A 576,716-nucleotide genomic window follows, 5' to 3' on the forward strand; every position below is an offset into this window, starting at 1 on the left:
CTTTTATTGTTTCCCTCTAATGTACCCACACAAATTTGCACCTGTTTTTTGTGCAGGTGCCCTTTATCGGTGCATAGTTACTTCCCCCAATTTAATCCTGCCGTGAGACAGAAGTTTACCAAACAAAACTCCGCCTTATATAGGATGGTGCCACATACAGTCTGGCAGTATTCTTCTGCCTCCAGAAATAGGAGTGGAAATAGGAACACTGGTGTGCTGAAGACCGCAAAGTGTGCCTACAGATCCCAGATTACACCTCCCAGAGGGTTGTGAGGTCCTGAGGGGACCATCCCCCCCTGGTTTCAGAGGCAGCTGAAGTACTGTGGGGTCTTCCCCAGTTTGCCAGCTTGTGGAGGTCACTGGGGGTGATACCGGGGAGCCTGGCTCACTCCCCCCAGTTTGATCCAGGACCCGGAGGCTCAAGCAGGTATTTAAAAAAAACAAAAACAAACCCCCCCCAAAAAACCCCTAAACTTTTGTTTGCAGTCTTTTTACTTGCTGGGCTCGGCTCTCCCTTCTCTTCGATTTCGGGGTCTCGGTGCACTCCGTTTTCGCTGTTCGGTTAGTTTATAAGTGTCAGCATGCCGGACCGGGCCGCATGTAGAGCCTGTGGCGCCAAGCGGCCGCGGTTGTTGCATGACGGAGTCTGTGTGGATTGCCTCCCGGGGGGAGAAGGAGCCTCCACGACCCGAGGTAGGGTCTTCCTTAGAGTTCACACGGTGATCGGCGCGTCTCCCTATTGATGAGGACTCCGATACGGATGGGGTTTATATATCCTCTGATTCCTCTTTTTCTTCTGACTTTGTTTTGCTTATGCACAAGGCCTTTAAGGCCCGGAAGGCTGGTAAAAAGAGGGTTCATAGTCAGGACTCCATTCTAGGGTCTCGGAAGCGAGCTAAGACCTCCCAGGATCCGGGTCCACCTGGGGGACCGCGTTCTTTGGATCCGGATTCTTTATCTTTGGACACGGATGGCCAGGACGACCCAGACTTGCCCACCCTGCCTCCGAGGGGGGTTGAGGGGGAGACCGACCCCTTGCGTGGGGGGGTCTAACGGGATCCCATGGGGTGGACGGTGATGACCTGAAGGTTGTCCGTCTTTTTAGGAAAGACAAGTTGGGTCCGCTCATTCTTTCTATCCTGGGGGAACTGGGGATTCAGCTTCCCCAGGAAGAGTCCAGGTTAGGAGCTACGGATCCGGTAGTCCTAGGCCTGAGGTGTTTCCTTTCCATTTTTCTGCTAAGGATTTACATTTCAAGGAATGGGATACTCCGGAATTAGGTCTTAAGGTAGCGAAGGCGATAGACAAGCTTTATTCCCTGCCGGAGGATGCCTTGGAGTTGCTGAGAGTGCCTAAGGTGGATGCAGCGGTAGCAGCAGTCACGAAAAAGACTACCATCCTGGTTATGGGGGGGGACGGCCCTTAAGGATTTGCAGGATCGCAAACTGGAGGTCCAACTTAAAAAGATTTTTGAAGTATCTGCTCTGGGAGTCTGAGCGGCTATCTGCAGTAATTTTTCCTTACGTGCAGGTCTCCGTTGGGTGCAACAACTGCTAGCCAATGAGTCACTTTCGCAAGAAGAAGCTCTTCAGGCAGGGAGACTCGAGGCTGTGATTGCCTACAGTGCGGATGCATTTCATGATTTGCTTCACACCTTGGCCAGGTCTATGGTGTTGGCGGTGTCCGCGCAGCGTTTGTTATGGCTCCATAACTGGGCAGCTGATGTTTCTTCAAAATCTCAGCTGGGTTTTTTGCCGTTTAAGGGCAAGCTGCTTTTTGGAAAGGAACTGGAGGACCTGATTCAGTCTTTAGGCGAGAATAAGATGCATCGGCTACCGGAAGACAGGCCAAGGTCCAGGGGCTCCTTTGCCTCTCGATCTCATTTTCGAGGAGGTCGAAGGCCTCGAACTTCCAGGGATCTGTCTCCTCCTTCCGGCAGAATGCCAGCCGGCAGCAGGCGTACTCTCAGTCCTTTCGTGGGCGACGTTTTGGTAGCCCGGGCATCACCCAGAATGCACCGGGCGGTAAGCCCTCACAATGATGTGCAGCCGGTCCATTCCTCGTACCAATGGTGGGAGGCAGACTGTGTCTGTTTTACGAGGATGGGCCAAAATCACGTCTGATCAGTGGGTCCTCAAGGTGAGAAGACACGGCTATGCGTTAGATTTTGCACGCCAACCCCGTCCACGGTTTCTGGTCTTCGCCATGCGGTATGGCGACAAAACGCCGAGCAATAAAGGAAACGGTACAATGGCTGCTCGACCTCGGCGCCGTTGTCCTGGTTCCTCCCACGGAACTTCAGAGGGGTCTGTATTACATTTTTTCCTGGCGTGTAGCCAGGAAAAAATGACTCAGAACGAATGGGATAGTATCTGCGTGCTAGCAGTTGGAGACGGATCTGACGTCAGCACGGGGTATATATGTCCCCACAGGAAGCGTAGCAACTTAGTAATTTCCGTCTCCAAAGCAGTTTGGAGAGCCTGCACGCTAGCTGAGCGTGTTTTCCAAATTACTTTTCTTTTCTTTTTCTACTTACTAAAACTTCTATAGCATCGAGCCCCGCACTCCTGCGGTGATACCCTAAGGTCCCTCCCCCAGTAGAGTTTCCCGGGGTGATTTCTGTGATCACCCCAGAGGTGTAAGTCCTCTGTCCGGCCGAATCGCGGCAGGGACACAGCCCCCGGGTGAGGTTCGGGTGAGGCTTTCGAGGCGCCTCGGTCCCGGCGTGGACGAGGCAGCGGGTGCATATCCTCAAACGCGGCGGTGAAGGTACTTGCCCTCTCCCCCCGCAGCCGGAGACCGCCCGGGTTGCAGCCGGGAAGCGCCGAGGATCAGGTAAGGCGTACATTTCTTATTTCTGGTCTCCGAGGAGCAGAGGATCGGCGGCGTGGCACGCCGTGGAGGACGCCATTTTGGGGCCTTGTTCAGGTATTGAGCGCCCGTAATAGGCGTGGCTCTATTCCTCCTCGTGCGTATATTGACTCATTGCTGTGAGCATAGGCCACCGAGCGTGTATTACTGTTAATGAAAGCATGTGGAATGCCACTGAGCGTGTATTGCTAACAGCTTATTGTTGAGAGCCTACTGAATGCCATTAAGCGTGTATTGCTAACCGCTTATTGCTGAGAGCCTATTGAATGCCATTGAGCGTGTATTACTGACCGCTTATTGCTGAGAGCCTATTGAAAGCCATAGAGCGGGTATTACTGACCGCTTATTGCTGAGAGCCTATTGAAAGCCATAGAGCGTGTATTGCTAACTGCATATTGCTGAGTGCATATTGCATACAAGTGAGCCGTTTTCTTGGCCGCCTATTGCTGAGCACATATTGCGCATATTGCTGCCGCATATTATTATTATTGTGCGCCTGTTGTATTAAGCGCCTTTTGCTGCCGCATATTATTATTATTGTGCGCCTGTTGTATTAAGCGCCTATTGCTGCCGCATATTATTATTATTGTGCGCCTGTTATATTAAGCGCCTATTGCTGCCGCATACTATAATTATTGTGCGCCTGTTCTGTTCAGCATTCAGCGCATACTTTCCATGGATCAGAACGCCGCAGCGTCTTCAGCGGTGGCACCGCCTGCCTCAGGCGTTAAAGCCCTTGGCCTCTGCTCTGCATGCCAGCTTAGAGCCACGCACAGTGAAGAGCCAGACTCCCTATGTGCCCAATGTGAGGAGGCCGTGGGACCCTCAGGCCAGGACCGGTCTCAGCCATGATTTGTTGACAGTTCCCCAGGGGCTACCCCGGATTTAGCGGGCAGTTTCGACCAATCGGGGATCCCGGGGGATCTTGTACCCCGGCGATTAGAGGCTGCTTCAATTTCCTGGGTGGATCTCTTTAAGGGGATTCATGCCTTTGTACAGATGCAAACGGCTTCCCGTCCGGGCCCTGCGGTTCCTGTTGTTCCTGCGGTGGCTGCAACTGTGGCGGCTGCTGCGGCTGCTGCTGCGGTGGCGGCTCCTGCGGATCCTGTTCCTGGACCCTCACGCCCTTATCATGAGCGGGACCTCCCGCCGCTGGACAGTCCGGATCAATCAGACCAGGAGGTTTCACCGGACGAGTCCAAACTCCCGGACGAGGGGGAACTTCCCCCAGGGATTGAGCCATATAGAACCATGAGGCGGTTCTTCCCTAAGGAGGATCTCTCCGACCTGGTGTCTCAGTGCCTGGCGGAGTTGGATATTACAGGTCCCAGCGCTTCGGTACCCTCTGCGCAGAACCCCCTGTTGGAAGGTCTTCGTCCTACAGCCCGCCATTTTCCATTCTTGCAAGCAGCTCAACAACTGATAGATTTAGAATGGGCGGCGCCAGCGGCTTCCTTCAAAGGGGGCCGGGCCCTGACGGGCATGTACCCATTGGCACCGGCTATCCAGGACTTGCTGGCGTGCCCTCAGGTGGATGCCTTGATTAGCGCTGTGGTCAAGCGCACTACCATTCCAGTTGAAGGGGGGACGGCCCTCAAGGAGCCTCATGACCGGCGACTGGACGCCATTCTGAAGCAGACCTTTGAGGTGGCAGCTCTATCTTTGCGGATCGCGACCTGCTGCACAGTGGTGACGCGTGCCTGTTTGTCACAGGTTAGGAACAACGCTCCAGCAGCAGACATGGAGTCAGCTCTTTCGTTCCTCACAGATGCTGCATCTGACCTGGTCCGGACAACAGCTAAGGGGATGTCATCCTCGGTAGCTGCCAGGAGGCAGCTCTGGATCCGGAGATGGTCAGCTGATGCGCCTTCAAAGACAACGCCTCACCAGATTGCCCTTTAAGGGCTCTTTCCTATTTGGCAGCGACCTTGATAAACTGGCCAGCACATGGGGTGCCTCTCCAGTGCCTAGACTGCCGGAAGATCGGTTCAGAAGGGGCCAGCGCGCCTTTCCAAGACCCTCCAGGGGCAGGAGTTCACAGCTCTTTGTTACTTACAGGGGTCGCTACCAGGCACCACGTCCTCAGGCCAGGAATCAGACCTTTCGGACCAAGCAGCGCAAGAGGGGAGCAGGCCCGGGCTCAGGTCCCGGCCGCGCCTACCAATGAGAATCCGCCGATTCATCTGGGGGACGGAGATCACGTCGGACCAGTGGGTCCTCGCCATTATCCGAGGGGGATATTATCTGGATTTTCATCATCTCCCTCCGGACAAGTTTGTGGAATCATCATGTCCCATGCACAAGAAGGCAGCACTGGAAGCTACCTTGGCGAGGCTCCTGTCCTTGAAAGCCATCATCCCAGTACCTGCCTGGGAAGTGAATTCTGGACACTATTCCATTTATTTCATGGTACCCAAGAAAGGTGGCACCTTTCGGCCTGTGCTGGACCTCATGTCAGTCAACCGATACTTATGGGTACCGAGGTTTCGCATGGAGACTCTGCGCTCCGTCAAGGCCGCAGTACAGCCAGGAGAATTCCTCACGGCATTAGACCTGTCAGAGGCATACCTGCATATCCCGATCCATCCAGATCATCAGCGCTACCTACGCTTCAAGGTTCTAGGTCGCCACTTCCAGTTTCGGGCTCTGCCCTTCGGGTTGGCCACGTCACCACGGACATTCACCAAGGTGGTAGTAGTGGTAGCAGCGGCACTCAGGCGGGAAGGAATTCTGGTCCATCCCTACCTAGACGACTGGCTGATCAGGGCGAAATCTCGAGAGGAGAGCCTTCGGACAACCGACAGAGTAATCGCCCTTCTGGAAAGCTTGGGCTGGGTAATCAACCTCAGCAAGAGCTGCCTACAGCCTTCCCAGTCACTGGAATACTTGGGGGACAGTTCGACACCCAGGCAGACACAGTCAGTCTCACTACCAAGAGAAAGTTGAAACTTCAGCAGCGTATCCAGTATTTGATGGGAGCCAGTCGGCCCATAGCCTGGGATTATCTGCAGGTTCTTGGTCTCATGGCATCCACCCTGGAAGTGGTACCTTGGGCGAGGGCCCATATGAGACCTCTACAACACTCCCTGCTCTCTCGCTGGAGCCCCCGTCTACGGAACTATTCCACGCGCCTTCATCTGCCAGCCAGAGTGCGGACCCAGTTGCGGTGGTGGTTGCAGTCCAACCACATGAGCAGGGGGTCGAAGATGTCCTCACCCACGTGGACCTTGCTCACCACAGGTGCCAGCCTGAGCGGCTGGGGAGCACACTGTGAAGAACTCACCGCACAAGGGCGGTGGAACAGAGAGGAGTCAGCGTGGAACATCAACCGTCTAGAGGCCCGGGCAGTCCGGTTGGCATGCCTTCGATTTGCTCACAGACTGAAGAACAGAGCAGTCAGAGTGATGTCCGACAACGCCACCACGGTGGCATACATCAACCGTCAGGGTGGAACCAGAAGCCGACAAGTATCTCTGGAGATCGCCCCACTGATGGCTTGGGCAGAGGCGAATCTTCAGGACATCTCCGCCGTCCACATTGCCGGGAAGGACAATACCATGGCAGACTTCCTCAGCAGAGAAAGCCTAAATCCGGGAGAGTGGCAGCTGTCACTCACAGCCTTCCAGATGATTGTGGATCACTGGGGGATTCCGGACATGGATTTACTGGCGGACAAGTCCAGTGCTCAAGTACCCAGATACTTCAGCCGCAAGCGCGACCCGTTTTCACACGGAATCAATGCCCTGGTCCAGCCATGGCCTCCAGGGACTCTGCTATACGCCTTTCCTCCGTGGCCTCTGCTGGGCGCCATCATCCACAAGATTCAGAAACACCGAGGCCTAGTTCTTCTAGTGGCACCAGACTGGCCAAGAAGACCCTGGTACGCAGACATGAGAAGACTACTGGCAGGGGAGCCTCTTCCCCTGCCTCCTCTCCAGGACCTTCTACGTCAAGGTCCCATCCTCCACGAGGATCCAGCTCAATTCTCTCTTACGGTCTGGCCATTGAGAGGGCTAGACTGAAGAAAAGAGGTTACTCGGAGCCCGTGATAGATACACTCCTCCGAGCTCGTAAGTTTTCCACGTCCCTCACCTACATAAGGATCTGGAGAGTATTTGAAGCATGGTGCGACACTCATGGCACCAATCCACATGCGACCACAATCCCTATTGTGTTGGATTTCCTGCAGGATGGACTTCAGAAGGGTCTCTCCCTCAGCTCCATCAAAGTTCAGGTGGCTGCGCTGTCTTGCTATGGTCCCAGGAGGGATGGCAAGACCATCGCCAAGCACCCAGATGTTTCTCGCTTCCTGCAGGGAGTCAAGCATATTCGTCCGCCACTAAAGTGGCCTGTGCCCTTATGGAACCTCAATCTTGTTTTGGATTTCCTCGCGGGATCCACCTTCAGACCCCTTCGGGGACTTCTCTCCGTTCTCGAACCTTGAAGATGGTATTCCTATTGGCGGTCTGTTCGGCACGCCGCATCTAGAGCTACAAGCACTGTCCTGCCGTGATCCCTTTCTCAGAATCACTCCTGAGGCTATCCATCTTCGTACGGTTCCCTCCTTTCTACCTAAAGTGGTTTCACAGTTTCATCTTAACCAAACCATATCCTTGCCTACCACGGCGGGTTTGAAGAAATCTGAAGAAGGGCGTTTATTACGCCATCTCGACATTGGCAGATTGCTGCCCAGATATCTGGAAGCGACACAAGAACTACGAAAGACGGACCATCTGTTCATCCTGCACAGCGGGAGGAAGCAAGGTGAAGCGGCCTTGCGGCCCACCATCGCCCGCTGGATTAAAGAAGTTATCAGAGCGGCTTACGTGGAGGCCGGGAAGTCTCCGCCTCTACATGTCAAGGCGGCATCTTGGGCAGAATCCAGGATGCTGTCGCCTGCAGAAATCTGTAAAGCGGCGACGTGGTCCTCCCTCCATACCTTCTCCAGGTTCTACCGTCTGGATGTCCAGGCCAGGGAGGACTCAGCATTTGCGAGGGCGGTCCTACATGGGCCTCAGGCAGCCTCCTGCCCAGGCTGGGAGTAAAGCTTTTGTACATCCCATTCGTTCTGAGTCCATCTGGCTACACGCCAGGAAATGTTGAGATTACTTACCTGATAATCTCCTTTTCCTTAGTGTAGACAGATGGACTCAGCATCCCGCCCAGCTGCCTGTGTACATGGGTTTCACCGATTCAAGGTAAGCCATGGCATTTGTTTACATAAGAGCGTACACTCTACCAGGTGTCAATGCCTTCCGGTTGTGAATGCTGGCGGTCTCCAGCCACTGTCAATCGGTCAGGGGAATCCTGTTTCACTTTTCACTGAGCGTCAGTACACACATCCATAACAGCTTTTGCAAGGAAGATTACTAAGTTGCTACGCTTCCTGTGGGGACATATATATCCCGTGCTGACGTCAGATCCGTCTCCAACTGCTAGCACGCGGATACTATCCCATTCGTTCTGAGTCCATCTGTCTACACTAAGGAAAAGGAGATTATCAGGTAAGTAATCTCAACAATTTTGTGGTGCCGAAGAAAGAAGGAGCCTTTCGACCCATTCTCGATTTAAAAACCATCAACAGGTGTCTCTGGATCCCTCTGTTCCGCATGGAGACGTTGCGGTCAGTTATTGCGTCGGTTCGTCAGGGAGAGTTTCTGGCTTCTCTGGATCTCATGGAAGCATATCTGCGCATCGGGATACGGTCCGATCACCAGCGGTTTCTGAGGTTCGCTGTGCTGGGTCGACATTATCAGTTTCAGGCTCTGCCGTTCGGCCTTGCCACCGCTCCCAGGACATTCACCAAGATTATGGTGGTGGTGGTGGCGGCTCAGTTACACCGGAAAGGCTTTTTGGTCCATCCGTACCTGGAGGATTGGCTGATTCGCGCAAAGTCGGCATTGCTCTGCCAGGAGGCGATACATCGATTTCTCCAGTTGTTAAGTTCTTTGGGGTGGATAGTCAACGAATCCAAGGGCCGTCTGATACCTTCCCTGGTGCTGGAGTTTTTGGGAGCTTTGTTTGACATGCGACACAGGACAGTGTCCCTCACAGAGGAACGTATGTTAAAGCTTCAAAGTCAGGTTCGAACCTTGTTATCCAAGCCGGTCCCGACGGTCTGGGATTACCTGCAGGTACTAGGTTCCATGACTTTGACGTTGGAATTGGTTCCCTGGGCCTTCGCTCATATGCGACCTTTACAGTCCGCATTGCTCTCCCGATGGAATCCGGTCTCCGAGCAGTTTTTTTCTCCCTTTGCCTCTACCGGAGTTGGCTCTATACAGTCTGGATTGGTGGTTATCCCTGGCCAACTTGCAACGGGGAGTTCCGTTGGTTGTCCCGACCTGGACGGTAGTCACTACAGATGCCAGCCTATCCGGTTGGGGGGTGGTGTGTCTGCGAAAATTGGTACAGGGGCAGTGGTCCCAGGAGGAAGCTCGATGGTCCATCAATCGTCTGGAGACCAGAGTGGTGAGATTGGCTCTGCAGATGTTCCTCCCGCTTCTCTGGGGCAAATTGGTCAGAGTGTTATCAGATAATGCGACCATGGTAGCGTATATCAACTGTCAGGGGGGAACCAAGAGTCAACCATTTGCGTTGGAAGCTTGTCTATTGATTTCATGGGCGGAGCAACATTTAGCATGCATAGCATGAGAATGTCCAGGCGGACTTCCTCAGTCGCAATCTTCTAGATCCCGGCGAATGGGAGCTAGAGGACGAAGCCTTTCAGATCATTTGTGCCCAGTGGGGCAAGTCTGCTATAGATCTCATGGCAACGTTCAAGAATGTGAAGGCTCCTTGGTTCTTTGCTCGTCGCAGGGACACTGGAGCAGAGAGCATGGACGCGCTGGTCCTTCCATGGCCAACAGATGTCCTGCTTTATGTGTTTCTGCCTTGGCCTCTCATAGGCAGGATCCTTTGCCGAATAGAGCTGCACCTGACGGAGGTAGTTCTGATAGCTCCTAAGTGGCCGCGACATCCTTGGTTTGCAGATCTAGTGAACCTAGCCGTAGTGAATCCCTTACGGTTCCCAGACATTCCGAATCTGTTTCATCAGGGACCTGTCTGTTTTGACCAGGTTGAGCACTTTTGTCTAGCAGCATGGCTTTTGAGAGGAAGTGGCTGAGATCCCGGGGATATTCCGATGCTGTGGTCACTACCTTCTTGCAATCTCGTAAGGTGTCTACTTCCCTTTCGTATGTGCGTGTTTGGAAGGTTTTTGAGGCTTGGTGTCTTGCCAGGGAGGTTATTCCCACCCAGCCAGCCGTGCCGGACATTTTTAGTTTTCTTCAGGACAGTTTGTTGAAGGGGTTGTCGTATAGTTCTTTGCGCATGCAGGTAGCAGCGCTAGGTTCTTTAAGCGGTACCATTCAAGGGGTGTCCTTGGCAAATCATCCTGACGTCTCTCGTTTTCTTCGGGGGTGAAGCATTTGCGTCCGGTGAGACAGCCTTGTCCCTTCTGGAATCTGAATTTGGTCCTGAAGGTTTTGTGCGGGGCAACTTTTGAACCGCTATGCAGGGCGACGTTGAAGGATCTTACTTTGAAGGTGGTATTTTTGGTGGCTATTGCTTCAGTGTGCCGGCTGTCGTAACTTCAGGCTTTTTCATGTAGAGAACCTTTTTTGAGAATCTCTGAGAACGGTGCCCTCTTTTCTACCCAAGGTGGTTTCTTCCTTCCATTTAAATCAGTCTGTTGAATTGCCGGCTTTTTTGGACCTGGATAGGTCAGACCCTATTTATAAGGAATTAAAAAAGCTTGATGTTCGGAGGGTGTTATTGCACTACCTAGAGGTTACCAACGGCTTCCGAGTTTCCGATCACCTGTTTGTTCTCTGGAATGGGCCCAGAAAGGGTAACGTAGCTTTGAAGACTACAATTGCTAGGTGGCTAAAAGAGGCCATAAATTCTGCGTATTTGTTGACAGGTAAGTCCCTTCCTTTAGGTATTTGGGCTCATTTGACTCGTTCGCAGGCCGCGTCCTGGGCTGAATGTCAGCAGATTTCCCCCGAAGAAATTTGGAGGGTGGTTACGTGGAAGTCCTTGCATACTTTCGCCAGGCATTATCGGTTGGATGTTCGGGCTCCAGGAACTGGGGGATTTGGAGAAGGGGTGCTCAGAGCGGGCCTCTCCGGATCCCATCCCAAGTAAGTAAAGCTCTGGTACATCCCAGGAGTCTGGACTGATCCGGGTACGTACAGGGAAAAGAAAATTGGTTCTTACCTGATAATTTTCGTTCCTGTAGTACCACGGACCAGTCCAGAGTCCCATCCGTTTGTCCTTTGAAGGGAATGGAGCGTCCACACTGCTATCGTTGTTTCTTACCAAATCTATTGCATTGATTAAGCACGGGTTCTGTATCCATTTGGGGACTGATGAGCCGGTCTACGGTTGTTAGCTTTCTATATATAGTTAGTGTGGGTGTTTTGTGATTTAGTCTGCTTTGACATTAAGTAATACTGCCAGACTGTAGGTGGCACCATCCTATATAAGGCGGAGTTTTGTTTGGTAAACTTCTGTCTCCATCTGCTAGAAGTGGGGGGGGGGGCAAAACTCACGAGTCTGGACTGATCTGTGGTACTATAGGAACGAAAATTATCAGGTAAGAACCAATTTTCTTTTGTAGAAAAATGTCTTTAGATACATAACAAGAAGGCATCTGTTCAATTGTAAAAGCTATGACCTACAACATAGTTTTCTTCTACGATCACTTAGGTCAGGCCATCATGCATGAGCTGTGTACACCTATCAGCTGATGGAGACAGAGATTGGCAGGCTCACTGATGTCAATCTCCTGGGGGAATTCTGCGCACAAAACCTGAAAATTCTGCAAAATTCTGTAAACTTTATATTGGTTAAAATATCACAATTTACAGGACAGTATTTAAGTAATTACATTTTAAATTATTACAGAAAAAGGTTATTACTTAAAGTTGCAGAATTTCCCTAGAAATTTACTGTAAGTGTCCCTTCCACATACACACACCCTCATACAGGCTCCCTCTCTCTTGCATACACACCTACACAAGCTCCCTTTCTTTCACACATACATCCTCACACAGGCTACCTATGTCTTTCTCTCACGCAGCCCTTCACATAGGCTCTGTCTCACACATACACAATCCTTTCACACAGGCTAGCACCCTCACATACACACAATCCCTTTTTCATACACTTGAGCTCCCAATCTCTCATACATATACACCCTCCTTCACAATCTCCTCATATAGGCTCCCTCTCTAAAACCCACATTCAAGCATCCCCCCAGTCTCCCTCTTACCAACCAAGCTGTCTCTCACCTTCCCCCACACCCCCTCTCTCTCACACACACATTCTCTCTCACTGGCATCCCCCTCCCCTCATATAGGCTCCCGCTCTCTCAAACCCACACTCAAGAATTCCCCCCACCCACCCTCTCTTACCTCCCATGCTCTCTCTCACACCCTCCCCTCCCCTCTCTGACACACATTCTCACCGGCATGCCATGGGTCGCACTCCGCAGTGAAGATGAAGGCCTGGAGTGCTGTTCGCAGCGAAAAGGGAAGGCCCCTGTGTGCCGCGGGACGTACTCTATTTGCGGCAAAGATGAATGCCTGGCGCGCTGTTCGCAGCGAAAAGGGAAGGCCCCCGTGTGCCGCGGGATACATTCCGTTCACGGCGAAGATGAAGCCCTGCGCGCCGTTCGCGGCACACGGGGGCCTTCCATTTTCGCCTTGAGTGGAGCACAGTCTGTTCACGGCACACAGGGGCCTTCCCTTTTCATCGTGAACGGCGTGCTGGGCCTTCATCTTTGCCGCGAACGGAGCGCGTCCTCCGTTCGCGGCATCCCGGGTCTCCTCTGCTATTTTCTGTGCAGAATTTGGCAATTCTGCACTCTGCAGTAGCGCAGAATTCCCCCAGGAGTAAATATACATGACAGCTTTTAAGTAATTAAAATGTAATGCAGAAAAAAGTTATTACATAAAAGATTCAGAGTTTTTAAATATTTTGAGCAGAATTTCCCTTCCATCTTTTCTCCCTACTTCCCTGGCAGTCTCCCTTAACTTTAGTCTCAGGCCCCAACTCCTCCACCCTCCACTATCTCTCCCCTCTCCCACTAGGCTCAACCCCTTTCACTATGTGACCCACAATGTGACCCATCTCTCAATATTTCCCCTCACACAGGCTCCCTCTGTCCTCTCACACACACATCCTCATATTGGCTCCCTTTCTCTTGCACACACATCCCCTTCTTACAGGCTCCCTCTTGCACACTCATCCCCTCATACAGGCTCCCTTTCTCTTGCACACACATCCCCCTCATACAGGCTCCTTCTCTCTCACACACACACACATCCCCTCATACAGGCTCCTTCTCTCTCACACACACACACACCCCCTCATACAGGCTCCTTCTCTCTCACACACACACACACACACACACACACACATCCCCTCATACAGGCTCCCTTTCTCTTGCACACACATCCCCTCATACAGGCGCCCTCACACACGCACACACATCCCCTTCTTACAGGCTCCCTCTTGCACACTCATCCCCTCATACAGGCTCCCTTTCTCTTGCACACACATCCCCTCATACAGGCTCCCTTTCTCTTGCACACACATCCCCTCATACAGGCGCCCTCACACACGCACACACATCCCCTCATACAGGCGCCCTCTCACACACGCACACACACACACACACACATCCCCTCATACAGGCACCCTCTCACACACACCCCCCTCATACAGGCACCCTCTCACACACACCCTCACCCTCATACAGGCACCCTCTCACACACACACACACACCCTCATACAGGCGCCCTCTCACACACACACACACACACATCCCCTCATACAGGTGCCCTCACACACACACATCCCCTCATACAGGCGCCCTCTCACACACAAACACACACACACATCCTCTCATACAGGCGCCCTCTCACACACACACAATCCCCTCATACAGGCGCCCTCTCACACACTCACAATCCCCTCATACAGGCGCCCTCTAACACACACACACATCCTCTCATACAGGCGCCCCTCTCACACACACATACACATCCCCTCATACAGGTGCCCTCTCACACACACACACACACACACACACACACACACATCCCCTCATATAGGCGCCCGCTCACACACACATCCCCTTATACAGGCGCCCTCTCTCTCTCACACACACACACACACACACCCCATCCCCTCATACAGGCGCCCTCTCACACACACACACACACACACACACACACAGGCGCCCTCTCACACACACACACACACACACATCCCCTCATACAGGCGCCCTCTCATACACACACACACACACACACATCCCCTCATACAGGCGCCCTCTCACACACACACACACACACCCTCATACAGGTGCCCTCTCACACACACACACACACACACACCCTCATACAGGTGCCCTCTCACACACACACACATATCCCCTCATACAGGCGCCCTCTCTCTCTCACACACACACACACATCCCCTCATACAGGCTCCTTCTCTCACACACACACATATCCCCTCATACAGGTTCCTTCTCTCTCACACACACACACACACACATCCCCTCATACAGGCTCCTTCTCTCTCACGCACACACACACATCCCCTCATACAGGCGCCCTCTCACACACACACACACATCCCCTCATACAGGCGCCCTCTCACACACACACACACATCCCCTCATACAGGCGCCCTCACACACACACACACACACACACACACATCCCCTCATACAGGCGCCCTCTCTCTCACACACACACACACACACACACCCCCTCATACAGGCGCCCTCTCTCTCACACACACACACACACACATCCCCTCATACAGGCTCCTTCTCTCTCACACACACACACACACACACACACACCCCCTCATACAGGCTCCTTCTCTCTCTCACACACACACACACACACACACACACATCCCCTCATACAGGCTCCTTCTATCTCACACACACACACACACACACACACACACACACACACACACATCCCCTCATACAGGCTCCTTCTATCTCACACACACACACACATCCCCTCATACAGGCTCCTTCTCTCTCTCACACACACACACACACACATCCCCACATACAGGCTCCTTCTCTCTCACACAGACACATCCCCTCATACAGGCGCCCTCTCTCTCACACACACACACACGCACACACACACACATCCCCTCATACAGGCGCCCTCTCACACGCACACACACACACATCCCCTCATACATGCGCCCCTCACACACACACACACATCCCCCCCATACAGGGCTCTCTTGCGCACACACATCCCCCCCATACAGGGCCCTCTTGCGCACACACATCCCCTTCATACAGGCGCCCTCTCGCGCACACACATCCCCTTCATACAGGCGCCCTCTCGCGCACACACATCCCCTTCATACAGGCGCCCTCTCGCGCACACACATCCCCTTCATACAGGCGTCCTCTCGCGCACACACATCCCCTTCATACAGGCGCCCTTTCTCGCGCACACACATCCCCCTCATACAGGCTCCCTCGTGCGCACACACATCCCCCTCATACAGGCTCCCTTTCTCTCACTCTCATACACACACATACAGACTCCCTCTCACTCGCATACGCACCCTCACACAGGCTCCTCATGCACACACACTCATAAGACTACCTGTCTTTCACACATCCTTGCACACTGGCTCCCTCTCTCTTACACACACAAACCTGATACACAGGCTGCCTCTCATAAACACACCTTCACACAGGCTCCCTTTCTCACAAACAAGCACCCTCACGTACACCAATCCCTTTTTCACACACATATACACACTCCTTCACAATCTCCTCACATAGTCTCCCTCTCTTTGGAACACACACCCATGCATCCTCACACATGATCGGCCCTGTTGAAGGGCATACCTTTGGAGACTCCCCAGTGGATTATTGTAACGACGGATGCCAGTCTCTTAGGCTGGGGAGCGGTGAGTCAGAATCAGTCGACCCAGGGCCAGTAGTCTCCGATCCAATCCAAGTGGCACATCAACCAGCTGGAGGCCTGAGCGGTCCAGCTGGCACTCAGGGCTTTACTACCCTTGGTCTGTCACAAGGCGGTGAGGGTTCTCTCCGACAATGCCACCACGGTAGCTTACATCAACCGCCAGGGGGGCAGCAGGAGTCGTCTGGTGGCCCTGGAAGCCAGCAAGCTGCTCTCTTGGGTGGAGCGACATTTGGAGCGACTGGCAGCCTCCCACATCGTGGGGGAGGAGAATGTTCAAGTCGACTTCCTCAGTCATCAACACTTAGACCCCGGAGAGTGGGAGTTGTCCGAAGAGGCGATGACTCTAATCTTACGCAGATGGGGAGCTCCCCACGTGGACCTGATGGCCAACTTGAGAAATTTGAAGGCTCCCAGATTTTTCAGTCGCAGTAGGGAGCATGCTCGGAATTCGTGGATGCCCTCGTACTACCCTGGCCCAGCGACAACCTGCTCTATGTATTCCCACCATGGCCTCTGGTGGGAAAGGTACTCAGAAGGATAGAACTTCACAAGGGTCCGGTCATTCTTGTGGCACCAGAGTGGCCTCGGAAGCCATGGTTTGCAGACCTCGTGAATCTCATGTCGGACGGCCCTCTTCATCTCTGTCACCTCCCAAACCTTCTGCGACAAGGTCCCGTATTTTTCGATCGGGCAGATCGCTTTTGTCTAGCGGTCTGGCTTTTGAGCAGCGGCAACTGAAAAAGAAGGTTTATAAGGAGGAAGTGATATCTACGCTGTTGCGAGCCCATAAAACGTCTACCTCTCTGGCTTACGTTCGGGTTTGGAGATGTTTGACAATCTGTGTGCCGAGTCTGGTATTTCAGTGCACAAGGTCTTGGTATCCCTGGTGCTCTCTTTCCTTCAAAATGGCCTCTCTAAAGGTTTGTCTTTCAATTCCTTGTGAGTACAGATATCGGCTCTCTGTTCCCTCTTGGGGTGGCTAGATGGGTATGCGGTTGCGGCCCATCCGGATGTTGTCCGTTTTCTTAAGGGGACTAAGCTCTTGAATCCACCCGTTCGGGCTACTTGTCTGCCTTGGAGTCTCAACCTTGTCCTTCGTGTCCTTTGCGAGGCGCCCTGCGAACCCCTTCGGCGGGCCACTCTCAAGGACCTGACTCTCAAAACAGTATTTCTTGTCTCTATTTGCTCGGCCAGGAGAGTATCCGAGCTGCAGGCCTTATCTTGTCGGGAGCCCTTTCTTCGTTTTTCTGAATCGGGGGTCTCCCATCCTTCTTGCCAAAGGTAGTGTCCTCCTTTCATGTAAATCAGTCAGTGGAGCTTCCTGCTTTTTCTTCAGAAGAGATTGCGGGCACTGCTGGCGGGGACCTGTGGCGCTTGGATGTTAAGAGAGCTCTGCTGCATTACTTACAGGTCACAAATGAGTTCCGAGTCTCCGATTATCTTTTTGTTTTGTGGAGCGGGCCAAATAAGGGAAATAAGGCCTCTAAAGCTACCATTGCTCGTTGGCTAAAGGAGGTGATTGCGTCCGCGTATCTTTGCCGGGGGCCGGCCGGTTCCAGAGGGTTTAAAAGCCCATTTCTTGAGTTCACAGGCTACTTCATGGGCGGAGAGTCAGCTGGTCTCTCCACAAGAAATTTGCAGGGCAGCTACTTGGAAATCCCTGCATACTTTTGCTCAGCATTATCGTCTGGACGTACAGGCGCCAGTCTTTGGTTCCTTTGGCAGACAGGTGCTTCGAGCGGGGCTGTCTCGGTCCCACCCTACGTAGGGAAGCTTTGGTACATCCCACTGTCTGGACTGATCCGGGTACGTACAGGGAAAGGAAAATTGGTTCTTACCTGCTAATTTTTGTTCCTGTAGTACCACGGATCAGTCCAGACTCCCGCCCTGGCTACATATTTCAGTTCGCTCGAAGTGGTCTCTTTATGGGTACATACCGAAATTCTTTTTCAGTACAGAATTATCATATGATAGAACTCTAAGGCACCGGATGTATTCACTCAATGGTTATCTCTATAAGAGCTGTTCTGGTACTGTTTTCAAGTTTACATTATATTGTTCAAGTTGGGTTCGTTACTTGCTTGATCTTATTCGGATTCAGTTTCGATTCTGTTTCTTTGCTTTGATAACGTTTATACTGAGGGGCACAGGGTGAGCTCTGCCCTCATATAGGATACCCTTTCAGTTTTTCTCTGTCTCCATCTGCTGGACAGGAGGCTCAAGCCACTGTCTGGACTGATCCGTGGTACTACAGGAACGAAAATTAGCAGGTAAGAACCAATTTTCCTGTATTCAAGGTGCGGTCTCACCATGGAGCAATGCAGAGTCATTTTGACATCCTCTGTTTTATTTGCCATTCCATTCCTAATAATTCCTAACATTCTGTTTGCTTTTTTGATCGCCACAGCACACAGAGCTGACGATTTAATGTATTATCCATGATGATGCCTAGATCTCTTTCCTGGGTGGTAACTCCTAAAATAGAATCTAACATCGTGTAACTACAGTAAGGGTTATGTTTCCCTATATGCATCACTTTGCACTTGTCCACGTTAAATTTCATCTGCCATTTGGAAGCCCATTCCCTGTATGTACCCGGATCAGTCCAGACTCCTGGGTTTTGCCTCCCCTCCAGCAGATGGAGACAGAGACGTTTGAACGGACTCTGCCCTATAACCTGAGGTGCCACCTAGAGTCTGTCAGTATTTCTCTGTCTCCAGCAGATGGTGGAGGTGCAAATCCCTTTAGTCTGGATTAGCTAGAAATATTTAAAAAAAAAATATATATTGACCTTAGTTTAAAAAAAGAAAAAGAAGAAAGACTAAGGAACTTTATGCCTTCCAGGGGGTTGTCAGGTCCTGGTGGGACCATCCCCCCTGGTATTTGAGGCTGAGAAGCAGAGGTTTGAGAACCCTGTAACAGGCCCTTTTGTCTGGTTGCTGAGGGTGATACCGGGGAGCCCAGTTCACTCACCCTCTGAGGGGGACAGGTCCTGTTTCTTGTTTAAAAAAAAAAGACCGCGAAGGTAATTTTTGTTTGCCCTTCTGTTTGATGGCCTTTTCGGACCTCTACTTTCTCCCCCACCGCTAACTGCCTGCTAAATTGCCGCGCCTTTTCGCCACTGCGATTCCATTCCATATTTGGCGCCATTCATCATGCCTCATGGGACGGTCTGCAGTGCCTGTGGCAATGCGCGAGTGCACAGCTCTCTAGAGCCAGGGTTTGCTCCGAGTGCCTCCCTGAGGGGGAGGGCACCTTGAGGATGGCAGAGAATGTGGTTTGCCGCGGCGGCGATTCCTGGAGTCACTGAGAGCCTGGGAGGCTCGATAGGCCGTGTCAGCCTGCAGACCCGTTCCCGTTGAGTGTGGGAACAGCAGCCATTTTAAAAGTTTTTGCAGCACAGGAGCAGGCTGCTTTGGGGGACGGAAATTCCCCACCACCGCTATCGCCACTGCCTGGAGCCCTCGGGGTGGGGGTGGGAGGGCGTTGTGCCGGCTGATTGGGAGAACTCGTCGGGGGAAGGCCTCAGGGGGGACTCAGATTCTTCCTCCTCGTTCTCCTCCAAATTTGTTTTACTGCCCCACAAAGCCTTTAAGGTTCAGAAGGCAGCTAGAAAGCATGGTAGTAAGGCTACTCATTCAGCCCCAGTGTCCTGAGAGGGGAGCAAAGGGGTTAATTTGACCCATAAGCGTACCAAGCCCCCGGGGGGGGGGGTGTTCAGCAAAACCTAAATGGCCGTTCAGATCGCTATCTTGCCCCATGGACAGTTCGTCTCCGGAGACATTGGATGTGGAGGAGACCCCTCCTCTGGATTCTCAGGGTCCGGACGTGGATCCGGACAGTCAACCTCAGCCTTCCAAGCAAGTTGGCACACCGATGGTCGAGGGGGATGACCCGGAGGTGGTCTGTTTGTTCCCTTTCCCTAAGGATGAATTGGGTCCACTTATTTCCGCTATTCTGGAGGAATTGGGCATAGAGGTTCCTCAGGAGGATGTGCGGCTGGGAGCCGTGGATCCAGTGATGGTTGGTCTCAGGGGCCCAACTCGTTCTTTCCCCTTTCATATGTCTGTTACTGACCTATTGTTTCGGGAGTGAGACACTCCAGACTTAGGTTTGAAGGTCAGCCGAGCTATGGACAAATTATACCCGCTACCGGAAGATGCTTTGGATCTCCTCAAGGTGCCCAAGGTGGATGCGGCAGTTTCCGCAGTGACAAAGAAGACCACTATCCCGGTGATGGGAGCCACAGCCCTTAAGGATTTGCAGGATCGCAAATTGGAGTTGCAGCTAAAGAAGATTTTTGAAGTGTCATCTCTGGGGGTCCGTGCCGCTATGTGCAGCAGTTTTGAGCTGAGAGCCAGCCTCCACTGGGTGCAGCACTTGCAATGGATAGCATCCCTTTGTGACACAGAAGAGGTTCAGGCCGGTCGGCTGGAGGCCGCAGTCGCTTACATTGCAGATGTGCTTTATGATCTACTTCGTACTTCAGGCAGGACTATGGTTTCGGCGGTCTCTGCCCACAGGCTCCTATGTCTCAGGAACTGGTCCTCAGATGTTTCTTCAAAAGTCCAGCTGGGATCCTTGCCCTTTAAGGGAAAGTTGCTATTCGGCCAAGAGCTAGAGGACATGATTAAGTCTCTGGGAGAAAACAAAGTCCATAAGTTACCGGAGGATAAACCCAGGACAAGGGGATCCTTTCCCCAGCGATCGAGATTCCGGGGGAATCGCCATTTTTGATCTTCCAGATCCTCGGGGTCTTTGTCCTGACAGGGTCCTAGCCGGCAACATTCCTGGAATCGGTCCTTTCGAGGCTGACGACCTGGTAGAGATGGAGCCCCACAGGCACATGGGGGTCTCAAGTCCGCCCAATGAAGCGATGCCGGTTCATTCCTCCATACCGAAGATAGGGGGCAGGCTGTCCCTTTTCCTAGAGGAGTGGACCACTTTGACCTCTGACCAGTGAGTCCTCAATATAATAGAACACGGCTACGCTTCAGATTTTGCTCGGCTGCTCCGGGAGCGATTTCTGGTTTCCCTGTGCTCTTACGAGCAAAAACATCTGGCTGTCTGCAACACCCTAAGACGACTGCAGGACTTGGGTGCCATAATTCCAGTACCCGCGGGAGAGCTAAGGCGGGGTCGCTACTCCATTTACTTCGTGGTACTCAAAAAGGAAGGCACTTTCCGTCCCATCCTCGACTTGAAGAGAGTCAATCGGGCTCTAAGGGTGCCTCGATTTCGCATGGAAACTCTTCGGTCTGTGATAGCGTCCATTCACAGGGGAGAGTTCTTGGCATCTCTAGACCTGACCGAGGCGTATCTGCACATAGCCATCTGCCCCAACCATCAAAAGTATCTGCGGTTCGCAATCCTCGGGCATCACTTCCAAGTTTGTGCTCTGCCCTTCGGTCTGGCAACGGCGCCCAGGGTATTCACCAAAGTAATGGTGGTAGTGGCAGCAGCTTTCCGGAGAGAGGGTGTTCTGGTACATCCTTATTTGGACAATTGGCTGATTCGAGTGAAATCGGAGGACCTTTGCTGGAAGGTGGTACATTGTGTCCTACAGCTGTTGAGCTTGCTGTCCTGGGTTGTCAATCCGGACAGCAGTCATCTGATTCCCTCCCAGTCCTTGGAGTTTTTGGGTGCTCGGTTTGATACCCTCTTGGGCAAGGTTTTGCTTACCAAGGTGCAGACTCAGGTGGAGACCTTGCTATCCATGCCTCGTCCCAGAGTCTGGCATTATTTACAGGTTCTCAGTTCGATGGCTTCCACTCTCAATCTAGTCCCATGGGCATTTGTGCATATGAGGCATCTGCAGTCCGCATTACTCTCCCGTTGGAATCTGCTCTCAGAACAGTTTCACTTTCTACCCCTTACGGACTCTGTGCATTCCAATCTTGTGTGGTGGCTCCTCCTGGACAATCTGCATCGGGGAGTGGACTTGGAGATGCCCTCTTGGACAGTGGTGACCACCAATGCGAGTCTCTCCAGTTGGGGAGCTGTTTGTCATGGAACAGCGGTGCAAGGCCAGTGGGCAAGAATGGAGTCCTCTTGGTCGATCAATCTGTTAAAGACCAGAGTGGTTCGGTTAGCTCTGCAGGCCCTCTTCCCCTTGGTAAAGGGGACTTCAGTAAGAGTGCTCTCCAACAATGCGACGACGGTGGCCTACATCAATCGTCAAGGCGGAACCAAGAGTCGACCCGTGGCAATGGAGGCCCAGCTGTTAATCAGCTGGGCGGAACAGCACCTGCACAAGATAGCAGCCTCTCACATAGTCGGAGTGGACAATGTGCAAGCTGATTACCTCAACCGCCACCAGCTGGACCTGAGGGAGTGGGAGCTCTCCGAAGAGGCCTTTCGTCTCCTATCAACCACTGAACCATGCCTTCCATGGATCTGATGGTGACATTCCAGAATGCCAGGCTCCCCGATTCTTCAGTCGGAGCCAGGAGCGGAGGATGTGGATGCTCTGGTCCTTGCTTGGCCGAAGGACATTCTGCTGTATGTATTTCCGCCTTGGCCGTTGGTCGACAAGGTGCTGCGTCGCATCGAAGCTCATCCGGGCGAAGTAGTGCTAGTGGCGCCAGTGTGGCTGCGTCGCCCATGGTTTGTGGACCTTGTGAATTTAGCAGTGGACGGTCCCCTGCGGTTTCGTCCATCTCCGAATCTTCTGCACCAAGGCCCTCTTTGTTTACAAGAGGCAGATTGCTTCTGTCTAGTGGCATGGCTTTTGAAAGGCAGACTTTGAGGCGTAGGGGTTACTTAGATGCAGTGATTGCCACACTCCTACAGTCTTGCAAGCCTTCTACCTCCATGGCGAATGTCAGAGTTTGGGGTATTTTCGAGATCTGGTGTCTGGACCACGAGGTGGAGATTCCAGGGCTTCGATTGCAGATGTTTTGGCCTTTTTACAGGCAGAGCTAGCTAAGGGGTTGGCCTTTAATTCCCTAAGAGTCCAGGTGGCGGCCCTTGGTTGTTTTTCGAGGAAAGGTACAGGGCATTCCCCTAGCATCCCATCCAGATGTGGCTCATTTTTTGCATGGGGCCAAGCATCTGTGTCCTCCGGTTCGGAACTCCTGATCCTCATGGAAGCTGAATCTGGTCCTCCACGCCCTTTGTAATGTGCCTTTCGAGCCATTAAGTGAGTGACTCTGAAGGATCTGACATTGAAAATGGTCTTCCTCGTGGCTATCTCCTCAGAAAGGCGTGTATCGGAGCTTCAGGCCTTATATTGCAGGGAGCCCTTCCTACAGAGATTACAGAGGCAGGATTCTCCTTGCGGGCGGTTCCCTCCTTTCTCCCGAAAGTGGTGTCCTCTTTTCATTTGAATCAGTCGGTGGAGCTCCCTTCCTTTGCAGAGCTGGATTCTTCTACTCCCGAGTCCAGGGATCTATGGAAGTTGGACATGAAACGAGTGCTGTTGCGTTATTTGGAGGTTACGAACAGTTTCCGTCTCTCGGACCATCTTCTTGTCCTGTGGAGTGGCCCTAGGAAGGGTCAAAAAGCTTCAAGGGCCACTATTGCTTGCTGGCTAAAGGAAACAATTGTCTCTGCATACCTAGTTCAGGGCCATCAGATCTTGGTTGGTCTTCGGGCTCATTCTACTCGATCGCAAGCGGCTTCGTGGGCAGAATGTCAACAGGTGTCGCCGCAGGAAATTTGCCAGGTGGCTACTTTGGAAATCTACTCTCATTTTTGCCAGACATTATCGCCTGGATGTCCGGGCCCCAGAGCCTGGTTCTGTTGGGGCTAGTGTGCTCAGAGCGGGACTCTCTTACTCCCATCCCAGTTAGGGAAGCTTTGGTACATCCCAGGATTCTGGACTGATCCGGGTACATACAGGGAAAGGAAAATTGGTTTTTACCTGCTAGTTTTTGTTCCTGTAGTACCACGGATCAGTCCAGAGTCCTGTCCATTTCAGAGTTGGGGGAAACAGAGAGTCCGCTCGGTCGTTGGTTATTTCTTATTCTGAAGATTTACCAAATGTTGTTATAGTGTATGCCCCCCTTACAGGGAGTGAGTATGGGCATGTTTCGTTAGTTACGTTACAGGTTTACATTCCCTCTGCTCTTCGGGGGGAAATTCTGTTGTAGTGAAAGTTATGGTTTAACCTTTCTGCTTGGGTACAGTGTAATACTGATAGACTCTAGGTGGCACCTCAGGGTATAGGGCAGAGTCCGTTCAAACTTCTCTGTCTCCATCTGCTGGAGGGGAGGCAAACCCCAGGACTCTGGACTGATCCATGGTACTACAGGAATGAAAATTAGCAGGTAAGAACCAATTTTCCTATCTTCCTGTCTCGCAAGGTCCTCCTGCAATTCATCACTATCTGCTTGAGATTTAACTACTCTACATAATTTTGTGTTATCTGCAAATTTGGTCACCTCACTGGTCATACCCCTTTCCAGATCATTTATAAATATATTAAAAAACACCGGTCCAAGTACAGATTCCTGAGGCACTCCACTGCCTACCTTTTTCCACTGTGAAAACTGACCATTTAATTTTATTCTCTGTTTTCTGTCTTTTAACCAGCTTGCAATCCACAAAAGGACATCACCTCCTATCCCATGACTTTTTAGTTTTCTTAGACGCCTCTCATGCGGGACTTTGTCAAACACCTTCTGAAAATCCAAATACACTACATCTACCGGTTCACCTTTGTCCACATGTTTATTCACCCCTTCAAAAAAATGTAGGAGATTTGTGAGGCAAGACTTCCCTTGGGTAAATCCATGTTGGCTGTGTCCCATCAAACCATGTCTATCTAAATATTTTATGATTTTATTCTTTATAACAGTTTCCACTGAAGTCAGGTTCACCGGTCTATAGTTTCCTAGATCACCCCTTGCAGCTTTGAAGGCTAGGATGATAGAGGCTCTGCCTAACCAGGCCTTTGAGGCAATGACTATAAATTTGCAAGTAGCCACTTGCTGTTGTATCGTGGCATGCTCGAGTTTGCGTTTGGTTCAGGAGGCTCAAGCAGCCTTAGGAGATGATGCTCCTTCTCTGGAGCCAGAGTCTGCCTTCTTGGCTGACACTGGCTATGATTTGGCCTGATCAGCTGCCTGATCTTAGCAGCCTGACAGTTATTTTGGATGTGGCATTGGTCCAAGGATAATATCTCCAAATCCAATTTAATGAAGCTTCCTTTTAGAGGATGCTTACTTTATAGTGAAGAACTTGAGAAAATGGCTAAAGTTTGGGGTAATACTAAGGTTTCCAGACTGCCAGAAGATACGGGTAAGCCGTCTTTTCATCCTTTTGGTTTTTGGGGTTGTCTGAGGGATAGCAGGAGGTTTCAGTCAGTCAGAGGTTTTTTAGGTCAGAGGGATCAAACCTTTTCCTGGTACCAGGCCTTTCACGCCAAAAAGAGCTCCAAGGACAGTACTGCAGGGTATGCCTTCTCCAGAGCAGAAACAGTGGGGATTTGGGAATCGTCCTGGAGATACTGGAAATAGGCAAATGTCTTTCCCAATTTTATCACGGGTAGGCCCAGTTCACTACAGACTGATGGGTCCTAGAGATCATAAACATGGTTATGCCTTGGAATTCAAGTATCCCATTTCTGACACTTTTATGATCTCTCCATGTCAGTCCAAAAAGAAAAGAGCAGTGGTGTTATCTATACTACGAAGTTTCCTTGCCCTAAAAATCAGTGGTCCCAGTACCTGAAGACCAGAAAGTTAGGATGCATTACTCAATATATTTTGTGATGCCAAAAATGAAAGGGTCTTTCGGCCCATCCTGGATCTGATGCGGATAAACAAGTTTTTAAAAGTTTCTCCAGGATGGTCAGTGGTCATGGTGATACAAAAGAGAGTTCCTCACGTTATTAGATTTAATGGAAGCCTATGCATATTTGAGAGAAACATTGCTGTTCACGCTGGTTTGTGGTTTTAGGACACCATTTTCAGTTTCAGGTGCTGCCTTTCAGATTAGCAACAGCGCCTCGAACCTTCTCCAAGGTTATGGTTATAGTAGCGGCGGCCTCACAAAAAGAGGGAATATTAGTGCATTTGTACCTAGATGATTGGTTAATTTGGGCAAAGTCGAAGAGGGACAATCGGCCACCACAAAGGTGGTGCAGTTGTTGCAAAGGTTAGGCAGGGTAGTCAACCTCTCCAAGAGAAAACTTCATCATAAGAACATAAGAAATTGCCATGCTGGGAGTCAGACCAAGGATCCATCAAGCCCAGCATCCTGTTTCTAACAGATGCCAAACCAGGCCACAAGAACCTCGCAAGTACCCATTGCAGACTGTGGTGTATCTGGCACACCTATGCTGGAAGGGTGTATCTTTCCAATCAGCGGATCCAGAAGTTGCAGGAGCAAGTCACAAAACTGTAGGCTGGATGGCTCCTTCAGTGTGGCTTTACCTTCTGGCTCTGGGGTCCGTGGTGGCAACCTTGGATTTGGTTTCCTGGGCTCTGGCACATGTGCATCCTCTTCAGAGGGCCTTACACAGTGGAATCCACACAGTCAGGACTACTCGATATGCTTGCCTTTTCTGGAGGAGGTTGTGCAGAGCCTTTAATTGAGACTCTGTCACGAGCATTTGTTGAAGGGGGTGGACTTGTTGTCCCCTGTTTGGTCAGTAGTGTCCACAGATATGAGTCTGACCAGTTGGGGGGCTTACTGCTCAGGGTCTGTGGTGCAGCGTAGAGGCGACCTAGTCCATCAACTAACTAGAGACTTGGGTGATTCGTCTGTCATTGCTCCAGGTCAAATCTCTGTTGTGAGGAAAGGCAGTGCGAGTTGTGATAGTAAAGAAATATTGGGGCCATCTGTTCAATACAGATGCACCATCTGAGGTCCAGGGGGCACTGCTGACTTGTAAATTACGATATTCTGCTTTTCTGTCTCTCTTTCTCTAAACAAATAAAAGAAAGGATGTATCTTTTGAAGTTGCATGCTCCCAGGAAAAAAGTCATGTTTAACAACGCAATGGCAGTGATGTACATCAACCATCAAGGAGAAGCAAAGAGCTGACAGGTGTCAGTGGAGAAGGACCTCCTCCTCCTGTGGGCAGAGAAACAACTCTTGGCCTTGTTGGCATCCCATATAGTGGGAACAGAAAATGTACAGGGAGTGAAGCAGATTTGGCCACTGCTAAAGCTTCTGATTCCTTTTTTGGGAGCTTACCTTGGTACCTCTCTTGCCTTGGTACCTCTCTTGCACAGCTTAGAGGTGTGTCTTTGTATTTGCTTACCTTGAATATGGTGTTCTTGGTTGCCATTTGTTCGGCACATAGTGTCAGAGTTGCAGACGTTTTCCTGTTTGGAAATTTTTCTGACGATTCCTCAGGATAGGGTCCAGCTTCACACGGTGCCCTCCCTTTTTGCCCAAGATGGTGTCCAGTTTTCTTATGAATCAGGTGGTTTCCTTGCCATCCTTCGATAGGGATGCAGAGGAATATGTGCTTTTGCACCCATTGGATGTGAGGCGCTATCTTTTGCGGTATGTCAAGGTCATGAATGAATTTAGGAGATCTGATCATCTTTTCATACTGTTTGGAGGTGCACAAAAGGGTGAAGCAGCTTCTAAAGTTACGGTAGTGCGTTGGATCAAGGAAGTGATCACAATGGCATATATAGTGGCAGATGTCTTTACCAAAGCAGATATGAGCTCATTCCACAAGGGCACAAGCTACTTCATGGGCGGAGCTTCAGTTGGTGTGTCTGTTGGAGATCTGTAAGGCACTACCAGTTGGATGTGCAGGTAAGGAAGGAGGGTTTCTTTGCTAAGCGGTTTTGTGAGGGCCTCAAGCAGCTTCCTGCCCACACAGGGAATAGCTTTGGTACATCCCATGCATGATGGACTGGCCTAATGTAAAGGCAGGTGAAATTACTACTTACCTGATCATTTCCTTTCCTCTAGAGAAGTTAGGCCAGTCCATATTCTCTCCCAGTGCTGCTAATTTCGACCTTTCAGATTCTTGGGAGCTCTTGATGCTGTGATCGTCTATATGCATAGAAGAATTTTACGGGTATGTTTTTTGGTAAGCTTAAAAAAAAAAATGGAGGAGACATCTCTCAAGGTTTTTTGTAACAGGAGTGTTTTTTCTACTGTCTTTTTCTTGTCCTTTCTTCGCCTACTGGAAGTTTTTTGATAACAAAACAAAAAAAAAAAAAAAAATAATAATGGAGAAATTACTTACCTGATAATTTCATTTTCCTTAGTGTAGACAGATGGACTCGGGACCAATGGGTATAGAGTGCTCCTGATAGCAGTTGGAGACGGAGTCAGATTTCAATCTGACATCAGTACTACATATACCCGTGCAGGAAGCCCTGCTCTTCAGTATTCTCCTCAAAAAGCAATAGTGGATATATGTGTGTTGGATAACTTGAATTCTAGCTGGAGACCGCCAGTGCTCTCAACCGAGAAACGTTGACACCCGGTAACCATGGGTGTCTTAACTAGGAGTAAAGTCTGGCTTACCCGTGCTTGTCTTGCACTCAGGGATTGTCACCCGAGGTTTCCGTATTTTGAGGCAGCCATGGGTGGGATACTGAGTCCATCTGTCTACACTAAGGAAAACGAAATTATCAGGTAAGTAATTTCTCCATTTCCTAGCATGTAGCAGATGGACTCAGGACCAATGGGATATACAAAAGTTACTCCCGAGCCGGGCGGGAGGCTGCCTGTGGTCCACTTAGTACTGCCCTTGCGAATGCTGTGTCCTCCCTGGCCTGAACATCCAGGCGGTAGAACCTCAAGAAGGTGTGAATGGAGGACCACATCGCCGCCCGACAGATCTCGGTGGGTGACAGCATCTTGGTTTCTGCCCAGGACACTGCCTGGGCCCTTGTGAAATGGGCCTTGACTTGTAGAGGTGGAGACTTGCCTGCCTCTGCATAGGCCGCCTTGATTACTTCTTTGATCCAGCGGGCTATGGTTGCCCGCGCGGCTGCTTCCCCTTGTTTCTTCCTGCTATGAAGGACAAATAGGTGGTCCGTCTTTCGTACGGATTCCGATCTTTCCAGGTATCGGACTAGGAGTCTGCCAACATTAAGCTGGCATAGAAGGTGTGAGTCTTCCGAGTCCTTATGCTCGTCTGGAGATGGCAGCGAGATGATGGTTTGGTTTAGTTGGAAATGAGAACCCACCTTTGGAAGGAAGGAGGGGACAGTGCATAGCTGTATGGATCCTGGTGTGAATCTGAGGAATGGTTCCCGACAGGATAGTGCTTGAAGTTCGGAGATGCGATGGGCTGAACATATTGCCACTAGGAATGCAGTCTTCAAGGTCAGGAGCCATAGGGACAGACCTCGTGTAGGTCTGAAAGAAGCTCCCGCTAGGAAGTCTAGTACTAGATTGAGATTCCATAGGGGTACCGACCACTTTAGTGGAGGTTGGATTTGCTTGACCCCTCTCAGGAAGTGGGAGACGTCTGGATGGGAAGATAGGCTGATCCCGTTCACTTTGGCTCTGAAGCAGGCAGCGCAGCCAGTTAAACCTTGATGGAGTTGAGAGACAACCCCTTCTTCAAGCCATCCTGCAGAAATTCCAGGATCATGGGAATTTTGACTGTCTGCGGAAAGATGTCGCAGTCTTCACACCAGGCTTCGAATATTCTCCATATTCGTATGTAAGTTAAAGATGTGGAAAACTTGCATGCTCGGAGCAAGGTGTCAATCACTGCCCTCGAGTATCCGCTCTTCTTCAGGTGAGTCCTCTCAATGGCCAGACCGTAAGAGAGAATCGAGTTGGGTCTTCGTGGAGGATCGGTCTTTGCTGGAGCAGGTCCCTGTGTGGAGGTAGACACGGGGTTCCCCGCCAGAAGTCTTTGCATGTTTGCGTACCACAGCCTACTTGGCCAGTCCGGGGCCACTAGAAGTACTAGCCCCCTGTGGTGTTCTATCTTGCGGATGATCCCGCCCAGTAGTGGCCATGGAGGAAAGACGTACAGCAGGTCTTCCTGTGGCCAGGTCTGGACGAGGGCATCGATCCCCTGGGATTATGGTTCTCGCCTGCGGCTGAAGAACTTGGGAATTTGGGCGTTGGACCGGGTTGCCAGAAGATCCATGGCTGGTGTTCCCCAGAGGTTTACTATCAACTGGAAGGCTATGGTCGACAGCATCCATTCCCCTGGGTCTAGACTCTCTCTGCTGAGGTAATCCGCAGCGACGTTGTCTTTTCCCGCGATGTGGGCGGCTGAGATCCTTTGTAGGTTTGCTTCTGCCCATGCCATTAGGGGGTCTATTTCCAGGGACACCTGTTGGCTTCTGGTTCCTCCCTGGCGGTTGATGTAGGCAACTGTTGTGGCATTGTCTGACATGACTCTGACAGATTTGCCCCGGAGTCTGTGACTGAATCGTAGGCAGGCTAGTTTGACTGCCCAGCTTCTAGTCGGTTGATGTTCCATCCCGACTCTTCCTTGTCCCATTGCCCCTGGGCCATCAGTTCCTGGCAGTGGGCTCCCCACTCTCATAGGCTCGCATCCGTGGTGAGCAAGACCCAGGTCGGTGGGAATAGCCTTACTCCCTTGCTCAGATGGTCTTCTTGTAGTCACCATTGGAGCTGGGTCCGCACCTCTGCCAGTAGCTGGAGGCGAACGGAGGAGTCCTGGGACATCTGGTTCCATCGTGACAGTGGGGAACGTTGAAGTGATCACATGTGGGCTCTTGCCCATGGGATGACTTCAAGGGTTGATGTCATGAGGCCGAGGACTTGGAGGTAATCCCATACCTTGGGGCGAGAACATCTCAGTAATTTTCGCAACTGGTCCATCAGTTATCTTCTCCTTGTAGGGGGAAGAATGACCTCGTCTTGTTTGGTGTCGAACCAGACTCCCAGGTATTCTAGTGATTGGGAGGGCTGCAGGCAGTTCTTGGTTGTGTTGACGACCCACCCGAGATTCTGCAGTAGATTCTTGACTCTGGTGGTTGCCTGATGACTTTCCTCTGGAAATTTTGCCCTGATCAGCCAATCGTCCAGATACGGATGTATGAGGATTCCTTCTTTCCTCATTGTCCCCGCCACTACGACCATGATTTTGGTGAACGTCCGAGGGGCTGTAGCTAGCCCGAAGCGTAGCGCCTGGAACTGGTAATGATGGTCCAGGATCATGAAGCGTAGGAAGCGCTGATGATCGTGATGGACCAGGATGTGGAGATAGGCTTCTGACAGAGCCAGAGAGGTCAGAAATTCTCCCGGCTGTACTGCTCTTATGACTGAACGTAGGGTTTCCATGCGGAAGTGTGGTACCCTCAGGTAGCGATTGACAGACTTGAGGTCCAGGATGGACTGGAACGTGCCCTCTTTCTTGGGGACAATAAAATAGATGGAATAGTGTCCAGTATTTTGTTGGTGCATGGGCACCAGTATTATCACCTTTAGGGCGAGTAATTTTGTCAGTGTGGTTCCCACCGCTGTCCTCTTGGAATGGCACGGTGATTTCACAAATTTGTCTGGAGGGATGCTGTGGAAGTCCAGATAGTATCCCTCTCGAATGATGGTTAGGACCCAGTTGTCAGACGTTATCTCGACCCATCTTTGGTAGTATAGAGCAAGCCTACCCCCTATGGCTTCTTCCTGTGGATGGGTCTGTTGATTCTCATTGTGGGGTGCGGCTGGGGCCTGGACCTGAGCTGGCTCCCCTCTTGTTGTGTGTGTTCCGAAAGGGCTGGCCCCTGCCTGCGGGGCGAGGTGTTTGGTATTTATTTTTGTACGGTCTAAAACACTGTGAACCTCTGCCCTTGGATGTTCGGGGAGAGGGGCATTGGCTTCTTTTGTTCTTGTCCTCCAGTAGCCGAGGTACTGGGGATTCGCCCCATTTGTCAGCTAACTTCTCCAGTTCGCTTCCGAACAGGAGGGCTCCTTTAAAGGGTATTCTCGTGAGTTTTGTCTTGGAAGTTGCATTGGCTGACCAGCTTCGGAGCCAGAGTTGCCTGCTGGCTGTCACAATGGATGAGACTCCCCTGGCTGAGGTGCGCACCAGGTTGGAAGTCGCATCCGTGAGGAAGGATATCGCTGGTTCTAATGTTTCGATGGGCGTGGTAGCGTTTCTGGCCAGTGACAAGCAGGCACATGTCACCACGGCACAGCAGGCAGCGATTTGCAGTGACATAGCTGCTACGTCAAATGACTATTTAAGGATGGATTCATGATGTCTGTCCTGGGCATCCTTGAGTGCCGCTCCTCCTTTGACTGGAATGGTAGTGCGCTTTGTGACAGCGCAGACCATGGCGTCCAATTTGGGAAACTCCAGGAGTTCTTTGGCTGAGGGTTCCAGTAGGTATAGGGCTTCTAGGGCCCGTCCTCCTTTGAAACTGGCCTCTGGAACATTCCATTCCAGGTCGATCAGTTGTTGTACGGCTTGCAGCAATGGGAAATGGTGTGAGGTCTGACGGAGCCCGACCAGAAGGGGGTTCGTCTTTGGCTCCGCTGTGGCGCTTGTGCCTGGGATGGCCAGCTCCTTCAGGCTCAGAGACACGAAATCTGGTAACTCGTCTTAGGAGAAGAAACGCATCATGGTTCGGTATGGCTCAGTTCCTGGAGGGATTTTCCCCTCCTCCAGGGAGTCTTGATCTTCCTCCGAGGTGTCCATGTCCCCTAAGGTGAGGCTTTTGTCCGGGGGAGGCACATCTTTGGGAGGCCGAGAGGGGCCTGGGAGGTTTGGGTCCTCTGGTGGAGGCTGTGGCTGTGTCCCCGGTGGTGCCGATTGCACCTGGACGAAGGTTTGCAGACCTTTAAAGAATTCTACCCAGGAAAAGGTTCCTGGGTCTATATTGAACCCAGTGGCGTTCCCAGAGAGCCCCGTCTGAGGAGGGGCCGAGCTGGGGATAGAGAGGTCCGGGATACTATTGGTGGAGCTGGATTCCTGTACTGGCGGTTCCCCCAGAGCCGCCTCGCACTATAGGCACAGGGCAGTAGCCTCTTCGAGTTGCACAGTTCTTAGGTGGCAGGCTAGGCAGAGGGCTTGTGCCTTGTCTTTCAAAGCCGGTGGTGCCATGGTTTGTGCGCATAGGGTCGTTCAAAACTGGTCTGTGCGTTTATATGTGCGTACCGGGAGGCGTAGATATGCGCTCCTGGTGTGTCGAAGATGTGCGTGCAGGCTGATATGTGCGCTTACGGAGATGCGTGTGCTGCTATGCGCCTAGGCTTAATTTGTGCGCCCGACGTCGTTGAGCATGTCGCTATGCGCCTGGCTCAGTTAAGTGGACAGTACAGCGATCAAGGGGGGTAAACTGTGCAGACGACCATGTGGGCAAGATGGTGAACCCCCCCCCCCCCGGAGGGTCTCCATGCGGGAGGACCCTCATGCCGGATTGGGGTCTAACCCAGACGGGGCTGATCAACCCGATAGGACAGATGCCGGCTGGCGATCTGTGCAGCTATCCGAGCCTTGGAGACTTTAAGAAAAGTTTTCTACCTTGTCTTGGCTTTTCCCAGTCTCGTGCCGGGCAGTCTCCAGCTGCGGGGGGGGGGGGGGGGGGGGAGAGGGAAATACCTTCACCGCTGCGCTCGGTATTGCGCCCGCTGCCTCTCAGCCACTATGGGGGCTAGGTCCACGCCGGGAACCAGCTACCGGGCCGAGGCTTAAGTCTGAGGGATCTCGGAAATCACCTCAGGAATTCGACTGCGGGAGGGACCCTTAGGTATCACCGCCGGAGAGCGGGGCTAGTCTGTAGAGGTAAGATTATTTCTTCTTTGGTTTGGATTTTCTAATGCTGTGCAAGCGTGTGTATAGTCCCGAACTGCTAAGGAGACTGAGAAATACTGAAGAGCAGGGCTTCCTGCACGGGTATATGTAGTGCTGACGTCAGCTTGAAATCTGACTCCATCTCCCAACTGCTATCAGGAGCACACTATACCCATTGGTCCTGAGTCCATCTTCTACACGCTAGGAAAATAATGCTATCCAATAGAGGGACAGTGTTAATTATATCTGGTTTTGACAGAGTTGTCCACAGTTTGCTTTTGCAGAGAATTCTGGCAGGCTGGTGTTAGCATGAGGCTATAAGAGAACTAACATCAGTGAGCCCGTCAATCTGTCTCCATCTGCTGCTAGGTGTACACAAACCATGCCTGATGGACTGGCCTAACTTCTCTGGAGGGAAGGAAATTATCAGGTAAGTAGTAATTTCATCTTTTAATTGGTTCTTTATAAGCCATCATAAGCTGCCAAGTCTCTAGTCTTCTCCAGGATCAATATGGCCACTTGATCTGCACTTTTTAGTATTGATAAATGTTTGCAGGGTTGGAGGTATGAAGAAATTGGTGATGCCTAAGCAACAATAATATGAGCCTTGTTTAGGCTGCAGGTGCCCTGTGCTGTATGCCAAGTAGAAAGAAACATGACCGCAGCCCCAGCAATGGCCTCCTGCCAAACCAACAGAAAGAGCTAATTTATGAACTTCTGCAGAGTAGATATTAGCTTAGCTGTGCAGTGATTACAGATTTCTCATTGTATTCCTCTTATTCACAGCCATTCAAGAAGTGTCATGGAGAAGGTATGACAAGATGATTAGAACTTGAGTGGGAATCAGTTCTCCTGGATTTTAAGCTTGGCCCTTTCACTATCAGTTTTGGGACCGTGGACATATTATTGGGAAGGACAATTGCCAAGTGTATCCCTTGTAGAGCAGCAGGAAAAGGAAGATGCAAAGAGCTGTGAGTTCCAGTTATTCATGACTTCATTTATGGGATCGTACTGAAAGCAGAAGTATAGGCTGAGAGAAGTGAATAATAAAAGAAATTGCTTACAATAGGAAGTCATGCATTTTTTTGATTCATGTTTTTGATACCATTTCTGTACAAATGTTTAATAAATTATTAGACTTTCAATACTGAAAAATACTCAATAGTATTGTTACCTTGTTGCCCATGACACTTGTAACCCGAAACACACTGCCCCTTCAAGAGACATATGTTGTCTAACCCAGGGGTAAGTAAACTTTGAGTCGCGGTCCCCTTTCTATCCATGCAGTTGGTTGGGTATCCCCCTCCTGACTGTGTATTTGGATAGATACATACATAAAGGATGTCCTGTTTTCCTAGTCTTATGCCAGTCTCTTGCAAAGCAACCAGGGAATCACACTGCCAGCCAGTTTTGTTTCTTTTAGTTGCTGAAAATATATTTCTCACAGGACAAGCAGGATGGTAGTCCTCACATATGGGTGACATCACAGGATGGAGCCCAATCACAGAACACTTTTGTCAAAGTTTCTAGAACTTTGACTGGCACCTACTGGGCATACCCAGCATGGCACTAACCCTGCAGCCAGCAGGGGTCCGCCTTTAGTCTTCTTTTTTCCACGCAGCATTAGCCATGCGGGTTAAGGAGCTCCACAGAGATTCCTGACGAATTTTCCTCACGGAATTACTAAACACTTTCATACCCCACAGTGGTCGCTCTTTCAAATTTTTGACTCTGCGGTACTCCGGTAAATTTTTACCCATTTTTGGTCGATTCCCGTCGAATTTGGCCCTTGCGGCCTACTGGCCGTCGACTGCACCGCGGCTCAATTTTTCAAAGGCCATGGCGTCGGGGTTCCGTTGGTACCCGTACCGTACTCACACCATGTCCATAACAGACCCTCATAAAGTCTGTGTAATGTGTCTCGGGTGCGAGCATGATGTCCTGACTTGCACCAAATGTGCCTCAATGACACCAAAAGGTCGCAAGGCCAGAATGGAGAAAATGGAACTTCTCTTCCGTTCTCAAACTCCAACGCAGTCTATTGCATCAACGTCGTCCGAACCGGCACTATCCACTTTGCGCCAGTATCGGCCACCGGCCAGTGACCGTCCAGTGTCGACGACTTCTCGGCCTTCGACTACCTCTACTCCCCCTCAGGACTGAGGAGATTGTAGAGAGAAACATTGGCATCGAGGAAGGAAAATCATCGACCTTTCCATCGTCCAAATCTCTATCGAAGAGATCCCATCCAGAAAAAGCATCGACCGTTTCTGAGACCGGGTCACAGAGGCAACCCTCACCCGCCTTTAACGGTGGTCCCTCTGGCTATGCCTCTGCCTCCCTCTTCCCTTCCAGAGCCGGGACTGATTGCTCCAGGACTCTGTGAAGAACTGGACCGGATGGTTCAGGAGGCCAATCAATAAGGCGATGCACAGATTCCAAGTTCCTCCGGCACCGAAATCGGTGCCGGTTCCAGAACCAACCATCGATCCTATTCCGGCAATGTTGGCACCATTGCTCTCGAAGATGGAAGCACTTATAGCTGCTTTTCCACCGATGGATCCAGAGTCACCGATGGCTCTGGTGCCTTCATCGGGAGGAGAAACACCATTCCACATTCCTCCATCGGGAGTTCTGCCAATGCCTCAGCCATCGATGCCGATGCGGCCATCGGCGCCACCGATCCATCCATCGATGCCCTCTATGCCTGCACTGGTGCCCTAGATGTCTTCATCGGTGCCTCCACTACTTCCCTCGATGCCTTCAGAGCCTAGATCAGGACCTTCAGGAATACCATCGTCCCATCCTTCTCAGATTCCTAGAGGGACAGGTGCTGATCCCTATGACACCTGGACTGACGGTTCATCTCAAGACACCGATGATTTGCCGTTGCCACCTTCTCCTACTGAAAGTAGGAAGCGTTCTCCTCCAGAGGACTTGTCCTTCATAAATTTTGTTAAGGAAATGTCTGAATTGGTTTCCTTCCAATTACAGACTGAACAAGATGATAGGCACCAAATGATGGCGTTTTACAATTCCTGGATGCTCCCAAGGAAATAACCTCCATCCCTATTCACCAGGTTCTTTTGGATCTTCTCAAAAAGAACTGGGAACACCCTGGCTCCATAGTCCCAGTCATCCGGAAGGCAGATATCACTTACTTGGTACAGTCAACCCCAGGGTTCCAGAAACCTCAGCTGGATCACCAATCTGTGGTTGTAGAATCTGCCCAAAAGAGGGCACAACGCTCAAAACCCCGTTCTTCTTTCCCCCCAGGTAAAGAGCAGAAATTCCTGGATGCTATTGGCCGGCATGTCTTCCAGGGATCAGTGCTCATCTCTCGGATCGCCTCTTATCAGCTGTATATGACCCAATACAGTAGGGTCTTATTCAAGCAGATACAAGACTTTGCAGAGTCCCTGGCTCAGCAATTTCAGGAACAGCTTCAAACCCTGGTACACAAGGGTTTTGAGGCAGGGAAGCATGAAATAAGATCCTCTTATGATATCTTCGACACCGCTTCCAGGGTATCTGCAGCTGCTATTTCGGCAAGAAGATGGGCCTGGCTTAAGTCTTCGGACTTGCGCCCTGAAGTACAAGACAGATTGTCTGATCTGCCTTGCATAGGAGACAATCTGTTTGGTGAACAGATTCAGCGGACGGTGGCGGAACTCAAGGAGCGTCATGAGACCCTTCGCCAACTCTCTCTGATGCCTTCTGAGTATTCCTCCAAACAGCCATTCAGGAAGGATACTAAAAAGTCATTCTTCCGTCCAAAGAAGTCCTATCCACCACAGTCTAGAAGTCGTTCTAGGAGACCTTTCCAAAAGGCCCAGTCTCATCAACCTCATAAACAAAAGCCACAAGCAGCTCCTCAGCTGGGCCCTGCTTCTGGCTTTTGACTCCTGCATAGAGAGCAGCAGCCATCTTCCACTGCCTCAGATACCAGTGGGAGATCGATTGTGCCATTTCAACAACAAGTGGCACACAATCACCTCAGACCAGTGGGTCCTTGCTATAATCTCTCAAAGTTATCACCTGAACTTTCTCTCCATCCCACCGGACTCTCCACCTCAGCTGACATGGGGAACATCCAACTACTCACTACTCCTGGAACAGGAGGTTTCCCTCCTCCTCCAGTCCAGAGCAATAGAACCAGTGCCCTACTCCCAACAAGGCCTAGGATTCTATTCCCGGTACTTTCTAATCCCCAAAAACTCAGGTGGCGTTCGTCCAATTCTGGACCTAAGTGCCCTCAACAAGTACCTCTACCAAGAAAAGTTCAAGATGGTAACCTTGGGTTCCCTCCTTCCTCTTCTCCAAAGAGGAGACTGGCTCTGCTCTCTAGACCTCTAGGACGCGTACACACACATTGCGATAACTCCATCTCAGCGCAGATTCCTGAGATTTCTGGTATGCCCCAAGCATTATCAGTACAGAGTGCTACCATTCGGCCTGACATCTGCATCATGAGTCTTCACCAAGTGCCTCGTAGTAGTAGCAGCCTTCCTCAGGACTCAAGGTGTTCACATCTACCCCTATCTAGACAATTGGCTGATCAGGGCTCCCACTCAGCAAGCTGCTCTGTCGTTCCTACATCTTACCTTACACACTCTGATTTCACTAATATTTCTTGTCAACTACGGGAAATCTTGCTTAGTCCCATCTCAAACTTTGTCCTTCATAGGGGCAGACGTGGACACTTTTCAAGCAAAGGCATTTCTGCCTCGACAGCGAGCTCTCACTCTCATTTCTCTCACACACCAGCTACAGTCTCATCACCGCTTGACTGCACGTCACTTCCTCATCCTGCTGGGACACATGGCATCCTCAGTACAGGTTACCCTAATGGCCCACTTGGCCATGAGAGTCATGCAGTGGACTCTAAGGTCACAATGGACTCAGTCGGTCCAACCTCTATTGACCATTGTCCACATCACCGACCCACTTTGTCATTCTCTAGCATGGTGGAGAAATCAAATCAATCTCCTTCAAGGCCTACCCTTCCAGGCTCCAGACCCTCAAATAATTCTCACCACCGATGCTTCCAACCTCGGCTGGGGAGCTTATGTCGCCAATTTGCAGACACAAGGAGCTTGGTCTCCAGAGGAAGCCAAACACCAGATCAATTTCCTGGAGCTGTGAGCAATCAGATATGCTCTCAGGGTGTTTCAGGACCGACTTTCCAACCAGGTCATCCTGAGTCAGACGGATAACCAGGTGGCCATCTGGTACATTAACAAACAGGGAGGGACGGGCTCCTACCTACTGTGTCAGGAAGCTGCACAGATATGGGCGGAGGCCCTCTTCCACTCGATGTACCTCAAGGCAACCTACGTGCCGGGAGTGAACAATGTGTTGGCGGACAAGCTGAGTCTCACCTTTCAGCCCACGAGTGGTCCCTCACCCCACAGTCGCGGACCTCAATATTCCAACGTTGGGGTTATCCTCACATAGACCTCTTTGCTTCACCTCAAAACCGCAAAGTAGAGAACTTTTGCTCTCTCACTCGCAGCCAACACTCACAGCCAAGAGACGCGTTCTCCCTCTCATGGGCAACCAGTCTCCTATATGCATTCCCTCCACTTCCACTTCTCTCGAAGACTCTCGTGAAGCTACGTCAGGACAAGGGAAGCATGATCCTGATAACAACTCACTGGCCACACCAAGTGTGGTTCCCGATCCTTCAGGACCTCTCCATTCGCAGGCACATTCCCTTGGGAAAGGACCCGCTTCTGATCACTCAGAACGACGGGTGCCTACGTCACGCCAATCTTCAGGCCTTGTCCCTGACGGCCTGGATGTTGAAAGATTAATTCTTCAGCCACTTAACCTTTCGGAGCCAGTTTCCCGTGTCCTGATTGCTTCACGGAAGCCTTCCACGAGAAAATCTTATCTTTACAAATGGAACAGGTTTAAGTCATGGTGTTCTGCTCAATCCCTTGATCCTTTTACCTGTTTCCCACCACGAAGTTTTCTGGACTATCTCTGGCACTTGTCAGAATCAGGTCTAAAAACTTCCTCCATCAGAATGCATGTCAGTGCAGTGGCCGCCTTCCATAAAGGTGTCGGGGATGTTCCTATTTCAGTACAACCCCTGGTAACATGATTTCTGAAGGGCTTGCTTCACCTCAAGCCTCCAATGCACCCTCTGGCCCCTTCTTGGGACCTGAATCTGGTTTTGGGTTGGCTCATGAAACCACCCATTCGAGCCCTCTCCACTCCTGTGATCTTCGCTATCTCACATGGAAAAGTGATTTTTCTTTTGGCGATAACATCTGCTCGCAGAGTTATTGAGTTACAGGCCCTAGTTACCTATCTGCCTTACACTAAACTTCTGCACGATCTGGCAGTACTCCGCACTCACCCTAAGTTCTTGCCTAAGGTAGTATCGGAGTTTCATCTTAATCAATCTATTATACTACCTACCTTCTTTTCCCAGGCCCTATTCCAATCCAGGAGAACAGGCTCTGCATACTCTTGACTGTAAACGGGCTCTAGCGTTCTATCTAGACCATACAGCTGCCCACAGGAAAAGCACTCAATTGTTTGTCTCTTTCCATTACATCAAATTGGGGCAGCCTGTGGATAAACAGACTCTCTCCTCCTGGTTAGCGGACTGCATATCCTTTTGCTATCAGCAAGCAGGCATTCCACTTCAAGACCGAGTTAAAGTGCACATCTGTCAGGGCCATGGCAACTTCAGTAGCGCACCTACGCTCGGTGCCGCTTCCTGATATTTGTAGGGCTGCTACCTGGAGTTCTCTCCATACCTTCACAGACCAATATTGTTTAGACAAGGCTGGAAGACAAGATTCCATCTTCGGCCAATCTGTCTTGCGCAACCTTTTTGCAACTTGATGTACCAACACCCTTCCGCCTGCCCATTAGGGTTCAGGATGCCCTCTATCAAATCTCACCCCAGTTGTTGTGCCTGTTGCATGTCTTTGGGTACATTTGGTGCATACTCTGACATCCTCAGCTCGGTACTCACCCATATGTGAGGACTACCATCCTGCTTGTCCTGTGGGAAAGCAAATGTTGTTTACCTGTAACAGGTGTTCTCACAGGACAGCAGGATGTTAGTCCTCATGAAACCTGCCCGCCACCCTGCGGTGTTGGGTTCGTTACGCTTTATTATTTTAATTTTTGGCACTTCCTGTAGCTATAAACAAGGCTAAACTGAAAGGAGCAGCTACAAAAGTAAAAAATGTCCAAGAGGCGTGGTCATTGTTAAAAAATACCATTCTAGAAGCACAGTCCAGATGTATTCCACACATTAAGAAAGGTGGAAAGAAGGCAAAACGATTACCGGCTATGGTTAAAAGGGGAGGTGAAAGAAGCTATTTTAGCCAAAGATCTTCATTCAAAAATGGAAGAAGGATCCAACAGAAGAACATAGGATAAGCATAAACATTGGCAAGTTAAATGTAAGACATTGATAAGACAGGCTAAGAGAGAATTTGAAAAGAAGTTGGCTGTAGAGGCAAAAACTCACAGTAAAAACTTTTTTAAAATATATCCGAAGCAGAAAGCCTGTGAGGGAGTCAGTTGGACCGTTAGATGATCGAGGGGTTAAAGGGGCACTTAGAGAAGATAAGGCCATCGCGGAAAGATTAAATGATTTCTTTGCTTCGGTGTTTACTGAAGAGGATGTTGGGGAGGTACCCGTAATGGAGAAGGTTTTCATGGGTAATGATTCAGATGGACTGAATCACATCACGGTGAACCTAGAAGATGTGGTAGGCCTGATTGACAAACTGAAGAGTAGTAAATCACCTGGACCGGATGGTATACACCCCAGAGTTCTGAAGGAACTAAAAAATGAAATTTCAGACCTATTAGTAAAAATTTGTAACTTATCATTAAAATCATCCATTGTACCTGAAGACTGGAGGATAGCAAATGTAACCCCAATATTTAAAAAGGGCTCCAGGGGCGATCCGGGAAACTACAGACCGGTTAGCCTGACTTCAGTGCCAGGAAAAATAGTGGAAAGTGTTCTAAACATCAAAATCACAGAACATATAGAAAGTCATGGTTTAATGGAACAAAGTCAGCATGGCTTTACCCAGGGCAAGTCTTGCCTCACAAATCTGCTTCACTTTTTTGAAGGAGTTAATAAACATGTGGATAAAGGTGAACCGGTAGATATAGTATACTTGGATTTTCAGAAGGCGTTTGACAAAGTTCCTCATGAGAGGCTTCTAGGAAAAGTAAAAAGTCATGGGATAGGTGGCGATGTCCTTTCGTGGATTGCAAACTGGCTAAAAGACAGGAAACAGAGAGTAGGATTAAATGGGCAATTTTCTCATTGGAAGGGAGTGGACAGTGGAGTGCCTCAGGGATCTGTATTGGGACCCTTACTGTTCAATATATTTATAAATGATCTTGAAAGAAATACGACAAGTGAGATAATCAAATTTGCAGATGACACAAAATTGTTCAGAGTAGTTAAATCACAAGCAGATTGTGATAAATTGCAGGAAGACCTTGTGAGACTGGAAAATTGGGCATCCAAATGGCAGATGAAATTTAAGGTGGATAAGTGCAAGGTGATGCATATAGGGAAAAATAACCCATGCTATAATTACACGATGTTGGGTTCCATATTAGGTGCTACAACCCAAGAAAGAGATCTAGGTGTCATAGTGGATAACACATTGAAATCGTCGGTTCAGTGTGCTGCGGCAGTCAAAAAAGCAAACAGAATGTTGGGAATTATTAGAAAAGGAATGGTGAATAAAACGGAAAATGTCATAATGCCTCTGTATCGCTCCATGGTGAGACCGCACCTTGAATACTGTGTACAATTCTGGTCGCCGCATCTCAAAAAAGATATAATTGCGATGGAGAAGGTACAGAGAAGGGCTACCAAAATGATAAGGGGAATGGAACAACTCCCCTATGAGGAAAGACTAAAGAGGTTAGGACTTTTCAGCTTGGAGAAGAGACGACTGAGGGGGGATATGATAGAGGTGTTTAAAAATCATGAGAGGTCTAGAACGGGTAGATGTGAATCGGTTATTTACTCTTTCGGATAGTAGAAAGACTAGGGGACACTCCATGAAGTTAGCATGGGGCACATTTAAAACTAATCGGAGAAAGTTCTTTTTTACTCAACGCACAATTAAACTCTGGAATTTGTTGCCAGAGAATGTGGTTCGTGCAGTTAGTATAGCTGTGTTTAAAAAAGGATTGGATATGTTCTTGGAGGAGAAGTCCATTACCTGCTATTAAGTTCACTTAGAGAATAGCCACTGCCATTAGCAATGGTTACATGGAATAGACTTAGTTTTTGGGTACTTGCCAGGTTCTTATGGCCTGGATTGGCCACTGTTGGAAACAGGATGCTGGGCTTGATGGACCCTTGGTCTGACCCAGTATGGCATTTTCTTATGTTCTTATGCTAAAGGGGGACCCCTGCTGGCTGCAGGGTTAGTGCAATGCTGGGCATGCCCAGTAGGTGACAAAAATGTTCCGTGATTGGGCTCCATTCTGTGATGTCATGCATATGTGAGGACTAACATCCTGCTGTCCTGTGAGAATACCTGTTACAGGTAAGCAACACTTGCTTTTTCTGTTGATAAGCAGGCTTATTTAGCCATGCTGCCTAGATGACATCATCCAGTAACACGGAAACGAGCTGTCTGAGCTCGCAGAGCTTTCAGTTGTGCACTTGCGCGGCTCTTCCCGCACATATTTTGCAAGTTTCCTCAGTTTCTTTTTTTATGTGCTCCTCACGGCAGTGCGGTCTAGTGTGTCTCATTATTTTTCTTCAGGAAATTTGAACCAAAAGCACTTTTAAGTGCTACCATGCCGAAGTCGTCTGGTTTCAAGTTTTGCCAGTGTGGGATGATCGTATTGGTGACCCATGGGTACAATTATTGTTATCTTTGCCTCTGTCCCGAGCATGATCAATCAGCCTGCAGAGATTGCGGCTGCATGTCTCTCCACACTCAATGCCAAAGAGCTGCCAAAATTTCGAGGCTCCAGCAGGAGTCTTCGAGCAGCTATTCACAGTCTTTATTATGCAAAGGTCGGTCCACCCACTCTTCTCTGGGGCCAAAGTCCCATCAGAAGCCAGGCCTGGTAAGGTGATTGTCCTCCTTGGGACCAATGGAGAGCAAGAGTAGTCAGGTGGGGAAAACTTTCAGTGTGCTATCACCGCTTAAAAAATCAATAGTGCCAAAGGATGCATTGAAAAGAAGGCCCCCAACACATATCGGAGGTTCTCAAGGCGTGGTCGACGCAAAGGAAAGTGTTGGACCACTCAGAGCAAGGGGAGACATCGGGTTGACAAAAGCTAAGGCATTGGACCAATCAATGCAGAACAAGATGTCAGAGAAGACAATGAAAGGGAAAGCATTGGACCGCTCGATGCAAGACAAAGCTTCAGAAAAAACAACTGAAGGCGACTTAAGGTGTCAGACTGGTGGATGCACACCAAGCGTGGGGAAAATCGACGCAACTCAGACCAGCACATCAAAAGCGTCAATGTGATCGCATCATGATGCAGACTATGCACATGTTTGCCCGGAACAGCATCCACACAGCCCGTTGATGCACCATTTGGCTATGCCACTCGATGCTTCATCCAAGCATATCTCCCGAAGGGAACACCCAATGAAAATGGCGAAGCCATCAACTCTAGCTGTCACAAAACTGGTTCTTCCCAGGGAGGAAGCCTCCAAGTCACCAATATCAGAGAATCTTCTCAATCTATCAGTCCTGGAGGAGGAAGAGCAGTCTCCAGTTCAGATATCATTATCTGCCCTGAAAAGAGACATATATTGGTGGCAGACTCCCTCTGTCATGGCAGGAGGGGCTCCATTCAGGAATCCTACTTATCAGTTAATTCTCACAATGGATGCTTCAACAAAGGGTTGGAGAGCCCATCTACTTCATTTCTGAGCACAGGGCCTATGGACCCCAACAGAATGCCAGTGACAAATAAACCTGTTGGAATTGAGAGCAATAAGGAATGCATTGCATACATTTGTATCAATGCTTCAAGGAAAGTAGGTAGCAATGTTCTATAAAAACAGAGGAGAAGGACAGGCTCCTCGATTTGGGAATGGGCAGAAAGAAACAGGATCACTCTGCAAGCATCCTATTTACCAGGACTGGTGAACACGGAAGCAGACAGACTCAGCAGGATCTGTCATCCTCATGAATAGGCCCTGAACCAGGGTTAGTGGATGATCTACTTAACCGCTGGGGTCTTCTGTGCATAGATCTATTCGCATCAGAGAGCAACACAAAACTAAACACGTTTTGCTCAATTCTTCACATCAAGTGGAGAATATCTCAGGACGCTTTCCTAATCCCTTGCTCAATGGGCCTCCTTTATGCATACCCACCAATTCCCTTATTATCTCAAATGGTACAAAAGTGTATAATGGACAAAGCAAACATGATACTTATAGCTCCAGTGTGGCCAAGGCAGCCATGGCATGCCTATCTAGTACAACTTTTGATTCATCCATCAATATTCCTGGGGGACAGTGTACAGCTCCTGACACATTCATCCAATGCATTCCTCCCTTTAATTCATAGCATGGAGACTGAACAATGAAGTTTTGATAGCAGCGAGAAGGCCTTCCACAGGAAAAATTATGCAATCAAATGCAAAAGGTACTCAACATGCACAATGTACAAGAGATTGACCACCTTCATTTGCCCCCCCTGAAGGCTTGCTGGAGTATCTGCACATGCTTTCCACCTCAGGATTAGTGAAAACATCCATACAAGTACATTTAAATACAATAGCAGCATATCATTCGACAGGAGAAAGTCTCTCTATATCATCTCATCCCCTAATCTCATGCTTTATGAAGGGTTTAATACTTATTCGCCCACCAGTGTAGAAACTTCCTGTTCATATGGGACATAAACATTGTCTTGGACAGTTTGATAGGCCCTCTATTCGAACTTCTGGAATCGACGTCCTTGAAACATCTAACTTGGAAATTACTCTTCCTAGTTGCGGTAAGATTGGCGAGGAGAGTGAGTGAACTACAGGCCCTAGTAACCTATTCCCCAGACTTACAATTCCACCATGAGAAGGTCTTGCTCCATACACATCCATCCTTCTTGCCGAAGGTAGTATCTGCATTCCATTTAAATCAGTCCATTTCACCACTTTTTTCCCCTAAACCACATAGGAATAACTGGGAAAAAGTACTGCACACATTGGACTGCAAGAGGTCCTTGGTCTAATACAAGAAAAGAACTCAAGCAATTAGATGTACATCTCAACTTTTTGTCTCCTTTAACCCAAATGACCCGGGAAAAGCAGTAGCAAAAAGGACATTATCAAATTGGATAACTCAGTGTATTCAGTTGTTATGCATTACATTCAGAGAAGCTGCCAAATGCGGTTAAAGTGCACCAAGTCAGAGCGACAGCGACTTCATTAGCACACCTATATAATGTTCCAATTCAGGACATTTGTAAAGCAGCAATGTGGTCATCAATTCATATTTTTACATCTCACTACTGTCTCGACCAGTGCACTGGGCTCAGCAGTGTTGGATCACGTCCAAAGAAATTAGAAGTTGTCCACTTGGGTTGCCATTTATGAATAATTAAAAATTGTTAGCCCATGCAACCCTAAGCTTGGGACTCCCAGACATCATGGCTAAATAAGCCTGCTTATCGACAGAAAAAAGCAAGTTTGTCGTCCTTGGACAGCCAACTAACGGCTCGATCCAGTAAGGCCGCGGTAAAAACAGTGAGGTAGTGTCAGGCGCACCCTTCCTCACCGCACGCACAGTTCTCTTCACTAACTCCCCGATACTCTCCTCTAATCGCATGCAATGCATGCCGCGGCTGTGAAGCGTTAGGGAAGGGTTATGCCCGCGCAACCCATTTTACTGTATAGGCGCTGTAACAGCGCCTATACAGTAACCTGGGTGCGCTGGTACCTGTCATTTCAAATGACATTTGAAATGACAGGCACCAGGAAGTGTAAAAAAGTTTAAAAAGTGTAAAAAACAAAAAACCTGTGTGTTATATAAAAAAATAAAACAATTTTAAATACCTGTCGGAGGGCCGTGGGTCCAGGCGGCCGGTGGGCGGCGGGCAGCCATCAGCGGTATCCGGTAGTCCCTTCTCCCTTCCTCCCTCCCTCCCCTGCCTGGATGAGCGCCAAAATCGCACGGGCGGGTAGGCAGCGGGGGGGGTGGCAGCGAGATCCGGGGAGCCAGCAGCGGCAGCATGTTCGATCGGGTAGGCAGCTAGGTGGCAAAGTAAAGATGGCCGCCTGCACGGGAAAATCGTGCAATTGGCCGCTGAAGACGTGACGTCACACCCCGTGACGCCAAACGTCGTGACGTCACGTCTTCAGCGGCCAATTGCACGATTTTCCCGTGCAGGCGGCCATCTTTACTTTGCCACCTAGCTGCCTTTCCGATCGAACATGCTGCCGCTGCTGGCTCCCCGGATCTCGCTGCCACCCCCCGGACCCCGCTGCCGCTGCCCCCCCGGACCCCCGCTGCCGCCTACCCGCCGCTCCCGGATCCTGCTGCCGCCCCCCCCGCTGCCGACCCGCCCGTGCGATTTTGGCGCTCATCCAGGCAGGGGAGGGAGGGAGGAAGGGAGAAGGGACTACCGGATGCCGCTGATGGCTGCCCGCCGCCCACCGGGACCCACGGCCCTCCGACAGGTATTTAAATTTGTTTTATTTTTTATATAACACACAGGTTTTTTGTTTTTTACACTTTTTACACTTACCATAGCAGGCCCGAGCCTTGCTACTTTTTCGTTTGTTTTTTTTTGCCCTGGTCCCGTCCGGTCTCCTGCAGCCCCGTCCAGTCCGGACGGGGCTGCAGGAGACCGGACGGGACCAGGGCGGGTAAGCAATGTTTTTACCCTACACTACACTACACTAACTCCTACTAGGGGGAGGCGGTAAACTAGCAGGTTAAGGCCGCGGCAGAACAGCGGGTTACGGAGGAGATAATATCAGCGCCCGTTACAGTATCGCAGGGGAATAGCTAATTCCTTCATTATACAGCTTTTTCGTTCATTTACATGCCGGGTGCGGAAAGGGTTATGCGTCTGTTTTCAGAAGCGATACGGACGCGTGAAACTGGAGACTGTATCGCCGAATTGCCTTGCGCGCCCGAATTGTGCGCTACGAGCACGTTACAGACGGGCAATCCTCGAGCGGACGATACTGGATCGACCTGTTAGTTTTATTCTGCATGAGTGAGCTTAATCATCAACTGAAGGAACACGCAGAATATGCACAGGTGTACAACTGAAAGCTCTGCGAGTTCAGAGAGACAGCTCTGTCCTGACGACTGGATGACATCACCCAGACAGCATGGCTAAATCATCCTGTTATCTATGGAAAATAGCATTTAAGGTAAGCAAACTTGCTTACACACACACACAAAAACAGACACAGAGACAGATGCACTATATTCAGACACACAGACAGGCAAGTCACACCATACCTAGAAAGGCAGACAGAGAGACAGAAGCACTATACCACACCCACAGAGAGACAGACAGACCAGATTAGACAGATACATACATATACCACACCTGACAAACATAAGACAGACACCCCACACCAAGAAAGACACTGACTCAGAGAGATACAGACACACTACACCACATTTCATCACAGATAGTACCATTTCAGCTTGCTGGCTGGGTCCACTGACTGGCTTTCTCTTTTTCTATATGAGCTGGTTGAGCTTGCCTAGTTGGGCTAGCTGATCATCTCTTCCCTCCCCCAACTTTAGTCTCTTTCTTCCCCTTCTTTCCCACCCTCACCAGTTTCTTTCTTTCCCACCGGTCTCTCTTCCTCCCCTTAACTCCACCAGTTTCTTTCCACCTACCCCCAATTTTCTCCCCCATTCCATCACCTTACTGTCGTATGTTTCTCTCCCATCTTCAGGCCCACGCAGCCATGTACACTGTGCTGTCAATAGTGAGGGTCACTGACATCCTGTCATTTCTAGCTCTTCCTTTGCACTGAAGAGAAACTCGAAAGGGATACATACTGTTGTGGTCCATGCTGTCCCAATGGCCTGTGGCAGCTGGTGGCCCCCTGCAGGCTCATTTATGCCCCATTTGCACACCCATCTTAGCATGTGATTTACAACCTGACCTACCCCATCCCATCATGTGACATGTAACCTGACACAGACTATTTTATCATTTGATATGTAACCTGACATAGCCCATTCTCCCACACCTTGCTCTCTTATGGCATAGGACTTATTTCATATCAGGACTTCAGAACAGTGCTAAGTGACACCCCAACAGCATAGCTGGTGTAGGATGCCATCAGAGAATCATGGCAAGACAAGGTTGGTTTTCACTTTGACTTGATGTTACTGGTTTGGACAGTTAGTGGTAGTGTTGAACTAGAACTTTGCTCCCCTTCAGGTTTGTGTGATAGAGAAGACATGAGGAGAGGGTTGTCATACTTTGAAGATAGATATTGAGTGGTTGTTAGTGATATTACTGCCATATAAGAAACTGCAAAACATGTTAAGGGAAAACCTAGAGTGAAGGCAGTGGTAAAATGTTTATTTGTAATATGGGAGTAATAGTGGTTGTCATATTCAGTAGACTGGTTAATGGACAAGTTATCCAGCTAAAATTAGCTGAATAACTTGCCCCAGATATTCAGTGGGTTAAATGTCCTGCTGCATATACTTGCTTAAAGTTATCTGGCTACATGTAACTGGATAATTTAAAAACCTACCTAGCTATGTTTGAATATAGCAGTTTAGGTTTTTAAGCTTCCAACCATATCTTCAAAAGTTATCCGGGTAAGTAGCACTGTATTAAAAAAAAAAAAAGTAAAATGTCCTGTGGTGTGATCCCCTCCTTCCCCGACAAAATTTCACATATGGCTCTGTCAGTTTCTCTCAACTCCTCCCCCCACACAAATGATCAAATAATGTCTTAGGGCTCGTGGTTTGCGCTTCCCCTTCCCCTGTTCTTATTAAAAAGCAAAATTGAGCGCCCCCCCCCCCTCTGATCCAGATAACCCACCCACATTTCAAATGTGCTGCTGAGGCTTTTGAATATTGACCTTGATGTAGATGACTTTTCTAAAGGTTATTCGGATCATGTGATAGATGGTTTTCTTATAATTGTATTTATGGATCAATAGAACTGCTGACTTTATGCAAAATATCCAAGTAAATGTATGTAAGAACATAAGAACATAAGAAAATGCCATACTGGGTCAGACCAAGGGTCCATCAAGCCCAGCATCCTGTTTCCAACAGTGGCCAATCCAGGCCATAAGAACCTGGCAAGTACCCAAAAACTAAGTCTATTCCATGTAACCATAGCTAATGGCAGTGGCTATTCTCTAAGTGAACTTAATAGCAGGTAATGGACTTCTCCTCCAAGAACTTATCCAATCCTTTTTTAAACACAGCTATACTAACTGCACGAACCACATTCTCTGGCAACAAATTCCAGAGTTTAATTGTGCGTTGAGTAAAAAAGAACTTTCTCCGATTAGTTTTAAATGTGCCCCATGCTAACTTCATGGAGTGTCCCCTAGTCTTTCTACTATCCGAAAGAGTAAATAACTGATTCACATCTACCCGTTCTAGACCTCTCATGATTTTAAACACCTCTATCATATCCCCCCTCAGTCGTCTCTTCTCCAAGCTGAAAGTCCTAACCTCTTTAGTCTTTCCTCATAGGGGAGTTGTTCCATTCCCCTTATCATTTTGGTAGCCCTTCTCTGTACCTTCTCCATCGCAATTATATCTTTTTTGAGATGCGGCGACCAGAATTGTACACAGTATTCAAGGTGCGGTCTCACCATGGAGCAATACAGAGGCATTATGACATTTTCCGTTTTATTCATCATTCCTTTTCTAATAATTCCCAACATTCTGTTTGCTTTTTTGACTGCCGCAGCACACTGAACCGACGATTTCAATGTGTTATCCACTATGACACCTAGATCTCTTTCTTGGGTTGTAGCACCTAATATGGAACCCAACATCGTTAACCCAACATTTGTTAACTTATTGTTTGATTACTTAATTCTGTCCTATCTTCCGACATCCATGTTTTTACTCTCCCTGTTTTAATGTAACTTCTCATTTCCACTTATACGTTAATTGGTTTTTTCCCCTTGTTCTAATGTAAACCGGTACGATAAGACCTGGTCTTGAGTGTCGGTATAGTAAAAGAAGTTAAATAAATAAATAAATCGTGTAATTATAGCATGGGTTATTTTTCCCTATATGCATCACCTTGCACTTATCCACATATCCTATTACTCATGAAAAAAATTGCATCCATTCCTTCTTTTAAAAAATTTATTAAAAGGAACAAGCAGTTTTAAGCTGTCCTCTTGATACAAAGATTTCTATTATACAAAGACAGTCTATTTGTAGACACATTGCAGAAAAGGGGGAGCTTTAAGACATTCAGAATTTTTTTTTGCATGTGGCGTGGATTCTATATACAAACAGTTGATGTAGTGAGCCCCAAAAGGGAAGGGACAATTTTAATAAACTCTACAAAAATGTTTGCTTGTGAGAAGTCATATATGTATATATCGACTGCCATGTTCCCATTTACCACACCTTGTGACCTGTAGTATGGGCAAGTAAGAAAAATATAAGATCCTTATTACATTGCAGTGTAAATTTTTGCAGCTCTTACTATATGTTTAATTAGCCACTTATAAACCAATAAGAAGCCCTTCTTTATACCTTTGCAAGTAAGTTCTTTGGAAAAGCTGCAGTTGCTTCAGCTGCTCTTCAGATGGCGTTTTATATTTTCTCCTAAAGTTAGCTTTCAATTCTGGTACCTGTTGTCTTTATTTGTAGTTTATTTTTGCTAAAGGTATAAGCCTGCTGCCTGAGTGAACTCAGAGGGCAAAGGAAGGAAATAGGTCAAAGATTAACTAGGATGGAAGAAGGAATTCAGAAAAGCACAAGAAAAGTATTTCTTGATTGCTTTTATTCATAATTTGTAGTCAAACATATACAATTGCTATTCAGCTGTGTTGTACACAGTCATTGTGTCTTTTGGCCAGTTATTCGACTAAGTGTAATATAAGTGCTGTATTTAATGCAGGACTACGAGTCCCAGAATGCAATTAAATTGGCTTAAAAAAAGAGTAGGCAAATCAGCCAGAGACTTGGAGACTCCTGGTCAGCTCAGCATGATATTGCAGGTTTTTCACACTGGTTTAAAGCCTAGTAGGAGTTTTTTTTCCCCCTGGGTTTCCTTCCTACCTCTTGAAACAATGTATTGCTGCAAAGTAAAAAAAAAATAAATATATATATATATATATATAAATAAATGCCTCAAAGTAACAAAACTGCACATGATTTTAATTTTTCCTAGTTTACAGAGTGTACATTTTTTCTGTTCATCAATCCTAGGGCATTACATGAAGCAGAAAAACAAGGGCCAGATGTGGGATAGAGAAGAACAAAGAACTGATAAAATCAAAGGGAAGAAAAGTGGATGAAAAAAGGCAAAGAGAGAGAGAGAAAGGGGGAGGTACTGTAGGATGCTAGAGGGGAAAAAATGATAGCAGCAACAGAGAAACTCCAGTAGTGTGGCTCAAACACCATTCACTGTATAGAGACAAATCAATAGCTACTGCAAGCATTTCCACAGCTGCCTGATAGAACTCAAAACGCTCAAGTTTTGATTTCAACTAACCTGTTCTGACCCCAACATTCTCTAGATAACCTGAAGCTCAGCTGCATAAGTGTGATATGTTTGTACTAGCCTATTTCAGGAGCAAAAATGGGATTTAACCTTATTTCTCCTGGGAATTTCATGATATAACAAAAAAAAAAACCAACAGTGGAAAGATGACATAATATAGGAGAAAAACATCAGTGGAAAAGTCATTTCTAGGAAAAATAAAACAACTGAAAATGAAGGTCCCTAGTTAAAATGCAATAAAGTTGGATAAAGACTACCCCATTTTCTCCCCTTTCCCATGTTTTATTTTTGCTTTATGATATTGTGTTTTGTTTTTATTATGTTGTAGGATTTATTTTATTGTACACCTTTTTGATTGTTTTAGAAAATCGGTTTATTAAATAAAATTGCCATTGCCATACCTTAAATCACAGCATCATATACACACAGTGCAGCATAACTTCCATCTCTGAGACCACAAACATTTATTAGCAGATCTTGATGTGTTTAGTTCAATTTTAAGGAGCTTAGTCCCTTTCCTAAAAGCCTTGCTAACTTCTGTCTCCATGGTGCACATCAGGATGCATCACCAGGATTCCAAAAATGGAAGCTGTTCTATCACAGGCCCAACACAAGAACAGTTATAGAGCAGATTTATTTGCTATAATATAATATATATATAATATATATATATATTTATATATAGCGGGAGAGAGATACATACAAGCAAACATACACAAATGTATTTAGCTATGGATTTTGGCTTTTGAATGACCTAGGCTTTAAACCCTTTAGCTTTTTCTTTTCCATTTTTTAAGAGAAATTACGCATGTCTGTACTTCAGGATATAGACATTGTATTCCTGGGGAAAGGAAGATTCCCTCTCCCTGTCTCTTCCTCCACAAGAAAGTAAAAGGGGCAATTACCTCTCAGAAGGTAATGTCAGCACAGAGCTGGATTCTTCAGCTGGGGTTCTCATGTTAAATCATGAAAAAACATTCCTGAAGCAGTTGCTGTGTGCTTATAGATGGCTCAGGGAATTTCTCTAAGTAAATAATGCTAAATGGATCTTTTAGTAGGACTGTTTGATTCTAGCATCCAAGCTTTTGTCAAAACAGTGTAAGGGGAAGCCTGCTGGTCCTTCCCCATTAGTATCACAGAGAGCAGACTGCTTAGGAACTACAAAAATAGAAATGTTTTATTCTGTCCCAATTTAAGGGATACAGCTAAGTGCATGAGAGTTTCCAGCGCTTTCAGCATTATTTGGTTTATATTCTGTTTTAAAATTCATCCCATCCTTCAACTCTAGTCTGAAGTTTGAACCAAACATGCCTGTCAGGATACATAGGGATTCTTTTAGTAAAGTGCCATAAATGTACTAGTCTACAGTATCCTCCTGACTGATAAAGAAAAGTGCTGTCCCCAAGACAGCTATGCTAGAAGAGAGATGCATTTCAATTTTTTTCCATTCAAGGAATTGTTTCTTTCTATTCATTAATTGATTTTTTTTTTCATGTAGGCATTTTTGCCAAATTTTCTTTTTTTGTCTTTAATTTTCATCACAAAGCATTTTTGAGATGTGTGGCATTTTTTTTCATAGTGAGAAATCTGGATAAAAGTTAAATCTCTGTTCCTCAAGGACAGCACAAAAAAGGTCAGATCTGACTGTGAGCTATCATTTCTTATCCATATCTGCCTGCTTTTCAAGATATAACAGCTCCTCAATATTTTTCCCCTTATATATTTGTGCCTCATGCAATCAATGTGTAAAAGAATAAGAAGGAGGAAATAAATAGTAAGAAAATCAGTTTCATGTAGTGCTTTTCATGCAAACTGTACCCAAGTGCCAAAAAGACAGAAATATGCCACCTCTGAGGCGGAAAGTGATGTGCTAGCAAACTGGGGAAGGTTAAGGAGAATTAAAGAGAAATGGGTTAAGAACAGGCAGCTCATACATTGACAGGGATGATAAGTATGAACCTGTGTCTAGGCTTCATGATACAGTTTCTCATCACTAAGCTACACTGCCAGCTCATCTTACCATGATTCATGATTTCTAACTAAAACACCAGAAATGAAGGATGAACCCTGTTCACTTTAGTGTACTTACTTTTTATGTTGAGACAAATTTGAGTGGGTTCATTATAAAAAATGGCTGCAGTGAGCATCCATAGAAAAAGCTATGCTTCCAGCAGGGCATCCATATGCACTTATAAAAAAAACCACAATTAGGAATTTAATGCAAATGAGAACATTTAGAAAGTACTGTTTGTGCTCTCTTCATTCTGTGGACTGCCTTTAATGCTTATTGCTACCTCCAAATTCCAGCAATATAAACCTTCAGTAAAAATGCATTTTACCTTCCTAGCATTTACAAGGACAGACACTGGAATCAGGGAAGGAGGTGAGTTACTATTAGCTAATTACTTACTATTTGTCTAAACTGATTTCAGAATTTGTGGGAACTGGCAGTTGTGGGATGATGCAGGAATAGAAATACAGTGACAGCACCATCTCATCCTGAGCCCCAGTGAACATACATCATCATTTCTCTCTCCATAGTCTCCTCTCTCTGGTGCTTGCAGACTTTTAGAACACATAAACAAAATCAATTATAAAATGAAGTTAAAAAAAATTGTAGAAACATTCTGAAAAATGTTATCATCCGTGTCTTGGGGGTATATTCCAGGAAAAGGGAAGCTCTCTGGAGGTTTGACCAGCATCCTCAGAGCTTACCCCTACTCTCACACTTCATTCTCTTCCTTTCCTGTGCACAAATTGTCATGTTTTATATCAGTTGTTAAGTCTGTCACCTAAATACAAAAAGCCACTGAATATTTCTGTACACAGCATTCTGATATTCTCCAACACCATGTCTCATTTCCTTTTGATATTCTCCAACACCATGTCTCATTTCCTTTTCATCGATATAGAGTCATTTTGATATTAATATTATAATCAGGAAACAGTCAAGCAGCAGGACAAAAATAGATCTTCACTACATGAATTTTCAATCGCCAAAAATATACACATTATCTTAATTTTCTTTCTTTAAAAAAAAATCAAAGAAAAAGAAGACCACACATGTGCACACCATATAAAGGAGACAGGATAAAAAAATGGGTAAAAAATACCCCAGTGCAACTGAAACAATAAAAAATAAACAACTGTTTAGCTTTTTCCTTCACAAGATATAACATTTACAGTCAATAATTTGAAGGTGCAGAACTGCCCTGCCTATGAACAGGGGAACTTCATTTCCAAGAGAAGAGAGAGACTAAGAGCATGGGATCTCAGTCTCCAGAGAGTGAACACACATGGGATTCACGTAACCAGATACTACACTGTTTAATAGGAATCAGAGTCTGGGATCTCAGTCTCCATAGAGCATACACAGTGAGACTGATGTCAGTATCCACCTTTAAACATGAAGCAGGCTCTGGGATCTATGATCATAGATAGTCATAAAGAATATACACTTGGACTGAGCTCAGTATCCACTTTTATACTGGAATGAAGATCTAAGAGCTCTCTCATCTTCATATACATAGAGAATAAATATTTGGGACCATCTCTGCTACATACCAAAGAAAGCGACCAAAAAAGAAATTGGTATCTGGCAGGCAAAAATTGTTCTTAAAGGCATCCTTGGGTATTTGTGTATAGGCTCCAAATATGGTGAAGCTCTGGGCTAGAAGATGATCTCTCCTTTTAAGTCACTTTCTCAGATTGCTCCTTTTCAGACTTGAGCCACATGGGCCAGGTGGAAAGAATGCCTATGACATTCTACTTTTTTGCTTCTTATGCGGGCAATCTCCAATTTACAGAAGTTCTTTTGATTTTTTTTCTATTTTCATTCTGTATCTACTGTGTTGTCTGGTGCTTCAGTTTATCATATACAAGTTATTTTCTCCCTTACAGCAGCAGATCCCAAACAGAATAGAACATGACTTCAGTTGACTTGTTTCCTACTTAAAAAATTGCAAAATCATTATGAAGAAAATAAATATTCTCAACAGTTAGGGAAAGAGTCAAATCAGAGTCTCTGGTAAGGTTGATGGAGAACTGTGCAAATTGTATTTTCAAGTTGTGCTCATAACTTGAATCTATTAGAGCACTCTTCTTTTACAACTTTTCCATTATCTGGGAAAATATCCTGGCTTCTCTTGGAGAGGAACTATCCACATTTTTATCCAAATGCTTCTGAAAGCTAAAGTATAGACAGATTAGGTAGGCATATGACATCAGCAGAAGGAATGGTAGATGCTCATTGAGAGCTCTCATATTTTCCATGTTACTTACCACCATTCATTGTGAGGTATGAGATGGAATCCTTATCCTTAGACTGGCATTTTTCTGGGAGATATGGCCTGGTGACCTAAATCTGAAATGCCCAGCCAGATAGAACAAGTACTGCTGTTCTGAAGTGAAAGGTTGTATGACTGTCTTGAGAGTTAGTGAGTGTGACCCCCTGGAATCTGGAAGCCAAAGATTGTACTAGAAATGGATTTTCATATGGCAAAGATTATAGCTGTTTGGAACATGGGATTGTGTATAGTTTTCTGAAATGAAGTCTTTGATCTTGGACTCAGTAAAGAGATAATATATCGGGATTGTATTTGCTGTGAAACTAACATTGAACGCACTGCAGGCACTTTGCTGCTATACAGAATCCCCTCACCCCCCTCCTCCACACACACAAGATCTCAAGTTTCACAGTAATGGAATTTCATTTTTTGTGGTTGTTCTTTTGGGGCATTATCTTATTTCTATGGGACGAAAAAGTCTGTTGGGTGTTATAGTGAATCACATGCTTTTTTGAGTTGCCAAAATTCTTTTACCATGAATATAGTTCGAAGATGAAAGAAGGTTTTTCTTCCCAGCCAAAGATGCAACCTGTTTTCTTGGCGTTTCCTCATGCTCATTTATATTTGGATGCCTGGTCCTATTTTGCACATCTTGCCAAAATCTGTTACTTTATCTTACGCTGTTGTCCACACTTAGTATTTAAGCGACTTTATAGCTAATGTTCACAGCTTTGTACTGAAATACAGACTTTGAAGAAGTTTATTTGGCCAATAGCCTCTCAGATCAGTCATCTCTTGTGGGTGAGCCTATTTGCTCCTGAAGAAACTAAATATATCCATCCTATAAGAAAGGAAAGTTTTCATATTATAGTTCCATAGGTCTCTTGTAGAAATTTTCATTGTCTTCTACTTGGTGAAGGGGTCTTGCTGTGTTGATTTCTCTATGGATCTAAACAACTGCTTCTTTCTTGACGACAGAAGACCTTGGTGTTGGTTTCAGCTTAGCCTTTATCTTGATTTATTGGGGCTGATTTCTCATTCACTCTCTTTAAAGCAAAGAAATACAAACACATAAGACAGAAGGCAAGAAAGAATGAATGCAAGTGTCAATGTTGGACAGAGTTGAGATTGTGTCACTCTAGAGAGGAGCCTATCATAGCATGGCTGACCTGATACTATTTTCTTTTTTGTGGTTTATCAGGTTTCTCCTGCTTATCTGAGCTTCAAACTCAATTAGGAGCCAGCAGCTACCTGGGGATTTTCCCCCATTTTTTAAGCTACCATCTGGCTAGCAACAGTCCCCACTCAGGGACTACAAACCACTGCTATCTCTGGACCCTGTATACAGGCATCCTGAGTGTAGACAATAGGATTTTGCTTTTGAGTGATGGCTGGAACTCCTTCTCCCTGGGACAGTTTACTTTGCAGCAATCCCAGCCCTGCTGACCACTGATGTCACATTTGTCTCTGACTTCTGTTATGAAGGACTCACAATAGCGTTGCAAAGTGCAGGAGAGCTTGACAATCCCATCTGTTAGGAACTGTAGATTCTGAAGATTTATAGTCTGTTGCAAATTGGCCTCGATTACAGTGAAATCAGTTAAAAGTCCCTGTTACCAAGAGTATAGCAATTCAGAACCAGGGCTTAAAAAAATATGAAGGCAATGAAAAATATTTTTTGAATCCCTGTTGTGATTATCTGTTTAATTACAGGTGGATCTTTCAAGTTTTTGTATTATTTTGTTCAATTCTAAACCATAACCACAACCCCGTTTCCTCTGGCAGCTCAAAGATAGATTTTCAAATTGTGGCTGCAGAACCTAATAGCAAAGATTCTCAAATTCTGTGGTAATTGGGGCATATTTGCATACATTTACATGTTAGATTATTTTTATAAAGTAAAATGCAAATTAACATTAAGTTTTCTGATATTTCTTGTGATTAATTTGATTCTTTTGGGGGAGATAAGATCTTAATGGAACAGGAAAGAGGAGGGGTTGGAGGGGATAAAAAAGGGAAGGGAAGCAAAGAGAGGAAGGGAATAAGGAGAAAGTGGAGCAGAAAGAGGGAAAGCATCCACACCTACCTTTTCCCAATACTGAATCCTTCTCTCACTCAAAAAAATGACATTAGACTTGCACTCTGTTGTCCCCTGAAGCCCCTACATTCCTTCACTCTCAACACCCACTATGATCCCCTCACTCATCCCTTCATCACCCTCTGATCCCCGCACTCCTCTCTCATTTCCCTCACTATCCCCCATATCCCTCTCCCACTATATCACTCACTCTTTGCACCCCGTCCCATCCCTTATTCCACCACACCGCCTCCAATCTCACTCTTCTTTCTATAACTTCTCCAGTCCTCTTACTCAATTCATCCCTATACTCCCTCCCACCCCCTCATTTATCCTTCCATCCTTTCTTGGGGCTAGGAGGAAGAGGACAGTGGCAGTTAAGCACCTTGGGCTGTATTCTCCTATGTTGATTGGCCTTATCTTGTGCTTTGAACTTCATGGGATACCATAGCGTTCCATGCTTCAAAGTGCCAAACTAGCCCCTGGCTGCAGAGGAGGAGGATGTGGTCCAATGTGTCATGCTCCAAGTTGGGACAGAAAGGTAAACAAGGATATATGGGCAAAGGTAGGAGGGTTGGGAGGAGAGGAGACATTTGCCACCACTTTCACTTCAACCATTCTCCTGTAGTGATTGCATGGGACTGGCCCAGTCCATGGTAAAAGTTAGATTTTGCGACCTTTACCATGGCTGTGGAACTACGGCAGAGTGGAGATCCTGATTACAGCCCTTTGTATGCAGGAACTAACCTAGAGGATGTGAATGAAGAGAGGGTGGCTCGCGAGAATGACAGCTACTACCTGGAGATAATACCCTTATTCAATAAACATACACACGGTTAATGTGACTCCAACATTGCTCTAAGCTTCAACGGCAAGAGGAAATGTGGAAAAAAGGATTTGCATTCACAAAAAAGCAGGGAGTAGCTTGCTTGTTACGGCGGTTACTACCCCGAATCAATTAAGCCTGATATTTCACTTGAAATACATATGCAGGGCAGTTCACTGCTTCAATGGCAAGGGGAATGAAGAAAAGTGGATTTATATTCAGACAACCAACAAGGACTGAATGGCACAGGCTGGGTAAACAAATAAGCGTGGGCGTAGCTTGCTTATTGCGGTGGTTACCACCCCTAACTAAATGAGCTAGATATTTCACTTAGATGCAGTTCCAACACTGCTCTCTACATTAATGGCGGGGGTGGAAGGGAAATAGAACCAAAAGGTTACCAAGGGCCAAGAGTAACAGATAAGTATGAGAAAAAAACAAGTGCGAAAGCTTGCTGGGCAGACTGGATGGGCCATTTGGTCTTCTTCTGCCGTCATTTCTATGTTTCTATATATCTGGACACTTTCTCACTGAGAGCCTCCAAAAGCTAGGAATTTGCCAGTTCAACGAGGACTCAATATTTTCTTCATTGACAAGCAGGGTTGAATTAGCCATGACACATGGGTGACATCATCCAATGGTGTAGAGAGACCCTACTATCTAGCTCAGTAAAAGTTTACTATTGAGCATGTGAGGAGTTCCCCTATGTGCATTGCCTTGTGAGCTCATCAGTCTTTTTTTTGTCTGAGCTTTCACACGGACGTGTACTCTTATCTCTCTACTTCATTTTTCTTATTTCTGTACCTGAAGATTTTTCAAACTGTAACTCATTTTTTGAGATGCCTCAGCAGCCCCTCAACAGCATTTTTCAGTGCTATCTCGCCCCCTTCCCAAAAAAGTAAATAACTTGAGAGGTCTGGCTCCAAGGATTATGTTTGTGGCTGCAAGATTTCCATCACTGACGGCCATATCATCTGCTATAGCTGCCTAGGAACATATCACGACACAGTTAACTGCTATGACTGTGGTCAGATGTCATTAAGATCCTGGAGGAACAGGGCTTGGAAGATGCAGGAACTTTGCAGGTTAGTGAAAAGTCAGAGCCATTCCTTCTCTCAGAGTGGGGCCTTCCTGGGCTTCCTCTGTGCCAAGTCGAGCAGGAGCTCCTCGGGCAAAGCTCCCCCAATTGCATCTCTGGGCTCCAGATCTGTTGCAGTTCAGGGGTTGAGCAAGACACAGAAACATCAAGTGCAAGAGCCAACGCGCGCCTTGGCGCACTTATGGGCTGTTTCCCCCTCTTCACGGGGCTCACTGTAGCAGAAGTGCCATTTGTTGGAGCTTGTGTGGTTGGCACCAAAGCATGCTGCATCAACACGCGTGATGCACTCTGTGCAGGAATAGGCTCTTAGAGGACCCGGAGGAGATTCTTTACACTTACCTTCATCCAGGTTGGTGCCCTTCTCTCTGTCTTTCCTCCTTTTCCCAGATCCCAGACCTGCAATCCACTCATGAGTTTCGGTTGGAGACACCATATCCCATGTGCTCCATTATGCCTTTGGTTTCTATGTGTATCAGTGCAGTTAATCCAGGAGGGAATCTTTTCCTGGAGTCCAGTACATGCTTCTCAAAAAGTTGATTCTTTGCTGGGTTTCAGAGGAGGATATCTTCCCCAGCTCTGGGTCAAAGGACCAAACAATCCATAGACCAGGCGTCTGGTGAAGACTTTCTTTACTTTGTTGGTGGCCAGTGATAGGGAGGGCATCCTTTATCCTTTCCTGTCCAGGATGTCAGAATTGTTCCTTCACAGGGGAGTCCCTCTTGCTTCCATGCATCGGGAGTTCCTATCAGAGGTCCCAGTGGTGGGATCTAGCCCACATCAGTCAGGTGAACCATCCCTCTCTGTAGAGGCATCTAGTCAGTAGTCTAAGGAAGGAATATAGGACACCACTATCTGGAGCATGCCCTGAGAGTATTCTCCTCTGACGACTGAAGACCTGCTCCGATTGCCATCATCTTCATTGGGGTTATGGATTAGTGTCTCTCTACTTCTCAGAGATTGGGTCTACAGGGATTCTCACGGACCTTTTACCTAACTGTATGACTGGCTGGTGATGGGACTTTCTTAAGCATAAGAACATAAGAAATTGCCATGGTGGGTCAGACCAAGGGTCCATCAAGCCCAGCATCCTGTTTCCAACAGAGGACAAACCAGGCCACAAGAACCTGGCAATTACCCAAACACTAAGAAGATTCCATGCTACCAATGCAATTAATAGCAGTGGCTATTCCCTAAGTAAACTTGATTAATAGCAGTTAATGGACTTCTCCTCCAAGAACTTATCCAAACCTTTTTTGAACCCAGCTACACTAACTGCACTAACCACATCCTCTGGCAACAAATTCCAGAGCTTAACTGTGCGTTGCGTGAAAAAGAATTTTCTCCGATTAGTCTTAAATGTGCTACTTGCTAACTTCATGGGTTACAGATACTCTATGTTCTTGTGGTCAGTGTAGATTGTGGCCTGATGTTTGACCTCCTTTAAGAGGTGCCATCACTCTTCCAATGCCAATTTCAATGCAAGGAGTTTGTGGTTCCTAATTGTGTAATTCCTCTCTTCCAGAGAGAACGTAGAGAAGAAGGAACATGGCAGGAGGCTCCCTTGGTCACTGTGTTGAATAATGACAGTCCCTAACCCAAGGGTAGAGGCATCTACCTCCAAGATGAAGGGGCAATCAGGACATGGGTGCTAAAGGCAAGGTCCTTGAGAGAAGGCTTGCTTGAGAACCTGGAAGGTGTCATGCGCTTCTGTGGGGCAACATTGTTTATCCGTGCCCTTTCTGGTGAGGCAGTAAGCGGCACTCAAAGGTAGAGAGCACCCAGGAATGAATTGGTGGTAATAACTGTTGAATCCTAGGAAACACTGTAATGTTTGAAGACCAACTGGATGGGGCCAATCTAGGATGGCCTTCTGTTTAGCAGGATCTATATGGAAGCCAATTTGAGAGATGATATACCCAAGAAGGGGAGATGTTCTTGCTCAAAGAGACATTTCTCAAATTGAGTGTAAGATGATCTTGTAGGCACCGTAGAACCTATCAAACATGCTCCCGTTAGAATTCAGAGGCTGAGCGTAGATGAGTATGTTGTCGAGGTATACCACCACATGGGAGTACAAGAGATCTCAGAAATTTCATTTATCATAATTTGAAATTCCGCAGGAGCACTGCAGATTCCAAATGGCATGACAAAGTATTTGTAATGTCTGTTGTGCATAATGAATGCGGTTTTCCATTTGTCACCCTCCCTGATGTGAATGAAATTACATGCTCCTCATAAATCTAACCTGGTGATGATATTGGCTCTTTGCAAGTGGTCAAAAAGCTCTGAGATTCAAAAATAGCTATCAATGTCTTCTTTGTGATGGTGTTGAGTCACTTGTAATAATACAGGACCTGAGACTACAGACCTTCTTGCCTATGAAGAAAAAACCCCGCTCCACAGGGGGGAAGAGTATGGGCGAATAAAGCCCCTTGTCATGTTCTCTTTGATGTACAAACTCAAAATCTCGGTTTCTGGAACAGATAGAGGGGTAAATAGAACTTCCCCGTGGGGATACCTTATCTGGGAGGAGATCTATGCCACGATCATAGGGAGTGCTGCGGATGTAGCATTTCTGCCCATTGCTTAGAGAATACATCGGCGAAATCCACATACTGTGGCGGTAGTCCCGTATAACAGCTATTAGTGTCAGTCTGGGCAGAAACTGAATAGAGGTAAGACAGGTGGTACCCCCACTATGCCAGTTTCAGGGAGTTTCACTAGATAATTGGCTGGTGCTGTCATAGCCAAAGTAACTCCAGGTTAACCAGGTTCATGGCCCAAGGGAATACATGGAGAGAGATGATTTCCTGGTGGAGAAGACCAGTGTGAAGAGAGAGAGCAACAGTCTTCTCAATAACAGAGGCAGTAGTTACTGGATGCTTCAGTTTGATGGTCATAATCAGATACTGGTGGATCAGGGCTTGGTCAATAAAGTTCCTGCCTGCTCCGGAATCTAGGAACGCCTCCATGTGGAACTGATCATGTTCGGTAGAGACAGTAATGGGAACCAGTAATTGGGGCGAGGAGAGTGTCTGGCTTAGGGTTGCCTCCCTGATCAATCCTAGGTGCGAGAGTTTCCTGATTTCTCCTTGCAGTGAAATGCCATGTGCCCATGACCGGCACAATATAAATGCAGGCCCAACTGCCTTCACTGGAGCTTCTCCTTCAGGAAAAGTTCGATTCTGCCCAGCTGCATGGGTTCCTCCGGAATCTTGGATGCAGGGGAAGAAGCAGGAACAAGTGGGGATTGGAAACATGGGGGCCAATGCTATCAGACACCGAATAGCCTTATTCTCCAGAGCCCTTTCTTGAAAGCAGCGATCTATACTGCCGGCCGAGGAGATCAATGCAACCAAAGAAAAAGGAAACTCCTGGCCGTCCAGTTCATCTTGATTCTGCTAGAGAGGCCTTGCCACAAGATGGTAGTAAGACTGTCTTCCCCAATGCAATTCGGAGACAAGAGTGCAGAAATCTATGGCATATGCCCCAAGAGTTTGGGGGCCCTGCCAAATTCGGAGCAATCAGCTGCCAGGGAGGAGATCTGGCCAGGTTCTTTGAAGACCAGTTGAAAATGCTGGAGGAAGACTGGGAGGCTCTGGAGCAAAGGGTCATCGCGTTCCCATATGGGAGAGGAATAGGCTAGTGCAGGCGGTAGCTTAATAACAACAGGATGTAAGTCACCTTGGACCCATCAGTGGGGAAGAGATTGGACTGCACCTCGAAATGCATGCAGCATTGGTTGATGAAGCCACAGCATTCTTTGGGATCCCCAATAGTGTGGTGGCGGAGGGAGCTGCGGAACAGGTTGCGGTGGAGACACATGCATGGAGGAGGTGGAGCTACTGGAAGAGGTGCCGGTGCCAGCATCAGGGAGTCCATACAGATCACAAGTCTTTCAAGCAGTGCAGTTACCTGGTTCAGAACCCCTTGCTATTCTTGGACATACTGGATCAGGCCTGGGATAACCTGGAGCAAGGTCAGGTCTGCCCAGTTCATGGCCTCAGCAACCTGTAAGATCTGTGGACCATTGTTGCTGTGGTGAGGTTGATTCAGCCTATGGGGTAGGCCCGGTAGACCCTCACTGACATCTGATAGAGCTATATGAGGAAGAGACTGGACAGGAGCGTTTGGGTTCCAGGGTCTGGCAATTCTTAGGTGAGAATCTCTATGGAAGCGACATATATGTAGTTCCAGGGCCAAGGTAGGGTCAGGGGCAGGCGGTGAGCTAGAATGTCAGGCAAGAATGGTCAATGTCCAGGCAAGGGTCAGCTCCAAAAGTCAGTCTGTGGAGACTAGGAGAGGGACTGACACAGCAGGGCAGGCAGAAGAGCTGGATGAGACAAGGCTGGAGGGACAAGGCAGGATGGGCTGGAGAGACGAGGCAGGAAGCAGCAACACACATTACACACAAGGATGCAGGAGACCCACTGCTGATGCTGCCTTTTATACCCAGAACGGTGATGGCATCAGAGGGTGCTAGAGCCCGGTTTCCCACCTCTGGCCCTTTAAGATGTGATGCGCACCTAGGGAGATTGCCAGGAGGGACCAGAATGTGGCATGGAGGAGCAGCATTGCAGACAGGTCTGAGTTTGGGCCTGCTCATGCTGTGCAGTGTCGGAGGTGAATGCTCACAAGCCATGAATCATAACCCAATCCTTTGCTTGGAAATTCCCCATGTCATGGCTAATTCAGCCCTGCTTTTCGATGGAGAAAACGAGTTTGCATACCATAAATAGAGTTCTTTGTAGACAGCGGGATGAAGGGGACAGGGGAGAAGAAGATTGAGGACTTAGGATTTGAGCAGGGGTGGGGAATTGGAGGAGAGCAAGTACTCTTGGCTTTGGGAATAAGGAATAAATGGGGCCTAGGGTAAGATGGGACTTTGAGATTTAGTGGGGGAGTAGGCAGTGCAGAGCAATAATAGGGAGAACTGGGATTCGGGACTAGGTATTTGGAATTTGGGGAGGCATGAGTGGGGTTGTGTTAGATGGGCTGGGGGTAACATAGTGACATAGTAAATTAGCCATGCTCAATACCCATCCGCCTTGCTGGAAAGTTGATTACTTAGATAAAGCTAAGCTATATAATCAACTGAGGGGCTCATAAAGCAGCATGTACGGGAACTCCTGCGCATACTTAATAGTACACATTTATTGAGTTAGGGAGATGGGTCTTTTTAGCACCACTGGATGAATTCACCCACGTCCTGGCTAATTCATCCTGCTGTCTATGGTGAACCTTATTTATGTAAGTAAACTTGCTTTTCTTTTGTAAATATTATTGGGATACCTGCTCAAATTCTGCTTGCTGAATAAAATTCAGATGCTTTATACCTACCGTCCCTTTCTGTATACTGCTTTCAGCTTGAAGACTGAAAAATGGGTTTGTTTGTGCTTTAAGAATAGGTGGGCCAGCTGATATTGCTGCTGATGTCATCAAGCTGTTCCCAGCATTGACCGATGTCATTAAATTACTCCCAGGGAGGAGGGGTGGGGCTGTTGAAGATGTCATCAGGCTGTTGCCAGGGGTAAGCTGGGGGGAGATGGATGTCATTAGGCTATTGCCTGTATGGAGAGGTGTGGCATTTGATGATGTCAGTAGGTTAGTGCCAGCATGTAGAAGAGCTGTGGTGGTGGCTGTCAGGAGGTTAGCGATGGGCAATTGGGAGGCTCCAGCTATCTGCAGCCGTTGTAGCTCCCGTCTCTGTTGAATCTGTTGCATCATTTGATACACCAAATTTTGCTGCTCCTGTGCAAAAAAAAAAGAAACACAGCCTGTATTGTGATTGAAAAATTCTTGACCAAAGAGGTGAGACAGGACTGTATTTCCTGCTAACACAATTCTGCAAAAATTCCCTTAAGCAGCTTATTACTATCTACATCATTACCTCCTCCTTAAATCATACCAAATTAACCTCAAGAGAAAGTGAAATGTCAATGAGGGTATGTAAAATGTTTTAAGACTGAACAGAAAACCCCTTTCCATTTCCTTTCTCTTTGCCTGTTCAAACCAAACAGGGCTCTGTACATACAGAGCATCCCTTGGGTTCAATCTGCAGATTTTTCTACTGGGAGGAGGGAAGATGCATTTGTGCCAGTGGCAAAAGCAACACCCAGAGGGATCCGAGGTGCTGACTAGAGGAAGGAGCAGTATAAAAGTTCATTGGAGAGGGGAGAAGTGGAGAGAGAGTGAGGATATGGGTTTCAGGAAGAATGGGAGAGCAGACATTGGTTGGTAGAAAAGAAAAGAGAACTCGAGGTCTCGGGGGGGGGGGGGGGGAGAAGAAGATTGAGGACTTAGGATTTGAGCAGGGGTGGGGAATTGGAGGAGAGCAAGTACTCTTGGCTTTGGGAATAAGGAATAAGTGGGGGCTAGGGTAAAATGGGACTTTGAGATTTAGTGGGGGAGTAGGCAGTGCAGAGCAATAATAGGGAGAACTGGGATTCGGGGACTAGGTATTTGGAATTTGGGGAGGCATGAGTGGGGTTGTGTTAGATGGGCTGGGGGTGACATAGTAAATGACAGCACATTAAGTTCAAAGTGGTGCATCCAGTCTGTCCAATAAACTGTTCAAGCTTGTAAGTGCTGCTCTGTGCAGATTACCCTAAGGATAAGGAAGCCCCAGGTGCTGATGACCAGAGCTCCTCCTCCCATCTTTATTTATTTATTCCTTCTTGTCTGAGATGGGGTAAGAGAAAGAGAAACTGAAGGGTGAGAAGGGGTTGAAAGGTGGTGTGAATGACCTGGAAGAGGGTGGAATAGAGGGGTGAGAAAGGAAATGGATGGATCTGTGATATGGATGAAGGAGAATGGGAAAGGAGCCAGGGAGGTGGTGAAAGAGAGGTAACAGCCTGGATAGCATGGGAGATGGGAAATGTGTAGGTAGATGAAGAGATGAAAAGAGGGAAGAGGAGAGATGAAATTTAGCTATAAGTGGGTGGAGAAAAAGATGATGTCAGACACAGATGTACAGAAGAAGATAGAAGGAAAGAGAAGAAATGGAAAATGGACCCTGTTGGGAGAAGACTGAAAAGAGAGGCCAGAACAAACCCAATTAAAAAAAAATGTCCAGACAACAAAAGTAGAAATGAAAACATTTCATTTTTAGTTTTTAGATATTGGAGTATGTCAACTTTGGGAATGTTCAATTTCTATTTTGCTCTATATAGGCAGAAATATATTTCTGTTTCTCTTTCTCCAGTGTTGCACTACTCATAGTCTAGGTTCTCAAGCTTTTCATTTTCAGGTTTTGTCTGCCTGTTTCTCTTTCAAATTTGTGGGCCCTTATTTTGTTTTAGCTGAGGGACTGACCATGCTTTGCATGTGTGACCGAGATCAGGGATTCTGCTAGTATATAGGATCTATGTAGGGATCCAGAGCAGTCTGTCTTGTTCTGTTTTTCCAGTAAGAGGTGTATTGGTGTTCTAGGGCCTATTGTAATATTAGCAATACTGTCTTTTAAGGTGGTTATGTGAGTCCTGGCAGTTAATGCCATTTTTGTATGGCAGATTTGCTACAGTGTGTCTTTTTGCAGGGTTCTGTTTATTTCACAAAGTATCTGGCAGTAGAAAGTGTTGTGTTGCCATTACTGAGGTGACACCAGAATTTGAAGATATATATGCATGTTTTTGTTAGATGAATTCCTGTGGATATAAAGTGAATGATACAGAACTGGAGGAATAGGGTTTATATTGAGATTCCAGACTTCACTCCCATAATTTTAAGTTGCACAGATATTTGGATTTTTTCTTATCACATCTTTTATAGCCAGTTTAAAGGTAAACAGCAATTTTGTGCAGTTGGGCGCAATGTGTGGAAATATCACTTTGGTTTCCTGCCCCCCCCTCCCAAAAACAAATCAACCCTTCTGTCTAGAAATGCTGCTGCTGGTGTGATCTTAACATTTTCCCTTCAGTTTAAGTAAAAATAATCCTCTATCAATCATTCCCTATCAAGGGCCAATATTTTTTTACTACTGAGCAAATTATTTTGCATATATAGTAACATAGTAGATGATGGCAGAAAAACCCCCCAACTGATCAATCCAGTCTGCCCAGTTATTCCTGTCCATACTGCTAAGGATATATCCCAGTTGTCAGCCATAGAAGTTTGAGCACATGTAAGATAAGGAGTGATATCCAAGACAGCTTTTATCATCTTCTTCTTTGTACTCCATTCTCTTGGATACAACACCACACAAGATCCCCTACACTTAGCACTCCTCCTTTCTCAAGAATAGCCACCAACACTAATATGGCTGTTGCTGAATATTCGGCTTCCTAACTTTCCATTGTCTTTCTGGATTGTACCATCACAAATTTGCTGCACCATCCAGGCTGGTCTCTGGGGAATTATAGCTATATTTACATTTACAAATTTTACAGTTGTCATTAATCATCATAACCACATGCCATATTAAATTCCTATAAATAGTAGTCAGAACCTTACTCTCATGGCTTTGTCATTATTGATTGCTACTTGTTCTATGCAGTCTGTCAGATAGATCCGGTCAACCCCTAATTTGTAGTTTGGTAGAGCAAATCATCTACTGTCCTTTTTCCTTTTATCCTTACTCTCGATTTGTCACTTGTTGGTATTGACCCCTGGCCTGCAGTATTAGTACATCATACGTCCTCTAACGAATTCAATTTTTTGGAACTAGGGATCCTCTGTGCTTTTTCTATATCCTCTGAAACTTTTACTGTTTTAGCCTTCTGACCTGGAGGTCTTTCTACACTTGCATCACTCTCTCCATGAAAAAATATTTCCTAATGTTACTCCAGAGTCTACCCACTTGAAGTTTCATATCTGCCTTTTGACACTGCTCTATAAAAATAACAGAGGAAAGAAGTTTGACAATTGCATAATGCCAACTAGCACCCGCTGTATGAACTCTGACTGAGAAATAGTTCATTTTATATTTGATCATGCATGCTTGCCTGTGCTGAAGGGAGGTCCTGTTACAAACTGTAGGTGAAATATTTAATGCCTTTTACCGGTGTCAGTTGTGAAGATGCAAGGAGCTGCTGAAGTTGTTGCAATTGCTGTTCATGCTGATGCAGGAGGTGGCGCTGTTGCTCTGTCACAGTATTCAGACCTGGCATGCTGCACATGAAAAACGGAAAGGGTTAGAAAAGTGCAAGCCCTGTTTCCTACCTACTCATGGGGAATTTGTACAACCAGGCAAGGCATCAGCTGCAGCCATTTACAAGGCTCATGCAGATAATACAATTATTTTTACAATCTTTGAACTGCTAACTGGTGCAGGGAAGAGGGATTCAGTTTTGTAAGGAACTGGGGAAACTTTTGGGGAAAGGGGAGACTTTTCCGAAAGGATGGGCTCCACCTTAAGCAGAGTGGAACAAAGCTGCTGGCACTAACTTTTAAAAAGGAGATAGAGCGGCTTTTAAACTAGAACAATGGGGAAAGCCGACAGTCACTCAGCAGTGCATGGTTCGGAGAAATGTATCCTTGAAGGATACTAATGAAACAGGAGAGTTAGGGCATCCCAACAGAGTGGTTCCAATAAAAGCAAACGTAGTCCATGTGCCTATGTGTAAAAAATCACCAAAGCTAATGATTTCCAAATTATTCCTAACAACTGAAAAGCAGGTTGTTAATACAAACAAAAAACACACTTTGAAATGTCTGTATGCCAATGCCAGAAGTCTAAGAAGTAAGATGGGAGAGTTAGAGTGTATAGCAGCAAATGATGAGATTGACATAATCGGCATCACAGAGATTTGGTGGAAGGAGGATAACCAATGGGACAGTGCTATATCAGGGTACAAATTATATCGCAATGATAGGGAGGATCAACTTGGTGGGGGTGTGGCACTTTATGTCCGGGAGGATATAGAGTCCAACAGGATAAAGATCATACAAGAGACTAAATGCTCAGTAGAATCTAGATGGGTAGCAATTCCTTGTGTGTTGGTAAGAGTATAGTAATAGGAGTATACTGCCGTCCACCTGGACAAAATGGTCAGACAGATGATGAAATGCTAAGAGAAATCAGGGAAGCTAACCAAATTGGCAGTGCAGTAATAATGGGAGATTTCAATTACCCCAATGCTAGAGACATAAAGTTCCTGGATGTAGTAAACGACTGCTTCATGGAACAATTGGTTCAGGAACCAATGAGAGAGGGAGCTAGTTTAGATTTAATTCTTAGTGGAACACAGGATTTGGTGAGAGAGGTAACAGTGGTGGGGCCACTTGGCAATAGTGATCATAACATGATCAAATTTAAACTAATAACTGGAAGGGGGACAATAAGTAAATCTACAGCTCTAACCCTAAATTTTCAAAAGGGAAACTTTGATAAAATGAGGAAAATAGTTAGAAAAAAAACCTGAAAGGTGCAGCTGCAAAGGTTAAAAGTGTTCAACAGGCATGGACATTGTTTAAAAATACAATCCTAGACGTGCAGTGAAGATGTATTCCACGCATTAAGAAAGGTGGGGAAGGAAGGCAAAACAATTACTGGCATGGTTAAAAGGGGAGGTGAAAAAGGGCTATTTTAGCCAAAAAAACCCCAAAACATCCTTCAAAAATTGGAAGAAGGATCCATTTGAAGAAAAAAGGAAATCGCATAAGCATTGTCAAGTTAAGTGTAAAACATTGATAAGACAGGCAAAGAGAGAATTTGAAATGAAGCTGGCCATAGAGGCAAAAACTCATAATGAAAACTTTAAAAAATATATCCGAAGCAAGAAACCTGTGAGGGTGTTGGTTGGACCGTTAGATGACCGAAGGGTAAAGGGACTCTTAGAGAAGTTAAGGCCATTGCAGAAAGACTAAATTAATTCTTTGCTTCTGTATTTACTAGTGAGTATGTTGGGGAGATACCAGTTCCGGAGATGGCTTTCAAGGGTGATGAGTCAGATGATCTGAACCAAATCACTGTGAACCTGGAAGATGGAGAAGGCCAGATTGACAAACTAAAGAGTAGCAAAACACCTGGACCATATGGAATGCATCCCTGGGTTCTGAAGGAACTAAAAAATGATGTTATGACCATCAGTCGCAGACAGTTATGACCGCTCTTACTCACTTCATGTGCTGCCGCCCTCTCTTCCTTGGGTGAACTCGCGGCTGTGGCTAGCTGCTTCTGACACACATGGCCCTGTTCGAAGACCCCCCAGAGCAGAAAGGATGCCGCCGACCGCCTTGTTTCCTTCGGGCCTTCCTAAGCACGCGCGCTCGCTACATGGCCCTCCTTTAAGGACGCCAGGGCGGGAACATCAGGGGCGTCTCCTCCTGATGACATTACTAGCCCTGGACTCTTAAGCACCACCGGGGCCTGGCTCTAATCGACTTGGCAACGAGTTCCTTCATTGCTGAATCCTGCTGATCTCTCTTCGGACGTTGATTCCTGTATCCTGCACCTCCTGGCGTGAGACATTCTTGGGTACCTGCTCCTCGGGGCTCATTCCTGTCTCTGGCTATCCACTCCTCAGAGGGCCCTGCGCCTTGGACGCTGCCTGCCAGCTTCCCCGCTCCTCGGGGTCGCTTCTGGAACTACTCTGCTCGTGGAGACTCAGTGTTGGGTATCCTGCTATGCGGGCCATTGCTGTACTACTCTGCTTTGTAGAGACTCAGCATTGTTGTACCCCGCTCTGTGGGCCATTGCCTTCACGTCTGACTGTCTCGCACTCCCTGCTCCTAGGGGCAGCACCTCGTGTACTTCACGTGACTGTGCTTGCACTCCCCTACTCCTCGGGGTAGTGCCCACGTGCATTGCCAGAGACCCCTGGGCTTCCACGCTCCTCTGGTAAGCCTACGTCATTCCTTCCGTGCTGACTCACCCCTTGGCTCTGCCCCCTGGGGCCATTCCCTCAGCACTCCTCCATACCCTGCCTTGCATTCTCTGCTCATCAGTGCCTGCTCTGCACTTCACCACTAGGAGGACCTACTCTGGCATTCATACCCACACCCCAGTCTTCAGCTCTCTTTGTACTCCCTGGACTGTCACCTGCTGCTACAGACCTCGCCTCCCGATGTTGAGGCTCCTCCCCATGGGTGGTACCACCTCCCACCTCAGGCCAAGGGCCCACTAACCATGGATCCTAACAAAATGAAATTTCGGATCTATTAGTTAAAATTTGTAACCAATCATTAAAATCATCCATTGTACCTGGAGGGTGGCCAACGTAACCCCAAAATTTAAAAAGGGCTCTAGAGGCAATCCGGGAAACTATAGACCAGTAAGCCTGAGTTCAGTGCCGGGAAAAATAGTGGAAACTATTCTAAAGATCAAAATTACAGAGCAGATAGAAAGACATGGTTTAATGGAACACAATCAACATGGATTTACCCAAGTGAAGTCTTGCCTTACAAATCTGCTTCATTTTTTTGAAGGGGTTAATAATCATGTGGATAAAGGTGAACCGATAGATGTAATGTATTTGGATTTTCAGAAGGCGTTTGACAAAGTCCCTCATGAGAGGCTTCTAAGAAAACTAAAAAATCATGGGATACAAGGCGATGTCCTTTCGTGGATTACAAACTGGTTAAAAGACAGGAAACAGAGAGTAGGATTAAATGGTCAATTTTCTCAGTGGAAAAGGGTAAACAGTGGAGTGCCTCAGGGATCTGTACTTGGACCGGTGCTTTTCAATATATTTATAAATGATCTGGAAAGGAATACGATGAGTGAGGTTATCAAATTTATTTTAAATCTTTTCTATACCGTTGTTAAGATAGATACCGTCACAATGGTTTACAGTAAGGCACATAAAATAATGTTGCTAAAATATATCAATTTACAAAGGTGCCATAATGGTTCGGTAACAGTTTTGTAAACAATATTAATTGGTAAATGTGATAAATCATGCCCAAATCTCTCTGAATCAGTTTTGAATACAAGACAAGCTTTATTATTGTAACTTTATCCTTTAGTGATGAGCGAAAAAATAAAAATAAACTATACACATATTGATTACGGTGATGTGTGTGGATGTTCTATTGTCCATACCTTGCACTTCCCTGGGTTCTATTCTCCCTTCTCTTTGCTTGTTTAAAGAGCCATGTTTTTAAACTTTTTCTAAAGGTTTTAATGTCTCTTTGTAATCTTAACTCTAAGGGCATGGTGTTCCATAGTATGGGTCCTGCCAAGGATAGCGCCCTTTCTCTTACTTGTTGTTAGTCTTGCTGTTTTGATTGATGGAATAGTTAGGAGTGCTTTGTTAGCCGATCTCAGGTTTCTGTTAGGGACCTGTACGCGAAGGGCTGTGTTCAGCCATTCTGCTTTTTCGTTATGTATTAATTTATGTATGGTGCATAGTGTTTTGGACTGTATTCTTTGCTCAATGGGTAGCCAGTGTAACTCAGCCAGGGTTTCGGTGATGTGTCTCTTACTTTTACCGGTCAGGATTCTTGCAGCCGGTTTTGTAAAATTTGGAGTGGTCTTAGTGAGGTGTATGGTAGACTTAGTAGTAGGGCGTTACAATAATCAGTGCTTGCAAAAATTAAAGCTTGTAACACTGATCAAAAGTTGGCAGTTGTTAGAAATGGTTTAAGTCTTCTGAGAATCATGAGTTTGGCTTTTCCTTCCTTTACTTTTAAAGATATATGTTGTTTTAAGCTTAGTTCTGTGTCAATTAATACTCCTAGGTTCCGTACTTTCTCTGCTAATTCTATTTTTTGGTTGTTTTTGAGTGTGATTGGACTTTGAATGATCTCTATATTTTTGCATTCTAAATGTAGGAATTCTGTTTTCTCTATATTAATTACTAACTCCATTTGGTTTAGTAGCTTTTTGATGATATCTAGATACATGTTAGCTATGTTTAATGTTTTTTCAATTGTGTCGTCGATGGGTAGTATTAATTGAATATTATCAGCATATATGTAATGTGTGATGCCCAGACCAGCCAGCAGGTGACATAACGGTAACAGGTATATGTTGAAGAGTGTAGCAGATAGGGCCTGATCCCTGTGGTACTCCTGTTTGAAGGTTTATTTTTTCTGACATTACGTCTTTGATTTGTACTTGGAAATATCTGTTACTTTTGCAGATGATACAAATTTATTCAGAGTAGTTAAATCACAAGCGGACTGTGATAAATTGCAGGAGGACCTTGAGAGACTGGAAGATTGGGCATCCAAATGGCAGATGAAATTTAATGTGGACAAGTGCAAGGTGATGCATATAGGGAAAAATAACCCTTGCTGTAGTTACACGATGTTAGGTTCCATATTAGGAGCTACCACCCCGGAAAAAGATCTAGGCATCATAGTGGATAATACTTTGAAATCATTGGCTCAGTGTGCTGCAGCTGTCAAAAAAGCAAACAGAATGTTAGGAATTATTAGGAAGGGAATGATTAATAAAACAGAAAATGTCATAATGCCTCTGTATTGCTCCATGGTGAGACCGCACCTTGAATACTGTGTACAATTCTGGTCGCCGCATTTCAAAAAAGATATATTTGCGATGGAGAAGGTACAGAGAAGGGTGACCAAAATGATAAAGGGGATGGAACAGCTTCCCTATGAGGAAAGGCTGAAGAGGTTAGGGCTGTTCAGCTTGGAGAAGAGATGGCTGAGGGGGATATGATAGAGGTCTTTAAAATCATGACAGGTCTTGAATGAGTAGATGTGAATCGGTTATTTACACTTTCAGATAATAGAAGGACTAGTGGGCACTCTTTGAAGTTAGCAAGTAGAACATTTAAGACCAATCAGAGAAAATACTTTTTCACTCAACGCACAATTAAGCTCTGGAATTTGTTGCCAGAGGATGTGGTTAGTGCAGTTAGTGTAGCTGGGTTTAAAAAAGGTTTGGATAAGTTCTTGGAGGATAAGTTCATTAACTGCTATTAATCAAGTTGACTTAGGAAATGGCCTCTGCTGTTACTGGCATCAGTAGCATGGGTTCTTCTTAGTGTTTGGGTAATTGCCAGGTTCTTGTGGCCTGGTTTTGGCCTCTGTTGGAAACAGGATGCTGGGCTTGATGGACCCTTGGTCTGACCCAGCATGGCAATTTCTTATGTTCTTAATTTATTATTTGCACATTTTTTTTTATTTCTATGTATTGTGCCCCAGCCTCTGGCTATGTATGTATTTAAGGAGAACCAAACAAAAGTGAGAAATCAAGATGATGGGGACTGAGGGATAGAAGAGTTAAAATAGAATAAATTAAAAATGAAAAGTGGATAGAAAAGGGGGAAAGCAAAAACAGTGAGGGGGGAACTTGAAGGTATGGTAGCATGAGGTAATAGTTGGCATTACTGATGCAAAACAATGTGCTGCTCAAGTGGCTCTGGCTTTTTTATTGTTGAATCTCACCTGTTCATATTGGTGGATAACTGAAGTGCAGGTGGCCCACTGCTTTGTGTAACAGAATTCTGTGACTGTGTCACAGCACCTGCAGTCTGGATTGTGCCGTTTACATTTCCCAGGATTCCATTCACAGAGAGCTGCTGCTGGCTTGCTGCCAGGTTTCCTAGCAGGCTTCCTACCATAGGAAGGTTGGAGATGGTGTGGTTAACAGTGCCAGCACTGCTTCCAAGAGCATTTCCTGTTACTCTTGCCAGTCCATTGACAAGTTGCTGCTGCTGTGATATGCCTGTAATCCCAGGAAGAGGAACTGAATTGGAATTTTGCTGAGGCAGTGGCAGGGGAGGAGGAGTACTGTGGAAGGATAGAGATGAACTGCTTCTGCTCTGGCAACCAGAGTGCGGATCCTGAAGAATGAAATGAAAAGACTGAAGTCAACAGCAGTACAATTTTTTTTTTACCTGCGGCAAAGGACACAGATCCAGTATCTTTCAGATTACTACAATACTGTAAATATGATACTGTCTTAAATGATTCTACAACGATGTTTTAAGTTTATGTACATTGTAATATTGTAAACCGCCCCAATCATTTTGTTTGGAGGGGCAGTATAGAAGTACCTATAAATAAATACATAAATGTTGATGGGAGCTGGAATTTGTCAAACTATGGCTCTCATTTGGGATAATCCACCCTTCTTAAAAGAGTACCAGCCTCTACTGGCCACCCTCATGACTTGGAAAATGCACAGAGAATCTTAATTCACTCTTGAATGAAACACATCAAAATCAACAGTTTAGGAAGGTAACAATAATAGATAACTGTTAGAATATTCATTTATTTATCATCTCATATATAATTGTGATACCAAACAACTAGCTTATCTAATCAATATAGTGATCAAGGCATAGGTATAGGAATATAGGACATCAAATGAGAAATTACTACTTACCTGATAATTTCCTTTTCTTTAGGACAGTCAGATGAATCCAGAACAAGTGGGTTATGCACCTCTACCAGCAGATGGAGACTGAGCAAACTGATGACACAGTATATATACCCCTGCAGTGACATCAGCCTGCCAGTATTCTCTTCAAAAGCAACTGTGACAGACTAGCAAAAAACTTGATGAAAAACAGATAACCATGTCAATACTCAGCCAACAGGCAACACTGAGCTCAGATAAGAACATAACAACACTAGGCTAGGGACTGGAATTACACTTACCAGTAATCCCTATAACATGTAGACACATAGGAGGAGTAAAATGCAACCACTCAGCAGCCAAGTCAGGTGAATCCAGAACAAGTGGGATTACACAAGCTACTCCCAAATAGGGCGAGAGGCTGCCCACGGTTCAGTCAAAACCACACGTGCAAAGGCTACATCCTCCCGGGCTGAACATCCAGGCAATAATACCTGGAAAAGGTATGTAAGGAGGACCAAGTCACAGCTCAGCAAATGTTGACGGGAGACAACAATCTAACTTCTGCCCTTGACATCGCCTGAGCCAGAGTGGAATGAACCCAAACCTTACTAGGTAACGGCTTCCCAGCATCCACATATGCAGTCGTGACTATCTCCTTAATCCAGTGAGATATTGTAGCCCGCGAGGCCGAGACTCCCTGTCTAGAATCGCCGTGAAGGACAAACAGGAGATCCAACTTCGCAAAGGCTCAGTAACCGCCAGATACCTGACAATATGTCTTTTGACATCCAAGGGTCGCAACAGACAATACTCCTCTGCATCCCTCTCTTTATCCAGAGATGGCAGGGAGATGGTCTGATTCAAGTGAAACTCAGTGACCACCTTCGGTAAAAAGGAAGGAACAGTATACAGCTGTACCACCCCTGGAGTCACCTGGAGAAATGGCCTCTGACAAGACAAGGCCTGCAATTCGGAAACCTTACATACCGAACAAATTGCCACAAGGAACACAGTTTTCAAAGTCAGCAACCGCAAGGACAGAGTATGTAGCGGTCTAAACGTAGGGCCTGACAAAAAAAAAATCCAAGATCATGGTGGCACCGGAAACTGCAAGGGAGGACGAAGATGTTTCATTCCTTTCAGAAAACTGGTCACATCGGGATGAGCCAACAAGGATCCACTATTTATCTGACCCCTGAAACAAGTGAGAGCCTCTACTTGTACCTTTAAGGAATTAAGTGCCAAGTCTTTATTCAAGCCATCCTGCAAAAATTACAAAATAAGCAGAATCTTGACCATTAAGAAGGAAGAAAACATCAATCCGCACACCAGGCCTCAAACACTCTCCAAACTCACACCCAGGTTAAGGAAATGGAGAACTTTCTAGCTCTTAGCAAGGTGGAAATCACAGCTGCAGTGTATCCAAGTTTCAGCAAGCGAGCCCTTTCAAGGGCCATACTGTAAGGCAAACTTGTGCTGGATATTCATAGATCCCTGCTGCAACAGGTTCCTGTGCACTGGAAGTCGAAGAGGCAAGTTCACCAGAAGCCTTCGCAGATCTGCATACCACGGTCTCCTGGACCAATCTGGAGCGACTAAGAGCACTATCCTCCTGTGGTGTTTGATCCTTCGAATTAATTTGCTCAACATGGGCCATGGAGGAAAAGCTTACAGCAACTTGCCTTCTGGCCACACCTGCACCAGGGCATCAATCCCCAATGACTTCTGATTTCTTCTGCAGCTGAAGAATCGCAGAACTTTTGCACTGCGCAGAGTCACCAACAGGTCCAGGAACTGGAGACCCCAATGATCCATAACCAGCTGATAAGCCTTGTCTGACAAGGCTGGACCCAGGGCACTCTCCTGGGTCCAGACTCTCTGCTGAGAAAGTCTGCTCTGACATTTGGGCTGATACAGTAAAGTGCGCTCAGGCCGAGCGCACTGTTAGCCCCCGTTTAGACACATGTTTTCGATGCACTATTTTTACCCCTTATTCAGTAAGGGGTAATAGCGCATGGAAAACACGCGGCCAACCCCCCCCCCCCCCGAAACTAATAGCGCCTGCAACATGCAAATGCATGTTGATGAGCCTATTAGTTAGTCCTGCGCAATAAAGGATAATGCTAAAGGCAGGCGTTAATTTCGGCCGGCACCGGGAAAGTGTACAGAAAAGCAGAAAAAACTGCTTTTGGGTACACCCTCCGACTTAATATCATAGCAATATTAAGTTGGAGTCCCCAAAGATTAAAAAAAAAAAAAAAAATTTGCCTGCGGGTTGTAAAACGGATGTTCAATTTTACCGGCGTCCGTTTTCCGAACCCGTGGCTGTCAACGGGTTCGACAACCGAAGCCGGTAAAATTAAGCGTCGGCTGTCAAACCCGCTGACAGCCACCGCTTTTGTCAATAAGGAGGCGCTAGGGACGCGCTAGTGTCCCTAGTGCCTCCTTTTTACCATGGGCCCTAATTTGCATGCCTTGGCTTAGTGAATTGCGTGCCCAGGATAGTGGCCTGGGCGCGCGTCGGGAGAGTGGGTGCTCACCGGCTCTCCTGTGAGGTTTACTGTATCGGCCCGATTGTCTTTGCCTGCAATGGGCAAGGCTGAGATCATCTGGAGATGCACCTCCGCCCAATTCCATAAGTTGATCTATTTCTAGCGACACCTGCTGGCTCTTGGTACCTCCCTGCTCATTGCATTGTCTGACATTATTCAGACTGACTGACCTTGCAGCCTGTTGCTGAACTGCTAACATGCTAACCAGGCAGCCCTGGCTTCCAGCCGATTGATATTCCAGAGAGACTCTTCTGCACTCCATTGCCCTTGTGCCATCAACTCCTGACAGTGAGCTCCCCAACCTAGAAGACTCGCATCCGTTGTCAGTACTAGCCAGTCCAGTGGGGACAAGGAGACTCCCTTCCATAGATGATCCGCCTGCAGCCACCACTGCAGTTGGGAGGAGATCTCCATTGGCAGGTGGAGCTGAACTGAGACTGCGGATTCCACCGAGACAGCAAGGAGCACTGACGAGGCTGCATATGCGCCCTCGCCCACAGTACCAATATCAAAGTTGCTGCCATTAAGCCAAGGCCCTCCGGTTAAGACCATACAGTCGTTGCAGAGTGTTCAACGATAGACGGGTTTGAGCTGGCAACTTTGAATTCGAGCTTCTGGCAGGAACATCTTGCCTTGCTGCATGTCGAACCGAACCCCCAGGTATTCCAGCGACTGAGCAGGCTGAAGGCTGCTCTTGGCTAGGTTAACCATCCACCCAAGCTCCCACAACAGGGAAATCACCTTGCAAGTTACCAGATGGCTTCCTTCCAGTGACTTGGCGTGAACTCAGCCAGTCGTCCAAATACGGGTGTACCAGAATTCCGTCCTCTCTCAATGCTGCTGCAACTACCGCCATTGCCTTGAAAAGGTTCCCTGTCTCAGGGTCCCCCATTGCGCACAGACTTCTCAGACGTCCGGTAAGTCTGCTTGCGGTTTTGCGGTTGTTTCCCGGCTGTTACTTCCCGGTGGCAGATGGTCACTGACCGCATGCCTCCCCTTTTTGTCATGGCGACCAGTTTTCGGAAGTGCCTGGAGTGTCCGCGGACTATGTCCATAATGGACCCACACGAAGTCTGCATCCTGTGTCTCAGGCCTTCCCATGATGTCAATCAATATCCAAGCTGTGCTCAGATGACTCCCAAAGGCTGGCGCACCCACCTGGAGAAGATGGAGCACTTGTTTGGTTCCAAGCAATCTGCTCCATCGACTCCAGTGCTGGGTGTATCGAGTCATGGGGATCACTCTGACTAGGACTTTCCCCCATCGAAACCCTGCCAAGAAGACTGAGGAGCGGGAGACCGCCCCTCACCGGCATAGACGCATTCGAAGACTTCTACATTGTTGTCCTCGGTGCCGGAGAAGGACCAGGCCGAGTACTGTGGGAAGCATCGACACCGGCACCGACGGATGTCACTGTCTGGTGCCAATACCGACAGCGGAGTGGCATCAGCCTCGGTCGAACCCCGTCTGAAGAGGCCCCGGGGAGAGGCGGCCCCATCCTCCTCTAGATCCAGCAGCCCACGGCGTTCCCCACCAGTATCTGTGCTGAGCACAGAGCCTTTGTGGACCCCCATGGAAGCTCTGGTGATGCCTAGCCTGCCTCCTACTCCAGGGACAGTTTTGTCTGCACCCTCGTTTAGAGAGGAACTGGACCCGCATGGTCCAACAGGCAGTGCTCAATGCCCTTTGGGGCCTTCAACCGCCACCGCCACTGGCCCCCATACCGGCATCGGAACTAGCACCCTCCATGCTGGCACCTCTCCTGGAAAGGCTGGATGTGTTGCTTGATGTTTTGCCAATGCAGCCCATATTGGCAAGCCCCTCAGAGCCCAGCAACCACCAGCGCCTCCTCCAGTCTCGATCCCGATTCTCCTTGGAGGAGGAAGATAAGAACATAAGAACATAAGAAAATGCCATACTGGGTCAGACCAAGGGTCCATCAAGCCCAGCATCCTGTTTCCAACAGTGGCCAATCCAGGCCATGAGAACCTGGCAAGTACCCAAAAACTAAGTCTATTCCATGTAACCATTGCTAATGGCAGTGGCTATTCTCTAAGTGAACTTAATAGCAGGTAATGGACTTCTCCTCCAAGAACTTATCCAATCCTTTTTTAAACACAGCTATACTAACTGCACTAACCACATTCTCTGGCAACAAATTCCAGAGTTTAATTGTGCGTTGAGTAAAAAAGAACTTTCTCCGATTAGTTTTAAATGTGCCCCATGCTAACTTCATGGAGTGCCCCCTAGTCTTTCTACTATCCGAAAGAGTAAATAACCGATTCACATCTACCCGTTCTAGACCTCTCATGGTTTTAAACACCTCTATCATATCCCCCCTCAGTCGTCTCTTCTCCAAGCTGAAAAGTCCTAACCTCTTTAGTCTTTCCTCATAGGGGAGTTGTTCCATTCCCCTTATCATTTTGGTAGCCCTTCTCTGTACCTTCTCCATCGCAATTATATCTTTTTTGAGATGTGGCGACCAGAATTGTACACAGTATTCAAGGTGCGGTCTCACCATGGAGCGATACAGAGGCATTATGACATTTTCCGTTTTATTCACCATTCCTTTTCTAATAATTCCCAACATTCTGTTTGCTTTTTTGACTGCCGCAGCACACTGTACCGACGATTTCAATGTGTTATCCACTATGACACCTAGATCTCTTTCTTGGGTTGTAGCACCTAATATGGAACCCAACATTGTGTAATTATAGCATGGGTTATTTTTCCCTATATGCATCACCTTGCACTTATCCACATTAAATTTCATCTGCCATTTGGATGCCCAATTTTCCAGTCTCACAAGGTCTTCCTGCAATTTATCACAATCTGCTTGTGATTTAACTACTCTGAACAATTTTGTGTCATCTGCAAATTTGATTATCTCACTCGTCGTATTTCTTTCCAGATCATTTATAAATATATTGAACAGTAAGGGTCCCAATACAGATCCCTGAGGCACTCCACTGTCCACTCCCTTCCACTGAGAAAATTGCCCATTTAATCCTACTCTCTGTTTCCTGTCTTTTAGCCAGTTTGCAATATATGAAAGGACATCGCCACCTATCCCATGACTTTTTACTTTTCCTAGAAGCCTCTCATGAGGAACTTTGTCAAACGCCTTCTGAAAATCCAAGTATACTATATCTACCGGTTCACCTTTATCCACATGTTTAATAACTCCTTCAAAAAAGTGAAGCAGATTTGTGAGGCAAGACTTGCCCTGGGTAAAGCCATGCTGACTTTGTTCCATTAAACCATGTCTTTCTATATGTTCTGTGATTTTGATGTTTAGAACACTTTCCACTATTTTTCCTGGCACTGAAGTCAGGCTAACCGGTCTGTAGTTTCCCGGATCGCCCCTGGAGCCCTTTTTAAATATTGGGGTTACATTTGCTATCCTCCAGTCTTCAGGTACAATGGATGATTTTAATGATAAGTTACAAATTTTTACTAATAGGTCTGAAATTTCATTTTTTAGTTCCTTCAGAACTCTGGGGTGTATACCATCCAGTCCAGGTGATTTACTACTCTTCAGTTTGTCACAGGCCTACCACATCTTCTAGGTTCACCGTGATTTGATTCAGTCCATCTGAATCATTACCCATGAAAACTTTCTCCAGTGGGGAGATGCATGTCCACCATCTGCTGGAGACGATGAATACTTGTGGGTTGAGGTCATTACACTCCATCTGCTGGTAGTAGTGCATAATCCACTTGTTCTGGATTCATTGGACTGGATGCTAAGAAAAGAAGAATAAATTCCTAACAAGACTTGAAAGGAAAAAAAGATATGATTGTACTGGAGAAAGTACAGAGAAGGGCGACAAAAGGCTAAAGAGGTTAGGGCTGTTCAGCTTGGAGAAGAGACGGCCAAGAGGGGGATATGATAGAGGTCTATAAAATCATAAGAGGACTAGAACGGGTACATGAACTGGTTATTTACTCTTTCAGATAATACAAGTATTAGGGACAATTCCATGAAGTTAGCAAGTAGCACATTTAAAACAAATCAGAGAAAGTTCTTTTTTTCGCTCAATGCCCAATTAAGTTCTGTAATTCATTGCCGGAGGATGTGGTTAAGGCACTTAGCAAATCTGTGTTTAAAAAAGGTTTGGCCAAGTTCCTGGAGGAGACGTCAATAAACTGCTATTAATCAAGTTGATTTAGGGAATAGCCATTGCTCATTACCATCATTAGTAGCATGGGATCTGTTTAATGTTTGGATACTTGCCAGGTATTTGTATCCTGGATTGGCCACTGTTGGAGACAGCATGATGGGCTTGATGGACCCTTGGTCTGACCCAGTATGGCATCTTCTTACGTTCTTATATGTAGTATTTTCATAATAGGTAACATGGTACAGAAGAACTGGGAGACCTCTTGCACGTTACGTTTTCTACTGTATGACGTAAATCTGTTAATGCGCATTACTTGTGATCAGTACAATACCTCAGATGAAGCAGAGAGAGAGTTGTCTGTCCTGAAGCTGTTCTTTGAAGGAGGGCTCTTACTGATGCTCAAGGCATCATGGTTGCACGCTGCAAACAAACATACCTCTAGTTAAGTGTGCACGATAATTAGGAAATGCAGGAAAAGCTGTGCATCGACAACTGGCTGAGAAACATGGCAGAATTCCAGTTGTTAAATGATCACAGTCTTCTCCAGTCAATTGTTATCACTGGACTGAGGAATATGGCAAGTTTTTCAACAACCGTTATCAGACTGACAGACACAGCAAGCTTTTGATCATCAACTGCAGACCAGGAATACAGACTCTGACAACACTGGTCTACAGCAAAAATGCTTCCGAAATGAATGTAGTCAATCATTACTAAAGCTGGGTCACTGAGAAAGAAAATAATACTTAAGTGTTGATTGGCTTTAGTTTTAAAGATATGGTACTAGGTCAGTATATACGACCTGTGGCTTGGGAATTGTGGAGGATAAGTGAGTTATGAAGGGAAAGGAACTCAAATTAATCCAGAAATGACTGTTGAGTAAAAGAAGATTTTGTTACCACCCTTACACATCAAGTTAGGTCTGATGAAGAACTTTGTCAAGGCCGTGGACAAAACTAAAGCAGCCTTCAAGTATCTCAGTGGTAAATTTTCAAGGTTAAGTGAAGCTAAGATAAAGGATGGTGTCTTTGTTGACCCTCAGATTTGTGAAGTTCTTTGATATGATACATTTAACTTTCCAGTTAGTGGTAACAAATTTTCTCATGAACAACAAGGCAGACAACTACAAGGAGTTGGTAAAAAACCTCCTCAGGGTTATACAAAAGCCTTGGCTGCAAAATATCTCTAAAGATACAGTTTTTGTACTCTCATCTAGATTTTTTTTCCATCAAACTGCAGAGCAGTGAGTGATGAGCATGACAAGCGATTTCATCAGGACATTGCAGCAATTGAAAACCGTATCAGGGCAAATGGAGTCTATCAATGCTTGCTGACTATTGCTGGTCAGTGACAAGAGATGTCCCATTTAATGACTAACAAAACACAAGCCAAGAAGAGCCGAGCAGTCACTGAATAAGGACTAAACTATGTACATGTATATATATATATATATATATAATAGTTTCTGGCCTTTTGTTTCATAGTACATTTTATTTCTATAATCCTTCTGCTGATTTAATTTTTAAAGTGTTTCATAAACAGGAAAGGTGAAATATTATGCAACCATAAATACAAAAGAAGACTTAAATGATATTTATGATTAAAACTCCACTATCTATATACTTAAAGGTTAATTTTAAAAGCCGGGCACGCACCAAAATTGGGAGATGGTCACGTGTTAATGGTTCTAATGGTTAGAGCAGCAGGCTACAAACCAGGGTTCAAATCCCATTGCAACTCCTTGTGATCTTGGGCAAGATACTTTACCCTCCATTGCCTCAGGTACAAACTTAGATTGTGAGCCCGCTGGGGACATGGAAATACCTACAGTTCCTGAATGCATTCTGCTCAGACGTCCAAAAAGTGGAATATAAAATAAATATATAAATAAATAAAACAACATGCGTGGGTCTACCCGATTTTATAAGCCGCCCGCATGTGCGCACAAAACCTAATGCGAGAATATCTCACATCGTAGAAAAAAGGGGCGCAATGTGAGCATGGTGCGGGCAGGGCATGGATGTTCCAGGGCGGGGCCAAGAGATGTGCATACAAATACCTATGTGCCTGGGCATGCGCTCAGGTATAGTTGAGTGTAAAGTTACTTCTGCTTTGGAGGAGATGTAAGTCTAAATAAAAAAAAATTCCAGGCATCTAGAAAGTGTTCTGAGGGGGGTCTGGGATAACTGGGGGGAGTGCAGGTTAAAGAACCAGGGGTGTTTGGAGGACCTAGCTAAACACTGGACTAACTGGTGGATGAACTGATGGAACTGTTCATCATTTTGGACACGCGCCTGTTATAAAATCCCTTCTCTTGAGCATCCGTAAACTGACTTATGCTGCTGGGTACACACAAGCTTAAAATTAGGAGCACATATACGCACATCTAGGCTATTTTATAACATGCACACATATGTGTACGCATGTTGTAAAATTGCTGCATATCTGGGTATGTGCAGACATGCAGGTATATATGTGCACCCACCCACCCGTTTGAAAGTTACTGTCCTTATATGCAATAGACATAGGCGTAAAATGTAAAAAATATCATGGAAACAGCCAAGTAGATGGTTAACTGTCACATTTTAATTCAGCACATCAACATCAATAATAAATGGTACATTTTATCGCTGAAGGAGAGGATTTCTAAAAATTTGTATATCAGTGATCAACAGACTGTGAAATAGGTTAAGAGAATGTTGCAATAAATTCATGTATATAAACAGATATATATTGTACATAAAAATAAAAAATAGTCAGGCTTGATCTTCATTTGGCAGGTCACAAATCTTTTACCTGTATTTTTTGTCTTGTCTCATAAAAGATGATGTTAATGGTAGAGACAAAACCTCTACACAGGTGTTCTGTAAGTGTATCTTTATAGTAAAGCAGAGTTGCTTACCTGTAACAGGTGTTCTCCCAGGACAGCAGGATGTTAGTCCTCACAGATGGGTGACATCAGATGGAACCCTGTCACGGAACACTTTTGTCAAAATTTCTAGAACTTTGACTGGCACACTGAGCATGCCCAACATGCCACTAACCCCGTGGCCACACGGGGTCCCCCTACAGTCTTGTTTTAAAGCAAAGAAAAATATGAGCAAAAAATAAAACAACAAAAAGCAGGCAAACCCAATTCCGCGGGGTGATGGGCAGGTTTTGTGAGGACTAACATCCTGCTGTCCTGGGAGAACACCTGTTACAGGTAAGCAACTCTGCTTTCTCAGAGGACAAGCAGGATGGTATTCCTCACAGATGTGTGAATACCAAGCAGCAGGCTAGCCCCGGAACTCCCCAGGCCAACAAGCACCCAATAACGTGCAACAGGCTCAACAACAGGGTTGCTGTTGGCAACAGTGGGGCAGCATGATTATCATACTGGGCCCTAGGTAGGAAGAGTTAGGTTGTTACACTGTAAATAGGTTACGGAGGAGAGACTGGCCAAAGATGCTGTCCTGTTGACCGTCCTTATCTAGGCAGTAATGGGCTGTGAAGGTGTGGAGGGAATTCCACATCGCGGCCTTATAGATTTTGGCAATAGGGACTGCCTGGAAGTGCGCCACGGACGCTGCTATGGCCCTCACTGTGCTTTCACTGCTTGCTGGTAGCAGAGAGCAATACAGTCCCACCAACCAATTGGAGAGGGTCTGCTTGCCCACCGCAACTCCAAGTCTATTTTTGTCAAAGGAGACAAAGAGTTGGGTGGACTGCCTGTGGGTTGCGGTGTGCTCTAAATAAAAGGCATGAGCACGCTTGCAGTCCAAGATATGCAGAGCTCGCTCACTGGATGAATGTGTGGCCTTGGGAAAAAAGTGGGCAACACGATGGACTGATTTAGATGGAAGTAAGTCACCACCTTAGGCAGGAACTTAGGGTGAGTGCGTAGCACCCCCCTGTCGTGGAAGAACCTTGTGTAAGGCGGATAGGTTACTAGGGCCTGCAGCTCACTGACTCTTCGAGCAGAAGTAAACTGCCACTAGGAAGATGACCTTCCAGGTGAGATACTTGAACTCACAGAAGCGCAGGGGCTCAAACGGAGGCCGCATGAGCCACACCAGCACTATGTTGAGGTCCCAGGCCACAACAGGAGGATGCAGTGGAGGCTTCAGTTGTAGTAAGCCTCTCATGAAGCGCCCCACCAAGGGCTGCACCGAGACTGGAGTGTTGCCCACTCTTTGGTGGTAGGCGCTGATGGCTCTCAAATGTACCTGGATTGAGATGGTCTGTAGCCCAGATTCCGAGAGGCACCAGAAGTAGTCTAGAAGCCTAGGTGAGGGGCAAGTGAAAGGGTCAAGACCCTCCTCCGCACACCAGGACGAGAATCTCCTCCACTTTGCTTGGTAGGTCTTCCGCATGGAAGGCTTACACAAAGCTACGAGGACTTGTGAGACATTGTCCGAAAGGTGAAGGGATTGCAGCACAGGCTGTGGGAACCTACAACCGGAGGTTTGGGTGGCATAGCCTGCCCTGATCCAGCGTGATGAGATCGGGTGAGGTGCCCAGGCGAATGGGCTCCTGGAGAGACAGGTAGTGGAGAATCGGAAACCAGACCTGATGTGGTCAGTGTGGGGCTATGAGGATCATGGAGCCTCGGTCCTGCTGTAGCTTCAAAAGAGTCTTGCCTATTAGCGGAAATGGAGGGTACGCATACAGGAGGCCTGCACTCCAGGAATGGACGAAGGCATCTACTGCTGGTCCCTTTCCTTCCTTGTGCAGGGAACAGAAGCGGTCCATCTTGTGGTTCTGCGGGGATGCGAAGAGATCCACATCTGGCTGATCCCACTAGCGGAAGATCCTTTTTGCCACCGAGGGGTTGAGGGACCACTAGTGGGGATGGAATGTCCGACTGAGGCGGTCTGCCACTACATTCTCGGAGCCTGACAGGTAGATGGCTTACAGTTACATGGAACGTGACAGGGCCCAGGCTCAAATCTGCGCCACCTCCTGGCAGAGGAGATAAGAGCCCGTTTCCCCCTGTTTGTTCACGTACCACATGGCCACTTGGTTGTCCGTCTGGATCAAGACGCCCTTGTTGGACAGTCAGTCCTGGAATGCGTAGAATGTGTACCACATCACTCGGAGTTCCGGAAAATTTATCTGGCATCTTGCTTCGACCACACTCCTTGCGTGTGCAGGTGGTTGACATGGGCCCCTCAGCCTAGGTTGGAGGCATCAGAGGTCAGGATTATTTGAGCAGCAGGGAGCTAGAAAGGTAGTCCCTTGCTGAGGTTGGATTCCTGCACCCACCAGGCGAGGGAGAGTTGGAGAGTTCTGGTTATCTGGACGAGTGTGGAAAGTTCTTGAGAGGCTTGGTACCACTGGGACTGTAGGGTCCATTGTGTGACCCTCACGGCCAGGTGAGCCATTGGGGTGACATGCACCGACGATGCCATGTGACACGGCTGAGGCCGTCTGCTGGGAACAGATGGACCTGGCCAGCCCAGCCAAGGTGGCAATGGGAAGGAACGCTTTGGCTACCATGGTGTCCAGATTCGCCCAGATGAAGATGAGTCATTGAGATGGAGTCAGCTGGGTTTTCGGGTAGTTTACTAGGAACCCTAGCGATTGGAGGAGTCGTAATGTCATGCTCAGGGAGAGAAGGGCTCCCTCTCTTGAAGAACTCTTGATGAGTCAATCGTCCAGATATGGAAACACTTGCATGCCCTTGCGGCACAAATGTGTTCCCACCACTGCCGGGCACTTTGTGAAGACCCGGGGTGCGGAGGCCAGTCCTAAGGAAAGAACCCTGTACTGGAAGTGCCAGTGGCCTACCACGAATCACAGATATTTGCTATGAGGTGGAAAAATGGCAATGTGCACATAGGCGTCTTGTAGATCCAGACAGTAGAGCCAGTCCCCTTGATGTAGAAGGCCCGGAGGCTGCCTGTTTTCTTTGGAATGAGAAAATATCGGGAGTAGAACTGCCAGCTTTGCTGAGCCCGGGGAACCGCTTCCACGGCTCTGGACCATAGCAGGGCCGAGAGTTCTAACTCGAGGGTTGGTGCGTGTTCCACGAGGCTCCATGCCGGAGAAGGTGGGGAGTCTGGAGGAACACTGAGAAGATTGAGGCGGTAACCACATTGTATGATGGACAGTACCCATCAGACGGTGGTAACTGGGGACCATCGGTTCACAAATAGGCAGAGACAACCCCCCAGCAACCCCCCAGGGTGGGTCGGATAGTGCGGGCGAAGAGGATAGGTTTCTGCTCTCTGTGTGCCAGCCAAAAGTCAGCTGCAGGACTTGGCTGAGGGGCTGGCTGAGCCCTAGGTGCCCTTTGTTGGCGAGGGTGGCCTCTCTGGGTGGACTGAGCTGGACAAGCATGGGAGGCTGGAGGATAGTATCTCCGTTGCCTGTAAAACTGCTTTCTAGAATCCCTAGGCGGACCTCTACGGGCTGCCGAAGAGCGGTCAGAGGTGGTGGTAGATAACTGACACAGGATTTCATGGTGGTCCTTGAGTTGGGCCACTGCATCCTGGATTTTGTCCCCAAACAGGTTTTCCCCTGTAAAGGGGAGATCGGCAAGTTTGTCTTGGAGCTCCGGACAAAGGTCGGAGGCTTTTAGCCAGGCTCAGCATCTGACACTGTCTGCTGCTGAGACCCTTGAAGCCGTCTCAAAGATGTCATAGGCCGCTCTTGCCTCGTGTTTCCCGGGTTCCAGTCCTTTTTGAGGATGGATTCTAGGCCCTCCTGGAATTGTTGTGGTAGGGTCTGTGTACTCCTGGCCATTTCCAGAGGTTCTGGTTGTACTGGGTAATGTACAACTGGTACACTGCTATGCAAGCAATGAGCATGGAACCCTGGAAAACTCTTCGACCCAGAGCGTCTAAGGCTCTATGGTCCTTTCCTGGAGGGGCGGAGAAGTGAGAGCGGTTTCTTTTGGCCTTTTTCTGGGCCAATTCGACTACCACTGATTGGTGTGGCAACTGGCTCTTTTGAAAGCCTAGGGCCTGTTGTACTAAATAGGTAAGAACATAAGTGATTGCCATGCTGGGTCAGACCAAGGGTCCATCAAGTCCAGCATCCTGTTTCTAACAAAGGCTAAATCAGGTCACAAGAACCTGGCAAGTACCCAAACACCAAGAAGATCCCATGCTACTGATGCCAGTAATAGCAGAGGCCATTCCCTAAGTCAACTTGATTAATAGCAGTTAATGGACATCTTCTCCAAAAACTTATCCAAACCTTTTTTGAACCCAGCTACACTAACCACATCCTCTGGCAACAAATTCCAAAGCTTAATAGTGCGTTGAGTGAAAAATAATTTTCTCCGATTAGTCTTAAATGCGCTACTTGCTAACTTCATGGAGTGCCCCCTAGTCCTTCTATTATCTGAAATTGTAAATACCGATTCACATCTACTCGTTCAAGACCTCTCATGATTTTAAAGACCTCTATCATATCCCCCCTCAGCAGTCTCTTCTTCAAGCTTAACAGCCCTAACCTCTTCAGCTTTTCCTCCTAGGGGAGTTGGTTCCATCCCCTTTATCATTTTGGTTGACATCTGTTTTTCTATTGACGGGAGCCACTGAACCTGGGTGTTCCCAGAGCCGGTGAAGGTAGTCCAGGAGCACCTCAGACCGGGATTGCCATCACTTCCTTAGGAGCGTCCACAAATTGGAGGACCTCCAACATCGTGTGGCGGGCATCCTCTTCAGTCAGAAGCTGGAAAGGAATGGTCTCTGTAATGGTCTCAGCACGTCCAATGTTTCCAGCAGAGGCGCTAACATGGGGAGCGCCGATTCTGATGTTGGTATGGGGGCCAGCATTGGTGGCTGCTGGAGACCCTGAACAGCATTTAGCACTACCTGTTGAACCATGCGATCCAACTCCTCTCTGAATGCGGGTGCGGAGAAGACCGACCCTGTAGTAGGAGGCAGGCTGGGCGCACTGGACTGTCCACAGGGGTCCATGGAGGCTTGATGCCTGGCCCCGATATTGGTGGGGAATGCCCTGGAATCCTGGGTCCAGAGGAGGATGGAGCCTCCTCCCCTTGGGGCCCCTTCGGAAGGGGTTCGGCCGATGCCGCTCCAGTGTCGGCACTGGATGGTGACGCCTGTTGGTGTCGGTGTCTATGTTTACCACAGTGCTTGGCCCAGTCCTTCTCCGGCGCCGAGGACAACAATGCAGAGGTCTTCGAATGTCCTGATGCCGGTGAGGGGCGATCGCCTGCCCCCTGATCATCGTGGCGGGGCACTGATGGTAAAGGTCCTGAGTAAGATTGATCCCTACGATTCGAAGTACCCGGTACCGGGGTTGATGGAGCCGATTGCTTGGAACCAAACAAGTGCTCCATCTTGTACAGGCGGGCGCGCCAGCTTTTGGGGGTCATCTGAGCACAAACGTTTTCCGTACAGGGCTCCATCTGATGATGTCACCCATCTGTGAGGTCTAACATCCTGCTTGTCCTGGGAGAATCGCCTAGTTTTAGATTGTTTTCCCAGTTTATCTCCAAAGTGTATGCCTACCTCTGTAATTACAGTTTATTTTCCCTGTTTAACTCCAGTATGTTTGTCAAACTCCATAACTCATCATCTGTGAGTGTCAAACCTGTACACAGTTGTGAACTAGTGATTCTCACATGAAATGATGGTATATAAAACACTCAAATAAATAAATAAAATTATATATAGCTAGACATTACCTGATGAAGGGAGCTTGGTGGTTCTGAAAGTTTTTTGTTTTTTTTAACCATTTCATATTTGTTTTAATAGCTTGTTAGCACTATAAATAATATTTATATTCTGTAATAGCATATGAAAATGCCACTATCCTGATCTTTTATTTATTTTGTTACATTTCTCCAGCTACACTTTGATTCTTGCATTAACTAATGGACAGAGACTGAAAGACGGAAAACATAAAGATCTGTGTCCAGTGAAAAACATCAGATGAAGTCAAAGCTAAAATATCAAGCTCTGAATTTATGAAACAAAAAAATGCCCAGTATGAATTGCATGTGTTGGTCCTGTTTTTCAGGTCTGCCCTCCGCCTGTAGATAGTACTGCACATGTGTATGCCCTCTTACCGTTTGGAGGCAAGAGATAATGGGCATGGTTGAGAGGCCCGTTGCTGGCGCTCACCAGGGGAAAGGGTACGGAAAGTTGGACATTGAGGTGTTGCAAACGCTCCTTCTTGGCAGTCAGGCTCATGATCTGTTCTTGAAGTTGCTGGTTTTCTTTCTGGAGTGAGTGCAGTGCTTTTAACATCTCTACAACTGCAAAAAAAACAATAGAAGAAATGTGAGACAGAGGAAGGAAAAAGAAGGCAGACATAGAAGAGGAAAGCAATAGAGAGCAAGGAAATGGTGAGATTACTTACCTGATAATCTCGTTTTCCTTAGTGTAGACAGATGGACTCAGAACAAGTGGGTATAGTGTGCTCGTGCTAGCAGTTGGAGACGGATCTGACGTCAGCACGGGTACATATACCCCCACAGGAAGTGAAGCTCTTCAGTAATCTTCCTTGCAAAAGCTGTTATGGATATATGTGTACTGACGATCAATGAAATAGTGAAAACAGGATTCCCCTGACCGATTGATAGTAGCTGGAGACCGCCAGCATTCCCAACCGGAAGGTGTCGACACCTGGTAGAGTGGACGCACTCATGTAAGAAGTGATAAGGCTTACCTTGAATCGGTGAAACCAATGTATACAGGAAGCTGGGCCGGATGCTGAGTCCATCTGTCTACACTAAGGAAAACGAGATTATCAGGTAAGTAATCTCACCATTTCCTGTTGTGTAGCCAGATGGACTCAAAACAAGTGGGATGTACAAAAGCTTTACTCCCGGACTGGGCGGGAGGCTGCCTGAGGACCGTGTAAGACTGCCCTCGCAAATGCTGTATCCTCCCTGGCCTGGACATCCAGACGGTAAAACCTGGAGAAGGTATGGAGGGAGGACCATGTCGCCGCTTTACATATTTCTGCAGGCGACAGCATCCTAGATTCTGCCCAAGATGCTGCTTGGGCTCTGGTAGAATGGGCCTTGACTTGTAGAGGCGGTGACTTCCCGGCCTCTACATAGGCCGCTCTGATGACTTCTCTAATCCAGCGGGCGATGGTGGGCCGAGAGGCCGCTTCTCCTTGTCTCTTACCGCTGTGAAGGACGAACAGATGGTCAGTCTTTCGTACTGTTTCTGTCATTTCCAGATATCTGGGCAGCAATCTGCCAATGTCGATGGCGTAGCAAACGCCCTTCTTCAGATTTCTTCAAACCTGCCGTGGTTGGCAAGGATATGGTCTGGTTGAGGTGAAATTGTGAGACTACCTTAGGCAAGAAGGATGGAACCGTGCGAAGATGGATAGCCTCAGGAGTGATTCTGAGAAAAGGATCACGGCAAGACAGTGCTTGTAGCTCTGAGATGCGGCGTGCTGAACATACAGCCAGCAAGAACACCATCTTCAAAGTTAGAGAACGGAGAGACAGGCCCCGGAGGGGTCTGAAGGTGGATCCCGCGAGGAAATCCAAAACTATGTTGAGGTTCCACAGAGGTACTGGCCACTTCAGTGGTGAACGAATGTGCTTGACTCCTTTCAGGAAGCGAGAAACATCTGGGTGCGTGGCAATAGTCTTGCCATCCCTCCTGGGACCATAGCAAGACAGCGCAGCCACCTGAACCTTGATGGAGCTGAGGGAGAGACCCTTCTGAAGTCCATCCTGCAGGAAATCCAAAACAATAGGGATTGTAGTCGCATGCGGATTGGTGCCGTGAGTGTCGCACCAGTCTTCAAATACTCTCCAGATCCTGACATAGGTGAGGGATGTGGAAAACTTGCGAGCTCGGAGGAGTGTATCTATCACTGGCTCCGAGTAACCTCTTTTCTTCAGTCTAGCCCTCTCAATGGCCAGACCGTAAGAGAGAATTGAGCTGGATCCTCGTGAAGGATGGGACCTTGCCATAGCAGGTCCCTGAGCAGAGGTAGGGGAAGGGGCTCCCCTGCCAGTAGTCTTCTCATGTCCGCGTACCAGGGTCTTCTTGGCCAGTCTGGTGCCACTAGAAGAACTAAGCCCCGGTACTTCTGAATCTTGTGGATAAGGGTGCCCAGCAGGGGCCACGGAGGAAAGGCGTATAGCAGGGCCCCTGGAGGCCACGGCTGAACCAGGGCGTCGATCCCGTGAGAGAACGGATCTCGCTTGTGGCTGACGTATCTGGGTACTTGAGCATTGGACCTGTCCGCTAATAAGTCCATGTCCGGAATCCCCCAGTGATCCACAATCATCTGGAAGGCTGTGGGCGACAGCTGCCATTCCCCCGGATTTAGGCTTTCTCTGCTGAGGAAATCTGCCGTGGTGTTGTCCCTTCCGGCAATGTGGATGGCGGAGATGTCCTGAAGATTCGCCTCTGCCCAAGCCATCAGCGGGGCTACCTCTAGGGACACCTGTCGGCTTCTGGTTCCGCCCTGACGGTTGATGTATGCCACCGTGGTGGCGTTGTCGGACATCACTCTGACTGCCCGATTCCGCAGTCTGTGAGCAAATTGCAGGCAGGCTAACCGGACTGCCCGTGCCTCGAGGCGATTGATGTTCCACCCCGCTTCTTCTCTGTTCCACCGCCCTTGGGCGGTGAGTTCTTCGCAGTGTGCTCCCCATCCGCTCAAGCTGGCATCTGTGGTGAGCAGAATCCATGTGGGGGAGGACATCTTCGATCCCCTGCTCGTGTGGTTGGGCTGCAACCACCACTGTAACTGGGTCCGCACTCTGGCTGGTAGAGGTAGATGCCTGGAGTAGTTCCGGAAGCGGGGACTCCAGCGAGAGAGCAGGGAGTTTTGTAGAGGTCTCATATGGGCCCTTGCCCAGGGTACCACTTCCAGGGTGGATGCCATGAGGCCGAGAACCTGCAGATAATCCCAAGCTATGGGCCGGCTGGCTGCCATCAAGGACCGGAGACGCGTCTGAAGTTTTAACCTTCTCTTGGTGGTGAGACTGACTTTGTCTGCCTGAGTGTCGAACTGGACTCCCAGGTATTCCAGTGATTGGGAAGGCTGTAGGCAACTCTTGTTTAGGTTGACTACCCATCCCAGGCTTTCCAGAAGGGCGATCACTCTGTTGGTTGCCCGATGGCTCTCCTCTCGTGATTTCGCCCTGATCAGCCAATCGTCTAGGTAGGGATGGACCAGGATTCCTTCCCGTCTGAGCGCCGCTGCTACCACTACGATCACTTTGGTGAAGGTCCGCGGCGCCGTGGCTAGCCCGAAGGGCAAAGCCCGGAATTGGAAGTGGCATCCCAGAACCTTGAAGCGTAGATAGCGCTGATGATCCGGATGGATCGGGATATGCAGGTATGCTTCTGACAAGTCTAAGGCCGTGAGGAATTCTCCTGGCTGTACTGCGGTCTTGACTGAGCGCAGAGTTTCCATGTGAAACCTCGGGACCCTTAAGTATCGGTTGACTGACTTGAGGTCCAGTACGGGCCGGAAGGTGCCCTCTTTCTTGGGTACCATGAAATAAATGGAATAATGACCAGAATCCATTTCCCATGCAGGTACTGGGATTATGGCTTTCAAGGACAGGAGCCTCGCCAGGGTAACTTCTAATGCCGCCTTCTTGTGGCTTGGACACGGAGACTCCACAAACCTGTCCGGAGGGGTGTGATGGAAATCCAGATAATAACCCTCTCGGATGATGGCGAGGACCCACTGGTCCGACGTAATCTCGACCCATCTGGGGTAGAAGAGGGTTAACCTGCCCCCTATAGCTCCGTCCCCCAGATGGATCGGCTGACTCTCATTGGGAGGCGCGGCCTGGCCCTGAACCCGAGCCGGCTCCCCTCTTCTGCTGTTTGGGCCGAAAGGACTGGTTCCTGGCCTGAGGACGAGGTGCCTGGTAGCGACCCCTATAGGGAATGAAGCGTTGGGAGCTTCTGCCTCTGGATGGCCTCGGAAAGGCGCACTGGTTCCTTCTGAACCTGTCTTTCGGCAGTCGAGGTATTGGAGAGGCACCCCATGTGCTGGCCAGTTTATCGAGGTCACTGCCGAACAGGAAAGAACCCCTAAAGGGCATTCGGGTGAGGCGTGTCTTCGAAGGAGCATCGGCTGACCAATTCCGTATTCAGAGCTGCCTCCTGGCAGCTACAGAAGATGAGATCCCCTTGGCTGTTGTACGGACTAGGTCGGATGCAGCATCTATGAGGAACGAGAGAGCGGACTCCATGTCCGCTGCTGGAGCATTGTTCCTGACCTGTGACAACAGGAACGCGTCACCACTGTGCAGCAGGTTGCGATCCGCAAAGATAGAGCTGCCACCTCAAATGTCTGTTTCAGGATGGCGTCCAGTCGCCGGTCGTGAGGCTCCTTGAGGGCCGCCCCCCCCTCAACTGGAATGGTAGTGCGCTTGACCACCGTGCTCACCAAGGCGTCCACCTGAGGGCACGCCAGCATCTCCTTGATTGCTGGATCCAGGGGGTACATGCCTATCAGGCCCCGACCCCCTTTGAATGAGGCCGCTGGTGCAGCCCATTCCAGATCTATCAGTTGCTGTGCGGCTTGCAAGAAGGGAAAATGGCGGGCTGTAGGACGAAGACCTTCCAGCAGAGGGTTCTGAGTAGATGGCACCGTAGTGCTGGGGCCTGAAATATCCAACTCCGCCAGGCACTGAGATACTAGGTCGGAGAGATCTTCCTTGGGGAAGAACCGCCTCATGGTTCGATATGGCTCAATCCCCGAGGGAAGTTCCCCCTCCTCGGAGGGTTCTGATTCGGTCTCAGAGACATCAGGGTCCGCCTGAACCGGACTGCCCGGAGGCGGGTGTGCTTGACCACAATAAGGGCGCGAAGGTCCAGGGGCAGGATCCGCTGGAGCAGCAACAGGAGCAGCAGCAACAGCAACAGCAGGGCCTGGATGGGAAGCTGATTGCATCTGTACAAAGGCATGGATCCCAGTAAAGAGATCCACTCAGGAAATGGAAGTGGTCTCAAGTCTTCGGGGTACCAGGTCTCCCGGTATCCCAGGTTGTTCGAGACTGCCCGCGAGATCCGGGGTGGCCCCTGGGGAACTGTCAACAAACCTCGGTTGAGACTGGTCCTGGCCCGAGGCTCCCACTGCCTCCTCACATTGGGCACAAAGGGAGTCTGGCTCCTCACTGTGCGTGGCCCTAAGCTGGCATGTTGAGCAGAGGCCGAGGGCTTTCATGCCGGAATCAGGAGGCGCCGCCGCCGAAGACGCCGGGGCGTCTGAATGTTCCATCGCTGAAAAATATGCGCTCAAGAATATGCGGCAGCAATATGCGCTCAATACAATAAGCGCTCAATAATGTGCGGCAGCAATATGCGCTGAATACAATAGGCGCTCAATAATATGCGGCAGCTATATACGCTTAATACAATATGCGCTCAATACAATATGCGCTCAATAATAAGCGGTAGCTATATACGCTTAATACAATATGCGCTCAATACAATATGCGCTCAACAATATGCGGTCAGCAATATACGCTCAATACAACATATGCTCCAAATATGCGCTCAATACGCTACAGGCGCCTATCATGGGCACTCAATACCTTAACAAGGCCGACAAAATGGCGACCTCCGCAGCGTGCCGGACACAGGCAACGCCGCCGATCCTCGTACCTCGGAGACCAAAAGTAAAAGATGTACGCCTTACCTGATCCTCAGCGCTTCCCGGCTGAAACCCGGGCGGTCTCCGGCTGTGGGGGGAGAGGGGAAATACCTTCACTGCCGCGCTTGAGGAATGCACCCGCTGCCTCCCAAGTCCACGCCAGGACCGAGGCGCCTCTTAGCCCGCCCAAGCCTCGCTCGGGGGCTGGGTCCCTGCCGCGAGTCGGCCACCGGACCGAGGCCAAAACCTCCGAGGGATTGCGGAAATCACCCCGGGAAACTCAACTGGGGGAGGGACCGAATGGTATCACCGCAGGAGTGCGGGGCTCGATGTTCCTGTAGAAATTTAGTAAGTAGAAAGTAGAAAATAGAAAGTAGATTGGAAACACGCTCAGCGAGCGTGCAGGCTCTCCAAACTGCTTTGGAGACGGAAATTACTGAAGAGCTTCACTTCCTGTGGGGGTATATGTACCCGTGCTGACGACAGATCCGTCTCCAACTGCTAGCACGAGCACACTATACCCACTTGTTCTGAGTCCATCTGGCTACACGGCAGGAAAATTACATATTTATTACTAGCATGGTCATCATTGAAACAGGCTTAGAAAAATACTTACAAAACTTAAGCATCAGCCAAAATATTTAGGAGCCAGGGGAAAGGGAATTTTTTCCTTATAATTTACTTTTGGTTTTCTTTATATGGCTTTCTATTTTTGACTATTGTTTCTTTTTTATCCTTCTGGTTTGCTGTGTTTTACTTATTTTCTGGGAGGAGGAAGAAATAGGGCTTTGCTTTCATATATTACAATTTCAATTTATATCCTGTCTTTGCAGTATAAACTATTCAAAACAGCTAAAAGCAAATAAAAATCAACAAACAACTGTTTAGGGGTTTGTTTACATTTCTTGTTTTTTTTTACTGTTCTATACTCCTCTTCCGCCAATCATTTCCTCTTTCTTTCTCTTCCCCAGATTTTCTTTCTTTTCCCCACATATTCTCCCCTCCAAATCCCTGCTTTCCCTTTTTACCTATTAGGGCAAAAAAAGCTCTGGCTGGCCTGTAACTGGTACATTGCGTGGGTGAGAGGCTGAAGCTCTGTTCTTGAGCCATGGAGTGTCTGAGCAACTGAAAGTGAGAAAGTCAAAAGGGTGTGCTGGTAGTCCTTAGACCTACCACCCCACCCCTGAGGACTGGATTGATCCTCAGGGTCTTCTAAAGCAGTACTGGGACGCTAAGTGAACTTGGAGGACACCCATGAGTTTGTGCCTGCTGAGGTGATGTGTTGGAAGTATTGCATAACTGGAACCAGAGGACATATTACAGAAAGCAATATACAAAGCAGACTACACCGCACTTGATGACATCATTCATATCCAGTATTCTCCACGCACAACAAGATCAACTAGTAAAATACAGCTAGTGATTCCATCACTCCCTTTTGCTAAACTCTCTTCCACCAGAAACAGAGCCATTTCTATCATCGGCCCAAAACTATGGAATTCTTTACCTCAGTTCCTCGCCTCTCAAGAAAACCCAAAATCTTTTAAGAAAGAACTAAAAGCCTGGCTACTCTGCCAATCTCATACTGACAGCCTGCTCAACAATCTCAAAACTTAATCCCACAGCTTCCCATATTTTGTCATTTATTCCCCCCTTCTGTCTAATCATCCTGTTTCCTACAGATATCTAAGACTATCTTATCATTATACTTGATCTCTGTCTACTCAATGTACCTTTCCTTTGGTACACCTTATCTGGTTTATTTTCAATATGCCTATCCTTTGGGATAGCTTGCCTTGTCCATATGTTTGACATGACAGTTCTCAGATTGTTAAATGCTGTTTTTTCTTCAATGTCTTCAATAGTTTTATGTAACAGGTTGTTATAATTGTAAACCGGAGTGAAGGCTACTCTGCTCTACCTCGGTATATAAAAATGCTAAATAAATAAAATAAATAAATAAATATTGATTGCTGTGTTTAAGTGTTTGAACCTGTAATTACTAATTGTCTCCAAGGGAAGGAACCTGTGCTGTCTTTTTCCTTAAACGTGTAAGCCAGGTCATATGAATTTTGTTAAGTGCTTACTTGAATAAAGCCCTGTTTAGAATTCTATTTGTAGGGGCTGTTAACCTGAGACCACCTAATATCATCTTCTAACCTCCACTGGGCTGCAGTTGCTCCTCCTGCTGGTCCTTGGTCTTGTGGCTAAGATTCCATCAGGTTGCACCGCTCACTCCCTGCAGCCTGGTAGTTGGAGGTAGCCTGGTAGTTGGAGGTACAGACTGCAGCTGTACCTCCAGTTCTTTCCAGTTTGGCAGATGAAAATCTGCTGGGCTGCAGCAGGACTTCCTGCTCTGAGGCTCAGTGGCTGAATTTTCAACAGTCTGTACCTCTCCTGCTTTCCATGGTTCAGCTGCTGCTCCCATCGGCCACAGCTGCTCCCAGTAGAGTATTAGCCACTGGGCTCTCAGCGGCCCAGTGGCTAATACTCTACTGGGCCATAGCTGAGAGACTACTAGCAGGTTCCAGGACTAAGTTGTCTAGGTGATCAGATGACTAGGATTTTTCCACCCAAGTAACATAATAATGATGGCAGAAAAGGACCAAATGGTCCATCAAGCTTCTTATGGTATCTGCCTCTCTGTGCATTTTGAAAAGGACATTTCATGTAAAAACACAATCTAAAATATTATTTATTTTAAAGGATTTATTAACCATGCCTTCCAATGTTCAGGGCAGATTACAAAGTATAAATACAAAATGTATAAAAGAAACATAAAAATCATACAATAAAACAAATCAAAACAATCAGAATATTAAAATGGCCTTAGCAGACATAATTAAAACTTACGATTCACAATAATCTTTAAAGGCTTGCTTAAATAAAAAATTTTTTTAAAGCTTTCTTAAATTATTTTTTGTTAGAGATAGCTCTCAGTGTGGATGGGATAGAATTCCAAATAATGGGGCCAGCGATGGAAAAGGCCCAGTCTCATGCATACTGGCAGTAAGAAATTGTGACTTAGGAAATCAAAGATGTCAAACTTATTTACTAACATGAATTCAGTATTATCTTTGTAAAATCTCTTACTACAGTAGACAAGAGCTCAAGCAGGGTATCAAAAATTTATTGTACCAAATCCAAAATTGACTGGCTAGCACTCTTTGGGGCACAATATACTAATAAAATCTTCAATTTATTATCTCCTGTTTCAATCAATAAACAGCTTACTGTTGACGCCAGCTTCGCCATTGCCGTGTTTTTCCAGAAGCTGCTCAATGTTGGGGGTAGCACTGGGGACATTTTCTAACTGGCTGCTGCTGCATGGCGCTGTCTGCTCAAATAAGGTGGGTAAACTGCTTATAGGAGACCTAGCCAAAGAAAAGATCAAAAGAGTTTAGCACTCATTTATTGTATCCATTTTCTACTTTAAACTTAAGAGTTACTGCCATCCTGCTGGAGAAGCATAGTTTTTGTCTTGTTAACCCTTCATAATACCCTTTCAGCATCCAACACTTATCTCCCATCTCTTGAACCATTCCTTTGTTTAGTATTTACTCTTTTCATCATCATTAGAGATGCTCATCTACTTTATGTTGTCTAGGGTGTCAAAAAAAAAAAAAAAGAGGTTTCTCAGTGCCAGAGACTGGAGATGTTGTGGGGCAGTATCCAAAACCCTTGAATGGGATGGCATCTGAGCCACTGCCCAACAGAAACACTATTGGCTGGGCTCAGAGGGCCCAATATTCAGCTTTATCTGGTTATATGTTAGCCGGGTAAGACTTGTCCAGCTAACTTAATGAGATATTCAGCAGCATGGTTATGCTGCTGAATATCCTGGTATTCAATGCTACTGAGCCAGATAAGTTAGACCAGCTCTATGACAGATCTAGCTTATCCAATTAACTTAACCAGATAAATCCAAATATCAGTTACCCAGTTAAGAAGCACCTCTCCGTTACACCCATTGCCTGCCCACTGGATATCCAGCTAAGTAGCGCTGAATATCGACCTCGGTGTGTCTGTCTACCAGGTTCTGGAGAGAGCTTAAGGACAAGGAGTCATCTCATGAAATAAACGAAGGGAAGCTGAAAAGGAATGTGAGCGAATGGTGGACACCTGGAACAGACTTCCAGCATAGGTTACAGGTAGATTTTAAATGCCTGGCGTTCCGCGCGTGGCTGGGCCTTGTGTGTGCCATGCACATTTTCAAAGGGGCCCGGCCATGCGTGCAACCCCCGGGCCCAGAGAAGGGGGCGGTTCAACAGAACAGTAAGCAACGAACCAAAAAAAAAAAGCAAAGGTAGGAGACAGGGTTTGGGGGTGGGGAGGAGAGGAAGTATGGGTAGAGGGGTAGGGAAGTTTCCTCCCAGTCCTCTCCTTAATTGGAGCGGACTGGGAGGGAACTTGGGAAGGCCCTGATGCGTTGCTGCGCATAATCTTATAAAATTGGCCGCGCAGGTTATAAAATTGGAGTGTCCATGTATTAAAATCTAGCCCATAGGTTCCTGAAAGAGAAACCGCATAATTAGCTTGTTGCCACCTAATTGATAACATAATACAGAGAAAGAGGTGAACACAACTTACATGGAGGAGAGACTTTCTCGGGGGGAACTCCCTCTGCAAACAAAACTACAGTCTTCCAAATCAGGCTCTTAGAAAAAGAAGAAACACAATTATTTTTTCCAGGCTCCAAAAATCTGTTCTACCGTAATTTTTGCATAATTTATTCCATTCTTCTGCATTACGCCCAACACAGAGCAGGTTCTTTTCAAACACTCATGCAATTGTTCTATCATTCTTTCATGTGTGTTTTAGTGACACGGTGACTGCATATCTGTGTGGGTTTTAGGCTTCAATTCTTTAGTGCACAATACTAGTAGCTCTACTGGTCCTTCAACACAGCTTGATCTACTGCCTTCCATCGTTCCATGAAGATAACGAGATCAAGGGCAAGGTCCCATCATGTTCAAGGTCCCGACTCCTTTCCATCAGGTCACATACCTGTCCGAATGTTATCTGTCCGAGTGAGGAGTGGGTTGAAAGATGGCCCTGATGTGAGAGGGCTTCCAAAAATGTGAGAAGATGGGATGCTGAAATTGGGACCTGCCAGAGAAAAGACCTGGGAGCAAAAAAGGATAAAAAATTAGAACATTGAAAACATTTCACTAAATAAATACCCCCCTCCCCCCGTCCCTCAAAAAAATAATGCACCGCAGGGTCCAAATGGTGATATGCTTCCAGCACAACAGGGCTTGCTAGCTGCACCTCTCGCATCCTGCACTCTATAAAGGCACCTCCTGCTCCTCAGGGTCTAGCAGCTAAGACTGTTTAGCGCTTTATTCAAAAAGGACTTTTTCCACTCTTTGCGTATGGAAAAAAATGTTTGCTTAGCAGCAGATGTGCTGTGCTTTCTTCCCTTAGACACAAAATGGTGAGAACTCTTTAGTACATTTGATCCTTTAGGGAGAGTCTGGGCAGGACCCATGCAGGCTTTCCCACAGTTCATTCAATGTTACACTGTAAAGCGCTTGTTGCTGAGTTATGTTTTATGTGAACCGATGAGATGTTTCCAACGTTCATCGGTATATAAAAACTTCTAAATAAATAAATAAAAATAAAATTATCAATACAAGTTAAAAATACCCTGCAGTATCCCTTTGCTATGTTAGTACTGTGCCACTTTCTCCCTCCTCAGGCTCAACTTTTCAGGGGACATTATGTCTCGGAGAATACCACCACCTGGTCTTGGCTTTATTAGGAAGAATTATTGGCTATTTTGTGCACTCGATCCCTGAAGTTTTTAGTGCAGAGCCTGGTTTTTTCTACTTCGGATGCTTATTACCTGTGTGGTGGAGACTGAGGAAGAGGAGGCAGGAATTGTGCTGGCAAAGGAAGGCCGATTCAGTGGCAGAAGAGATGAAGAGCCTTGTTGTGAGAGGACACTAGATGACAGTGGAGTGCTGCATGCTGCCCTCAGTACCCCACCACCATGGGAAATGGGATCCTTGTTACTTGTATAGATCCCTGGTTAAAAAAGAAGTATACTATTATAATATACTACTATAGTACAGTAGCTATGACAAACTAATTGCATGTAAACGTGAAAGATGTTCCATTTTCAGACCAGAAATCTGAGCACAACCTTATCCAACTGGGCAAAATCTCCTTTAATACTAGTGTCTGCAGTATCAGCACAGGAAAGGCTGTCTTTCTGACAGAACCTCTTTAAGTTGCTAGTTTTGCCTCTTTGTGACAAAGATCAAATGTCAATGTACACCATGAGCTGAAGGCTATCCCTTTTTAGCCTTCTGGCTGAGATTGAGATCCTACACAATATGGATGAGGTAATGCCCTGCCCACTGAAGACATAATTATTTTATGACTATTACCAAAACAGGAGGATTAAATGTCCTGTTTTTTAAAAAAAAAGGCAAGTGTTACCATAAGCTTTTTGGCTCTTTTTTTGGCAAAGATTAAGTACAAAATCTGAATCATACACTGAGCAGAGTCTTTCCTTTGTCTTTTGGCCAAGATTGAGATGTTGTGTAACACGGGATGTTAACACCCTGGCACCTATCCCCACTGTGGATATAGAACTGTTTGGACTATGACGAAAAAAGGATTAAACGCCCATGGAAACCCCTCTCCCAACAAAACAAGTGTTAGCATAAAGACAACCCTTCTAGTGACCCTACAATATTAGCAATGAAAGAAGAGTCTCTTCCATTGCGTTAGTATAGGAAAGACAGCTGTTGAGCACTTCCCTCTATACTTCCTTGCAGTGTCGGCGTAAGAAAGGATTGGCTTCCAGCTGGTGAAGGGAACTTCTCTTACTAGCAAACTTAAGTATTTGCCAATATGCTGAGTCCATGAGCTCAGAAGTGAGACTGCTATTGGTAAGGAAGTTCTCCTGTGCTAAAAGATGGTACGCTCAAAGAAATGAGAAGTGAATTCTCCATATACAGAACAATTTAAGGTTATTTATGCAGTTAAATTGCAATTTATCTGTGTAGGCTGGCCGTCCAAAAACTGCGCTCCCTCAAAATGGTTAAAAGTCTGCGCATTGGGCCAGATTTTAAAAAGGCCCGGCGACGCGTGTAAGTCCCGGGGCTTTACTAAAGGGGCAGGGCCAGAGGCCTGCAACACAGCAGCCATTGCCACTGTGTCGAAGGATCATGTGCCGGCAACTTGCTGGTGCGCAACTTGCGCCTGCCCAGAGGCAGGCGCAAAAGGTAAAATAAAAATTTGGGGGGGGGGGGGGAGGAAAGGTTAGGGGAAGGGGTGGGAAGGTCAGGTTAGGGGGGAGGGAACGGGGGAAGGCAGCGCACTCGGCACGTGCAAGCTGCACAACTGTGCACCCCCTTGCACGCGCCGACCCCTAAAATCAGGTGTGCATGTGCTGGATAGCGTGCACATATACGCCTGCGCGCACCTTTTAAAATCTACCCCATTGTGTAAGAATGCACACGCTTTTAGTCTTATTCACAGGAGGCATTTCCAGGGATGTGTTTTGATCAGGAGAGAATAACTTACACAGATTACATTTTTAACGTAAAAACTACCTGCAAAAAGAAGCGGGTGCAAATGTTTGTGGGTACTTTGTAGCCATTCCGGGTTTCAGAGTGAAAGTTCACATGTATTTTCTGTTTGAAAACTGGTGCACAGTTTGTGGGTAAAACATCCCAAAGACGTATTCATTGTAAAATTGACTGCCAGCTGATTGTACAAATCAATTCCATTTCATCACTTATAAGGTCACTTATAAGGTCTAAAATTCTTTAATGATGTCAATTTTACAACGAATACCTTTGAATGTGTCTGTAACACCAACCCCCAAACCCCAACCCACCTCCCAAAAACTCACCCCGAATCAAAGTGCCCCCTTACAACGGTCCATATATTGAGTGTCAGGCTGAGCCTTATAAAGAGTCTCTCTCTCTCCAGCACGTGTAAGATGTGCATATAAAGCTGCACGTGAACAGTATTTTATAACCTACGCGTATACTTTATAAAACAGCACGTATCTTTGCACATGGTGAGATACGCACATTTATGGCAGTCACGTGCTAAGCAGCATGTCCTGGAAACTGAGGAGTATGAGGTGACAGGCATGGTTTCAGAAGTAGCAGTTCAAACCATTCTCTCTCTTTCTCAATTTATTGATTGTTTTTGATGGCTCAATTTAATTCAATTATGAAAATTTGTGTATGTTTTCTGTAAACTGTTTTGATTAATTCCTTGAATTGGAAAGGCGGTATATAAACATTAAACATTAACTGCACCAGAGGGGGAGGACAGTACAGACAAGAAATGGGCCTGGGAGGGAGATATAGACAGTAACTTTCAAATCGGCACGCACCAAGAGACATGGCAATTTAAAACATGCGCACACCTATGCATGTATGATATATAATATTTATTTATTGTTATTGTTTTTACTAAACCGGCTTTCATGACATGGATCACATCAAACCGGTTTACATTTAACAAAGTGTGCAAGAAAGTGATAACTCAAACAACTGTAACAAGAGCATTGTAAGGAGCGTGACAGTTACATTAAAACAGGGAAATAAATAACTGGGAGTTAGAGGTGAGAAGAGGGGGATATAACTTACAGCAAATTATTTACAAGGTTACAAGATTGAGTCCGATTAAATGTGAATTGATTAGTAAATGATAGTGTTAACACTGTGAAGGTGATGGCAGCGAATAACAAAGTTTGTTGTTTAAAACAATTTTTAATAGTGTGGTTGAGATGTGGGGTGTAGGTCTCAGTCGGAGCTTGGATAGTGTGGTTAAGATGTCTGGTGAAGGTCTCAGTCAGGGATTGGAAAGGCTTTTTTAAAAAGCCAAGTTTTCAGCCTTTTTCTAAATGTTGGAAGGCAGGGTTCTTGTCTCAGGTCCGCTGGGATGGAGTTCCATAATGGTGGACCTGCGGTTGAAAATGCTCTGGCACGGAGAGACTTATGATGCATGGTTTTTGTGTGAGGCACCTGAAGAGATTCTTTGTAGGATTCCCTGATGGGTCTGATGGATGTGTGTTTTTTGAAGGGAATTTGTAAGTTGATCCGGGCTTGTTGGTGAATGACTTTGTAGATGGTGGTGATGGATTTGTATATGATTCTGTAATGGATCGGTAACCAGTGAAGGTCTTTGAGGATTGGGGTGATGTGGTCCATTCTCCTAGAGTTCGTCAGGATTCTGGCAGCTGTATTCTGCACCATTTGTAGAGGTTTGGTGTGGGAAGCTGGTAGACCTAGTAGTAGCGAGTTACAATAATCTAGTTTGGAGAAGATTATTGCTTGAAGAATTGTTCTGAAGTCCTGTGAGTTGAATAAAGGTTTTATTCTTTTTAGGATATGTAGTTTGTGAAAGCAATCTTTGGTGGTTTGGTTGATGAATGATTTTAAGTTGAGACGGTTGTCCATGATGGCTCCTAGGTCTCTTACGTGAGAGGTTTGAAGGATAGATGGTGGCTTTGAAAGGGTGTTGTTGTTTTCCGGGGAAATAAGTAGAAATTCTGTTTTTGAGGCATTGAGAATTAGGTTTAGATTGGTGAGGAGGTGGTTGATTTCTGTTAGGCAGCTATTCCAGAATTCTATTGTTTTAGATATGGATTCTTTTACCTGTATCACGATCTGGACGTCGTCTGCAAAAAGGAAGTGTTTTAGGTTTAGTTTCGTTAGTAGTAAGCAGAGAGGGAGCAAGTAAACATTGAATAGCGTCGGTGAGAGGGAGGAGCCCTGTGGCACCCCTTGAGAGGAAGGAAAGTAATGTGATTCTTTGTTATGAATTTTGACTTTGTATCCTCTGTTGTCCAAGAAAGTTTTGAACCAGGTCAGTGCTGTGCCTTTCACTCCTATGTTTGCTAGTTGTTTTATGAGGAGGTGGTTGTTGACTGTATCGAAGGCAGCCGAAAGGTCGAGGAGGATTAATAGGTAAGCATGACCTTTATCTATGCCTGAGAGTAGGAAGTCCGTGAGGGAGAGAAGAAGTGTTTCCGTGCTTGATTCTTTGCGAAATCCATATTGGTTTGGGGAGAGGATCTTGTGATCCTCGATGTAATTTGATAATTGGGTGTTTACTAGTTTTTCCATAATTTTAGCTATAAACGGAAGGTTGGAGATGGGGCGGTAATTGTTGGGTTCGTTTGCATTTAGGTTGGGTTTTTTTTAGGAGTGGTTTGATTGAAGCCGTTTTGAGGTTGTCTGGGTAGATACCCTGGGACAGTGAACAATTTACGATGTCGGCTAGAGCTTTCGATATAGTATCCGGAATTAGAAGAAGTAATTTGGACGGGATTTGATCAAACGGGTGTGTTGACGGTTTCATTTTCTTCAGAACCGATTGAATCTCTGAAGTGGTGATGGGTTCGAAGGCGTTTAGGTGAATGTCTTTGTTTGGGAGAAGATATGTACTATCGGAAGTGCCCTTGTTTGGTGACAGTTGTTTGAGGAGGTTGGAGATTTTTTTACTGAAATGAAGAGCCAGTTCGTCTGCTTTTGTCTGTGATAATTCGGTTGGAATATCTGGAGTGATAGCTTTAGTGAGACTGGAGACGTAGGTGAAAAGAGCTTTAGAGTCGAAGATGAGGTGGTGGATCTTGCTGGCATAGAAGTCTCTTTTGGTTTTTAAGGTCATGTTTTTGTATAAGTGGAGAGAACATTTGTAATCGGATAGTAAGGAAGTAGAGGGGGCTTTACGCCATTTTCTTTCTTTCTGACGAAGCAGGTGTTTGAGTTTTCGCAGCTCTTCGTTAAAACAGGGTTGTCTTTTGGACGCATTTTGTTTAAGCTTTTTTGTTGTCAGAGGACATAGTATGTTGGCTACTGATTCTGTTATTTTGGACCAGGATTGGAGGGCTGAGTTGGGCATGGTGACGTCAATATATGAGAGATCCGGGGTTAGGAGCTTGGTGAGGTACTCTGAGGTGCAGGGTTTCCTGTAGGTAAATGATGGACTGGTGGTCTGCTTGGAGTCTGGTTGTAGTAGTGAAAAAGTAGTGGAGATTATTGAGTGGTCTGACCATGGGACTTGATTCAATTTTGGCACGTGTCTGGCTTTTAAAATTCACCTCAGTGGGAACAATGTTGACAGCCTGGCTAGCTGCAAAGTCTGTGGCTACATTTTACCCAATTGCATTTCGTTTTCAAACTTGCCTACAGAACCCGCACACTTCGCACCTGCTTTTTGTGTGGGCAAAACTTTTGTGCAAAAATACATACAGATTTGAAAATGAAACCTATTAGGCTAATTTTAAAACAAATGTGCATGCACCCACAGATGCTCATATCAGCGCATGAGTAAAGATACACTGGAATTTTAAATTGTGTGTGCACTTGCATGCGTACATTTTAAAATATGCCAACCACGCATGCTCCTAATAAGAACATAAGAAATTGCCATGCTAGGTCAGACCAAGGGTCCATCAAGCCCAGCAGCCTGTTTCCAACAGAGGCCAAACCAGGCCACAAGAACCTGGCAATTACCCAAACACTAAGACGATCCCATGCTACTGATGCAATTAATAGCAGTGGCTATTCCCTAAGTAAACTTGATTAATAGCCATTAATGGACTTCTCCTCCAAGAACTTATCCAAACCTTTTTTGAACCCAGCTACACTAACTGCACTAACCACATCTTAAGAGGTTACATGAGCACAGTTAGCCACTTATCTTGCATAGGACTTTGTTGGCTTTTATGCATGTATGCAGGGGCGGATTGGCCTATCGGGGGATCGGGCTTCCCCCGGTGGGCCGGTCGCTCCCATCACGTGATTTTTTTTTTTAAACTTCCCGGCCAAAGTCAAGAAGAGGGTCTGCTGGTGCTGCGGCCCGAAGAGAAACCTGTGGGCAGGGCCGGTGGAAGCACTAGGCCTGGGGCGCCGCGAGCAGTGGTATCCCGAGGGGAGCCAATGCCCCCGGGCGCAGGGAGGCTCATGCGGCGTTGCGACAGGCAGATCGGCAGGGCCGTGGTGAGGCCTGAAGAAAAAGATCGCGTTTAAACGCGCTGATGCTCCTCCTCCTTCCTGCCTGTGCGGCCCCGGAAGTAAACGTTGCCGGAGCCGCGTGGGCAGGAAGGAGGAGGAGCATCAGCGCGTGCAGAAGAGGAGCAGCGCTTACGGGCCGCAGCGAATCCCAAGTCGCAATGGCCCGAGAAGAGGAAGAAGTCCGGTAGCAGGTCCGGTAGCAGAGGAAAAGATCAGGGCTGCTGCAGAGCTCATCCTGCGGCGACCCACGAAGAGAAGGCCCAGAGGTGAGAGAGTGTGTGTGTGTGTGTGTGCGTGTATGAGATGAGTTGAAAGACTGTGTGTGAGAGTGAGGACCTGAATGTTTGCAGACAGCATGTGAGAGCCTCTGTGTGTGTGAGAGAGAAATACATGTGAGAATGAGAACTTGACTGTGTGTTTGAGGGAAGAAGATGGAGAGAAAAGAAACAGAAAAAAAAAGACAATATAAAAGGAAATGGCAAAAAAAATAAGAAAGGGAAGGTGGAAAAAAAAAGCCTGTGACCAACCAATTAGAAAACTAAGATCAGAGAGCAAAGGTAAAAAAATAAATAAATTACTTTTTAGTGATTGGCATATGTAATCTTTGGGAATGTGCAAGAATAGCACTTTCTCTATGCAGATCTCACAATGCATGAGATCAGCATGGAGAAAGCGGAAGCCCACGGGGCCTGCACAGAGGAGGCAGCAGAATGGGCTTCAGTGTCAGTAGCAGCAATCAGCACCTCCCCAATAGCCATGCGGCATCAGTGACAGTGGCAGCAGAGGAATGAGAGAGGTTCTGAGGTTGCTGGCAAAAGAGAGGGGGGTCTGCCTTTAGTATGTGCATGTGTGTGAATGGGACTCTGCCTGGGGGTGTATGTGTGTGAAAATGAATGTGTGCATGCCTGGGGGATGGGGAGGGAATAGTTTGAAAATGAATGGGAGCCTGCCTGGGGGTCAGTGTGTGTGTGTGTGTGAGAATGACTGGGAGCTTGCCTGGGTGTGTGTGTTTGTGTGTATGTGAGGGAGCCAGTGAGTGTGAGAGCATGAGTGTGTATGAGAAAATCCAAGGGTGTAAGAGTTTGTGTGTGGAGGGGGAGAGAGTGTCTTAGAGCCTGAGAGTGTGTCAGTGTCAGTGAGAGCGAGAGGTTATGGTGGGTATAAGAGCATGAATGTGTATGTATGTGACAGTGTATGTGTGAGATAGAATGGACATGTGAGTATGTGTGAGAGAGAGAGGATAACCTCCTAATCCTCGACAATATCGGGGTGACTGGAAATCAAGAGCTCTCACAGAAGGGGACAGCAGGGGCTTTTTAAAATCCTTATTAGTTTTAATTATTGAATATAATTTGATGTCTGCTCTTTTTGAAATATTTTATTAGTGTTATATACAAATTTTTAAAAATTTCCCTGAGTTAAATTACTGGAGGTTCTATTCATCAGCAGTTTTGAAATATATATTTTTAGTATGATTTTCCTATTGTGATGTTTTATTGTTCTTGATTTTATTGTTTGATGTTTTTTGAGGAATGATGGTATTTTCGGTTTTTCCATTGCTGCATTACATACAGTCTTAACTTGTGATTTCCAGTTCAGTTTGTCTGTGCATTTCTATGTATATTTTATGGTCCCTTTATTCTGTATTTGGTGACTCACCAAATTGTATGTGTAATTGGGTACCCATGGGCCAGTATGGAAAAAAATCCCCCGGGCCACTATTTTCCCACAATCCGCCCCTGCATGTATGTAAGCGGATTTTAAAACACGCTCGTGAGAAGGACAACCCAGTTTTTCCTATTAGTCCATCAGCTTGCCCGATTTATATCAAGATCTTCCAGGCTGGTTCTTCATCCTGCATACCCCCCCTGTTGACCCAGATCCCTCAGCCTATCCTGTAAGCCCTAAAACTTGAGATTTACAAATTTGCACTTCAGCTGGATCAGCAGTAAAGTTACACAAATAACAAGCTGATGTGCTGCGCAGTCTCGTTTTAAAATACAGAGTTACACATATAGGGGTAGATTTTAAAAGGGTGCACTCGCTACCAGGCGCGCACACATGTATGCCTGATTTTATAACTTTCATGCGCAGGCGCGCACAAGTTGTAAAATCAGGAATCGGCGCACACGAGGGGGTGCATAATTGTGCACCTTGCGCCCGCCAAGCCGCGCTGCCTTCCCCCATTCCCTTCCCCCTAGCCTGACCTTCCCACCCCTTCCCCTAACCTTCCCCCCCAGCCCTACTCTAACCTCCCGGCCCTTTGTCTTACCTTTTATGCCTGCCGGCAGCCTGCCAGCACGCAATCCTCCAACACAGCGGCAAATGGCCGCTCTGTCGGTGTTGCAACCGTACCTTCCTGACGGCTTCACTCCGCCTACCTTTCTTCCTTTGCACCTCCTCTCGCTATGGATGGACGTCTGGCTGCCACAGAGTCTGCCTGCCGTCCTCTCCAGCATCCCCGGACTGGCTTGGGCACTGCCTCTGCCATGCTCCGCTGGTACCTTAGGGCGTGTGCGCCGCGTGGCCCTCACTCTTATTTCCTACTTGGCACGACCCTCAAGGACGTCTCCCTGTGATGACATCATGCTGCCTGGATATTTAAAGCCTACGATGTTTGCTAGCCTTTGAGTTAGCAAGGGGAATCTTACGGATGGGATTCGCTCTCTGTACCCAGCTACTCTGCCTCTCCAATCTTCCATTGGACTCTTAACGCTAAACGGGGTACCCGCTCCTCGGTGGCCTCACTTGCTTTTCAGGTCGCTATCAGGAAACCGGTACTCGCTCCTCGAGGGCCCATGTTCCCTGACTCGCTGCCTGCTCCTACCTTCTCTTCTGCCTGGAAGGATTCGCTATCTTCAACACCAGTGAGTACTACCATCTTCACCTCAGAGCTATTCCCTGGAACCAGGTACTCGCTCCTCGAAGGCATGCCTCCGTTCCAGCCCTAGTGCCATCTCCTACATGGAACTGCTGAGTGAGTACATTACCTTCAAGCCTCTCAGCTCTCAGGGATCAGGTACTGCTCCTCAAGGGCCTGCTCTCCCTATCCTGGGGTTCTCCGTACTGGGGCTTTGTGCATATTCCACTGTACTCATTATTCTCCGTTCTTTCCACTACAGCACTGCTATCGGAGGAGTTGCTGTTCCAGCGCCTGAGGGTTACTAGCCCAGCCGGGCTACTTCTGCTGCTCACCACTGCCACCTCTGGTGGCTTCACCACATTGTCTAATAAAAGATCAATCTCTGTGTTTGTGTGTCCTAAGCTGAGCCTGACCTGTGGCCCCTCATGGGACTTCCCCTCGTGGGCGTGGTCAGCTACCACAGTGTCCAAGGGTCCACTCAAACCTCACTAATTATAAAAGATTGCTAACTCCATGGATCTGGCACAGCTCAAAGCCTTGCAGGCCATTCCAGGCCTAGCCCTACGCACTGCTGAACTACAAGACGCATTGGAGAAACTCACTTCAGCGTTTCATCAGCTACAAGCACAGAAGACGCAAGGCGCTACTTCCAGTAATGAAGGTCAGTTACCTGAAGTAACTATAAAGACTATGGTACCTCTGGCTGCTCCAGTGCATTTCTCTGGAGAGATTCAAAGAACTAGAGGTTTACTAAACCAATGCTGCATGCATTTTGCATTGCAGCTTGCACACTTCCCCACAGCCCACGCCAAGACTACTTATATTCTATCTTATCTTGATGGAAGGGCCTTGTCTTGGGCTTCAACGCTGTGGGAACATAAGGATCCAATCCTGCAGGATATTGATGGATTTCTGGAATTATTTAAATCTGTTTTTGATGATCCTGCTCGAGTGCCTGTTGCTGGTTCTGACCTGGTGGACCTAAAGCAAGGCAACCGATCACTGGCTGATTTTGCAAAAGAGTTCAAGACTTGCTACTGAATTATGCTGGGAACCTAGATGCCTGAAAACTCTCTTCTTCAGAGGTCTGAATACTCGCTTGAAGGACGAACTTGCCACTCGTGAGACACCTGACTCGCTGGATGAACTAGTGGCGCTTTGGCTACTAGAATTGACCTCCGGCTTCGTGATAAGGTGGAAGAACTCAAGCCTACTAAAGGATCGGTTCAGAAGGAGACTCGTGCTAAACTTGCACTTCGGATGGTTCCAGCAGTACCTGTTGCCAGTGGAGAAGAACCGATGCAACTTGGTCGCAGTCATTTGACTTCAAAAGAGAGAAGACTTCGGAAGAGGCATGGCCTTTGTGTCCTATTGACAAGCTGGTCATGATGTCCCAACATGCTCTATTCGTCCGGAAAACGGACGGGCCTGAGTCCTGCAGGAGGACTGTTCTTAGGCCTTACCACGCCTTCTCCTCCGCTCTCTCTACCAGTCTCTCTGACTTGTGGACAGTCTACAATCCAAACTCTTGCCCTTGTGGATTCGGGGGCAGGAGGCAACTTTATACTTCGACGCCTAGTGGAACATTTGAGAATGCCCCTCGTTACTTTAGAAGCTCCACTACTCTTGTCATCTATCCATGGAGAGCCTTTGCCTGGTGATGTGACTTGTCGCACTGAACCAGTGACTCTTCGCACCGGAGCCCTCCATACGGAGACAATTCCCTTCTTTGTGTTAGAGAAGGCCATGCACCCTATCACTCTGGGGTTACCCTGGTTGCAGTTGCATCAGCCTCAATTCGACTGGTCCTCCTTGGAGCTCTCCCGCTGGGGCCCTGGTTGTCATGGCAGTTGCCTCAAGGAAGTTTCTCCTGTTCTCTGCATGCCTACAACTCCAGTGATGGCAGGACTGCTGCCTCAATACGCATCATTCAGTGATGTGTTTTCCAAAGAAGCTGCTGACATCCTCCCTCCACACAGATCTTATGACTGTGCCATTCGGCTGAAACCAAACACTGAGCCTCCTAAAGGACATGTCTATCCACTTTCTGCAATAGAGAATAAGGCTATGTCCGAGTACATTGAGGAGAATTTACAGAAAGGTTTAATTAGACCTTCAAAGTCGCCAGCTGGCACAGGATTCTTCTTTTTGGGGAAGAAGGATGGAACCTTACGTCCTTGTATCGACTATCGAGGTCTGAACGAGATTACGATTAAAGACCGTTACCCCCTGCCTTTAATCTCAGAGCTGTTTGACCGGCTTCAGGGGGCCAAGATAGTTTCGAAACTTGACCTGAAGGGGGCCTACAACTTAGTCCGGATTCGCAGTGGTGATGAGAGGAAAACAGCTTTCAACATTCGAGACAGTCATTTTGAGTACTTAGTAATGCCCTTCGGCCTGTGCAACACACCCGTGTTCCAGAATATGATGAATGACATTCTGCGGGATTTGTTGTACAAGAGTGTCATAGTATACCTAAATGGCATTCTGATATTTTCTCAGAATCTGTCTACTCATCTAGAAGACGTCAAGCAAGTTCTACTAAGACTCCGAGAACATCGACTCTATGCCAAGCTATCCAAATGCGAATTCCATAAAGACTCTGTGCCTTTTCTTGGCTACATTGTGTCTAAAGATGGCTTCCAGATGGATCCCCAAAAATTAGAAAGTATCAAGAATTGGTCCCAACCTACCAGCCTGAAGGTCCTGAGATGATTTTTGGGGTTCACCAATTACTATAGAAGCTTCATAAAGAACTCTTCTTCTTTAACTGTGCCCTTGACTGCTATGACCCGGAAAGGGGCCAATGCTTCTAAATGGTCTGCGGAGGCCATTTCCGTGTTCGAAGATTTAAAGACTGCCTTTCCCATGGAACCATGCCTACGTCATCCGGACCCCAACAAACCATTCATCGTAGAGGTCGATGCCTCTGACGTTGGTGTGGGGGCTGTTCTGAGCAAGACTGGAGATTCCAAGTCCTTACGTCCCTGCTCTTTCTTCTCACGACGTTTCTCTCCGGCAGAGAAGAATTATGGGATCGGTGACAAAGAGCTCCTGGCTATTAAGTTGGCATTCGAGGAATGGCGGCCTTGGCTCGAAGGTGCTCAACATCAAATTACCGTGTTTACGAACCATAAGAATCTAGAGCATCTCCGCCATGCGCAATGTCTTAACCATAGACAAGCTAGATGGTCCTTATTTTTCAACTGCTTTGACTTCGTGCTCAAATATCGCCCCGGAGACAAGAATACCAGAGCTGATGCCCTATCACGCTCCTTTCTCACGGAGGATATTCCAGAAGAGTCGCAGCACATAATCGACCCGAAGAAAGTCGTCTTAGCGGCTACTCATTCTGTGCCCGCTGGTAAGACTATCGTGCCAAAGCATCTCAGAAAGAAAGTGCTCTATTGGGCGCACGATTCCAAGCTGGCTGGCCATCCTGGTCAACGCCGTACCCTGCTGAAGCTACAGAAGTATTAGTGGTGGCCAACTATCAAGGAAGATACACTCTCCTATGTGGCATCTTGTGCCAACCACAAACCTACTTCTGGCCAACCGTGGGGATTGCTGCAACTGCTTCCATCTCCGGAACAGCCCTGGACACATATCGCTACTGATTTTGTAGTTGATCTACCTCTTTCTGGAGGTATTAATACCATTTGGGTCACAGTCGACCGCTTCAGCAAGATGGCCCACTTTGTGGCACTACCTGGCTTACCCTCAGCCTTGGAACTTGCAAAGCTCTTCATAGTCCATATCTTTCGCCTCCATGGCCTACCGAAGCACATAGTCTCAGATCGAGGATCACAGTTCACGGCAAGATTCTGGAAGGCCCTGTGCAAACTCTTCGACATCTCTCTAGATTATACATCTGCCTATCATCCTCAATCTAATGGCCAAACAGAATGGATGAATAGGACCCTGAAACAGTTCATTCGGGCCTATGTGAGTTGCTGTCAGAATAACTGGGCCGAACTGTTACCATGGGCTGAATTCGCCATTAATTCTCATCCAGCAACATCAACTGGATCAACACCATTTGAAGTGGTATATGGATGTTCCCCATCACCGCCACTTCCACTGAAGCTCTCAGTGACGTCCCCAGCAGCTCAATCCACTGCTGAAGAAATCCATCAATTATGGACTCAGTCGAAAGCAATGCTACTCAAAGCGAGTGATCGAGCCAAAAGGTTTTATGACGCTCATCATTCCAAAGCGCTTGTCTTTCAACCTGGTGACAAAGTCTGGCTATCCACTAAGCACCTTAGACTGAAGTTACCCTCCTCTTGATTTGCTCCTCGCTATGTTGGACCATTTCCAATCCTCCGACGTCTTGGCAATGTTACCTACAGTCTGAAGTTACCACCTGTATTGAACATCCATAACGCTTTTCATGTTTCACTTCTGAAACCACTCATCATCAGTGAATTCTCTTCCAATTCTCAGGAACCATCTCCTATCAATGCAGAAGATGACCTAAGAATACAAGGTCGAAGCCATTCTTGATGTCCGCAAATGAGGCAAAACCTGGGAATACCTTCTCTCATGGGAAGGTTTTGGCCCCGAAGAAAATTCTTGGGAGCCTCTGGCTAATATCCTTGACAAAGAGATGCTCCATCAGTTTCATCTCTCGCATCCTTGGATACCAAAACCTGGTACTCACAGAGGAGATCGCCCTTTGAAGGCAGGTACTGTTGCAACCATCCCTTCCAGATGGTTTCACTCCGCCTACCTTTCTTCCTTAGCACCTCCTCTCGCTATGGATGGACGCCTGGTTGCCGCGGCATCTGCCTGCCGTCCTCTCCGGCGTCCCCGGACCAGCTTGGGCGCTGCCTCCCGCCATGCTCCGCTGGTACCTTAGGGTGCGCGCACCACGCGGCCCTCACTCTTATTTCCTACTTGGTGCGAACCTCAGGGGCGTCCCCCTGTGATGACGTCACGCTGCCCGGATATTTAAAGCCTACGATGTTTGCTAGCCTTTGAGTTAGCAAGGGGAATCTTACGGATGGGATTCGCTCTCTGTACCCAGCTACTCTGCCTCTCCAATCTTCCATTGGACTCTTAACGCTAACGAGGTATCCGCTCCTCGGGGGCCTCACTTGCTTTTCAGGTCGCTATCAGGAAACCGGTACTCGCTCCTCGAGGGTCCATGTTCCCTGTTTCGCTGTCTGCTCCTACCTTCTCTTCTGCCTGGAAGGATTCGCTATCTTCAACACCAGTGAGCTGTTCCCTGGAATCAGGTACTCGCTCCTCGAGGGCCTGCCTCCGTTCCAGCCCTGGTGCCATCTCCTACGTGGAACCGCTGTGTGAGTACATTACCTTCAAGCCTTTCAGCTCTCAGGGATCAGGTACTCGCTCCTCGAGGGCCTGCTTTCCCTATCCTGAGGTTCTCCATACTGGGGCTTGTGCTTATTCCACTGTACTCATTATTCTCAGTTCTTTCCACTACAACACTGCTATCGGAGGAGTCGCTGTTCCAGCGCCTGAGGGATACTAGCCCAGCCGGGCTACTTCTGCTGCTCACCACTGCCACCTCTGGTGGCTTCACCACATTGTCTAATAAAAGAACAATCTCTGTGTTTGTGTGTCCTAAGCTGAGCCTGACCTGTGGCCCCTCACGGGATTTCCCCCCGTTGGCGTGGTCAGCTGCCACAGTGACCAAGGGTCCACCCAAACCTCACTAATTATAACAGTTGGAGGCCTCTGGTCCCACCCAGCCCCTGGAATGCCCCACCCCTTTAGTAAAGCCCTGGGACTCACACGCGTCCCAGGGCTTTATGCGCGTCGCCAGGCCTTTTAAAAATAGGCCCGGCATGCGTAACCTTTTAAAAATCTGGCCCATAACTGTTGACCCTGCCCCGGAACGCCCACACCCTTCCCCTTTTCTGCCCTCTAATTCTTGACATGCGCATTAGTAGATATGCATGTACTTTGCGGCTTTATAAAATCCGTGTTGCTCACACACGGCCCACATAATGTGCAGGTGGGCATTTTTGAGCAAGCAATGCTTTTATAATCTACCTCTAAGTGCACTATTTGCTGAATTTCCCCTCTCCCCACCCCCTGGAACATCCTTCTCTCTGCCTGGCTAAAAGTATGTTTGCTGTGGAAGCTGTTAGCCAATTTACTTGGGTTAATATCTGTTTACCTCACAGAGAATCTGTCTCTTCTAGCTTCCAGTTTTATACTTTTTAGAGGTAACCAATGTACTAATTTAGGAAACAGCCGCATAATATGTTCTTCTATCAAAGCATATAGTAATTATTTTCCCAATAACAGGATGACAATGAATAAAGGAAAACGAGTGAACGAGAAGGAAGCAAAGTGTGGAAGAGCAACACACATGCACTGGAGACAGACAAAAAAGTTTAGAACAAAGGACAAAGCAGCAGGTCTTTCTCCCTGGAGCACTTTCAATCTGATCTATACAGCAGCTTTAGCAAACAAACCACAGTCAATTCCAGAAACCCACAAAGCCCAACCCCAACTTCTGCCATCCTCAAGCCAAAACTCTGAATCCTGATCTACCACTTCCCAGCCTAATCCTTTAACACCTTCCTGCCCAATATCTGCCATTCTGGCACAGAGATGCATGCAAATAAAAAATGACATTATTTGGTTTATCTTTGCTACACAGTCTACATAACATGATCTAATCCAGGACTTCTAGTATTAGAACATAAATGATTTCATTTCTTAGCACTTTTTGTTGGGATTTGTTTGAATAATATATCATGTGAAATAATAGCCGTATATAAAATCCCTGCCTAGTAGTCCTTTCTATTATGTGGAAGGGAGAGGGGCTCCTTTCAGTATGAAGAGGGTTCTTTCAGTTTATTCTAGAATCACGCCCTCCAGTGAAAACCTGAATAACACAACTGTATCCTCTAGGAATGGGGATGGCAAACTAAGGCCTGAGGGCCAAAAGTGGCTTGTTAGCATGCTTTTCTCAGCCCACCTACCCATGTCCTGCCCTCCATAGTTCTGACTCTCTGCTGCAGAAGTACTGTTTTGCCAGGCTTTCATTCAGCAAGCATTAGTGCATCCTTCAGGCTTGTTCTCATGACAGCGAGGGCAACATCGAATGCACGACAGTGAGTCCTCCTTGTGCTTATGGCTCAAATGGTAATACAGCTAATGAGCATGAAGAGGGTGATTTCTGGAAAAACAACTGAATCCCTTCAGCTGTTAATAGTAAACAGCTTAAGGGAATCTTATGTTTTTCCTAAGTCGCCTGTCTATGTGTTCATTAGGTCCATCAGTTCCTTTAAAAAAAGCAGCTCTAGGAGGAAGGACTGTATTTATACCTCAGGGACAGAGCTAACAGTAACTGGATAAGTAATGCTAGTTATGTTTCAAAACTTCTACAGCTTGGTATTTTTCTGCTGCTTTGCCTATCTCTCTGTGCTTTGGGGTCTTCCTGGATTTCCCTCTCCTCAGTGCATGGGATTATACAAGTCACTTGGTGCTGCTGTCTTACAAAATTGCTATCAGGCCGATACAGTAAAGCCACTCGCCGTTGCACGCGATTCAGTATTTAAATTAGGCCCGGCGGTAAAAACGGGCAAAAGGAGACGCTAGGGACACTAGCGCGTCCCTAGCGCCTCCTTTTTGACAGGAGCAGCGGCTATCAGCGGGTTTGACAGCCGATGCTCAATTTTGTCGGCGTTGGTTCACGAGCCCGCTGACAGCCACGGGCTCGGAAACGGATGCCAGCAAAATCGAGCGTCCAGTTTTCAGCCCGACAGCCGCGGGCCGAATTCAAATTTTTTTTTTTTTCTAACTTTTTTTTACTCTTCGGGTCCTCCGACTTAATATCGCCATGATATTAAGTCGGAGGGTGCACAAAAAAGCAGTTTTTACTGCTTTTCTGTGCACTTTCCCGGTGCTGGAAGAAATTAGCGCCGACCTTTGGGTCAGCGCTAATTTCTGAAAGTAAAATGTGCGGCTTGGCTGCATATTTTACTTTCTGTATCCCGCGCGCATACCTAATAGGGTCATCAATATGCATTTGCATGTTGAGGGTGCTATTAGGTGCCGCAGGTTGGACGCGCATTTTCCTCCCCTTACTGAATAAGGGGTAAGGGAAAACGCGCGTCCAAGAGCAGGCTAACAGTGCGCACTGTACTGTACTGTATAGGCCTGTATGTTTTAAAAACCTTTGTAATTTACTCCGTTGCTGCTTACTGTGCCTGTGACAACAGAGTTTGGTGTAATTGTTAAAGGGGCGACCAACTGCACTGTTCACATTAAACTAATAATGCATGCTTATAAGAAAAAAATAAAATGTTTAACTTACTTTAAAACTGTTTCTATGGTTTGCTGTGTTACAGAATTTTATTTGTTTTTAGTTTAAGATAAGTGCAGACGATAAGTTTCAATAAATTCAAATTCAAAACTGCTTTATGTTTATGCATCTTTTTGTGTTTAAATAGATTTCAAAAAAACATCAAAAGTTGTGTATTTATTGGAGGACTCCCCCTCCCTCCAAACAAGGAACTCCAAGGAGGAACATCCCAGCTCAAGGAGCTGCAAGGGGGACCCCCCCCCCCCGACCCCTCTAATTCAATATGCTTCCGGCCCCTGTTTCAGCCAAGAGCTGGGTAATAAGCAGGTTGCCCACCCCTGCTCTAGTAACTGTAAACTGAAGCCAAACAATAAAAGACTAAATGTTATCAAGCACCATTGAAAATAACATACCAGACGTCAACAGAGAAGACTCCAGGCTTAGGCTGGGCAGGGTCCCTGTGCTGGTGAAAGATCGGGAGCAGCTACTGATGCTGGAACTGATGATTGAGCCCCCTGAGAACGGTGAGGATGCTGTCACTGTAGCACCCGTCAACTGGGATGCTGAAGTCTCTTTATTTTTACTGCCTTTTGGCCTCCCAGGCCCATGTTTATTCTTCTTGCTACCTCTGTGTTTTTTCTCCTTCAGTATCTCTGTTCCGTCTTCAATGCTGAGGGAAGGCATTCGCTTGTGGCCACCGCCTGAGGGGCTGCTAACTGGGTTAGATGATTTGTAGTCCACAGGGGAGGTGTCACGGTCCCTCAGGTGGTTTACGGAGGTTGTAGAGAAGCGCATTATGGAACCAAAGTTGGAGAGAGTCACCTTATGCTCAAACACCTCACTCTTTGGCCCCTCATGTGAAGGGGAAGAGTGGGACGAGCACACTGGCTTCCGAGGCTTCTCTTCCTCCTGCTCCAACTTAGGGAATGTCACAAAATCCTGGGATAGTGGTGGTACTGAGCTACAAGAGGTGCCTAAAAGAAACAGAGATTACAACAATAAAAACAATGCTACCTGGCAGACAAGGAAAGAGGCTGATTGGCTGGAATTGTCTATTATCCATATGGAAATCTGACTATTACAGACCAGATGAGGACTCCACTGGAATAAATTATTTTAGGAAAAAAAGATGTTGTTACTGGGATAAACCAGGCTGCTACTATGGTTGTTACCTGGCTGGAATGAGCTGCCTGCAGCAGTTGAGCTGAAATTGGAAGAACTTTTCCCACTTCCTGTTTTTTTGCCCTTATGGTTGATGCCATGGCTCAAAGTCTTCTTCGCTTTCACCTCTGACCTGCTGACTTCAGCACTGTCTTTGCTGCTGTCATGATAACTGGAAGAAACCTGTGAAAAAAAAAAAAAAAAAAAGTTGGTTTTGTTACATCCATGCAGGAAGGAGTTGAGGCCATCATTTGTCTATCTGGTTAATAATAGTTTATGATCTTCTCCTCTAGGAATTTGTCCAAACCCTTCTAAAACCCAGTTTTGCTAGCTGCCTTTATCACATCCTCTGGCAATGAAATCCAGACCTTAATTTTATGTTGAATGAAAATGTGCTACTTAGTAACTTCAGGGAGTATCCCCTAGATTTTGTATTATCTGAAAGAGTAAATAACCAATTTACATTTATCCGGTCTAGACCTCTCATGATCTTAAAGACCTCTATCATATCCCCCCTCAGCCATCTCTTCTCCAAGCTGAACAGCCCTAACCTCTTTAGCCTTTCCTCATAGTGGAGCTGTTCCATTCTCTTTATCATTCTCCATTCTCTGTACCTTTTTCAGTTCAGCTATATCTTTTATTGAGATGTGGCAACCAGAATTGCACACAGTACTCTAGGTGCGGTCTGACCATGGGGCAATTGAAAGGTATTATGATATTCTCTGTTTTTTTCTCCATTCCATTCCCTTCCTTTCTGTTTGCTTTTTTGTCCGCTACTGAGGATTTCAAAGTTTTGTCCACAATGACGCCCAGATCCTTTTCCTGGGTTGTAATTCTTAATATGGAATCTAATACTGTGAGTTACTTTTCCTTGTGTGAAATATTCTTGCACTTGTCCACATTAAATTTCACCTGCCATTTGGATGTCCAATCTCCAGGGGCAGCTTGCAGGAAAATATTTGCCCGAGGAATTTTATGCAAAACCGATCCACAGGGTATCTGTTTGACTCACTTGTGTGCTTTCCCTCCAACATGCATTTCAATAATTTCCAAAAGCACACCAAACTGATCCTTCAGAGGTGCATCATGTGACCTGGAGCCTGGCAGAATTGAGCCAAAAAATCTCCAACATAAATTTCATATTTTTCTTAAATAATTAAGTAATAGGGCACACCCTAGTCCAGGGCTGCACAAAAAGAGCTGTAGGCCCTCTTCCATCCATGCAATCAATCAGTTCTTGAACCAGTTGCCAAGAAATGAGACAACCACACTACCAGCCAGTGTCAAACAGAAACACACACAGTTTCTCAGACACAAACACCCACTTTGTGTCTGAGAGGTGTGTGTGCATGTCTCTGGCACAAAGACCCCCACACCCACACCCTCACTCTCAGAATGTGTGGAGGTGTCTTTCTGTGTCAGAGAGAAAGTCACCCAGACACACACGTGCCATCCCTCTGCTCATGCGCTCACACACGGGCCGATGCAATCAAGTGCGTTCAGCCTAGTGCACAGCTTATCGAGCGATTGGACAAGCATTTTGGATTTACGAAGCTACCGCCTGATGCATTAAGGGGATTAGCGCATCCAAACTCATGTGTAGCTAATAGTGCTCATCACATGTAAATGCTATGTAGATGAGGCTATTAGCTATTACCCCCCCATGCAGAAAATGGCTGCTCGGCTAACACAACCTTTTAACATGGCAAATTTAACGCCAGCCCCGGAGCTGGCATTAAGTCAACCCGCGAGTACAGGGCTCAACTAAAAACCAAAACAATACTGCTTTCTGTTCTTCCCATTTACATAAAGTCTTTCTTATTTTGCAGATTTGGCGTGTTGTAGCAATAAACTCAATAATTCGTCCAGTTTACTATTTTTCCTTAAATCACGAAATGGTTTACTTTAATTTTTCTGCTGACCATTTTCTCGTGTAAGTATGTAAGGTGTCCACTCTCAGCCAGCTTATGAAGTTCTGAAACGGCGAGATAAAGCGGATGCTTGTATTGAGTGTCCTAACCTGTGCACAGCCACGTCTCCTGGAGTGCTAGGGACACACAATTTCCCCTAGCGCATCCTTTTTAGTGCAGCAGCTCATTTGATTATTGCATCGAGTGCCCAGGAGAGGTGGTTGTGTGTGTGTGTTAGTAAAACTGGCCCTCAATACCAATGCCTGTTTTACCGCACGGTTTTATTGCATCAGTCCCACCACGATTGCCCTTGCTCCAGTACTGCCACATTATATAAAGTTTTGCTTGCTGCCAGCCCATCCTCAGCCTGCAGCAGCCCTCTCCCTTTCTCGTTCCCACCCCTTCTTGGCACCCCCACTCTCCAGGAGTCTCACTGGTTTCAGAGAAGAACCCAGCAGACAGAAGCTCCCCCAACACTGCCCAGGCACTTCCCTCTTGGTTCGCCTCATCCCTTTCTGTGACTGTATCTTGTCTCCACTACTCCAGTGCATTCTCATTAAATGTGTGCTACATGGTCTGCTGTTTTTATGGTTCCTCAGGCACTGCACTTTCTACCGACTCTAGAGGGAGGGAGACCAGACATGATCCATGCTGTTCCCCCAGGGCTTAAAAAAAAAAAAACGAAAAGAAAAATCAAGCCCTGGCCAAGACTGGGGAGAACCAAAGGGCTCAAAGCAGCACAGCTCCAGAATCCTCTCTCACATGAAGCCAGTGCAGCCAGGGCTGGTGCCAAGGATATTAGGCGCCATAGGTGGACCTTACAGCCTTGTGCTGCCCAGCTACTCCCTTCCTATACACACAATTACAAATTATTCATTTATATACAGATTTTACATCAACAAACATTCAAAGTACAGTCTTCTGAGGTAAAAATATCACTTACAACATGCATATTATATTTTCATGCACTGCTGTGGTGCCAACCAGAAAACCCTGCAAAAAAATAAATAAAAGGACACTTGGATCTCATATTGCATTAGGCCTATTGTAACACATGTTGGGTGTGGGCTTGGCTCTCAGAAAGCCTTAGGTAAATTGAATTACAATTAAAATATAGTAAACTTTCAATACCGAAATGGCACTAACAGCCAGCACTCAGTGATAACCCGACTATGAAAATGCAACACTACAGAAATTACACTAGGCCTTAAAACACCATTACCATTCCTCATAAAACATCAAAATAATGAAAGCAAGAAACATAAATCTTCAGCAGTAGTAAAGCCATACTAATAAACAGAATAAATATTTCAAAACAGCTGATGAATATCCCATAATTAAACTAATACAACTTTTAAAAATGTATCTAAAAACAAAATAATTTAAAATAGCAGGCACCTCATAACACTCAGTTATTTAAGCTAATAAGAATTTTAAAAAATCACCTGCTTTCTATACTTTTCAGTTACTCTGAGAATGTTCTGGATTAGGAAGGATAGGGAATGAACAAAGATTGCCACATACATGCACACATGTTCCCTTGCACACACTGACACACACACAAGCTGACATGCATACACATATAACACTCCCTCACACATGCTGGCACATGAATACACACACACACACACACAACACTGACTTACACATGCACACACACAACATTGACTTGCACATGCTGACACACACACGGACACATATACACACTGCCTTGCTCATGCGCGCACACACACACACACATGCTCCCTCGCACACTGCCATGCTCTCACTTCTTCCCTGTCACCTCTGAATATATTTTAAGAAATTATTTTACTGACATTAGTGATCAGTAGGAATTCAGGCAGGGCTAAGTATTCCTGGTGCGGGAAGAGGTGGGCAGAAAGGACCAATGTAGTGTCGGGGGGAATGGTTATGTTTTGCTGCAGCCCCAGCATAAGGTGGGCTGGTGGCATGGATCAGTGAGAGACCTTCCGCCATGGTGAAGCAGCAGGGAAGGTTTGCTGGCAGCCTCCTGTGGCAGAGAGAGATGGAGCTAGCGCAGAAGTGGAGGGGAGGCTGTGGAAGCATTTCCTTCCACTGTGGTAGTGAAGAAGGGGGGAGCAGTCGTACAGCATCGGTGATGCAAACCCATGTAGCTGTAGCTGCAACCGCAGGGAAACAATTAACACAGAAAGAAGCACAGGCCTATGGAGCCGCGGCTGTAGCTGAGGAAAAACAAAAGAACAGAAATGGGTGTGAGCCTCAAGGGAGGCTCCCATTCTACTACAACAGTTGCTGTGGGGCCTGGTGGTGATTGCAGTGGCTCTACAGGCATGGGGCCACTGCGATCAATATCAGTCATGTGACTAGCCTAACAGGCCCATCGGGGCATGCCTGAAGCCCCAATAGGCCAATCCGGCCCTGCCAATCTGCAATTTCTCACAATCTACCTATGATTTCACTACTTGGAATAATTTTGTGTCATCTTCAAATTTAATCACCTTACTTGTTTCCTTTTCCAGATCATTTATAAATATATTAAAAAGCACCAGTCCCAGTACAGATTCCTGAGGCACTCCACTGTGTACCCTTCTTCACCGAGAAAGCTGACCATTTAGTCTGTTTCCTATCTTTTAACCAGTTTGTAAGCCACGATAGGATACTGCCTCCTATCCCATAACTCTTTTAGGAGTCTCTTATAGGGAACTTTGTCATATGTCTTCTGAAAATCCAAATACACTATGTTCACTGGATCACCATTATCCACGTTTATTAACCCCTTTAAAAACATATAGCAGATTGGCGAGGCAAGACTTCCCTTGTATAAATCCATGCTGGCTGTGTCCCATTAAACCATGTCTATCTACAGTACATGTTCTGTGATTTTGTTCTTTAGAATAGTTTCTACAATTTTTCCCAGCACTGAAGTCAGGCTCACCTATCTATAGTTTCCCAGATCACCCTTGGAGCCTTGGCGGCACATTGGCCACCCAGCAATCTTTAGGTAGAGTAGACTATTTTAATTAGCTCTTTTTCTAGGGCTGCTCTGGGCTGGCATTAATTTCTGAGCGCTAAAATGTGTGGATCAAGCACACTTTTTTTTTTTTTTTTGTATCTGAGGTGAATAGTTAATAGCCTCATCATCATGAATTTGCACGTGATGAGTTTCAGAGGGTGGTTTGGACGCGCGTCCATAACCCCATATACTGTAAGGGGTTTAGGGTGTCCAAAACATGAGTCCAACCACGGGTTAAACAGTGCACTCAGCTGAGCGCACTGCATTGTATCCTCCTGTCTCATTTCACAGGGAACAACAGCCTGCACCATAATTCCATGTGTGTCCAGAATTGGGGAATGGAGAAAGTATGTATTGGCAGCTACAGCTACATGGGTTTGCATCGCCGATGCTGTATGACTGCTCCCCCCTTCTTCACTACCTCAGTGGAAGGAAACGCTTCCACAGACTGCTGAGGATTTCTTCAATCAACATCTGTGAGAAGTGGAAAAAAGGAGCAAGAAACAGAAAAAAAAAAGAGGTAGAGTAAAGGATATAAAATACTAACTGTGGATTATCAACACCAATTAATCTTAAAAAGGTTTGCCACAGCTTTATCAAAAGAACTTCAGCCAAATGACTATATCTTCCATAAAGCATTTATCTCACTTACAGGCCGATTCAGTAAAAGTCATGGGAGAGTGCACAGGCCACTCTCCTGTGCGCGCGATTCAGGGGAGAAGAAGATGTAAATTAAGGCCCACGGTAAAAAAAAAGGCGCTAGGGACACTAGCGCATCCCTGGCGCCTCCTTTTTGACAGGAGCGGCGGCTGTCAGCGGATTTGACAGTCGACGCTCAATTTTTCCGGCATCTGTTCTTGAGCCCGCTGACAGCCACGGGTTTGGAAAACGGACGCCAGCAAAATTGAGCGTCCGTCTTTCGACCCGCGGGCCGCCGGCCGATTTAAAATTTTTTTTTAAAATTTTTGATTTTTTTAAAATTTTGGGGCCTCCGACTTAATATTGCTATGATATTAAGTCGGAGGGTGTACAGAAAAGCATTTTTTTCTGCTTTTCTGTACACTTCCCCGATGCCGGCAGAAATTAGCACCTGCCTTTGGGCAGGCGTTACTTTCTGTATCGCGCGGGAATAACTAATAGCGCCCGCAACATGCATTTGCATGTTGCGGGCGCTATTAGTTTCGGGGGGGGGGGGGGGGGGGTTGGACGCACATTTTCGACACGCTAGCTTTACCCCTTATACAGTAAGATTGCGTAAGCAATCTAATCTTATACAGTAAGGGGTAAAAGCGCATCGAAAACGCGCGGCCAAACCCAGGCTAACAGTGCGCGCCACAGGAGTGCACTGTACTGTATCGGCCCGTTAGTGATATCCTTATCTTTCTAATTCCTATTGGTTGTAGCAGCTACAATATTCAAAATTTTCTCAAAAAACAGTATGTGGCTTATATCCTAAACCATAAGCCTGTTTGCTAAGTCAGTGGGGATAGCAGTGAAGCAGCAAAGGTAGCACGCAATAATTCATGGAATAAGAAGCTGACTTTTCATTCCACTGGCCAGAAGAGCAGTAGATTCTCAAATGGTGGAAAATTCTGGGGAATGAGAATCCTGGATAAAAGGATTATAATCCATACTTTAATGTTCTGTTTGGTAAGGTAGCATGGCATAAGACTTATAGTATCCCACAAAGAGATACCCTAAAAATGAAGAAAAGCAAATATATAACTTTGATTATACAGTTTTGCTGGAATCTTCTCTCTCAAGGAGAAGAGGGAATGAAACAGACGGAAAGAGATACTACACAATATACCACACAGTTGTTTTATAGCTTGCTTCTGGTACTTTCCAGCATCTAATCAAGGATGAACATCTGGGCTGTCTGATTAGTGGATTGAGCAGCAACAGGAATCATTTGTTCAACAAGATGAGGGAAATATTATGCATCTTGTTTTGCTTAACCAAACAACTTTATTTAGAGGAGGAAGGTAGAAAAGCCGTAACTATCAGTATGCAATGGGTAATGATAAAAGATAGTATACGCCAGGGGTCAGGAACCTTTTTGGCTGAGAGAGCCATGAACGCCACATATTTTAAAATGTAATTCCATGAGAGCCATACAATATGTTTAAAACTAAATACAAGTAAATGTGTGCATTTTATGTAAGATCACACTTTTAAAGTACAATAAGTCTCTGAAAATATTACACCAGGCCTTAAGACACCAATACATCTCCTATTAGGAAAACGGACCAAGTCAGGCTGCTATAGAGTCCTACACAGAAACTACACGCCAGCAGAAAACCTCACCTGAATCACGTGCTGACCCTCACCTAACATAGAATAAAGAGACCAAAACGCATAACTAGAAGCATGCAGAAAAAACTGAATTGGAAACTGCAACAAGCCAGAGTCTCTGTATGCAGTGTAACAAAGGAAAAAAGAAACATCACCCATCCTTATAAAACAAATCAAGAAATATAAAATCATTAGCAGTAAAACTGTACTAACAAAAAGAACATATTTCGAAACAGCTGAGTGGAATATCCAATAATTAAAAACTCATATAAAAAATTTCCAGATACCAACAAAATATTTCAAAATAGCAGACACAAAGACCCAGTAATGAAAAATAATAAGGATACAAAAAATTTTTGCTCTGCATACCTGGGAACGTTTGATATCCAGGTGTCCTGAGATTGTTCTGAATTAGCAGGAGGAGGGGTGGTTTGCTTGGAACTTTCTCCTCTCTCAGTCACATACCAGCGCTCTCTCTCACACTGGCTCTCAATTACACACCTATACACACATGCTCTCAGTACTCACATATACACATGTTTTTTCTCTTTCACTTATATAGGCTCTTAATTACACATTTACACACATGCTGTCTCTCTTTTCACGCTTACAATCACATAAATACATGCTGTCTTTTTCTCTCACACACAGACTCTCTTAATCATACATACACATGATCTCTCTCACACACAAAGGATCTTAATCATACACACATACTCTTTCACACAAACAGGTTTTCAATCACAAACTTACACATACAGGTTCCCAATGGTAAACTTACATTCATGCTCTCTCTCTCACAGGCAGGCTCTCAATCACAGACATACTCTCTTTCACATATACAGGCTCTCAATCACACACATACATGCAATCTCTCACTCACACACACAGGATCTCAAACACACATGCTTGCTCGCTCATTCACTCTCTCTCTCCCCCACCCCGGGAACTCGCGGCAGCAGCAGCCTCCTCCCAACGCTAACCTCCTTCATTTTCAGCCCTCGCGGAGGAGGAGTCCCATCGGCCGCGGTTGAAGCTCTTCTTTATTTTCCTCCGAGCCGCGCTGCACAGTCTTCTTTTCGTCGGACCGACGCTGACCACACTAGCGTGGTCTCTTCTTCCCGCGCAATTCCTCTTCTGGGCCGCGGGGGGGGTAGGAAGAAGAGAGCATGCCGGTGCCGCCGACTCCAGCTATTCTGCCGCGTTCCGCCCGGGCTGACAGCATTTTAAGCCCGGGCGGAGGAGGACCGGGGAGCAGCTGGGTCAGCGGGGGACTGGAAAGTGTGGCGACACACTAATTTAGTAGATTTGTCTGCGAGCCAGATGCAGCCATCAAAAGAGCCATATCTGGCTCGCGAGCCATGGGTTCCTGACCCCTGGTATATGCAGTGCGCTCACGAAAGTACTAGGGCTTATTACATTTATAACCTTGGGGGAGGGAATGGAAAGTAAAATCATACAGCTAGCCCCCATCGCCAGCATGAGTAATTCAGTATGAACACAGTAGTTTCAACTATGACTTCACTATTATGGATACGGCTATGGGGCAAGGTGCAGATTTGTCAAGTTACCCAGTTACAGGAGGGAATTTTTTGGGCTTGTTTGGGATTTCTAACAATCACCATCCTAATGCATTCTGGTATCTATGTGCTAATTTCAAAGAGTACAATCAAGGATAACTAATCCCACAATGCAATGAGATGTAAATTCAAAACTAGGATTGGATCAAAAATCTCCCTCCTGGAACTGGGTAACTTGGCAGTTCTGAAGGTGTCTTAGGTATGCCTACAGAAAACAAGAGGTCAATATTCAAAACCCTGCTGATCTGCTAAGATAACCAGATACATTTGCTAGGTTATCTTTACATGGATATTCAGCTGTACTTACCCAGTTAGTAGTGCAGCTGAACATCTGGATAAATATACCTGTTCTAGATATAGGTCTGCCATTTGCGATTGGGGTTACCCAGGTAAATTTAGATGGTTAGCACTGAATATCATGCTAAGATGGTACTTTTAAAACAAGCATGTGTGCACCCATACACATGCGAGCGAAGATATGCTGGAATTTTTAATTGTGCACGCTCATGTTGAAAAATACGTTAACCATGTGTTAAATATGCTTCTAATTTTAAGAGGTTACTCGAGCACAGCTAGCGAGCAGGTCTTTTATAAAACCTTTTTGTTTTTACGTGTGTATGTCAGTGGATTTTAAAACATTCTTGCGCGAAGCACACTCTCGGTTTTCCCAATTAGTCTACCAGTTTGTCCAGCTGATATCGAGGTCTTTCAGAGCCCTTTGGTTCTTCATCCTGCACGCTGCCCAATTGACCCAGAACCCTCACCTTGTTGTGTAAGCCCTACAATTCGAGATCTACAGGCTTGCTCTTCATCAGAAGCAGCAGTAAAGGTATGCGAGTATTTTGGGTACACGCGCTCTTGTGTGGGTATTTCTGCACAAGCAACGCTTTTAAAATTGACCTGTAGGTAGCTAAATTTGAAAGCCCACCCCAAGAACATCTTCTGACCTGACCCCATTTTTAACCTGCTAAAATGTATGCAGCTTGCGATTTTAATTGCAAACATTTAGCCATGTAAAGGAGGCACATTTTTAAAAGGGGAAATTTACCTGGCTAAAACAATTTTAGCTAGGTAAATCTTTTGAATTATCAATGCCACAGTAAACATATGTGAAAAAACTATAAAAGATTAGTTATGATCAGTTGCTGAAGGCTGAGGCATTTGTTTTTACTAAGTAGATAGGAATGCTGTGGATTAGATTTAGCTGCATGCGTAAGCAATCTAACCAGGAGCACGTGCGCAATTCAGACAAGAAAAGAGGGAAGAGACTTCCAAAAGTGTCCTCTGCAGATACCAGGAAACAGGATCGACTGCTGTCCCGTTCCTGAATCCTGCAGTCTCACATGTCCCAAACGCCATGCTCCAAGCCGCACTCAGAAAGAAGCACACCTCACCCAAATCATTACTCTTTTTCTTAGCAGACTTTCTCAGATGAGGAGAGCAGAATGATATTAGCAGCAAGGCAACTGTTTCTTGCAGCATTCAGGGGGGGCTCCTGCAGAGGGCTCTAAACATTCTGCCACACAGTTTTTGAGATTCTGCAGCACATTAATTTTATGCACAGTGAAAATCTTTCCAGAATTAAAGATTTTCCTATAAAAAATAAAATTGTTTTAAAAACTGTGTGTATGAGACTAGACAAATTCTTTTACCATCTTCTCTATCTACTCTCTTTTACCCTGCCCTCCTTTCTTCTTCCTTGCCAGGCACCAACTCTCGTCTATCGTTGACGCCATTCCTCCTCTGCTGAGTCCCCCTCTCCTCCATTGGTCCTTCCTCACTCTTTCCTCCATTTCCCCTCTCTCTCACTTATTTCTCTCTCTTCCCTTAACCTCCTTTTCCTCCCCTTCCCTTGGGAAGAGCAGTGGCGGAAGAAGCAGGGCAGCCACTGCAAGTGAACAGCAGCAGAAAAAGCTAAGTCACCACTGTCAAAGGAAAAGTGGAATAGGCAAGTGAGGGAGGCCCATGTTTTCCACAGCAAAGGTCCAATTCTGTGCTGGTTACCATGGCTGCGGAATTGCAGAAAACAGATGAGATGATTTATAATTTGTGAAGGGCACTCAGTAACTTACTACACCAACCCACCATATCTGCAGACATCAATATCATTTTGATCTATGCCACAAATGAAATTGATTTCTTGATCTTAATCTATACTTAGAGTGGGTATGTACCCACAATAGAAAATGACAAAATGATTTTCTGTTTGGGAAAAATGAAAATATGCAATAATTTAAAATTGGAACTGAGGTGCACTGACAGAGCTGTATAGATGTCCTGAACTAGAATTATTTTTATTATAAAAGAAAGCAAGAAAATTGCATACATGTTATGCCATAAACAAATGAAATTTAATAAAGTAATATCTCTGACTTATAACCCTTTGCATAGATTCTGTGTGATCATCTGCCTGTGGTGTGATTCCCCTCTATAGATGAGTATGGCTGCTATGGTGTTTTATAATCACACTCTCGGTTATATATCAATTTTAAGTTCTGCACTATTTGCTGTACTGCCTTCTGTGTCAGCTTTTAAGTTCTTTTGATTGATATTTATCATTAGTAAATTCAAAGGTGAGGGACAGCTAACAGCAATTTGATAATTCTGCTGTTACAGCCCATGTGTTTTGCAGAAACTAACTCACAAACTATCATAGTTCTGTTCCAGGAGACACATGGGTGGACCCCACCTTAACCAAAGAGGCTGCTGGCATTAACTTTTAATAAGGAGATAGAGCAGCTTTTAAACTAGAAAGTGGGGGAAAGCAGAACTAAGGGATCATGAAATGAAACTTCAGGGAGGATGTCTCAGAACCAACAGCAGGAAATATTTCTTCATGGAGAGGGTGGTGAATGCCTGGAATGCCCTTCCAGAGGAGGAGGTGAAAACAAAAACAGTGAAAGAATTCAAAGGGGCATGGGATAAACACTGTGGATCCCTAAAGGCCAGAGGATAGAAATGAAGAAGAGTTCTGTTGAGGCGGTTTCTACCATTAATCGATAAGCCTACATACTGTTAATGCAACTTCCTCAGCGCTCTCTGCTTCAATGGCAGGGGAAAAGGGGAATGGGATTCATTCAGCAACCAATGAGAGCCCACAACTTTTACGGTCTGGGGAAACAAATAAGATTGAGGGTAACTTGCTGGTGCGATGGTTACTATCCTTAACCAATAACCCTACATACTGTTAACGCAACTCCATCATTGCTTTCTGTTTCAACGGCAAAGGGTAATAGGGAATTGGATTCAGACAGTAACCAATGAGGGCCCTGACTTTTACGTTTGGGAAACTGATAAGCATGGGGGTATCCTGCATGGCATGGCAGATACAACCATAAGCTTGCTGAACAGACTCGATGGACCATTTGGTCTTTTTCTGTCGTCATTTCTGTTTCTATGTTTAAGCAGCGCACGATTCAGAGGGAGGTATCTTCTAAGGATACTGACAAACCCTAGCTTGATGGTAGAGTCCATCAAAAACATTGTAGAAATCTCATCTTTGTGAGACTTTTCTCTCTCCAAATGACGTCAAATCTTCATTGAGGTGTACTGTGCTGTTCGTACGTTCTCACTGGCCCCCAAAACCCCAAAACCCCACAAAAACCTCACCTTGAGTTACTAGATGACCCTCCTATAGCGATATAAATAGTTGAATACAGTGAAGGCCTCCCCAGAGGTGCTCTCTCTCGCCGTGATTATCACCTGCGTTATGTCATTATCGCAGGCATTAACACCAGAACACTTTTTGATGAATGATCCTACAAGTAAGAATGTTCCGATAGAGAAATGGTTATAAAAACTGAAAAAGCCCAGATGTGTTTAAATAAAAACGACTCCAAACTACTGTGTATCATCTGATAATAAGCAGGTAGTGGGTATATATAACAAGAGAAATATACGTACTTTAAAATGTCTGTATTCAAATGCCAGAAGTTTGAAAAATAAGACTGGAGAGTTAGAATGCATGGTGCTAAAGGAAATACACACATAGGCATCTCAGAGAGCTGATGGAAGGAGGATAACCAATGGGACATTGTGATGCCAGGGTACTAATTATAATCGACAAAACAGGGCAGATAAAACTGGCAAAGGGGTAGCACGATATGTTAAGGATGGCATAAAGTCAAGCAGGATAAAACGTTTTCAGGGGACAAATTGCACTCTGGAATCATGGGGATATATTATTGACCACCTGGCCAGGATGAGGAAACAGACTGCAAAATGCTAACAGATTAAACTGGCTAGTAAAATGGGCCACACAATAATAATGGGAGATTTAATTATCTGAGTAATGATTGGGTAAATGTCAGATCAGGACATGCAAGGGAGGTAAAGTTCCCAGATGCAGCAGTTGGCCATGGATCCAACAGAGGGGGAACTATATTAGATTGTACTTGGTGGAACCTAGGACCTGGTGCAAGAGATAAAGGTGGTGGATCTGCTTTAATGTAATTAAATGTAACAATCACTGGAAGGCAAATACTAAGGAAAACTACTGCAGTAGCATTTAACTATAAAAAGGGAGACTATGACATAATGAAGCAATTTACAAGATTAAAAACTTGCAGGAGGCATAGGCACTGTTTAAAATTACCATTCTGGAGGCCCAAACAAAATGTGTTCCATGTATTAGAAAAGGCTGAAGGAAAGCCAAACGACTGATGGCCCAAAGGGCATCTTTCAAAAAACAGAAAGCAGACCTAAATGAGGAAAATAGGGAAGAACATAAGCACTGGCAAGTTAAATGTGAAAAGATAATTAAGCAGACTAAGAGAGAATTTGAAAAGAATGTGCCATAGAGATAAAAATAAGTAATTACATTTTTTCAAGTGCATTTGAAGCAAAGTTCCTGTGAGGGAGTCAACTGGGCTGCTAGATGACCAAAGGGTAGAAGGGATGCTCAGGGAGGACAAGGAAATAGAAAAACTAAACTCATTTTTTACCTTTGTCTTAACTGAGGAGGATGTCCCATACAGGAAACCTTTTTTGATGATGATGATGACTTTGAGCGACTAAATGAAATCACTGTGAAACTGGAGAATGTCATAACTCAGACTGACATACTAAAGAATAACAAATTACTGGTACTGGATGGCATTCACCCCATGAGTTCTGAAGAAACTCAAACATGAAATTGCAGACCTATTTCTGAGGATTTGCAACCTATCATTTAAAACAGCCATGGTACTTGAAGAATGGAGAGTGGCCAATGTCACACCAATCAGGGAAACTATAGATTCATGAGTCTGATGTTGGTGCTGGCAAAATGGTAGAATCTATTCCTAAAAACAAAATCACTGGCCATAGAGATAGGTATTGTTTATTGGGGGAGAGTCCACATGGGTTTTGCAAAGGATACAAAATTAGATTGTAAGCCTTGTGGGGATAGGGAAATACCTCTAGTACCTGAATATGATCTGCTTTGATGTACACCTTGAAGTGCCGAAAAGCGGAAAATAAAAATCAAAATAAATAAATAAATATACTAGATATTTTTGAGGGTGTAAATAAACATGCAGACAAAGGTGAGCTGGTTGATATAGTGTACTTGGATTTTCAGAAGGCATTCGACAAGGCTTCATGAGAGACTCCGCAGGAAATTGGGATGTCATAGGATCAGAGGCAGTGTCCTATTGTGGATTGGTAAATGAAAAGACAGGAAACAGAGGGTAAGACTAAATGGTCAGTTTTCTAAAAGGAGAAAAGTCAGTAGTGGAGTGCCGCAGGAGTTTGTGTTGGGAACTGTGTGCTGTTTAACACATTCATAAATGATCTGGAGAAAGGAACAATGAGTGAGGTGACCAAATTTGCAGATGACTTCTTCATTGTCCATTAATATCTTGAAAAGAGATGTTTAGGAAATTCTATTTGGAGCTTCTGAAGGTTTCTAAGGAAATGATTCCAGAGATAACAAACGTATATTATTTACCATCGATAAAGAGAGTTTCCTTATTAACTGAAGCACATGATGCTTCTGTGGGAGTCGACCTCTCTGCTTTCTTGGAAGCAGTCAGGATCTGAGGCTGAGATCGTGGAAAGATCTACCTACTGGTAATTTTTGCTAAAGAAAGTGACTTTTATTTTTCCTTTAAAAATCCTTTCCTTTGTTGAGTCAGACATTTCTAAATTCCCAGATGTGGTGAAAAAGACGTAGATTAGGAGAATCTTTCTGCTTAGAAAACTAAGACGATAACTTTCAAACATCCGTGTGGGCATTCATGTGCATGTGGTTGCCAGCGCACGTATATGGACGCACGGATTTTATATCAGCATGTGCATGCGAGTGCCACCTCGCACGTGTAAGTGTGTGTGTATGGAATTTAATAAATGCGCACGGCGATGGAATAGGCATATTTCCCAGTTCTCTCCCAGTCCGCTCCAGTAAAGGCGTGGACTGGGAGGGACCTTCTTAAACCCCCTACCTAACCTGCCTCCCTTTTACCCAAGTAGCTCCAACCCCTAAAACCCTGCTAACTACCCTAGATTTTTTTGTTTTTAAATTTACTCACTCTCCAGAGCAGCAGCAGGTTCCGCAGGCCGGTCAGATCCTGGCACATGCTTTGTTGGGACTGTGCCTAATGGCGCTTCCTGTCCCTTTTTTGTTTAGCCCTTCCAATGCACGTACCAGGAGATACACATGTGGCCGAGGGCCTCCGAAAATCCACATGGTGCGCACATGGCCCAGCCACACGCACATCTCCTCGATTCTGCACATGCCTTAGGTGCATCACATTAAGGTTTCCTTGAAATGTATAATGAAACGTAAGGCAGTTAAATATGTGTTTATGGACCCAACACAATTAGAAACTATTCTTCAAAATAAGATGGGTTTCTGTGAATGTTGGAAATGCTGGGAAGGATCCTTAGAAATTTGAGTTGTGATTTCTTTGTAATATTTCTTGGTTCTCTCTCTCCCCATGATGTGGTCTTAAATTAATGATTTGCTGTGTAGTTTTTAAATTATTTTAAGATTTATCATTTTTCATATTTCAGCAAGCACAAAAAGGTGACAAACATAGATTCAGTACCTCTGTCAGCCAGTAGGTACTCTTAACAACTTTATAACAGTATAACATCCACAAGCAACGAGGACAAGATAGCCATTGTACCAACAACAAACAATAGCAAGTGGATATCATACCCGTCATTGTTTTACAGGGTTACATACCAAGAATCCCCATCCAAGTAAATGTATGTCTACCTAACAGACACACATCCTTTACCCCCCTACGATTCAATAGAGCACAATCAAAAATTAGTTTATAGGATGCTTAATAGGCAAATATATTTGACAGGTATTTGGTATCGCCTCTTATAAAAGTTTGTCCCTTATATCAACAGGAAGTATAGAAAATAAAGGTCTCCAAACTGCTTGAAAACCATTAAAAAAGTTAGGCTGTGTAAGATCTACTGAACGATATTCCAATAGAATTAAATCTATCATAGCCAGTTTCCAAACATCCAGCACAGGGCACAAATTATCAAGCCAAACTGTTAATATTCCCTTCTTAGCCACCAAACAGCAGTTAGAAAGTAATATTTTATGGTGTTTTTCTGACACCAACATTTTTCTCAATATAACTAAGAATGCAAAAAGGTGCAGACTAAGCCTTAGTAGGGATATCTAGTTTAGATAAAAAGGTCTTAATAGATATCCAGAAAGATTGAATAAAGGGACAACACCACAATGTAAAAATGTTGCTGCTTTTTCATTACATTTAATACAAGCATTAGAGGGTGTGATGCCTACTTTGAAAGCTTTAAGCAGCCAAAAATAAGTCAGATGATTGATATAATACTGCATCTCTCTCAGAGAAACACTTTGGGCAGCTTTGTATACTAAAAACGAACACGAAAGAAAATCATAGTCAGTCAATTCAATAGCCAGGTCTGTACTCCAGACAGCAGCAAGAAAGGTCAGAATCACAAAATTAGTAATGGACAATAGATATTTATAAAGCATGGACAAAGACACCTGTCGCCTCCGAAACAAGTGACAAAGTCTTTGAAAGGGGCCTGAGGTATAATGCCCCTTGCAGTGAGTCAAGCATTTATCTATATAACATTTTAGCTGCAGATAGTAGAAAAAAAATTAACCCTAAGAAACAAATCAGACGAGACTAAGGGGCAGATTAAGGGGCGGATTTTAAAAGGCTTACGAGCGTAACCGTGAATCCCCGCTCCTGCGCGCGCAGAGCCTATTTTGCATAGGCCCGGCGACATGCGCAAGCCCCAAGAAGCACGTATGTCCCGGGGCGGGACCGAGGCCTCTGGCACAGCGGCCTGGCCGGCGCGCACAACCTACGCCTGCCTGGAGGCAGGCGCAACTTATTTAACAAAGGTCGGGGGGGTCAGATAGGGCTGGGGGGCGGGTTAGGTAGGGAAAGGGAGGGGAAGGTGGGGGGGGGGGGGGCGGAAGGAAAGTTCCCTCTGAGGCTGCTCCGATTTCCCCCTTGCGTGCGCTGACCCTGGATTTTATAACATGTGCGCGGCTGCACGCAAATGTTATAAAATCGGGCGTAGATTTGTGCACGTAAAATCTGGCCCTAAGTGAAAGAAGGAATACATTTGTTCTGAGGCACTGTCAGTGAAATGTGCTATGACCCCCAATCCATTGTCTCTAAGCACAGTAAACTTCCTATGCACGTTACCTGGAATAAAGTCCGCATTGCCTACCAGTGTAAGAAATGGGGAGATTCAGCAAGTTTCTCACAAATTTCCATGCGAATCTAATAGCACATACCAACAAAGAATGTGCAATGTGATGTGGCAATTGCCCCCCTCTTGCATGTAGAATATAAGCACCATCAAAAGGTCTAACAAAGCTTTTCTCATAATACAAACAAGGGGATCTCAATTTTTCTCCCAACCACTCTCCCATTGAAATCAAATTACAAGCAAAATTATAATAATTCAAATCTGAGAACCCCAATCCCCCTTCAGCTTTTGAGGCCATTAACTTGGACATGGACAATCGAGGTTTGTAATTCTGCCATAGGAATTTGGTAAATAAGCACAGAAGCAGATGGAAATCTTTTCAGCGCAAAAGCAAAGGGGCCATCTGAAATAAATAAAGCAGTTTCGGTACCAGTACCATTTTTTTACTAGGGCCACCCGTCCATGAGGGATATGAAGAAATTCAACCACGAGTCCAATTTACGTCTGATATCACTAGTTATAGGCATAACATTACAAGTGTACCATTGTGCAGGATTGGCATGAATAATAATGCCTAAGTAACGAAGAGATGCATTAGCCCATGTCAATGGAAATGCTAACCAATGGGATTGTGTTATGCTCAGGCTTGTGGACCCTTGGGCTGACGAGAGGATGGTATACCTTGCGGAGGATCCGTAGGTTCACTAGTTGGATGGCGAGGCAGAACAGAAGAGGAGAGCAGCTGACCCTTGGCACTGGAGACTGAGGCGACTGCAGGAAGATGGAGAGACTAGAAGAGGAGCTATGTCTTCACTTCTGGAAGTCTGCGGTCCCCCCAGGAGGAGCCCTTAGGGACCCAGACCGCTGAGACTTAAGGTGGACCCAGAGGGGTCGCGGTATTGGTGCAAGGGCTGACTGGAGCTTCGCCCTGGAAGTCCGCGGTCCCCCCGGGAGGAGCTCGAAGGGACCCAGACAGCTGGGACAGGCGGGCCCTTGGAGACGGAGTCCAGGAGGAGTCCAAGGTCAAGTGCCAGAGAGTCGTTGCTTACCAGTCCGAGGTCACACACCAAGGGATCACCGCTTGCCAATCCGAGTCACACACCAGAGAATCACCGTAAGCCAATCCAAAGTCAGGAACCGGGAAGACCAAGACGTAACAGGAACAAGGATCCGAAGCTCAAGGAACTCACTGAAGCAAGCAGACTAGACAGTGCTGGAGGACGTTGCCAAGTCAGAGAATGAGCAGAGGAAGCTTCCCTTTATACTTCCCCTGCTCAGGCTGATCAAGGACAGGTGAGGCTTGTTAAAGGGATCAGGTCCCTTTAAATCTGTGAAGGGGCGTGGCCTCGCACCTAAAGATGGCGACAGCCATCTTGGATTTCCTCCGCGGAGGAAAGGCTGCAGGAACGGCGCGGGGGCAGAGCAGGGATGGCTCTCCACCCGGTCAGGCCGGGGACCTGCGCCGGGGCAATGAGCACCCGGTCAGGGGTTTCCCCTGAAGCTGCCGCGGAGGGTCACCGCCGCAGACGAGGTAGGGGACCGCGGTCGTGGCCTCCCACGGCCGTGGGACACAACAGTACCCCCCCTCTTTAGGGCGCCTCCCTGGAGGCCTGGGTTTAGCCGGGTGGTCTCTGTGGAACTGGACCAACAGGCTCCGGTCCAGGATGTTAGCCAATGGCTCCCAGGAGTTTTCTTCGGGGCTGAAGCCCTCCCATGCCAACAGATATTCCCACTTCTTGCAATGTTTCTCACATCCAGGACCTCCCAAACCTGGTAGGTGAGGTCATCTTTGGAGGAGACAGGTTGGGGAGTTGGAGGTGTGCTGGAGGGCCACGACAATACCAGAGGCTTCAGGAGAGAGACGTGGAATGTATTGTGTATCTTAAGAGACGGAGGGAGGTGAAGCTGATATGAGACTGCACCCACCTCCCGGATGATGGGGAACGGCCCGATGAATCGCGGAGCCAGTCATGATGATGGCAGCTTCAAGCGGATAAATTGCGTACTTAACCAAAACTTTTGGCCCGGTCGAAGAGGCGGGTATGGTCTCCTGCGCTGGTCCGCATACCTCTTAGCTACCTGGCCGGCCTTGATCAGGGCGCGCTGCGTGGATATCCATAGGCGGTGCAGCTCTTCAGCAGAGAGCTGGGCTACTGGAGACGCCACTGTGGTGGGGACAGGCAGTGGCAGTCGTGGCTGTCTCCCATAAACTATCTGAAACGGGGAGGATCCCGTAGCTGCGGAGATATGGGAATTTAGTACGAATTTGTCCCAGGGTAGCAGGCTAGCCCAGTCATCTTGTTTTTCGTTGACGTACAGGTGGAGGAATTGTTTCAATGTCTGGTTAGTTCTCTCTGCAAGGCCATTGGTCTGAGGATGGTAACCGGACGTATATAGTCTAAAGTGACGTCGAACTTCAGGCAAAGGGCCCTCCAGAACTTGGCAGTGAATTGTGGCCCTCGATTCAAGAGGATGCTTTTAGGGAGGCCATGTAGCCTGAAGACGTGTTGGACAAACAGCTGAGCCAACTGTGGAGCGGATGGTAACCCTGGCAATGGCACGAAGTGCGCCATTTTACTAAAATGGTTGACGACCACCCAAATTGCCGTGTTGCCGCTGGATAGTGGCAGGTCTACCACAAAGTCGATTGCCACATGAGTCCATGGTTCAGAAGGCGCAGGTAGCGACTGAAGTAGGCCTGGGGTCAAACAGAAGATTCTCTTGTGGCGGGCGCAGGACTGACAGGACTCCACATATGCCCGGACATCCTTGTTGACCTTTGGCCACCAGTAGTAGCGGCGCAGGTTTTGTAGGGTCCGGGATTGTCCTGGGTGACCGGAACAACAGGAGTCGTGGACCCATGCCAAGACTTGTTTCCGCAAGCCCGGCGGAACCAAAGTCTTCCCAGGAGGGACGGTAGTGGTAGCAGACAAGAGGATACGGGACAGGTTGATGATGTATCGCGGTTCCTCAGAATCTTCTGTTGATTCAAATACCCGTGATAGGGCGTCAGCCTTGGCATTCTTTTCTGCCGGTCTGTAGCGGAGCACAAAATTAAACCAGCTAAAAAACAAAGCCCAGCGTGCTTGCCGTGGGTTGAGTCATTGTGCCCGGTGCAGGTATTTGAGATTCTTGTGATCCATGTAGACGGTGAATTGATGCTGTGCCCCCTCCAGCCAGGGGCGCCATTACTCGAGGGCGACCTTGATCACCAACAACTCCTTATCGCCTATGGCGTAGTTTCTCTCCGCCGGGGAGAACTGGCGCTAGAGGAAGGCACACGGACGAAGTTTGTGAGTATCAGACGTCTGACTCAAGACGGCGCCTATGCCTTCTGATGAGGCACCTACTTCAATGATGAACGGCCGTTGCGGATCCGGATGCCGAAGGCACGGTTGTTGCAGAAACGCCTCCTTGAGGCGATGAAAGGCGGTCTCCGCTCCCGGAGGCCACTTCTTGGGATCCGCACCTTTCCGGGTCAGGGCCGTCATCGGGGCCACTAAGGACGCTTAGTGTGGAATGAACGATCGATAATAATTTGCGAACCCCAAGAATCGTTGGAGTGCCTTCAGCCCAGACGGCTGGGGCCATTCCCGAATGGCTTGCAGTTTCTGAGGGTCCATACGGAAGCCTTCGTTGGAGATGATGTATCCCAGGAAGGGAAGGGACTCCTTCTCAAAGAGGCACTTTTACAATTTTGCATATAACTGGTGTTCTCGGAGACGTTGCAACACCTGGATGACGTGTTGACGGTGCACAGTCAGGGAATCCGAGAATACTAAAATGTCATCCAGATACACCACTATGCACTTGTACAGGAGATCACGGAATATCTCATTCATGGTGTTCTGGAACACCGCGGGAGCGTTACAGAGCCCGAACGGCATCACTAAATACTCATAGTGGCCGTCTCGGGTATTGAAGGCCGTCTTCCACTCATCACCTTCCTTAATTCGGATGAGGTTGTAGGCCCCTCGGAGGTCTAATTTGGAAAAGATCCTTGCCCCTTGTAGCCGGTCAAAGAGCTCCGAGATGAGGGGTAAGGGGTAACGATCCTTGACCGTAATGGCATTTAAACCCCAGTAGTCGATACAGGGGCGAAGACTCCCGTCCTTCTTCGCGACAAAGAAGAAGCCAGCCCCGGCCGGGGATTTAGACTTCCGAATGAAGCCCCTCTCCAGGTTCTCTTTGATATACTCGCTCATAGCCTGTGCCTCTGCGGGCGAGAGGGCGTAGGTGCGACCCCGAGGAGGTTCAGTGCCAGGAAGGAGCTGGATGGCACAATCGAACGCTCGATGGGGTGGAAGTATCTCTGCCCTTTGCTTTGAGAAAACGTCCGCGTATGCGGTATAAGGGGCTGGCAGGCCTGGAAGGCTGGTGGAAGCTATGGGGCAGGATGCTGGAACCACAGAGCGGAGGCAGTTGCCATGGCAGCTCGGCCCCCAATGAGCCAGCTGCAAAGTCTTCCAATAAAACTGGGGCTCGGGCTCCTGGAGCCAAGGGAGACCTAGGACGATCAGGTGGATGGAGTACTCCAGGGCATAGAATATCTGTTCTTGATGCAGGACCCCAGCCCGCAGCTGGACGGGGATCGTGGTGTGTGTCACCCGTTCTGGAAGAGGCTTCCCTTGGACAGGGAGACAAACTTGTGGAATCTTTAGGTGTTCCACCAGGCCTTTCATTATAAAATTGCCGCCGGCACCGGAGTCCACTAGAGCTAACGTGTGGAACTCCTCATCTGTCGAGGATAACGCCACTGGCAACGTTAGTGGAGGTACGGGTGCAGTACGGCCCAGGACGAGACCTCCTTCAGGTCCTAAGCCCGAGAGTTTTCCGGTCATGCTGGGCAGGCGGCTATTCGTTGGCCTGCCGCACCGCAATAAAAGCAAAGTTCTTCTCTCACGTGCCACCGGCGCTCTCGAGGAGACACTCTCCCATGACTCAACTCCATGGGCTCCTCGGCGGGTGCCCGAAGGGCTTCAGATGCACTCTTGGAAGGAGGTGAGGGCCTTCTCACTGGCCTGACAACCGGAAGGCGAAACCTCATCCGACAATCCACTCGTTTGGCCAATTCTATCATGCCATTGAGGTTGTCTGGGAGTTCCTTTGCCGCTATCTCATTCTGCAGGCGCAAGGCTAGCCCTTCCAAGAAGATTCCAGGCAGACAGACAATCTTCTCTCCAATTCAGCTCGGTGGCCAGGGTGTGGAACTCCGTCGCGTACTCGGCCACTGTCTGAGTACCCTGTCGTAATCGGAGCAATTACGAGACCGCAGTGGGCTTGCAGACGGGTTTGTCAAAAATCTGCCGAAGGCAGACAGAAACTGACTCAAGTTTTCGAAGACAGGGTCCCTTCTCTCCCACAGATGAGAGGCCCAGATCAGAGGCTTCCCGTCGAGCAGGGACATAATGTAGCTGGTTTTGACCAGGTCACTGGGGAACTGCGCAGGCAGCAAGGAAAACCGGACCTGGTACTGGCTGAGGAATCCTCGACACAACTTCGCATCTCCGGGGTATCGAGAGGGTGCCGGGAGTTGAGTGGGCATTACTAGCCCCTGGTCATCCCTGGAGGCCTGGACGGTGTGTGGCTGGGTAGGCCGCCCTCCTTGAACCCCAGGCGGAGATGGCAGCGTAGGGTTCGCGGGCCCCAATGCCTCGAGGCATTGGGTCAGGCCCTGTACCGCAGAGACCAGGGCATAGAGGGTCTGTTGTTGATCCTTCGGCGCTGGGCCATTCCAGGAATGGCCTGGCAGGCAGATACTTCCGCCGGGTCCATGGACTTGGCAATCTGTTATGCTCAGGCTTGTGGACCCTTGGGCCGACGAGAGGATGGTATACCTTGTGGAGGATCCGTAGGTTCTCTCGTCGGGTGGCGAAGCAGAACAGGAGAGCAGCTGACCCTCGGCACTGGAGACGGAGGCGACTGCAGGCAGATGGAGAGACTAGAAGAGGAGCTGTGTCTTTACCTCTGGAAGTCTGCGGTCCCCCCAGGAGGAGCCCATAGCGACCCAGACTGCTGGGACTTAGGTGGACCCAGAGGGGTCGCGGTATTGGTGCAAGGGCTGACTGGAGCTTCGCCCTGGAAGTCCGCCGAGCCCGTAGGGACCCGGACCACTGGGACTTAGGCGGGCCCTTGGAGACGGAGTCCAGGAGGAGTCCAAGGTCAAGTGCCAGAGAGTCGTCACTTACCAGTCCAAGGTCACACACCGAGGGATCACCACTTGCCAGTCCGAAGTCACACCAGAGAATCACTGCTTGCCAATCCAAGTCACACACCAGAGAATCACCGTAAGCCAATCCGAAGTCAGGAACCGGGAAGACCAAGACGTAACAGGAACAAGGATCCGAAGCTCAAGGAACTCACCGAAGCAAGCAGACTAGACAGCGCTGGAGGACGTTGCCAAGTCAGAGAATGAGCAGAGGAAGCTTCCCTTTATACTTCCCCTGCTCAGGCTGATCAAGGACAGGTGAGGCTTGTTAAAGGAATCAGGCCCCTTTAAATCTGTGAAGGGGGCATGGCCTTGCACCTAAAGATGGCGGCGGCCATCTTGGATTTCCTCCACGGAGGAAAGGCTGCAGGAACGGCGCGGGGGCAGAGCAGGGACGGCTCTCCACCCGACAGTCAGGCCGGGGACCCGCGCCGGGGCAACGAACACCTGGTCAGGGGTTTCCCCCGAAGCTGCCATGGCGGGTCGCTGCAGGACGAGGTAGGGGACCACGGTCGTGGCCTCCCACGGCCGCGGGACACAACAGATTGCAAGTGGCCACTGACATCCAAACCATCTGATTTGACAAGATTAAGCTTTATCCCCAAAAAACTGCCACTCTTTCATGGTTTGTATACCAGCAGTAGAGATTTTCTGGTGTTTGTCAGAGTCATCAACATATCATTGGCGAATAATAAAATTTTCAAAGACTCGGTACCAATAGACATCCCTTGTACCTAGTATCTGCTTTTAATTTCCTGACCAATGGCTCCAGGGTCAGTATAAATAAGATAGGGGACAAAGGGCAACCCTGTCTAGTACCTCGAGATAGAGAAAAAAGTAGAAATTTGATACCATTAACATTTACAAACACTGTTGGGCTGGAATATAGATTATTATAGTCTCTAAGATAGGCTCTACAAAACCACATTGAATCAGGACAGAGCACAAGAAGTTCCAGGATACTCTGTCGAATGCTTTTTCAGCATCAAAACTGACCACTAATGGGTCAACTGATTTGGAGAAAATATTTATTTATTTAGCATTTTTCTATACCGACCTTCATGGTTAAATACCATATCAGATCGGTTTACATCGAACGGGGATAGAGAACTGTAACAAACAGAACAACAATTTATAATCAGAAGGAGAACAAAGTTACATAAAACAAGGACTATAAACTTGGAAGCTTTACAGCTGAAAGATAAAGGCCCGAGTAGGGCAATAACTTAAACACAAGAAGTCATAATGTACCGGGCTGGGCAGGTAAGATTAATAGCGAAGGTACTAAAATTATGAAGTAAATCGAGGAGTAGTACGATTCCATAGCTCGTGAACAGGTTGATCGTCTATTGTGTATCCGATGGATCCGGGAAGGCTTGTCGGAACAGCCAAGTCTTAAGTTTTCTCTTAAATGTTAGTAGGCATGGTTCCAACCTGCGGTCTGCGGGGAGGTTGTTCCAGATGCCTGGACCTGCTATTGAAAAAGCTGGGACCCTGGTTGAGGTGAGGCGAGTGGCTTTGGTTGGAGGTGCTTGTAGCGCTCCTTTGTGGAATTCTCTAATTGGTCTGATGGAAGTATGGAGTTTGAGAGGGATTTCAAGGTCAAGGTGAAGATGGTTATGGATGAACTTGTGTATCAGGGTGAGTGATTTGTGAAGGACTCTGTGGCAGACTGGTAACCAGTGTAAATTTCGGAGAGTGGGAGTAATGTGTTCTCTCCGGTTGGTGTTGGTTAAAATTCTGGCCGCGGCGTTTTGTATCATCTGTAGTGGTTTGGTGGTAGAGCTGGGTAGGCCTATGAGTAGAGCGCTGCAGTAGTCTATTTTAGCAAATATTAAGGATTGAAGAACTGTCCTGAAGTCATGGAAGTATAGAAGAGGTTTGAGTCTTTTCAACACCTGTAGTCTGTGGAAGCAATCTTGGGTTGTAGTATTGACCATATTCTTTAGATTAAGGCGGTTGTCGAGAATTACTCCCAGATCTCTTACTTGAGTGTGGGTGTGCTGGTAGTTGTGGTGGGTCTGTGGAGGGTGGTTGTCTTGGTTGGAGGAGATGAATAGTAGTTCGGTCTTAGCGGAGTTGAGGACCAAATTTAGACTGTTGAGGAGACTGGTGATAGATTGTAGGCAGTTGTTCCAGAGCGAGAGAGATTTGGTGATGGATTCTGTTATGGGAATCAGAATCTGAACATCGTCAGCGTAGATGTAGTGAATGAGATTGAGACTTGTTAACAGATGGCAAAGGGGGAGGAGGTAGATATTGAAAAGGGTGGGAGAAAGGGAGGATCCTTGGGGTACGCCAAGAGAAGAATTTGTCGATGGTGATCCTTTGTTGTTGATCTTGACTTTGAAACTTCTGTTGCTAAGGAAGGACTTGAACCAGCTGTAGACTGAGCCGGATATGCCGATGTCTGATAGGCGATTCAGGAGGATAGAGTGGTTAACTGTGTCGAAGGCCGCCGAGATGTCTAGAAGGATTAGAAGAAAGGAGTGTCCTTTGTCCAGTCCCATAATAATGTGGTCAGTTAGAGAGATGAGAAGGGTTTCTGTGTTGCGTGATTTGCGAAAACCATATTGGGAAGGGAAAAGAATATTGTGTTCTTCTAAGTAATCTGATAGTTGGGTGTTAACCACTTTCTCTGTAATTTTGGCTAGGAATAGTAGATTAGAGATTGGGCGGAAATTAGCTAGAATGCTGGAATCTAAGTTGTGTTTTTTAAGGAGGGGTTTAAGGGAAGCATTTTTTAGACTGTCTGGGTACAGTCCTTGAGTTAAGCAGCAGTTTATGATGTTGGTCAGAGATCCTGAGATTGTGTCTGGGATGAGTAGCAGTAATTTGGAGGGTATGTTGTCTGTTGGGTGGCTGGATGGTTTCTGCCTCTTTAGGATGGATTCGATCTCTTTGGTGGATGTTAATTCGAATTTGTCGAATTTAGCTCCCTTGAGTGTGTGGTTGTTGGTGGATGAAGCAAGGGGGTTGGTCTTGGTTGGAAGGAGTGCGAGAGTGTTTGAAATCTTCTGCTGAAAGAATAAGGCTAGCTCATTTGCCTTGGATTGAGCCTGTTCGTCAGGTATTGATGGAGGAAGTGACTTTGTGATACATATGAAAATAGAGCTTTTGCATCATATTGTAGATCATGGATTTTATTGGCGTAGAATCCTCTTTTTGATTTTAGGATAGATGTCCTGTAAAGATGTAAGGTTCCTTTGTATGATGATAGAGTAGATGGTGAGGGGGCTTTGCGCCATCTATTTTCTTTGTGACGTAGTTCTTGTTTTATCCGTTTGAGTTCACTGGTGAACCAGGGTTGGTTTCCTTTTTTTGCTGGGTTAATTGATTTCGAGATTGATGGGCAGAGGTTGTTTGCTACCGCTTCCGTGATCTTATGCCAGGATAGCACAGCTGAGTTGGGGTTGGATATATCTAGGTTTGTGAATTCCTTGGTGAGCTGCTCGCTGAGTATGTCTGAAGCGCAAGGTTTCCTGAAGTGAATGGTGGAGAGGTGAGGGTGGTGAGGGACTGTTGCTTAGAGGAGAGGGTTGTTGTTATCAGGAAGTGGTCTGACCAGGGGATAGAGGTACATGTAGGATCCATAGAGCAGGAGAAATTAGAGTTGATGAAAATAAGATCCAAGGTGTGTCCTGCTTTGTGAGTTGGATTGTTGACAATCTGGGTGAATCCCATAGCACTAAGGGCGGTGAGGAGGGCTTCACAATTGGATGAGTGTGGAGCGGCATCGAAGTAGATGTTAAAATCTCCCATAATTATGGTAGGATAATCTGTGTTGATGTGCTTCACAATGGATTCTATAAGGGGGGAGGCGTCTGCTTCTAGAGTTCCTGGGGGGGCGTAAACTAGCAGGACTTGAAGGTGATTCGATTTGAATAATCCTAGTTCAATTGTGGATTTTAACTTGATTGGATATGATGTTAGTCTGAATTCTTTCTTGGTGGCTAGTAACAGGCCACCCCCTCGTTTTTTGTGTCTGTGAATTGAGAAAAAGTCGTATTTGTGAGTGGGTAGTTGGTTAATTAGTGCTATGTCAGTTTTTTAGCCATGGCACAGACGTCAAGAGATAGTCGTTGAGGATATGAGTCTTTTTAGTCAGAGATTGAGATTGAGCGTTGACTAGGGTTACTGAGAGAAGGGTTAGCCCTAGGAACTGTGTCAGGGGAGTGATCATGATTGGTATGAGTGATCTGAGATTTCTTGTTGGTGGGTCTTGAGCAGGGAACAAGTTGCGATGGAGGCGGTGGTGTCTGATAGGGATATGTTGGCTTATCATTTCTTCTGGGGGGTTAAATGATACAGATAAGAGGGGAAAAGGTTCTTAGAAAAAATAGAGCTGGGGCCTGAATGATATCTATAGAGAGCTTAATTGTTAGTAATTTGATGAGAGAGGTAGATTGGGTAAGAGGTGAATCTGTAGGGTTTCGGAACAGCAGCAGGAAGTGGCGCTGTTCGATCAGTGGTGGCTGTGCTAGTTTGGTCCTTTAAGGTTGAGATAATGGACTCCGTGCGGTGGGTGAGTGTAATCTTTCTGCTGGTTCGTGTTCCGGATGTGTCTTGTTAGATGATCAAGTGTCCCTGAATAAAAGTTGTCGTATCGTTGTTTCGATTTCGTCTACAGTTGATTAAGTTGAAGAGAGCCGTGTAAAACCGTGGGTGTGCTGAGTGCGGAGGGTAGAGGGCCGCTCTGGGGGCTGCACGAAGGGGCGCACAAAGGGGCGGGCCCCTTTGTTGCGCGGCGCCGGACTGCCGTATAAATTTAAAGGGCCTCAGGGCCTCGTTTGATTGGCTGCTGGGCTTCGGGTGGGCCAGCTTGAGGGCGTGGATTAGCTGGCTGGGTGGCGGCGGAGCGACGCTTGAGGCTGCGTGAACGGCGGCAGATCCTCCGAGGGCAGGGCTGATTTTAAAGGGCCTTTAAATAATAAAAATGTAAATAATAGATTCTGTTGCCAGTAACAACTGACGAATGTTCAGATTCGGTGTCCTCCCAAAGACAAAGCCAGATTATTCAGAAGAAATTAAATCAGGCATGATATATTTCAATTGACTGGCTATCAGTTTTGCATAAATCTTCACATCCAAATTTAACAGGGAAATTGGACAATATGATGAAGGATATAGGGGGTCTTTTCCTGGTTTTGGTAATACTATAATACACGCTTCCTGCATAGTATGTGGCATCTGACCCTCTTTGACCATATGGTTGAAAAAAGCAATGACTGTATTACCAAGTGAGGATATCAGTGCTTTATAAAATGTGGCGCTGAGTCCACCTGGCCCGGAAAATTTAAGATTGGGCAGACCTTAATTTCAGATTTTGAAAAAGGCAAAATTTAACTTTTTCAATTGCTGAACTCAAAGTAGGCATATGTACCCCTGACATAAAGGGGTAGATTTTCAAAAACCGCGAATCGGCGTACTTTTGTTGGCGCTCCAGGCGCCAACAAAAGTACGCTGGATTTCAGTAGATACGCGCGTAGCCGCGCGTATCCGCTGAAATCCGGGATCGGCGCGCGCAAGGCTATCGATTTCGTATAGCCAGCGTGCGCCGAGCCGCGCAGCCTACCCCCGTTCCCTCCGAGGCAGCTCCGAAATCGGAGCGGCCTCGGAGGGAACTTTCTTTTGCCTTCCCCTCACCTTCCCCTCCCTTCCCCTACCTAACCCACCCGCCCGGCCCTGTCTAACCCCCCCCCTTACCTTTGTTGGGGGATTTACGCCTCCCGGAGGGAGAAGTAAATCCCCGCGCGCCAGTGGGCCGCTAGCGCGCCGGGACGCGATCTGGGGGCGGGTCCGGAGGGCGTGGCCACGTCCCCGGGTCGCCCCGGGCCGTAGCCACGCCCCCGGGCCCGCCCCCGGAACGCTCCCGACATGCCCCGAAAACACAGCGCGGTTCGGGCCCGCCCCCCGACACGCCCCCTCCGAAAACCCCGGGACTTACACGAGTCCCGGGGCTCTGCGTGCGCCGGTAGGCCTATGTAAAATAGGCTTACCGGCGCGCAGGGCCCTGCTCGCCTAAATCCGCCCGAATTTGGGCGGATTTAGGCGAGCAGGGCTCTTAAAATCCGCCCCAAAGCGTTTATACTGCACTTCATCTTCCCGTTCAGCCGTGTAAAGTTTCATGTAAAAGGTCCTGAATATGTCTGCTATGTCGTTTGGTACAGTACAATGCTTATTGGACTCCGAAAGCTAACCTGCAACAAAGCAAAAGCTCCCCTGCACCCTAGTTAAATTAGCCAAAATACGTCCTGAATGATTACCAAATCTAAAACAATTTATGCTTTAGAGCAAAAAGAGAGGCAGTGGCTCTTCTATGCAATAAATCATTTAATAACTTTTGCGTAGTTTGATACTTCAGTTTTGCTTCCGCAGTCCAAGAGCCATCCACTGCCACTCAGGCAGAAGCCAATTGCCTTTCCAGTTCAAGGATTCCTTTATTAATCTTTTTCTTAATTTTGCCCCACATGACTTCCTTCGCTGTTTCCCAGTATAGGTTTGGATTAGAGAGATGTTGAGCATTAGTCAGCATAAAGCTGCCATTTCTTTTCCAAAAATGCCTTAAAATCTGTGCCGGTAAGTAACCAATGAGGTATTTTCCATGATGGGGAATCCTTAACTGTATTTGTGGGAAATAATGAACAGATAACAGGACTGTGATCGGAGATAACTAGGTGACCCATTGAGGCATCCACCACTTTGGGAAATAAGGATTCAGAGATCAAAAAGTAATCTATGCAAGACCAAGAGTCATGGGCTCTAGCAAGATGTGTGAATTCTCTGGACCCTGGATTCAAAGATTGCAACATGTTACATAGAAAGCCCATGTTATATAGAAAGCCCACCCCCTTTTTTTTGCATGTTCAGCCAGTAACATATGAATTTCCTGTAAAAAAGTAATGTTACCTTTCACTCAGTTTAAGTGAGAAAATTTTCTCTCGCTTTACTGGCAATCCCATACCTGCAACATTTCATGTCCCCCCCCCACCATCAAACATCAAATCAGCTGATAATAAAAAAGAAGAGCAAGGCAGGCAGCCCCTACACTGTCCCAGCAAAAGCTCCAGCCTCCCCCTAGTGACACATCCAGCCAGGGCATCCCAAACACCATCAAATGAGATCTAGCTATACCAGGCGCTCTTAGTATTAGAATCATTACAAACCCCAGACCCTCCATATGATCAAGAGGAAACTATGGAAAACTAGACATCCCCCATAACCAAAACTCCTTGAACAAACCTGCCTCTCTAAATTTTCAGTATAAGAGGAAACCTCAACATTCAAAAGATGAAAACTATGGGCAGCTTGTGCAACCGATAGTTTATTTATTTATTTAAAGTTTTTTGTATACCGACATTCGGTATACAACATCACATCGGTTTCCATGGAACAAAAAGTAGCCAACGGGGCTTTACAATGAAACTGATAAGAGAACTGGGGGGGGGGGGGGAAACAAAGGTAATGCTGTACAAATAGGTAAACGCAATAAAATAGTTAGATACAAGTATATTATTTACAATAAGATGTTAGAGGGAGAGGATTAAGAAGGGGGGGATTTCGGTCGTATACCTGGAGGTCGGGGGGAGGGGCGGGAGCAGAAAGGGTGAAGGAGAAAAGGAGTGAAAAGAAGGGGGCCAAGTCTTGAGGTTTTGTCTGAATTTCTTGGAGCAGGTCTCAAGGCGTAGGTGGGTGGGCATAGAGTTCCATAGGGAGGGTCCAGCTAGTGATATCGCACGTTGTTTGGTGGTTGTTAGATGGAAGAGTTTGGGAGAAGGAGTGTGAATGTTTGCTGTGTAGGGCGTTCTGGTAGGTCTGGAGGAGAAACGGATAAACGGATTAATGGATAGTTAACCAGTTTTTTAAAAAAGTATTTTTAAATTCTTGTTACTGTGCTTCGGTGAGACATCAGCAACAAGATATACTTGCATTTTGAGTTTTGTTTCGACTTTAAAAGTAACATTTAAAAAATTGTTTTGAATTGTTAAAACAGCAGCAGATTGAGAGGAACTGCAGAAGGATCTTGTGAGATAGGAAACTGGGCATCTAAATGGCAGATGCAATTTAATGTGAACAAGTGCAAAGTAATGCATGTAGGGAAAAATAATTCCAGTTTGTAAGTACAAGATGCTGGGTTCCATGAGAAAAGAATCTTCAGCCCTTGTGGATAATATCTTGAAATCTTTGGCTCAGTCAAAAAGACAAATAGAATGTTAGGAATTATTTGGAAAGAAATAGAGAACAAAATTGAGTCTATCATAATGCCTTTGTATAGATCCATGGTGCGAGTGTACCTTGAATAATGTATGCAGTTCTGGTTGCCCCATCTCAAAAAAAAAAAAAAAAGACATAGTGGACATGGGAATTTATTTTTATTTATTTGATAAAATGTATTAATCAACTTGCTAATTTCAAAGAATCGTCCAAAGTGATGTACAGCTTTACTCCCAGGGATGAACTCTGGATTTCCCAAGTCTGAGTAATAACTGTTTATGGACTTTTCCTTCAGGTACTTGGTCAACCCTCTTTTGAATCTCACCATCTTAGTTGTAGGTTTCAAAAGAGGATTAGACAAACAGTTATTAGCCAGGTAGACTTGGGAAAGTCAGCGTTTACCCCTGGGAGTGAGATACAAGAAATAGATCAACTGTTGGGGATCTGAGAGGTACTTGTGACTCAGACTGGCTACTATCAGAGACAAGATGCTGGGGCCAATAGACCTTGGTCTGATCCATAATGGCTGTTCTTATGTGTAGGAATAATTCCAGCTGTTGCCAAAACTGGTTTCAATATTTGAATCATATAGGACTAAGACAATATGGAAAATTGAAATTAAATGTGTGTGTGAAACCAATGACACTTCAGGTCTTGTATAAATATATATTCGCATGCCTTACTTCTTGGGCAACAGTTTGCTTTATTTTATTTTTAAATACATTTATATATCGCCTAGTAAGTAAAAAAAAAAACCAACAAAACTACAAAAGCAGTGTACAACCAAACATACATAATACAAAATTATAAAATAAAACAAACATGTTTTGTGCCATTAAAAAAATGCCAAAATAAGCTTTAACTAACAGTTTGCATTAAAAAACTTAAGAAAACATTTTATTGGATGAAAAACTGCCTGGCAACAATCTTGTCAACTGTGTTTGAACCAATTCAAAGAGACTAAGAAGTAATTAATGTTCTGTAATCTCAGGTAGGGATAAACCTTTCACAATGTAAAAATGGCTTTGAAAAGATTGGTAGAATTATTACTTGACCTCAGGGCTCTCCTTTCAGTAGGGCTTTTCAGCATGTCTTTGTTCTGGCCTGAAAAGGCAGAATAAAGCTAATGTTTCCAAGGTTGGTGACTCTTTCTCCTTTGTGTAATCTCTATATATGTTATTGTATGTGCTTTTATACTTCGGTCTCTCTCTCTCTCTCACACTTGTAGCTGCTAACTCTGATGGTTTCCTCAAGTAGTCCTTGCACAGTAATTGGAAAGTCAGCTGTACTATTTATTTATTTTTATTTGCTTCCTGTAATTCAATATGCCACCCACAATGACTTTTTCTGATATTGGCAATCTGTACACTTCATCAATTTTTTTTGACAACAGTTAATATTGTATGACCACTTTCTATGAAATGTCAAGTGAAGCTGTGCATGATGTCATGTCACTTTTACAAGCTAACCAATAGGGTCATTCATTAAAGTGTGTTAGGGCCCGAACGCGTGTTAAACAGGGTCTAACACACGTTGCATGTGCAATAAATAGTGCAACGCAAGCTAGCATGCAAATTTTTGTATTTAGTATGAATCTGGGAGGAGTTAATGCAAATTAAGGTGTCCTACCGCATTCCGCGATAGCTTAACGCACACTAATGTGGGATTTATCGTCAGAAATAACTACCTTTTTTGTGGTACAAGGGAAAAAAAGATTTTATCGCGCACCAGTGGCCATTATCGCAGTTCACGGCTATTGTCATGCACAATAAATTGAGGCCTTCTATCAGACACACCTACCATGCCCTCCTGGGCCAATAAAAACACTTGTTCTTATCTGGCCTGTCTTTCTAAACCCATAATATTTGTGGTAAATTTACTTGTTAGGGGATACTGGATGTTTCAGGAGGCTCGCCACAGACAACAACAAGAACAACAACCACAAGAACAGGCAAGGGAAGTTCCAACCCCTCCTAGGGTAGTCCCTGCACCGGAGCCTGAGCTACTGGCCCCACAGGGAGAGGGCAGGGGCCCATGGCAGTGTTTGGCAAGCAGGCGGGCACTGCAGAGGAGATACAGGGAGCACATCTTTCTTCCACGAGCCTCATTGCTGGGCATTCCAGAAGATTATAGAAACATAGAAATGACGGCAGAAGAAGACCAAACGGCCCATCCAGTCTGCCCAGCAAGCTATGCACTTTTTTTTTTTCTCTCTCATACTTCTGTTACTCTTGGCTCTTAGTAACCTTTTGGTTCAATTTCCCTTCCACCCACACCATTAATGTAGAGAGCAGTGTTGGAACTGCATCCAAGTGAATATCTACCATAGTCAGGGGTAGTAACCGCTGCAATAAGCAAGCTACACCCATGCCTTTGTTTACCTAGACTATGTAACTCAGTCCTTGTTGGTTATTGTCTGTATATAGATCCACCTTTCTATGTTCCCCCTGCCGTTGAAGCAGAGAGCTATGCTGGATGTGTATTGAAAGTGAAGTATCAGACTTTCTCCCCTGTTGTAGAAGCAGAGAGCTATGTTGGATTTGCTTGAAGTATCAGACTTCTCCCCTGCCGTTGAAGCAGAGAGCTATGCTGGATATGCATTGAAAGTAAAGTATCTGGCTTATTTAGTTTGGGGTAGTAACCGCTGTAACATGCAAGCTACTTCCCGCTTTTTGTGAATGCAAATCCTTTTTTTCCACACTTCCTCTTGCCGTTGAAGCTTAGAGTAATGTTGGAGTCGGATTAACCGTGCGTATGTTTATTGAATAAGGGTATAATCTCCAGGCAGTAGCCGTCATTCCCGTGAGCCACCCACTCTTCATTCACGTCCTCTAGACTTGATGGATCCACAGTGTTTATCCCACGCCCCTTTGAAGTCCTTCACAGTTCTGGTCTTCACCACTTCCTCCGGAAGGGCATTCCAGGCATCCACCACCCTCTCTGTGAAAAAATACTTCCTGACATTGGTTCTGAGTCTTCCTCCTTGGAGCTTCAACTCGTGACCCCTGGTTCTGCTGATTTTTTTCCGACGGAAAAGGTTTGTCGTTGTCTTTAGATCGTTAAAACCTTTCAAGTATCTGAAAGTTTGAATCATATCACCCCTGCTCCTTCTTTCTTCCAGGGTGTACATATTTAGATTCTTCAATCTCTCCTCATAAGTCATTCGATGAAGACCCTCCAACTTTCTGGTCGCCCTTCTCTGGACCGCTTCCATCTTGTCTCTGTCTCTTTGGAGATACGGTCTCCAAAGAGACAGAGACAAAGAGATGTGGTTAGCAGGTCTCGCCTCAGCTCTCACCCTATCCTGGAATTATATAAGACATTCAAGGGGATCTGGATCCGGTCATGGATGCTTGGCACACTGTGCCAAGCATCACCAAACTATTGGCCACCCTGCATTTCATGGCAACTGGCTCCTTCTAAACGACAGTTGGGGGTCATGCGGGGAATTCCCCAAACCACTTTTTCCTGCTGTCTGGATCAAGTCATAACAGCTGTATCTGACCGCATGAATTGCTACAGAGCATTTCCTCGGGACAGGCAGGACTTGATGGAATTGAAGAGAGGCTTTCATGCCATGGCTAACTTTCCCAATGTTCTGGGAGCTATAGACTGCACTCATGTATCCATCATCCTACCCCGTGACAGGGAGATCTTCCGCAACAGAAAGCTCTTCCACTCCCTCAACGTGCAAGTGGTCTATGACGCTCAAAATGTGCATACTCGACATAGTGGCCAGGTACTTGGGAGCTGTGCACAATTCCTTTATACTTAGGTAAATCGGGCCTATATGAAAATTTTGAGAATGGCCTCTACAGTGACATTGGCTCGTAGGGAAGAGGGATGCTTTTTTCTCTATTCCATCTCTGTCTATGTATTTGCAGCAAATGGCAGACATGGGGTGGGGGTGGGGGGGGGGGGGCTGTGAAGGATATAAAGCATTGCTGACATGACAAGTGGATTGTATAGTTATGTCTTTATGCCATTGTGCCAGGGCCTGGCTTTCTCTCCCCATGTTCCAGAGGCCTGCTAATCTTGTGAGGCCAAACAATGCACTTGCGATAAAGCTTAGAGTGTGAGCGGGCACTACACACTTTCTATGGGTTCACTTTAAACAGTGGCCTTTTCCATTCCTCCCATTTGGAACAGTTGAAATCTCACTGGTTAATCACAACCTTTTAAGTGTCCATGCTGCTGACAGCAGATCAGGTGTGGCCTGTTAGTGATGGGTCAGCCAGGATGTCAGGCACAGTTTGTCTTGCCCATCACACAAGTAAACCAGAAGCAATGGCCTGTATGTTTTGGGGCCTAGCATATTTCCTGTGTCAGGACTGACAAATTTGAATCTTTGGAGGACAAACTGCAGAGCAGCCAGGGACTTGCACATTCAAACCGCAAGGTAGAGGGTTTTTTTTGTTAGGATAGGTGTGGCAGCTCCGATGTACTGCTTTAGGTTTTGATGACTGCTATGAATGAGTAGCCTTAGCTTGATTGTGAGGGGCTACCACACATTTAGTGGAATCCCCAGATGCAGTTTACTAGACTGGAAGATCTGACCTAGATTCAGCTAATGTTATACTGGTCATATAGTGTCCCAGAAAAAATGGCATGCCCTTAGAGTAGGGAAATAGGCTTTTAAGGCTCATGCTAAGTTAGAGGTTAGCTTCTATCTTATAGCATGCTGTGGTTTGGCAACCAGATCTCAAAGTGACTGTAGTGCGATTGATGCCCCTATTCTGTCTTTGCCACAAGAGATTCGGGATATGATTGCAGGACCTGGTTTCTCACCCTTGTTGCTAACCACATACTGGCGGAGACGAGGTACAATGAGGCCTTATATTATATGCACTGTGTCATAGAACGCATCTTTGGAATTCTCAAAAGTAGATGTCGCTGTTTGGGCAAAATGGATGGAGCTTTAATGTATGCTCCACCCAAAGTAAGAGATATAGTGTTGTTCTGTTGTGCATTCCATAATCTCATCCTACACCATGGATACCAATGGAGATACTTCCAGATCTACCCCCCGATCCCCCACGTGCACCCGCACATGTCGGGGACACCACATTGAGTGGTAGCCAGCTTCGGCAAAGCCTCATAGAATGCTACTTTGCATGTTAGGCCTCAACTACCTCTTCTCCTTCCCTGGGAGGCCAGTAGAGTGTTTGCAGCTGCTCTCTTCTCTATAATCTTTCTTTCACTCACTGCTCCTCCGTCTGGGTCAGTGTGTAACAGAAACCACGTATGCCTACTTAGTCTTCATCTTGACATTGGATCAGGAGACTGTACTTGAAAAATTGTAGTCAAAGTAAAGATAACACCAAATATATGTGTCTAGCCTGTTTTCTAATTGATAGTGAGTCTGAAAAAGGCATGTGTCGCACGAGAGTACATAGCTTGGCCGGCCTATTTCTAGGACCTTGTCCTAGCCCTCACATGTGGGTGAGATAGTGCTATAGGTGTGATTGAACTCCAGCTGGGCCTTGAATATGGAGAGCAACAGCTTTAGAAATCTTAAAAATCACAAGTAGCTCTGAAGCTTAAAAGCCCAGCCTAAAGCTACAGGTAGACAGTTTAAGATATCAATCACAACCTCATTCCATAACTGACAACCGTGTGCATGTGAAGTTAAGCACCTGTACTTGGGATGCTTTCTGTCATATGGGCCTACAAAGACACTGCTGACAGCACTGCCTCACCTGTTTCAGAGTCAGTGCTGACATCAGAGTACTCACCTAGCAGGCCTTCAGTTCCAGCCTTTAGTAGAGCGCCTGTGCAACATTGTGGCATTCTCACAATGTTCACAGGTCATTCCAAGCTATCATTCCTCTTTGTGGTTGCATGCACCCATACACAGATGCACCCTGCTACACCTTCCTAGGCAAAATGTCAGCTATCATGTACAGATGGTGATGGTCTTGGCTGTTGGGATGTTCTGTTGGTTAGGTTAGCTTATCTGAGAAATTACACAAGGATGTTGGTCAGACTGTGTGAAAGCAGCATTGGGAATCAGATGGTGTTATGCCTTCACTTGTAAGAACATAAGAACATAAGAAAATGCCATACTGGGTCAGACCAAGGGTCCATCAAGCCCAGCATCCTGTTTCCAACAGTGGCCAATCCAGGCCATAAGAACCTGGCAAGTACCCAAAAACGAAGTCTATTCCATGTAACCATTGCTAATGGCAGTGGCTATTCTCTAAGTGAACTTAATAGCAGGTAATGGACTTCTCCTCCAAGAACTTATCCAATACTTTTTTAAACACAGCTATACTAACCGCACTAACCACATTCTCTGGCAACAAATTCCAGAGTTTAATTGTGCGTTGAGTAAAAAAGAACTTTCTCCGATTAGTTTTAAATGTGCCCCATGCTAACTTCATGGAGTGCCCCCTAGTCTTTCTACTATCCGAAAGAGTAAATAACCGATTCACATCTACCCGTTCTAGACCTCTCATGATTTTAAACACCTCTATCATATCCCCCCTCAGTCGTCTCTTCTCCAAGCTGAAAACTCCTAACCTCTTTAGTCTTTCCTCATAGGGGAGTTGTTCCATTCCCCTTATCATTTTGGTAGCCCTTCTCTGTACCTTCTCCATCGCAATTATATCTTTTTTGAGATGCGGCGACCAGAATTGTACACAGTATTCAAGGTGCGGTCTCACCATGGAGCAATACAGAGGCATTATGACATTTTCCGTTTTATTCACCATTCCTTTTCTAATAATTGCCAACATTCTGTTTGCTTTTTTGACTGCTGCAGCACACTGCACCGACGATTTCAATGTGTTATCCACTATGACACCTAGATCTCTTTCTTGGGTTGTAGCACCTAATATGGAACCCAACATTGTGTAATTATAGCATGGGTTATTTTTCCCTATATGCATCACCTTGCACTTATCCACATTAAATTTCATCTGCCATTTGGATGCCCAATTTTCCAGTCTCACAAGGTCTTCCTGCAATTTATCACAATCTGCTTGTGATTTAACTACTCTGAACAATTTTGTGTCATCTGCAAATTTGATTATCTCACTCGTCGTATTTCTTTCCAGATCATTTATAAATATATTGAACAGTAAGGGTCCCAATACAGATCCCTGAGGCACTCCACTGTCCACTCCCTTCCACTGAGAAAATTGCCCATTTAATCCTACTCTCTGTTTCCTGTCTTTTAGCCAATTTGCAATCCATGAAAGGACATTGCCACCTATCCCATGACTTTTTACTTTTCCTAGAAGCCTCTCTTGAGGAACTTTGTCAAACGCCTTCTGAAAATCCTAGTATACTATATCTACCAGTTCACCTTTATCCACACGTTTATTAACTCCTTCAAAAAACTGAAGCAGATGTGTGAGGCAAGACTTGCCCTGGGTAAAGCCATGCTGACTTTGTTCCATTAAACCATGTCTTTCTATATGTTCTGTGATTTTGATGTTTAGAACACTTTCCACTATTTTTCCTGGCACTGAAGTCAGGCTAACCTGTATTTGCAAGTCACCTCAGAAATGTAGTTTCTAATGACTTAAGAGCACTCACATGTCTCCTAAGAAAAGGTTCACTTCATTGAACCCAAAGCAAAAGGTGTATTAGAAGCTATTTGTCTTGCCTGACCCATCACAGATCGCTTTTGTCAAATATGGAGATGTCACGGTGCTGCAAGGCCCTTCGCCGGTCTAGCTCAGGGCTAGCCATGTGTTGCTACTGTATATATTTACGTATATACCTAGAAAATATGCAGAGTAGTTTGCTGGTTGCGATAGCATAAGGACTGTAACTGATACTAGCTATTTGTGACCACCCTTAAAGCGCATATGCTGAGGACTCCTAGAGTGAACAGCTTGCAGAATAGTCTGCTTCAAGGTCAGTCACCATCTTTCAGGGGTTTTCTGGTTTGAAGCCCTTGTTGATCCACATGGCTGGCAGGACTTGTGGCCAAGCTGGAAGAGTTGAGGTCCTATTGGCTGTGACTCATGTGGTGTTTGTCACTTTTACATTTAGTGGTGAGCAGGGCAGGTGTGCTGAACGAATCTCAATCATCAGCTCTGTGCATAAAGGCTAGAGAAGCTGTTGTCAATTGATGACCTTAGAAGTTTATAACCTGCCTCATTTGCAAACCTGTCATTTTGCTGAATGAAAAGCACCGCAGCATGGAGGCAGCAGCAGGATGAGATGAGATGAGACACCAGCATCAGGACCAGGAGATAAGACATAATGAGAAAAAAACAGCAGCTGGACCATGACTGGAGATGGCAAAAAGGAGTCTGGAGTATGGGCAGAGCATTGAGGAGGGCATTAGAAGTAGACAGCAGGACGACACTGGCATACAGCAGACCATCCCAATCATCTAGCTGGCCAGGAACTCTGTAGTCAGGATGGGCCCACCAGGCTCCTTCTATGTAGCCGGCACAGGAACTCTGGATCAGGACGCTGATGAGGTTATTGATCGAGGTAGCCACTGTGGTGAGAGCTTGTGTGGGCAGCTATCTGGTCATGCAGGGCCTGGGTCTTCCCATTCATAGCCCTCCTCAGGTGTACTAACTCTGCCCGTATGTCTGTCTGTGCCGGTGCTGTTGCTGAGCTTGTCAAAGCCAGAGCGGAGGTTTGGGGTTCCAGAAGTGGCATGAGGAGGCTGGTGGGCTGCTCCAGCTCAGTGCCTGCTGCTAGACCTGCTGGCCATGTGGTGTGCTGGAATGAGGTTGCACTGGCTCAGCTGTGTCCCTCTGCAAGCTGGGTTCCTCCATGAATGTTGAAATGTTTAAGGTCACATTCGGTGGGCTTGCTGAGCCAATGGCTTCCAAGATATGACTGTTTTGAGAGGTTGCTGCTGCTGCTCCTCCTCCTTACTGAACTGTGTCTGTGCATCCATAAGCAAGGGGGCATGGGTCTTCACTGCTGGTCCCTGGGGTTGACTTCTGAGACTGGCAGAGTCCTGGGCGAGAGATGTGGAAACAAAGGTTGATAGCTGAGTGGCTGGTGGACATGAGGATTGCTTGGTAACTTGCCTGCCTGGTGCAAAGGTGGCAAACCTCACATATCACATAGATAGGATTTTAGATAGTGTTGAGTACCAATGACAAAGGAAAGTGCAGGAGGGATGTTCTGGAATCCAAATTTAGGGTTTTAGGTAACATAAGAACATAAGAAAATGCCATACTGGGTCAGACCAAGGGTCCATCAAGCCCAGCATCCTGTTTCCAACAGTGGCCAATCCAGGCCATAAGAACCTGGCAAGTACCCAAAACTAAGTCTATTCCATGTAACCATTGCTAATGGCAGTGGCTATTCTCTAAGTGAACTTAATAGCAGGTAATGGACTTCTCCTCCAAGAACTTATCCAATCCTTTTTTAAACACAGCTATACTAACTGCACGAACCACATTCTCTGGCAACAAATTCCAGAGTTTAATTGTGCGTTGAGTAAAAAAGAACTTTCTCTGATTAGTTTTAAATGTGCCCCATGCTAACTTCATGGAGTGTCCCCTAGTCTTTCTGCTATCCGAAAGATTTTAAACACCTCTATCATATCCCCCCTCAGTCGTCTCTTCTCCAAGCTGAAAAGTCCTAACCTCTTTAGTCTTTCCTCATAGGGGAGTTGTTCCATTCCCCTTATCATTTTGGTAGCCCTTCTCTGTACCTTCTCCATCGCAATTATATCTTTTTTGAGATGCGGCGACCAGAATTGTACACAGTATTCAAGGTGCGGTCTCACCATGGAGCGATACAGAGGCATTATGACATTTTCCGTTTTATTCATCATTCCTTTTCTAATAATTCCCAACATTCTGTTTGCTTTTTTGACTGCCGCAGCACACTGAACCGACGATTTCAATGTGTTTCCACTATGACACCTAGATCTCTTTCTTGGGTTGTAGCACCTAATATGGAACCCAACATCGTGTAATTATAGCATGGGTTATTTTTCCCTATATGCATCACCTTGCACTTATCCACATTAAATTTCATCTGCCATTTGGATGCCCAATTTTCCAGTCTCACAAGGTCTTCCTGCAATTTATCACAATCTGCTTGTGATTTAACTACTCTGAACAATTTTGTGTCATCTGCAAATTTGATTATCTCACTCGTCGTATTTCTTTCCAGATCATTTATAAATATATTGAACAGTAAGGGTCCCAATACAGATCCCTGAGGCACTCCACTGTCCACTCCCTTCCACTGAGAAAATTGCCCATTTAATCCTACTCTCTGTTTCCTGTCTTTTAGCCAGTTTGCAATCCACGAAAGGACATCGCCACCTATCCCATGACTTTTTACTTTTCCTAGAAGCCTCTCATGAGGAACTTTGTCAAACGCCTTCTGAAAATCCAAGTATACTATATCTACCGGTTCACCTTTATCCACATGTTTATTAACTCCTTCAAAAAAGTGAAGCAGATTTGTGAGACAAGACTTGCCCTGGGTAAAGCCATGCTGACTTTGTTCCATTAAACCATGTCTTTCTATATGTTCTGTGATTTTGATGTTTAGAACACTTTCCACTATTTTTCCTGGCACTGAAGTCAGGCTAACCGGTCTGTAGTTTCCTAGATCACCCCTGGAGCCCTTTTTAAATATGGGGGTTACATTGGCTATCCTCCAGTCTTCAGGTACAATGGATGATTTTAATGATAAGTTACAAATTTTTACTAATAGGTCTGAAATTTCATTTTTTAGTTCCTTCAGAACTCTGGGGTGTATACCATCCGGTCCAGGTGATTTACTACTCTTCAGTTTGTCAATCAGGCCTACCACATCTTCTAGGTTCACCGTGATTTGATTCAGTCCATCTGAATCATTACCCATGAAAACCTTCTCCATTACGGGTACCTCCCCAACATCCTCTTCAGTAAACACCGAAGCAAAGAAATCATTTAATCTTTCCGCGATGGCCTTATCTTCTCTAAGTGCCCCTTTAACCCCTCGATCATCTAACGGTCCAACTGACTCCCTCACAGGCTTTCTGCTTCGGATATATTTAAAAAAGTTTTTACTGTGAGTTTTTGCCTCTACAGCCAACTTCTTTTCAAATTCTCTCTTAGCCTGTCTTATCAATGTCTTACATTTAACTTGCCAATGTTTATGCTTTATCCTATTTTCTTCTGTTGGATCCTTCTTCCAATTTTTGAATGAAGATCTTTTGGTTAAAATAGCTTCTTTCACCTCCCCTTTTAACCATGCCGGTAATCGTTTTGCCTTCTTTCCACCTTTCTTAATGTGTGGAATACATCTGGACTGTGCTTCTAGAATGGTATTTTTTAACAATGACCACGCCTCTTGGACATTTTTTACTTTTGTAGCTGCTCCTTTCAGTTTTTTTCTAACAATTTTTCTCATTTTATCAAAGTTTCCCTTTTGAAAGGTAGAAAGCTGAAATCCAGAACTTCCAGGGTAGTATTCTCAGAAATGCTCCCGGTTCCATGTGCAGGGCCCCAGAGGCAAGCAAAGTCTCAATGAATGGATGAGACGATGGTGCAAGGAAGAGGGATTCAGTTTTGTAAGGAACTGGGGAACCTTTTGGGGAAGGGGGGAGTCTCTTCTGAAGGGATGGGCTGCACCTTAACCAGAGTGGAACCAGACTGCTGGCACTAACCTTTAAAAAGGAGACAGAGCAGCTTTTAAACTAGATGATAGGGGAAAGCCAATAGTCACTCAAAGTGTATGGTTCAGAATGATGTATCTTTGAAGGATACTAAGAAAACATGGAAAATGAGGCATCCCAGTAGAGAGATTGCAATAAATGCCAAAGGGGATCAGGTGCCTTTAAATAAAATGCAGAAAGATTCCAAATTACAAACAAGAAACATACTTTGAAATGTGAATATACAAGTGCCAGAAGTCTAAAAAGTAAGATAGGAGAGTTAGAGTGTATAGCACTGGATGAAGAGGTAGATATAATTGGTGTCTCAGAGACCTGGTGGAAGGAGGATAGCCAATGGGACAATGTGATACCAGATTACAAATTATATCGAAATGATAGGTTGGATAAATTGGTGGAGGGGTGGCACTATAAGTTAAAGTAGTGGTTCTCAACCGGTGTGTCGCGACACACCAGTGTGTCACCAAGCACACGCAGGTGTGTCGCCACAATTCCTGGTCCCCTGCTGACCCAGCTGCTCCCCCTACCCGCGCAAAATAGGTCCTTTGCCTGGGCTTAAAACGCTGAAAGCCTGGGCGGAAGGCACAGGACAGTTGGAGTCAACGTCACCGGCATGCTCTCTTCTTCCCGCCCCCCACCCCCACGGCCCGGAAGAGGAAGTGGTGAGCAGTGGGTGCGTGTGCGGGAAGAAGAGACCATGCTAATGCAGGCAGAGTCGACCCGAAGAAGAGGAATGAGCAGCGCGGCTCGGAGAAAAATGAAGAACAACTTCAACCCCCACGGCCAATGGGACTCCTTCTCCGCGAGGGCTGAAAGTGAAGGAGGTTGCTGCTGCCTTTATGGTTGGAAGTGGAGAAGGCTGCTGCTGTTGCTAGTTCGGGGGGGGGGGGGGGGGGAGGGGTGAGTGAATGAGCAAGCATATGTATTTGAGGTGCTGTGTGTGTGTGTGAGTGAGACAGCATGTATGTGAATGATTGAGGCCTGTATATGTGAAAGAGTATGTTTATGATTAAGAGCCTGTGTGTATAAGTAAAAGACGAGACCATGTGTGTCTGTGTATGACTGAGAGCTGGTTTAGGTGAGGGCGCATGTGACTATGTGATTGAAAGCCTGTGTGTAAATGAGAGAAAGAGAAAGCACAAAATGCAAGGTTCCACATTAGGAGTCACCACTCAGGAAAAGGATCTAGGTGTCATTGTTGAAAATATGTTGAAATCTTCTGCTCGGTGTGCAGCAGCAGCCAAGAAAGCAAATAGAATGCTAGGGATTATTAGAGAAGGAATGGAGAATAAAACAGAGAATTTCATAATGCCTCTGTATTGCTCCATGGTATAACCTCATCTTTAGTATTGTGTTCAGTTCTGTTATATAGCAGAATTAGAAAAGGTACAGAGGAGGGCAACCAAGATGATAAAGGAGATGGAGCAATTCCTCTATGAAGAAAGGCTAAAAAGGTTACATAAGAACATGCCATACTAGGTCAGACCAAGGGTCCATCAAGCTCAGCATCCTGTTTCCAACAGTGGCCAATCCAGGCCATAAGAACCTGACAAGTACCCAAAAACGAAGTCTATTCCATGTTACCGTTGCTAGTAATAGCGGTGGTTATTATCTAAATCAACTTAATTAATAGCAGGTAATGGACTATTCGTCCAAGAACTTATCCAATCCTTTTTTAAACACAGCTATACTAACTGAACTAACCACATCCTCTGGCAACAAATTCCAGAGTTTAATTGTGCGTTGAGCAAAAAAGAACTTTCTCCGATTAGTTTTAAATGTGCCACATGCTAATTTCATTGAGTGCCCCCTAGTCTTTCTATTATCCGAAAGAGTAAAAAAAGATTCACATCTACCCGTTCTAGACCTCTCATGATTTTAAACACCTCTATCATATCCCCCCCTCAGCCGTCTCTTCTCCAAGCTGAAAAGTCCTAACCTCTTTAGTCTTTCCTCATAGGGGAGCTGTTCCATTCCCTTTATCATTTTGGTAGCCCTTCTCTGTACCTTCTCCATCGCAATTATATCTTTTTTGAGATGCGGCGAACAGAATTTTACACAATATTCAAGGTGCGGTCTCACCATGGAGCGATACAGAGGCATTATGACATTTTCCGTTTTATTCACCATTCCCTTTCTAATAATTCTCAACATTCTGTTTGCTTTTTTGACTGCCGCAGCACACTGAACCGATGATTTCAATGTGTTATCCACTATGACACCTAGATCTCTTTCTTGGGTAGTAGCACCTAATATGGAACCTAACATTGTGTAACTATAGCATGGGTTCTTTTTCCCTATCTGCATCACCTTGCACATGTCCACATTAAATTTCATCTGCCATTTTGATGCCCAATTTTCCAGCCTCACAAGGTCTTCCTGCAATTTATCACAATCTACTTGTGATTTAACTACTCTGAACAATTTTGTATCATCTGCAAATTTGATTACCTCACTCGTCGTATTTCTTTCCAGATCATTTATAAATATATTGAAAAGTAAGGGTCCAAGTACAGATCCCTGAGGCACTCCACTGCCCACTCCCACTGAGAAAATTTCCTGTCTTTTAGCCAGTTTGTAATCCACGAAAGGACATCGCCACCTATCCCATGACCTTTTACTTTTCCTAGAAGCCTCTCATGAGGAACTTTGTCAAATGCCTTCTGAAAATCCAAGTACACTACATCTACCGGTTCATCTTTATCCACATGTTTATTAACTCCTTCAAAAAAGTGAAGCAGATTTGTGAGGCAAGACTTGCCCTGGGTAAAGCCATGCTGACTTTGTTCCATTAAACCATGTCTTTCTATATGTTCTGTGATTTTGATGTTTAGAACAATTTCCACTATTTTTCCTGGCACTGAAGTCAGGCTAACCGGTCTGTAATTTCCCGGATTTCCCCTGGAGCCCTTTTTAAATATGGGGGTTACATTAGCTATCCTCCAGTCTTCAGGTACAATGGATGATTTTAATGATAGGTTACAAATTTTTACTAATAGGTCTGAAATTTCATTTTTTAGTTCCTTCAGAACTCTGGGGTGTATACCATCCGGTCCAGATTTACTACTCTTCAGTTTATCAATCAGGTCTACCACATCTTCTAGGTTCACCGTGATTTGGTTCAGTCCATCTGAATCATTACCCGTGAAAACCTTCACCAGTATGGGTATCTCCCCAACATCCTCTTCAGTAAACACCGAAGAAAAGAAATCATTTAATCTTTCCGCGATGGATTTCTCTTCTCTAAGTGCCGCTTTAACCCCTCAATCATCTAACGGTCCAACTGACTCCCTCACAGGCTTTCTGCTTCGAACATATTTAAAAAAGCTTTTACTGTGAGTTTTTGCCTCTATGGCCAAATTCTTTTCAAATTCTCTCTTAGCTTGTCTTATCAATGTCTTACATTTAACTTGCCAACGTTTATGCATTTTCCTATTTTCCTCTGTTGGATCCTTCTTCCAATTTTTGAATGAAGATCTTTTGGCTAAAATAGCTTCTTTCACCTCCCCTTTTAACCATGCCGGTAATCGTTTTGCCTGCTTTCCACCTTTCTTAATGTGTGGAATACATCTGGATTTTGCTTCTAGGATGTTTTTTTTTTTTTTTTTTAACAATGACACGCCTCTTGCACACTTTTTACTTTTGTAGCTGCTCCTTTCAGTTTTTTCTAACTATTTTTCTCATTTTATCAAAGTTTCCCTTTTGATAGTTTAGCACGAGAGCATTGGATTTGCTTACTGTCCCCCTTCCAGTCGTTAATTCAAATTTGATCATATTATGATCACTGTTGCCAAGCGGCCCTACCACCGTTACCTCTCTCACCAAATCCTGTGCTCCGCTGAGAATTAGATCTAAAATTGCTCCCTCTCTCGTCGGTTCCTGAACCAATTGCTCCATAAAGCTATCATTTATTCCATCCAGAAACGTTATATCTCTAGCGTGTCCCGATAATACATTTACCCAGTCAATATTGGGGTAATCGAAATCTCCCATTATTACCGCACTACCAATTTGGTTAGCTTCCCTAATTTCTCTTAGCATTTCACTGTCAGTCTCACCATCTTGACCAGGTGGATGGTAGTATACTCCTATCACCATAGTCTTCCCCGACACACAAGGGATTTCTACCCATAAAGATTCAATTGTGCATTTAGTCTCATGCAGAATGTTTTTCCTGTTGGACTCTATGCCATCCCGGACATAAAGCGCCACACCGCCTCCCGGGTGCTCCTCTCTGTCATTGCGATATAATTTGTACCCCGTTATAGCACTGTCTCATTGGTTGTCCTCCTTCCACCATGTCTCTGAGATGCCAATTAAGTCTATGTCATCATTCACTGCTATACATTCTAATTCTCCCATCTTACTTCTTAGACTTCTAGCATTAGCATACAAACATTTCAAAGTTTGTTTTTTGTTTGTATTTTCATTCTGCTTTTTAATTGATAGGGATAAGTTAGAAATTTTAGCTCAGGTGAGTTTTTAGTTACAGGCACTTGGACTACTTTTCTTATTATTGGAACCTCACTGTCTGGATGCCCTAATTCTAATGCATCATTAGTATCCTTTGAAGATACCTCTCTTTGAACCACGTGCTGCTGAGTGACAGTCAGCTTTCCCCTTAGAGCAGCTTTTAAACTAGAACAATCTCCTTTTTAAAGGTTAGTGCCAGCAGTCTGGTTCCACCCTGGTTAAGGTGGAGCCCATCCCTTCGGAAGAGACTCCCCCTTCCCCACAAGGTTCCCCAGTTCCTAACAAAACTGAATCCCTCTTCCTTGCACCATTGTCTCATCCACGCATTGAGACTCCAGAGCTCTGCCTGCCTCTGGTGACCTGCGCATGGAACAGGGAGTATTTCAGAGAATGCTACCCTGGAGGTTCTGGATTTAAGTTTTCTACCTAAGAGTCTAAATTTGGCTTCCAGAACCTCCCTCCCACATTTTCTTATGTTGTTGTTGCCCACATTGTACCACGACAGCCGGCTCCTCCCCAGCACTGTCTAAAATCCTATCTAGGTGACGCGTGAGGTCCGCCAACCTTCGCACCAGGTAGGCATGTTACCAGGCGATCTTCTTGCCCAACAGCCACCCAGCTGTCTACATTCCTCAATCGAATCACCTACTATGACGGCCGACCTAACCCTTCCCTCCTGGGTAGTAGGCCTTGGGGAGATATCCTCGGTACGAAAGGATAGTGCATTACCTGGAGAGCAGGTCCTTGCTACAGGATCCTTTCCTGCTACACCAGGTTGATGCTCTCCAATCATGCGACCTTCTTCCTCCAAGGCAGCACCAGGTCTGCCAGCCTGAAGTTGGGACTTGGCTACTATGTCCCTGAAGGTCTCATCTATATACCTCTCTGTCTGCCTCAGCTCCTCCAGGTCTGCCACTCTAGCCTCCAGAGATCGGACTCGTTCTCTGAGAGCCAGGAGCTCTTTGCATCGCATGCACAACTTCTCACCCGTGGGTAAAAATTCATACATGTGACACTCGATGCGAAAGACTGGGAAGCCCCCCCTCTTGCTGCTGGACTGCTGCCTTCATCTCAATTTTAATCAGTACCTAGTTAAGTTTTAGGTTGCTATGGGAGTAGGAATGTGTCTAATTAATGTCCTTTAAATGTATTAGTGAATTCACTATATGTCTGGTAGTGGCCTACAGGGGTCTGATCAAATTCTCAATAAAAGTTTTTGTTGGTTTTTTTTTGTTTTTTTTAATGAAAGTGGCACCTGCCTATAAATTAAAGGATGAGCTAGAGGTGGGTGGGTTGGGAAATACAAACAGTCTAACCTCAGTTAGTCAGATAGAGTGACTCACTGCTCTCTTGATTAACAAATGTTGGTACCTATTCAAATCAAGTCACACTATCTCAACACCTTTCCAAGGTGAGTAACTGGACTGAACTTTTCAACCTTTTTACTTAGGTATACACTGCTTCTAGCTTATTTCTAGCTTCTGGCTACTTTTTTTTTGGACTCTTCAGCTTGGAAAAGAAACGGCTGAGGGGGAGATATGACAGAGGTCTATAAAATAATGAGTGGAATGGAACTAGTAAACGTTAATCAGTTGTTTACTCTTTCAAAAAGTACAAAGACCCGGGGACACATAATGAAGTTACTGGGTAAAACATTTAAAACTAATAAGAGAAAATATTTTTTTACTCAACGCATAATTAACATCTGGAATTCATTGTCAGAGGATGTGGTGAAAGCTATTAGCATAGCTGCATTTAAAAAAGGACAGGGCGCTATCAAGCAGCGCTGCAAGATGGCTACGGGATCCGCTCCCTTTCTCTATCATTGAGGCATATTTCAGCAGCAAACTTAGCCCTTTGCCATAAAATTGCCACCTATCATCGTGGGAAGTGTCCGGGATGGCTACCCGTAAAAGAACCACCCACCTGAAGCAATTCTCCTTCAGTAAAATTGCAGAGGAGTTACTGCCCAATGGCGATGAACAGGCTGCGAAGCCCCCCCGAGGCTTCGCAGCCTGTTGATGAGGCCGCCGAACTGAGCCATGAAATTGAACCCGATGAACAGCACTCGTCTGGCTCCCATCTGGATTTCCCGACCCGGGTTGAAATTCAAAGTTGGTTCCTAGAGCCGTGAGACGATCTCAAAGCCCATAAAGCTGAATTACTGGTGTCTATCTCTGACATGAAAGAAGATTTGAGTGGGATGGGCCATCGAGTGGGTGAGTTAGATATCCGGGCAGACAATGAAGGCGCCATTATGGACTCACAGAATAAGAAATTGACAACCGAGCTAGAGACTCTGGCAGATAAAGTTGAGGACTTAGAGAATCGCTTGCGCCGAGCGAATCTCTGTATCAGGGGAATCACAGAAACCGAGCAATACAAGGACTGTATGCAGACGGCGTCGGCTATCTGCAGAACAATACTTTCCAGCAGCAGCACTCCCATGGATGAAGGCGGCAGTGGACATGCGATTGACGTGGAGCGCGCACATTGTGCGTTGGGTCCTAGATGGGATAATCAACCACGGGACATTATTCTCAAATTTCACCATTTTAAAATAAAGGAGGAAGTTATTATATTTGCTAGATCCCACCTTCAATGGACATGGCAGGACCTTGATCTCTATCTACAATGATCTGGAGCCATCAACGTTGCAGAAATGCTTTCAGCTCTGGGAAGTAACCACCGCCCTGAGGAACAAAGAAATACATTATCGATGGGCCTTTCCATTTGCCCTTATTTTTCAACGCAAAGGAGTTACCTATCGGATAAAATCGTTAGCAGAGGCAGCTGAATGTTTCCAACAGGCGGATATCGATATCACTTTCAAAATAGATTCCAAGTCGACGTCCGCTTTGCCCGTGGATGCCACACCAAGATGGCGGCGGCCATGCCCTGGCCGAGGCAGACTATGCAGACAGCAAAACCAGAATGGTGAACCTCCAGCTAATAAGTGCTGAAGATAATGGATGGCGTACCTGGATGTCTACCTTCAGTCTGACTTGATGGTTGGCACATAAGGCCTTGCCTGCAAGTGTTTTTCAATATGCAGGGCAGTTTTTCTCTCTTTTTTTTTTTTTTCCTTATCCTTGTTTGGGCTGTGGCGAAACATGAAGATGAATGCCTAATATTTGTTTTGAATTACTCATGTTCAGGGAGGGGAGGGCTGGCGGATGAAGGCCCATTGAGTTGCAAATTATGCATCTCCAGGACTGTGATTCGCGATGGGTGGATAGTGAATCTTTACGATTTGGGGTTTGGGTAAGGGTAGAATTATTTATCATATCTCCTATGCAGATACCGGTTTCTTCTGGGCTTCTTTTGACTTATTGTCTATGACTGTGTCATATTTACAGTGTTCCTATCTCTCTAACCACAGAGTATCTAAGCGGTGTCTATAGTAGGAAATGTTTCCCTTTGCAAGTATTATGGTTAAATTAATCTCACTCAATGTTAAAGGTCTTAACACATATAGGAAGCGTTTTCTTCTCAGGAAAGAGCTACAGCATCATAAAGCTGACATAGCATACATCCAGGAGACCCATTTAAGGAGGAGGCATGAACACCTTCTGGCCTACAGGGAATACCCCCATGTCTACCAAGCTACTAGCGGGGCTAAGACTAAAGTATGCTGGCACAGGAATTTTGCTCTCAACCCAATTACTTTTTGAATACCTATCTCACATAGCGGACCCCTCAGGGAGGTTTTTGTTTAATAGCAACTGCTATTACTGGCAACAATAGCATGGAATTGACTTAGTTTTGGGGTACTTGCCAGGTTCTTATGGCCTGGATTGGCCACTGGTGGAAACAGGATGCTGGGCTTGATGGACCCTTGGTCTGACCCAGTATGGAAAAATCCAGATAAGCATTCAAATCTATACATTGGTGTCACTTTATGCCCTAACCGGGAACAGGGAGCCTTTTTGCTGGATATACAAGGCCTCCTATTAAATCATGCTGAGGGCTCAATTATCACTGGAGGAGATTTTAATGTTACACTGTGTCGGGAATTGGATAACTCTACAGCACAACTCTCCTCCACTCATAAATATAGGTCTCAATTGAAAGGAATTATAGAGGACTAGAGCTTAGTTGATGTTTGCAGGAATTGCTTCCCTAAATCTCGCTCTTATACTTTTTACTCAACGCCACATGACAGCTACTCACGCATTGATTATTTCTTAGTAGATAATTTGTTAAGCAATCGTGTACGTACAGTGGACACTGAGACCATCACTTGGTCCGATCACGCTCCCATAAGCTTAGATGTAGATATGGGTAAAAGGGACGCAGGCGACCGCTTTTGGAAACTGAACAAATCTTTAATACAAGATGACCAGTTTGTTCAGAAGCTGGAATCACATTTACAAGAAAACTTTAAACAGAAGCCCCTCTATCACTTCATGCACTCTATGGGCTCGAAGGCGGTGGCACGTGGGTTTCTAATATCTAGGACGGCGATATGCAAGTGCCTCCAGCTTCAGGCTAGAATGGACTTGTTGGCTAAGATAACCTGCCTCTCTAAAGAACATATGAGGACCCATTTGAACCATTGCTACCAGAAGCTTTTAGCCCTGAAGTCAGAACTCTATCAGCTAGATAATAAACAATTACTTCACGTGCTAGATGTAACTAAGCAGATGTATTATGAGGGAGGGGATAAGGCAGGGCGCCTACTAGTACAGCAGTTGCGGACCAAAATATCCCAGAATAATATTTCTAAAATCAAAGATACTGCTGGAAAAATATTGACCACCTCCTCAGAGATCCGAAGCCTTTTCTAATTTTTATAGAACACTTTATAGTGCTGAGGAGGATATTCAAAAGCCCGATATTGAAGACTACCTGCGGGATATTGAGTTGCGAAGCCTAACTCTTGAACAACAACAATCTTTAGAGGCCCCCATTACAGCTGATGAGATAGTGTCGGTAATTAAGTCTCTCAAGCTGGGTAAATCCCCGAGTCTCGATGGGTTATCAGGTGCCTACTACAAAAAGTGTGCCCACACGGTGGCAGAACCGCTAGCTCAATTCTTTAACAACTTTCGGGAGGACGGGAGTATTGGCACCCAGGCAAATGTGGCTGGTATTACTGTGTTAGCCAAACCGGGGAGGGACCCTACACAATGCAGTTCTTTCAGGCCTATTTCTCTCATTAATGTCGACCTTAAGATCCTAGCTAGGCTCTTGGCTCTTAGGCTTAACAAATTTCTTCCCTGCCTGGTATATTCCGACCAAGTAGGATTCATGCCACAGCGCATGGCGGCGGATAATATTCGCAAAGTGATTGATTTGATATGGTGGGTTTGCAAGGAACAACAGGAACCAGCGGTGTTACTATCTATAGATGCTGAAAAAGCATTTGACTTAGTTCACTGGCCATTTCTGTTTCTTACATTGCAAAAATTGGCGTTCGGGCCCTATTTTCTCAAATGGATACAAAAACTCTATGATCACCCAAAAGCTAGGGTCAAAGTTAATAATGGATATGGTCAAGCGTTTGACATTGGCCAAGGTACCAGGCAGGGGTGCCCCCTATCCCCATTGCTTTTCGCCCTTTATTTGGAACCACTTACAACTAGGATGAGAACATCACTAGACCTTAAGGGTGTCACTTTAGGAGAAACTCATTATAAACTTTCGTTATTTGCTGATGTTGTACTCTTAATTCTCACTGACCCTGCCCACTCACTGCAAGGAGTGACGTGGGAATTAAGCAGGTTAGCAGAGTTGCGGGCCTTAAGGTGAATCTTGACAAGTCAGAGTTGCTAAACATTAATCTGAGCCCTGCAGCAGTACAGTCACTTAGGGATCAATACTCGTTTAAGTGGGCCAAATCACACATCAAATATCTAGGTGTCCAGCTTTCTGCAAGGCTGACAGACTTGTATCCTCTAAATTATCTCCCTCTGGTTGACAAAATTATAACGGATATGAGCAGATGGAATAAGGGAACCTATTCCATCTGCTCATATTCCTGGTTATACCTTCCCCAATCTTGCGCAGCTGGCAGAAAACTATTTTGACTTTATTTGGAGGCGGCGCCCACCCTGACTTGCCCGTCAGGTATTATATTTATCAAAATTACAGGGGGGTATGGGAGTCCCTAATATCTCATGGTACTATGTTGCGTCCCAATTGAGAGCTGTACTAGATATTAATCGCCGCACGGTCCCAAAGCAATGGGTACACATAGAACAAATTATAGTAGGTCCAATGGAACTATCTGCTCTTCCGTGGCAGCCCCGCAATACTTGGCGTCCTGTCAAGGGTCTTCCATGGTCGCTGGCAGTCACTATTTGCATTTGGGTAAACAACTGAAGCCGCCTGGTTGGGGGATCACAAATATTTTTACCAAACATCCCTTATGAATCACGTCCACCTACCCATCGGTTATCAAACCCAACGATTAAAACAGTGGCGGGAGAAGGGGATCACTACCGTAGGCCATCTGCTCTCTCAGGGTGACATTCTTTCTAGGGAACGTTTGTTAGAATTATTCCATCTTGATCATCATGATTTTTTGGCATACGCACAGGTCGCCCATTTTGTGCGATTTCTACAGTGATCCAGCTCCTTGCGGCTGGGCCGGTCGCTGATGGAATCATATTGTTTAAACAGCGATATGCTTGCAGGCTCGATATCTAAAATTTATCAATTATTTTTTGCGACTCACGCAGAGTCTTGCAAGTTTATCACCATGTGGGAAACTGATCTGGGCACACAATTGGGACCGAAAGCATGGGGTGAGGCCATATGTAGTGCTAGAGGGTGTTCTAAATCTGCTTGCTTGCAGGAAAACTGCTACAAAATGATTTACAGGTGGTACCTTACCCTGGATAAGCTCCACAGATTTTATCCCTTGTGTCGGATGCTTGTTAGCTTGACTTTGGGGCTTGGGGTACATACTTGCATATCTGGTGGGAGTGCTCTCCACTCAAACTTTTATGGGAGGTGGTTTTTACTTGGTTAAGTTCCATCCTGGGTATAGTGGTAACGCCATCTGTTGTAGTTGCATTGTTGCATATATTTCCTGACACCATAAATAAGAATCAACAACGGTTTTGTACTCAACTGTTTATAGCTGCCCGCAGCCTGATGGCACTTCGATGGAAATCAAGCCAGGTGCCCAAGCTCAAGGATATCATTGAAAAACTACATTTATATCATAAGTTAGCCTCCTTAACAGTCACCAAATACAATCGAATGGCTTCTTTTTTAAAAATATGGAAACCATTTTTGGATTATATCTCACAATTGTGATATTCTCATCATACTGTTTATATGACTCACTTACTTGGTACTCTGTGACCTATAGGCTGACGCTTTTGTGGGCATGGTGGTGGACTGCGTGTGTTCAGAATATGTACGTCAAAATAGCAGCAGCTGCAAAGCAGGCACTGTAATTTGACCTGTTATTACTTTACTATATTTTTCCATCCATACTGAGGACTTCACTGGACTAACTGACTCTGCTTTTTTACCTTTTTGGATTCTACCATGTTGGGTGTGGGGAGGGGAGGATTGGGAGGGGGGCTTATTGCACTGTATGCATTATGTAACGTTTGCAAGTTTGTATTCGCTGTGCTTGTTTCAAATACTCAAAAACTTTAATTAAAAATTTAAATTTTAAAAAAAAAAAGGTTTGGACACATCCTGGAGGAAAAGTCCATTAACAATTATTAAGGGAGAGTTGCAGAAATCCACTGCTTATTCTTGGGATAAGCAGCTTGGAATCTATTTACTCTTTGGGATCCTGCCAGTACTTGTGACCTGGCTTGGCTACTGTTGGAAACAGGATACTGGGCTTGATAGACCCTTGGTCTGACCCAACATGGCAAGCTTTATGTTCTTAAAGAAGACGACATATGTACCAAAGCCAAGAGGTACACACATGCACTGTTTGGCATGAGATGTGCACTTTGCATGTCAATCAGTGTGAGCATCTTATGCCAAATGATAGAAGCCTTGCCATTTTCAGGTGAGGTGAACTTACTGGCTCTGGCTTGCATGGTGTTCAGCTGCTTAGGCATGCCCTCTAACACATTCGGTCCCAGCCGCTGGACGAGGCACTCCTCCATGGGTGTGAGCACAATTGGACAAGGGGCTCTTCCACTGGTCTGCCATATATATTTGTTGCAGTTAGCCATCTTTATCTTCAATTGGGCCTTTATGTCCCGGTACCTGTGGGCTACCTGCTCCCAACTGCGTTTCATGCCGCTGTGCCTTGAGATAGTCTGAGCAATGGTGCGCCAGTTCTGGCCCTTGGATGCCCTTTAGGTCTTGGCTGCATGGTTGCTGAAGAGAATGGCATAATGTTCCAGGACCCCAGCAATGATCATCTTGTTGTCCTCCGAGCTGAAATTCAATGCCTTCAGACGAATGCGCCCTGCTGTCTGAATGGGGTGCCACTTCTGTTTCCTGAGAGGTGTCCTTCCCTTTCCCGACTCTCGCTCCAACTCCCCTCTTCCCCCCTTCCTGCACCTGCCCTACTAACTTCCTTCCGCTCTGCCTGTTATTTTCCTCCCACCGGAATCGCATGCCTAACCTCTTCCCCCTCCCGTTTCCTTCTATCTCTTCTTTATCTTGACTCCTGACCTTATCCCTACTCTTTTTTTCCCCTAGCACTCCTGCCCTCGACCTCCCTCCTCCCCCTCCTTTCTTCACACCTCTCCTCTCTTCCTGCCTCTCATGCTCCATCCTCTCCACTCCTCAACACCACCACACCACACCTCACCACTCCTCCAGCTCACCACCATGCCTCACCCAAACACAAAGACAGTCAGACAAATAGGACAAACTAACAAAATCTTTCACACACACAGATCAAGACAATAGACAAAGGGAAAGGGTAACAGATGAGAAACAAGCCACAGGACACCTCACTCGAAACTCGCTAAATATCTCTAACCAACTACCACCAACTCCTCTCTCTCCAAACGTCTGACACACCCTCAAAGAGGCAGCTGCAGGAAGCCAGGATAGATAAACCAGAAAAAAGTGCCACGTACAAATCAATGCGAGCCGCATAAAATGATGCGCTATGCGCCGACGCAACACATGATGCAAAAATTGCCTATAGAATACAGGAAATTAGCCTAACCATGTCACGGGGGCTATTTCTGCTATATTTATAGCATTTTGATGAATCTAGGCCGAAGAGTGGAGCTGAGAACCAGGGAAGCCAGGGTTCAATTCCCACTGCTGCTTCCTGTGACTCGCCCTCCATTGCCCCAAGAACAAAATAAATTGTAAATCCTCTGTGGACAGGGAAATACTTGTAGTACCTGAATGAAACTCACCTTGAAAAGGCATGATCTAAATCTAAAATAATAAAAATAATGAACATTCTTTTTCTTCATGTCTTCCTTGGTTTTTCTCTCTTTCTGCCTTTCTTTTTCTCCTCTGTCCGTCCCACTTGCCTCATTTCTCTTTTTCCATCTCTATTTTTCTTAATTAGTATTGCTTTTATTATGCCAAACAGCCTTGTTTTCTCAGTGTCAAGGATTTAAAGTTTTAGGACAATTCTGAATTACATATTTTAGTATCTCTGCTTTGTTGGCAAAGTATGAATCCCTTTCCAATGCTCATCTCTCTTTCATTTCTAGGGATGCAGTCTTGGTTAAGAAATAGTGAGCTCATTTCTGAATGAGTTAGCTGCGTAAACTTGGCTAACTTTGGCCAGGATATTCAGCAGGGAAGCAATCAGTTAAGTCAGGCTGAATATACCCAGTTACATTTAAAGTTAGCCAGTTAGGTTCACTCAAAGAACTTCAGACTTGCTCTCTGCCATGACCAGATTTACCCGGCTAAATTTAAGCCTCACCCCAGCACCACAACTTTCTTATCCAGGTAATGACTTACTCAGCTAAAAATACATTTACCTGTTTGGCAGGGCAGAAAATTTTTTTTCTGATGTAATAAGAATGGGGTGACGTAACATAGCAACACTGTAAATGATCACAGATAGAGACCAAAATGGCCAGTCTAGTCTGCCCAGTCAGGTGTTTAGGATTGTAACTGCTGCTCCAGGCTACCCCTGTATAGTAAAGTTACCATGATTACCCCAGTGCATTATGCCTATCCTCTTGCCACAGTGGAGCCTTTTAAATTTCATCATAAGACTATATAAGAAAGAATACATCCAAATTATAATATACTACTTTAGAAAAATAAGGAAATAAAATCAAAAGACCTAAAATGTTTGTTACAAACCTGTTACTGGGTGAGGTTATGGGGTAAAATGATAAACTGGAGTCCTGAGGTTTTATGGACTAGAGCACTACTGGCAGTAGGTAATTATCCACTTAATTTCTGTCAAAGCTCACGATGGATATATTTGAGCCAAGCAGTCTTTATCTGCTGACAACTACTATGTTATCCAGAATTCTACAGAAATCAACAGTAGCAAAACTGGATAAAATATATCTTTTTCAATCAACGCACAATTAAACTCTGGAATTTGTTGCCAGGGGATGTGGTTAGTGCAATTAGTGTAGCTGGGTTTAAAAAAGGATTGGATAAGTTCTTGGAGGAGAAGTCCATTACCTGCTATTAATTAAGTTGACTTAGGGAATAGCCACAGCTATTACTAGCATCAGTAGCATGGGATAGACTTAGTTTTTGGGTACTTATAGCCTGGATCATCCACTGTTGGAAATACGATGCTGGGCTTGATGGACCCTTGGTCTGACCCAGTCTGGCATGTTCTTATGTTCTTAATGTAGAAAAAAAACTGTCATCAACCAACAGTTTGTTCTCTTATAAGTAGCCACATCTTCATAAAACAATAATCAAAAATATGTTGTAATACTTGATGGATTGGCATGGAGTTTTATAAATAAGGATCCCCAATATATCAAAATAGCACTATATGTTTATATATATTATTCCATTACATAAGAGACAAATGTAAGAATTCTCAAAAGATATTTAGATTGTAGACAATTTTTTTGAGAATTCATACAAAACAAACATGTTTATTTTTAAATCCCCAAACTAAGGGGGTCATTTATCAAAATGCGATAAGGCGTTTTCGCATGCGTTAAGGGGTTATTGCATGCGAAAATGTGTTTAACACATGTGATAGCACCATATTGTATGGTGCGATGCAAATTCAGAAAATAGGAGGAGTTAGGGGTGGAGAGTGGGCTGGGTTAGCCTGTCTGCGAAGAGCTATCGCACAGCCGTAATGCTGATTTTAACTACACCTCTTTGAAGTGAGTTAGGCTGTGCGATAGCTGCCATGAGATAAGGTTTCATCGCCTTTTGTGATGTCTCCTGTAAGGCCTATTTGAGGGGAGCAAGAGAGCGAGAGTGAGAGAGAGAGACCATAATGTCATCCCCAGAGGTAGGTATTTGTATCCCTATGGTAGGCCTACCTAGTAACTCGAGGTGGGGTTTAGGTATGAGTGTAGGGGGTTAGGGGCCACTTTGACATTCTATGTGACATGTACAAACAGAACAGTGGTCTCTTGTGAAGATCTGATTGCCTTCAAAGTGAGGAAACTCACTCCAAGATGAGATTTGGGCAATGGTCTCTCCATCTAGCTTGATGTTACCCAGGTAGAGAGTCCATCAAGCTAGGTTGAGAGAACACTGCACAAATCTCATCTTGGAGTGAGTTTCCTCACTCCGAAGGTCATCAAATCTTCACAAGAGACCACTGTTCTGTTTGTACGTCTCACATAGAATGTCAAAGTGGCCCCTAACCCCCTACACTCATACCTAAACCCCACCTCGAGTTACTAGGTGGGCCTACCATAGGGATACAAATACCTACCTCTGGGGATGACATTATGGCCAGTCTCTCTCTCTCCCTCCCCCCTCTCTCTCTCTCTCAAAAATGGTCCTCCCAGTGTTCATATACAGGAAATACAACAGGTCTGACACCTATTGCAAATTCAGATAATGTTATTGCAATGTGCACTAACTTAGCTCTTCGCATAGCTAATTAGCGCAAATTGCAATAAATGAATTTTTGCATAAACCACGCCCCTTTTGCTATCACATGCGGTACTTACCGCATTTTGATAAATCCAGGCTTAAGAGACATAATACCCAATTAAAACACATTCATCCATCCCATTCACTCCACTTAAAACATAATTATGTACAATATTTCAAAGCAATCTCCTCTAACATAGTATATTTAACTCCCTACATATTACAAGGTTTGAAACCATTCCTTTATCAAAACCAGCTCCTATTATATTTATCATATTGCACAAATACCTTACATTTGCCGTATTCTAAACAGTCCCTACATATTACACAAAATCTCTACATTTACGGTAAAGCAGTCCCTTTAATTTACAAAAGCTCCCAAAGGCCACTTGTTTCACCACCTTCCGGTGGCTTCCTCAGGGGCACATTTCCAAATGATTCACCGACTGGACTGTCTCTCTAATCTTGCATCTTACGCCAGAAAATCTTTTGGTTTCACATTTGTAGGACAGTAAGACATCTTTTTTTCTTTTAAATCTCTCAACTTTGAAATGTCAATAGTTCATCAATATGCAGACCTTAGATGTTTTTCTACTTTTAGACATGAGTCATCACATTTATCCCAAAAAACAGTTTTCACCAAATGCAATCTTCCATCCACTATTGAGGGCTATTACCATTCAAAAAGATGCCGTATTTGTGCAATATGATAAATGTAATAGGAGCTGGAATTAATGAAGGCATGATTTAGAACATTGTAACATGTAGGGAGTTAGATATACTATGTTAGTAAGTTGGGATTGCTTTGAAATATTGTACACAATTATGTTTTAAGTGGAGTTGATGGGATGGATGAATATGTTTTAATTGGGTATTGTGTCTATTAGTGGGGATTTAAAAATAAATGTTTTGTAAGAATTTTCAATACAATTATTAGAATTCTCAAAAGATAAATAGAATCTAGACATTTGTCTAGAATCATAATAGAATAATATGTAAAAATATAGTGGTATATTGAGCTCGTTATATTTTTTTTTCATTGTAATAATTGTGGGTACCCGTTATTAAGATACCTTCAAAATACTTTTTACCATGGGTTTTACAAAGCCATCCAGCTTTAGTTTTTAGTTCAAATCTTGCTTAGGATATTAATGACCAAAAATCATTAGCACTTAAAGTTCTTCAGTGAAAAAAGCAGGTGGTCTCAAACCAGTTCCCAAGGGGGGTCAGGTGTCCACAACACAAAGAAAAACTCCAACTACAATTTGGCACCAATACTGTCAGTCTCAGCAGAGACCATAGACTTGAATAGGAATGGAGATCGAATCACCTTTCTCAAGCAGAGCAGCGTTCAGGCACTTTGTAGGACAAGTTTGCATTACCACTTCTGTATTGTTTTATTTAGAAACAGAGAATCTAAATTTTCTAATGCTTTAACATTAAATTTACAAGAATTTTTACATTCTTTCCTCCTTGACCTTTATTTCCCTTCTCTATTCCTGTTTCTCCCCATGAATCCTCCAGCCCCATCTACTTTCTACCCTCTTTCTTACCTGTTTATTTATTTATAAACATTTCATATTCCTCCTTTTACCAAGAATGGTCTCAAAGTTCCTTTATCCTCATGTTTTCTCCCTTGCTATTTACCTATCTTTTTACTTCCCAGTAGGGTTGCCAACTGTCCAGTTTTGGACCGGACAGCCAGGTTATCAGGTATTCTGTACAGTGTCCAGTCAGAAGTACTGACCAGACACTAAATGTCCGGTTTTGCAGATGGATCCTCCTTTTTCCCCACAGCCTCTTAGCTAGAAGAAGAGAAAGGCAGGTCCGAGCCATTCAGAGGAGAGCTGAGATGATTCCCTGCTATCCCTGCTTCCTTTCCCATGCTGTGATTGGACAGCAAGTGGTGCACAGCACAGCCCTCAGCTCCCAGTGGTTCTGCAGATACCTGGATACACTGTTTAGGCAGCTCACTGGCAGGATCTAAAATGTATGCAAATTAGAGGATACCATTCCCCCACCCCCCCAGTCCTGGTCTATGGAAAAGTTGGCAACCCTACTTCCAAGGATCTAAGAAATTTTACTTTGAAGCATGGAGAATTGTTTACCTTCTCAGCAGGGGCAATGATGGAGGGGGTGAGGAGACTTGGAGACTGTGGGTGTTTTCTGTGCTTCTGTTTAGGTCTTTCCTTGTCCTTCCGACTCTGGGGATTGAAAAGAGATGGAAGGTTATTTACTAATGAGAGTCATAGTGCTGGATCTTTTACTTTCCATGCTAGACTCCCTGAATGGACCATGACCCCACAGAACCTCACAATTCATTGTGTAGTTTCTAGTGGAACTTTATGGTCTGATGTAGCACTGCTCTGAAAATGTTGCTTCTCCCACAGAAGCTCTCTAGGCCTGCTTCTTATTTTAAACCCTGGTCTAGCACCTACAGTAATTAGCAGGGTTATTCTTAGGTTGGGGGAAGGAGGAAAATAGCGACTGCCCTGGATCATGCATTGTCATGGTAGCCCCATCCCATATCTATAATTTGAACATTGCAGGGCCCCGCTGTGGTTGATTTGCCCTGGGCCCCACACCTTCCTAAGGTCACCCCTGATAATTTGTATAAATGGGCTATAATTAGGTGAGGTGATCATATTTGCAGATGACAATTATTTAGAATAGTTAAGTCACAAGCGATTTATGATAAATTGCAGGAGAATCTTGCGAGAATGGAAGATTGGGCATCCATATGGCAGATGAAATATAATGTGGGCAAGTGCAAGGTAATGCATATATGGGAAAATAACCTATGCTGTAGCTACACAATGTTAGGTTCCATATTAGGAGCTACAACTCAGGAAAAAGATCTGGGCATCATAGTTGATATTACATTGAAATTGTCGGCTCAGTGTGCTGCGGCAGTCAAAAAAGCAAATAGAATGTTAGGAATTATTAGGAAGGGAATGGTGAATAAAACGGAAAATGTCATAATGCCTCTGTATCGCTCCATGGTGAGACCACACCTTGAATACTGTGTACAATTCTGGTGGCCGCATCTCAAAAAAGATATAGTTGCGATGGAGAAGGTACAGAGAAGGGCAACCAAAATGATAAAGAGCTAAAGAGGTTAGGACTGTTCGGTTTGAAGAAGAGACAGCTGACGGGGGATATAATAGAGGTCTACAAAATCATGAAATGACCTGAATGGGTAAATGTTACACTTTTCTTTACTCTTTTGGATAATACAAGGATTAGGGGGCAATCCATGCGTTAGCAAGTAGCACATTTAAAACAAATCAGAGAAAGCAGAGTTGTTTACCTATAACAGGTGTTCTCACAGGACAAGCAGGATGGTAGTCCTCACATATGGGTGACATCACAGGATGAAGCCCAATCACGGAACACTTCTGTCAAAGTTTCCAGAACTTTGACTGGCCCCTACTGGGCATGCCCAGCATGGCACTAACCCTGCAGCCAGCAGGGGTCCCACTTCAGTATTTTTTTTTTCCACACAGCAGTAGCCATGCGGTTAAGGAGTTCTGCAGAGATTCCCGACAAGAATTTTCCTCACGGAATTACTAACATTTAATTTACCCCACAGGGATCCCTCCAACTTTTTCAAGCCATGATACTCTGGTAAGTTTTTTACCCGTTTTCCGTCGATTACCGTCGAGTTTGGCCCTCGCGGCCTAGTGGCCGTCGACTGTACCGTGGCTCAATTTTTTCATGGCCATGGCGTCGGGGTTCTGCCAGTGCCCGGACTGTAATCGCACCATGTCCATCACAGATCCTCACAAAGTCTGTGCAATGTGTCTCGGATGTGAGCATGATGTCCTAACCTGCACCAAATGTGCCCTTATGACACCAAAAGGTCGCAAGGCTAGAATGGAGAAGATGGAACTTTTCTTCCGTACTCAAACCCCGACGCCGACTATTGCATCGACGTCATCAGAACCGGCACCATCAACTTTGTCCCAGCATCGACGACTTCTCGGCCTTTGACAGGACAGAGGGGATCGTAGAGATAAACATCGCCACCGGCAATCGAAAGTCTCGGACCATCGAGGGAGCAAAATCATCGACCTCACCATCGTCTGAGCCGCCGAAGAAGCCCCGTCCAGAAAAGGCACTGACCTTTTCGGTGACCGGGTCACCGAGGCAACCCTCACCCAACAGGGTATCGGGAGCCGCGACTCCGCCTTTAACGGTGGTCCCTCCGGCTATGCCTCTGCCTCCTTCTTCTGTTCCGGAGCCGGGGCTGCCTGCTCCAGGTCTCCGAGAAGAACCGGACCGGATGGTTCAGGAGACCATCGACAAGGCGATGCATTGACTCCAGGTTCCTCCGGCACCGACACCGATTGCGGAACCAACCACTGACCCGATTCCAGCAGCGTTGGCACCGCTGCTCTCAAGGATGGAAGCGCTTATGGCCGCTTTTCCACCGATGGACCCCAGGTCACCAATGGCTCCGGTACCCTCCCTGCTTGCTTTGTCATCGGGAGGAGAAACACCGTTCCGCATCCCTCCATCGGGAGTTCTGCCGATGCCTCAGCCGTTGATGCTGATACGTCCGTCGGTGCCACTGATCCACCCATCGTTGCAGACACGTCCATCGGCACCACCGAGCCATCCATTGATGCCCTCAATGCCTGCACCAGTGCCTTCGATGCTTTCATCAGTGCCTCCCGTTATTCCTTCGAGTCCTTCGGAGCCTCGACCAGGACCTTCAGGAATCCCACCACCCCGTCCTCCTCTAGTTCCTAGAGGAGCAGGTGTTGATCCCTATGATACCTGGACTGATGATTCTTCACCAAACATCGATGATTTGCCTTCACCACCTTCACCTACTGAAAGCAGAAAGTGTTCTCCTCCAGAGGACCTTTCCTTTATAAATTTTGTGAAGGAGATGTCTGAATTGGTTCCCTTCCAATTACAGACTGAACAAGATGACAGGCATTAAATGATGGAGCGGTTACAATTCCTGGATGCTCCCATGGAAATAACCTCCATCCCTATCCACCAGGTTCTTCTGGATCTCCTCAAAAAGAACTGGGAACATCCTGGCTCTGTGGCTCCAGTCCACAGGAAAGCTGACACCACCTATCTCGTTCAGTCAGCTCCAGGCTTTCGCAAACCTCAATTGGATCACTAATCTGTGGTTGTCGAATCTGCCCAGAAAAGAGCAAGGAGATCAAAACCTCACACTTCCTTTCCCCCAGGCAAGGAACAGAAATTTCTAGATGCCATTGGTCGCTGTGTCTTCCAGGGATCAATGCTCATCTCCAGAATTGCCTCTTATCAGCTCTATATGACCCAATATAATAGAGTCTTATTTAAGCAGATACAAGACTTAACAGACTCCCTGCCTCAGCATTTCAAGAGCAACTCCAAACCCTAGTAAACAAGGGTTTTGAGGCAGGCAAGCATGAGATCAGATCATCTTACGATATGCTACCAGGGTATCTGCAGCTGCTATCTCGGCAAGACGATGGGCCTGGCTCAAGTCTTCCGACCTTCGCCCTGAAGTACAAGACAGATTATCCGTCCTGCCCTGTGTAGGAGATAATCTGTTTGGCGAGCAGATTCAACGGACAGAGGCGGAACTCAAGGACCATCATGAGACCCTAAGACAGCTCTCTCTGATGCCTTCTGAGTACTCTTCAAAAACAGCCCTTCTGGCCGAGGAGTGAACGGAATCGCAGCGCTCCCGAGGTGAGCTTCAATTTCTTGGCTTAAATATTTCCTGAACACTTTGATTTTCTTCGTGGCACTATGCCACATACAAAACGTAAAGCCAAAGTTAAAAATATTACCTCAACTCCGGTTCCACTAACAAGGCAGCCTCGGATAGGAGGAGGCGTTTTCTGGACTGGTGACTTCAACGCCGGAGAGAGGGGCCGCTGGAGGACTCAGTGACGAGCAGACGCTGAGCTCCCAGGCCACGGAGATCTCTTTAAGCCCCAGCCCCACCGAGTGAGAGGAAAGATCAGGACGTAACGCCATCTGCTCTGTATGTAATGAAATCGGGAACTTCCCCAGAGAGGGAACCCCAGAGAGGGAACCCCAGAGAGGAAAGTTCGTTGCCCTCGGAGAGCCCCGACGGATCGGGCTCCAGGGGTCAACCGGAGGAGGTGCTGCATCGAGCAGTAGTGGGTGCTAACCCCCTGGAGGATGAGAGGGGTGAAGGGAATATTCGAGTGATCTGTGAGGTCTCTAAATCTATGACTTCTAAAACAACGCTGGAAGAAATTCTAAAAGCTATTTCCTCAATGGAGAAAGCGATAGTTTCCCTAACCAGTATGGTAAAAGAGAGTATTTCAAAAAATCAGGTCTTGGAAGGAAGAGTTGAGAAGATAGAGACTGAAATCGGAGGAATAGAAAAAAAGTTAATTAATTAATGTGGAAAATATTCAAGCTAATTTAATAAAATCAGAGAACTATCAGAAGGAGAAAATGGAAATATTAGAGAACCAGCTAAGAAGAAACAACATAAGGATTATCAATTTTCCTAAAATGCGTTTATTATCTCATCGTGAACTGTTCAGAAGTTATCTTTTGAATACGCTAAAATTTACTGAAAAAGATTTACCATATAAGAAATTCAGTGTCCAAATGTCGGTTCTCAGAATTACAAAGTTTGTAACTCATATGTTATTGATTTATGCTTCATGGAGTGTTTTGTACCTGATTGGGGAAATATGTTCCCGATGTTTTCTATACCATCCCGGAATCTGGAAAGCACTAAAACGGGGGAGGGACAGGGCTGGGGTCTCCCCCTGTATTACGGGCAGACTGGCATGTATGACTCTGTCACTTCTATGACAATCTGACGAAATTAATATCTTGGAATGTAAATGGTCTGGGGACGCCTATCAAACGCAAAAAGGTTTTGTCTTATCTTAAACGCCTCCGCACAGAGGTGGCATGCATTCAGGAAACGCACCTCTCTGCTGCAGAGAGCCAGAAACTCAGCGTGAATGGGTGGGCAATTGCTTATATTCTGCTGCAGCCCGACGAAAAGGGGGAGTCGCTATCTTAATCAGCAAAACTGCGAATCTACAGGTATTAAACACTATCTCTGATTCAGAGGGCAGTTATATTATACTTATAGGAATATGGAATTCTATCCCTATAACCATCTGTAATGTATATGCACCCAATGCGTACAGTCACACATTTATTACCCATTTATGTAATGAACTGCATAAAGCTACACAAGGCAATCTATATCTAGTTGGAGATTTTAATTGTGTCCACGATCCATCCATGGATAAACATCCCCCACAACAACCGGTGACTGGTTCTAACCTCAAAGGTATAAGTTATCTTTGTCACCACTTGGGATTGTTGGACACCTGGCGTACCTTGCATCCGACTGAAAGGGACTTTTCTCATGTTTCTAGATCTCATGGAACGATGTCGCAGATTGATTACATTTTAACTCCTATAAATAACTTCTTTAATATAGCCTCTGCGGCAATCGAACCTCAGGCTATATCAGACCATTGTCCAATCTCAATACAACTCATGCCCCGAACGCCTGCTCATAAAGCTCGCATTTGGCGATTCCCAAATTTTTTAAGTAAGGACACTCAATTTCATACTTTTTTACGGAATAAATGGCAAGATTACGCCCGCAATAATCAACAACATAGAGATCATCCCCACTTATTTTGGGACACAGGGAAAGTAGTCTTAAGAGGGGAAATAATTTCTTATGTCCACTCTCGCACCAAACAACTAAATAAAAACATCTTAAAATTGGAGTCAGACTTGGGCAGAGCGAAAGAGGCGCTTATCCAGCTCAATTCGGAACATAATCAAAAGCTGTTTCATGGCATCCTCGGTCGATTGAACACCATGTTGCATACCAGGGCTCAAGCTTACTTACAGGTGGGCCAGCGCACCTTATTTAAATTTGGAAAAAAACCTGGCCGCCTACTAGCAAATCTCACCAAAACATATAAGCCAAGGACGTTTATTACTAACCTGAGGACGGGTTCGGGGGACCTTACATCACGAGAGCCGGAAATATGTGACATTTTCAAACAATTTTACGCTTCGCTCTACGCTGAGGAGCCGGACAGTGGTCAGCTCCTCGAGGACGAATTCTTTCAGGGCCTTCAGTTGACTCTGACTGCTAACCAACGGGATTTTTTAAATCGCCCTATTCAGACTTATGAAGTTTCCCAGGTCATAATGGCGGCTCCAACAGGGAAATCCCCAGGTCCCGATGGATTTCCATACGATTTTTATAAATCACTCTGTCAAAATATAAGTACCCCATTAGCTAATTATTTTCAAGCTGGCTTACAGCAAACGTCCTTCCCGACTAGGTTCAACGAAGCCCATATTACTGTACTTTTAAAACCGGGTAAAGACCCATTATGCCCTTCCTCATATAGACCCATATCTTTACTCAATTGCGATTTCAAAATCCTCACTAAAGTTCTGGCTACGAGGTTGAGTGTTGTACTACCCCGTTTGGTTTCACATTCCCAGACTGGCTTTGTCAGTGGACGGAAACCCACTACGAACATTATAAAAATTCTCACCGCTATGCAAATATGCCAACAACAAAATATATTTATTTATTTATTTTTAATTTTTATATACCGATGTTCCTGTAAAGTATACATATCACACCGGCTTTGGCGGTGGCACTCAACTCTGAGAAGGCTTTTGACCGAGTAGCCTGGCCCTATCTTTTTTCTATCTTGCAACGGTTTGGGATACGAGGGGATTTTTTACAATATCTCACGTTACTATACGATACACCCACCTCACTTATATTAGCTAATGACTGCCTGTCTGGGGTGATAGAGATTAAAAGGGGGGTCAGACAGGGCTGCCCCCTTTCCCCCCTCTTATATATTTTATCTTTGGACCCACTGCTTTGGAAAATCGAGGCTAGCAATCAAGTGAGGGGCTTTGGAGGGCCTAATCACATTTTCAAAATAGCTGCTTTTGCAGATGACTTGTTGCTATTTCTCACCAAACCCCCCCCAATCCCTTTCTGCTACCATTGCCATACAAAACAGTTTTGGCGCATTCGCAGGCCTTAAAATTAACTATTTTAAATCAGAGGCTATAGATGTTACAGGGCAGCTTCGTGGCGAATGGCAGGGGGAATTTCCACTTCGTTGGGTGAAGGACTCTTTGAAATATTTGGGCATTCAACTCCCCACACGCATAACTAAATTATACAGGACAAATGTACAACCCCTCATGGTACAGACCCTTGATTCATTGGAAAGGTGGACACCACTTCCGCTATCCCTGTTCGGACGAATACATTTATTTAAGATGATACTATTGCCTAAATGGCTGTATACTTTTCAAATGGTACCTATTCGACTCACATAGACCGACCACAATATGGTTAAACGAGCTCTCCGAAAGTTCATATGGGGAGGCAAGAAAGCTCGGTTAACGATGGACACACTGACTAGTCCAATTGAAAGGGGAGGAGTGAAGTGCCCCAATTTATTACTGTATAACTTGGCGTGCAACACTCGCTATGTGAGAGACTGGCTCTCATCCACCTCCACTTTTACCCCACTCGCGCACCTTCTGGAGTGGTATGGTGTGCATTCTCTTAACCCCCTATTGCAAATAGAAAACCAACTAATACCCCACCATCTTAAGGTTCATGAGTTCCTGCGCACATGTCGCCAGACCTGGTTGATGCTATGTAAAATGGGCACGTCCCGACTCGTCTGACTTCTTTGCTTCAGATAACTGGACATGCTTTATTTCCCCCGGGAAGGGAGACAGGGGTCTTCTTTCGGTGGCAAACTATAGGCCTCAATTATATTTATGATATGTATGATGGGGCGACAGGATCTCTCCTTTCTTTTGGCACACTACAGCAAAGATATAACTTACCAAACACGGATTCCTTTGCTTATCTCCAGTTAGTGCACTTTATACACGCCATGAAACCGAGGATGCAGGAGACTCCGCACATACGGCAAATCCGCGACATGGTTCACATTAGCGGCATGAGAAAGCCCACTCTTTCGTATTTTTATAAAGAAATACAGAAATTGGATTCCACTTCTAAATTGATTCCTGTCTATTCTAAATGGACTGAATGGACACTCTTCTCACTAACACTAGCGGAATTTACACAGTGCTTTAAGGAATTATATGCCATTACAGAGAATGTTATATTACGAGAAGTCCAATACAAGTTTCTTTGGCAGTATTATATTACTCCTACACGAGCGTCCCAAATGAAGATTACCCCTTCTGCTGCATGCCCTAAATGTGAGACAATTGAAAGTCATTATTTCCATTGTTTCTGGGAATGTGGGAAAGTTACTCAATTTTGGCAGCAGATAAGACGCCTCTGTTCTGCACTACTCCACATGGTACTACCTTTAGACCCTAGCCTATGGTTGTTTGGAGTACAGTCTTCGCCTCACTTGCACTTATCCACATCACAGATCCTATTTCTCAGGAAGGCGGGAGTGCTGGGGAAACAAATAATACTAACCCACTGGCTGGCCTCTCAGGGTCCCCCATTTGAACATTGGTTTAGAAAAATGATAAGATTGTGCGCATTGGAGCACTCTATGATAGACCAATCTGTCTCACAGAAGCAGGTACGCACTTCTCAGATATGGGCGGGGTTTACTGCCTATTTAACCCCCGGTACTGGACTTTTCTGTGACCCTTGGACTGAGACTCCGCATCTTACGTCATTTGTGGACTATTCTGATGATGGTAATTAACCATATTGAGGACAAGCACCATCCGGAACTTTTAAAGCTGTTATTGTTGCCGACTTGGACATAATCGAGGACACTGGTCAAGGAGGGAGGGTGGGAGGAGGGAGGGGGGGGGGCAATAATTATAGCAGAAAAATATTGTTAACATCGCTGTTCTGATTGTTATTGTTGTTTATTGTTCATATATAAATAAAGTTTCAAAAAAAAAAAAGATTTACCAAAAATTGAAAAGATATATTATTTTGCTCAGGCTGTTGGTGATATAAACAATTAGGAACAAAAGCGAAATCAAGAAGCTACATTTGATTTAACTGCAATTTTGGAACAATCCCAAGAACTTATTGTTGAAGATAGAGCGACGCTGTTTATTCAACTTTCTACACCTTCAGAAAGAGACTTAATCATGAGAACTTTTTTTCGAAATCAATCCTTAAAATTTTATGGATATCCGATAAAAATCTTCCCGGATTTCACCAAGAAACTCAAATTAAGAGGAAACAATTTCTCGAGATGAGGGAGGAAGCAAGGGTGAAGGGAGCTAAGTATTCTCTACGTTTCCCATGTATATGTGTGGTTGTGTTTAACAATGCTAGATATATATTTAGAGAACCAGAGCAACTACGTGTATTCCTAGATTCCCACTCAATAGAACCTACGGGGGGGGGGGGGGGGTTGGCATAAGTAGAGATAAGCCCAGTTAACTCCAAGGTTTTGATAAAACTTGTATTCAATTTCCTGTATATTCTGCTTATATAACATCTTGTCCCCCAGATTTCCTGTATCAACATCTAGATAAGGGTTTATATAACTATTTTGCCTGATTGTAATTGGTGTTAAGTTTTGAAACTTCCTAATATATAACCCTATACTAGCTGTATTTTTTCTGAACTTAAATAGTTCTGTATATCCTTTGTTATTGTTGGAAAATAAAAATTATAAATTAAAAAAAAACCCAAAAAAAACAGCCCTTCTGAAAGGACTCTAAGAAGTCATTCTTCCACCCGAAAAAGTCTTACCCGCCACCAACTAGAACCCGTTCTACGAGACCGTTTCAAAAAGCTCAGGTCTCATCAGACACGAAAACAAAAACTGCAAGCAGCTCCTCAGCCAGGCCCTGCTTCCGGTTTTTGACTCCTGCATAGAGAGCAGCAGCCAGCTTCCATTGCCCCACATTCCAGTGGAATGTCGATTGTGCCATTTCAACAACAGATGGCACTCAATCACCTCAGACAGTGGGTCTTAGCGATAATTGCTCAAGGTTATCATCTGAACTTTCTTTCCATTCCACTGGACTCCCCATCTCTACCTTCTGGAACAGGAGGTCTCCCTCCTCCTCCAGTCCAAGGCTACAGAACCAGTGCCCTATTCCCAGCAAGGCCTAGGGTTCTATTCCTGGTACTTTATAATCCCCCAAAAATCGGGAGGCATTCATCCAATTCTGGATCTACGTGCCCTCAACAAGTACCTCCAGCGAGAGAAGTTCAAAATGGTAACCTTGGGCTCTCTTCTTCCTCTTCTACAAAGAGGAGACTGGCTCTGCTCTCTAGACTTCCAGGATGCATACACTCATATCGCGATAATTCCATCTCATCGCAAATACCTGAGGTTTCTAGTAGGCCCCAAGCACTATCAGTACCGAGTGCTTCCATTCGGCCTCGCATCTGCACCACGAGTCTACACAAAATGCCTCGTAGTAGTTGCAGCCTTCCTCAGGACTCAAGGTGTTCACGTCTACCCCTATCTAGACGATTGGTTGATCAGGGCACCCACTCAGCAAGCTGCTCTGTCATCCCTACATCTTACTTTACACATTCTAATTTCACTCGGATTTCTCGTCAACTATGACAAATCCTACTTAGTCCCATCTCAAACGTTATCATTTATTGGGGCAGACTTGGACACCTTGCAGGCAAAGGCTTTTTTGCCTCGACAGCGAGCTCTCACTCTCGTGTCTCTTGCACACCAACTGCAGTCTCAGCACTCCACGACTGCACACCACTTTCTCATCCTCCTGGGACACATGGCGTCCTCAGTTCAGGTCACCCCAATGGCATGCTTGGCCATGAGAGTCATGCAGTGGACTCTAAGGTCACAATGGACTCAATCCATTCAGCCCCTGTCGACCATTGTCCACGTAACTGACTCACTCCATCAGTCTCTCGCCTGGTGGACAAATCAGGTCAATCTCCTCCAGGGCTTGCTCTTCCAGGCTCCAGACCCTCAAATAACTCTCACCACCGATGCTTCCAACCTTGGCTGGGGAGCCCACGTGGCCGATCTGCAGATACAAGGATCTTGGTCTCCAGAGGAAGCCAAACACCAAATAAATTTCCTGGAGCTGCAAGCAATCAGATATGCTCTCAGGGTGTTTCAGGATCGCCTCTCCAATCAAGTCATCCTGATCCAGACGGACAACCAGGTGGCCATGTGGTACATCATCAAACAGGGAGGGACAAGCTCCTACCTTCTGTGTCAGGAAGCTACGCAGATATGGGCGGAGGCCCTCTCCCACTCGATGTACCTCAGGGCCACCTACTTGCCGGGAGTGGACAATGTGTTGGCAGACAAACTGAGTCACACCTTTCAACCGCACAGGTGGTCTCTCAACCCCTCAGTAGCGAACTCGATCTTCCAACAATGGGGTCATCCTCAAATAGACCTATTTGCGTCACCTCAAAATCGCAAAGTAGACAAATACTGCTCTCTCACTCGCAGCCAACACTATCAACCAAGAGACGCGTTCTCCCTATCATGGGCAACTGGTCTCCTATATGCTTTCCCTCTACTTCCACTTCTCTCGAAGACTCTTGTGAAGTTACGTCAGGACAAGGGAACCATAATCCTGATAGCACCCCACTGGCCGCGCCAAGTGTGGTTTCCAATATTTCAGGATCTCTCCAATCGCAGGCACATTCCCTTGGGAAAGGACCCGCTTCTAATCACTCAAAACGACGGGTGCCTATGCCAACCCAATCTTCAAGCCTTGTCCCTGACTGCATGGATGTTGAGAGGTTAATCCTTCAGCCACTTAACCTTTCTGAACCAGTTTCCCGTGTCCTGATTGCTTCACGGAAGCCTTCCACGAGAAAATCATATTCTTACAAATGGACCAGGTTCACGTCATGGTGCTCTTCTCAATCCCTTGACCCCTTTACCTGTCCAATCATGAAGGTTCTGAACTATCTCTGGCACTTGTCAGAGTCAGGTCTGAAAACTTCCTCCATCAAAATGCATGTCAGTGCGGTGGCCGCCTTCCATAAAGGTGTCTGGGATGGTCCCATATCAGTACAACCTCTCTTAACACGTTTTTTTGAAAGGCTTGCTTCACCTCAAGCCTCCTCTACGTCCTCCGGCTCCTTCTTGGGACCTCAACCTAGTTCTGGGTCGGCTCATGAAACCACCATTCGAGTCTCTTCAATCCTGTGACCTTCGATATCTCACATGGAAAGTGATCTTCCTTTTGGCAATCACTTCGGCTCGCAGAGTTAGTGAATTAAAAGCTCTAGTTACCTATCCGCCTTACACTAAACTTCTGCAGGACCGGGCAGTACTCCGCACTCACCCTAAATTCTTACCTAAGGTAGTTTCAGAGTTTCATCTCAATCAATCCATTATAATACCTACCTTTTTTCCCAGGCCCCATTCCAATCCAGGAGAGGAGGCTCTGCATACCCTTGACTGCAAACGGGCTCTAGCGTTCTACCTAGACCATACAGCTGCTCACAGGAAAAGCACTCAATTGTTTGTCTCTTTCCATCCTATCAAATTGGGGCAGCCTGTGGGTAAACAGACTCGCTCCTCCTGGTTGGCGGACTGCATATCCTTTTACTATCAGCAAGCGGGCATTCCACTTCAAGACCGTGTTAAAGCACACTCTGTGAGGGCCATGGCGACTTCAGTAGCACACCTACGATCGGTGCTGCTTCCTGACATTTGCAGGGCTGCGACCTGGAGTTCTCTCCATACTTTTACAGCCCACTATTGCTTGGACAAAGCCAGAAGACAAGATTCCATCTTCGGCCAATCTGTCCTGCATAACCTATTCACAACTTGACGTACCAACACCCTTCCTTCTGCCCGTTAGGGTTCAGGATGCCCTCGGCCAAATTCCATCCCAATTGTTGTGCCTGTTGCACGTCTTGGGTACATTTGGTGCATACTCGGACATCCTCAGCTCGGTACTCACCCATATATGAGGACTACCATCCTGCTTGTCCTGTGAGAAAGCAAATGTTGCTTACCTGTAACAGGTGTTCTCACAGGACAGCAGGATGTTAGTCCTCACGAAACCCGCCCGGCGACCCGCGGTGTTGGGTTCGTAATGTTTTCTTATTTTATTTATTTTTGGCACTACCTGTAGCTTTTTAACAAGACTAAAGGGGGACCCCTGCTGGCTGCAGGGTTAGTGCCATGCTGGGCATGCCCAGTAGGGGCCAGTCAAAGTTCTGGAAACTTTGACAGAAGTGTTCTGTGATTGGGCTCCATCCTGTGATGTCACCCATATGTGAGGACTAACATCCTGCTGTCCTGTGAGAACACCTGTTACAGGTAAGCAACATTTGCTTTCTCCTAGGATAGCAGGATGTTAGTCCTCACACACAGATGACATCATCATATGAAGCCCAGCACGGAAAATGTTTGTCAACGTTTCTAGAAACTTTGACTGGCACACTGAGCATGCTCAGGATGCCATTATCTACACGTCCATGCAGGGTCCTCCTTTAGTCTTGTAACATAGAATTATGAAAAAATTAAAAAACAAACAGGAGAAATCCAACTCTGCCGGGTGGCGGGAGGATTTTGTGAGGACTACCATCCTGCTGTCATATAGAAACATAGAAATGACGGCAGAAGAAGACCAATACGGTCCATCCAGTCTGCCCAGCAAGCTTTCCCTTTTTTTCCCTCCCCATACTTATCTGTTTCTCTTGTCCCTTGTAAGTGACTTTTTTGTTCTATTTCCCTTCCAGCCCCGCCATCGATCTATTTCCCTTCTAGCCCCGCCATCGATGTATCTAGCTAATTGGTTAGGGGTATCAGTGCTGGAGGTGCATCTAAGTGAAGTATCTAGCTAATTGTTTAGGGGTAGTAATCGCAATTGTAGCAAGCTACTCCCATGCATGTTTATCCAGCCTGTGTAACTCAGTCCTTGTTGGTTGTTGCCGAATATAAATCATCTTTTCATCATGCCCCCTGCCATTGAAGCAGTGATCTTTTCAGTATTCCCCCTGCCGTTGAAGCAGAGAGCTATGTTGAATATCAATGAAAGTGAAGTATCAGGCTTATTTGGTTTGGGGTAGTAACCGCCGTCCCTGGAGAACACCTGTTACAGGAAAGCAACTCAGCTTTTTCCTAGGATAAGCAGGATGGTAGTCCTCACACAAGAGTGAATATATAGCTACAGGTTGCTCCTGAACTTTACTAAACCCACAGGCTCCTAACTTGGTGCCAATGGGCACAACAACTCTGGTACTGTGGAGAACAGAGGGAGACAGCCTGAACCCAAAAAAAAGGGCCCTAGGCAGGAAGAGTTGGGTTTTACAGCTGAAAGAGATTCCGAAGGACAGACTGGCCGAATCTACTGTTGTGTTGTCCATCCTTTTCCAAATAGTAATGGGCAGCGAACGGTGGAGAGAACACAACGTTGCAGCCTGCAGATCTCAGCCACGAGTACCACTCACAAGTGGGCCACCAAAGCCGCCATGGCCCCCTAGCTGAAGGCCCATCTGCGCATAGCAGAAGGAAATACAATTTGCCAGCCAGTTTGATAGGTTTTGCTCGGTAACTGCAACTCCCAATCTAATCTTGCTGAAAGAGACGAAGAGCTGCGTGGACTGCCTGTGGCCTGCTGTCTGCTTGAGGTAAAAACCTAAGGCCTTCTTGCAATCCAAGCTGTGCAGAGCCAGTTCACTCTGGTGCAAGTGAGGCCTAAAAAAGAAAAAAAAAAAAAAAAAGGTGGGCAGAATGATTGACTTATTAAGATGAAAATCAGTCACCACCTTAGGCAGGAACTTAGGGCGAGTATGGAGGACCACCCTATCACGAAAGAACTTCGTGTAGGGTAGATACGTCACCAATGCCTGAAGCTCGCTTACCCTGTGCACCGAAGTGACCACAACCAGAAAGATGACCTTCCAGGTCAGGTACTTCAGATCACAGGACGCAATGGCTCGAAAAGGTCTTGCATGAGCCGAGCCACACCACGCTGAGATCCCAGGACAACATGAGGCCGCAGGGGAGGGTTCAGCTGAAGCAAACCACTCATAAACCGCCCCACTATGGGCTGCACAGAGATGGGCAAACCATCAACACCTTGGTGGTAAGTACCAAATCAAAGTTGATGTTTCTTCTTCTTCAATACTTTCTGCACTATGTATTTACTCTCTCCCCCTTCCCCGCCCTGTTAATTGTATTTTCAGTCTTTTAGTTATAATGTAAACCGGTATGATGTTTGCATACTAATACCGGTATATAAAAGTTTTAAATAAATAAAATAAATACCGATGGCACTAAGGTGTACTCTGAGTTGATTTTCAGACTAGTGTCCAAAATATGCAGCAAGTAGTCAAGTAACCTTGGAGTGGGGCAAGAAAACAGATCCAAGCTGTGACTCTCACACCAGACGGAAAACTTCTTCCACTTCAGGTTTATAAGAATTCCTGGTGGAAGGCCTTCCTGGAAGCTACAAGGACCCGAGACAAGCTGTCAGAGATCAAGGGGCTGCAAAACTAGTCTTTCAACATACAGGCCGTCAGAGATAACACCCTGAGGTTGGGATGGCGCAGCCTGCCTTGATCCTGTGAGATCAGGTCGGGGAAGGTCTCCAGACTGACAGAGAGATCCCCTGACAAAGAGATGCCGCAGGAGCGGGAACCAGACCTGTCTTGGCCAACGAGGGGCAATAAGAATCATGGTCCTCCCATCTTGCTGGAGCTTCAAGAGAGTCTTCATCACCAGAGGAAGCGGAGGATATGCATACAAAGGGCCCTTACCCCATTGGCGGGCAAAGGCATCCGAGGCTGGTTTGCCGCCCCCCCCCGTACAGGGAGCAGAAAAGTGGCTCACCTAGTTGTTACGGGGGAGGCAAAAAGGTCCATGTCCGGAATCCCCCAAAGGCGGAAGATGCGATCAGCCACTGCTTGATCCAGGGATCACCTGTGGGGGTCGGAAAGCTTGACTCAACCGGTCTGCCACCATATTCTCTGCTCCAGTCAGGTAGATGGCCCGGAGCAGCATGCCCTGGGACTGAGCCCTGGACCAAATCTGGACAGCCTCCTGACACAGGAGGAACGACCCCATACCTCCCTGCTTGTTGAAATACCACATCGTCAGATGGTACATTGTCCTTTCGCACTGAGGATGTGTCTCCCAGGGCTACTGCCCAGGAGGGAAGGGTTAGATCGGCCATCATAGTTGGTGATTCGATTATTAGGAATGTAGACAGCCGGGTGGCTGGTGGGCATGAGGATCGCCTGGTAACATGCCTACCTGATACAAAGGTGGCAGACATCTTGCATCACCTAGATAGAATTTTAGACAGTGCTGGAAAGGAGCTGGCTTTCGTGGTATATGTGGACACCAACAACATAGGAAAATGTGGGAAGGAGGTTCTGGAAGCCAAATTTAGGCTCTTAGGTAGAAAGCTGAAATCCAGAACCTCCAGGGTAGCATTCTCTGAAATGCTCCCTGTTCCATGCTCAGGTCCCCAGAGGCAGGCAGAGCTCCAGAGTCTCAATGTGTGGATGAGACGATAGTGCAGGGAAGAGGGACTCAGTTTTGTAAGGAACTGGGGAAACATTTGGGGAAGGGGGAGTCTTTTCCAAAGGGATGTGCTCCACCCTTAACAAGGGTGGAACCAGACTGCTGGCGCTGACTTTTAAAAAGGAGATAGAGCAGCTTTTAAACTAGAACAAAGGGGAAAGCAGACAGTCTCTCAGCAGCACATGGTTCAGAGGGAGGTATCTTCAAATGATGCATTAGATTAGGGCATCCCAACAGTGAGGTTCCAATAATAAGAAAAGTAGTACATGTGCCTATAAGTAAAGAATCACCTGAGTTAAACGATTCCAAATTATCCCTATTAACTGAAAAGCAGAATGTTAATAGAAACAAAAAACACACTTTGAAATGTCTGTATGCTAATGCCAGAAGTCTAAAAGGTAAGATGGGAGAGAGAGTGTATAGCAGTGAATGGTGACATAGACTTAACTGGCATCTCAGAGTCATGGTGGAAGGAGGATAACCAATGGGACAGTGCTATACTGGGGTACAAATGATTTTGCAATGAAAGAGAGGAGCATCTGGAGGCGGGGTGGCACTTTATGTCCAGGATGGCATAGTGTCCAACAGGATAAGAAACATAGAAATGACGGCAGAAGACGACCAAACGGCCCATTCAGTCTGCCCAGCAAGCTTTCACACTTTTTTTTCCTCATACTTAACTGTTACTCTTGACCCTTAGTAACCTTTTGGTTCTATTTCCCTTCCACCCCCACCATTAATGTAGAGAGCAGTGTTGGAACTGCATCTAAGTGAAATAGCTTAATTAGTTATGGGTATTAACTGTCGCAATAAGCAAGCTACACCCATGCTTATTTGTTTACCCAGACTATGTAATTCAGTCCTTGGTTGTTGTCTGTATAGATCCCCTTTTCTTCATTCCCCCCTGCCGTTGAAGCAGAGAGCTATGCTGGATATGCATTGAAAGTGAAGTATCAGGCTTATTTGGTTTGGGGTAGTAACCGCTGTAAAGCAAGCTACTCCCCGCTTTTTTGTGAATGCAAATCCTTTTTTCCACATTTCCTCTTGCCGTTGAAGCCAAATTAACCGTCTGTATGTTTATTGAATAAGGGTATTATCTCCAGGTAGTAGCCGTCATTCCCGCAAGCCACCCACTCTTCATTCACATCCTGCATGAGACTAAATGCACAATCAAATCTTTATGGGTAGAAATCCCTTGTGTGTTGGGGAAGAGTATAGTGATAGGAGTATACTACCGTCCACTTGGCCAAGATGGTGAGACGGACAGTGAAATGCTAAGAGAAATTAGGGAAGCTAACCAAATTGGTAGTGCAGTAATAATGGAAGATTTCAATTACCCCAATATTGACTGGGTAAATGTAACATTGGGACATGCTAGAGAGATAAAGTTCCTTGATGGAATAAGTGACAGTTTTATGGAGCAATTGGTTCAGGAACCGACGAGAGAAGGAGCAATTTTAGATCTAATTCTCAGAGGAGCACAGGATTTGGTGAGAGAGGTAATGGTGGTGGGGCCACTTGGCAATAGTGATCATAATATGATCAAATTTGACTTAATGACTGGAAGGGGACAGTAAGCAAATCCACGGCTCTAGTGCTAAACTTTCAAAAGGGAAACTTTGATAAAATTTAAAAAAAATATTTAGAAAAAAACTGAAAGGAACAGCTACAAAGGTAAAAAGTGTGCAAGAGGCATGGACATTGTTAAAAAATACCATCCTAGATGCACAGTCCAGATGTTTTCCCACACATTAAGAAAGGTGGAAGGAAGGCAAAACGATTACCTGCATGGTTAAAAGGTGAGGTGAAAGATTATTTTAGCCAAAAGATCTTCTTCAAAAATTGGAAGGATCCAACAGAAGAAAAGAGGATAAAGCATAAGCGTTGGCAAGTTAAATGTAAGACATTGATAGGACAGGCTAAGAGAAATCTTGCAAAGAAGTTGGCCGTAGAGGCGAAAACCCTGAGTAAAATCTTTTTAAAATATATCCAAAGCAGAAAGCCTGCGAGGGAGACTGTTGGACTGTTAGATGATTGAGGAGTTAAAGGGGCACTTAGAGAAGATAAGGCCATCGCAGAAAGATTAAACAATTTCTTTGCTTCCGTGTTTACTGAAGAGGATGTTGGGGAGATACCCATTTCGGAGAAAGGTTTTCATGGGTAACGATTCAGATGGACTGAACCAAATCACGGTGAACCTAGAAGATGTGGTAGACTACATTGACAAACTGAAGAGTAGAAAATCACCTGGACCGGATGGTATACATCCCAGAGTTCTGAAGGAACTCAAAAATACAATTTCAGATTTATTAGTAAAAATGTGTAACCTATCATTAAAATCATCCATTGTACCTGAAGTCTGGAGGGTGGCTAATGTAACCCCAATATTTAAAAAGGGCTCCAGGGGCGATCCAGGAACTACAGACCAGTTAGCCTGACTTCAGTGCCAGGAAAAATAGTGGAAAGTGTTCTAGAGATCAAAATCACAGATCATATAGAAAGGCATGGCTTAATGGAACAAAGTCATCATGGCTTTACCCAAGGCATGTCTTGCCTCACAAATCTGCATCACTTTTTTGAAGGGGTTAATAAACATGTAGATAAAGGCGATGTAGTGTATTTGGATTTTCAGAAGGCATTTGACAAAGTTCCTCATGAGAGGCTTCTAAGTCATGGGATAGGTGGCGATGTCCTTTCATGGATTACAAATTGGTTAAAAGACAAGAAACAGAGAATAGGATTAAATGGACAATTTTCTCAGTGGAGGGAGGTGGGCAGTGGAATGCCTCAGGGATCTGTACTGGGACCCGTGCTTTTCAGTATATTTATAAATGATCTGGAAAGGAATATGACGAGAGACGTTATCAAGTTTGCAGATGATACAAAATTATTCAGAGTAGATAAATCACAAGCGGATTGTGATAAATTGCAGGAGGACCTTGTGAGTCTGGAAAATTGGGCATCCAAATGGCAGATGAAATTTAATGTGGATAAGTGCAAGGTGATGCATATAGGGAACCCCCCCCATATTAGGAGCTAACACAAAGTTTGCTCCTAATATGGAACCTACCACCCAGGAAAGAGATCTAGACATCATAGTGGATAATACATTGAAATCGTCGCCTCAGTGTGCTATGGCAGTCAAAAAAGCAAACAGAATGTTAGGAATTATCAGGAAGGGAATGGTAAATAAAACAGAAAATGTCATAATGCCTCTGTATTGCTCCATGGTGAGACCGCAGTTTGAATACTGTGTACAGTTCTGGTCGCTGCATCTCAAAAAAGATATAGTTGCGATGGAGAAGGAACACAGAAGGGCAACCAAAATGATAAAGGGGATGGAACAGCTCTCCTATATTTATTTATTTATTTTTTATTTAACAGCTTTTAATATACCGGTGTTCGTGCAAGCACATCACGCCGGTTTACAATAAACTTGAGAAGGAGGAAATTACAAAAAACAGGGAGTGGGGGAGAGAGGTAAAGGAGGAAAGACAGCAGTTGAGAAAGGTACAAGGAACGTATCAGTATTTACAAAAAAGGTTGCTTAACATGGTGGATTATATTGATAACTTATTAAACAATTAAACACATATATATAAACTCATATGTATAAACTATTAGCTTATTTACAGCAGTTATAGCAAGTAGTAACGGTATCATGATTTAAACATAAAGGTTGTAAGTTTTAACTGGGGGTACAGTGGAGCACAGTAGATAGGTGGGGATGGAGTGATAGGTGGGCGGGGGTATAGGGAAAGGGTGGAGGGAGGGTGGGTATGGGTGGGTTGAAGGTGAGACTAGGGAGGTTATATGAGTAAAGACTAAAGAGGTTAGGACTGTTCAGATTGGAGAAGAGATGGCTGAGGGGGATATGATAGAGGTGTTTAAAATCATGAGAGGTCTAGAATGGGTAAATGTGAATCGGTTATTTACTCTTTCGGATAATAGAATGACTAGGGGGCAAGCAATGAAGTTAGCAAGTAGCACATTTCAAACTAATCGAAGAAAGTTCTTTTTCCACTCAATGCACAATTAAACTCTGGAATTTGTTGCAAGGGGATGTGGTTAGTGCAGTTAGTGTAGCTTGGTTTAAAAAAGGTTTGGATAATTTCTCGGAGAAGCCCATTACCTGCTATTAATCTTGTTGACTTAAAAAATAGCCACTGCTATTACTAGCATCAGTAGCATGGGATAGACTTAGCTTTTGGGTACTTATCAGGTATTTATAGCCTGGATTGGCAACTGTTGGAGACAGGATGCTGGGCTTGATGGACCCTTGGACTGACCCAGTATGGCATGTTCTTATGTTCTTGGTTGTCGGTTTGTTCCAGGACCGCCTGGTTGGACAAGGATCTCTAAATGCAAAAGCATGTACCTGATCAACCGAAGCTCCAGGAAGTTGATCTGGCATTGAGTTTTCTGAGTGGACCAAAGGCCTGTGTAGGGGTGGGAGGTGGGGGGGTGGGGGAGGACTGAAAAGGAACCCTCCTGCTCTAGATTGGGCAGACTCTCCCACTAAGATAAAGAAGTCTGAAGAGATGGCGTGATGTGAATGAGTACACTGAGGACCTGAGTGGCTTGCTGCCACTGAGATTTCAAGGTCCATTGAGCCCTCTGCATATGCAAGCGAGCCCAGGGAGTAACATGGACAGATGTGGTCATGTGATCTAGCAAGCGAAGCAGAAGCTGGGCCAACACCTGTCGGCTTTGGCAGACTAGATTCGCCAGAGCAAGTGCCTGATCGCTAGGAAGAAAGGTCCAGGCCTGTGACATATCCAAGTGGGCACCAATAAAGTCCAACTGAAGCGATGGGATGAGATGGGACTTTGGGTAGTTGATGACAAACCCGTGGGACTCCAGCACCTGAATAGTCAAGTGTAGGGAGCGAAGCGCCCCCTTCTGGCTAGTGCTCTTGACCAGCCAATCATCCAAGTAGGGAAACATGCGCACCCCCACTACTGCCAGGCATTTGGTGAAGATCTGTGGAGCCAAAGCAAGGACGAACAGCAACACCCTGTACTGGAAGTAGCTGTCACCCATGAGGAATCGTAGATACTTCCTGTGACCAGGGAAGATCTCAATGTGGGTGTATGCGTCTTTGAGGTCGAGGGAGCACAGCCAGTTCCCTCTTTGCAGGAGGGGAATCAGAGGGCTCAGTGAGACCATCTTGAACTTTGTTCAAGGCCCTCAGATTCAAGATGGGGCAGAGCCCCCTGTTCTCTTTGGAATCAGGAAACAGTGGGAGTAGAACCCCTACCCTTGCTGCCGCAGCGGTACGGGTTCTACTTCTCTGGCCATTACAAGGGCAGAGAGCTCCATGCAGAGAATTTCCTGATGCAGAGACTGGCCCCATGACGGGCAGGGGGAAAGTCTGCAGGGACATCCAGGAAGTTCAACCGATACCCTCGACAAATGATGGACAGCACCCACTGATCTGAGGTGACCTGTGGCCAGCAGTCCACAAAAGACCGTAGCAGACCTCAGACTGGTGACACCAACCTCGAGGGTATGGTTGCGGGGCTTATGCTTCCTCGCAGCCAGTCAAAAACCCATAGTGGGGCTCTGTTGGGGTGCTGGTTATGACCTGGGGGTCCGCTGCTGCCTACAGCGGCCTTCAGAACCCACTCGTAGCATATGGGCACGCAAGGTTAGAGGATAATATTTCCTTTGGTGATAGAAGGACCTCCTGGCACCCTGATGTGAGTATTTTCTGGCAGAGGATGGCGGGTCTGATGTACTGGCTGAGAGATGCCAGAGGGTCTCATGGTCATCCTTCAAATAAGCCACAGCATCCCTCACTTTATCTCCAAACAGATTCTCGCCAGTACAGGGCAGGTCTGCGAGCTTCTCTTGGACCTCCAGACAGAGAACCGAGGCTCAGAGCCATGCCAACCTACAAGCACTGATGCCCGCTGCCACTCTAGCTGCCAATTCAAAACACATCATAGGTAGAACGCACCTTGTGTTTGCTACACTCCAAGCCTAGATGGGCGACTGCCAAGAAGGCTTCCTGCTGCTGCTGGGGGAGGCATTCAGACAACTCCTAAACCTGCTTCCAGAGGTTTCAAGTATATTGGGTCAAGTACATCTGGTAGGAAGTAATCTGGGTGATCACCCTGGTACACCTTCCTACCTAAGGCATCCAATGCCCAGTACTCGTGACCCGGAGGCGCAGAAGTGTGGGTGCGGGAACATGGCCTTCTTGCGGGCAGACTTTACCCCCACTGACTGATATGGGAGCTGACGCCGCTCAAAACCCAAAGCCTGCTGCACTAAGTAGACTGTATCTGCCTTCCAGTTTATCCAAGGCACCAAGATAGGGTATTCCCAAATCCAAAGGAGTAACTCCTTAAAGATATCATGGACGGGAACAGCCACTACCTCCTTTGGGTCATCAATGAACTGGAGAACTTCCAGCATCTTGTGACGAGCGTCCTCCTCCATCAGGAGCTAGAAGGGATTGGCTTCCCCCAGAGCCCGCAAAGGAGAGATCCTCCGGCGGGGACTGGCACCTCATCTGGAGAGGACAGGTCCGAGGGAAGATCCCCTGAGTCATCAGAAGAGGACTCTGAGGTGTCATGTTCCCAGGGATCATAAAGGGCTTCCTCCTCACTAAAATACCCTGGGGACCCTCGTGGAGGGCCTCCACCCAAGTCTCTTGGTTTTGGCACTAAAGGCACCGAGGTCCCCAAGGAACTGGGGATTGGACCGGGCAACACTGGGCACGGAACCAAGGCCCCCGACGGTGCCCCAGGCTGCGACACATTGTCCTCCTTGGAGGAACCCTCAATGGGGATCACTCTGGAGGAAAGAGGTCCTGGTGGCCTCTGGGGTATCAAGGGAGCCCCGAGCACTGGTAGCTGCTCTGTGGGCAAGACGGCCAGCAGGATGTCGAGGTGCTCCAGCAGCGGTGCCAACATCGCAGTTGGGGCTCCAACACTAGAGGAGGCACCGGTGGATCCAATGGCTCAATGCCCTGAAGGGCTCGGAGCACCACCTGTTGCACCCTGCAGTCCAGCTCCTCTTGAAAATCTGCCGAAGACAGGACAGATAGAAGAGGAGGAGGAGGAAGAGGAGTCACAGGAACTCCCTTGGAGCCCCAAGGGAGCTTAGTGCCCGGCGCTGAATATTCGTGGGGAACATGTGGAACTCCCGGATTTGATAGAGGTCGATGCCTCCTCTCCATGGGGTCACTTCGGGACATCATGGTGGTCACCAGTGCCGACCCAAGCCTGGTACTGTGTATCGATGGTGACTGATGATGATGTTTCTGAGATTTCCCTCAGTGCTTGGCCCGGTCTTTCCCTGGCACAGAGGAAGGAGACAATCCCGATGTCCTGGAGTGCGACGACACTGAAGACGGCATATCTCCTGCCCCTCTCAAGGGGGCTCCAGTAGAGGAATGGACAATGGGTCTAAATTCATTGGCTACCCATGGCCCTTGGGCGTAAATGCACCAGATGCCGAAGTATCAGACATTTTGGACCTGATAAGCTCTCCATCTTATCTAAACTGTTCCGACAACCCTTGGCGGTCATTTGATTGCAAAAACGACACCCCCGAATGTCGTGCAAAATCCCCAGGCAGAGGGTACAGACCTCATGCAGATCCATAATGGACTTGGTCTGTGGACACTGGGGGCATTGGCGAAACCCCGACGATGCCATAAAAAAGAGCCAGCGAGCGGTTGATGTCCGGTGGCAACTGAAGAGCAACACTGCTGGGAATTGACTGCAAAGAACAAGAAAAAAAACAAAACAAAAAAAAAAACCTTACCACGCCACCCTATAGAGGCACCAAAGACAAGTCAAAAAATGACTGTATAAAACTCTGAAGAGAGGAGAGCTCCACAACTGCGAGGAAAAAGCTGTGCGGAAAAGAAGAGACTGAAGGGGACCCCACGTGGACATGTAGATAGTGGCATGCTGGGCATGCTCAGTGTGCCAATCAAAGTTTTTCGTGCCAGGCTCCATCTGATGATGTCACCCATGTGTGAGGACTACCATCCTGCTTGTCCTAGGAAAAAATTATTTTTCATTCAACACACAATTAAACTCTGGAATTCAATGTCAGAGGATGAGGTTAAGGCAGTTAATGTAGCTGTGTTTATAAAAAGATTTGGACAAGTTCCTTGAGAAAAAATCCATAAACTGCTATTAATCAACAGAATATAGCCACTGCTTGTTGCTGGCATTAGTAACATGGGTTCTATTTAATGTTTGTGTACTTGCCAGGTACTTGGGACTTGGATTGGCTGCTTTAAGAGACAGGAACTGGGCTTGATGGACCATTGGTCTGACCCAATATGACATCTTATGCATAATAAAATCAGACAATTCTTTTTTTTTTCTACATACTGTTTCACTTCTGTGATCTAAGACCTTGTGGACTGGCTTTGGATCTAAGGGTTACCATGTTTCAGAAAGTTTCTATACGGTAATGTATATTATGTCCTGAAAATCCTGATTAGACAGCATTGATGAAAGATTAAGTGGTAGAGTTGTCTCTTAGGTTAGATACACTGTATGCAACATGCAGTGAATGTGGAAGAAGCTGATTTCAAAATCTTGTTAGAAATGATGCACAACCGAAAAGGTGTTGCAAAAGGAAAGTGAGACATTTGACCAATTAGGCAATGCTTATAAAGATAATGAAAGAAAATGTTTGCATTCAGGAATTTTACATTTGAAAATGAGAAGTATCTAATGAAAGGTAGTTAGGGGCCAATTTTCAAAGAGTTTAGGATCCTAAATTTGCTAGGGCTGATTACCTAAATTTAGGCTCCTACTGTCATTAGGATTCTAAATTTAGGACCCTAAAGAGGATGGCTACTGGGGCGGAGTTAGAGCAGGGAAACAAAGTTAGAAGTTTAGCACTGATTTTCAGAACTAGGCATCTACTTTAGAAGCCTAAATCTAGTCAAATGAATAGCAGGCCTAAATTTAGGGCCTAAATTTATAAAATTTTCAGCTGAAAATATAGTCCATATTCAGAAGCATTTAGCTTGATAGTTCAGAAATTATCTGGCTAAATGAAAATTGTTAGCCAACTAGAATTTAGCTGGATAAGTCAAGGATATTCTAGGAACATAACTTGGAGGAGTTGGGTTAGCTGGCTAAGTTATCTGACTAACTCTGATATTCAGAGTTAGATAACTTATCTAACTCTGGTCAGCCCATAGACCTGTCCTAAAGTTAGCCAGACAAGTTTATCCAGCTATCTAGCCGACCCGCACAGCAGCTGAATATGGACCTCTTAGGATCTTAAGCTTGGCTGAAAACTGGTTCCTAACTTAGGGCCCTAAAATTTAGGGGCATTCTTTTTTTGAATAATTGGCCCTTTATTTTAGTGAAGATCCAATTTAAGGGTCTGTAAGATATAGTGACCCATAAATGATAAAACATAAGCAGCAAAAATTAAGCTTTCCTAGCGTGTAGACACATGATCAGGGAGTTATGCTCCCCTGCCAGTAGATGGAGACAGAGCAAGCTGACATCACAATATATATACTCCTGCGGTGACTTCAGCCTGCCAGTATTCTCCGTCTCCAGGAGATAGTGGACATGTATCTGCCTATGGGGATTGCTGTGAATTTTGAAAGGAGAATTTTATATTGAGAAATGAAATGAAAGGCCCACTCTCCTGCGGTGATATCTAAAGATCCCTCCCACCATTGAGAATTCTTGAGGTGATTTCCATGGTCCCTCAGAGGTGTGCCTTGGTGCAGTAGCTGGATCCTGGCGTGGACTTAGCTGCTTGTACAGCTGAAAGGCAGTGGGTGCAGAAGGTGGAACACGGCGGTGACAGCAGATGCTCTCTCTCCCCCCGCAGCCGGAGACCATCTCTGTACTCAGCCAGTAAGCACTGAGCTCCACTAAGTTAAGGGAAAAAAAAAGAACTTTTACTTACAGAGACAGTTAGGGGGTTTTAGGCCTTCCGTCGGTTTTCATGTTCGGCAAGTTGTCCTAATGTCGTTCCTGCTCCCATTTGGGTTAGGGGAACTGAGCAGCCTGATGGGTTGAGTGGCCCAGGTGGGCCAGGACCAGTGGTAGGCTTTCCTTGGCATGTTGCCTGGTAGGTTGCAGCAGCGTTTTTGCGTGCGCTTGTGCGTGCTTTACTGCCCTCTACAGGATGTAGGTGTGCGCAGTGCGTCGGCTCTGTGCAAGTGTTGTGTTTGCCATGTTAGGCACAACCTTTGCACGCATTACTTTTTTGTGTATTGTGATGTGCTCTAGCAGGGTGCACTAGTAGTGCATGCACCTTGCCGTGCTTATTGCTAGAGCACCTATAATTTGTGCGTGCAAGTTTTTTAAGTGCAATCTGTTTGAACGCACAGTTAGCACCATTCATGGTGCCAGTAAACAAGAAGCCTAAGCGCCTTTCTCTTTGTGTTGCCTGTCATATTAGGGCTTCTCAGCCTGACCTGTCTTGCAACATGTCAGCACTGTTTGGATGCTCAGGGGGAGTTGTCTTTCTTGAATTTTGCTAGGCCTGGATCCTCTCATTCTGCTGATGATCTGGTTACAGCTTTGATTGGAAGTGCACCAGATCTTGGTACTCCCTTTACTGGTTCCTCCGCAGGAGAAAGCAGTTTGGTTGGGCCCACTCCAGTACCTTCTGGGCTTGGTCTGGATCTGGCTGCTTTTTCTTGGCTGGAGTTTTTTCAAGGTTTACAAACCTTTGTTCAGGCGCAGACCTCCACTTTGCCACTTCGGTCAGGTCGGACCCTCAGCCGGTGACCCCTCCCTTTTCCACTCCTATGGTTAAGTGCCATGGCATGCCTCGGTTCGCCACATGTTTCCCTGGTGGGGACCCGGGATGGCACTTATGATGAGGCGGATCTCGATTCCTTGGAAGATGGTGACATTTCTTCTGATTTGGAGCCATATCGAACCATGTTACGATTCTTTTATAGAGATGAACTGCCGGTCCTGATATCCCAGACACTGAAGATGCTGGGAGTGCAGGGGAGGATTCTTTGTCAGAGCTGAAGAGGAATCCCATTTTGGTCTCCTTGCATAAAGCCTCTTGCTTTTTTCCTATTATGGACGCCATTCAAGAATGATTGATACGCCCTGGAGGCGAATTGCAAAAAGGGGGGGGGGGGGGGGTCAGGCATTGGAAGGATCCAGCTGTGAGAGAGCGTTTTCCCAAAGTGGATGAGCTTGTCTGCACCATATCTAAATGGACAACTATCCCCATGGAGGGAGGAGCGGCTTTGAAGAATGTGCATGATAGGCGGATTGAATCTATCCTTAAGCAGGCATTTGACCCAGTGGCAATGACAGTTGTGCTCTTGTGGTGCATTCTTGTCCGCTTCTCTCTCAGGAGGTGGATGATTCCAGGGTGAATTCCAGAGCAGTTATGAAACCTGCTGCCACCCTTTTGGCTGACGCGGGCTGTAATTTGATCCATACCTCGGCCAGAGGAGTGGCTTCGGTAGTGGCGGTCAGACATCAGCTATGATTGTGGAATTGGTCAGCTGATGCAGCCTCCAAGGCTAATCTTACAAAAATGCCCTTTAAAGACTCACTCTTGTTTGGGAGCGAGTTGGAAAAGCTGGCCAGTAAGTGTGGCAAATCTCCAGTTCCATGGTTACCGGAGGATAAGAAGCAATTGCAGCACCCTTTTTCTATGAGAGCGTCATCTCAGGGGTTCCAAATGTTTTTGTCCCTACAGAACCCCAACCTTTCAGAACACTTGGCCTTTTGGTAGGTCTCAGTCCTTTTGTCCCCGATAGTCCAAGAGAGGAGCAGGCTTGGGTGGCAGACCGTCTTGAGCTTCCCAATAAAAGTGTGCCAACCCACCTTCGGGAGGAGGAGATAGAGGGATGCCTATCTCTCTTTTATCAGAGGTGGGTCGAGATCACATTGGATTAATGGGTACTGTAAGTTATATGAGAAGGATATGTGCTGGAGTTTCGCAGCATTCTTCAGGACGTGTTCGTGTCTCCTTGCTACTTCCTGCAGAAGAAGCAGGCAGTGGAGTCTATGCTTCTGCGGCTCCTCCAGCTGAGGGCTATGATTCCTGTGCCTATGTCTCAGGAAGATATGGGGCGCTATTCCATTTTTTTTGTTGTACCCAAGAAGGAAGGTTCCCTTTGTCCCATCCTGGACCTCAAGAGTGTCAATTGTCATCTGCAGGTGACTCATTTTCTCATGGAAACCTTACGATCTGTGATAATGGCCGTACAATCGGGGGAGTTTCTGACCTTCCTGGATCTGTCCGAGGTTTACCTTCATATTCCCATCCGTTTGGAGCACCAACATTTTCTATACTTTGCAGTGATGAGTCGCCATTATTAGTTTTGGGCACTGCCCTTTTGTCTGGCCACAGCCCCCAGAACATTTTCCAAGTTCATGGGGGTCATGGCAGTGACGTTGAGAAAAGATGGGATCTTGGTACACCCATACTTGGACAACTGGCTGATTCAGGCCAAGTCTTTGGCAGATAGCAGTCTGGTGACCAACAAGGTGATTTCCTTGCTGCAGGAGCTCGGTTGGGTGGTGAACCTGGCCAAGACCAGTCTCCACTCTTCTCAGTGGGAGTATCTGGGAGTTCGCTTCGATATGAGGCTGGGCAAGGTTTTTCTATTCGATGCATGGATTCAAAAGTTGATGTCGCAGGTATGTTAATTGGTGAACACTATCTGCCCGATCGTGTGGAACTATCTACAGGTGCCTAGTTTGATGGCGGCACCCCTGGAAGTGGTGCCATGGGCGAGGGCACATGTGTGTCCTCTTCAGCGCTCATTGCTGTCTCGTTGGAACCCTTAGTCTCAGGACTATTTGGTTCGGCTCCACTTGCCAATGGAAGTCTGCTCTCGCCTCTAGTGGTGGTTACAGTATTTATTTGTTGAGTTTTATATACCGTCATTCGGTGAAGCCATCATAACGGTTTACAAGATTCAAATAGTAATTCTTTTAACAATTGTGAAAAAAGGAATAACAGGATGCATATTAAACAAAAGATTAATCAATTATAGTCCAGAAGAGAATCATTTATGAGTGAGGAGGGTTTATTTGGAGCTGGTTAGAGTCAAGTTATTTTGTGGATTTGGTTGGAAGTTCCTTTGGGTGTTAGGATGATGAGAGGTTTGACTGTCAATGTAGACTTTGCAGAACAGCCATGTCTTTAGGTCTTTTTTGAAAGTTTTGTTAGGTTGTGTTCTCAGATCTTTTGGGAGGGAGTTCCAAATTTTAGGGCAGGCAATGGAAAAAGCTCTTTTTCTGGTTGTTGTCGTCAAGTGAGCATCTCTTATGGGGGACGGGGGGGACGGGACATTTAAGCATCCTGAGTTGTTTGAGCGTAGGTTTCTTTGAGGATTTTGGGGGGTAATGTTTAAGCCAGTTAGACCCTGATGTTCATTCTTTAGTATTTTATGTATGATGGTCAAGGATTTGTGTTCAATTCGTGCTTTAATTGGAAGCCAGTGTAGTGAAATCAATATGGGCGTTATGTGATCATTTCTCTTTGTTCCTGTCAGAATTCTGACTGCAGAATTACAGTAGGCTCATCTAAGAAAGGTAGTTTCCTTGTCCTCCCTGAACTGGTTGGTGTTCATGACAGATGCAAGTCTCCAGGGTTGGGGAGCTCACTATCAGGAGCTGGTGGATGGCCGAAGAGGCTCCCTGGCACATCAAGTGCATGGAAGCCCAGGCAGTCAGGTTGGCATGCTTGTAGTTCAGCCACTGACTACTGGGTCGCGTGGTCCATGAGATGTCGGAAAATGCAATGACAGTGGCCTACATCAATCGCCAGGGAGGAAGCAAGAACTGGCAAGTGTCATAGGAAATAGACCAACTTATGGAATGGGCGGAAGGACATCTTCAAATGATTTCGGACTCTCACATCACAGGAAAAGACAACGTACAAGCAGACTCTCTCAGCAGAGAAAGTCTGGACCTCGGAGACCAGGTATTGTCCGCCAAGGTGTCTCAGCTGATAGTGGATCACTGGGGGCTTCCATCCCTAGACCTATTGACGACTTCTCACAATGTGAAGGTTCCTCGATTCTTCAGTCGCAGGAGAGAGCCATGGTCCCTGGGCATCAAAGTTCTCGTACAGGTCTGGCTGGAAGATGAGTTGCTTTATGCCTTTCCTCTGTGGCCCTTGCTGGCAGAGTCATTCGCAGAACTGAAATCCACAGGGGCTACTACTCCTGGTGGCTCTGGACTGGCCCAGGCATCCGTGGTATCTGGATTTGTGGAGGATCCACTTCGTCTTCCACCACGCACGGATCTGTTGCAGCAGGGGCCAGTTCTTCACGAGGATCTGGCTAGGTTCTATCTTACGGTTTGGCCCTTGAGAGGGCTTGCCTGTTGAAGCATGGATATTCTTCTGCAGTATTTGCTACCTTACTCCATACTTGGAAGTTCTCCACTTCTCTAGCATATGTGTAGGTTCAGAGAATGTTTGAGGCCTGGTGTGAGGGGCATGGCGTTCTTCCTCATTCAGTTAAGATCCCGCTTATTCTGGATTTTTTGCAGAATGGTTTGAATAAGGGATTGGCCCTTAATTCCTTGAAGGTTCATGTTGTGGCTTTTACATGTTTCAGAGACATGGTAACTGGTGTCTCCATATTGTCTCATCCTGATGTGGCCAGTTTCTTGAAGGGAGTGACGCACCTTTGGCCTCCCTTGCAGTTGCCGGTTCCCTTGTGGATTCTTACCTGGTGCTGGGTTTTTTTTTTTTTTAGAGGGCCTTACATTTTGACCGCTGCATGGCCTTTTCTTGCGGTTATTGACCCTGAAGACAGTGTCCTGGTGGCTATATGTTCGTCACGTCGCATTTCAGAGTTGCAGGCCCTATCTTGCCGGGAGCCATTCCAGTTGAATTAGTCCATTTCTTTGCCGACCCAGGATAAGGTCAGGGACGTGGAGGAGTATCGCCTCCTGCGTTCCTTGAATGTCAAGAGTCTTGTCGTGTGGTATCTGGAGGTTTCTGAGCCTTTCTGAAAGTTCGATCATCTGTTTGTCCTTCATGGTGGAAGGAAGCAGGGCGAACAAGCTTCGCGGGTTACGATAGCTTTCTGAATTAAGGAGGTGGTCATGGCTGTGTATGTGGATGCTGAAAAGCTGCCTTTTCAGGTTAGGGCTCATTCCACTAGAGCTCAGGCAATGTCATGGATGAAGGTTAGATTGTTGTCTCCCGTTGACATTTGCCGAGCTGAGACAGTCCTCCTTACACACCTTTTTTCCAGGTTTTATCATCTGGATGTGCAGGCCCGGGAGGACGCAGCTTTTGCACATGCGGCGTTGACTGGACCGCGGGCAGCCTCTGCCCTGTTTGGGAGTAACTTTGGTACATCCCACTGATCCTGAGTCCATCTGTGAACACGCTAGAAAATGGAGAAATTACTTACCTGATAAATTTTGTTTTCCTTAGTGTAGACAGATGGATTCAGCTTCCCGCCCTTGGTTACCAAATGATTGTATCAATAATCCTCCTGGGGGGATTCAGATCCCAAGGGATTACTGGTAAGTGTTCATCCAGTCCCTCGCTTGGGGTGCCTATGTTCTTACTTGAGTTCAGTGTTTCTTGTTGGTTGACTACAGTTATGGTTGACTGTTTTTAATCAAGTTTTCTGATTATACCAATAGTATATACCAATAGTATAACCCCCCCCACCCCACGCACTCCCACCTATCTATCTTCATTCGATCCCTCCTCTACCCTAGAAATAGAAAACATTTTAAAAAAGATGAGACCCTCGTCCCACCCCTCAGAAACTATCCCCACTAAACTCCTACTCGCTATTCCAAAAACAATAGCCACCTCACTCTCCAAAATCGTGAACTGTTCCCTGGAACACGGCATGGTCCCTATCTCCCTGAAACAAGCTGTGGTCAAACCCATCCTAAAAAAACCCTCCCTCGATCCCTCCAACCTATCTAACCTCCGCCCCATTTCCAATCTCCCTTTCCTCTCCAAAATCATTGAAAAATTAGTTAACTCCCGCCTCTCTGACCATCTTGAACAATCTAACATACTCCTACCAACACAATATGGTTTCCGAAAACACCTCAGTACGGAATCCCTACTCCTCTCCCTTACAGACACAATCATCAAAGGCATGGATGCCGGCAACTCCTACCTCATTGCCATGCTAGATATCTCCGCCGCTTTCGATACAGTAAATCATAACATCCTCATCAACACTCTCATCAGCATAGGAATCACAGGTACCGCCCTCTCTTGGATAAAGTCCTTTCTCCAAAACCGTACATACACAGTCCTCACTGACAACTTCTCATCCCCCCCTGTTAATCTCGACTGTGGCGTCCCCCAAGGATCCTCTCTCTCATCCACCCTATTCAACATTTATATGCTCCCCCTCACAAACCTCCTCTCCAACCTTGGTATTACACACTTCATCTACGCAGATGATGTGCAAATACTCATACCCTTCACTAATTCTGTACTCACTGCTCTCCAAAAATGGAACACCATCCTCACCTCCATAAACCAACTCCTCACCGACATGCACCTAGCCCTTAACCCGCAAAAAACTGAACTCCTCCTCATCTCCTCCAAACATGCTTCCATACCCTTTCCCTCCACCCTCCACCCCCCTAACTGTCTCTCTGACAAAAGAAACCTGGGGGTCATACTTGACAACCAACTAACATTCAAACCATATATCAAATCTATTCTTAGCAGCTGCTACTTCAAACTACAAACCCTCAAAAAACTCAAACCCCTTCTCTATTTCTCTGATTTCCGTACAGTACTTCAATCTATAATTTTCTCAAAGATTGATTACTGTAATGCACTCCTACTTGGTCTCCCTGCTACCCACATCAAACCTCTACAACTCCTTCAAAACGCTACTGCACGCATCCTTACTAATGCCAATAAGAAAGACCACATCACTCCCACCCTCTTCAACCTCCACTGGCTTCCCATCCACTCACGAATTATTTACAAAACCCTTACCCTCATCCACAAAAGTATTACTAACGAACATTACAACTGGCTAAACCCACCTTTCTCCCCTCGCACCTCCACCAGACCCACTCGCTCCTCTCTCCGTGGAACCCTTATTCCCCCCTCCATAAAATCCACAAGACTCATCTCCACCACTAATAGGGCCCTCTCCCTCGCAGGCCCTTCCCTGTGGAACTCCATGCCCCTTGACCTACGCACAGAAACCTCCACACCAACTTTCAAAAAGAAACTCAAAACCTGGCTCTTCCTCCAAGCTTACCCCCAATCATCATCATTTCCTACTAACACCCTAACCCAAACACCATCCCTCGCCAACACCCCACCCCAGGACCTACACCCTACACCCACCCCCCCTAAGGAACTACAAACCTAAGAAATTGCCACTCAGCACAACCATATACATTTTCCCACCTCTACCATTGTCATCCTGCGCTTACACAATTTTGTATATAACCTGCGTACACACTAATTGTTCCTTTTTACCCCTGTATATAACCTGTGTACACATCAATTGTTCCTTGTACCCCTGTACATAACTTCTCCTTATGTATCCACTCACCATTCCCCCCCCCCTTTTTTCCTTTGTCTCGTATACCCCCACTCCTCCCCCTCCTTATTTACTTATTTATTGTATATTACCTTTTAATTATCTACTATGTTACTTCGTTTATGTTACACAATGTTCCATGTACAGGTTTTGCCTATATATCCTTGGTTGTAAGTTATCTGTAAACCGGCACGATGTGCAAACGGTTGCCGGTATATAAAACAAAATAAATAAAATAAAATAAAAATAAAATAGTCTGTCCACAGTGGCTTTTGAAGAGAATACTGGCAGGTTGGGGTCACTGCAGGAGTATATATACTGTGATGTCAGCTTGCTCCTTCTCCATCTGCTGGCAGGGGAGCATTAACCACTGGTCCTGAATCCATCTGTCTAAACTAAGGAAAACAAAATTATCAGGTAAGCAATTTCTCCATTTTAGAAGGGTTTTTTTTTTTAAACCTTATATCCTAGTCCTGAAATAAACTGGCAACAAGGACATTGTATAACCTAGTACAGGAGGTGGCTTGTAGGACTACTTTTACACCTTTAGCTACTTTCTAACAGGCCGATTCAGTAAAGTCCGCGGGAGAGCGGACGAACGCAGATTCAGTATTTAAATTAGGTGGTGCAGTAGAAACAGGCAAAAGGAGGCGCTAGGGACACTAGCGCATCCCTAGCCCTCCTTTTAGCCCGGAGCAGCGGCTGTCAGCGGGTTTGACAGCAGGCGCTCAATTTTGCCGGCGTCAGTTCTCGAGCCCGCTGACAGCCACGGTCTCGGAAACCGGACGCCGGCAAAATTGAGCGTCTGGTTTTCGGCCCAACAGCCACCGGCCCATTTTAAGTTTTTTTTTCTTTTTTTTACCCTTCGGGACCTCCGACTTAATATCGCCATGATATTAAGTCGGAAGGTGCACAGAAAAGCAGTTTTTACTGCTTTTCTGTGCACTTTCCCGGTGCAGGCAGAAACTAGCGCCTACCTTTGGGTAGGCGCTAATTTCTTAAAGTAAAATGTGCGGCTTGGCTGCACATTTTACTTTCTGTATCCCGTGGGAATACCTAATAGGGCCATCAACATGCATTTACATGTTGAGGGCTCTATTAGGTGCCGCGGGTTGGACGCGCGTTTTCCGCCCCTTACTGAATAAGGGGTAAGGGAAAACGCGCGTCCAAGGGCAGGTTGTCGGAGCGCACTGTACTGTATTGGCCTGTAAGTAGTAATAGGGCTAATCTAGAATGTGTCCTGCTATTCCAATGTCTATAGTGCATTTAAATGTTTTGCTCTATAATGATTTGCATTTAAATTTACTCTTGCTGTTTAAGGCTAGCTCTCTCTCTTGGGTTGGAGAATAATTTTATAGTAATCTATGTAGGGCTGAAGTCTGCATGCAGGAAGTACATGTAGACTTCAGCCCTAATTTTTAAGGCAGACTTACATGTATAGATCTTCTCTATATGTATGCGTCTCTAGCATATGTATCCGTCATTTATGCCCCAACTCTGCACCTGGGGACACCTCATTCAAGTACTTGCAAAATTATTTCTTCATGTACTTTTATGTGCACCACCCTTGGGGTAATTTTCTAAAAGCACATTTATGTACATAAATGCTTTTGAAAATGACCTCCTTGATGATTAAGAAAAAGCTTGGCCTGGTGGCTCAGTGGCAATGCAGAGGGTTTTATTCTAAGTTCAGGTCTTCTAGCCCCAGCTCAGCCAGGCTTGAGGATTCTTAGGAAGGGCAGAGGGAGAAGGAAATTCATAGTCATTTTGGTCTCATAGCCCCCCCAGCCAAAGACCGTCACTGAAATGACTAGACTAATAGTAAGAAGGGAAGGGATGGGATATAGGAGTCAAATCCATGGGTAGTTGTGATTAAAGTTTCATGGTGCCAAATCAGGCCTGGTTACAACTCAGCTGGAAGCAGAAGGAACCTGCTAGCTCAAAAACACAGCGAGTGAGAAGCTTCCACCCATGCTGTAGCTGTACCTGTTCTGTGGTGAGAAGCTTGCACTGCTGCTCATTGTGCAAGTGCCTTCTGGATTTTAAATGACTAATCATAGTTTCCAGTGTTGTCAATTCAGCATTTTTTAGCACTTATTAGATTTAATTAGAGAGACAGAAAAAGAAACTGCTGAAGTATATTGCAAGTACAGGCACGCACCAGAAAGGAAGGAGGTAAATTATTTTGGTGTGACCATTCGTCTTAGCCCTGATTTGCAGTATCCCTCACTCTTGCCTCTTTCTCTGATTATTCCATCCAGGAATCTCAGTATAAAGAAGGGTTAAAATGCCAGTTTTCTCTCAAACAGGAAGAAACACAAATTCTTGTTAGTATTTTTTCCTATTGAAGGCAGTAGAATGAAGGTTAAGAAAGGTAATCAGTGTTTGCAGCCATTTGCTATGCACTAACCCATTTTCTCCATGCCCATCTTCACTGCATGGAAAAAGTTTGCAGAGTAGAAAAGCTTTTGTGAATTATATAAGATTCAGGCCAGTTGTGTCTACTGAAAGCTCACAACATCCCAATATTTAGTTCTCTAAACTGCTCTTTATCACACCTTCAAGGTAGAAAGATGGGGGAAGGGTGGCAAGAATGAAGGGCTGGACAGAAAGTACAGACTGGCTTCATCTGGGCATGTCTCATGCAAAATGCAAAAACAAACACATTTCATCCAGAGCTACAACAACAAAAAGTAAAAGCAGCTGCCTACCTCTCACAGTAGCCAAGCGCAGACACTGCATAGTCCCCTGCCACAAAGGCAGGGTGATAGGACAAAGCAGGGCCAGAAAAGGACATTTACCCAAAACGAGCAAACTTCATTAAAAACAAACTTTTCTGCAGGATTTGCTGCTGGAGACCGTCAACCCAACACGGAACAAGCCAGACTCTATGGCAAAAGGCAGTGGGGGTGGGGAAGAAGAGTCAAGCTCACTTCAGGGGCGGGACAGAGACACAATCTAACTTGTAGCTGTTAAACAGCAGGAGGAGTGAACCAGAAATGAAACAGGATCTCAGGGACTGCCAAAAGGGAAAATCACCCCACCCCAGGACTTGCATTTCAAGCAGCTGCTCTTCAAGAGACTGGAAGAAAAGTCACTCACCAATCCCTGAGAACTTCAAAGGAAACGGCAGCAACAAGAGCCAGGCTAAAACACAGCTCCCTGCATCTGTAATGCTAGAAGTGCCTTAACAGGGAGGACTTTAAAAAGCAGCAAGTGCCAACAGGCAAAGCTCCACCTCCTACATGCAATACAGAACTGTTATTGTGTCTACAGAGTAGAGCTCTTTCTTTCACTCTCATATCAAACAAGAGCAACTAGATTGTTAAGAGATCAGCTTAGTGGGGCAAAGTCTTTAGAGGTGGGTAAAGGATATTGCTGGGGCACTGCAAAGGTTATGTTCAGAGTGAGAGACTATATTGGAAGGTAGAGGGAAGAAGAGAGTGGCTTTTGGAGGATAACAATGAATTTACTTATCCATATTTTTGTCACGCTATGTTTTATTAATTTTTAATACAATGCAGATATGAACATATGCTGAACAGCTAACAGCATTTGAATAGAATCCTATATTAACCCATCCTTCCCTACCCCTCAGGCGATAATGGAAGTGAGCAAAGATGCAGAAGTTAGTTATTACAATAACAGCAATTGCACTGATATTAGACAAAAAAGAAAAACTCAGTGAACCCCAACCATAACCTTCTGTAAAAACAAATTGTTTTTGTATATTTGCAGGAAGAGAAGTGATAAAAACATCCCACATTTTCCTAAATTTTCCTAAGTATGATTCAGGGTTAATTAACCTTAAGTGATTTATATTCCATTCATAACAACTCTTACCATATTTGCCTGCCAAATTGCCAACTGTGGTGCATTGTCTGTTAACCACTTAATTCAGGGCTTCGCAAACCTGACTGAGGAACCATACAGCCAATTGGGTTTTCAGGATATCCACAATGAATATGCATGAGAGAAAGTTTTATAAACCGAGTCTCCGTGATATGCAAATTTATCTCATTTATATTCATTGTGAATATCCTGAAAACCCGAGTGGCTGTAGGGTCCCCAGAACAGCTTTGGAAAGCTCTGATTTAATTAATATACATCTTTTTGCGTTAATACAACATTTATTTTGAAACATAACCGTGTATTTCCCCATAACTCCTATACTGACATCGTGTCCCAGCACGCAAAAAATACATGGTAATGGGACCTTTATGCCCAATATATCAGAGATGAAAATAAACATCATACTCAAAAAAGAATGAATTAAGGCACATTACTATAAACCATGTAGTAAAGAAGCATTTCCTAACATGTAGGACAAACTCAGGACCAGTGGGTTTATGCTCCCCTGCCAGCAAATGGAGATGGAGCAAGCTTACGTCACAGTATATATAACCCTGCCGCGACTCCAGCCTGCCAGTATTCTCTGTCTCCAGCAGATGGTGGATGTACATCTCTCTATGGGGATTGCTTCAAGCTTTTTGTAAGGAGAAATTTGAAATTCTAAATTAAGAATGCCCTGCTCTCCTATGCTGATACCTAAAGGTCCCTCCCCCAGCTGAGAATTCCTGAGGTGATTTCCGTGGTCCTGCAGAAGTGTGCCTTGGTCCAGTAGCTGGGTTTCCTGGCATGGACTTAGCTGATAGTTCAGCTGAAAGGCAGCGGGTGCAGGAAGCCGAGCGTGGTAGTGACTGCAGATGCCCTTTTCCCCCGCAGCTGGAGACCATCTCTGTATTCAGCCGGTAAGTGCTGAGCTCAGGTAAGGTTTTAAAAAAAAAAAGAAAAAAAAGAAGTTTTACCTTTGAATCAGAGACAGTTAGAGAGGTTTCAGGACTTCCTCTGGTCTCCTGCTCCCATTGGGGTTAGGAAATTGGGCAGCTTGGCGGGTTGAGCGGCCCCTGGTGGGCTAGGCCCCTCTCTTAGGCTTTTTGGCTTGCATGCCGCAAGATTGGCCACGGCAGTGTTTTTCGCAAGCTCCTATGCATGCTCTGCTGCCCTCTACAGGCCGTTGGCTCTGCTATGCATTGTGCTCTTGGTTTTTGGTTGCGCTTTTTACGCGCACAAATTTTACACTGTTTACACACTTAGCTTGGTGCACAAGTTGTACGTGCACCTTGCCGCACTTTCTTCTAGGCACTTATATTTTTGCACATTTCTCTTTTGAGTGCGAGCCATTCAGATTCACGTTTACTGCCGCGATGGCACCAGTAAGCAAGAAGCCTAAGCGTCTTCCTATTTGTATTGCCTGACCTGGCTTGTAACCTGTGTCAGCACTGCTCAGGTGCTCAGGGAGAGTTGTCTTCCTCGGATTTTGCTAAGCCTGTCCTCCCATTCTGATGATGAATTGGTCACGGCCAGACTTTGGTTCCCCCCTTGATTGGCTCCTCCGCAGGCAAGGGCAGTTCTTTGGGACCAGCTCCAGTTCCTTCTGGGCCTGTCTCTGGATCTGGCTGCTTTTTCTTGGGTGGAATAATTTCAAGGCTTACAAGCTTTTCTTCAGGCGCAGTCCTCCGCTTCCCTCATTCCTGTCCAGTCACACCCTCAGCCAGTGGCTCCTCCCTTTTCCAATCCTATGCTTAAGCGCCAGAGCTCGCCTTGGCTCCCTTTGGGGGTTCCCAACAGGAATCCTGATGGCACCAATGATCCTGATTCCCTGGAAGTTGGGGAAATTCCTCCAGGGTTGGAACTGTATTGAACTATTTTGTGGTTCTTTCATAGAAATGAACTGCCAGCCCTGATTTCCCAGCCCTTGAAACAACTGGTTGTCCTTGGTTCAGATGTCACGTCTGAGCCGAGGAAGATTCCCATTTTGATTACTTATGTAAAGCCTATTGTTTTTTTCTCTGTGATGGATGCCATTCAGGAATTGATTGATCTGGAATGGGATGCCCCAGAGGCAAATTTTAAAGGGGGTCGGATATTGAAAGGCCTGTACACCCTGGATCCAGCTGTGAGAGAGCGTTTGTGTTTTCTCAAAGTGGATGCACTGGTATGTGCCATCTCTAAGCAGATGACTATCCCTGTCGAGGGAGGAGCGACCTTGAAGGATGTACATGATAGAAAGATTGAAGCTATTCTTAAGCAAGCCCTTGAGGCGGTGGCGATGACTTTACAGATTGCTTCCTGTTGTGCCCTAGTGGCGCGATCTTGTCTGCTTCTCTCTCATGAGGTTGATGAGTCTGGAGGGAATTCCAGAGCGATTATGGAGCCACTGCCACCTTTTTAGCAGACTCAGGCTGTGATTTGGTCCGTACCTTGGCCAGAGGAGTGGCTTCGGTGATAGTGGCCAGATGTCAACTCTGGTTGCAAAATTCGTCAGCTGATGCAGTCTCCAAAGCTAATCTTACCAAGATGCCATTTAAAGGCTCGCTCTTGTTTGGCAGCAAGTTGGAGAAACTGGCCAGTAAGTGGGACGAGTCTCTGGTTCCTCGGTTGCTGGAGGATAAGAAACAGTTTCAGCATCCCTTTGGTATGAGAGGTCATCTCATACCAAAGTTGCCCTGGTGCCGCCGCCGAGTTCCTTCACCTCCTGGGCCTCTAGGCATGTGCGCATGCCTCATCATAATATTTAAAGGTCCAGCAGCGGGAAAAGCCTGCGGCCCCACCAGATGACCTCATCACTCTGTGCTAGGTTCAGCCCTATAAAAGTTGTTACAATCGTGTTAGTGGACCCAAGATAGTGTAACAGTCTTAACTTGACTTGCCCTTGGACCACGGCAAGTACCTGGTTAAGGGCGCAATCTGGTACCCCTGGGTCGGCAGTTAATAAGAGAAGGTCCAGGCCACAGTCCGGGTCAGAGCAATAGAAGGTCCAAGGCATAGTCTGGGTCAGAGAGGCAGGCAGCAAGCAATAGAAGGTCCAAAGTACAATCCGGGTCAGAGAGGCAGACAGCAAGCAAGAGAAGGTCCAAGGCATAATCCGATCAGAGAGGGAGCAAGCGAATCTGAGTAGCAGCACAAGCAAGCCTGTAGCCGAGGCAATTCTGGGCTGATGAGTGGTGTTTATATAGTCCCAGTTCCCTCGCTAGCGCGGGGACTTCCGGGAAAGGTGATGACGTGTCGCGGTGGGAGGAGTCATGATGCGGTGTGTGTCGACCTGTACTGCAGCTGGGGAATGCCGCCGAGGAATGCGGCCACCAGCCCTGACGGAAGCAACAGATGCAGAAGAGCGCTGAACGGTAACAAAAGTGCTCTCTTCCACTTCCTCGGGGCCTTCGAATCGAATCTCCATGGTTGTCCATGCATCTCTTCTCCGTCAAGGTCCTCTGTGGTCTTCTCATGTCTAGATGGCTCCTCATTTGATGTTACAGATGTTCCTGGTCTCTTTCATCTGATGTTCCAGGTCCTGTTCTTCATTGCAGCTCCTTTGTCGTCTCTTCGGTGTCCTGATGTTCCATGTCCTGAAGTTCCTGATGCTCCATGTTACTGATGTTCTGTGTTCGTCCTGGTCCTTATGCCCTCGTCTCTGGCTCTTCTTCCTGCTTCCAGGTTTCCTGCTTGTCCACCTTTCCTGGCGTGCCACCATCGTGGTCCGTGACCAGCCCACGGGGGGCTGTGTAGGGTGCTTCGAGGCACAAGGCCTGTTTTCATGTCTGCAGCGCAAGTCTCCGAAAGGCCCTTGTTTTTAATACCGAGGTCTGTTCCTGAATCTGAGTTCTAAGTCTTGAATCCTGTTCCCGGTCTTCGAAGTACCTTGTTCCTGCTTCTGTCTATGCCCTAGACTCAAGTCAGAACCTGCTCCACTTCAGCGTGGTCCACAACCAGCCACGGGCGGCTGTGTAGGGCACGCTTTGGTGCAGGCCTCTCCTGAATCTTGGACATGTTTCCGGTTCCAAGTCTTCACTTTCTCGCCTGGAGTCTGCTTCGCTTCCGGCGTGGGCCACAACCAGCGATGGGCGGCTGTGTAGGGCGCACTGCGGGGCAGTACTCAACCTGCACTAGTGCCTGAATCCTGAAACCTTGTCCGAGTCTTTCAAGTTCCTCAAGTCTTCCTCTAGGTCTTCCAATTTCCTCGAACCCTTGTCTGGGTCTTCCAAATTCCTGGGTGGTAGCTCCTAATATGGAACCTAACATAGTGTAACTACAGCAAGGGTTATTTTTCCTTATATGCAATACCTTGCACTTGTCCACATTAAATTTCATCTGCCATTTGGATGCCCAATCTTCCAGTCTCGCAAGGTCCTCCTGCAATGTATCACAATCCACTTGTGATTTAACTACTCTGAATAATATTGTATCATCTGCAAATGTGATAACTATACTCGTCTATTCCTTCCCAGATCATTTATAAATATTTTGAAAAGCACCGGTCCAAGTACAGATCCCTGAGGCACTCCACTGTTTACCCTTTTCCACTGTGAAAATTGACCATTTAATCCTAGTCTTTGTTTCCTGTCTTTTAACCAGTTTGTAATCCACGAAAGGACATCGCCTCCTATCCCATGACTTTTTAGTTTTCGTAGAAGCCTCTCATGAGGGACTTTGTCAAACGCCTTCTGAAAAATCCAAATACACTCTATCTACCAGCTCACCTTTATCCACATGTTTATTAACCCCTTAAAAAATGAAGCAGATTTGTGAGGCAAGACTTCCTTTGGGTAAATCCATGTTGACTGTGTTCCATTAAACCATGTCTTTCTATATGCTCTATGATTTTGATCTTTAGAATAGTTTCCACTATTTTTCCTGGTACTGAAGTCAGGCTCACTGGTCTATAGTTTCCCGGATTGCCCCTGGAGCCCTTTTTAAATATTGGGGATACATTGGCCACCCTCCCATCTTCAGGTACAATGGATGATTTTAATGATAGGTTACAAATTTTAACTAATAGATCTGAAATTTGATTTTTGAGTTCCTTCAGAACCCTAGGATGCATACCATCCAGTCCAGGTGATTTGCTATTCTTTAGTTTGTCAATCTGGCCTATTACTTCTTCCAGGTTCACAGTGATTTGGTTCAGTTCATCTGACTCATCACCCTTGAAAACAATCTCCAGAACTGGTATCTCCCCAACATGCTCATTAGTAAACACAGAAGCAAATAATTAATTTAGTCTTTCTGCAATGGTCTTATTTATTATTTATTTATTAAAGGCTTTTATATACCGACTTTCTTGATACAAATCAAATCAACTCGGTTTACATTGAACAAGCAGTAACTATAACCAACCAATAACAAGAGACAGTTTGAAGGAGTATAAAGTTACATTATAACAAGGATGTGTTAACTTGGAGTAGGAAGTAAGAAGGGGAATGAAGATAGAGTATAAAATACACGGGAGTATATGAGGGAGGCAAGGAGCCGTCCTCATGATAACTTGTAGGCATCCTTATAATAATTTATATGCATGATTTTATCTTCTCTAAGAGCCCCTTTACCCCTCAGTCATCTAATGGTCCAACCGATTCCCTCACAGGTTTCTTGCTTTGATTATATTTTAAAACGTTTGTATTATGAGTTTTTGCCTCTACGCCAACTTCATTTCAAATTCTCTCTTCGCCTGTCTTATCAATGTTTTACATTTAACTTGACAATGCTTATACTTTTTCCTGTTTTCTTCAGATGGATCCTTCTTCTAATTTGTGAAGGATTTTTTTTTGGCTAAAATAGCCTCTTTCACCTCACCTTTTAACCATGCTGGTAATTGTTTTGCCTTCCTTCCACCTTTCTTAGTGCATGGAATATATCTGGACTGCGCATCTAGGATTGTATTTTTAAATAGTGTCCTTACCTGTTGAACACTTTTAACCTTTGCAGCTGCACCTTTCAGTTTTTTCTATTTTCCTCATTTTATCAAAGTTTTCCTTTTGAAAATTAGTGTTAGAGCTGTAGATTTACTTATTGTCCCCCTTCCAGTTTTAGTTTAAATTTGATCATATTATGATCACTATTGCCAAGTGGCCCCACCACCAAATCCTGCATTCCACTAAGAATTAAATCTAAACTAGCTCCCTCTCTCGTTGGTTCATGAACCAATTGCTCCATGAAGCAGTCGTTTATTACATCCAGGAACTTTATGTCTCTAGCATGTCCTGATGTTAAATTTACCCAGTCAATATTGGGGTAAACTGAAATCTCCCATTTGTACTGCACTGCCAGTATATGCGGTATAGTAGGTAAGGTCTTAGGTTGGTTCTCCTCCTTTTTAGATATCTGTTCTCAACAGTTCAAGGTTAAATATCAAGTTTCACAATGGTCATCTCTGAAGACTGGCATTCCTCAGAGCTCTGCCTTATCTTCTATGCTATTCAATATTTACCTAGCTTCCAGCTGAAAATTTTGAATTAGTTGTGTGATGGCTACAAGATTTATGCAGTTGACTTGCAATTTTTTGTTCAGCTTCATTCCACTTGGCAACATACAGTGGAACATATACAAATTTTTATTTTCACAATTAAACAGTGGCTTTATCAAAACAAATTAGCAATGAACATGAAAAAAAACAAATTTCTGCTTACTGAAAGGACATACTCCATGCTTCAACATTCTTCTATCACTTAGATGGTATGACTTTCAACATCAAAGTCTCAAGAGCTTAGGTGTGTGGCTTGATTTTCATCTTTGTCTTCCTACATACATCAAGTTGGTTGTCAGAACTAGCTTTTATAAACTTCGAGTTCTTTCTTGCTTAAAACACTTGTATGAATTTGAGTTTCATTCTGTCGTGCAGGCATCTATCCTTCCACTACCCTTAACCAATTAGCTTTCATGCATCAAAATCATGAAAATCGGGGGGGGGGGGGGGGGGGGGAGAGAGGGGAATGGGAATTGGATTTAGATGACGGCCAACGCTGGGCTTTGACTTTTACGATCCAGGGTACTGATATGCAAACATTAGGGGGAAAAGTGCAGGAATGTTTCTACAGCCAAGTCCAAAAGCAAAGCACATTCAAGCAGCATGGTCTGAATTTTCAAGAAGGTCGCTCACCCTACAAAAATGTTGCTAGCAGTAATTTTGTTAAAGGTTTCAGAGTCGTTTGGTTTGGATTGTTAATATTACTACCTTTAACATAAGGCTTGGGGGTAACCTGCATGGAGTGGCAGTTCATATCATAAGAAACTCACTGGGCAGACTGGATGGACCATGTGGTCTTTTTCAGCCATCATTAGTATGTTACTATGTTATACTTGTAGTGAAAAACAAATGATCATATTAATTATTGGCATATACAGAAGCCAGAGTGGCAACTTTACCATAAAGCTTACCCAAGACTATAACATATCTAAGTGCTTTATTCTCATGTAATTCGCTTAGCACATTATTTTCTGACATTAGCAGAATATAAATATTTATAGGATCCACTATTGATTGAGGTAGTTGAAAAGAAGTGTTCTGAACCAATATAGTGGTACCTCGCATTTTTTAATTTCCTTGCGCCACAAATACCTGTGCCACCCACCTTCTTCTTAATTTATTATGCTCCTTGTCCTGCACATGCATTTCCTGCAGGACGGCTACATTGCAACACAATCCGTTTAAATGTGACAATATTTTCCCGCTTTATTGGCATTCCCAACCCTGCAACGTTCCAGAAGATATATTTAATCTGGATTCCCATCCCATAATAATATTAGTGAAAGAAAAAAATCACCCAGTAAAAAAGGAAACACTCGCCATGTCCCTAAATGAGTGGCAAGACCTTCACATCTTCCAACTTTGAAGAGGAATTAAAAAAAACCAAGTAACAAAATGCTTACCAATGTAAAAGAGGTAAACACTCCCCTATTTCTGTCTGATAACCCCTCTAATTTGTGCATCCTAAAATCTCCCACTCCATCTTCTCCTTGATCTCTTTCCTCCTCCTACTCGTGTCCCACCCTCCCACAGCCTCCGTCCTCCTATTCCCTCTCAAACAAAGAACTAAAGTTAAGTAACACCAAACTTTTAGCAGAGTTAGAAAAACTAGACATGACTTATAACACTCAACAAATAGTACTTATTCTGATATAATGTTACAGTATTTTTGTTGGCACCTGTTTAAGAGTTAGAATTCTAGACACTTTATTCAACATAGTTTTTGTGCCTTATTGTGAACCGTTGTGATGGCACCTGCTTAACGACGGTATAGAAAAGATTTTAAATAAATAAAATAAATAAATAAATGAAGTGTTTAGGTGCCATCCCCCCATAGTAACACCATAGAATCAAAAGCAAAATCAAACCCCCCCGTACCAAGTACAATAACCTGAATTGCATTATTAAAGTTCAACCTGTAAGGAAAAAAGGAATCATAGTTAACCACACCCCTTTCCACAAAATGAAGTAAGATCGCAAATCCCCATTTATGTAGACAGTCAAATCATTGTTCACCAAGCAGCTACCTCCATTTTATAAACTACTTCATCTCTCTATTGGTTTGCCTCATGGCGGAATTTTATGAAGAACTGTCTAACATATGCCCCCCAATCATAGGAAAAAAAAAAGGAGTTAGTAAAATATCCGTTGGTTGGGTTCTCACAGTTTGGAAACTGTGTACCAAAAACAGTATCATAACATTTTCCAGGGTTCTGTATCACTCCAGTTCCTCCAATGTAACAATCCAGCACTCAGCCAATAGATCATGAAACTCAAAGGTATATCAGACATGACGATATGTCCCCAACTGAAAACATATAAACAAGCAGCCTGTGTCAGGCCAATACAGTAAAGGTCGCGGGAGAGCGAGCGAGCCGCCGCTCTCCTGTGCGCACGATTCAGGGGGGACAAACATGCAAATTAGGGCCCGTGGTAAAAAGAGGCGCTAGGGACACTAGCGCGTCCCTAGCGCCTCTTTTTTGATGGAAGTGGCAGCTGTCAGCGAGTTTGACAGCCGATGCTCAATTTTGCAGGTGTTGGTTCTCAAACCCGCTGACAACCACGGGTTCGTAAACCGGATGCTGGCAAAATTGAGCATCCAGTTTTCAACCCGTGGGCCGATTTAAAAAAAAATTTTTTTTTTATTATTTTAAACTTTTAGGACCTCCGACTTAATATCACCATGATATTAAGTCGGAGGGTGCACAGAAAAGCAGATTTTACTGCTTTTCTGTACACTTCCCTGGCGCCGGCAGAAATTAATGCCTACCTTTGGGAAGGCGCTAATTTCTGAAAGTAAAATGTGCGGCTTGGCTGCACATTTTACTTTCTGTATCGTGCGGGAATAACTAATAGGGCCATCAACATGCATTTGCATGTTGCAGGCGCTATTAGTTTCGGGGGGGTTGGACGCGTGTTTTCGATGTGCTATTACCCCTTACTGAATAAGGGGTAGAGCTAGCACGTCGAAAACGCGCGTCCAAACGCGGGGTAACAGTGCACTCCACAGAAGCGCACTGTACTGTATCGGCCCGACAGTTATGATCATCCAGTCTCAAGTATCCAGCCATGACCTCTCACTTTTTGCCATTTTGTAATCCACAAATAATAGACTGAGCAGCTGCAACCAAGTTAAATAACTGCACTGAACAGCGATATCAGACTTGCAGTTTGGCTTGATATAGGAGTACCAAATGGATTTGCTTCTGGGTGAGTGTGGAGCAAAACAGCACAAATTCCTTCCATTTGGCCGATACTCTGCTGGACAAGTCTGGGAAGATCAGCACTCGTTGATTTTGGTATTGTATTTTTTTTCTTTTTTATGATAGGACTGCAGCAAAATCATTCTGTGGGCATAGCTGAGAATCCTATCAATAAAAATTTGTGGTCTCTCCCGCCTGAGTACTTTATTGTTGAAACGATGTGCATGCTCAATTTTCAATTTATCCTGAAGGTCAGATAGGCCCACTTCTGCTGGCAACCATGTTTCCAAGTTATTCATCAGATTTTATAGTTTTCGTTAGACCCAAGAACCAAAGATGTTTGCATCTTAACCTGTTTTCTAGGTCATCTATCTTTTCTTTGTGGTTTGAGATCACTTTTTCCAGAGTGTGGATTTTGGCCATCAAAGCTGTTGTGTCTTCTTTTACAAATCCCTCCCGACTCTCCGTTGCCTCTAATTGGATACTGAAATCCTCAATGAAACTTTTAACATTGCAGTCTGTTGGGAAATGACTTCCAACTTTCCATTTACAGCTGCCACTACTGCTGCAGTTAACTCAGCTCTTGCCACCTCATCGAGCATGTATGTCATTGCATTTTCCTTATCAGCAACCATTTTAGTGTCAGAGAGCTGGAATCTGTCTTTCTTCCAATCTTATGGACATTCCTTGCAATAATACGAAGCGAAGGCAACTCGGGACATATTCTTTTGCACTATATATCCAGAGTCAAGCCCTGCGAAAGCTGTGCAGGAGCCCATTATTTGCAAATTGGGGGGTGCGGGGTGGGGGGGGAGCACACATCTGCCCAAGCTCACCACATCATGTCAAGGTTTTGGCTGCTGTGCAGTCTCTCCATGCCAAGGTTCAGTCTGTGTGCAGCCTCCACCAGAGATCCTTAGCATGCCCTGCTCACTACTTTGCTGTTGCTATCTCTCTGTTCACCTGAAGCTTCAGCCCTATTTAACACAGCCTGTCCAATACTCCAGAGCTTCTTCATTGAGTCAGCCCAGCTCTCTGACCTCGCCAGCCTTACCCTGTACCTTGTGGCCTCCGGGTTCCTGTCTTGGGGCCTTGGGGCCTTCTTTATCCAGTCTTGAATATGCCCTGCCTGTGTTTTGTACTGTCCTTGTATTGTCCAGCCCTTGTCCTGCTCTGTTCCGTCAGGTCCCTGCCCAGCCCAGTTCACTCCTTGTCTGTTTCCCAAGTGGTTCCTCTGTCCTTAGCCCAGCTAGCTTTGCACCATTTCCAGCCCAGCCTGCATTGCATCAGTTTCAGTCCAGCTGTCCTGCACCACTTCCTTTCCAGACAAGGCCTTATCAAGAGTTTAATCATCCAATTTTAGGACACGACCAGATAAATAGTGAATACAGTAATACATTTAAAGGACTCTAATTGTATAAATTACAACTCTTGTAACAACCTAAACTTAACTAGGAACTGAACAAAATTAAGATGAAGGCAGCAGTCCAGCAGCAAGAGGGGGGCCTTCCAGTCTTTTGCATTGAGTGTCACATGTATGATTTTTTAGCCGCTGGTGAGAGGTTGTATGTGTGCACCTGGTGAAAAAAACTCCTGTCTCTCAGGGAACAAATCAGATCTCTGGAGGCTAGAATGGCAGACTTGGAGGGGCTGAGGCAGATAGAGAGGTATATAGATGAGACCTTCAGGGAAATATTAGCCACGTCCCAATGCCACTCTGGCAGCCCTGGTGCTGTCTTGGAGGAGGAAGGTCTCCTGATCAGAAAGTATCAACCTGGTGCAGCAGAAAATGATCCTGTAGCAAGGACCTGCTCTCCAGGTGATGCATTGTCCTCTCGCACCGAGGATGTGTCTCCCAGGGCTACTGCCCATGAGGGAAGGGTTAAGTTGGCCGTCATAGTTGGTGATTCAATTATTAGGAATGCGGATAGCTGGGTGACTGGTGGGTGTGAGGATCACCTGGTAACATGCCTACCTGGTGCATAGGTGGTAGACCTCACGCGTCACCTAGATAGGATTTTAGACAGTGCTGGGGAGGAGCTGGCTGTCATGGTACATGTGGGCACCAAGAGCATAGGAAAATGTGGGAGGGAGGTTCTGAAGCCAAATGTAGGCTCTTAGGTAGAAAGCTTAAATCCAGAACCTCCAGGGTGGCATTCTCTGAAATGCTCCATGAACCACATGCAGATCCCCAGAGGCAGGCAGAGCTCCAGAGTCTCAATACGTGGATGAGACAATGGTGCAAGGAAGAGGGATTCAGTTTTGTAAGGAACTGGGGAATCTTTTCTGAAGGGATGGGTTCCACCTTAACCAGGGGGGAAACCAGGCTGCTGGCGCTAAACTTTAAAAATGAGATAGAGCAGCTTTTAAACTAGAACATAGGGTAAAGCCGACAGTTACTCAGCAGTGCATGGTTCAGAAGGAAGTATCTTCGAAAAATACTAATGAAGCACTAGAATTTGGGCATCCTAACAGAAAGATTCCAATAATAAGAAATGCAGTACATGTGTCTATAAGTAAAGAATCACCTGAGCTAAATGATTCCAAATTTTCCCTTTAACTGAAAAGCAGAAAGTTAATACAAACAAAAAACACACTTTGAAATGTCTGCATGCTAATGCCAGAAGTCTAAAAGGTAAGATGGGAGAGTTAGAGTGCATAGCAGTGAATGGTGACATAGACTTAACTGGCATCTCAGGGACATGGTGGAAGGAGGACAACCAATGGGACAGTGCTATACCTGGGTACAAATTATATTGCAATGATAGAGAGGAGCAACTTGGTGGCGGGGTGAATCTTCATGTCCGAGATGGAACAGAGTCCAACAGGATAATGATCTTGCAAGAGACTAAGGACCGGATTTTTAAATATAGAAACATAGAAATGACGGCAGAAGAAGACCAAATGGCCCATCCAGTCTGCCCAGCAAGCTTTCACACTTATTTTTTTTTCTCATACTTATCTGTTACTCTTGGCCTTTATTAGTAAGTTTTTGGTTCTAGTTACCTTCCACCCCCACCACTGATGTAGAGAGTAGTGCTGGAGCTGCATCTAAGTGAAGTATCTAGCTTAATTGGTTAGGGGTAGTAACTGCTGCAATAAGCAAGCTACTCCCACGCTTATTTGTTTACCCAGCCTGTGCAATTCAGTCCTTGTTGGTTGTTGTCTGAATAAAAATCCTCTTTTCTTTATTCCCCCTGCTGTTGAAGCAGTGAGCTGCGCTGGATATGTATTCCAAGTGAAGTATTAGGCTTAAATGATTCAGGGTAGTAACCGCCATAACAAGCAAGCTACACCCATACTTATTTGTTTACCCAGACTATGTAATTTAGTCCTTGTTGGTTGTTGCCTGAATATAAATCCTCTTTTCATTTTTCCCCCTTGCCGTTTAAGCAGAGAGCTATGCTGGATATGCATTGAAAGTGAAGTATCAGTCTTTCCCCCCTGCCATTGAAGCAGAGAGCTATGCTGGATATGCATTGAAAGTGAAGTATCAGACTTATTTGGTTTGGGGTAGTAACCGCCGCAACAAGCAAGCTATTCCCCCGCTTTTTTGTGAATGCAAATCCTTTTTTCCACATTTCCTCTTGCCGTTGAAGCATAGAGCAATGTTGGAGTCGCATTAACAGTGAGTATGTTTATTGAATAAGGGTATTAATCTCCAGGTAGTAGCTGTCATTCCCGCAAGCCACCCCCATGCCTCTTCTCTTCATTTACATCCTCTAGACTTTATGGATCCACAGTATTTATCCCAAGCCCCTTTGAATTCCTTCACAGTTTTGGTCTTTACCACTTCCTCCGGAATGGCGTTCCAGGCATCCACCACCCTCTCCGTGAAGAAATACTTCCTGACATTGGTTCTGCGTCTTCCTCCCTGGAGCTTCAATCGTGACCCCTGGTTCTGCTGATTTTTTCCCAACGGAAAAGATTTGTCATTGTTTTTGGATCATTAAAACCTTTCAAGTATCTGAAAGTCTGTATCATATCACCACTGCTCCTCCTTTCCTCCAGGATGTACATATTTAGATTCTTCAATCTCTCCTCATAAGTCATTCGATGAAGACCCTCCACCTTTTTGGTCGCCCTTCTCTGGACCTCCTCCATTCTGTCTCTGTCCATTCGGAGATACGGTCTCCAGAACTGAGCACAGTACTCCAGGTGAGGCCTCACCAAGGACCTAAACAAGGGGATAATCACTTCCCTTTTCGTACTCGATATTCCTCTCTCTATGCAGCCCAGTATTCTCCTGGCTTTAGCTATCACCTTGTCACATTGTTTTGCCGACTTCAGATCGTTAGACACTATCACCCCAAGGTCTCTCTCCTGCTCCATGCACATCAGCCCTTCACCCCCCATCGAATACAGTTCTTTTGGATTTCCACACCCCATATGCATGACTCTGCACTTCTTGGCATTGAATCTTAGCTGCCATATCTTCGACCACTCTTCCAGCTTCCTTAAATCCCGTCTCATTCTCTCCACTCCTTCTGGCGTGTCCACTCTGTTGCAGATCTTAGTGTCATCCGCAAAAAGACAAACCTTACCTTCTATCCCGTCCGCAATGTCGCTCACAAAGATATTGAACAGGACCAGTCCCAACACCGATCCTTGTGGCACTCCGCTTAACACCGCTCTCTCTTCAGAGTAAGTTCCATTTACCATCACACATTGTCTTCTGTCCGTCAACCAGTTTGCAATCCAGGCCACCACCTTGGCACTCACTCCTAAGCTTCTCATTTTATTTGCCAGCCTCCCGTGCAGGATTGTATCAAAAGCTTTGCTATAATCCAAGTAGATGACATCAAGTGCTCTTCCTCGATCCAATTCCTTAGTCACCCAATCAAAAAAGTCGATCAGATTTGTCTGACAGCACCTTCCCTTGGTGAAACCATGCTGCCTCTGGTCCATCAATTCTGCTGCTTGTAGATAGTTCACAATTCTTTCCTTCAGCAGCGACTCCAATACCTTTCCCACCACTGAGGTGAGGCTAACCGGCCTGTAGTTTCCAGCTTCCTGTCTGCTCCCGCTCCTGTGAAGCGGGACCACCGTCACTCTTCTCCAATCACTCGGCACCACTCCTGTTTCCAGGGAGCTATTGAACAGGTCACACAGAAGAGCCGCCAGCACATCTCTGAGCTCCCTCAGTATCCTGGAATGAACCTCATCAGGCCCCATGGCTTTGTCCACCTTCAGTTTTCCTAGCTCTTCCCATACATTCTGTTCTGTAAATGGAGTTTCATACATTCCGCTTCCCTCCAGTTTCTTGTTAACTAGTGTCGGTCCTTCTCCGGGGTCTTCTTTAGTGAATACTGAAATGAAGTATTCATTTAATATTTCTGCCATTTCTTCATCTGTCTCCACCCATTGATCCTTTTCACCTTTCAATTTCAGTATACCACTTTGGACTTTTCTTCTTTCACTGATGTATCTGAAAAATGTTTTGTCACCTTGCTTTACCTCTTTGGCAATCCTTTCTTCCGCTTGAATTTTCGCTTTCTTGATTGCTTTCTTCGTCTCCCTCAGTTCCACCATATATTCTTCCTTGTGCGCCTTTCTTTGGGATTCTTTATATTTCCTGAACGCTGTTCTTTTAGCTTTTATTTTGTCAGCCACCTCCTTTGAGAACCAGATAGGTTTCATTTTTCTTTTGCTTTTCTTTACTTTTCTAACATATAGATTAGTTGCCTTGGTAATTGCTCCTTTTAGTTTGGTTCATTGTTGTTCCACATCTTTCATTTTCTCCCAGCCTTCTAGTTCTTCCTCCAGGTACTTCCCCATTTCATCAAAGTCCATGTTTTTGAACTGCAAAACTCGGGTCTTCATGCTACTTCTCCATATCCTATTTGTGATATGAAACCATACTGTATGATGATCACTGGTGCTGAGGTGGGCACCCACCTGGACATTAGAGACATTATCTCCATTAGTGAGAACTAAATTGAGTATAGCCCCCTCCCTCGTGGGTTCCATTACCATTTGTTTGAACAGAGCCCCTTGCAGGGCATCCACTATCTCTCTACTACTTTTAGATTCTGCAGAAGGGATTCTCCAGTCTACATCCGGCAGATTAAAATCTCCAACAATCACCACTTCTCCCTTCTTTCCCATCTTTTGGATGTCTTCAACCAGATCTCTGTCAAGCTCTTCCATTTGGAGGCCTGTAAACCACTCCAATAAAAATGGATGCCCTATCATCTTTTTTTAGGTCGGCCCATAGTGCTTCTTGTTTGCCCCATCTTCCTTGCAGCTCAGATGCTTGGATATTGCTTCTGACATAAAGAGCCACTCCTTCCCTTTTCCTATCCTCTCTGTCCTTCCTTAACAAGTTATAGCCCGGTATTGCCATATCCCAATCATGAGATTCCGTGAATCATGTCTCTGTGTCAGCAACAATGTCCAAGTCCGCCTCTACCATTAGGGCTTGCAGATCTGGGATTTTATTGCCCAAACTACGAGCATTTGTGCTCATAGCTTTCCAGCTTTTCTCGTTCAGGTTACTGCTTTTCTTGGACTCCTTTTGTGACTTATTTAGTTGTTTTGTTAACCACTTCACCCTTTTCCTTTGCGTTTGTATTTGTATTTGGGGGGTGACATTCTAATTTCTTTCTGCCACCCCCGGCTTCTAGTTTAAATGCCTTATGACATAGGATTTGAATTTATCTCTTAGGATCCTTTTTCCTGCCACAGACAGATGTAAGCCATCTTTGACAAAGAGCTTTTTGTTGTTCCATGCATGGCCCCAGCTCCCAATAAATCCAAAACTTTGTTCCTTACACCAGGATTTGAGCCATACATTGAAGTTATTAATATGGCTTAGCCTCTACTTCCCCTTTCCCTGAACAGGTAATACTTCATAAAAAGGCGATGGTTGCGGCCATGTGACTAATCTGTTTCGCTAGAGACTGGAAATCTCTCTGTGCTGCTTGGATGCTGTTACTAGCAAGGTTGTTGGTTCCCATATGGATGATAATATCAGCTTTAGAGTCTTTGCTTTCTTCTTTGATTGATCTGACTATCTGAAAGGCATTTCTGCTGGCCGATGATCCTGGGAGGCATTTAACTGTAGTGTTTCCCTCTAGAAGAGTTCCCAAATTAATGCCACTGATGATAGAGTCACCCAGCAGAAATGCATGCGGGGTACATTTGTGTGCGCTACCTGGCGCGCACAAATGTACGCCCGATTGTATAACATGCGTGCGCAGCCGTGTGCATGTTATAAAATCCGGGGTCGGTGCGCGCAAGGGGGTGCACACCGAGCCCTAGGGGAGCCCCGATGGCTTTCCCCGTTCCCTCTGAGGCCACTTTTAAAATCTGCCCCCCAGAGTGTGCAACAGATGTAGACATTATTAAAAAATATCAATCACACCAAATAAAAGTCCAGAAGAGTCCAAACGAGATAATAATATAAGAAACAATGTTGCATACAAAATCTAATAAATATCACATAATCTCACAATGGAATGTGAAAAGAGAAACCTTGAATTTAATAAAGTTGGACCATCATAACACCCCGTGGATGCTGAATTTAATGTAATTTAAAATTCAGTATTTTCGCTGGAAAAATACTCAGCAAGTCCAAGCTCGAATGAGTAGATGTGAATCGGTTATTTTCATTTTCGGATAATAGAAGGACTAGGGGGCACTCCATGAAGTTAGCAAGTAGCACATTTAAGACTAATCGGAGAAAATTCTTTTTCACTCAACACACAATTAAGCTCTGGAATTTGTTGCAGAGGATGTGGTTAGTGCAGTTAGTGTAGCTGGGTTCAAAAAAGGTTTGGATAAATTCTTGGAGAAGTCCATTAATTGCTATTAATAAAGTTGACTTAGGGAATGGCCTCTGCTATTACTGGCAACAGTAGCATGGGATCTTCTTGGTGTTTGGGTATTTGCCAGGTTCATGTGGCCTGGTTTGGCCTCTGTTGGAAACAGGATGCTGGGCTTAATGGACCCTTGGTCTGACCCAGCATGGCAATTTTCTTATGTTCTTATGATACCATGTTTCAGATGTCTGCTTCGGGGGCTCTTGTTCATGCTTTAGACTGACAAGGGGAATATATTTGCATTAGTATGTTGCATCAACACAAGGTTCCTTAAGCACCAAAAAAGCATTCATGTGCCCTATGATGGCCAACGCACATGAATGCTTTTGGCGCTTAAGGAACAGGTTTCTATGAAAACTAAAAAGTCATGGGATAAGAGGCGATGTCCTTTTGTGAATTACTAACTGGTTAAAAGACAGGAAACAGAGAGTAGGATTAAATGGTCAGTTTTCACAGTGGAAAAGGGTAAACAGTGGAATGTCTCAGGGATCTATTCTTGGACCGGTGCTTTTTAATACATTTATAAATGATCTGGAAAGGGATATGATGAGTGAGGTGATCAAATTTGCAGATGACACAAAATTATGCAGCATAGTTAAATCTTATATGGATTGGTATAAACTGCAGGAGGACTTTATGAGGATGGAAGATTGGGTGTCCAAATGGCAAATGAAATTTAATTTGGACAAATGCAAGGTGATGCATATAGGGAAAAATATCCCTTACTATAGTTAAACGATGTTAGGTTCCATATTAGGAGTTACCTCCCAGGAAAGAGATCTAGGCGTCATAGTGAATAATGAAGAGTGAATCATTGGTTCAGTGTGATGTGGTGGTCAAAAAAGCAAACAGAATGTTAGGAATTATTACGAAGGGAATGGCGAATAAAACGGAGGATGTCATAATGCCTCTGTATCACTCCATGGTGAAACCACATCTTGAATACCGTGTGCAATTCTGGTCGCTGCATCTCAAAAAAGATATAGTTGCACTGGAGAATATACAAAGAAGGGTGACCAAAATGATAAAGGAATGGAACGGCTCGCCTATGAGGAAAGGCTAAAGAGATTAGGGCTGTTCAGCTTGGAGAAGAGACGGTTGAGAGGGGATATGATAGAGGTCTACAAAATCATGAAAGGACTTGAACAGGTATGGGAAGTGATTATCCCCTTGTACAGGTCCTTGGTGAGGCCTCACCCGGAGTACTGTGTTCAGTTCTGGAGACCGTATCTACAAAGAGACAGAGACAAGATGGAAGCGGTACAGAGAAGGGCGACCAGAAAGGTGGAGGGTCTTCATTGAATGACATACGAGGAGAGATTGAAGAATCTAAATATGTACACCCTGGAAGAAAGGAGGAGCAGGGGTGATATGATTCAAACTTTCAGATACTTGAAAGGTTTTAATGATCCAAAGACAACGATAAACCTTTTCCGTCAGAAAAATATCAGCAGAACCAGAGGTCACGAGCTGAGGCTCTAGGGAGAAGACTAAGAACCAATGTCAGGAAGTATTTCTTCACGGAGAGAGTGGTGGATGCCTGGAATGCCCTTCCGGAGGAAGTGGTGAAGTCTAAAACTGTGAAGGACTTCAAAGGGGAGTGGGATAAACACTGTGGATCCATCAAGTCTAGAGGACATGAATGAAGAGGGGGTGGCTCGCATACACTATGCCAAACAAGCAGCAGCCCTCAAGATAGAAGGGCTCAGAATAGAAGAACAGTAAGCCGCTGCCTCCACAGCTGCCGCCGCCGAAGTGCACAGAAAGGCTGAGCTAGAGATCGCCTTAGACCTGTTGCAGCAAAAGGGAGAAGCAGCAGCCCTTGAAGCCCAAATTATAGGACTTGTTGTGGGGGAGGGGAATTGTCACAGCCACGAAAAGTAGCGGATGCAGGGTCCTCACCGGTGTATAAGGAGATTTGTCTATGCATAGGAGGGAAGTTTTGGTGTCGGGGGAAGGGGAGGAGTGGAGCACCAAGGACTTTGCATAGCCAGGGGTGGGAGGAGGCGGCAGAACACTGCACGGAGCGGCAGTAGCCACAGTGGTATTCACGGAGCGGGATGCCAGTGGTCGGTGTTCCACCATCACGGAGCGGAAGGATGGAGGGCTGCCATCTCCAAAAAAAACAAAACAGAAGGGTGGGTAAGAGTATGTAAATTTACCAGTTAGGACATAGGCTATAGGTATTTCCAATTATTAGGCTTGTTCAATATTTGTTGATTGTTAATGTGGCTCACGAGAATGAGGGCTACTACCTGGAGATAATCCCCTTGTTCGATGTACATGCACACGGTTGGTGAGACTCCAGCATTGCTCTGGGCTTCAACAGCAAGAGGAAATGTGGAAGAAAAAAAAGAAAAAAAGGTTTTGCATTCATAAAGAAGCGAGATGTAACTTGCTTGTTACGGCGGTTACTTCCCCAAAACCAGATAAGCCAATACTTTGCTTTCAATGCATATCCAGCATAGCACTCTGCTTCAACGGCAGGGGAGAAAGTCCAACACTTCTATTTCAACGCACAGCTCTCTGATACAACGGCAGGGGGAATGTAGAAAGGAGGATCTGTATATGGACAACAGCCAACAGGGTCCGAATTGCGTAGTCTGGGTGGACGGAGGCATGGGTGTAGCTTGCTTATTGCGGCGGTTGCTACCCCTAATTGAGCTAGATATTCACTTGGATGCAGTTCCAGCAGTGCTCTCTGCATTAATGGTGGGGTGGAGGGGAAATAGAACTAAAAGGTACTAAAAGCCAAGAGTAACAAGTATGTGAAAAAAAAAAAAGTACATAGCTTGCTGGGCAGACTGGATGGGCCGTTTGGTCTTCTTCTGCCGTCATTTCTATGTTTCTAAATGTAAATCGGTTATTTACTCTCTCAGACAATAAATGGACTAGGGGGCACTCCATGAAGTTAGCAAGTAGCTCATTTAAAACAAATCATAGAAAATTATTTTTCACTCAATGCATAATTAAGCTCTGGAATTCACTGCCAGAGGATGTGGTTATGGCAGTTAGTGTAACTGGGTTTAAAAAAGGTTTAGATAAGTTCCTAGAGGAGAAGTCAATAAACTGCTATAAATCAATAAGGAATAGCAGCTTGGGATCTATTTAATGTTTGGGTACTTGCCAGATACTTGTGACTTGGATTGGCCACTGCTGGAAACAGGATTCTGGGCTTGATGGACCCTTGCTCTGACTCAGCATGGCATGTTCTTATGTTCAGCCTGTCCTGGACCAGTGCCAGTCCAGTCTGTCTTGCACCAGTCTAACTCATCTGGTACCTGTTCCTGTGGATAAGTGCAAGGTGATGCATATAGGGAAAAATAACCCATGCTATAATTACACAATGTTGGGTTCCATATTAGGTGCTACAACCCAAGAAAGAGATCTAGGCGTCATAGAAACATAGAAACGACGGCAGAAGAAGACCAAACGGCCCATCTAGTCTGCCCAGCAAGCTACGCACTTTATCCATTTTTTTCCCCTTTTTTTCTCTCCCACCTGTTACTATTGGCTTCCAGTACCCTCCAGCCCTAATCAATTAGGGGTAGCAATCGCTGTAACAAGCAGGCCACACCCTTACCCCATACTCTTACCCACCCCTGTTTTTATTTTATTATTATTATTATTATTATTTTATTTTTTTTTGAGATAGCAGCCCTCCATCCTTCCACTCCGTGAAGGTGGAACACAAACTACTGGCCACTGGCATCCCGCTCCGTGAATGCCTCTGTGGCTACTGCCGCTCCGTGCAGTGTTTGAATGCCTCTGTGGCTACTGCCGCTCCGTGCAGTGTTTGAATGCCTCCTCTTTATTCACACCCTCTAGACTTGATGGATCCACAGTGTTTATCCCATGCCCCTTTGAAGTCGTTCACAGTTTTAGACTTCACCACTTCCTCCGGAAGGGCATTCCAGGCCCATCTAGTCTGCCCAGCAAGCTACGCACTTTATCCATTTTTTCCCCTTTTTTTCTCTCCCACCTGTTACTATTGGCTTCCAGTACCCTCCAGCCCTAATTCCCCTCCACCCCACCACCAATTTAGAGAGCAGCGCCGTATCTGCATCCAAGTGAAAGTCCAGCTCAATTAGGGGTAGCAACTGCTGTAACAAGCAGGCCACACCCTTACCCCATACTCTTACCCACCCGTTTTTATTTTTTTATTTTTTGAGATAGCAGCCCTCCATCCTTCCGCTCCGTGAAGGTGGAACACCAACTACTGGCCACTGGCATCCCGCTCCGTGAATGCCTCTGTGGCTACTGCCGCTCCGTGCAGTGTTTGAATGCCTCCTCTTTATTCACGCCCTCTAGACTTGATGGATCCACAGTGTTTATCCCATGCCCCTTTGAAGTCATTCACAGTTTTAGACTTCACTTCATAGTGGATAACACATTGAAATCGTTGGTTCAGTGTGCTGAGGCAGTCAAAAAAGCAAACAGAATGTTGGGAATTATTAGAAAGGGAATGGTGAATAAAAGGGAAAATGTCATAATGCCTCTGTATCACTCCATGGTGAGACCGCACCTTGAATACTGTGTACAATTCTGGTCGCCGCATCTCAAAAAAGATATAATTGCGATGGAGAAGGTTACAGAGAAGGGCTACCAGAATGATAAGGGGAATGGAACAGCTCCCCTATGAGGAAAGACTAAAGAGGTTAGGACTTTTCAGCTTGGAGAAGAGACGACTGAGGGGGGATATGATAGAGGTGTTTAAAATCATGAGAGGTCTAGAACGGGTAGATGTGAATCAGTTATTTACTTTTTCGGATAATAGAAAGACTAGGGGGCACTCCATAAAGTTAGCATGGGGCACATTTAAAACTAATTGGAGAAAGTTCTTTTTTACTCAACGCACAATTAAACTCTGGAATTTGTTGCCAGAGAATGTGGTTAGTGCAGTTAGTATAGCTGTGTTTAGAAAAGGATTGGATAAGTTCTTGGAGGAGAAGTCCATTACCTGCTATTAAGTTCATTTAGAGAATAGCCACTGCTATTAGCAATGGTTACATGGAATAGACTTGGTTTTTGGGTGCTTGCCAGGTTCTTGTGACCTGGATTGGCCACTATTGGAAACAGGATGCTGGGCTTGATGGACCCTTGGTCTGACCCAGTATGGCATTTTCTTATGTTCTTATGTTTTTTTTCAGAAAATGTCCTTGAAATGATTGAAGTGTTTGAGTATTAATGTAACGTCAACCTTTCTTTGTATAGGGTCTTGAATACAAGTGTCAGCAACTTAAACTGAGATCTAATTTATATTGGGAGTCATTGTAGGCTCTCCAATACCAGAGTTGTATGTTCCATTTGTTGGGTGCTGTGAGCATCAAACAGCTGTGTTTTTATTAATTCAAGTCTCTCCAATCTCAATTTTGCAGTCCCATTAAGACTGAATTACAATAGTTAATAATTTATGCTTTGATTTTATCAAAGATGGATTATCACTGCTAAATTCCATTTAGGGATTTTTGATCTTTGGGTTGAGACTATTAGAGGTCCCTTCTATAGGGATTATAAGAATGCAGGAGACAGAGAATCGGGCAATATCTTGTATTGGGGCTAAACTCTGGAATGAATTACCAGAGGAATTAAGTCTGGTACATAAGAACATAAGAACTTTCCATATTGGGTCAGACCGAGGGTCCATCAAGCCCAGTATTCCTGTTTCGAAACAGCGGCCAATCCAGGTCACAAGTACCTGGCAGGATCCCAAACAGTAAATAGATCCCATCCTGCTATCTTAAGTCTACTTGTTTAATAACATTTTACTGATTTCTCCTCCAGAAATTTGTCCAAACCTTTTTTTAAATCCAGCTATGCTAACTGCCTTAACCATATCCTCCGGTAATGAATTCCAAAGCTTGATTGTGCGTTAAGTGAAAAAAAAAAAAAAAAGGGGTCTCAGATTTGTTTTGATTGTGCTGCTTACTAACTTCATGGAGTGCCCCCTAATCTTTGTATTTTTTGAAAGAGTAAATAACTGATTTACATTCACTCATTCTATTCCACTCATAAGCTTATAGACCTCTATCATATCCTCACCTCAGGCGTCTCTTCTCAAAGCCGAACAGATATAATCTCTTTAGCTTTTCCTTGTAGTGAAGCCGTTTCATCCCCTTTATCATTTTGGTGTCACTTCTCTGTACCTTTACCAAATGCAACTATATCTTTTTAAGATGTGGCAACCAGAACTGCACATAGTTCTCTAAGGCCTTACCATGGAGTGATACAGGGGTGTTATGACATTTGCCATTTTATTCTCCATTCCTTTTTTATCAATTCCTAACATTCTGTTTGTTCGTTTTTTTACTGCCAGTGCACACTGAACTGAGGATTTCAAAGTAACCCAACAACAACTCCTCCCTTTTGTGCAGGACATAAAAGCATTTAGAAAATTGCTCGTCATGTCTATTTAAAGAAGCTTTTGAGTAACTTACATCCTGATGGGCCGATGCAATAAAAAGCGCGGAAAGCGGGCGCTGAAAAGTCAGTACCCGCTTTCTTAATGTGCACATAGCGCCCGCAAGGGGGGTGCCATGCTATACCCAAATTAGGGGGTCGCGACCTTAGCGCCTCCTTGCTAACGCGACCCTGCCACGGCTGCCGGTTATGAAAACTGATGCCGAGTTCACCGGCGTTGGTCTTCATAACTCGGCGGTCTGCCAAGGTTTGTTTGGTTTTTTTTTTTTTTAAAGTAAAAAAAAATAATTACAGCCATGACTCTCCTCGGACTCTGTATATATGACCTCTTATATTTTGTACATATTTTCCTGCCTATTTGACTCGTTACGTTGCAGTTGCACTTTACTTCCTCTCTTTACTTGGTTTGATCCCCCTCCATTTTTTTGCAGTCCCTGTTATGATGTGTTTTCTCAGACCTGCTGTTGAAATGTAAACCGGTATGATGTTCACACTAATACCGGTATAAAAAAGGCTTTAAATAAAATAAATAAAAAAAAAGAAGTACAGAAAAGCAGTTTTTTCTGCTTTTCTGTATTTCTTTTACCTGCTCCAGGCAGGCGTTAATATCTGAGAGCAAAATGTGCGTCTGAGACGCGCACTTTTTTTTTAATGCGGAGTGAATGAGTAATAGCTTCATTCACATGCATTTGCGCACTGTATTGCATCGGCCCCTGATAGTGCAATGATTTTTAGAACAAAACTTTCGATAGTGGTGGTTTTATTATATTTTATTGTATTTGTTAATTTTGTACTCTGCCTAGCATGATTTGATTATTATAGGTGGATTATAAATATTTTAAATAAATAAATACATTTTGACTTAATATATCACTAATAAAATAATTTATCCAAGTGGTTTGAGAGAAAAAAGGTTTTAACTGCCTAACCCAACTTAGTTGCACAAAAGAGTACCTTACTAATAGGATCAATCATCAAACTGCGTTTAGGGCCATATGTCGCGATTAAAGGGGTCTACGCATTAGATGCATGATATTTAGCATGTGGTACATTAGTATGCAAATGCTTGAAAATTATGGGCCAGATTTTGTAACCTATGCGTGGGCGAAGATTTGTGCACGCAACCCGGCTCTTGCTGCGATGCTGGGACTTCCCTAGGATGGGTTTGAACCTCCTTTTCCTGTTGTGGTTCATGCTGTTCTTGTTGTCGGTGCCAAGCAGCCTGAAACAGCCAGTATTCCACTACAAGTAAACTTTCCAAAATCAAGCGGCCTCGGAGGGAACTTTCCTTCTGCCCCCCCATCTTCCCCTCCCTTCCCCTATCTAACCCATCCCCCAGCCCTATCTAAATCCTCCCCTACCTTTCTTTTATTATTTACGCCTGCCTCTGGGCAGAAGTAGGTTGCGTGCGCCAGCCGAGTGCCGGCACACGATCCCTGGGCTCAACAGCAGTGGCGAGGCCTCTGGCCCTGCCCACGCCCCACCCGCCCATTTTTTCAAGCCCCGGGACATATGCGCATCCTGGGGCTTGCGCGCGTCGCCGAGCCTATGCAAAATAAGCTTGGCGCGCGCAGGAGGGGTTTTAAAGGGTTACGCGCGTATATTACGCACGTAACCCTTTTAAAATCCACCCCTATGCAAATTAGGGGTCCCTACCGCATTTAGCGGTGAAATAACGCTCCATTAGTAGGTTTAATATCGGAAATAACAACACCTTTTTTTGTGTGGCAGAGGGCCAAAAATGTTTTTATTGCGGGACCGCGGCCATTATTGTGGATTGTGGCTATTATTGTGTGCAATAGAATGAGGCCTTCTATCAGACTCACCTATCAATGACTCCTGGGCCAATAAAAACACCTTTTCTTACCTGGCCTGTCTTCCTAAAGCTACAGTGTTAGGGGAAAGTTTACTTGTAGTGGAATACTGGCTGTTTCAGGCTGCTTGGCACCGACAACAACAAGAACAGCATGAACCACAACAGGAAAAGGCAGTTCAAACCCCTCCTAGGGAAGTCCCAGCATCGCAGCAAGAGCCACCAGGCCTGCCAGTCAAGTTTCTGGCCTAAGGCAGCGCTGTCCATGCAAGATGGTACAGCTGCAATACAGGAAGCGCAACTTTCATCCACGAACCACATTGCTGGACATGCTGGAGCAACATGTGGTTAGCAGGTCTCGCCTCAGCTCTCAGGCTATCCTGGAATTATATGAAGAAGTCAGAGGTGATTTGGATCCGGTCACGGAAAGGTCCCAGGCTATACCAGGCCTCACCAAACGTTTGTGCACCCTCCATTTCACGGCATCTGGCTCCTTCCAAACGACAGTCGGGTCCATCGGGGGAATGTCCCAAATCTTATTTCCCGCTGTCTGGACCAGGTCATAACAGCTGTACCTGCCTGCATTAATCGGTACATTGCATTCCCTTGTGAAAGGTAAGACTTGCTGGAATTGAAGAGAGGGTTGTATGCCATTGCCAATTTTCCAAATGTTCTACGACCAATCAACTGCACTCACGAAGCCATCATCCCACCCCATCGCAGGGAGGAGATCTTCCGCAACAGAGTGACATGGACACATTGTGTAAGAATCCCAGAAGCAGTTTCCCATTCAGGAAGATCTGACACAGCATAAGCAAGCACTAGAGCATTCATATTGTGTCACAGTAAAAGGTGGCATGGTCTTAGGGCTTGCCAATAGCCTTTTAAGGGTGCTGTCAGGCTAGAACCTAGCTTCTAATGTCTAATAGCATGCTGCGTGTTGACAGCGAGAACACCAAGTCAGGGAGGAGTGAATGATGCAGACGTTCTTTGTTTCCCACAGGAGATTCAGGATATGATTACAGAACGTGGCTTCTCACACCAGTAGCTATTCCCAACATGCCAGTGGAGATGAGGTACAATGAGGCCTTATGTTCTACCAGCTGTATCATAGAACGCACCTTCATAGTTCTCAAAAGTAGATTTCGCTGTTTGGACAGATCGGGGGGGGGGGAGCGTTAATGTACACCCCACCCAGAGTCACTGAGATAGTGCTGATCTGCTGTGTATTCCATAATCTGGCGTTATGCCTGTGCTGTTTCTGAGGCAGTGCTGACATCAGAGTGCTCACCTAGCAGCTCTTCACTTACATCCTTTTGGAAAACCCATTTCAAAGATAGTGGAAATCCAAAACTTATCACAGGTCATTGGAAGTTAGCATATCTCATTGAGGCTGCACACGACCATACATAGCAGAGCCCTGCTACACCTAGCAAAGCAAACAGTCAATTCTCATACACAGGTGGTGAGGGCCTTGGGCCTTGAGCTGTCATGTTGGTTATGTTAGCTATTGGGGGAGGTTAGACAAGGATGCTGGTATGTCTATCTGAAGGCTGATTGGGAATAGGATGTTGTCATGCCTTCACTTTTAGTGTAAAGTCACGTCAGAAATTTATAGGTCAGAGTATATTTAATGATGACTATAATAGCACCAACATGTCACCTAACAAAAGGTTTACTTCATTGAACCCAAGGCAAAGCTGTCTTAGAAGCTTTTTCCCTAGCCTGACATGTCACTGGTAGCCATTAGGAAATAAAGAGATCTCAGTGCACTGCATGGCCTTTTGATGTCCAGCTCAGAGCTAGTGATGTTGGCCAGTTTTTTGTTGGGACATAAGAAACTGGCAGAGTAGTTTGTTTGTTGCAGTTGGTGTTAGCAGTTTACACTCCTCATCCTATCTGTGGCCACTCTTAAAGCACATAGATTGAGGAGTCCCAGAAAAAGAAGCTTACAGAATGGTCATTTTCCAAGCAGAGTCGCCATTTTTTCTGGCATTTACTGGCTAGAGACCTTTGCTTGTCCACATGGCTGGAAACTCTTGAGCATTTTGGACATTATGGATACTGAGAGCAAGGCAAGTGTATTGATAGACTCTCTCTCCTCAGCTCTATGCATAGCATTAAGGCTAGAGAAGGTGTTGTCAGCTGATTACCTCAGGAGCCATCAACTAGCCTCTATTCAAAGCCTGGCACAGTGCTAAATGTATAGGCTGACTGCTCCCAGAGGTATCATGTGTTAGTCATGATTGCTTCTGCGCTTTCAGTGTTGTTATGTAGAAAGATAAGCATTTAGGACCACCTGAGGGCTGGAGGGGCCCATGTCTGGAACTCTGACAATTTACTTATCATATATGCTTCTGACCGTTGTCTGTCATGCTGCCAGGTGAGGATAATCTTCTGTGAGGCATAATGACTCTGACTCCCTCATTAGCAGGTAAAGTCAAGCTTGGCATAGTCATCAATGATGGTTGATGATGATGATGAACAGGCCAGGAACATTCCAACTGGCCATGGGTAGGTAAACTATATGCTGGAGGTAGTCCTTACAAAACAATGTCAGAACAGATCTGTTGGTCTGTGTGTATCTGGGTGAGTGATGTGCTGTGTTAGCCTCTGTCTATATCAGTGTCTGGGGTGATGTAGGGCTAGTTGTTCCCTTCCTTACCACAATAATGCATACACCAGAGCATGCACTGTGTGTATACACATTTAGCACACACAGGCTTTTGACCCAGTCAAGCCTGTACTTCTACTCTTTACAATGGATGGCTCAGATACGTAAATGTGCATAAGGAAGAGAAAATGGCCTCACACTTTGTTACCTAGTATTCCACCTTAGCCTGACACTGTTTATTCATAGAGTTCAGATAGGGGGTGTGAAAATTGGCAGTGTCTGAATTCAATATACCGTTTTACCTTGGCAAATGAGTACATATCTGCCTGTAGTGTACACTTCCCCCCGGCCCGGACACCTCAGGTCTTTCTACCCAGTACCTGGAGTGGAGCTATTTATACTGTACATACCTCTTAGTTAAGGATGATCTCACAGAGATACATAAGAGGTATGCAAAGATCTACAACCCAGGCCAGTACAGGAGTGGGAGCCAGTCTGTTGAAGTCTTCCTGGTGCCAGGTAGCAGCAGGGCTCATTGTTGTCTGCTCCTGGGCAGTGGGGAATCTCCATCCTACATAACTCCATGACTCCTCCTCAGTTGCCACACAGCAGCTAACATGGTGTTAGAAGGCTGCAAGTAGATGACATATTTTTTGAATTGTATGACCTAAAAAGGCTTAGTTTTTTTAGTGCCTTTTAAGTGGAGTGCAGATATAAATTAGGGGCCCAAAATAAAATCTTGAGGGGTGATTAGTGTCACTTCACCTAAATCCCCACAAGTTTTAAATGTACACTATGTATTCTCTGAGTCTGACACCTGCAGCTGCACATTTTGTCACTGTACAGATGAACAAGAACTAGGGTTGTATGTACTTTTCAAGTTGGCTTCTGACTAAAGACTTATGTGATGGAAGAAATTGGTGCTAGACCCAGAGAGAAGGCCTATTGTTTGATCAGAGATGATATATTTTCACCAAGAGGCCACTGGTTTCTTATTGCTACATTATGACATTTGCATTATGACATTTACATAGCTATACAACTTATTGGTCACCAACAGAGTGAAGACATACCTACAGCACCTCTAGCCAAACATTTCTACTCCTAATATACTGGACAGCGGTTAGAGGTGAACACTATCTAGATAGTGCTCATATACCCAAGACTTAGCTAAGAGTATGCTATCTGGAGAAGGCAATTGTGAAGCTCCACAGTAAGAAGTTTCTAGGTTTTCTCTTGCTGTCTTCTTTTGGAATATACAATGAGCTTTCTGTTTAAAAGCCTATGCCATGGGGGAAGTGATGTCATCAGTAGAAGATGGCGGCTTAAATCTTTTCTTTGCTCCTTCCCTCGATGAAAAAGCTTAATTTCTCTGGTTCCAGCCTCTTCTGATTATTGGTTTTTATATATTTGAGAAGCCAGTGATACGGGGATCTTGACGGCTAGAAAAAAGGCGATAGATCTCCAGCACTTCTCGTTCGATGCGAGTGGCTCACGATATGCGGCCTTGGGAGAGGCATCAGAAAATGCGGAGCAAGATGGCGCCGGAGTTACACTGCGATCAGCGATACAGGAGCCGGCGAGTGGGGACGGCGCTCTAAATAAACAAGATCTTCAGGAGTGGTTCCAAGACCCGAAAAAGGATATCCGAACCCTGGCAGAAGAATTTAGAGAGGCTATTTCTACGCTTCACACAGATATCAAAGAACTAGGAAATCGGGTCGAGGACAATGAGACTCAAATTGAAGAGCATGACGCGTGCATAACCCACCTCAATACTGAGCTTGAGACTCTGCATACGCTGCAAGAAGACACAGTCCTGAAATTAGAGGACATTGAGAATCGGATGCAACGCAATAATATCCGCATCAGAGGCCTCCCGGAAGACGCGGCATATGCCAATACTATGGAGATCGTCCGATTAATATGTGATGCGCTCCTGAAGGCAGTGGCGTTGGACAAATCACCCCCGGGCATACCTGCCGAAATCGTGGTGGAGCGAGCACACAGGGCTTTGGGAGCAGCACCAAGAAATGCTCCAAGGGACATTATTCTATGTCTGCAAAGCTTCCCCCTTAAGGAAGCTATAATGCAAGCTGCAAGAAAGTTAGACACCTTTGAATGGGAAGGTCAAGTCATTTCTTTATACAATGATTTATCACCTGCAACACTGAAACGACGTAGAGAATTTCAACCTGTTACAGCAGCCTTACAAAAAGAACATTGCAGGTATCGATGGCTCTATCCCTGTGGGATAGAGCCATCGAGCTAAAGCAGTGGAGGAAGCGGCAGCCATTTACAAGCAGCAGGTGTGGAGTCTTTATACAAAGCTTCCCCAATGACCTCAACCACGCCAGCAGCGGTTTCTGCAAAATGGCAAAGGATGGGGAAAGGAGGCCGGAGACTGAAGAGAACATCGGGATCCAGCGACTGGTGTCCTCCATCTTCAGCAGAACAAGATAAAGATCAGCTTCCCACCTGAGGATTATCGAGGTTGCTGGAGAAACTGTATACACCTGAAATCTTCTGGGTGGAGGTTTGGTCAACCAGAACTGTGTATAATATCATTATTTGCACAACGGGACCTCTCTAGAGGATACAGATCCTACTCAATGGAATATTAGCTGGAACTGGAACACCGGAGAACTGCTTCTGTTATGGGGGGGGGGGGAGGGGGAGAAGATCTTTCCCCCAGTAGGGGTTTGCCTAATGAGGGGCGACAGTAGTTGTTTTTGGGGTAGAGGGGGTGGGGAGGGAGAAGGGTGGTTGGGGGGTAACATGGTACAGTACACATGGGTCTTTTTACATGCTTTTCTAATTGGAAAGGTAATCTGGGATGCTGGCAGGAGTCCGGGGCAGATTTCTTATGGCAGCGCTTAAATTTTTGTCTATTAATGTCAAAGGCTTGAATTCTCCGCAGAAGCATAAGCAGCTATGTAATGAAATATCCCGGCCAAATGCATCAGTAGTTTTTTTTTTACAAGAAACGCATCTCAAGCGTAAGCATGAACATTTATTATGTCCGAGAGGTTTCTCCCAAAAATACTTTGTTGCCAGCACCCCAGATTGTAAGTACAGTGGAGTGGAGTGGGGATCCTGTTTGCTACATCTTTGGATGTCAGAGTCTTGGAATCTATTGCAGGCCCTAAAGGCCGATATTTAATCTTAGTGGTTGAGATCTCTAATTGTAAATTGTATTACTTGGTCCGATCACTCCCCTATCTGGTGGGAGGCAGACATGCCTAATTTTGATCACGGGGTGCGTTATTGGAAACTAAATGACAGCCTTCTCAAAAATAAAGATTATATTCTTAAGGTGCAGAAACAGATAGAGGAATATTTACAGTATCACCAGTGACGATTTGGGAAGGCTTGAAAGCCACAGTTCGGGGTACTCTTATTAGTTTAGGGACGTACCACAAGAAGCAGAAAGAGGAGAGACGAGCTCAGCTGATAAACCAAATAAAAGATTTAGAATGCGCTCACAAAGTGACTAACGGCCTGACCACACTTCGCAAGCTAGATGCAGCTCGCCAATTGCTTAAAGAATTAGATGCAGAACAGATTGCACATCAGTTGGATTTGGTGAAGCAGCTATACTATGAGCAAGGGGATAAACAGAGTAAACTGCTGGCCCATAAACTGAAAGGGCAACAGCTACAATCCCATATTCATCAAATCAAGAACCGACAAGGCCAGTTGCAGTTGAAATCGCCCGAGATAAAGGCTTGCTTTGCTCAGTTTTATGAAGCACTATGTACCACGGATCATGAGGTATCCAATATAGATATTACCAACTATCTAAATGGGGTAGCTATACCTTTGCTACTGCAGGACTCTCGGGAGATCCTGGGATTACCCGTTTCAGTGATGGAAATCCAGGGTGCTATTAAAACCCTAAAAGTGGGGAAGGCACCTGGACTAGATGGGTTTACACCCCTATTTTATAAGAAATTTTCAGGGGTGTTGGCGCATCCTCTTTAGAATATGTTCAACGCTATGAGGGAGGGGGATAGATTGCAACCTAATGGTAATACCGCTGGGATTAAGATAATCCCGAAACCTGGGAAGGATGAGACTTTATGTGGTTCCTATTGCCCCATATCATTGATCAATGTTGATCTAAAATTATTGGCCAAGATTTTGGCCAATCGCCTGCGGATCGTAATTCCAGGGCTAATCAATGCTGATCAAGCTGGGTTTATGCCAGGAAGATCCACCTCTGATAATATTAGGAAAATCTTAAACTTCTTTGCAGTGGTGCAGCGGGATAAAATACCATCTGTTCTCTTGACCATAGATGCTGAAAAAGCATTTAATAGAGTCCACTGGCCATTTTTATTTGCGGTAATGGAAAGGATGGGACTGGGAGGGTATTTCTTAGCTTGGGTGAAGGAATTATATAGGGAGCCACGCGCATGTATAAAGATAAATGGTGGATACACAAATACAAATACAAGCAGACTGTGATAAATTGCAGGAGGACCTTGCGAGACTGGAAGATTGGGCATCCAAATGGCAGATGAAATTTAATGTGGACAAGTGCAAGGTGTTGCATATAGGGAAAAATAACCCATGCTATAGTTACACAATGTTGGGTTCCATATTAGGAGCTACCACCCAGGAAAAAGATCTAGGCATCATAGTGGATAATACTTTAAAATCGTCGGCTCAGTGTGCTGCAGCAGTCAAAAAAGCAAATAGAATGTTAGGAATTATTAGGAAGGGAATGGTTAATAGAATGGAAAATGTCATAATGCCTCTGTATCGCTCCATGGTGAGACCGCACCTTGAATACTGTGTACAATTCTGGTCGCCGCATCTCAAAAAAGATATAGTTGCGATGGAGAAGGTACAGAGAAGGGCAACCAAAATGATAAAGGGGATGGAACAGCTCCCCTATGAGGAAAGGCTGAAGAGGTTACGGCTGTTCAGCTTGGAGAAGAGACGGCTGAGGCGGGATATGATAGAGGTCTTTAAGATCATGAGAGGTCTTGAACGAGTAGATGTGACTCGGTTATTTACTCTTTCGAATAATAGAAGGACTAGGGGGCATTCCATGAAGTTAGCAAGTAACACATTTAAGACTAATCGGAGAAAATTCTTTTTCACTCAACGCACAATAAAGCTCTGGAATTTGTTACCAGAGGAGGTGGTTAGTGCAGTTAGTGTAGCTGGGTTCAAAAAAGGTTTGGATAAGTTCTTGGAGGAGAAGTCCATTAATGGCTATTAATCAATTATACTTAGGGAATAGCCACTGCTATTAATTGCATCAGTAGCATGGGTTCGTCTTAGTGTTTGGGTAATTGCCAGGTTCTTGTGGTCTGGTTTAGCCTCTGTTGGAAACAGGATGCTGGGATTGATGGACCCTTGGTCTGACCCAGCATGGCAATTTCTTATGTTCTTACTTTTCCCATTTATCAGGGTAGCCGACAGGGTTGCCCCTTATCTCCCTTGCTTTTTGCATTAAGTGTGGAGCCCCTGGCTGAAGTGATACGCAACACAAATGAGGTCCATGGGGTCCGGGTGGGCAAGGATCAATATAAAATATCATTATATGCAGATGATATTATCTTCACAATCTCAGATCCAGATGAGTCTCTAAGGGCGGTGACCAGAGAGTTAGAGCGTTACGGGAAGGGCTCTGGTTTCTGTGTCAATATGGATAAATCAGAGATCCTTCCCATAGGCTTGTCCCCTGCCCAACAATCTATCTTAACACAACTCTTCCCATATTGCTGGACGAAAGGTCCAGTGCGTTATTTAGGGGTTAATATAGTCTTGAATCCGGCCGATTTATTTTTGGCTAACTATGATCCCCTACTTCATAACATCTATCAAGATATGCAGAAATGGGATAGATATCAAATGTCATGGTTGGGACGGATTGCCATAGTGAAGATGAATTTGTTCCCTAGACTTAGTTATCTGTTTCAGGTACTTCCATGTTTGATTGCGGATAAGTGGTTTCATTCTCTGCAACGTCATTTCTTTTCATACATTTGGAAAACACAGCCTCCCCGGTGGCTCGACAGGTTCTTTATAGGACAAGAAGCAGGGGTGGATTGGGGGTTCCGAATTAAAAAAAATATTATATTGCCTCCCAATTGCAGGCGGTGGTGGAATCCCATTTTACCCATACTACAAAGCCCTGGATGAAGACTGAACAGTTTAATCTGGGATATAGAGCTCTGGCAGATATTTATTAGGAAAAAAAGAAGCCGGACCTTAGGGGTCAGCCTATACTGCCGGCTCTGAGATCCACGGTGACAATTTGGTACAAGTGGAGAGAGGTTTTGACTGGGAAAAAAATGTTATTTTTTTCCAATCAGGTTGTGTTCTCTCCCGGATTTCCCAGCGGGACAGGAAACTTGACCCTTCATGGTCTGGGAAGGGAGGGGACTCACTCGCGTTTACCAGATTTGGTCTGCGGGAGATATTAAACCGTTCTCCCTATTACAGAGAGAGTATGGCCTATCACCGGCTGATTTCTTGGCCTATGCGCAACTCAGACATTTTTTATACAACTCAGCCATCCATAGGGATATTATTAAAGGGGTTTCCCTGATGGAGGGATTCTGTGTAGAAAATAAGAAACTTTCTAAACTAATATCCAAACTTTATAAACTGTTGGAGGCAGGAGGGGTCTATACAGCTGCGCACATCAGAACATGGGAACAGGATATGAGGGGCACATGGGATACTGATAGATGGGATACTTGCTTCCTGGGCCTGGGACGACACTCTATGTCTGCAGCCATGATTGAGAACGAATATAAATTGCTGTTTCGGTGGTATCTATGCCCTGACAAATTGGCAAAATGTTATCCCACAGTTTCGAATACTTGCTGGAGATGTACCCACACATTGGGAACTTTCTTTCATATTTGGTGGTCCTGCCCGATTATACAAGATTTCTGGGTGCAAATACAGGAATGGGCTATGGCCATGTTAGCGGAAGAGCTGCCGTTGCTTTCGGAGCTCTGGCTGCTGGGGATCGGGAGTGAGACTCTTAGTAGTCCTAAAAGGAGGTTGGTTCGATATTTAGCCATCGCTGCTCGGATGGTGGTGGCTAGATGGTGGAGAACAAAAGAAGCACCTTCTCGGAGTCTAGTGGTGGCTAAATTGCTAGGTATTCGAGCTATGGAAAAGATCATAGCATGCCACCGGGATCAGCTGTCCAGCTATGGAAGGATATGGGAGCCTTTTGAGGAATGGCTTCAAAGGCACTCTTATACATAAACTGGCATGCCCACATAGGGGTCCCGCATAGATCCTACTTTCATTTCCTTTGGCATAAAGGGATAGCGGATGGTCATTGTTGTTCCATACATAGTTCTTGCTTTGGTTAAAAGGGAGATTTGTGCTTTGTATGGCTATCCTTTGTTTATTTCTTATTTCTTGTTCTGGATTACCTGTACCACCTGTGTATATTACTTCATTTGGTATATTGCAGATTGTATGTGCCGGGTCTGTTGGGGGGGGAGGGAGGGAAGGGGTTTTGGGGGGAAAACAAAAACATTTGGATAATGGGTTTGCCCCCTTGGGGCTTAGCTGTAAGACATTTAATATGGCATGTATATATTTTGCATTATCCAATAAAAATGTTCAATACAAAAAAAAGCCTATGCCATATGGTCTTGCATGTAAGACATTTGCTTAGTTGCAATGGCTAATGGTACACTAGCATTCAAGGTCATATGGGTCCCAAACCTTGATCCTAGTGAACCCTTAAGAAATAAACTACACAATTAAAAGACACAGTCAGAAAGTTAAGTTTCAAAATATGTGACTAGTTTATTAACCAATTGTAGTCAACAGATTGAAAGCAAGTCAAAGTCTTTGGTAATCACATTATGCAAGGACAAGAGATCAAATAGCACATGGCATTGCAATTGAAATGATCAGCACATTTAATGTAGAACTGTAAATACATAGTTACAAATGCCAACATGACATATACGGTATTAGCATCTTATCCTTTTGCAAATTCAGGATTATAGCAAAGCCCATAGAAAGTGGAAGTGGCAACCCAATAGCTAAAGTTAGAACTGATACCAGCATAACTATGTGATGTCAAGTCAAAGGTCCAGACAGTCTATGTTGAAAGAGTGCACTCAAAGGGGGGACAGCCTAAGGGCCATGGCAGCAAAGTTCAAATAAAATGCCCACACAGTTCATGTTGAAAGAGTGCATTCAAAGTGGGGACAGCCTAATGGCCAAGGCAGCAAAGTTCAAGTAGAAGGTAACAGGACCTGTATTGGAGAGCACAGCATGGATGCAGCATCAGGACAAGATGACACAGCAGTATGGAGGCAGCAGCAGGATGAGAAGAGAGGAGATCCAGCATCAGGACCAGGAGATGAGACATGATGAGACACCTGCATCAGGACCAGGAGAAGAAACATGATGAAAAGAGACACCTGCAGCAGGACCAGGAGATGAGACATGATGAGAAGAGACACCAGCAACAGGACCAGGAAATAAGACATGATGAGAAGAGATACCAGCATCAAGACCAGGAGATGAGACATGATGAGAAGAGACATGTTGAGAAGAGACACCAGCAGCAGGACTGTGACTGAAAACCACATGAAGGAGGCAGGACTACAAGCAGAGCATAGAGGAGGGCATAATAAGCAAGCAATAGAACAACACATGACAACAGTAGACCATCCTTATCAGCAAGCCAGCAGAGGAACTCTGTAGTGAGGATGGACCCAGCAGTCACCCTCCATCTAGCTGGCACAAGAACTCTGTAGTGAGGACAGGTCCAGCAGTTTTTCCATCTAGCTGTCACAGGAACTCTGTAATGAGGACGGGCCCAGCAGTCTTCTTCAATTTAGCCAGCACAGGAACTATGTAGTGAGGATGACCCAGCAGTCTTCTTCCATCTAGCTGGTACAGGAACTCTGTAGTAAGGACAAGCCTGGCTTGTTCTGACAAGTCATCTTTGAGTGAAAATTGTTACCTTTTAAAACGTTAACTATTTTTTTTTGGGGGGGAGGGGCCTCATAGCACTTTTCTTTGCCTGGGCTTTTGGCTGGTTGGGGGTGGCATACTTTGGGAGGGCCTACTCTTGGGCCGCCCCAATAGCCAAGGACTACTGCTTGGTATTGAGTCCTGAGAGGATGGGAGTGGCACTGGTGGAGGCTCAGACAGTCTTTCAATTAGTAGGGTGACAGCAGATGTGAGGTTGTTGACAGAGATGGCAATTGTGGTAAGGCTCTGCATTACAGCAGCTGAGTACACCTTCAAGGCATTGGTGGTCCTGATGTGAGCCCTCCTCAGATGCACCAGCTCTGTCTGTATGTAGTGCAGTTGGAGGCCATACCTCCATTCGATGCGGACAATGATTCTGTGGATCTGCTGTTCCTCTGCTGTTGGTGCTGCAGGTGCTGCTGATGGAGACTGTCTGCAGGACCAACACTGACATGTCCAGGATGTGGCCTGATCAGGCTGAGTGTCTGTAGGATCAGTCTGGGTGTCTGTAGGATCTGGTTGGGGAATGGGTGTGCTGGAGCAAGGTGGGAACTGGCAGGCTTGGTCCCATGGCATAAGGCTAGATCCAGTTGCAGGGGTGAGCCAAAGGGTACAAGCAGTTGGTGCTCTTCTGGTGGCTGCTGGAGCTGCTCCGCCTCCTCTTCCTCATTCCATTGTGATGTGCATGCAATTGGAGGGTTGCCGCACAAGCTACTGCTGTACTGCTTGTCCCTGGGGCTGCACTGCTGATTGTGGGGGTTTCATGGCGGGGACCGTCAGTTTCCCAGGCAAGAGCTGTGGAAACAAGAAGACATAAGTGTAAATGCTAAGAAGTACACATGAAAAGTTTGGCATAAGATGTGCACACTGCATCAGTTCATCAATCTCTCAATGTGAGCATCTTATGCCAACAAATGTGTACATCTGTAGCAGACTTGACATTTACAGGTGAGGTGAACTTACCGGCCTGGCTCGCATGATGTCCAGGGCCTCTTCCATCCTCGCAAATACTCCCAGTCCCAGCCTTTCAATCAGGCGCTGCTCCATGGGGGTCAAGATAATGGGGCAAAAGGCAACTCCTGCCTGTTGCTGATATTTGTTCCTGCTTGCCACTTTGCTCTATGCTGTGCCTTTATATTGCAGCAGTGGTGTGCCACCTGCTCTCCAGTCCCCCTGATTCTACTGTGCCGGGGTATGGCCTGGGTAATGATGCGCTATATCTGTCCTTTGGCTGTCCTGGATGTATTTGCGGCTTAGTTCCCGAAGAATAGCCTCTAGTTCTCTAGGACCCCGGCGATCAGCATCTCATTATCCTCCATGTTGAATTTTAAGGCCCTTACACGAGGCCGCCCTGCTCCCTGGCTGCCAGATGATTGGGTTGCCACTTCCAGAGAGCTGTCACTATCCTCAACCTCGCTTCCACTCCCTGCTTCCCTCCCTTCCCCCTGCCTTCTCTGTCTATCCCTAGCCTGTTGTTCTCCCGCCACACTCACCTGCATATCCCCTTCCCTCTCCCACCTCTTCCTATCTCTTCCTTCCTCCCTATCTCTACTCCTGTCCCTGTCCTTATTCCTACTCTTACTCCTCCTATCACTCCTGCCCACCTTCTCCCTCCTCCTTTCCTCTCTCCTCCCCCTCTTCTCCTCACACCTCTCCTCTCCTCTCTCCCCATATCTCTCACGCTCCATCCTCTCCAGGTCCTCACCACCACAACCACCACTTCTCACCACCACTCCCTACCACCACCACTTCTTGCCGCCACTCCTCACCACCACCACCACTCCTCCTCACTCCTTCACACAAAATGACAGACAAACTGGACAAACTAACAAAAACATTCATTCCAATAAAGAACACAAAAAACAAAGGTACAGGGAAACTGATGAGAAACACTAAACAGAACTCGCTAAATATCTCCTACCACTTCCAACCACTTACTCTACTCACCTCTTCTCCTCTCTCCCATGCCTAACACAGTCTTAAAGAAGCAGCTGCAGGAAGTATATATATAAATTAATGCACCATGCGTAAAATGATGCACGATGACCTAACTTTGTTTGGGCTGTGCAACTTAAGAACATAAGAACATAAGATATGCCATTCCAGGTCAGACCAAGGGTCCATCAAGCCCAGTATTCTGTTTCCAACAGTGGCCAAGCAAGGTCACAAGTACCTGGCAGGATACCAAGGGGTAAATAGATTCCAAGCTGCTTATCCAAAGAATATGTAGTGTATTTCTGCAACTCTCCCTTAATAATTGTTAATGGACTTTTCCTCCAGGATGTGTCCAAACCATTTTTAAACACAGCTATACTAATAGCTTTCACCACATCCTCTGGCAATGAATTCCAGCGGTTAATTATGTGTTGACTAAAAAATATTTTCACTTATTAGTTTTAAATGTATTACACAGTAACTTCATTGTGGGTCTCCTGGTCTTTGTACTTTTTGAAAGAGTAAACAACCTTTACTCGTAACATTCCACTCATTATTTTATAAACCTCTATCATATCTCTCCTCAGCCATCTTTTCTTCAAGCTGAAGAGTCCTAACCTCTTTCTTCATAGGGGAACTGTTCCATCCCCTTTATCATCTTGGTTGCTCTTCTCTGGATCTTTTTTAATTCTGCTATATCTTTCTTGAGATGTGGTGTCCAGAACTGAACACAATATTGAAGATGAGGTTGCACCATGGAGCGATACAGAGGCATTATGATATTCTCTGTTTTCTTAGCATTCAAATAGGTGGATCCACACCTGTGGGTTATGCACCTCTACCACAGATGGAGACGGAGCAAAGCTGATGTTTCAGTATATATACCCCTGCAGTGACATCAGCCTGCCAGTATTCTCCATCTCCAGCAGATGGTGGACGTGTATCTCCCTACTGGGAATTGCATTAAAAGGTTTTTGTAGAAGAAGCAAAGAAGTTATTGCCCCGCTCTCCTGTGGTGATACCTTAAGGTCCCTCCCTCAGTCGAGTTTCCTGAGGTGATATCTTTGGATCCCTCCCTCAGATGACTGCCTTGGTCTGGTAGCTGGCTTCTGCCAGTGTGGACTTAGCTGTAAAAAAAAAACAAAAACATAACAGCTGAAAGGCAAGTGAAAGGCGGTGAAGGTCTATGCCCTCTCCCCCCGCAGCTGGAGACTGACTCTGTACTTGGCTGGAATGGGCTGAGCTTAGGTAAAGAGTAATTCTTAAAAAAAGAGAAAAAAGAAGTAAGAGACAGTTGATTTTAGGGATTCCTGTCCCCTCTGGTATCCGTGCTCAGCACCCCAATCTGATGTCCGTTCCCACCCCCAAGGAGCTTGGGGACTCGGGCAGCTTGGTAGGTTGAGTAGCTTTCTGGGCTAGGCTCCACTCTTAGACTTGGATTGTTTGCCACGTGGTAGGCTGTGGCAGCATTCACGTGTTTATTTCTCTGCGCATAAGGTTGCCATCTTCAGGAGCATTGGTTCATGCTTACATAGAAACATATAGAAATGACGGCAGAAGAAGACCAAACGGCCCATCCAGTCTGCCCAGCAAGCTACGCAGTTTATCCATTTTTTTTTAAATCTTCCCCCCCCCTTTTTTTCTCCCCCTCCCCCGTCACTATTGGCTTCCAGCACCCTCCGGCCCCAATTCCCTTCCACCCCACCACCAATGCAGAGAGCAGCGCCGTATCCGCATCCCAATGAACATCCAGCTCAATCAGGGGTAGCAACTGCTGCAACATGCCTGGCTGTGTGTCCAGTTGTGCACCTAGCTAGGCACTCAGTTGGGCGCATAGGGGCACTTACTTGGGCGCTCAGTTGTGCACGAAGGAGCATCTAGGTGGACGCACAGTGGTGAGCTTAAGTGTGTCTAGGTGAGTGCTCAAGTTGTATATGGACGGTGAGTGCTCAGATGGGTGCTCAGTTTGTGCATCTGCCTGAATAGTGTATTAGGTGCCTAATTTTTGAGTTCCTAATTTTTTTCAAGCGCCTATTGTGAGCACAGCTGGGCACACAGTTCTCAGACAACTCTATGGCGCTGATAACAAAGAAGCCTAAGCACCTTACCCTTTGTGCTGCTTGCCATATTCGGGCATCTCAGCCTGGCATCCCCTCTAATTTATGTCAGCACTGTTTGGAGGCTTGGGGAGAATTGTCTCCATCTGATTTTGCTAAGTTCAGTCCTTCCCAGCAAGATGTGGAAATGGAAAGGGAGTTGCTTGAGGTTTAGCCTGAAGTTGGGGGCTCCCCTAAATGGTTCGTCAGTGGGGAAAGTAGTTCAGTGGACGCTGGACCAATGCCCCCTGGTTTTGGCATGAACCCCTCTGCCTTTTCTTGGATGGAATTTTTTCAAGGGCTGCAGTCCTTTCTTCAGGCACAGTTGACAGCCCTGGCCAATCTTAACAGATCAGGATCACAGGCTGCAGATTCCTGCACGCCTGGTGCTACGGGTAAGCATCGAAGTACAGCTAGACCCACTGCGGGTCAAGCCGATAGGGACCTGGATGGCACGGATGATGAAGCCGATCCTTACTCCCTGAAGGATGGGGAAATTCCTCCGGGGCTGGAGCCGTATAGAACTATGTTGCGTTTCTTTCATAGAGATTAATTACCAGCTCTGATTTCCCAGACATTGAAGATGCTGGGGGTACCAGGGACTGATTCCATGTCTGAGCCAAAGAAAGATCCCATTTTGATATATTTGTGTAAAGCCTTTTGTTTCTTCCCTATTATGGAGGCTATTCAAGAGCTGATTGATCTTGAATGGGATGACCCTGAAGCTAATTTTAAAGGAAGACGAGCCTTGAAAGGGCTGAACCCCCTGGATCCAGCTCAAGAGAGCAATTGCGCTTTCTGAAAGTGGATGCGTTCGTGTGTGCTGTTACCAAGCGGATGACTATCCCCGTAGAAAGGGGAGCCATTGAAGGATGCACAAGATAGAAGAATTGAGGCCATCCTTAAGCAGGTCTTTGAAGCAATGGCAATGAATTTGCAGATAGCTTCTTGTTGCTCCCTGGTGACTCACTCTTGTTTGCTTCTCTCTCAGGAAGTCAATGAATCTGGTGTGAATTCCAGGGCAGTGATGGAACCGGCAGCTGCCTTTTTGGCAGATATGGGCTGCGATCTGGTACGCCAGAGGGGTGGCTTCAGTAATAGTGACCAGGAATCAGCTATGGCTTAGGAATTGGTCAGCCGATATGATTTCGAAGTCTAAACTTATGAAATTGCCCTTTAAAGAATCATTCTTGTTTGGGGGTGAGCTGGAAAAAATGGCTAATAAGCGAGTCCCAGGTTCCTCGGTTTCCAGAGGATAAGAAGCAGATGTTGCGCTCCTTCGGCATGAGAGGTCGTGCTAGAGATTTCAGGCGCTCTCAACCCTACAGAAGAGTGGCTTCTCAGAGGAATCAGACTTTGGGGAGGTCTCAATCCTTTCGACCCAGGCAGCCCAGAAGGTAGTGGTAGTGGTGTCCCCCTGAGCCTCTCAATGAAAGTCTGCTGATCCACAACCTGGGAACAGGAGATGGGGGTCACCTGTCTCTTTTTTATTGGAGGTGGGTCGAGATCACGTCAGACTAGTGGGTTCTGGAGGTGATAAGAGATGGCTACACTCTGGAATTTCTCAGTGCCCCTCAGGACATTTTCATGATGTCTCCCTGCAACTCTCCGCAGATAAGACAAGCAGTGGAGTGAACATTATCAAGGCTCCTGTAGTTCCAGTGCCCATATCACAAGAAAATATGGACTGATATTACATTTATTTCATTGTGCCCAAGAAGGAGGACTCCTTTTACCCTATCCTAGATCTCAAGAGAGTCAACCATCATTTGCGGGTGACTCGTTTTCACATGGATAATGGCAGTACAGTTGGGGGAGATTCTGACTTCTCTGGATTTGTCAGGCATACCTGCATATTCCCATCTGGCTGGAGCATCAACTGTTTCTTAGTTTCGCTGTTTTGGGGTGACATTATCAGTTTTGAGTGCTACATTTTGGGTTGGCCACCACGCCTACAACCTTTTCCAAGGTTATGCTGGTGGTTGTGGCAGTGTTGAGAAAAGATGGCATTCTGGTTCACCTGTACTTAGAAGATTGGCTGATTCGGGCCAATAGTCTGGACGAGAGCTTTCGGGTCTCACGCAAGGTGATCTCCTTGCTATAGGAACTAGATTGGGTGGTGAACTTGGCCAAGAGCAATCTACAGCCATCCCAGACACTGGAGTATCTCAGTGTTCAAGAAGACACAAAGCAAGTCGGGCATCAAACTAGGTCATAGTACGATATACAAATCTCATCTTTGTGTACCTTTCCTCACTCCAAATCACATCAAATCTTCACTGATGTGTACTGTGTTGTTCATACCTCTGACTGTATGTAAAACTGCCTCCCAAACCCTAGACCACCACTAAAACCTCACCTTGAGTTACTAATTGACCCTCCTATAATGGTATAAATAGTTGACTAATATGAGAACATTATAATGAGTCTCTCTCTCTCTCCCCCTCTCTTCAGGAGCAGTCCAAAATGTGGAAATGCCCCCTTTTTTCTTTTATCGCGGGTGCTATTCATTCAAAATTTATAGCAAAATGATAAATCTAGATCTGAAATAAATACTTTGGAAAATTCTTAATGATTTGTAGACAGCCTGACCAATGAATTAATTTTTGCTTCCCTATTAGCATGTTTATATAATTCTCCATCAGCAAGCAGGCATGAATTAGTCATAACACATGGGGCAATGTCATCTGATGGTGGCACCATGTACCCAGCTTTCAAAGCTCCATAAAGACTTTACTGAGCATGCACGGTAGTTCCAATGCAAGCTGCCTTATAAACCCCTTTGACTGAGCTACCACTTGGATGTGTTCAAGTCTCTCTCTTAAAATGGTTTTGATTTTTGGCCTTTTAGTGGGCCTTATATGCCTTGTTTCTTTTATTTATTTACTGCTGCCTTGGCAGCCACTCAAACAATTCCATCAAAGGAACTTTTAAGTTGTACAAAAAAAAAAGAGTATGGAAAAGCCTAAGGCCAAGAAGACTGCAGTCAGCAGTTTCAAGGCCTTTATTTGTGGGCGCCAGATGTCAATAACAAATATGCACTCTCTGTTATCGCTGTCTGGGACTCAACCATGACTCCTCCAGTTGCTATAGCTGAGGTTTGAAGTCTCCTAGAGTGCAGCAGTACACCGTGCCTGGAAAATGGAGGCCCTGAGGAAGGTGCTGGCAGATAAGAGCTCAAAGCTCTGACAGGAGGCTGAGCAGTGGAGCCACTCCTCTTCCAGAAGCTAGAAGTCAATGGACTCTCACGCAAGAAATCACGACAGAAATCTTTCCTCTCATTCCCACAAACATGGGAAGGTCCATCCTCCTCCCTTGTGGTGTTGGTTCCCGGATTTGTCTCAGGTTAGGAGATGAGCATGGTGCAGAAACTTATGGCACCAAGAAGAATACTTAATGGTGCAAGGATCTCCTTTGGGACCTCCTACCTCAACGATGAAGCAGAGCAGGCTCCTCATCGATGCTGAGGCGGGAAATAGCCTCATCAGCACAGGTGCTATTATCCTTCATCCCCATCGCACTGAGCCATTTGTTTTACTGGACACAGCGCTGATCAGAGCACTGTCTGCATCATTGGCACAGACTAGCATTCTTGGGCACAGTTAACAAACAACATGTCATTTCAATGTGCCAATCATATAAAAGTACAACACTTCAGCACATAAGCATCAAAAGTCCTGCAGCTGGAGCTATGGCATGGAAGCACTGCCCATAGAGAAAAAGGCTGTTTGATGGCAGTTGTTGATGCAACTGGTGCAAAGAGTCTTGGAACCGGCTGCCTTTACAGCAGATGCAGCTGCCATAGCACCTGCCCTTAGTGATGATGAACCTATCTGGCTTTTAATTTATGTAATTATTTTATTTATTTGATACTTTTATATTCCGCAAAATCTACTAACTTACTGTTGCGGTCTCTGCCGCTTCCCCTTCGCTAGGTCCGAACAGTGCCTACCTCCGCTGCTGGAAACGCCGCGTTCCGCGTGGCTGGGACCCCGGCGGTGCTGCCTGCTCCATGTGGCGGCCGCCATTGCTTGCCCGTCTCCCTGCTGCCTCACGCGCGCGAGGACACCCACTTTGTGCGCACAGCTCCCGGAAGTCTGGCCCCGCCTGTGCTGATGACGTCACGCCCTAAGCCCGATATAACCGGCGTCCGGACTCCTTGCCTTGCAACGAGGTTCACTACTGCCTAGTAGTTCTGAGTTGCGCTTCGTCTGTTCCTCGTTCCTGACTTGACCTTTGGACTGCCTTTGACTTCGATTCAGCCTGCCGCCTGCCTCTGACCTTGGTTCGTTCCCGACTTCGCTTCAGCCTGCCGCCTGCCTCTGACCTTGGTTCGTTCCCGACTACGCTTCAGCATGCTTCAGTCCTCAGCCTGCTACAGACTCCATTCCAGTCTACAGCCTGCTTCAGTCCACAGCCTGCTACAGACTCCATTCCAGCCTACAGCCTGCTTCAGTCCACAGCCTGCTACAGACTCCATTCCAGTCTACAGCCTGCTTCAGTCCACAGCCTGCTACAGACTCCATTCCAGTCTTCAGCCTGCTTCAGTTCCAGCTTTCTACAGACTCTGCTTCAGTATCCGGTTAGTTACAGTTCCTGCTGCCGCCCGCTGCCCTGTCATCAGCTGGCCCTCAGCCTGTACAGCCGGTCCACGGACTATCTTATACTTTTGGACTTCCTATACTACACTCCCGGCCTAGGCCTTTCCTGCCACTGGACATAGAGCCTATTCCCCAAGTCCCAAGGTTCCAGGACCCTACGGGCTCCTCCTGGGGGGCTCCTGGTTCCCGGGTGAACACCGCCAGCCTGTGGCTCCGCCTCCCGGCCTACCCTGTCATCCTAGGTGGGCCGGCCCAAGGGTCCACTACCTCACCTGCAGTATCCGACTGCAACACTTACTCAATGCAGAGTACATAGATATGCTTATAAAAGAAACATAAATACTGTCCTACTGTGGAACTTTCTTTGCATTGATACTTGCTGAAAAGGATGTCTCTCTTCCAGCTCCAGCACAGTGGGAGCCCATCTATTGGAGCTAGTGAAGAATTTATTTGTTCCTGAAACTCTGAAGACCAGAGGGGGAGATTTGAACTTTCCTTTCCAATACAAATAAATCTTCCCACATAGAGGATCTTTCCACAGTCCCATACCAGTGTGTGCCTCTCCTCATGAGCTTCCAGTACTGGAAGTAAGTTCTCACCATGAGATGGTGGATTATCCTCCTATAAGAGAGTCCCTTCACATATTGGAAGGGGAAGAAGTAGCTTCAGTTTATTCTGAGTTCCTGTCAGACAAATCCCCCTTGAAACAGTGGAGATCTCATCCTCTGTTGCTCTTGATAGGGAAGATAGAGACCTTGAGCATGGGAAAGCTCAGAGGCCTTCGCAATCTGTTAGGGAGCGCTAGGAGAGCGGTCTCATTTCCGAGGAGATTGTGTGCCCTTGGGCCATGGCACAACCCCAGAAGGTTCCAAGGCGGTACAGAGGCTGGTGAGACATGTCCGAGCCTGGGCTGAGACCAGGAAGCCAGGCCCCTGCCAACCTGCACAGCCTGAGTGAGACCAATCACACAAGGTTGGTCTCTGAGTGGTCCTCCGATTACTCTAAGCCCTTTCGGACTTGCCGCTGGGAACGGCAAAGGCAGCAGGCCGGACAGGAGACAATGGCAGACGAAGGCTCTGGAACATGAAGACTCAAGACGAGGAACTTGGAGACATGAAGACATAGACGAGAAGCTTGGGACGTGAAGATACAGATGAGAGGCTTGAGCACGAAGACTCAGGCTCAAGATTCAGGAACAAAGACTAGAACTGGGTTGAGGCTGCGACGCAGCGTGCCCTGCACAGCCCACCACAGGGCAGACCCAAGAGACTGGTCGTGGACTACGCTTGAGTGCGAAGCAGACTCCAGACGAATACATAGAAGATGAAGCCGGAACATGGCGAAGATTCAGTAGAAGCCTGCACCGAGACGCGCCCTACACAGCCGCCCATGGCTGGTCACAGACCACGCTGGAACGGAGTAGGTTCAGTCAGAGTCTTAGGCATGGACGGAGCAGCCACAAGAACATCCAAGGGCCGAGATGAGATTCAGGATAAGGGACCAAGACGAGACTTGGCTTCAAACATGAGACAGGCGACCAAGACGAGACTTGGTTTCAGGCATGAGACACGGGACCAAGGCGAGACTTGGCTTCAGGCGAAGATGACCCTCTGGAGGCTTGCACTGCAGATGAGAAGACAGGCTCATGCCACGAGGTGACAAGACACGACATGGCACGCCAGAAGAAGTAGCAATGAGGAACCACGGGTCCAGGAAGCAGAAACGGAGACGAGGCATCAGGAATGAACATCAGGAAGACCACGAAACATCAGGAGAAGATGTGGGATATCCAGAAGAGACCAGGAACATGAAGAATGATGAGGGATCCCACGAAGAACAGGAAATACCAGCAGAAGCGAAGACGAGAAGTCCTTGAGAGGAACTAACTCCTTGCAAAGGCAACTAAGGACTGGAAGCTGAGCCCTTAAATAGGGCTGAAGATCAGGAAACATCCAAGGCGGAGTCCAGGTGGGGCCCAAGGCATTTCCAGCCGCGGGCCCTTTAAATCTCTGAAGGAGGCGCGGCCCGCTCCTTAGGAACAGGAAGCAGGAATTTGTGCAGGACCATGGCCAGTGGCCCTGCACAGATGCTGATGACAGAGGAGCAGGGCTGGGCCGAGGAGCAGGCCCCGACGCCGGAGGTGGCTCCCTGCCTCAGAAGGCAGGCTGGGGAGTGGCTCCATGCCGCAAGGGAGCCTGAGGACCGCGGACTCCGGGCTGCAAGGAGGATGAAGGCGTTGGCGGCACTCCCTGCCGCGAGAAGCCACGAAATCTGTGGCTCCCTGCCGCGGTGAAGAGCAATGACTGCGGCTCGTGCCGCGAAGAACGTCAGCGGCTCCATGCCGCTAAGGTAGGTGCAGGAGTATAACAGCTCTCATCATCACTGGGGTCTTGGCTCAGCTTTCCTTGTAGTCAGAGGAGGGGAAATATTCCAGGGGAATTCCTTCAGATTCCCTACCATACTTGCTTCAGTATACCACTCCTCTGAAGACCTCTGATACAAAAGAACTGAAGAATGAATGTCTTCAGACTTCTTCAAACTCCAGCAGACTCTACGGCTATTTCAGTTCACAAACTCTTCATGCACCTGCAGGTGAGGATGTGGCCGATGCTAAAATTGTGTTTTCTGGTTAGTTAGGCCTCCCCGGGGTTTGGGATGGTGAATTACTGCATCAATCCATGGTGCTAAGCACATTTGTGATCACTCTAACATACCTTCTGGGAAAGTTCTAAAAACTGGATGCATTTGGGAAGAAAGCTTTTTTTTTAGGAATCCATGCTGAATGCCCAGATTGCAGCTCACCAGCTGTATATGGTGCACCATATGCATGAATGCAAGCAAAAGCTAAAACTTTTGATGGAATTGTCAGACTTAGATCAGGTGGATTTCTATTGAGCAGGGGAAGACAAGGAGGAATGTGAGAAACATTTGATCTGTTCCATTTACAAAGCTTTTGATACTGTGGTCAAGACCTCAGCTGCTTCCATAGAAGCCCAACAGCTCATGTGGTTGCAAGTGAGAGGCCTTCATGAGGATGTGCATGATTGTCTCATAGATGTACCTTGTACAGGGGACAACTTGTTGATAACAAAGTTCAAGCAACAGTAGCTCTGATTAAGGAGCATCAATCCACCTTGCAGTCCTTATTAACTGTGGCAGGAGACAAGCATCCATTCTTCCTAAGAGATCCCTTCCAGTTTTTTTCAGCATCATTGAGCTCTTCTAACTCTTCAGTAGCAGCAGCTACCCCTCAGTGTCGGCAGAGGGAAAAGTGTCAGCCAAAGCTCAGCAGCAGATGCCATCTAAGCCCGGGACTAGTTTCTGACACCTTTGAGACCTGCCTCATCTGGTGGGGGGAGGATAGGTTCAGTCCTTCCTCCCAGAATAGTACTGTGCCACCAATAAATGGTGGATCCTGATAATTGTGTAATATGACTACTACTTATGCTTTTCTCACCGTTCAATGACTCAACAGATTTCAATCTTCAACTTCTACCCTTCTCAATCTGTCTAGTTGTAACTGCAGATGGAATTGCTCCTTCATCAGAAGGCAATCAATACTGTCCCTTTCCAGGAGTGTGGCCTGGGATTCTTTTCCTGGTATCTTCTAATCCCTAAGTGTTGCATAGGAGGTGGATCCTTGGGCTGAGGTGGGGTTGACGCAACCTGTAGGCGAGGGCCTATGGGTCCCCACCATCAGCAGGTGGAGTGGGCTGATGCTGGAGGCCACTGGAACTTTCCCTATACCAGTCTACATTCCCCTAGGGTTGAGCCTTCAGGTGCCGAGGCCGGCAGGACTTAGATGGGCCTCGAGGTTGGGTATCAGTAGTAGCTGGGTCAGCCCAGAGACAGCAGCCAGCAGGTGGCGTGATCCTATCCTGGACAGGATGCGGAACGGAAACCCAAGCACCAGGGAACAGGAGGATACTGAAGGTGCCTGAGCAAAGGAAGGCCGAAGCCTTAATAGTCCGTGTCCAGTTGATAGGGACAGAGGCATCACTGTCAAACTTGAGTAGAAGTGGGTGGCACTTGGAAGGTGTAGCATGCAACGTGGAACTCTGGACTCAAGAGAGTCTGAGGCGAAGTCATACGTAGCAAAGTTCAAGGCACAGAGAAAACAAGCGTGGTCAGACGTAGCAATGGTCAGAGTACAGAGAAGGCAGGCGTGGTCAGACATAGCAATGGTCAAGGCATGGAGAAGGCAGGCGTGGTCAGACATAGCAATTGTCAAGGCACACAGAAGGCAAGCGTGGTCAGACGTAGCAATGGTCAAAGCACGGAGAAGGCAGGTGTGGTCAGGCATAGCAGAGGTCAGGCTTGGAGAAGGCAGGTATACAAAGTCAGACAAAGCAGTGGTCGGGCTTGGAGAAGGCAGGTAGGCGAAGTCAGGTGAAGCAGTGGTTGGGCTTGGAGAACGCAGGTAGGCGAAGTCAGGTGAAGTAATGGTCAAATCCAGGAAGTCAATTAAACACAAGAAGAGACAAACAGCGGAACAGGAACTGGGAACTGGGAGAATTAGGAATACGAACAAACAAGTACTGCAGCAACGAGCACTCGGAAACCAGGAACAGGTGACCAAGGAAACCTGTTGCAAAGGCAACGCTGAGGAGCGCAGCCTGAGTATTTATGTGCTGAAGGATCTGACGTCAGCATCTGGGTCTGCAGCCAGGTTCCTGCCGTGGGCCCTTTAAATCATTCACTGATGCGCACACGCTTAGGGAGGGGCACAGCGCTGCCAGCAGTGAAAGAGGCTGAAAGAGGTGAAAGAGGCTATTTTAGCCAAAAAAAATCCTTCAAAAATTGGAAGAAGGATCCATCTGAAGAAAATAGGATAAAACATAAGCATTGTCAAGTTAAGTGTAAACCACTGATAAGACGGACGAAGAGAGAATTTGAATTGAAGTTGGCCATAGAGGCAAAAACCCATAATAAAAACTTTTAAAAATATATCCGAAGCAAGAAACCTGTGAGGGAGTCGATTGGACCACTAGATGTCAGAGGGGTTAAAGGGCTTTTAGGGAAGATAAGGCCATTGCAGAAAGACTAAATGAATTCTTTGCTTCCGTGTTTACTAATGAGGATGTTGGGGAGATACCAGTTCCGGAGATGGTTTTCAGGGGTGATGAGTCAGACGAACTGAACGAAATCACTGTGAACCTGGAAGATGTAGTAGGCCAGATCGACAAACTAAAGAGTAGCAAATCACCTGGACCGGATGGAATGCATCCTAGGGTACTGAAGGAACTCAAAAATGAAATTTCTGATCTATTAGTTAAAATTTGTAACCTATCATTAAAATCATGCATTATACCTGAAGACTGGAGGGTGGTCAATATAACCCCAATATATAAAAAGGGCTCCGGGGCGATCCGGGAAACTATAGACCAGTGAGCCTGACTTCAGTGCTGGGAAAAATAGTGGAAACTATTCTCAAGATCAAAATCGTAGAGCATATAGAAAGACATGGTTTAATGGAACACAGTCAACATGGATTTACCCAAGGGAAGTCTTGCCTAACAAATCTGCTTCATTTTTTTGAAGGGGTTAATAAACATGTGGATAAAGGTGAACCAGTAGATATAGTGTATTTGGATTTTCAGAAGGCGTTTGACAAAGTCCCTCATGAGAGGCTTCTAAGAAAACTAAAAAGTCATGGGATAGAAGGCGATGTCCTTTCGTGGATTACAAACTGGTTAAAAGACAGGAAACAGAGAGTAGGATTAAATGGTCAATATTCTCAGTGGAAAATGGTAAACAGTGGAGTGCCTCAGGGATCTGTACTTGGACTGGTGCTTTTCAATATATATATAAATGATCTGGAAAGGAATTCAATGAGTGAGGTTATCAAATTTGTGGATGATACAAAATTATTCAGAGTAGTTAAATCACAAGTGGATTGTGATACATTACAGGAAGACTTGAGACTGGAAGATTGGGCATCCAAATGGCAGATGAAATTTAATGTGGACAAGTGCAAGGTGTTACATATGGGGAAAAATAACCCTTGCTGTAGTTACACGATGTTAGGTTCCATATTAGGCGCTACCACCCAGGTAAAAGATCTAGGCATCATAGTGGATAATACTTTAAAATCGTCGGCTCAGTGTGCTGCAGCAGTCAAAAAAGCAAATAGAATGTTAGGAATTATTAGGAAGGGAATGGTTAATAAAACGGAAAATGCCATAATGCCTCTATATCGCTCCATGGTGAGACCGTACCTGGAATACTGTGTACAATTCTGGTTGCCACATCTTAAAAAAGATATAGTTGCGATGGAGAAGGTACAAAGAAGGGCAACCAAAATGATAAAGGGGATGGAATAGCTCCCCTATGAGGAAAGGCTGAAGAGATTAGGGCTGTTCAGCTTGGAGAAGAGACGGCTGAGGTGGGATATGATAGAGGTCTTTAAGATCATGAGAGGTCTTGAATGTGTAGATGTGAATCGGTTATTTACATTTTCGAATAATAGAAGGACTAGGGGGCATTCCATGAAGTTAGCAAGTAGCACATTTAAGACTAATCGGAGAAAATTCTTTTTCACTCAATGCACAATAAAGCTCTGGAATTTGTTGCCAGAGGATGTTGTTAGTGCAGTTAGTGTAGCTGGGTTCAAAAAAGGTTTGGATAAGTTCTTGGAGGAGAAGTCCATTAACGGCTATTAATCAAATTTACTTAGGGAATAGCCACTGCTATTAATTGCATCAGTGGCATGGGATCTTCTTAGTGTTTGGGTAATTGCCAGGTTCTTGTGGCCTGGTTTGGCCTCTGTTGGAAACAGGATGCTGGGCTTGATGGACCCTTGGTCTGACCAGCATGGCAATTTCTTATGTTCTTATGTCTCTCCGCAAGGCCCACAGAGAGGCCCGAGGAGTGGAGGCATCCTGGCTGGAGGTCCCGGGAAGCGAAGCAGGGCCAGAGGAGCTGGCAGGAGTCCAACGTCGAGACTGGTGGTCCACTGCTGCCAGCGACGAGGAGCTGGAGCCTGAAGCTTGTGTAGAGAGGTGAGAGGACTGCACCGCAGGGCTGCTGTGGGCGGTGAGCGTAACAGTACCCCTCCTTTACAGCCCCCTCCTGGAGGTCAGGGTTTGCCCGGATGGGCACGATGGATGTTTGAGAGAAGGGTCTTGTCCAAAATGTTACGAGCAGGCTCCCAAGAATTCTCCTCAGGTCCATAACCCTCCCAGAAAGGAGGTACACCCATCGGCGGCCTCTGCGGCGGATGTCCAGAACTTTGTGGACCTTATACGTGGTATCAGTTTCTGCCACCAATGCAGGTAGCTCAGGAACCTTCCGAGTAGGCCAGGACAACACTACCGGCTTAAGTAAGGAAACATGGAAGGTATTATGTATACCCAAGGAAGGAGGCAACCTGAGCTGGGAAGTCACCGGTCCGATGCGACGAGTAATCAGGAATGGTCCAATGAATCTCGGAGCGAATCTCTGTGAAGGGATTCGGAGTCTAATATATTTGGTACTCAACCAGACTTTCTGGCCAGGAAGGAATTCAGGAGCTGCGGGCGATGACTGTTAGCAGACTTCTTGGCCCGGGAAATGGTCTGGCACAGGCGAAGATTCGTCTGTTCCCATAATGTCTTAAAGGTATCCGCAGTAGCCTATGCCGCAGGAGACAGCATGGAGAGAGGTATGGGTAAAGGTGGTCAAGGTTGTTTCCCATAGACTATAGAAAATGGCAATGTTCCAGTAGCTGTGGCGATGTGAAAGTTGTGGGAAAACTCTGCCCAGGATAAGAGGTCCGACCAGTTATCTTGTTGGTCATTGATATAGGCCCGCAGGAACGCCTTCAGAGAGTGATTCATTCATTCAGCTTGTCCGTTGGCCTGGGGGTTATAGGCGGTCTTGAGGCTGATATTAATACCGAATTTTCGGCAAAGGGAGCGCCAATATCTGGCGATAAATTGAGGACCTTGATCAGAAACAATATCCACTGGTAGTCCATGCAGTCTAAACAAGTGATGAAAAAAGAGACATGCTAGCTCTGGTGCAGATGAGAAGAGGTACAAAATGGGCCATTTTAGAAAACGGTCTATTGTGACCCATATCACGGTATTTCCCTTAGGAGGCAGATCTACGATGAAATCCGTAGATAAGTGAGTCCACGGTTCTTCGGGTGCTGAAGTGGTTGTAAAAGTCCCCAAGGTCGCCCGACCAGGGGTTTTTGTTGTGCGCACACATTACAGGAATTGACGTATGCCTTAGCATCGGAGACCAGAGTAGGCCACCAGAAAAACCTCTGGAGCAGTGCCACGGTTCGCGCACATCCTGGGTGACCAGCAAATTTGGAGTCATGTGCCCAGTGAAGGGCACATGACTCCAAATTTCCCGGAGTTGTTGGGGCATCACGGTTTTTCCAGGAGGGACCGGATGGGTAGCAGACAAGGAAATACAGGCTGGGTTGATGATGTGAGTTGGCTCTTCGGGGATATCCTCAGGTTCAAAAGACTGGGATAAGGCGTCTGCCCGGAGATTCTAATCCACCGGACGGTAACGGAGCTTGAAATCGAACCTTGAGAAAAATAAGGCCCAGCAAGCTTGATGGGCATTGAGGCACTGGGCGTGGCTTAGATGTTCTAAATTTTTGTGGTCAGTGAATACCGTGAATTTATGTTGTGCGCCCTCTAGCCATGGGCGCCACTCTTCAAGAGCCAATTTAATAGCGAGTAGCTCGCGGTGCTCAATACTAGAGCTCTGCTCTGCCGAAGAAAATTTTCGAGAATAGAATGAGCTTGGGACGGTGGTGCCAGAAGCAGTATGCTGACTTAGAATGGCTCCAGCCCCAATAGCAGAAGCATCTACCTCGACTAAGAATGGAAGAGTCGGATGTAGGTGACGTAAGCAGGATCCCTTCTGGAAGGCTTCCTTCAAACGATGAAAAGCGGTAACGGCCTTGGGCGCCAATTTTGTGTATTTTGGCCTTTCCGGGTCAGGACCGTCAAAGGAGCAGCCAGTGTGGAGTAATGCGGATAAAGTGGCGATAATAATTAAGGAATCCCAAGAAGTGCTGGAGCGCTTTAAGTCCCACTGGTTGTGGCCAATCTCAGATTGCCTTCAATTTGTCTGGATCCATGGAGAAGCCTTGAGGAGAGATTATGTAGCCAAGGAATGGTAAACTGGACTTCTCGAACAAACACTTGTCCAGTTTTGCAAACAAGAGGTTTTCTCGTAGGCGTTGTAGAACCATTCACACATCGGTCCGGTGGGTGTCGAGGTCCTTCGAAATTATAAGGATATTGTCCAGATAGACCACGACCTTAATATATAGCAGATCTCTGAAAATGTAATTCATCATCCGCTGGAATACAGCTGGTGTGCTGGAAAGGCCAAAAGGCATCACCAAGTATTCATAGTGGCCTTCTCTAGTATTAAAGGTGGTTTTCCAGATGTCATCAGGGCGGATTCTCATCAAGTTATACGCCCCATGTAAATCCAGTTTCGTGAAGATGGTAGCACCTTGGAAACGATCAAATAGTTCAAAAATCAATGGCAAGGGGTACTTATCCTTAAGGGTGATAGCATTTAGACCGCGGTAATCGATGCACAGTCTAAGTGATCTGTCTTTCTTGGTCACAAAGAAAAATCCTGCTCTGGCGGGTGACATGGATGGACAGATAAACCCTTTTGCCAGATTCTCCTGAATGTATTCGGTCATAGCCTTCGTCTCAGGTAACAACAAAAGATAGGTGCATCCACGAGGAGGTGTAGTTAGTTCCAGGAAGGAGGTTGATTGGACAATCGAACCGATGGAGAGGTGGGAGGAGATCGGCCTTTTACTTAGAAAATACATCCTCATAGGCGGCATATGGAGGCGGTATACCAGAAGAGGTGGTAACCAAAGGAATCATTGAAGATGGAGTCACCTTCTGCAGACAAGATTGGTGACAGGCTGGACCCCACTCTACCAGCTGTAGCGAAGTCTAATTAAACTGGGAGGAATGTTTCTGTAACCAAGGAAGTCCAAGCACAATGGGATGGATTAACTTATCCAACACCAGTAACTCGAGTTCCTCAAGGTGTAAGGCCTCTGTACATAACTGGACAGATTCGATGGTCAAAGTGATACGACCTGGAAGTGGATCTCCGTAGATAGAGGCGATGATAAGGAAGGGTTAAGCGAACGGGTTTTAATACCCAAGAGTTGTACAAGATCTTTGATGATAAAATTACCTCCTGCTCCAGAATCTACCAGATTGAGGCACAGAAAGGACCGAGAGTCGCAAATTAGTGTGACTGGAACTGAGAGTTGGGGGGCTGGAGAAGTTGCACTCAAGTTCAAGGCCCCTACGGAACTTGGGCTCTGAAGTTTCCCGGACGAATGGAACAATTTTGTAGATGGTGGCCTGGGGCTCCACAATACAGACACAAGCTGGCCTGTGTTCGCTGGAGGCATTCTTCCAGTGTCAGCCGCCCTCAACCCAATTGCAAGGGTTCTTCCGCCTTAACCACTCTGCTGTCACTAGATGTGGGGTTAGTAATGGGTGGTGAGCGGGAGCGAACCTGCGTGTGCCTCTTGGGCATCTGACTCTCCCGGTGATACTCTTGAAGATGGTGGTCAATACGGCCTGTCAAATCTATAGGGTCCTCCAAGGAGGAGGGGAGCTCCCGAGCAGCCAGCTCATCTTTTATCTGCGAGGAGAGACCATCCAAGTAGATAGCTCAAAGGCAGTCCTCCTGCCAAGCGAGCTCAGTAGCCAAAGTCCGAAACTCTATTGTATAATCAAAAAGACTTTGTTGTCCTTGACGAAGATGTAGTAGACTGGTGCTTCCTACAGCATGCCACCCTGGATCATCAAAGGTCTGTTTGAATACAGCCACAAATCGAACCAGTTCTCTTAGCAAGGAGTCTGAGCGTTCCCACAGGGGGGAAGCCCAGGCCAGGGCCTTCTCTTCGAGGCAAGTCAAGATAAACATGATCTTAGTTAGGTCATCCTGGAAGACAGAGGGCTGCAGAGCAAATTGCATATAGCACTGGTTTATGAACCCTCTGCAAAGCTTGGAGTTGCCATTGAAATGTGGAGGTGCTGGAAGTGCCAGTAAGGCACGTGGTGCCGACGGGGATGGCTGTAAAGGAGGAGAAGCCGAGTCATTGATGAAAGCGTCGACCCAGGCATGAAGACGATCCATGGATGAGGCCAAAGATTCGTGGAACTGCTGCTGTTCTTGCACCTTTGAAGCCAGGCCTGGGATGGACTGGAGAGCATGTAGCTCCACCGAATCCATGGCCTTTGCAACCTGCTGCGTAGGAGGTGGATCCTTGGGCTGAGGTGGGGTTGACACAACCCGTAAGCGAGGGCCTATGGGTCCCCACCATCAGCAGGTGGAGTGGGCTGAAGCTGGAGGCCACTGGAGCTTCACCTATAACAGCCCACGTTCCCCTAGGGTTGAGCATTTGGGTGCTGGGTCCGGCAGGACTTAGGCAGGCCTCGAGATTGGGTATCAGTAGTAGCTGGTTCAGCCCAGAGACAGCAGCCTTCAGGTGGCATGATCCTATCCCGGACAGGATACAGAATGGAAACGCAAGCACCAGGGAACAGGAGGATACTGAAGCTGCCTGAGCAAAGGAAGGCCGAAGCCTTAATGGTCTGTGTCCAGAGGATAGGGACAGAGGCGTCACTGTCATACTTGAGTAGAAGCAGGCGGCACTTGGAAGGTTTAGCAAGCAACATGGAACTCTGGACTCAAGAGAGTCTGAGGCGAAGTCGTACGTAGCAAAGTTCAAGGCACGGAGAAAACAAGTGTGGTCAGATGTAGCAATGGTCAAGGCACAGAGAAGGCAGGCATGGGCAGACGTAGCAGAGGTCAGGTTTGGAGAAGTCAGGCATGGTCAGGCATAGCAGTGGTCATGCTTGGAGAAGGCAGGTAGGCGAAGTCAGGAAAAGCAGTGGTTGGATTTGGAGAAGGCAGGCGGCGAAGTCAGGTGAAGCAGTGGTTGGACTTGGCGAAGGCAGGCAGGCGAAGTCAGGAGAGGTCCGCGGAGAGACCCAAGGAATGGAGGCATCGAGGCTGGAGGTCCCGGAAAGCAAAGCAGGGCCGGAGGTGCTGGCGGTGAAGGAGTTCGATTCCATGAACCCCTGAAGACTGCACAGCTGAGACGCCTCTCGTCTCATCATGCCCGCAGTGAAACGCACAGCCATCTTGATTTACTAACATTTGCAGCGCAAACGGAACCTCATACGTAGTGACGTACTTACGCACTAACATTTAGTGAAACGTAACTCCATTTTGGAATAATAATTTGTATTGTATTAATACGAGCGCCGCTGCAAATGTCTAACCCGTCAATTAAATGACGAAACAATAGTCTGATCGTAAGCTACACCTACTAGAGACCACGCTAGCTATTGCTTGTTCAGCAGTTTGTAAATTGTTTGTTCAGCAAAAACCAGAACGCATGTGTGAAAGATAAGAACTGTAAAGTGTATAAAGGTTTGCGCCTAAGGGGGCGTGGCATGCAGTTGTACTGAGCCTTTGTCTTAGCTGCATCTTGCTGGCAATAAAAGTCTATCTTTACGGATCAGTTGTCTGGACCTCCTTACTGACTAAAAAGAGACGGTTACATTTGGCGAGCCAGCCAGGAGGTACCGGAGACGCTATTTTAGCTCTCCAGAAGGTCCGGTAGTTTGGTGGCGGAGCAGTCCCCCAGATATACCTGGTGAGTGGCCACTGCTGAGTTCAGCGATCAGGTTTCTGAGGGGACCGTTCCACAGAAATTCTGCTGAGACCTCTGGGTTGATGATCCGGGAAGAAGGCTTTCGTGACGATCGGAAGACCCCTGCAGGCGAGTATTATGGGAATAAGGGAATAGGTGAAGAATAGATAAGTAAATAACCGGTCCATCCCCGGCGGACCGAGGGGGCTTTGATCACACCCCACGCAGTGTGTTAGTAGGAATTACGTTCCAAAGACCACGCGCATAAAAAGGAAAAATTATAAGTGAAGCATACGATAGTGGGAATAGGTTTCTTGTTGTGTGAAAGAGAGTGAATGGCCTCGCAGTTCTAGGCCGGGCTGACCGCGTCCTAGTCGGGGCGATTGTGACCCTTTTGTGTCTGACGGATATGGACCCCTTACCTATCCGTCTTCCCTTCCCTCCTTTGTCTGTGAATTCTATCCTAATGGGAGGGGGTGGTTCGACTCCATTAAAAGTCATGACGGAACACTATAGCGAAGTGTTCGATAGACATAAATGTACAAAACCCGGAATGATTCAACGATGCACCCATAGGTGGCCCAGTTTGTGTGTAAATTGGCCTCCGGCAGGAACTTTCAATTTCCAAACGGCCACAAGGGTCCAGAATATAGTTATACGAGAAGGGAATCCGGGTTGCCCTGAGGATATACCGTACATAACTGCTTGGATTGCAGTTATTGAAAATCCTCCGTCGTGGGCAAGGAAGCTAGTAGAGGGAGCCGCCCTCGTAATGGTAACTCAAGTACGCAAAATGGGAGACCGGAAGTCCCCAAACCGGAAGAGAAGGGGAAAGGCGGCCATATTGGAAACTAAAGAGCATGCGTCATCTGCGGCGGCCATATTTGTAGTGCAAGGGAATCCACGGACTCCAGAAAAAAAAATTAAACCCCTGCCGCCCGCAGCACTGCCCGACGCTGAAAATATTTTGCCGCCACCATATGCCCCTAGTTGCCCCCTGTCCTATCCTGCGCCACCAAGTCCCCCAGTCCCCCCCAATGCGCAAGCCGATCCTAGGATGGTGCCGGCTCCTGAAGAGCAACCTGAAGCGGCAACCGCAAAGGTAGAAGGCGGCAGCGAGTCGTCCGTGGCAGACGGAACTCGCAGTAAAACCCAAGCCGCAGCAAGTTTGCAATTACCAATTAGGGAAACATCAACTGTAGTTCCTGTAGTCCCGACTGAAGAAAACAAACATCGCACTACGCAGACAATAAAGTTATTTACCTACATACCTTTTACATCCAGTGATCTTTTTAATTGGAAACAGCTTGGCCCTTCATACGCTGAAAACCCAGAACAGATGATAGACTTTTTACGGGGCATTTTTGCAGCCCATAATCCCAACTGGGCTGACGTTCGGCATTTAGCCTCCATTCTTTTTACCACAGAAGAACGCCGACAGATACAATTAAACATGGAAGAGGCAGCTCGATTAGGAGCCGGATCAGATGGACGTCCCGAAGACGCAGTGAGAGACTTAGCCCCGACTGCAGATCCCAACTGGGATTTCCAGACCACGGCAGGGCGGGAGCGCATTGCCGCCTATCAGACCGCGTTTCTTGAAGCCTTAAAGAAAGGGAAGCAGAAAGTTGTAAACATGGGAAAAATCCAAGACGTGGTTCAGAGGAGAGACGAGTCCCCCGGAAACTTTTTGGAGCGATTGATGGATGCGTACCGCCAATACAGCCCATTTGATCCAGAGGACCCCAAACATCAACCCATCATAGTGATGAGCTTCGTTGGACAGTCCTGCCCAGACATTCGCCGGAAGTTGCAAAAGCAGGAGGGGTTCGAGGGAATGACTATCAGCCAATTAAAAGCCATGGCTGATAAAGTCTATGTAAACCGAGAACCGGATGGAGACAGGAAGGAAAAGAAAGAAACTAGAAAGTTAAGAGAAAGTGTCAGTTTGTTAGCCGCAGCGTTGGAAGAAACTAATTTCGGGAACCCGTCCAGGCAGTATCACGGGTATCCCGGACCCCGAGGAAGAGGCAGATCGCCCTCTAGAGGGCTGCCAAGAGGACGAGCTAATAGAGGAGGATCATTTAGAGGCGGAAGAATGCCATTGGGAACCAATCAATGCGCATATTGTAAACAAGAAGGACATTGGAAGGCTGAGTGTCCGGAGTCCCTGCAAGCAAAGCAGGAAGGATATACTCCGTCCAAATCTAAGGAAACGGAATGGCAGATGGCCGTAGGTGAAACTTCCGGCGAAGACAGTGAAGCATGACTAGATAGGGGAACCCTTCCCATTGACCCTTTGGTGGAAATAAGAGTAGGGACTGAAACATTCAAAGGATTGTTAGACACGGGGGCGCAAAGATCTGTGATGACCACAGCCATCACCACGCCTACTTCAAAAAACATCTCTATAGTCGGGGCCTCTGGAAAGCCACTAAGCGCTCCCTTTCTCCAGAAACGGCAGGTTACAGTAGGAGGACAATTAGTGTCCCATCAATTCCTTTACGTGCCAGGGTGCCCAGTACCACTCATAGGGAGAGACCTCCTGTGTAAATTAAGAGCTACTTTGCAATTCGAGCCCACTGGTGAAATCAAGGCATCCTTCGCCGATAATCCAGTCTCTCTCATTTGTCCACTCCAAGAGGAATGGAGGCTACATCTCCCCGTCATTGAACAAATCACTCAACATCGATACGAAGTGAACACCCCTCTCAACGAACAACGAAGACAGCTAATGGATAGCGTGCCTAAAGTATGGTCCGAACAGAACCCGGGAGGAATAGCTATCGACGCTACCCCCATATGGATAGAGATGAAACAGAATGCACAGGTGATCAATCAACCTCAATACCCCATTCCATATATGGCCAGGCAAGGAATCGAGATACACTTGCAGAGACTGTATGATTTGGGCATTCTCCGGCGAATCCGATCTGCTTGGAACACCCCTTTGTTGCCCGTAAAGAAACCTGGTTCTACTGATTACCGACCGGTACAGGATTTACGGAAGGTGAATAATCAAGTAGCATAATAATCAAAGCTACCGACCGGCTCGCCATCCGCACTGCACAGCACCCACCGGCTCCTCCACCGGAAGTGAAGGAGATTCCAACCCGCTCCACTTGAAAAGGAGCCAAAAAGAGAACCCAAAAAAGAAATTAACCACCGAGAAATCACCACCCAACCAAGTCTGAACTGGCAAACAAGGAGAAAAAAGAAAGAGAAACCTAAGTAAGACTTTCGCCGTACTGCGCCGCCCTGAGCCCCTCCCTGAGCCCTCGAGATAACCAATAGCCTTCAGGGCTGCGTCCCCACGACGCCTGGGAGGCGGGACCAAGAGGCCGTTTAAATTTTGGCGCTCTTCAAAGGAAAGCCCTTTTAACCCGACCACCGGAAAGCTACCGACCGGCTCGCCATCCGCACTGCACAGCACCCACCGGCTCCTCCACCGGAAGTGAAGGAGATTCCAACCCGCTCCACTTGAAAAGGAGCCAAAAAGAGAACCCAAAAAAGAAATTAACCACCGAGAAATCACCACCCAACCAAGTCTGAACTGGCAAACAAGGAGAAAAAAGAAAGAGAAACCTAAGTAAGACTTTCGCCGTACTGCGCCGCCCTGAGCCCCTCCCTGAGCCCTCGAGATAACCAATAGCCTTCAGGGCTGCGTCCCCACGACGCCTGGGAGGCGGGACCAAGAGGCCATTTAAATTTCTTGCCGCTCTTCGGCGTCGCGCGCCGGGCGTCGCGCGCCGAAGGAGCGCGACAAAGGGGCCAGCCCCTTTGTGCGCCCCTTCGTGCAGCCCCGGAGGGCCATACCACCAGCTCTAGCTCCAACGTACCTCCGCGCACAAAGTCTGCCTTCTTCCTCCAGTCCACCACCTGCACAAGCGCAGCACTATCACAACTCAAAAGCAATTCGCTAAAATGGTTCCTACCTTCCCAATACCTATTTTACAACATAGCCTTTCATCTATAGGAAAATCTAACAGGTCATTCTTACCGATTACAAAACAACCTAATCGACAGACTCCACACCGCAACCTTAAATCACTCACCCCAATTTTGATAACACCGATCACTCAACTCTTAGGCCTCACTCTATTCTCACTTTCATTATTCAATGCACAATCTTTATCCAAGAAATCTCTCATCCTCAACGACTATCTCCTCGACACCAAACCAGATATATGTGCCATAACGGAAACATGGCTCAAACCCACGGACACAGCAATTATAAACCAACTTCCCACCTCAGACTATGACATCTACTCCATCCCCCGTCTGAAAAAAAGAGGAGGAGGACTCCTATTTGCATCAAAAAAAGACCTCGGGTTCACCCTACACCCATTCACTTCAAAGTCTAAACTAGAAATTGGTTTCTTCACCTCGGAACATCTACAAATCCTACTTGTCTACGCCCCTCCGGGTTTCCTTGAGACAGACCCCTCCACTCTAGTAGAAATAATCACAACCCTCATCAAACTGGACGCTCCAGCAATTATCCTGGGAGATTTTAATCTGCATGTGGACAATCCCACCCTATCATCCAGTTGCGAATCATTTCTCTCAGCCCTCTCAGCCCTGGGCTTTAAACAGATAGTTAGCAAACCCACACACAAGGCCGGCCACACGCTGGACCTTATCTTTATTAATTCAAGCATCAAACACGCTTCGCGCCTCAAGAGCAAGAAGGTCCCTTGGTCTGATCACTCACTTATCTCAACCTCATTTTCATTGAAAAAATCCTCCACCCCAAAGGGGCCCTTACCATCTTTCCCATACAGAAGATCCTGTTCTACAGAAGACCTTAGCTCACACCTAGCCTCTCAACTACCATCCATTGATCTCTCAAACCCGAACACAGCTCTCCACTCTTGGATCGCCATCACAGATTCCATAGCCAACAAGTTATGTCCATTAGCAACCAAAAAATCACTGCCAAACGCATCCAAAAGGCAACCATGGTTTACAGAAGAACTAAGAAAGCTAAAGCAAAGTCTTAGACAGAAAGAGAGCGACTGGCGCAAATCCCCTAACACCAATTCACGATCCATCTACAAAGCCTCCCTCCACCAGTACAAGTCTACTACATCTAAATTCAAAAGAGACTACTATGCATCCAAGATTCATCACTTAATTTTCGACGCAAAAGCCCTCTTCGCCTATGTCTCCAATCTCATCAAAACCAACCCACAGGAGATTCCTAACGACCTAGCTCAACCCAAAGCTGAAGAACTTGCTCTTCACTTTTACAACAAAGTCAACAGCCTTTTAACACAACTGCCTACTATTCCCACCGACCCTACTTTTTACCAGTCTCTTCAACAATCATCCACCAATAACAAAGCTCTGGAAACTCTTGAACCCATTTCTATCTTAGAAATACAAGCACTTTTAAAAAGAATGAAACCGTCCTCCCATCCTTTGGATACCATCCCCACCAAACTGCTCCTGGCTATCCCTGACTCCATTGCAAAATCATTGACGGACATCATAAATTGCTCACTCTCCCAAGGACTATATCCTGACGACCTCAAATTGGCCTCCATCAAACCTCTACTTAAGAAACCCAACTTGGACCCCAAAGACCCCAACAATTTCCGACCTATCGCCAATCTCCCATTCATAGCCAAGATTCTAGAAAAAGTTGTCAACACTCAACTCTCCGACTACATTGAAGAAAACAAAATCCTATTCCCATCACAATACGGATTTCGCAAATCACTGAGTACAGAATCCCTCCTCATCTCCATGTCTGACTTCATACTAATGGGCCTTGACAAAAGTCAATCCTTCCTCCTCATTCTACTGGACCTATCAGCTGCCTTTGATACGGTCAACCATTCCATTCTCATTTCCACTCTGGCTTCTATAGGCATCACAGGCACTGCACTCTCATGGTTTAAATCTTTTCTTTCCAACAGAGGCTTCAAGGTTAAGATACAGAACAAAGAATCCTCAAGAATGGACGCTTCCATAGGAGTCCCTCAGGGCTCCTCCCTGTCACCAACCCTCTTTAACATCTATCTCTTACCAATCTGCCAACTCCTCTCCAATCTCAACCTCAAACATTTCCTTTACGCTGACGATATCCAGATCGTGATACCCATTAAAGAGTCTTACACGAAAACATTGAATCACTGGGAAAACTGTCTCTTCAAAATTAAACGCCTCCTAGCTAACCTAAACCTAGTTTTAAACTCCTCTAAAACAGAACTGCTTCTCATCTCCTCAGATAACAACTCCATCTCTAATCTTCCAACTATCCCTACCACTACACATGTGAGAGATCTAGGAGTGTTAATAGACAACCGGATGAACCTTAAAGCTTCCATCAACAGAACCACCAAAGACTGCTTCCATAAACTTCAAGTTCTGAAAAGAATTAGACCACTCTTCCACACTCAAGATTTCAGAACCATTCTTCAAGCTATCATTTTCTCTAAGATTGATTACTGTAACTCTATCCTTTTGGGCCTACCTTCCTCCTACACTAAACCCCTTCAGATGTTACAAAACGCTACAGCAAGATTACTGACAAACTCCAGGAGGAAGGACCATATAACTCCAATCCTAAAAGATCTCCATTGGTTGCCTATTCACTTTAGAATCCTCTACAAAGCTCTCTCCATAATACACAAAACTATCCATCAACACACCCCACTCGACATACAAGTCCCATTCCAAATTTATAACTCCTCTAGACCAACTAGACATGCACTCAGAGGATCTCTTCAAGTACCCCCAGCCAAAACTACTAAACACATCACTTTAAGAGATCGGGCCTTCTCAACAGCTGGTCCCCTTCTGTGGAACTCCATCCCACCTGACCTCAGACAAGAACCCAGCCTCCCAATCTTCAGGAAAAGACTTAAGACCTGGCTGTTCAAAAAAGCATTCCCGGACACCGATTAATCCTATTCAGCCAGTTCAACCACTACCCCTTGTAAAAATGTTATTACTAATGTAAAATGTTATTACTAAATGTTATTACTAAATGTTATTACTAATGTAAATATCTAAAAATGTTATTACTAATGTAAATATCTACATCCTATGTTATCCTCTCCCTTTCTTCTCTTTTCCCAGTTCTAGTACCTTGTTATTTGTAACTGCTTCCTCCTCACTAATAGATTACTCAATTTGTTATTTGTACACCCCTGTTTTATGTAAACCGGCATGATGTGATTGTATCATGAATGCCGGTATATAAAAATTTTAAATAAATAAATAGTAGCCCTCGTACCAAATCCATATTCCATCTTGGCTCAAGTCTCTCCTGTGTCAAAGTGGTACAGTGTCATTGACCTCAAAGATGCCTTCTTCTCCGTTCCAGTAGCAGAAGAATGCCAGAAGATCTTTGCCTTCACATGGGAAAATGCACAAACTGGAATAAAGCAGCAGTACACATGGACTCGCTTGCCGCAAGGGTTCAAGCATTCACCTACGCTGTTTGGTGAACAACTGGCTAAAGACTTGAAGGAGTATCAAGTTATGTATGGGCCAGTAATACAGTATGTGGATGACCTTCTATTGTTTCGTGAAACGTATCACGAATGTGCAGTAGCCACTCTCCACCTGCTAAAGACGTTGTACTCAAAAGGATATCGTGCAAGTAAAAAGAAGGCGCAAATCTGTGAATTGGAAGTAGAATACTTGGGCTTCCAAATCCGGGAAGGTACCCGTTGTCTTGGAATATCCCGTACCAGTTCAATACGAGGTCAACCTGTACCCACTTGCAAGAAAGAGCTCCGAGCGTTCCTTGGAGCTGCTGGATATTGTAGGCTGTGGATTGCTAACTATGCTGTTATTGCCCAATCCCTGTACGACAAGCTGCGGGGCAAGGAGGCAGAATCTCAGCCTTTCCAATGGGAAACCCATGAGCTAACAAGCTTACAACAACTGAAGGATGCCCTGATTGAACCTCCTGCCCTAGGATTGCCAGATGTAATGAAACCATTTCATCTATACGTCGATGAGAAGAAAGGAATGGCCATTGGGGTATTGACTCAAACTCTAGGCTCGTGGGAACGACCTGTTGCATATCTGTCAAAAGGAATGGACAATGTTGCAAAAGGATGGCCAGGTTGTCTTCGAAGCATTGCGGCTGCATGCTTACTAATTCCAGAAGCAGTCAAATTAACTTTTGGTCAAACTCTGAACGTAACAACTCCCCACACCATTCAAGGACTACTAGAAACACATGGACCAAAATGGATGACCAACTCACGTCTTGTAAAATACCAAGCCTTACTGTGTGAAACACCTGAAATTCAAATACAAGACAGTAAAAACTTGAACCCGGCCACTCTTATGCCGGCACCTCAACCAGTTGCCCATGACTGTGAAGAAGTCATGACTACAATACATTCCAGTAGACCAGACCTGAGGGATCAACCCTGGCAGGGAGCCTGGACTCTATTTACTGATGGAAGTAGCCAAGTTATTAATGGAATTCGGGTCGCTGGTTATGCTGTGGTTTCTGAAGATGACATCATTGAAGCTGAGTCCCTACCCCCAGGGACATCAGCACAAAAAGCTGAACTAATCGCCCTCACTCGAGCTCTGCAACTGGCAGAAGGACAGGCTGTGAATATCTATACAGATTCCAAATATGCTTTCCTCACCATCCAAGTACATGGAGCCTTATACAAGGAGCGAGGATTTCTCACCGCCGAAGGAAAGCAACTGGCTAATGCATCCGAAATACATCAATTGCTAAACGCCGTATGGGCACCACAAAAGGTAGCTGTTATGCATTGTAAAGCCCACACAGGAAAATCAGATCCCGTTGCAAAAGGAAACCAATGGGCAGACAAAACAGCGAAAGAAGCAGCCCGTGCCCATCTATCGCACATCCCAGCTACAACCTGTCCACTTCTACAATTCCCAACTGAAACCCCTGCCTATTCAACGGAGGAGAATAATTGGGCACAGACTGAGAAATTCCACCATCACGATGGCTGGTGGATTCTGCAAGATAACAGAATATGGAAACCTGAAGCATTAGCTTGGACTATTGTCAAGGAAGCCCACAACAAAACCCATCTTGGTCGAGATGCATTAATAAAACTGTTGGGAAAAACGTACTACATCAATAGAATCATCCAATTAACAAAGCATGCAATCAGTCAGTGTCTCACATGTGCAAGGAACAATCCTAGAAGCGGACCTGGTCCTACACCCAGACATATTCTAAGAGGAACCACACCATTTCAAGTTTGCCAAATCGACTTCACTCACATGACTCCATCCAAAGGCTACAAAGCAATGCTGGTGGCTGTCTGTATCTATACCGGATGGATCGAAGCCATACCCACACGAACTGAAACTGCCAAAGAGGTAGTGGCTTTGCTCCTTCATCAAATCTTACCACGATACGGATTACCAAGGCAAATCAATTCAGACAATGGACCAGCTTTCACCAGTGAAGTTACACAGCAATTAAGCAGAATTCTGGGTGTAAGTTGGCATCTACACTGTGCGTGGAGACCCCAGAGTAGCGGAGCTGTTGAACGAGCTAATAGAACTCTGAAAAATCAGATGGCTAAGCTATGCCAAGAAACAAAGACTAAATGGCCAGACATCCTACCTTTAGCCTTACTACATATCCGATGCAGCCCAAGAAAGTCTGGTCTAACACCTTATGAAATGATGTATGCAAGACCTCCACCCCTTCCATCTTTTCCTGAGTCGCTGCAAATACAAGGAGAGCTGTCCCTCAGTAACCAACTTAAGGGACTACATAACACAGTCATCGCCATCCAGAGCTATACATGCGACATTGAACCATTAGTCTTGCTAACCCCGACTCATCCATTCCAAATCGGAAATTCTGTGTGGGTGAAGGACTGGGATGAATCAGATTTCCTTAAACCACGATGGAAGGGTCCATACACAGTGTTATTAACTACTCCCACTGCTGTAAAAGTCTCTGGATGCCCTTCATGGATTCACTGGACCCGCCTGAAACCTGCTGCCTCCAGTTGGCAAGTCTCCAGGATTGGAGACAACAAATTAAAGTTCACTCAAAGCAGGCAACAAATTAGTCCAGGGTAAACGACTATAGTACTTTGCTAAAGAGTACTAACGTATACATTTTTTTTCCTTCCTTTCAGGATTAATCAACTGATCTACTTACAAGATAAAGCATAAGGTGTTTACTCTAAACCTCCTGCAATGGGAAACCGACTTCTGCAAGTTATTCTACTAATCTCATGTTCCTCAACTACATCTCTTATTCTACCACTAAGCAAGAACTGCACAGAATGCATCAAATTAATACGTACAACAACTCCAGATGGATTCCAGGTTGTCTCTACCATTATACACCAATCTCAGCCACCCACTTCATGTGCAACGCAACCTGCATGCGCGTTAAATACTACTCAAGGATATCAGTCTTTTCATCGATGCCTAGAGGGTGACAAGGTCATTTGTCACACGCCAACAACTCCCAAGTACTACAACATCACCCTCACTGCTGGGTTGCCAAAAAGCTACACTTCCAGTATAATTCCTGAAGGAAAAGGAATCCTGTACTACATCAACTCAACTAAAATCCTTATGGGAGGTGGATCAAGCGTTACCATCACCTTCGATGCATGCGAAGCAATTGATAAACATACCAATGCACTCCATTGCGGATCTCAATCCTGGAAAAACTCCTATGTTTATAACCACAAGTACCTTTGTTCGTACAATCGAGCTGCCAATCCATCCAGTTGGATGCCGTGTCAAGGGGACCTGATTTTGTCGGGTTGGGCCCTGGTATGCGACTACACGGGAGGAGGTTATCATGGCTGTCACGGAATCGGCAGATTGACTGCAGTAACTGGTAATATTGTGTCCGTGCAATGGCCAATACGGGGTGAAGGATCCCCCTGGCAAGATACTTGGGGATTTGGCATCGACGGAACTGGAAAAGACCCAATGACTTACATCACTATCACACAGCGCAGAGACAAACCGCGCCCAATCATCCATCAGACCACCGTGGTTGGCTATCAATCCTTCTTTGATGAAATATCCCATGTATCAGACGAACTGAAAAAGCATGCCTTTTCACATCAAGCAAAGAATATGTTTGTGAATCTGGCTGAGAATATAGCTCTCTCTCTCGAAGTTAAGAATTGCTTTGTCTGCGGAGGTACCCACACAGGAGAGCAATGGCCTTGGGAAGCCAAGGAGGTCTTCCAATCCGACCTCGATCAGTTGAACACAACTATAACTTATAAACGGAAGACACACCCATACGAATGGGCTCTCCAGACAGATGTCATTGGCAGACAATGTATATCTCGACAACACTCCCGAATCTACACTATCTCTGTTGGAAATTCACCATGTACAGGGGTCCTTACTGCTAACCTAACCAAATTAACTTGGTTGCAGACTGAAAATTCGACTATGCCCACTACCTTGTGGACTGATTTAACCTTAAACAAAACATGGACTGCTGCTGGAGTGCCTACCACCCTCTTCGCTGCACCAGATGGATACTACTTCGTATGCGGTCGAAGGGCGTACGAACAGTTACCGATCAACTGGTATGGCACCTGTTTCTTGGCTACCATTCGGCCAAGTTTCTTTCTTTTACCAATCACTGCTGGAGAAACATTAGGTGTACCTGTCTACAGTCCAATGAAGCCAAACAAGCGTCGCAGAACTACTAAAGTTTCTATTGGAGATTGGAAGGATCAGGAGTGGCCTCCTGAGCGAATTGTACAATACTATGGCCCTGCCACTTGGGCTGAAGCTGGTTCTTATGGATATAGAACTCCAATCTATATGTTAAATCGTATCATCCGACTGCAAGCAGTGTTGGAACTCCTGACCAATGATTCTGCCTTGGCTCTCAATATCCTTGCCAAGCAGAATACCAAAATCATCACAGCAGTCTACCAAAATCGTTTAGCCTTGGACTACCTCCTAGCTCAGGAAGGAGGCGTGTGTGGCAAATTTAATCTCTCTAATTGTTGTTTACAGGTTGATGATAAGAGTAAAGTCATCGAAGAGATTACTGATCGAATGATCCGCTTGGCCCATGTTCCTGTGCAGACGTGGACAGGTGTTCTTGACTGGACAGCCTCTCTACCAACTTGGCTCACTTCTATCCCCGGACTGAAAGACCTTCTCATCCCTCTGCTGTTTTTTGTTCTTACTTGTATTTTATTCCCTCTTTGTTTACCTCTCATTTTCAGAAATCTACGATCCATGATTGAAAACATTGCTGATCGCAGAGCAGCTGCTCATGTTATGATGATGAATAAGTATGTGTCAATTTCCTCATTCCCCATTTCTGATTCATCTGACTCTGATATCACTCTTGATTCTGATGACGATTACCTTGATACTAAACTTTAATATACTATAAGTAACTAACCACGTTGGACCACATTTGTTGCCAGGGAAAGCCGGGCTACAAAGGGGGGTGACGCCAATAGGGTCCACCCGTCTCAAACCCGTGAAGAAACCAACGACCTGGTAACATCTTAGGGTCCACCTTGCAAATTCTATGTATTAATTCTTGCTTATCGTTTCAGTTACTCAACAGATACGAGTGATACTTCCACCTTCCATCGAAGTTGAAGTATCAAAGGGGGGAATGAAGGAGTTCGATTCCATGAACCCCTGAAGACTGCACAGCTGAGACGCCTCTCGTCTCATCATGCCCGCAGTGAAACGCACAGCCATCTTGATTTACTAACATTTGCAACGCAAACGGAACCTCATACGTAGTGACGTACTTACGCACTAACATTTAGTGAAACGTAACTCCATTTTGGAATAATAATTTGTATTGTATTAATACGAGCGCCGCTGCAAATGTCTAACCCGTCAATTAAATGACGAAACAATAGTCTGATCGTAAGCTACACCTACTAGAGACCACGCTAGCTATTGCTTGTTCAGCAGTTTGTAAATTGTTTGTTCAGCAAAAACCAGAACGCATGTGTGAAAGATAAGAACTGTAAAGTGTATAAAGGTTTGCGCCTAAGGGGGCGTGGCATGCAGTTGTACTGAGCCTTTGTCTTAGCTGCATCTTGCTGGCAATAAAAGTCTATCTTTACGGATCAGTTGTCTGGACCTCCTTACTGACTAAAAAGAGACGGTTACAGCGGGAGTCCAAGGTCGAGACTGGCGGCCCACTGCTGCCAGCGACGAGGAGCTGGAGCTTGAAGCTTGTGCAGAGAGGTGAGAGGACCACATTGCGGGGCTGCTGCGGGCAGCGAGCGTAATTTTATTTCTTTTTATTTATTAATTTTTTATATACCGACATTCAGTCTGAGATATCACATTGGTTTACATTCAGGTACTGTAGGTATCCCTATCCACAAAGGGCTTACAATCTAAGTTTTGTACCTGAGGCAATGGAGGGTAAAGTGACTTGCCCAAGGTCACAAGGAGCAACAGTGGAACTCGAACCCTGGTCTCCTGGTTCATAGCCCACTGCTCTAACCACTAGGCTATTCCTCCTCCCTGTCACATGGTAGGAGCAATGGACGGCCGGCACCATCTTAAAAAATGGTGCAGGCCATCCATTGCTCCTACCATGTGGCACAATGGCACCGATAGCCCCTGTCACATGGTAAGGGCAAAGGGCCATCGGCGCCATTTTGATTAGTGGCAGCCGATGGCCCGAGAGCGGGAGATCGCTCCAGAGACCCCCACCGGACCACCAGGTACTTTAGAAATGTTTTGGGGGGGGGGGGGGTCGGGAGGGTGGGGGATTCTAAATAATTAAATTTAAAGGGTCGGGGTGGGTTTGGGGGTTGTTTTTCTGTGTGCCCTTTCTTCCTGCCCCCCCCAAATGATAAGAAAACCACACGAAAATTTAGTAGGATTTTCTTATCGCTTTCGGGGACCCCCCCGATACCTGATAGATGAGAAAATATCGTACGATATTTTCATCTGTCAGAAAAATGATTCACATCCCTAATATACTCCAACTAGAACTTTAAGTTCACATAATAAAGGTCTGATGGAAGTTCCATTGGTTCGACAAGCACATGTAGATGAAATTAGAGAGCGTGCATTCTCCGTGGCGGGTCCAGTATTATGGAACTCTATGCCTGAACAAATGAGGACTATATCTGACAGCATATTCAAAAAAACATTAAAGTCCAGGCTATTTAAGCAGGAGTTTGAAGGGTAATATAAGAGGCTGTTTAGATACTCTTGAAAATTAAATGGCACATTGTTTTTTTGTATTGGTATGTATGTGAAACTTATGTTGTGAATAACAATTTCTTTCAAAACTATATTTTTATGTATATTATTTTTGTAAACCACTGTGATTTATCTAGAGCATGCAGTATTTTTATTTATTTATTTAACACTTTTTTATACCGGCATTCGTAGGACACATCATGTCGGTTTACAAGTAACTGAGAAAGGAAATTACAATGAACAAGGGAAGGGCTAACTGGGTAATATGCAAAATACAAAGGAGGAGAGTCAACGAGCAGAATTACAACTTTTGCATTCAAGTTAGGGTTAAATATGCAAAAGAACTTATAAACAAAGTTAACGAGGCTTGTACACTTGAGAAATTAGCATATGAGGGCTTATTTACAGTATGAGGAGGCAAGTGTACATATGTATAGTTAAATGCTAGTGAGGGGGGAGTAAGGAGGGAGGGAGCAGGGGGAAATAAGGGGGTGGGTGGGGTAGAGAGAAAGGGGTACATTAAAGCACGGGTACTTTCAGGGAGGGGTTGCTAGGGGGTGAGAAGTATTTTAAAATAAAATAAATCAATGTGATAAAGGCAGTTAGCATAGTTGGGTTTAAAAAAGGTTTGGACAAGATCCTGGAGAAGTCCATAAACTGTTATTAACCAGACAGACTTGGAAAAAGACATTACTTATCCTTGTGTGTTAGCAGCATTGGATCTATCTATTGTTTGGGATCCTACCAGGTATTTGTGACCTGTATTGGCATTGTTAATATTTCCTCACTTTCAGCCTGACACTTTCAAGCTGACATTCCATTCAGACACTACAGTCCAGCTCAATGATTCTATTGTTTTTTTTAGTTATCAACTCATTTGTTTTTGTTAATCTGTTATGACCCTGTTCCACGGTTAATTGTCTCCCCTGTTCTTTGTATCGCCCCTGAGCGAATGTTGCAGTTGCATTGTAAACCGATGTGATTTGTATCTTTTACTGGAACATCGGTATAGAAAAGTTAAAAATAAATAAATAAATAAAAATTGTTGAAAACAGGATACTGGGCTTGATGGAACCTAGGTCAGACTCTGTAAGGCAATTCTTATGTTCTAAGTCAGGGGGATTGAGGCCTATATTACACTTTATTTATTTATTTTATTTATTAAAAAAACTTTTCTATACCGTCGCTAAGTTATATACCATCGCAATGGTTTACAAATAGGCACATAGACTAAGGTTAGTAAATCTAGGATATCGTACATTCTAACAGGTACCAATAAAGTTCGGTTACAATTTCATAAATAAAATCATTATTTGAGTAATGTTGGTCAAGTCCAGGTATATTATTGAGTTACTATCGCTTTGAGATATTACTTCTTAAATGTAGGATTGAGTAAATTCATTCTCATCTGCATTACTCTGTACTTTCATTCTCTACCCTTTCACACTTTCATCACTTTCACAGATGATTCTTCTTTTCATTCAGCTTAGAGGACTGAACGAGATTCTGTAAGAAAAACTGCAATCTGAAATCTTTATGGATAGAAATTCTAATCAAGCAAGGAGGAATATAGCACTGAAGGTTTACTACCACCCATACAACCAAAATGGTGAAATAGACAATGAAATGTTAGGAGAGATTAGACAGGCTACTAAGTGTGGAAACACAATAATAATGGGAGACTTCAATTACCCTAACATTGATTGGGTGAATGTCTCATCAGGGCATGACAAGAAGATTAAATTTCTGGACACCATAAATGACTGCTTCATGGAGCAAATGATCTTAGAACCAACCAAAGGGTGACTACCTTAATCTAGTACACTTTAGAATACAGTATCTGGTGCAAGAGATAGCAGGGGTGGGACTGCTTTGATCGCGATTCAATCAAATTTGAGCTATTCACTGAAGCAAAAAACACCAAAACATAAAACTGCCACAATAACATATACTATGGTAAATAAGTCTGGTCTGGGTTTTTGATGAGACTCAACCCCTCTGGAGGAGAAAGGATTCAACTGTTCCTTGAAGAGTAGCAGAAAATCACCAAGGACAGAAGGATTCTCAAAATTGTTTGCACTTTTTCTGTTCCCCTGTTTCCCTGCACTGCATCAGTGTTTAGCCTTCAATCTAGATCTGTCTCACCTGAACCAGCTCTGGCTTGAGGTGGAATAGCTTCTCAGTCAATAAGCGATAAAACCTGTTCCTTCCATTGGGGTTCAACTCCTGCTATTTGCTTATCCCCAAGGAATCAGTGGAATTGAAATCTATTCTGGATTTACGAAGCCTGAATAACAGCCTATTACAGGAGAAGTTCAAAATGAACTCACTCCACACCATCCTGCCTTTCATCCAAGCAGAAGACTGGCTGTGCACTGTGGATCTCAAAGATGTGTATGCTCACTGATCCATCAGTCTTAATGAAAAAAGCTCAGGTTTATAGTGGATTCTTCTCACTACCAATACAAGGTTCTTCCATTCAGGCTCTCAGCAGCCCTGAGAGTCTTCATAAAATGCCTAGCCGTGGCAGCAGCACACCCTTGTCACTAGGGGTTTCTTGTCTTCCCTTACCTGGACAACTGGCTGGTGATGAGTTCTTCCCAAGCAGCTGTGTTGGACTCCCTGCAGAAGATGATTCAGCTCCTTCAGTCACTAGGGTTGATAATCAACTTTGGCAAGTCAAACCTTGTTCCTACCCAGAGAATCAAGTTAATCAGTGCATGGATATACTCATTTAATGAAAAAGCTTTCCTCTCATCAGTTTGGGCATTTTATCTTCAAACTCTGGTCCAGAACTTACTACAGTGGGATCAGGTCCCAGCACGAGAAATATTGATTATCCTCAGCATGTCATTGCAGCAGTGTATGTGGTCTCAATATGAGAGTTTTCCAATGGAGTCTCCACACCCAGTGAGATCAGCTGCTTCAGCCCATGTGGCACCCCGTGAAGATTATTTTATTTATTTATTTTATTTAAACGTATGTAAGGGAAGTGGACCTTTGAGCCACGACAATGTTGGTACTTCCGCCAGGAGAGGGCCTCTGGTGGTTTTGTTGACGGAAGGCGGAACAGGTACCGATGGCCCCAGTGGAGCTTCACCTATACCAGCCCTCGTTTGCCGCAGTTTGAGCCCTTGGGTACTGGGGCCGGCTGGACTTAGGCGGGGGCCTCTCACAGACAGAGTCCTGAGGAAGAGGCAGAGGCGGCGTTGAGCTGGCTGGAGTCAAGGTGGATGGACAGCAGACGGAGTCAGGAACAGACCAGAGGTCAGGACAGGCAGCAGGCAGGATGAAGATGAAGAAACAGGCTGGAGGTCAGGGCAGGCGGAGGTCACTCAGAGTCGGATTACCAGGCAGTGGTCAGGCAGGCGGAAGACAGTCCAACAGGGCAAGGAGCAGGAATCAGGCAGGAAGGCTGGAATGGGAATCAGGCAGGAACGCTGGAACAGGAATCACATTGGAACACACTCTCGCGGAGCAGGACCCGTTGCTGAAGTGAAGTGGACGAGGCAGGGCCGGGTATAAGTACCCAAGGCGTCTGACGTCAACCCCGTGCACCGAGGGGACTTTTCCCGCCGCTGGGCTTTTAAATCCGGCGGTGTGGCGTGCGCGCGCCTAGGGAGTCGGGCCCAGAGTGACGCGTTGGCGGGTGTGGGATCGCCTTGAGAGTAGGCCTCAGTCACAGCCTCCGCTGGGGAAAGGCAGCAGAGGTTAGTGCGGGTCTCCCGATGGTGAGGGGGCCCGACCAGGGTTCCCTATGGGCAGGGACCCTAACAATGTATTTATATTCTGCATATGTCCAATCGCTCAAAGCGGATTACAATAAAAACATACAAAATTAAGATTGACAATCATAATTTAAACAAGATTAAAAAATAAAAACAAACAACTCAATGAATAAATAAACAGAAAAAAAAAAAGATCTGTTACATAACTTCAAATGTTACATTCGGCAGCCTGTATCTTGCTCAAAATCTTAGAAATTTTGCATTTATTTATCTTCAAAAGCCATTCTGAATAAATATGTTTTTAAAGCTTTTAAAAAATGCTTTACTACATGTAATTAAACATATTTGCTCTGATGATGAGTTTCAAATGATTGGTGCTGCTACAGAGAAAGCTCTCTCTCTCTCATGTGATCCCAAGCCACTCTATTCTAATTGATAGTATTTCAAGAAGATTTTTATTTTCTAATTTTAAAGTTCGATTAGGTTTATAAATTCGGAAGATAGTGTTAAACCATGAGACAGATTCATTTTGTAAGAGTTTGTGAATCTTTGCAGCTATTTTATATTGGATTCTAAACTGAACTGGAAGCCAGTGAAGGGCCTCAAGTGTAGATGTAATGTGATCCTGCATTTTTGTTCTGTATAAAAGTTGGGCTGCAGAATTTTGAATTATTTGCAGTGATCTCATTACATTATTAGGTAATCCTATTAGTAATGTATTTCAATAGTCTATGCCTGTTAAAATAAGCGATTGCAGAATTGTGCGAGAATCTTATGATGGTAGTAACGGTTTCACATTTTTTAACATTCTTAATTTAAAAAAGGAGTTTTTTTTAATCAGATTATTTATGTTTGGTTTCATTGATAGGGAACTATAAATGATAAGCCTAAATTTTGAGTGTGTTGTTTGATTTTGATTTTTTTTTTCCTTTACATGTATATGAATTAGGGAAATCAGTTTTTGCATTTTTTTGAATTGATAAGATAAGTATTTCAGTTTTATCACTGCTTAATTGTAATTTATTGTGTGCTAACCAGGAACTGATTGCATTCATATATATTTCTAGTGAACTTAAAGTAAAAATCCATGACTTTTGATATGGAAAGAAAAACTGAATGTCATCAGCATAGAATCTATAGTTTATGCCTAGACCAGAAAGCAGTTTGCATAGAGGGACAAGATAGATATTAAAAAGAGTTGCAGATAGCGTAGATACCTGCGGGACCCCAATAGTAATGAGGTGCCAAGTAGAATGAGAGTCTAATAACATGATCTGTTGGGTCAAAACCTGCGCTGTAATCCAGTAATACTAAGATATGGTTGGTACTTTGATCAAAACCACGGATAATATTGAAGATCAAAACCACGGATAATATTGAAGAGACTAACAATGTTTCAATGCTTAGAATTTTACGGAGTCCAAATTGATATTGATCAATAAGCAGATGTGTATCTAGATATTCCGTGAGTTGTTTTAGAACACATTTTATAAGTTTGGCAATGAATGGAAGATGATAAAATTGGACAGTAATTGGTTATTATTGAAGGGTCAGCATTTTTTTAAAATATTGGTGGACGCCTATTTTAGACTAGATGGTAGCGATCCATTAGCGAGAGGTTAATTATATGTCATTATTACTGTGATATCTTTTCTTACGATTTTTAGCAATGTTAGGCATGTGTTAAAAGGACAGTAAGATTAATTCGATTTTTTGAATGATTTTAATCACTGATAGCTGACTTAAAAGTTTCACAAGAGTCCCATTTTTGGTCATCTGGTATAATTTCTGGTTTTGGTTCATATTTTAGTGTGGCAAAGTTAGCTTGAATATTGTTTGGTTTTGTTATAAGTGCTGTCGCAAATTTTTCACATTGATCATTATTGAATGTGTCCATTTCAGAAGCAGGACAGGGAGTTGCTGTTCATTTTTTTACTGTTCCCTAGGATTATTTAATGCTGCTTGTATTTCTGATGAATACTATACTTTCTTTGCTTTATTAGTTAAGTCTCTGTAGGATTTTAAACCCAGATAATATTTTTCTTTAAGAGCTGTTGATTTATGTTTTCGCCATTGGCATTATATTTTTCTCAAGATTTGAAAATGTCTCTTCTTTGGTGGCTAGATCCACGAGTCTTGGAGATTAGGGGCTCTCTCAGGTAATGCTGGAGATGGATATGTCCATCAGGGGTTGAGGTGCACACACTGGGGATCTTGTCGGTGATGGAACGCCTATTTCAGATAAACTCCTTGAAGCTATGAGCCATTTGGCATGCGTTGAGAGTGTTCTGACATCTTCAGGGAGAAAGACTTCTGGTCCAAACCAAGAATCAAGTGGCAGTGTTCTTCATGAACAAACAAGGAAGTACATGATTCTGAGAATTTGAAAGTAGGTTCAAAATCGTAGAGCTTTTCTCCAATCAACTTACCTTCCCGGAAACTCCAACATGCTGGTGGATCACCTCAGCAAGGTTTTTTGTCCCCACAAGTGATCCCTGGACCCAAGGGTGTGGCAGACAGGCTATATGACCTCTGAATTCGCTTATCAATTGAGCTGTTTGTGTTGGAAGACAACTGAAAAGCATGTTCAGAAACACTCTGAGGGCCGGATTTTATAAAGTTGCGTGAGCGCATACTTTTGTTCGCGCACCAGGCGCGAACAAAAGTACGCTGGATTTTATAAGATATGCGTGTAGCCGCACGTATCTTATAAAATCCGGGGTTGGCACGCGCAAGGGTGTGCACATTTGTGCAACCTGCGCGCACCGAGCCCAGCGCGTGCCCTGTTCCCTCCAAGGCTGCTCCAAAATCGGAGCGGCCTCGGAGGGAACTTTCTTTCCACCCCCCCGCACCTTCCCCTCCCTTCCCCTACCTAACCCACCCCCCCGGCCCTATCTAAACCCCCCCTACCTTTTGTTGGCAGATTTACGCCTGCTGAAAGCAGATGTAAATCTGCGCACGCCAGTGGGCTGCTGGTGCGCCATCACCCGACCTGGGGGCTGGTCCGGAGGCCTCGACCACGCCCCCAGGCCGGTGCCACACCCCCGGTCCCGCCCCGAACCGCCCCCTGACACGCCCCTCCCCACCCCTTTTACGAAGCCCCAGGACTTACGCACGTCCCGGGGCTGTGCGCGCGCCGGCGGCCTATGCAAAATAGGCGCGCCGGCGCGCGAGGGCCCTGCGCACGTAAATCAGGCCGGATTTACACGCGCAGGGCATTTAAAATCCGGCCCTGAATGTTTTTTTGCTCAAGTGGGATGCAGATCTGTTGTATGCATTTTCTCTGCTTCTGTAGATGGCAAGGATGGTACAGAATATACTCAAAGACTGGGCACATTTACTCATCATTGCTCCAGCTAGGCCCAGACAAGTGTAGTTCTCTTACCGTGTCAGGTTGTCAATCTGCCCACTGTTCCCCTGGGATCCTATCCATCTCTACTAACTCAGGAGGAGGGTTGTCTATGTCATCCAAACCTCCCCTCCCTCAGCTTAACAGCATGGATGTTGCACGCTCATTAGTTTTATCATTGTATTATCTAAGGAGGTTGAGGGCATTCAGCCAGGAAGCCATCTATCAGAACACATACAGTTTGAAATGCCAGAGTTTTTAATTTTGGTGTCAGGCAGGCTCCTTGAATCCATTCACCTGAGCTCCAAAGGATCTACTTCAGTACTTGTTCTCCCTCTCGGGCCTCAGTGTGTCATCGGTCAAAATGAATTTCAGTGCCATTGCTGCTTGCCACATTCAAGTGGATGGAAAGCTGATTTCCATCTATGCTCTGGTATTGAGGTTCATGAAGGATTTATGGCATATGAGACCTTTGGTTCCCAAGCCACCAGTGCCATGGGATTTCAATGTGATTTTGGCCTCTCATAAGTCTTCCTACAAGCTTTTGGAGTCAGCTTCCTTAAAGTTTCTTACCTGAAAAATAGTATTTCTAATCGTCATCACTTCAGCTAGAAGAGTCAGTGTTCTACAAGCATTGGTTCATTAGTCTCCATACCTAGTTTTTCCACAACAGGGTGGTACTCTGCACTCACCCTTTCTTTGAAAGGTGGCTTTGGCATTTCATTTGAATCAAGTCATTGTTTTGCCCAAGTTCTTTCCAAGACCTCATGCACATAAAGGGGAGAAGGCTCTTCATTCACTGGACTGTAAAAGGGTCTTGACCTATCATCTAAAGAGAACTCAACCACATTATTAGGTTTCTCAACTTTTCATCTCCTATGATCCTAATAGACTGGGAATTGCTGTTGTCAAGTGCATGTTGTCCAACTGACTAGCAGATTGTATTGCACATTGCTATGCTCTGGCTGGCTTCCTGATCCCAGGCTCTGTCAAGGCTCATCAACTTACCAACTTACCTCTTAATACCATCCGCCCACTCCAGATCCTACAAAATGCAACTGCAAGAATACTCACTGGATCTAAAAAACATGATCACATTACTCCTACACTTATATCTCTACACTGGCTCCCAATAAAATTTAGGATTGAATACAAAATACTATCCATACTACATAAAATAATATATGAAAAACAAACAACCTGGTTAAGTTCATCCATAAAATTGCATGCTCCAAATAGAAACCTCAGATCAGCAAATAAAGGACTATTAAAGATCTCACCTTCTCGATCTAAACAACTCACCTCAACTCAAAAGAGAGCAATTTCACTTGGATGCCCCAAACTCTGGAACACCCTCCCAATCGAACTCAGAATACAAGAAAACTTAAAAACTTTCAAAAAAGAGCTAAAAACATGGATGTTTACCAAAGCCTACCACTCACCCACTGACTCTGAAACACCACTCCCCTCCTATAACACTAGGCAAACTGATGGACCCAAGAAAGTTGTGATTATTACTCAGTTCTGTAATATGTTTTGATTAATCTACAAACCAAGTTCATAAATGATAACGTCTATGTTAGCAACCATATGAACCGTTTTTGGAAACACTGTTAAATATCGTAACTTTGTAAACCGTTGTGATGGCGAAACCTAACGACGGTATATAAAACTCGATAAATAAATAAATCAATCAAGTACAAGCCATGGCTACATCAGTTCATACCTTCACATCCCATTCCTGTGTAGACAATCTATCTAGAAGTGACAGTAGCTTTGGGAAAGCAGTTTAGCGCAGCCTGTTCACCCAGTAGTCTCCTCTTTGGGGGGAGGGGGGTCCAGGTTGATTTTTCCTTAAGTACTCCGCTGCAACCCTCAGCTTGGGACTCCCCATGTGTCATGACTAATTCAGCCTTGCTTGTCAATGGAGAAAGCAAGTTTGCTTCCCATAAATAGGGCTCTTTGTAAACTGCAGGATGAATTAGCCATGCTCAGTACCTGCCTGCCTCCCTGGAGAATTGGCTATCAAGCTAAACTGAGCAATCAGATGAGGGGCTCACAAGGCAGTGCACATGTGGGAACTCCTGTGCATGCTCAACAGAAAAATTTTACTGAGCTAAAGAGATAGGTCTGATCGATGCCATCAGATGCCGTCACTCATGTGTCATGGCTAATTTCATCCTGTTGTATAAGAAGAGCCCTGTTTACATTAAGACACTCGCTATATACCATAACACTAATTCCTGAACCTATCTGCAAGGCTGAACGCTTTCCTTGTCTCAGTCAGCGGTGACAATCCTAAGTGACGTTTGGCAGTCCAACCTCATCTGTGTATACCAACTGTAATAGGGCTATGTCTCTCCCTCTTTCACCTGCTGCTGTCACTTTAACAAACTGTCACTCGCTTGAGCCCAGCAGCAGCAGGGTGACATCAGCTGACTCTGTCTGAGATTAACCCCATCCATTCCAGCCGCTGGTGATTTTGGAACACTGCCACCTGCTGTCCAGTTCAAGATTGTCAGGAAAAGAAAAATGTTTCAATTTAAAGGAGTTTCATATGACAAACAAATAAAATTAACTCCTGTTTCTCCACAGGGGGATTTAATGCATTTCACTTTAGAAGCTATCATTATCCTAGCTGCTAGAAGACGAGAGTTCTCTAGACCTCTTTTCTGAAGAATAATATTGTTTGGCACAAACTCACAGCTCCAAATTAATAAAGAGCAATGCAATGGTAAACTTCTTCCCGTAATGATATGTATCTGATTTAAGAGAAATTAAAAGAAGCTGGGAAAGTAGCCAGGAATGCAAAAATTCAAATAGAAGAAAAAAAATAGCAAATACAGTAAAACAGGGGGACAAGACTTTTTTTTTTAGACATGTTAGTGATTGAAGGAAGTGCAAAAGTGGCATTGTGAGACACAAAGGTGAAGGGGAGGAATATATAGAGGCTGATGAGGAAAAAAGCAAAATTGCTTAACAAATATTTCTTTTCAATATTCGCTGTGGAAGGGCCTGGAGCAGGACAGCATAAAACAAACTCAAATAAGCTTGGAAGTGAGGTAAACCTCAATCGATTTTCAGAACAGTGTGTTCATGAGGAGCTAACTAAACTTAAAGTAGTTAAGGTGATGGGGCTGAATGGGATTCATCTGAGGATACTAAGAGATGTCCTGGCAGCTCTGCTAGTGACCTTTTCAAATGCTTCTTTAGAGTATGGAGAAGTCCCAGAGGATTGGAAAAGGGTGGATGTGGTTCCTATTCATAAAAGTGGAAGTAAGGAGGAGTCTGGGAACTACAGGCCAGTTAGTCTGACCTTTGTGGTGAGCAAACTATTAGAATTGCTGCTAAATCAGAGGATAGTGCAATTTTTTGAATCCAATGGATTGCAAGATCTAAGGCAAATGATTTTACCAGAAGTAAATTTTGTCAGACGAATCAGATCAATTTCTTTGATTGAATGACCAAAGAGTTCGATCAAGGGAGAGCGGCTAGATGTAGTTGTCTTGGATTTCAGCAAGGCCTTTGATGCAATTTCACACAGAAGACTTGCGCCCTTGGTATGGATCCTAGAGTGACTAATTGGGCTAGAAATAGGTTGAGTGGGAGGTGACAAAGGGTAGTGGTAAATGGAGTTTTCTCTGAGGAAGGGGTTGTTACTAGTGCTGTGCCTTAGGAATCAGTCCTTGGACCGGTTCTTTTCATCATTTTTGTATGCGACCTGTCGGGAAAGGTTTGTCTTTTTGTTGATGATACCAAAATCTGTAACAGGGTGGACATCCAAGAAGGAGTGGAAAACTAGAGGAGGGATCTAGCAAAACTCAAGGAATGGATTAAGGTCTGGCAGCTAAGATTTAATGCTAAAAAATGTAGAGTAATGCATTTAGGATGCAAAAACCCAAGGGAAAGGTACATTATTAGAGGTGAAATTTTTCTAAAGCACAAAGGAAGAGCAGGATCTGGGCATAATTGTATTTGATGATCTTAAGGTGGCCAAAAAAATGAATAAAGTGATGGTAAAAGCCAGAAAGATGCTTGGCTGCACAGGGACAAGAATGGTCAGCAGAAAACGGAAGGTGATATTGCCCCTGTATAGGTCCCTATTGAGTCCTCACTTGGAATATAGTGTGTAATTCTATATATAAACAGGATGGCGTTGTTTCCAGAGAGTGGCTACTAAAATGGTCAGTGGTCTTCGTTCTAAAGCACATGGTATAGACTTAAAGATCTAAACATATATACCCTAAAGGAAAAACAAGATAGGGAAGATATGATAGAGGCATTCAAATAATCTCAAAGGTTTCCATGCACAGGAGATGAGCCTTTTGCAATGGAAAGGGTCTAGAATGAGGAGGTGATGAGATGAGGGTGAAAGGGGAGAGATTCAGGAATAATCTTAGGAAATATTTCTTTGCAGAGAGGGTGGTGGATGCATGGAACAGCTTCCTAGTGGAGATGGTGGGGACAAAAACAGTATCTTACTTCAAGAAAGCATGGGATAAATACAGGGGATCTCTAAGGAAGTGAATTATAATGCTAAATTAATTGGTCGATTGGGCAGACTGGATTGGCCATATGGTCTTTTTCTGCTGTCGTATTTCTATATTTCTACCTCTCTGCAGAAGCTCTGAATTTCACAGCAGTCCCAACAAACATGTTTAAATGTGTCTTAAAAAGAACATCCTACCCAACAGGTATCAGGAATTTCAGTCCATGTTTTATGTAGCTTTGCTGGGGTAAGATATGACTGATAGAGAACTCTATATTGTGTATCTGAATGAGTAGTACATATAGATATACCATACATATTTTTCCAAATCATGGACTAATGTTCCTTTAATACAGGCAAACTTTGGAGTGAAAGAATAAAATATGGAAAGTAGTCCCCTGCTGCTTTGTCTTTAAAAAAAAAAAACAGTTCAAAATCACTCAGTAGTTTTTCCCTTTATATGTGGAAATGAAATGTTTCAATTTTAGGAGAGAGAAAATTGGAACTACGGACCTGCCCAATTTATATATTCTGACAACTTTTAAACCGGCAAGCGGGAGCACATGTGTGCACATTCGTCAGCCTGCACCCAGGGTCGCAGCTATTTTATAACATGTGTGCGTATATGAAACATAGAAACATAGAAACATAGAAATGACGGCAGAAGAAGACCGAATGGCCCATCCAGTCTGCCCAGCAAGCCTCACACATTTTTTCTCTCATTCTTATCTGTTACTCTTAGCTCCTTGTTCTATTCCCCTTCCACCCCCACCATTAATGTAGAGAGCAGTGATGGAGCTGCATGCAAGTGAAATATCTAGCTTGATTAGTTAGGGGTAGTAGGGGCAGTAACCGCCGCGATAAGCAAGCTACACCCATGCTTATTTGTTTTACCTAGACTATGTTGTACAGCTCTTGTTGGTTTTTTTTTTTTTTTCTTCTCCCCTGCTGTAGAAGCAGAGAGCCATATGCATGCGTATTATAATACTATATATATAATACTATATATATATATAATATATATATATATATATATATATATATACTATATATATAATATAATATATATATAATATTATAATATTATAATATGCATGCGTATTATAATGTAGCATGGCCATGCGCACATGTGCGCTGAATTTTAAGTGGGGACGTACCTATTACACAAATCCTGCTTCTACTACGTAAGTGGGGGGGATTTTGAACGGGACGCGCACTGACGCATTTGCAAGTTTTACCAGTTCGTTCCCACTTTGCCCAGTTAACATATAGGTCTTTCATGGATTGATAGCCTGTACACCCCCCAGTTACCCCAGACCCTTTAAACGCCTCCAAAATGGCTTATTTGGGTCTTTTGTACTTATATGCCATTCATAGCAGAAGCAAAGTTACGGAGCGGGGGGGCCTCAGCACGCGCCGGATTGCGTAAGTATTTAAACGCAAATTTCTGGTTAAAGTCTTAAAACGCCGATGTACCACCCACGTGCCGCCCAGACCTCGCCCACATCCTGCCCCTTTCTGAGAAGTTTCGAGATGCACACGCGTATCCAGGCGGCTTTTAAAATCTGTTCAGCGTGCACAAGCCCAACATATTCGGCATCCCCTAATTTCGACGTGCATCAGGCTTTTAAAATTCACCTTTCTATGTTTCTGTGAATGTGGCAGGGATATGGGTGAGGAGATTAGGCCCATGAAATAATTTCCGGATGGTACATTCAGATATTGCTGTAATTAGAACATCGGCCTCTGATTACGTTAGCTGGTGCCAAAAGTTGAAATTATGAAATCACAATGATAAACTGAATGTTCATATATTCTGTGTCTATGAGACATGATGTTGGAAGGAAGTCTTTGTGTGATATGTGCAGTCAATTCATAATTTGCGTTTATTGGTAGGGTGGGATTATGCCTGTTGGAAAGGAAAACATTTGAATCTGTCTCTCGGTGACTGTGCATGTGTGCATTATGGTGGAAGTACTATATACTGGAATGCACGGCCACACATGTGTGCGTATGCGTTGGCCCATGCCATGGACACGGCTATTTTATAAATTTGGGCACATATATGTATGCAATTTATAAAATAGCCTGGCAGCACGCACATGTGAACCAAATTTTAGCAGGCATGCACGTGTGCACAAATGCCGCTTCTACTACTTAAAGCAGGCGATATTAAAAGGGACGCGCGCTGACACTATTCCCACTTTTTACCAGTTCGTCCCCAGTTTGTCCACTGAAGAGAGTGGTTCTCCAAACTCCACCTAGTTTAATAGTCTTCTCTTTCCCCAGTTATCCGCGACCCTTAAAACCCCACAGATCTTCCTGGTTTTCTTTATTTTTCAACTTACACATCATCCAGAGCAGAAGAAAAGTTATGCGGCAGGGGAGCTCGGTGCATGCCGGGTCGTGTAAGTATTTACACGCACATCTCGGGTTCATGCCCTGCCCAGACCACGCCCACACTCTGCCCCTTTTTTAAAAATGTCAAGATGTGCACGCTGTGGCATTTACGCGCGTATCTGGGTGGCTTTTAAAATTCACTTGGCACCTGTGAGTCCAGCTTATTCGCGCATCCTCCAATTGATGCACCTGCTGGAAGTTTTAAAATTCACCTTAAATTCTTTCAATGCAGGGATCTCCATAGTGTTTACACTTATTTTATACATGTATGTGCTTATATTTTACGTATTAGATTAATTGTAATGTGTGCATAATAACCCCCTGTTTATGCCCATAGGCAGGTATTTTATAAAGTTGGCCAATGTATGCACATCTCGTTTATGAAAATACTTGTGCACATACTTCCAAACACCAGTTCACCGAGACCTCCCACTTTCTCCAGACCCACCCACCCACAAACTGCAGAGAAAAGAGATGCCAGATTTAATTTCCACAGCTTGATCAGGAGGTGTAAAAGCATGCAGGCATGTTTAATGATGTTTGTGTATACTCGTGTATACTCCATTTATAAAATATATAAACGTGTTGAGACTTGGAACACCGTTATATATATGCATACTTTTCCATGTGGCAGTGACAGTATGCACATACTATTGCTGCCCCTCTGAAAATTCACTTACTGTACGAAAAGGCTACTTTTGCGCATATATGTTGATGTTATAAACACAAACGACACGAAAGTCTTTTGAAAATTCACTTATCAACGTAATTCTGGCACTTGACCTGATTTTGACCCCAAGATTGGTTTCAGTGCTTTGGATTTTCTAGCATCATATCTGTATGTCACACTATATCATATGATATATTCCCTCCACTCATACTCTGCTGAAGGCAGTGTAAATATAGATGCTCTCAGCCTGCAAATTTGTTGGTTATAATTACACTTCTGCTCTGCTAAGCTTGATCAGTCTCATCAGTCTCAGTTCTCCCTTCTCCCCAGCTGCTGCAAGCTAAAAATAGTACTTTCCATTTCAGTATTGTCTTTTGGATGCTGCATCCCTAAGATGAGTGACATTGATTTTGACTGATGGTTGAGGCTACCTTTATTGCAGAGACCAAGTTAAGATACCCAGTAGTCTCTTAAACAGATCCAATTTTCTTTGTAAGCTTAACTGAGCATGGCAGTAGCAGTCTGCCAAAGAATACATGATAAGGCTAGAAACTCCTAATTAAACAGTGTGTGGTAAGAAGACCGGGGATTAGTCTGGCAGAGCCTCTGCTGGTACCACATATCAGGATTGCTCTCAAACAGGCCGATACAATATAGTGCACTCTGCTGAGCGCACTGTTTAACCCGCAGTTGGACGTGCATTTTGGGACACGCGTCCACAACCCCTTATACCATAAGGGGAAAGATGGCTGGACACGCGTTAGGAAAGTGGGCGCTCAACACTGAACGCCCATTTTCTGAGCATCTTTATTGTATCGGCCTGATAGGTTTTTTTTTTTCAGGAGAAGTCAGACATGGGATTCTAATTTCATCATTGTTTTTTTATTATTTTAATTGGTGTGGAAGAGTAGTCTAGTAGTTACAGCAGCAGGCTGCGAACCTGGGAAACCAAAGTTCAAATCCCGCAGATACTCCTTGGGCAAGTTACTTCACCCTCCACTGCCTCGGGAACAAACGTAGGGCCTCATTTACCAAGCATTTTCGCCATAGATACAGAATGGAAGAAAAGTGTTAGTAAAATAGGCCCTTAGATTGTAAGTCCTCTGGGGTCAGGGAAATACCTAGCGTAACATTCTTCGAAGTGACTGACTAGACACAAAAGGTAGAATATAAATCAAAATCAATTTTTCAATATATATATAAATGATCTGGAAAGGAATACGACGAGTGAGGTTATCAAATTTGCGGATGATACAAAATTATTCAGAGTAGTTAAATCACAAGCAGACTGTGATACATTACAGGAGGACCTTGCAAGACTGGAAGATTGGGCATCCAAATGGCAGATGAAATTTAATGTGGACAAGTGCAAGGTGTTGCATATAGGGAAAAATAACCCTTGCTGTAGTTACACGATGTTAGGTTCCATATTAGGAGCTACCACCCAGGAAAAAGATCTAGGCATCATAGTGGATCATACTTTAAAATCGTTGGCTCAGTGTGCTGCAGCAGTCAAAAAAGCAAACAGAATGTTAGGAATTATTAGGAAGGGAATGGTTAATAGAACAGAAAATGTCATAATGCCTCTGTATCGCTCCATGGTGAGACCACACCTTGAATACTGTGTACAATTCTGGTCGCCGCATCTCAAAAAAGATATAGTTGCGATGGAGAAGGTACAGAGAAGGGCAACGAAATGATAAAGGGGATGGAACAGCTCCCCTATGAAGAAAGGCTGAAGAGGTTAGGGCTGTTCAGCTTGGAGAAGAGACGACTGAGGGGGGATATGATAGAGGTCTTTAAAATCATGAGAGGGTCTTGAACGAGTAGATGTGACTCGGTTATTTACACTTTCGAATAATAGAAGGACTAGGGGGCATTCCATGAAGTTAGCAAGTAGCACATTTAAGACTAATCGGAGAAAATTCTTTTTCACTCAACGCAAAATAAAGCGCTGGAATTTGTTGCCAGAGGATGTGGTTAGTGCAGTTAGTGTAGCTGGGCTCAAAAAAGGTTTGGATAAGTTCTTGGAGGAGAAGTCCATTAATGGCTATTAATCAATTTTACTTGGGGAATAGCCACTGCTATTAATTGCATCAGTAGCATGGGTTCTTCTTAGTGTTTGGGTAATTGCCAGGTTTTTGTGGCCTGGTTTTGGTCTCTTGGAAACAGGATGCTGGGCTTGATGGACCCTTGGTCTGACCCAGCATGGCAATTTCTTATGTTCTTATGTTCTTATGAATGTCTATATATTCGAGGCAGGGGCAGATTCCGGGTAAAGATCGGCCCGGGGTTTTTCTGCCCAGGCTGGCCCAGGAGATACCCCGTGGACTGCCGAGCACGGCTCTGTCGTGGCTGCGCTCGGCAGACCATATGACTAGAGCGACCAGCCCACCGGGGGATGCCTGATCCCCCGATAGGCCAATCCGCCCCTGATTCGAGGACAAGCAGGCTGGTAGTCCTCACACATGGGTGACTTCATCAGATGGAGCCTAATACAGAAAACTTATGTTTCTAGAAACTTTGAGTAGGCAAACTGAGCATGCCCAGCATGCCCTATACCTCGCGTCCACACGGGGAGTCTTATTTTTTCCATGGAGCTGTGAGCTCTAAAAATGTGCAAAAACTGTTTTATTCGTGGTTTTTCATGATCACTTTCTTCGGTCCATCACTGGGTCTCTCTCAGTGCCTCCCCAGTCAGGGTTTTCAGCATTTCAGGTAAGTTTCTTTTCACGGTTGATTGCCCCCGTGGTGGCGGTGCCTCGGTGCCCACCGGCCATTGACACCCGCCGCCATCATTCCATCCTTCTACCCTTTTGTTTCGCCCCATCTTGGCCATGTCCAGCTTTTGCCGATGCCCCCAGTGCCTGAGGACCATGTCGATCACTTATCCTCATGAAGTTTGCATCCTCTGCCTAGGGCATTGTATGACATCCAGGGTTGCTGCTTGTGCACCCAATGACCCCGAAGGAACATCTGCTTCGACCTGTCATGATGGATCAGCTCTTTGAGTCGAAGAAGTCTGAGCTATTGGCATTGGTGGAATCAAAGGACCTCGGAGCCACACCAATGGACACTTCACCATTGACATCTGCGGGACCATCAGTTCCATCGAGGTCGCCCATGGATAGGGGTGCTGGAGTCTGACTGTTGTCGATCTCCTCCAGATTGAGGATGCCGGGTTTGTCGTCCTTGACCTCGGCATCAGGGAAGGACTGGGACGAGCATCAAGGGAAGCCTAAGAAGCATTGGCATTGATCCCCCGTCGATGCACGGTGCCGGGAAGGGGATGTACCAGCTTTTGCCGTGATGCCCCCAAAGCAACCCCGTGGTGAGAAGTGTCCACCCTCCATTGATACCCATGTTCTGCAATGGTCTCCACTGGTCCTGGTGCCAGTCACTGTTCCCCCTAACAAATCTGAGGAAGATCTGGCCACCCATCCTTCCTCCCAGTTGGAGCTGGCATCAGTAATGTTCAAGGAGGAACAGGAGCGTCAAGTCCAGCTGGCGATGGGGTGAGGTGCTGCAGAGCTTTGGTCCTGTGGCACCGATGGCACCAGAGCCAGTACCGCCCATCTCGTACCACTTCTGAAGAAGCTCAATGTGCTTATTTGTGCATTACTGACCCAGCTGTGTCGGTTCCTGGGACAGCACCGTGCCCAGAAGGGCACCAAGACCTCCTGCTACCAATACGGTGGTCATCACTGGTTCCCTCCATGGAGGAAGCTCTGCTGAGGCTGGTGGAGATGCCAAGGCCTATAGTCCCCCATTCAGTTCCATCAGTGCTTGCAACTCTGGACGTAGGCCAAGCACCTGGGACCCCCGGAGGTATACAGTGAGGATGAGGATCCCTATAATCCCTGGGTGGATGATCAGATGGAGTTCTCCAACTAGGATTCGGATGGTCTCCTGTCAGACCCTTCTCTTCTGGATGAGTGAAGGTAGTCTCCACCTGAGGACTTAACCTTCTCAAGTTTTGTGAGGGTGATGGTGGAGACCATCCTATTCCAGCTTTTGATGGAGGAGGATGCTAGACACAAAATGCTAGAGATCTTCCAGTTTGTGGAGCCTCCTAAGGAGATTGTGGCGGTCCCTGTACACAAGATCCTTAAGGAGTTGCTGCTGAGGATTTGGGAACACCTCCTCACAGTGGCTCCTGTTAATAAGAATGCGGACGGGGTTTACCTCATCCAGAAGGCTGCCAGATTCAATAAGTGTCAGCTGCCTCACCAGTCGGTGGTGGTCAAATCTACCCTCAAGAGGGCCAAGCACTCTCAGACCCATTCCTCAGCCTCTGGGGAAGGACCACAGAGTAATGGATGCTCTTGGGAGGAAGGTGTTCCAAGGCACCATACCTATTGCCTGCATCGCTGCCTACCGGCTCTACATAAGCCAATACTCGCGGGACATCTGGAAGCAAGTGCAGGAGCTGGCTGAGCAGCTGCCTCAACAGCAGCAAGACACCCTCATGTCACCAGTGCACAAGGGTCTGGAGTGCGGGAAACATGAGGTTCTTGCGACCTACTATGTTTTTGAGACGGCATCAAGGGTCTCTGCAATGGGAATCAGCACCTACAGAATGGCATGGCTGTGGGCCTCAGATCTCTGACTAGAGGAACAGGAACAACTCGTTGATGTGTCGTGTATTGGAGAGAATCTCTTTGAAGATAGGGTGAGGGATGCTGTGGCTCATCTCTGGGACCATCATGAAACCCTCCAGCAACTCTTCGCCAGTACTCTGAACCTGTTCTTCTCCAGAAGGCTGTAAGGACCAGGGTCAAGGAAGTCTTTCTTTGGCCAAAGTGGAGGATATCCACCTCCTCGATCCCATCAAAACCATCAGAGCTCCCGCGGCCATCCCAGGCAGCAGAGAGCTCCCAAGCCCCAGCCAGCTCCTCAGTCAACTCACGGGATGGGATTTTGACTGGGCCATAGGGAGCCCAAGACAATTATCTGTACCCAGTTGGGGGCAGGCTGTGGTTCTTTGCGAACCAGTGGCTCGGCGTAACCTTAGACCAGTGGGTGTTGCCCATCGTCCTCCAGGGGTACCAATTAAATCTATTAGGTGTCCCACCAAATTGCCCTCCGTGCCCATTTTGGGGGCCAGTAGTGCATCAGGAGGTACTACAAGTGGAGCTTTCCTTCCTCTTAACAGCCAGAGCGGTTGAGCCCATATCACCAAGGCAAAGACTGCGGGGATTCTACTCCAGGTACTTCCTGATTCCAAAGAGAGCAGGAGGACTCTGTCCCATCCTAGACCTGAGGGCCTTGAATAAGTTTCTAAAAAAAGAAAAATTCAAGATGGTTTTCCTGGGTACTTTGATCTCTCTTTTGCAAAAAGGGGACTGGCTATGCTCCCTCGACCTAAAGGATACATAAACCCATATCAAGATCTTCCCCAGTCACAGGAAGTATCTCAGTTTTGTGGTGGGAAGACAGGACCTCAAGTACCAGATACTGCTGTTCGGGCTTGCATCCGCCTCATGGGTCTTCACAAAATGTCTGGCCAGGGTGGCAGTGCATCTCCACAGACTGGGAGTGTATGTTTTCCTGTATCCGGACGATTGGCTGGTCAAGAGCACATCTCAGGCAGGGTCCTCCAGGTCCATGTTCTTGACCATTCGGGTGTTGAAGTCACTAGAGTTCGTTCTCAAATACTCAAAGTACCATCTCAGTCCGTCACCTCAATTTGACTTCATCAGAGCCCTGCTAGACAAAACTCAGGCCAAGGCCTTTCTCCCACACCAAAGGGCTATCACTTTGGCATCTATTGCGGCATAAGTTCAACAGAGCCAGTAAGTATCAGCCTGGCACATGTTAAAGCTGTCAGGCCACATGGCCGCGACCGTCCATGTCACTCCCTTGATATGTTTACACATGCACAGAGCCCAGTGAACCTTGAGATCACAGAGGCGCCAAGCTACTCAGAGCCTCCAGGATTGCATCCGAGTCACCTTGTCCTGGTGGCAGGTACTTTCCAATCTGGAACAGGGGATTTCTTTTCGGAGTCTCCCTGCTTAAATTGTACTAGCCACATGAGCCCAGCCTGGGGTGGGGAGTTCATGTAGATAAGCACAGCACCCAAGGTCTGTGGTCCGCTCAGGAACGTTCTTGTCAAATCAACTTCATGGAGCTCCAGGTGATCAGGTACGCGCTATGGACTTTCAGAGATTGGCTGTCCAACAAAGTTGTCCTGATCCAGATCGACAACCAAGTAGCCATGTGGTATGTCAACAAGCAGGGAGGCATGAGATCATATCTCCTGTGTCAGGAAGCGGTCCAGATCTGATCGAAGGGCCCTGTTTCATGGGATGGTGCTCAGGGCCATGTACCTGGTCGGGACGGAGAACGTGGTAGCGGATATGCTGAATCAAGCCTTCAGACCCCACGAACAGTCCCTGAACAAGGAGGTAGTAAATCGGATATTCCGCTTCTAGGGTAGCCCGGACGTAGATCTTTTCGTGCCCCCTGCAACAGGAAGGTACCTTGGTTCTGCTCCCTGACCAGGTCAGATGGAAATCAGCCTCAGACACCCTAGCCCGACATTGGGGCAAGGGCCTTCTGTATGCATATCCTCCGATTCCCTTATTTATTTATTTATTTATTTAGCAGTTTTCTATACCGACCTTCATAGTAGATAACCATATCGGATCGGTTTACATTTTAACAAAGGGTAAAACTGAGGTAACAATTCTGGTAAATAATAGATAACAAAGGAAAAGGAATAAGTCAAAGTTACAATCAACAAGGTATGGAAAACTTGGAGGCTTAAAGACAAGCTGGAAGGAAGATAGAGGCAGGTAGAATAAATATAACATGATACGAATAATTTAACGGGTTAGAGCATATGCTTTAACCAGGAAATGCCAGTGTCCATTGTTCAGGAGGAAGTGTGTCAAGGTCCTTGTAAGAAGTGAGGCTCAAACTAGTGATTATCCGGTGGATCTGGGAAGGCTTGGTGAAAGAGCCACGTCTTTAGTCTTTTTCTGAAGGTTAAGAGGCAGGGTTCCAATCTGAGATTGGCTGGGATATTGTTCCAGATAGCTGGGCCTGCAATTGAAAAAGCTCTGTCTTTGGTCGTAGAGAGGCGAGTGGCTTTAGTAGGGGGATATTTCAGAGTGCCTTTGTGGATATCTCTCGTTGGTCTGTTAGAGGAGTGGAGTTTGAAAGGGATATCCAGGTCGAGTTGGAGTTGCTGATGGATGGTTTTGTGTATTAGGGTAATAGATTTGTACAGGATTCTGAAATTTACTGGTAACCAATGTAGGTTTCTGAGGACGGGGGAGATGTGTTCACCGCGGCTGGTGTTGGTCAGCAGTCTCGCTGCCGCATTTTGTAACATCTGCAGTGGTTTGGTGGTAGATTTAGGGAGGCCTAGAAAGAGGGCACTGCAGTAATCTATTTTGGCGAACAGAAGAGCCTGGAGGACTGTCCTGAAGTCTTGGAAAAATAAGAGTGGTCTCAGTCGTTTCAAAACCTGTAGTCTGAAGAAACTGTCTTTGGTAGTTGTGTTGACCATTTTTTTAAGGTTTAGACGATTGTCTATTATTACCCCAAGGTCTCTAACGTGCGTACAGGTGATGTGAGCATTGTGCGGTGAAGGTGGAGGAAGATTGTTTTCATTTGAAGAGATGAAGAGAAGTTCCGTCTTTGAGGCGTTGAGGACCAAGTTTAAGCTGTTGAGTAGATTAGTAATGGATAGAAGACAGTTATTCCAGTAGGTGAGAGCTTTTGAGATGGATTCTGATATTGGGATTAGAATCTGTACATCATCTGCGTACAGATAGTGAATTAGGTTGAGGTCTGTCAGTAGTTGGCAGAGGGGGAGGAGGTATATATTAAAGAGGGTTGGAGATAAGGAGGATCCTTGTGGTACGCCAAGGGAAGATTTTGTTAGAGGTGACTCCTTGTTATTGATTTTGACTTTAAAAGTCCTATTGCTGAGAAAGGACCTGAACCAGTTGTGGGCTGATCCGGAGATGCCGATATCCTCAAGGCGATCCAGGAGGATGGTGTGGTTGACTGTGTCAAATGCCGCCGAAATGTCTAACAGAACTAATAAGAAGGAATGTCCTTTGTCTAATCCCATTATAATATGGTCTGTAAGCGAAATGAGGAGGGTCTCCGTGTTGCGTGATTTCCGGAAGCCATATTGCGAGGGGTATAGGATCTTATGGTCCTCTAGATATTCTGAAAGCTGGGTGTTTACCAGTTTCTCTGTAAGTTTGGCAACGAATGGTAGATTGGAGATGGGTCTAAAGTTGGCTAGTACATTAGGGTCTAGATTGTGTTTCTTGAGGAGGGGCTTAAGAGAAGCAGTTTTTAGGCTGTCTGGGTAGCTTCCTTGAGTTAGAAGGCTGTTAATAATATTTGTTAGAGGTCCTGAGATCGTGTCTGGAATAAGCAGCAGGAGTCTTGATGGGATATTATCAGCCGGATGACTAGATGGTTTCTGTCTTTTTAGAATGGATTCAATCTCTTTGGTGGAGATTAATTCGAAGCTGTCCAACCTAGGTTTAGCGAACAAATTGAAATTCTCATCTGATTTGAGAGGTGTTGTATTAGGAGGAAGGAGGGCGAGAGTATTTAGGATCTTCAGTTGAAAAAAATGAGGCGAGTTCATTAGCCTTGGATAGAGCTTGTTCGTCTGGAATAGGTGGCGGGGTTGATTTAGTTATTTGTGTTACGTAAGCAAATAGGGCCTGGGCGTCATACTGGTAGTGGTGTATTTTGTTGGCGTAATATTCCTTTTTTTTTGTAGTATGCAGGTCCTATAGCGATGTAAGAAACCCTTGTATGCTGAAAGGGTAGTTGAGTTGGGGGTTTTTCGCCATCTATTTTCTTTATGGCGTAAGTCCTGTTTCATCTGTTTTAGTTCGGTGCGGAACCAAGGTTGATTCCCCCTTTTTTTTGGATTGATTGTTTTGGAGGTTATTGGGCACCATTTGTTTGCGACTGCTTCAGTAATTGTTTGCCAGGAAGATAGGGCTGAGTCGGGATTAGACAGGTCCAGGTTGGAGAGTTCCTTGGAGAGCTGCTCGCTGAGTATATCAGATGGACATGATTTCCTGAATTGAATGGTGGAAAGGTGCGGAGAGGTGCGAGTCTGTTTGTATGTGGAGAAGGATGATTCTATCAAGAAATGATCTGACCAAGGGATTGGGGTACATGTGGGATCAACCGTGCATGTGAATTTAGAGTTAATGAATATTAAATCCAGGATGTGACCAGCTTTGTGTGTGGGGCTGTTGATAGTCTGAGAGAATCCCATAGCAGTGAGGGTGGTGAGGAAGGCTTCGCAGTTCGCAGATCGCGGTATAGCGTCTGTATGGAGGTTGAAATCACCCATAATCATAGTTGGTAGGTCTAAGTTAATATGTTTTGCTATGGATTCTATGAGGGGTGAAGGGTCGGTTTCTAAAACTCCAGGAGGAGCGTAGACTACAAAATTTGTAGAAGTTTTGACTTGACTAATCCTAGTTCCAATTTGGATTCAGTCTTGATGGTGTGAGCGGTCAGTCTGAGTTCTTTCTTGGAGGCTAGAAGAAGTCCGCCTCCTCTTTTTTTGTGTCTATGGAAGGTGAAGATGTCATATAACTGGATAGGTAGTTGGTTGGTTAAGGCAATGTCCGAGTTTTTTAACCAGGTTTCTGTGATGGCACAGATGTCTGGGTTGGAGTCCAGGAGGTAATCATTGAGGATGTGTGTCTTTTTAGTTAAAGATTGTGCATTGAGGAGTGTTACTGAGAGTAGCGTGAGGCCTAGAAGTTGGTTCAAAGGAGACGTCATGATTGGAATAATTCTTTTTTGTAAGACGTTTGTGGAGTTAGGTAAGGAGATTCTCCTCTGGTTGTAGATGATTGGGATGTTGTGTGTGAACATGATGAATGAGGTTCCGGAAGAGGTTTAGTCTGAGCAATATTTGATTGTGACTGGATACAACTGGTGAGAAGTCTGTATGAAGAAGAGATGTCTGTGGACGGATGAAAGAAGGTGTTTGTCTGAATGAATGGCGGTTTGGATGATTGTTAAAAGGAAGTCTATAAGCTTGTTGGATTGATTGGAGGAGTGCTCAGTCCTCCTTAGGTGTGGGTGGTTGTTTGATCAAGTGGTGGTAGAGCTCCACTTCTGGAGGTCACTAAGTTTGAGTGCTGAAGTTGAGTGCTGGGGTGAAATGCTGGGGCGAATCTTGGTTGAGAGCTGATGTTGAGTGCTGAGATTGGTATGAATGTTTAAAGCTTGCTGGAGAGGCTGGATGAATGCTGGACGCTTGAAAGAGGGGCTGGATGAATGCTGGACGCTTGTTGAAGAGGCTGGATGAATGCTGGACGCTTGAAAGAGGGGCTGGATGAATGCTGGACGCTTGTTGAAGAGGCTGGATGAATGCTGGATGCTTGTTGGAGAGGCTGGATGAATGCTGGACGCTTGAAAGAGGGGCTGGATGAATGCTGGACGCTTGTTGAAGAGGCTGGATGAATGCTGGACGCTTGTTGGAGAGGCTGGATGAATGCTGGACGCTTGAAAGAGGGGCTGGATGAATGCTGGACGCTTGTTGAAGAGGCTGGATGAATGCTGGACGCTTGTTGGAGAGGCTGGATGAATGCTGGACGCTTGTTGGAGAGCTTGCTGGGGAGGTGGACTTTATTCTATATGTCTGAAACGGTTAATCTGAATCTTTGCTGGCTGTTGCCTTTGTTGAAGATATCGGTTGTTCCATGGGTAAGGCTCTGGGCCTCCTGGGGGCTCTACGAAGGGGCGAGACAAAGGGGCAGGCCCCTCACTTGAAGCTTCGTGAGGACAGAGGAACTATGATCCTCATAGCCTCTCATTGGCCGAGACAGGTCTGGTTTCCACTCCTGCTGGAGTTGTCATCCAGAAACCAATCAGTCTAGGGACTTCCTCAGATCTCATCATGTAAGATCAGGGCAGGCTGCAGCATCCCAACCTCCAGGCCCTGTCGCTCACAGCCTGGATGTTGAGAGGTTAATTCTGCAGCCACTTGATCTTTCTGAGGATATGTCTCAGGTCCTGGCGGTTTCTAGAAAGCCTTCCACTAAAAAGACTATGGACTGAAGTGGAGAAGGTTTACCGTGTGGGGTGAGCAGAAGGTCCTAGATCCATTCTCCTGCCTCACACAAAAACTGCTTGATTACCTTCTTCATCTTTCAGAGGCTGGCTTAAAAACCAACTCCATCAGAGTTCATTTTAGTAAACTTGGCGCATACCAACACCCATCTCTGTACAGCCTATGTTTCATGCAGGGCCTGCTTCAATTGAAGCCTCCCCTAAGACCTCCCGCTGTGTCTTGGGACCTCAGTGTGGTGTTAGCTCAGCTGATGAAAGCTTCTTTTGAGCTGCTGCACATCTGTGACCTGAAGTACCTGGCCTGGAAGGTCATATTTTTGGTAGCGGTCAAGTTGGCAAGCAGAGAAAGCGAGCTCGAGGCCTTAGTGACTTATCCATTTTATACTAAGTTTTATCAAGACAAGGTGGTCTTGTGTACGCACCCTAACTTCCTGCCTAAAGTGGTGATGGACTTCATCTTAACCTGTCAAACGTCCTGCCAATATTCTTTCCCAGGCCCCATTCTCACCAAGGCGAACGAGCCCTGCACAGTTTGGACTGCAAGTGAGCCTTAGCTTTCTATCTGGAGCAGACAGAAGCCCATAGACAGTCCGCCCAATTCTTTATTTCTTTTGACAAGAATAGGTTGAGCATTGCCATTGCCAAACTGTTACCAACAGCACCGGTGTTATTGTGCTGGTTGGCATCTCTCTGTTGGTCCCCTTTTGCGTTGGGGAGCAGCCTGTAGCTAGGGATTAACCTATGTGTGAGGACTACCATCCTGCTGTCCTCAGAGAAAGCAGAGTTGCTTACATGTAACAGGTGTTCGCCAAGGACAGCAGAATGTTAGTCCTCATGAAACCCGGCCGCCACCTTGCGGAGTTGGGTTTCTCCTAATTTTTTATTTTATCGTAATTCTATGCTACAAGACTGAAGAGGGACCCCGCGTGGACACGAGGTATAGGGCATGCTGGGCATGCTCAGTGTATCTAGTCAAAATTTCTAGAAACTTTGAGATAAGTTTTCCATATCGGGCTCCATCTATTGATGTCACCCATGTGTGAGGACTAACATCCTGCTATCCTTGGAAAACACCTGTTACAGATAAGCAGCTCTACTTAATTTCATGTATGACAACGTTTTTATGATACTACAGCAACATTTTCTAGAATTTGTTGATTTTGATGATATTCTTTAGCCTGTAATGTATGAGCTTAATGGGTAGATATTTCACTGTCTGCTTCTTTTGTGTATCAAATAGCTGACTTATAGATATTCTGGTATATGTGTGCTTGTGTAATTTCAGTTGTCAATTTCCTCTTACTCCCCAGAGACTTAACAACTCATGGCTTTACCATTCAGGAAGAAGACAATGGGGAGGAAATCTTTTTTGGCAGATGCCTAACTATATCTGGCTTATAGAAAAACCAAAGGAAAAGGTTTTCCCAGCTGTGGCAGAAACAGCTTTCCATAGTTTTGTACAAAATATTACTTTGAGGTATTACTCATGATATCACTCCTAACCCTTGTTCAAGACATTACACAAGGAATTCATTCTATCAGTTGAACAATGAATTGTTCCTAACCACTGTATGTTATACAGGCTGATGCAATATCAGTGCGCTTTAAACGGGCGCTATAAGCGCTGCTCCCTTATTGCGTGCTAATCCACCTCTCCTGGGCACCCGATTTAATATTTAAATCGAGTGCCACAGTAAAAAGGAGGCACTAGGGGAAATTATGTACCCCTAGCGCCTCCTCGTCAGTGGGCACTTGGAGAGGTGGCGGTCAGGTTAGGAAAATGGATGCTCAATTTTATAAGCGTCTGTTTTTCTAATCTGACCGCTGGAACACGTTTTTTTTAAAATTCTCCTATTTCTGTTCCTCCGACTTAATATTAAGTCGGAGGAACAGAAAAAAAAGAACAGAAATGCAGTATATTCTTATCTGTAATTTTTTTGGGCTCCTCAAGAATTAACGCCTTGGGTGCACATTTTTTTTTTAATCCAGGAGAAATAGGTAATAACCTCATCAACATGAATTTACATGTGATGAGCACTATTACCTACTCGCGTTTTGGATGCGCTAACCCCCGTTTTTCCACAGATAAGCAGGTTGAATTTGGCATGCTGTCTGGGTGCACTCCCTGGTGGCCAGGAACGGAACTTCCTCAGAATGTTTAAAACTTTCTTCTCTTGCACCTGTGCAGTGGATTCAAGCGCAACTGAACTCTCTCCCTCAGTCTTATTTCTTCCCGCATCAGTAACAGTGGTGGTTCTTTTTTCTCTCCACAAACTTTTTAATTTTTTTTCTCTCTGTCCCTTTTTCCTCACTTCAGTGAGCCCCCCAAAGGCACTTTTCAGTGCCACAATGTAGTCGAAGCCATCAGGATTTAAATTTTGCTCACTGTCGGGCACACATTATGTTACATTTGTCTGGGGCCCGACCACGGTCAAAAGGCCTGTCAGCACTGTGGATGGATGTCTCCTCGAACACAGTGGCAGAGAGCTGCGAAAATTGCCAGATTAAGAGATTGTTGCGGTCTCCACCGCTTCCCCTTCCCTTACTCTGAACAGGGCTCACCTCCACTACTGGAAACGCCGCGTTCCGTATGCCCGGGACCCCTGCAGCTCTGCCGGTTCCTCATGGCGTCCGCCATTGCTTGCCCGTCTCCCCGCTGCCTCGTGCGCGCGAGGACGCACACTATGTGCGCACAGCTCCCGGAAGTCTGGCCCCGCCTGTGCCTGGACGCAAGGAGAAGGCGTCCTGACGCCACGCCCTAAGTCTGATTTAACTGGCGTCCGGACGCCTTCTCCTTGCCTTGCAACGAGGTTCACTACTGCCTAGTAGTTCTGAGTTGCGCTTTCGTCTGTTCCTCGCTCCTGACTTGACCTTTGGATTGCCTTGACTTCGCTTCAGCTTGCCGCCTGCCTCCGACCTTGGACCGTTCCTGACTTTGCTTCAGCTTGCCGCCTGCCTCAGACCCTGGTCCGTTCCTGGCTCCACTTCAGCCTGCTCCGGTTCACAGCCAGCTGCAGGCCCCGTTCCAGTCTTCAGCCTGCTCCGGTTCACAGCCAGCTGCAGGCCCTGTTCCAGTCTTCAGCCTGCTCCGGTTCACAGCCAGCTGCAGGCCCCGTTCCAGTCTTCAGCCTGCTCCGGTTCACAGCCAGCTACAAACTCCGTTCCAGTCTACAGCCTGCTCCGGTTCACAGACTCCGTTCCAGTCTACAGCCGCTCTGGTTCCCAGCCAGCTCCAGACTCCGTTCCAGTCTACAGCCTGCTCCAGTTCACAGCCTGTCTTCAACTCCTGCCTCACAGTCCAGCTTGCCACAGGTGTTGTTGCTGCCCGCTGTCCTACCTTCAGCTGGTCCTCTACCTGCATTGCTGGCCTACAGACTTTTGTGTTCTCTTTGGACTTTCATCGCTACACCCTCTGCCCAGGCTTTCTCTGTTTATAGACTCTGAGCGTTCTCCTAAGTCCCAAGGTTCCAGGACCCTACGGGCTCCTCTTGGGGGGTTTCTGGTTCCTGGGTGAACACCGCTAGCCTGTGGCTCCGCCTCCCGGCCTACCCTGCCTCCCTGGGTAGACCGGCCCAAGGGTCCACTATCCTGACTGCAGCCCTCGACTGCAACAGTTTGCAAGGCCATGGACTCGGCGGAGTATCCCGGGTCTCTGGTCCTTCCAGAGATAGCTCAGCAAATGCACCATCAAATGAGGCAACAGATACAGGACGTTGATCTGTTGGTGGAGTCCATGCAGGCCCTAACTGAGCATTTGAAAGTTGCTCCTCAATCCTATCTCCCAGCGGTAGATATGGGTTCCGATGAGGTGGTCTGTCGCCTCCAACAACAACAACACTGCATTGACACTCTCGCTGCCACGGTAGACCAGCTGGTCTCTCGCCTGGAGGCTTCCACTCGACAGTCGCCTTCCGCAGCTGTATCCACTACAAGTACTCAACTGCCCACGCCTACTCGGTACGCTGGGGACAGCAAGACATGTCGTGGCTTCCTGAAACCAGTGTCAAGTGCGATTCACATGCTGCCATCCCAATTCCCCTCTGATGCAGCCAAGGTAGCCTTTATCTTCTCCTTGCTGGAGGGCAAGGCCCTCGACAGGGCTTCACCATTATGGGAACGTTCCGACCCTCTGCTGCAGAATCTGCAGGACTTTCTCCTTAACTTCCGACTGGCCTTAGATGACCCTGCACGACGTTCCACCGCGGCCTCGGAGCTCCTACACCTCCGACAAGGGACTCGCCCCGGTGTCCGATTATATTATAGACTTCCGAACCCTGGCTATGGAACTCGCTTGGCAGGATGACTGCCTGAAGGGGATCTTCCTCAAGGGCTTAGCGGGTCGAATCAAGGATGAACTGGCAGGAAGGGAGCTTCCGGAGGATTTAAATGACCTAATGGACATTGCGGGTAGAGTGGATCGCCGCCTCCAGCAGCGAGATAGAGAGACTCGCTCAAGCCGCAGAACCTCACCTCACCTGTCTGTCTCGGTCCGAACACCGGCTCCCAGGGTTCCTCCCTCTGCTATGCCTACGACAGAACCTATGCAACTGGGCAGGTCTCCACTCACTCCGGAAGAAAGAAGGAGATGGCGTTCTCTGGGCCTCTGCCTATATTGTGGGGGCAAAGGACACTTTCTTTCTTCTTGCCCTGAGCGTCCGGGAAACGCTCGTGCCTGGCTACACTGAGGAGCTACACCTAGGCGCTACTGGATCAGCTCCTCTCTGCACGCTACCAGTAACCCTGAAATACCCAGGCAGGGAAATCTAGATTCTGGCCTTCGTTGATTCCGGAGCCGAGGGGAACTTTATTGTGGCCAATCTGGTGACACAGCTTGCCCTGCCTACACTACAGAAGGTTCCTCCTCTGTGGATCCCGCCTGCGGCTGAAGTATCTGGGTACTTGAGCATTGGATCTGTTTGCTAGAAGATCCATGGAGGGAATCCCCCACCGATGCACTATCATCTTGAAGACTGTGGGTGACAGTCTCCATTCTCCTGGGTTTAGACTTTCCCTGCTGAGGAAGTCTGCCGTGGTGTTGTCCTTCCCGGTGATGTGGACGGCGGGAGATGTCCTGGAGATTTGTTTCCGCCCAAGCCATCAGCGGGTCTATTTCTAAGGACACCTGTTGGCTTCTGGTTCCGCCATGCTAGTTGATGTAGGCTACTGTCGTGGCGTTTGTCCGACATCATTCTGGACCGTTTTGTCTCGAAGTTCTTTGGGCGAACCGCAGGCAGGCTAATCTGACCGCCCGTGCTTCTAGGCGGTTGATGTTCCACCCCGCCTCTTTCTTCGTTTTCCACCGCCCTTGAGCAGTTAACTCTTCGCAGTGTGCTCCCCACCTGTGTAGGCTGGCATCTGTGTGTGAGCAGGGTCCAGGTTGGGGGAGGATAGTCTTGATCCCCGGCTCATGTGGGCTGGTCTGTTAGGCCACCACATTAGTTTGGTCTGGACTCTGCCCGGTAGGTAGTGGTAGACGTATGGAGTAGTTCTGGGATCGTGGACTCCACCATGATAGGAGTGAGCGTTGCAGGGGCCTCATGTGGGCCCGTGCCCATGGCACCACTTCCAGTGTGGATGCCATTAATCCGAGGACTTGCAGGTAATCCCATGCTGTGGGACGAGGGGCGCTCAGCAAGGTCTGGAGCCGGTCCCACAGCTTTGATCTCCTCGTGGGGGTCAGGCTGAACTTGTCTTCCTTGGTGTCGAATCGGACTCCTAGATATTCCAGCGACTGCGAGGGCTGTAGGGAACTCTTATTTGTGTTGACTACCCATCCCAGGCTTTCCTGGTTGTTTGGTGGCTTTCCTCCGGTGATTTTGCTCTGATCAGCCAATTGTCCAGGTAAGGATGAACGAGGATTCCTTCCTTCCTGAGTGTTGCCGCCACCACTACTATTACCTTGGTGAACGTTCGGGGTGTGGTGGCTAGCCCGAAAGGTAGTGCCCGGAACTGGTAGTGACGATTCAGGACCTTGAAGCGAAGGTAGCGCTTGTGATCCTGATGAATTGGGATGTGTAAGTAGGCCTCTGACAGGTCCAGGGAGGTGAGGAACTCTCCTGGCTGTATTGCACGTATGACCAATCGTAAGGTTTCCATGCGGAAGCGTGGGATCCTTAGGTGCCGGTTGACCGACTGAGGTCCAGGATGGGCCTGAATGTACCCTCTTTCTTGGGTACGATAAAGTAAATGGAGTAATGTCCAGTATTTGTTTCCCGAGTAGGTACAGGGGTTATGGCCTCGAGGTCCAGAAGTCTGGTCAGTGTAGCTTCCACTGCCGCCCTCTTTGTGGGGGTCGTGGCAGGGAGATTCCACGAACTTGTCCAGAGGAGTTCGAAGGAAGTCCAGGTAGTACCCTTCTCGGATGATGGCTAGGACCCACTTGTCCGAATTTATCTCGACCCATCTGCGGTAGAATAGGGTTAGCCTGCCCCCTCTGGCTTCTTTCCTTGGATGGGTCGGCTGGATCTCATTGTGGGGTGCGGCTGGGGCCTGGACCCGAGCTGGTTCCCCTCTTGCTGTGTTTGTTCCGAAAGGACTGGATCCTGCCCGTAGGGCAGGGCGCTTGAAAGTTATTCTTGTATGGGTTGAAAGCGCTGTGAGCTTCTGCCCCTGGTGGACCTGGGAAAGGGGCGCTGGTTTCTCTTTGTCTTGTCTTCCGGCAGGCGAGGGTAACGGGGAGTCGCCCCATTTGTTAGCCAGTTTCTCTAGTTCGCTGCCGAACAGGAGGGATCCTTTGAAGGGCATTCTCGTGAGGCATGTCTTGGAGGGAGGAGTCAGCCAAACCAATTTCGAAGCCAGAGTTGTCTCCTGGCTGCCACTGTGGATGGACACTCCTCTGGCAGCTGTGCGCACTAGATCGGAAGCGGCGTCAGTGAGGAATGATAGAGCTGATTCTATGTCTTCTCCAGGGGTGTTGTTCCTGGCTTGGGATAAACAGGAATGTGTCACCACGGTGCAGCAGGTCGCAATTTGCAGGGACATGGCTGCCACCTCAAATGCTTGTTTTAGTATGGCTTCCAGGCGCCGGTCGTGTGCGTCCTTGAGCGCCGCTCCTCCCTCCACCGGGATGGTAGTGCGCTTAGCGATCGCGCAAACCATGGAGTCCACTCTAGGGCACGCCAGGAGCTCCTTGGTTGCTGGGTCCAGGGGGTACATGGCCGCTAAGGCTCGACCCCCTTTGAATGAGGACTCCGGCGCATTCCACTCCAGGTCAATTAGCTGTTGTGCCGCCTGTAAGAGAGGAAAATGGGCGAGACGTCTGTCGAAGGCCCTTCAGCAGGGGGTTCATTCTCGGTTCCCCCTGGGTGCCTTGGCTCGGGATAGCGAGTTTCCAAAAGGCATTGGGATACAAGGTCCGGAAGCTCATCCTTTGAGAAGAAGCGTCTCATGGTTCGGCATGGCTCTGTCCCCGAAGGAAGTTCCCCCTCCTCAAGGGGCTTGACTTCTTCCTCGGAGAAATCCGTTTCCCCGTAGGTGGGGCTTCTGGGGTGGTGGGAGCCTGTGCCTAGGTCTCGAGGGTCCTGGGGCATGAGGGTCTTCCGGTAATCCGCATATGGCTGGTCTGCCCGGGGTTTCAGTCCTGCATCTTGACAAGGTGTGAATCTCCTTGGAAATACTCTACCCAGGAGATTGATGCTGGGTCTAGGTTGAGGGGTGCCGGATCCCTGGGGGTCCCTGTCTGTGGTATGGACTCACCTGGGGCCTGCTAGGTCTGGGGTGCCCCCTGAGGAGCTAGCCCTGTGCCCTGGGTGAGATGTGCCCTGGGTGAGACTGGCCCTGACCCTGGATCTCCCAGGGCCTCCTCACAGTGTGCGCATAGGGCGTCTGCTTCCTCGCTCTGTGCGGCTCTGAGGTGGCATGCTGGGCAGAGGCCTTGAGCTTTTATTCTGTTTCTGGAGGTGCCATTTCTGTGGACGCGTAAGCTCTTATGCGCTCCAATTGCGACTGATATTGTGCGCGCAGAAGTGCACCTGCCGTAGATGTGTGCCTTGTACTGTGCGCATAAGTTATGCGTGTAAGGTTTTATGTGCGCTTATGATTATGCGCACAAGGGATTTTGTGCGCTTAGCTCAATTTGTGCACTCGGATCGGGCGGCGGTCGGCACGGTGAACAAGGCCAAGATGGCGACGGCGAGCGTGCGGGCAATATGGCGACTTCCTCGGAGGATCTCCACGTGGGCAGACCCTAGGATGGTCGGGGCCTAGCCCTTCTAGGGCGGATCAACTGGCAGCACAGACTTCCGATCGCCGACCTGTGCTCCTCCTCGATCTTCGGAGACCGGCCTTATTAAAGTAGAAGATTTCCCACCTTACCTTGTCTTTGGCGCTTCCCGGTTTCATCCGGGCGGTCTCCGGCCTGCGGGGGGAGAGGGTAAGTACCTTCACCGCCGCGCTCGAGGGGATGCCCCCGCTGCCTCTCAGCCGCGCCCGAGATCGGGGGCTAAGTCCTCGCCGCGATTCGGCTCCGGACCGAGGCTGCCTCTACGCCGCACCCGAACTCCTCTCGCTCGGGGGCTAGGTCCCTGCCGCGATTCGGCCACTGGACCGAGGCTCTCACTTCCGAGGGACCATGGAAATCACTTCGGGAAACTCAACTGGGGGAGGGACCCGAGGGTATCACCGCAGGAGTGCGGGGCTCATCTTCAAGTAGGATTTTTTTTCTTCAATTTTCTTTTAGATTTGGTCTAACGCTCTGGGGGCGTGCAGATAGCTCCTAACTGCTTTGGAGACGGAAAATACTGAAGAGCTGTACTTCCTGCAGGGGTATATGTACTAGAGGCTGACGTCAGATTGAAATCTGATCCGTCTCCAACTGCTAACAGGAGTACACTATACCCATTGGTCCTGAGTCCATCCGCTACACGCTAGGAAACTCAATTAGTTAACAAACCCACCCACCAAAGCCGGCCACACGTTAGATCTTATCTTCGTTAAACACTGCAATCAAGCCCGTATCTCTCCCCAATTGCACAAAGGTCCCGTGGTCAGATCACTATCTCATAACAACTTCATTCTCTATAAAAGATACGAATACGGCTTGCATCCCTTTGCCCTCCTTCACATATAGGAAAACTTGCTCCCCAGAAGACCTCAATAATCACTTATCACCACAACTCCACCAACTGGACCTTACTGATCCGAACTCAGCGCTTCGATCATGGAATACAATCACCGAAACTATAGCTAACAAGCTATGCCCTCCAATAACAAAAAAACCACACCACAATTCCTCCAAAAGACAACCCTGGTTCTCCTCAGAACTAAGAAAGCTCAAACTCCAACTAAGACAAAATGAGGCTAAATGGCGCAAAAACCCAGGAACCAACACCCTTTCACTCTACAAATCATCTCTTCATCAATACAAAGCAAGCACCTTAAGATCCAAGAGGGACTACTACGCCTCTAAGATACACGACCTTGTATTCGATGCCAAAGCCCTCTTCAGCTATGTAGCCAACCTCACACAATTAAACCAGTCAGAGATTGCACATGACCAAGCTCAATCGAAAGCTGAAGAATTAGCACTATTCTTCAGCAACAAAATCAGCAGCCTTCTATCTCAGCTCCCCACTAACCCCACTGTACCATTAACCACTCCTCAACCCGCAATCAACAACACTCGGTTTAGAAGAACTTGATTCAACTTCATCCATTGAGATCCAAGGAATTCTAAGGAAATGAAAACCTTCCTCTCACCCTTCAGATCACATCCCAATTAAACTACTACTATCAATTCCAGATTCCATCTCCAAAATCCTGGCAGACATCATAAATTGCTCCCTCACACAAGGATTCTACCCTGACAACCTCAAACTAGCCTCACTCAAACCCCTCCTCAAAAAACAAATCTGGACCCCAACGATCCTAACAACTTTCGACCATAGCTAACCTCCCCTTCATAGCCAAGATTATGGAAAAAATTGGTAAACTCACGACTCTCTAACTACATTGAAGACAACAACCTCCTATTCCCATCACAATACGGATTCCGCAAAACTTTAAGCATGGAAGCCCTCCTCATCTCCATGACTGACCACATAATCCTAGGCCTAGGACAAAGGACAAGCCTTCCTTTTGATCTTACTCGACCTTTCGTCAGCATTTGACACGGTCAATCACTCCCTTCTCATCAACCAACTAACAGCCATAGGTATCTCAGGCACTGCCCTCTCATGGTTCAGAACCTTCCTCAGCAACAGAGGATACAAGGTTAAGATTCATAACAAAGAATCCTCACTTTACCCCGCGTCAGTAGGAGTCCCTCAGGGTTCATCCTTGTCTCCTACCTTGTTTAATATTTATCTGTTACCCTTATGTCAACTTCTCACTGACCTCAATCTCAAACATTCCTCTACGCTGATGATATTCAGGTCCTGATCCCCATCAAGGAGTCTCTCGCGAAAACACTGTCTCAATGGGAAACATGCCTCCAAATATCAAACAGCTTCTCACAAGCCTCACCTGGTACTAAATTCATCAAAAACGGAACTTCTACTCATCACACCAGAAAACAGTTCCTTCACACCCACTCATCCAGCCATTCCAATACTACACAAGTGAGAGACCTAGGGAGTTCTAATTGACAATCACCTGAACCTGAAAGCTACCATCAACAAAACCACCAGAGACTGCTTTTATAAACTCCAAGTGCTGAAAAGAATAAGACCTCTGTTCCACACACATGACTTTAGAACGATTCTACAATCAATCATCTTTGCTAAGCTGGACTATTGTAACACCATCTTGCTTGGTCTCCCCTCATCATACACCAAACCACTACAAATGGTCCAAAATGCCTCCGCCCGTATACTCACTAACACAGGAGAAGAGAAACATATAACTCCTATCTTGATGGGCCTTCACTGGTTGCCCCATCCACTTCAGAATAATCTACAAGGCCATTCTCACCATATTCAAAAACATCCATCAACTAGCCCCAATTGATCTTCATATCCCCCTCCGATTACACAACTCCAACAAGACCGACAAGAGATGCTTACAAAGGATCACTTCAAGTACCTCCAGCCAAAACTACCAGACACATTACGCTAAGAGATCGGGCCTTCTCCACAGCCGGTCCTACCTTATGGAACTCCATCCCCCCAGATCTTAGAATGGAACCCAGCATCTCTCAACCTTCAAGAAAAGACTTAAGACCTGGCTGTTCACGCAGGCCTTTCCTAACTCCAACATTATTTTAACTCCCAACTATCAACACACATCGCCAGCAATATCATTTATAGCCACCTCTTACTATGTTATTATATGTAATTATCTGATCTTCATTTTCACTTCTTACTCCAAGTTCTACATTTCCTTGTTACATGTAACTGCTTTTTCTGCACTATTGTTCACGTTGTTAAGTTTATTATAATTTGCACTCCTGTTTCTTGTGAACCAGCATGATTGGGACTATCGTCTTGAATGTTGGTATATAAAAAAACTTAAATAAATAAATATATATATATATATTTTTTTTTTTATCAGGAAGTTTTCTATGCTCAGTCCTCCAAAGTTAGGGACTCCCAAACAGCATGGCTAATTCAGCCTGCTTTCTGCGGAAAAAAGCAAGTTTGCTTACCATAAATGGTGTTTTCCATGGATAGCAGGATGAATTAGCCATGCATTCCCACCTACCACCCTGGACAGTTTTTTTCCTCTTGCATTCCATATATAATTCTTATCTCTCGCTCCTGTCTTTCTTGCTATCTTATTGACTGAAGGAGAAAGTTCAGTCGCATGGGAATCCACTGCGCAGGTGCACCAGGAGCGAGAGGAGAAAGTTTTAAACATTCTGAGAGAAGTTTCTGCTCTGGGCCTCCAGGGGGTTGCACACAGACAGCATGGGCTAATTCATCCTGCTATCCACGGAAAAAAAACGTTTATAGTAAGCAAACTTGCTTTTTGCATCGGGGGTTATGGGACACCCATCCAAAACGCGCGTCCGATCGTGTGTTGAGTAGTGCACTGTAGCCACTGCACAGTATTGCACAGGCCTGATAATGCTGTCAGGACCAGGCTGGAGCCCTCCTGGAAAGCCATGCTAATGGAGACTGCAAATTGGAGCCCTCCAGGCAGAGCCTCTGACGTGTGGAGAACTAGGTTAGCAGTACTATTTCTATCCTCCAGGTTTTTAAGGGGTGGAACATACCTAGCAAAGTTTCATTTGCGCAAAAGGAGACCCATCTTTGATAGCACACCTGTTTAAATCCCTAGCCAGCAGCGTCTCTGCTGGCACATATGATATGTAATTCACTGGACTGGGTCTGTAAAGGCTGCTCTGAATCTGGTTGAGCAGTTTTGGATCCCACTCCTCATTTGCCTGTTAAGGAAGCTGTCTTGGATACTTTTTTGTTTCTCCTGCTTATTGTAAGACAGGAACCCATGTTATGTTTGATATGTGTTTCTTTAATTAAAGCTGAATATAAACTGGCCACTGTTGTGTCTATGCCCTGATTAGATCATGCCCAGCCCCATCCCTAAAGATTCAATAGCTCAAGAGCTACGAAAATAGCTAAAAAGTATCACTGCAGTTTTTTTTTGTATACAGGCTAGAGGACTTATTCCTGCTTGAGCATAGGGGGGAAAATTATAGGGCCTGATATTCAAAGCATGTTCAATGCTATTTAGCTAGATAAGTGGGACTTAAGTGACTAAGTAGTAGCTGCTGAATATGCACCTATGTTCAGTGGCCACCACTTAACCATATAAGACCCTTATACGGTTAAACGTTACACGCACAAAAATAGGCGTGTAAGGGGCGGAAGTGAGTAAGCCATATAACCTACATGGCTAACTACCGATATTCAGAGCCAAGCCACCTAAGTATAAGTGTAAATTTAGACCCCCATAGAGATGGATAGACTTATCCGGCTAAGTGTATATATATATATATGCGTATATTCAGTGGCTTTGCCGTGCCGCTGAATATATATCGTAACTTAGCTGCATAAGTTCTAACTGGCTAAGTTACTTATATGACCCTACAGTTAGTAAGTGCTCAGTTGAGCTAGGTGTTGGTTTCTTTGATTTTATTTTGTCAACTACAGTTTATGTGAGCCTGTCACAAATGGAACTCTGTGCCTAAGTGTGGATCATACTCTGCAATTCGTTTGCCTGGTGATCCATTGTTATTCCATTTCCAGCATTTGCTGCAAGAGAAAAACTTTAATACTGATTACTGCTTGAATTTAAAGGAAGTTTTTGCCTTTTTACATAGTTTTGGCAATGGAGAATAGCAATAAGATTCAGTTCCTGCTGTGGCAGGTTCAGGTACTACAAACTTAATATGATAAGATAACCCAGTTATAGCAACAGAAGTGTCAGCAACCAGAGGCTGCACACATGCTATATGAACAGGGTACCATCAAGCTAAGGCGAGATAACATAATACAAAATTTCATCTTGTGAGATTTTCCTCACTCCAAATGATGTCAAATCTTCACCGAGGTGTAATGTGCTGCTCGTACGTCTCACTATGCACGAAAACCGGCCCCTAAACCCTAAGCCACCACCAACACCTCACCTCGAGCTATAAGCTGCCCCTCCTATAGGCATATAAATAGGTGCATACTGTGAAGGCCTCCCCAGAGGCACTTACTTTCTCTCTCTCTCTCTTTAGCCCAGAAATGGCCGAAATGCAATTCAAAAAATTTATCGAGAATTGCATTTCGGCCATTTTGGTCATATCGCACAGCTTAATTCCAGGAAAAAAAGTATAGTTATTTCTGCGTTAAAACTGTGTGATAGCATGCATTATGCTATCGAACGGTGCGATATTGACCCTCATTGCATTTTCATAACTCTCGTCCAAACTACTCCCTAATCCCACCCCTTCCCAAAATTTGCATTTGCGCTGTTTGCTACTGTTATTATCACATGGCTATGGTGTTAATACATGCATTAATGTATTATCGCGTGCCTTAACGCCATAATGCATTTTGATGAATGACCCTGTTCATTTGCTTCAACAATTACCATAAGTCTCATGCTCACATGCATGTTCTCTGTCTCACCCGCACTCTCTCTCACACTCATAGACAAATGGACTCACACATTCTCACACTCATACACATACTCACGAGTCATACAATCTCTCATGGACTCGCACACTCTTTCATACATGCTCATTGACTCACTCGCACCCTCAACTCTTCTCTCCCTCCAAAATACACAAGTGGCAGCAGTCTGCAGTGAATACGTAAAAAAAAAAGTTTTACTTATGTTGATGGTCAAGACCCCATGAGAGGGTCCCCATGAGAGTCCAGTCAAGACCCCATGAAAGCAGGGTCTGGGTGAGCTGTTGAGGCAGGAGGAGGTGAACAGAGGTTGGGAAAATAAGGTTGAAAAGCCCCAATGCTGGTTTTTTTATATTCTTGCTGTGGCTGAGCATGGATGGAGAAGGGTACTGGGGAGCAGAGGAAAGCACCAAGAGGCATTCAGCTGACAATTACGCAGTGGTTAGTACCTGCAGTGTCTCCCAAGTTTGATGGCTTCCTTTTGTATCCCTTTTTTGGACCGCACAATGGGTGGGGAGGCAAGATGGTCTCCCAGATCCAGCTCACTTTACTGCTTGGGGGTTGAGAGTTCAGAGCAGCCCCTCAGTCAAGCTCAACTGCTCTGGTGTCCCCTTACATCAGTCAGGACTCTCTCTTTCCTCCTTCCTGTGCATGTCCCAGTGTTGCTTTCTTTCTTTCTCTCACTTGCTCTTTCTCCCCATTTTCCCTCCATCTCCCTCTTTTCACTCCATCCCCTCCTCCCCAACTGGCTGAATTTGCTTGTGCCTACCTAACAGGCCGATACAGTAGGAGTGGTAGGAAGAGCTGCGTTAGTGCCGGCGCAACCCGCGGTTGCCGCACGCACAGTCCCAGCTCACCTACCGCTCGATCCTGTATGTAAATAGCTTGCAAATGCAAGCTGCGTCTAAGAAGCGTCCGTGAAGCGTTAGGCCCGAGCAACCCATTTTACTGTATAGAGCGCTATACAGTATCCTGGGTGCGCTGGCCTAACGCTTCACGGACACGCTGGTATCTGTCATTTCAAATGTCATTTCAACTGACATTTGAAATGACAGGTACCAGGAAGTAGACGGTTCTCCCGACGCTCGGGATTGCCAGTCCCTCTCTCCCCTCCTCCCAAAGCAAGCAACGAAAGCGGGAAAAAAGCGAAAAAGCGAAAAAAAAAAAAGTAGCAAGAGAGAGAGGGGAGAGAGGACGGCAATCCTATGCTCGGGATTGCCAGTCCTCTCTCCCCTCCTCCCGAAGCAAGGCGCAAAAAGCAGCCTTGCTTCGGGAGGAGGGGAGAGAGGACTGGCAGTGTAAAGCAACGAAGCGACTTACTTTTTTCGCAGCCCCCCTCCGGAGACGGACATCGGCAAAGACGACCGTGGCTCCCCTGCCTCCAGCTGCCCGCGAAGATGGACGCATCGCACGGGCAAAGCGGCCCCTGTGCGTGCAATTGGGCCGCTCAAGACGTGATGTCACATGCCGTGACGCCAAACGTCGTGACGTCACGCCTTGAGCGCCCAATTGCACGCACAGGGGCCGCTTTCGCCCGTGCAGGCGTCCATCTTCGCGGGCAGCTAGAGGCAGGGGAGCCGCGGTCGTTTTCACCTATGTCCGTCTCCGGAGGGGGGCTGCGAAAAAAGTAAGTCGTTTCGTTGCTTACACTGCCAGTCCTCTCTCCCCTCTCTCTCTTGCTACTTTTTTTTTTTTTCGCTTTCGTTGCTTGCTTTGGGAGGAGGGGAGAGAGGACTGGCAATCCCGAGCGTCGGAGAACCGTCCACTTCCTGGTAACCTGTCATTTCAAATGTCAGTTGAAATGACATTTGAAATGACAGATACCAGCGTGTCCGTGAAGCGTTAGGCCAGCGCACCCAGGATACTGTATAGCGCTCTATACAGTAAAATGGTTGCTCGGGCCTAACGCTTCACGGACGCTTTTCGCGCCTTGCTTCGGGAGGAGGGGAGAGAGGACTGGCAATCCCGAGCGTAGGATTGCCCGTCCCTCTCTCCCCTCTCTCTCTTGCTACTTTTTGTTTTCGCTTTTTTTTTTTTTCGCTTTTTCGCTTTTTTCCACTTTCGTTGCTTCAGGGAGGAGGGGGAGAGGACTGGGGCTGCCCCGGAGACCAGCACCCATGGACGCGGCCAGGGGCAGGTGAGCGGGGGCTGGGGGAAAGTTTGCCACCTACCCTTACCCCCTGCCTCTAACGCAGGGGTAAGGCGCAGGTAAGGGTAGGCGGTAAGATAGCAGGGTAAACCGCGCGGCAAACCGGCAGGGTAAAAAAGCGATAGTCGGGGCGCGCGTTACTGTATGGGAAGGGGAATAGCTAATTGATCGTTTACATGTCATATACATGCCACGGGTGGAAAGGGTTACCCGGTGATTTAAGGATGCGGTAAGAGTAGGTTAAAGGGGATAGTGTATTGCAGGTTGGACTAACACGGCCGAAAAGTGGGTAGAAAGCGGGTTAGGAGCAGGGTAACCGCGGCCGCACTTTACTGTATTGACCTGTAAGGAACTCTACAGATAGATGCAATGGAACAGCAGATGAGTCCTACTGTGGCAGTTCCTCCTTCACTTGCACGGGAGCGCTGGAAACAGCAAGAATAAGATAGCTGCGAGAGCGCAGGAAACAAGGACAAGACAGCCATGAGAGTGCAGAAAAAGGCATGGCTGACAGCTGCAACATCAAGAAAGACTGCTGCAGCTAAAACAAAAAAAAAATGGCAGCGGCAGTGGAGGACATAGTCAGACCAGCAAGGGAGCTCACACTTCTGCACGTGGCAATCTTCTCCTTTCACAGGAGGCCAGCTTGCAGGGTGGAGGTTGTAAGTCCTGACTTCCGCTGTGGGTAGGCTGCTGAGAAAGGGGAAGATCTCTGTAAGAAATCTATGACTGCTGCTGTCAGTGGGAAAGAATTTAAAAGGCAGTTTTGGGTCAGCTGCAAGAGCCTCACAGAGTCCTTCAAAGAGCCATAGGTGGCTCGCGAGACACTGGTTGGCCATCCCTGTCTTAGGGGATGCCTTGAAATGGGCCACTACCCTGGTGGAACGAGAGCCAATATAATTTGGGACAGATTTTTCCAAGAATTTAAAAAATGTTCCCTGATCTACATCAGAAACACACTGCGGAACGAGCCCTCTCTTATATAGCTCACTCCGCGAATTACAAGTGGATGTGAGATGAAGCAAGGAACCCTTGTGGCACCATTCTGCCTCGGATTAAGGGAGGAAATCAAAGATGAATTGGCTCAAACAGGACCACCCACATCCCTGAAAGATTTAATAAACACTGGTATTCATGTAGACATGCGCCTAGGCGAATGCCAAGGAGAGCAAAGAGGGGCTCTGGGATGGTCTGGTATGCGCCCTACTATGCTGAATTTTTCACCTGTTGTCGATGAGGAAAACACGGATGAGCCTATACAATATGCACTGCTCCCTTCTGGGAGCCAAGCTCAGGAGTGACAGCTCCAATCCTGATGACTGTGATGTGGGAGTCTCTGACACTTCATGGCTCGGTGTCCTAACAGCCCCTCAAAACAGCAAACCTCTCCAAATAGAGGGATCACAAACTGTTAGGGACATGTGAACCCAAGCACTTCCAAAGAAATAATGGAGTAGGAGAAAGAGTAGAGAGAATTGCCTATGCACTGTAGTCCCAAATGGCTAAGCCACAACAGCTGGATCATGTCAGAACTTATAGAATAAACCCTTCTTGTCTCTAAACTGGATAAAGTGGAAACAATGGTAATGCCTGCAATATCTCAATTGGATGAGATGGTCAGGCATATGCAAAGGGATCTCTGGGCAGCATATCAGAGGAAACAAGAAGGGCTGCTTATGGAGACTGCAGCAAAAGATCTCATGTCAACAGAAAACTCCCAGGATCTTGTGTTTGTAAGTGGTGTTTTTGACAAACAAAAGAAGGAAAGTTGCCAACAATGGGCTGACATATATAGGCCATGTGATGAATAGCAGGCTGATTCTTCAGGAGGAGAAGATACAGCCATGAATTTATCCCAAAGGCATCATATACAAGAAGAAAAGAAAACACAGAGGAAGAAGGACCCCCAAGTACGAAATCCCTATGGGACTCTTGCGACCAGTACTTTAATGAGGAAGACTTGAGTTTCACAGATACAGGATCTGAGTTGACTCTATCAGAGTTGGGTCTGGCCCCATGTTGGCCATGTCAGCAGGTCAACAGGGCCACTATTGAGAACATTAATGGAACTGGCCTTGAGGGATTAAGCTTCCAAAAAAAACTGATTTTGATTTTTAACTGTTTTTAACTGATATCTGCAACTAACCCCTTTTCATTGATGTAGGAATTTTGGATGTGGTAGAAGTCTGATATTGAAAATCTTGATGTCTGATCAAGTCTTCTATTTGGAAATATTGATGTGGTAATAAGTTTGGTTTTTTCCTAAAATCCATTTTAAGCCCAGGACTGGTCTATAGGGATGCCTGGAGATCACCCTTATGGAGGGAGAATACTGTCAGGAGCAGCAGGTCTTGAACTGCTGGCTGTGGAGGCTGCAGGCTGGAACTCTTCAGCGTCATCCCCAGTTGGGCCATACCATTTATTTTGCTGCATCCACTGATTGTAGATCTAACTTTGTAGTGTATTTATAGTCTGCCCTTGTTCTAAAATATACATTGGCAGAAAAAAAAAGAATGAATCGGACTCATCTCAAGGAACATCGCAGCTGTCTAACCACAAAGAAGGAGCAAGCCCTTTAGTCTCTCATTGTGAGGATTTCCATCACGCGTTTACTGATCTACGTTGGGATGTCACTGAACAAATTGGCACATCTCCAGAGGAGAAGATCATACTAAAAAACTTAATTTACGTGAACAATTCTGGATCTTTTATTTGAACACAGTAGCCCCTTGTGGTCTGAATTTAGAGATTGAATGGTACTCCATTATTTGACATGTCAATCTTGATGTACCATCACGATGCAACATCCTCAGTTTTGACGTCTAAAGAAGTTCCTCTATTTATTTATTTATTTATTAAGGCTTTTATATACCGACTTTCTTGATACAAATCAAATCAATTCGGTTTACAATGAACTAAGTAGAATATACAATTAACCAATCAACAAGAGATACAGAGCATACAGTTACATTATAACAAGGAAGCCTTAACTTGGAGTAGGAAAATAAAGAAGGGGTGAGCGGAGCAATAAATATATAAGTGCAATAAAATAGAATAAATACTATATACAGAGGAGGGGGCAAGGAGCCAACCTCTCTTTAATGGATATTATGCATGAAAGTTTAATGTCATTAAAGTTTATATGTCATTCATGTTATTGCTATTTCCGGTAAAAATTGCCGCCATTTCATGTTAACACCATCATAGAATGTGTGAGCAGAGGCATTAAGGGCCTGATTTTAAAAAGCATTTATTTGAGTAAAAACCAGGTTTACTGGAGTAAATTCACTTTACTTGAGTAAGTGGGTTTTTGAAAATTGCTACAATATATGCCATTGACTTGTCTATAGGATTTACTCACATAAGTGCACTTTACTTGAGTAAATGGCTTTTGAAAATTGCTACAATAGTAGCTATATTTACGCATGTAACTCCTTTTGAAAATTACCCCCTAAGACTATACTCGTGATCGGCCTATATTTTTTCACTAACACTTTTTCTTTGTTTTCATAGAACTGAAAGACATAGCTCAAATTAACAAAACTACCCCCAATGCAGAAACGCTCTTTTCAAAACACGGACTGTGTCAGGATGGGATGTAAACTCTTTGAGAAAAATTAAGTTTTTACATGCAATCAAAAAAAAATCTTTTGAAACAATAGTACAAAATTGTGCAAGATGATTATTTATAAGACAATGAGTAGTGTCTATTATGATGGCATGATAGAATATGTATATATTGGTGTGTGGGAAAGTGTTTTCTTAAAGTACCCTTCAGAGAGAGACATGCTGGTTGTGGAGAACTAGGGTAGCCAGTATTATTTTTATGCTTCAGGTATTAGGGAATGGGACACACCCAGGGGCGGACTGCAGGAAAATATCAGGCGGGTGATTTTTTCAAAACCAACCCACGGAGTATCTGACTCCTTCATGCACTTTCTCTGCAGCACGTGTGTCAACAGCTCCCTGAAACACGCCGTCGACTCTGGAACCTGGCAGAATTAAGCGTAAATAATCTCCAAAATAAATTTCACATTTTCCTATATAACTAAGAAATAGAGCATACCAGCAGTAAGTAAACAAGCTGTAGACCCCATTCCATCCATTCAATCCATTAATGTACACACACGAATATCCTGGTCTGGCCAACCAAGCAGCTCTTGAATTAGTGAAAGTAATGAGACATAGAAACATAGAAACATAGAAACATAGAAATGACGGCAGAAGAAGACCAAATGGGCCCATCCAGTCTGCCAAGCAAGCTTCCCTCATTTTTTTCTCTCATACTTATCTGTTTCTCTTAGCTCTTGGTTCTAATTCCCTTCCACCCCCGCCATTAATGTAGAGAGCGATGATGGAGCTGCATCCAAGTGAAATATCTAGCTTGATAGTTAGAGGTAGTAGGGGTAGTAACCGCCCGCAATAAGCAAGCTACACCCATGCTTATTTGTTTTTACCCAGATTATGTTATACAGCCCTTATTGGTTGTTTATCTTCTCCCCTGCCGTTGAAGCAGGGAGTTTATGCTGGATATGCGTGAGGTATCAGTTTTTTTTCTTCTCCCTGCCGTTGAAGCAGAGAGCTATGCTGGATATGCATCGAAAGGTGAAGTATCAGGCACATTTGGTTTGGGGTAGTAACCGCCGTAACAAGCCAGCTACTCCCCGCTTTGTGAGTGTGAATACTTTTTTCTTCTCCCCTGCCGTTTAAGCAGAGAGCTCTGCTGGATGTGTGAAGTAACAGTTTTTCTTCTCCCCTGCTGTTGAAGCAGAGAACTATGCTGGATATGCATTGAAAGTGAAGTATAAGAATGGAGTGATCAAGCTAGTTGAAAGGCATCAGGAATAGAGAAGGTGGAGGTAGTAATTTGGATATTTGGTTTGGGGTAGTACCGCCGTAACAAGCCAGCTACTCCCGTCTTTGAGAGTGCAAATCCTTTTTTTCCACATTTCCTCTTGCTGTTGAAGCTTAGAGTGATGTTGGAGTCACAGTAACCATGTGTATGTTTATTGAATAAGGGTATTGTCTCCAGGCAGTAGCCATCATTCTGGCGAGTCACCTACTCTTCATTGGCGGCCTCTTGACTTTATGGATCCACAGTGTTTATCCCACGCCCCTTTGAAGTCCTTCACAGTTCTGGTCTTCACCACTTCCTCCGGAAGGGCATTCCAGGCATCCACCACCCTCTCCGTGAAGAAATACTTCCTGACATTGGTTTCTGAATCTTCCTCCCTGAGCTTCAAATCGTGACCCCTGGTTCTGCTGATTTTTTCTTATGGTAAAGGTTTGTCGTTGCCTTTGGATCATTAAAACCTTTCAAGTATCTGAAAGTCTGTATCATATCACCTCTGCTCCTCCTTTCCTCCAGGGTGTACATATTTAGATTCTTCAATCTCTCCTCGTACGTCATGCGATGAAGATCCTCCACCTTCCTGGTTGCCCTTCTCTGTACCGCTTCCATCTTGTCTTTGTCTTTTTGTAGATACGGTCTCCAGAACTGAACACAGTACTCCAGGTGAGGCCTCACCAAGGACCTGTACAAGGGGAATAATCACTTCCCTTTTCTTACTCGATATTCCTCTCTCTATGCAGCCCAGCATTCTTCTGGCTTTTGCTATCGCCTTGTCGCATTGTTTCGCAGACTTCATATCATTAGACACTATCACCCCAAGGTCCCCTCTCCTCCTCCGTGCACGTCAGCCTTTCCCCCCCCAATCGAATACAGTTCATTCGGATTTCCGCTCCCCATATGCATGACTTTGCACTTCTTGGCATTGAATCTCAGCTGCCATATCTTCGACCACTCTTCCAGTTTCCTTAGATCCCGTCTCATTCTCTCCACTCCTTCCGGCGTGTCCACTCTGTTGCAGATCTTAGTGTCATCCGCAAAAAGACAAACCTTACCTTCTATCCCGTCCGCAATGTCGCTCACAAAGATATTGAACAGGACCGGTCCCAACACCGATCCTTGCGGTACACCACTTAAAACTGCTCTCTCTTCAGAGAAGGTTCCGTTTACCATCACACATTGTCTTCTGTCCGTCAACCAATTTGCAATCCAGGTCACCACCTTGTCACTCACTCCCAAGCTTCTCGTTTTATTCACCAGTCTCCTGTGCGGAACCGTATCAAAAGCTTTGCTGAAATCCAAGTATATGACATCGAGCGCTCTTCCTTGATCCAATTCCTTGGTTACCCAGTCAAAAAAAGTCAATCAGATTTGTCTGACAGGATCTTCCCCTGGTGAATCCATGTTGCCTCTGGTCCATCAATTCTCCGGACTGTAGATAGTTCACTATTCTCTCTTTCAGCAGAGACTCCATTACTTTTCCCACCACCGAAGTGAGGCTAACCGGCCTGTAGTTGCCAGCCTCCTCCCTGTTCCCACTCTTGTGAAGCGGGACCACCACCGCTCTTCTCCAATCTCTCGGCACCACTCCCGTTTCTAGGGATCTATTGAACAGGTCACACAGCGGACCCGCCAGAACATCTCTGAACTCCCTCAATATCCTTGGATGAATCCCATCAGGCCCCCATGGCTTTGTCCACTTTCAGGTTCTTTAGCTCTTCCCACACATTTTCTACTGTAAAAGGATTTTCATCTATTCCACTTCCCTCCAGTTCTTGTTGTGTAGAGATGGTCCTTCTCCAGGGTCTTCTTTAGAGTGAACACAGAGCTGAAGTATTCGTTTAATATTTCTGCCATTTCTTCGTCTGTCTCCACACATGGATCATTACCACCTTTCAATTTCACTATACCACTTTGGACCTTTCTCTTTTCGCTGATGTATCTGAAAAATGTTTGTCACCATTTTTTATCTCCTTGGCAATCCTCTCTTCTGCTTGATTTTTTGCCAACTTGATTGTTTTCTTCGTCTCCCTTCAGTTGATACAAATATTCTTCTTTGTGCTCCTCCCTTTGGGATCCTTTATATTTCTTGAATGCTGTTCTTTTAGCTTTAATTTTTGGTCAGCCACCTCCTTTGAGAACCAGATAGGTTTCAATTTCTTTTGCTTTTCTTATGTTCTAACATATAGAGCAGTTGCCTTGGTTGATTGCTCCTTTTAGATTGGTCCACTGCTGATCCCATCTCTCTCGTTTCTCCCATCCTTTAAGTTCTCCTCCAGGTACTTTCCCATTTCCTCAAAGTCTGTGTTTTTGAACTGTAAAACTCGGGTCTTTGTGGTTCTTTTCCCTATTCTATTAGTGATATTAAACCATACCGTTCGATGATCACTGCTGCTGAGGTGGGCGCCCACCTGGACATCTGAGACATTATCTGCATTATTGAGCAATAAGTCGAGTATAGCACCTTCTCTCGTGGGTTCCAACACCATTTGTTTGAACAAAGATACTTGCATGGCATCCATTATTGGACAATTACACTGCCAGCCAGTGTCAGACATACACACATGCTCAGACACACAATAGATTTAGAGATTGCAGAAACTTTATATACACTGACATACACTCTCTTTCTCAGGACATTTTCTCACAGTCACACAGATATACCCACACACTGAGAGCAAGAGTGTATGTATGTGTGTGTGTGTGAGAGAGAGACATCCACACACACACACTCTCCCTCTGACACAGACAAAGTGTATGTATAGGTATGTGTTGCTCTCTGTGTGACACAGACAAACATTCTCTCTAACATGCTACTGGTTTGTTACGCTTGGGCTCCGGTCAGGAGTCGTGAACACCACCCAGCAGGGTGGCTCCAGGTGGAGAGAGACAGGAAGCTAGAAACAGTGTCAGGTTCCAGGCTGGGTCAGGGCAGGCAGCAAGTATCAGAGTCTGGGTTCAGGCTGGGTCAGGGCAGGCGGCAAGTAGCAGTGTCTAAGTACAAGCTGGGTCAGGGCAGGCAGCAGTAGCAGTGTCTAATTACAGGCTGGGTCAGGGCAGGCGGCAGTCAGCAGTGTCTGGGTCCAGGCTGGGTCAGGGCACAGTAAGCAGGGCAAGGCAGGTCAGAAGGCCCGTAGGCCACACACACACACACAGAAGAGGCCCGTAGGCCACACACCAATAGCGGGGCAAGGCAGGTCAGAAGGTCCGTAGGCCACACACACACACACAGAAGGCCCGTAGGCCACACACCATAAGCGGGGCAAGGCAGGTCAGAAGGCCGTAGGCCACACACATACACACAGAAGGCCCGTAGGCCACACACCATAAGCGGGGCAAGCAGGTCAGAAGGCCCGTAGGCCACACATACACAGAAGGCCTGTAGGCCACACACCGTAAGCAGAGCAGGCAGGTCAGAAGGCCCGTAGGCCAGGTAAGAAAAGCGAGGGAAGAAGGCCCGAAGGCCGCGCAAGGCAAGGCAAGGCAAGGCAAGGCAAGGCAAGGAAAGGCCCGAAGGCCGCGCAGGGCAAGGCAAGGAAAGGCCCGAAGGCCGCGCAGGGCTAGAGCAGGGAGCCCAGGTGAGCTCGATGCCGAAGCACCGAGGGAACTGTCAGGCAGGGTTATAAGGGCCAACCCAGAACATAGAGTGGACAGGGGAGATGGCCTGGGCCTGTCAGGAGAGCCAGCACTAGAGGGACCCCTGGTGGTGGGGCGGTTGCAACTGCAGCCAAAACTGTAACAGTACCCCCTCCGCAAGGCCTCCCCCTCCTCCTGGGTCCCATCTTAGCAGGGGGTACTCAAAAATGAAATCAGACCCCTCCGAGGGCAGCAACAGCTGGAGCAATTCAACAGGCTCAGATGGCTGAGTCAGAAAGTCTGTTAGTGGTACCGGTTTGAGCCCCTCCGGGGGTGGCAGCAGGACCGGTTTAGCAGGCTCGTCTCGGGGTAGTGCAGCAGGCTCGGGCCCCTCTCGGGATGAAACAGCAGGTTGGAACACCTCTCCGGGCATTGTAGCAGGTTCGGACCCCTCTCGGGGCGATGAAGCAGGCTCGGACCCTTCTCGGGGGCGATGAAGCAGGCTCGTACCCCTCTTGGGGCGATGCAGCAGGCTCGGCCCCCTCTTGGGGTGATGCAGCAGGCTCGGATCCCTCTTGGGGCGATGCAGCAGGCTCGGCCCCCTCTTGGGGTGATGCAGCAGGCGTGGATCCTCCTCGGGGCGATGCAGCAGGCTTGGCCCCCTCTTGGGGTGATGTAGCAGGCTCGGCCCCCTCTTGGGGTGATGTAGCAGGCTCGGCCCCTCTTGGGGTGATGCAGTGGGCTTGGATCCCTCTTGGGGCGATGCAGCAGGCTCGGCCCCCTCTTGGGGTGATGCAGCAGGCTCAGATGGCAGAGCAGCAAGGTTAGAAGCAGTGCACATAGAAGACACAGATTGCACTGCTGTGGGCTTGATACCCCCGAGCCAAACTCTGAGGCTCCTTATTTGTTTCTGGAGGAGCAGTTTAGAGAAGGCACAGGCAGTTCTAGGACGTCTAGGGAATGTGCTCGTTAGTGTCTCAACAGCAGCTGTGGGAAGCAGAGCCCTGCTAGAGTTAATCAACTCTCTCCGTTTGAGAGAAACCTGTTCCTGGGGCTCTAGCACTGGTGTCACAGAAACCTTCTTGGCCAGGTAAGTCCTGGGTTTTTTCTATCCACAAACTGCAGCTAAAATGTCTGTTTTAGTGGAGCCAGAAGCAGAATACCCGGTTAGGAGAGCTGATTGTTTATTTCTAATGGAACAGCTGATCCTAAAGCAGAACAACGGGGGCAGGGTTTGCCTGGAGGTAACAGACACGGAAGACAGGAGCATTTCCACCACCCTGGTTTAGGATTTAAACAATTTAAACATTCCTGATAGACTGAGATGTTCCTCTTATGACAACCACTGCATACCCAGTGTTCTTGGTCTGAGAGTTGACATGCAAGACAGTTCTTGTAACTGAGATAGTTCAAAGTCTGGCAACAAGCACAGACATAAAAACTTGGAGGCTGAGGCATAATGTGAGTAGAGGTAAAAGAAAAATTGGCTCACCGGTAGTACCAAGACCTATCTCTTCCCCTGGAAAATTGATGGCTTCGGCATACTGTTACGCTTGGGCTCCGGTCAGGAGTCGTGAACACCACCCAGCAGGGTGGCTCCAGGTGGAGAGAGACAGGAAGCTAGAAACAGTGTCAGGTTCCAGGCTGGGTCAGGGCAGGCAGCAAGTATCAGAGTCTGGGTTCAGGCTGGGTCAGGGCAGGCGGCAAGTAGCAGTGTCTAAGTACAAGCTGGGTCAGGGCAGGCAGCAGTAGCAGTGTCTAAGTACAGGCTGGGTCAGGGCAGGCGGCAGTCAGCAGTGTCTGGGTCCAGGCTGGGTCAGGGCACAGTAAGCAGGGCAAGGCAGGTCAGAAGGCCCGTAGGCCACACACACACACAGAAGGCCCGTAGGCCACACACCAATAGCGGGGCAAGGCAGGTCAGAAGGCCCGTAGGCCACACACACACAGAAGGCCCGTAGGCCACACACCATAAGCGGGCAAGGCAGGTCAGAAGGCCCGTAGGCCACACACATACACACAGAAGGCCCGTAGGCCACACACCATAAGCGGGGCAAGCAGGTCAGAAGGCCCGTAGGCCACACATACACAGAAGGCCGTAGGCCACACACCGTAAGCAGAGCAGGCAGGTCAGAAGGCCCGTAGGCCAGGTAAGAAAAGCGGAGGAAGAAGGCCCGAAGGCCGCGCAAGGCAAGGCCCGAAGGCCGCGCAGGGCAAGGCAAGGAAAGGCCCGAAGGCCGCGCAGGGCTAGAGCAGGGAGCCCAGGTGAGCTCGATGCCGAAGCACCGAGGGAACTGTCAGGCAGGGTTATAAGGGCCAACCCAGAACATAGAGTGGACAGGGGAGATGGCCTGGCCTGTCAGGAGAGCCAGCACTAGAGGGACCCCTGGTGGTGGGGCGGTTGCACTGCAGCCAAACTGTAAACACTGTTGTGCTGCTGCTTATGTGCATGCCCCGACCCCAGCACTATCGCAACATGGTTTAAAGTTCTTGCTTGCTGCCAACCCTTCCTCATTCTCCTTTTCCAGTCCCACTCTGAGACTTGCTGGTTCCACAGCTAACTGCTCCTCTCACAGCTCAGTCCAGTCACCTCAGAAGAAGCCTCCCCAACACTGCATAGTTACTTCCTCCTGGCTCACTCTCTCCCTTCCTGTGTCTCTGCCACTCTCCCATCACTCCAATGCATTCCTATTGACTGCATGCTACATAGTCTGCTGCTTTTATGATTCCCCAGGCTTGACTCTGTCTACCTACCCCAGGGGACCACAAGTGATCCATACTTTTCCTTGGGCTTATAAAAAGAAAAACTTAAGCCCTAGCCGAGACGATGGAGAGCCAGTAACCCAGCTCCAGATGGAGAATCCTGCTTTCTTTTGTGGAGCCAGTGTAACCAGGGCTGGTGCAAGGGTAATTTATAATAACAGATTTTACATGAAAAAGAACATTCAAAATACAGTCTTCTAAGGTAAAAATATCACATACAATATGTATATTATTTACATGCACTGCTATGGCACCAACTAGAAAACTGCAAAAAAGTAATCTGTAGCCATATGGAATTACAGCTTATTGTAACAGGTGCTGGGTGTGGGCTCAGCCCTCAGAAAGCTTTCAGTAAAGTGAATTGCAATACAGTAAACCTCCCAATCAAAAACAGCACTAACTGCCAGCACTCAAACAGTAATAACCCTATCTGTGAAAAAGCAACACTGCAAATATTACATCAGACTTTAAAATACCAATTCACCTGCTATTAGGAAAACAGAACAAGCCAAGCTAGTATAAATCCCTGCACAGAAACTACATGCTTAGCGTGTGAGCAATTGCTCATACATTTTAGAGCATTGTACACAGGGATTACATGATCGCTCACATAAATTTTTCTTTGTGCTATGTACAGAAATGGAACACTAATGCTGGTGCTCAAAAATTGTTGGTTAAAAATTGTTGCTCACAACGAAAAAAAATTTGTACACATCTAGTCACTCCTTGGAGGAAGCATTGCAACACGCTCACCTCAGTCACACATGTAGAACACAGACAGACCCTCACCAAATACAAAATGAAGAGACGATAAAATATAAATAGAAACATGCAGACAAAAACTGAACTTGAAACCGCAACAAGCCAAACTTTGTATGGAATGGAAAAACAAATATCATTCCTCATTAAACATCAAACAATTACATCAAGAAATGCAAATCATCAATTGTAATAGTAAAACCAAACTCATAAAAGAATAAATGTGTCAAAATAGCTGATGAAAAGAACATCAAATGATTAAGAACATATATTTATTTTAATTTCCCAAACATCAATAAAATATTTCAAATTAGCAGACACAGCAAACAACATCCAATAGTTAAAATTAAAGCTAAAATAAATCCCCCCCCTCTCCGTACCTTGAAACTTTAGATTCCAGTCACCCTGAGATTGTCATGGATTAGTATGGGGTGGTAGGTATGCACAAACGTTCTTCTCTGTCTAATACACACATTTATTTTCATACAAACTCCCTTATATTCTCTCTCACACACATGCTCACTAGATCCACACACTCTCTCCCGTACATGCTTATTGGCTCACAAGCTCTCTCTCAAAGACATCACTGTGTCCCACACTGACTCTCTTATTCACACCTATGCTTACTGGCTCACTCATGCCCTCTCATATACATGCTCACTCACATGTTCACTGACTCGTTCTTGCTCATATACATGCTCACTGGTTCAGTCGCTCTTTTTTATACTCAAACACAGACCCACTGGCTTAAATAGTCCTCCTGCTCAACATATGCTCACTGGCTCACTCATTCTCTCTTGCTCACAAACATGCTCTGGCAACCACACAAGCCTGTCTGTATTATTCAGTGCAACAATGGAAAAACAGAAACATAATCACTCCTCACAAAACATCAAACAATAAAATCAAGAGATATAAGGCATCATTCATAATATTACAGCCATGAAAACAATATGTCAAAATAGTTAACCATCATAGGGGGCCTGATATTCAAAGCATGTTCAGCGCTATTTAGCCAGTTAAGCAGGACTTGTTTGGTTAAGTAGTGGCCGCTGAATATGCGCTTACATTTAGCAGATGCTGCTTAGCCACACAAGTCCCTTATATGGCTAAAATGTTAGCTGCAATAAGTTTCTGAGTGGAGCAACTTAGCCGCATAACTTATGTAGCTAAGGAGCAATATTTGGCCTTGGCCGCATAAGTTAGATGGTTATAACTTATAAGACAGGCTAAGAGGGAATTTGAAATGAAGTTTGCCGTAGAGGCAAAAAATCATAATAAAATTTTTTTAAATATATTCGAAGCAAGAAACCTGTGAGGGAGTTGGTTGTATCGTTAGATGACCGAGGGGTTAAAGGGGCTCTTAGGGGAAGATAAGGCCATTGCAGAAAGGCTAAATTAATTCTTTGCTTCTGTGTTTACTAATGAGGATGTTGGGGAGATATCAGTTCCGGAGATGGTTTTTCAAGGGTGATGTGTTAGATGAACTGAACCAAATCACTATGAACCTGGAAGATGTACTAGGCCAGATTGACAAACTAAAGAGTAGGTAAATCACCTGGATCGGATGGTATGCATCCCAGGGTTCTGAAGGAACTCAAAAATGAAATTTTCAGATCTATTAGTTAAAATTGGTAACCTATCATTAAAATCATCCATTGTACCTGAAGACTGGAGGGTAGCCAATGTAACCACAATATTTAAAAAGGGCTCCAGGGGTGATCCAGGAGACTATAGACCAGTGAGCCTGACTTCAGTGCCAGGAAAAATAGTGGAAACTATTCTAAAGATTAAAATCACAGAGAATATAGAAAGACATGGTTTAATGGAAAACAGTCAACATGGATTTACCCAAGGGAAGTCTTACCTAACAAATCTGCTTCATTTTTTTGAAGGGGTTAATAAATGTGGATAAAGGTGAACCGGTAGATGTAGTGTATTTGGATTTTCAGAAGGCATTTGACAAACTCATGAGAGGCTTCTAAGAAAACTACTGGTGACATAGCCAAGGTGTTCAGCGACTATTACCTACAGCTGTAAGCAGCTGACCCGAACGCTATTCATGAGATGAAGTCTTTTCTGCAGGATTTAGAGTTCCCTAAGCTTGAGGAAGTGGAATTGCAAAGGTTACACCAGCCATAACCACTCAGGAGATTCAGGAGGCTGTACAGTCCCTTCCCTCTATGAAAGCCCTGGGACTTGATGGGTTTGAGGCCTCTATTTTATAAATCTTTGATTGATGATCTCCCTGAACCTTTATGGAAGGTTTTGTGATGTGGGTGCTATGCCTGCTACAATGAGGGAAGCTACTACTGTTGTTATACTTAAACTGGGACGGGATGCCCAGTTTTCCATCTTCTTATAGACCTATCTCACTCTTAAACCTAGATATTAAGTTATATACCAATTGTTTGAAATGTCTCCTACCCACTCTGATTTCGCCAACTCAAGTAGGATTTGTATCTGGTAGACATTCTACCAAGATTTATGCAATATTGGAGGTGTGTACTAACAATTCTGTTTAGGAGCCCCTTCTAGTTAGTTGTGACGCTTTTGATAGAGTTGATAGAGTTGCTTGGCCATTCCTTTTCCAAGTACTACGAGAATTTGGATTTGAAGGTAGAATATGTCGATACATCTCTTTGCTTTATTCCAATCCAGCTGCTAGAATTCTAATCAATGCCCAATTGTCCGAGGTTTTTCCTCTTAGGCGGGGCACAAGGCAGGGATGCTCCTTGTCTTCCCTGCTGTTCACTTTACAGTGGAACCATTAGTTCTCAAGTTGTACCAGCACGTGGAGGTGACTGGGATTACGTTGGAAAAGTTTTATGTTAAGTCTTTACTATTTGCAGATGATATTCTGCTATTACTATCTAATGCTAAAGTGGCACTCCTGCTTGCACTACAGCTCTTTTCATAATAACAAATTTTCTCAGGATTTAAGTTAAATCTGGATAAAACAGAGGCATTAGATGTTATGGGTACCCTGCGACAGAATTGGATTACATTTTCCAATCATGTAGGCGAGAGACACTATTAAATACCTGGGTATTCATATACATTGGAATTCTACCAAATGGTACTCTATTAATGTCCCACCAATTATTGACAAATTGAGACAGCAGTTACAGAGACTGTTGGCAGTCACTCCCTCTCTCGTTGCAGGGGTGCATAGCTGTTATAAAAATGTCCATAGCCCCTAAGCTGTTATACCTTCTTCAGATGATTCCTGGGTATTTACATTTGAAAGAGCAGCATGCTAATCAAAAGATGTTATCTATCTGATGGGGTAAGAGAGTGCACTTATCCTACGCAACTTTAATAGCTGCAAAAGGAAGGGGGTGGGGGGGCCTGGGAATGCCGGATTTTAAATTCTATGCTTGGGCAGCTAATTTACGGTTCCTGGGGGATTGGCTCTTTTTGAGATCTGAGTATACTGACTATTCCCTGGACAGTGCCCTTTGTGCTCCTTTAAGTCCAAAATTTGTTCTCCATGCCCAATTGGCAGAGTTGAAGATGTTGCCCCATGTTTCTGGTCTAGTGTGGGTGCTGCATCGCGTCTGGGTCTTGGTTTGATAATTGTTTTCATGGGGTAGGAATTTGTGAGAGGGATAGGATGTAGATTTCTCTCTCGGGTCCTTCCACCTGTAATCCACCCCATCTGCACACATTTTTAAGCTGTATTCTTCACCAGCAGAGGGATAAAAGGATAACATTCACCACTTTTAGCTTTGATCTGGGCGATCTTTGGCAATTTCCAAGATGGCTGATGGGTGCGCTGGCTGTGAGCAAGATGGTACCAAAATGATAGCAGTTGTAGAAATTACGTTGGTGGTTGTGGAAGCCCAGGAGCCAAAATTGTAAAAAATTGCCGACAAAATAAATGAAGTCTCAGTGACTGTGTCTGGATTGAAAGGAGATTTGCGGAGGCCGAGCAATGAATTTCGGACACACAGGATGGCCTACATAGCATGCAGGGAAAGGTAACCGTGCTGCAAGAGGCCTTAGATAAACAAGAGGAGCAGCTGGAAGACCTAGAGAATAGGTCCTGCAGCAACAACTTACGTTTCGTAGGGCTGCCTGAGTTGTTGGGAGACCAAGAGTTATTGAATTTCCTAGAATTGTGGTTGCTCCGACAACTTAATATATCTAACAGGCATTGCACACTTCGCATTGAACAGGCCTACCAATTAGGAACCAGAAGAAAGAACGTTGTCAGATCACGTGTTGTGATTGCCCGAGTGTTCAATTTCGCACATAAGGTCGAGATTCAGCAAGCAATGCGAGCTGGGAAACAGCTAAATACCAATGGGAGAAGAAGATCCTGAATTTTTCAGGATTATTTGACCAACCTATCAGAACAGAGAAGGGAATTTGTACCAATTTGCTCGAAGCTGTTTAAACTGGGAGACTGTTCAGTGTTGCTTAGTTTTTGAGTACTTGCCAGGTTCTTATGGCCAGGTTCTTATGGCCTGGATGGCCACTGTTTGGAAACAGGATGCTGGTCTTGATGGACCCTTGGTCTGACCCAGTATGGCATTTTCTTATGTTCTTAAAGCTGAAAGTAGCACACAGGGATGGCATTAAGTGATTTGGTACAGTCATGGAAGCAAAAACATTTGAGGATGACTTAGAAAAGAAGGTGCAGAATAACCAGCCTGAGCACACCACTTGATTTAGTGAAGATGACTTGAGGATTCATGTCTTTTCTCCCAGTAATGGGGTTTGCTTTGCCATAGTTTTGCAATAATTCCGCAGTGGATTTGTTTTGCTTATATGTAAAGACCAGTAATATGATTATTTTGGCACTGTGAGGAGAGAGGGGAAAAAATGCAATATGATCTAAATTGCTATTCTGGTCTTTTAATTTAACTGCTACTGGAAGCCATGTACATGCAATTTGATTTTCATTATTCCTCTATTTTATAGCGCTATATGTGTATATTCATACATGAGAGGAAGGATCTTTACATTTTTTTTACATTTGGGATGGGGGGAGGTTGATGAGTGCGGTTGGGCCTTAGTGTAGAATGTGATCTCTGTAACAGTTGGATGGGGTTGATTGGAAGAGAGGAGGGGAAGGCGGGATAGGATGGGATTGGTGGGGGAGGGGAAGTTTTAAATCTTTTCAAACACAGAGGACACAGGGAGAGGGTTGGTATGTCTATTTGGAGTTGATAGGTGTGGTAGCAGATGGGTATCAGGTGGGGGTCTATGCTGGAAGGACTCGCAATTCAAAAAAAGATATATGTAACAGAGTGATAGACACCTCTCTGAGAATAGTGGGGTAAAATTATGTCTTCAAATGACGTGAAGATATTGTCCTGGAATGTGTGCGGAATAAACGCAGTGATCAAGAGATCTAAGATTTTGGTTACCTTGAACAGGAAAAGAGTAGATGTGGTTTTTCTCCAGGAGATCCATCTGAGCGATACAGAACATCAAAAGTTAAAAAGATGGTGGGTAGGAGATGTCAAATTTACATCTGCAAGTACGAAATCGTCAGGAGTGGCCATATTGATTCACAAGAATCTTCCATTAATAATTAAAGAGGAAATTAAGGATCCTAGAAGTCATTTTGTGATTTTGATTGCTGAGTTGTACCACAAACCAATGTTTTTGTACTATCTATGAACCTAACAACTAAAAGTACTGCTTTTTTTGAAGAAATTTATAAGAATCTTTGTTTCTATATGGAGGAAGGGTTTATAATAGGGGGTGATTTGATTTTCAATTGGGTTCGAGACCCAGTGATAAATAATCTCATCAAATCCAAGGAGAAAAGATTAGGTCAGATAGAGGTTTTATTTTTCTGGAAGATGGGCTACATATAATTGATGCTTGGAGACTTCGCCATCCTTTGGAGAAAGACTTCATCCATTTATGGATGAAGTCTTATTCAACTTATTCAACTGTTCTCTGTAAACCGATTTGATTTACATATAATGTAAGAAGATCGGTATATAAAAACCATAAATAAATAAATAAATAAATTTATCCAGGACACATTCCTCGTATTCTAGAATCAACTACATGCTAGTCTCTAAAAACATTTTTTCAAGGGTTAAGGAAGCCACTATTGGTGATATTACATTATCAGATCATGCTTCAATTCGTATTGAACTGATCAGAGAGGATGGAAAAGTAATGAGTTGTCAATGACGATTCCCATACTTTTTAGCAGCAGATTCAAATTTTCAAGATTTTCTTAAAACAAAATGGAGTAGATTTTCAAAGGGATACGCGCGTACCCCCCGAAAACCTACCCCAAACCCCCCCTGCGGTGCCGAGCCTACTTTGCATAGGCTCGGTGGCGCATGCAAGCCCCGGGACGCGCGTAAGTCCTGGGGCTTGCATGGAGGGGCGTGTCGGGGCGTGTCGGGGGCGTGTCGGGGGCGTGTCGGGGGCATGCCGGGAGTGACGCAGTGTTTTGGGGGCGGCGCCGTGGGCGTGGTTTCGGCCCAGGGGTGTGGCCGCGGCCTCCGGACCAGCCCCCAGACCGGAACATGGAGCGTGGCAGCCAGCCCGGCGCACGCAAAGTTACGCCTGCTTCCAGCAGGCGTAACTTTGCCAACAAAGGTAGGGGGGGGTTTAGATAGGGCCGGGAGAGTGGGTTAGGTAGCGGAAGGGAAGGGAAGGTGCGGGGGGTGGAAGGAAAGTTCCCTCCAAAGCCGCTCCAATTTCGGAGCGGCCTCAGAGGGAACGGAGGCAGGTTGCGCGGCTCGGCGTGCGCAGGCTGCCGATTTTGGGCAGCCTTGCGCGTGCCGACCCTGGATTTTAATGGATACGTGCGGCTACGCGCGTATCTATTAAAATCCCGCGTACTCTTGTTCGCACCTGGTGCGCGAACAAAAGTACGCGTGTGCGCAGATTTATAAAATCTGCCCCTCTGGTTCGAATATGTGCAACATCATGGAACGCATTTAGGGGCGGATTTTCAGAGCCCTGCTCGCGTAAATCCGCCCAAAACCGGGCGGATTTACGCGAGCAGGGCCCTGCGCGCCGGGAAGCCTATTTTACATAGGCCTCCCGGCGCGCGCAGAGCCCCAGGACTCGCGTACGTCCCGGGGTTCTCGGAGGGGGGCGTGTCGGGGGGGCGGGGCCGGAGCGCGCGGCGTTGCGGGGGCGTGTCGGCAGCGTTTTGGGGGCGGGTACGGGGCGGGGCTACGGCCCGGGGGCGTGGCCGCGCCCTCCGTACCCGCCCCCAGGTCGCGGCCCGGCGCGCAGCAGGCCCGCTGGCGCGCGGGGATTTACGTCTCCCTCCGGGAGGCGTAATCCCCCGACAAAGGTAAGGGGGGGGTGTAGACAGGGCGGGTGGGTGGGTTAGGTAGGGGAAGGGAGGGTAAGGTGAGGGGAGGGCAAAAGGAAGTTCCCTCCGAGGCCGCTCCGATTTCGGAGCGGCCTTGGAGGGAACGGGGGGAGGCAGCGCGGCTCGGCGCGCGCAGGCTATACAAAATCGATAGCCTTGCGCGCGCCGATCCAGGATTTTAGTGGATACGCGCGGCTCCGCGCGTATCTACTAAAATCCAGCGTACTTTTGCTTGAGTCTGATGCGCAAGCAAAAGTAGGCTGATCGCGCTTCTTTTAAAATCTACCCCTTAGACAACCCGATTTTGTTTTGACAGGCCACTAAGGCTGTATTGTGAGGCAACATCATTTCTTATGTAGTCAAACAGAAAAGGGATGTTGATATTGTTGGTGTTGGTGTTGGAAAAACAACTAAGTGGAGCTAAGAAGTGACTAGTGTTATCAAACACTAAAGAAAATAGGGAAACCTATTTGGCCTTAAGTTCAGAGTTAAACATGTTAATTCACCAGAGAGCTAAGAAAGTATAACTTTTACAAATACAAACTATATCAATATAGTAATAAAACTGGCAAATTCTTGTCCAGTCTGATTAGGACTAGTGCTGGATTCCAGTTTATAACCAACTTAAATCTAAAGAAGGTGTACTAGTTAAATCCAACAAAGATATAGCTAACATTTTGAGGGTGTATTACAAAGATTTATATGAATCGGAGGGTAGTACTATGGATAAAGGCAAGGCGTTTTTTAATAAGATTAATCTCCCGAAGTTTACGGATACCCACCTTGATTGGTTGAATCGCCCTATAAGTGAAGAAGAGATTAGAGTGGGAATTAGACAAACGAAACCATTAAAGGCATCAGGGCTGAACGGTTTTAGTGATGAATTTTATAAAATTCTGTTGGTCCATTTGCTGAAACCACTTAGTCTCACATATCAAGCCTTATTAGATAGGATGTATGCCCAATGGGAGACAATATGGCACAGATCACAGTTATCCATAAACAGGGTAAAGATGCCTTTCTACCTGCGTCTTATTGCCCCATTTCCCTTTTAAACTTTGATCAAAAATTATTTGCAAAAATTTGGGCTGATAGATTAGCCATTATTTTGCCTAAGATTATTAAACCTGGGCAGATAGGGTTTGTTCGGGGTAGATATGCTCTGACGAATGTCTGCTTGCTAGTGGCTGCTATGACATGCTGTAGACATCGAAATATACCCTTTCTGGTAGTTAGTTTTGATGTTGAAAAGGCGTTTGTCCAACAATGGAGGAGAAGGGTTTGCAGACCTTAGGTCAGGCTGGAGGGCTCAGAGGGTTGATATCCTTTGCGGACTTGCAAGAAGCTTATCACCTCCCGGTAAAAGACCATTATGCTTATTTACAGCTACATCACTTCCTTGTCTCTAAAGAAGTTAGTGTAGATCTGAATAAAGGGAAAACATTGTTGGAAAGTATTGTGATAAGGCACACCTAGTTAAAGGGGCAATATCTAAGCGTATACCATTCTTAATGGGCCACTCTCTTATAAAGCGGGACATTTGAAGGCGTGGGAAGCAGACTTGGGAGGGCCATTGGAGGATGGGGATTGGGACACATGTTACCAGGAGGTACGTCAAAGCTCCCTGTCTGCTCAATTAGTAGAACAAAGTTACAAGATGTTGTTTCGATGGTACCTAACTCCTTATAAACTGCAGAAGATGGGTCTTAAACGGGATAACCTCTGTTGGAGACATTGTGGGATGATGGGGGACTTTCAACACATGTGGTGGACTTGTCCTGAGATTCAGCAGCTGTGGGGGAAGGTAGAACGATGGCTATGTGAATTATTGTGTATAGATTTTTGATGGACGATCAGGGGGGCTTTGTTACATGGCTCCCAGGATGGCGTATCTACAAACCACAAAATATTCATCAGAGCAGTCGCGATGGCGGTGCGAGGGGAGATTGCGAAGCATTGGAAAGAGGCGAAACCACCCTCACTAACATCAGTGCTTCTTCGATTAAAATGGACACATTATATGGAACGTTTGACGGCCATACGCAGGGATAATCTTCAACGCTTCTCTACCATTTGGCATGCTTTTCAATTATGGATGGATAAACATGATAACTCTCTAGGGCGTGGTAACTGATGATGGTTAATGAAGGGGGGATGGGGGGGGACTGGGGTGTTAAAGAATATGTGTAATATAATGGATATGGATCATCTGTTCGTTGTAATTTGGCGTGTAGTCTCAGAATTGAGGTTTCTATACGCTCTGTTTTTTCTTATTGACTGTTTCCAATATTGTGTGACATAATAAAATGTTATTTACAAAAAAAGAAAAGGCGTTTGATAGGGTAGAGTGGGAATACCTAGTTATAGTTATGGAAATTATGGGGTTGACTGGTCTTTTTCAAATGGCTGTGCGACTGTATTATACTAATCCGGAGGCTAAGTTTTAGCTAATGGTACCAGATCAGACGTTTTTTTCCATAGGGAGAGGAACTAGACAGGGTGTCCCCTGTCCACATTATTATTTTTATTATTTTTAGATCCTTTACTGTGTACTATCAAAGAGGTTAGAGATATAAAGGGATTAAAGATGGGTGACTATCTTTGCTGATGACATTTTGGGATTCCTCAACTGAACTGGCAACTTCTCTTGAAGTTTTGTTAACATCTATTTACCCAGTCTGGTGACTTTTCAGGACTCAGATTGAATATCAATAAATCTGAAGCCCTAGCTTTTCAATTTTCCTTAAAAGAACAGTGAGTGGTGAATTCTCTCTAAAATGGCCAGAAGGTACTTTTCGATATTTAGGTTTGGAAATATCGACCAACCATTGTGAACTTTATGGCCTTAATCTCTCCCGGCTATTGAATTATACTAAATGGAAACTTCATTCTTGGAAAGGGTTACCTTTGTCTTTAGTTGGGCGAATCAATCTGTTGAAAATGGTGATCTTCCCGAGATGGATTTATGTTCTTCAAAATTTACCTATCTGGTTGCTGAAGAAAGATTTAAAGCTACTGGATTCTTTGATCTTAAAGTTTATTTGGCAAGGGAAGAAACCACATATTCCCTTAGAAAGTTTGAGAAATGATTGGGGTCAGGGAGGATTAGCACTGCCTGATTTAGAGGAATATAATTTTGCCAGTATTTTGAGAATTTTACATGATTGGATCTATGATAAATCTGATTGTACAAATATTGAAGGGGAGAAATCAATAATTACACTTCTTGATTTGAAATATGTCTTACACGCAACACATGGAAAACTGCCAGTCTAGATGTATTCTGACCTAGCCTATTAAGTGGGCCTAGTTATGATTGACAAAGCTTTTTAAGAATTCTTCCAGTGCTCACAGTTGCTATTAATTCAGGGGAATTTAGATTTTACCCCTGGTAATCTCTCTAAGGATTTTAAAAGGTGGGCGGAATGCGACATTTCCCATTTGCAGCACAGGCTGAATGATGAAGGACTACTTATATCCTTTTCAGCCTTAAAAGACAAGTATGGTCTACAGGATACAAGTCTTTTTTCCTATATTCAACATTATATTTATTTATTTAGTTAGTTTTTTTTATATACCGGCATTCATGATACAATCACATCATGCTGGTTTACAGTTGAACAGGGGTGCATAATAAACTTCAAACTGGAACTATAGTGTGGAAAAAAGCAGTTACAAATAACAAGGATGATGAACTGGGCCAAGAGAGAAATAAAAGGAAAGGAAAACGTCAGCTAAGGATAATTACAAATCGCTGAAACTGAAATGCCTGTGTGATATATGTTGATGGAGAGAGAAATTAGTTGGGGTCCGGGAATGTTTGTTTAAACAACCAAGTCTTAAGTCTTTTCCTGAAGGTTGGGAGGCATGGCTCCTGTCTCAGATCGGGGGGATGGAGTTCCATAAAGGGGGACCGGCTGAAGAGAGGGCCCGATCCCTTAAGGTAATATGTCTAGTGGTTTTGGTGGAAGGTACCAGGAGTGATCCTCTGCATGCGTCTCTTGTCGGTCTTGAGGAGTTATGTAATCGGAGGGGGATTTGTAGGTCAATTGGAGCATGTTGATGGATGGTTTTGTATATAATGGAAATGGATTTGTAGATGATTCTGAAGTGTATTGGCAACCAGTGGAGGTTTTTTAGGATTGGAGTAATGTGGTCTCTACTCCTGGTGTTAGTATTCGTGCTGCCGCATTTTGTACCATCTGAAGCGGTTTGGTGTAAGAGGAAGGGAGACCTAGTAAGATTGAATTACAATAATCTATCTTTGAGAAGATAATTGCTTGAAGAATCGTTCTGAAATCTTGAGTGTGGAAGAGAGGTCTTATCCTTTTCAGCACTTGGAGTTTGTGGAAACAGTCTTTGGTAGTTCTGTTGATGGTAGCTTTCAAGTTCATGCGATTGTCAATAATAACTCCTAAGTCTCTCACTTGTGTGGTTGGTGGAATGGCAGGATGAGTAGTGGTGAAGCAGCTGTTCTCTGGGGAGATGAGCAGGAGTTCTGTCGTGGAGGAGTTTAAGACTAGGTTTAGGCTGGAAAGGAGGTGTTTGATTTCTTGGAGGCAGTTTTCCCAGTGATCAAGTGTTTTCGAGTCGGTATCTTTAATGGGGATCAAGATCTGAATATCATCCGCGTAGAGGAAATGTTTTAGATTGAGGTTGGTGAGAAGCTGGCAAAGTGGTAAAAGGTAGATGTTAAAGAGTGTAGGAGACAAGGAGGAACCCTGTGGGACTCCTACGGATGAGTCATAGCATGATGATTCTTTGTTCTGGATCCTAACCTTGTAGCCTCTATTGCTGAGAAAAGTTTTAAACCAAGTGAGTGCGGTGCCTGCAATTCCTATGGAAACCAGCTGGTTTATGAGGATGGAGTGGTTGACCGTGTCGAAAGCTGCCGAGAGGTCCAGTAGGATCAGTAGGAAGGATTGACCTTTGTCGAGACCCATGATGAGGTGGTCAGTCAGGGAAATGAGGAGGGATTCAGTGCTTAATGCTTTGCAGAACCCATATTGGGAGGGGAATAGGAATTTGTTATCTTCAATGTAATCCTATATTTGAGTGTTCACTAATTTTTCCATAATCTTAGCTATGAAGGGAAGGTTGGCGATCGGGCGGAAATTATTAGGGTCTTTAGGGTCCAAATTTGGTTTCTTTAGGAGTGGTTTGAGGGAAGCCAATTTGAGGTCGTCTGGATAGGATCCTTGGGATAGAGAGCAGTTTATGATGTCCGCCAGTGTTTTGGAGATGGAGTCAGGAATTGTCAAGAGATGTTTGGTGGGGATATGATCCGAAGGATGAGAGGAAGGTTTCATTTTCCTTAGAATGACTTGTATCTCTGAGGCAGAAATGGGTTCGAATGCTTCAAAACAAATGTTTTTGAAGGTGGGATGATGTGAGCTGAAGAGAGATGGGGTGTTGGAGGGCAGCTGAGTTAGCAGTGTTGTCCATAGGAATGTTATTCCCATGGGAATCCCATGGGACACGTCCCATGGGATGGGATGGGATGGGACGGCACACATTTGTATTTCCCCATGGTAGTCGATACTTGATATTGTAAAATAAATTGTCATACTTAGATTATACTTTTGAGTGTTAAAGTTAATAAAGTTAATAAATTTTGTCATTTTGCATATCTCTTTGTACATGTAGTCCTATTTAGTAGACACTAAACGTAAACTTTCATAAATTTAATAATTTTATTTGAACTGTATTCCATATTAATATTGTAATGGGAATCCCATGGGATGGGATGGGATGGGACAGGCATAAATTGCCATGGGATGGGATGGGATGGGACAGAAAAATATGTCCCATGGACAAGCCTGTGAGTTAGAAGGCTGATGATTTTGTTTCGGAAATATTGAGCTAGTTCTTCAGCTTTAGATTGTGCTAAATTACTGGGAATCTCCGGGGGGTTGATTTGTGTGAGATTAGAAACATAGGCAAAGAGGGCTTTAGCGTTGAAGACCAGGTCATGGATCTTGGACGCTTAAAAGTCCCTTTTGGATCTCAGTGTAGAGGCCTTGTATTGATGTAGGGTAAATTTGTAGGAGGCCAGTGTGCTGGCGCACGGGGCTTTACGCCATTTGCTCTCTTTCTGTCTTAAACTTTGTTTTAGTTTCCTAAGTTCTTTAGTGAACCATGGTTGTCTTTTGGAGGAGTTAGAGTGGGATTTCTTTGTTACTAGTGGACATAGTTTGTTAGCTATAGATTATGTGATGTTGTTCCAGGAATGGAGCGCTGTGTTCGGATCGCTGAGGTCTATTAGGTGGAGTTGTGATGCCAAATGATTACTAAGGTCTTCAGAGGAACATGATCTTCTGTAAGGAAAGGAGGGTGAGGGTATATGTGGGGTGGTGGTTTCTTTCAGCGAGAATGAGGTTGAAATAAGTGTATGATCTGACCAAGGGACCTTCTTAAAACTAAGGTGAGATGCAGGCTTGATGCCAGGGTTGACGAAGATAAGATCCAGCGTGTGACCGGCCCTGTGCGTGGGTTTGTTAACTATCTGCTTGAATCCCAAGGCTGAGAGGGCTGTGAGAAAGGCTTCACAGCTGGGTGAGAGTGTATGGCTGTCCACGTGCAGGTTAAAATCTCCTAAGATTATTGCTGGAGCGTCCAAATTGAAGAGAGTTGTGGTTATTTCAACAAGAGGGGAGGCGTCTGTTTCCAAGAGGCCCGGAGGGGCGTAGACGAGTAGGATTTGAAGTTGGTCTGATGTGAAGAAGCCGATTTCAAGTTCAGAATCTGAATTGAGTGGGTGATGAGTGAATCTGAGGTCTTTTTTGGTTGCTAAAAGAATTCCCCCTCCCTTTTTTTTATTCTGTCGGGGAATGGAGAAGATGTCATAGGTCTGCATAGGTAGTTGGTTAATTATTGCTGTATTTGAGGGCTTAAGCCATGTTTCGGTGATTGCGCATATATCCGGCTTAGCGTTGATGAGATAATCGCTGAAGATCAGAGATTTCTTGGTTAGGGATTGTGCGTTGAATAATGTTAGTGAAAATAGGGTGAGGCCTAGAAGTTGGGTGATCGGTGCAATCAGGATTGGTGTAAGTGATTTTAAATTGCGGTGTTGGGCTTGCCTGGTTGATTTTTCTTTGGAGGATAGGCAGTGTTGGAGAATCGGGATTGGGAAACTGAATGCATTCTGGAATGTTGAGCTGGCAAAAGTAGTGGACAAGATAGCAGGTATAGAATGGTAGCTGGAAGGGGGATGGTAGAGGTTTAGAGGCAGGGAGGGAGGAACTGATGTGAGGATTAGTTGATGGCAGGGCAGCACTGAGGTGTGGCTACAGGAAAGCGCTGGAGTGTAAGGCTGGTAATGAAGTTTGAGTTGGCTTCAGTTGAAACTTGGAAGGAGACTGTTCTCCGGAGGAGATTAGAGGAGGAATAGAAGCATGGGCATGAGGTCCGCAGTAGCGAGAGGTCCAGCCAGCCCTCGGGGCTGCAGGAAGGACGCCGGGAGGGTGGTAGGGGATTTAAAACCCCTGAGGTCGCCGACTGCTGACGTCGTTGGAAGCGCCCAGCTCCGGATTGGCTGTGGAGCTGGGGACAAGATGCGCGGCGTGCGGTCCGAGATGGTGCTCTGCGAAGGGGAGCAGCGAGAGGGAAAGATTTTGCCTCGTGGTCGGCGGGGGAGCCCGTTTGGGAGGTAAGTGTAGATTTTAGAAGCCTTACCCTGACGGGCTATAGCGCCGACTGCGCAGACCAGGCACCGCTTCTCTGTCTGTTCGTCCGTGGGTCTGGCCCTCAATGAAAAAGGAGGAAGCTGAGTTGAGCTGAGGAAGAGTGCTGGATGAGGATTGCTGGATGAATGCTGGATGAGTGCTGTAATAGGATTGCTTGAGCTGAGGATGAGTGCTGGATGAAGATTGCTTGGGCTGAGGATGAGTTCTGGATGAAGATTGCTTGGGCTGAGGATGAGTGTTGGATGAAGGTTGCTTGAGCTGAGGATGAGTGCTGGATGAAGGTTGCTTGAGCTGAGGATGAGTGCTGGATGAAGATTGCTTGGGCTGAGGATGAGTGCTGGATGAGGATTGTAGAGATGTGGATGAGTGTTGGTAGCTCACTGGGTCGATTGAAGGAGGTGTATTCCAAGTTAATTTTTAGATTACTTAGGTGGGACTCTCTTTTAATTTGCTATAGTGGACGAGTTGAGTGTATATACCCAGTTTCTTTTGTCCTGAGTTTGTTTGTTTTTTTTTACTGGGTCCCACAAAGGGGCGCACTAAGGGGCATGCCCTTAGTCGCGCTCCTTCGGGACGTGCAACGCCCGGTGCGTGACGCCGTCGGTGCAAGCGGGGAATTTAAAGGGCCTTAATCCGCCCTCTGATAGGCTCAGCTCCGTCTATGGGCGGGGATTCACTCACCGCGCGGTCGGCGCCTTCAGTTTGTTTTTTTTCTTTTCCGCTTCTCTCACTGCGATTTTTTCCCCGTTCTTCGTCGATGGTTCTCCTCTGCCACGGCTCACTGAATCACTTCGTGAGCGGGCTCGCACCCTGACTGGGCCACTTGAGCCCCGGCAGAGGAGGTAGGGTGTCGCTGGGCTTGCTGGGCGAGGAGGCCGCACGAAAGCCTTTTTACCTCCGAAAGTCTTGTCATTCTCATTTCTGGATGTCATGGAAGAATTTTTTTGTCCAGAATCCAATATACGGAAACTTATGCCAAAGTGAGTCTTGAAATCATAGGAAATCATTGGTCCCATGAAAGTGGATTTGCAATTGCAGAGCGAACAGTGAAGTTTTGTTTTCAACACCTAAGGACCTTTCTGGTAATATATACCTTTGAGAATTACAACACAAATTTGGACATTAAGGGGTAGATTTTAAAAAGGTACGCGCGGGTGTACATGTGCACGCTCTACCTGGCGCACGCACATGTACAACCGCAAGTTATAAAATCAAGGGTTGGCACGCGCAAGGGGGTGCACAATTGTGCACCTTGCGTGCGCCGAGCCGTGCTGCCTTCCCCCATTCCCTCCCCCTAACCTGACCTCTCCACCCTTCCCCTAACCTTTCCCCCCCCAGCCCTACTCTAACCGCCCCCAAAACCTTTGTTTTACCTTTTGCACCTGCCTCCGGGCAAGTGCAAGTTGTGCGCGCCGGCCAACTGCTGGCACGCGATCCCTCAACACAGCGTCAATGGCCACTGTGTAGCAGGCCTCTGGCCCTGCCCCCGCCCTGCCCCCTTCCCGTCCCTTTAGGAAAGCCCCAGGACTTACATGCGTCCCGGGGCTTTACACGCATCGCCGGGCCTTTTGAAAATAGGCCCGGCGCACGTAACCTTTTGAAAATCCGGCCCTAAGCATATATTTCCCAGGCCCAAGCATTTAGGGCAGGAATATCAGCCATGGCAATGTATGGCAGGTGCCCGATGGATGCTGGCATTTTGACCCATATTTCTGGGGCATGATCAATCACTCAGTGCTTCTGGACTACAATGACTGGATATTTTTTCAATACGTTGGGATAGAAGGTTCCAGAATCCTTGAAACCTCTTTGAACATTTTCCTCCTTTGCTATTAAAGACTTTGTTTTTCAGGAAGGCCTGTGTGATTGGTAAAAAGGCTATTTTAGTAGCATGGAAAGAAGACACACTGTTTTACATGACTTACTGCAAATGGATAGCAGAGAAGTCAACTGTGTCTTTTAAATGTCGATAATATTTTTTGAGATTTGGGAAAAATATATTCAGACTCTCTCTTCTAGAGTGAGGAATTTTATTGTGAACAGTACTAACTGAATTTCATCTCTTTAGATGTTTAGGTATCATCTGTGATGTTCTCCTTGTATTTATGTATAGGGAAGGGGAGGGTAGGCGAGTTAAGGGCTACTTTGGATATTTTGGGTTGTGAGGGGAGGGCTAGGGGAAATAGGATGATAATTGAAAATGTTAAGTGTTTTTTTATTGATTTCTTTCAGAGTGCATAAGGAATAAATGCACTTTGGAGCTTTGTGTAAATGGTTTCTTTTGCAAATAAACAGATTTAAACTAAAGCTGTTTGTGAACTGTACCTGTTGTGTCTATGCTCTGATAAAAATCCTAAAATATGCCTATCATCATATATGACATTACTACCCATCATAAAAGGAATCACTCTTAACTCTCATATAACCCTCATTCAAAAAAATCTCTCTTAAACCCTGTACAGAAAATGAATCCTAATCCTTGTATAACAAATCACATTCATAACTGAAAAGAAATCAAAATGAACTGTACTTTTTTTTGGCGCTCATGGTGTGGTGCGGGCTTCTCTTGCGCAGGGGAAACGGACCTACTCCTTCGAGCTGGAATGTAAGGGCAGCCCCCAGAGTGACGAGATGTCTTCTTCAGTGAGGGGGGGGGGGGGGGAAACGATTGGACCAAAGGGAAGAAAAAGAACAGACATTAATTTCAGGCTATATATTTTAAAGTTTTGAAAATATTCCATGAGAGAAGATCTGGCTCCCCTGATTATTGTCTCTGGCAGAGGTTAAATGCACAGAGGTCCATATTCAGTGGACCGGTAAACAGGAAAGTTACTCAGGTAACATTAACCAGATAAGTCTGACACTGAATATACCCAGCTAACGTTAGCTGAGTAAGTGCATCAGGGTAACTTTAGTATACTGATTTTTCCAATCACACACGTTGACGGCCGGATTTTAAATCGGCCACGCACGTAGAAATCGCCACTTATGCGAATGGCCGGGCCCTTCGCGCATTTTAAAAAGGGCCCGGCCACACGCGTAAGTGGCGATACCCGCATAAGTCGGGCCCTGAAGTAACGCGAAGAAAAAAAGGTAAAAAAAAAAAAAAAAAGGATTTATAGGGTGGGGAGGAGAGGGGAAGGGGAAGGGGAAGGGAGGATAGGGTAGGAGATAGGAAAGTTCCCTCCCAGTCCGCTCCTAAATTGGGGCGGACAGGGAGGGCACTGGGGGAGGCCTGATCTCATCGCCGCACGAATTTGCAAAATGTTACCCCCCCCTTGCACGTGCCGCCCACACATATGGTAGCACACACACATGGACACGTGCGCGCACCTTTTAAAATACGCCCTTAAGTTTATCCAGCACTAACCCGATACATTTTAGCCACACTCCTACCCTGCCTCTTTCATCTGGCTACATTTTACCCTAAAAAATGACTTACCCCTGGTAAAAGTTTGCTGATTTGTGGGCTGAGAATTTCAAATTGGAGGTTGTCCAGCTAACTTAAAGGTTACCCTTTAAATATTGATATCTGAGTTGTATTCTGAGTCCCTGCTCTCTTTAGTGTTATTGAAAACCTTTGCAGGAGCATAGAAGTACTGGAGAGTTTTTTTAAAAAAGAGATTGTTGAAGTACACAGCCATTTATAAACTACGAGCAGAGGAGAGAGAGCTCAAAGTGAGTGGGCTGGGCTAGTGATCTGCTAGAATAAGCTGATGGAACTGAAAACATATGTTATGTACAGCCTTCTTAAAAGGAGAGGATTTTTGTGCTCATTTTACTGATTCTCTTCTAAAAATTAAGACTCAGAAATTCCCAGGAGGTGTTCCATCAACCCAGGATTTTGCTCACCATTTTATTAAAATGGTACTTGCAATAACCAATATACTTCACATTGTCAACTTCTAAAGCTTCTTCTTCACACAGCAGTCCAGCCATTTGGGCACTGGAAGCAAAGGAAAGAAAGTAAGAATGAATGTTGGTTAAGGAAACTTAAGTTCTACCTTTTTCATCCTAGCTATACATCTGAAGGGAGGACAAATATCATCTTGAAAGCTAAAGCGTATCAGTATTTTTACATAATTCTTACATTGGTTCAATAATTTAGCTATATATTACAAAGGTAGATACAAGCGAAACACAAGCAAGCAGTGGTGGATGCATGGAACAGCCTCTCAGTGGAGGCAAAATGAGAAAGAGGAATAAAACTGAAAACAAGTATGATCTTCAATATTACAGTAAAAAGGGAAAGTGAACAGACTAGATGGGCCTTGTAGTCTTTATCTGCCCCCATTCTGTTCAATGTACATTAGTGCAAAAGTTTAAACATCCCTGCCATTTTGTATGTTTCAATGAAATTTCTAAATAACAGAAGCTGACACAACTTCTACATGGTACAAGTTTAAAACAACATCATTCTGCAATGTTTAACGCAAAATGACTATTAGAAACTGATTTTATACAGACGAAAAATAATGGTATGTGCAAAAGTTTGGACACCCTTCCAATTGTTCATTAGGCCTTCAAATAGTTAGGTGAAGACAATGCCACAGTTTAACAATTCTCTACTCTGATTGTTGTTCTCTCTACTTTCAACACCATGGACGCCTCTAACAGCTGTCTGAGCATTTGAAAATGAGTAATTCACTCTTACAAAGTAGGAGAAGGCTATAAAATGCTCTCTAAATACTTCCACATAGCATTTCACTCCACAGAAACATTGTTAAGATGGAGTTGCATTGAACTGTTGAGGTCAGGGCAGATCTGTAAGACCAAGAAAAATTTCTAATCAAACTGCCAAAAAACTGGTCAGATCTGCAAAACAGAACCCACAAATTACAGCAAATGACCTGCTAAAAATGTATCCTTCACATAAGTAATTGTCCAGAGCTATATGTTAAGTGTATAAGTGTTGCTTAATCAACAATGATTTGCATGGGAGAGTTGTCAGAAAGAAACATTGTCCCAAAAGTCATTGTCACACAGAACAAAACTTTGATAAGCCTGAATCTTTTTGGAACAAAATGCTTGGGACTGATGAACCTAAAATTGAACTGTTCAGCCACAACTATACATACATGGTAACATACAGTTGTGCTCACAAGTTTACATACTTCCTGGCAGAATTTACAAGATGTGTAGCATTTTAAGAAAACCTGAATGATCAGACAAAACACGTCTGTTATTTTTAATGTGTTTCAAATTAAACTATTTTATGCATCACAGAATAGCACAATCATTAAACAAACCATAGCAATAAAGGAAATAATAAAATGGTCCTGTTCAAAAGTTGTATAACAAAAAACAAGACCAGGGAAACCAAACAAAACAAAACTCACAAGCATCCAAAGGTCAGCAGAAGATATATTTAGAAAACGTGTCAGCAAGCCTGGTGATGGATCATCCGGACCATTCAATCATCCATCTTTCTTAGGGCCTCATTTTCCAATATCGCATTGGTATCGCATGCGATACCAAAAAGGGGCGTACCCTATGCTAATAAGCATGTGTATTGCAAATTGCAATAACAGCTATGCAACACGCTCTTAGCGCAAGCTGTGCTATTAACCCAATTTGGGCTACATTGCCAGTATATATCACAGTTCATAATGTTTCCGGACAGCCTGTTTCAGTATGCTGCAGGAGAGAGAGAGAGACTTGCTATAACCTCATATTCAACCTCACTTTGAACGAGTGTTGTATTCGGTGTTATATAACTTTGTATATTACCAGTGTACATTATGAATGATTCTCTAAACCCTGCACATAACCCATCCCCATGTTTTACCCTCCCTCCACCCCCCCCCTCTGTCACTCCTATTTTGAATCCCCCCTTCTTCAAATTATCTAGTTATTGTTCTGTTACTGAATTTTTTTACCTACTGTTCTTTGTAAAGGCCATGCCTATATATACTTTGGTTGTAAGTTACATGTGAACCGACACGATGTGCAAACGGTTGTCGGTATATAAAATCATTTAAATAAATAAATAAATAAATAGTGCTGTTTTCAAGCTAGGTGGAGAGAACATTGCCCAAATCTCATCTTGGAGAGAGTTTCCTCACTCCGAAGGCCAGCAAATCTTCACAAGAGACCTCTGTTCTGTTCGTACGTCTCATGTTGAATGTCAAAGTGGCCCCCAACCCCCTACACTCATACCTAACCCCCACCTCGAGTTACTAGGTGGGCCTCCCATAGGGATACAAATACCTGTCTAGGGAGGAGGCACTATAGCAAGTCAGTCTCTCTCTCTCTCTCTCTCTCTCTCTCCTCTCCTCTCTCTCTCTCTCTCCTCTCTCTCCTCTCTCTCTCTCTCTCTCTCACACAGGCTGTCCGGAAACACCGTGAAGTAGCAAATTGCAATACACATGCCTATTAGCATAGGGTACACCCCTTTTTGGTATCCAATGCGATATTGGAAAATGAGGCCCTAAGTGCTGATTAAACTAAATATCAACATATCCTAGAAGCTGATGTCCCACAGTCATTGAAGAAACTGAAGCTAAAAAGAAGTTTAATATTTCAGCAAAACAACAATCTGAAACAAACCTCGAAATCAACCAGGAAAGAAAGATGAGGTTTTGGAATAGCTTTTACAGTCCCCAGACTTGAATATTACTGAAAATCTGAGGGGAGATCTCAATCATGCAGTGCATGCAAGGAGACCTAAGAATATTTCTGAACTAGAAGAGTTCTGCAAGGAAGAGTCGGAAAAAAATTCCAAATGTAAGAGTAGAAAGCTTTGCAGCTGGCTATTGGCAATGCTCGGACACTGTTACAAAGCATTGATTGAAAGTGTGCACAAACCAGAATCATTGTTTTCATATTTTGAATCTGTAAAAAAACCGCAATACATAGTAATTATGTATTAAAATTTGTAGAAATATGTTGTTTTTAACTTTGTATTATACACTTTAAAAAGCCAGACCATGGAAAGGACATAAAAAAACACAAGGCAAAAACCATTCCCATGGCATGTTAGAAAATACGATGGCGCACCAGATTTTATAATCCACGCGCGTATGTGCGGGCAGCGCATGCAAGGGGGGGTGAATTTACGCAAACTCCATGCGGCAATACATTCGGGCCTTCCCCAGTTCCCTTCCAGTCCGCTCCAATTAAGGAGCAGACTGGGCGGGAAATTCCCTAACTCCCTGCCTAATCTTCCTTCCCCTTCCCCTCTCCTGCCAGCCCCCTAAAGCTTACTTACCTGCCCTGAATTTTTTTATTTCATTACTTGCTTCTCCTTGGGAGCAGAAGTAATTTACGCACGCCAGCCAGCTGCCAGTGCGCGCTTCCCCGGGATTTCTACAATGTTCTCTCACCCTAGCTTGATGGACCCTCTACCAGGGTACTATCAAGCTAGGGCGAGAGAACATTAAAGTTATCTCATCTTAGTCTGACTCTCCTCACTCCAAATCACATCAAATCTTCATTGAGGTCTACTGTGCAGTTCATACGTCTCACTCTGCATGTAAAACTGGCCCCAAAACCCTAGACCACCACCAAATCCTCACCTCGAGTTATTAGCTGGCCCTCGTGGTATAAATAGTTGACTACTATGAAAGCCTTATAAAGAGTCTCAGTCTCTCGTCTGTCTGGGCATGGCGTGGTAACTCTGAAATGTATATGCCCCTTTTCCTTATCGTTATCCATGTGAAAAGTATTGCATTTTGATGAATCTAGGGGTAAGATAGTCTGGTATTCAGCGGCCAGCAGCTAAATATTGACCTAATGTAGTTTAAATATAAGTACTCAGCACTAGTAAAGTTTCAAAAGGGCCAATTTTGGAGCCTAATGCTCAAATGGGCCGATACAGTACGGTGCACTCCGACGGAGCGCACTGTTAACCTGCCATTGGATGCGCGTTTTCGACGTGCTAGCGGTACCCCTTATTCAGTAAGGGGCCGAAAATGCGCATCCAACCCGCCGAACCTAATAGCGCCCGCAACATGCAAATGCATGTTGATGGCCTATTAGGTATTCCCACGCGATTCAGAAAACAAAATGTGCAGCCAAGCCGCACGTTTTGCTTTCAGAAATTAGCGCCTACCCAAAGGTAGGCGCTAATTTCTTCAGACATCGGGAAAGTGCACAGAAAAGCAGTAAAAACTGCTTTTCTGTGCACCCTCCGACTTAATATCATGGCGATATTAAGTCGGAGGCCCTGAAAGTTTCGAAAAGTAAAAAAAAAAAAAAATTTGAAGTCGGCCCATGGCTGTCGGGTCGAAAACCGGACGCTCAATTTTGCCAGCGTCCGGTTTCCGAGCCCATGGCTGTCAGCAGGCTCGAGAACCGACGCCGGCAAAATTGAGCGTCGGCTGTCAAACCCGCTGACAGCCGCCGCTCTGGTCCAAAAGGAGGCACTAGGGACGAGCTAGTGTCCCTAGCGCCTCCTTTTGCCTGTTTTTACCTCCAGGCCTCATTTGAATAGAGAATTGCGCGCACAGGAGAGTGGCCTGTGCACGTGCCGGGAGAATGGGCGAATGCGGACTTTACTGTATCGGCCCGAAAGTTAGGCACTTAACCCTTTGAAAATTGACCTCTAACTTAATAACGTCTAATCAGGGTAAAATTATGTTGCTTCTCATATGCTCCAGAAATTAAATATGGAGCACATAGCTCCAGTCCATAATCCTGAGTTTAGTGAGCAAAGACAGTGGGGGAGTTCCGTACAGCTACTGTATATGAGCACCACAATCAAAGGTGTTTGATTTTACACCACTTTACTATCCCTCCAAAATTTGTTGTCTCCTTTTTTAAATGCCATAACCGAAGCATATCTCATTTGGATCTGTTTTAAATATTTTTTTCAACCTATTTAAATTTGCAGTTTTCAGTCACACTGCTACATATGTTTGAGAAACTGTGCCAGGCTTGTATTCCTCAAAGAACAGAAATTCCAAGTACATTTAAGTCCTAGTTCCTCTGGGTATTGATAGAAGAGAAGATGATTGAGAAGAGTATTTCCAGTAGATTTATTTAAAATTTTTTATTTTATTTAAAATCTTTTCTATACCGTCGCTAAGTTATATACCATCGCAACGGTTTACATGTAGGCACATATTTAATGTAAGTAAAAGTGTACTATAGTACATTCTAACAGGTGCCGTCAGAGGTTTGGTTACAATATATCATTAGACAAAATAATTTTTAGAGAAGTGGGTCATGACCGAGTGTACTGAAGGTACTTTTACGGGTAAATTTATCATACATAGTGTTATCAATATGCTAGTTGTGATGTGGGGTTCATAGACTACTCTACTGTATCGTCCTAAGTACTGTGTGTCTGTGCTATCTGCTTATTCCTGAATAATTTCTATTCTCCTGTCGCCTTGTTAAATGCTTGTTTAAAAAGCCATGTTTTTAAACTTTTCTTAAATGCCTTGAGATCACTTTGTAATCTGATCTCTGGAGGCATTGTGTTCCAAATTGCGGGTCCTGCTAATGATAAGGCCCTTTCTCTCACTTGGGTTAGTCTTGCTGTTTTAACTGAAGGGATGGTTAGGAGTGCTTTATTTGCTGATCGAAGATTTCTGTGTGGGATGTGTACCCGTAATGCTTTGTTTAGCCAGTCTGATTTCTCATCATGAATTAGTTTATGGATGGTACATAGGGTTTTGTATTTAATTCTGTGTTCAATCGGTAACCAATGTAGTTCTGCTAGGGTTTCGGTTATGTGGTCCCTCCTCCTTTTTCCGGTTAGTATTCTAGCTGCTGTGTTCTGAAGTATTTGAAGTGGTCTTAATGTAGTATTTGGTAGTCCTAGCAGCAGGGCATTACAGTAATCCGTGCTGGAGAAAATTAGTGCCTGTAGAATTGTTCGGAAGTCATTTTGAATTAGTAGTGGTTTTAGTTTTCTGAGTACCATGAGTTTTGCATATCCTTCCTTTACTTTTAGTGATATGTGCTGTTTTAGATTGATTTCAGGGTCCATTATTATTCCAAGGTTACGTACTTTTCCAGCTAGTTCAATTTTCTGGTTGTCTTTGAGGATTATTGAGGTTTGGCTGATTTCAGTATTTTTCCGTTCTAGGTGTAGAAATTCTGTTTTATCAATATTAATAACAAGTTCCATTTGTGTTAGTAGTTGTTTTATAATGCTTAGGTACATGTTAGCTAGATTTAATGTTTTCTCTATTGTGTCATCTATAGGTAGAATTAGTTGGATATCGTCAGCATAAATGTAATGTATAATTCCTAGTCCTGCCAGTAAGTGGCGTAATGGCAGCATGTATATGTTAAAAAGGGTCACAGGACTGTGGCTAGAAGCCAGAATATGTCTTACTTACCAGGTCACATGGAAGGCTTGTCTGCATCCATGGCGGTTACAAGTCATGCAAGCTCCAGATGCTGCCTTGCTCTCCCTGCCCTGCTCTTCACAGATATAGCAGGTCTGGGGAAGGAAAAGGGAGCCATTGAGAGTATCTTACAATAACTCAGCATTACAATCTATTCAGAAGGGTATCCTACCCACAAACACGAGATAATAGGCAGTGCCAACCTGTCACACACAATAAAGCAGTCTATTTCTTTATCTGGATGCAGAAAGAAGTGAGGTAGCCGTGTAAGTTCATTTGAATGCATGAAAATAAAGGTTACCATGAACAAAAAACAAAGTGATACCTCTTTCTCTCAGGACAAGATGGTGACATCATCAGATGGAGCTGTCGCAGAATACTTTTTCAAAGTTTCTAGAACTTTGACTGGCACACTGAGCATGCCCAGCATGCCACCAACCCCGTGGCCATACAGGGTCCCCCTTCAGTCTCGTTTTAGAGCAAAAAAACACGAGTGAAAAATAAAATAAGAAAACGTAAGCGAACCCAACTCCGTGGGGTGGTGGGCGGGTTTCGTGAGGACTAACATCCTGCTGTCCTGGGAGAACACCTGTTACAGGTAAGCAACTCTATTGAATTAATACATTTCTTGACCTGATTTTGGAAGCTATTACTCCCTCCCTTAGATCAAAAAAGAATGAGCAAGAGGTGACATTATCAGAAAATATGTTAATCATAATGTCAGGGTTTCACTGTTCAGGGTGCATCACCCCAGGAGTGGTACAGGACTGCAAGGCTGAATGCTGGGCAGGTCTAGGTCTGGTCTGCAACCCAGCTAGCCCCCTCCCCCACAGGTTAAGCCCTTGGGTTCTGGGGGCCAGTAGGTCTTTGTTGCTGCAGTTCATCATGGTGAGCTAGGGTTGGTAACTTTCAAACAGCCACGCGAGTGCACATGTATGTGTATATGCTGGTTCGCGCCCAGAAACACGGCCATTTTATAACATACGTGCTTATATACTCGTATGATATAAAATTGGCTGTACGTGCATACAGGTATGCACAATTTTATATGGACATATGCATGTGCATGCAAATGCCGGCTTTTAAGTAGGGTGGGGGTTTTAAAAATAATGCACGCCGATCAATAGCCCTTTTTCCCAGTTTACTCCCAGTTTACCCTGTTAACGGATCAGATTTCCTAACTCCGTTGTTTAGCCTCCCTTTTACCCTTTTAATCCTGACCTTTAAAACCTTGCTGACTTGCCTCATTTTTTTTATTTGTATTTTATTTTAATACTTACATGCTGTTCATAGCAGAAGTAAAGAATCGCAGTAGAGTAGCCCAGTGCATGGAAATACTTACGCGCACATTTATTTATTTATTTTTTATTTAAAAACTTTTCTATACCGTCGTTTAGTAGTTTCTCACAGGACAAGCAGGATGGTTGTCCTCACAAATGGGTGACATCGAGGATGGAGCCCACCACGGAAAACTTCTGTCAAAGTTTAACAGAACTTTGACTGGCCCCTACTGGGCATGCCCAGCAAGGCACTGACCCTGCAGCCAGCAGGGGTCTCCCTTCAGTCTTCTTTTTTCCGCGCAGCAGTTGCCACGCGGTGAAAGGAGCTCTTCTTACCACGTTGCTGACGGGAATTCGGTTTTTTCTTTCCGAAGAAAATTTGCCCCTCAGGGGTCTCCCTTCGACAAATTTTTGTCACCTTCGTGGAATCCGATAAGTTTTTTGCCGTTTTTTTATCGACTGCCGTCGATTTTTGGCCCTCGAGGCCTGTTGGCACTTACCGATCCCGCGGCTAAATTTGGCCCTAGGCCATGGCGACGGGGTTCCGTCGTTGTCCGGATTGCACCCGGACTATGTCAATCACAGACCCCCATAGGGTTTGTGTTTTGTGTTTGGGTAGTGAGCATGATGTCCTGACTTGCCACCAATGTGCCTTAATGACACCTAAAGGTCGCAAAACCAGGATGGAGAAGATGGGGCTCCTCTTCCATGCACCCACCCCAAGCCATCGATAGCATCGACGTCATCGAACCGGCACCGTCGAAGTTGTACCACCACCGTCCAACCCTCCGGTGACCGTCCACCATCGATGACTTCCCGGCCGTCGACTCCTGTTCCCCTCCCCGGATGGGCGAGGAGATCGGAAGGACAAGCATCGCCATCGATGGCACAAGTCTCGGCCCGTCGAGGATCCACAACCATCGACCTCTGAACAGGCCGAGCCACCGACTAAAAAGCCTCGGTCAGACCTGGCCAACCGTCCACGTCTCGTTCGAGGCACCGAGGAAAACCCTCACCCTCTCGGGGTGTGGGAGCCGTGATCCACCGTTACTAGGGATGTGAATCGTGTCCTCGATCGTCTTAACGATCGATTTCGGCTGGGAGGGGGAGGGAATCGTATTGTTGCCGTTTGGGGGGGTAAAATATCGTGAAAAAAAATCGTTAAAAAATCGTTAAAAATCGTTAAAAATCGAAAATCGAAAAACCGGCACATTAAAACCCCTAAAACCACCCACCCCCCGACCCTTTAAATTAAATCCCCCACCCTCCCGACCCCCCCCCCAAACACCTTAAATAACCTGCGGGTCCAGCGGCGGTCCGGAACGGCAGCGGTCCGGAACGGGCTCCTGCTCTGAATCTTGTCGTCTTCAGCCGGCGCCATTTTCCAAAATGGCGCCGAAAATGGCGGCGGCCATAGACGAAAAAGATTGGACGGCAGGAGGTCCTTCCGGACCCCCGCTGGACTTTTGGCAAGTCTCGTGGGGGTCAGGAGGCCCCCCACAAGCTGGCCAAAAGTTCCTGGAGGTCCAGCGGGGGTCAGGGAGCGATTTCCCGCCGCGAATCGTTTTCGTACGGAAAATGGCGCCGGCAGGAGATCGACTGCAGGAGGTCGTTCAGCGAGGCGCCGGAACCCTCGCTGAACGACCTCCTGCAGTCGATCTCCTGCCGGCGCCATTTTCCGTACGAAAACGATTCGCGGCGGGAAATCGCTCCCCTGACCCCCGCTGACCTCCAGGAACTTTGGCCAGCTTGTGGGGGGCCTCCTGACCCCCACGAGACTTGCCAAAAGTCCAGCGGGGGTCCGGAAGGACCTCCTGCCGTCCAATCTTTTTCGTCTATGGCCGCCGCCATTTTTCACAGCGCCATTTGGAAAATGGCGCCGGCTGAAGACGACAAGATTCAGAGCAGGAGCCCGTTCCGGACCGCTGCCGTTCCGGACCGCCGCTGGACCCGCAGGTTATTTAAGTTATTTGGGGGGGGTTCGGGAGGGTGGGGGATTTAATTTAAAGGGTCGGGGGTGGTTTTAGGGGGTTTTAGTGTGCCGGCTCACGATTCTAACGATTTATAACGATAAATCGTTAGAATCTGTATTGTATTGTGTTCCATAACGGTTTAAGACGATATTAAAATTATCGGACGATAATTTTAATCGTCCTAAAACGATTCACATCCCTACCGGTTACAGTGGTCCCTCCGGCTCTGCCTCAGCCTCCCTCTCCCATCGAGCCGGGTATCGTTACCCCTGGTCTCCGGGCAGAACTGGACCGGCTGGTCCAAGAGGCCATCGAGAAAGCGATGCAAAGGTTCCAACCTCCACCGTCTCCGGCATCGATTCCGGCACTGTCTCCGGCACCGACCCCGACTCCGCCACCGAGGAGGGAACCGACCACCGAGCCTTTGGTGGACGCTCTAGCACCGCTACTGCGCCGCATGGAGGCACTTATGACGGCCCTTCCATCGGTGATTCCAGTAGCACCGACAACACCATCGTCTCCGACAGGATTCTCATCGGCAGGAGAAACACCGTTTCTGATTCCCCCGTCCGGGGTGGTCCCATCGGTGCCTTCGCATATCTCTCCACCGATCTATCCTTCGGCTCCATCGATTCCAAGACCGGCACCGATTCCATCGGCAGCCCCGAAGCCCTCGATGCCATTCCCAATTCCGCCTGCAGCACCGATTCCATCAAGGTTTCATTCGATGCCTTCGGATCCTCAACCAGGTCCTTCAGGGCTTCAAGCCCCACATGATCCTTACGATACCTGGGGTGATGATACATCTTCTGACACAGATTACCCTTCACCACCATCTCCTACAGAGAGTAGAAAATGATCTCCTCCTGAGGATCTCTCCTTTATTAATTTTGTAAAGGAGATGTCAGAAATTGTACCTTTTCAGCTGCAATCTGAGACCGATGACAGACACCAGATGATGGAACTGCTCCAATTTCTGGATGCTCCAAAAATCATCGCTTCCATCCCCATTCACCAGGTCTTTCTTGACCTTTTAAGAAAAACTGGGAATCTCCTTCATCTGTGTCTCCAGTTAACAAGAAGGCTGACTCCACATACCTCGTCCAGTCAGCACCAGGGTTTCAGAAGCCTCAACTGGAATCATCGCTCTGTTTGTGGTTGGAGTCCGCGCAAAAGAAGGCCAAGCGTCTAAAGCCACACTCTTCCACTCCACCTGTCCAGGGATAATAAATTCCTGGATAGTGTGGGACGGAAAGGTATCATGGGGCTATGTTGATTCACGCATAGCTTCATACCAACTTTACATGACTCAATATACAGAGCCATCCTTAAACAGATGAAAGACTACGCTGACACATTGCCGGACCAATACCAGCCACAGCTTCAAGCCCTTCTTAACAAAGGGTTTGAGGCAGGGAAGCACGAGATCAGAACGGCCTATGACATCTTCGACGCTTCCACAAAAGTTTCAGCTACTGCCATCTCAGCCAGACGTTGGGCTTGGTTAAAGTCATCCAACCTTCGCCCAGAGGTCCAGGATCGTCTAGCTGATTTACCCTGCTTAGGGGACAATTTGTTTGGAGAACAAATTCAGCAGATTGTGGCAGAATTAAAAGATCACCACGAGACGTTGAAACAACTTTCATCTGTTCCATCTGAGGTGTCCTCCAAACAACCACCTAAGAAGGACTCTAAAAAGTCGTTCTTTCGGCCACGTCGTTACTATCCTCCATCGGCCAGGCCTCGTCCTGCTCGATCCTCCAACAGACCTCAGCCTAGGAAACAAAGACCTGCTGTAGCCCCACCTCCTGGGCCTGCGGCGGGCCTTTGACTTCCCTGTACGGAGCACATGCCACATCCCACTCCCAGACATCCCTGTGGGGGGTCGACTGTACCACTTTTTACAACGCTGGATACAGGTCACCTCAGACCAGTGGGTGCTAGCAATTATCGCACAGGGTTACCACCTCAACTTCATAACTCTTCCGGCAGACTCCCCGCCTCTTCAAGCATGGAGTCTAACCAGCCATTTGACTCAATTACAACAGGAAGTATCCCTTCTTCTGCAATCAAATGCTATAGAACCCGTCCCTCCTTCTCAACGAGGGAAGGGATTCTATTCCAGGTACTTCCTCATACCAAAGAAATCAGGGGGGCTACGTCCCATTTTGGACCTTCGGGCCCTCAACAAATACCTTCAAAAAGAAAAGTTCAAGATGGTAACCCTGGGCGCGCTGCTCCCTCTGCTGCAAAAGGGGGATTGGCTGTGCTCTCTCGACCTCAAGGACGCTTATACCCACATTGCGATTACACAATCCCATCGCAAGTATCTGCGGTTTCTGGTAGGCCGCGACCATTATCAATACCGGGTACTACCTTTCGGTCTGGCATCTGCTCCACGAGTCTTTACCAAATGTCTCGTAGTGGTAGCAGCATTCCTCAGGAAGGAAGGTGTCCACGTCTACCCCTACCTGGACGATTGGCTAATCAGGGCCTCCATCCCTCAGATTGCTCAATCCTCCCTAAAATTGACAATTCACACACTCCTTTCCTTAGGGTTTCTTGTCAATTACGAGAAATCTTGCTTAGTCCCATCTCAAACCTTATCCTTCATTGGAGCAGACTTGGACACCTTACAGGCAAAGGCCTACCTTCCGCTTCAACGGGTCCAAACTCTCATGTCCCTAGCCCGCCAGCTCCAGTCTCAAAACACTGCCACGGCTCGCCAATTCCTCATTCTCCTAGGACATATGGCATCCTCGGTTCAAGTCACTCCCATGACCCGACTAGCCATGAGAGTAACACAATGGACTCTGCGACACCAATGGATTCAAGCTTTTCAGCCTCTGTCCTCCATAGTCACAGTTACACAAGCGCTACGTCTGTCTTTAACCTGGTGGACGACTCAGGTCAACCTCCTTCAGGGCTTACCTTTTCTCCTACCAGATCCACAAGTAATCCTAACCACCGACGCTTCCCACATCGGTTGGGGAGCCCATTGTGACGATTTCCAAACCCAAGGGTTTATGGTCACCAGACGAAGCCGAACACCAGATAAATTTCTTGGAACTTCGAGCAATCCGCTACGCGCTCAGAACTTTCAAAGATCATCTCTTGAATCAGATAATCTTAATTCAGACAGACAACCAAGTGGCCATGTGGTACATAAACAAGCAGGGAGGCACAGGCTCCTTCCTTCTGTGTCAGGAAGCTGCGCAGATTTGGGCAGAAGCCCTCTCCCACTCCATGTACCTCAGGGCCACTTACCTGCCGGGAGTAGACAATGTGTTGGCAGACCGGCTAAGCCGTGTCTTCCAACCACACATTGGTCGCTAGACCCTCTGGTAGCGACCTCTCTGTTTCGCAAGTGGGGTTCTCCCCGCATAGACCTCTTTGCGTCCCCTCAGAACCACAAGGTGGACGATTACTGCTCTCTCATTCGAAGCCAGTACTCTCGGCCGAGGGATGCCTTCTCCCTCAAGTGGACGACAGGTCTGCTCTATGCATTCCCTCCACTTCCTCTTCTGTCAAGGACTCTCGTGAAGCTTCGCCAGGACGGAGGAACCATGATCCTGATAGCACCCTACTGGCCACGCCAGGTGTGGTTTCCCATACTCCAGGATCTCTCCATCCGCAGGCACATCCCTCTGGGAATGGATCCGCATCTGCTCACTCAAAACGACGGATGCCTCCTCCATCCCAACCTCAAGGCCTTGTCCCTGACGGCATGGATGTTGAAAGGCTAGTTCTCCAGCCTTTTAACCTTTCGGATTCGGTTTCTCGTGTCTTGATAGCTTCATGAAAGCCCTCCACCAGAAGATCCTATTCATATAAATGGAAAAGGTACACATCATGGTGCACTTCTCAGTTCCTTGATCCCCTTTCCTGTCCAATCTCTAAGTTCTTGGACTATTTATGGCATCTATCAGAATCCGGTCTTAAAACCTCTTCCATTAGGATGCATGTCAGTGCGGTAGCCGCTTTCCATAAAGGTATAGAGGGTGTTCCTATTTCAGTACAACCCCTGGTAACACGCTTTCTTAAAGGCTTGCTCCATCTGAAGCCACCTTTACGTCCTCCGGCCCCATCTTGGGACCTTAATCTGGTTCTTGGTCGCCTTATGAAACCACCTTTCGAACCTCTGCAATCCTGTGACCTAAAATATCTCACATGGAAAGTGTTATTCCTTTTGGCTATCACTTCAGCTCGCAGGGTTAGTGAATTACAGGCCCTAGTTACCTATCCGCCTTACACTAAACTCCTGCAGGACCGGGCAGTACTCCGCACTCACCCTAAATTCTTACCTAAGGTAGTTTCGGAGTTTCATATGAATCAATCCATTATACTACCTATCTTTTTTCCCAGGCCCCACTCCAACTCCGGGAACAGACTCTGCATACCCTAGACTGCAAACGAGCTCTAGCTTTTTATCTAGACCGTACACTTGCACACAGAAGAGCACTCAATTATTTGTCTCTTTCCATCCTAACAAGTTAGGACAACCTGTGGGTAAGCAGGCTCTTTCCTCCTGGTTGGCGGACTGCATTTCTTTTTGCTATCAGCAAGCTGGCATTCCTTTTCAAGACCGTGTTAAAGCACACTCTGTGAGGGCCATGGCGACTTCGGTAGCACACCTTCGATCGGTGCCGCTTCCTGACATCTGTAAAGCTGCATCCTGGAGTTCTCTCCATACCTTTGCAGCCCACTATTGTTTGGACAAAGCTGGAAGACAGGACTCCATCTTCAGCCAATCTGTCTTGCGTAACCTTTTTCCAACCTGATGTACCAACACCCTTCCACCTTCCCGGTAGGGTGCGGATGCCCTTTACCAAATTCCACCCCAGTTGTTGTGCCTGTTGCACGTCGTTGGGGGCATTTGGTGCAAGTCAGGACATCCTCAGCTCGGTACTCACCCATTTGTGAGGACAACCATCCTGCTTGTCCTGTGAGAAAGCAAATGTTGCTTACCTGATGTAACAGGTGTTCTCACAGGACAGCAGGATGTTAGTCCTCACGAAACCCACCCGCCACCCCGCGGTGTTGGGTTCGTTTTAGTTTTTACTTTTTTAGGCACTGCCTGTAGCTTTGAAAATCAGACTGAAGGGAGACCCCTGCTGGCTGCAGGGTCAGTGCCTTGCTGGGCATGCCCAGTAGGGGCCAGTCAAAGTTCTGTTAAACTTTGACAGAAGTTTTCCGTGGTGGGCTCCATCCTCGATGTCACCCATTTGTGAGGACTAACATCCTGCTGTCCTGTGAGAACACCTGTTACATCAGGTAAGCAACATTTGCTATACCATCACAACGGTTTACAGATAGGCACATAAATAAGTCTGGTTAGGATTATAAATTAGCTAGTAGGTGCCAATAAAGTTTCGGTTACGTGATTCAAATAATATACACTATTTGGATTGTGGATTGGAAATTCCATTTATATGATATCCATATATATCCATATATCTCTGGAATTTGTTGCCAGAGAATGTGGTTAGTGCAGTTAGTATAGCTGTGTTTAAAAAAGGATTGGATAAGTTCTTGGAGGAGAAGTCCATTACCTGCTATTAAGTTCACTTAGAGAATAGCCACTGCCATTAGCAATGGTTACATGGAATAGACTTAGTTTTTGAGTACTTGCCAGGTTCTTATGGCCTGGATTGGCCACTGTTGGAAACAGGATGCTGGGCTTGATTGACCCTTGGTCTGACCCAGTATGGCATTTTCTTATGTTCTTTCTTATGAGAATACTGTACTCTTATGAGAATACTGTACTCTTAAATTAATCTTTAGGTATGAGAAAAAATAATAAAGGAGGGATAACTGCTATTTGTTGACTTTTAACAGTGTGCCGGAGTTCTCTTTCTTGTCCGCTAGTATTCCTTACTCCCCACTCTCCTTGTGAAAAGCTTTTTTGAAGAGCCATGTTTTTAAACTTTTTTTTAAAGAGTTTTAGATCTTTCATTAGTCTTATTTCGAGTGGTAGTATGTTCCATAATATTGGACTGGCTAGGGATAGTGCTCTCTCTCTTACTTGCGTCAGTTTTGCTGACTTGACCAAGGGGATGGTTAGTAGAGCTTGTTTGGCTGATGTTAGATTTCTCTGGGGGACATGTAGTCGTAGTGCAGTATTTAGCCAGTCAGTATTTTTCTCATAGATTAGTTTGTGGATTGTGCATAGTGTTTTAAATTGGACTCTTTGTTCAATTGGCAGCCAGTGTAATTCAGCGAGTGTTTGAGTGATGTGATCTCTTCTGCTTTTTCCAGTTAGAATTCTGGCTGTGGAGTTCTGTAAGATTTGTAGTGGTCTTAGTGTTGTATATGGTAATCCAAGGAAGAGTGTGTTACAATAGTCTGTGCTCGCGAATATAAGTGCTTGCAGAACGGTTCTAAAGTTCGCTTGGGTTAATAGGGGTTTTAGCCTTCTAAGCACCATAAGTTTGGCATAACCTTCCCTAACTTTCACTGATATGTGTTGCTTAAGATTGAGTTCATTGTCAATTATTATACCTAGGTTTCTGGCTTTTTAGTTTAGTTCCACTATCTGGTCCTTTTTAAGTTTGATGGGATTCTGTATTAATTCAGTGGTTTTTCTTTCAAGGTGTATGAATTCTGTCTTTTCAATATTAATTACCAGTTCCATTTGGCTTAATAGTTGTTTTATTATATCTAGGTACAACATTGCTAAGTTTAGTGTTTTTTCAATTGTTTCCTCTATTGGAAGGATTAGCTGAATGTCATCAGCGTATATGTAATGTATGATACCTAGTCCTGCCAAGAGGTGGCATAGAGGCAGCATTTAGATATTAAATAGAGTTGCCGAAAGTGCTGACCCCTGTGGGACCCCAGTCATTAGCTTGATTTTGTCTGATATTGTGTTTTTTATCTGTACCTGAAAAAATCTATTGTGTAGGTAGGAGCGGAACCACTCAATTGTTTTGTTTTGTAATCCTATTTCTTCAAGCCTTTTTATTAGTATGCTGTGATTTACTGTGTAAAATGCTGCTGACAGGTCTAGTAATATCATAATGTAGTGTTTTCCGCTATCAAACCCCTGTAGTACATTATCTGTTAGTGAGATTAGTAATGTTTCAGTGCTATAGTGTTTTCTGAAGCCGTGTTGTGAGGGGTAAAGTATGTTATTGTTGTCTAGATGTTCTGCCAGTTGCTTTCTAGGGATGTGAATCGTTTTTTGACGATTTAAAATATCGTCCGATATATTTTAAATCGTCAAAAATCGTTAGGGCCACGATACAATACCAATTCCCCCGATTTATCGTCAAAAAATCGTAAATCGGGGGAAGGGGGAGGGCAGGAAAACCGGCACACTAAAACCCCCTAAAACCCACCCCCGACCCTTTAAATTAAATCCCCCACCCTCCCGAACCCCCCCCCAAATGCCTTAAATGACCTGGGGGTCCAGCGGCACACTAAAACCCCCTAAAACCCACCCCGACCCTTTAAATTAAATCCCCCACCCCAAATGCCTTAAATTACCTGGGGGTCCGTAGCGGCGGTCCGTAGCTTAAATTACCCCCGGGTCCGTAGCTAAATCGAGGGAAGGGCGAGCGCAGGAAATCCGGCACACTGAATCGTGGTGTCTTCAGCCGGCGCCATTTTGCAAAATGGCCGCCGCAAAATGGCGGCGGCCATAGACCACTACGATTCGGCGCAGAAGGTCGTTCCGGACCCCCGCTGGACTTTTGGCAAGTCTTGTGGGGGTCAGGAGGCCCCCCCCAAGCTGGCCAAAAGTTCCTGGGGGTCCAGCGGGGGCCCTGGAGCGATCTCCTGCCGCGAATCGTTTCCATACGGAAAATGGCGCCGGCAGGAGATCGACTGCAGGAGGTCGTTCAGCGGGGGTCTGGAACCCTCGCTGAACGACCTCCTGCAGTCGATCTCCTGCCGGCGCCATTTTCCGTATGGAAACGATTCGCGGCAGGAGATCGCTCCAGGGCCCCCGCTGGACCCCCAGGAACTTTTGGCCAGCTTGGGGGGGGCCTCCTGACCCCCACAAGACTTGCCAAAAGTCCAGCGGGGGTCCGGAACGACCTCCTGCGCCGAATCGTATTGGTCTATGGCCGCCGCCATTTTGCGGCGGCCATTTTGCAAAATGGCGCCGGCTGAAGACACCACGATTCAGTGTGCCGGATTTCCTGCGCTCGCCCTTCCCTCGATTTAGCTACGGACCCGGGGGTAATTTAAGTTACGGACCGCCGCTACGGACCCCCAGGTAATTTAAGGCATTTGGGGTGGGGGATTTAATTTAAAGGGTCGGGGTGGGTTTTAGGGGGTTTTAGTGTGTCGGGGGTGGGTTTTAGGGGGTTTTAGTGTGCCGCTGGACCCCCAGGTCATTTAAGGCATTCGGGAGGGTGGGGGATTTAATTTAAAGGGTCGGGGGTGGGTTTTAGGGGGTTTTAGTGTGTCGGTTCACGATTTTAACGATTTTAACGATACTCTAAACACCCAAACGGCGACGATACGATTCCCTCCCCCTCCCAGCCGAAATCGATCGTTAAGACGATCGAGGACACGATTCACATCTCTATTTTGTACTGTTTTTTCTATTAATTTAGCAAGCATGGGTAAGTTTGAAACAGGTCTATAGTTACTTAAGACATTTGGGTCACTGTTCTTTTTCTTCAGTATTGGTTTAATTATTGCACCTTTAAGAGAGTTTGGCATTAGTCCTTCACTAAGTGATAGGTTAATTATTTTTGCTATAGTATAGGAGGTTATATCAGCTAGTTTTGATGTCCATGGTGGGAATGGTGTCAATCTTATGTGGAGCGGGGTTCAAATTTTTTATCATGGATTCCACTTCTCTCTGGGTTACCTCATCAAATGTGTCCCATGGTGTTACATCTCTTTTGTGCATCTTAATTTCCTGCTTAGTTAAGATCGGTATCTTCGCTTTAAGGCTAGTGATTTTATCTGAGAAATACTGTGCTATTTCATTGCATTTATTTTCTTTAGGGGTTTGGGGCGCCTCTGTGTTATCATTAGTCAGATTTTTTACTATGTTAAATAGAGCTCTTGGATTGTTTGTAAATTTCTCGATTTTTGCGCTAAAGAATTGTTTTTTTGCGTCGAGAATTACTTTTTTATAATAAGCTAGTTGTTTCCTAAATTTGGTTAGGTTTTCTGCTGATTTGTCTTTTTTCCATTTTTTTTCCTTTTTTCTCAGACTTTGTTTGATTTCCTTTATCCTCTTGTTAAACCATGGGTTTTTTGTTTTAGGCTCGTGTATTTGCATTGTTTTTGTGGGGTTAATGTCTTCAGCCAATTTATTTGTGCTAGTCAGCCATTCTGTAGTTGCGGTTACACAGTCTTTGTGGTCAAAGTGTATTAGTGTCTCTTCTAGTTTATATTTTAATGTTTCAATGTTAAAAGGTGGACGATATTTAAACTCTAATTAGTTTCATTTTCCTGTATTTCTTTTGGTTTTATGCATTTAATAGTGGACTGAATTAGGAAATGGTCTGACCATGGGATTTGCTTATATTTAGTGTTCATATGTTCAAAGAAGCTATGGTTGATGTAAGTGAGGTCCAGTGAGTGTCCCGCTTTGTGAGTAGGTCTATCTGTGATTAATGTGAATCCTAGTGCTGTCATCAAATCGTTTAGTGTTTGGCATGTATTAGATAGTGGATTTGTGTCCATATGAAGGTTGAAATCTCCAAGCACGATAGTTGGTTTGGAGGGGTTTAAATTAATTGTTAAATATTCAATTAGTGGTGATATGTTTAGCTCAAGTAAGCTAGGGGGACAATAGATAAGGCATATTTGAGTATGTTCGGTGTCAAATATTGAGATTTCATGGTTACGAGGTGGTGTTGTTGGTATTAGTTTACATTTGAGTTTCAGGGTAACTTCTCAGAATGTCTATGTTGTGCCCATGCTCCACCTCTTTTTAAACTTTTTTATTTGTGCGCTTCCCGGGAGATACACGCGTACTTGCACGCTGGCCCGAGATATGTGCGTATCTTCCGGTTTTGGCACTTGTAGGGCTTTTAAAATCAACCGTTGCACAGGCAGGAGCAAAGCTGGTCAAACTGAAACAAGGGTGGACAGGCTGGTAGTCTGAAGCGAGGCTGAGCCTCAATAATGGGTACCGGGATAGGACACAGAGCTGGAACTGGGACTGAACAGAGATGCAGACAAGCTGGAACTGGGCAGAGACTAGAACGAGGTTCAGGCTGAGGCAAGACAACACATAGGCAAGACAGGGAAAGGAGATTAAGACTAGGACTGGGCAAGATAGAACTAGACCAGGCAGACAAGGACAGCACTGGACAAAGGCCCAAAGACAGTTAATTAGAAGACATAGGCCACTAGGCATAAGGCCCAGAGGCCAATAAGCAAGGAGAGGCCTGGACAGGCCACAGAGCAAGAAGCAAGGTAAGGTCAGGCCCCAAGGTCACAGGGCAAGGCAAGGCCTAGAGTAGGCCATAGAGCAAGCTAAGGCCCAGAGGCCACAGGGCAGGATGCAACATAACAGAAGGTCCGAGAACCACAAGGCAAAGAGCAAGAAAGCCTGGAGGCTACAAGGCAATGCAAGGTGCAAGAAGGCCCAAAGGCCACAAGACATAGAACAAGGAACAGTGGCCAGGTCAAAGAGCCAAGGGTGATTCCATGAAGAGGCAAGGATACAATGGCAAGGCTGGGTTACACATGGCTGGAGCTTGTCAAGGCTGGAGGTTAAGCTCACTGAAGACCCATGGTGGAGCAAAGGCTGCAAGACAGGCTGAATCAGGAGGCCATTTAGATGGCTTGAATAGCTCTGAACAGAGCTCATTGGAAGCCTTTGCAGGTGGGGAGGAGTCCCAATCAGGATGCAATGAGGCTACACAGCAGACAGAATCGTAACACATAAAAAGCATTACAATGATAGTGTGAAGGGGTTGATGGGTGATCAGAAGGTGACAGGAAGTAAAATTTATGAGCCATAAAATTACACTGCCTTGCACCTTCTGATCATCCACAAACTCCCCAATTCCCCTTCCCCTTCACATTGTCATTGGAATAACTTATGATTCACATATTTTTTGGTAATGTTTTTTTGCTCATTCTGTTCTGATATAAGGAAGGGAATAATTGCTCCCCAAATCTAGTAAAACATGTATTAAGTTAATCCAATAAAAAGGTATACGCTTAGTTTTTTGTTTGATGTTAACTTTTATTCTGTGCTTCTCTGGATGCAGAGAAAGGGGATGTGTTCTCATCAGCCGGAAGGGATCAGAGTGCTTACCTTATTGAAACGGTCATGAGGTACATATTGCAGCACTATTGGTTCCATGGTCAGAACATTGGCAAACTGCACCTCCGGGATGTAGAGTGCACAGACAACATGGGCCCAGCCTGGAAAGAGGAGCACACAGATAGAAAAGGAGAGCAGTCAGCTTCTTAGGGCAGGATTTCTCAAGAGATCAAGTTTCCTGACCCTGGCTGTCATATATCACCTTGATCATTTTGTCATGAAATATATTGTCATATATTTCTTTTTCTCTTTTGTAGCTCCATTTTACTCCTATTGTTATTAATGATCTAGATTGATGTGGATAATAGGAAGAAGAGCCAAGAACCTCAATGAATGCAGAGAGAAAAGTGCTGAAAAAAAATTATAAACAACATCCCATATATTTCCTCTTTTTTTAATGTCTTATTCTCGTTTTCTACAATATCTCCCATCTCTTGTTGCTGACATACTCTGTATAGTAGACTTCCAGAGATATCAATGAATTTAAAAAAAGGTATTCTTGCTTTTGTATTTTGAGAAAGATGACACAGGAGGCAGAATTTCCAAAATCTTTTGAGAAGGATAACAGCAATAAGATGTAAACTGTTGATTATAACAAGCTAGTGATCTGACCATAATGTCAGAATAAAAGATAATCAAATCCTAGTGACTGGGATGGTAGCTCCCCAGTTCGATGCTATGCATTTGGGATCTAGTGTGGATGGATCCTACAGAGGTAACTGCACTCTCAATAAGTGTGTTTATACAGCTGAGATGCTGTGAGACTGGGGGAGCAAGCTTCACACCTGATATGTCATATTTCCCGCAGCACAGAGCAGTCCATTCTGAGCTCTACAGCTGCCTCGCATCAGCAGCAACCACAATGCCCTGACAGGCTAGCACCAAGAAAGCACTCCACTATATGCATATGCTCTAATGCTGAGGAGTGGGATATTCATTTACCTCCGTTGTCTGTTCTCTTAAGGGCACCGTCTTTGTGTGGACACAGCTCACACCTCTGAAAAAGAAAGAGAAGCAATATATATTAGTATAGGGCAATATAACAATTAAACCATTTGCATCTGCCATTCGGGTGGGTACGTTTTGAAATTTAAAATTGTATGTGTAAATCCTGATCCTTCCCCCAAGTGTGCTTCTGAATATGCCCCATTCAAGAGGGGCATGTAGAAAGGCACCAGTTATATGGGTAAAGCACTGCTTTGAAAATTGCCCTCCCACTGCCAGCAAACCCCATCAGAAAAGACTCGGCTACCGATCCCCTCCTTCCTTTATTCTGTATGGTAAGCCTTTTCCTCCAGGCCTCTGCTGTCCCACGTCACCATGGCACATAACAAAGCAAGAAGGCACTGAAGGTTATATAGTTCTCATGCTAGTAAAATACTGTTTAACAGTATTGGTAACTGCTTTCTTATATCTAGCCTTATTCATTTGCCTTTCTCCCCAGGTGCTTGCCATCAATATCTATGTCTTGTGACCTCTGGGCAGGAGTATTACAAGATGCTTAGCAGATTCTTCCATCATGTTGTCAATTTCTCATTCTGTTGTATGTCCCTCACAAGCAACACAGTATTTGAAAAAGATAACATAAATAAATACACAACATACACAAATGGCTTTTATAATACCTTTATAGCCAGGTACTATCAGAGTGGTATAAGTGGAGACTTGTTTCCCCTTATGTCCAAGTGCTATCTTATAGAAACTTTTCCATAGAAAATGCCTGTTATCCAGGGATTGTAGGCTTACTCCTGAGATTTTTCTAGGAAGTTCAGCAATTTGAAAAGAGTAAAGTCAGACAGGAATAAGTGTGAACTTGGAAAGTCAGACAGGAATAAGTGTGAACTTGGAAAGGCCCCTACATCCCCCAGATCAAAGCAGCTGTCACATGGAGTGATTAGTAAAGCTCTGTTCACAACAAGAAGGCGAACAGCTCAGTGGATCATGCACAGGAAGCACAATAGCTCAGCTCAGGCCTCAGATTAGCTATGGATACTTTTAGATTTCTTCTGAAATTTCACAAACAAAACCAGCACTAAGTGCACTTAAGGTTGTTGACCCTACTGGTTTACTTTAGACTCTCCAGAAACGAAGAATTCGTAAATAACATACAATATTTCAAGGATTCATCAGCAATAGCTTTCTTAAGCGGAAGGGTAAGGATTCATCGTCCAACTCTCTTATTATCATAACAGGTTTACCACTCATTGCTGGTAAAACCATCACTGGAAGCTCTCTCTTATACATTTTAGACACCAAAACTGCAGCCAAACTTTCTGTCCTAATCAGCTGCTTGTACATTTCAGAAGTTAAAGCAGTAAAGCATAGGAGGAGGCTGTCCTAATAGCTTGATCCGCACTCCCTGGCTTGGGTGGGGCTGTGCAAGCATCACTTAAGGATGATACTTGGCTGCCAGATTCAGGGACCATGATTACAAGGTTTCAGAAGGAGCTTTGGTGCATGAGCCTTGGCTAAAGGACCAGACTACATACATCTGGGGAGGAGGGAAATAAAATATGGGAAAAACCTCTAAGTAGTTGCAAATGAAGGCTGACCGTGTCAGATCCCAGCTCTAGTTCTGATTGAGCTGGAGCCCCAGTGGAGTGGTAGGAAACTGCTGGGTCAAAAATTAAAGAAAGTAAAAGGATCCTATTTGAATGAAAGTTACTACATAAACCAAATTATTATATTCTCAAATAACATAAAACTATGGGGGCCAATTTCAAATGATTTAGGATTCTTGATTGGCCCTTTTAGGATAAGTTCCTAAATTTAGGATCCTAATTTCATCAAGTGTCTAAATTTATGCTGCGTTTGGCAGCTCATAGCCCCCTCACGTGAGCTGCCACTCTTACCTCCTTCCCAGGGGCACCCAGACTCAGGTCACAGCACGGCACAAGTGCATGTCCCTTCATTTGCGGAAGGATGCCGCCGACTCTGGCCCTAACTTCCCTAGCACGCATGCGCAACGCCTGCACTGAATTTAAAGGGCCAGCAGCGGGAAAATCAGAGAGGCACCCATTGATGATGTCAGGAGCCCTCCACTATTTAAGTCTGCCTGAGATGCCCCCTCAGTGCCTTGGCATTAGGTTGTCTCCTTAGAGAAGTGCATTCCCTCAGCGTTCCTGGTTCCTATCTTCTGTTCCTGGTTTCTGATTCCTGCTGTGTCCCAGAGTTCCTGTGTCTTGTTCCCGGTTCTGTTGGCTGTCTGGTTCGTCTTGAGTTCTTGCCTTCCTAGTCAGTCTTCCTCATCTGTCTTCAGCGTCCCTTCTTGCTCCTGCGGTCCCTCATCCTCCTCTTTGTTCCTTACTCTCGGATTAGACTTCTGGCTTTCGGATCAGTGTTCCGGCTTCAACTTTGGAAAGGACTTCTGGCTTGACCTCGGATTGACCTTGACACTGCCTGACCTCCTCCTGCCACTGATCACTGCTTGTTTACCGTTATTGACTGAACTCTGCCTGGGCCGACCTCTGCCTAAACCTCAACTCTGCGAGAATTCTGCCTGCCTTGACCACAGCCTGAACCTGACAGATTATCTCCCGCCTGCCCTGACCGCTGCTTGTCCTGACTCCGCTTTCCCTTACTGTACTGGCCTGCAACTTCTTCCATGTGACGGATCTTCACCTCCACAGAGGCCCACGCTTATGTCCAGCCTGCCCCAGCACCCAAGGGCTCAACCTAAGGGGAACGAGGGCTGGTATTGGTGAAACTCCAGTTGGGCCTCTGCTTCAGCCAGCTCTGCCTGCCAACGGTGAAGACCTGCAGGGCTCCTCCCCGCACGTTATGCCAACTCCCCCTCAGTCCAAGGGTCCCCTTCCACAACAATGTAGGGTCCTAGAAAGTGGGTGGCTACAGGGATAGAGTTAAAGCAGGGAAACAAAGTTAGGAGCTTAGCACTGATTTTCAAAATTACACATCTAATTTAGAATCCTAAGTCTAGGTAAATGAATATCAGGCTTAAGTTTAGGGTCTTAAATTTATATGAATTTTCAGCTGAAAACTAAAAAGTGAATTTTAAAAGCCCAGCATGCGCCAAAACCGAGAGATATGCGAGTATGTCTGGCCAGCATGCGTCGTGCGGAATTTAAAGGTGCCCGAGTACACACCTATCTCCTGGAACTCGCCCAAATAAGAAGGCAGGGCATTCTGGGACTTTAACATGAAATGTGCGTGTAAGTATTTATGCTCACAAGCGTGCACCAGGGTTCCCTGACATGTAACTTTACTACTGCTATGGATGTCGTTTAAGTAATAACATAAAAAATTCTAGGATAGTCAGTGGGATTTTAAGAGTTGGTGCTAACAGGGTAAAAGGGAGGCTATTTAACTAGGGGGGTTAGGAAGTCTTATCCCTTACCTGGGTGAACTGAGAATGAACTGGAGAAACTGGTAAGTGCGTCGGCGAGCGTGTCTACTAAAATCCCCCCACCTTTGCAGTAGAGGCATTTGTGTGCACATGTGCATGTCCATATAAAATTGTGCGCACACAAATACGCACATGCAGCCTATTTTATACATGCACACATATACGCACATATGTTATAATATGGCCACATCCTTTGGCGCGAACTGGCATATGAGTTTACATGTTAGCCTGCATGGCTGTTTCAGAGTTACCTTCTTAGAATCCTAAATTAGGAGCTTGGCTTTTTCAAAAATTAATTCTTTATTATAAACCAGAAAGATATTTGAGGTTCACTGGTCATTGCCTGCTTGATGTACCTGCAGTTCATACAGTTAGATTGGCAAAATCCCTCCAAAGGCTGTTTGCTGTAGCAGGCCTTATATTATGGAACTGGCTGCCTGAGCCTCTTAAGAGAGAACCACATTTCAAGATGTTTAAAAATGACCTTAGAAACACATTTATTTAGTGAAGCATTTAATCAGATTTAGTAATTATAGTACTGCTATATTTTTGGTTCTCAGTTTGGCAGGACATTAACATGTTCCCTGTTAGCCTGTTTGGGAAGACTGAGCTTTTTGTTATGTATGTTATTTTATTTGTATTTTATCTGTGATTTTTTTTCTGTAAGTCACTTAGAATAAAGGATAACACGGCATAGAAATCTTTTAAATAAATAAATATTGCCCCTGATATATCTAAACAATGCTACATGAGAATATGTAGCTCCTGCTAGTTTTTACTTCACACCTAATATGATTCCATTCAGACTGTTAAGTAATATCTGTAAAGTCCCTGAAAGCCCTTTGTCTACAATCCTCCAAATGAAAATGAATAAAAAACAATAATTTACCACACAACATAAAAACTTTCAATGTACATTGTCTAGCCAGGTGAAAGTGCTGCTGCTGGAATAAAATAATTCCTTTCAGTATCTGCAGAGCGCCCTCTTCAAAGGAAGCCAGCTCAGAACCCACTGGAGTGGAAAAGCTGCTGTCCAAGTGGCAAGTGTTTTCAGTGGCTGTGCACTAAACTACTTTGAAGTCTACGCATGAACGTTCGCTGTTACCATGTATAATTAGGCGAAGACAAAATATAAACATTGTAGACTTTGTGTTGTCTCTTTATTCCTGCAACTTGGGCACATGAAAACAAGAACATCATTCACAGGTTTGGATAAATGCATTTTAATTATGAGAAAAAATGCAAATTCACAAATACTTTGTGTTTCCTGATGCTCATCAATTTGTACTGGCTCGTGTCCTTTCCATGCTGGGGAAATATTGTGTAGAACTAATAGGCAGGCAATGCAGAAAGCCGAGTTCATGTTTTGGGAATTTACAGCTTAGTTTTTAAAAGTGTTTGTGTTATATGGCTGTAAATAAATCTTCACTTACATGGAACAGGGCAGGCCATCCACATATAAAGGCACTTGGGAGGAATATAACAGGAACCCATCTTAATTCTTGTATCTCTCTAACAGGAGTTTATCCATTTGACTGATGTATTTGATAATCCAATGGCTAGTATTTTTTTCAAAGGATATCATTTATTTGTTTTTATTTTATTTATTTTTTTTGTAAGCACAGTTTTTCTTCAGAAGCATACAAATACCTATGTCCAAAGCACAAAGCCACACTTACTGTACTAATACAGCAATTTGTTCCCGTCCCAACGGTACTAGTATCCAATATCCATCGAACAAACAGCTATAGGAAATACAGAGTTTGAGTGCAATAACCACATAATACAAAGAGATCATTGTGCACCATAATAATACCCATGTTTACCTTCCATTGTTTTCCCCTTCTTCTCCCGTCCCCATCCCCACATCCCTCCCCCCCATCCAACCTTTTCCCACACTCCATGAAAATTCATTACCCCACATACAAATCCAACCAATAGTTAGACTGTATCATATGGGAAGTCTACCTTATTACTCATTTTGCAGGCCTTTTTTTCCAATTAACATAAGTTTTCCAATTAATATAAGATTGCCACTGCAGTTCAAATTTACCCAATTGCTTCCTTTTCATTGCAGTTTCTTTACCCATATAATACACTTTATCTAGTCGTTGACACACTACTTTTAAAGAGGATCTTTCCAATGACATGCCACAACATCTAGCAGCTAATATAGCCCTAGATTTTTCATTCCGCTATAGCCGTGGCCAGAAAAGGGGCAGGGGGTGATAGTGTGCACCCGGCCGCATCGCAGCAGTGCATTTTCGCCTGCCGCAATTGCAGCTTCGGCGCACACTATCGCCCCCATAGTTCCCCTGCAAAAGGTGCAGCTATTTCTGGTGCTACTGCCGGCGATAATGTGTAAAATATTATTGCCTGCAGCACTACTGGACCCAAAATTTTGTTAATCCTGCCCAAACCCTGCCCTACCCCCCCCTTTCCCTGATTTTAATTTTAACGTCGTGATGCAGTCGTTATTGCATGCGTTAGGGCCATATTGCATGTGATAAGGCCCTAACGCAGGCGATAATGGCTCATTGCGTTTTGAAGAATGACCCTGATAATTTGTTTAGCTAAAAATACTTAATAATTCTCACCCTCAATATTGGATACATTCAAGAGGAAGATTATCGGATATTTTAAAATCCTTTTCCCCAATATATCATAAATGAATTGCTCAACCAGTTCCCCAAATTTCTCTATAACTGTACACTCCCACCACATATGAAAAAATGTCCCATATTTGACACATCCTCTCCAACATTTATCTTCCAGAGATGGGTATAACTTATTCAGTCTTATCGGAGACGTATACCACCCAAACAGCAGTTTATATCCATTCTCTACAATGTTAGCCAATATGAACTCTTTTTTACCTGCACAAAACATGAATCCCACTCTGTACTTCCCAAATCAGTTCCTCCGATACCACAATATGTGAAGGCTTATATGATAATTCCCCAATTAACAAAGCATAAAGTTTAGAATAACCCCGTTATTCTATGCGCTTGTCCGCAGTATCCTTCAAACAATGATTTCCTTTTCTGTAACTCTGCTACCACCTCCTTAGATTGCACCCAATGGCCCACCTGCAAATAAAAGTAATAATCTGTACTAGGAGTATCAAAAGACCTCCGAATCTCCTCAAAACCCATAATTCAGTAACCATCCCAAATTTGCTCATCTAGTACACCCGTTCTCTACCTTGTAGCCATTGTTGAAGAATATCCCAGAATGAAATCCATATTGTAATGAAGTGATGTACTGGGAAAATACTTCTTATCTCTAACCAAACGTCTCTTCCATCGATTCCACAAGTCAAGAGTTAGGGCTATAATCAGAGACACCACCTTAAGCAATATTCTTTCCTTCTCTGGTACCCATACCATAACATCAGGTTGTATATTATTTGACATTGCCCTTTCCATATTAATCCATCCTTTGTGCCATTCTAATACCGTTTTGAGTTGAGCCACTACATAGTATCATTGTAGACAAGGCACCCCCAGCCCTCCTCTGACCTTAGACAACTACAGTACTCATCTCACCAACCAGGGCGGTCTGCACTTCCAAGTGAAGCAGAATAATTTACGTTGCCATAAAGCCATACATCCTTCAGATATGAAGACCGGTAGGATTTGAAATAAATAAGAAAGCCTGGGGAGAACATTCATTTTTGTAATGGTGCTTCTGCCCAGCCAGAAGACGTTTCCCTTCTTCCATCTTATCATGTATCCCCATAGTTTAAATCAAACAAATCTTTCAATCTGGCTCTGATTTTTACTCTCAAATATTTCACCCCTTTTTTAACTAATTTGAATGGGAAATTAGACTTAGTACTTAATGTTTCTTGTTCCTCTGAGAGAGAGATTGATTCAGAAGTTTAGACTTGCCTGCATTCATTTTATACCCTGATACCTTACCATACTTGTGCAAAGGAGGTAAAAGACATCAAAGGAGGAGAAGACTGCCCAGGCTCTATCAAAGTAAACATCATCCGCGGACATGGATAGTTTGTACACCTCTGTCCCCACCCTAATGCCCTGGATCGCCTCCATATTTTCTCTCCAAATGTTATTCTAAATATAATGCAAAAATGAAAGGCAAATGGGGGCATCTCTAGCTCGTACCGCGTTCTATTTCATATATTTCACATTTATTTACATACTGTTGTTCTGGACAAGCAATCATGGCGGTTCACAATAAAAAGCAATAAAATAATTTCAAACATATAAAATCATTATTACACAATAAAAAACAAAGCATAAAATACACAACTACTCCCCAGCCTTACTGTAACTGAACTCTACTTTCTTTTCTTTGCCAGCATATGCTACACTGAATAGCTATGTTTTTAAATCCTTTCTAAAGCGCTTTGTATCTTTCTGGACACGCAAGATGTTCAGCATTGTATTCCACAGTTTTGGACCAGCAATTGAGATCACCCTCTCTCTCACCTCACTTAAGTGTGCAGAGTGCAGTAGGGAATTTGTAATAAACCTTTATTTAAAGACCTCAAGTTTCAAGGTGGAACATATAAATGTAGTGAAGCACTTAACCAATCACTATGGTCATTGTTAATCATGTTATGAAGAATGCAAAGTACTTTATGTTGTATCCTGAATTTGACTGGTAACTAATGCAATGTTTTCAAAACAGGTATGATGTGATCAAATTTATTATTACCTGATAAAACTCTTGCACTAGCATTCTGAAGTAGCTGCAAGGAACGGATTGTATTAGCTGGAAAAACCCAGTAATAGGGCATTACAATAATCAAATTCAGTAAATATGAGGGTTTGTAACACTGTCCTGAAATCTTCATATGTAAGAAGATGCTTTAAATGTTTTAACATGTTTAATTTATGGTAACCATTTCTTATTTTATATGAGATATGCTTTTTCATCAAGTTACTATCCAGCAGGACGCCAAGATTTCTATCTGGAAAATTGGTGAATATTCACTGTTTACTTTAATACAGGCACTTGGTTTAGCATTTAGTTTTTTAATCCATGCAAGAAAATTCCCTCCCAGGCCCAATTTTTCCAGAACCATAAACAAGTATTCCCAGTGGACCATACTGAAGGCTTTTTCAGCATCAACAGTCAACAAGATAGCTGGACACTGCTGGAAGGGGGACAATAAGTAAATCTGCAGCTCTAACACTAAATTTTAAAAAGGGAAACTTTGATAAAATGAGGAAAATAGTTAGAAAAAAACTGAAAGGTGCAGCTGCAAAGGTTAAAAGTGTTCAAAAGGCTTGGACATTGTTTAAAAATACAATCCTAGAGGCGCAATCCATATGTATTCCACGCATTAAGAAAGGTGGAAGGAAGGCAAAACGATTACCGTCATGATTAAAAGGTGAGGTGAAAGAGGCTCTTTTAGCCAAAAAAACATCCTTCAAAAATTGGAAGAAGGATCCATCTGAAGAAAATAGGATAAAACATAAGCATTGTCAAGTTAAGTGGAAAACATTGATAAGAAAACATTGATAAGAAATTAAGTGTAAAACATTGATAAGAAATTTAATGTGGACAAGTGCAAGGTGTTGCATATAGGGAAAAATAACCCTTGCTGTAGTTACACGATGTTAGGTTCCATATTAGGAGCTACCACCCAGGAAAAAGATCTAGGCATCATAATGGATAATACTTTAAAATCGTCGGCTCAGTGTGCTGCAGCAGTCAAAAAAGCAAACAGAATGTTAGGAATTATTAGGAAGGGAATGGTGACTAAAAAGGAAAATGTCATAATGCCTCTATATCGCTCCATGGTGAGACCACACCTTGAATACTGTGTACAATTCTGGTCGCCACATCTCAAAAAAGATATAGTTGCGATGGAGAAGGTACAGAGAAGGGCAACCAAAATGATAAAGGGGATGGAACAGCTCCCCTATGAGGAAAGGCTGAAGAGGTTAGGGCTGTTCAGCTTGGAGAAGAGACGGCTGAGGGGGGATATGATAGAGGTCTTTAAGATCATGAGAGGTCTTGAACGAGTAGATGTGACTCGGTTATTTACACTTTTGAATAATATAATAATAATAATAATATAATAATATAAATAGACGATTACCGACTCACTAGATAAAACCCTGGAGTTCTGGAACACCTGCCTTCAATCCATAAACAACCTTCTTACAAGCCTCAATTTGATCCTGAATACAAACAAGACAGAGCTTCTCCTCGTCACCCAAGACGGAAATTATCCAGAGACCAACACACGCCCCTCAATTCAACCAGTTTTCTCCCCTCAAGTCAGAAACCTAGGAGTCATTATGGATAACAATCTGAACCTCAAAAGTTTCATCAATAACACCACAAAGGATTGTTTTTTTAAACTTCAAGTCTTAAAACGGTTGAGACCCCTCCTCCACTTCCAGGACTACCGTACAGTTCTCCAGGCAATCATTTTTTCAAAAATCGATTACTGCAATTCACTCCTCCTCGGCCTCCCTACCAACACCATCAAACCTTTACAGATGCTACAGAATGCAACGGCAAGAATTCTGACCAAGACCAACAGAAGGGACCATATTACTCCCATCCTGCGGAATCTCCACTGGCTCCCAATCAAATTCAGAATTTTATACAAAACTCTAACGATCATTCACAAAACCATTCACAACATCACACCACTGGAACTCAAGATCCCACTTTGGCCACGAATACCCTCTAGACTGGTGAGATCAGTGTATAGAGACACTCTCCATGCCCCCCTCATCAAAACATCAGTAAGAAAGAGAGCGCTTTCCACATCTGGCCCAACACAATGGAACTCTCTCCCGCCAGATCTCCGGCTCGAAAGATGCACGATTACATTTAAAAAAAGACTCAAAACCTGGCTGTTCACCCAAGCCTTCTCTTGCTCAGACGAACAGTAGAGTCTTTTTATACCTTAGAGTCAGTTATGCTGCTTGCCACTAGAACAACATCTCTAGCTTTCTGTTCTTTATGCAGATGATCTCTTCCAGTTATCCCCATGTTAAACCCCCATGTTAAACCATGTTACTTGGATCCAAGTTTGCTCATCCTTGTTTTAATGTAAACCGAAGTGATTTGTAACTTGTTACAAGAATATCGGTATATAAGAGTCCTAAAATAAATAAATAATAGAAGGACTAGGAGGCATTCCATGAAGTTAGCAAGTAGCACATTTAAGACTAATCGGAGAAAATTCTTTTTCACTCAACGCACAATAAAGCTCTGGAATTTGTTGCCAGAGGATGTGGTTAGAGCAGTTAGTGTAGCTGGGTTCAAAAAAGGTTTGGATAAGTTCTTGGAGGAGAAGTCCATTAATGGCTATTAATCAATTTTACTTAGGGAATAGCCACTGCTATTAATTGCATCAGTAGCATGGGATCGTCTTAGTGTTTGGGTAATTGCCAGTTTCTTGTGGCCTGGTTTTGGCCTCTGTTGGAAACAGGATGCTGGGCTTGATGGACCCTTGGTCTGACCCAGCATGGCAATTTCTTATGTAGGTAAGGACCTACGGGTCCCCACCGTCGGCAGGCGAAGTGGGCTGATAGACAGAGGCCACTGGAGCTTCATCTATACCAGCCCTCATTCCCTGCGTGTTGAGCCTTTGGGTGCCGGGGCCAGCAGGACTTGGGTGGGCCTCTGTATGTAGTTGCAGTATGAGTTGGTTCAGCCCAGAGACAGCAGGTGAGAGATGGTACAGTCTTACATAGAAACATAGAAATGACAGCAGAAGAAGACCAAATGGCCCATCCAGTCTGCCCAGCAAGCTACGCACTTTATCCATTATTTTTTTCCCTTTTTCTCTCTCCCACCTGTTACTATTGGCTTCCAGTACCCTCCAGCCCTAATTCCCCTCCACCCAATTTAGAGAGCAGCTTTGAATCTGCATCCAAATGACATCCAGCTCAATTGGGGGTAGCAACCGCTGTAACAAGCAGGCCACCCCCTTGCCCCATACTCTTACCCACCCCTGTTTTTATTTTTTTGTTTTATTTATTTATTTATTTATTTTTGGAAATAGCAGCCCTCCATCCTTCCGCTCCGTGAAGGTGGAACACCAACTACTGACCACTGGCATCCCGCTCCGTGAATGCCTCTGTGGCTACTGCCGCTCCGTGCAGTGTTTGAATGCCTCTGTGGCTACTGCCGCTCCGTGCAGTGTTTGAATGCCGCTGTGGCTACTGCCGCTCTGTGCAGTGTTTGAATGCCTCCACTTTATTCACGTCCTCTAGACTTGATGGATCCACAGTGTTTATCCCATGCCCCTTTGAAGTCATTCACAGTTTTAGACTTCACCACTTCCTCCGGAAGGGCATTCCAGGCATCCATCACCCTTTCCGTGAAGAAATACTTCCTGACATTGGTTCTTAGTCTTCCTCCCTGGAGCCTCAGCTCGTGACCTCTGGTTCTGCTGATTTTTTTCTGACGGAAAAGGTTTGTCGATGTCTTTGGATCATTAAAGTTTTTCAAGTATCTGAAAGTCTGAATCATATCACCCCTGCTCCTCCTTTCCTCCAGGGAGTACATATTTAGATTCTTCAATCTCTCCTCGTATGTCATCCTATGAAGACCCTCCACCTTCCTGGTCGCCCTTCTCTGTACCGCTTCCATCTTACTCTGGACTTGATAATGTCCTGGAAACTCAGGCACCAATGGAACAAAGGCAGACAGGGGGCGCTCGAGCAAAAGCAGGCCGAAGCCTGAAGAAACCACATCCAGAGAGTAAGCTGGAGAGGCATCCAAGGGCAGGCTTGAGTAAGGGCTGGCGGCAATCCAAAGGCAGTGGCAAGCAAGGTTGAGGTCTGATCACGGAAATAGTCAAGAGAGTAGTCAAGCAAGTCAGAGGTCTGATCATGGAGAAGATCAAAAGCTTAGTTGGACGAAGCAGAGGTCTGGGTCTGGAGATAGGCAATGCGTAGTCAAACGAAGCAGAGGTCTGGGTCTGGAGATAGGCAGTAGCGTAGTCAGGTGAAGCAGAGGTCTGGAGATGATCAATGGCAAAGTCAGGTAAAGCAAAGACAAAGTCCGTGTAGTCAATCCGAAGCATAAAGCAGAGTAGGAATGAAGAGACAGGAATCAGGAACAACGAGGAACAGGAATGCAGGGATGAGATGAATCTCTAGGAGGCAACGAGTACTTGACCAGCGAAGAGACCTGTTGCAAAGGCAATGCTAGGGAGCGGAGCCTGAGCTTAAAAACTGTAGTTAGGCTGACGTCATATCTGGGGCTGTGGCTAGGTTCCCGCCGTGGTCCCTACTTAAAAATCACTGGTGCGCGTGCCTAGGGAGGGGCGTGGTGCAAGTAGCAGTGTCTCTCCGCGGACCACGGAGAGGCCCAACGAGAAGTGGAAGCAGGACCGGGAACGCCGGGGACTGTGGCAGAGCTGGAGGCACTGGGGGAGGCCTGAGGATGGAGCTGATGGCTCACTGCCGCCAGTGAGGAGGAACAGGAGGCTGGAGTCACTGTAGAAAGGTGAGGGGGCCGTGCCGCGGGTCTGCCACGGACGGCACACGTATCAGCTGTTGTTGAGCCCACCAAACCAGATTTATCACTCTGCAAACATTATCCGACGCTAGTCTACCTGGGATAAACCCCATCTGATTTTGATGTATTAGTCCTGGAGCAACAGACTGCAATCTGTGAACCAACATTTTTACAAATATCTTCATCTAAATTTATTAGGGAACTAGGTCTGTAGGATGCATAATGTCGTATCCCTCTGGCTTGGCTAGCACCATGATCCCTGCTGTATTACAATCTTCCGCTATATTATTATCTCCTAGTAAAGAATTAAACATAGCTGCCAGCCGGGCTGCCACTATTGATGACCTCGATTTGCAAAAACCCATAGAGAATCCATCTATACCGGGCGGTTCCCTTTTTTCAGGTCCTTAATAGCTTGCTGTACTTCCCCTACTGATATCTCTATATTCAGCCTCATACATTGGACCTCTGTAATACAAGGAAGCACAACCCCATCCAGATACCCCTCTATATCCTCCAATTTGACATCTTTTTGCTTTGTGTACAGCTCCTGAAAAACATTGGAAAAAGTGCCCACTAATATCCTCAATATCAAAAATCATCTTCCTAGTCTTGTCCTTAATTTTCAGAATCTGATTTTGAAATTTACAGTCCTTCATCTTCCTAGCTAACATATGGCCAGCCCTATTACCTTCTTCAAAATACTCTTGCTTAAATCTGTCCAGTTGAAAAGTATATCCTCCATATTCAGATCTTTCAATTCAGCTCTTAGGGATTCCAACTTTGAGACTACAGAAGCAGACACCCTCCGCGTATGTGCAACTTCCAACTTGCCTATTTCCTGCATTAACCTCAAGCGATTATTCTCCTTCTGCTTCTTCACCTGGGTTGTTCTTGCAATTAGTTTTACCCTAGCCGCAGCTTTTAAGCAGTCCCATAGAGTCACTTCTGAGACCTCCCCATTATCATTAACCCTCAAATACCCCTCTAGTTCTGATTGTAATTACTTGCAATATTCTGAGTCCTCCAGCAGGCTTTCATTAAGCTTCCAGAATTGCCCTCCCAGTACTCCCCTCATTCTATGTCTGTTTCCCCCACTTTAGATATCAAAGCTTTATCCACCAAAAAATAATTGATTCTAGAATAAACCTTATGTGACTTAGGGGTAGATTTTCAAAACTTACGCGCGCATGTCCATGTGTGCGCGCTACCCGGCTACCTGACTGAACCCTCTGTCATCGTCCAACCGCCTCTGTATCTCCAGGTTTTTACGCGCGCTGGCAATTTAAAATTAGCCCAAAACTGTAGACAATATGTCTTGCTTCAACACACTCATGTCTTTAAGGAACTCGTCAAACCTGCATTGAAAATCCACCCTCATGAGTGTGGCACTGCCGAGCCAGGCTCCCAATCCTTTAGGCAGGACATCCTCCACCCAGCCTGTTCCCGCAGTGCCATCTTCCCCTGCCTCCTCCCCAGACAGTTCACCATCTCTCTGTGCCGCCCCAGCCTCGTATGAAAAGTGTTTCAGGCTGACTAATTTCTTTCTCACCAACAAGTTGAGAATTTCCAGCATTCAAAATCTGCTTCTGGCACACTTTCAACCACAGATTGCTGCAAGATTCGCTAGACTGGCCTTGGGAGCACAGCCCTGAAGACAGCTCATGATGTTACTTCCTCCCCATTTTATTTTATTTCTAAGGTGCCTTTCCAAACATAAATTTGCACAAAATGGTGTTATTTATTTATTTCAATTTATTTATATGCCACATTATCTAAGAACAATATTTGGCTGGGTTTGATCTTGTGTTGTTTATTGATGTTTAAATATGTTTTATTTTATGTATATTTTACTATGTAAACTGCTCTAGGCTGGCATGAGGCAGTAAACAAATGCAGATAAAGATAATACTCTAAGCAATTTACAGTATAACACCCATAATCATAAAAAACATAATCATAAAACAGCCAGCCAATAAAACAAAATTAAAACAATAACATTATAAAACAAGCAATCACCAAAATAAAACAAAATAACCATGAAAAAGTCATCAATAATTATCCTAAAAGCATAAAACAAAATAACATAAACTAACAAATATAAACATGGCTACAAATAAAAACAGATCAACTGCAAAAATCAAAAAAAGAGCAATGCTTATCTACTAGGTTGGATCTTTCAAGTATGAGTTTGTGATTTTTGGGAACCCTGTTTCCCTCAGGAACATTGTTGAGGATCACCTACTGCTTGGAGTCTCATGCTGCTAGGAACCAGGCCAGTATATTGTTTACTTTGGCTCTAAAATATTTTTAAAGAAGTTGAAGTCTGTGTGAGGATTTTTGCATAATATTTTTGAGCATCAAATGGTTTAAAAAAAAATGTTTTTTGAATAAACCTTGTTTGGGACTATACCAAAAAGGAATACATTTTACATAATTGTTGCGCTGGAGGTGGACCCTTGGCCTGGTGCAGGATTGGTATGGCCCTCTGGTTGGACCCAGAAAGCGCCTGCCACCAGGAGGCGGAGCACACAAGGAGACAGAGGCTAACCGGAGCTTCATCAATAACAGTCCGGGGTTTCCGCAGGATGAGCCCTTGGGTATCCGGACCGCCTGGACTTAGGAAGGCTTCAGGTGGTCTCCCGGAGAGGTAGTGGAGGAGTGTGAGCACCACGAGCAAGGGTGCGTGGCTGATGCAGAGTGGATGGACCAGACCCAAACTGGAAGCTCCGGAGACCTCAGGGAGGTAACAGTTCAGGAAGGTTCTCCGGGCGAGGCGGGCAGCACCTGCGGATCTAGTCAGATGGGAGCTGCGGTAAGTTTCCAAGCAGATTGGTCTGGTAGACACAGTAGGCCAGAAGAGAGTGTTTGAGTGAAGCACAAGGGTCAGAGCCAGAGTATCGGTCCAGAAGTAGTCAGGCAAAGCAGGGGTCAATACCAGAGTCAGTCCGAGCGTAGCCAAGGCAAGCAAGGGTCGGTTCCAGACGGCAGACAAGAGAATGGTCAGGCAGGCAGTGATCAGTTCCAGGCAGCAGACAGGAAAATGGTCAGGCAGACAGTGATCAGTTCCAGGCGGCAGACAGGAGAATGGTCAGGCAGGCAGAGGTCAGTCCGAAGAGGTACTACCTGAGAAGGATACAGGAACACACAGAGGCACTGAGAACAAGGAGACGCTGGAACGAGGAGACACTGGAACAAAAGAACACTGGAACACAAGAAGGCAAACTAGTACACCAATGGTGTCGACCCGATTGCCAAGGCGAGGATCTGGGGACAGGGCCTCGCTTTGAATAGGGTTAAGCGGTGATGTCATCACTTCGCGTCTTGTTCAGGTTTCCCGCGCTTTGCCCTTTAAATACAGAGACGGCCGCACGCGCGCCTAGGGGCAGGGCCGAGACGGCCGAAGACGCAGAGCCCCAGCGGGAGCTCCGCTGCGAGGCCTGGAGCGAGGAGGAAGACGAGGCAGGCCGCGGTGAGCGTTGGGGACACCAGGAGCTAGCGGCAGCGGTGAGGCCAGCACTAATTGAGGGCAGCGCGAGGTGAGCAGGCCTGGTCGCGGCACCCACACGGCCGGGACGTGCAACAGTACCCCCCCCGCTCCTAGGCCTCCCCTTACCGGGCTGGGTTTCTCAGGGTGGTCCCGGTGGAACTCCTGGAGCAGGTTTTTGTCAAAGATGTTGTGAGAGGGCTCCCAAGAGTTTTCTTCCGGGACAAAGCCCTCCCATGATAGGAGGTACTCCCAATGACCAAGACGGTGTCGGATATCTAGGACCTCCTTGACTTGCAGGGTGTTTTCAGGTTCCGCTGTATGTAGGTGGAGGAGGCCTTCGGGAAGGCCAGGACAGGACCAAAGGCTTAAGTAGCGACACATGGAACGTGTTGTGAATTCCCATGGAGGCTGGGAGTTGTAGTTGGTAGGTGACTGCTCCTATGCGTCAAAGGATGGGAAATGGACTAATGAATCTGGGGGCTAGCCATTGAGATGGCAATCGTAGTTGGATGTGCTTTGTACTGAGCCAGACTTTCTGGCCAGGCTGGAAGAGCTACATGGCCCGACGATGGATGTCTGTGAAGCTGTTGGCCAGATCAGCTGCTTGGCAGAGTCTCTCCTTTACTTGGTTCCAGAGCCTGCGTATGGTTTGTGCTGTAGACTGGGCTGCAGGTGAGGGTACACTGAGTGGAACCGGTAGGGGTAGGCGTGGTTGGCAGCCAAAGACTACCGCAAAGGGTGAAACATCTATGGCAGAGGCGATATGGGTGTTATGGGAGAATTCTGTCCATGGCAGAAGGTCAGCGCAGTTATCTTGCTGGTTGTTGACATATGATCGCTTGGCCATTTGCTTGCGGATGATAGGCTGATGTTGTTTAACGTAATATTGAACTTTTTACAGAGACCTCCAATATTTAGCAGCAAATTGAGGCCCATGATCGGAGATGATTTCTTGTGGTAGTCCATGTAAACGAAATATGTTGGTTAAGAAGAGTCTAGCTAGTTCTGGAGTCGAGGTGAGACCTGGTAATGGGACAAAGTGGGCCATTTTTGCGAACCAGTCAATGATGACCCAGATTACAGTATTTCCTTTTGAAGGAGGCAGATCCACGATAAAATCAGTGGAAAGACTTGACCAGGGCTCGTTGGGCACAGGAAGAGGTTGTAGAAGCCCCCATGGGCGGCCAGTCGGGGGTTTTTGCTGTGCACAAACTGGACAGGAGTCCACATATTCGCAGGAGTCCTTTATCATACTAGGCCACCAATAGTGCCTTCAAAGCATCTCGAGAGTCCGGGCTCAACCGGGGTGACCAGCCAGCTTAGAGTCGTGAACCCAACAGAGAATGCGCTCACGGAGATGGCGGGGGACCACCATCTTCCCAGCTGGTACCTTGGTGGTGACTGCAATTGATATGCAAGCTGGATCGATGATGTGCCTAGGAGTCTCGGGTGTGCCTTCTGGCTCGATGGAGCGAGAGAGCACACCTGCATGGAGGTTTTTTGCTGCTAGGCGATAGCGGAGCTCGAAGTTGAAGTGTTCAAAGAACAGTGCCCAGCGGGCTTGTCTTGGGTTAAGGAACTGGGCCTCCTTTAGGTGTTCTAGATTCTTCTGGTCAGTAAATATTGTGAATTTGTGTTGTACCCCTTCCAGCCAGGGATGCCATTCCTGGAGAGCAAATTTCACTGCTAGGAGTTCACAGTCCCCTATAGTATAATTTTGATCCATGGAGGAGAATTTATGTGAGTAGAAGGAGCATGTTACTAGAGTTCCCTTAGTGGAGTAGTGACTCAAGACCGCTCCTGCTCTGATGGCAGATGCATTGACTTCAACAATGAAGGGGTGGTTAGGATCCGGATGATGTAGACATGGACCGGTATAGAAGGCTTCTTTCAAGGCGTGGAATGCTGACTGGGCCTTGGGGCTCCACACTGGAAGGTCACATCCCTTCCTAGTCATGGCGGTGAGTGGAGCGGCCAGCATGGAGTAATTAGCGATGAAGTTTCGATAGTAATTTGTGAATCCAAGGAATCTTTGTAGGGCGCAGAGGCCCACTGGTTGAGGCCAATCTCGAATACCCTGGAGTTTGTCGGGGTCCATGGTGAAGCCACGGTTGGAAATGATGTAGCCTAAGAATGGAAGACTGGGTTGTTAAAAAATGCACTTCTCTAATTTCGCATAGAATGATGGTCTCTGAGGCGTTGGAGGATTGTTTGAACGTGGGAACGATGGGACTTCAGGTCTTTGGAGAATATTAGTATGTCATCCAGATATATCATGACAAATGAGTATAAAAGGTCCCGAAAGATCTCGTTCATTAAGTGCTGAAAGACTGCAGGGGCGTTGCAAAGTCCGAAGGGCATTACTACGTACTCGTAGTGACCGTCTCGTGTTGAAGGCGGTTTTCCAGATGTCTTCCGGTTGAATCCGTACTAGGTTATATGCCCCTCAGAGATCCAATTTCGTAAAGATTTGTGCACCCTGCAGGAGATCAAATAGTTCACTAATAAGTGGAGGGGGTAATGGTCCTTACAAGTTACTGCATTCAACCTTTGTAGTCTATGCAAGGTCTTAAACTGCCATCCATCTTCTTTACAAAGAAGAACCTGGCTCCTGCCGGGGAATTAGAGGGTCTTATGAATCATTTAGCCAAATTTTCCTTGATGTATGTTGATATCGCTTGGGTTTCAGGGAGTGAAAGGGGTTAGGTTTTGCCCTTCAGAGGCATGGTTCCAGGTAGAAGTTCTATGGGGCATTTAAACTCTCGGAGTGGAGGCAGGATGTCAGCATTTTGTTTGGAGAACACATCTTTGAATTCCGAGTACGGGGCAGGTAACCCAGGAAGGGTTGTAGAGTTTAGAATGGTCACAGATGGAGACACTTGCAGTAAACAGCGGTTTTGACACTGAGGGCCCCACTGAGTTAGTTGCAGAGATTGCCAGTCGAAGTGGGGTGCATGTAACTAGAGCCAGCGAAGTCCAAAGACTTCGGGGTGCGTGGATTGTTTCAAGATCAGGAGGGAGATCTCCTCGTCATGGAGAGGCCCAATGGTGAGGCGAATGGTCATGGTACGGTGAGTGATACGACCGGGGAGATGCTCTCCCTGGATCGAGGCAATACGGAGTGCTACCTCCAGCGGTTGGACCGGTATCTGAAGAAGCTTGATATCTTCCATAATAAAATTTCAACTTGCCCCAGTGTCCACGAGGGCGGTAGTAGCAAATGAACATGACTCCCTAAGGAGGGAGATCGGAAGCAACAGTTGAGAGCCAGAAACAGTAGCGCCTAAGCTCAGGACCCCCACCGGGACTCAGGCTTTGGAGTTTCCCGGACGCACAGGGTAAGTCTGAAGAAGGTGTCCGGGACCTCCGCAATATAAGATAATACCCGCTTTTCTGCATCGGAGATGTTCCTCTGGAGTCAGGCAGCCGCGATTGATTTGCATAGGCTCCTCGGGAGGCTGAGGAGCCGCTGGTAAGGTCTTCAACTGAGGACTCGCCGAACAGGGTGATCGTAGGGCAGGAGGTCGTAGGACCCTTACCTCCTGATGTCATTGTCGAAGATGGTAGTCGATTCTACCGACCAGGGAGATCAGGTCTTCCAGAGATACGGGGATCTCGTGGATGGCCAGTTCATCCTTAAGGGCAGGAGACTGTCCCTCGAGGTAGATTGCCCACAAGCAGTCTTTTTGCCAACCTAACTCAGTAGCTAGAGTTCTAAACTCCACTGTGTATTCAGCGAGCAAGTGCAAGCCTTGACGGAGGTGGAGTAGGTGGTGGCCAGCGACCGCCTGTCGGCCTGGGTCCTCGAAGGTACGTCGGAAGACGGAGATGAACTGAGGGAGCTTGTGAAGGATGGCGTCAGAACGCTCCCAGAGTGGGGAAGCCCATGCCAGGGCCTTCCCCTCAAGGCGCGAGAGGATGAATGTGATTTTTGTTGCCTCATCAGGAAACAGCGAGGGTTGCAGTGAGAACTGCATATAACATTGATTTATGAAGCCACAACAGAAGCGCGGATCCCCATTAAAACGGGGTGGAGCTGGGAGGACCAGCAGTGCCTGTGAGGGCAAGGTGTGGGCAAGGCCCCCTGGGTTGGCCATGACAGATGCCTCCAACTGAGAACGTATTTTCTCCACAGAAGAAGCCAATGCTTCCATGATTCGTTGTTGCTCTCGGACACGAGTGACCAGACCAGGGATGGCCTGCAAGGCAGGAGACTCCGCCGAGTCCATGGCCTTGGCAACCTGTTGAGCTGGAGGTGGACCCTTGGCCTGGTGCAGGATTGGTACGGCCCTCTGGTCGGACCCAGAGAGCACCTGCCACTAGGAGGCGGAGCACACAAGGAGACAGAGGCTAACTGGAGCTTAACCAATAAAAGTCCGAGGTTTCTGCAGGATGAGCCCTTGGGTACCCAGACGTCTGGACTTAGGTGGGCCTCAGGTGGTCTCCTGGAGAGGTAGCGGAGGAGTGTGCCCACCACGCGCAAGGATGCGCGGCTGATGCAGAGTGGATGGACCAGACCCGAACTGGAAGCTCTGGAGACCTCAGGGAGGTAACAGTTCAGGAAGGTTCTCCGGGCGAGGCAGGCAGCGCCTGCAGATCTAGTCAGGTGGGAGCCGTGTTCAGTTTCCAAGCAGGTTGGTCTGGTAGTCACAGTAGGCCAGAAGAGAGTGTCCGAGTGAAGTGCAAGGGTCAGAGCCAGAGTATCAGTTAAGGAGTAGTCAGCCAAAACAGGGGTCAATACCAGACTCAGTCCGAGCGTAGTCAAGGCAAGCGAGAGTCGGTTCCAGATGGCAGACAAGAGAATGGTCAGGTAGGCAGTGGTCAGTTCCAGGCGGCAGACAAGAGAATGGTCAGGCAGGCAATGGTCAGTTCCAGGCGGCAGGCAGGAGAATGGTCAGGCATGCAGAGGTCAGTACCAGGCGGCAGACAGGAGAATGGTCAGGCATGCAGAGGTCAGTACCAGAGGTCAGTCCGAAGAGGTATTACCTGAGAAGGATACATAAACATACGGAGGCACTGGGAACAAGGAGACTCTGGAACGAGAAGATGCTGGAACGAGGAGACACTGGAACAAGAGAACACAGGAGCACAAGAAGGCAAACTAGTAAACCAATGGTGTCGACCTGATTGCCAAGCCGAGGTCCTGGGGACAGGGCCTCGCTTAAAATAGGGTTAAGCGGTGATGTCATCACTTCGTGTCTTGTTCGGGTTTTCTGCCCCTGGCCCTTTAAATACAGAGACGTTGGCTGCACGCGTGCCTAGGGGCGGGGCCAAGATGGCCGAAGACGCGGAGCCTCGGCAGGAGCTCCACTGCAAGGCCTGGAGCGAGGAGGAAGACGAGGCAGACCGTTGTGAGATTTGGCGACGCTGGGAGCTAGTGGCAGCGGCGAGGCCGGCACTGGTCGAGGGCAGCACGAGGTGAGCAGGCCCGGTCACGGCACCCACGCGGCTGGGACGCGCAACATAATTCTCTTGGACTATAATAATAAAAAGAAAATGTGGATGATTAAAATTTGAGTGTCTCTACACTTTTTTATAAGTGGTGAGTTGACGGCACTTTATATGACACCTGTCTGGAATATTATATCACCCACTTTGTTTTGGTTACATATAAACACAAGCAGCAATCAAGACATAATAGAAACGTTATAAAACAACCATTGCTGACTAAAGGACAAGATAATATATCATATCAATTACTGAAAAAAATACTCCCTGGCTAAACTAAAATACTCCCTGGCTAAACTAAATTAAATTAAATTAAATTAAATTAAATTAAAAGCCTTCGTAAAATAATATGTTTTAAGAACCTTCATAAAAGTCCTAAAACATTATTCAAGGCAGAAGGTTTCAGGAAGCTGATTCCAAAGAAAACAACAAGTAACAGCAAATAAAGTTTCTTTGGATTCTATTAGCCTTGCGTGACTGACTGTTGGTACATCCAAAACGCCTCTCCCAGTAGAACGGAGTAAACATAATGGCTGACAGATTTGTAATAAGCTACTAATACATGAACAAAGATCATTGTTTCATGCTATATGAATCATTGTAAGACTCTTAGAAGTAACCTTCCATTCTACTAGGAGCTGGTGTAAAGCATACAAAACTGGAGTAATCTGGTCATATTGAGTTGCACTAGATAAATGATGGGCTGCAGAATTTTAAATTATCTATAGGGACTTTTGTTAATACAGGAAGATCTAGATATACACTATTACAGTAATTAATCCCTGATATAACTAGAGCTTGTAATACTGTACAAGCTTCAAATATGGCTTGATCTTTCTTAGAAGACAGACAGGCTGATACAATAAGAAGCACGGGAGAAAAGCGCTCCGTGTTGAGCGCCCGCTCTCCCAACACATGCCCAGTCACCGCTTCTGGGCGCGCGATCCTGTATTTAAATGAGGGGTCACGCTAAAAAGGAGGCACTAGGGACAATAGCACATCCCTAGTGCCTCATTAGCGGAAACCCAGGAGAGGTGGCTGTCAGCGGGTTCAGGAAACCAACGCTCAATTTTACCAGCATCGGTTTTCCAAACCCGCTGACAGCCAAACCCGCTGACAGCATCCATTTTCATAGAAACATAGAAATGACGGCAGAAGAAGACCAAACGGCCCATCCAGTCTGCCTAGCAAGCCACGCAGTTCATCCATTTATTTCTTTATTTATTTGTTTTCCCACCCTTTTTCTCCCTCCCACCCATCCCTATTGGCTTCCAGCACCCTCCGGCCCCAACTCCCTTCCACCCCTCCTCCATGCAGAGAGCAGCGCTGTATCCGCATCCCAGTGAACATCCAGCTCAAACAGGGGTAGCAACCGCCGCAACAAGCAGGCCACACCCCTGCCCCATACTCCTACCCACCCCTGCTTTGTTTGTTTCTTGTTTTAGTTTTTTTTGGAGATGGCAGCCCTCCGTGAAGGCGGAACACCAACCACTGGCCACTGGCATCCCGCTCCGTGAATGCCTCTGTGGCTACTGCCGCTCCGTGCAGTGTTTTGCTGCCTGAAGGTGGAACCCCAACTACTGGCCACTGGCATCCCGCTCCGTGAATGCCTCTGTGACTACTGCCGCTCCGTGCACTGTTTTGCTGCCTGAAGGTGGAACACCAACTACTGGCCACTGGCATCCCGCTCCGTGAATGCCTCTGTGGCTACTGCCGCTCCGTGCACTGTTTTGCTGCCTGAAGGTGGAGCACCTACTGACCGGCCGACACATTTTTATTTATTTATTATTATTTATTTTTTTACATTTTTGGTTCCTCTGACTTAATATCTGAGGGCTGCTCAGAAATTAACACTTGCCCTTGAGCAGGCGTTAATTTACGAAGGCTTAGCTGCACTTTTTTTTTTTCGGTATTCCGGGTGCATAAATAATAGCCTCATCAAAATGCATTTGCATGTGATGAGTGCTATTAGTTTCGGAGGTGGGGGGAGTTGGAAACACATTTTCGACACACTTAACCCCTTACAGTATAAGGGGTAGTGCACACGCGTCGAAAACACACATCCAACCGCATGTTAAACAGTGCACTCAGCCGAGCGCACTTTACTGTATCAGCCTGAGAGTTTATAAAAGGGACTGTGAACTATGGCCTTGATCTGTGATTTAAAGGACAAATCCATGTCAAATATTACCCCTAGATTTTTTTGCCTCAGAGGCAATTGCTATGTCCTGACCATCAAATGAAAACATGGATCTCCAGGAGCAGGATCTCCAGGAGCAGGACGACTACTAAGTCTTACAATCTCAGATTTACTGATTTTAAAGAAAGTTTGTGTCCAGACATCCAGGCGTTAATTGCCTTCAGATAGATTGTCAGTAAGTCTAATGTAGTATTGATAGCTGGAGCCAGCAGGAAGAACTGAATATAATCAATAATGTAACCAAGGCCTGTCAGTAATTTGCATATCGGGCTCAAATAAATGTTGAATAGGGTTGCTGAAAGGGATGATTCCTGTGGTATGCTAGTTTTCAAGGACAACCAATGAGACATTTCAAAGTTAAATCAGATCTGTTGTATATGTCTGGAAAGATAACATTGAAACCACACATAGACAGATCCACTAATTCCAGTTTTTGCCAATCGTGATAATAACATATTGTAGTCCATGGTATCAAACACTGCAGATACATCCAGAAACAATAGCAAGAAATCAATGCTGGCCTCAAAGCCTCTACGTATTAGATCTGTTGTGCTGGAGGTGGACCCTTGGCCTGGTACAGGATTGGTACGACCCTCTGGTCAGACCCAGAGAGTGCCTGCCACCAGGAGGCGGAGCACACGAGGAGACAGAGGCTAGCTGGAGCTTCGCCAATAACAGTCCGGGGTTCCTGCAGGTTGAGCCCTTGGGTACCCGGACCGCCTGGACTTAGGTGGGCCTCAGATGGTCTCCCAGAGAGGTAGCGGAGGGGTGTACAGCTGGTGAAGAGAGGATGGGCTAGATCCGAACTGGAAGCTCCAGAGACCTGAGGGAGGTAACAGTTCAGGAAGGCCCTCCAGGCGAGGCAGGCAGCGCCTGCAGGTCTAGTCTGGTAAAGGCCGTGGGTTGAGTCCAAGCAGGTTGGTCTGGTAGTCACAGTAGGCCAGAAGAGAGTGTCCGAGTGAAGCACAAGGGTCAAAGCCAGAGTATCCGTCCAGAAGTGGTCAGCCAAAGCAGGGGTCAATACCAAGGTCAGTCCGAGCGTAGTCAAGGCAAGCGAGAGTCAGTTCCAGGCAGCAGACAAAGAGAGTGGTCAGGCAGGCAGTGGTCAGTTCCAGGCAGCAGACGAAGAGAGTAGTCAGGCAGGCCAAGGTCAGTACCAGAGATTAGTCCGAGAAGGTACTACCTGAGTAAGGACACAGGAAGGACACCGGACACAGGAACACTGGAGACACTGGAACAAGGAGACACTGGAACAAGGAGACACTGGAACAGGGATCAGATACAAGGAACAGGCAAACTAGTATACTGGAGTGTCGACCCGATTGCCAAGGCAAGGTCCTGGGGGCAGGACCTCGCTTTATATAGGGCTTCTATGTGATGTCATCAATTCGTGACTGAGTCGGGTTTCCCGCGCTTGGCCCTTTAAATCTGAGGACGTCGGCTGCGCGTGCGCCTAGGGGCGGGGCCGAGGCGGCCGAAGACATGGAGCCCTGACGGGAGCTCCGCTGCAAGGCCTGCGGCGTGGAGGAAGACAGAGGGGGCCGTGGTGAGCGACTGGGACGGTGGGAGCTGGCAGCAGCGACAAGACCAGAGCTAGTCGAGGGCAGTGCAAGGTGAGCAGGCCTGGTTGTGGCACCCACGTAGTTGGGACACGCAACAACATCCAGGCTCAAGATCATTAAAACTTCGGGAGAAAGCCAAACTGAAATTGATCCAAAATCTCATTTTATTTTATTTATTTATTTATTTACTTAAAAACTTTTCTATACCATCGCTAAGTTATATACCATCGCAACGGTTTACAATAGGCACATAGACTAAGGTAAGTAAATGTAGGATATCGTACATTCTAACAGGTGTCAATAAAGTTCGGTTACAATTTCATAAATAAAATCATTATTTGAGTAATGTTGGTCAAGTCCAGGTATATTATTGAGTTACTATCGCTTTGAGATATTACTTCTTAAATGTAGGATTGAGTAAATTGATTCTCATCTGCATTACCCTGTGTTTTCATTCTCTACCCTCCACACTCTTTAGTGAAGGCTTTTTTAAAGAACCATGTTTTTACATTTTTCTTAAAAGTTTTGAGATTATTCTGTAATCTCAAAACTTGTGGCCTGAATTGGCCACTGTTGGAAACAGGATGCTGGGCTTGATGGACCCTTGGTCTGACCCAGTATGGCATGTTCTTATGTTCTTAATCTGAGTTCAGGGGGCATCGTGTTCCATTGGCCCAGCCAATGATAAAGCCCTTTCTCTCATCTCATCTCGAAATTCATGCAATTGTTTGAGAACTGCAGATTTAATCGCCTTGGCCACAAAAGTAATGAAGATATAGGTGGGTTAATTACAGAAGCATAAAATACAGTATTTCCATATAAGATAAAAACTATGAAAAGCTTTATGTCCAGGAATATTTAGATACAAAGTAGCTGGTTTGTGAGTTTCAGCAGAGCAGTTTGGAAAACATTTTAAGATTGCATGGAGTTAGATGATACAGTTGTGGATAGACAACTTTTTCTAATTCTTATCAGCAAAATGGTGATTTACTTATCTGCAGTTGTCAGGATTATTCAGTTCTTTTTGTCCAAAATTATAAAAAACTATTGTGCTGCTTTCAGAATCACTGGGAGAAATGATGGCAAAGAGTGAAAGGCTTAGAAAGTGAGAAAAAAAAAGTAATACATAACAAGATCTGCTACTTTTCATAGTTTAGCACAACTTTAATTTTGTAAAGTTATGGCAGTGCCAGCAGTTTTCCATGGATGTGAAGCACAAGTTATACTAATAAAGATGTTAACAGAATTCAGGCAGCAGAAATGAAATTTGTAAGATCTGGGAAAGGAGGTAATAAACAAGACAGGATTAGGAATGAAAACAGAAGAAAAGAACTAAATATCTATTCTGACAATGAGAAACAAACTGGAACATGGATAATTCCCAGACAGAGCTACAGGAGAAGAAGAAGGACTGAGGGTGATCTATAATGATGCCAGAAGAGGCGCCGGGCTGAACCTGGGATAGAGTAAGAGGAGATTACATAGAAACATGATGGCAGAAAAAGACCATATGGCCCATCCAGTCTGCCCATCCGTCCAATTAATTTTGCATTATAATTCTCATCACTTCCTTACAGATCCCTGTATTTATCCCATTGGGAGGCTGTTCTAGCACCTCCCTGAAAAGAAATATTTCCTAAGATTACTCCTGAATCTACCACCTTTCACCGTCATCTCATTATCCCCTCACACTACAGCCTCCTCTCCACTGAAAAAGGCTCACCTCCTGTGCATGGAGACTTTTGAGATATTTGAATGTCTCTATCATATCTCCCCTGTCTTGCCTTTCCTCTAGGGCAATGATGGCGAATTCCAGTCCTCGAGTGCCACAAACGGGACAGGTTTTCAGGATATAAACAATGAATATGCATGAGAAAGATCTGCATGCACTGCCTCCATTGTATGCAAATATTTCGCATGTATATTCATTGTGGATATCCTGAAAACCTAGCCTGTTTGTGGCACTCGAGGATTGGAGTTCACCATCACTGCTCTATCTTTAAATCTATCCCCATATAATTTAGAATGAAGACTACTGCCCATTTTAGCAGCCTCCCTCTGAACTGACTCCATCCTGTTTCTATCCTTTTGAAGGTGGGGTCTCCAGAATTGTGCACAATATTCCAAGTGAGGTCTCACCAGGGACCTATACAGGGGCAGCATCACCTCCCTTTTTCTGCTGACCATTCCTCTCCCTATGCAGCCAAGCTTTTGTTGCTTTATCCACCTTAAGATCATCAAATACAATTACCTCCAGATCCCACTCTTCCTTTGTGCTTAGAAGAATTTCACCTCTACTACTGTACCTTTCCCTTGGGATTTTGCATCCTAAATGCATTACTCTGCATTTTGTTAACATTAAATCTTAGGTACCAGAACGCAGACCATTCCTCGAGCTTCACTAGATCTCTCCTCATGTTTTCCACTCACTCCTGGCTGTTCACCCTGTTACAGAATTTGGTATCAATGGTAAAAAGACAAAACTTTCCCAACAACCCTTCTGTTATGTCACTCACAAAAAAATCCCTGAGACACTACCACTAGTAACATCCTCAGAGAAGACTATCCTTTGTTGCCCCCTGTCAGCCATTTTCTAACCCAGTCAGTTGGATCCTTACCAAGAGTTATATATCTTAGGACTGTCATTTTATAAGTTGCTCGTTTTTACACATCACTTATACAAACCCTACTGTGACCATTAAGAAGTGGGATCTAGGACATAGAAAACATTGTGTGCTATGATAAATTCTCCCAAGTGCTTGAAATTGTAACGGCAACAGCTTTTCACACTGTTGTAAAGAACTTATTGAAAACATTTGCTAGAAATGTAGAAGCTACATTTTGAGTGCTGTCACTAAACTGTTTCTAGTATGTAACTGATGGCCTTGTGCCAGGCATTTTGGTTAGGGAAATCTCAATCTCTTATCCAGAACTACTGTTGTAGCCATCATGACAGATGTAAACTATTTATTTATTTTATATACCGACATTCGATCTGAGATATCACATCGGTTTACATTCAGGTACTGTAGGTATTTCCCTATCCCCAGAGGGCTTACAATCTAAGTCTGTACCTGTGCACATGTTCAAGTAATAACAGAGCATCTGAAAACTTAAAAAACAAACAGGTATTCACTATATTGTCTTTACAATATTTGAAATTCTAAAACATGGAGGTTGATGCAGCTTACTTCTCAGGGTACTGTGGGAGCTCTATCATGTCAGACTTAAGAGAATTCCTCATAACAGTCTTGGAGAACACTGGCTATCATATGTCACACCTAGGATTGTTTCTTCCATCTTAGGAACACTAGTATAACTGAATGAATAAATAATCTACTTAATAATAATTTAATGAACATGTCTAACAATTACTTTCAGTTCATACTTACCACCCTGGCGGCTCTTTCCTGGGATTCACATTTGCGACAGAACCATGGTCCTGTGGGAACCTGGACAATACCATAGCAAGCTGGGAAAAAGTGGTAGATTTGATTAGAAAACAGGGCTCAGCCTCTTCCTTTCCAGCTTGTATGCAGTAAGCAAGTCAAACTAGTCCACAGCAGGCATGCTCCACTTTTTATATATCCAGGGGATTTCAAGGGGAATGATCACATTGTCATTATCATGCACCATCTCATATAAAATAGCTAAACATTCATTAATTCTAAGTAAATATTGCAGCAGAATGGCAGTTGGGGAAGTCAGAAATCCTACAGTTCCATGGTGGTTCTGACATCTAATCCTACAGTGTACCTCCATATGCAAAGGTATATAAAGCGCTCAAACTTTGGTACATCTGAAAGAAAGCTGTCCTCCAGGATTAACTGCACTTTTCATTAAAAAAAAAAGTTTAGGTGAAAATAACCTAACAAAGTGTTCAACAGGCATGGACATTGTTTAAAAATACAATCCTAGAGGCGCAGTCCAGATGTATTCCAAGCATTAAGAAAGGTGGAAGGAAGGCAAAACGATTACCCTCATGGTTAAAAGGTAAGGTGAAAGAGGCTATTTTAGCCAAAAAAACATCCTTCAAAAATTGGAAGAAGAATCCACTGAAGAAAATAAGAAAAAGCATAAGCACTGTCAGGTTAAGTGTAAAAGACAGGCGAAGAGAGAATTTGAAATGAAGTTGGCAGTAGAGGCAAAAACTCTTAATAAAAACTTTAAAAAATATATCCAAAGCAAGAAACCTGTGAGGGAATCGGTTGGACTGTTAGATGACTGAGGGGTTAACAGGGCTCTTAGGGAAGATAAGGCCATTGCAGAAAGACTAAATGAATTCTTTGCTTCTGTGTTTACTAATGAGCATGTTGGGGAGATACCAGTTCCGGAGATGGTTTTCAAGGGTGATGAGTCAGATGAACTGAACCAAATCACTGTGAACCTGGAAGATATAGTAGGCCAGATTGACAAACTAAACAGTAGCAAATCACCTGGACCGGATAGTATGCATCCTAGGGTACTGAAGGAACTAAAAAATGAAATTTCTGATCTATTAGTTAAAATTTGTATGCTATCATTAAAATCATCCATTGTACCTGAAGACTGGAGGGTGGCCAATGTAACCCCAATATTTAAAAAGGGCTCCAGGGGCGATCCAGGAAACTATAGACTAGTGAGCCTGACTTCAGTGCCAGGAAAAATAGTGGAAACTATTCTAAAGATCAAAATCATAGAGCATATAGATAGACATGGTTTAATGGAAAACAGTCAACATGGATTCACCCAAGGGAAGTCTTGCCTTACAAATCTGCTCCATTTTTTTGAAGGGGTTAATGGATAATGTGAACCGATAGATGTAGTGTATTTGGATTTTCAGAAGGCATTTGACAAAGTCCCTCATGAGATGCTTCTAAGAAAACTAAAAAGTCATGGGATAGGAGGTGATGTCCTTTTGTGGATTGCAAGCTGGTTAAAAGACAGGAAACAGAGTAAGATTAAATGGTCAATTTTCTCAGTGGAAAAAGGTAAACAGTGGAGTGCCTCAGGGATCTGTACTTGGACCGGTGCTTTTCAATATATTTATAAATGATCTGGAAAGGAATACAACAAGTGAGGTTATCAAATTTGCGAGTGATACAAAATTATTCAGAGTAGTTAAATCACAAGCGATTAGGATACATTACAGGTGGACCTTGCAAGACTGGAAGATTGGGCATCCAAATTGCAGATGAAATTTAATGTGGATAAGTGCAAGGTGATGCATATAGGGAAAAATAATCCTTGCTGTAGTTACACAATGTTAGGTTCCACATAAGGAGATACCACCCAGGAAAAAGATCCAGGCATCATAGTGGATAATACTTTGAAATCATCAGCTCAATGTGCTGCAGCAGTCAAAAAAGCAAACAGAATGTTAAGAATTATTAGGAATGGTTAATAAAATGGAAAATGTCATAACGCCTCTGTATCGCTCCATGGTGAGACCGCACCTTGAATACTGTGTACAATTCTGGTCGCCGCATCTCAAAAAAGATATAGTTGCGATGGAGAAGGTACAGAGAAGGGCAACCAAAATGATAAAGGGGATGGAACAGTTCCCCTATGAGGAAAGGATGAAGAGGTTAGGGCTGTTCAGCTTGGAGAAGAGATGGCTGAGAGGGGATATGATAGAGATCTTTAAAATCATGAGAGGTCTTGAACAAGTAGATGTGAATCAGTTATTTACACTTTTGGATAATAGAAGGACTAGGGGGCACCCCATGAAGTTAGCAAGTAGCACATTTAAGACTAATTAGAGAAAATTCTTTTTCACTCAACGCACAATAAAGCTCTGGAATTTGTTGCCAGAGGACGTGGTTAGTGCAGTTAGTGTAGCTGGGTTTAAAAAAGGTTTGGATAAGTTCTTGGAGGAGAAGTCCATTAACTGCTATTAATCAGGTTGACTTAGGGAATGGCCTTTGCCATTACTGGCATCAGTAGCATGGGATCTTCTTGGTGTTTGGGTAATTGCCAGGTTCTTATGGCCTGGATTGGCCACTGTTGGAAACAGGATGCTGGGCTTGATGGACCCTTGGTCTGATCCAATATGGCAATTTCTTATGTTTTCTGTTCTTAAACTTGTATTGTTGATGCATTGGAGAGCATGTTTCTAATTTATGGCTCTTATCCTACCCAGCTGGCACCTGCGTTTTAATATTTTTCACCCTGCTTCTTATATTTCTTTGATTTTGCCCTCTCTCTCTAAGAGAAAATTGATAACAACCCTCTCCCTCCTCCCCTAGAGACTGAGTATGTAAATGGCAGATGAAATCTGATATGAACAAGTGCAAAGTGATGCACATTAGGAAAAATAATCCCAGCTACAAGTGCACAATGCTTGCATTCATTTTAGGAGTCGCCACTCAGGAAAAGGTTCTTAAGGTCCTTATGGACAATATGTTGAAATTCTTGGCTCAGTGTGCCACAGTAGTCAAAAAACAAACAGAATGGTAGGAATGGTTCAGAAAGGAATAGAGAATAATATGGAGAATACTTCTGTATAGATCCATAGTGTGACTGCACCTTCAGTAGTGTGTGCAATTCTGGTTGCCCAATATAAAAAAAATATAAAGCAGAAGAAGGGCAACAAAAATGATAAAGGGGGTGGAACAGCTCCCTTATAAATAAAGATTAAACAGGTTAGGGCTCTTCAGTTTAAAGAAACAACTGAGAGAGAATATGAAAGAGGTTTATAAAATCATGAGTGGGGAAGAGCAGGTAAATAGGGGATATTTACCCTTCAAATTATTCTAAGACCAGGAGATACTCCACAAAACTAACAGGTAGCAAATTTAAAACAAATTATAGAAAGTATTTTTCCACTCAATGCAGAATCAAGCTGTGGATTTGTTGCTGGAAAATGTGGTCAAGGTGACTAGCACAGTGAGGTTTAAAAGGGGTTTGGACAAATTCCTAGTGGAAAACTCCATAAGCCATTATTAGCAAGGTAGATGTAGCAAAGCCACTTCTTATCCCTAAGAGCAACAAGAAATGTATCTGCTGGGTACTTAGACCTGAACGGACCACTGTTGGAGACAGGATGCTGGACTCGATGGACCTTTGGTCTGACTCAGCATAGCATTTCTTACATTTTTATGTTCTTATGCTGATGTTTGTTTATACATTATGTATTTATTTAATTAAAAATTCAACCTAGTTTTCCCCTTTGGTCAAAGCTGAAGGAAGAATAAGACAAAGATGAGCAAATGATATAACACTTTGTTTTTTTTGAAAATGCCAGATAATACAAAATAGTCCCATAATACTTCTTTCTACTCATTCAGTAATGTCTCATCATGATTTCCTGCCTGTCTTATTCTATCACACTCTAGTTCCTGGCAATGGTGTTCACTCTGTCACATGCTGTTACTTATCAGTCCTCCCTCAGTAATGGTGACCTGCTTGACAACCACACCCCCTTCATTCAGCCCTACTGGCTGTATCTGCTCCTAGACAGAGCCTTTCAGTTCTAAGTCTGTCACTGTATTCTCCTGAAATTAGCAGAACTCAGGCACAGTTTCAGTGTTCTGCAGCTCACATGATGATGATAAGTTTACCTGCTTATGACAGTTTACCCAAGCATAAGCTTTATTACTTCCAGAACAAAATTATATTGATGTAGGATCATAGCTGATGAGAGACATTGCAGAAACTGAGACTGTGAAAAAGTTCAGATGTTGGTATCTCTAAGGCTCCCTTGTGTCAGAATCGGTACTAATCAGTTAGCTTTCACAGCAGTCCCCCTCACGACTCTGTAAACATGGCATCTATATGGTATAGAAATGGTGGTCTATTTTGCATCTTTGTCATTTTTTTTTTGCCTTTTCTGTTTCTTAGTAACTGAAAGAGTATAAGAGTACACAACCTGTTTCATAGCTTCACTTCTTAAGTTTTACATTTTTTTGGCTTTACTTGTTAGAAATAAAATCTTTTTCATCAGAACTCTCCACATGCTATCCTGCAAAGACCCTACCAACAATCTCAATAGCCAATACTTACAGCACATGCAAAACCCCAAACTCATTTTACTTTTACAGAACCTATAGGAGCACCATGCTCCGATGTAGCACTCAACATTAGCAACTGACAAGTCTCTCTGATCTGTGTGACTATGCACCTCATACTGACAGGGAGTAACAGATATACATTCTCAGAAGGAAAATCATAATCAAAGGATTGTGCGTTATCAAAGAAGATGGGAATTAAAACTTAGGCAGATATTTGGTGCATTAGATAAGCTTTAACCAGAAATAAATGATTCATGTCCCAATGTTAAAATACCACTATTCAAATAACAGTCAAGCAATGTCATCTGAATTCCAAACAGCAGTTTCCACCTTCTTTAACCTGAGAAATGTATTTTTCAACTCTCCTGACTAGAACCCAAGTAGAAACTTTACAACTTGTCAGCTTAGGTCCTTCCTGCTGTTTTTTTGTAAATCCCATTAACATATCAATGAAATACAATAAATCTACGTCCCGGCTTCATAACCTGATCTTTTCTTATTAGCACTGTCTGAGTAAGGGATTCTAGTAGCCCTAAGAACTTCCATCTTAAATCGTTGGTTGAATAAAGATCTCTACCCAACTACTCGGTTGAATTTTCAAGTGGATTTTAGGTAGGATGTGATACCTTTTATAGAACCAGTTTAAGACCCAGCCGGCCATGCTGAAGCACATAAACTTTTCCGATCACATATGCCCTTATTGCAGAATCTGTTTTGTTTTTTAACGTTTTATATCGGCAGGCTAACAGGGTGCTGCCGGTCTACGCTCTGAAACTTTCCATGAATACAGTACAAAAAGTATTGCATAAGCTCTGTTACGGAATAATTTAAAGGTTTAATAACTTCACTGAGGAACTTAGAAGCCCTGTTTTCTGATCGGCTGCTGTCATTCCTGAAAGGGTTAAGAACAGTGAGCTCTATTGACAATAAGCAGCCATGTGGAGCAGGAGAAGAGGCGCTGATGCTCTCCTTCCACCTTCTACCACTAATAAGCTCGGCCCCAGCCACCCTTGCCATTCCCAGGACAGAGGGACCTGCCTTTGGAATAAAACCCGCAAAGCTTCTCAAAAGCATAGGGCCCTTTTGTAGCTGGAAAACAGACTAATAACGACAGGGTTGCAAATAATATCAGAAAGAAGAGAACACATAACATTTCTATCCTTGCTAAATAATGCCCTGCTAGCACCTGCAGCCGGCGAAATAACAAATCCCGAAAAGGCTTTTCCCTTCCTCTCCAGACGGAAGGCTGCAGGCTGCCCCTGTGCACGGTGACCTTTCTTTCGGAGACGAGATTGCATTTACAGTCCTAACACTACCCTGCCGAAGGCCCTCCGCGACCAGCTCTTCGCTGCAATTTGAACAATGGGCGTAAAACAGCCGAGCACTAGCCTAGGTATCCTTCGGTCCCTGGTTTGTTGCTCTGCTTTGCCCGCCTTGTGCCCTGCAGGTGAGATGACACTGCTTAAAAAGAGCACTGCCTGGACTGCAGAGGTGCCCTACCTTGATGCACAGCCACACTGCACCCGTGCCCATCGCAATAGACCAGCGGGTTCTCAGCCCATCCCCTCTCATCAGAACAGACACAGCAGCCTCCCACCATCTCCTTCATCCTTCCATCAAGCTTGCCTTGATGATTCCCAGGAACTGCCTTCTTCAGATGGCTTCCGGTGGAGGGGTCCCGGGCCCCGGGCCCCCGAGCTAGCTCACATTGGCCCAGCGAGGACAATTAACTGGCAATGCTGGGAGCTAGAACCTGGCACAGCCCCATGCACGCAGAGAGAGAGGGCGAGCGAGCGAGAGGTGCAGGCGCCTGCCTCCGTCGCTGGCTCACACAGCAATCATGGCTGCGTTGCTTGCATGCTGCTTAAATTCTTAGGTTCAGGGACAGAAGCTGTGCTTGGGAGGGAGGATTTTTTTCTTCTGGGTTTTTTTTTTTTCATTTTGCTAGAATCCAGGGCACGAATGTAAATCTGCATAGTGTCTGCGTATATGCTGGCGTGTACAGCTGTAAGGGACTGTCCTTTCCACACATGTATAGTTTCTGATTGATGGTTCTGGACTATTCCCCAAATCCTTTTATCTGTTGCAAAGCGTTCGGAGTAAAAGCGCTTCCACTAACGCCACCGCCTGGCTTTGGAAGGAATGGGTGGTACAGAAAGCTCTTTACGGAGTCTGGCAGCTGTCTGCTTAATGCCTGGGTTTGGGAATGATGCTGAATGACATCTATAATATAGCATGCTGGGGGTTGAAAAGTAATTCCCTGAACCAATACAAAGGTAGTTTGAAGAGTCCTGAATGCAGCTGACAGACATGAGTGCAATTAATTGTAAAACCTCACAAAATCGGGGTCATTCAAAAGGCTTAAATACCAGGGACCTTTTCCTTTGATCTCCGATTGAAATACTTATTATTTTTAAAGTTTTCTTTGAATAATAAATAGAGGTTGTTTCTGTTTGGGCCATGCTAGTCCAGGAAAAGTTAATGGCAAATTCTCATTTTAAAAGCTAATTAATAGGCAGGATAAACAGATGTAATTAATGACACAAGGCAGGTGGCACCTTATAGACTAACCAATTTATTGAGGCATGAGCTTTTGAGGACAGACTCCACTTCATTAGATGGAGAAGGACTCCATCCTCAGACCCTGTGTCACCAGCATTCCCAGCTACTTTTGCAACACCACAGATTTTCTGAGGAAGATCCAAACACCATTCTGGCAACCATGGATGTTGAATCCCTTTACATCAACATCCCTCATAAAGACAGATTACAAACCATCAGGAATATCATCCCAGATGCTACCACAGCTGATGTGGCCACCAAACTTTGCCATTTTGTCTTCACATATGAAAAGGATTTGTATTTGCAAGTCAATGGCACTGCCATGGATACCTGTATGACTCACATTTTCATGACTGATTTAGAACAACCTTTCCTCAAATCCTACACCCAAGTGCTGCTCCTCCTCCTAAGATACATTGATGACATCTTCATCATCTGGACCCATGGACTTAAAGCACTTAAAGAATTCCACTAAGAATTCAACAAACTCCACCCCACCATCAGCCTGAGCCTGGAAGAATCCACACAGCAAGGCACAGTCAGTTGCATCTGATGAAGTGGAGTCTGTCCTTGAAAGCTCATACCTCAATAAATTGGTTAGTCTATAAGGGGCCACCCAGCTCCTGTCATTTGTGCTACACTAGACTAACACAGCGATCCCTCTGAAGATGAGATTAATATATACTAATCTATATATTAATATATACCTATAGGATACTACTGTGTATAGTTCACTATAAAGCCCTTAATACCTCTGTTATTAATCAGTAGTTCTGCAATATTAAAGGCACATTTACCCACATCAGCCTTTCCTGTAGTATCCAGTTCCCTCGTGTTTTTGTCTCTACTTCTCCAAGACTCTTCTGAGCCATGTACCATTAATCTATTTTGTTTTTATTATTTTATGTCACCCAGAATATCAAAGAAAGGCTAAAACATAAAATAAATGGCAAGTCTCGAAAGGGGCTGCTTCTTTTGGTACAGAGAGCTAACAACAAGCAGCTTTGTTTATGCAACACATTATCACCTAAGGATCCAAAGCCAGTTATATCCAAAATGTTCCATCATAATAGGTTTGGCATGGGAGAGAGTTATTTACAGTTTTCATGCACTCTTTAATCACCATTTTAAACATATGTTGCAGAAAAGATTTTGGTTATCAAATGAATAAGAAATACCAACGTGTGTCAGACCAAGTTTCCATCTCTAATAATGAGGAACAGGGTCTGCTTAGCAGTGTGGATCAAAGAGAACATAGTAAATGAGGGCAGAGAAAGACCAAAATGTTCCATCCAGTCCGCCCAGCAAGTTGTGACTGCTGCCCCCTCGGCTTTCTTTCTAGGGTGTAACTGCTGCCCCCTGCAGGCTACCCCATGCCTTCTCTGTGTAGGTTGCATCCATAGAGGAAGTTATCGTAGATTACTTTAGTGTTTCATTGACATCCTCTTGCCACTGGGGATTCTCTGTGTTTATCCCATACTTTCTTGAGTTCCATCGCCATTCTTGTCTTCTCCTCTGGGAAGGCGTGCCAGGCCTCCACCAGCCTTTCCATGAAAAAAAAATATTTCCTGATCTAAATTAAATGCTTTGGTATAATATTTTGTGGAAAAGCAGTATATTAAGCTTATAAATAAACATAAACTATGAGTCAGAGGACTAAAGGATAAAACTACCACATCAAGGACCAATGTTTCTTTAATACTGTGGAATTAAGGAACAACAAACAAGTTACAGGGAAACACCCATATTAGTCAACTATTTATATCACTATAAGAGGGTCAGCTAGTAACTCGAGGTGAGGTTTTCGTGGTGGTCTAGGGTTTGGGGGGCAGTGTTACATACACAGTCATAGCTACGGACAGCACAGTGCCTTTCCCCACTCTAAATCATATGAAATCTTCACTGATATGAACTGTGCTGTTCGTACCTATGATTGTGTAAAACTGCCCCCCAAACCCTAGACCACCACCGAAACCTCACCTCACCTTAAGTTACTAGCTGACCCTCCAACAGTGACATAGTTTACTTATATGAGAGCCTTATAAAGAATATCTCTCTCTCTTCCTCCCTCTTACTACAACTCTCTTTTTGTTATTTTTTAGAAGACTATCCAGATTTGAAAGTTGATGCATTGGCTGCCTATTAAATTCCATACAGAATTTAAAATTCTAAACATGGTTTTTAAGTCTTTGAATGATATGGGGCCATCTTATATAGGCACTAACCAGAGCTTTAAATGCTATTGCTCCAATAAAAACTTTAAAAGTGGTGCATAGAGCTTCTTTGTTTACAGTGGATCTAAGGTCTATGAAAAGACAGGGATGTGTATTGGAGAGAGTTTGGAAATACACTCTTTTGAATCAAGATAAGGTTAACTGTAAAGATTTCTTTAGAATATAATAAGGAAATTTTGAATGGCAAGGCCTTTTTTTCTCCATGTTTTTGCAGTCTCTCAAAATAGGCCTAAGGATCTATTCAAGATGGTAAAGGGAATGATTGATTTTCCCCTATTGTTGACAATAGTGAACTTTGTTCACTAATGGGTACATTTTTTAAAAAAGCGCGCACGCATACTTTTGTTTGCGCACCAGGCGCGAACAAAAGTACGCCGGATTTTATAAGACACGTGCATAGCCGCACGTATCTTATAAAATCTGGGATTGGCGCGCGCAAAGGGGTGCACATTTGTGCAACTTGCGTGCGCCGAGCCCTGCGCGCACTGCCCGTTCCCTCCGAGGCCGCTCCAAAATCGGAGCGGCCTCAGAGGGAACTTTCCTTCCACCCCCCCACCCCCGTACCTTCCCCTCCCTTCCCCTACCTAACCCACCCCCCAGGCCCTATCTAAACCCCCCTAACTTTATTGCACAAGTTATGCCTGTTTGAAGCAGGCGTAACTCGCGCGCGCCAATGGCCCACTGCCGCACCATCACCCGACCCAGGGGCTGGTCCGGAGGCCTCAGTCACACCCCCCGGAACGCCCCCGGACCGGCACCACGCCCCCCGGAACGCCCCCCAGAACGTCGCGCCGCCCCCCGACACGGCCCCCTAGCAAAGCCCCGGGGCTTGCGCACGCCGCCGAGCCTATGCAAAATAGGCTCGGTGCGCGCAGGGTTTTTTTTTAAGGGTTACACGCTTAACTTAAGCACGTAACCCTTTTAAAATCCGGCGCTAAGAAAATTGCCTTTATTTTGGGTTGGTCCATCTTTGAATATTTTGGAGCTAGTAGCTATTAAAGTGTTTTCAAACTTTTAGCTAATGGGAGCTGGATGCTGTCTTGTCTCAAATTAGACCAAGATTCTATGTGACCGATATTTATTTTATTAATTTATTTATAATTTTTATATACCGACATTCGATCAGAGATATCACATCGGTTTACATTCAGGTACTGTAGGTATTTCCCTATCCCAGTGGGCTTACAATCTAAGTTTTGTACCTGAGGCAATGGAGGGTAAAATGACCTGCCCAAGGTTGCTAAAGGCCATATTTAATTGGTTACTTAGAGGGTGAAAAGGGTTAGCTCAAGTGTTGGTTTCAATATACATTTGATTTTTTATACAGTGATTATATAACAGAGGGAATATATACACAGGTTTATACCCCAGGCTTGTATGTCGAGGATTATATACAAGGGCTCTATATATATACCCCGGGGTTGTATGCCGAAGATTATCAGTAGGATAAATTCGGTATGGAGAGAAAGGTCATATTTGTGGGAGGTTTAGTATTCTCCGTGAGTAGCACTACTGTGTGGTGGGTGATGGGGTAAGTGAAGGGGGGCGTAGGTTAATGTGAGAGCAGGGAGTCAGGGTGGTATAGGATGCAGTATAATGGGATGCAGTGTAGTGTATTGTGTGAAGAGCCAAGTTTTAGTTTTTGTTTAAATTTGTGCAGGCAGTGTTCATGGCGAATGTCAGCGGGCATAGAGTTCCAGAGTGTGGGGCCAGCAACGGATAGGGCGCGTTCTTTGGTAGCATTGTAATGGGTAAGTTTGGCATGGGAATGTTTAATGTTGCTTGGTAGCGTGAACGGGTGGGTCTGTTTGTGTTGTGGAAGGTGATGGAGTTATGGAGCCAATTCATATCTGGGTTGTGTAGGGATTTGTGTATTATTGAGAGGGTTTTATAATGTATGCATTGTTGGATAGGTAGCCAGTGTAGTTCTTTGAAGATTGGGGTTATGTGTTCATTCTTGCATGTATTGGTGAGGATGCGTGCAACTGCGTTCTGTAGCAATTGGAGGGGGGAGATGGTGTTTTTTGGCAGGCCAAGGAGTAGTGAGTTGCAGTAGTCTATTTTAGCAAATATTGTAGACTGTAGTATTGTCCGGAAATCGTTGAAATGTAAGAGTGGTTTCAGTTTTTTTAGGGTATGCAGCTTGAAGTAGCATTCCTTGAGGGTGTTATTAATTAATTTTTTGTGGTTGAGTTGATCGTCTATGATGACTCCAAGATTCCTTGTGCTGCTTGGCTGGTAAAATCTGCTAATGATGATTTAGTTATTATATATCTCTCAATATGGCTTAATAGTTCTCAACATGAAGACTGTTTTCCAGATGTTCTTCGGAAAAGGCAAATTAGACTCTGGACAGAAATGTGAAAGAATATTGAGATCCAAGGAGGACTTTTTTAGTAGTGGTTTAACAACAGTCTCTTTCAGGTTATACTACTACTAAAACAAATCCTCCTTGATCCCAATATTCTTTCATATTTCTGTCCAGTATCTAATTTGCCTTTCCTTTTGAAAATATTAGAAAGAAAACATGGTTGCCAACCATTGTTTGGACAAAAATTTGATTTTGGATCAGTGCCAATTTGGGTTCTGGAAGAATCATAGCATGGAAAGTACTTTAGTTATATTGCTTGATTCTCTTCATTGAAATTTGGACCAGGGTGTGGATGTTGCAGTGATCTTATTGGACATTATAGCTGCATTTGACATAGTTGACTATTAAATTCCGATTAACTGTCTTTTCTCTTTGTATATATCTAGTGTTTGTTTGAACTAGTTCACTTTGTAGTTGAAAGCCTGAATCCAGTGAGTAGCCCTGGGGAATTGTACTTCTCCATCTTTACCTCTTGCCTCTGGGATCTATTAGGGGACCAACTTGTCTTCTATTTTCTTGAATTTGTATCATTTACCATTGGCTTGATGACTTCAGGAACTGGCATTACCTTTTTTAATGTATGCTGATGATACAGAGTCGTGTAGCTCTTTGAGTAAGAAGAGAGAGGAGATGGTAAGCAAACTGAATATTGATATGACTCAACTCTCTATTTGGATGAGAACACATAAACTTAAACTAAATTTCTCAAAATCTGAACTTCTGTGGGTGCAGAAACCATCATGTCTCAATCCCTCCATTGCTTTGAACAATTGTCAGTTGACTCCTTTAGATTCAGTGCGTATTTTGGGAGTTTTGATAGATTCTCAACTTAGAATAACTGATCAGGTCTCTGCAATTATTAAGTCTGCTTCATATAACCTTTGTGTGGTAAAACAACTGTGCCTACTTATGTCTGTTATCCAGACTTGATTATTGTAGTGTATATTTGGGGCTGCCTACATATATTCTGCATGGCCTTCAGGTTCTTCAAAATAATGCAGCAAGGGTGATTAATGGTCTTCACATATGGGACCATGCAATTTCTTTACTGACAGAATTCATTAGCTGCTTGTATTTTTACATATTCAGTTTAAAATAATTATATTGGTCTTTAGAGCTCTCCATGACTTGTTACTAATTCCTATTAGGAAGAGAGTACTGTGAGGGAACCGAGGTCCTCAAACAAAGCTCTCCTTGTATTTCCCTCTTTACAAGAGATCAGGCTAACAGGCAAAAGGAAAAGAGCCTTTTCCTATCAGACAAATGGTTAAGGCTTACTGTATTAATATTGCTTTTGAAATCTGTCTCACTAATATAAAGGCAAATTTTAAAAGACCTGCACATGCCAAAGCCGGGAGATGTGTGAGTGTCTTGGGCTGGTGTGCGATGCACAGATTTTAAGAAACAAACAAGTACACACATATCTCCCAATAGGCGCACAAATGGAAAAGGCAAAAAAGGGGGGCTGGACAAGGGCAGTCTGGGTATGTAACATGAACTGCGCGCATAAATATTTGCCACAACAAAATCGGCCCTAACACACTGTACTCCAGAAACCTTAAAAAATGGCGTGGGCCATCCAGTGCTCCTACCATGTGACAGGGGCCGGCCAATGGCACGGATACCCTGTCACATGGTAAGGGCAAAGGGCCATCGGCGCCATTTTGATTAGTGGCAGCCGATGGCCTGCGAGCAGGAGATCGCTCCTGGGACCCCCACTGGACCACCAGGTACTTTTAAAAAGTTTTGGGGGGATCGGGAGGGTGGGGGAAGCTAAAGGATGTGTTTTAAAGGGTCGGGGTGGGTTTTTTGTTTATCAGCTCGGGCACAGCCGATTAAAAAAAAAACGATCGGACCGCACGAAAAAAATTCCCCGATAGTCCCCGAACCTGAAATCGGAACTGATTCCGGTTCCGATTCACATCTCTATGTGGCCCATCTGAAGCCCCCCTTCCAACATGTTTACAAAAATCCCTGGTGATCCATGTGGACCCCTCAGGCTCGACCCATTCTTGGGCCGCAAATAAAAAAAAAGTATTAATTTAGACTATACCCCTTCAAGCTCCAATTTTCAAGCTCCAATTTGTGAGTACCCCTGCCATGCCACTGTCCCTCCCCCCAAGTTTTCCTCATAGATGGGGTGGTCTTCTAGGGCAGAAGTGATCTCATATTGCTCTTGCCCTATTGGTGCTAACTTGGAAAATGGTGCTGGCTTACCCCTATGTGCACCTTTAAAGGTGAATTTTAAAAGCCTGGAGTACACATCAATTAGAGGATGCGCGCACCAGTTGGAGTCATGCTCACCCACCAAGATATGCCAAGATATGTGCATATCTCCCGCTGCACGCACATTTAACTCTGATTAAAGAATGGGCATTGTCTGCTGGAGCATGGGTGATATGGAGTGGGGATGAGTGATGTGCACGCAAATATGCGCCTGGGCATGCACCCAGATCTAGTGCTGTGTAAGCTTACTTCTGCTACGGAGGAAGTGTAAGTTAAAAAAAAAAAAGAAAACTAGCCATATCTGAGGTGTTCCAAGGATTTAGGATAACTGGGGGGGGAGTGAAAGCTATAAAATTACGAGGGTTTGGGTGATCTAGCTCTTAACTGGGTGAACTGGTGGAAGAACAAGTGAAACTGGCAATGGCGTGGGCACACGCTCCTTTTAAATTCACCCAGCTTTATGCGGTAGAAGTGGGATTTGTGCGCCCACTTAAAATTAGGTACATGTGCGCGGCCAGGCTATTTCATAACGTGCATGCATATGCGTGTGCATGTCATAAAATGACCACATATCTGGGCACATGCTGATGCATATGTGTCAAAGTGCGCCCTTGCACCACTTTGAAAGTTACTGTCCCTGGATATAGATGCTGGTGTACTAACCTGCAAAGTATTTTTGCAAAAGAGAGCTTCATACAAAAAAATAGTGCAAAACACATTTTAGCATTTTGCATGTTTCTGGGTGTTTTGTACTAATTTTTCCATAAAGCTCTCTCTTGCAAAACAACTTTGCAGTTTAATACAGCAGCATGAGGTTCCTAAAGGTGCACATAGGGGTTATGCACCAATGGAGCAGGAGTGAGAGGAGATCACTGCTACCCTCCAGAAGACCATCCCATTTATGTGGTAAACTTTTAAGAAATAGAGGGAGTCACAAATTGGAGCTTGCATTTATTTTTGGTGATAGTGGAGCAGGGTTTGAAGGGACGGAGTTTAATAAAGGATACCTTTTTTGTTACATTTAGGACCCATGAGTGGGTCAGGGTTGAGGGTGGTCAACATGGACCACCAAGGATTTTTGGAAAGACAAGCCCCGCCATGAGATGGGCCACACGGCCCCTTTTACAGCTCAGCAACCCTAAGGATACTGCTCAGCAACGTTCATTGCCGCAGCCTGGAATGCGTGAAGTCCCTGACTGTAGCAACGTGCAGCAATTCCTCCTGAAAGCTTGTTTGGAGTTTATTTGCATCTATAGCAAACTTTTGCCAAGGTGGGTCTCTAACCTGTGGAAAAGAGGGCAGGTTAGTCCATTGATCCTATAAAGCAGAGCCTTCGTTCAGTTAATCAGTTACATAACTGAAACCTGATTTTCCATTTTCTGGGTAAAGCACTCTCCACCTGCAGCATCTGATTACAGGTCCCTGCTTTCTCGCATTCACCTGACTGCCTCTCTCTCTTCCCTCCCTTTAGTCTAAAGCTCGACCCTCATCCTCTAGTTTGGGATTGATTTCTTGGTTTGCCTGTTTGTTTTAGCACGGAATCGTGCTGATTATTTTTTCCCTCTTTGTTTCTTCTCGCCTTGTTCGCCACAACTGCTTGGAAGAGCTGGGGCAGATCTGGCAACCAGAAAATTATTTCTGTCTTGCTGACCACCTCCCATCCAGAACTTGAAGGGGATTGTGGGCTGAGAGCTGCTAAACTAAGCGGAAACTCTGCACCCCTACGATCAGACTCCCCCTTCCTTTCTTTTCTCCGTGCAGCTGGTGCCTTACTTTCCTCTGATCCCCAGTCCAGTTCGGGAGCAGAGATTTGCCGGATTTGCTCTAAGAGGCGCAGCAGCAGCGCTTGTTGCTATTTATAACTCTCTTGTTTTTCTGAGAATAGAGCGAGTGAGCGAAACCTCAGTGCGCTCATTTACAGGAAATGAAGTGGTTTCTCTTGTGCACGGAGCTCTCATCTCCTAGCAGACGGCTTTGTACAAAACAACATCCTGCCTCACTGACGCTATCACAGCTCCAGCCGCAGGAGGGGAGGGGGTGCGGGCTTTGAAGGACAGAGGTAGAGCGGGAAGGAGAGAGAGAAGGCGGGAGGGAGTAAAGTAGGTAGGAAGGCAGAGAATTATAGAAGGGAACAGAGAGAGATTAAAGCCTGGAACAACGCGTTAAATCATGTTAGTCCTAGAAAGGTGTTGGATTTGAAGTTAAGCTTTTAAGAAATAATACCTGTTCAGTTCTGGAGGCTTGTCTCGGAAAAGATATAGAAAGGCTGGAGACTGTCCAGAGAATGGCAACCAAAATGGTGCAGGCTTTGCATGAGAAGCCCCATGTATACTCATAGAATAGAGGCAAGACGGCGGAAAGGGGATATGATACAGGTATTTAAATACCTGCAAGATATTAATGCACAGGAAGCCAAGTCAAGCCAAGCAGCATTATTGTTAGTTCTATTGTTACCTGTTTTATTGTTCAACTGTTCTATGTAAAGCCCACTACTCTTTTTGGGCATTTAAAAGTTGTATGTAAACCGGATTGATTTGTAGTTCCTACAAGAACTTCGGTCTATAAAAATTAAAAATAAATAAATAAATAATGGAAAAGAAGCTGAACAACCAGGGTCACAATGTGAAATTTCAAGAGGGTACATTCAAAAATAATCTCAGAAGGTATTTTTTCATGGAAAGGATGATGGATACCTGGAATGTGGTGGTGATAACAAGGACAGTGGCCAAGCATGAGAAACACAGAGGATCCCTGGTGGAAAAGGAATGGTAATGAGGGAACTGTGCAGCCTTCGCTGAGTGCCAGCTGCAGCCCAGAGCAGCAGTGATCTGGCTGCATTGTGCTTACTGGATTGCAGGGGGATACCTGCACGGAGCGGCAGTTGCAACTCTAAAGGGGACACTATTGGATTGGGGATTGGGCTCCTTATGGGAATTTGATCTACTATGCATAAATGCACATAAAATCACTGCTTGGCAGACTGGACAGGCCATTATTTAATAAGTTACTATCAGGCTGATGCAATATCCGTGCGGGAAAAACGGGTGCTAATGATTGAGTGCCCTCCTTTCTAACATGCGCCCATCCACCTCTCCTGGGCAGGTGATGCAGTAGGCTAATGAGCTGCTGCATTAAAAAGGAAGCACTAGGGGAAATTGTGCATCCCTAGTGCCTCCTCAGCATTGGGCACCCAGGAGAAGTGGCTGTGCATGGAATAGGAAAACAGACGCCCAATTTTACATGCGTCCATTTTTCTAACATACACAGCCACAGGTTTGGAGAATGGAGGCTCGTAAATTGAGCATTTTCCTAACCTCACCGCCATCAAGACTTCTTTTTCATGTTGCTGTTTTCTGTGGTTCCTCCAACTTAATATTGCCATGATATTAAGTCGGAGGAACCACCATCTACTTTGCATAAATGCACATAGTCGCTGCTTGGCAGACTGGACAGACCATTATTTACTAAGTTACTATCAGGCTGATGCAATATCCATGTGGGAAAAACAGGTTCTCATGATTGAGCGCCCTCCTTCCTAAGATGCGCCCATCCACCTCTCCTGGGCACATGATAAAGTAGGCTAAAGAACCCGCTGTGTTAAAAAGGAAGGCTAGGGGAAATTACAGCCAACTCCGGGGCTGGCGTTAATTTTTGAGGGTTAAAATGTGCACATCAGGCGCACTTTTTTTTTTTTTTACATCAGGAGTACTAGCTAATGGCCTCATCAACATGGCATTTATATGTGATGAGCGCTATTAGCTGTGCCCTGGTTTGGACACGCTGATCCCCTTATTGCATCAGGGGTTATGGACCGATGTCCAAAACACGCGTCCTGCTGCAGGTTAACTTGTGCACCAGCCTGAATGCAAGGTATTGCGTCGTCCTGTATAGAGAGAGAGAGAGGTGATAACCATTTTTTTTTTGTTTTTTATATTTTATTAAAATTTTCAAATGTAAACAACAAACAAGATCAATACATAACAAAGTCATGTGTAGTTTACAATATTTTTAACAAGAACTGAAAAGGGTGCTACCCCATCTTCAAATGTAAACTATTACAATGAATAGTCCCTAACCAGAACCCTTATTCCCCCCCCCCCCCCATTTCCCACATCATCATGCTCATGTCAACCATCATCATCTGTAATGTTCGCTATAGGACATTTCCTCTAATCAGTTCCACTGCCGTTGATCACAAGGTGTGTCGAGCGATTAGTACAGTCACAAGAGCTTGGAAATACATAGTCATTTTGATCCTTAAAAGGCTATGATGTCCCTTGTTTGATATCGAGATCAAAGCGTATTTGTAATTGTATCAGTACAACCCAGGGATGATAGAGTGGTATAGAACCACTTTGTGGTTTTAATTGCGATGTACATCCCCTGTGGTACCTCAAAGCTGATATATATGATATATATATATATATATATATATATATATGATATATATATATTTCAACACGGATTTAGAAAAAATCACAGCACGGAAACACTTCTCGCCAACCTATCTAATGAAATTCTAAGAAGTGCCGACATCAAGATTAACCACCTCCTAATACTCCTAGACCTCTCCGCGGCATTCGATACCGTAGATCACAAAATCCTTCTATCTAGCCTTTCAAACATCGGCCTCTCCGGCATCACCCTCAAATGGTTCACCTCCTTCCTAAATAACAGATCCTTCAAGGTCACTATGAACAACATCTCTTCAAAACCCCTCCCTCTAGACACCGGTGTACCACAAGGTTCTGCCCTTTCGGCCACCCTCTTTAACATCTATCTAATTCCTCTCTGCCACCTCATCTCCAGTCTTGGAATAACTTTCTTTCTGTACGCCGACGACATTCAGTTCATCATACCTGTCACCAACTCAATAGAAGACGCTCTTCGCACAGCTGCAAAACACCTAACCACAATTAGAAACATGCTCAACAAGTTAAAATTATGCCTAAACATGAATAAAACTGAATGTATCCTCATTGGAAGAAATGTCTCAGACCAAACCATCGCCCACAACTCTCTTCTAATCAACAACATATCCATACCTCTAAAAAGCTCAACAAAGGACCTCGGCGTATGGATCGATAAAGATCTCAACCTAAAAACACACATAGCAGCCAAAACCAAGGAAGGTTTCTATAAACTTCATGTACTAAAACACCTAAAGCCGCTCCTCCACCATCAGGAATTCCGAACAGTTCTACAATCCCTGATCTTCAGCAGCTTAGACTACTGCAACTCAATGTTATTAGGTCTCCCCAAATCCATCTTAAAACCACTGCAGTTACTGCAGAATGCCGCTGCAAGAGTACTGACCGGAAATAAAAAATCGGATCACATCACCCCAATACTAAAAAGCCTACACTGGCTACCAATCATTCAGAGAATTGAATACAAAACCCTGACGATCATCCACGACGCATTACACAATTCAGTTAACTCCGCAGTCAGTAAAATGTTCCACCCCCACAAACCTCAACGGAACACCAGAACTTCTGATAAACGTCTACTCGAAATACCCACATATCCCATGGCTAAGCTTACTAACACCAGAAATAGAGCTCTCTCCATAGCGGGGCCTAAACTCTGGAACGCCCTACCATGCTACCTCACCACTATCATCGAAAATAAATCATTCAAAAAAGAACTGAAAACCTGGATCTTCAGCCAGACTTTCAATGATGATTTAAGCAATCCACAATTGTGATGCCTTAAGCTTCTCATCCTTCTCCCCTCTTCTCTTCTCCTCATACCTACCCCTTCCTCCTTCCTTTACCTACCCCATCCCCCCCTCATTTCCTTCTTTTCCCATTCAGACTTTCTTGTATTCAGAGCACGAGTTTGTATATACCTTCCTCGTTTTTCGTTTCTATTTTCATTTTCGTTATTTGAATTAAATTATTTTTAGTTATTTCCTGTTACATCCTTCTCCATATGCTAGTTGCATATACTTTTGTTTCTCAAATTGTTCTATGTATCATTGTTTCGTTCCAATGTAAACCGGGGTGAAGGCATGTGCTAAACCTCGGTATATAAAAGCTTCAAATAAATAAATAAATAAATATATGAAAACCCGTCACTAGAGGTAATAGTGAATATTCTAAGGGAAACAATCAGTATGATTATATTGAATAAATGGTTTCCATACTAAATTGTGGGTTGTTATCTTATTATGTTGTACCGCTGTCGTAAAGTCTAAGCGACGATGAGCCTGTAACCGGGTCACCACGAACCCCTGTGATTTCCAATGGTGGGCAATGGCTATTCGAGAGGCCATCAGTATATACAAACACAGCGTCTGTTGATGTTTCCTTAATCCAGCTATGGGTGCATTTAAAAGTGCAGAACTAGGGGCCAACAAAATCTGAGTCTGCAGAATTTGATTTATCCAAGAATTGATGGATTGCCAAAAAGACATTACGTTTTTGCATTCCCACCAAATGTGATAGTATGATCCGTTAGAACCACAGTCCCTCCAGCACTTTGGTAACATAGTAGGATACATTTTATTTAACTTTATAAGATCAAGGTGCCACCTATAGATCATTTTATAATTGTGTTCCCTGTATGTACTCCTGGGTCATGCCTCCACACCAGCAGATGGAGACAGAGCAAAACTTGTCAGGCTCTGTCATATATACTAGGGTGCCGCCAACAGCCTCTCAGTATTACTCTGTCTCTAGCAGATGGTCGGGTGCTTCTCCCACAGTCGGATTTGATTTAAAAAAAAAAAAAAAAGTGTACTGAGAGTAGTCAGGTTGTTTTGTCTGGTGTGTGGTTTTATTTCCTCATTAAAAAAAAAAAAAAAAGGAAGGAGAGGAAGAAGCTGCTTGTCCAGATGGTCCTTCGCTCCCAGGGGGTCGTCAGGTCCTGAGGGGACCATCCCCCCTGGTCGAGCACTTGCTGGGGCTAAGGGTCGAGGACCCTGGGTTTTGGTGTACAGCCCAGCTGGGGTGATACCGGGGAGCCCGGCTCACTCACCCCAGCCGGACCGCTTCAGAACCACGGCGAGGGACAGCTCCAGGTAAAAAAAAACAAAACAAAAACGGAGCCGTTTCTTTGTTCGGCGTCTCTTTGGGGCTAGTTCAGCTGTGGCGGCCGTTTCGGGTCTCCCCTTCTTTTCACTTTTTCCCTTTGCAGTTTTTTCTTTTTGCACTAGCGCTGAGCATGCCACGTGGCTCGGCATGCTCAGCTTGCGACTCGAGCGCTGCGCGACTCTCTCGGGAACGGGTTGTGTTCAGCCTGCGTCCCGGGGGGGGAGAGGGTCCTTCAGTCACGCTTTGGGGGGTCGTGGTCCGACAGCAGACTTTCGCCCTCGCAGTCGGGGAGCGGCCGGCGGCCCTCCCCAAGCAAGCTCAGAAAATCGCGGGTAAATCTGCCATTTTACAGCCAGCTCCCCTCGCGAAAATCGCGGGAAAGTCGGCCATTTTGGCACCGGCTTTGATCGCGGCGGGTCTCAAGGATACCCCACCTCCCCTTTCCCCCCAGCGGCCGGTCCCGCGGCCTGTTTCTCTGACGGGGGAGGACGGGGGGGGGGGGGGGGGGCCACAACCACAGACTCTGGAGGGTCCGACACTTCTTTTTCCTCCGGTTTTATTCTGGCCATGCATAGGGCCTTTAAGGCCCGCAAGGCCCACAAATGGCACGCGGCCCAATCGGGGGGCCCTGAGGGTCCATCTCCCATGGACCACCCTCATCCTCAGTCAGAGGGCTTGGACGGGCGGTCCAGAGCCAAACGACTGTTGTGGGCGCTGCCACCTAGAGAGGACACGGATACCACCTCTGACTCGGAGCCAGAGATTCAGGAGGAGCCCTCCTCGCCTCCGAGGGGGGCTGAGGGGAAGGGCACACCGCCCGCAGGGGATGGCAAGGCAGAGCCAGGTCTCGGAAGGTGATGACCCGAGGGTGATCTGCCTTTTCAGAAGAGACGAGCTGGCTCCGCTGATTCCCGCCATTTTGGAGGAGCTGGGGATAGCCACGCCACCCGAGGAGTCTCGGCTGGGCTCCATGGATCCGGTGTTGTTGGGTCTGAGTGGTCCTCCTACAATATTCTCCTTTCTCTTCTCCGTGACGGACCTTCTCTTTTGGGAATGGGATACCCCGCACCTGGGCCTGAAGATCACGAAGGCTATGGATAAGCTTTACCCCTTGCCAGACGACGCTCTAGAGGTCCTGCGGGTGCCGAAGGTGGATGCCGCAGTCTCGGCAATCACAAAGAGGACGATCATACCGGTCACCGGAGCCACGGTGTTGAAGGATCTTCAGGATCGCAAATTGGAGATTCAGCTGAAGAAGATTTTGAGGTCTCCGCTTGGGGGGCCCGAGCGGCAATTTGTAGTAACTTTGCGTTATGGGCCGGTCTTCATTGGGCTGCAACAACTACTCGCCAACGAAGGACTGTCTGAGGAGGAAACCAGACAAGCGGGTCGTCTAGAGGCGGTCGTAGCTTATAGTGCGGATGCACTGTATGACCTCCTTAGAACTTCGGCTCGCTCCATGGTCTCTGCGGTCTCTGCAAGACGGCCATTGTGGTTGCGGAACTGGTCTGCGGACGGAGCCTCCAAGTCCCCTCTGGGGTCCCTCCCATTTAAGGGCAAGCTTCTGTTCGGTAAGGAATTGGAAGACATGACCCAGTTGTTGGGCGAGAACAAAGGGTACCGACTCCCGGAGGACAGGTCGCGTCCCAAGGTGGTCCTTCTCCTCCAGGTCCAGGTTTTGGGGAAACCGTAAGCCTCGTACCCCTCGCTCTAGTGCACCTTCATCCTCATTTCGAGCAGGAGAGGGTAGACAGCAGTCCCAGTCCTTTCGAGGAAGGCGATTTGGTAGACCCGCTTCCACATCTTTGGCTCCCGGGGGTAAGTCGTCCCAATGATGTCCCGCCGGTCCATCCCTCACGACGGACCAGTGGTTGCTTTCTGTGATAAAACACAGCTACGCCTTAGATTTTGCTCGCCTTCTCAACCCGAGATTTTTCCCATCCCCGTGCGGTCACGCGGAGAAACGACAAGCGGTCCAACAGACTTTGCTCCGGTTGCTAGATCTGGGGGCAGTTGTTCCAGTCTTGGAGCAACGAAGAGGACACTACTCCATATACTTCGTCGTTCCAAAGAAAGAGGACGCCTTCCAGCCCATCCTAGATCTGAAGGATGTCAACAGGTGTCTTCGAATACCACGATTTCGCATGGAGACCCTGAGGTCCGTGATTGCCTCAGTAAGGCCGGGAGAGTTTCTGGCTTCGCTCGATCTCACGGAGGCATATCTGCACATCGGTATCAGGAAGGACCTTCAGAGGTACCTCAGGTTCTATGCCTTGGGGAAGCATTTACAATTTCAGGCTTTATCGTTTGGTCTCGCGACGGCTCCCAGGACCTTCACCAAGATCATGGTGGTGGTGACAGCGCAGTTGCGCCGGGAGAGGCTGTTGGTTCATCCTTATCTGGACGACTAGTTGATTCAAGCAAAGTCCGAGGCGCTTTGCCATTCGGCGATTCAGCGGGTGCTGCAGTTATTACACTCCCTTGGTTGGGTGGTCAATACATCCAAGAGTCACCTTGCTCCTTCTCAGTCTCTGGAGTTTTTGGGAGCTCTATTCGATATGCGAGAAGGCAAGGTCTTTCTTTCCGTCGAGCGCTGTCACAAGTTGCAACACCAGGTCAGGGCCTTACTTTTGGGGGGTTCCATGGCTTCGACATTGGAATTGTGCCGTGGGCTCTTGCGCACATGCGACCCTTACAGTCGGCGTTGTTGTCCCGCTGGTGTCTGGTTTCCGAACAATTCCATATTCCGTTACCGTGATGGACCTGGCACGGGCCAGCCTGCAAGGGTGGTTGTATTTGGACAATCTCCTCCGGGGGGTGTTGCTCGTGGCACCGGAGTGGACAGTGGTCACCATGGATGCGAGCCTCACCGGTTGGGGCGTGGTGTGTCTGCGGAAGTCGGTACAAGGGCTCTGGTCCGCGCTCGAGTCTCGCTGGTCGATCAATCGCTTGGAGACCAGGGCAGTATGATTGGCACTCCAGGCATTCCTGCCACTGATTCAGGGAAAGTTGGTTAGGATCTTGTCCTACAACGCGACAATGGTAGCCTACATCAACCATCAGGGGGGGACTCGGAGTCACCTGGTGGCGCTAGAAGCTCACTTATTGATGCAGTGGGCGGAACGTCACCTTCTCAGCATCGCCGTGTCCCACATAGCAGGGGTAGACAACTTTCACACAGACTTCCTGAGTCGGCATCAGCTCGATTCCGGAGAGTGGGAGCTGTCAGACAGGGTCTTCCAGCTAATCTGCGACAGAGGGGGACAGCCGGTCATGGATTTGATGGCCACCTTTCAGAATGCCAAGGCCCCACGCTTCTTTGCCTGGCGCAGGGAACTGGGAGCAGAGGGGGTGGATGCCTTGGTGCTTCCTGGGCCGACGTCAATCCCTCTCTATGTTTTTCCCTCCTGGCCTCTGATCGGCGAGGTTCTTCGCAGAAGGGAGCGTCATCCAATGGAGGTCATTCTGGTGGCTCCCGAGTGGCCACGGCATCGGTGATTTGCAGACCTCCTAAATCTAGCATTAGAGGAACCACTGCGTCTGCCGGCGTTACCGAATCTACTTCATCAGGGGGCCTGTTTGTTTCGATCAGGTAGATCGCTTTTGTCTAGCGGCATGGCGTTTGAGAGGCGCCGTTAAGAGATAAAGGCTATTCAGATGCGGTGGTCTCCACCCTACTGCGGTCTCGTAAAACCTCCACTTTCTTATCTTAGGCACGGGTTTGGAAGGTTTTCGAGTCTTGGTGCATTGCTCGTGCAACTAGGGCTACTCGGGCGTCCGTTTCCGATGTTCTAGCCTTCTTTCAAGACGGTTTAGCCAAAGGGCGGTCCTGCAGTTCACTGCGGGTGCAAGTAGCTGCCCTTGGTTGTTTGCGAGGTTCGGTAGAAGGGGGGACGCTGGCTTCACATCCGGATGTTTCCCGTTTTCTTAAGGGGGCAAAACATCTACGTCCTCCGTTGATTGTTCCTTGTCCCTCCTGGAACCTAAATGTGGTGCTAAAGGCCTTGTGTGCGCCATCATTTGAACCACTGAAGGGGCGACCCTGAAGGATCTTACGTTAAAGGTAGTATTTTTGGTGGCAATAGCTTCGGCTAGGCATTGTTTTGTAAGGAACCTTTCTTGAGGATCTCTGAGTCTGGAGTTAGTCTCCGGACGGTTCCCTCCTTTCTACCGAAAGTTGTTTTCAATTTTTCATTTGAATCAGTCGGTGGAGCTTCCAGTGTTCTCACAACTCGGCAGGTCGGATCCCCTTCCCAAGGATCTGAAGAAACTGGATGTGTGTAGGACCCTTCTGCACTATCTGGAAGTGACTGATGGTTTCCGGGTTTTGGATCAACTCTTCATCCTCTGGAAGGGGCCTCAAAAGGGTAATATGGCATCTAAGACCACCATCATGTGGTGGTTGAAGGAGGCTATTAATTCTGCATACCTTTTGGCTGGTCGGCCCTTGCCTTTAGGGCTTAGGGCACACTCGACACGTTCCCAAGCGGCTTCCTGGCGGAGTGTCAACAGATTTCTTCTCAAGAGATCTGCAGAGCAGTGACATGGAAATCATTGCACACTTTTGCACGGCATTATCGGCTGGAAGTCCAGGACTCCAGGGAGGGCAATTTCGGAGCAGGCGTGTTGAGAGCGGGCCTCTCCAGGTCCCATCCCAAGTAGTTCTGAGCTCTGGTACATCCCAGGAGTCTGGACTGATCCGGTACGTACAGGGAAAAGAAAATTAGGTTTTACCTCTGTTAATTTTCATTCCTGTAGTACCAAGGATCAGTCCAGAGTCCCACCCGCTTCTACTCTAAAGTCGGAGAGTCCGCTGTTTTTTTCTATTGCTGTTCTAGTTGGTTTGGGGATGAAGATTCTGGTTTTCTGTCCGTCCCTGGTTTTCGGGTCAGGTTCCTTGCTGGGTTTAGTGATCCGAGGGTTCCCCGGTTGAACTTCATGTATATAGTTAGTTTTTCAGCTGGGGGGTTATTCTGCTTTGACATTACATAATACTGACAGGCTGTGGGTGGCACCCTGGTATATATGACAGAGCCTGACAAGTTTTGCTCTGTCTCCATCTGCTGGTGCACAGGCATGACCCAGGAGTCTGGACTGATCCTTGGTACTACAGGAACGAAAATTAACAGAGGTAAGACCTAATTTTCTTTTTTTGTAGTCTAGCAGATATGGAATATTTAGTAGCTCTTTGAAATATAGCATTCCGTATCTGAGGAGATAAGGATACCCCCAGGTCCTTTTCCCACTGTAAGAAGTGAGGGGTGGGTGGGTTAACAACCAAAGTTAACATGGAATAAAGTTTAGATACCCCTTTGGTGAGCGTGTCTGCCCTAATGCACAGGTTCTCAAAGAGGGAACGAGTCCCCCGTAACTTCTGTAATGTACTGATGTTTTTGATAAAATGCCTAAGCTGAGCATATGCTAAAAAAGTGCTCGGTGATAATTTATATCTGTCTGCCAGCTGAGTCATGGTCAGAATCTCGCCTCCCTGCAACATATGGTCAATGGAGAGGATACCCGCTGTTCGCCATGCTTGAAAGGCCGCTGACTTTATTATGGAATAGATAAGTTTGATAAAAGAAGGAGTATGACCCCACCAACCTTCCCCTACATCTTTCCAAGACTTTTAACGTGGTTTTTAAAGACTAAGGTAGACAATGAATATACATCCAAGTAGAGCTTGGTTGCCGGGTAGAGCTCCGACGGGCATTGACCCAATCATGAGTTGTGCGGCAGCAACCCATTGCTTAGGATTTTGCACTTGTGCCAAGTCAATTATGGCTTTCAGCTGAACAGCTGCATAATAGGCTTGTAGATCTGGTACCCCAGGCCACCTTGTCTCTTATGTTGAAATAATGGGGCAGATTTTTAAAAAGTACGCGCGACCGGCGCGAACAAAAGTACACCGGATTTTAAAAGATACGCACGGAGCGGCCTCAGAGGGAACTTTTTTTTTTGTCCCCCCTACCTTTCCTCCCTTCCCCTATCTAAACCACTCCCACCCCTAACTAAATCCCCCTCCCCTACCTTATTTGGTTGAGTTACGCCTGCCTCTGGTAGGCGTAACTTGCGCGCGTCGCCGATTCCCTGCCCCGGCACAGGCCGCTGTGCCGGAGCACTCTACCCCGTCCCCGGACCACCGTCATGCCTCCTGCCCCGCCCCTGGACTGCCGTCACGCCCCCGGGCATGCCCCTGAACACCGTGCTGCCCCCAACATGCCCCCTGACATGCCCCCCAAGCAAAGCCCCGGGACTTACGCGCGTCCAGGGGCTATGCGTGCACCGGCAGCCTATGCAAAATAGGCGCGCTGGCGCACAAGTGCCCTGCATGAGTAATTCCAGCAGGATTTACGCGCGCAGGCTTTTAAAATTTACCCCAATATGCATCGTTCTACTCTGGGTGGCCAACGACGCCAGATAAAGTCAAATATTTTTTTTTGTGTTCTGCGCAGAAATGCGGGCGGCAAGAGCTTCCAGGCTGCAAATGTGCTCCCCCCACCCCGCCCTACCTCTAAGTACCCGAGCTCAGAGACGCCGCCTTCTTTGTCTCATTGGCTCATGCCCAGGTTTGAACTGGCCCCTAATCCCATTGTCCGCCCCTCTCCGCACCTAGGCTGTGCCCCCCTCCCCCCTCCCTCTTGCCTGCCGCACGTCTGCCCAGTTATACGGCCCATGCCTCAAGAGGCGGGCCTCCTTAACTCTGGCACGCCGTAGCTCACGGACGACCGCCCCTCCCACCCTTGACCACGCGACAACAGAGTAGGTAAGCCAAGATAACTTTTATTAAGTGGAAGAAACGGCCACAGCCAGCATTTTTCATTATAACCTTATTACTTTATATTGCAGCAGCTTAATCAATTGGCATTAGCTAAATGCCACGCCCTCACCGGTACCTTGCTTGTTCTTCCCACCCCAATGCTTTTTTGGAGACGGCAGCCCTCCATCCTTCCGCTCCGTGAAGGTGGTATACCATTGGCACCCCGCTCCGTGAATGCCAATCCCGCCTTCCGCTCCGTGAAGGGGAACACCCGCCACTGGCATCCCGCTCCGTGAACGCCTCCGTGGCTACTGCCGCTCCGTGCAGTATTCTGCCGCCTCCTCCCACCCCTGGCCTTGCGGGCCGCGATTATTGCTTATGCCAGGCCTTCATTGGGCCACCCCCAGACCGGCCATTATCTCGGTCTCCGCCATGCTGGCCTTGCGGGCCGCGGTTATTGCTTATGCCAGGCCTTCATTGGGCCACCCCCAGACCGGCCATTATCTCGGTCTCCGCCATGCTTAGTTATATCCATGCCCCCGCTTTCCCCCTATGCAAAGTCCTTGGTGCTGTGCTCCTCCCCTTCCCCCTCCCCCAACACCAAAAACTTCCCCTCTATGCAGCGATACATCCCCTTATGGTCCGGTGAGGGCACCCGCTGTTCCTTTTGTTATGGCTGTGACAACTTATCCCCCCAATCCCAGTATCCCCTTGCGCTGTGGGGTGGTGGGAGGGTTGCTCTCGCTTCCAGGCTGCAAATGTGCTCCCCCCACCCCGCCCTACCTCTAAGTACCCGAGCTCAGAGACGCCGCCTTCTTTGTCTCATTGGCTCATGCCCAGGTTTGAACTGGCCCCTAATCTCATTGTCCGCCCCTCTCCGCACCTAGGCTGTGCCCCCCTCCCCCCTCCCTCTTGCCTGCCGCACGTCTGCCCAGTTATACGGCCCATGCCTCAAGAGGCGGGCCTCCTTAACTCTGGCACGCCGTAGCTCACGGACGACCGCCCCTCCCACCCTTGACCACGCGACAACAGAGTAGGTAAGCCAAGATAACTTTTATTAAGTGGAAGAAACGGCCACAGCCAGCATTTTTCATTATAACCTTATTACTTTATATTGCAGCAGCTTAATCAATTGGCATTAGCTAAATGCCACGCCCTCACCGGTACCTTGCTTGTTCTTCCCACCCCAATGCTTTTTTGGAGACGGCAGCCCTCCATCCTTCCGCTCCGTGAAGGTGGTATACCATTGGCACCCCGCTCCGTGAATGCCAATCCCGCCTTCCGCTCCGTGAAGGGGAACACCCGCCACTGGCATCCCGCTCCGTGAACGCCTCCGTGGCTACTGCCGCTCCGTGCAGTATTCTGCCGCCTCCTCCCACCCCTGGCCTTGCGGGCCGCGATTATTGCTTATGCCAGGCCTTCATTGGGCCACCCCCAGACCGGCCATTATCTCGGTCTCCGCCATGCTGGCCTTGCGGGCCGCGGTTATTGCTTATGCCAGGCCTTCATTGGGCCACCCCCAGACCGGCCATTATCTCGGTCTCCGCCATGCTTAGTTATATCCATGCCCCCGCTTTCCCCCTATGCAAAGTCCTTGGTGCTGTGCTCCTCCCCTTCCCCCTCCCCCAACACCAAAAACTTCCCCTCTATGCAGCGATACATCCCCTTATGGTCCGGTGAGGGCACCCGCCAAAGTAGGAAACAGTAAAACCTTACTTGTTTTCTACCCCCACTAATTAATTAAAGCTGCTGTGGCCGTTTGCAGTGCAGGATGAAGATATCTACCCCAACGTCTGATAAGTGAACCCCATCCGGCCTATAATGCCTGAACATGAGAGCGAAATATCATCATGCTTGATGACATATCCCCCTATAGCTCTCAACCACGTCCCCACTTCTTCATTCAATTTGCGCCTGCTTTTGCGATGGATTTATGCGACCTCGCGTCCCTCCATACCAATCGGGGGATAATGTGGGACCATACCAATACCACGGCTGGCCATATAGCCTTAATTGCAGTCAAGTCCTTCTTGATCGTGATTATTAAGTCAATGTTTTTGACTGCGACCAAATCGTTACCGCCCAATTGACAGATGATATCAGGCTGTGGTAGTTGCCTGGCGTATTGGAGGATGCAAGGCATTAGTTGGACCCCTCATCCCTCGTTTGCCGAGCCAGAATAAGCTGGCCTTGCTACGAGGAATGCCCATCTGCTCGCTGGAGGTCTTTCTCTTGGTTCTAATGTGCGCCCAATAAATGTACGAGTGCCCCATATCACTTTCGCGCTCCCCGCTGGCGAGTCTATGATGGACAAAATAAAACGGTTATGTGCAACAGGACGGTAAATATATGCTTTTTATGTTTCTCAGTGAGACTGTTCATTGGGGTGTCTGGTTATTGGGTCGTATGTATGTTTTGAATTTACCGGATTTCCACCGCCCTAGCGCCTTAATTTGATCTTCGCTTAAACCGCTGCTGGCGAAGGATGCTGCGCCTATTCGGAATGAATGTGTGTGATAAGCTCCCGCGTCTTCCCCTATCTTTTCCAAGCCTTTGCGTAGCATACTGATAAACTGGTAACGCGATAGCGCGTTGCCATCTTTGTGTTTTAGAAAGGGCCCTCCCCCCAGCGGGCGTACTTTGAGGTATTCTGTTGTAGCCCTTACGGGGCATATCACCCCCGTATGAGCAGGGTATAATGTAATCCAGCGACCTACTGCCCGTTGATCAGTTTTTGCTCGCCTGAGAAAGATCTGTACTGTCTCATTAAACAGCCTTATGTTTTCTATCAGGAGACCCCCATCCGATGCCCTGGTGGTCACCTTTGCCCTCGGGATAAGCTCGCTGTTTCTAAATGCACCAAAGAACATTAGTGAAAAAGCCACGGTCCATAGCTTTACCTCATAATTGTCCCAAACTAGGCTGGGGAGCTCCTTTACCAGTGCTTGTAGCAGCATTGGTGTGATAGGCTTTCTGGCGTCCCTTCTAACTGGTTCTTGTCTCCGCCAACCCTCTAATATCTTTTTTATGAGAAAGGAGTTGCTAATTGAGCCTATCCCCCATAGTTTGGAGACGAAAACAATAGCAGCTACATGTTGCCCTGCCTGTGCTCTTCATACTCCCGAGTTCTTGAGGTAGAGCAAGAACTCTGTTACATTTCTCTCTGTCATTACATTTCTCTCTGTCATTGTCCCTTGAACTTGCGTGTTATTTGATTGGCAAAATTTTTGGAACAGGCTCCCGCCGCGTGCATATGCTCTCCCCGTACTCTGCCAGAGCCGATCTCAATATGGAGGCGATTCCGGGCACCCTAATTCCCAAATCCGCGGAGGGACGTGATAAGGGTGATGCTCTGCTTCCGGGGCCAGGAATCTGAAACGAGACCACTGACAACGAGACAATGCATCAGCGATGCCGTTAGCTTCCCCCGGAACGTACTTAGCCTTAAAGACCAGGTTAATGCGCAGGCAGAGCAGTACTAAATCCCGCAATAGCCTAATGACCCTAGGGGAGTGAGCGGTGAGAGAATTTTTTGCCTGTACAACCGCCATGTCGTCTGACCAAAAAACCACTCTTCTGTTGTGGGAACATGCTTTCCACATGTGTATTGTTGCAACAATGGGGAACAATTCGAGAAAAGTGATGTCTCTGAGTAAACCCATGGCTTCCCACTGTACTGGCCATCGTTCCGCGCACCATTTCCCAGCCAGATAGGCCCCAAATCCAGCGCTCCCCGCTGCGTCGGTGTAGAGCTGCAGCTCCCTATTGGTCATGATCGGGTCCCTCCAAACTGTCCGCCCATTATATTCCCCTAGGAATGTCTTCCATACTATGAGGTCCTCCCTGAGCTCCTTGGTGATTCTAATGAAATGATGGCTCCTGCGAATACCTGCTGTGGCTTGGGACAATCTTCTCATGAAGGGGCGACCCATGGGCATGATCTTGCAAGCGAAATTGAGGTGACCGAGAAATGACAATTTTTGTGACGGTCCTTCTGATTTGTGCTTAGCTAGCGGAATGCCTAATTCGTCAGTTTTCCGGGTGAATGCTTCGAGGGCTTGCGCACAGGCCTGTGTGTCCCTATGGCCGGTAAACAGAAAATCATCCAAATAGTGTATGATTTTCCCTTTCCCGATGTCCTGCTCTACAGCCCATTGCACAAATGTGCTAAACCTCTCAAAGTAGGCGCAAGATATAGAGCAGCCCATCGGGAGGCATTTATCGAAGTAATATTTACCTTGGAATTGAAACCCCAACAGATGGAAGCAGCTTGGATGTATTGGAAGCAAGCGGAAGGCTGATTCAATGTCGGCTTTTGCCAACCATGCCCCTTGCCCCCAATGCCTCACCATGTCTAATGCCCGGTCAAATGAGGCGTAGGCGACCGAGCATGCTTCGGGGTCCAAGTAATCATTCACTGACCCACCCTCTGGGAAGGATAAATGGTGAATCATTCGGAATTCCCCTGGCTCTTTTTTGTGAACCACCCCCAGAGGGGAAATCCTAAAATGAGGTAGAGGTTTGTCCTTGAATGGGCCTTCCAACCTACCCATGTCGCTTTCTTTTTTGATCTTTAGTGCAATGACCTCTTCATTATTCCTCGCAGATAAGAGATTCTTAGCCTCTGTGGCGGTTTCTGGCCCCATGAAAGGTATATGAAAACCTTGGGAAAACCCTTTGTATAGCCATCTGGCCTCCTTGGGCTGATAACCCTTTAAACAGACCTGCAAGCTATGTATCTTAATGGGGGTAGGTGCTCTAATGAATTTATTGTTGCTCTGTGTGGGGGATGGTTCCTCCCCTTGAGCATTTTGTTTGAGGGTGGCCTGCACCGCATCCCATGCAGGCGTGTCTGAATTTGCAGGCAGCAGCGAATCTGCAAAAACCAGAGTTGAACAGCCTACAGATGGGAGTCCCCCCACCCCTAAATCTAGTGGCTTGCCCCCACCTTTGCCCTTGACGAAAGGGCTGACCTTGCCGAAATGGAAATCTTCCCGTAAAAGTATGTTGGCGAGGAGTTAACCATGTACTCGGCTGGTATGCATTGCCAGCGAAGCCAGGGACAACCTCCTGCACCCTACTCCAACCAAGCCGTACCGCCATACGTGCGATAAGCACCACAAATGACGTCCTGGTAAGCAATTAAGGAGCAACATTTTTCAGGAAATTTTTGACCTATGATGGATGACAGAAATCTGAATCCTGCTGACCAATTAGCTAGCGTCTTAGCGATGCAGGGTTTCTCCCTAGCTGAGAGTTTGCACGCTTCGTGGTATTTGGGATCGGAACCCTCCCCTTCTTTCCTGAGCAGCTCGAATATATCTACATATTCGCTGCGCCATATTTTCTCTTTTAACGCCTCTGACACATGCGCGGTTAGTGAGCCCACTGTACATGTGTATTGTGCAGCGTTATTGCCATTCGTGGCTGAGCTACCAGTGGTATTGTGCCCATTGGTCCCCAGCTGACCCACCGTTGTTCCAACCGCTGTAGCTGTGGTTGGTGTTCCAACAGCTGTAGCTGGGGCTGGGGTTGGTGTCACAAGTAAAATATCCCCCATGGGTCGTCCTGACTGCCCTGTTTCCTGTGTTGGGCTAGTGTTAGCATTACCCTGCCCATGCCAGTTATCGAAAATAGCTTTCATAGCAGCGAAATTGTCAGTAGGAGCGCTTTGTGGCCCCAGCCACACTTCGCTGCCATTCCTTGGTGGTGGGTAACTGGGCTGTGTTGGGGGTACCTGCACATTACCCTGGCCCCGGTTTAAATCAGGGTACTCACAGTTCTGTCCTTCTTGCGGTTGCCCGTGTTGTCCATGAGCTGTCTGTTGACGTGCTGGTGGCTGGGTGTTGCCAGCTGAACTGTTGGAGCTGCCCGCTGCACCGTGCTGTGGACCGATGGGCACTGAGCCAGGGGATGGGCTAGTGGTATGCGTTAAGGCATCCAGCATTGCCTTCACCCTGTCCGTGCCATGGATAGCAGCCGCTGACCAGGTTTGGTCCATGAGCTGACGCAGCTGTCGTTCGGTAACATTGCCGAAGTTCTCTCGTGGCGGTGCTGCAGGGGTCGGTGCTGCAGGGGTCATGCCCCGTGGAGGGGGCTGCTCCGGCACATAGCAGCCCAAATGGCTAATGCTACGCGGTTGTCGTGTGCATGCGGATTTCCTCTTCTTATTCCTCTGTGTCTTGGTCTTACGTTTTTCGACTTCTGGCGTTGCCGCAAAGTTTTCCTGCAATTTGCTTGGCTTCCGACGTGCTCGCTTGGCTAGAGCCTGAGCCTGGTCCGGCATAAGTGCGGACGGGGCAAAAGCCATAGCAAACTGAGTGGTAGCCATGCTGTGTAGACATAATAAATGGTTAGATCTCGCACAGTTTTGGGGGGGGGGGGCATATGAATAGGTAGCCAAATGTGGGTGTGCGCACACCTGCTAAGGGGGGGGTGGGGGAGGGGTGCAAGGAGCCGGGGGGGGGGGGGGGGGGGGGCTGGGCGCACGTTTGGGCCCGGCAAGTTTGGGGGGGCTGGACGGGACAGGATGGGGGTGGGGGCAGCTGAGGAAGGTGGAGGGGGGGGCGAGGGGCGGCCGGACTCTGGGGGGAGGCGGGAGTGCCAGCGCATGGGGGGGGGGGGGCCTGGGGAGTAAAAGGAAAGTAATTTAAAAAAAAAAAAAAAAAGAAAATCCTGAAAGTCCATGTGCTGCCTCCAAAATGGCCGCTGCCATGTGCTAAACTCCCCAAAATGGCCGCTGCCATGTGCTAAACTCCCAAAATGGCCGCTGCCATGTGCTAAACTCCCAAAATGGCCGCTGCCATGTGCTGACCTCTGCTGGCAAGCCCTTCCCATGAGAACCACAATACCATGCTAAGATGTAAGCCAACCTTTCATTAATAATTTAATTTACTTTGAATAGAGCTGCATAGCGCAGCCTAAATCATATCTATCAAGCTGAGGGTCCTGTACCCCTTATAATTCAGTATAAACGTGCACATGGGACAGCTGTCCCTTTAAATGGTAACCGAATGCTAAATATCACCTTTTGGATTAATATAAAACCATCCTGTTAACCTGGCTGAGCACTCAAATGCCATGCCGCTGTCCCACAGACCTATCATCAGAATTCCCAACTACGGAATGCTGGCTACTTTTTAATTGTCAGATTACTTAGGTATAACAAAGCACATCCACAGGATGTTGAGGTAGCATGGTAGACATGAAGCCTGCCCACTTCCTAGCAATTTAGAGAGCGAGGGGTAAAGCAATACATAGAAAACCTCGATTTTAAAGTAAAGTAAGCCTACAAGATCAGTGCTCTAACCACTGAGCTACCAAGCCTGCTACTGCCAGCCATGTGCTCTAACCACCTATGCATTCACCATGTGTAGACCCCTTCAATGGCGTTTCTAAGAGGCTACAAGTGAAAGATAACCAGCCCTGCACTCGCTGCCCCTTCAATAAATACAGCAACATGCAGAGCAAGCATTGTGCTGAAAGCCAGCCATGAATTCATAAAATATATATATATATAATAACAGGTAAAGTGTGGCCGAGAGCCCATGGCATTTCACTAAATATATATTAGTTAAAATATATATAACCAGCCATGTGCTAAGGCATTTCCTTAAATAAAATAACATTCCAGGCAGAAGCAGCCATGCATTCAAAGCCTTTTCATTAAATAAAGTACTGGTAATGCAGAGCCAGCTCAATGCAAAAAAGGGGGGGGGGGTGAGCATACCTTCCAGACCTTAGCAACACACAATTACCATTAATATTCTCAACATTTTGCCTATAAGCCACAAAATCTATGTACTTTACCCAATGATGTAATCAAAGAAATCGTTCCTGCTCCTTTAGCTGATCTGCTCCTCTTACAGCACGGCCGTGCTGGAGGCAAAGTGAAAGTAAAAGCAAAACTGTTGTAGCACAGCCGTGCTGAGGTCAGCCTGTTGCTCTCGCTTCCAGGCTGCAAATGTGCCAGTGGCCGGTGGTAGGTGTCCACCTTCACAGAGTAGAAGGATGAAGGGCATCCATCTCCCAATTAAAAAAAGAAAAGAAAAAAAGAAAAAAAACAGGGATGGGTTCATGGGCTTATAGGTATTACCAATTATTAGGCTTTTCAATATTTGATGATAGTTAATGTGACTTTCAAGGCATTCTTCACTTTCGGTGCATGTCCGGCATGACTCCTTGCTTCAATGACAGGGGAAAAGAAAAACTGATACTTCACACATTTCCAGCATTGCCCTCTGCTTCATGGCAGAGAGCTATGCTGCCGCTTACCCAACTAATCAAACTTAATATTTCACTTGGAAGCAGCTCCAGCACTGCTCTCTACATTAATGGTGGGGGTGAAAAGGGAATTAGAACATAAGGTTACTAAGAGCCAAGAGAAACAGTTAAGTATGAGAACAAATGTGTGAAGCTTGCTGGGCAGACTGGATGGACCGGTTGGTCTTCTTCTGCCGTCATTTCTATGTTTCTATGTTTCTATGTAGCGAACAGGTATAGAAACCTTGGTAGTACATTCATTTTGATGATTGCTATACGCCCCAGCCATGTAAACGGTCCCTTATGCCATTTGTCCAAGTCTTTATCAATGGTCCTAGATAATGGGGCATAGTTGAGATCATAAAGGTCATGTAGATTAGCATTAATATAGACTCCTAGATATTTTAAAGCTTTTTTTGCCCACCGGAAGGGAAAGTGGTGTGTTATGAGTTGAACGTCAGTCTGTGATAGATTAATACTTAATAATTCGGATTTTTCCAAATTAACTTTTTATTTTTTTTTTATTTTTTATTTATGCATTTCCATTTACAAACATAATCCATCAAACGTGAATACAGAGTCAAGGATACATACTATATTTAAACAATTAAATTCTATCTTCAAACAATACTCCTGTCCTGTACTCACTAAAGAAAAGAAAAAAGTAATAAATAATGAAGTTAATACTAACAGAGCCATCTTAGAAGACAATACCTGAAAGAAAGAAAGAAAGAAGAAACTCTTCTTCCAGGTGAACAACTGATACTGAGTATTATAGCAGGAATCTCTCTAACTAGCCTCTACAACCCCTGACACAGCCTCTTGAGGGTGTGAATCAAGAAAAATCTTTAACTGTGAAACCTCAAAGAAGATATACTTCTGTTGCTGAAATTGGACTTCACATTTACAGGGATATTTCAGCAACATTCTACCTCCTTTTTTCTCTAATTCTGATCTTAATGCTAAGCATTTTTTTCTCCTTTCTTGAGATTGCTTCGATAAATCGGGATATATCCATATCTTCCCACCATGAAAAAAGGCCATCCTATTTCTCATATATGCTTTAAATATTAGGTCTCTAGCTATAGAAAAAGCAAATGCTACATGTAACACAGCTCTACTAGATATTACTGTATCTATATTAGATTCCAATACATCTGTTAAATTTAAAGATGCCTGTCTTTCTCCAGTATTCTGTACAGAAGCATTCTTTGAATTTACATAGTAAACCTTCGAGAAAGTGGGAAGAGTAGATACAGGTATCTTTAAGATCTCTACCAAATATTCTTTTAGCATTTCATGTGGAGATATTATTTCCAGCTTGGGAAAATTTATTATACGTAAATTCAAATATTTGAAAGAGTTTTCCAAAGCTTCCAACTTTTTATCGTAAATTATTTCAGCTCTGGCAAACTTCTGTTGCCAAGTTTCCACTTTATCGAGACGTTTTTCTAGTTGTTGATTCTTAGCTTCAGAGTTGGACATAGATATTTCAATATTTTTAAATCTCTGATTTGAATCAGATGTTATCCTAGAGAGATTAATAACTGCAAGTTCTAATGCTTTAATAGCGTCCCAAAGTGTATCCATGGTGATTGTTGCTGGTTTATCTAACTGCAAATGAATCTCGGGTTCCCTTGATTCAATTTCCCTCGTTGTGGCAAGGGTTCCTTCTCCATTTACCTGAATAGAATCTTGAACTCTCACAGCTTGAAAAGAAATTTGTGCTGGAGGAGAAGGAATAGTGGGGGCTCCGGGACTTAAGGATGTTTTGGTCAGGGAAGGTGACACTTGCTCTATGTCACTTCCAGCGACCTGTCTCTCCGGTTCCATTCCTGCTGAAGGGGTAAAAAAGGAAGGTATCTGGGATTGTGAGACCAAAGATACAGGGGATGATGTCTGCATCTCCCTGATTTTGGTCTTACGTTTGGTGTGAGGCATTAGTCCAGTAACAATTGATTCCCCTTTTATACCTTCCTACCCAATACTCAAGAAAATTATAACTTCATGAACTGGAGGGATAGAGGGGAGGGTAGCTCTATTTAGTACTCACTTTTGTCCATATATTCCGCGAAGACTTACCAAAGAGATGTATTTTCTGGCGTTTTTTCTGGACAAAGCCGCGCGCCGGCAACGTCGACGCGCCGCAGGGCATCCAATTTTGTTAATCCCGGAAGTCCCGCCTCCGTTGACGTCAGCAGTCTAGGAAGGTGCTTCGCGAATCCAATTAGGGCTATTTTTCTTGGAAAGAAGAAATCGCAGCAAAAAGTAATTATGGTCCCTCAGCAGAGCTCCCTCTCACCTCCTCCTCAAGGGCTGCTCTGCTGGGCGTCCGATTTTGTTAATCCCGGAAGTCTCGCCTCCATTGACGTCAGCAGTCTAGGAAGGTGCTTCGCGAATCCAATTAGGGCTATTTTTCTTGGAAAGAAGAAATCGCAGCAAAAAGTAATTATGGCCCCTCAACAGAGCTCCCTCTCACCTCCTCCCCAAATTAACTTTAAATCCAGAAACTCTACTAAACCCTCGAAGCTCGGCTTCTACCCCTAACAAGGACTGTGTAGGATGGGTCAAGGTAAACATAATGTTGTCTGCAAAAAGGGACAGTTTAAAACTGTAGTCCCTTAAAGATATCCCTGATATGGTGTCAGACATCCGGATCCTAGTGGCAAAGGGTTCTAGGAATAAGGCAAACAAAAGTGGGGATAGCGGGCAGCCCTGTCGGGTGCCTCTCCCAATTTTGAATCTATCCCCATAGCCTCCATTCACTTTAACCATAGCTTGTGGATTGTTGTATAACTGGAAAATCCATTGTAAAAAGGAATTACCAAAGTTCATTTTAGTTAAGGTTTGGAACAGAAAAGGCCAATGGACCATGTTGAATGCCTTCTCTGCGTCAATGGAAAGAAGTGCAGCTGGAACGTTTTCCCTTTTTACCCACCAAACCAGATCCACAATTTTCCTAACATTGTCTGCCGCCATACGCTGAGGCACAAATCCAACCTGATCTGAATGTACTAGATTCGGTAAATAATTGTTTAGCATAAAGCTAGTATCTGAGCCAAAATTTTAAGGTCCTGGTTAATTAAAGAAATTGGCCGATAAGAGCTGCATAGAGTGGAATCTCGACCTGGTTTTGGTAGCACCGTTATGCCAGCAGTAATAGATTGTGCAAACAGGGAACCACCATCTCGTATGTTGTTAAAAAGTTCCATGAGGTGTGGGGCCACACTTTCCGCAAGAGCCTTATAGTATTCCCCTGGTAGATCATCTAGTCCGGGTGACTTGTTTTTCAATGATTTAATCACCAATGTTAATTCCTCAACTGATATGTGCTCGTCTAAAGTGTGTTGCTGTTCCAAAGTGAGTTGAGGGAGCTCCACAGAGTCTAAATAGTCCAAGATGTTAGTATCCTGTATCATCGTATCAGTGCTATACAAAGTAGCATAAAAGTCTGTAAAACATTTTCTAATTTCTGTGGGGTCCAGTGTAACGTGGTTAGTGGTGTCTTTTATTTTTGTAATTAAACTTTGAGTGATACGTTCCTTCAATTGTCTAGCTAAGAATTTACTAGCCTTGCCACTGCCCTCATAGTACTTTTGTTTGTTTTTTTCCAGATTATATGCTATTTGGGCATCATTTAATGTACTCAACTTGAAACGAGCCTCCATGAGCTGTCGATACACCTTAGTGTGTTGAGTTTGAAAGTGTAATTTGGATAAGCGACTAATCTCCGCTAACAATATTTGGCGTTCAGACTCCCTTTCCCGTTTGACAGCTGTTGCTCTAGCTATGCAATGACCTCGGATGACTGCCTTAGAGCATTCCCACACACAGCCCACGGAGGTCGACCGACTATGATTAATTTGGTAATATTCCGATAGAGAGTTTGCTAATTTCTGAACAAATGTCTTATTCTTGATTAATGATACATTAAGGGGTAGATTTTAAAAGAAGCGCGATCAGCCTACTTTTGCTTGCGCATCAGACTCAAGCAAAAGTACGCTGGATTTTAGTAGATACGCGCGGAGCCGCGCGTATCCACTAAAATCCTGGATCGGCGCGCGCAAGGCTATCGATTTTGTATAGCCTGCGCGCGCCGAGCCGCACTGCCTCCCCCCGTTCCCTCCAAGGCCGCTCCGAAATCGGAGCGGCCTCGGAGGGAACTTTCCTTTGCCCTCCCCTCACCTTACCCTCCCTTCCCCTACCTAACCCACCCACCCGGCCCTGTCTACACCCCCCCCTTACCTTTGTCGGGGGATTTACGCCTCCCGGAGGGAGACGTAAACCCCCGCGCGCCAGCGGGCCTGCTGCGCGCCGGGCCGCGACCTGGGGGCGGGTACGGAGGGCGCGGCCACGCCCCCGGGCCGTAGCCACGCCCCCGTACCCGCCCCCAAAACGCTGCCGACACGCCCCCGGAACGCCGCGACGACCGGGCCCGCCCCCGACACGCCCCCCTCCGAGAACCCCGGGACTTACGCGAGTCCCGGGGCTCTGCGCGCGCCGGGAGGCCTATGTAAAATAGGCTTCCCGGCGCGCAGGGCCCTGCTCGCGTAAATCCGCCCGGTTTTGGGCGGATTTACGCGAGCAGGGCTCTGAAAATCCGCCCCTAAGTCTCCAGAAAGACTGGCCCCCATGTCCAGCCTCTGTGGAGAGATCCAGCCAAACCATCCCGTGATCTGACCAAGTGAGCGGTTCAATCTCGCTTTGTGTAATCTTTAAGATCGCACAGGCATCCACCAAAACAAAATCAATGCGGGAGTAGGAATTATGGGATTTAGAATAAAATGTATATGCTCTAGAAGTTGGATTTCGATGGCGCCAAACATCCACTAAATGCCACTGCTTCATAATGGTGTGTACTATAGCCCTAGCTTTGTGCCCTGGAGTGTGTTTCCGCTGGAGGTTCCTGAGAGAATTGTCAAGTTCTGGTTTAATTGTGATGTTGAAATCCCCCCCCCCCCAATAATAAAGCCTTCTCCATGTTTCTCTAAGAGCTGCTGTATATGGGAAATGAAAGATGTTTGATCTTGAGTGGGCGCATAAACAGACAAAAGGGAGTATATATCTCTGCCCAGCTTAATTTTAAGAAAAACATATCTGCCTTTATCATCAAATATTTGCTCTATTGTGTCAAACAAAATGGAGGAGGATATTAAAATACCTGTTCCAGCATAACGACTATCCTTCCCTGCTGCAGCTAAGAATGTGTGTGGGTATCCACGAAATGAAAGTAGATGTTCATGTCGTTTCTTTATGTGTGTCTCCTGTAAGAATGCTATAGTGATGTTTAATTGCTTTAGATCTCTTTGAAGTAAATATCTCTTGTGATAAGTGTTTAAGCCTTTGACAGTCACAATTGTAATCACCATATTTCAATAATAGGACAAGGATGGCGTTTAAGTTATACATTGCTCTGGCTATATAATACATAATTCTGTACCATTTGCCATACAATGCTAATACAAATGTGCAACTACACCTTACAGAATGCACTACCATATGATGATGAAGCGTCTCCTCTTTCTGCTGTGGGTGACCTGCCCTCCCCCCCTGTATGATCCACTTTCCTCCTGCTGTGGATCCCCACTTGGGGACCTCACCAGTCGACTCAAGAAAGCCCCCTCCTCATCCCCCCCCATAGTAACTTTAACATAAAAGCAATGAATTAAGCATTAACACTCAAATCCATCATTGTAAATGTTAGCCTGAACATTAAATCATGCCTTCAGCACTAACCCAATGTTCATTAGTTCCATAACTCAAACCTGTAATTTTACAAACCAGTTAGTAGTGCCCTCGCGGGCTTAGTCATGATACTCTGTGTAGGATTCACCAGGGTCATATCGCAATCAGCCCTGCTCTGCCGGTTCGTCACTGGATGACACCAGTTTATTGAATGGACGTCATTTGGCCCTCTCTACCTTCTGCCATTTAGGTATTATGGCTACTCGTTGTTTAGGAGCTGCCACAAGTGGTTCCGGTAGAGAAAGTGTTAGTCCTGCATTTTTAAAGATGGCTGTGGCATCCACCATGTTTTTCAGCCGGTATGTTTTGCCTGCATATTGAAATGATAGGGCAAAAGGAAAGTTCCATCGATACTTTATCTCAGCCCTCCTCAGGGACTCGGTGGCTGGTCTCATTTCATACCTCTTTTTAAGGGTACTGGTGGCAAGATCTTGAAATACTGCTACTTCCAAGTTGTTCCATGCCCAGTGCCTTTTCTGTCGGGCAGTTGTTAGGATTTGCTCCTTCTGAACAAAGCTGTTAAAGTTGAGGATAAAGTCCCGAGCCCTGTTTTCCCTGTGAGCTCCCAAAGCCTGATGTGCACGCTCAATTGCGAGAATGGCAGGAACAGATTCTCCTCGTTGTTCATCCCCAGCTGCCGCGTGTGTGAGAAGGAACTTACAGAAAGTGTGCGCGGTCGCCATGCTGTCAGCATAATCCGGGGTCTCAGGAATCCCTCTAAGCTGGAGGTTATGGTGTCGCAACCTATTCTCCAGGTCTTCAATTTTTTCTTCAATCACAATCAACTCCGACTTAGTCGCAAGTTCGTTTTGTTTCACTTCTTTTATTGCTACTTCCTGATCATCGATTCTCATATCCATTTCGTCTACCCTATGTCCTAGGGCATGGAAGTCACCTCGCAGCTCCAAAAAAGAGGCAAGTAGTTCTTCTTTTTGTGTCTTTAATTTGGACCGAAGTTCTATAAACCAGTCTCGCATGATGGCCTTAGTTGGTAAATCGGCTAAGGTTGGCATGAGGTCTGTTGTCGCTTGGGGAGAGAGTATCGGGGCTTCTGCCTCCGCCTCTGTCTCTTCTTCTGCCATGCAAACCGTTGTGTCGAGGCCCGATTTTTCTGATTCAGCAGTCATTTTGGCAAAAGAAAACCTTTGCAGGTCGCTTTTTTTCTTGGTGGTCATCAGGCTGTTATACTGTGATATTTTGACTTAGTGTAACCCTCACTTGAGATCTTGGTGCGCGTTTCTTCGAGTGATTTAGCTGAGGGGAAGAGGGAGCTAAAGGTTTAGGCAGCCATCTCTCTTTGTGGTGCCAGGTGATAACCATTTTATAGGTCTAATTTAATACATTTCTTTCAGGTGCTACCCGTTATCAGATCTGAAAAACAAAATGAACAAAAGATGACATTTTGCGAAAAAATGTAAGTAAATCCCGAAATGCATTTGAATGATAGTGTGACAGTATGCAAATATTCCTCATGGATATTTCACTGTGGATATTCTGAAAAGCAGATCTATTTGTGGCATTCGAGGATTGAAGTAACAGAGGATGGGATGGGATGGGGCTGCTGCGAGAGGTTCCAGGCCCCTGCACTTCATTTTCTGCACTGAGTTGCTGCTGCAGGGTGGCTTCTGATGATGAAGTGAGGGGATCTTAGGACTTATTATTTATTTTTATTTATTTATTTATTTATTTAAAAATATTTATCACCTGCCTCTCCATAATCAAGACGCGTTCCAATAATAAAGACATAATCTATTACATAAAATAAAATCATGACAGTAACGTAAAATGCGATTCAATGACAAAATACACAGTCAAAAACTTCTGCTGAATGTATCTATATGTGCTGCTGACAGAAAAGGAATAGAGAATAAAATGGAAAATTTAATAATAATTCTGTATTGCTCCATGGTGAAACCGCACTTACAGGTGAATTTTAAAAGCCCGACGCACACATCAGTTAAGGGATGCGCGAATATGTCGAGCTAGCGTGCACTGAGCGGATTTTACCCCTGTTAGCCCTGACCTTTAAAACCCTGCTGATCTGCCTAGATTTTTTTTATCACTTACTCATCATCCAAAGCAGAAGTAAAGTTACATGGTAGGGGACCCTGGCAGCTTTTATAATCCAGTCAGTGCACACTGGCCTGACATATTCGCTCATCCCTTAACTGGGTGAACTGGGAATGAACTGGTTTTAATGGCAATGGTGACAGCACGTGCCCCTTTTAAAATCCCCCACTTTAAATTGAGTGCAAATGTGCGTGCGGCCATGCACCCATATAAAACAGCTGTGTCCTTGTGCATGAGCCGACGAACGTGTGCCCATGGGCTGCTTTGAAAGTTACCGTCCCTGTTTTCTGTGTGCAATTCTGGTCGTCGCATCTCAAAAAGATGTAACTGAACTGGAAAAGGAACAGAGAAGGGTGACCAAAATGATAAAGGGGATGGAACAGCTCCCCTATGAGAAAAGGCTAGGGCTGTACAGTTTGAAGAAGAGAAGGCTGAGGGAGGATGTGATAGAGGTCTATAAAATCATAAGTGGAATCGAATGGGTAAAAATACATTAATTGTTTACTTTTTCAAAAAATATAAACATTAGGAGACACTCATGAAATTAGCAAATAGCACATACAAAACAAATTGGAGAAAATTATTTTTCACTTAACGCACAGTTAAGCTCTGGAATTCATTGCCAGATGATGTGGTAAATGCAGCTAGTATGGCTGGGTTTCAAAAAGGTTTGGACAAGTTCTCGGAAGAGAAGTCCATAAACTATTAACCAGATAGACTTGAAAAATGCCACTACTTATCCCTGGGTGTTAGCAGTATGTAATCTTTTTGGAGTAGCCTACGGGTTAGAGCAGAGGGCTATGACCCAGGGAAACCCAGGTTCAAATCCCACTGTTGCTCCTTGTGACCTTGGGAAGTCACTTTACCTGCTATTGTCCCAGGTACAAACTTAGACCTAGATTTATCAAAATGTGATAAGTACTGCATGTGATAGCAAAAGGAGTGTGGTTAATGCAAATATTAAGTTTATTGCACTTTGTGCTAATTACCTATGCAAAGAGCTAAGGTAGTGCAAATTGTGATAATATCATCAGACTTTGTGATAGGTGCCAGACCTGTTGTAATTCCTGCATACAACCACTGGAGAGAGCAAGAGAGTAAGCCTAGCCATAATGTCATTTCCCTAGATAGGTATTTGTATCCCTTTGGTAGGCCTACCTAGTAACTTGAGGTGAGGTTTAGGTATTAGTGTAGGGGGTCACTTTGACATTCAAAGTGAGACGTACGAACAGAACAGTGGTCTCTTGTGAAGATTTGATGACCTTCGGAGTGAGGAAACTCACTCCAAGATGAGATTTGGGCAATGTTCTCTCAACCTAGCTTGATGGACTACATCAAGCTAGGTTGAGAGAACATTGCCCAATTTGCACTACCTTAGCTCTTTGCATCAAATCCGAAGGTCATCAAATCTTCACAAGAGACCACTGTTCTGTTCGTACGTCTCATTTTGAATGTCAAAGTGGCCCCTAAACCCCTACACTGATACCTAAACCTCACCTCGAGTTACTAGGTAGGCCTACCATAGGGGTCTGGAGTAACTGGGAGGACCTATGGCTACATCAATGCACAAGTGATATGTGTGCTCACACACCTGTTTGAAAGTTATTGTCCCTGGGGCAGATTTGTTTGCGCAAGGGGGTGCACACTTGCGTGCGCAGCCTGCCTCCGAGGCCACTCCTTCTGCCCCCAGCCCTTCCTAGAACCCCCCCAATACCTTTGTTGAAAAGTGACGGCCACTGTGCCTGGAGGCTCAGCCCACACCCCACTCTTTTTTGCAAGCCCCGGGACATACACGCGTCCCGGGGCTTGCATGCGCCGCCAGGCCTATTCAAGTTGTGGAACAACTTGGGAATTTTCGAAGCAGACATATGTGCATAAAAGGTGAATTTTAACACTGGCATGCATATGTTGGCCCGTGTCCAAGGATACAGCCATTTAATAACATATGTGTGCATATTATAAAATAGGCTGGCCACGTGCACATGTGCGCCCAGTTTTAAGTGCATACAAATGCCACTTCTACCACATAAGTGGGATTTTAAAAGGGGTGCATGCCAACACCATTGCCACTTAAAACAATTCATTCCCACTAAAGAGAGAGATCTTCCAAACCCCCTAGTTTAATAGCCTTCCTTTCCCCCAGTTAGCCCTGACTCTTACTTAACCCCTCTAATCTTCCTAGTATTCATTATTTTATAACTTACATGTCAGCCATTACAGAAGTAAAGTTCTGCAGCAGCCAACCTTGGTGTGCGCTAAGGCGTGTAAGTATTTACGCACACGTCTTAGGTACATGCCCTGAAAAATTCATGCCCTGCCCAGATCACACTCACACCCTGCCCGTTCTTGAAAACATCCGAGATGTGTGCTCTGCAAGCGATATGTGTGTTTCTTGGTGGTTTTTAAAATCTACCTGTCGGAGACCACGTGACATGTTGGAGGGGTAGGATGTGTGCCTGATCAGCTCCAGGTCCCCTCCTTCCATCTTTGGTGTTTAAATTTGTCATTTGTATAATTTTCTCGCTCCTGCCTTTGTGATCCAGTATTGGAATATTTGTTTACTAAAGCACATTCCTTTTCAAAAGCTGTATGGCCTTAAAACCACAGCGAAAAGAGAGAGACAGGAACAAAGTTGTGAGCTCTAAGATGGTGACTTCCTCGAGCACGCCACCATCCCCGATGGCTTGAGGCCCAGGAGAAGCTGATGTGGTGGCCACAGTTGTAGCTGCGCTGGATGGTAAATTTGAGAAAATCTACAATAGTTTTGATGAGATATTTACTTTGCTGGCTGACTCTACGAAACTTATTCAAGAGATGGAATCTCGGCTCTCTGATTTGGATGATCATGTCCCTAAGTTAGATGCGGAGATTGCGTCCCTCAAACGTGATCGAGATCAACAAGCCAATAAATTGGATGACTTAGAGAATCAGTCCCGCCGAGGTAATCTCCGATTTATAGGCATACTGGAAAGCATGCGGGATAACGATCTTGTGACAGTGTTGGAGGAATGGCTGCCTCGAACTTTCCAGCTCGATTCACAGCAGCATTGCGCTTTGCGCCTTGAAAGAGCTCATCGCTTAGGTGTCCGGAGTGACTAAAGATCACGTCCTCGTCCAGTAATTGCAAAATTCTTAAATTCAGCACACAAGATGTGTTGCCTTTCCCAGCCGCAGCAGGCCCGCGGCCGGCTCCACTCACCCCCAACACCCGGGTCCCGGACCGGGCCTGTCTTCCCTGGCAGTGGTAGGCAGCCGCCTATACGCTCGTGCTCCGCCTGTGCTCCCAGGCCCTTCCTGCGCTGCTGCGGTCTCCTCTGTTCCCGGTCGGGTCTCCCCACATACGTTGTGGGGAGATGTCGCCACCTCTTAGTTTTCAGCTTGTCTGCCTTAGGCGCACACACATGCGCCTTCCCTGGCTTTAAAGGGACCGCGGCAGGAAAGCCTCCTGCGGCCCTGGATGATGTCTTTCAGTCTGTCTATATAAGGCGGTTCCCGCCATTCAGACTTCGCCTTGGCAACAGGTCTCCACGCTTCCTGTCGTGTGCTTTGTTGCTGTTTGTTCCAGTTCCTGTTCCAGTTCCAGTTCCTGTTCCAGTACCTTTTCCTGCTCCAGTACATGTTCCAGCTTCCTGTTCCTTCTACCCTTCGGACGTGTTGCGACGCGGGAGACGCATGGAAAGGAGAGACGTCAGACAGGATTCTAATGAAGCCAGGAAGCCATCATCCTCTGATCTCTGTCCGAGGATGTTGTCTTTATTATATCGAGTTACAGAATTCCACAGCGTCCACTATACAGGATACGATTGGTTAATACGTCCTATGTGCTGGTGCATGTTGCCTGCGTGCTACGAACATGCCTACGTTAGTTACTATGGTTACAATCTCTCCTGCTGAGCGCGTGATAGCCTTATGCCAGTTTCTGTGTCAAGCAAACAAGCATTCTGTGTTTGGGGTAAAGGTTGTTTGTGCTAAGAGCAAGGTCTGTCTGTAAAAACAAAAGCTTAAGGAATGCAGATACAAGCAGGCTCTAGGTCTGTTAGATAAGCAATACTGAGAAGTGTTAATGCAGATTTAGCCTCTTCGTGGCATGCCAACCAAAGAGAAAAATCTAACATCTCCACAGGACGGACCTCCCTGGCTTTGACTTCTGCTCAAACCTGACCTTGTTTCCAGTTGCCTGCCCTGACTTCAGCTTGAACCTGACCTTGTCTCCAGCTGCTTGCCCTGACTTCTGCTTGAACCTGACCTTGTTTCCAGCCGTCTGCCCTGACTTTTGCTTGAACCCGACCTTGTCTCGGGCTTCTGCTTACATGCAGTCTGGACTTAACTTTGTTCGTAACCGTGCTGCCTCCCTTAGTCTGTCTGGACTTTGGAACCCAGTCTCATCTTCAGCTCTGCCTGACTTGCAGTCCGGACTTGATTTAGTCTCCAACCACATTTCCCCTGCTCCTGTCAGTCCGGACTTTGGATCCAGCCTCTCCCTTTGAATCCTGCATCTCCGCTGCTTCCTGGTACCCTGCCTTGGACACTGTCTCTGGGATCAACCATGTGGAGGCCAGAACTCCAGCCTGTCCCGGTACCCAAGGCCAACTTAAATCCAGACTGTCCCCAGTACCCAAGGACTCAACCTGCGGGAAACAAGGGCTGGTACTGGCGAAGCTCCACTTGGTCTCCACTTCCCGTTTGGCCTCGCCTCCCGATGGTGGGGACCTGTGGGGGTTTCCCCCACCGATGGTGCCAACACCACCTCGGGCCAAGGGTCCACCTCCGCAACAGATTGCCAAGGCCATGGACCTGGCGGAGCCTTCTGCTTTCCAGGCCATTCCGGGCCTGGCTTTGAAGATCCAGGAATAGCAGCGGTTCTTGGAGGCATTGGTTACCTCCATGGAATACCTCAACGCCCATCTGGACTCCCATTCTAGCTCTGCAGCCTCCACGTCCGCACTACTCAGTTCTCAGGCACCAGCTACCTCGACCAGAGCTCTGTTTGCCCTGCCTGCTCCACCCTGGTTCAATGTTACATGCAGTTAGCTCTACAGCCATCCATCTTTCAGGACGATCTCATGAAGGTGACATTCATCCTTTCACGCCTAGAGGGCAAGGCTTTGGCTTGGGCTTCTCCCTTATGGGAGCGAGCAGACTCTTCTCCAAGAACTATCACGTTTTGTGACTACCTTCCATCGGACCTTCGATGATCCAGGGAGGCAGGCTACGGCTAGTTCAAATCTTCTGCATCTGCTGCAAGGTCACCGAGCACTCAATGAATATACTATAGAATTCCATACTCTAGCAACAGAGTTGGGCTGGCAGGAGGACTGCCTCCGAGCCATTTACCTAGATGGCCTGTCGCACCAGCTCAAGGATGAGCTTGCAGCCTGTGAGCTACCCTTCTCTCTCGAGGATCTCATTGACCTCATGGGTCGCATAGACCATCGCCTCCAGGAGTGGCACCGGGAGGTTTGGGTGCCCTGATGCCCCGCTGCTGAACGTTCTCGCTCTCCACCTGTGGTGGGCCCCGCTGCCAGCAGAGTCTTGCCGTCTATTAAGCTCGAGGAACCCATGCAGCTGGGACATGGACGCCTCACTCCCGAGGAGCGCCTTAGGTGGAGGCATTCATGTCTGTGCTTATACTGCGGAGCTGCAGAACATCGCCTGTCTTCATGTCCCATCCATCTGGGAAACTCACTGGCCTGAGTTCAGTAGGGATCCTGAACTTGGGCGCTACCTCTCCGGCCCCCCAGTTAACGTTACCGGTTACCCTGACCTGGAACTCCTGTTCCTTCCCTACCTTGGCTTTGGTCGATTCAGGAGATGGTGGGAACTTCCTTGTGAAGGATTTGGCCCAACTCCTGGGCATTCCTACCTGTACCATCGAGAAACCACAACTTATTGCCTACATCCATGGCGACCCTCTACCCGGAAGGATTTCTCAAGTCACTGTTCCTGTTCACCTCCTCACCGGAACCCTGCATGAAGAGGAGGTAGAATTCTTCATCCTGGATAAGTCCATCCACCCAGTGGTGCTATGGTTACCGTGGCTTCAATGCCATTTGCTCCAATTCAATTGGGGAACCCTGCAACTCGCCGTATGGAGTCCTGCTTGCCACCACGCCTGTCTCAGGAAAGTGGAACCACTTTCTGTGATCCCGCTGGTAGTTACTGTCTCGGGCCTTCCTGCACCCTATGCTGACTTTGAGGATGTCTTTTCCAAACAGAAGGCCGACATCCTTCCGCCACACCGTGAGTTCGACTGCCCCATTGACCTCTTGCCGGGTACTACACCTCCTAGGAGCAGGACCTCTTTCCATACCTGAAAACCGAGCTATGTCGGACTATATCCGTGAAAACTTGGCTAAAGGATTTATTCGTCCTTCCACATCTCCTGCTGGCACAGATTTTTTTCTTTGTCACCAAGAAGGATGGGTCATTATGACCATGCATAGACTACCGTGGCTTGAATGCCATCATTCGCAAGGACAAGTTTCCTCTGCCTTTGATCAATAAGCTATTCAACCACCTCCAAGGGGCAACTATCTTTACTAAGCTATGAGGAGCCTACAATCTGATTCGTATTCACCCTGAAGATGTTTGGAAGACCGCTTTCAATACCAGGGATGGGCATTACGAATATCTTGTGATGCCATTCGGTCTTTGTAATGCCCCTGCGGTGTTCCAACGCATGATCAATGAAATCTTCCGCAACCTGCTCTGTATGAAGGTTGTCGCCTTCTTAGACGACATCCTTATCTTCTCTAAGGACCTCGCTACCCACCATTCAGATGTCTGCATAGTGCTGTAGCGCCTACGTGAAAATCACCTTTTTGCCAAGCTAGATAAATGCTTGTTTGAAAAACAGAGCTTGCCCTTCCTGGGATATATCAGCTCTCAACATGGCTTCTCCATAGATCCTGGTAAGCTACGTGGTGCACCAGATTGGCCCCGGCCTATGGTCCTCCGGGCACTTCAGCAGTTCGTAGGCTACTGTCATCACCTCATAGTTAATTACCCTCTGGTTGCTGCACCCCTCACGGCCCTTACCCGAAAGGGAAGTTACACCAAGAATTGGTCCTCAGAAACTATTGCAGCCTATCAGGCCCTCAAGGATGCCTTCCTGCATGGACCATGCTTATGTCACCTGGACCTGAACTGCCCCTTCATTGTTGAAGTTGGTGCTTCCACTATTAGAGCAGGGGCGGTGTTGAGTCAGCATTCCCCAAAAGGGGTTCTGCACCCGTGTTCCTTCTACTCACATAAGTTCTCCCCGCGGAGGGAAATTATAGCATCGGGGATCGAGAACTCCTTGTGATCAAACTCGCCCTTGAAGAATGGTGCCCCTGGCTGGAAGGCACTCAACATCAGTTCATGATATTCACAGATCATAAGAACCTGGGGCATCTCCTAGACAGCCAGCGCTTGAATTCTCGCCAGGCCTGCTGGGCGTTGTTCTTTACCTGGTTTGATTTTGACCTATGCTATCGTCCAGCCAAGAAAAATTTGCGTGCTGATGCCTTGTCCCACTCGTTCGAACCTGAGGATTTTCAAGAAGAGCTTCAACACATCATTGACCTAGCCTGCATCTCCTTGTCTGCTACCATGACTGTGCCTGCCGGGAAAATGGTGGTACCCCGTAGGCTTTGTGAGAAAGTGCTACAATGGGCACAAGACTCCCGAGTAGCCGGCCATCCTGGATGCACACGGACTATGTCCCTACAGCGATACTATTGGTGGCCCACCATGTCGTCTGACACACGTGCCTATGTGGATTCTTGCCGCATGTGTGCTCAGCAAAAACCACCCATGGGCTGACCTTGGGGGCTACTGCAGCCATTGTCTGCCCCCAAAGAACCCTGGATGCACGCCCACCAATTTTGTGGTGGACCTTCTGATGTCCAAGGGGAACACTGTCATCTGGGTGGTCTTGGACAGGTTCTCCAAGATGGCTCATTTTGTTCCGCTTCCTAGTTTGCCCTCTGCGCCTGAACTTGCATGCCTGTTCTTTCTCCATATCTTTCGTCTCCATCGATTGCCCGAAGATATCATTTCAGACAGAGGGCCTCAGTTCGTTGCCTGCTACTGGCGTTCACTGTGTAAAAAGTTTGGGATCTCCATCAGCCTAACCATTGCTTATCATCCCTAGGCCAATGGCCAAGCCGAGCGGATGAACCGCTCCCTTAAGTGCTTTCTTTGAGCTTACTTCAGTGACCAGCAAGACAACTGGACTCAACTACTCCCGTGGGCAGAGTTTTCTCACAATTCCCATATTGCTGCCGCCACAGGAGTCTCCCCCTTCTCTCTGGTGTATGGAAGACAGCCATGGCCACCTCTGCCAATTCTTCTTCCAGTGCTCTCTCCGGCGGCTCAGGCAACAGCTGATGCCCTTCAGGCCTTGTGGTCACTAATCAAAGATTGCGGCAAGCTGCCGCATGTGCCAAGAAAACTTCAGGTGCCCTTCGTAAACCTGCTCCTGAGTTCCAACCTGGCGACAGAGTATGGCTGAGCACCCGCCATATCCGCTTGAAGCTTCCCTCCCAGCGGTTCACTCCCAGGTATATTGGGCCATTTCCTGTTGCTTGATGCATTGGCCCAGTGACCTACCAGCTTCGTCCTTCTCCTACGCTGGGAGTTTACAACTCCTTCTACGCCTCGCTGCTCAAACCTCTAGTACTTTCTTGGCCATCCCTTAAGGCTCCAGTACCCTCACAAGTTGTCTCGGTGGTAGATACCCTCTACTGAGTACAAGAAGTCCTGGATGTTCGGAGGAGAGGTCGCCATCGGGAGTACCTCTTCTCTTGGTACTCCTGGGAACCCGCCAGTAACATCCTTGACAAAGGGTTCTTTTGGAAGTTCCATCAGTCCCATCCGGGCAAACCCAGACCTCCAGGAGGGGGGTGTAAAGGGGGAGTACTTTTGCGTTTCCTGGCAGCAGCAGGCCCGCAGCTGGCTCCACTCACCCCTGACGCCCGGGTCCCAGACCGGGCCCGTCTTCCCTGGCAGCGATAGGCAGCCACCTATGCGCTCGTGCTCCGCCTGTGCTCCCAAGCCCTTCCAGCACTGCTGCGGTCACCTCCAGACCCGGTCGGGTCTCCCCACGTGCATCGTGGGGAGACGCTGCTACCTTCTAGTTTTCGGCCTGTCCACCGTAGGCATGCACGCGCCTTCCCTGGCTTTAAAGGGACCGTGGCAGGAAAGCCTCCCGCGGCCCTGGATGATGGCGTCTTTCAGTCTCTGTATATAAGGCGGTCCCCGCCATTCAGACTTCGCCTTGGCAACAGGTCTCCTCGCTTCCTGTCGTGTGCTTCATTGCTGTTTGTTCCAGTACCTGTTCCAGCATTCCAGTACCTGTTCTGGCTCCAGTACGTGTCCCAGTGTTCCAGTACCTGTTCCAGCTTCCTGTTCCTTCTACCCTTCAGACGGATCTCCCTGGCTTTGATTTCTGCTCGAACCTGACCTTGTCTCCAGTCACCTACCCTGACTTCTGCTCGAACCTGACCTTGTCTCCAGTCACCTTCCCTGACTTCTGCTTGAACCTGACCTTGTCTCCAGCTGCCTGCCCTGACTTCTTGCTTGAACCCGACCTTGTCTCGGGCTTCTGCTTACGTGCAGTCCAGACTTAACTTTGTTCCTAACCGTGCTGCCTGCTTTAGTCTGTCCAGACTTTGGAACCCGGCCTCGTCTTCAGCTCTGCCTGACTTGCAGTCCGGACTTGATTTAGTCTCTAACCACATTGCCCCTGCTCCAGTCAGTCCACACTTTGGATCCAGCCTCACCCTTTGAATCCTGCATCTCCGCTGCTTCCTGGCACCCTGCCTTGGACACTCTCTTTGGGATCAACCACACAGAGGCCCACCTAACTCCAGTCGGCCCCGGTACCCAAGGGCTCAACCTGCGGGGAACGAGGGCTGGTATTGGCGAAGCTCCAGTTGGCCTCCACTTTCCGTTTGGCCTCGCCTCCCGACTGTGGCACCAACACCACCCCGGGCCAAGGGTCCACCTCTGCAACAAGATGGTTGTATTGCAGGCTTACCAGAAGAACCAAAATGTGATCTTTGAAGGGGAGCCTATCTTAATTTTCCCGGATTACTCGGCTGTGGTGGCAGCCCATAGAAAGTCCTTTGCCCCAATTTGTGCCGGCCTAGCAAAGAAAAAAAATTGCATTCTTGCTGCAATTTCCTGCGAAGCTACAAGTCAATTGGGACAATGAAGTTCTTGTATATGAAACTGTGGATGAAGCAGCTGTGTCTCTGTTCTCTGCGTTTCTGAGTTCTCTGAGTACGCTGAGAGTCCCTTGATTGAGTTTTGGTATTTTTTTTAGCTGAGACTGTTACTCGGTCAGCTCTTATTGTGCTTGTGCAACTTGTTTCTTGGCACCTATGATGTTGCATGGTTGCCGATAGGTTTTTGGTTTTTTTTGTAACAGCAGTGGCATTCTTCTGTTACCAGGTTTCAGCGAAGGACTCTTTGGTGATATACTGGGGTCATTGCTGATTTCAGCTACAGAATTTTGCATATGTTGATTCTGAGTCTCCACATGAAATCTGTCATGGAAGGAAATCAGCGGGCAGCGAGAGATTTACTTTCTGGATTTTATAATGGGCATACTGAGGAAGACTCTCTTTGGACAATTATTTTTTTTTCTGATGTTTGTTGTGGTTTCTTGTGCTTATACTGATGTTCTCTTGGGGGGGGGGGGAGGGGATCATACACATAGAAGACGGAGTCTTGTCCTATGTGTGGGTGGTTTCATAAGAAGGCTTGGGGATTTGGGAGGGGGGTTGATATCTGGGGTAGGCAAAGTGGTTTTGCTTTTTGAGAAGGTTTCATTGGTCAAGAGGTTACAGATTTATTTATTTAACATTTTTATATACCGACGTTCTGGTAACAATGTTACCAATCACTTCGGTTTACATAGAACTTAGAAATGACTTAACACAAATGTCTTACAGAGAACAGGGAAACTATGGAACTTGGACAACATTGAATTGAATAATAATAATAATAATAATAATAATTGCTGCCTGACCTGACCACTGCCAGATGGTGGAAGGGAAGATACTCTGGGTGTTATACTTAAGGGATGTTTCTTTCGGAGGGGTGTGATTAACCATCTACTTGAGGGGAATGATTCCAAGCTTAGGCTGAGAAGCTCAGAAGATATACTGAAGAGACGGAATGTGATCCCAGGTTATGATCCTTGCTGAGTTGAGATAATGCCTCATACTTCTATTAGATATGCATCCTGGAATGTCTCTGGGGCAGGCTCTGTCTATAAGAGGTATACCCGCTCTTTTTTCACTAATGTAGTTAAATTACTGGCAAATATTGCTCAAGGGTTTCTACCATTGGAGGGGACTTTAATTATGTCTAAAATTCCGCCTTAAACAGATCGTCGGGTAAAGGCCTGTTAGAGGATCATAAGACTAAAGGACTCTTATATTTGTAACAACTTAGATTTAATAGATGGCTGGAGAACCCTGTCTCCCTTGGTTAAAGAGCATACACACCTTTCTCATGCACATGGCACATTCTTACACTTAGATTATTTATTAATATGTAGTCAGTCTTTTTCCCGGGTTGTGAGTGTGAGCATAGGACCGAAATTCAAAAATTGGAAGAAGGATCCAACAGAAGAAAATAGGATAAAGCATAAACATTGGCAAGTTAAATGTAAGACATTGATAAGACAGGCTAAGAGAGAATTTGAAAAGAAGTTGGCTGTAGAGGCAAAAACTCACAGTAAAAACATTTTTAAATATATCCGAAGCAGAAAGCCTGTGAGGGAGTCAGTTGGACCGTTAGATGATCGAGGGGTTAAAGGGGCACTTAGAGAAGATAAGGCCATCGCGGAAAGATTAAATGATTTCTTTGCTTCGGTGTTTACTGAAGAGGATGTTGGGGAGGTACCCGTAATGGAGAAGGTTTTCATGGGTAATGATTCAGATGGACTGAATCAAATCACGGTGAACCTAGAAGATGTGGTAGGCCTGATTGACAAACTGAAGAGTAGTAAATCACCTGGACCGGATGGTATACACCCCAGAGTTCTGAAGGAACTAAAAAATGAAATTTCAGACCTATTAGTAAAAATTTGCAACTTATCATTAAAATCATCCATTGTACCTGAAGACTGGAGGATAGCAAATGTAACCCCAATATTTAAAAAGGGCTCAAGGGGCGATCCGGGAAACTACAGACCGGTTAGCCTGACTTCAGTGCCAGGAAAAATAATGGAAAGTGTTCTAAACATCAAAATCACAGAACATATAGAAAGATATGGTTTAATGGAACAAAGTCAGCATGGCTTTACCCAGGGCAAGTCTTGCCTCACAAATCTGCTTCACTTTTTTGAAGGAGTTAATAAACATGTGGATAAGGGTGAACCGGTAGATATAGTATACTTGGATTTTCAGAAGGCGTTTGACAAAGTTCCTCATGAGAGGCTTCTAGGAAAAGTAAAAAGTCATGGGATAGGTGGCGATGTCCTTTCGTGGATTGCAAGCTGGCTAAAAGACAGGAAACAGAGAGTAGGATTAAATGGGCAATTTTCTCAGTGGAAGGGAGTGGACAGTGGAGTGCCTCAGGGATCTGTATTGGGACCCTTACTGTTCAATATATTTATAAATGATTTGGAGAGAGATTCGACGAGTGAGATAATCAAATTTGCAGATGACACAAAATTGTTCAGAGTAGTTAAGTCACGGGCAGATTGTGATAAATTGCAGGAAGACCTTGTGAGACTGGAAAATTGGGCATCCAAATGGCAGATGAAATTTAATGTGGATAAGTGCAAGGTGATGCATATAGGGAAAAATAACCCGTGCTATAATTACACAATGTTGGGTTCCATATTAGGTGCTACAACCCAAGAAAGAGATCTAGGTGTCATAGTGGATAACACACTGAAATCATCGGTGCAGTGTGCTGCGGCAGTCAAAAAAGCAAACAGAATGTTGGGAATTATTAGAAAAGGAATGGTGAATAAAACAGAAAATGTCATAATGCCTCTGTATCGCTCCATGGTGAGACTGCACCTTGAATACTGTGTACAATTCTGGTCGCCGCATCTCAAAAAAGATATAATTGCGATGGAGAAGGTACAGAGAAGGGCTACCAAAATGATAAGGGGAATGGAACAACTCCCCTATGAAGAAAGACTAAAAAGGTTAGGACTTTTCAGCTTGGAGAAGAGACGACTGAGGGGGGATATGATTGAGGTGTTTAAAATCATGAGAGGTCTAGAACGGGTAGATGTGAATCGGTTATTTACTCTTTCGGATAGTAGAAAGACTAGGGGGCACTCCATGAAGTTAGCATGGGGCACATTTAAAACTAATCGGAGAAAGTTCTTTTTTACTCAACGCACAATTAAACTCTGGAATTTGTTGCCAGCGAATGTGGTTAGTGCAGTTAGTATAGCTGTGTTTAAAAAAGGATTGGATAAGTTCTTGGAGGAGAAGTCCATTACCTGCTATTAAGTTCACTTGGGGGCGGATTTTCAGCGCCCTGCTCGCCTAAATCCGCCCAAAACCGGGCGGATTTAGGCGAGCAGGGCCCTGCGCGCCGGTAAGCCTATTTTACATAGGCCTACCGGCGCGCGCAGACCCCGGGACTCGCGTACGTCCCGGGGTTTTCGGAGGGGGGCGTGTCGGGGGGCGGGCCCGGTCGACGCGGCGTTTCGGGGGCGTGTCGGCCGCGTTTTGGGGGCGGGTACGGGGCGTGGCTACGGCCCGGGGGCGTGGCCGCGCCCTCCGTACCCGCCCCCAGGTCGCGGCCCGGCGCGCAGCAGGCCCGCTGGCGCGCGGGGATTTACGTCTCCCTCCGGGAGGCGTAAATCCCCCGACAACGGTAAGGGGGGGGTGTAGACAGGGCCGGGTGGGTGGGTTAGGTAGGGGAAGGGAGGGTAAGGTGAGGGGAGGGCAAAGGAAAGTTCCCTCCGAGGCCGCTCCGATTTCGGAGCGGCCTTGGAGGGAACGGGGGGAGGCAGCGCGGCTCGGCGCGCGCAGGCTATACAAAATCGATAGCCTTGCGCGCGCCGATCCAGGATTTTAGTGGATACGCGCGGCTCCGCGCGTATCTACTAAAATCCAGCGTACTTTTGCTTGAGTCTGATGCGCAAGCAAAAGTAGGCTGTTCGCGCGCCTCTTAAAATCTACCCCTTGGAGAATAGCCACTGCCATTAGCAATGGTTACATGGAATGGACTTGGTTTTTGGGTACTTGCCAGGTTCTTGTGGCCTGGATTGGCCACTGTTGGAAACAGGATGCTGGGCTTGATGGACCCTTGGTCTGGCCCAGTATGGCATTTTCTTATGTTCTTATGTTCTTATGAAATTTCGGATGATGCTGTAGCTTGGATGGATGTAGAGGGTTTCCAACCCAGGGAATGTAGCAGACTTTGGAAATTCCTGAGGTATTTATGTTGCGCTTCCTGGCCGCGTTGGCTCCGCGTCTGGGCCTGCTTACCTGGCGTGACCCTCTGCCAGCACTGCCTCGAGCTCCTGCTCCGTCCAACCCCGACCATGTCCTCCAAGGGTGTCCCCGGCTCCCTCATGGCCTTCAGCATCGCAGCTCTCTTTGCGCCGGGGCTCGGTGTCCTCCTCGGCGTCGGCCCTGCCCCCAGCCTTGGCCCTGCCCCCTAGCTTGGGGCCTTGGCAATCGGGTCGTACACTCCGGTGTCTCTAGTTTGCCTCCCTCCATTCCAGTGTCTTGCTCCTGTGTCTCCTGTTCCAGTCTCTCTGTTCCAGCGTCTCCATTCCAGTGTCTCCTGTTCCAGTGTCTCCAATGTCTCCTGTCCCAGCGTCTCCAGTGTCTCCTGATCCAGCGTCTCCTGCTCCTTTGTCTCTCCATTCCTGGTAGTACCCTTCGGACTCATCTCACGGTACTGACCTTTGCCTGCTCTTGACTACTCTCTTGATTGCTGCCTGACCTGACCACTGCCTGGAACTCTGACTACCCTTTTTTATTTTTATTATTTATGCAGTTTTACAATAATCACAGGTAAAGAAGAAAGGTATTTCAAGTTTTTACATATCATCACATTCATTTACAAACCATAATTATAACTAAGGAAATGGTTTAACACTATTACCCGTCTATACCTTATTCTCCTTCTTAACCAATTATTAAAGGTAGGTATATAAGATTCTTATTTTACTGGAACATAGTACCAAATACATGGAAAAAGCAAACAAGGAAATATCCAATTCTTATATTAACTTTCCTGAGCTGGTTGAGCGGAGCTACTCTGAGTTCTATGATTATCCAAAAAAAATCTCAATTGGGATGGTTCAAAAAAGAGATAGCATATATTATTTAAGAAAAGTAAACATTTACAAGAGTATCTAACTGAAAACTTAGCTTCCATTTGTCGAGCTTCCTGACCTATTTCTAGAAATATTTTTCTTCGGATTTGAATTACCCTAGTCAGGTCTGGGAATACCCAGATCTTTTGTCCTAGGTACATTTTACTTCTATTGCGGAAGAACGAATTCAATACTAGATCTCTATCTGTTGATAATACAAATGTTACCAAAAGTGTCCCTCTATAATCAATTTGTTCTTCAACTGTTGTTTCTAAGAATGCAGTTAGATCCATTTCTGTTCCCATTGAAGATTCTACCGCTATTTCTTGTTCTTTCTTTATTGATGATAAAAAGTATGTTAGAAATTAATGGTAGTGTTTCCTTTGAAAATTGAAAGACTTCTATAAGGTACTTATTTATTTATTATTTTTATTATACCGAGTTTCATGATAGGAATCACATCAACCCGGTTTACAATTAACAATGTGAGTAAAGGCAGAGAGTAACATAGTAAAACATTTCCCAATTCAACGTCACATATAGAATGAAACTTAACAGATATAATAACAATATTTAGGATGTGAGAAAGTTACAAAAAACAAGGAAAAATAACTAGGATCTGAAAGGGGGAGGAAATGGAAGGAAGAATATTAACATTTTAGCCAACAGTTTACTTCTTGAACTGTTCTCTTGGAGAGATCAGTTTTACTTTAGGAAAATTTAGTACCCGTAAATTCAGGTATCTTGCAGAATTTTCTAAATTTTCAATCTTCTTCATGGATACACTTTCATCTTGAATTAACTTTAATTGATTTTCTTGAATAGATGAAGTTTTACCTTCAAGTTCTTTTATCTTCACTTCATGAGCAGCTAACTTTGATTCAATTATTTGTATTTTACACTGTGAATTATTGATAGCTTCTGTTAAAGAGACTATCGATTTTTGAATCGAGATTAGTGCTTCCCAAACCATTCCCAGAGTGACTTCATTTGGCTTAACCATTTTTTTTTTTTTTTTTGTAATACAATTTTTATTGAGTGATCCTCAGACACAATATGAAACTTTGCTGATAACAGACAAGCAAACATAATACAGCAAACGATATTGATGACACAAATCACAGAACCATGAGGAAACACTCCTCAATTTTCCCCCTTCCAGATATCTATAACTGTGTCTAAGACATCTCTAGAGCCACCCTAGAGAATACTCATGTCGCCAACAAACTAGGAGAGGCTGCACTCTGATACCTCCCCCAGTCTGACATATTGAACAACTATAGCGGGCTAGCTCTGCTTAAACAAGAAGGAACAGGAGTCCAGTATGCTTATCCCCAAACCCTCACCCTCTCCAAACTTCCCCGTCCCGCTTCTCCCCCTTTACCCCCCTTCCCCCCCCCCCCTTCCCCTACCCAAGGCCTGGCTGACAAACCAGTTGAGACATCCATGTATACTAGAATCCAATCATAACATTGAAGGCATGGGTCTATCACTAACCCAAAAAACAAAAAAAAAAGAACAAACAAACATCAGGCATTGAGGATCAAGCTGCGAGCCCGATGTGGCAAAGTCTGCACATATACCTCCCAGGTCTCCAAGAAAAGTCTTCGGTGCGTTGGCGACAACTTAGAAGTAAAACTGTCCATATACATCATTCGATGAAAATGATTACGCCAAGTCCAATACGATGGTGCAGATATCTCCAACCAATTAAGTAGAATAACTTTTTTCCCCACCAGCCAGGCCTTTTTAATCAGAGTTCTCAATCCCGCTTTTCTTATAACCGACTGGGGAATGCAATCAAAAAGAATCAGCTGCGGGGTAACTTGAAAACGTATTTTCAGGAGGCGTTGTAAATAATTTACAATTTTCTGCCAGAACTGTTGAACAAGGGGACAAGCCCAGAATGCGTGAGACAAAGTGCCAATTGCAAGGTGACAACGAGGGCATGTCGAATCTGTTATGAGCCGCGCTCTCCACGCAACCTGTGGAGAGACAAAGGCCCTCCGCAGAAACTTGTATTGCATTTCCCGGTAATACATATTTTCACTGGACCTTTTTAAATTCCCCATACATGCAGAGAAGATTGTCACTGTAACCGTGAATACTCCATCTTTGGTCCAACGCTCTACTGAAGTCTCATAGGTACGCTGTGACATACCTCGTTGAAGAGCCCTATAATATGTCGAGAGAGATAATGGCCGCTCCCTTCCCAACTGAAAAAAGGATTCTAACGCCGCTAAATGTGTGGAAGTCTGAGTACCAATCTGCAATGATAATATGTAATGTCGGATTTGTAGATACCCAAAGAACTGGACCCGGGTCAAACCATATATACGTTGTACTGTGGGGAACGGCATTAGTATCCCTTCCGGGTTCACCAAGTGCCCCAAATGAGTGATACCCTTCGAGGCCCATCCCCGCAGACTAACATCTTGGGATTCTGGTAAAAACTCTGGGTTGCCCTGAACTGGGAGAAGGTAAGGGTTACATCGAGGCAGTCCCAACTTCTTTGTAAGGTATTGCCAGGATTTTCGAAACGGGACAACCAGTGGATTCCGAGAGATTGCAGACGGTAGCTCCTTCCCCGGCCCCATCAGTACATAGGTCAACGCGAAGGGGGCCACCAATGTGGATTCAGCCACCAAGTCAATACAAAAGGGGATTCCCAATATCCATTCCCTAACAATCCGGAGGTTGGCCGCCACACAATAAGACTGAAGGTCGGGAACTCCCATTCCCCCTGCTCCCCAACGCAACATAAGCCAGGACAATGGTATGCGCGCCCTTTTCCCCTGCCAAAGAAATGCCCGCATCATCTGTTGAAGGGCGGCCAAATCGTTACGTTTTAGAATAAGAGGTAGGTTCTGCAACACATACAACCATTTAGGTAGTATGATCATCTTAAACAAATTAACTCGCCCCCCTACGGAAAGAGGGAGGCTTTTCCAAAGTTTGAGCTTATCTCTCGTGAGTCTCAGTAATTTTTGGATGTTTAAGTCGTATAACTTAAGTAAATCTAAGGCTATATCAATCCCCAAATATTTTATTACACCGTTCGCCCAGTGCAGTGGGAAAGGGCCCTCCCACTGCTCCTGTATAGACATCGGGAATCCCATGGCCTCTGATTTCTCCCAATTAATGCGAAAACCCGAAATACCACCATAGTCCCTAACCACCTCCAAAAGGGCTGGCAAGGAGTCTCTTGGATTAGTAAGGAGTACCAAGAGATCGTCCGCAAACACGGCATATTTGAAAATCTCCTTTTTCCCCGGCGCCTGAAATAACACCCCTCGGATCGCTCGGAACGTTTGAATAGCCAGTAATAGAGGCTCCAGGGTCAAGAGAAAAAGGAGAGGGGATAAGGGACAGCCCCGTCGGGTACCCCGAAAGACCTGGAATTCAGGGGAAAATTGACCATTCACCATTAACGAGGCAACCGGGCCCGAGTATAGGAGTTGCAAGGCTTGATAGAAAAAACCTCCAAATCCCATGTCTCTCAATAGGGCAAACATAAACCCCCATTCCACCCGGTCGAAAGCCTTCTCTGCATCTAGACTAGCAATGAGGAAGGGAATATTGTGTCTGGTGCAGAGATCCATAGCAATTGTTAGCTTCCGGATATTAGTCAAGGCATAGCGTTTTTTCACAAAGCCTACTTGGCCCGGTTGAATCATCTGTGGCAAAACGGCACTCAATCTATCTGCCATAATTTTCGCCAACAGTTTATGGTCCACATCTAATAAAGAGATAGGGCGATAGGAAGCAGGGTGCAGGGTATCCTTCCCAGGCTTGGGAATTAGAGTGATGTGGGCCCTATTCCCACGTACCGGAAAACTTCCCTTCGAGATTAGTGCTGTAAAAACTAATGGCAACAAGGGGGAGAGGGGCTCTGAAAGACATCTATAAAAGTCTGCACTATATCCATCCGGCCCTGGGGCCTTAAACCTTGGGGAACTCCGAATAACCTGTCGAACCTCATCCTCCGTAATGGGTCGGTTAAGCCCCTCTTGCTGAGCCTGGGTCAGGATAGGGAGGTTTAACGCGGCACTAAATGAGTCCCATTGACTTGACTCCCAGCCCTCAGCCCGATACAATGCCGCATAATAATCCCGAAAAACTTTTAGGATTTTAGGGGTTTCATGAACTATGTGGCCTTGTGGTGTACGAAGAGCCGTGATATGCCGAGACCCTCTATTAGACTTAACTAAGTTGGCCAGAAGCTTCCCAGATTTGTTACCATATCTATAGAGCCTATGTTGGTGATATAGAATGCTGTGTTTAGCCCTCTGGTGGAGCAGCGAGTTCAAAGCTGATTGAATGGTTCTATAATCACTCTTGGTTACCGATGTGCAAGAACGATTTAGTGCCCCTTTAGCCTGTTGCAATTTCTTTGTCAGGGTCAATAATTGATTATTTAGCACTTTTTTCCGATGGGATATATACGAGATAATATCTCCCCTAAGGACAGCTTTAGCAGTGTTCCAGAACAGTACTGGATCACTGCTTTGTTGGGCATTTAGGGTTGCAAAATCTGTCCATCGTTCCAATAAAAAGGTTTGAAACGCTGTGTCCTCTGCCAGATAATAAGGGAAGCGCCAGCCCCTACAGTCACTCACTTGAGGGAGCACTGCCAGATCCACCCAAATTGGGGCATGATCTGAGACAATAATGTCTCCAATTCCTACTCCTGAAATTTCGGAGAAGGAATGTGTGCTGACTAACCAATAGTCGATACGGGATTGTGTGGAATGAGCTCTGGAGACATGTGTAAAGTCCTGCTCAAAAGGGTTTAGAGCTCGCCATGCATCAACCAGGTGCAAACTCTGTTCAAGGAGCTGTATCCCCCGACCCTTGACCCCCGTCCGCCGCAGAGTGGCAGAGCTATCTAATTCGGGGTCCCGTAAAGAATTGTAATCTCCCCCCACTACCAGGAATTTGTCCATATATGAAAGTAACATTTTATGTATATTCTGAAAGAAAGGCATTTGCTGAGAATTCGGGGCATACAGGTTGCACAACACCACAGGCATCTGATTAATTGTTACTTCTAAAATAAGAAAGCGACCCTGAGGATCTTTATGTTCAGAAAGAACTTGTAGCGGGAGATTTTTGCGCACCAGGATAGCTACCCCCGCTGACCTCATGGTGGCGGAGGCATAATACACCGAACCCACCCAAGACTGACATAATTTCAGGTGCTCCACATCTGTAAGATGGGTTTCCTGCAAGAATGCTATGTCCGCAGCCTGTCTCTTCAAGGCCTGTAATACCTTCGACCGTTTGACAGGTGTATTAATACCACATACATTCCAGGATATCAATTTGAGATTACGCATAGCCTTTTACCCCATATCACGCCATAGAAAAGTAATTTGAACAATGAGAATTTCCCAACTCCAAGGGAATGATGACCACCCCAGCTCTGGCCATCTCCCTGTGAATGTGATTTCCCCACGCCACATGCCACCAAAATGTTTGAAATCTGTATCATGCCAGCACCTTGTATCTTTCCCTGACCCTCCTCCCCGCTCCATTCCTCCCCCCTTCCCCTTCCCCCCCCCCACCCCCCCCTTCCCCTAACTAGACTCCCCAGAAGTCTCATCTCCACTAATTCCCCACCTAAGAGATCCTGTTAAGACACTCGGGCTCCTCTGCCCCCTCCCCCCTTTCTTCACCCCCCATCCAGCTTGCAGCAACATAACAAGGGATGGGACTCCATAGAAATAACATAACATAAAAGTTGAACAAATAACAGCTTTTGTTCCCCCCTATAAACAATTTCACAATACAATATTGAAACACCTATAGCAGTGATGGCCAACCTTTTGAGCTCAGTGTGTCAAAATTCATAAAAAAACCGAGCATAACTCGGGTGGTGTGTCACTTCTAGAAAAATCCATAATTTTGTGATATTTGTAGCTCTAATCAACAAAGTTATAATTTTAATATATATACTGTATTTATTAATAAAGCAAAAACAAATAATTCTTTACCTTACCTGCTTAGTGACTTTTTTGTTGCTGAATTTCATTGGCTAAATCTTCAATTGAAGGTTGGTATTTCGTACACTTCAAGTCCAAGCAAGCGTTACAAACTTCATCTGTCAGTCGGTTTCTTTTATTGGCTCCCATTCATGTTCACAACACTCCCTCCCCATCTCCCAGGCATGCACACATTCATTCTCACACACACAGACCCCCAGGCAGGCACCCATGCATTCACACACATACACCCCCAGGCAGAGTCCCATTCATACACATTCACACACTAAAGGTAGACCCCCTCTCTCTTTCTTTTGCCAGCAACCTCAGAACCTCTCTCATTCCTCTGCTGCCACTGTCACTGATGCCGCGTGGCTATTGCGGAGGTGCCGATTGCTGCTACTGACACTGAAGTCCATTCTGCTGCCTCCTCTGTGCAGGCCCCATGGGCTTCCACTTTCTCCATGCTGATCTCGTACATTGTGAGATCCGTTGAGAAAGTGCTATTCTTGCACATTCCCAAAGAGTACATGTGCCAATCACTAAAAAGTACATTTTTTTTTTTTTGCCTTTGCTGTCTGATCTTAGTTTTCTAATTGGTTGGTCACAGGCTTTTTTTTCACCTTCCCTTTCTTATTTTTTTGCCAATTCCTTTTATATTGTCTTTTTTTCTGTTTCTTTTTTCTCCATCTTCTTCCCTCAAACACACAGTCAGGTTCTCATTCTCACATGCATTTCTCTTTCTCACACACACAGGCTCTCACTGGCACATGCTCTCTCTCATACAATCATTCATACACACAGGCTCTCACTGGCACATGCTCTCTCTCATACAATCATTCATACACACAGGTTCTCACTGACACATGCTCTCTCTCATACAATCATTCATACACACAGGCTCTCACTGGCACATGCTCTCTCATACAATCATTCATATACACAGGCTCTCACTGGCACATGCTCTCTCTCATACAATCATTCATATACACAGGCTCTCACTGGCACATGCTCTCTCTCATACAATCATTCATATACACAGGCTCTCACTGGCACATGCTCTCTCTCATACAATCATTCATATACACAGGCTCTCACTGGCACATGCTCTCTCTCATACAATCATTCATACACACAGGCTCTCACTGGCACATGCTCTCTCATACAATCATTCATATACACAGGCTCTCACTGGCACATGCTCTCTCATACAATCATTCATATACACAGGCTCTCACTGGCACATGCTCTCTCTCATACAATCATTCATATACACAGGCTCTCACTGGCACATGCTCTCTCTCATACAATCATTCATACACACAGGCTCTCACTGGCACATGCTCTCTCTCATACAATCATTCATACACACAGGCTCTCACTGGCACATGCTCTCTCTCATACAATCATTCATACACACAGGCTCTCACTGGCACATGCTCTCTCATACAATCATTCATATACACAGGCTCTCACTGGCACATGCTCTCTCTCTCTCTCTCTCACACACACACACACACACATACACACACACACAGGCTCTCACATGCTGTCTCTGCAAACATTCAGGTCCTCTCTCTCAACTCACCTCATACACGCACTCTACGGGCCCTCAGCCTCTCTCTCACCTCTGGGCCTCCTCTTCGCGGGTCGCCGCAGGATGGGCTCTGCAGCGGCCCTGATCTTCTCGGGCCGCGGCAGCCCTGCTACCGGGCCTCTTCCTCTTCTTGGGCCGCTGCGACTTGGGATTCGCAGCGACCCGCGGCGGCTCCTCCTCTTCTGCACGCGCTGATTCGCTTCCTCCTTCCTGCCCACGCGGCTCCGGCAACGTTTACTTCCGGGGCCGCACAGGCAGGAAGGAGGAGCATCAGCGTGTTGTCTTGAGCCTCATCGCTGCGACGCATGAGCCTCCCTGCGCCCGGGGGCATTGGTGGAGGGTAGGGGGAAACTAAAAAACACATTTAAAGGCTCGGCGCAGCTGAAAAAGAAAAGGCTCGGCGCAGCCGAAAAAAAAAAAAAAAATTCCTGATAGTCCTCGAAACGCTGCGCGTGTCAGCCAAAACGGCTCGGCGTGTCACCTCTGACACGCGTGTCATAGGTTAGCCATCACTGACCTATAGTATACCAATATCCCATTGCAGCACAAAGTGGAGATCTGTTCACACCGCTCCAGCATGTGCCAGAAACTTGGAAAAAGAGAGAAAAAAAACAGTGAACAGACTTAACTGTCAAATATTAAGTAACCAAAGGGTGCAGGTCCCCCTGCCCCCATAAGCAATAGATTAGGCAATGCAGGCCATGCCGGTAGAAACTTCTCAGCTTAAGTAGCTGGCTGCCTGTCCTGTACATTTATCCAGTATCCGACCCAGGGCTGCGTCCGCCCGGTCTTTCTCCAGCCCCACGATCCAGGGTTCCAATGTAAGCTTTTAAGTCAGCGACCTCACTAAACCATCTGGGTCCTCCCGGTGTACTTATACGGACCTTCGCTGGGTATACTACCACAGCTCTCTGACCCAGATTAAACAACTGTGTACACAATGGGGAGAAAGCCCTGCGCTGTGCAGATAGGGCCCCTGAAAAGTCTTGGAAGATCAGAATCTTCTTTCCCTCATACAACAGCGCTTTCCCCCGACGGCTGGCCTGCAGGATCGCTACTTTGTGAGCATAATTTAACAGTTTTATTATTACTACTCGTGGTTTTTCTTGCTGAGCCCTTTTCTGCCCCAACCGGTGAGCTCTTTCTATTCTCAGGGGACCGTGCTCAGTGCCCAGAGACAGTTCGCGAATCAACCAGTTTTCTATTTTTTGGGGCAAATCTCGATCCGCAATTTCCTCTGGGAGGCCTACCAGACGTAGATTGGACCTCCTGGACCTGTTTTCAAGGTCTTCAATACGCGCTGTGTGTCGGGTGATCTCCGCACGTAGCTCTGCTACCTCTGACCGCATGGCCTGGGCGCCATCTTCGCCGTCCGAAACCCGTTGCTCTAGGGCTGAGAACCGCGCTTCATAGCCAGCAAGCGCTGTGGTCACCTCGCCGAGTTGGGACGAAAGTTTTTTAAACTCTGGCTCCAGTGCCTCTACTACCGCGGTGCGAAGATCTGCCCAGCTCGCTGGTGCCGGTAGGTCTGCCATGCTGTGTTCCTCCTCAGAGGCCGAGTCAGTAGGCCTGACTTTTTCTTTTGCCGAATCCTTGTCCCTGCGCGCCGTGCGGGTCGACATCTGGCTACCGTTCCGCTCACCAATAATAGCCGCTGGGATATTGAGAGACTTCCATGCAAAAATGAACAGCAATTAGGGCCGGATGGGGTTAGATTAGAAATCAGGGAGCCCGAGAGGGTCGGCTACATCCGCTCCCTCTCACGTGTCACGTGATCTCTGGCTTAACCATTTTTAAACTGGGAATTACTCCCACCCCTCCTTCCCGACAAATGTATATAATCCTGTTGGAGTCATTTGTAGGGCCCTCTCCTCCTCCTAAGTTGACAATGGAAGCGGCTATCATAGATGTACCCAGGTCTTCCATCAATCCACTTAACCCAGTTGGTCTATTTTCCACCTCCAGCACGCTTCTATCTCTGACACTCATTGTTGGAGACTCGGGTACAGTCTCTGCAACTGATGTTGCACCCAAAGCTATTTGGTGTGCATATCCTTCTGTATCCGGTTATGTGTGTTCATGGGAGGAGAGGGCTCTGACTACCCTTTGATCGCTGCCTGACCTGACCTCTGCCTGGAATTCCGATTACTCTTGACTGCCACTTGGAACTTGACTTTCTGCTTGACCTGACTATGCCCGGATTGACCACTGTTACCGACCCTGCCTGACTGACCATTCCGAAAGACTACTCTGGCCTTGATCCTCGCCATACACTCGGACACTCTCTTTCGGCCTCCTGCGACCTCTGGACTTCCCTGTCTGAACACCGACTGCGCACCTTTGTTCGTGGTGGGCACTCTTGAACTTTCTCTCTCGGAGACCCTGCGAGGCCACTTAAGACTAGGCGGTCCGGGTAGCCAAGGGCTCAACCTGAGGGAACCCCGGGTTGCTATTGGTGAAGCTCCAGCTCTGTCTCCTCCTGTGCTCCACCTCCTGGTGGCAGGCGCTCTCCGGGTCCGACCGGAGGGCCGTACCAATCCTGCACCAGGCCAAGGGTCCACTCCCAGCGCAACATTTATACAGGAATAAATATTTCTGTGAGTATCTGTTCCAAAAATGGGATGATTACTCTCACTATAATGCTGCCCATAGGGAGAAGCCCATATTACATAGTAACATAGTAATGATGGCAGAAAAAGACCAAAATGGTCCATCTAGTCTGCCCAGCAAACTTCCCAAGGTAGTAACTGCTGCTCCGCGCAGGTTACTCCCATGTTTCTCTTAAGGGTAATAACTGCCGCTCCGTGCCGGTTAAGCTTTTTTATTTATTCCCATCAATGGGATAGTAAAGCCAAATATTGTTCTGGGAAACAGCTAAAGTGGTACTCCAGGGTGACATAATTTTGTATGTGGCAGGTCGGAAGAGAGCTATGGCCCAGGGAATACTACAGTTAGAAAAATTTTGCAGAAGGCTAAACGGCTTTATGAACTTAATCCTATTCGTGTCCACAAGACTCGATATTTAGAAATTCAGGCCATTCTTAATTCCTTATTACAGCAGCAGGTTCCGGAATCCTATCGGCCAATTTCCATGTTGAATTTTGAGGTGAAATTAATGGCTAAGATTATAGCTGACAGATATCCCGATTTATACCAGATTTGACTGGACAAGAACAAGTAGGCTTTGTGAAGGGGAGGAATATAGTTTCCAATATGTGCAAAGTAATCGCATCAATAGAGGTTAGTCGGGGGCGAAAGTTACCTTCTTTGCTGATAAGTTTTGACGCGGAGAAAGCCTTCTATCGGGTGGAGTAGCAGTTGTGGGTGTGGAAGGATATTTCCTTAAAGTGTTAGAGATGCTTTATAATAAATCTGTGGCCTCTATTTTAGCTAATAGGTCGCAATTGGAAATTTTTGAACTACAAAGGCGTACATGACAAGGCTGTCCTCTATCCCCTTTGTTGTTCGTATTATTTTTAGAGCCACTGTTGAAAAGGATTAAGGATAACCATGACATTCACTGGCATTCCTTTTGTGAATCATGGTGAATTCATTTTCAAGCTCTCAACCTTTGCAGATGATATTTTAGTACACATTACTGAGATCTTGCGCACTCTGCCGGCTTTAACACAAGAATTTACTTGTTATGGGAATTTGGTGGGTTTTAAATTGAATTAGGATAAAACTGAAGCGCTGCCCATGACCAATGAAGTTCAGGGTTTATGGGGGAATCTATATCCACTTCAATGGTCCCCAGAATTCTTTTCGTATCTTGGAATATATTTATATAAAGACCCGAGTAAAATTATGAGTGCTAATGTTTTGCTAAAGGGGACCATGAATACTTTGAAGATGTGGATGGACTATCCAGTGTCACCAGATGGTCTTATTAATTTGTATCAAATGATGGTTTGTCCACAGTGTTTCTACGTGTTGCAGGTATTGCCTTGGTTTTTGACCAAACTGGAAATAAACGGCATAGAACGGCAAGTTAGGAGATGTATATCGTGATGTGCGAAGCCGAAAATCCATCTTTCAGTTTTGATGTGCCCACAGAAGAATGGGGTCTTAGGTTTGGCAAATAACATGGTATGTAATCTCTGTCATGTTGTCAAATCATCAACAAGCCCACCCATAAATCAGGGCATATACTTGACTTCATCTTCATCATCTCCAGTTTTTCACCTTCTACCCCCCCGGAATGCACACCAGTTCCCTGGTCTGACCACTCGCTGATTACCATCACCCTCACAAGCAAGGAAAACCCCAAAGCATAACCCACTCAATCTACAGTTCACTACAGGAGATCTTGCTCCTCAGAAGTCCTCAGCGAGCATCTAACAAGGAACTTCACAAACTAGAAGTCTCTGACCCTAACTCGGCACTCCGCTCATGGCTTAATATCACAGAATCAATAGCGAACCAAGTATGCCCTCGGGCAGCTAGAAGAATCAGACGCCTAACAGGAAACAACCATGGTTCTCTGATGAACTCAGAGAACTTAAACGAATCCCCAGACAAAGAGAAAACAAATGGCGCAAGACCCCGTGCCCGAGCACACTGAATGCATACAAATCAACCCTACACATATACAGAAACGCCACTCACCGAGCAAAAAAAGATTTCTACGGTCACAGAATACATGACCTCGTCTTTGATCCTAAGGCCCTATTCTCCTATGTATCAGAGCTCACTAAAACCGCTACCCCATGCATCCCAGACGAACAAGCGCAAGCAAAAGTAAACAAATTGGCAATTTTTTTCCACAACAAAATATCTAATTTACTAACGCTCCTGCCTGTCAATTCCACTTCCACTCACATCTCCAGCCCCCCCCCTCTCAAATTCCGGACCCTCACTGGATTCATTTGAGCTCACCTCTGCTCTGGAAATTGAATCCCTTATAAAGAAAATGAAATCCTCCTACCACCCTCTCGACCAAATCCCAACCAAGCTTCTTCTATCGGTGCCTGACTCCATCTCCAAGTACCTAGCCGACATCATAAACTGCTCACTATCTCAAGGAATCTTCCCGGACATCCTAAAAATTGCCACCCTCAAACCCCTTCTTAAGAAAGCAAATCTAGATCCTAGAGAACTCAACAACTTCCGCCCCATTTCCAACCTACCTTTTCTGGCAAAGATCATAGAAAAAAATAGTTAACAGCTAATTATCAGAATACCTGGAAGATCACAACATCCTCCACTCATCGCAATATGGATTTCGCAAAGCTCTAAGCACCGAATCCCTCCTCATCTCCCTCACAGGTCATCTCATCATGGGTATGGACTCCGGTCACTCCTTCCTTCTAATACTCCTCGACATCTCGGCAGCATTCGACACAGTGAATCACTCCACTCTCCTTAAACGACTTTCGGACATCGGGATAACAGGTACGGCCTTCAAATGGTTCGACTCCTTTCTCACGAACAGAGGCTACAAAGTAAAGATTAATAATAAGGAATCTCCGCTCATCAACACCACTAGAGGTGTTCCACAGGGCTCCTCTCTGTCTCCTACACTATTCAACCTATACCTTCTTCCCCTTTGCCAGCTGCTTACGAATCTTAAACTCAAACACTATCTCTACGCCGACGATGTCCAAATCCTGATCCCATTAACCGAATCCCTCACAAAAACACTGAAGTTCTGGGACAACTGCCTCCAAGATATCAACGACCTCCTTACCACCTTAAACCTTGTTCTTAACACGTCTAAGACAGAAATGCTCCTTATATCTCTCAACCACAATGATAACATACATTCAAGTCACACAAACACCCTGGTCAGCCAAGCGAAGCCAAATCTAAAAAAGTTCATCACCAACACAACCAAAGACTGCTTCTTCAAACTTCAGGTACTAAAAAGACTCAAACCGCTACTGTACTTTCAAGACTTCAGATCGGTACTCCAGGCCATTATATTCTCCAAATTAGATTACTGCAATTCCATTCTGCTAGGCCTTCCCGCCTCTTCCACCAAACTGCTTCAGATGCTACAAAATTCGGCCGCTAGAATTCTAACAAACTCCAACAGAAGAGACCACATTACACCCATCCTAAAAAACCTGCATTGGCTCCCAGTAAACTTTAGAATTCTTCACAAGTGTCTCACCATCATCCATAAAACCATTTACAACAGAACACCCATCGATTTACACTACCCACTCACGTTGCACTTCTCTTCTAGACCCATCAGAGAAGCATAAAAGGGCTCGCTACATCCCCCCCCCCCCCAGCCAAATTCACACATCTCTCATCCACCAAAGATCGAGCCTTCTCGACAGCGGCTCCAACCATCTGGAACTCCATGCCCCCAGACCTTAGACAAGAACCCTGCATAGTGACATTCAGAAAGAAACTCAAGACATGGCTATTTCTACAAGCCTTCCCTGATCTATAACCACCCCAACTATAATAACTCGCCATGGTTTTCCAGTCGACGTACCACATCCCTGACTTGGCTTCTGACTATACATTAATTAGTCCCGAGTTTTATGAACTGACACTATTTAGTCAGGAACATATGATATTATTACAGCCCTGAGTATATGATATTTACATATTTGAAATAATCCAGTCCTGAGTACATGTTTTATTATAATCCTGAATATATGACTAGATATTATTTATTTCTGAGACTAGATATTATTTATTTCTGAGTTAGCCATGTCTCTTGTCTCTTCCTCTTCCCAGTTCATGTGCCCCTGTTTTATTGTAACTTTTGTTCACTTCTTCTCTCTTCGCCTATTGTTCATGTTGATGTTAATGTTTTTGCACCATTGTTTCTTGTAAACCAATATGATATGATTGGTATCATGAATGTCGGTATAAAAAAGCCCTAAATAAATAAATAAATAAATGTTGGTGACTGGCTTTTAAATACTAACTTTTATGGTTCAACGACCTGGGAAAATACTTTAGTCACACCCCTAACTTTACGGTATGTCCTTCATAGTGTGTCTCGTCGACTGCTGACATATACTTAGCATAGCATACTTATATCTTCTATCATGAAAACGTGGAAATGGTTTTGTAAACTTTTGAATTTGGATTATCGTCTGTCTCATTTCCTGCTGATTGCAGGTAATTCTGACTTTATGTGTTATACTTACTCCCCAGGCCAGTCCCTTGTCCCACACTGTTCCCCAAGGCCGGAGGGCTTTTGCCGCTTCCAATGCCAGCGCAGGGCCTCTGGCCTGCAGGACGCCACTGGCGCCACCCCCAGCTACTTCCTGTTCTAGGCACACGCGTGCGCCTCTGCTGAAGATTGGAAGGGCTCGCAGCAGGAAGTTGCTGCCGGCCCTTTCTCTGGACGCCAGGGCGCTGCCCTATAAAAACCTGCAGCTGACACTCCCCTGGCAACTTGGCAATGAGTCTGCTTCACTTCTGTGGAGTCCTTCGTGCTTCGTGGTGCCTTCGTTCCTGCTCCTGCCTTCCGAGTCCTGTTCCTGCCTTCCGAGTCCTGTTCCTCCTCCCCATCCTTGGTTCCTGTGGACAGATCTTCTGGCTTCTGACCTCGGACTAGCTTCGGTGACTCTTCTGGTTTCTGACCTCGGACTGGTTATTGACGATCCTCTGGCTGCTGACTTTGGACCAGCTGCCGACGACCCTCTGGCTTCTGATCTATCGGTGATCCTTCCGGCTGTTATCCAACCATCTTCACAAGGGCCCACCTAAGACCAGCCGGTCCCGACACCCAAAGGCTCAACCCACGAGGAACGTGGTTGGTATTGGTGAAGCTCCAGCTGGCCCTTGCACTAGCTCGGCCTCGCCTCCCGACGGTGGGGACCTGTGGGGGTTCGCCCTCTCAGGTAGCACCAACTTCTCCTCGGGCAAGGGGTCCACCTTCTCGTCTATCATCATAACAGATTGCCAAGTCCATGGACCCGGCAGAGGCCTCGGCCTGACAGGCCATACCCGGCCTGGCCTAGAAAATCCTAGAACAGCAGAAGATCCTCGAGTCCCTTGCTTCAGCGGTGGATCGCCTCAACCAAGGTCTGGAGTCCACAATACAACAGGGGGCCTCCTCTTCCTCAGCCGGGGATCTCTCCCCTTCCGTGCCTGCTCCACGACCGGTCCTACTGCTTCCGGCTCCTCCTCGCTTCGCCGGGGATCCCCAATGTCACAGCTTTATTAACCAGTGCCACATGAACTTTTGTTTGCAGTCCACCCTCTTTCCCACGGATCTTACCAAAATGACTTACATCCTCTCCCTGTTGGATGGGAAGGCTCTGGCTTGGGCCTCACCGCTGTGGAACGAGCTGATCCAGTCCTGCAGGACCTCCAAGCATTCCTGTCACTCTTTTGTACCGTCTTTGATGACCCCGGGCGACAGACGATTTCAGTACTAACTTGCTCCACTTGCGACAGGGGTCCTGACCCTGATGGACTACATAATCCAGTTCCATACATTGGCATCCGAACTTCATTGGGGCAAGGACTGTCTGCACCCAATTTTCCTAGATGGTCTCACGTCTCGGATAAAAGATGGATTGGCGGCCCGCAAGCTACCCTTTTCTCTGGACGCCTTGATCGACCTGGCTGGCCGCGTCGCATTGACCGCCGGCTCCAGGAGAGGTCCCGGGAGTTATCATCCTCTAAAAGACCTCCACCTATTTCCAGGTCCTCTCGTCGTTCGTCTTCTCCCAAGCCGGTGCCTACTGCCACCAGGGACATCCCTGAGGAACCCATGCAACTGGATCGCAGTCCGTTGACCCCCGAGGAACGCCTCCAACATCATCGTGGAGAACTTTGCTTATACTGTGGAGGAGCTGGATACATGCTTGCCCGTTGCCCAGTGCGCCAGGGAAACTCCCAGGCCTAGGTCGAGTTGGGGGACTTTCCCTAGCCTAACTTCTCCCGCTCCCCCGCTTACTCTACCAGTCACCATCATTGGCAAAAAAAAATGACTTCCACACTCTGTCTCTAGTCGACTCTGGCTCGGGCAGTAACTTTATCCTCAAACAACTGGTTCAGCACCTGCGGATTCCTACCCGCCTGGCCCCCATGCCGCTGGTACTTTCTTCCATCTTGGGCGAACCCCTGCCGGGGAAAGTCACCCATTCCACCTTACCTGTCACCTTGCGCACTGGTTCTCTCCACGAAGAAAAAATTGTCTTTCATGTGTTGGACCGAGTCATTCACCCCATAGTCCTTAGCTTCCCCTGGCTCCAGGAACACTCCCCTAGGTTTGAGTGGGCCTCCATGCAACTGTCACAATGGAGACCATCGTGCCACAACCCTTGCTTGAAGATACTGTCCACTTGGTGCTGTCTCTCCACCGCCCTGTCTCCTGCCGGGCTACTGGCCCACTACGCCTCCTACGCCGATGTCTTTTTGAAACTAGGGGCGGATATCTAACCACCTCATCGTACGTATGACTGCACCATCAATTTCTGGCCCAACTCAGAACCTCCTCGTGGGTGAGTCTATCCACTCTCGCTCATAGAGACCAAAGCCATGATGGACTACATACAGGAGAACTTAGCCAATGTTGCGCCCGTCGGTCGCAGAAGGCTGCGACCTTTGCTGCTCACCTCATTTTGTCCTGTAGCTCTGATTCTGGCAAAGATGGCCACCACTGCCTCTGCACGCCGACCTCCCTGGCGTTCCTGGGATGGTGTGGGCGATCCCGGTCGCCATCTTAATCTGGTGTAACTTAGGGCACGCGCGCACCTGCCTCCGTCTTATCCACATCATGGCGGGAACCTCGGGAGCATCCCCTCCACATGACGTCACTGCCTATGTGTACTTAAGCTTACCGGACCTTCCTACCAACGAGTTAGCAAGGATTCCATCTTGCTCAATTCCTTTTCTCAGAGACGCTTTGCCTCGCTGTTCCTGTGTTTCAGACTGAGTGACTCAGGTATCCGCTCCTTGGGGGCCTTGCTGCACTCAGGGCTATCCGCTTCTCGGAGAGCCTTCTCTGTGAGTCTCACCTTCACCAGCTTAGTGAGTACCTCTTGCTACTTCTACGGACAACCCTTCAGTGTTCCTGCTCCGGGTCTCCGCTGCTGCTACAACGATATCTCTACTGCAACACCACGGAGTGAGTACTAGACCTAATCTACAACTCTGCTTCTCTCTGCTGTGCAGATCCTTGGGTTACCCCACTCTGTGGACCACTACCGGATCCACGCTGTCTTGTGCCTGCTGCCAACATCCATCTCCGGCCTACCCCACGCTGTGGACCACTACCGGATCCATGCTGTAGTGTGCCTGCTGCCAACATCCATCTCCAGCCTACCCCGCGCTGCGGACCACTACCGGAGCTACCACGCACAAGAACCACCAAGAAGCAAGTATTACCCGGGTTACCCCGCTCTGTGGACCACTACCAGAGAATCCATCTCAGGTCTTCCTACTCAAGGACAGAGTTTACAAACCCGCTCCTTGGGTTTCTCTTTGCTGTATAATAAATATATCTCTGACTCCTGTGTCCATCACTGCTGAGACCTCGCCTGTCATGGAGAGTCCCCACAAGGCTCCTCCATGTGGGTGGAATCAGCTCTCTCCATGACCCAAGGGCCCACAAACCAAGTTCAAGCATAACAGCTAAAGGATTCATCCGCCGGTCTACATCCTCCGCTGGAGCGGGTTTCTTTTTTGTGGCTAAAAAGGATGGGTCTCTATGACCCTGCATAGATTACAGGGGTCTGAATGCCATCACTATCAAGGATCGCTATCCTCTGCCACTGATCTCGGAATTGTTCGACTGCTTGCAAGGAGCCAGAATCTTTTCGAAGCTCGACCTCCGTGGGGCCTACAACCAGATCCGTATCCGAAAGGGAGATGAGTGGAAAACGGCGTTTAACACTCGAGAAGGGCACTATGAGTACCTTGTCATGCCATCTGGCTTGTGCAACGCCCCCCCCATTTTTCAAAACATGATGAACGAGATCTTCCGCGATCTTTTATACAGTTCAGTGGTTGTTTATTTAGACGATATCCTCGTGTTCTCCAAGGACCTAAAAACTCATCGACAAGATGTCATCCGAGTCCTTCATCGTCTCCGAGACAACCGGCTGTTTGCCAAGCTGGAAAAATGTACCTTTGAGGTAGAGAGTTTACTGTTCCTCAGTTACATCGTCTCCCGCCGTGGTTTCCAGATGGACCCAGAAAAACTCCAAAGTATCCTGAACTGGCCTCAACCTGCCGGCTTGTGGGCCATGCAACACTTCTTAGGGTTCGCTAATTATTACCAAACCTTCGTCCATAACTATGCTAAACTAGTAGCTCCATTCACCGCCCTGACCCGTAAGACAGCAAATCCGAAATTGTGGCCCACTGTGGCTGTATCTGCCTTCCAGTGCCTAAAGACCGCCTTCCTTCAAGAACACTGTCTTCGGCACCTTGACCCATCACGACCTTTCATTATCGAAGTGGATGCCTCTTCCGTGGGGGGTAGGGGCAGTACTCAGCCAGCATTCCCCAACGGGTACTCTGCACCCATGCTCCTTTTATTCCAGACAATTCTCTCCTGCAGAATGCAACTACAGGATAGGCGATAAAGAGCTCCTAACTGTAAAGCTCGCATTCGAGGAGTGGCGACCTTGGCTCGAGGGGGCACAACATCTCATCACTGTATACACGGACCATAAAAACTTAGAATATCTACACCAAGCTCAGTGATTAAATCCTCGTCAGGCCCGCTGGGCCCTCTTCTTCAGCAGCTTCAACTTCTGCCTATGTTACCGGCCCGCACCAAGAACCTTAAAACCGATGCCTTGTCTCGTTCCTTTGTCCCCGAAGACATGGAAGAACCCCTTCGTCATATCATCAACCCCACTCGGGTCCTCCTCTCAGCACCAGCTCCAAAACACAGTGCTGCAATGGGCCCATGACGCCCGCACCGCGGGCAACCCCAGGAGAGCTCATACCCTGGCTTCCCTACAATGATTTTATTGGTGACCCACGATCAGACGTGACATCTGCAACTATGTAGACTCTTCCCTGGTCTGCACCCAGCAGAAACCTCTTGCAGGCCGACCTTGGGGGCTCCTACAATCCCTGCCAGCACCCATGAAGCCCTGGTCACACATTGCCATGGATTTTGTGGTAGATCTTCCACCTTCCGATGGCAATACAGTCATCTGGACTATAGTGGATCGGTTCTCCAAGATGGTGCACTATGTCGCTCTGCCAGCTCTTCCCTCTGCTCCACAATTGGTGCAGCCTTTCATCCAGCACATCTTCCGCCTCCATAGCCTACCCCAACAATTAGTCTCGGACCGCGGAACCCAGTTCACGACCAAGTTCTGGAAGTCCCTTTGCAAAACGTTTAATATTTCATTAGATTTCACCACGGCCTATCACCTGCAAACCAATGGACAGGCGGAGAGGACCCACCGAACCCTTAAACAATTCCTGCATAGCTACATCAATGCCCGACAAAACAATTTGGCATCTCTTTTGCCCTGGGCGGAATTCGCCTTGAATTCTCATGTTTCCTCAGCCTCTAAGACATCTCCTTTTCTCTTGGTATATGGCCGACAGCCTCTCCCTCCACTGCCATCCCCGGCAGCTCAGCTAAAAGCCCAGCAGCTACACCATCTTTGGAATGAGACCCAATGGCTTCTACAGGAAACTGGCCGCAGAGCCAAGGAGGTGACTGATACCCACCGAAGACAGGCGCCTCAATTCAGGTCAAGAGAAAAGGTCTGGCTCAGCACTCAACATATCCACCTTAAACTTCCATCCATGTGTCTAGCTCCACGGTATATTGGGCCGTTTCCAGTCCTTTGGTGCTTGGAACCTGTCTCTTTCCAGCTTCGCCTGCCCCCTTCTTTGCGGATCCATAACTCCTTTCATGTCTCACTCCTAAAACCCTTGGTACTCTCCTGACTCACCAGGAGACAACTGGAACCACAACCTGTAGCCTCAGACGACGACACCACCTACCAAATCCGAGATGTACCAAACGTAAGGAAGCAAGGCCGGAGGTGGGAGTATCTTCTCGCTTGGGAAGGTTTCAGCCCAGAGGAAAACTCCTGGGAACCCGCCAGTAAAATCCTAGATAAGAGTCTACTTTGGCAATTCCACGCTTCTCATCCCAAGAAGCCAAAACCTCCTGGGAGGGGCCTTAAAAGGGGGGGGTACTGTTATACATACCCCCCAGGCCGGTCCCTCATCCAGTGCCGTTCCCCGAGGCCAGAGGGCCTCTGCTGCTGCCATCGCCAGCATGGGGCCTCCGGCCTGCAGGATGCCGCCGGCGCTGCCCCCAGCTACTTCCTGTTCTAGGCGGCGCGCGCGCCTCTGCTGAAGATTTAAAGGGCCCGCGGCAGGAAGTCGCTGCTGGCCCTTCCTCTGGACACCAGGGCACTGCCTTATAAAAACCTGCAGCTGACACTCCCCTGGCGACTTGGCAACGAGTCTGCTTCACTCCTGTGGAGTCCTTCGTGCTTCGTGGTGCCTTCGTTCCTGCTCCTGCTTTCCAAGTCCTGTTCCTGCCTTCAGAGTCCTGTTCCTGCTCTGGTTCCTCCTCCCCATCCTTGGTTCCTGTGGTTGGATCTTCTGGCTTCTGACCTCGGACTGACTTCAGTGACTCTTCTGTTTCTGACCTTGGACTGGCTATCGACGATCCTCTGGCTGCTGACCTTGGACCGGCTGCCGACGACCCTCTGGCTTCTCATCTTGGCCTGGCTAAGGTGATCTTCTGGCTGTTATCCAACCATCTTGGCTTGGAGGAGTGGAGGAGTAGCCTAGTGGTTAGAGCAGGGAGCTACGAACCAGGAGACCAGGGTTTAAGTCCCACTGTTGCTCCTTGTGACCTTAGGCAAGTCACTTTACCCTCCATTGCCTCAGGTAGAAATGTAGGGGGTTTTTCCTAAGCACGATTTGATCTCACCTTACAATATGTTTAAAGAGTATTTAGTGGAAGTTTTAAAATTGCCCCAACAAACTATACCTACTGTCTCAAAGATTTATTATGTTCCACCAAGAGGCAATCCTGTTAGAAATATGATAGGAGAAACTTCCCTAAATTTAATAGGAGTGATAGAATCAGATTTAAATATCATCATAACGAATAGATCAGTCTTGCATGTTTCTTTCTCTTTTGCAGTAGATAGAGAAGCAGTTTTTAGATCATATGGGGTAGATTTTAAAAAGCATTTACTCGAGCAAAACTGGTTTTTGCTCGAGTAAATACACTTTACTCAAGTAAGTGGGCTTTTCAAAATTGCTACAATATATGCCATTGAATTGTCCATAGGATTTACTCAAGTAAGTGCACTTTACTCGAGTAAATAGCTTTTGAAAATTGCTACGATAGTATGTCACATTTACATGCGTAACTCCTTTGAAAATGACCCCCTCTATGCGTAATCGTATGGCCAGTTTCCATGGGGACAGAATTTGGATCTACCCTATTTCTTTAAATTAACGCAAGATAGAAGGAAAAAATTCTTAGGTTTGAGATCAGAGGTAGAAGCAAAGGGAGGAAAGATGTTGCTGAGATTTCCATGTAAATGTGAAGTTGTTATTCAGCAGCAGAAATATATCTTTTTCGAAACATCGCAGCCTCGTGTGTTTCTTGATTCAATGACCCAAGAGAATCTAGCTGTAGAATCAGTGGCAAGTGTTTAAGGATACCAGTTGAACTCAATTATTTCAATTGTTTTTCTGGGGGGAAGATTCCCCGCTCGGATTACCACTTTTAAGTTTTTTGCTCTCTTTCATCTGTCTTTATGAGTCATTACTATTATATTACATTACTTCTTTGAATATAAGATGTACTCTGATGGTGGTAAACTATTGTAATTAATTATATATTTATTTGTGTTTTTTGCCTTGGATATCTATATTCAAATAATTGCTATTGTTATATTTGAAAATAAAAAAATTTAAAAAAAATGTACGGGGTTATTTTCTAACCCTATCGCATACAAAAATCGGGGCGGAGTCAGGGCGGCGTCAGCACCAGAAGAGGAGGAGTTGGGGCGGCACCAGGGTGGACGTGGCGGAAACATTACTGGCGGTGAAAAGGTAAGAAACCTTATCGCTGCCAGTAGCGTGCCCAATAGCATCACTTTTTACGTTGGCGCTATTGGGTGCGAAAGCCGGCAGTGATAACACCGCGGTGGTGCGATCGCTACCGGCTTTTGCAGGCCCGCCCCCGTTACCGTGGAATTCAAAAACCTGTGTGCCGTAGGAAAATCCAGCCCTTGGATTGTAAGCCCTCTGGGGATAGGAAAATACCTACAGTACCTGAATGTATCCACTTTGAAGTGCTGAAAAAAGTGCAAAAAGCAGACAATAATAAATAAATAAATAAATCCTCACAAGGGCCCACTTAAGACCAGCCGGCCCCAGCACCCAAAGGCTCAACCCGTGGGGAACGGGGTTGGTATTGGTGAAGCTCCAGCCGGCCCTTGCACCAGCTTGGCCTCGCCTCCCGACGGTGGGGACCTGTGGGGGTTCACCCTCTCAGGTAGTGCCAACTCCCCCTCAGGCAAGGGGTCCACCTTCTCGTCTATCATCGTAACATCATGCCTGGATATCTACCTAAGTTGTTTAAGGACTGGCAAACCTTATTTCTGAAGAGGGGAATATCCTTTCCTTTCATGGTCTTAAACAGAAATATCACTTTCCCCCTTCTCATAGTTTTGCCTACTTACAGTTGAAACATTATTTCCAGTCCCTAAATCTTGTAGCATTACAGGGAGAAAGCAGGGAACTGTTGCTAGACCTTTTTGATATCGAAGATCCAGTTCATCATACTATAGCCTTTTTGTATAAATTACTGCAATCTAAACAGAAGTCGGTGAAGTATCCCTTGGTGCAGTGGGGGTGGAAAGTTGAATTGGGGGTGGATCTTACTGATCAATACTTAACAGCTTGTCTTTCAAGAATGGTGGGGGTCACCCCAAATACACTGTTTAGGGTAACCCAGTTTAAATTTATTTTAGGGGGATATAGTTCTCAAGTATAAGTCTTTTGTGTTGCCTTGATGGAGTCAAGTTTGTGTCTGAAATTTGGCCAAGATCAAGGAACATTGGGTCACAATTTTTGGCAATGTCCTTATATCCAAACTTTTTGGATGGGGTCCGACAGTCCTTGCCGGTGTAGTTGGGGTGACTATCATGCGTGCTGTACAACCCTTCTTATTTGATGATTTGGAAGGATACAACTTTAAGACCAAGGATGATAGCTAAAAAATGTATTTTGAATAATTGGTTAATGTGTGATGCACCTGATATTGGTCACCTTCATAACTTAATATATAAAACATGTGTGCTGGAAAAATGCATTGAGCTAATGGACATGATGCGAAAACACAAAATATTTTTGTTAATTTGGGAATCTTATATATAGTCTCTATCCCCATGAGCCAGAAATTTACTTCTTAATAATATGTCTATTTCTCATATCTTAGAGTAAACAGCTATCTATTTGTCTAGATTTGATTGCACCTTCCCATATTGGTTGTTTTGTAAAGGGAAGGGGGAGGGGTATGTTTTAGAGGGGGGGACATTTTGGTTGTCTGTTGGAACTGATTGTTTCACTTGGAGAGGTGCAGAGCACACCCTCTCCAGGAACTCTGTATTATCACTATTGTTTAATGAAAAAAAAGATTTAAACTAAAATCCGCCTGGTGCGCACAAGCCCACCATATTTGCACAAGACAGGCTTTTAAAATTCACCTTTTAGTTTGCTTTGAAAATTTGGTCTAAAGTCTGAGGATACAAAATACCTGCAGACTTTAGACCTATGCAGGCTGTTTGAAAACGACCCTCTCCATGCATTGTTAGTCCAATCAAAAGGTATCACCTAATTTTTTTGTTTAACCTTTATTTCTAAGCTTTTAAGAATAAATTTTCCCCTTTAGACCACTTTGAGGGCTTATTTAGAGAACAACGGTATCAAATATTGTTTTTTTTTAAATATATCAATCACTTAATAAAAAGAATCATTTTTAGCCCCTTATCTATATTTTATTTGTTCCCTTAAACTTTATGACTTTTGCCAAAACTTTTCAAGCAACTCAAGTTCACTCCCTATGGGGCGGATTTTCAGAGCCCTGCTCGCCTAAATCCGCCCAAATCCGGGCGGATTTAGGCGAGCAGGGCCCTGCGCGCCGGTGAGCCTATTTTACATAGGCCTACCGGCGCGCGCAGAGCCCCGGGACTCGCGTAAGTCCCGGGGTTTTCGGAGGGGGGCGTGTCGGGGCGGGACCGAGCGCAGCGGCGTTTTCGGGGCATGTCGGCAGCGTTTTGGGGGCGGGTACGGGGGCGTGGCTACGGCCCGGGGCGGTCCGGGGGCGTGGCCGCGCCCTCCGTACCTGCCCCCAGGTTGCGTCCCGGCGCGCAAAAGGCCCGCTGGCACGCGGGGATTTACGCCTCCCTCCGGGAGGCGTAAATCCCCCGACAAAGGTAAGGGGGGGCCTTAGACAGGACCAGGTGGGTGGGTTAGGTAGGGGAAGGGAGGGGAAGGTGAGGGGAGGGCAAAAGGAAGTTCCCTCCGAGGCCGCTCCGATTTCGGAGCGGCCTCGGAGGGAACGGGGGTAGGCTGCGCGGCTCGGCGCGCGCCGGCTATACAAAATCAATAGCCTTGCGCGGGCCGATCCAGGTTTTTAGCAGATGCGCGCGGCTCCGTCGGAAAAAAGTATCATGATGACATCACTCAGTCTGGATCAGATTGGTACCAAGGTCACATATACTACATAAACCAATCAGAAACCAGTAGGTATGATTTCACTTGGAAGCCTCCCTACTGACTTAGCAGCACTCAAGAGACCAGGGAAATGGCTTTAATATTTGAGAAGCAAGTCATTTAATTATTTAATTTTCAAACATGCAAATACATTTTTATTTTAGAACCAAACACAATGTCTGCTTTTTGGCAATCTAATAAGTGCTGAATTTATTGTTGGCTGGTAATGTTATTTTTTTAGATCCTGTGTCTGTGTTTCTCCTTAATAACTTTATGTTTGGTGTCCTATTCATACCAAGTTTTCAGCACATATCAGGGGAGACATGAGTGGGGTTTTTTCATATCCATGCATATGTGCACCTGCACTTTTGTCAGAAAGTAGGCTTCTTTAGTTTAATTTAATTTAATTTTTGATTTATATTCCGCCTTTTATGATTAGTCAGCCTCTTCAAAGCAGATTACATTCAGGTACTGTACGTATTTCCCAATTCCCAAAGGGCTTTCAGTCTAAAGGCCCTGATTTACTAAGCATTGTTCCCATACACACAGAATGGGAAAAAAAGCTTTAGTAAAACAAGCCCTAGGTTTGTTCTGAATGGAAGGTTTTGTCTGCTAGGGAGACTGCATAAAGTGATTGTAAATTGGATAAGGAACCAAGGATGAGAAACTCATTAGGGAATATGGAAAACACCTGGACTAGAAATGGGAAAGATGACATAGGGTGACCTTGGGGACAAAAACATAAATAGTTATTTAAATATGAAGTCTTTGTAGGTTGTATTACCTTCTGAAGTTCAGACTGTTTATACATAAACAATAAGTGGTGACCCAAAATCTCTGAAAGATTTCTTTATTTGTATGCTGTCAAAATGCCCCAAAATAACAGTTAAAGATTACCTTTAATCTTAAAACAGAAAATGAGATGTTAATGAATTAGGAAAGGGTGGAGGAAGCATCCAACAGCCTTGAGATGGTGGAGACATCAGTAATAGAATTCAAGAAGGCCTAGGACAGGCACAGAGGATCCTTAGCAGTGGGGGAAAGATGGGTAATGCTTGGGATAAGCACAGAGGATCCTTAGCTGTGAGGGGTAAATCCTGGGATAAGCACAGAGGATCCTTAGCTGTGGGGGAGTGAGGGGTAAAGCCTGGGATAAGCACAGAGGATCCTTAGCTGTGGGGGGAGCGAGGGGTAAAGCCTGGGATAAGCACAGAGGGTCCTTAGCTGTGAGGGAGTGAGGGGTAAATCCTGGGATAAGCACAGAGGATCCTTAGCTGTGGGGGAGTGAGGGGTAAAGCCTGGGATAAGCACAGAGGATCCTTAGCTGTGGGGGAGTGAGGGTAAAGCCTGGGATAAATAAGCACAGAGGATCCTTAGCTGTGGGGGAGTGAGGGATAAAGCCTGGGATAGGCACAGAGGATCCTTAGCTGTGAGGGAGTGAGGGGTAAATCCTGGGATAAGCAGAGAGGATCCTTAGCTGTGGGGGAGTGAGGGCTAAAGCCTGGGAGAAGCACAGAGGATCCTTAGCTGTGAGGGAGTGAGGGGTAAAGCCTGGGATAAGCACAGAGGATCCTTAGCAGTGGGGGAAAGATGGGTAAATCCTGGGATAAGCACAGAGGATCCTTAGCTGTGGAGGAGTGAGGGATAAAGCCTGGGATAGGCACAGAGGATCCTTAGCTGTGAGGGAGTGAGGGGTAAATCCTGGGATAAGCACAGAGGATCCTTAGCTGTGGGGGAGTGAGGGGTAAATCCTGGGATAAGCACAGAGGATCCTTAGCTGTGAGGGAGTGAGGGGTAAATCCTGGGATAAGCACAGAGGATCCTTAGCTGTGGGGGAGTGAGGGATAAAGCCTGGGATAAGAACAGAGGATCCTTAGCTGTGAGGGAGTGAGGGGTAAAGCCTGGGATAAGCACAGAGGATCCTTAGCTGTGGGGGAGTGAGGGTAAAGCCTGGGATAAATAAGCACAGAGGATCCTTAGCTGTGGGGGAGTGAGGGATAAAGCCTGGGATAGGCACAGAGGATCCTTAGCTGTGAGGGAGTGAGGGGTAAATCCTGGGATAAGCACAGAGGATCCTTAGCTGTGGGGGAGTGAGGGATAAAGCCTGGGATAAGCACAGAGGATCCTTAGCTGTGAGGGAGTGAGGGGTAAATCCTGGGATAAGCACAGAGGATCCTTAGCTGTGGGAGAGTGAGGGGTAAAGCCTGGGATAAGCACAGAGGATCCTTAGCTGTGAGGGAGTGAGGGATAAAGCCTGGGATAAGCACAGAGGATCCTTAGCTGTGGGGGAGTGAGGGGTAAATCCTGGGATAGGCACAGAAGATCCTTAGCTGTGGAGGAGTGAGGGATAAAGCCTGGGATAAGCACAGAGGATCCTTAGCTGTGAGGGAGTGAGGGGTAAATCCTGGGATAAGCACAGAGGATCCTTAGCTGTGGGGGAGTGAGGGATAAAGCCTGGGATAAGAACAGAGGATCCTTAGCTGTGAGGGAGTGAGGGGTAAATCCTGGAATAAGCAAAGAGGATCCTTAGCTGTAGGGGAGTAAGGGGTAAATCCTGGGATAAGCACAGACGATCCTTAGCTGTGGGGGAGTGAGGGGTAAAGCCTGGGATAAGCACAGAGGATCCTTAGCTGTGGGGGAGTGAGGGGTAAATCCTGGGATAAGCACAAAGGATCCTTAGCTGTGAGGGAGTGAGGGGTAAATCCTGGGATAAGCACAGAGGATCCTTAGCTGTGAGGGAGTGAGGGGTAAAGCCTGGGATAAGCACAGAGGATCCTTAGCTGTGAGGGAGTGAGGGGTAAATCCTGGGATAAGCACAGAGGATCCTTAGCTATGAGGGAGTGAGGGGTAAAGCCTGGGATAAGTACAGAGGATCCTTAGCTGTGAGGGAGTGAGGGGTAAAGCCTGGGATAAGCACAGAGGATCCTTAGCTGTGAGGGAGTGAGGGGTAAAGCCTGGGATAAGTACAGAGGATCCTTAGCTGTGAGGGAGTGAGGGGTAAAGCCTGGGATAAGCACAGAGGATCCTTAGCTGTGAGGGAGTGAGGGGTAAAGCCTGGGATAAGTACAGAGGATCCTTAGCTGTGAGGGAGTGAGGGGTAAAGCCTGGGATAAGCACAGAGGATCCTTAGCTGTGAGGGAGTGAGGGGTAAAGCCTGGGATAAGCACAGAGGATCCTTAGCTGTGGGGGAGTGAGAGGTAAAGCCTGGGATAAGCACAGAGGATCCTTAGCTGTCAGGGAGTGAGGGGTAAAGCTTGGGATAAGTACAGAGGATCCTTAGCTGTGAGGGAGTGAGGGGTAAATCCTGGGATAAGCACAGAGGATCCTTAGCTGTGAGGGAGTGAGGGGTAAAGCCTGGGATAAGCACAGAGGATCCTTAGCTGTGGGGGGAGTGAGGGGTAAAGCCTGGGATAAGCACAGAGGATCCTTAACTGTGGGGGAGTGAGGGGTAAAGCCTGGCATAAGCACAGAGGATCCTTAGTGTGAGGGAGTGAGGGGTAAAGCCTGGGATAAGCACAGAGGATCCTTAACTGTGGGGGAGTGAGGGGTAAAGCCTGGGATAAGCACAGAGGATCCTTAGCTGTGGGGGGAGTGAGGGGTAAAGCCTGGGATAAGCACAGAGGATCCTTAGCTGTGGGGGAGTGAGGGGTAAAGCCTGGGATAAGCACAGAGGATCCTTAGCTGTGGGGGGAGTGAGGGGTAAAGCCTGGGATAAGCACAGAGGTTCCTTAGTAGAGATGTGAATCGTGTGATCGATCGTCTTAACGATCGATTTCGGCTGGGAGGGGGAGGGAATCGGATCGTCGCAGTTTGGGTTTTTTAAATATCGTGTAAATCGTGTAAATCGTTTAAATCAAAAACCGGCACACTAAAACATCCCTAAAACCCACCCCGACCCTTTAAAATAAATCCCCCACCCTCCCGAACCCTCCAAAATGCCTTAAATTACCTGGGGTCCAGTGGGGGGGAGGGGAAGGGGGAGGGCGGGAAAACCGGCACACTAAAACAAACCTAAAACCCACCCCGACCCTTTACAATAAATCCCCCACCCTCCCGAACCCCCCCAAAATGCCTTAAATTACCTGGGGTCCAGAGGAAGGGTCCCGGTGTGATCTTTTACTCTCGGACCTCTGGGTGCGTTGTAGAAATGGCGCCGGCGCTACCTTTGCCTTGTCATATGACAGGTCAAAGGTAGCGCCGGCGCCATTTTGTTTTTTGTCCCCCGACGTCAGGAGCGTAGGAGATCGCTCCCGGACTCCCGCTGGACCCCCAGGGACTTTTGGCCAGCTTTGGGGGTCTCCTGACCCCCACAAGACTTGCCAAAAGTCCAGCGGGGGTCCAGGAACGACTTCCTGCACGCGAATCGTTTTTCCGTACGGGAGGAAGAGGCCTGAGGCACCATCGTTCTCCTCCTGCAGCTGATCAGCACAGAGGAGCAGGAGAGGCAGGGAGACAGAGGGAGGGGCCAGGGAGCTTGGTTGGCTTGGCCCCCCTGCCCCCAACCAAAAAGGCATTCTGGTGCCCCTGGTTTTAGCCAAGAAGTCACAAATTATCTAAAGTTTCCTGTAGGACATTTGATGCAATTCAGAACTCATAAAGTTGTTTCAGGGGAAAAGAAAGGGGCATGGGAATAGGGAAAAGTGATGCAGGCTGGATTCAAGGCCTTGTGTGCTCTCCTTACTGTTCCCTCCAGTGACTGTAGAGGGCACTACCAGACTGTGTTTACTCATCAGATTCACTTCTGTGATTAAACTCTTGCTCAGAAGGGTTTTTTTCTTTGTGTGTTAGGCTATATAATATTCTGATCTGGACTGGATTTTGCTTGAAGTGCTGATACCAGTTTTTATAAGCAAAGTTATTTGATTTAAGATGTTCTCAGGGAAATTGTAACCAAATGATACAAATATTGGCAAGAAATATGTTATAGAAATGAGGAATCTGAAGAAGAAGCCCATGAGCCTTGAAAGCATCTGTATTTATCTCATCATTTTTTGTTAGCTATTTATTTATTGAAAAATCTTAAATTCTGCAATTTCCAGGAAATTCTGTCTAGTGCAGATAACAAATAAAAGTCATAAAATATATAAAAAACTGCATACATAATACAAACAAAATAAAACAATAATCAAATAATGACATATAAAATACAAATATAACAAACAGGGATAAAACTAACCCATCTAAATGCTTCTCTAAAAAGAACATAGTCTTAACCAGCTTTCTAAAAGTTTTTAAATCTTACTTTTTTTTAGCGTACCAGTAATGCATTCCACAATGTATAAACAAAAGAAAATGCCCTGGCCCATGTCTGTTCATGCATATAATTGTGAGCAGGGAGTACCTACAAGAACAGGGTCCCTGCAGAATGCAGGGTCCGGATTGGGTTGTACCAATCAATGCTTTTGCAAAGTACATAGAGATGTTCCAAGATTAACAATTTGTATATGATTACTATTAATCTAAATTTTGACCTCCTCTTAACAGGTAACCAATGTAATTCTCACAATGCAGGGGTTGGGTGATCTCGCCAATTTAAACCAGTTAATAAATAAACAACAGCATATTGAACAAGCTGCAACACTTGTATGAGTTTATCTGAAAGTCCAATGTATAAGCTGCTACAATAAACAAGATGCCCTTAGGATCATGATTGCAATACAGTTTGAAACAAATCAACCAGCAAAAAATGTTTTAATGGTCTTAATATCTTTAATTTGTAAAAAGCCACTTTTGCCACATTCCGAATATGGGGTTTTAAAATCAATTGGATATCTAAAAAGATCCCTTCATATCTGAGAGAATCAATAGCAAACCTGCCTCAAAACAAATAGAATCATAAATGCCCTCCAATAGGTGCTTTCCCTCCCAGAGATACTTGGGTTTTTTAATATTCAAAGAAAGACTGTTATTGGTTAACCAGGTCTTAATATGGGTTAAATATTCACAGAAAAAAATTCTCAGGAAACGCACTACAAGATTCCTAGGGAAAGTAGAGCTGGATGTCATCAGTATATATGAAGTAAAGCACACCTAGGACCTGGAGGAGCATCCCTAATGGGAATAAATAAAGACTGAACAGAGTAGAAGATAATACTGGGGCCCTGAGGGACAAGTCATGCCTAGTGGGGGGAACCTTGCAGTCCTATTTGAATGTACTGCCTTCTGTTCTGGAAAAATGAACAAAACCAACATTGCACCATTTATTTGTTTATTTATTAATCACCTACAGATACCTACACAATTTACAAATAACAAAACACAATAAAAAATAAACTCAAACTAAAACAAAGATAAGAATCAATGATCTAAAGGAATTAGAACAAGCACTTAATCAAAGGTTTGTTTAAAAAGATGAGACTTTAACATTGATCCCTACTATACCAAAACTTTGCAAACGAGATTAAAAAATATCATGCCTCATGGAATCAAAAGCAGCTGAAAGATCAAGCTACACCAGGATAGCAGGCCTACCGTGCTCTAAACTATATAGTAGTGTATCAAAGAAAGCCGAAGCAGCTCAGTTAGCAACAAGGATATCATAATCACATAAAAAAAATCTTCCAATTGTAACAATGCAAACTTTTCCAATATCTTAGTTATAGTCAGTAAGCTGGAGATTGCCTAATTTGACACCTTGATCACTGACACAATGATAACCTTCTGGACTGGTCTAACCATTGCACTCTTCCACTGAATAGGCACATAGCCTTCAGTTAAAGATCTATTAATTAACTTTTTGATTATCTCAAAAGACAGATCTTTCATACTTTTTACAGTGGTGAAAAGGCAAGGATCCAGAACTAAATAAATTGTTGGTTGTTGTCTGAATATAAATCCTCTTTTCTTTATTCCCCTCTGCCGTTGAAGCAATGAGCTGCGCTGGATATGCTGGAGCAGAACAAACAGAGGCAGGAAAAGCACAAAGCATCATGGGAGATGTACAGTGCCTGCATGTAATCCACTTTGAAGTGCCTGAAAAGCAGAATATACTGTAAATCAATTAAACAAATCAACAACAAAGCATCACAAACAGTAGCGAGAACTGTAAACATCAACAGAGCTGACTAGGTAACCCACAATAATCAATCCATAGAAAACAGGGAATCAAAGTACCATAAATTATCAAAGAGGCTTCATAATTTTAAAGGTGTCAGCAAGCCAGATGACGGATGAACGCTAAGACCTTGTTGCGTCCGTTGGTCGCAGAAGGCTGCAACCGCTCTGCCTCACCTATCTTCTACCCTTTTCCTCCTCCCTGGGAAGGATGGCTGCCTCCGGTGCTGATTGCCGAAATCCTCAGCATCTCCAACACAGCATGGGCGGCCCTGTCCGCCATGCTTCTTCCTGAGGCCTGCTAGGCGCACACACACACGCCACCTACGCTTTTGAATACGTCATGGCGGGAACCTCGGGGGCGTTCCCACCGCATGACGTCAGTACCTCCAGGTATTTAAACCTCCGTTCCGCTATAGCCCAACGAGTTAGCAAGGACTTTGGTTTTGCTACTCTGACCGCTTCTAAGCTGTTCTAAGCTGTTCTAAGCTGTTCACGTGGATTCCTCTCTACCCTCCGGGGTAACTCGCTCCTACAGAAGCTCTGATTACCCGCTCCTCGGGGGCCTCTTGCTTCTATCTGCCCTTCGGGGTTCAACTACCTAACCTAGGACACCCGCTCCTCGGGGGTCCTATCTACTTTCTTCCAGGATCCTTCGGTGCTCCTAGGTACTCGCTCCTCGAGGGCCTATCCTGCTTAGTGTATTCTGCACCTCGGACTTCGGGTCCCTCCCTCCATTCTTCTACCAAGGAAGTTACCAGCATTGCCACTCTATGAGTATCGCTACGCTCCAGCTCTCTTTATTCCGCCCTGCAGGTTTGGCTTATCCTGTGCTGTGGAACATTACCCAACCTTGCTACATTCGGGTGAGACCATCATCTATAGAGACTGTCTGAGCTTACTGTGATATTGCTGGCCTACAGTACTATCCCTTCCTTGAAGCAAGATTCTATTTACATCAGCAGTACCATAAAGCTTTCGTCCCTCAGTGTCTGGTTACTAGAGTCTAGCCTATCGCTGTGGTTCCCCACGGGGCCCCTCCCCATGGGAGGAGTCATCGCCACTTCAACCAAGAGTCCACAACATGCCACAAACCCAACAGATTGCTAACTCCATGGACTCGGCTCAGCTTGCGGCCTTGCAGGCCATTCATGGTGTTGCGTCCGTCAGTCACAGACGGCTTCGACCTTTGTGCCTCACCTTTCTTGCTGCTCTCCCCACTAGCCTCGGGAAGATGGGTACCGCTGTGTCTGCATGCCGCGCTCTCCGGCATGCCCAGAATGGCAATGGCAAAGCCTCACGCTATGTTTCTCCTGAGGGCCTCCTAGAGTACGCACGCGCACGCCACCCAAGTCTTTATCCACGTTATGGCGGGAACCTCGGGGGCATCCCCCTCGAGTGACGTCACGCCATCCGGGTATTTAGCCTGCCCTTCGTTTGCTAGCTAATTGAGTTAGCAAGGATCGTGAATGGATGGAAAGCCTCCGGTCTGAGCTACTCTGCCGCTTCCTTGCTGCCGCTGGAAGCTCTCTCTGCCCTTCGGGGTATTTCTCTAACTTGGGTACCCGCTCCTTAGGGGCCCTTTGCTTTCTTTCAGGTGCCTATCTGGGATCAGGTACTCGCTCCTCGAGGGCCTGCTTTCCCTGGCTCGGTGCCTGTATACAACTACTTCTGCCTGCTAGGATCTCCATCTATACAGCTACCAACTTACGGGCCGATACAGTAAAAATTGCGGGAGCCCGCTCTCCTGTGCATGCGATTCAGAAAAAAAAATTATTCAAATTAGGGCCCGCGGTAAAAAGAGGCGTTAGGGACACTAGAGCGTCCCTAGCGCCTCTTTTTGGACAGGAGTGGCGGCTGTCAGCGGGTTTTACAGCCGACGCTCAATTTTGCCGGCGTCGGTTCTCAAACCTGCTGACAGCCACGGGTTTGGAAACTGGACACCGGCAAAATTGAGTGTCCGATTTTTGAGCCGCGGGCCGATTTTAAATTTATTTATTTCCTAGCGTGTAGCCAGATGGACTCAGAACAAATGGGTATAGTGTGCTCGTGCTAGCAGTTGGAGACAGATCTGACGTCAGCACGGGTACATATACCCCCACAGTGTAGCAACTCAGTACATATACCCCCAAGTGTAGCACGGGTACATATACCCCCAAGTGTAGCAACTCAGTAATTTCCGTCTCCAAAGCAGTTTGGAGAGCCTGCACACTCGCAGAGCGTGTTTTCCAATACTACTTTCTATATTCTACTTACTAAAGTTCTACAGGAACATCGAGCCCCGCACTCCAGCGGTGATACCCTCGGGTCCCTCCCCCAGTTGAGTTTCCCGGGGTGATTTCCGCGATCCCTCGGAGGTTTCGGCCTTGGTCCGGTGGCCGAATTGCGGCAGGGATCTAGCCCCCGAGCGAGAAGGGCTTGGGTCGGGCTGAGAAGCGCCTCGGTCCCGGTGTGGACCTAGAGGCAGCGGGTGCATTTCCTCATGCGCGGCGGTGAAGGTATTTCTCCTCTCCCCCCGCAGCCGGAGACCGCCCGGGTTCCAACCGGGAAGCGCCGAGGATCAGGTAAGGCGTATATCTCTTACTTTTGGTCTCCGAGGTACGAGGATTTGCGGCGTTGCCTGTACGCGGCACGCCGTGGAGGTCGCCATTTTGTCGGCCTTGTTCAGGTATTGAGCGCCCATGATAGGCGCCTGTATATGACTAAGCGCATATTATTGAGTTGAGCGCATATTGTATATCATTGACCGTATATCGCTGACCGCATATTATTGAGCGCATATTGGATATCATTCAGCGTATATTGCTGACCGCATATTATTGAGCACATATTGGATATCATTGAGCGTATATTGCTGACTGCATACTATTGAGCGCATATTGAAACATAGAAACATAGAAATGACGGCAGAAGAAGACCAAACGGCCCATCCAGTCTGCCCAGCAAGCTTCACACACTTTTTTCTTTCATACTTATCTGTTTCTCTTAGCTCTTGGTTCTATTTCACTTCCACCCCCACCATTAATGTAGAAAGCAGTGATGGAGCTGCATCCAAGTGAAATATCTAGCTTGATTAGTTAGGGGTAGTAGGGGTAGTAACCGCCGCAATAAGCAAGCTACACCCATGCTTATTTGTTTTACTCAGACTATGTTATACAGCCCTTATTGGTTGTTTTTCTTCTCCCCTGCCGTTGAAGCAGGGAGCTATGCTGGATATGCTTGAAGTATCAGTTTATTCTTCTCCCATGCTGTTGAAGCAGAGAGCCATGCTGGATATGCATCGAAAGTGAAGTATCAGGCACATTTGGTTTGGGGTAGTAACCGCCGTAACAAGCCAGCTACTCCCCGCTTTGTGAGTGTGAACCCTTTTTTCTTCTCCCCTGCCGTTGAAGCAGAGAGCTCTGCTGGATGTGTGTAGTATCAGTTTTTTCTTCTCCCCTGCCGTTGAAGCAGAGAACTATGCTGTATATGCATAGAAATTGAAGTAACAGGCTTATTTGGTTTGGGGTAGTAACCGCCGTAACAAGCCAGCTACTCCCCCCTTTGTGAGTGCAGATCCTTTATTCCACATTTCCTCTTGCTGTTGAAGCTAGAATGATGTTGGAGTCACAGTAAGCATGTGTACGTTTATTGAATAAGGGTATTGTCTCCAGGCAGTAGTCATCATTCTGGCGAGTCACCCACTCTTCATTGGCGGCCTCTTGACTTTATGGATCCACAGTGTTTATCCCACGCCCCTTTGAAGTCCTTCACAGTTCTGGTCTTCACCACATCCTCCGGAAGGGCATTCCAGGCATCCACCACCCTCTCCGTGAAGAAATACTTCCTAACATTGGTTCTGAATCTTCCTCCCTGGAGCTTCAAATCGTGACCCCTGGTTCTGCTGATTTTTTCCTACGGAAAAGGTTTGTCGTTGTCTTTGGATCATTAAAACCTTTCAAGTATCTGAAAGTCTGTATCATATCGCCTCTGCTCCTCCTTTCCTCCAGGGTGTACATATTTAGATTCTTCAATCTCTCCTCGTACGTCATCCGATGAAGATCCTCCACCTTCCTGGTCGCCCTTCTCTGTACCGCTTCCATCTTGTCTTTGTCTTTTTGTAGATACGGTCTCCAGAACTGAACACAGTACTCCAGGTGAGGCCTCACCAAGGACCTGTACAAGGGAATAATCACTTCCCTTTTCTTACTCGATATTCCTCTCTCTATGCAGCCCAGCATTCTTCTGGCTTTTGCTATAGCCTTGTCGCATTGTTTCGCAGACTTCATATCATTAGACACTATCACCCCAAGGTCCCTCTCCTGCTCCGTGCACATCAGCCTTTCCCCCCCATCGAATACAGTTCATTCGGGTTTCCACTCCCCATATGCATGACTTTGCACTTCTTGGCATTGAATCTCAGCTGCCATATCTTCGACCACTCTTCCAGTTTCCTTAGATCCCGTCTCATTCTCTCCACTCCTTCCGGCGTGTCCACTCTGTTGCAGATCTTAGTGTCATCCGCGAAAAGACAAACCTTGCCTTCTATCCCGTCCGCAATGTCGCTCACAAAGATATTGAACAGGACCGGTCCCAACACCGATCCTTGCGGTACACCACTTAAAACCGCTCTCTCTTCAGAGAAGGTTCCATTTACCATCACACATTGTCTTCTGTCCGTCAACCAATTTGCAATCCAGGTCACCACCTCGGCACTCACTCCCAAGCTTCTTGTTTTATTCACCAGTCTCCTGTGTGGAACCGTGTCAAAAGCTTTGCTGAAATCCAAGTATATGATATCGAGCGCTCTTCCTCGATCCAATTCCTTGGTTACCCAGTCAAAAAAGTCAATCAGATTTGTCTGACAGGATCTTCCCCTGGTGAATCCATGTTGCCTCTGGTCCATCAATTCTCCGGACTGTAGATAGTTCACTATTCTCTCTTTCAGCAGTGACTCCATTACTTTTCCCACCACCGAAGTGAGGCTGACCGGTCTGTAGTTGCCAGCCTCCTCCCTGTTCCCACTCTTGTGAAGCGGGACCACCACCGCTCTTCTCCAATCACTTGGCACCACTCCCGTTTCTAGGGATCTATTGAACAGGTCACACAGCGGAGCTGCCAGAACATCTCTGAGCTCCCTCAATATCCTTGGATGAATCCCATCAGGCCCCATGGCTTTGTCCACTTTCAGGTTCTTTAGCTCTTCCCACACATTTTCTACTGTAAAAGGATTTTCATCTATTCCACTTCCCACCAGTTTTTTGTTGTGTAGAGATGGTCCTTCTCCAGGGTCTTCTTTAGTGAACACAGAGCTGAAGTATTCGTTTAATATTTCTGCCATTTCTTCGTCTCCCTCCACACATTGATCATTACCACCTTTCAATTTCACTATACCACTTTGGATCTTTCTCTTTTCGCTGATGTATCTGAAAAATGTTTTGTCATCATTTTTTATCTCCTTGGCAATCCTCTCTTCCGCTTGACTTTTTGCCAACTAGATTAATTTCTTTGTCTCCCTCAGTTGATACAAATATTCTTCTTTGTGTTCCTCCCTTTGGGATCTTTTATATGTCTTGAATGCTGTTCTTTTAGCTTTAATTTTGTCAGCCACCTCCTTTGAGAACCAGATAGGTTTCAATTTTCTTTTGCTTTTCTTTACATTTCTAACATATAGAGCAGTTGCCTTGGTGATTGCTCCTTTTAGATTGGTCCACTGCTGATCCACATCTCTCTCGTTCTCCCATCCTTTAAGTTCTTCCTCCAAGTACTTCCCCATTTCCTCAAAGTCTGTGTTTTTGAACTGTAAAACTCGGGTCTTTGTGGTTCTTTTCCCTATTCTTTTAGTGATATTAAACCATACCGTTTGATGATCACTGCTGCTGAGGTGGGCACCCACCTGGACATCTGAGACATTATCTGCATTAGTGAGCACTAAGTCGAGTATAGCTCCTTCTCTGGTGGGTTCCAACACCATTTGTTTGAACAAAGATACTTGCATGGCATCCACTATCGCTCTGCTATTTTTAGTTTCTGCAGATGGGATTTTCCAGTCTACATCTGGCATATTAAAGTCACCCACGATCACCACTTCTCCCTTCTTTCCTATCTTATGGATGTCTTCAACCAGGTCTCTGTCCAGCTCTTCCTTTTGGTTTGGAGGCCTGTAAACCACTCCAATATAAATGGACGCTCCGTCATCTTTTTTTAGGTCGAGCCATAGAGCTTCTTCCTTACCCCAACTTCCTTGTAGCTCAGATGCTTGGATGTTGTTTCTGACATAAAGAGCCACACCTCCCCCTTTTCTATCCTCTCTGTCCTTCCTTAACAAGTTATAGCCTGGTATTGTTGTATCCCAATCATGAGATTCTGTGAACCATGTCTCTGTGATAGCAACAATGTCCAATTCTGCCTCAGCCATTAGGGCCTGCAGATCTGGGATTTTATTTCCCAAACTATGAGCATTTGTGGTCATAGCCTTCCAGGTACTCTCTTTAAGGTTATTGCTTTTCCTGGACTCCTTATAAGATATTAGTTGAGATTTGCTATTCACTTCACTCTCTCTTTTTGTAGTTGTGCCACTGTTGACAGAGTTATTCATCTGAATTAGATTTTTCTTTTGGTTATGGATCTTGAAATACTGCATGCATTGTGTTTTTTCTCTCATTTCTGGTAACACTTCAATGTTTTTCTCAAGAACTTCTTCAGTTTTTAATATAGAGATGGCTTGTTGTTCTTTTTGCATTTGGTACATTGTGTGTCTCCTCATCACAGGTCTAATTCTACCTGAGCCCACTGTATTCTTGGATTTTAAAGAACTTAATGACCTGTTTGAGTGGGGGGGTATACCTGTTGGCTGCCCATCTGTCAAGAATGGGTGACTGTGGGTCCTACCCGAGCCTAATGAATCTCCTTTTCTTGACTCCTGGTTTTTTTGTGATATTGGGGAATTATGTTCTGAGTAATGCAATGTGGGTGTATTACTTTTAATTGAAGCTAATTGATCTTTAATCTCAGTCAGCTCCTTTTTCAAGGAAGAGAGTTGTGCACAAATTGGGCAAGCTCTAAGTTTCCAGATGCTTTCCCTCAGAATAAAGGCTCCACAGCAGTTACATTGGATAGTCCTCATCATGGTAATTTGTGAATTGTATTTTCTTGCCTTTTACCAATGCACTAATTTATCTCGCCGCCAATGGTACGTTAGGCAGTCTTTATTAGAAAACAAGCCCCAGGGGTGGGAGGGAGTCAAACAGTTAAGCCTGGGACAAGCTGGGTAAAGCAGGGCACTTCTGGACGGCTCCTTGCTTTTTGGTCAATTGTTTTAAAAAACAGTCTTTATGCCCCAATTTTTTATTTGAACAACTTATTTATGCCAGCTAATTCCAAAACAGAGAGACTTAAACAGTTTACAAGCTGGAGAGCGATTTGGTTTTTTGGGGGGGTGGGGTTTTTTTTGGTTTTTTTTCTTTTTTCAACTTATGCAGCAGACAGCAAAATTAACTTACTAGAATAATATCTTACTATCAAGAACTGAAACACACACTATAATTAAAATTAAAACAAAGACAGGAATTAAGAACAGAAGCTTTCTACACAACTTCTAAGCAACAGCAGAAATACTTAGCTCAATGCAATATACACTGCCTCCAAGAGAACACACTCTAGCGTGTGTACAGGACCACAATGGCTCTCCTGCTTGATTACCTTCCTCAAGGTCTGAGACACACCCAATTGGATATCATTAAGCGTATATTGCTGACCGCATATTATTGAGCGCATATTGTATATCATTACGCGTATATTGCTGACCGCATATTATTGAGCACATATTGTATGTTATTGAGCGTATATTGCTGCCGCATATTATTAAGCGCATATTGTATATTGCTGCCGCATATTATTAAGCGTATATTGCTGCCGCATATTATTGAGCGCCTGTTCTTTTAAGCGCATATTGCTGCCGCATATTATTGAGCGCCTGTTGTATTAAGTGCATATTGCTGCTGCATATTCTTGAGCGCATATTGTATTAAGCGCATATTCTTCAGCGCTACGTTCGCAAGCCGCGATGGAACATCCGAACGCCCCAGCATCTCCGGCGGCGGCGCCTCCTGATTCCGGCATTAAAGCTCTCGGCCTCTGCTCAGCATGCCAGCTTAGAGCCACGCACAGTGAGGAGCCAGACTCTCTTTGTGCCCAATGTGAGGAGGCAGTGGGAGCCTCGGGCCAGGACCAGTCTCAACCGAGGTTTGCTGACAGTTCCCCAGGGGCCACCCCAGATCTAGCAGGCAGTCTCGACCAACCTGGGATCCCGGGGGACCTGGTACCCCGACGACTAGAGACCGCTTCCATTTCCTGGGTGGATCTCTTTAAGGGGATCCATGCCTTTGTACAGATGCAGTCAGCTTCCCATCCAGGCCCTGCTGCTGCTGCTCCAGCTGATCCTGCCCCTGGACCTTCGCGCCCTTATCGTGGGCACCCGCCTCCGGGCAGTCCGGTTCAGGCGGACCCTGATGTCTCGGAGGACGAGTCCGAACCCCCTGAGGAGGGGGAACTTCCCTCAGGGATTGAGCCATATCAAACCATGAGGCGGTTCTTTCCCAAGGAAGATCTCTCCGACCTGGTATCGCAGTGCCTGGCAGAGTTGGCTATTACAGGTCCCAGCACTACGGTGCCCTCTATGCAGAAACCTCTGCTGGAAGGTCTTTGTTCTACAGCCCGCCATTTTCCCTTCTTGCAAGCAGCACAGCAACTGATAGATTTGGAATGGGCCGCACCAGCGGCCTCATTCAAAGGGGGTCGGGCCCTGACAGGCATGTACCCCCTGGAACCGGCAATCAAGGATATGCTGGCGTGCCCTCAGGTGGACGCCTTGGTTAGCGCTGTGGTCAAGCGCACTACCATTCCAGTTGAAGGGGGGGCGGCCCTCAAGGAGCCTCATGACCGGCGACTGGACGCCATTCTGAAACAGACCTTTGAGGTGGCAGCTCTATCCTTGCGGATCGCAACCTGCTGCACAGTGGTGACGCGTTCCTGTTTGTCACAGGTCAGGAACAATGCTCCGGCAGCAGACATGGAGTCAGCTCTCTCGTTCCTCACGGATGCCGCATCCGACCTAGTCCGTACGACAGCAAAGGGGGTCTCATCCTCCGTAGCTGCCAGGAGGCAGCTCTGGATACGGAATTGGTCAACCGATGCTCCTTCGAAGACACGACTCACCAGAATGCCCTTTAGGGGGTCTTTCCTGTTCGGCAGCGACCTTGATAAACTGGCCAGCACATGGGGCGCCTCTCCAGTACCTCGACTGCCGGAAGATAGGTTCAAAACGAACCAGCGCGCCTTTCCGAGGCCCTCCAGAGGTAGAAGCTCCCAGCGCTTCACTCCCTATAGGAGTCGCTACCAGGCACCTCGTCCTCAGGCCAGGAACCAGTCCTTTCGGACCAAGCAACATAAGAGGGGAGCCGGCTCGGGTTCTCGGCCCGGCCGCGCCTCCCAATGAGAATCAGCCGATCCATCCGGGGAACAGAGCCATAGGGGGCAGGTTAACCCTCTTCTACCCCAGATGGGTCGAGATTATGTCAGACCAGTGGGTCCTCGCCATCATCCGAGAGGGGTATTATCTGGACTTCCATCACCTCCCTCCGGACAGGTTTGTGGAATCTTCGTGTCCAATACACAAAAAGGCGGCATTGGAAGCTACCCTGGCGAGGCTCCTGTCCTTGAACGCCATAATCCCAGTACCTGCATGGGAAATGGATTCTGGGCACTATTCCATTTATTTCATGGTACCCAAGAAAGAGGGCACTTTCCGGCCCGTAGTGGACCTCAAGTCAGTCAATCGATACTTAAGGGTCCCGAGGTTTTGCATGGAAACTCTGCGCTCAGTCAAGACCGCAGTACAGCCAGGAGAATTCCTCACAGCCTTAGACTTGTCAGAAGCCTACCTGCATATCCCGATCCATCCGGATCATCAGCGCTACCTACGCTTCAAGGTTCTGGGACGCCACTTCCAATTCCGGGCTCTGCCCTTCGGGTTAGCCACGGCGCCACGGACCTTCACCAAAGTGGTCGTAGTGGTAGCAGCGGCGCTCAGACGGGAAGGAATCCTTGTCCATCCCTACCTAGACGATTGGCTGATCAGGGCAAAATCACGAGAGGAGAGCCATCGGGCAACCAACAGAGTAATCGCCCTTCTGGAACGCCTGGGATGGGTAGTCAACCTCAACAAGAGTTGCCTACAGCCTTCCCAATCACTGGAATACCTGGGAGTACAGTTCGATACCCAGGCAGACAAAGTCAGTCTCACTACCAAGAGAAGGTTAAAACTTCAGACGCGTCTCCGGTCCTTGATGGGAGCCAGCCGGCCCATAGCTTGGGACTATCTGCAGGTTCTCGGCCTCATGGCATCCACCCTGGAAGTGGTACCCTGGGCAAGGGCCCATATGAGACCTCTGCAACACTCCCTGCTCTCTCGCTGGAGCCCCTGCTTCCGGAATTATTCCGTGCATCTACCTCTGCCAGCCAGAGTGCGGACCCAGTTACGGTGGTGGTTGCAGTCCAACCACACGAGCAGGGGGTCGAGGATGTCCTCCCCCACATGGATTATGCTCACCACAGATGTCAGCCTGAATGGATGGGGAGCACACTGCGAAGAACTCACCGCACAAGGGCGGTGGGACAGAGAAGAGGAACAGGGTGGGACAGGGTGGGACAGGGTGGAACATCAACCGTCTAGAGGCACGGGCAGTCCGGTTGGCCTGCCTGCAATTTGCTCACAGACTGCGGAACCGGGCAGTCAGAGTGATGTCCGACAACGCCACCACGGTGGCATACATCAACCGTCAGGGCGGAACCAGAAGCCGACAGGTGTCCCTAGAGATAGCCCCGCTGATGGTTTGGGCAGAGGCGAATCTTCAGGATATCTCCACCATCCACATTGCCGGGAAGGACAACACCATGGCAGACTTCCTCAGCAGAGAAAGCCTAAATCCAGGGGAATGGCAGCTGTCGCCCACAGCCTTCCAGATGATTGTGGATCAGTGGGGGATTCCGGACATGGACTTACTAGCGGACAGGTCCAATGCTCAAGTACCCAGATACTTCAGCCGCAAGCGAGATCCGTTCGCGCACGGGATCGACGCCCTGGTTCAGCCATGGCCTCCCGGGACCCTGCTATACACTTTTCCTCCGTGGCCTCTGCTGGGCGCCCTTATCCACAAGATTCAGAAGCACCGGGGTCTAGTTCTTCTAGTGGCACCAGACTGGCCAAGAAGACCCTGGTACTCGGACATGAGAAGACTACTGGCAGGGGAGCCCCTTCCCCTGCCTCCTCTCAGGGACCTGCTACGTCAAGGTCCCATCCTCCACGAGGATCCGGCTCAATTCTCTCTTATGGTCTGGCCATTGAGAGGGCTAGGCTGAGGAAAAGAGGTTACTCGGAGCCGGTGATAGATACTCTCCTCCGAGCTCGCAAGTTTTCCACATCCCTCACCTACGTAAGGATCTGGAGAGTATTTGAAGCCTGGTGCGACACTCATGGCACCAATCCACATGCGACTACTATCCCTATTGTTCTGGATTTCCTGCAGGATGGGCTTCAGAAGGGTCTCTCCCTAAGCTCCATCAAGGTTCAGGTGGCTGCGCTGTCTTGCTACGGTCCCAGGAGGGATGGCAAGACCATTGCCACGCATCCAGATGTTTCTCGCTTCCTGAAAGGAGTCAAGCACATTCGTCCGCCACTGAAGTGGCCAGTGCCCCTTTGGAACCTCAACCTAGTTTTGGATTTCCTCGCGGGATCCACCTTCAGACCCCTTCGGGGCCTGTCTCGCCGTTCTCTAACTTTGAAGATGGTGTTCTTGCTGGCAGTGTGTTCCGCACGCCGCATCTCAGAGCTACAAGCGCTGTCCTGCCGTGATCCCTTTCTCAGAATCACTCCTGAGGCGATCCATCTTCGCACGGTTCCCTCCTTTCTACCTAAAGTGGTCTCACAATTTCACCTCAACCAAACCATATCCTTGCCTACCACGGCGGGTTTGAAGAAATCAGAAGAAGGGCGTTTACTGCGCCATCTCGACATCGGCAGATTGCTGCCCAGATATCTGGAAATGACCCAAGAAGTACAAAAGACGGACCATCTGTTCGTCCTGCACAGCGGAAAGAAACAAGGTGAAGCGGCCTCTCGCTGGATTAAAGAAGTTATTGGAGCAGCTTACGTAGAGGCCGAAAGTCACCGCCTCTACAAGTCAAGGCTCATTCTACCAGAGCCCAAGCAGCATCTTGGGCAGAATCCAGGATGCTGTCGCCTGCAGAAATATGTAAAGCGGCGACATGGTCCTCCCTCCATACCTTCTCCAGGTTCTACCATCTGGATGTCCAGGCCAGGGAGGACACAGCATTTGCAAGGGCAGTCCTACGCGGTCCTCAGGCAGCCTCCCGCCCAGGCTGGGAGTAAAGCTTTTGTACATCCCATTTGTTCTGAGTCCATCTGGCTACACGCTAGGAAATGTTGAGATTACTTACCTGATAATCTCCTTTTCCTTAGTGTAGACAGATGGACTCAGCATCCCGCCCGGCTGCCGGTATACATGGGTTTCACCGATTCAAGGTACGCCATGTCATTTTCTTACATAAGAGCGTCCCCTTTGCCAGGTGTCGACGCCTTCCGGTTGTGAATGCTGGTGGTCTCCAGCTCCTATCAATCGGTCAGGGGAATCCTGTTTCACTAATTTCATTGATCGTCAGTACACATACATCCATAACAGCTTTTGCAAGGAAGATTACTGAGTTGCTACACTTCCTGTGGGGGAATATGTACCCGTGCTGACGTCAGATCCGTCAAAGGAGATTATCAGGTAAGTAATCTCAACATTTGTTATTTTTAACTTTTGGGACCTCCGACTTAATATCGTACACTTTCCTGGTGCCGAGAGAAATTATCGCCTACCTTTGGGTAGGTGCTAATTTCTGAAAGTAAAATGTGTGGCTTGGCTGTACATTTTACTTTCTGTATCGCGCGGGAATAACTAATAGGGCCATCAACATGCATTTGCATGTTGCGGGCGCTATTAGTTTCGGGGGGGTTGGATGCGCGTTTTCGACGCACTATTACCCCTTACTGAATAAGGGGTAAAACTAGCGCGTCGAAAAGGCGCTTCTAAACGCGGGTTAACAGTGCGCTCCATTGGAGCGCACTGTACTGTATCGGCCTATAGTGAGTAATCTAACATGGTCAATCTGTCTCATCTAACATGGTCAGTCTGTCTCATCTACAGCTCTGCTGCACTGGGAACCTGCATCCGGATCTCCCTATACTATCTCTGTGAGACGGGTCTCCTCTGCCGAGGGCCCCTGGACTGCTACCTCTGGATTACCTCACTACTGCCACCTCTGGTGGAATATCTCAGCTGTATAATAAAAGACAAATCTCTGTGTTTGCTTGTCTCGAGTCTAGCCTAATACTGTGGTTCCTCACGGGGCTCCTCCCCATGGGTGTGGTCATCTCCTCAGTACCCAAGAATCAACTCAACACCTCAAAGCCATAACAGATTGCTAACTCCATGGATTCGGCTCAGCTCACCGCATTGCAGGCCATTCCAGGCCTGGCCCAGCGAATCTCCGAACAACAGAACTCGCTGGATAACTTGACTACTGCCTTTAACCAGTTATACGCACAGATGAATACACTGACCACCACAGGTAAAGAAGTTACACCGCCAGATGTGACGGTCAAGACAATTGTACCTCTATCAGCTCCAACACGCTTCTCAGGGGAAGTTTGAAAATGTAGAGGATTTATCAATCAATGTTGCATGCACTTTTCTCTGCAACCTAATCATTTTCCTACAGCCTATGCCAAGACCACCTATATCGTCTTATCTGGACGGAAGAATGTTGGCTTGAGCCTCTCCACTGTGGGAGCACGATGACCGTATCCTGCATGATCTTGCTGGGTTCCTTGAGCTGTTCAGATCAGTATTCGATGACCCTGCCCGGTACACGACTGCAGGATCTACGTTTGTTCATCTGAAGCAAGATAATAAACTTTTACCAGACTTTGCCATAGAATTCAAGACGTTGGCTTCAAAATTACATTGGGACCCTAAATGCCTGAAGACCCTCTTCTTTGAAGGACTGAACTCCCGGTTGAAAGACGAGCTGACGGCTCGTGAGATGCCTGAGACCTTGGCAGAACTAATGAAGTTGGTAACAAGGATTGATCACCGACTTCGTGACAAGATTCAAGAGACCAAGACTCTCAGAAGACCATTTCAGGGAGAATCTCGAGTTAAGTCCACACCCAGGCCTATTCCCTCTGTTCCAGTTGCTGGCGAAGAAGAACCAATGCAATTAGACCGCAGTCAATCTCAAAAGAGAGAAGAACACGAAAGAGATTGGGACTATGCATGTATTGTGGACAAGCTAGTCATGCTGTACAAACATGCCCTATATGTCCGGGAAACTGGCAGACCTAAGTCCTGTGGGAGGACTCTTCTTAGGTGTAACTGCACTCTCTCCTTCACTCTCTCTTCCTGTATCCTTAATCTGCGGACCTCTAGAACACCAGACCCTAGCCTTAGTGGACTCTGGGGCAGGAGGAAATTTCATTTTGAAGTGTGTAATGGAACACTTGCGGATCCCCACCACTATCATATCGTCTCCACTACTTCTACCTTCTATTCGTGGGGAGCCCTTACCAGGCGAAGTATCCTTGCTCACCGAACCAGTGAACTTACGTACTGGTGCTCTTCATACAGAGACTATGTGCTAGAGAAGGCCATGCACCCTTTAGTACTGGGGCTACCGTGGCTGCAGAAGCATATGCCTCAATTCAACTGGGCCACTCTGGAGCTTTCATGTTGGGGCCCAGATTGCCATGGTAAATGTCTGATGGAGTCTCTCCAATACCCTGCATGCCAACTACCCCATTGATGCCTGGGTTGCCGCCTCAATATGCATCTTTTCAAGATGTATTTTGCAAAGAAGCCGCAGACGTACTACCTCCACACAGATCCTACGGCTGTGCCATCAATATGAAGCCTAACACTGAACTATTCTCCGTAGTAGAGAATAAAGCTATGTCAGAGTATATACAGGAGAATCTTCAGAAAGGCTTCATAAGACCCTCCAAGTCTCCTGCCGGCACAGGTTTCTTCTTCGTGGGGAAGAAAGACGGAACATTACATCCATGCATTGACTACAGAGGTCTAAACGAGATAACTGTGCTATCCCTTACCACTCATCTCGGAGCTATTCGATAAGACTACAGGGAGCCAAGATATTCTCCAAGCTTGATCTTAAAGGAGTCTATAACCTAGTTCGCATCCGCTCTGGCGATGAATGGAAGACGGCTTTTAATACCCGGGATGGGCACTTTGAATACCTGGTGATGCCCTTTGGCCTGTGCAACGCACCGGCTGTCTTCCAAAACATGATGAATAACATTCTGCGTGATCTACTCTACAAATGTGTTGTTGTGTACTTAGACGACATTTTGATATTTTCCCAGGACCTGAATACCCACCTGGAAGATGTCAAAAGAGTGCTGCTAAGACTTTGTGAGAACCGCTTGTACGCCAAGTTGTCTAAATGCGAATTCCACAAGGAATCTGTGCCTTTCTTAGGGTACATTGTTTCAAACAAAGGCTTCCAGATGGACCCACAGAAGCTTGAGAGCATTCAAAAATGGACACAACCCACTGGTCTAAAAGCTTTTAGATGATTTCTGGGATTTACCAACTACTACAGCACATTCATCAAGAATTACTCTTCACTAACTCTTCCACAATCAGCAATGACTAAGAAAGGTGCCAACGTCGCCAATTGGTCTACGGAAGCTCTGACAGCATTTCAGAAACTGAAAGACGCCTTCGAGTAAGCCATGCCTCCGCCATCTGGATCCAACACGACCCTTCATCGTGGAAGTCGATGCCTCGGATGTAGGCATGGGGGCCGTGCTAAGCCAGTCCAATGACTCTAAGATCTTGCATCCATGTTCCTTTTTCTCCCGACGCTTCTCACCAGCAGAGAAGAACTATGGCATTGGGGATAAAGAACTACTGGCAATAAAGATGGCGTTCGAAGAGTGGCGCCCCTGGCTTGAAAGTGCACAACATCAGATCACCGTTTTCACGGATCACAAAAATATGGAGTACCTCGGACACGCTCAGCGCGTAAACCATAGGCAGGCGTGATGGTCCCTGTTCTTCAACAGATTTGACTTTGTGCTGAAATATCGCCCTGGAGATAACGTTAGAGCAGATGCCTTATCTCGCTCATTTCTCTCTGAAGATGTACCTGATGAACCTCAGTATATCATCAACCTGAAGAGAATTATCCTGTCAGCTGCACATCTGACACCTGCAAGCAAGACCATTGTACCCGGTAACCTAAGGAAGAAACTGTTATCATGGGCTCACGATTCGAAACTGGCTGGACATCCTGGTCAATGAAGAACTCTGGCTAAACTACAGAAGTACTATTGGTGGCCCACCATGAAGGAGGACACGTTCGCCTATGTGGCTTCTTGTTCTAATTGTGCCAGACAGAAACCTCTGCCCGGACGTCCTTGGGGCTTGCTTCATCCCTTGCCAGTATCAGATGAGCCCTGGACTCACATTGCTACATACTTTGTGGTAGACTTACCACTTTCTGGAGGTAACAATACCATCTAGGTTACAGTAGATCATTTCTCGAAGATGGCTCACTTCGTGGCTCTCCCTGGCTTGCCCTGAATCATGGAGCTTGCAAGACTTTTCATCACCCACATCTTTCGCCTACACGGCATGCCAAAGCACATCATCTCTGACAGAGGAGCTCAATTTACAGCAAAGTTCTGGAAAGCTTTGTGTAAGAAGTTTGACATCTCTCTTGACTTCACCTCTGCATTCCAACCTCAGTCGAATGACCAAACTGAGAGAATGAATAGAACACTCAAGCAGTTCCTTCGAGCCTATGTTGGTTCACGTCAAAATGACTGGGCTGAACTGTTGCCCTGGGCTGAATTCGCCATCAACTTTCATCCAGCAACATCAACTGGATCTACACCATTTGAAGTGGTTTACGGATGACTACCTTTACCACCCTTACCACTTCCACTTTCAGTGTCGTCCCCAGCAGCTCAATCTACTGCCAAAGATATCCAACTACTGTAGAATAAGACTAAAGAGATGCTCCAAAAAGCAGGACAAAGAGCAAAGAAAGGCTATGATGCTCACCACAGCAAGGCTCCTGAATTCCAGCCTGGTGACAAAGTCTGGCTGTCGACTAAACATCTAAGACTCAAACTACCATCAGCTCGTTTTGCTCTACGCTTTGTTGGACCCTTTCCCATCCTTCAACAACTGGGTATTCTCACGTACAGTCTGAAACTTCCACCAGCGATGAAGATTCATAATGCGCTCCATGTCTCGCTACTGAAACCGCTAGTCCTTAGCGAGCTTACCACCAACACACCTGAACCTACACCTTTTGATGCAGAAGAAGACATCGAGTACAAGGTTGATGCCATCCTTGATGTGAGAAAGAGAGGCAGAGTTTGGGAATACCTCCTGTCATGGGAGGGATACGGACCTGAAGATAACTCTTGGGAACATTTGGCTAATATCATGGATAAAGAGATGCTTCAACAATACCACAGATCGCATCCTCAAAAACCAAGACCAGGTAGGAGGTCTGGAGGGGGCCCTTTGAAGGGGGGTACTGTTGTGTCCGTTGGTCTCAGACAGCTTCGACCTTTGTGCCTTACCTTTCTCTCTGCTCTCCCTGCTAGCCTCAGGAAGATGGCTACCGCCGCGTCTGCATGCCGCTCTCTCTGGCGTCCCCTGAATGGCAATGACAATGGCAAAGCCTAATGCCATGTTTCTCCTAAGGGCCTCCCAGAGCGCGCGCACGCACACCACCCATGTCTTTATCCATGTCATGGCGGGAACCTCTGAGGTGTCCCCCTCGAGTGACATCAAGCCATCTGGGTATTTAGCCTGCCCTTCGTTTGCTAGCTAATCAAGTTAGCAAGGATCGTGAATGGATGGAAAGCCTCCGGTCTGAGCTACTCTGCCGCTTCCTTGCTGCCGCTGGAAGCTCTCTCTGCCCTTCGGGGTATTTCTCTAACTTGGGTACCTGCTCCTCGGGGGCCCTTTGCTTTCTTTCAGGTGCCTATCTGGGATCAGGTACTTGCTCCTCGGGGGCATGCTCTCCCTGGCTCGGTGCCTGTATACAACTACTTCTGCCTGCTGGGATCTCCACCTATACAGCTACCAACTTAGTGACTAATCTAACATTGTCAGTCTGTCTCATCTACATCTCTGCTGCACTGGGAACCTGCATCCGGATCTCCCTATACTATCTCTGTGAGACGGGTCTCCTCTGCCGAGGGTCCCTGGACTGCTACCTCTGGATCACCTCACTACTGCCACCTCTGGTGGTATATCTCAGTTGTATAATAAAAGACAATTCTCTGTGTTTGCATGTCTCGAGTCTAGCCTAGTACGGTGGTTCCTCACAGGGCTCTTCCCCATGGGCGTGGTCATCTCCACAGTACCCAAGAATCCACTCAACACCTCAAAACCATAACACCTGGCCTAGCCCAGCGGATCACCAAGCAACAAAAGTCTCTGGAAAGCCTAGCTACTGCCTTCAATCAGTTACATGCACAACTGAATACTTCAGCAACTCCAGTGAAAGAATTGCTGTCTCCGGTGGTCACTGTCAAGACCACCGTACCGTTATCCACGCCTACCCGCTTCATGGGCGAAGCACGGATGTGTAGAGGGTTTGTCAACTAATGCATTATGCATTTTTATTTGCAGCCTACCCTCTTTCCCACAGAAGCTTCCAAGACCACCTATATCCTATCTCTACTTGAAGGAAGAGCCTTGGCTTGGGCTTCACCGTTATGGGAACATGAAGATCCTATCCTGAATGACCTATCAGGATTTCTGAAACTTTTTAAGTCTGTCTTCGATGACCCGGCTCACCAGACCGTCGCTGGATCTGCTCTGCTTAACCTCCAGCAAGGTAATAAGCCACTTACAGACTATGTAATCGAATTCAAGACTTTCACATCTGAACTACATTGGGACACTGGATGTCTACGTGCTATCTTCATGGAGGGCCTCAACTTTCGCTTGAAGGATGAACTGGTGGCTCATGATCTGCCTGATACCCTTGAGTCTCTTATGGAACTGGCTGGGAGAATTGACCACCGTATTCGAGACCGAACTCAAGAGGGTAGGAGTCCTCGAAAGCCCGCCTCGGGAGCTAACCATCCTAAACTTGTGCCAATTGCCTCAAGCCTACCGTCTGCTCCCTCAGAAGAAGATGAGCCTATGCAACTAGGCCGAAGTCATTTAACTTCTAAAGAAAGACGCTTTTACAAACGCATGAGGTTGCATGTACTGTGGCCAATCGGGCCATGCCGTCCAAACCTGTCCCATCTGTCCAGGAAACTGACGGGCCTAGGATCTGCAGGAGGACTTCTCCTAGGCCTCACCTCTCCAACTCCTCCAATATCTTTACCAGTCTCACTACTCTGCGGAAGCCTTGAATTCCAGACCCTCGCTCTCATGGACTCCGGAGCCGGAGGAAATTTCATCTTAAAATGCTTAGTAGAACATCTACGGATTCCTACCACACCAATAGCTAAGCCATTGCTATTGTCTTCAATCCATGGGGAACCACTTCCTGGAGACGTTTAATTGAGTATTTATTTATTTATTTATTTATTTAAAGACTTTTATATACTGAAGATCATGTACTGGTACATATCGCTTCGGTTTACATATAACCAGATTGGGAATTACCATAGATATGGTGTACATAGAACAATAATTAATAATCAGAAGTCAATAAACAGTAAACAGAATGCATAGAACAGTAAACAGAATGCATAGAACAATAAATAATAATAATAATAATAAAAGAATAAATAAGTAGTAAACAGTAGGTGTAACTGTGCGGAAATAAGAAACTAGTTAAACTGGTAGAAATTGGATATACCTAGAACGTAGGGGATGTTAGGAGTAATATACGATTACAGGTATTAGATAAGAATAGATTACCCAGGCCATTGGCCTGCACACCGGAGTTTTACACTCTGAATCCATTTCCTTCCTCGTATTGGAAAAGGCCATGCACCCGGTGGTACTTGGACTGCCTTGGCTACAAGATCATATGCCACAGTTTGATTGGGCCACGCTGGAATTATACCAGTGGGGACCTGGCTGTCATTGTCGGTGTCTCGCGGAAGTCTTGCCGCTAATTTGCATGCCCACTACACCATAGTTACCTGGCTTACCTCCACAATATGCCTCCTTCCAGGATGTCTTCTCTAAACAAGCAGCAGATTACTCCCTCCACATAGAATTTTTGACTGTGCTATAAACCTGAAACCTAATGCGGAACCTCCAAAGGGAAGAATTTACCCTCTTTCTGCAACTGAGACTAAGGCCATGTCACCTATATACAAGAGAACCTTCAAAAAGGATTCATCAGACCCTCCAAATCCACGGCTGGTGCAGGATTCTTTTTTGTAGGGAAAAGGGATGGCACCTTACGTCCCTGCATCGACTACAGGGGTCAGAATGAAATTACCATCAAGGACCGGTATCCCCTGCCCTTGATTTCTGAACTATTTGACAGACTCCAGGGAGCCAAGATATTTTCTAAACTGGATCTCAAAGGAGCTTATAATTTGGTGCGCATTCGTGAAGGAGATGAATGGAAGACAGCTTTTAACACCCACGATGGACACTTCGAATATCTCATCATGCCTTTCAGATTAAGTAACGCACCTGCAGTCTTTCAAAATATGATGAACGACATCTTACAGGACTTACTATATCAATGTGTAGTAGTATATCTTGATGTTATTCTGATCTTCTCACAAGATCTACAAACACATCAAGAGGACGTCAAGAAGGTTCTAAGATGCTTGCAGGAATACCACTTATACGCTAAACTAGAGAAGTGTAAGTTCCACAAGGAGTCTGTACCCTTCCTAGGATACATTGTTTCTAGAAACGGGTTTCAGATGGACCCTAAGAAATTAGAAAGCATCCGGGATTGGCCCAACCTACAGGCCTGAAGGCACTGCGCCGCTTCTAGGGCTTCACGAACTACTACCGTTCCTTTATTAAGAACTACTCATCATTGACAGTTCCTCTCATTGCTATGACCAGAAAGGGAGCCAATCCCGCCAACTGGTCGCCTGAAGCCATATCAGCCTTTTTGACTCTCAAAGAGGCTTTTCAAAAGAAGCCATGCATCCATCATCCAGACCCGCATCACCCATTCATCGTCGAGGTTGATGCAGCGGATGTCGGCAAGGGAGCGGTTTTGAGCCAGTACAGCGAATCCAATGTGCTCCATCCCTGCTCCTTCTTCTCAAGGCGATTCTCGCCTGCCAAAAGAAAAATTATGGAATCGGAGACAAAGAGTTACTCGCAATCAAGCTGGCCTTTGAGGAATGGCGTCCTTGGCTGGAAGGCGCACAAAACCAGAGAGTAGTGTACACCGATCACAAGAACTTGGACTATCTTAGACACGCTCAACGACTCACTCACTGTCAAGCAAGATGATCTCTCTTCTTTAACAGATTCAATTTCCTCTTGAAATACCATCTGGGAGAGAAGAACACTCGGGCTGATGCCCTGTCACGATCCTTCTCACCTCAGGATGTGCCTGACGAACCCCGTCAAATCATTGACCCCGGGATAATGGTTCTTGCAGCCACTCATGTCGTACCCGCTGGGAAGACGCTTGTGGCTAGGCACACAATTCCCGCCTAGCCGGCCATCCTGGACAGAGTCACACTTTGGCTATGTTACAGCGATATTACTGGTGGCCAGCCATGAAAAAGGATGTACAAGCTTATGTGGGTTCTTGTGCTGTCTGCACCAAGCAAAAGCCGCCAGCCGGACGTCCATGGCGTCTGATACAACCCCTGCCAGCTGTGTCCCTGGAGGAACCCTGGACACATATAACAACCGATTTTGTGGTAGACTTACCACTCTCCAACAGGAACAATACCATTTGGGTCACCATTGACCGCTTCTCCAAGATGGCACATTTCTTAGCTTTACCAGGATTACCTTGGCTGTGGAGCTAGTGAAACTCTTCATCAAACATATCTTCCGCCTTCATTGAATGCCTAAGCATATATTGTCCGACAGAGGAGTACAATTCACTGCCAAATTCTGGAGAGCCTTATGTCAAAAATGTGATATCTCCTTGGACTTGACCTCCGCTTACCACCCTCAGTCTAATGGTCAGACTGAAAGAATGAACAGAACACTTAAACAGTTTCTACGGTCCTATGTTAACTCAAGACAGTGTGACTGGGCAGAATGCTGCCTTGGGCAGAATTTGCTATCAATTCGCATCCTGCTACTTCTACAGGGTTTTCTCCTTTCCAACTCGTCTATGGATGAAAACTGCTTCCTCCTCTGCCAATTCCTTTATCAGTGGCTTCTCCTGCCGCACAGGACCTGCTCCTCAAAGCAGGACAGAAAGCAAAAAAGATCTACGATGCTCACCATCGAGAGGCACCTCAGTTTCAGCCTGGAGACAAAGTCTGGCTGAGTACCAAGTTCCTCCGTCTTAAACTACCTTCAGCACGCTTTACGCCTCGCTATGTAGGACCTTTTGCTATCCTTTGGCGCTTGGAAAATCTGACGTACAGTCTAAAACTACCTCAATCTATGAGAATACACAATGCTTTTCATGTCTCTCTGTTAAAACTCTTGATGCTCTCACAGTTCTCCAAGAAGACCCCAGAACCCACAAATCTGGTCACGGAGGACGACATTGAATATGCCGTAGATGACATCTTGGATGTCCGTAAGAGAGGCAAGACGTGGGAATACCTCATCTCCTGGGAGGGCTATGGACTAGAAGAAAACTCATGGGAACCTCTGGCCAACATCATGGATAAAGACATGGTACGTCAATTTCATCTTGCAATTCCTCGAAAATCCAGACCACCAGGAAGAGGTCCTGGAGGGGGCCCTTTGAAGGGGGGTACTATTGCATCTGTTGGTTGCAGACGGCTGCGACCGCTCTGCCTCACCTCTCTTCTACCCTTTTCCTCCTCCCTGGGAAGGATGGCTGCCACTGGTGCTGATTGCCGAAATCCTCGGCGTCTCCGACACAGCATGGGTGTCCCCGTCCGCCATGCTTCTTCCTGGGGCCTCCTAGGCGTGTGTGCGCGCGCACCCCACCTACACTTTTGAATACGTCATGGCGGTTTTGCTACTCTGACTGCTTCTAAGCTGCTCACTTGGATTCCTCTCTACCCTCCGGGGTAACTCGCTCCTACGGAAGCTCTGGGTACCTGCTCCTCAGGGGCCTCTCGCTTCTATCTGCCCTTCGGGGTTCAACTACCTAACCTAGGACACCTGCTCCTCAGGGGTCCTATCTACTTTCTTCCAGGATCATTCGGCGCTCCTAGGTACTCGATCCTTGAGGGCCTATCCTGCTCCGGGTATCCTGCACCTCGGGTCCCTCTCTCCATTCTTCTACCAAGGAAGTTACCAGCACTGCCACTCTGTGAGTATCGCTATGCTCCAGCTCTCCTTATTCCACCCTGCAGGTTTGGCTTATCCCACGCTGTGGAAGACTACACAACCTTGCTACATCCGGGTGAGACCATCATCTATAGAGATTGTCTGAGCTTACTGTGATATTGCTGGCCTACAATACTATCTCTTCCTTGAACCAAGATTCTACTTATATCAGCAGTACAATAAAGCTTTCTTCCCTCAGTGTCTGCTTACTAGAGACTAGCCTATCACTGTGGTTCCCCACGGGGCCCCTCCCCATGGGAGGATTCATCGCCACTTCGACCAAGAGTCCACAATATGCCACAAACCCAACAGACCTGTTGGGTTCAGATTGACGTCATTGATTTATTATTTATAAATGTGACTCCTGATGAAGCTTTCTTTAGCGAAACATCGGCCGTGTCAGGCTTCCTTTAGGACTCTATCATCAGGATCTATTGATAAGGATTTTTGGAGATTTACTTTAGAAAATTTATGTTGATTTTGGCACTACAAACATTGTTTCACCATTAAGACTCACACACACACAAGTTGAATCATAGAAAAGACTGGGTGGTTCAGTTTTTATTGAACATGCTATCTGGCTTGCTGACACCTTTAAAATTATGAAGTCTCTTTGATAATGTATGGTACTTTGGTTCCCTGTTTTCTATGGATAGGAACTAGTATGTTCATAGGTAAGTTAGTAGTCACACCTATTTGCTTCTGAATATTTACAATATTTTCCTCAAAATAATTTGCTAAGACATCACATTCTGGTTTTTGCTCGTTATCCATATCCAGTTTAGATATCAACTGCTTAACTATGGTGAATAACTTTAATGGCCTGTTAAAGGACATCACTATCCGATTAGAATACTACTCACCCTTAGACTGAATGCCTAAAAATGTGAGACAGGCCACCCTACCACACACTCATACATACATTTACACATTTTTTGATAAAAGAATGTTATTGATTTGTCAAGTGGGAGAACTGGCCTGCTTGTCAAGTTTATTAAGTGCAATGACATTTCCTCCGAATGTAAACAACATCTGTTTTTGATTCTGAAAGGAGACTATAATTAGTCACTGCAGTGAAGGGTGAGGCATAGAATTAAAGAAATTGTGAAACTAAATAACTTTCCTTCTCCCTATATGTTTGTGGTAATTTTATGACTTATTCCAATATATCTTGCTGAGATTTTTTTTAACATGCTTCAAGTAGTGCTTAGTAGAAAAGCATGGAAAATCCAAAAGATAGATATTTGTAAAACCATGTTTTTACATCTTAATCCATTCTAAACTGTCTGCATATAGACCTACAATTGGTGTATAATTAACACAACTTTAGGTTCATAACTGAAGAAAAGAAAAACAACAAAAAATATAAGATAACTAATCATTAATTAGACCTGAAAGCCACATTGCTATAAGGATATAATAGTGGCAGTCCAGAGTAGGGCTACTAATCTACTCCATAAGCCCTATGAAATGAATATTTAAAACCCATATGACTATACCCTAGAGGAGAAGAGAAACAGGAGGCATAGGATAGAAACATTCAAATACCTTAAGTTGTAAATAATAGTTAAGCAATTTTTATCAGTGGAAAAGATGTTCTAAATCAAGAGATTATGGTACAGTGTGCCAAGGAGCTAGAATGAGGGGTAGCATTAGGAAATATTTTTCACAAAAATATGGAACAGTTTAGAAGTGGTGGTAGTGGAGGCAAAATCAGTAACAGAATTCAGGGAAGCGTGTGGCAGGCACACAGGATCTTCATTGCAAGGAAATGAAGGTAAAGCTAGAGGTCAAGTAAGGTATGTGGTACTGCATCAGGAGGGATAATGGAAAGGTGAGATGGGCCTGGTGGGCTTTCGCTGTTTCCATCGTCTCTTCTGTGTTCCATTTTTATTAATTCAGTGACAATTATTTTTTTTTTAATTTATGCATTTTAAAAAAATCTTTGATAGCAATACATGCATATCTTTAAATTGAACCATTAAAGCAATATTTATCTCCATACTACAATGGTAATAATCCATAAGAAAACAAGACAAAACATTTATAAGAAATTCACATAAGTTTATTCAAACATTCCGGTTCGTTATAAAGAAATTGGGAAAATCAATTAGGAGCTTTTCTCAGAAGAAAAAAAACTTTTACGTATTCAAGGGAGGGACAGCTCTAATATGTAATCCCATAACTGGCTTAGTTAGCACCCTAATTTACAGAGTTATGTGCATCAAGAAAGGATCTTAACTGCTGCGGATCAAAGAATACATATCTCAAGTTGTTAAATTTCAAAACACATTTACTGGGGTAACGAATGTTATCTGGGCTCCCATATCCCTAGTTTCCTGACACATAGGCCTGGATTTACCAATACCGCTGGGCTCTCTGAATCCCACGGTAACGGGGGGCTGGGGGCAAAGCAGGGTGGCGGTCCTGCGATAGCCTGCAGCGATCGCACCGCAGCGGTGCGATCACTGCCGGCATCGCGCCAAATAACTGCACCATAAAAAGTGTAGTTATTCGGCGCGAAAATGACAGCGAAAAGGATGCGTACCTTTCGCTGTCTGAGAAATCTTCGCAGTCGGTTCCGGTGCTGCCCCGACTCCTCCTCTTCCGGGGCCGACTCCGCCCCAAACTAGCTATCTAGCTATCGCACGTGTGCGATAGCTTTAGAAAATAACCCCCATGCAGGCCGATACAGTAAAACCCGTGGGAGAGCCAGTGCTCCGAGGCGAGCGCCCGCTCTCCTGACGTGCGCACAGAAGAGTGGCCTGTGCGCGCGATTTAGTATGCAAATGAGGGTCCGCGGTAAAAAGAGGCGCTAGGGGCACTAGCGTGTCCCTAGCGCTTTTTTGACAGGAGCGGTGGCTGTCAGCGGGTTTGACAGCCGACGCTCAATTTTGCCGGCGTCGGTTCTCAAATCCGCTGACAGCCACGGGTTTGGAAAATGGACGCCGGCATAATTGAGTGTCCGTCTTCTGGGCCGTGGGCAGCTTTAAAATTTATTTTTTAATTTTTTTTAAATTTTGGGGCCTCCGACTTATTATTGCTATGATATTAAGTCGGAGGGTGTACAGAAAAGCAGTGTTTTCTGCTTTTCTGTACACTTCCCTGGCGCCGGCAGAAATTAACGCCAGCCTTTGGGCAGGCGTTAATATTTGAAAGTAAAATGTGCAGCTTCGATGCACATTTTGCTTTCTGGATCGCGCGGGAATAACTAATAGGGCCATCAACATGCATTTGCATGTTGTGGGCGCTATTAGTTTTGGGGGGGTTGGCCGCGCGTTTTCGACGCGCTATTACCCCTTACTGAATAAGGGGTAAAGCTAGCGTGTCGAAAACGTGCGGCCAAACCCGGGCTAACAGTGCACTCCACCGGAGCACTCTGTACTGTATCGGCCCAATAGTTAGAAATCTTTTCCTCCTTTGTTGAGTTATCTTAGTCAAATCTGGGTACCTCCATATCTTATATCCTAGATACAATTTTTCTCTATTCCGGAGAAATAATCTTAGGATTAAATCTTTATCTGCCACAGATGAAAAAGTGACCAACAACGCCCCACAATAATCTATTTGTTCTTCAGACGGTTGTTCCAAGAAATCTGTAAGGTTTCCAGTATCCACATTTTGAATTAAATTTTCCTGCCCATCTTTTTTCTCAGTTCTTATAAAGTATATCTTGGAAATAGATGGAATCGATTCCCTGGACATCTGTAGGATTTCCACTAAATACTTTTTAAATTGCTCACTTGGAGCAATTAAATTTGTATGTGGAAAATTTAATATTCTTACATTTCTTGATCTTATTTCGTTTTCCAAGTTCTCTATTTTTCTGGATTTATCATTTCTCCTTGTACCAATGTGGTCTTTGTAGTTTGAAGTGCCGATACACGATTCTCCAGATCTTGTAATTTCTCATTATGTACAACCAACAAAGGGTCCATCTGACGGATATGATGTTGTGTATCCGTCATAATTTTTGACAATGTCACTATGGAGGATTCTAAAGAAAGTAGGGCCTTCCATACGGTTTGTAAAGTAACATCTTGCAAGTTTATGGCAGTTAAGGTAGAAACAGCACTTACTGCACCCTCATGATAGCCATTTTCTCTCAGAACTGGGGACGCTGTCAGGCCTTCATTCCTCGATGTTCCCCTCTCTGAAGGAATGGGTTCCAGCTCTCTATCTGCACTCCGCTCCAGCGACTGTGAGGTGTGCGCCAAGGTTCCAATTCCTCCAGCACTGCATGCACCTGTGGTCAACCCCATCGAAGTCCTCCCGAAGGCAACTGGTTCACTCGGCAGCTTTGGTCGAGTTACTGGTCCCGAATTCGTTGGCTGCCTCAAGTGCAGAAGTGAAGGAGTTTTGGGAGCCCCGGGGCTCAATGATGTTAATAAGTCCAGTGAAGTCGGAATTTGCTCCATGCCAGGCATCAATGCGGACGCTCCACCTGGGGTAGAAATCGCCATCGGAGCGAAGATCTCGATATTCGCTCATGTAAGGGCAGGTAACGGCGTGGTCGGGGTTTCCACCCGTATTTTGCTCTTTCTTTTCGTATGGGGCATATTGGTAAGAAGAATAAGGATTAGCGATATCGGGAGCTCCTTACACCATGACCTCCCTTGTCGGGGCCATCTTGATTCTCCCCAGTGACAATTATTAAGAAAACTCCTTTAGCAATCGTTAAATAAATTTCTAGGAAACATTATCCAAGTTCTCTGTTTAGGTTTTTAAAAATTATCTGCTTACTGAAAGCTTTTAGCAACCAAAATGGTGTGGGATCTGCATCAAAAGCCATATGAGATGAGGATCTAAATATGTACACCCTGAAGGAGAGAAGGGATAGGGGAGATATGTAAGAAATTCAAATACTTGAAGGGTATAAATGATGCATGGGGAATTGAGCCTTTTCCAATGGAAGGGAAGCTGTAGAACTAGGGGTCATAATATGAAGCTCCAAGAGGGTAGACTCAGGAACAACATCAGGAAATTTTTCTTCCTGGAAAGGGGGATGGATGCATGGGATGCCCTCCCAGTGGAAGTAGTTAAGATAAAAACTGTAATGGAATTCAGAAGAGCTTGAGTATTCACAGAGGATCCGTAGTGGCTAAGGATGAAAATGAAGGTAAGGGATAACCTGGATTGGAATAACCTGCATGGAGCAGTAGTTATTACATTAAACAGAATAAAAATAAATACATTAAAATAATAAATAAATAATGCTTGCTGGGCAGACGGGATGGATCATTTGGGACTTTTTCTGCTATTGTTGTGTTCCGCGCCCGTGGCCATCCACGGGCGCGGTCCCCTACCTTGTCTTCCCACCACGGCGGGGCCGACCGCCCCGTGCCGGGCCTGGCACCTCTGCGAGACAGCGTGGGTCCCCGGGCTGAGTGCCGGGATTGAAGCCGCTCCTGCTCCTCCCTCGTGGACGCCACTGTTCTCCTCCGCGGCCCGGATCCAAGATGGCCGCCACCATCCTTAGACGTGAGGCCGCGCCTCCTCATCTGACTTAAAGGGACCTCGTCCCTTTAAGTGGATGCAGCTGAGTCCTATCACCAGAGTCAGAGGAAGTATAAAGGGAGACTTCCTCTGACCATTCCCTGACTTGGCAACGTCTCCTGTGAGCTTTGTCCAGTCTGCTTGCTTCGGTGAGTTCGTCGAGCTTGGCTTCTGGTTCCTGCTTCGTCTTCCTGGTTCCTGACTTCGGATTGGCTTACGACGATTCTCTGGTTCCTGACTTCGGATTGGCTTACGGTGATTCTCTGGTTCCTGACTTCGGATTGGCAAGTGGTGATTCTCTGGCGTACGACTTCGGACTGGTGAGCGACGACCTCTGGCACTCGACCTAGGACCTCTTCAAGACTACCGTCTCCAAGGACCCACCTAAGTGAGGCCGCCAATGAAGAGTGGGTGACTCGCCAGAATGATGGCTACTGCCTGGAGACAATACCCTTAGTCAATAAACATACACATGGTTACTGTGACTCCAACATCACTCTAAGATTCAACAGCATGAGGAAATGTGGAAAAAAGGATTTGCACTCACAATGACGGGAGTAGCTGGCTTGTTACGGCGGTTACTACCCCAAACCAAATATCCAGATTACTACCTCCACCTTCCTCTATTCCTGATGCCTTTCAACTAGCTTGATCACTCCATTCTTATACTTCACTTTCAATGCATATCCAGCATAGTTCTCTGCTTCAACAGCAGGGGAAAAGAAAAACTGTTACTTCACACATCCAGCAGAGCTCTCTGCTTAAACGGCAGGGGAGAAGAAAAAAGGGTTCGCACTCACAAAGCGGGGAGTAGCTGGCTTGTTACGGCGGTTACTACCCCAAACCAAATGTACCTGATACTTCACTCTCGACGCATATCCAGCATGGCTCTCTACTTCAACGGCATCGGAGAAAGACTGATACATCACGAATTTCCAGCATAGCTCTCTGCTTCAACGGCAGGGGAAAAGAAAAACTGATACTTCACGCATATCCAGCATAACTTCAACGGCAGGGGAGAAGAAAAAAGGATTCACACTCACAAAGCGGGGAGTAGCTGGCTTGTCACGGCGGTTACTACCCCAAACCAAATGTGCCTGATACTTCACTTTCGATGCATATCCAGCATAGCTCTCTGCTTCAACAGCAGGGGAGAAGATAAACAACCAATAAGGGCTGTATAACATAATCTGGGTAAAAACAAATAAGCATGGGTGTAGCTTGCTTATTGCGGCGGTTACTACTCCTACTACCTCTAACTAATCAAGCTAGATATTTCACTTGGATGCAGCTCCTCCACCGCTCTCTACATTAATGGCGGGGGTGGAAGGGAATTAGAACCAAGAGCTAAGAGAAACAGATAAGTATGGGAGAAGAAATGAGGGAAGCTTGCTGGGCAGACTGGATGGGCCATTTGGTCTTCTTCTGCCGTCATTTCTATGTTTCTATGTTTCTATGTTTCTATAAGTCCCAGCGGCCCGGGTCCCTACGGGCTCCTCCTGGGGGGGACCACGGGCTTCCAGGGCGAAGCTCCAGTTGGCCCTTGCACCGTTACCCTGACCTCCCTAGGTCCACCTAAGTCCCAGCGGTCGGGTCCCTACTGGCTCCTCCCGGGGGGACTGCAGACCACCAGTGGTGAAGACACAGCGCTTCATCTCGTCTCTTCATCGCCTCCGTTTTCGCCTCAGCCTCCAGTGCCAAGGGTCAGCTGGTCCTGCCTCCTGTTCTGCTTCGCCACCCGACAAGAGAGCCTACGGACCCTCCGAAAGGTATACCATCCTCTCATTGGCCAAGGGTCCACAAGCCTGAGCATAACAATTATTTACTATCAGGCCGATACAGTAAGGTTTGCGGGAGAACGGGCGAGCACCCGCTCTCCCGGTGCGCACACAGGCCAGTGGCCTGTGCGCACGATACAGTAAAACAAAATATTTAAATTAGGGCCTGTGGTAAAAAGAGGCACTAGGGACACTAGCGTGTCCCTAGTGCCTCTTTTTGGACAGGAGTGGCAGCTGTCAGCGGTTTGAGCCGATGCTCAATTTTGCCGGCGTCGGTTCTCGAGCCCGCTGACAGCCACGGGTTCAGAAACCGGATGCCGGCAAAACTGAGCGTCCGGTTTTCAGCCCGTGAGCCGCAGGCTGATTTAAATTTTTTTTTTTTAAATTTTTAACTTTTGGGACCTCCGACTTAATATCGCCATGATATTAAGTCAGAGGGTGCACAGAAAAGCAGTTTTTACTGCTTTTCTGTACACTTTCCCGGTGCCAGCAGAAATCAACACCTACCTTTGGGTAGGCGCTAATTTCTTAAAGTAAAATGTGCGGCTTGGCTGCACATTTTACTTACTGTATCGCGGGGGAATGACTAATAGGGCCATCAACATGCATTTGCATGTTGCGGGCGCTATTAGTCTCGGGGGGGGGGGGGGGGGGGGGGGGGGGGTTGGACGCGCATTTTCAACGTGCTATTACCCCTTACTGAATAAGGGGTAAAGCTAACGCGGCGAAAACGCACGTCCAAATACTGGTTCGGCCTGTATGTTATTATATGTTATTATGTTATTATGCAAATATCTAATCTAAGGCATAAAATACTGGTTGTACTTCAGACACAGAGTATATTTTTGCTGTTCACTTCTGAGGGGAGGGATTTCCATGACTTTTCTGCCCAAGGATTCTGCTTTTTCCTCATTCATGAGCAGTGAGAATAAACCAATCATTTAACAACCATCGGGGCAGATTTTCCATTTTAAAAGCCTCCTGCGCGCGCCAAGCCTATTTTGCATAGGCTCAGAGGCGCGCGCAAGCCCCGGGATGCGCGTATGTCCCGGGGCTTGAAAAAATGGGCGGGGAGTGGGCTGGCGGGCCAGGGCAGGGGCGGGGCCGGAGCCTCCAGGCACAGTGGCCATTTACTGCTGTGCCCAGGATTGCGGGCCGGCCGTTGCCGGCGCGCGCAAGCTACGCCTGCCTGGAGGCAGGTGCAACTTAAAAATTAAAGGTAAGGGGGGGTTTAGGTAGGGCTGGGGGGTGGGTTAGGGAGGGGAAGGAGGGGAAGGTGGAGGGGGCAGAAGGAAAGTTCCCTCCGAGGCCACTCAGATTTTGGAGCGAAGGAAGGAAGGCTGTGCGACTCGGCGCACACAAGTTGCACAATTGTGCACCCCCTTGGCGTACCGACCCTGGATTTTATAACATGCGCGCGGCCCATTTTATACTATGCATTCAGGGGTACATTTAAAACAAAAGCGCGAGCGCGTACTTTTGTTCGCATAGCCGCGCATATCTTTTAAAATCCAGGGTCGGCGCGCGCAAGGGGGTGCACATTTGTGCACCTTGCACGTGCCGAGCCCTGCGCACGCTGCTCGCTCCCTCCGAGGCCGCTCCAAAATCGGAGCGGCCTCGGAAGGAACTTTCCTTCCGCCTCCCCCCACCTTCCCCTCCCTAACCCACCCCTCCAGCCCTATCTAAATCTCTCCTACCTTTATCGCTAAAGTTACGCCTGCTCGAAAAAGGCGTAACTCGCGCACGCCAGTGGTCCGCTGGTGCGCCATCACCCACCCCGGGGGCTGCGCGCGCATGTTATAAAATCGGGCATAGATTTGTGCACACCGGGTTGCGCACACAAATCTACTGCCACGCGTATGTCTTAAAATCCGGCCCAAGGTGTACAATTATGCACCTCCTTGCGCGCACCGACCCCAGATTTTATAACTTGTGCACGTCTGCGCACGCAAGTTATAAAATCGGGTGTACATGTGCGCGCGCTGGGTAGTGCGCGCACATGTATGCCAGTGCGCAACCTTTTAAAATCTACCCCAAAGTGTATAATATTGGGGTAATATCACTATATAAACGATGCAATCTAGTGAAACAAGGTGACTGCCCAAGCCGCAAAGCAAACAAAAACACAATATGGGATATGAAAAAACACTATGTCCATAAACTTATGATTCAAAAAAGTTTTTAATACAGAAGATCCAGATGTATCCAGAGATATCGAAACTTAGAAGTAAAGTTACACGGTCCCCTGACACGGACCATGTTTCATACTAAACTGCATTAGAAGGGACCCAAATCACAAACTTGTCAAATATGTCAGTGAAGAAACATATTCCCAACATTCACCTTATACAAAATGGATAAGGAGAACAAATTGTCTATTAGGCATCCAATCGAGCATTCATTACTCTCTTTACTCCTGGGGGAATTCTGCACTACTGAGGAATGCAGAATTTGCGCAGAATTCCCCATCTGCGCATAATTGCCAAATTCTGGCAGAAAATAGCAGAGGAGACCCCGGCATGCCGCGAACGGAGCGCGTCCCGCGGCACACACTTCATTCGCAGCGAAGATGAAGGCACGGCGTGCCATTTGCGCCGAAAAGGGAAGGCCCCCGTCTGCCACGCTCCGTTCGCGGCAAAGATGAAGGCCTGGCACGCCATTTGCAGCGAAAAGGGAAGGCCCCCGTGTGCCATGGGATGCGCTCCATTCGCGGGGAAGATGAAGGCCCGGCGCGCCATTCACGGCACACGGGAGCCTTCCCTTTTCGCCATGAATGGCGCGCCGGTCCTTCATCTTCGCCGCGAACAGAGCACGTCCCGCGGCATGCCGGTGAGAGAGAATGTGTGTCAGAGAGGGGAGGAGAGGGTGAGAGAGAGCAGGAGGGTGTGAGAACGCATGGGCGGGGGGTGATGCCGGTGAGAGAGAATGTGTGTGTGAGAGAGGGGAGGGTGACAGAGAGAGAGGGGGGGTGGGGAGGGTGAGAGAGAGCAGGAGAGTGTGAGAGCATGGGAGGTAAGAGAGGGTGGGTGGGGGGGATGCCGGTGAGAGAGAATATGTGTGTGAGAGATTAGAGGGGGTGTGGGGGAGGGTGAGAGACAACTTGGTTGGTAAGAGGGGGAGTGGGGGGGATGCTTGAGTGTGGGTTTCAGAGAGGGAGCCTATATGAGGAGATTGTGAAGGAGTGTGTATGTGTGTGAGAGATTGGGAGCTCGTGTGTATGTGAGGGTGCTAGCCTGTGTGAAGGGATTGTGTATGTGTGAGACAGAGCCTGTGTGAAGGGCTGCGTGAGAGAGAGACATAGGTAGCCTGTGTGAGGATGTATGTATGAGAGAGAAAGGGAGCTTGTGTGGGTGTGTATGCAAGAGAGAGGGAGCCTATATGAGGGGATGTGTGTGTGCGAGAGAGTGAGGGAGCCTGTATGAGGGTGTGTGTATGTGGAAGGGACACTCTTACAGTGAATTTCTAGGGAAATTCTGCTCAAAATATTTAAAATTCTGCAACTTTAAGTAATAGCTATTTTCTGTAATAATTTAAAATGTAATTACTTAAAGACTGTCATGTAAATTGTGTTATTTTGAGCAATATAAAGTTTGCAGAATTTTGCAGAATTTTCAGTTTTTGTGCGCAGAATTTTCAGTTTTTGTGTGCAGAATTCCCCCAGGAGTATCTCTTCCAAAAACAGAGACAGGCAACCCACTTGTGAACGAACGTGTTGTGGAGCGCTAGGAGAGCAGTCCCACTTACCAAGAGGTGTGTGTTCTTGGGCCACGGCTCGACCCCAGAGGAACTCCGAAGAGGTGCCGCGGTAGGCGAGGCATGCCCAAGCATGGGCTGGATAGGAGCGAGGCTGGACTGAAGGCTGGAGACACTGACCCTCCTCCGGACCTGCACGCTTCGGAAGACCAACAACGCAATGATGGTCTTATGAACAGTCCTCCGACTGTTCCAAGCCCTTTCGGACCTGCCGCAGGGTACGGCAAGAAGCGGCAGGCTGGATGGAGTTCAGGGCAGCGAGGACCGGAACATGGAGATTCAGACGAGACTCAGGAACGAGGTACTTGGATGCACAGACGTAGACTCAGGCACAGACGTAGACTCAGGAACGAGGTTCTGGGATGCACAGACGAAGACTCAGGAACAAAGTTCTTGGATGCAAAGATGAGACTTCGGGGTATATGGACAGTGGCGTGATCCCTCAGGGTGCCCTACTCAGCCAGTACTACTGGTCTGGTTGCGGACCACCCTGTCCTACATCTGCAGGAGCGGGACCAGCGCAGGAAGGAACGAGGTACTTGACTTTCAGAAGACTCAGGAACAAGGTACAAGGCTTGCATCATGAAGCACCCTACTCAGCCCGCCCATGGGGCTGGTCGCGGACCACGACATGGCTTGCCGAGAGGTACCAAGCGTACAGAAGATTCAGGAACAAGGTACTTGGCTTTCAGAGATTCAGGAACAAGGTACTTGGCTTGCCGCGAGGTACCGAGCATAGAGAAGACATGGCTTGCCGAGTGGTACCAAGCGTACAGAAGATTCAGGAACAAGGTACTTGGCTTTCAGAAGATTCAGGAACGAGGTACTTGGCTTTCAGAAGACTCAGGAACAAGGTACAAGGCTTGCATCATGAAGCGCCCTACTCAGCCCGCCCATGGGGCTGGTCGTGGACCACAACATGGCTTGTCGTGAGGTACCAAGTATACAGAAGACTCAGGAATGAGGAACCAGGGGTTCAAGAGGGCAAGACGGAATCACAGACGTCAGGATCAGGAGAAGCAACATCAGAGCTGGGTCACGGACATCAGGAACAAACATCTGGACTGGAACACAGATACTGGATCAGGAGACAGACCTTAGGGCTGGAACACAGACATCTGGAACAGCAGGTGAACATCAGGACTGGAACATAGACAAGAAGACAAGACGAGGAGCTCCAACGAAGAACAGGAAACACAGGACCTTGAAGAAGTGCTGGAACAAGGACAACTCCTGGAGCGAAGGACAGCAGGATCCCAAGAGTGACCAACTCCTTGCGAAGGCAAAGCTGGAATGGACGCTGAGCCCTTTTGTAGGGCTGAAGAGGACAACGCCCAGGGAGGGGTCAGCAGAGGGCCACACCTAGCTGGCCCTTGAAAAGCTGGAGAGAGGTGCGCGCCCGCGCCTAAGGAGAGCTGGGAGAAGAGAGAGCTGGAAGCTGGTGGCGTCCTCAGCCACGTGGAAGGCCGAGGAAACAAGGCAGGCAGCGGAGCAGCCCTGCCCTGAAGCTGGACAAAGGGCAGGCTGCTGGAGCGGCTCCCAGCCATGAAGAAGACAGAAGCAGGAAGCAGAAGGGCTGGCTGCAGGACAAGCAGGGAGCTGTGAAGGCTGCAGGCACCGGCAGGGATGGCTTCCCTGCCGGGCGAGGACCCAGACTGCAGCAGGCACCGGCAGGGATGGCCTCCCTGCCGGCTGAAGACCCCGGGAGAGTTGCAGCACATTGGGAGAGAGGCAGGAGCAGCAACGAAGGTCCCAGCTGCGAGGGAGCGCTCACGGCGGGTCAGCCCTGCTGCGTAGGGCAGAAGGCAGTCAGGGAGGAGTCCAAACACAGCAGCAGGACCGCCGCGAAGGGAGTCAGCGTCCGCGGCCCAACTGGCCACGTGGAGGTAAGAGCTCAATTGGAGGACTGAACAATTCGGCATAAACCATCCAAGACAGAATCCATCATTCTCCAAATGCTTTACTAAAGAGCCATGATTTCAGTTTTTTGTGAAAAGACACATAATTTAATTCCATTTGCAAATTCAGCAGCACTGAATTCTATAACCATGGCCCAAAACAACAAAGCCCTTTGCCAAGTGCCAGATAGCTTGACTTACACCAATTCTAGCACAACTAACGCAGCCTGAAGTGAAGAACTAAGATGTCATGATGGAACATATTTCTCAAGTAGACCAGCTAAATATTATGAGATACCCAATCAATAATTTCTAAATTCCATACACAGAGCTTTAAATACAATTCTGCTCTCAACTGATTCTTCTCTTGGCAGAAAATCATCTCTAGGTGTATTATTTTAATTTCTCCTGGTAAGAAATTGCTTGAACCAACTTTATACTTTTCAATTAATAGTTTATTTTGTAACTTAGAAAAAGCAAAACAAATAATTAGGAAGAGTCAGACCCCTATCTGCACTTCACATATTTATCAGAAAATATTTTCATTCAACAAATTCAGTCAAATTTTTCCATTAAGCTTCCCATTAATGCTGAACATCTCTTGTTGTTTCTACCCCCAGCAAATGAGTTTCCTATAGTCCAAGGAGAGGCACTTCTTGATTTTAGAAACTAAGGCCTGGATTTTCTAAGTTCACAGAACTTAGAAAATCCGGCGGTAATGGGGGGCAGGCCTGTGAAAGCTGGCAGCGATCGCACCACCGCGTTACCGATGGCGATAAGGCTCCTTATCTTTTTGCCGTCAGCGATGTCTTCGCGGCGTCCACCCCAGTGCTGCCCCGACTCCTCCCCTTCCAGGAGGACGCTGCTCAGAATGCTGCCCCAGTGTAGGTATTGCACGCGAAAAGCGATTTTTCGCGTGCATTACCTTTGGAAAATGACCCCCTAAAAGAGCTACATTTTTGTTGAAAGACGTCTATTTAGCTTTCATGAATCTGAGTAAGATTTCAGAAGCGGTTTGTAAATTCTTTTAGGATCACTTTTGTCTTGTCCAAAGGATTTTTCTATGGGCACAAAGCAAAGATTAAGGATCTTATTCTTCAATATTTATTTATTTGAAGCTTTTTTATATCGACATTCGTTTGCTCATCACATCGGTTTACATGGAACAGGTATATAAATAACGTTAAAGATTTACATGGAACAGGTAGTAAAATAATATAAATAATGCATGGAAACAAGGAAAGAATAACATCTCAAGTCCATAACAGTGGATTACAAAAATTAAAAACAAGTTTGATGAGTGCAAAAAAAACAATTGCTGGGGGCGGAGTCAAGATGGCGGCAGGCTAACGTTGGCGGTCAGAGCTCCTCATGGTTTTTCTCCTGGAACTTGAAATTCCTTTAAAGAATGCCCCCAAAGAGAAAAGGACGCATGAGGGTATATCCCTCCATACCCCCGACCTTACCAGGGCAACGTACAGTCCCTGAACTCGCCACACTTTACCCGATTGGGGAAGTCAAAATCCCCGCTGAGGATTCGCCATTGGGAGCGACGAACGCCTCTGGGGAAACATCTTTGAGTCCCCCAGACTTGCATCATCTGGTTGCATCAGGACTACAACCTCCTGCAGTCCCCATGGTGTTGAAAGCGGAACCGAAGTGCCCTGCTGAAAAAACAGACAGAATGGAATCTGTAAGGAGAGGCCCGGAGAGTGCGGATACAGGGGAAGTCCTGGAATCGCTAGAAGCCGCGGCCCCAGCCCTGCCTGACCTCGGAGAGAGGGGTGAGTTACCTTGTATGGAAGATCACAGGGGACCCACGGTAGAGGAAGAAGTGGTGAGCTTGCAGGGAGGAATAGCAGTCAAAGGTCGCCCCAAACCGGACTTGGTTACTCTTGACTCCCTTTGGGATTTAGTAGCTTCGTATGACCTCACTTTTCAGGGGTTTACAAAGCAGTTAAATTCGATGTCTGGAAAACTGGACAAAGTAACTCATGAACACAATGGTTTGATAAAAGAAAATACAAACAAGATAACTGTGATACAAGAAGAAGTGAAGTCTATGCAAAAAAATTGCCAAACTTTTAATCCAAGATAAGCAAGTGATGAATAAAAAAATGGAGGCTATAGAAAATAGTCTAAGAAGACTAAACCTAAGAATCTTAAACTCCCCTAAGGTTATAGGGGAGCAACTTCGAGTTACCTTGAGGAAGTATATGATGGAGATTCTAAAAATTTCACCTGAACATTTACCATCTATTAATAAAGTCTATTTCCACCCATATAATAGAGCTAGAGAGGGGAATCAGCCACAGTTAGATTTGTATAACCTAACTGATATCTTGGAATCCTCAATAGAAATATATGAAAGGGCGACCTTACTTATTTCTTTGGTTATAGAAGTTGATGTGAGTTTGTTAATGAAGCATTACTTTCAACATATGAGAGAGAATTTCATGGGCCAACGAGTTCAGGTTTTCCCAGACTTGTGGAAGGTAACTCAGGAAAGGAGAAAGCCTTTCTCTCTATGAGGCAAGAATTAAATACAATAGGGGCTAAGTTGCTTTTAAGATATCCATGCAAATGTGTGGTCACCTACAATATAAATGTTTATATATTTTTTGCCCCAGAACAGCTAAGAGTATTTATAGACTCTAGAAAGAGGGCTTATTTAACCTCCTCTCCAATAGAGGGCTATGAGTAATAATGCAAGTCTAAATATATATTTGGGGTAAAGAATTGAACCTGTTAAACTTTTACTAAGTTTTGTTTGATGTTTGTTTATTTATTTATTGTTTATTAGTTTTTCAATAATTAACATGGAGTTTCAAAATTTTACATCATATTTATCCCATCCTTGCCTTCAGACAAAAACATATATCCTAATTAAACATCACAGGCAATAAAAAGAAAGCAAATCAACTCCTATAATTATACAGGTAACATAATGAAGGAATGTAAGAGGGTCCAAGATGTTATAAGGGAGCCTATATCACCAAATTCAAAGTATAAGGAAAAATTAAAGGAGAGGTGCACACATTCTTTATGCCGAAACTCTATAAGGTACAGCTCTTGTTGCGATCCCCCCTGCTGCTGCGCTGCAGGAGGTCTCTTACCTTCCTCCAGAGGCCGCTCTGAAGCCAGGGCCTCGCCTGCGCATCATCCAGGACTTGCTCCAGGGCCTGAGAGGCCTAGCTGTTCCTGAGGCATGCCGGTGGCTTGCAGCCTCAGTGTTTGGACTTCCTGTTGGGCGACGCCCTTCCCTAGGGGCTGGCCCGCAGCTCTCTACCCTAGTTATAGGACCAGCGGTGGGCGGTCCTGGCAAGCTCCTCCCAGGGAGTTGCCTTCTACCTCCAGTACTTAAGGACTTTCTGTTCACTGTGTCTTGGCCTTGGATCTGAGCATTACAGTCGCCTGTAACCTAGCCGATCCAGGTCCTCCATGTTTGATGGCGCCTTGTCCTGTCTCTGCTTGATGTTCCTGATGTCCAGTGTCTCTGCCTTGATGCCTGTCTCTGACCCTGCCTAGATGTTTGTTCCTGTGCCTGCCAGCCGTAAGGGCTTCGGATGTGAGTTTCCCAGCATCGGAGTCCTGTTCGCCTGGGTCTTCCCCGCGCCCCCCTTCTCAGCGTGGTCCGCGACCAGCCTCTCAGGGCTGTGTAGGGCGCGTCTGGGACAGGGTGGTCCGCGACTCAGTCCCACGGGTGGGCTGAGTAGGGCGCCCTGATGGACAGTGCAATGTTCCCGTCCAGCCTTGTCTACAGTGTCTGCTTCAGCCCGTACCCTGATGTCTTCCTCTGCCAGCCGAGGGGGCTTCGGATGTGAGTATCCCAGCATCGGAGTTCCTACTTGCCTGGATCCTTCTATTGTCTCGCTTCAGCCCTTGTCCTGATGTCTCCGTCTGCTTCAGCCTGCTTCTGCCCTGTCTGATGTTGTCTGTTTAAGGACTCTGTCTGCCCTCGCCTCTGTCCGGCCTGCTGCCCATTGCCGTTCCCTGCGGCAGGTCCGAAAGGGCCGGGAACAGTCGGAGGACCGTTCATTAGTCAACTTCCCCGTGTTGGCTACCATGGGCATGCAGGTCCAGCTGAGGGCCGGACTTCCTGCTTCTGTTCCTGCCTGCCTGGCTCACCATGCCTGCTCAGCTCACCTCCCACGGTGTGGCCTTGGGCTCCTCCTGGGGTCCTGCCGTGGCCCATGGGCTCACCACCTGCCCGAGACGACCGCGCCCGCGCGCGCTCGTAACAGCTCTCTCAGTTCCATAATTATCAAGAAAGGAACGTAATTGTAAGGGATCATAGTAAACATATCGAATATTATTAATAGACATTAGACATTTACAGGGATATCTTATTGTAATTTTAGCTCCCAGTTGCCTTGCTTCTTGGCACATCTCCAACATCTGTTTTCTACGAATTTGTATACTTCTTGAGACATCGGGATAAATTCTAATTTTTTCACCAAAGAAAAGTTTTTCCCTATTACGGAGAAAACATTTTAAGATAGAATCTCTGTCCACTGGAAAAGCAAAAGTACACAATACAGTTCCCCGATACTCTAGATGTTCTTCTGTGGAAGTTTCTAGGAATCCAGTTAAATCAGCTCCAATATTTAAAGAAGCATTAGGTTCCCTCGGTGGAATTTCAGTTGTTTTAGATACAAAATATATATTTGAAATAGGTGGTATAGCTTCATTTGAGAAAAGGAGAATATCCGTCATATATTTTTTAAACTGATCTCGCAGTGATACAAATTTTACAGAGGGAAAATTTAATATCCTGAGATTTAAATATCTCTGGGAGTTTTCCAAAGATTCCAATTTTTTTTTGCTGTAATTGCCTCACTTTGTATTAATTTCACTTGAACTTCTTGTATTTTATTTGCCTTTAATTCCATTTCTTTAATTTTCTTCTCATGAGTATCCAAACAGGTTTAATTTCATGATCTTTTTGCTGTAAATTAGTTACAACTACAGTCAGAGTTGAGATTGCCTTCTCCAAAGTAACTAGGGCATTCCATATAGTGTCTAATGTAATTACTTGTGGCCTTGATATTTTGAGGCTGAGATCCGAGCTTACCTCCCTGCTCCGGCAGCCCTCTGAAATTCTCTGTATTTCATCCACCGGTTCCTCTCCCCCTGCGATGACAATTGCAGCTGCGTTCTCACTCGCTGAGCTCTGCCTCTCCATGGCGATTTTCTCCTGCTCACTCTGCTCTCCTCGAGTGCCGACGCCCGCGCACACACCAACGGCCTTTGACCCGGAAATAGCCGCTGCTGCCTGCTCCTCTGCCGGCCCTGTCGGCCGCAGGGTCCAAGCCTGTTCCGTACTGTTTGTAATAACAACTCTGACCAAGTCTTAAATCACACAATAATATATTTATTATACTGAGTATAAGCAAAGGTATACTTAGGAAGCAAAGGTATACTTACAACATGTACATAGCACATCGAGGTGTGGAACTTTTGCTTGTTTTTTTCTTTTTGCAAGCTCTTTTTATATACATTTTCTGTAAGCTAATTGATAACTACTATTTGTTCCAAACCACAAGATTTCAGTTAACCTTGCTGCTAAATGCAGCTACTCTTTGTTCCCGTTTGATCTTATCTTACTTCATATGCACAAACTTTCTTCACAGATACCCTTTCTCAGATCTGTCATCTTGTTATCTCATGCTCATCCTGTGACTTACTTGTTGACGTTTCACCTGGATTCTGCTAATGTGCGTGTTACTTTGCAAAACTAGGCCATAGTTCATATGTTGCTTTGCAAAACTAGGCCATAGTTCACCATAGCTTCTTCTTTCTTCAGAGCCTTAATTCATTTTGAGGCCTCTGGTATTTTTTCCATCAGCATGTTCTACAGTACTCAGGCCACAAGTAGGGGGAGAGGGGGTATCGGGCGCCCTGGGGCTGAGTGGGCAGGGTGTGCTCCCCACCCGTCGCCTCCACGGACCTCCTCTCTGGGGTTGATGTAGCTGCCGCAGTAAAGAAGCCCTTAATCATCGGTTGAAGGGGGCTGGTAAGGCTGTAGCTGTGGATTCCAGCCTTACTTTCCCCTTTCTGTTAGTGTGAGGCATTCTACTCTCAGGTATGAAAATTACTCAAACTCGAGGAGCTGCTCTCGCTGCGTCCTCTCCTTAGAACGCCATCTTGGATCCCGATGTTTATTTATTTACTAAGTGAGGTCTCCCAAATATTTTCTCCGCTCCCCCCCCCCCCCACTCACAAAGATTGTGGTCTAATAATTTGAGTTAATAATTACGTATAGAAAAATGGATGTATGTAAAGGAATATGTTACTGTTTACTGATTCAAAGTATATCTTTGTAAAATTATTGGAAATGATTAAAATATAAATAATAAAAATAAAACAAAATAAAACAAGTTTGATAATTAAACATCGTGTGTAAATGCAATGGGGAGAGGAAAAAGAAAAATAACATGAAGGAATGTTCGATGTAAACGATTTGAGCAGGAGAATTGTATATGGTACTGTGGAAATAGAAATGTTTATTTTTTAGGTAAAATGTCTTGTGATCATGACTTAGAGTGATTTAATTAAAGGATGGACTTAAAGGCAATGTTACTTCCTATTTTTCTCTTTGGGTTCTACTTTATCTGTAAGTTGTTATATCTTGTATTTTGTGTTATTTAACACATAATGGCACCAGATACCATGAAGATATGTGTGTATCAAAAAGACACTAGACTTCCTTTTAAAATCTGATTTATTTTCTTTGTGTATTACCTTTGACAAAAGTACATTTAACAAAACTACAATCAAGAAGAGATCAGCATCAGGTATAGGAAAGTGGTTTACAAAATGGTGGAATGGATTAAAATCAGTTGATTGACAGACGACAGCAGGTAGTCATATATGGAACTCACTCAGAGGAGAGAAGATTGATTAGTGGAGTGTTTCAAAGATTAATTTTGGGGTTGGTTCTATTTAATATTTTAGTTAGTGATATTGTGGAGGGGTTACAAGGAAAAGTTTGTATTTTTGTGGATGGCACTAAGATCTGCAACAGAGTGGACATTCTTGAAGAAGTAGACAGGATGAGAAGTGATCTAAGAAAGCTTGAGGAGTAGTTGAATACTTGGCAGTTAATATTCAATGTGAAAAAGAGCAGAATCATGCATTTGAAACATAGAAACATAGAAATGACGGCAGAAGAAGACCAATCGGCCCATCCAGTCTGCCCAGCAAGCCTCACACTTCTTTTTTTTCTCATACTTATCTGTTTCTCTTGGCTCTTAGTAACCTTTGGTTCTATTTCCCTTTCACCCCCACCATTAATGCAGAGAGCAGTGATGGAGCTGCTTCCAAGTGAAATATCAAGCTTGATTAGTTAGGGGTAGTAACTGCCGCAATAAGCAAGCTACACACATACTTATTTGTTTACCCAGTCTATGTTATTCAGCCCTTATTGGTTGTTTTTCTTCTCCCCTGCCGTTGAAGCAGAGAGCTGTGCTGGATATGCGTGAACTATTAGTTTTACTTCTCCCCTGCCGTTGAAGCAGAGAGCTATGCTGGATATGCGTGAACTATTAGTTTTACTTCTCCCCTGCCATTGAAGTAGAGAGCGGTGCTGGAGATGCGTGAAGTATTAGTTTTTCTTCTCCCCTGCTGTTGAAGCAGAGAGCTATGTTGGATATGTATTGAAAAGTGAAGTATGCATTGAAAGCCACATTATCTATCAACAAATATTGAATAAGCCTAATAATTGGTAATACCTATAGCTTATGAACTCTTCGTTAATTTTACATACTCTTACCCACCCCTGGTTGTTTTTTTTTTTTTTTTTAATTTGGAGATGGCAGGCCTCCATCCTTCCGCTCCGTGAAGGTGGAACACCAACCACTGGCCACTGGCATCCCGCTCCGTGAATGCCTCTGTGGAAATCCAAAGGAACTCTACTTGATAGGGAGTGAGAAAGTAATGTGCATGGAATGGGAGAAAGACCTCAGGTTGATAGTGTCTGATGATCTGAAAGTAGCAAAGACATATGACAAGGCATTGACTGGGCCAGAATGATGCAGGGCTGTATAGAGAGAGGCATAACCAGCAGGAAAAAGGAGGTGATAATGGCCCTGTACAGGTCATTGTTGAGGCCTCACCTGGAGTACTGCGTTCACTTCTGGATACTATATCTCAAAAAGGATAGAGATAGGTTAAAAGCAGTCCAGAGAAAGGCAACCAAAATGGTGTGTGTGTGTGGTGGTGGGGGGGGGGGTGTCCTGCACTGGAAGACTTGTGAGATGAGACTGAAGGACCTAACTATGTATAGTCTAAAGGCGAGGAGAGACCAGGAGATATGATACAGGCTTTTAAATACCTGAAAGATATTAATAGTGCATAAATCTTTTCGAAAGGAAAGAAAGCTGTACAACTAGGGGTCATTATATGAAGCTTCAAGGGGGTAGACTCAGGAACACTATCAGGAAATATTTTTCACAGAACGGATGATAAATGACTGGAATGCTATTCCAGAGGAGATGGTGAAGGCAAGAACGGAAATGGAATTTAAAAGGGACTGGGATACACAGAGTGGCTGCAGGATGGAAATGATGAACTGGGAAAACCCATGGTACCGTAACTTTTGGTGAAACATTTCTGCCTGAGGGTGATCTGCATAGAGTGGTAGTTACTACCAGCCAGTAATGCATTCAAGGGAACCAACTGGGCATATCTTATAGTTAACATATGGTTTAGCTACCTGGCTGTTTACATAACTTCAGCAAAGTTGAAGTCAATAAACTGTTATTAACCAAGTAGACTTAAGAAATAGCTACTACTTATCACCGCACGATAGCAACATGGGATCTGTTTACTGTTTGGGATCTTGCTAGGTACTTGTGACCTGGATTGGCCACTGTTGGAAACAGGATGCTGGGTTTGATGGACTCTTGGTCTGACCCAGTATAGCATGTTCTTATGTTCTTAAAGTTTGATAAAATTCACTCATGATGGCAGTAGGGCAGGGGCAGTATACTCTTTTGCTTCTACCGCCAAGGCAGACCCTCTGTGCACTGCAAGAAAGAATGAATAAAGTTGGGAGGGGAGCCTGGTCGTTACTTGCTTTTACAGCTTAAGGAGGCCTCCTTATCCTTAGTGTTACGATTAGAGGGTGGATCCTTGGGCCGACCGTCGAGGACAGTCGGGAGGCAGACCGCCAGGCAGAGGTCTGGTCTTCACCTGGAAACCCGAAACGCCCCCGGAGGAGCCGTTGGCGCCCGGGTCGCTAGGGCTTAGGTGTCTTCGCCCTGGAAGTCCGAGGTCCCCCCAGGAGGAGCCCGTAGGGACCCGGACCGCTGGGACTTAGGTGAACCGCTGGCGAGAAAGAACAGTCCGGGGCTGAAGTAGGGAGCAGGAGTCACGGGTAGGCGATCCGGGATCTAGGCAGGCAGCAGGAGACAACACGAGGAAGCAGTCCGGGGTCTAGGCAGGCGGCAGGCAAAGGCAGGGTCAGGTCCAAACCGAGTCACAGGCAGGCAGCAGGCAGAGGCAAAGTCAGGTCCAATCCGAGTCACAGGCAGGCAGCAGGCAGAGACAAGTCAGGTACAATCCGAGTCACAGGCAGGCAGGCAAACGAACGCAGGAACACTGGTGCTGGCGAGCAGGAACAGGAATTCCAGGTGCGGCAACTTACTCACAAGGTGACCACGTTGCAAGGCAACTTCCTGGGGACTGGCGCCGGTTTAAATATCCCGCCGGTGCTGACGTCACTCGGGGGGCGGAGCAGCACATCCGGGTGCTGGAGGGTGAAAAGGCCAGCCCTCGCGCGCGTGCGTTTCCCCGGGGGGGAGGAGTCCCGTGGAGCTGGTGGCGTCTCACACGTGGAGAGGCCTTCCCCACCCAGCCAGGCCGACCCCGAATCCCGCGGATCACGGTAAGGCCCCGGACCCAGCAGGGAAGGTAAGGGCTCGGGCCGTGTAGCGGCGATAGAGACCGTAACAGTACCCCCCCTTTTACGCCCTCTCCGCCGAGGACCTGGCTTCCCGGGGTTGTCCTGATGGAATTGGGTTAGCAGTGATTTGTCCAAAATATTCCGAGCTGGTTCCCACGAATCCTCTTCAGGACCGCACCCCTCCCAAGCGAGTAGGTATTCCCAGCGACGGCCGTGGAAGCGGACGTCCAAAACCTCCCGTACCTGATACGTGGGCTCACTAGTAGAGGATGAAGATAGTGCATCAGTAGAGGGATGATGGAATCGTGAGAATACCACAGGTTTCAATAGGGAGACGTGGAAAACATTATGTATGCGGAGTGAAGAAGGAAGGCGGAGTCTATAGGATACCATTCCTATACGTTCTGCTACCTGGAACGGACCGCAGTATCTGGGAGCAAGCTTGCGGGAACGATTCGGTAGCTGGAGATTCCTGGTACTCAACCACACTTTGGTACCTGGTAGGAAGACAGGCGCTGGACGTCGATAGCGATTGGCGTACTGTTGAGTCCTTTTTGCAGCAGTAGACAGTCTGTGTTGAATCCCTCTCCAGAAAAGATGCACTTGACGTGCTACAGTAGACGCAGCTGGGGAAGGAACGGGAATAGGTACTGGGACCGGAGGCCTCGGGTGACGACCAAAAACAATCCGGAAAGGCGTTTGTCCTGTGGCTGAATGGGTGTGATTGTTATAGGCGAACTCTGCCCACGGGAGGAGAGAGACCCAATTAGTCCCCTTTTCGGAGATGAAACTTCGGAGGAAAGTTTTAAGGGAGCGATTCGTGCGTTCGGTCTGCCCATTAGTTTGAGGATGAAAGGCGGTGGACAAATTTAACTGCACCCCAAACTTTTTACATAGGGCACGCCAGAAGCGGGCAGTGAATTGTGGACCTCTATCGGATACGATACTCTGTGGAAGACCATGGGCCCGGAAGATATGTTGAGTGAATAACAGGGCTAGTTCAGGCGCCGAAGGCAGTTTAGGCAGTGGTACCAGATGAATCATTTTTGAGAAACGATCCACGGTTACCCAAATAACTGTATGACCCTCAGAAGGTGGCAAGTCCACTACGAAATCCGTGGCAATGTGGGACCACGGCTCTGCAGGGATAGGTAGTGGCTGCAGAAGACCCCAGGGTCGGCCATTGGATGGTTTCTGCCGAGCGCAAACCGGACATGAGTCCACATATATACTTACATCCTGACGTATTCGGGGCCACCAGTAATATCGATTTAGCAGATCGAGTGTCCTCTCCCGACCAGCATGGCCCCCTGAGAGTGAGTCGTGAGCCCAAATTAAAACTTTTTTGCGGTCTCTGCGGGGAACTACTACTCGGCCCAGAGCGGAAACTGTGGTACTGGCAAGCTGGATCTTGGCGGGATCGATGATGTGTTGTGGACATTCTTCCTTCTCTTCCTGAATCTCATATCGAGACAGCGCATCCGCCCGGACGTTTTTCGAGGCAGGCCGATATTTTAAGACGAAGTCAAAGCGGTTGAAAAAGAGTGACCAGCGTGCTTGTCTGGGGTTGAGGCGCTGGGCTTGGTTCAGAAACTCCAGATTCTTATGATCTGTGTAAATGGTGACGGGATGGAGAGAGCCCTCTAACCACTGCCTCCATTCTTCTAGTGCTAGTTTGACTGCTAGCAGCTCCTTATCCCCAATCCCATAATTGCTCTCCGCTGGCGAGAATTTCTTGGAGAAGTAGGAGCAAGGTAGTAGATGTCCCGAATTAGAGTCTTGAGACAATACCGCCCCTACCGCGATACTAGATGCATCAACCTCGACGAAGAAAGGCCGAGTGGGATCCGGGTGACGTAAACAAGTAGCCAGAAGGAAAGCCTCCTTTAACTTTTCAAAAGCATCACAAGCTTCTTTAGGCCAGAGATGGGTATTTGCCCCTTTCCGAGTCAGGGCGGTCAAAGGTGCTACCAATCGAGAATACTGCGGGATGAAGTGTCTATAGAAGTTCGAAAACCCCAAAAAACGTTGTAAAGCTTTCAGCCCCTCCGGCCGAGGCCATCTCCGGATGGCGGATACCTTACTGGGGTCCATCCGAAAACCGGTAGAGGAGACAATATACCCTAAAAAGGGCAAAGACTCTTGTTCGAATAGACACTTTTCAAACTTTGCATATAAATGGTGGTCCCGTAAAATTTGGAGCACTTGCCTCACGTGCTGCCGATGGGAGATTAAATCCGGAGAATGAATGAGAACGTCATCTAAGTACACAATTACACAAGAGTGCAGTAATTCTCGCAGAATCTCATTCATTAAGTGCTGAAATACCGCGGGGGCATTACACAGTCCAAACGGCATCACTAAATATTCATAATGGCCGTCCCGGGTATTGAACGCCGTCTTCCATTCATCCCCGGGACGGATACGAACCAGGTTGTAAGCGCCACGAAGATCTAATTTAGTGAAGACTTGAGCCCCTTGGAGTCGGTCCAACAGCTCAGGAATTAGAGGTAGCGGGTATCGGTTCTTCTTAGTAATAGCATTAAGCCCACGATAGTCAATGCAAGGCCTCAAGGCCCCGTCTTTCTTGGCAACAAAGAAGAACCCCGCCCCCGCGGGGGACTTCGAGGGGCGGATGAAGCCTTTAGCCAGATTCTCAGTGATATAGTCCGACATAGCCCGGGTCTCGGGTTGAGATAAAGGATAGACTCGTCCACGAGGAGGAGTAGAACCGGGTAGTAACTCGATCGCACAGTCAAACGGGCGGTGCTGAGGTAATAGTTCCGCTTTCTCTTTGGAAAAAACGTCCATGAAATCAGCATATGGAGCCGGCAGTACCGGGGCGATGTGGGCCAGCGGAACTCGATGGGCCGCCCTAGCTGGAATGCAAGATTGGAAACACTCGGAACTCCACTGGACGATCTGGAAATCCCTCCAGCGAATCACCGGAGAGTGTTTCTGGAGCCAGGGTAAGCCAAGAACCACTGGATGTACTGATTTTTCCAAGATCAAGAATGAGATTTCCTCCGAGTGTAGTAAGCCGGTCAGGAGTGTCAGCGGCGTAGTCTCGGTGGATATACAACCCGCCAGAGGGGTACCCTGAATAGACGTAACCCTTAAGGCAGGAATCCTAGGTCGGGTGGTGAGACGTAACTGTTGCACCAGCTCCTTTGTGATGAAGTTCCCACCTGCCCCGGAATCCACTAGGGCTTGAGTCGGGAAGGAACCACCGGGATATGTCAAGGTTACCGGTACGGTGCATTGAGGAGGAGTATTGAGGCAGCCTAGGGGGCACTCCTCCCTTACCCCTAGGCGCGAGAGTTTTCCGCCCATTCCTTACACTGTGCGAGAAAATGGCCCTTACCGCCACAGTACAGGCACAGCCTCAAGTCGCGGCGCCGCTGCCTTTCCTCGGGCGTCAAGGAAGACCGACCCAGTTGCATGGGCTCCTCTGCGGAAGTCGCTGACGAAGTGGAAGGTCCTCGGGAAGCCGGGTTCATAGGCCTAGAAGGCACCGAGGTCAATCGACGAAAAGGGCGCCCCTCCTTAGCTCTTTCCTGCAGACGCCGATCAATTCGGCCCGTCAGTTCGATGAGGGAGTTAAGGTTCTCCGGCAGATCGCGAGCCGCCAACTCGTCCTTAATACGGCCCGCCAGACCCTCCAAGAAGACGCCTCGCAGAGCAACATCTTGCCAGCCTACCTCCTGGGCCAGCGTGTGGAACTCTAATGCGTAATCTGCAAGGGACCGTGTTCCTTGCCGGAGCTGAAGTAACTCAGAAGTCGCGGAAGTCTGTCGTGCGGGCTCATCAAAAGCCGCCTTGAACTCCTCCACGAAGCGATTTAAATCAGTTAGTGCCGAATCACTATTCTCCCACATGGGAGACGCCCAGTTCAGAGCGCGTCCGTCCAGGAGCGAGAAAATGTACGCCACCTTGGTGCCATCCGTAGGAAACTGATTCGGGAGCAATGCAAAGCGCACATAACATTGGTTTAAGAACCCGCGGCATGCCTTGGAGTCCCCGGAGTATCGAGATGGAGCTGGCAGCTGAGTAGGCGACTGGAATGTTACCCTGGGTACAGGTGCGGGTGCAGGTACCGGAACAGGAGCAGGCGGTTCGGCATCCATGCGTGCAGCCAACCGCTCCACTGTTGCTGCCAGGGAGTCCAACACCTGCTGTTGTTGGACTAAGCGCTGGGCTAGACCCGGAATGGCCTGTAGGCCGGCGAGATCTGCCGGATCCATGGCCTTGCAAACTGTTATGATTAGAGGGTGGATCCTTGGGCCGACCGTTGAGGACAGTCGGGAGGCAGACCGCCAGGCAGAGGTCTGGTCTTCACCTGGAAACCCGAAACGCCCCCGGAGGAGCCGTTGGCGCCCGGGTCGCTAGGGCTTAGGTGTCTTCGCCCTGGAAGTCCGAGGTCCCCCCAGGAGGAGCCCGTAGGGACCCGGACCGCTGGGACTTAGGTGAACCGCTGGCGAGAAAGAACAGTCCGGGGCTGAAGTAGGGAGCAGGAGTCACGGGTAGGCGATCCGGGATCTAGGCAGGCAGCAAGAGACAACACGAGGAAGCAGTCCGGGGTCTAGGCAGGCGGCAGGCAAAGGCAGGGTCAGGTCCAAACCGAGTCACAGGCAGGCAGCAGGCAGAGGCAAAGTCAGGTCCAATCCGAGTCACAGGCAGGCAGCAGGCAGAGGCAAAGTCAGGTCCAATCCGAGTCACAGGCAGGCAGCAGGTAGAGACAAGTCAGGTACAATCCGAGTCACAGGCAGGCAGGCAAACGAACGCAGGAACACTGGTGCTGGCGAGCAGGAACAGGAATTCCAGGTGCGGCAACTTACTCACAAGGTGACCACGTTGCAAGGCAACTTCCTGGGGACTGGCGCCGGTTTAAATATCCCGCCGGTGCTGACGTCACTCGGGGGGCGGAGCAGCACATCCGGGTGCTGGAGGGTGAAAAGGCCAGCCCTCGCGCGCGCGCGCGCGTTTCCCCGGGGGGAGGAGTCCCGCGGAGCTGGTGGCGTCTCACACGTGGAGAGGCCTTCCCCACCCAGCCAGGCCGACCCCGAATCCCGCGGATCACGGTAAGGCCCTGGACCCAGCAGGGAAGGTAAGGGCTCGGGCCGTGTAGCGGCGATAGAGACCGTAACACTTAGGGCAACCTGTGTGGAGCTGCACTTACAACCCTAAACACCTGCTGCTCAGACTGAGTGGACCATTTTGGTCTTTTTCTGCCAACATATACTATGTTAAACAAGGGACACTGCAGTTACCCAAAGTGCAGAAATGTTATTCTATATTTCCGCCTCCCCTGAGTTCAGAGGACACAGCAGCTTCACAAGGTTTGTTTGTAAAGTAGATTATATAGCATTGCATACACAATACTCAGGTTGCTTCTTGTTGCTGCACCTTTAGGGGTCTGCATCCTTTTGCTACCTCCCACTGTTGACACTTCTTCAAAGGGAGACACGGCTTCAGTGTTTAGACAGCAAAACATCCATCCATTAGAGTAAAACTAAAAGTGCCTTGGTTGCATAGGCATTGGGCTTTGGGAAAAAGGGATGCAACCCCTATTAAAAAGAATAAAAAGAAATCTGGGTTTCAGTTTTGCTTGCTATTTTCAAAACTTTTTCAGACTTAGAAAGTCAAAACCATGCACTGAAAGATGTAAATACACTTTCAGAGAAATATATTGTTTTGCAGGGTTTATGATATATCCTTTAAAACCTCTCCTATATAATATATAGGGACTTGTAAAAAAAAAAATTAAAATGACATTCAGTTTCTGCATCTAAACCAAGATGCTACAAACTTGGCTTGGGCCACCTCCTCTGTTTGGTTTGGAGTAAATTTTCCAAGGGGGTTTTGCGTGTAAAAATAGCAGACACACATTTAAGTAGCATGTACTCATGGTTATGATATTTTATAAATGTTGAGAGTATGCACTTATTTTCCATTTTGCATGTACATTTTACTGAGGGAAAAAAGGGTGAGCTAGGGACATTCTGGCATGGGGGATCAGAAGTACATGCTATTTTGTAAGTGATATATGCGTTTACATTACCAAACTCAGGCCTGGATTTATCAAAATGTGGTAAGTACTGCATGTGATAGGGGACGGGGGGGGGGAGAGAGAGAGAGAGAGAGAGAGAGAAAATGAGAATGACCATAATATCATGGCCCATAGGTAGGTATTTGTATCCCTATGGTAGGCCCACCTAGTAACTCGAGGTGGGGATTAGGTAAGCGTGTAGGGGGTTAGGGGCCACTTTGACATTCTACGTGACACCTACGAACAGAACAGTGGTCTCTTGTGAAGATTTGATGGCCTTCGGAGTGAGGAAACTCACTCCAAGATGAGATTTGGGCAAGGTTCTCCCAACCTAGCTTGATGTTACCCAGGTAGCGAGTCCATCAAGCTAGGTTGAAAGAACCTTGCCCAAATCTCATCTTCCATCAAGCTAGGTTGAAAGAACCTTGCCCAAATTTCATCTTGGAGTGAGTTTCCTCACTCCGAAGGTCATCAAATCTTCATGAGACCACTGTTCTGTTCGTAGGTGTCATGTACAATGTCAAAGTGGCCCCTAACCCCCTACACTCTTACCTAATCCCCACCTCGAGTTACTAGGTGGGCCTACCATAGGGATACAAATACCTACCTATGGGCCATAACATTTTGGCCATTCTCTCTCTCTCTCTCTCTCTCTCTCTCTCTCCCTTCAATTCACCTTACAGGAGACATCACACAATTCAAAGAGGTGTAGTTAAAATCAGCATTATGGCTGTGCAATAGCTCTTCACAGACAGGCTAATCCAGCCCACTCTTCCTATTTTCTGAATTTGCATCGCACCATACGATATGGTGCTTTCACATGCAAAAATGCCTTATCACATTTTGATAAATGACCCCCCTCAGGCCTGGATTCACTAACACCTCCGGTCTCTCTGAATCCCACGGTAACAGGGGGGCGAAGCGGGGGGGAGGTCCTGCGATAGCCAGCAGTGATCATACCGCGGCAGTGCGATTGCTGCCAGCATCACACCAAATAACTACACCATAAAAGGTGTAGTTATTCGGTGCAAAAATTACAGCGAAAAGAATGCGTACCTTCGCTGTCTGAGAAGTCTTTGCAGAGTCGGCCCTGGTGCCGCCCCTACTCCTCCTCTTCCGGGGCCAACTCTGCCCTGAGTTAGCTATCGCATGCGTGCACTAGCTATAGAAAATAACCCCCTTATTCATATCATTTTATACCTGCTAATTGACTCGCACAAGTGAAATTGGACTTGTCTGTTGTCTGTAATATTTGGGTGGGAGATCTGGGTGAACTGGGTTCAGAGTGAAGTGCTAGAGAATCTAGATGAACTGTAGATGGACTGGATGAACTGGTGGAGGTATCAGCAAACTGGTGATTTCAAGCTCGCTTGCAAGTATTTTCAAAATAGTATACATGCATACATTATAAAATACTTGCCTCCACATATAAATCAGGGTTATTACATATACTTGTTATAATTGTTTACACAACTAAAATATGTGCGCATGTTTATGTAATAGGTAGGGAAATTATTTGTTTTATTGCACATGAAATATTTGCATATACTGAAACATAAGTGCATACTTTTGGAGCAGAAATATGCAGTATTTTATAAACTGTGCAGTTCCTGTTGTGTAAGCTCCACTTATGCGTATAAATACTGTATTATGGATACATTTGAAAGTTAAGCTCTGTGTATTTTAGTAATGTATTTCATTATTTCTCTTAGGCAGTAATACGCGACTGCAAGGCTTGGGGACCTTTTTGTGAAAGACCTTTTACATAAAATATCATATTGATACAGCCCCCATAGTCATCTTAGTAGTGAAAGCAATTTAATATTCCTGGTTGGCTTCCCGGGAGGTTAATGCTGTTGTCTTTTTATTTATACCATCATATTTCTTTTAATGAGATTCATTTATATCATTGCATTTTATTTCCAACCTGGGGGTTAGAATTGTATGGGGAATCTAACTTCCCTGGAATATTATAGCACATTGTTTAGCTATTTGTGGTATTTGTTCAGATTATTTTGGGACACAGATAACGATTCAAATATGTGATGGCAAACAAGAATTGAAAGAAAGGCTTAAACATACAGCAAATTTTTTGATAAAAAGAAACATCGCCTGTTCCTATTCAAACAATGCATTTTGCTTCCATATTACCGAATAATTTATTTTATTTATTTAAGCATTTTATATATCATCATTCCAAAAGAAGATTACAACAGTTTACAAAAGCGATATTCATATCATAGGTCAGCACAACATCAAAACATTTTAACTGGAGGGCTTAGATAGTAATTTGTGCTACATAGTTTCTATTTGTGCTACATAGTTTCCATGGCTAAACAACTCAAAGTATTATATTTCAAACATAATTTCAATCAGAGTAAATTTTCCTCTAAGAGCCCAAACAAAGTTTATATAATTCACAACAGAGCAAGAGTGAAATAGTTATCTTAATATACATATTTGATATGTTTTCTGCTTGTTTCTGAAACACTGGGAAAAAAATGCTCTCTCCTGATACTAATATTTTTTTGCATAAATTATAGAATTTTCTAGAATGTACCTAAGGATTTATTCTAAATGACTGTGCCCTGGGCCAGAAAAAGCCAAGACTCCCTACAAAATCATCTGTTCCAATGATGCTGCACTATTTATTTACAATAAACTCTTTTGTTGATAATCCTTTTCCTACTCACTCTCTCCCTTCTCCAATAAAGTTCCTTCTTTGCATATCTGAGCCCTGTTATGTTAGGTTGGGTTCTTCTGAGGTCAAGGGGTCACCATGGGGCAGTAGGGTCATTGTATAGTCATCAGGGGTCAATAAGCAACTGGTCAGGCTCTGAATCCACATCAGACCTGGAAGGAGAGTAAGAAAACCTAATAATAACCTTGTCAATCAATAACAAATATGAAAGATACTTGTTAAAACTAAAAAACAAGCTGCTGCTTTTCAGAATGGTGGCATTTGGCTATTTAACTTTTGTAGAATATATGTGGGCTTAGAAACTTTCATGTGAAAACCTTAATTGGAGCAACTATTAATTAAACTTTCAAGAAGTATGCATCATTCATGTTATTCTGTGAGTGAAGAAATATAGAAAAGGCAGGCAATAACCTTTACAGAATCATGTAGAAATGTATTTTATTCTTTCTTAAGGATTAATTAAATCCTAGTCTTTGCAATATTTCTGTCTTCTGAGTAACTAAGATTTTGTTGCATAGAAATAATATGAGTTGGATCTCCAGTTGACCAGGTGCCGAATACTTTAATGTAGAGTTATAAACACAATTTGTGGAAACACAAATGACCTTTCTTCCATCAAAATATATATGTTTTTGGAATCTAGTTTTCTTTCTCCATAATAATAAAATTCTTGCATTTCTTGTATTCAAGGTGCCGAGTGAGTTGAAATAATGAATTTATAGAATAATTTTGGGAATTCTTTCCCTTGATTTAAGATTTGTCTTTAAATTGGAAATCTAAAAAATTGTCCTTTTTGCCAGAGGGAAATCTTTATTTCTTGAACACTAATACTGTTGTTTATTTGGTGCTAGAAATAATTTATAAACACATCAAAGGCAGAGAAAATTTAGGTTTTGACCCTGGAAGCCTGAAAAGTCTATTAACATAAACAATCTAGCTCCTCTCTCTCTGTTCCTCAACTTTCATACTAACATTATCTCACAAGCAGTAACAATCTAGTTCAAGAATTGATTCTCTTCTGTCTTGAGGAAGGGACTGTCAGTTCCCTAAAGCTAGTCAAACAATGTATAAAGTTAGTCCATTAAAAAGGTATTACCTTACTTTTTAAATGTATTTGTTAATCTTTAGTTTTGTGTATTCAAGTGAACTAACATTGGAACCACACTCTTTTATCCAACAATTGAAACCTAAGACAATAATTAATAAGAAAAAACTCATTAAGAACAGAAAGGTAAAAGCTACTTCTCACTTCTAGAGCATATGATCATAAAGTGCACCTTTGCCTGTATCCAACTATTTCTGTTCCTTCATAGTACGGTCAGGAAGGGAGAAGCCTCTGCAGTGCCTCATTGGGAATTCATGTTTCAGTGTACTAAAAATCTCAACAGGTCCAGTAGGTAGAGTAACACTCATATTTAAGGAAAAATTATGTCAAATACAAATAGAGGCAGGAAAAGGATAAAACCAAATCTCACACATCATTAAGACTACAAGGAAAAAAAGCTTCAAAAGTAGGATTAAGAATGTTTCTAAAGTCTGGAAATTAGTTCCATATATTTACAGGAACAGAAAATATGAAATAATGAAACTAACTTGTTCTTTGCAGTTTGTTGTGTTTAAAGGTGAGGTTATAGCCCTTCCATACAATCGGGTAGATTTTAAAAGGGCCGTATATGTGTGCCCATAAACACGCATATAATGCCGTGTGCAAAGATACATGCTATTTTATAAAGTATATGCCTAGGTTATAAAATACTCTTCACAGGCATATCTTATGTGTGCTGGGGGGAGAGAGAGAGAGACTATAAGGCTAAGCCTGACAATATATGGACCATTGTAAGGGGGCACGTTTTCAGGAAGTGAGCTGGGGTTGGGGGGGGGGGGGTGTTGTTACAGACAAATTCAGAGATATACATTGTAAAATTGTCATCATTAAATAATTTTAGACCTTATAAGTGATGAAAATTCTAACAAGAAGAGTTGATTTGTACACTGTGTACATAATAGTACATGCTTAGGGCCAGAGAGTTGCACTGTTCAAATCCACTCCTTTTCATCATTTATAAGGTCTAAAATTCTTTAATGTATGCCCGCCCATCCCAGCTATTTAAAATTCAGGTAGCTCTTCTGCAGCCTATTTATGCACCTATGTAGCCATTTTTGCCGGCACAAGGCTTTTAAAATCTACCTCAATGTATCTGATTTTGTTTTTATACCTAATACTGCTGGGAGGAGGAGACAGTTGCCTCAGTTTTTTCAGTGGCAATTTGATGTAAAAAGAGCCCCCTCCTTCATATCAACAAAAAACTTTTCTTTCAGTGAAATACTATTTTAGCTGTAGGAATATTCATCCGTTTGTAATCAAAGCATTAGCACATTGTAATCGTCTAGGGATTATTTATAGTTTGAACAAAGAATTACAGGCTTCCTCTTTATTGTCCCACAGGATACTCTTGGAAGAAAGTGGGACTGTCTGTCCATCCATAAGAACATAAGAAATTGCCATACTGGGTCAGACCATCATTATCCGTATATCGTACCTATAATTATCAGTCCTTTTTACATTTATTGTATAAATGTATTTCAGACCTGCACTTACTATGTTAAAGATTTATGTAAAATAAATTTTCTATTCCAGGGATGGATTCGATTATTTGTTCTTGTGAAGCTGATACATTCCGGGAGTGGGTTTATCGATGGCAGCTATTCAATGCAATATTGGAAGTATTGATATGAGGAATACAGGAAGCAGGCTGTAGTAGCTGCCGGGAGAATGATACTTTAAGGCTGTACAGTCCTTTCTGAAGTGAAATTCAAAGTAATATCTGCTGCACACAATGAGAAACATGGAAGACAAAGCTGACTTGCCCCAACTGTAATTCTGTAGGGAAGATAAATTGAAAGGTCACTAACCAACTGTAAGTGTTACCTTTTTATTGAACTAACTTTATACATTTATGACTAGGTTTGGAGAGACCTGCTCTCCAGGAGCGTAGTCTGCACTGACCTGCTGAAAGGAGTTCCCCAAAGTTAATTACAAACGTGTTAAGTTAAATAAAAAAAGGTCTGTACAGCCTGTTTGTTAACCTTTATTTCTAACTAACACTGCTACTTTTTGCAGAGAAGATGAAAGCTAATTCCGGAACAGGATCTGAGCACACAGACAGATTTCCTATCAGAAAATAAAAGCTCATCATCATGTATTTGTGTTGCAACTAAAGCCCGAAAGTGACCCCAAAAATGTAATAGTACCAGGTTACAACCCGATCCGATGTCGCTTCTGATTCCAGTTACTAACGCCTCGGCTCTTCCACCTAAACTCACATTCACGCATTTAGAAAGTAAATGTTCGGTGGAATAGCAGGTTTTCTTAAACTTTTAAACCTTCCCCTCGTGCCCCAGTCGCAGCTGCAACATTTTTTTCCCCAAACCAAACCTGTAGGACCGTGAAAACGGCAGAGAGGCTTGGACGAGGAAGCCATGAAGGGGCCACCGCTCAGCCAGCGGCATCAGTTACTTCCATACTGAGTGCTTTCTGCAAAGTGTATTCATCAGATTTTGCACTGCAGAACCAATGGAGATCCTTGTTAAAATGCATTTATACCTCGGAAGCAATGCAGGATGTGTGTGAGATGTTGCAGCTTGAAACGTTTTACTGTTTATTGCCAATATTTTAGCAACCCCCGTCCAATTTTCTTTTTCCTCGTTCCCCTTCTTCCCCCGCCCCAAATCGGAAGAGTTGCAAAACGGAATCCATGTCCCAATGTAGATGTTATGGTGCCGTTTGGCATCTGTAAATTATTTAGGTGAAAGGACCCAACAGTTTACTTTTCTGATTTTGTTTTTATTTCTATAAATAAGCTCAGTTTCCATCGTTTATTAAAAAAAAAAAAAAAAAAAGTCATGAGACTAGAAGCTGGAGAGTTTGAAAAGTACATATTTTAGCTTCTGTCCTCTCCGCTGTATTTCTGTCCGTGTGTTTGTCTTCGATTTGGCTCTCGTGTTTTTCCAAACTAAAATTTTCAAATTGAAATCTTTGTTTTAGGGAGTATGTTTTAAAAGAAAAAGAAATACTGTACTCAGCACAGGAATCTGACAAGGGCTATCAAATTAAATTAGAAACAAAATACACCGGGAGAATCAATTCATGAAAACCAGTCTATTTTCTTTTTATAATTGCCTATTGAATTTTGTTTTTATACATGTAAAATATTTCAATAACTCTATTTATAAAATGACATTTGCATCCCAGCCAAGTGCATTTTGCTAAAATGTGCTGAATGTTGTTGTTATCCTGCTCAGGAGCAAAATTGATTTGGCTTTCTAATCTAAGATCAAAACACACTCCCTTGGACGCTTTTTACTTTTTTACTTAAAAATCTGCTGCGAGCTAGTGCTGGAAATGCTGACCCTTAACTTATGCGAGGGAAATTACCGGGGCTGTGTCCAGGTCTCCTAGGAAAGGACTCAATCCTTCACGAACCCGAACTCTTCAGTCTGCTCTGCTCCCTACATAAAAAAGTCCCATCATTACTGGAATTTAGTATTTAGCACTCAGTACCGAAAACTCGAGAAGAGCAGATTCTGTTTACTGCTATTTGTGGCTAGTTATATTAGAAGTATACAAATGGCTAAATATTCTATAATATAAATGTAGACCTTGCACATTGTAGTTCTGAAGTTAGAAACGTAATCTAAGAAGCATACAATTTCTTGCCCCCGCTATAAGAAGGCTTGGGGGGCCTCATCAGGGAGTCCTCGGAGACTGAGGGTCTGGGCTGTAATCGGCCAACGAGCCCTCCATCTACAGCCAGGCGCTGCTTGAAGGCACTAGGGAAGGGGGGAGCTATCGTCTGCTGCAGTGTTTATTGTGTAATTATTAGATACCATTTGAGATCCAGATTTTTACCTTCAGCACGATGGTGAGTGTTGCTTGTTTGTGGACGCAGGTATTTGCTACTTACGTTGTGAATCTGTGTGTGAGTGAGCAGATGAGTCCTGCATTTATTTATCTGAAGACATTTAATATTCCTCTTCTTCCATACTAGTCAGGAAGCGGATTACAAAGTTACATTCTTCATACAACATTATAACAATTAACAATCAACCTAGGGGACAGATAGGAATGTAAACATAAGAATCTGGGTATAGGAGATTAAAGTGATTGGGGAGTAACATGTTAGTGTTCTCTTTCCTGACTTTATATAAGTGGCATATACTGTTGATACATTTTACATGTATAAATTCCGTAAGATTTGTGTAGTATATTTATATGCAGTATTTACCTTCTGCTTTTAGCTGTCTGTATAGCGAGGTTGAGATGGGATGTTCTAATGTTGCAGCTTTCCTACCTTCCAGAAGATTCTGTTCGCTCTTCTGTTGCATGTACCACCTTTTCCTGTTCTCCGGATGCTTCTGATGACCTGATCCACTATCCAGACCCCTACTCTATGCATAGCTGAGCTGCAGCCTTGTCTAAACGAGTCAATCTGGGCCCAAAACCCTTTCTCTCTCGTTTTTCTTTGGTATGAAAACGAACAACTTTTCGTCACTCAAGTGATTCAAAGCTAAATTTCTAGCTTCTAAGAAAATGTAGTTAATATTATTTAAATTACCAGCCAAATATTTATTAGCACTATTTGTGGATTGAAACTATATATTTTATTATTTCACAAATGAAAATGGACATTTTTTTAAATTAGATTTACAGATTTTTCTTTTGAAAATGGAAACAGAGTATTCGAAGAGGAAGGTAACATGATTGACTTATTGCCTCCTATTTAAATCATTCTAATCTTTCCAAACTAATTCACCAGTCTTTATTCTGCGGTATTTTAAAAACCTTGTATATACCTGTGACTGAATAGTTTTTGAAAATAGGAAAAATAGCCGTGTGATTTAATCTGCAAGTTAAAAGAATCAAGGAACTATGTTTTTTGCTGTCGATGAAAATCACCTAAAAATACAATTTTAACTTAGTAAAACGTCCCCTGCTTAAAATCACTCAATAGTAAAGCGTTACCTGCGAGATCAAGAATTTATCTGACATTATTTAGAATCCGCCAGCAGTCAAAGAGGACTTGGCTTGCTGGGGATGAGAAGTGTGTTGTGGGATCCGGAGGTCGCTTATAGCCGCTTCCGGTTCGGGGAATTGAAATCTCGCCTTTGCTTCTCTCTCCGGATCCGCCGTTTATTTTCTTGCATTTCATGTTCAAAGGAAAAGTAAAGAACCCTCCCCTCGCCCCCTCCTGTCCCCAAAGTTGTTTTCTTTTGCTCTTTGGATTCGACAGAAACTCATAGAGCTCAGGCATTCCTCTGGTCGGACAAATTTATAGGAAAATGAATGAACCGCCCACTCCAAACTTCAAGTATAACAGAAGTCTTATCTGAAAGGTTTTCAGCGGACATTTTTCTCCCCTTCCCTGAATATTCAGCTCCCAAAATGTTTCAAGGGTTTGCAGAAAAAGGGGAAAAGCCTAGCAATGATTTTCTGCACATTGCAGATACAAGCGAGACTGAGCAGTAAGCATTTATTACAAATATACATCAAAACTGTCGAATGTGCTTTTTGTTAAACGTCTTCTTTCCTTTAAAATGGAAATGTGCCCGCAGAAGGCGGAGAACCTCGCAGAGCTGCCCGGCTTCGGGCCGGCAGGTACAGCAGGAGCCGCTCGCTCAATGAGCGCATTGTCTCGGCGCCGGCTCAAGGTTGGGGCTCTGTGACGTCACAATGCCCAAGCAGCCAATCGGCTCGGGCGGCGCCGCCCAGCCCCGGCTGCTCTGTACTCGGCCGCTGAGGGCGGAGACTGGCGCAGTGCAAAGGTGAGGCTGGAGGCTCCGGAGAGCAGGATGAGCCGCTGCCACCAGGAGGCTGCAGCGCAGAGAGGAAAGGCAACTTGAGACGTGTGTGCCAGAGGAGCATGGCCGGCGAGCCAGGCTCTAGGAGGAGCAGAAGCCCGACATGCTCCTGAGCCGAGCGGCCACCCTTCTCCTGAGAGCATGGCTGGCCCTGGAGGCTTCCAGGCTGGCTACCAGGAAATCGAAGGCAGAAACCTGGGTTATTTACAGGTGAATGGGCGCCAGATGTTCGCTCTGGCCCAGGTGCTCAGCCATCTCTTTAAGGACATCCCCAGGACCACGATCAGCAAGAAGATGGAGACCCTGAAGATCAAGAGCCGCCGCTGTGACTTGCTGGAGCTGCGCACGCTGAAAGCCATCAGGTCGGTGCCGACCCGGGCAGTGCAGTGCTCCCTCATCTCCAAGGAGGATCTGCAGGCTCTGTGCGCTTCCTGCCGGGACCCGAGTCCCGGGGAGCGCAGAAGGCAGCATCCGCGGCTCCGCGCCGCCAGTTCAGCCCCGGACCCAAAGACGGCGCCTGCTGGTGCGGGGGGGCCCCAAGGAGTGCGCATCAGCGCTTACTCGGCCCCGCGCAAGAGGAGGGGCCCCTGCTACCGCCCTGCCGCCTTCCCCTTCTTCCCCGGCCCGGACTCCTCTCCCCAAGGGCCGCCTCTTCTCCCTGCCATCAGGAGGGGGGCCCGCACCGGATCCAAGCAAGGCACCTCAGCTGGCTACTCCAGCGACTCCGATTCCAGCCTGGACGGCTCCTCTTCCAGTGACTCTTCCGAAGAAGGCGGAGGAGCAGGAGCGGGCACGGAAGAGGACGGCAGCTGCAGCTCGGCCTCCGACTCGGACAGCAGCGGGGACTCGGTGCAGAGTATCCGCTACCGGCAGGCAGCGCTCCCGGGGCCAGGGCGCTGCAGTTTCCAGCGGGAGCGGGCCCGGGGGGGCGAGAGCCCGGGGCTCCAGCCCGACCACAACCTAATGCTGCTCTCGCAGCACCTGTGGGCTGGAAGCCTTCCGAGCTCAGGCCGGGGGCCCCAGGAGCAGACGATCCGAAGGCCCGAACAAGGCATCCAGGCACGTGGAGAGTGGGGGCCGCTTCGGGAGGAGCAGGACTTGCAGGGGGAGGGAGGCCTTGCAGCCCCCATCAGTGCCGAGCCTGGGGGTCCCTCGCTACCAGCCGCACAACAAAGCAGCCCTTCTGCAGACCCACGAGGAGACTGGGAGTCCGCAGCGGGAACTGCCAGGAAAGAGCAGGATCTGCAACCAACTTGTCCGAACAATGGAGGCTCGTTAGGCCTCAGTGACCAAGAAGAGAGAACAAGTGAAGCTTTAGCCAGGGGCTGCAAGTCTATGGAAGGAGCTGCAGGCACCAGCTACCCCTCCATTCAGGCCCCGGCTCCGGAGCTGGCACAATGTAGCCCGATTTGCATTGCTTCAGGTCCCCAGCAACCCTCAGTGGAGCCCAGGAGGGAACATTTTGACCGACTCATAAGGCAATCTAAGCTCTGGTGTTATGCAAAAGGCTTCAGTGCCGACGGGCAAAGTTTGCGCCTAGGACTTTACAAAGAGAGTCGAAGCCGCAGCAAAACAGAAGAGAACAAATCCCCCAACTCCAAGAGAGCCCAGAGCAGCAGCCCCCTGTCAAACAAAGCTTTCAAAGGCAATGGCTCCGAAAGGAATCCTAAAAGGAGACGACTTTCCAAAGTCACTGAGGCAGAAAGGCAACAAAGCTCCGCCAAGGAGGGTGCACAAAAGAGGGAAAGGAAAAAAGCCAGAAAGGGAAACCCGAATTATAAACGTGTAGGCAATGCTTTGCCAACACCAGTTAAAAATGTCTTTAGTTTAATCGCTAATTTTCCTTGTACCCCTTCTTTGGTTGTTGGGAACGATGGAGATTTGTGTCCTGCATATTCCTTGGGCGCTAAAAAGTCTTTAACAGTACCGAAAACTCATCCAGTCTGGAGATGGCAGCTTGGGGGCAATGCCATCCCCGTGCCCCCCAGTCTCAAATTTCGTAGTTATCCCGTGGAGGATCTCTAACAGGTCACTGAAGGGCAGGCATGAATGAGGCTTCTTTACTGCAAGCCTCCATCTCCAGCAGAGAGATAGGATTACATGGATTTACTATTCGGTGGTAAGAGGCAATATTTCCATTTCCAGCTTAGGACCGAAATTTGCAACAGAAATTCAAGACTTTTCCTCAAGTGCAAAAAAGAAGAGATAGTAGATTGTTTTGAGAACTGCTAAGTAAACCCTGACTGGGTGGATCTCGGCCTTTTCTCGACTCGTGTATGTACAGTGAAAACTAAGCAGGCTTCTGGCTCATGGCTACTATTGCTCAAAGGCAGGTTTAAAGCTCCCCCCCCAAGATGCCAAAGAAACTGGATCTCGGGTCTTCCACATCATTTCTTAGGAAAAGCCAAAACAAGGATTGCAAGGCTTGGTTTCTGGTCCTAAGTTGAACACAGGTTAATCTGAAATGGTTGCATGTAAAGATAAATACATGTTAGATAATATGCCGGTCTCACCTGGAAGTTTGTGGCTGGAGAAGCTTTCTCAGCTAAGGTAGAGATTTAGAAAACTAGAGAGAGACTGGCTGAGCTATAAAAGCCCAAAGTGCAATGCAGAGAAGACCAAGTCCCACTTTTAACCCTTCTTATAAATCATTGCTTCCCTAAATGAGGTTAAACTATTTCGGGTTGTCCTGTCATTAAAATTACACTAGCCCTCTAAAATCTGTTGTAAGCTGAAACCTTGAAAGTTACCAATAAAAGGAAAAAAAATATCAGTGCTTCGCCCTCCAAGATGTATCTTGAAATATACTTGAAAGAATATTCGATCTGATGATTTGGATTAAAATATATGTTTTAAGGATATCGCCATCTTTGGGTTTTTTTTTTTTATATTATCTGCTCTTCAACAACTTTTCCATTCAGGATGTACAAACAACCCAGTTCTTTGTATACCTTAGGAAGGAATTAATTTAAGGATCCAGCGACTTGAATTCAACAGAGAAAATGGTGCATGAATGTGGAATGTTAAAACACACCTTTCTGGTTCTTTGAACTCATTTATACTTTTCTGTATATGTAATTCCTTCAGTGCTTGGAAAAGAAAAAGAATTGTATTTCTCAGACATAAAATATTATTCGGTAATACTATTGTTTTCTTGGGCATATCTACCTGCGTTTATTATTTCCCTTTTAGATGAAAAAGTGCAATTTTTGGAAAGTTGTGTTGTTTTTCTGCCGATCTCTGAGATTTAGTATATGTCAATTGTAACGTCTACTGCAATTTATAACCTGATGTTTATACTGTCCTTTAAAACGGAACAACATGGCTAGTGTTCTGCAAGTTATCTCCCCTAACTGGTTAGCTTTCCTTTCTTTTGCAACTTGGTTATTTTGTAAAAAGTAGACGAACATGGAAGCTGCTTTTTTTTATTTACTCTTCAGATTCCTGGTGTAAGAAAGGGAACAGAAATAACCCTTAAAAGCCTTTAAAGATCTCTTTCTTGTTGCAAGCATTCAGTCATTATCGTCACAAAAGCGAGGGCAGAATGTCTTTTTGTAAATGTTTATATATATATGTGAAAACGTATAGATTGTGCCAGCTTCTGTGTTTTCTTTCAGGGTAGGTGAAGCTATTTAGCACATGTGAAATGGTCACAAAAGGTGCAAGAAGACTCTCATTGCAACACAAAACTGTAATAGTGGGAAGCTGCCCGCAAGGATTCCATTTGGTTGGAGGTCCTTTAAACCCAAGTTTCTCATCCTGTCCACGGGTTTTCTTTCCTAAGGATACAAATAGTAATATAGTTCAAATAGATACAAATATGTTGCAGGGACAATGGAGGTCTGTTTCCTTACCTCTCTAGTGAGCTTTTTTTTTTTTTTTCATGAAGTCAAATAAATACCTCAGGAACGCATAAGACATGGGTTTTTTTTTCACACACACAAAAAAGACCAAATATGAAGTGTGACACTGGAAGAAAAGGAGTAGGGAGAGCCCTGATATACCTCGGTCCCTTAAGGATCCGATGCTTGCCAGGAGTCTGCTAGAGGGCTTCGATGTTTTTAAAAGTGAAGTCTGTCCCAGAACTCAAAAACTAATAGAGGTTGAATTTCTTTCCGAAAATGAATCATTGCAATGCCGGCATAAATAGCACCGAAACCATCTTACCTCCTGGAATTTAGTTGCAATAGAGAAAGACTATGTAGCCAAACAAAAAAAATGGCGTACTTGCTGAAAAAAAGAACTAAGTGCTTTTAATAACATAGGCATCCTCCCTAGAAAATGAGGAATTACTGTTTTTTAGTATAAAGAAGTGTAACTTCAAAAGCTCCCAGCCTCTGTAAAAAGAGCCCTAATATCTCAGCAGCTTTCTCTCAAACTGTAGCAGAGTCTCAGGTTTATGAGGTGGAAATTAGCAAAACCGTGAGAAGCCGTTCTGCAATCCTGAATAGGAACTGGGCAATAAACCCTGGGAGTCTGACTGGAAACTGCGAAATCCCAGGCTGTTCATTTTCCATATTACACAATATGTGCGGTAGATAAGTGCGATCGCACCTTCAGCAGAAACTGCATCCATGTTTCTTCAGCTCGGCCTTTCAGCAATATTTGAAGGGGCTGCAGCTCCGGAGCCTGCTCGGGACAAGCTTTAGCTCTGAAAAGGTGCAGCATTTCTCTTTTTCCCTTGATTGTATTTTTTCGGGGGGAAGGGCGTTGTTCTCCAGGCTCCTTGCTCTGGCTGCATAATTGGAGATGTAGTTTAGGAGCAAAACAGAGAGAGCCCTTGGTTTTCATGTAAATGACTTGAACTCTGCAGGAAGGAGGGTTAATACAGACTTGACCTGCTTTACTGATCAATCCAGCGTGGGGGAGGGAGACCCAGCTCGAGGTTTTCTCAGTTGTACAACCAGGGAACTTTGAGAAAGAAACGCAATGTGAAACAAAGTTTGGAAAGCGAGCGAGGAGTCACTTCCCTGGCTTTTGGAGGTGGG

At 46.1% G+C, this 576,716-nt stretch overlaps 3 protein-coding genes across 6 annotated transcripts; 1 reads left to right on the plus strand and 2 right to left on the minus strand.

Moving 5' to 3' along the window:
- Positions 1-52,991: 52,991 nt before the first annotated feature.
- Positions 52,992-424,753, minus strand: MLLT6 (MLLT6, PHD finger containing). 3 transcript variants are annotated; one of them, XM_029573666.1, is made up of 20 exons: positions 424,404-424,753; positions 418,305-418,384; positions 389,324-389,378; positions 388,373-388,482; positions 373,872-373,975; positions 367,432-367,525; positions 366,110-366,217; positions 184,245-184,340; positions 122,261-122,432; positions 121,502-122,062; positions 103,791-103,972; positions 102,950-103,067; positions 102,533-102,599; positions 101,177-101,316; positions 92,412-92,600; positions 83,715-83,803; positions 75,789-76,186; positions 69,491-69,599; positions 65,832-66,242; positions 52,992-57,535 (listed from the first exon to the last, which is right to left on the minus strand). In XM_029573666.1, the coding sequence occupies exons 1-20, from the start codon at positions 424,510-424,512 to the stop codon at positions 57,491-57,493; spliced, it is 3,237 nt and encodes a 1,078-aa protein (XP_029429526.1). In that variant the 5' UTR covers positions 424,513-424,753; the 3' UTR covers positions 52,992-57,490. The 3 variants fall into 3 exon arrangements, with proteins under 3 accessions (XP_029429526.1, XP_029429525.1, XP_029429528.1); XM_029573665.1 differs by lacking the exon at positions 424,404-424,753 and adding an exon at positions 424,090-424,216; XM_029573668.1 differs by lacking the exons at positions 366,110-366,217; positions 367,432-367,525; positions 373,872-373,975; ... (2 more) ...; positions 418,305-418,384; positions 424,404-424,753 and adding an exon at positions 228,591-228,693.
- Positions 424,754-447,690: 22,937 nt separating this feature from the next.
- On the minus strand, positions 447,691-454,036 carry LOC115074392. 2 transcript variants are annotated; one of them, XM_029573790.1, is made up of 2 exons: positions 453,900-454,036; positions 447,691-452,422 (listed from the first exon to the last, which is right to left on the minus strand). In XM_029573790.1, exon 2 carries the CDS (start codon positions 450,734-450,736, stop codon positions 449,375-449,377), a length of 1,362 nt encoding a protein of 453 aa, XP_029429650.1. In that variant the 5' UTR covers positions 450,737-452,422; positions 453,900-454,036; the 3' UTR covers positions 447,691-449,374. The 2 variants fall into 2 exon arrangements, with proteins under 2 accessions (XP_029429650.1, XP_029429651.1); XM_029573791.1 differs by having other exon boundaries at positions 447,692-452,422.
- A 117,647-nt stretch (positions 454,037-571,683) lies between these two features.
- Positions 571,684-574,700, plus strand: EPOP (elongin BC and polycomb repressive complex 2 associated protein). The gene has a single exon (XM_029574036.1). The coding sequence runs from the start codon at positions 571,870-571,872 to the stop codon at positions 573,751-573,753; it is 1,884 nt and encodes a 627-aa protein (XP_029429896.1). The 5' UTR covers positions 571,684-571,869; the 3' UTR covers positions 573,754-574,700.
- Positions 574,701-576,716: the final 2,016 nt, after the last annotated feature.

Source organism: Rhinatrema bivittatum, chromosome 12 (genome assembly GCF_901001135.1).
Source record: "Rhinatrema bivittatum chromosome 12, aRhiBiv1.1, whole genome shotgun sequence".
NCBI lineage: Eukaryota > Metazoa > Chordata > Amphibia > Gymnophiona > Rhinatrematidae > Rhinatrema > Rhinatrema bivittatum.

Bases quoted from the DNA above. Each gene is read 5' to 3' on its own strand.
- MLLT6 (XM_029573665.1), bottom strand. From the start codon at position 424,201: ATGCAATCTCGTCTCCGAAAGAAAGGTCACCGTGCACAGGGGCAGCCT. The intron at 373,976-388,372 runs GTAAGCACTCTG...TTCCTTCCCCAG, and splicing joins CTCATGACCGTTTCAATAAG to ACCTGCTATATCTGTGAAGA. The intron at 69,600-75,788 runs GTGAGATTCAAC...TTTCATGTGCAG, and splicing joins TTATCCACCAATATGAACAG to CATGCCAGGTCTGAATACTG.
- LOC115074392 (XM_029573790.1), bottom strand. From the start codon at position 450,736: ATGGGGCCAGAAACCGCCACAGAGGCTAAGAATCTCTTATCTGCGAGG.
- EPOP (XM_029574036.1), top strand. From the start codon at position 571,870: ATGGCTGGCCCTGGAGGCTTCCAGGCTGGCTACCAGGAAATCGAAGGC.